At 41.8% G+C, this 492791-nt stretch overlaps 3 protein-coding genes across 13 annotated transcripts; 2 read left to right on the forward strand and 1 right to left on the reverse strand.

Moving 5' to 3' along the window:
* The first annotated feature begins 235735 nt into the window (after positions 1–235735).
* On the forward strand, positions 235736–266651 carry macroh2a2 (macroH2A.2 histone). Of its 3 annotated transcripts, none has more exons than XM_078530929.1 (10): positions 235736–235835; positions 241797–242008; positions 242192–242298; positions 243532–243741; positions 248522–248629; positions 248877–248976; positions 250367–250456; positions 260116–260290; positions 263790–263831; positions 265956–266651. In XM_078530929.1, exons 2-10 carry the CDS (start codon positions 241837–241839, stop codon positions 266119–266121), a joined length of 1170 nt encoding a protein of 389 aa, XP_078387055.1. In that variant the 5' UTR covers positions 235736–235835; positions 241797–241836; the 3' UTR covers positions 266122–266651. The 3 variants fall into 3 exon arrangements, with proteins under 3 accessions (XP_078387055.1, XP_078387057.1, XP_078387056.1); XM_078530930.1 differs by lacking the exon at positions 235736–235835 and adding an exon at positions 237405–237485; XM_078530931.1 differs by lacking the exon at positions 263790–263831.
* Positions 266652–267672: 1021 nt separating this feature from the next.
* On the reverse strand, positions 267673–468063 carry gbf1 (golgi brefeldin A resistant guanine nucleotide exchange factor 1). 5 transcript variants are annotated; one of them, XM_078530924.1, is made up of 40 exons: positions 467933–468063; positions 462771–462876; positions 457023–457089; positions 381058–381189; positions 355126–355244; positions 351992–352100; positions 349736–349796; positions 342056–342110; positions 334550–334727; positions 332609–332868; positions 330906–331098; positions 327075–327286; positions 326882–326980; positions 325666–325860; positions 324937–325123; positions 320658–320795; positions 319472–319560; positions 318160–318362; positions 316275–316398; positions 311936–312061; positions 309131–309213; positions 305745–305981; positions 304994–305087; positions 302142–302318; positions 296675–296739; positions 295066–295189; positions 292625–292696; positions 292068–292162; positions 290437–290590; positions 288936–289161; positions 286425–286585; positions 282545–282791; positions 280550–280752; positions 278525–278675; positions 276934–277064; positions 276721–276822; positions 275624–275737; positions 272912–273089; positions 271220–271372; positions 267673–269285 (listed from the first exon to the last, which is right to left on the reverse strand). In XM_078530924.1, exons 2-40 carry the CDS (start codon positions 462864–462866, stop codon positions 269008–269010), a joined length of 5688 nt encoding a protein of 1895 aa, XP_078387050.1. In that variant the 5' UTR covers positions 462867–462876; positions 467933–468063; the 3' UTR covers positions 267673–269007. The 5 variants fall into 5 exon arrangements, with proteins under 5 accessions (XP_078387050.1, XP_078387053.1, XP_078387051.1 ...); XM_078530927.1 differs by having other exon boundaries at positions 286476–286585; positions 330906–331101; XM_078530925.1 differs by having other exon boundaries at positions 280562–280752; positions 330906–331101.
* A 1014-nt stretch (positions 468064–469077) lies between these two features.
* Positions 469078–485963, forward strand: pitx3 (paired-like homeodomain 3). Of its 5 annotated transcripts, none has more exons than XM_078530920.1 (4): positions 469078–469704; positions 475430–475570; positions 482698–482903; positions 484548–485963. In XM_078530920.1, exons 2-4 carry the CDS (start codon positions 475444–475446, stop codon positions 485109–485111), a joined length of 897 nt encoding a protein of 298 aa, XP_078387046.1. In that variant the 5' UTR covers positions 469078–469704; positions 475430–475443; the 3' UTR covers positions 485112–485963. The 5 variants fall into 5 exon arrangements, with proteins under 5 accessions (XP_078387046.1, XP_078387045.1, XP_078387047.1 ...); XM_078530919.1 differs by having other exon boundaries at positions 469081–469682; XM_078530921.1 differs by having other exon boundaries at positions 469695–469752.
* The last annotated feature ends 6828 nt before the right edge of the window (positions 485964–492791 follow it).

The raw sequence follows: 492791 nt of genomic DNA on the forward strand, positions 1-492791 counted from the left end.
TGAGGCGTTGAAGGTGGTGATATTATCTAAGGAATGTGATAATAGGTGACATTAAGGGTAGAAAGCAGGACGAGCAAGGTACAGATAGCCCTAGTGGGGGTGGGGTGGGGGGAAGGGATCGAAATAGGCTAAAAGGTAGAGATAAAACAATGGATGGAAATACATTTAAAAATAATGGAAATAGGTGGGAAAAGAAAAATCTATATAAATTATTGGAAAAAAGGGGGATCAGAAAGGGGGTGGGGATGGAGGAGAGTTCATGATCTAAAATTGTTGAATTCAATATTCAGTCCGGAAGGCTGTAAAGTGCCTAGTCGGAAGATGAGGTGCTGTTCCTCCAGTTTGCGTTGAACTTCACTGGAACAATGCAGCAGGCCAAGGACAGACATGTGGGCATGAGAACAGGGTGGAGTGTTGAAATGGCAAGTGACAGGGAGGTCTGGGTCATGCTTGCGGACAGACCGAAGGTGTTCGGCAAAGCAGTCACCCAGTCTGTGTTTGGTCTCTCCAATGTAGAGGAAACCGCATTGGGAGCAGTGAATGCAGTAGACTAAATTGAGGGAAGTGCAAGTGAAATGCTGCTTCACTTGAAAGGAGTGTTTGGGCCCTTGGACGGTAAGGAGGGGGGAAGTAAAGGGGCAGGTTCTGCGGTTGCATGGGAAGGTGCCGTAAGAGGGGGTTGAGGTGTAGGAGGTGATGGAGGAGTGGACCAGGGTGTCCCGGAGGGAATGATCCCTGCGGAATGCTGCCAGGGGGGTGAAGGGAAGATGTGTTTGGTGGTGGCATCATGCTGGAGTTGGCAGAAATGGCGGAGGATGATCCTTTGAATGCGGAGGCTGGTGGGGTGATAAGTGAGGACAAGGGGGACCCTATCATGGTTCTGGGAGGGAGAGGAAGGTGTGAGGGCGGATGCGCGGGAGATGGGCCGGACACGGTTGAGGGCCCTGTCAACCACCGTGGGCGGAAAACCTCGGTTAAGGAAGAAGGAAGACATGTCAGAGGAACTGTTTTTGAAAGTGGCATCATCAGAACAGATGCGACGGAGGCGAAGGAACTGAGAGAATGGGATGGAGTCCTTACAGGAAGCGAGGTGTGAGGAGCTGTAGTCGAGGTAGCTGTGGGAGTCAGTAGGTTTATAATGAATATTGGTGGACAGTCTATCACCAGAAATTGAGACAGAGAGGTCAAGAAGGGAAGGGAAGTGTCAGAGATGGACCATGTGAAAATGATGGAGGGGTGGAAATTGGAAGCAAAATTAATAAAGTTTTCCAGGTCCAGACGAGAGCGTGAAGCAGCACCGAAGCAATCATCGATGTACCGGAGAAAGAGTTGTGGGAGGGGGCCGGAGTAGGTCTGGAACACGAAATGTTCCACATACCCCATAAAGAGACAGGCATAACTGGGACCTGTGCAGGTACCCATAGCCACACCTTTTATTTGGAGGAAGTGAGAGGAGTTTAAGGAGAAATTGTTCAGTGAGAGAACAAGTTCAGCCAGACGGAGGAGAGTAGTGGTGGATGGGGATTGTTCGGGCCTCTGTTCGAAGAAGAAGCGGAGAGCCATCAGACCATCCTGGTGGAGGATGGAGGTGTAGAGGGATTAGACGTCCATGGTGAAGAGGAGGCGGTTGGGGCCAGGGAACTGGAAATTGTTGATATGATGTAGCGTGTCAGAGGAATCACGGATGTAGGTGGGAAGGGATTGGACAAGGGGAGAGAGAATGGAGTCAAGATAGCAAGAAATGAGTTCCGTGGGGCAGGAGCAGGCTGACACGATCAATCTGCTGGTACAGTCCTGTTTGTGGATTTTGGGTAGGAGGTAGAAGCGGGCCGTCCGAGGTTGGGAGACTATGAGGTTGGAAGCTGTGGAAGGAAGATCTCCAGAGGAGATGAGGTCAGTAACAGTCCTGGAAACAATGGCTTGATGTTCAGTGGTGGGGTCATGGTCCCGCTTCACCATGGACGTCCAATCCCTCTATACTTCCATCCCCCAACAGGATGGTCTGATGGCTCTCCGCTTCTTCCTCAAACAGAGGCCCGAACAATCCCCATCCACCACTACTCTCCTCCGTCTGGCTGAACTTGTTCTCTCACTGAACAATTTCTCCTTTAACTCCTCTCACTTCCTCCAAATAAAAGGTGTAGCTATGGGTACCCGCACAGGTCCCAGTTATGCCTGTCTCTTTATGGGGTATGTGGAACATTCCTTGTTCCAGTCCTACTCCGGCCCCCTCCCACAACTCTTTCTCCAGTACATCAATGATTGCTTTGGTGCTGCTTCATGCTCTCGTCTGGACTTGGAAAAATTTATTAATTTTGCTTCCAATTTCCACTCCTCCATCATTTTCACATGGTCCATCTCTGACACTTCCCTTCCCTTCCTTGACCTCTCTGTCTCAATTTCTGGTGATAGACTGTCCACCAATATTCATTACAAACCTACCGACTCCCACAGCTACCTCGACTACAGCTCCTCACACCCCGCTTCCTGTAAGGACTCCATCCCATTCTCTCAGTTCCTTCGCCTCCGTCGCATCTGTTCTGATGATGCCGCTTTCAAAAACAGTTCCTCTGACATGTCTTCCTTCTTCCTTAGCCGAGGTTTTCCACAGCCATGTTCGGCCCATCTCCCGCGCATCCGCCCTCACACCTTCCTCTCCCTCCCAGAACCATGATAGGGTCCTCCTTGTCCTCACTTATCACCCCACCAGCCTCCACATTCAAAGGATCATCCTCCGCCATTTCCGCCAACTCCAGCATGATGCCACCACCAAACACATCTTCCCTTCACCCCCCCCCGGCGGCATTCCGCAGGGATCGGTCCAGTCCTCCATCACCCACTACACCTCAACCCCCTCCCACGGCACCTTCCCATGCAACCGCAGAAGGTGCAACACCTGCCCCTTTACTTCCCCTCTCCTCACCGTCCAAGGGCCCAAACACTCCTTTCAAGTGAAGCAGCATTTCACTTGCACTTCCCTCAATTTAGTCTACTGCATTCACTGCTCCCAATGCGGTTTCCTCTACATTGGAGAGACCAAATGTAGACTGGATGACCGCTTTGCCGAACACCTTCGGTCTGTCCGCAAGCATGACCCAGACCTCCCTGTCACTTGCCATTTCAACACTCCAACCTGCTCTCACGCCCACATGTCCGTCCTTGGCCTGCTGCATTGTTCCAGTGAAGTTCAACGCAAACTGGAGGAACAGCACCTCATCTTCCGACTAGGCACGTTACAGCCTAGTGAATACTGAGTTCAACAATTTTAGATCATGAACTCTTTCCTCCATCCCCACCCTCTTTCTGATCCCCCTTTTTTCCAATAATTTATATAGATTTTTCTTTACCCACCTATTTCCATTATTTTTAAATGTATTTCCATCCATTGTTTTATCTCTACCTTTTAGCCTATTTCGATCCCTTCCCCCCCACCCCACCCCCACTAGGGCTATCTGTACCTTGCTCGTCCTGCTTTCTACCCTTAATGTCACCTATTATCACATTCCTTAGATAATATCACCACCTTCAATGCCTCATTGTCCTTTTGTCTATGACATCTTTTGGTTATCTCCACTTATCACTGGCCCTCTATCCAGCTCTACCTGTCCCACCCCCCTTAAACATCTTATATTTCACCTCTTTTCTATTTTTCCTTAGTTCTGTTGAAGAGTCATATGGACTCGAAACGTTAACTGTGTTCCTCTCCGCAGATGCTGTCAGACCTGCGGAGTTTTTCCAAGTATTTTTGTTTTTGTTTTGGATTTCAAGCATCTGCAGTTTTTTGCTTTTATACAGCAGAGATTCTTCAGTTCTCCCTAAATTTTATTTAAGGACAAGAAAGAGTAAAAGATTAGCAGCAATTATCAGTTTCCTGTTTATTTAGCCTAGTATTTATTATTCTCAGCAAAAAATAGGAAATGATATTCAAACAGTTTAGATGTTTAAAATTTACTCTTTCTCCCCTCATAAATACTCCCAACCTTTTGTACCTTCCAAAAACACTATTAGTACCCCAAAGGAAAGCAGTTCAAAAAATATTTTTTAACTAATACATGGTCGCAGAAATTATAAATTATTGAAACTGTACTCACTATGTGTAGTATGCTCAATAGAAATGCTATGATCTTCCAAATCCAGCAGTCCCTTCATAAGTCTCCTAATGTCATTGAGTCCCAGTTTGAATGCCTAGGACATAGAAGTGTGAACTTTAAGAATCATTCTCAATTTGTAGTGTTTGAATATCAAATTATGGAAGTTAGCAGGGTCAGGAGAGAGGTTCACAAGGGAAGCCTTAATTTCTACCTATTTTGAGATGCTAACAGCTTTTCCATAAAAAAGACCTGGTAGGGGAAGTGCTGTTAACCCAGATATTAATCTCATTTTCTATCTCCTTTCTTTCAATTTATTTGTTACTGTACAGTGCAAATATTCATTCCCCAGCATCTCTCTACAATAGGATTTAAGCTGCTTTAAAACAATTCCAACTCCATCTGTACAAACGTAAAAAGGATTAGACAAGCACAAGGCTGTCTAATAGAAGCAGGCAAAGGATGCGAACATTGTATGGAGTAGCATCAACTGGGCCAGCTCTGGCCATGCATTTGGGTCTTATTTTAAAGTCTGTGCTTTAATTAGTTATAAGCCTAAGCAGAGAAAGGAGGAAACTGCTTAAGTGATTTACTCCATGCCTTCAAACTGTTTTGTGTGTATATTCTGTACTAAGCCTGCAGAGAAGTTGAAGTAAAGTGAAAAATGTTTAAACTTGCAAATATCCATTAGGTTTAAAGTGACCCATATTAATTGTGCGTTCGAATTACAGCAGGTGGCAAGCTATTCTCTGTATTACTGTTAATGGCACCAGCAATACATTGTTCTCTTAAATCTTTACATTTTGAATGAAGACAATTGTAAAGCAATGGCAACATAATGTAATAAAAACAAAAAAATAGAAAGTGCTGCTCAGCAGTTTTGGCAGTGAAGAAAGGAACAGAGTTAACCTTTGGAGTCGAATATGACTCTTCAAAAAGATAATGCAAGATAATGTAAACAACTTACATAATGTAGGGAATATTTGCTTTGTCCACTCAACAACAACAACTTGCATTTATATAACACCTTTAATGTAGTAAAACAACTCAAGGCGCTTCACAGGAGCATTAACAATCAGAATTTCAGTGGGAATTAAGAGAGTAAGTAGTTAAAATAAAGTGGCTCCATTTCCAGCCAATCTCTAATTTAAACGCCATTGGTTTTGGCAGCAGATGAGATGCCGGCTGCCCTCAGGCAGGAGAAGAGCCTCATGAATTAACACTAATCAAAGTTCTATAACATCATTAGTCCCCCAATGGCATTTTAACAAGGGGCCTGAGCTGGGAATACAACTGAATGTTGTGAAAGATTATTGTAAAAATATTTCCGATTTGGGTCACTTAACAAGGCGCTCTTTGTGCCTGGGAAGATAGAATGAATAACCAGGTGCTATTTTGTGTAGCGCAGTTTGAGCTGAGCAATTGGGAAAATGTTGAGATTACTTAAAGATGCATGCATCTTTTTAAATCATAATTTTAATGTCATACATTTAGGTAAGAGCAGAGCTGAGATTCAGTAACAGCCAACTAGCATTGCTCAGTGGAGAGAGAAAAAAATATAAGTTCTACATTTCCATTATTTCACATTGGATCATTTTCCCCATGCTGTTGTACTAATTCTGTTTCCTAATGTTAAAACAATTTTAGTTGCTCATGACTCAGGAACTTGGGATAAAAAAGGAGTTTTGGTTGTGATAACAAACCTAAAAGCTATTCATAAATTGGAGGATCTCTTTAGTAGCACGACACAATAGGCACTATAAATTCTATACATCCTGTCAGTTTCATTTCCCAGTATCATTGCAGCAAAACATGCTACTGTTTCATTGGCCCTTCCTGTCACAGGACATAAGATACCAGAGGACTTTTAACGGTGTCTTCGTGATATCCTCTCATCTGTCCAAGTGGTATCTCCATCACTGTTTTCTGGAGATTGTCATGGCAGACATTTATGAACAATTTGGCAGATGGTGCAACAAAGACAACTTAAAGAACTACTTGCCTTTGGATAGCTCAAGCTATTTAATATTCAGTAAATTACTTTTTTGTACAATTATTGTTCTTATGTAATAATAAAATGCACAGCAAAATGCCATAAACAGTAGTAAAATGAATGACCAGTTAAGGTACTTCAGCTTTATGGATTGAAGGTGGAATACTGGTCAGAAGCACGAAGAACTCCCTGCTCCACAAAAATTCTCATAACCGCTTTAACAAATACCTGAACAGACAGCTGAGGCTTTGTTTAAATGTCACATTTGAAGAATGGCACTGTAACAAAAAAATGAAGTATTTTTGTCCAGTTTTGGGTTGGTGGTTGCCCTTTTAAATCCAGTTACAACGCCCAAGAAGGTAAAAAGCCAGAAGCAATTAAATTCCATCTCCTAGTTCATATCAATTTATAAGTTGAGGACAGTTTGGTCTAGTTTTGAACTGTCAATTTTAGTAAATGAACCAAACCAAAATTCAAACAAATAGATACCACAGCATTTACTTACAAATACGACTGCAGCTATTTTTGAAACTTGCTGTTCAAGTACACAACGTATGGGGAGAACATAAGTGTAGCTGAGTTGAGGTGAATGGGATTTAGTTGAGAAAATCTATTTGAAACTAACAAGAATTAAGTCAGAAAATGCTGGAAAAGCTCAGCAGGTCTGATAGTATCTGTGGAGAGAGAAACAGAGTTGACGTTTCGAGTCTGTATGACCCAAGAGTCACAAGAGACCCAAGAGTCATATGGACTCAAAACGTCAACTTGTTTCTCGCTCCACAGATGCTGTCAGGCCTGCTGAGTTTTTCCAGCATTTTCTGTTTTTGTTTCAGATTTCCAGCATCCACAGTATTTTGCTTTTATATAAGAATTAAGGCAGGTTAGTTCAGCTTCCAGGATGATGAAAATATAAGAAAAGAATCATCGTGCAGATAAAATATTTAATTTAAAAGAACAGTAATTTAGTTTTGGGATTGTGGCTTATTCTTGTTTTCCTTTAGGGGGGCTAGATAGGAGTAACTGGTACAATAAATACTTTTACATGATATTGCTGTTATTTCTTTGTTCACCTTTTTTTCATGAAATTTACTTGATACCCTAACTCTAAAAGGAGATCTAACATTATCGTGCTCTATTCTATTTATCAGAGGCAGAGGGCTGAATCATCCCAGATTTGCACTAAGTGCGGTAGCAGGCAGGGAAAGGACTTTTTACCTGCCGGCCACAATAGTAGCTTTTCGCGCCATTTCCTTCTCGGCATGTCCCACCTCATTAATAATGCATTACTGGGAAACATGCCAAGTTGCTGGAGGGGTGGCCTCTGATTTGTCTGCCCAGCTGACACCTCAGGCCTTCAGTAAACCCGGCACCATATTTAAAGGCCACCCCTGCACAGAGCTACTACTCTTCAACGGTTAGGAAGCTGCTGGAAACTGATGGCTGCCAAAGGGAGGAAATATGCTGCCCACAAATTTAGCGACGCCTCCCTCGTGCATTAGAAGCAGTGGGGGCCCGCCGTGAAGCCCTCCACCCCAGCTCTGGGCGAAGACCAGCAAGCAAGATCACCAATCCAGCATGGGAGGTGGTGGCAACAGTGGTTAGTGCCAATGCCCTGCAAAAGACGACAGCCAACCAGTGGTGAAAGAAGATGAATGATCTCTTCCGTTCCACCAGGGTAAGTCACTCTTCTCATCACTCTCAACTCACGCACTCACAAGCCCATCACACATCCACAGGCATCTCACTCACTGCCAGTTCAAGGGACATCACCATTCACTATCTCAAACACACACCTTCATCTGCCCTGAGGATCGTGTCCTCATCCCGTCCATGGCACCACTCACCACCTAAATATGCCAGGCATCCTTATTATCTGGCCTGGCAGGCATTCTGCTTACACTTTCTCCATCTGTATTCATGCAGGACAAACTGGCAACAACAACAGGGAGGGGTCACAGACTGCTGTAGGAATGCCTTACTTCAAGGTCCTAACAGACTTTGAAAATAGAGTCATCTAGCTGGCCGGCGATGATCTGGACTGTCCTGTGCTGACGGTGAGGTCGGCAGTGCTCAACCAAGTGAGGATCCAGCAGTATAACATCCATCAGGCAACTATTCTGTGAGTCAGTTCCCCTGTTCCGCAGTCCCCTGCCATGCATTAATTATCTCTCCTTGCTTTCGCAGGCACATCTGGGAAGCTGCCAAAGGGGTCCACGATGCAGGTCCTCAACTCAAGCCCCGAGGACACCTTGGAAGTACAATCTGATGACAACCTCATTGAAGAACGGCCACAGTGCGCAATCCTCGGTGGAACTTTGCTCTAGAGTAACCTCGGGGTCATAATTTGATGAGCACATTGCACTGTCTGATCCACAGCAGGCGGCGGATGGGACTTCCCAGGTTTCTGGCACTCAGAGGACTGCTAGAGGGCAGAAATCTGCTGAGTCCGAGTCAGATGAGGAGCCTCTGGACTCGGTCATACCTCAGTTGCTGGAGCTGCAAAGTCAAGCTCGGGAACATCAGGAAGGGATGTCCGCTGCACTCTTCAGATTGCAAGGCACAATAGAGGAATCTGTCCACCTTCAGTCTGAGGTGATAGCGCCAGCATGCCAACACACAAAGGTTAACATTGGTAGGATGCAGCCACCATGGAGACCTTGGTCCAGGACATCAGTCCTGCACTGATGTGCAGGCTGAACTCCATTGCTGACGTCATAGTTGGCCTCCAACAGTGTCAACATGAGAGGGGTGCAGAGCAGCTCAATCTCACTCCAGCTTCCCCTTCTCCTCAAGGAGTCAGCCAGGGGCTCTTGGGCACCCATAGGGTGGAGGGTCAGCAGGTGCAAATCCTGGGGCCATCCACCCAGGTGACTCTGGGAGTGTCCAGCCCTTCTGAATCCCCTTTTCCTGTGACCAAGTAGCTCCAGCTCCACAGGCCAAGGAGGGTGCCACTTCCACAGAGCAGGGTCCCAAAAGCAGGCCGGGGTCCTCCAGGTCTTGGTCCTACAGAGGACGCCCGTCAAGGTCATCACAAATAGGGTGTAGCAGTCAGCAGGCTACATTCTCTGCTGTGGATGTTGGGGGAGCACCAAGGTGCAGCGGCATGGTTAGAAAGTTAATGTAGTTTCACTGTGTGGGCACAGGCATTAATCACTTGTACATAATGTTGACTATTGTAAACAAACTCTCAACAATGTCACCATGTCTATGGCTCCTTGTGTAGTGTTCGTGTCAGTCTGAAGTGAAAGCTTGGGTCCTGCACAAGGTTAAGACAGGTGTCTCAGTCCAGGGCCTCACTCCTGTGCTTTGTGCAACCTTCCCAGCACACTGATAGTGCACCATCACAGTCACTTGACACATCAGCCATGCCTGCACATTGATGGGGTTTATTATCGCTGCCAGAATGTCCTGGGTCATGGCACAGAGTTCCATCATTCTCTCTGTGTACTCTCAGCACTTTTGTGGTGCGGCTGGCCTCCCCACTTCATCAGCATTTGTGTCCTGTGACAGTGTGGTCATGAAGGGTTGAGCTCACAAAGGATGCTATAGGATCAGGAGAAATTAAAGTTTCCACAATGCATCTCCATGACATGCCCCTGTTCACAGAGCACAAGCGAGCTGCCATCAATCAGACAGGAGTCAGACATTCACATAAGCCATGTGAGGATCTATGGAGAGTCCCCACTGCATGTTGTCATCATCCTCCATGAAGCTAGCAGCTATGTGGGCCTCCTGAGTGCACCTACCTCATCTAGACAATGCAATGGCCTCGTCGCCATCATCTCACTTTCGAGGACCTTATCACCCTCATCCCCATCAAAGTCCTCCTCATTGGTGGAGACATGCAGCTCCTCCATCTCTGGCTCAGGCAGCTCCTTTCCCCGTTGTAGCGCCAAGTTGTGAAGGGCGCAGCAGGCGACGACGATGCATGACACCCTCTGTAGACTGTATTGCAGGGCTCCACCAGACCAGTCCAGGCACCAGTCCGGTCCAGAACTTCATGTTCAACGTACCAATGGTTTACTCCATCAAAATGCGAGTTGCAGCAAGGGCCTCATTGTACCTTCTCTCTGCTGTACTCTGATGCCGCCGCACAGACATTATCAGCCATCTCTTCTGCGGGTAGCCCTTGCACCCGAGGAGCCAACCCTCCAGCCACTGTGGACCATGGAAGACATCGGTAATCTGAGACCTACTGAGAATGCAGGAGCCATGGACACTTCCAGGGAATTGTGTGCAGATCTGCAGGATGTGTTGCTGTGGTCGCAGGCCAGCTGCACATTCAGCGAATGGAAGCCCTTGCGGTTGATGTAGCTGACTGCTTGCTGCCATGGAGATCTAAGCGCCACGTGAGTGCACCCTGCACCTGTGGAAAACCTGAGATCTGCACAAATCCTGGTGCTTTTGCTTCCTAGCTTGCCTGATCCTGGGCGAAATGCAAAAAGTTGTGTGCCTTCGTGAATATGGCGTTTGTGCCCACCTGGATGCATTTGTCTGTGGAGGCTTACAAGATCCCACAGAGGTCACCTGTGGAGACCTCGAAGGAGCTACTGGCGTAAAAATTGAGCACTGGGGTCATTCCCCACGGCCACTGGCAGTGGATGACCTCCAGGTCACTGTGGCACCAAATCCTGCAGCGCGTGGCATATGTGACTGACCAGTTCCCTAGGCATGCGCAGTCTTCAGTGACACTATTTCTCGGTCATCTGCAGGAGTGACCAGCACCATCTGTAGAGCTTGGGTCTAGCTAGGCACCAACCCGTGATGACCCGCTGTGGCTCTTCAGTAGTTTGCGCAGCAGCCCCACCTGCTCCTTCATCATGAGGGTACTGCTCCCACCTCTGCACAGCCAGGTTCCTCTGTCATTCTCTTCTCCCTCACCTCCGCTCCCTGTAAGCCATGAAGCATACAGCAAAATCACCAAGATCCATGCTCCTGATGTACTCCTCCTGCAGGATGAAAGAGAGAGAGACTCATGGGTTAGCATGGGTGCACTAAGAACCTCTCTTGGTTAAGTCTGAAGGCCCCTTAACATGTGCTGCAGAGTGCTGGTCAGCACTTGGGTGGCCAGAGATTAATGCGCTGCATGGCTGCCTGAAACCCCACCCACCTCCGCCCCACTCCACCTGACCGATTGGCGGCAGCTTTGCCCACTAGACTGCATGCTGTGCTCTCAGCTCAGGTGCAGGCATTCTCCTAACCCACACTGCAAGGCTGCACTGTTAGCTTGAACCATGAGGGAGGCTGGTCCAAACTGGGTTGAAGACATTGCAAGGGGCTGTGAGCATCCCCACCAGTGACTGCTCCATGGCCAGCTTTAGCAAGGAAATCGTACAACTTACCCAGTCATCCAATTATTCTGCAGCCCCCTAAAATGCTCATTAGTTTGCAGCCTGTGCCCAAGGGGTGAAATGTTCAGAAATATTTTGTGGCACTTTCATGCCTCTGCTTTGCTTGAGTGGGCACACAAGCTAGAGGCCTGACTCCAAGTATGTCAATGTAGCAGCAGCTGAACGGTCTCAGCTGCGAAGAATGCTCATTCAATACAAGGTTTCCCTAATGCATGGCTGCTGGTGAAGCACCTTGAAGCCACAGAGAATTGGAACTCACCCATGAGAAGCTGTAAAATCTAAAGCCAGAAGGATAGAAAAGACCTAAAAATGTAATTTGTGTTTCTGATTGTCCAACACTCCCACAACACAACATTAGAATATTAGCCATGAATTTAGATCTTGAGCTCACTTTCTTGGAGGTAAATGTGCCAAGAACAAAGCCAAACTGATGCTACTGTTAAAATAGAACAACATATGTAGAAATAAGTCATTGGTATGACATTAATAAGCCAATTGAGTTTTGTTGGTAATGTATGAATCCTCTGAATCCTTTTTGTCCAACACTCTGACATTTTGGGCTCATTCCATCAGTTAGATATGTTTAAAACTAGATTCCGAAAGAATATTTTACTTACAACATGCAAAAATGCCACTAACTCACTTAGTGTAACCCAACTCCCAGGTTAGCTAGTGTTTCATATATGGCCAGGCAATTACACAGCTCATGCTCTAGATAATTGTGAAATCAGTAATAATACCTAAACTACTTCAGCGTCTCATTTCATTTTGCTGCACCTTCTGCCCTCCAATTTCCTCCATTCCTCTCTCAAGGAGCTGGCTCCTGCTGCAGTATTGTTTCACTCCTCCCAGCTGGTTCCTAACCCTCATATCCAATCTTCAATGGTAAGTCTAATCAGCCAAGTGTCTTCCCATGGGAGACACTGACTGAAAATGGCCTGTCACTGGTTTCAGTAAGGAGCGGGAGCCAATTGTAGGACTCTAATTGGTCTCTTGGCTAAAATAATACAGCACAACATTCAGTGGAAGAGACCACTGACAAAATGTTTTTAAATGAACTAGAGTGGATAGAATGTGGAACCAGCTACCACAAAATACTTGAGATGGACAGCATTGATGCATTTAAGGCGATCCTAGATAAGTGAGAGAGAAAGAAATAGAAGAATCTGCTGGTAGGGTTAGATGAAGTAGGATGTGGAGTGGCTCATGTGGAGCGCAAACAAAATGGCCTTTTTCTGTCCTGTAAATCCAATGTAATTTAATCTAAATTTATATTTTTATTATGTTGTGAGTCACTACCAACAAGGTGCTGTAATTATGATAGATTCATAAGTAGTTACAGTTTGGTCAGTACTTTTAAATGTTATTACAATGCAGTAAATAATTATTTTAAAACTACTGCGGCTGAGAAATGTGACGGAATAGTGTAGACTCAGAGTTTGCTGAGGAACTGGAAGACTTATCCGAAGATTACTATTGATTGATAGATTTAGTGGAATTCCTTGTACATGACCACAGATGCAGCTCACAGTTTTGGCCATGAAGAGAAAGGTTACCACAGATTGCCAGTGAGATACGAAATTGATCAAAAAATTTTTAAAGCAAGAGTGATAGTTCTTGCTAATTCCCAACCACTTCTAAACATCACAAAAACTTGAAAATGTTTCACACAGTTCTAACCAATTACTGTTTATATCATCAGTGGCTCTTTAAATAAATTGTACATTTGTGATTTACCTATTCTATCTAAAATTAGTGTTCTTCAAATTATATTTGTTCCCTTGCAAACAACACTGTTTTCAAAATATTGAAGAAATCAACTGTATCGTGCAAATCAGTTCCATTTTTTTTTAAGTCTCTGCTTAGTATTACAAAATGAAAGAGATGTCATCTATACAATATTTACAGGCTGATACAGCTAATGGTTTTTAATTGATCACAGTTCACAGTTGAGACCTGGACCACAAAAAAACACTCAGGTGCCTTAAATTAAGCATTTCTTGTTTTTTACCAAATGCCCAGTTTGGACTATTTTGGAATAATGGTGCAGGAAGAAACAATTTAAAGTAATTTTTATGTAACATCCTATAATTGTACCCTATCATCGGGAGTATTTTCTTTTTAGAAGTTTTGGTGAAAGCCAACATTGAAAGGAAACACAACACAATAGAATTAAATACAGAATAATCAATTTGGCCTTTGAACCTCAAAGATCATAAGGTCATAAGAAATAGGAGCAGGAGTAGGCCATTTGGCCCATCAAGCCTGTTCTGCCATTCAATAACGTCATAGTTGATCTGATTGTGATTGAAACTCCACTTTCCTGTCAGCCCCTCTTAACCCATAACTCCCTTGTCAATCAAAAGTCTCTCGAACTCAGGATTGAATATATTCAATGACCCAACCTCCACTGCACTCTGGGGAAGGGAAAAGATATGGGCAGAATTTTGCCCTTGTCGGGCGGCTCGGCAGGGGCAGGCAGGGACAGTCGGGAAGCTGATCGCCACCCACAATTGGCACTGCACCACGATTTCACACAGGTGGGCCAATTAAGGCCCACCCATCATGAAACGCAAGCGGCAGCATTGAGCGATCTCTGTGCGGGCAGGGGGAGGAGGGCAAGTGGGCCGAGCATGAACGTTGCCCATGCGCATGAGTGTGCCTCTGTCACATGAGCAGGGACATGTTATTAATTCAATTGCAAAACTTTTATTTTATTTTTATTGCTTTTGAAAACCTCATCCCGCCCAAAAACGCAAAGGCCACTTGGCCTTTTCGCCTGCCCACCAACTGTTAGGTTGGACGTGCAGCGAAAAATTTACCTTAATTGATTATTCAATGACCTTAACAAGCCTTTTAATTGTCGGCGGGTGCACTGCCAACTCCGGCGTGCATCTGCCGACCGAACTATTGCGCAACTGTGCTTGACGTTGGCACACTCAGCCGACGTCAACACGCATCATTTCACGCTCAAGCGGGTCGGGTGTGCGCCCCCCCCCCCGAGCGAAAATGCCTACCCATGGTTAATGCAATAATCAAAATGATGGACCGGCTTCCTGATGCCCTGAATTTAAAAGGTCAGTGATCATTAAAGGGCAAAATTAACATTTTTGTACATTCATGTAAATATTAAGTATTTGTTGGCAATCAAGGAGACAGTGGAGTAGTGGTAACGTCACTAGACCAGTAATAGTGCTCTGGATATGGGCAGAATATTACGCTCGACATGCAGGCACGCACCCGACATGCCTGAGCATAAAATGATGCACGATGACGTCGGGCAAGCGTCCCGATGTCATCGTGCAGTCTCGCGATATTGCGTTTGGCGGACGCACGCTGGTGTTGGCTGCACACCTGCCGACAATTAAAAAGCCTATTAAGGCCATTAAGAAGTTAATTAAATTCAAATTTACACCGCTCGTTCAACCTAACAGTTGGCGGGCAGACAAAAAGGTCAAGCGGCCTTTACATTTTTTAGGAAACCTCATCCAAGGGCGGGATGAGGTTTCTTAAAGCAAATAAACATCAAATAAAAAATTTATTTTTGAATTAAAAACATGTCCCAGCTCATGTGACAGAGGGGACATTTTATTTCCTTTATTTCTTTTTAAACAGCACTTCATCTCCCTGAGGCAGCTCCGTGCCTCAGGGAGATTGAAGCGCTCTTTCTCGCACATGCACGAAGATCGCGCTTGACCTGATTGCCCTCTTCATCCCGCCCATACAGGCTGAGTGTTGCCGCTCGCATTCCACACTGGGCGGGCCATAATTGGCCTGCCAGCATGAAATCGCAGTGAGGAGCCGATCACGACTTCCCAATCGCCCCCTCCTGCCCTGCCAATCACCCCCACCAAGGGCAAAATTCTTCAAGTCCCACTATGGCAACTGGTGAAATATAAATTCAGTTAATTAAATCTGGAATTGAAAGTTAGTCTCAGTAATAGTTGAAATGAAACCAGTGTCGATTGTCTTAAAAACCCATCTGGTTCATGAATGTCCTTTAGGGATGGAAATTGGCCGTCCTTACCTAGTCTGGCCTACATGTGACTCCTGCCCCACATCAATGTGATTGACTCTTAACAGCCCTCTGAAACAGTGTGGCAAGCCACTCAGTTCAAGGGTAATTAGGGATGGGCAACAAATGCTGGCCTTGCCAGCAACACAACATCCATCAAAGAATTTTAAAAACTCACTTGAGCACATTAATAATGTCTTCCCAAGGTAAAGTGTAGCCTTTATTAGAAGCCATGGGTCAGGATTGTCCTGTGGGCTTCAGGACTCCACCAGGCAGGCTCAACTTGGGTTCAGAATCCCATGCTGTGTGGAAAACAGTCATTCACCTGTAAATTTTCCCCGAATTGGCTGGAAGTTGGGTTCACCATCCAGTTAAAAATAGTGGGTGGGTTCTTGAAGCTGAAGGACCAAGAAGACGCTTCTCCAGCTCTGAAGCTATTCCGGGTGAGGGAGAAGGCACCCAAAAATGGAGATGCCCTCCCTCCAACTTTTCAAAACTTAAAATAAAAAACAGCCTTTGCAGCCAGGTCACCATTGTTCAGGGTGGGGCAACAAGGCAACTCCTCCACAGGGCTGAAATCAGACAGGAAAATCCCAGTCAGCCTCCAGCAGCAGGCCTTAATTGGCCCTTAACGTGCTCAATTGGTTATCTGCCCCTTGTGGGTGGTTACCCCTGTCATGCCTCCATCCTGTCTCTAGGAAAATGGCAGGGGAGTGAGATGGAGCCGGGGAGCTGGCACACAGGTCGGCAGAGTGAGACTTCCCATGCCTACCTTACGCTGTTCCCTAGGATAGAAGCAAAATACTGCCGATGCTGGAAATCTGAAATAAAAACAGAGAATGTTGGAAAAACTCAGCAGGTCTAGCAGCATCTGCGGCGAGAGAAACAGAGTTAACATTTCGAGTCCGTTTGACTCTTCTTAAACTTTCTCTTCTTAAACATACTCTGTTTCCTTCCTTGACACGGGCTAAAAATCCAGCCCCTGATATGTCAAGATTGTCTTGATGAAGATTACTGATAAAACATGTGATTGGGTAATGGGTAGTAGGGGTTGAACATTCAGGCAGCAAATGGGTGGGGTGATAGTGTGGGCCTGTAGTCTGTCCGATTCCTTAGGCTAAAGGATCATTTTCAGGGCAGGGCCGCAGCTGAGCTGCATGCCATGAATGGGATGTTAATGTTCCTATCTTTTTCTACTGGAAAGTAAACCTATTATCTATAGTCTGATGGTATGGTTGTTCTGCCTTTCTCTATTAGCCAGTTTCACAATAAAGGGTTAAACAATTCTGGCCATGATACAGCAACCATGATTATAATTGCCCTCAGTTGGTGGGGTGGGGGTTGTAAGGTTATTGAATTACTTTAGCAGATCCAGCTTCCTTCCCACCATGTCCCCATAATAATCTGCTCTGTTGAACAGGCAAGTAGGACATATGCAAGATTCTGTTTTAAATGCATAGATCATGTTGAATTAGATCAACAGGATCCGCAATTTTGAACAGGAGGGGTTGGAAGTGAGGAGGGGAGGAGGAAAGCAAGTGGGGGATGGAAGGGTTCAGTGTTGGAAAATTCTGGAAGGTAGATGTTAGTTTTAAATTTATTTTGAAATTTATTTTATTTCATGTTTCCTTGTGATCTAGGAATGCTCCTTTGGGCCTCACAAGGAAGCTTTGGTCCTATGTTGCTCCCCAGCCCCCACCAATCCTCTGATTTGGATGGGTGTCAGGTGGTGTTTTCCTCATAGTGCCACGCTCCTGGTTAATATCAGGGCAGATGTCAATTATTGATTCTTGGAGAATTGACTTGCTTATGGAGACTTATTATTGTCATGGACACAAAACTAAAGCATCATGAGAAACCCCAAATTGTATCAATGAAATTAGGTACATAACTGGTCACATTTGTATGAAATAGCTTCTGTAGGGTAGTAATTCATAATTTTCAAATGTGATATACTGCACCACTGACACACAATGGCAGCAGTGTGTACTATCTACAAGATGCACTGCAGCAACTCACCAAGGATCCTTTGACAGCACCTTCCAAACCCGCAACTTCTGCCGCCTAAAAGGATGAGGGCAGCAGGGGCATGGGAACACCAACTGCAAATTCCCCTCCAGACCACACACCATCCAACAAGGAATGATATTACCGTTCTTTCACTGTCGCTGGGTCAAAATCCTGGAACTCCCTTCCTAACAGCACTATGGGCGTACCTGCACCACATGGACTGCAGCAGTTCAAGAAGGTGGCTCACCACCATCTTCTCAAGGGCAATTAGGGATAGGCAATAAATACTGGCCTAGCCATCGACAACCACATCACGTGAACAAATAAATTTTAAAAATCTGCATTTGCAAGCTTGAAATTTAAACCGAGTGTTGATGATTACTAAGTGTTAATTGTTAATTGCTCTTTTAATCAGGTCCATATCTTACCAATGCATAAGTGTACTGCATTTTCCACTTTCAGTTTATAATGTGATCTTAATGCTGCCATCCAATCGTGGTTACAACATCCTTTCTCAAAACAGTGCAAAATCAAACATCAGCAGTTCAGTTAAGGGGGCACAATCAGTGTGTTATTGTTGAGTTGGAGTGAATGTGAGCAAGGGGATAGAGAGAAAATGATACGCAGGGGCTATGCTTTTGTAAAGGCAGTCTGTTGTAACCTTTTCCTGAGTCAAGAGCATTTGTGAATACCACTTCTGATGGTTGACAGACGAGGCAGCCTGTTAGGAATATTGTGCCAAAGAATAATCAGAGGCGTTCCATATGTTGATGAATACATTGTTGAATCTGGTTAGGTATGTAAGACCCAACAGTGGGAAATGGTGAACTGATACGTGCTTAAACATAGAATTGGGCACATTTTATTTTGAAATATGTGTTTTCAGATTATTAAATTTGACAGAAAACATAAATGTAGAAAAGTCATGCCTAAAAGTAAATGGCAAAATGTAGCTTGCCTCATTTTTCAAATGATGGATAAATTAATACTTCACTTCATATCAGACAAAATCTGGAGTTGATTATTCTATATAACTGATGTTTTCCTTAACACTGCTATAAACAGATGTAACCTATTGCCTTGTTTTTCCCTCTAGCAATGACTATAACTTATAATTGTATTACAAGGTTAAAAATAGCATACATTGTTGTACCTACAAAGTCTCATCTATTGTTTTATGTAAAATTTTACTTTAACCCTAACTAACAACTTTTGTTAAACAAAGCATTTTCCAGCGCAATCCAGAGTATATTACAAATGTAACCTTAAAGAGAGATGCAGAGTCTAGAGGTGAGTAGGGACATAGGAACAAGAGTATGCTCTTGTTCAGTTAGCTGATCATCACCAATCTGTGTCTCAACTACATTTACCCATCTTTGCTATCCATTCATGGAATGTGGGCATTGATGGCTAGGCCAGCATTTATTGCCCATCCCTATTTGCCCTTGAGAAGATGGTGATGAGCCATCTTCTTGAAGCACTGCAGTCCATATGTAGGTACACTCACAGTGCTGTTAGGGAGGGAGTTCCAGATTTATTTAATTCATGGTGTGTGGGTGTCATTGGCTGGGCCAGCATTTATTGCCCACCCCTAATTCAGAGGGAATTTAAGGGTCAACCACATTGTTGTGGGTCTGGAGACACATGTAGACCAGGTAATAAGGATGGCAGGTTTCCTTCCCTAAAGGGCATTAGTAAACCAGATGGGTTTTTCCAACAATTGACAATTTTTCAATTCCAGATTTTTATTGGATTCAAATTCCACCATCTGCCATGGCAGGATTTGAACCAGATCACCAAAGGATTATCCTGGGCCTCTGGATTACCAGCCCAGTGACAATACCACTACACCACCACCTCCCTTTACTGTTCAGCAATAGTAAAGAAACAGTGGTATAATTCCAAATCAGGATTGTGTGTGGCTTGGAGGTGAACTTGCAGGTGGTGGTGTTCCCATATATCTGCTGCCCTAGTCCTTCTAGGTGGTAGAGGTCACGGGTTTGGAAGGTGCTGTTGAAGGAGCCTTGGGGAGTTGCTGCAGTGCATCTTGTAGATGGTGTACACTGCTGCCACTGTGCATTGGTGGTGGAAGGAGTGAATGTTTAAGGTGGTGGATGGGGTGTCAATCAAGTGGGCTACTTTGTCCTGGATGGTGTTGAGCTTCTTGGGTGTTGTTGGAGCTGTATTCATCCGGGCAAGTGGAGAATATTTCATCACACTCCTGACTTGTGCCTTGTAGATGGTGGACAGGCTTGAAGCTGCCTCAGGGAGATTGAAACGCTTTTGAAAAAAATAATTAAAGGCAATAAAAATGTAATGAAACATGTCCCCTCATGTGACTGTGTCACACGAGATGGGACAAGTTTTTATTGTTCAAAAAAAGTTTTTATTCCATTTTTAAGAGCTTTATGAAACCTCATCCCGCTTGTGGATGAGGTTTTCTAAAAAACGTAAAGGCCGCGTGACCTTTTCGCCTGCCCGCCAACCATTAAGTTGGATGGGCAGCATAAATTTGAAAGTAATTAGTTCCTTAATGGCCTTAATAGCCTTTTAATTATCGGCAGGCGCGCAGCCACCTCCGGCGTGCGCCTGCCGAAAGAAACATTGCGAGACAGCATGATGATGTCAGGACGCACGCCCAAAATCATCGTGCATCATTTTACGTGCTGGTATGTTGGGCCCGTCCCTGCATGCTGACTGAAGAATCCTGGCCATAAAGTCTCCAGGGCCATCAAATTCAATCAGGAGTAAGTCTAAAATGAATAGAGATGGAGTTGCCTGGACTTAGTAGACTTGATGGAAGTGGTTATGGGCTGTAGCAGCCAACAGGTTGTAGTTTTAACAGCTTTAAAAAAAACAACCCTTAAGATTTAGATAAGGATGTTGTCAAGAGAATCTCCTTGACTGATATCATCCCAAATGAGTCCACTCCAATTTTGCGCAATAAATTATGCAGGATTCCACAAAAAGTGACATTTCAAAGAGAAAACTAAAGACACTAAGGTGATCAATAAGTAATAACTCCCAAAATGTCGTATTTTTGGGCTAATCATATCCTTTATGGGATAGTAAGTCCATAATGCCAATTTCAACAAATCACAGAAGATCTATTTCAGAGCAGCACACTGGAGCAGAGGTATACTAAGGCAAAGAGTAGTGGGATGCAGGCTTACTTCCTCATACCACGGAGTGTCTTAGCTCAGCCAGGTTTTGACCTTCGCTCCTTCAAAGGTCAAAGGTGTGATGCTCGCTGATGATTGCACAGTGTTCAGTTTCATCAGTAAGTACGCAGATATTAAAGCAATCTATGCCTGCATCAAGATCTGGACAACATCCGGGCTTGTGCTGATAAGTGGCTGGTCACATTCAGACTACACAAGTGCCAGGCAATGATCATCTCTAGCAACAGAGAACCATGCTCTCTTGAAATTTAACAGTATTACCATCATCGAATCTTCCACTGTCAACAACCTAGGGGTCACAATTGAGCAGAAACTTAACTGGATCAGTCACATAAATACTGTGGCTACACGAGCAGGTCTGAGGCTGGATATTCAACAATAAATAACTCACCTCCTGATTCCCCAAAGCCTTCCCAACACCTACAAGACACAAGTCAGAAGTGTGATGGAATATTCTCCACTTACATGGATGAGTGTAGCTCCATGAACACTCAAGAAGCTTGACACCATCAAGGACAAAGCAACCCGCTCGTTAGCACACCATACACCACCTTAAATATTCACTTCCTTCACCACCAGTGCATTGTGGCTGCAATGTGTACCATCTACAAGATGCACCACAACAACTTGCCAAGTAGTCTTTGACACCACTTCTCAAAACAAATAGATTGACTGATCATTCGTCTCACTGCTTGTGACTGCTGCTGCTTTTTGGGTAACAGTCAATACATTTTAAATTCATTGTATATGATATGCTTTGGGGCATTTCTGTGATATGACAGATGCAATATAAATGCACATCTTTCTTTTATCTTCATAAATATGGCACACTTTTTTCTCCTTAATGAGCACTCTGCTAAGTATGAACTGATCAAAAAACATCAGCATGCATTTGTGAAGAATAGGCCACGTCTGACTGATCTATTGAATTTTTTGAGGAGGTAAATGGCTTGGCGTAAAGGGGAGTCTCCATGCAGTTGGCAATATGGACTTTCAGAGGCATTTGATAAGGTTTCACACTGGAGGTTGTCAAAAATGAAAGCACACAGAATTGGAGGTAACTTTGTGACATGCGTTAGTCGTTGATTGGAAGCTAGGAAACAGGGTAGGGATAAAGTGAACATTCTCTGACTGCCAGGATGTGATAAGTTGTGCTCACCTAGAATCTGTACTGATGTCTCCACTTTTCACTAAATATATTAATGATTTGGATAAAGGAACAGAGAGTTGTATGTGCAAGAGTGCAGGTATCACTAAATTAGGAGACAAAATAATTTGTATGAATGGGAACAGGAAATTACAAAGGGGCTTGCATTAAGTGAGTGGGAAAAGTATGTTATACAGTTTTAAACATGAGGTCATCCACATTGGATCTAAGAAAGCCAAATTGGAATATTTTCCTAATGGGGTGAGACTAAGAGCAGCGCAGGAGCAAAGGGATTTAGATGTTCGTGTACACAATTCACTAAAAGTTGGTGCACACAAAAAAAAACAAATGGAATATTGGCCTTTACTCAAGCACCTGAAATACAAAGGGTATGAAGTGATTGTACAGATCCTTGGTGGACTCCATTTGGAGTACTGTGTTAAGTTTTGGGCACCACACCCAGGAAAAATATATTAGCTTTGGAGACAGTGCAGTGTAGATTCACCAGAATGGTCAGGGCTAAAAGATTAAATTATGAAGACCGGATGCAGAAACTTGGGTTTTCATTCCCTTGAGTTTAGGGGCAGTTTAATCAAAGTGTTCAAAATGATGAAAGGATTTGATAGGGTAGATAAAGAAATTATTAATTAATCAATCCAGAACAAGGTGACATAATCCAAAAAATAGAGCTAGGCTAATAAGGAATGAAATCAGGAAGCATTTTTTTTCACACAGTAGCAGAAATCTAAAACTTTCTACTGCTAAAAGGCTGGTTGTTGGGAGGCAATTGAAATTTCCAAGACTGAGATCAATAGATTTTTTCTAGGTAAAGGAATGTGGAGAAAAGACAAGTAAATGAAGTTCGGGTACATATCAAACATTATCTAGAACAAGCATGAGGGGCTGAATGGCTTACTAACGTTCCTAACTTCTATACATAACTTACACTATTATCTGTATGGCATTGATACAATGACTCTTAACAAGAATCAAGTCATTACATGCATGTCCATAAACTAATAAGAAAAGATTCTTCACACTAAAAGCGATGTCCTTTTAAAAAAAAAGAACTGAAATTTCGATCTCACAAGCTTTTCCAAAGTTGACAATTTTATTTTTCCGTATATATGGACTAAACAAAGTCTAATATTTATTTTTTGGTGAAAAATACTTCTATGGAAGTGTAATGTTATTGTTATCATATTGGGTTGAGATCATTCCCTCCCAATCCTAAAAATAACATCTGTAAATCTTAAAAGGAAACAACTCAAATAAAAATAATTGTTCTCACCAAATCATAAAAGGAAACAACTCAAAAATGATTATTTTCACCATGTATGGCAAACTAGCCAGTCTTTAATTGGTCATTGGTAATGCTTTTGGCCAAGTTGATATTAGTGCCTTTTGAGCCAAAGATGCTGATCAATTTAAACAAATTTTGGACTTCATGTTCAAAAGTAGACAAGCAAAACATTACTTAAAACAATTAAACGTTTTGATTTATTAACAAAAGAAAATAACAGAGAGCGGAAAGCTACCCTAGCCAAACATAATGAATGAACAAAATAATTGAGTTTAACACAAATATTTTTAAAATCTTTTATAAAAAGCAGACTTGGTGGCAGTGAATTAGAACAATGGCCTTTCACCTTTTAGATTTGTCTGTCCTCAACGGCAGGTTTAGAATCTCCTCATTAAACAATTGCCAGGGTCTTCAAGTGAATTGAGACTGAGCACGCAATACAAGAATTGCCCATTTCTTGGATGGATAGCAGGAATGGAATGGTGACAGTAGAGGAACATTTGGGATGAGACAACATTGTTGGGGCAGTGTAGAGGAACATTTTATTTCTCAAATCTGTTTCACAGCTGGCCCAAGAGAGTTTGGTGTTGACGGTATGAAGGGAATGCCACAAGGATGTGACATCAGTACCAAAAGTACCTGCCTTATGGGACAATTGGGAACTTTGAAACACCTAAGGATCTTTGACTATCAGTTAGACCTCTCATTACCCAGAGCATGCAATGCCTACTTCCCTTTGAAAGTTTCAATTGCAAGGGGGGTCCTACAACAAGCAATGGGACCCCAATATGCATAACTAAACAGATGCCTGCCTGTTTTGCCAGAAATGCTAAGCACCCCAATTTTCTGTCTTAATCAACTTTCAAACGGGCCTGTTATGCAATCAGGGTTCTATTGCTTACTATACAACTCCCATTACAACTTGGAGAAAAATAGGCAGAACATAATCGGATTTTCACCTCCAGTCACCTGTTTCTCAGGCAAGATATAAGTGGCTATCAATTCAAGGATGGGCCAAATAGCCTACTCCTGTTCCTATTTCTTATGATCTTATGATCAAGGTCTCCCGTGAGCATATAGTCTTTTGTTTTACACCACTGGACATTGTTATTTGAGAGAACATATAAATTTACCAAAAATATTCACATTATCCTTATCTTAAATTCAAAGAGAAAACTGAAGTTCATTCGACACAAAAAAGGGCTTGATTCACTTTTACCTGAAACAAACATCACAGTTATGCCCAATGACGCATTCTGATGGAATGAGAATCAAATTTTAATAACCCTTGAATTGCTGAGAGGCAAATCCTACTTTGGCAAAATATGTACTTGCCTACAGATCTAGCCTCTTATTGCTGTGCAATAATTGCTCCACAAATTTAATTTTTTGTCACCGCAAGTGCCTTATCTGGTAAAGGTGGTCATGTACTGGTAATGGTGGAGAATTGGACTAAGTAAGTTTGATGGGCCAAAACAGTCTCCCACAATGGGCTAGATTTTGCAGTTCTTGCCACAAACAGCTCTTATCACTGTCGTTATGCTTTTGAAATTGACTGCAACTTCAGGATATCTGGCACATGTAGATTAGAGCAGAAAACCTGAAGCTGCAGTCTGTCACTGGCTGTATCACTATCATTGAAATCAGCGAGAATTTCAACTTTCCGCCATTATATCTCTGTTTGAAACCCCATTAAAAGTTACACCTCGTTCAATCAGGTGGAATTAGGTTTTAAAATGACAATTTGATTAATAAAATTTATTATTTCTGAATGACAGAACTGACCCTGAAGAAATAATTTTACAATCTGAATGCTGTTGAATGATTATTTAGTAGATTTTTTAAGTGAAATGTTTTGAATAATAACTTTTTATAAGATGATGTTCTCTAGAATGCTTTAGCTTCTAACTTCACCCCATTACTATCTTCAATTTTCTGTTTGTAAAAGTTTTTAAAAGTGATTTTATTTTAGTGCTTTTAGCTTCCTTTTTGGGGAGGTCTGTCTTTAATGTGACTGGCTGCTTGGACAGACTGATGACATGACTGCTGCTCCATGCCGTGCGTATCCAGTAAAGAACGCTGTAATCAGTTGCAGTACTACGGCATAGCACTAGAGCTGAAATTCTTGCCAGGGATCATTAGATCTCACAGCAAGATTTATTTCATGGTCAGCAGCGAGCTCCCTTGATTCGCCATAAACCGTAGATTCTATTACAATAAACACTCAACAATAAGCATGTTTTAACTTGCATATTCCTAAAGTAGGTGCCTCTTTATTTAGGAAGAGAAGGATCCCTAGGTCAAAGTTTGCAGTCTGGCCAACCACGGACATGAGGAAGAGGGACGAAATTGGGATAATTTTTTGAGTGCTTGGACAGGATTTTTCCGTCGGCGTGCTGGGGCGGGCCCGACACACCAGCACATAAAATGACCTGCAATGACTTCGGGCATGCATCCCGATGTCATCGCGCGCCATCGTGATATTCCGTTCGGCAGGCATGCGCCAGAGTTGGCTGCTCGCCCGCCGAAATGTAAACGGCCTATTAAGGCTATTAAGAAATTAATTGAGGCACTTGCAAACGCTGCCCGTTCAACCTTAAGGTTGGCTGGCAGGCGAAAAGCCCAAGCGCCCTTAACTATAATTATGTTGACATAAAATTACTCTTAATAATTGAGTACATTGCAAAATATTGTGATTACTGTTTCTCCTAATCATATTACATAATTTGCTTCATAGATGAAAACTCAGTCTGGATAATAGCAATACACTGTGAGCAACTAGCTTCCATAATTTGATTAATGTATTTATTAACACAGCCACAAGAAAAGCAGAGTGAGAGTAGTCAAATGTTGCTGTATACCATTCAAAATCTAATGAGGGATTAAAGATCAAAAACTCAAGACTGTATTTTTGCTTCAAGGGTATAAGACAGGAATCAGGACTGTTTCCAGGTCTCAAACACACCCACAGGAAGGACCAGTTACTGATTGAGGATTTTGACCTGGGTGTGCTCTCAACTGGCACAGAGACAGGTCCCCTGTCCAATTAAGGGTGGCAGGCAGGGTCTTGAAGCTTGAGGGCCAATCAAAAGCCTTCCAGCTTGAGAGGAGCAGCAGGCTACAGTAAAGGATGAGTAACAGAGAGGGCCATTCAACATGAAGGTGCCTCCCAGCAACTTTTAAAAAAATTAAAATAAAAAATACAAAAAGGAGCTAGGCCACCACAGTGGGGAGGGAATTCCCCTATACGTTGGCTTTTGCTGCAACTATATCCAGGTAAGAAGGAAGGTCCTATAGGCCTCCCTTGTGCCCTGGCACCCTAGCCTGCCACTGGGTTCACACCTCTAAGCAGTTAAACTGCCCCTTTTGTGTCAGAGAACTGGAGACCAACTGGAAAATCCCAGCTTCATGGGGTTGGTCAACCTGTCGGGCCCCGAACCCACCCTCCCCTAAAATAGCCTGTGCCAGGAATGGGATTGGGAAACCGGCAAGCCAGCCAACATCAATATTTTTGGGCCCAATCGCCTCTGTTCCTGGCCTCAGCAGAGCCTGAAAATTCTGCCCCATCGTTCTTCTCTTGCTTGTGATCGAGAATGGTTCTATCTTGCTTCCAACTTTCCAATATCGATTTGCAGAACAGAATCCTACCCAAAGTAGTTCAACCTTTTTCAACTAAGCCCTTCAAAAAGTTCCCCTTATCTTTGGGTCAAAATCGTGGAACTCCTTCCCTAACACCCATGGGTGTACCTGCACCACATGGACTGCAGCAGTTCAAGAAGGCAGCTCACCACCACCTTCTTAAGGGCAATTAGGGATGGGCAATAATTGCTGGCCTAGCCAGCGGAGCCTACATCCCTTGAATGAATAAAAAAAAATTTTTGTTCACCAACACCACATTATCCTTCATCTCCCCCCTTTCACCTTGTACCTCCCCCCTTTAACCTTGACCCTATAATACTTTATGTCTTTATTTCCGTTCTCCCCCCTGAACTTCTAACCATCCAAGTGAAGATGCCCATTCTGACCATGAACCCTTCCGTCCTTGATGCCACCACTAACCTGAGTTTATACAACTGCCCCCATGAAACCCTACAGTACCCGACCATGACCCTGCCAATCCCATCCTACCAATCCAACTACCCCCGTCACCGTGACTGTACTCTCTGCCTTGCAGTACCCTAATCTTAATCCTCAGGACCCAAACCTCAACATTCATGGCCCCACACTTTAGACACTTCCATCTACTAACATCACCACCCAGACAGACCCTCCCTCAACCAAAAGCCTGAGCAACATCCACTTGAGCATATCAGCCTGCCTCTGTTGGCCAGGGAGAGCCTGCACTATTCCTCTCCGGAGATCCTGCGCTAACCCTCCCTGCACTATCCCATCTTTGCCCAGTCACTGCTCCACCTTTCCCCGCTAACCCTTCCACCTTTGCCCAGCCACTGTTCCACCCTTCCCCAATAAGTCTGCCTCCCTTCCTTCCTCCCTCCGCTCATCCTCCATGTAACTTGCACTGCCACCATCTGATCTCAAGCATAGTCTTGCATTTACAGATTTTTTTAAAAAATTTATGCGCTTGCAGGATGAGGGTGTTGCTAGGCTAGCATTTATTGTCCATCCTTGTTCAGAGGGCATTGAAAAGTCAACCATATTGCTGTGGGTCTGGAGTCACATGTAGGCCAGACCAGGTAAGGGCAGCAGATTTCCTAAAGGACATTAGTGATCCAGATGGGTTTTTGCAACTATCGGCAATGGTTTCATGGTCATCATCAGACTTTTAATTCCAGATTTTTATAGAATTTAAATTTCACCATCTGCTGTGGTGGGATTCAAACACAGGTCTGCAGAGCATTACCCTGGGTCTCTGGAATACCAATCAGTGACAATACTTCTATGCCACTGCCTCCCCCAAGATGTTCCCCAAAGAGGTCAATACAGTGGCAAATCACTGTTAATTATGGAAGAATTTTACCTTGCCGGTGCACGCCTCTTATATGCAGTCGTAAATGGGAACGTTCTAATTTCTCACTGGCAGGGAACTTAATTTAGAGGGGGAAATTAATTCTGATGAGCTAGCCTTTTAATGAGCATACATGATATGCAAATACAGTCAGGAAGCTCAAACCTCCTCTAAGGTCGGGATACTGATTTTTGGCCTCCCACCAAATTAAGTTCCCCCCTTGCCATATCTGCTACAGGCGGGGCCGAAGATTCCGGCCACTGTCTTTATCTTAAATCATTATAACTGCAGTAGTTGTGTGCACCATCCCCCAAGGCAGTGGTTTTCAAATTCTTCTTGGAAACCCCTCTCAGCATACAATCAACAAATTACCTAGAACTGTCTCTTCCTAATATCTGAAAGACAATGTTTTCACAGAATCACAGAATCACGGTGCAGAAGAGGCCCTTCGGCCCATTGAGTCTGCACCAACACGTGAGAAACACCTGACCTACCTACCTAATCCTATTTACCAGCACTTGGCTCATAGCCTTGAATGTTATGACGTGCCAAGTGCTCATCCAGGTACTTTTTAAAGGATGTGAGGCAACCCGCCTCCACCACCCTCCCAGGCAGTGCATTCCAGACCATCACCACCCTCTGGATTAAAAAGGTTTTCCTCACATCCCCCCTAAACCTCCTGCCCCTCACCTTGAACTTATGCCCCCTCGTGACTGAGCCTTCAACTAAGAAGAACATTTGCTCCCTATCCACCCTGTCCATGCCCCTCATAATCTTGTACACCTCAATCAGGTCACCCCTCAGTCTTCTCTGCTCTAACGAAAATAACCCAGTCTATCCAACCTCTCTTCATAACTTAAATGTTTCATCCCAGGCAACATCCCGGTGAATCTCCTCTGCACCCTCTCCAGTGCAATCACATCCTTCCTATAATGTGGCGACCAGAACTGCACACAGTTCCAGCTGTGGCCTCACCAAGGTTCTATACAACTCCAACATGACCTCCCTACTTTTGTAATCTATGCCTCGATTGATAATGCCTTTTTCACCACTCCACTAACATGCCCCTCTGCCTTCAGAGATCTCTGGACACACACGCCAAGGTCCCTTTGTTCCTCAGAACTTCCTAGTGTCATGCCGTTCGTTGAATACTTCCTTGTCAAATTACTCTTTCCAAAGTGTATCACCTCGCACTTTTCAGGGTTAAATTCCATCTGCCACTTATCTGCCCATTTGGCCATCCCATCTATATCTTCCTGTAGCCCAAGACACTCAACCTCACTGCTAACCACCCGGCCAATCTTTGTGTCATCCGCAAACTTACTAATCCTACCCCCCACATAGTTATCTATGTCGTTTATATAAATGACAAATAATAAGGGACCCAGCACAGATCCCTGTGGTATGCCACTGGACAATGGCTTCCAGTCACTAAAGCATCCTTCTGTCATCACTCTCTGTCTCCTACAACTAAGCCAATTTTGAATCCACCTTATCAAACTACCCTGTATCCCATGTGCATTTGTCTTCTTTAGAAGTCTCCCATGTGGGACCTTGTCAAAGGTTTTGCTGAAATCCATATAAACTACATCAACTGCACTACCCTCATCTATACACCTGGTCACCTCCTCAAAAAATTCAATCAAATTTGTTAGGCATGACCTCCCTCTGACAAAGCCATGCTGATTGTCCCTGATCAAACCTTGCCTCTCCAAGTGGAGATAGATTCTCTCCTTCAGAATTTTCTCCAATAGTTTCCCTACCACTGACGTGAGACTCACTGGCCTGTAGTTCCCTGGCTTATCTCTACAACCCTTCTTAAATAGCGGAACCACATTAGCTGTCCTCCAATCCTCTGGCACCTCCCCCGTGGCCAGAGATAAATTAAAAATTTGGGTCAGAGCCCCTGCGATCTCCCCCCTTGCCTCCCTCAGCAGTCTGGGATGCAAATCATCTGGACCTGGAGATTTGTCCACTTTTAAGCCTGCCAACACCTCCAATACCTTGTCACTCCCTATATCAATTTGCTTAAGAACCTCGCAGTCTCTCTCCCCGAGTTTGATACCTTCATCCTCATTCTCTTGGGTGAAGACGGATGTGAAGTATTCATTCAACACTCTAGTGATGTCATCTGGCTCCATCCATAAATTGCCCCCTTGGTCCCTTATGGGCCCTACTCTTTCCCTGGTTATCCACTTCCCATTGATATACTTATAGAATATCTTGGGATTTTCCCTACTTTTACCAGCCAGAGCTTTGCTCTCCTAATTGCTTTCTTAAGCTCCACCCTGCACTTTCTGTACTCCACTAATGCCTCCTCTGATTTGCTTCCCTTGTACCATTTAAAAGCCTCTCTTTTCCTTCTGAATATCTCTGGTCATCCATGGTTCTCTGGGCTTGTTACTCCTTCCTATCACCCTAGAGGGAACATGTTGAGTCTGTCCCCTCCCCATTTCCTTTTTGAATGCCCCCCACTGCTCCTCTGTAGATTTCCCCACAAATAGCTGTTCCCAGTCTACCTTGGCCAGATCCTGTTTTATTTTACTAAAATCCACTCTCCCCCAATCCAAAATATTTTTTTGGCAACTTGTCTATTTCTTCATCCATAACAAACTTAAACTGTACCATGTTGTGGTCACTATCACTAAAATGCTCCCCCACCACCACTTCAGCCACCTGTCCGGCTTCATTCCCCAGAGTTAGGTCCAGCACTGCGCCGTCCCTTGTTGGACCCTCTACATATTGACCTAAAAAGTTCTCCTGTATACATTTCAAGAAATCCACACCATCCAAGCCCTTAACACTATGTCTATCACAATTAATGTTGGGAAAGTTGAAATCACCTAATATAATTTCCCTATCGTTATTGTTTCTACACACCTCCGCAAATTGTGCACATATTTGCTCCTCAATTTCCCACTGACTACCTGGGGGTCTATAATAAACACCTAACAATGTGGCTGCCCCTTTTTTATTCCTAAGCCCTACCCACAAAGCTTCATTCGATGCCCCCTCCAAGATATCATCTCTCCTTCCTGCAGTAACTGTCTCCTTAACTAATAATGCAATGCCTCCTCCTCTTTTACCCCCTCCCCTGTCTCGCCTGAAGATTCTATATCCCGGAATGTTGAGCTGCCAATCCTGCCCCTCCCTCAACCATGTTTCAGTGAGAGCTACTATATCACAATTCCACTTGTCAATCCTCACTCTTAACTCATCCGTTTTACCTGTCATACTCCTGGCATTAAAGTAGAGGCCATCCAGCCTTGCCTTACTCCCTTGAAACTTAATGCAGCTGTCCTCCCTCTGACATGATTGTTTTACTGTATTATGATGTGTCCCTATTCTGCTAACATTCTGTGTCCCCTCCCCCTGCCGAATTAGTTTAAACTCCTCCCAACAGCAATAGCAAACCCGCCCGCAAGGATGTTAGTCCCGCTCTGGTTCAGATGTAGACCATCCCGCTTTTACAGGTCCCACCTTCCCCAGAAATGGTCCCAGTGATCCAGGAATCTAAAACCCTCCCTCCTGCACCAACTCTTAAGCCACATATTCATCTGTGATATTCTCCTATTTCTGAGCTCGCTAGCACGTGGCACTGGGAGTAATCCAGAGATTACAACCCGAGAGGTATTGCTTTTTTAGTCTACTGCCTAACTCCCTGAATTCTTGATACAAGACCTCATCCCTCTTTCTACTTATGTCATTGGTCCCAACATGTACCATGACCTCTGCCTTATCACCCTCCCCCTTCAGGCTGCCCTGCAGCCGTTCAGTGACATCCCAGACCCTGACACCAGGGAGGCAACATACCATCCTGGAGTCACGTTGATGGCCACAGTAGCACCTATCTGTTCCCCTGACAATAGAATCCCCTATTACTATTGCTCTCCCTCTCTTCCTCCCCTCCTGCTTATGGTGCCAGAAGCTTGGCTCTGTCTGCACTCCCTGGAGGAACTAGCGCCCTCATCAGCCTCCAAAATGGACTACTGATTTGCGAGCGGGACCCCAGGGGACTCCTGAACTACCTGCCTGTTTCTCATGGACTGCCTGGTGGTCACCCATTCTCTTCCTTCCTCAAGTCCCTTCAGCTGTGGTGTGACCACCTCTCTAAACGTGCTATGCACGATGCTGTCAGACTCGCAGATGCTCCACAGTGTCCCCAGCCGACGTTCCAGCTCTGAAACCCGAGCTTCCAGGAGCTGCAGCTGGACACACTTCCTGCACACATGCTGGTCCCGGGCACTGGAAATGTCCCTGGCTTCCCACATGGAGCACGAGGAGCACACCATGGCTTTGAGCTCTCCTGTCATGACTTATCCCTTTAAATTAAACCTTTTAAATCAATTGCTCTCGGGCCCTTCTTTCCTGATCTTCGTTACTATAGAATATATAAACTATAAACCACAAAAAGACCTTAAACTATAAGTGATTAAAGTAGTAAATACTTACCCGACCTTACCCACTACTTACCAGTCACTCCTTTCCCTTGTAGCCTCTGCTGCTGCAGCAGGGCAAGACCACTCTCTGAAGATTTAAGAAGTTGCATAGCAAGGAAAAAATGCAAAGAGCACCTCTTCCCCTATGCACCGAATTCCCAGTGTGCACCAAATTGCCAATACCCACATTCACTCTGGCTGTACCTCACTCAGGATGAGCTCTCTCCCTTGTTCGTGTGCAAGCATTCATTGCAGAAAATGTTTCTTCATTCGTAGCCAGCACAGAAACAATGCGGTAATGTATTAAGAAATACAAAAAAAGATATAGGGTACAGAATTCTCAAGACACTTAGGTTGAAATTAGGTTTAACTACCGTTGGGTTTCCTGACCTACTGCAGCACAAAGACACAACAATTCTAACCCCTGGGTCTCATGGCCATGGTGCCTGTGCATAGACCTGAAGTGGGCAAGAAGGAGCTATGATCCTCAAGGAAATCTGATACTCACGTGGCTGAGAGGAAGGGGCTTCCAGGAGTGTCTCAAGAAAGGAAAGGGGGAGGAATCTGGGTTGGAGCAGGAATCTAGGGAAGGGGAAGCTGCACATTCCCTGTGGGGCCTGCAGAAGCACTCCTGCTCCTTCTGCCCCCAAGCAAGCCTCTTCGCACCCTGATCTTGTTCTGACTTACTTCAGTAGGTGGGAATGCTGCAGCAACTTTCCTGTTCAGGCTGGAGTTAAAATGCCATAGGGGAGTCTGATTGACATTATTGGGCCCCAAGTAGCATATCTAAGGAAGGACCTTGCTTGCTTCAGGTAGGTGCCTTTTCCACCTGTTCAAAAGAAGCTAAAATCAGGCATGGCTGATTCCAGATGGCTTTCTGACAGATTAGTAACCTGAGGAATTTTAAGCACTTACCCATCCAGTTTTGCCAGGCGTGTGGGATGAAAGTCTGACAGCATTAAGGACTGCAGATCTCAGCTTGAAAACATATCCCAAAGAAGGTTAATATTTCAGTCCCTCAAATAACTCATTTTTATACTTACTTTTGCTATTTAATTCTGTTATGTTAATCTGCTTCTGTTACTCCTCATTACATTAGGTCATCATTACTGCTACCCACCAAACTTCCTCCTTCAGTCCAGGGAAATGTTCAAAGTAAGAACAAAAATAATAATTACATTTGTATGCATTCGTTTGTGAGGATTATACCTGCACAAATGTTTTTATCTTCTATGTTAACTAACTGCAGAGAATATAGGATAGCAAAGCATAATATTTTTCCATTGGAAAAAGCGCAAAGTAGTTTCTTAAATTAATGAACTCTTATTTAAAGCATTCCTAAAAAGCAGCCTGTAAATTGACAGTTTGAGTACATAAAATAGTAGCAGAGAGATGTATCATTGAATGGTGAAAAGCAGAAGAGGAATGAAGAGTGCTGAGAACATTTTGGCCAAACACTTTGGGCAGAAATTTCCCCCCGTCGGGGGCAAGTTGATGGACAGGCGCATGCCGATCAGAGGCATGGCACCATTTTACGTGGGCAGGCCAATTAAGGCTATGCGCTCACTGTGCGGGCAGGAGGGAATGCCTAAAATCAAGAGTGCGATCTTTCGCGCATGCGCATGAAAGAGCGCACTCATTTCCCTGAGGCTAAGTGCAGCGTCAGGGAGATCGGCTCTACATGTAAGAAAGATAAAAGTAGAAAAATAAAATTTCCCTTATATGTCCCCTCAGGTGACAATGTCACATGAGTTGGGACATGTCCATAATTTTTACACAATCTTTATTAAAATTTTTTAAAGCCTACATGAAACCTCATCCCGCCGGTGGATGAGGTTTCATGTTTTTTCTAGTTGCCGCCGGGGCTCCTGGCTGACCTGCCAACCTTAAGGTTGGACGGGCAGGTCCTTTAATTGCTTAATTGATCCTGTCAATGGCCTCAATTGGCCATTGACGGGTCGGCGGGCGCGCAGCTATTTTGCTGCGCTCCCGCCTTCCTGAAAATTTAAATCAGGCGCGGTGATGTCTGGAGTTCCCTCCGATGTCACCGCGCGTTATTTTACGCGTCGGCGAGCTGGCCCCGCCCTGCCCCCGCTCACTGACGGTAAAATCCTGCCCTTTGTCATACTCCAGTGCAAACAACAATAATTTCACTTAAATTGCTCCATTTAATATGGAAATTGCTTCAGTTGAAGGTATTGGGCATTAAGCAGAAAATGGAAGAAGAGTTAGGGGAGTGAAGAGTTTAGTGTTGAAGTGGGCTTTTTGAAGATGTGGAGAATGTAGGAAAGCAAAAAGATTTGGAACAGATTTGCAGTGTGTGACTGATGTTACAACTGGTCCCTGGGTGAGATCCCCCAATTTGTTAACTTCCCAAACAGGGCCCCAGTTTTGTTATGCTCCCGGGTGAGAGGGAATGAGCTGGCTCCCCTTCATTATTTAACCTCCTTGGTTGGCCGCAACAAGGTTAATTTAAAAGGGATCCTATGGATACCTTTTCCCAGTCCAAATTGATTTATTTTTAGAAGGATCCAATTTATTGAGGCTTTCTTAAGTCAAAGAAAGAGTAAGTTTATTAGTACTAAAACCTGAGAAAAAAAAGTTTTAAAAATATACAAGTCAGTCTTTGGCTTGTCCCTGGGATGTAGATGCCTCCAGCAGCAGAGCGAGAGAGAGGGAACTTTCACCTGCAAGCTGCAGGGAGTGATTAGCTTGTTCTTCTGCTTGCTGTCACACACAGTCACACACCAGCATACTAGCTTTTTAACTGATTTTTCCCTGCGTATTCTGGAAGGGAAAAAACTATGACTCACATCCAGAGTCCAGGAATTTTCCAGAAAGTGGTCACTTTACATTATCAGCCATCTTTTGCTCAGTGTCTTTGCTTGTATTTCTTTTTTAAAAAAAGGTCTTCCTTAAAAAGTTCAAATTGCCCGTAGGTAATTGGTACCGTTAGTCGTAACTCTGATAGTTCATTACACCATTCCATCGGCCCCCCAAAATGACAGAGAGTGCTACAAAGAAACACACAGGAAGACAAAAGAGATAAGAATGCAGCAAACCAGGGGTACCTTACAGTATGAGCCCAGCATCATCTTGTGAATTGTGGTAGCATTTGTGTGTTTCTCAACTTTGCCATCAGGAAAGGACTGTTGATCGAGATCCCAGAGGATACTACAGAGCCTGCTGCTGACATTGCTGATACTGAAGACCCAGCTCATCAAGCACCAGAAAGGTGCAATGGCATCTGCGCTCAAACAGCTGAGAGATCTTTGCTCTTCACAACTAGACATTGCATCTTAACCTTGAGCTTCAACATTCTCCATTATTATTAGAGAACCAAACACCAAGCAACCATCACATCACATATTCCACTGATTTATTACAGCTATTTAAGTAAAAACAACATTGCAGGCGAATTTTCATAGGGATTTTGTCAATTGTCCTCTATAACATACAAACATATGAATTAGGAGCAGGAGTAGGCCACTTATCCCCTCAAACCTGCTCCGCCACTCAATAAGATCATGGCTGCTCTGGTTGTAAATTCCCACCTACCTCTGATCATTTTTCACCCCTTGTTTATCAAGAATCTGTCTAGTTCTGCCTTAAAGATATTCAAAGGCTCTGCTTCCACTGCCTTTTGAGGAAGGGAGTTCCAAAGACTACCCTCTGAGAGAAAAAAATTCTCCTAATCTCTGTCTTAAATGGGCAACACTTTATTTTTAAACAATGACCCCTAGTTCTGGATTCCCCCACAAGAAGAAACACCGTCCCCACATCTACCCTGTCAATGCCCCTCAGGATCTTGTATGCTTCAATCAAGTCACCCCTTACTCTTCTAAACTCCAGTGGATACAAGCCTAACCTGTCCAACCTTTTCTCATAAGACAACCCACCTGTTTCTGGTATTAGTTTAGTAAAGCTTATCTGAACTGCGTCTAATATATTTACATCTTTCCTTAAATAAGGAGGTCAATACTGTACACAAAACTCACCAGTGTCCTGTACAACTGAAGCATAACCTCCCCACTTTTACATTCAATTCCTCTCGCAATAAACAATAACATTCTTTTCAAAAACAGAATTACCTGGAAAAACTCAGCAGGTCTGGCAGCATCGGTGGAGAAGAAAAGAGTTGACGTTTCGAGTCACCCCTCTCCTAACTTTACTCAGTTCTGCTGAAGGGTCATGAGGACTCGAAACGTCAACTCTTTTCTTCTCCGCCGATGCTGCCAGACCTGCTGAGTTTTTCCAGGTAATTCTGTTTTTGTTTTGGATTTCCAGCATCCGCAGTAGTTTTTTGTTTTTAATAACACTCTTTTAGCTTTCCTAATTACTTGCTGTACTTACATACTAGCCTTTTGTGATACACACACTAGGACATCCAGATCCCTCTGCATCTCAGAGATCTGCAATCTCTCACCATTTAGATAATATGCCAAAATGGACAATTTCACATTTGCCCACATTATACTCCATTTGCCAGAACTTTGCCCACTCACTTAACTTACCTATGTCCCTTTGTAGCCTCCTTATGTCCTCTTCACGACTTACTTTCCTACTTATCTTTGTGTCATCAGCAAATTTAGCAACTATACCTTCAGCCCCTTCATCCGAGTCATTTATATAAATTGTAAAAAGTTGAGGCCCCTGCACTGATCTCTGTGGCATACCATCCTTTACATCCTGCCAACCAGAAAAAGACCAATTTATGCCAACCCTCTGTTTCCTGTTAGCTAGCTAATCTTCTCTCCATGCCAATATGTCATCCCTTCCACCATGAGCTTTTATTTTCCACAATAACCTTTGATGTTGCACCTTATCAAATACCTTCTGGAAATCTAAGTTCCCCTTTATCGATAGCATATGTGACTCCTTCAAAGAACTCCAATAAATTGGTGAAACATGATTCCCCTTTCACAAAACCATGTTAACTCTACCTGATCACCTTGAATTTTTCTAAGTGCCCTGCAATAAAATCTTTAATAATAGGATCTAACATTTTCCTATTTTCTATTGCTATTTTCCAATCTAATGGAACCTTCCCTGAATTTAGGGAATTTTGGAAAATTAAAACCAATGCATCAACTATCTCACTCGCCACTCAATTTAAGACCCTAGGATGAAGTCCATCAGGACCCAAGGATTTGTCAGCCCGCAGCTCCAACAATTTGCTAAGTACCACTTCCCTGATGATTGTAATTTTCCTGAGTTCCTCGCTCCCTTCCAATTCCTAATTTACAGCTATTTATATCTTCAGTGGAAGAGCTGTGGAAGTGCCCGGAAAATGTTGTAAACTCCGTACTCAGCCCAACTGTGGGATTCCCACACTGGGATTTCTGATGGGTTCAATGAGCATAGTGAACTGCTACATCAGGCCCCAGGATTTTTCAGGTCTGTACCTATACATGCAATACCAAAGATCTCATTTGCCTTTTTTATGGCCTTATTTACTGCCACAGTCACTTAAGTGGTCTGGATGTCTCACCAGAGCTAACCCGCAATATTTAAAAAGGTAAATCTTTATGAAAAATAGCTTTTTTGGAAGGATAACTGTCAAATAAAAATGATGCATTTGTATAGGGAAACTTATAGGGAAGTGGGGACACATGTTAAATTAGATGCACTAATCCTTAATTTTCCCTCTGTGCCCTGCATAAGTTCAAAGCTGTGTGCACTTTTTATTTTGAAAACTGTTGGGTATATCAACCATTTCTTATTCTGCACATGGGATAAATCAATTGTCGGCTGTACACAAACAGTATACATCCATCCTTTCCTTGGTCTATTCATTGTAAGTTTTGTCTTAACAAAGTCATATTTCCCATTGTTATTTCACAGGGCAGCTTACTGCAAGAACAAGTTTCCTGATGGCACTATATAAAGTAAACATGAGCATAAACGGTATTGGTGGTGTGAACATTTACTCCTGTTCCTGTGCAAATAATACTTAAATACAAATGTTTAGGTTAAAATAGAGTTATATGACAGGATATTCTGGGCCTATTGGACTGCTAAGTATGTTATGATGTAAAATTCCTCTAAAAGAGGCCCTTTTGTTCTGTATTATGCACTTCATGCCTTTCACTGATTTTGGGGGCTGGATTTTCTGCACCCGCCCACCGCTGGGATCTTCTGGTCCCGCTGCAAGGCAATGGACTTCTGTCTGGGGCGCCACCTTGCCCGCAGCAGGTCCATCCCGTGATGGGGCCGGAAAATCCCGGCCTAGGTTTATTATACTCATCAATTTCAATTAATTCAACCACATATTCCATCTTGCCTTGGCAAATATGGAAATTAACCCACTTAATATTAATGGCTTCATATGTGCAGCCAAAACCTCACATTGCAAATAATGACCGATGCATTTGAGTAGTTCAGTGATTTCCTCCAGGATGTCAGTAAAACAACTTTCAGTGTAAATGTCGGTATGAATTATGTACTTTTTCACAACTTGTTCTGGGGATGCGTGCAACATTGCCAAATCTATTGCCCTACACCCTAAACTGAGTGCTTTGTGAGGCCACTTCAGAGAAGAGTCAAGAACATGTTGTGAGGCTGGAATTACATCAGCCGACCAAGTGGCAGGTTCTCTTCCCTGCAATGACCCTTTTCCCGGAAGCAAGATCAGAATCAGCACGGCTACTGCCAGCAAACAGCAGGTAGCCTGTTAATGGCAGTTAAAGACCTATTGTCAGAATTTTCCAGTCAGTCTCCAGGTCCCCAAAGGTGTCAGGAACTAGGATAGTTAATTGGAGGCAGCCACCTAGCAGCAGAGCAGGGGGTCAGCACTCCAAGCAGGCCTTGAGGCCCTCCCCGCCTGTATGGCCTCAGCTGTGGCCTCAGGCCACCCTGTGGAGGGGTCCCTCCGCAAAGGTGATCCAGCTGCTGAAGATGTTTTTAAATTTAAAGGCGTGAGAAGTGGGAAAGAGGACTTCTCAAAATTGAGGTGCTCCTTCTCTCTCTTACCTGAACTTCAAGCTGCTGCTCTTTTACATCCAGCTCAGAGGGGAAATGGGGCTTTGTCCCACCTTTACATTGACGAGTACTTGGATAGGCTTTGCTGTTCCTACTATGTATAAATATAATATAGGCAACTATATATATTTGACCATTGACATAATTTTGTCTCACAACTCATTTTTCTGTCAGACTCAAAAAAAAAGTTGGCGGAAGCAATTTAGGAACCATATGTTATCTGCAAAGCAGCAACTTTCAGTTTCCCATAAATCAATATATATTTCATGCAGTACTCAGTGATGCTGGGATCCTTTTTCTAAAGGACTGCTGATACTATCTCTGCTGCTGTCAGTTCTGATTGGGGCCATCCTAAAATATCTGCAATTTACGACATGGTCAAACATGAATTGGGGCCATTGTATTCAACATCTGAAAACTGTTTAATTTGTAGGTGGAATGAGGATAAAGATCCATAAAGGACTGAATATTAAACAAAAAAGTATTTCCTCCCTCTCTATTCCCATCCATTCTCTCAAAAAATAAAACACTATTTAATTCCAATGCAGCAGGCAAAGGGATCATAGCAGGAAACCACACTATGGGTGGAATTGTCCCAAAGTTGCACTAAGTGTGGTAATGGGCAGGAAAAAGGACATTTTACCCGCTGGCCGCAATGGTGGCTTTTCGTACCATAACGTCCCAACCCCACCTCATTAATCATGTATTCCCAGGAAACACAGAATTTCACTGGTGGGCGGCCTCCAATTCACATGCCATGCCATTGCCTCGCCCCTTCCTCACGCCGGGTGTCATATTTAAGGTGCAGCTGCATGCACACCTCTCAGTGCTTCCAGCCCAAGACCGCTATACAGAAGACATGGCCCGGAAAGGCAAGAAGATTGCAGCACCCCTCGCCACCACCCCTCAATTCAGCGACGCACCCCTGGACATCATCTGGACACTGTTGGAGCCCGCTGCAATGTCCTGTACACCGCTCTGGCTGCAGGGGACCCATCAGTGTCACCACCCCGGCTTGGGAGGCGGTGGCAGTGGTGGTCGGTGCCAATGCTGCACAGAAGAGGTTCACCATCCAGTGCAGAAAGAGGATGAACGATCTCATCCGTGCCACCAGGGTAAGGCAACTATCTCAGCACTCTAAACTCACAAGCCCAGCACACATCCACTGGCATCCCACTCACTGCTAGCTCAAGGGACATCACCACTCACTCTCTCATACGCATCCTCACATCTCCATATGGCCTCATCTCCTCTGGAGACTGTCTCCTCAGCCCTCACCATCCTGAGGCCACTTGCACAGATCAACATGTGCCCCCACACTTGTTCCCCAGTTCAGTCCTCATCCTGCAGCCTCTTCCCTTGCCTGAGGCCACTTCCCGCCCTTCGCCAACCAAGCCCTAGCCCTGCAGCCATTAAAAGCCACCCACATACGTCTGATCTGGTAGGTAGAGACCTGCCGTGAACCCCTCTAAAAGTGATGTGGTGCTGCCTGTGAAGCCTGGCACTGATGACTGTGAGTGCTGCCCGAAGCAAGGTAGGCAAAGAAACCTTGAAGTCCCAAGCGAATTGCAGCCCGTCAGGTGCACGTCGCTTATGTGCTGTTGTGAAACACGTCGGTGTGTTTTCCCGCTGACGTGGGCAGATGACCCAGTGGGGGCAGGGGGGGAGCGATTGCGGCGGGCAAGCCTAGTAGTGATATGCTGCTGTGTTACAATGAGGTTCCTGACAACTGATGGCGGAGAGCGCGGCCTGCCATCGGCGAAACCGGTCGCGCCATATTGTCTGCTCATGCCACCGAACACCCTTGATGCCGGTGGGCACGGGAAATCCCGGCCGAAGTATCAAATATATTTTTATGTATTTGTGTGATTTTGTATCATCCATACATTAGGGTAAGTTAAGGAAACTATACAGCAGGTGCAAGGACTACTGGATTCTACTGTAGAATCGGACAAGGATGTCAGTCAGCACAACTCTCCCTATTGGGAAAGGCTACATAGTAAAAGAATTGCTGAATTGGCCCTGTTATCTGCACTTAGTGGGTGGAATCTTCCAATCTGGAGTCTAGGATTTGTGGCGGGTGTGAGAGTGAGCGGGGGTAGCTGGCCACATATGATTCCCTGCTGTTTAGCTCATTACAGATGCATCTGCAATGAGCTCGGTGAATCTCACAGCGAGGTGCGCAGGAAGTCGCTGTCCCCACCGTTACCTCATAGTGTCAAAGGTCCTGGCGCCATATTTAACGGGCACCCAGTCAGCCATTCACTCACTGCAAACCAGCAGCTCTGGATTCTGCGGATCACAGTCATTATGTCGCAGGGAAGACGTGTGGCCCCACAGTTTAACAAAGCCTCCCAGCAAATTCCCCTCTAGGCAGTCCAGGAAAGGTGGGAGGTGCTGTTTCCCAGGGATGGCAGCAGGAGGCTCTCCCGGCTGACCATGGTGGCCTGGGCAGAGATTGCAGCTAAGGTTAGCGCCTGTGGACCCCACAAGAGAACAGCCCAACGGCACAGGGAAAGGATGAACGATCTGCTGCACTCTGCCAGGGTAATTGGCACAGTCTACTCATTGCAAACTGACACTCATAAGGACATCAGGCAGTGTAAGTGTGCGAGCGCACAGGGATGTCAGATAGGAGTTTGGGTTGCTCGACTCAGCAGCAAAAGAGACATGTGCACTGCATGTGTGCCAGCCACTTCATGCTCTCAATGTTTTATCAGTTGCAGGACATCTTGCTTGCTAATCACTTACCTGGGGAGGGCACAGGTGCTGGCAGGGGCATGCATGCTCCTAAACAGCTCATGCACCCATTGAGATGACAATAAATCCTTCTGTCTGTCTGTAGGACAATAACTCTCACAATAGAAGGGAGCAATCCAAGACCTGCGGCAGCATGCCCGATATTCAAATGCTCACTCCATTCAAGGAGGAGGCCATATATATAGCTGGGGAGGAGCATGACTGTGCCTGTGCTGAAGGCGAGATAAGACTCTCCCATGAAGCCAGTGAGGAAGCCTCCAGTCTGCAGTTGTCGGTGCACCCAAAAAGTGAAATGTTGCTTTAATAAGGGAGCCTGCTTAGGCATCCACTAAATCTTTCTTTTCTCCATCCCAGATACCAACCAGAAAAGAGGACGGCCAACAAGAAAACCAGCCACTGAACCAACCCCAACACCACCTCTGAGGATGATGTCTCAGAAGACTCAGAAGATGCACCGTCAAGGTGTTCACCTGCAACCTCTACCAGCACAGATATATTCACCTCAGCAGGTGCATATTCTAAGTTAGGGTCACAATCTGGTGAGCACATCACTAACATAGGTCCACAGCTGGTGGAAGAAGTGATGGACGAGAGGAACATCAGGCAGAGATGCCAGAGGCCATGGGTTGACTGGACCAAAGGCTGGACTAGTCCATCCACATTCTTTCTGACTGCATGGCTCCGACATGCGAGTGCTTGGCTGCATCCATGAAAAGGGTAGCGGCCGCCTTGGAGACCCAGGTGCAGCAGAATATGGTGACTGCCGGATATGCGCTCAGACCCTCACATTAATGTCTTGTCAAAATACATTTCTAACATTGTTAATTACATTGTTATGGTTAAGAAAAACAGGTGATGGATACTAATTGAGCACATATAAATTGGAGATAGCTGGGACACTGTGTGGAAGGAGAGCTGTGTGACTGAAAAAGTTAATAAACTATCTCAATAAAGAAAAGCTCTGTATCTTGTTTTCTGCCTCACCAACAAACTTGGATCCAATTAACCCTGCATGCTCTAGCCATGGGTGCACTGCAGCAGTAGCTAGGCACCCTAACCTCACTCCATGTTCCCCTTCTCCTCAAGGAGTCAGGGATGTGCCATCACATTCCCACAAGGAGAAGAAGCGCCAGCCAGGCATCCCAGGGGCTCTGTCCCAGTGCACTCCAAGGGTGCCCTCTGCCAGTGACCCCATCACTCCCAGCAGGTCAGGCTGAGGAGGGTGCACCTGCACCTGTGCAGGAGACCCTTAGCGGGCCAGGGCCCTCTAGGCCTTGGGCCACCAGAGGACACCCACCAAAGTCCTCACAGCCATCAGGGCATAGCAGTCAGCAGGCTGCCTCCAACTCAGCTGTGGATATCGGGGCTGCACCTAGGCCTAGCAATAGAAAAAGCAAGTGTTATGATATGGCAGGTGGTATTTGCCGGGTTGACCAAATCCACAAGGGAAACTTGGCCATACCATCACAATAATTTTGCAATTTGTATTTATTACAAGAAGGCATTGTGAACTGAAGTCAGAAGTAATGAGCCCACCACCACCTTTAGAGATTTTAAAGATTAAATTAAAACATTTATTAACAAAAGAAGAACAAACTTAAACACGCACAAGATTACAGTTACACCATTATAACAGTTCCCAAAATTTCTACTAAACCAGGCGACCAATTACATACCCTCTTTGAGGCAACAGTCCAAATAGATTCCAAAGTTATAACATCATCCAGCAATATTAGCGGATACCCACTGGACAATGGACTTCCTAAAGCTTTTAACCCAACTTTGGTTACTGGAACAGCAAACTTCTTCCGGGTGGCTAGAGGCTTTTCCCCAAGTCTGTTTCACACAGTCACCTTTCAAGATCTCACATGGCCACACCTCACACAGCCTTCCATCCTTCTTTTTATCCCTTTTGATTTGTAAATCCCATTGTTTCCTTTAGAAGTTACTTTTCCCAGAAAATAAAAACCATTCATGTTCTCATTGTGGCCAGCACGTTTGGGAAAAAAGCAATGTAATAACCTTGCCTTATTTATCTTGCCAGCTGTAAAAATTTTCCATGTCCTCTTGAAAATCAAACACTTCCCCACTAATCTAAAAATACAAATTTCATTCACACCGTATCTTATTCATCTCCATTTCAAATGCCCATTTTGCACCTGACTTTTTTCAGAATTTAAACCTTGCAGTCTAACTGTCTTTAGTTTGACTAAGTGAGCCACACACACGGAACCATACACACATACACACACACACACACACACACAAGCCTGCTTTAGAATATCCCACAATAATATTAGGAAAAATATGATAGTTCCTTAACTAAAAATGAAGAAATTTTGAAGGTACAGAGGTGGTATAGGTGTCCAGTCACAGTACATACAATTCGCCTTTCCAAATATATGTTTAATTGCATTGTATTTATGTTTGCTGTATACTCATTATGCTGTTAGGTGCTGCAATGGTCATGGGACTTTAAGGGGATGCACCTCGTTCCCGATCAGATTCTGATGATGTAGTTCTACCTATATGCCATTTATTGTATCACATCATCAGTAGTGTCATCACTGAGTTTCTCGACTTGAACATGTTTAAGCCTTTGCCCTCATTCCTGAATGTGTGGCCTAGGCACCCATCAGGCAACCCAGCAGGTATTTTCTCTTGGTTTTCAGCCTTCTGAGAATGTTGTCTGCAAAGCGTTTGCAGCCAAGTCATTGCATATCCTCTTGGTGTCCGACAGTGAGTTGTGAGGAGGATGCAAAGAGGCCTCAAGGGGAGTTAGACAGTCTCGGTGACTGGCCAGGAACATGGCAGATGGAGTATGAGGGTCAAAAGCATCAGGTTCTCCCCTGTGGTCTGTGGGATAGAATACCAGAGTCTTTCCTAGATGTTTAGATAATGAGAAGCGTGGAAGGCCAAATGGACCTGGACCTTGTTCAAAAATAAATATAAGCTAACATGGAGGTGCAGGCATCAAGTAAGGACGCAACTGGCAAGTTGCCCTTAATTGCAAGAAGAATTGAGTGTAGGATTAAAGAGGTCTGCCTGCAGTTGACTGCAGCCTTGGTGAGGCCTCACCTGGAGTATGGTCTGTCCTGTTCATCTCCTTACCTAGGAGGGATAGGATAGCCCACATCAAGGAATTACAACCAAGATTCACCAGACTATTACGGGGACTGTGAGTTTGGCCTATGAGGTGAAACTGAGCAGAATAGGCCTCTATTCTCAAGAGTGCAGAGGATTGAGAGGCTATCTATGTGAAGCATGAAGACCTTTTACATTGCTCTGCAGGGTAGATGCAGGAAGGATGTATCCCACAGTTGCGGTGTCCAGAACAAGAGAACACAGTTGCAAAGTAAGAGGTAGGCTATCTAGGATTGAGATATGTAGGAACTTCAACACTGAGAAGGTGGAGGTCTCCACCCCATAGGGCAGTGGAGGCTCTGTCATTGAGTATGCTTAATGAGTAGATCTGTAGCTGAAGACCCGGGACCCGGGACCCTCGGGAATATAAATCTGCACATTGTTGCATCCCTCACCTCCCTGGGCCCCATGGAGCTAACCCCTGACTCCTTCCCTCCATTCCAACCACCCCACCACACCCCCAAACCATCCCCCTGACCCGTCTTGGTCAACTGAGTTGCCTTTAGCACAGGCTTTACTACAGCTCCCGACCTTGCAAGGATTTTGATGTTATAAGACCCATGAGTTGGGGAGCAAACCTGCTACCATGTGGGCTTCACCATAGAAAGGAGAACAATATGAGTGTGGTTCTCATCCAATTGACTGATGATTATTAGGATGTGCCTTTAGTCGGCCAATTGTGCTCACCATTAACTCCACCAAACCAAAATAACCCTCCTCCCACGTCAAAGGATCACACTTTCAGGATGACTGTTTCAACGAACACATTTTAAAAATGGTGCACATCACATTTCAGACCCACTCCACCACCTTCCAACCTTCCTGACTCCCACCATCATCCCCCATCACCTTTGACCCACCCAATATAACAATTGTTCTCCCCTCTGTTACCCTTCAACCTCCCCCGTTACCCTTGAGCCTATAACCATCACCCTCCACATCTGAACCACACCCATTACCATCCACATGCCCACCCTGGCTTTAACACCTCCCGTTATCCATGCCACCTGTTTTGTCCAGTTCTGTGACCACCCCCTCATGAGATCATCTGCGGCCTGACCATGATCCTGGACCTGCCACCCTACTGCATCCCATTCTCCCTCTCACTGTGATTGTTCTGTCTGCTGCCCAGTACCCACAGTTCAACCACCAGGACCCCACCATAGACAATGCCAACCTTGCCCTTTAGGACCATCTCTTCCATCATCCCTGTCTGGAATTCCCCTTCCCCACCCAACCACAGGATCCCCATGTTTAACATGCAAGGCCCTTCCCTCCCCCCTACTTCCCTGCACCCTCACATTCCCTCCTTGCCTCCCTCTCTGCCTTGAACAGCCTGCCTCCCTCCCTGGCTCCCTCTCTGCCACATACAGTCTGGCTTCACTCCACGGACACCCTCCTAAACATATCCCAGACAGCCTGGCTTCCTTCCCAGGGTAGGAACATAGGAACATTGAACTTAGAAGCAGGAGTAGGCCATTCAGCCCTTCGAGCCTGCTCTGCCATTCAACAAGCTCATGGCTGATCTGGTTGTGGTCTCAACTCCATTTTCCCATCTGCCCCCCATAACTCTTATCTATCAAAAACCCTTGTCTATCAAAAATCTGTCTAACTCTGCCTTGAATAAATTCAATGACCCAGCCTCCACTGCTTTCTGGGGAAGAGAATTTCATATACTAACGACCTCCTGAGAGAACAAATTTCTCCTCATCTCCACCTTACACAGTAGACCTCTTATTCTTAAACAGGGTCCCATTGTTCCTAGTTCCTCCCACGAGGGGAAACATCCTCCCGATATCTACCCTATCAAGTCCCCTCAGAATCTTATATGTTTTAATAAAATCATCTCTTATTCTTATAAACTCCAATGGGTATAGGCCCAAACTAGAACCATAGAAAAGATACAGTGCAGAAAGAGGCCATTCAGCCCATCATGTCTGTATCGGCTTATTTTTGTGTTTTATATTTTTAAGAATCTTTTTGTGGCAAAATCATTTGAATGTTCAGAACCACAAAACAAGTTTCCTTTTTACTTCAACTAAACAGGCAAAACAAAATGTGCTTCTGTTAACAAAAATTGGTATGAAAACAAACAATATTTAAATGTCAAAAAAGTCAACATTCAGCATAAACATTCTTTTTCCAGATTTCCACACAACCTGTCAGTGTCAGCATTAACCCAACAGCAAAGTTTAGATACTCAAGGTACATCAGTGTGTTTACAGATATTCAGGCTCTACATGAGATACTGTCATATAACTCACTCAAGGGTCAGGATATTTCCTATGGTGGGTGGACTGGACAGGAGCAGGCGGGGGTGGGCGCAGAGCCGATCGCTGCCCGCAATCGGCTCTGCACTGCCATTTTACGCGGGCGGGCCAATTAAAGCCTACTCAGCGTAATACGTGGCCGGTAGCGCTCAGTACTACCTGTGCGGACAGGGGGAGGAGGGAGAGTCAGGGCCAGCATGTGCGCGAAAGAGCGCAGCAATCTCCCTGAGGCACGGAGCTGTGTCACATGAGTTGAGACATGTTTTTATATTCATGAAAATTTATTCATTTATTTAATAAAAGCTTCGTGGATGAAGTTCCCTGAAAAACGCGAAGGCCACTTGGGCTTTTCACCTGCCCAGGAACCTTAAGGTTAGCATAACTAATGACAATAATTGCTTTCTTAATGGCCTTAGTAGGCCCTTAATCTTTTGGCGGGTGTGCAGCCAACTCTGGCGCGCGCCCGCCAAATGAAACATCGCGATGACGTTGGGACGCACGCCCAACATCATCGCGTGTCATTTTATGCGTTGGCATTTCGGGCCCACCCCCACACGCTGACGGAAAAATCCTGCCCAAGGAAATTCTGTAAATTCTATATTACAAGTCACAGGGACTGTATAACCATTTAATTTAACACTTTGAGGACCACATTGAGCAAAGTGCAATATGAATGGAGAGGGTTTATGATGCATTTCCAGCACACCTCCGCATCCTTCCAACCTCCTGCAGTCAAATTAGGATGAACCCTAAGGACAAAACTTAAATGAGACACCAAAACCTGTTCGACCTTTCTTCATAAGATAAACCCCTCATCCCAGGAATGAGTCCAGTGAACCTTCTCTGAACTGCTTCTAACGCAATTGTATCATTTTTCAAATAAGGAGACCGAAGAGGCATTGGCATAGTGGTATTACCGCTGGACTAGTAACCCAGAGTAATGCTCTGGGGACCCAGGTTTTAATCCCATCATGGCAGATGGTGGATGGTGGAGTTTGAATTCAATAAAAATCTGGAATTGTGAAACCATTGTTGATTGTTGTAAAAACCCCTCTGGTTCACTAATGCCCTTTAGGGAAGGAAATCTGCCGTCCTTACCTGTCCCATTGGCAGGACAGACTCAGCAGAGGTACAGTGGTATACAGTCAGGAGGGAGTTGCCCTGGGAGTCCTCACATCAGCTCTGTACCCTATGAAGTCTCATGGCATCAGGCCAAACATAGGCAAGGAAGCCTCCTGCTGATTATCATGTATCACCCTCCCTCAGCTGGTGAATCAGTGCTCCTCCATGTTGAACACCACTTGGAAGAAGCACTGAGGGTGGCCAGGGTGGGGACTTTAAGGTCGATCACCAAGAGTGGCTCAGTAGCACCACTACTGACCGAGTTGGCTGAGTCCTAAAGGACATAGCTGCTAGACTGGGTCTGCAGCAGGTGGTGAGGGAACCAACAAGAGGGAAGAACATACCTTATGCATCTGTCCATGACAGTATTGGTAGGAGTGACCACCGCATAGTCATTGTGGAGATGAAATCCCGCCTTCACATTGAAGATACCCTCCATCATGTTGTGTGGCACGACCACCGTGCTAAATGGGATAAATTTTGAACAGATCTAGCAACTCAAGACTGGGCATCCATGAGCAGCAGAATTGTACTCGAACACAATCTGTAATCTCATGGCCTGGCATATCACCCACTCTACCATTACCATCGAGCCAGGGTATCAACCCTGGTTCAATGAAGAGCACAGGAGGGCATGCCAGGGATAGTACCAGGCATACTAAAAATGAGGTGTCAACCTGGTGAAGCTATAACTACTTGCGTGCCAAACAGCAGAAGCAGCAAGTAATAGACAGAGCTAAGCCATCCCACAACCAATGGATCAGGTCTAAGCTCTGCAGTCCTGCCACATCCAGTCGTGAATGGTGATCGACAATTAAACAACTCACTGGAGGAGGGGGCTACACAGATATCCCCATCCTCAATGATGGGGAAGATTTTCTACAATCATCAGCCAGAAGTGCTGATTGGATAATCCATCTCGGCATCCTCCAGAGGTCACCAGCATCACAGATGCCAGTCTTCAGCCAATTCAATTCACTCCACATGATATCAAGTAACCGGTGAAGGCACTGGATAATGCAAAAGCTATGGGCCCTGACAATATTCGACAATGGTACTGAAAATCTGTGCTCCAGAACTTGCCACTCCCCTAGCCAAGCTGTTCCAGTACATCTACAACACTGGCGTATGTGGAAAATTGCCCAGATATGTCCTGTACACAAAAAGCAGGGCAAATCCAACCCGGTCAATTACCGCCCCATCAGTCTACTCTTGATCATCAGTAAAGTGAAGGCGGAAGTCATCAACAGTGCTATCAAGCGGCACATTCCATGAATGAATTTTAAAAAAATTTGCTTAACAATAACCTGCTCACTGATGCCCAGTTTGGGTTCCGCCAGGGCCACTCAGCTCTTGACCTCATTACAGCCTTGGGTCAAATGTGCACAAAAGAGCTGAACTCCAGAGGTGTGGTGAGAGTGACTGCCCTTGACATCAAGGCTGTATTTGACTGAGTGTGGCATCAAGGAGCCCTAGAAAAACTGGGGCCAATGGGAAGCAGGGGGAAAACTCTCCACTGGTTGGAGTCATACCTAGCACAAAGGAAGATGGTTGTCACCTCAACTCCAGGACACCGCTGCAGGAGTTCCTCAGGGTAGTCCTCGGCCCAATAATCTTCAGCTGCTTCATCAATGACCTTCCTTCCATTATAAGGTCAGAAATGGGGATGTTCACTGATGACTGTACAATGTTCAGCACCATTCGTGACTCCTCAGATACTGAAGTAGTCCATTTCCAAATGCAGCAAGACCTGGACAATATCCAGGCTTGGGCTGACAAGTGGCAAGTAACATTTGCACCACACAAGTGTCAGGCAATGACTACCTTCAACAGGAGAGAATCTAACCATTGCCCCTTGACATTCAATTGCATTACCATCACTCAATCCCCTACTATCAACATCCTGGGAGTTACCATTGACCAGAAACTGAACTGACTGGCCATACAAATACTGTGGTTGCAAGAGCAGGTCAGAAGTTAGGAATCCTGCGGTGAGTAACTCACCTCCTAACTCCCCAAAGCCTGTCCACCATCTACAAGGCACAAGTCAGGATGGTGATGGAATACTCCCCACTTGCCTGGGTGTGTGCAGCTCCTACAACACTCAAGAAGCTTGACACTGTCCAGGACAAAGCAGCCCGCTTGATTGGCACCACATCCACAAATATTCACTCCCTCCACTACAGACGTACAGTAGCAGCAGTGTATACCATCTACAAGATGCACTGCAGGAATTCACCAAGGCTCCTTAGATAGCACATTCCAAACCCCTGATCACTGCCATCTAGAAGGAAAAGGGCAGTAGATAGATGGAAACACCACCACCTGGAAGTTCCCCTCTAAGTCACTCACCATCCTGACTTGGAAATATATCACCTTTCCTTCACTGTCACTGGGTCAAAATTCCTAACAGCACTGTGGGTGTACCTACACCATATGGACTGCAGCGGTTCAAGAAGGCAGCTCATCACCAACTTCTCAAGGGAAACTAAGGATGGGCAATAAAATTGTTGGCCCAGCCAGCAAAGCCCACATCCCATGAATGAATAAAAAATAAATGTACACAGTTGTCCAGGTGTGGTCTCGCCAAGGCCCTGTACTGGTGCATTAAAATTTCCCTACTTTTTATTCAATTACCCTTGTAATAAATGCCAACATGCCTTCCTAATCACTTGCTGTACCTGTATACTAACTTTTTGTGATTCATGTAACACATGAATGACAGTCTCCCATCCTTCCCTGCTGGTTCTCCCCCTCTCCCCCCTGCCCACCCTGCCCAGCCTCCACTCCATCCTTCCCTGCTGGTCCTCCCTCCCATGTTCAGCCTTGTGCAGCTTGGCCTACTGGCACCTGATCTCAATCAAGAGGCTGACATTTGTGTGCTGTCCCCAAAAAGACCAAAGCAGCGCTACTCATTTCAAAGTCATGGAAGAAGTCAACCTCACCAGGTGCACGCCACATATATGTGGTCATAAATATGAATGTTCTAATTTCGGACTGGCATGGGAATTGGTGAGCTGGCCTTTTAATGAGCATGCATGTTATGCTAATGCATGCAAAAGGACTTCCCGACATTGTTCATCAGGAAGCTCAACCCACCTTTAAGGTCCCGAGAACTTAATTGAAAAACCTCATCCCACTGTTGGGAAACTGATTTCTGGCCTTACGCCAAATTAACTTCCCCCACCCACCAAGTTTCCTGCTGCAGGCAGGACCGGAAGATTCTATTGCCTGTGCTGGTCATGCACAGTGTATACAGGCAGGAAGGCTGCTGAAGGATCCCCTCCCGGATCTCAAAGGAATCACTGACTGTTAAAGTTAAAATAATAATTTATTAAAACTGTCAATTAAACACATTCCTTCAAATGATCTTCGGGTCATTATATCCAGTTGGAAGATAATGCTGAGCTGACACTGAAATTCAAGATAACACTGCAGAATAGTTAGGTACTTGGTCTATTTATCCTTCATGTTTAAAATTTTATTTAGAGCTCAGCAGCTCATGCTTGGGAGGAAATATTACTCACTATTCTCCAGTTTGTAGCAATAACAATCTGTAGTTTATTGGTATACAAGGGCAAATTTTGAGAGAAGAGTCCTCTGGTACATTAATTTTGATTATGGGAAAATTGGGAACTCAATTGTGGCCTCTCTAATCTGCACACATCAGGCAACACTCCAGGGTGAGACCAGAGCCTCACAAAATTCACCCATGAAATAGTTTACCTCACCTCTGCATATTGGTCATCAGGGTGCATAATGAATGATCTGAGATGGGAAATTTTCCATATTGCACCAGACCCTCCACGTTTGCTGCTCTGTGGATTTAAACAAAAATGAGGGCCTCCATGCAGTGTTTTCGTAAAGTATCTCAATCTCAACCACTCTAATGCGCCAACTAGCATGACATTTTGATTTTCCACCCATTGTTCCTGTGACTTCTTAGTCTGAGGTTTTCAAATTGATGCTAACTAGGTGTTACATAAGACAATTATAACATCTGGATTTACATAATTTAAAGTTCTTACGAGCTAATAGACTAAAAACCTCAATTTCTGTGCTTTGCATTTCTGTTAACCCAATCCTTAGGAGAAAATTACACATTGAAACACTTCACCGCTGAATCAGATCCCCTTTCCTTATCTTTTTTTCCTAAAATGAATGATGCAAGTTGATAACTAAACTAGCAATGCAACCAACACACAAAATAGATTTAATGAGGAGTTACTACTAAAGGTGCACTGAAAGGCAGACTTTTATGTGGCTAAGCAGCTTATGTTTAAAAATAAAGTCTTGAGTATTTGTTTATATCCAACTGAGCACAGCTGATGATGCAGCTGGTAACGTAACCAAGGTGTTAATGACTTTGAGAGTTGTTCAGCTTCCTTTCTTTCATTTAATGACACTTAATTTAAAGGAATCTTATTGGCCAACAGGGGACAGATATTACTCTGAGCAAGTATTTTTTAAGTGACTTTGGGGTAAAAATTCTGCTGCTTTCTCTTTGGTGTCCATGTGGAGAGCATATAATAAAATGACTTACTCTCAGCCTACAGCTTTCTGTGTATTAAAACGAATGAGCAGACAATCACAGACTGCAATATGTTTTCCCGTAATGCCAAGAAGCAGGATTTAATCATTTTAATACCTTGGCTAACATGCTTGGGTACAATTCCTATATGCTCTCTTTTTGTTATTGACCCTTTAAAAAAAGGTTATTAATCTCATTAAAATAATACAAAAAGGAATTTTATCAATTCACATTAGCCAATTTGTTTAAAATATAAGGAAGGCTAGAAGACTCAAAGGCCATTTTGCCTTTCAAGCCTCCTTCTTTTCACAGTCCACACAGTCATGACTAGAAGGTGGATTGTGAAATGAATCTAAGATCATGAGGAAACTTGGGGGGTGGTGGAAGGCGGAAGGGAGGACCGTTTAATGCTTTCCTTTTGGAGCCTTTTCAATTCTGCTAGTTGCCACAAGTCTAATTTAGGAATGGCACAGTGACACTGAATTCAAGAAGTTTCCTGCAATTAGCCCAAGTTACTCTTGTTTCTATGTCTGAATGAAGGCCATGATGAGGTTTGGAGCCAAACGGAATCCAAACAGAGCATTGGTGTGAAGGTTATTGGCAAGTTGAGGCTGTTTGCTGCATTATTTTTGATGATTGGGAGGAGGCAGGAGCAGTGGTGGGGATGTGATTGACTGGACTATGCTTTTGATTTATGCGGATAGGATATAACTGGAAATCTTCCATATTATCAGATAGATTTCACAGGCATTCCAGAACAGCTTGGCTAGAGGTGTGGTGCACAGGTGCTATGTGTTCTTGTTGTCTTTTGGTTCCCAGGTGTTGCTAATAATCACACTTTAATCTTGGAAAGATCATAAACTCTTCATGCTTAATTTTGTCATGCTGTCTGGTACACAAAGAACTGGATTGAACTGGTCTCTAGTGCAGCTGTGAAATGCAGCCCCCTGGAACACTTACACATAACAATTAGTTCATAGCTAAGTAGCTCCTAGCTATTTAGAGATATTTACAGATCATACACCAATATGTAACAACAGATTTTCAGCATTACTAATGGAGCATATGTCTTTGTAGTGTTCAGTGCATGCCATCATTTCTTGACATGATGTAGAGTGAAGCAAATTGGCTAGTTGATGTTATCTATATTAGTGGGGGGCCTTGGGACTAAGCTAATCTTGGCTTTTTTTGCCAAATATGCTTGTAAATATGACAACTTTTCCTCTTGTGCACACAATGGTTGAAAATGTCTCCTGCTGGTTGCCTGGTTGTCCACCACCTTTCTCAGCTGGATGTGCTAGAGCTACAGAACTTTGTTTAGTGGGGCCTCTGGCAGCAGGGGAACTAGTCAGATCCTGTGGGTCCCTCCTTGTAGGGAGTAGGGTCTTTGACAAGCTGAGGGGCAGAGCCAGATGCCATGAGGCGAGAGAGACCGCAGCAAGGACTAACGCAGGGAGTGTAGCAGGAGCCTTGGGCATCTTGAAGCTTTTGAGGGTGGCTAATGAGCCAGGAAGGGAATTAGAAACCTAGTCAGATCTACTGGTAGCTTCCCTTAGCCTGAGAAGCCTCATGAGAGAGAGTGGAGAGAGATACGGAGCAGGACTGCAGCCAAGGGCTGGGGAGCAGAACAAGCCTGGTGTGTGGCTGGTTGAGGAGCCGAGACCCCAAATAGGACAGAGATCTGGAGCATCGGAAGTGAATATTCTCAATAAGTAGTTTGTTCCTTGGAGTTAAGTTTTCCCTTGAGGCTGATACTGCTTTGATGCCAGTGGAATAAACGAACGCCATTTTATAACCTTTGTGCAGTCCATGTGCCTAAATCCCACATTACATCTGCCTGCATCTATTGATTGCGGGGCCACTTAATTGGCCTATCGTCTGCTCGTTTTGGTGTATAGCATGCAGCTAGCCCTGTGTGCACCAAAGACCCCTCAATGTTCTGACTGGATTGCTGCCTTCCATTTCCTTTCCAGCTATTCATTACACAAAGTGCACCTTCTACTAACTGGAACTCAGATCTTTTGTGCATTTTGGGTGAATGATAAATCAATTAGTTGCTTCAGGCTTTATGACAATATAGCACATTGATTTAAAATCTTCAATGTTTAATGATTAAATAAAATGATTCAGAATCTTATCTATAGGGAATCCTATATAATTAATACATTTATTTAATAACATTTGAATGTGCCAAAAAGTGCAACATTTAAATTGAAAAGACACAAGTTAATGTCAAATTACTCTAATATAAAACAAAACATAGAAATTTCAAAAGTCACAGCCCCCTAATGGACAAGTTTAATTCAAGTTTGTTCAATAATACCAATATTTACTTCTGTATATTTAATCCTTCCTGTGGGAAATACGAAGAGGTTTTACTTTATAAAAGTGTTCTTTTACTTCCCTAGAATATTCATGTTAATTATCTCTGTTGACAGTGGGGGATTCAGTAATGGTAATGCCATTGAATGTCATTGGGAGAAGGTTGGATTTTCTCTTGGTGGAGATAGCCAGTGCCTGGCACTTGTGTGGCATGAATGTTACTTGCCACTTATCAGCCAAAGTCTGAATGTTGTCCAGGTCTTGCTGCATACGGGCACAGACTGCTTCAGTATCTGATGAGTCATGAATGGTGCTGCACATGGTGCAATCATCGGCGAAGATTCCCACTTCTGATCTTATGATGGAGGGAAGGTCATTGATGAAGCAGCTGAACGACACTACACTTAGGAACTCCTGCAGTGATGTCCTAGCACTGAGATGAGTGACCTCCAACTACCACAAACATTTTCCTTTGTGCTATGTATGACTCAAACCAGTGGAGAGTTTACCCCCTAATCCCATTGGCTTCAGTTTTGCTGGGGCTCCTTGTTGCCACACTCAGTCAAATGCTCTCTTGATCTCAAGGGCAGTCACTCTCACCTCACCTCTGTCATTCAGCTCTTTAGTCCATGTTTGGACCAAGGCTATAATGAGGTCAGGAGCTGAGTGCCCAGGAGGAATCCAAACTGAGCGTCAGTGAGCAGGTTATTGCTGAGTAAGTGCGGCTTGATAGCACTGTCAATGACACCTTCCATCACTTTGCTGATCAAGAGTAGAATGACAGTGGCAATTGGCCAGGTTGGATTTGACCTGTTTTTTGTGGACAGGACACACCTGGGCAATTTTCCACATTGCCAGGTAGATGCCAGTGTTGTAGCTGTACTGGAACAGCTTGGTTAGTGGCTAGTTCAGGAGCCTTCAGTACTATTGCTGGAATGTTGTCAGGGGCCATTGTTTTTGCATAATCAGGTGCCTTCTGCTGTTTCTTGATATTACGTGGAGTGAATAGAATTGGCTGAAGACTGGCAACAATGATGATGGGAACCTCAGGAGGAGGCTGAGATGGATCATCCATCTGGCACTTCTAATTAAAGATGGTTGCATATACTTCAGCCTTGTCTTTTGCACTGATGTGCTGGGCTCCCCCATCATTGAGGATGAGGATATTTGTGAGCCTCCTCCTCCAGTTAGTTGTTTAATTGTCCACCACCATAAATACTGCCATTTTAAGGACCAAAATTAAACAAATGCTTATTAATCCTAGCTCTGAAGAAGGGTCATACAGACTCAAAACGTCAACTCTGTTTCTCTCTCCACAGATGCTGTCCGACCTGCTGAGTTTTTCCAGCATTTTCTGTTTTTGTTATTTATTAATCCTAATTAGGTATGCATTCAACTTACTTAAATTCCTTACCTAACATAGAAATAGCATAATCATGAAAATATTGATTATTTGGTGATTGCATATTTGTCTCAGTTTGACATCATATAAATATGTTGCTGTCAATATACTGTCTTCAAAGTTGAGTTCTTTAAAAGGGTTTTGAACATTTTCCATCCTAAATGTTTGGTTGCTTTAATATTACTTGTTTTGGCTTTCATTAAACAAAATCTACTAGAAGAATACACTTTTTACATTTGATATAAGTATTCACTAGAATTCAACCACCATTTTGTGAAGTTACCATAAACAAAGTAATCCTGCTGATTTGTGCTTTTCCCAGAGGTCTTGCTTTCTGCCCCCAAATAAAATAGTCAAAAAAAAACTCAAATGGAAACATGTTTTTTTTCGTATGCAATAAATATTCAATTCAGTGCCAGAACATGATACACAAGGATTTCCAGATAAGTATAATAAAGCCGACAGGAGAAGAAACTGTAATGAATTTGCCGTTTCTATACTTTCCATGTACATACTGTATCACCTCATGCCATCAATAAGCCACTTCCTGTATGAACTGACTTTGATCAAAGCTTTATTTGGAGAAGAGACAGAGCAGAATATTGCACAGCTTCTGCAGATGTCAAATAGCATATTTCTATCTGAATAACAGAGGAGTTCATCTTTTTGAAGAATGAATCCTTCTGTCCCAATGTCAAGGTCTTGTACATGTTCTTTCTGTTGTGTACAGATGTAGAAAGGAGCAGCGTCTGACCACTACTCTGTAGTGGAACAGAGGTGATTAATAGGACTAAAACTTCTCCCATCTGTTTGCACTTTTCCCAGGTGAGCTGAGCTCCTGGAATTCCTTTCCTTTTCCTTTAATTCATTAATCATTGAAATTTTCAATACAACTACCCACTCCAATAAAACTCTGAGTACCATTTGTTTTGCATCAAACACTGTGGCATTGCTTCATATTACTTGCATAGCCTGTTGAAATCTTTTGTTCAGCCAGTCACGGTTCTTAGCTTATAACAATAAAGCTTGCCTGCAGTTTTTGGACAGGACTCAATTCGTCTCGTATTCCAGTTTCTGAATGTATCTGCATTACCATATAGCTCCTCTGCAGCTGTTTTATCTTGTTTTATGCACAGCGCATTCAAAATAATTTGCAGTGTGTGGTTTATCCTACTGTGTGTTTAGTAGCCTTTTTGCATTGGTTAAAACCTTTAAGGAATTTCACTTCAACTTTTAACTTAGACAGGGGTTGCTGCAAATAAACAAACATTTCGCTTTGTATCAGTTAAATAGTATTTATCATATGGTATGGTGCAAGTGAGCACCAAACATTACTTCCCTGTACCTCTCAGACGTTAAAGTCAAAACTGTTTACTAATCTAAGGCATTTTAACCCAGAAGCTGAGAACTACATGGGTTCATTATAAGAGTCAATTGCTAATTTTCTTCAGTTTAGATGTAAACAAGTTAAAGATTGGATAAGTTATATTGATGTTAAAAAAAAAGGGATGTTATATTGTATTGTTCCAGTATGATTTGGGAGCTGTACACGTACCTCTCCATCCAAACATGCTGAGAGGAATGCACCCTTATTAACAGGCCTGAATCTATCCACAGTTCTGGGTTCAGGTCATATGCTTGCTCATAACTTGCTGATAAGAATAACTCAGAATGGGGCTGTGCCCCAAGACAGGGTTGCAGCAGATCATTCTTGCACAATTGAGAGGACTGCAGCCTCAGTAATGGCCACTAACTTCGGAACCCTCTGGCTGCTGTCCAGAACAAGCAACTAGAAGGCCTCCAGTCCCAATGATACTACCTACTGGCCCAGACACTGGTGGGCCTGAAAGAGCAGTTCTGGTCCCACAGGAAAGTCAAAAAAATTGAAACATGCTTACCTTTTTAGGGTTCTCCTGGCCCGGACACTGGTAGACTAAACAGACTTGGCTCTAATCTCAACCTCCTTCATAATTTCCACTTCTCTTTCCTTTTTAAAACCTACTCAAAACTCATAAATTTGATTACCATCTCAATTACACTTCCCCACCCACCCTTCCACATTTCTCCCCAAGATCCAGGATCCAATGCGGTGTGTATTCCATTGGTGAAATGTCCTGGAACATATTTTGCATTTAAGGTGCTATATAAATGCAGGTTGTCGTAGAACTAGATGTCACAGCTCAATAAAAATTTTGAAATCTAAATTTCAGCACAAGAAGCTCCATTGAAAAGAACCAGTCAGCCAAATCAAGATCAGGCACTCTAATGTCTCCTTCAAAAATTTAATCTTAGAAAATCTACTGGCTCAGGCAGCAAATGAGTTCAAAGTGCTATGTGAAGAACAAAATGTCTCCTTTGCTTATCTATTTCATCTATCCTTATCAATAATTGTTATACCATCCAAATGGAAAGCAGCAAATGTTCACGCAGAAAACATCAAAGTAAGACCCTGGCAATTGTAGACCAGTATCCCTTCCTCTCAAATCACGTTAAAGGCCATCAAAATTATATTGCATAATATCTGAATAAAATTGACCCCTACAACCCAGAATGGTTCTATCATAAACAGTGGAAGGAGATGAATTTAAAAGGAGCTAAAGGGTTGCTCCAGAGTTTCCCCAACTCCAGTAAACCATGTTATTTACTGGGAGATTTCCATTACAAGCCTACAGAACATTTTGCTATTGTTGGCCAGCTCTATGTTTATCTATTCTCATGCTGCTTTATAGTACCATTCCCCATCCACACAGTTTGCAATGAAGCTGCTTTGGGATGCTTCCTGTAACTGATGGTATCAGACTGATAGTGCCTGCTCAATGTTAAGACTTGTGCTTTTAAAAAATGACAAAGAAATAAACTGATGAGTGTATTGTTATAGAAAAATGTGGAAAGTTTGAACAAAAACTACTCCAGCTGCATCTTTTTCCTCTTAAAATATTAAATATAGAAGCATCCTGCAAATGTTCAACACAAACTGAAATCACTTGTTCTCAAGAGTTTCGGAATCAGAGAATTTTATAGTGTAAAATATCCCATTATTCAGAAGCTGAATTCTTGTGATTTATTTGTTGTGCTAAATCATATAAATGACTCACTCAAAAGCTAGCCAGCTCATGATATAGATGCTCAACTTTTAAATGATAAGATCTGGGACAGCATTCATAACCTCATCTTAAAAAATGTATTTTTTTGAGTGGTAAGAGGAACAAGAGTATGTCATTCAACCTTTCAAGTCTGTTTTGCTGTTCAATTAAATCATGGCCTTTTCTCCGTTTACCTGGTTTTGCTCCATATTACTTACCTAACAAAAATCTAATGATGCGTTGCAGACTTGAATGTTTCAATTGATCCTGCATCCATGGCCTTTTGGGGAGGGAGTACCACATTTTCACTGCTCTGTGTGATGAAGTATTTTCTTATTTTAACGTCTAAATGGACTGGTTCTAATTTTAAAATGATGTCACCTTGCTTTAAATTACACCACCACAAAAAATCTCTTGGAAATATATTGCCGTTCCTTCACTGTGACTGGGTCAAAATCCTGGAACCCCCTTCCTAACAGCACTGCGGTTGTACCTACACCACATGGACTGCAGCGATTCAAGAAGGCAGCTCACCACCACCTTCTCAAGGGCAGTTAGGGATGGGCAATAAATGCTGGCATAGCCAGCGATGCCTCGATCCCATAAGTTAATAAAAAAAGGAAATCATTTAGCTGCATCTATCCTATCAAATTCACTCATCATTTTGAACATCTCAATTAGATCATCCTCCAAATCTCTATATCCAAAGGAATACAAACTGTCTATGCAACCTGTCTTCATAACTTAAACCTTTAAGCTCCATTATCATTCTGGTGAATGTACCTTCTCCAAGGTGATTGGCAAAAGAAGCAATGGAGACATGAGTTTTTTTTTAATGGAGCCGTAGTTAGGATCTGGAATGCCCTTCCTGAGAGTGTGGTGGAAGCAGATTCAATGGGGAAAAAGCAGGGGAGTGGGAGGAGGCGACATGAACATGATGTGCTGAATGGCCTCTTTCTGTGTTGTAACCATTCTATGATTCTATCTGAAAGAAGATACGGTGCCCAACACTGAACATATTACTCCAGATAGGGTATGATCAAGATACTGCAGAACTGAAGCATAACTTTCTCCTCCTAGTACGGCAGTCGCCTTTCAGCAGCCTTTTTAATTGCTTTTTTGCACCTGTCCACTTGGTGTTTTAGAGGTTTGTGTATATGGACACCTAAATCTCTTTGCTGTTTCACAGTTCTACTCTATATAATGGTTCTAAGCCATCCTCAGAAGAAAACAAACAATTCCAAACATATGGGCTTGTTTATCACATTCATGAACTAATTTATTAAAATGTAAAACATTGGTAGGTAAAGGAGAATACCCAAGTAAATGTAACCTTATTTGTCATAGTTGATAACTATAGTAGTTTGCAAGACTATTTGGTATCATAAAATGAACTTAACACACTTTAAAACACTGCAAAGAAAATTTTTTTCTTGCCCTTTGGCTTAGTACATATGAACATATGGATTAGGAGCAAGAGTAGGCCACTTAGCCCCTGAGTCTGCTCCGCTATTCAATAAGATCATCGTTGATCTGATTGTAACCTCAACTCCACATTCCCGCCTATCCCTGATAACCTTTCACCCCCTTGCTTATCAAGAATCTATCTACCTTTGCCTTAAAAATATTCCAAGACTCTGCTTCAATTACTTTTGAAGAAGAGAGTTCCAAAGTACAGTGCAAATCCAGCAGCAATACTGCACTGAGCATGAGCTACTGCCCTGCTCTATGCTATCCATTCTCTAGAAATAACGAAAATGCAAGTGGATTCTCACTACATGATTATGACCAGAACACAACCACAAAATTTGCTATTTGAACTAGGAAACAACAATTAATACAATAACTCAAAACCTGTATAGTGAATCTTTCAGGAACCAAGTAGCTATGTTTTACACATCACTTTTCTTACATGTGGAACTTTCCATAGAAATAGAATTCCAAAGTGCAAAGAAAGGATTAACTCAACATGTTGAACTATGGATGTTGAACCATATTTGGCAGTGCAAGACAGTTGGGCAAAGTCTTCAGGTTGTTCAGTGCTCCAGAGTCTTGGGAGCAGGAATAAACCATATGGCCTCTTGAGCCTCCTCTGTTGTTTTTTTAAGATGGAGATACAGGATCTGAGATAGAGGAACAGCCATGATCATACTGAATGGTGGAGCAGGCTCGAAGGGCCAAATGGCCTATTCCTGCTCCTAGTTTCTGGCCTGAATTTTTCCCACATCGGACCGGCTCGACGGGAGTGGGCGGGGGCGGTCACGCATCCAACCGCCGCCCGCGAACGGCTCCGCCCTGCCATTTTACGCGAGCGGTAGCGTTGAGCGCTATCTGTGAGGGCGGGGCAGGAGGGAGAGTTGGGTCCAGCACTCTTTTGCGCATGTGAGTGAAATAGCACTTCAATCTGCCCGAGGCACAGAGCTGCCTCAGGGAAATTGAAGCACTTTTGAAAAAAAAATGAAAACATTAAAAATTTAATGAAACATGTTCCCTCATGTGACTGTGTCACATGTGATAGGACATGTTTTTACTTTTCAAAAAAATGTTTTATTTAATTTGTAAAAGCTTTAGGAAACCTCATCCTGTTCGTGGATGAGGTTTCCTAAAAAAGGTAAAGGCTGCTTGGCCTTTTCGCCTGCCCGCCAACCGTTAGGTTGGACGGACAGCATAAATTTGAAATTAATTAGTCCCTTAATGGCCTTAATAGATCTTTTAATTATCGGCAGGCGCACAGCTGACTCCAGCGCGCGCCCACCGAACAAAACACCGCGATGACGTCGGGGCGCACGCCGACATCATTGTGCATCATTTTACATACCGGCGTGTTGGGCCCATCTCCACATGCCAACTGTAAAATCCTGGCCTCTATGTTTCTATCATAGCTGATCCTCAACTTCACGTCCACATTCTCACCTCATCCCCATACCCTGATTCCCTTAGAGTTCAAAAATCCATCAATCTCAGTCTTGAACATACAGGATATGCCGAATAACAATTAGCCTCCAAATGACCACAGGATGTGCCTGATCACAGCCATTAGACTTTATAGTTTTAAAAGGACAGGCCACATCGGATACAGCTCCATCTCAGTACCAGAATATGCATTGTGCACTACATGACACAACACTCTTGTCCTCCAACTTACCATGATCAATGCTATGGAACACAGGCTAATATGCATAGAAATGCAGACATCTATGAAAACTGTTCAAAATCAATTCACCATTAAAGCTATGATAATTCCAATGATTCATTAGTTATTCCTGCAAATTGACCTTGCAACATTCATGTTCTACAAGGAATATTTCCCTTTAAATTGCAAAATCTCTCTTAAGTTTATATATTTAACAAAACAGTGTAGTATAAAGGTGTTGGCATAGCAAGGGTTAATGTGGGACTGGAGAACAGTACCACCCACATTGTGATGTTGTGGTAATCTGAGGTGTAATACACCTTTAAGAGAATGTAAGCAGATTGACCATGTGACTGCATTACTTAATTGCTATATATAGCGCAGGCTACAATGTTAATGAGTAGTTTAGAGAGGGGTCTGTTTGGGGAAGCACACATCATGTTAGTGCTCTGTGTAAATAAACAGCATGTGCTTCATCTTATAATGGTATTTGCCTCTGCAGTATATTGTTGCCAATTCATCTGCCAGTAGGTAGGCCTGCAACCATGTTCGCGAGCAAAGTGACCCAACAGTAGAACATAACAACTGGCGACGAGTCAAAACGCGACCAGTCGATGACACCAAGGAAAGCCGCGAAAATTCCACTGAAGTGAATCAGCCGTGCCTTGCAGGCCAATTATAAGTACAGCCCTCACCATCGTCATTGAAGTTATTTCCCTCCAGTATGCCACAATTTGGCTGCATCGAGCTATTTAAGAAATAGGAACAGAAGTAGACCATTCGGCCGCTCAAGCCTGCTCTGCCATTCAATAAGATCATGGCTGATCTTATTGTGCTTCGATTTCCACATTCCCATCTAACCCCGATAACCTTTGATTCCCTTGCCTAACAAGAATCTATCTACCCTTGCCTTAAAAATATTCAATGACTCCGCCTCCACCACCTTCTGAGGCAGAGAATTCCAAAGCCGCACAACCCTCTGAGAGAAAAAAATTCTCCTTATCTCTGTCCTAAAAGGGCAACCCCTAATTTTAAAACAGTGCCCACTAGTTCTGGACTCACCCACAAGAGGAAACATCCTTTCCACGTCCACGTTGTCAAGGCTGTTCAGGGTCTTCTATACTTCAATCAAATCACCCCTCAGTCTTCTAAACTCCAGTGGAAACAAGCCCAGTCTGTCTAACCTTTCCTCATAAGACAACCCACTCATTCCAGGTATCAATCTAGTAAACCTCCTTTGAACCACCTCCAATGCATTTACGTCCTTCCTTAAATAAGGAGACCAAAACTGCATACAGTATTGGAGGTGCAGTCTCACCAATGACCTGTATAATTGAAGCATAACATCCTTACTTTTATGTTCAATCCCTCTCGTAATCAAGGATAGCATTCCATTAGCCTTCTTAATTACTTGCTGTACCTGCACACTAACTTTTTGTGACTCATTGTTATGACCAATGCAGTTGTTTTTAAAAAATTTGTTCATGGGATGTGGACGTCACTGGCTAGGCCAGCATTTATTGCCCATCACGAATTGCCCTTGTTCAGGGGGCATTTAAGAGTCAAATTGCCGTGGGGCTGTGGGTCTGGAGTCACATGTAGGCCAGGTCAGGTAAGGACTGCAGATTTCCTTCCCTAAAGGACATTAGTGAACTGATTTCCTTCCTTAAAGGACATTAGTGAACCAGATGGGTTTTTACAACAATTGACAATGGTTTCATGGTCATCATCATTAGACTTTTAATTCCAGATTTTTATTGAACTTTGGATTACTAGTCCAGTGACAATACCACTATGCCATTGCCTCCCCCATAAAGCTGAGTTATTTAAAAATCCCAGATACCACCCACACCAGAGCTGTACGGAACAGGTGACATTATGCACCCAGTTAAAGGTACATTGCAAGCCACACTCCAATACAAAAACAAATGAATACAGATTACGCTATTTGTACTACACAATTAAGAATTTTCCCTCTTGAGCAGGAAAACCTGTGTCAACATCAACCTCCTTCAGCAAATTGATGCAGTTACCCATCAAGGATCTGATGCCAATTTTAAGAAACAGTTTCCAAAACTTTTCACTAGATTGGGGTGACTGAAGACTGCATCCAGTATTACATTGAAAGTGGATGCCAAGCCAATGTGCCTGTATACACCACAGAAAATATCGCATCTGCTTACGAAGCAAGTGCAGTAACAACTGGATGAATGACCAAAATGACCAAAATGGGGGTCATGTCTTGCAACTCCAACACTCAAGAAGCTCAACACCATCCAGGACAAACATTTACTCCTCCACCACTGACGCACAATGTCAGCAGTGTGTACTATCTACAAGATGCACTGCAGCAACTCACCAAGGCTCCTTTGACAGCACCTTCCAAACCTGCTTAAAAGGACAAGGGCAGCAGATGCATGGAAACACCACCACCTGCAACTTCCCCTCCAAGCCACACACCATCCTGACTTGGAAATATATCGCTGTTCCTTCACTGTCACTGGGTCAAAATCCTGGAACTCCCTTCCTAACAGCACTGTGGGTGTATCTACATCACAGGGACTGCAGCAGTTCAAGAAAATGGCTCACCACCACCTTCTCAAGGGTAATTAGAGACGGGCAATAAAATTGCTGGCCTAGCCAGCAACACCTACGTCCTGTGAAAGAATTTTTTAAAAACTTCTCCATCACTCAACCGAAGGAATGACGTTCCGAGATGGTCCCAGTTCCAAAGGCAAATGGATCAATTTGCATCTGTGTTGATCTGTTACAACTTAACAAGGCAGAGGAGAGAGACATCCACCTGATATCCTCGGTGAATGACAGCCAAACCAACCTCTCCAAAAGTACGGTGTTTTTGAAGCTTGATTCTTACAGCGGCTTCTGGCAATTTTCACTAGACAAGAGGTCCAGATTGCTGACCATGTTTATCACCCCATTTGGCAGATTCTGTTTCAACTTCTTGCCCTTCGGCATTACCTCGGCACCCGAGATTTTTCAACACACAATGTTGGCCATCTTACAAGGCCTAGAGGGTGTCATCTGCCATATGGATGATGTTTTGGTCCATGGTATGACCACGGTATGAGGAACACGACAGGGAGCTCATGGCTGTCTTAGACGCTTGCAGGAAGCAGAGCTGACAATGAATGAGAAATGCGAGTTCTCTAAGAACTCTATGGCTTCTTTGGACATATTGTGAGCAGCAAAGGCATCATGTCAGACCCACACAAAATGAAGGCAACCAGCGAGTTTCCAAATCTGTCATCTATTCCAGACCTCCAAAGATTCCTGGGCATGGTGGACCATTTGATGAAATTTCTGCCTAACCTGGCGCAGGTCACAGAACCCTTGCAGCACCTTCTCAAAAAGGGCCAGACATGGTGCCAGGATGCGCACCAAGAGCAAACATTCGGTCACATTAAAGACATGATGCTCTCACTCAATATCCTAGCTCCCAAGACCCATTTCTGTCCACTACATTAGCATCAGACACCTCCTTCACAGGTCTGGGGCAGTTTTATTCCAGGAGTAACTGGATGGATATCACTAACCAGTGTATTATGCATCTAGAGGACTGTCAAATGCAGAGGTAAGGTATGCTGTTATTGAAAAGGAAGCTCTCACAGTCACTTGGGTTGCAAGAAGTTCTCTGACTACATTATTGGCCCACCGTTGAAACAGGTCATAAACCACTGGTCTCACTGTTAGACGAAAAGGAACTTGCAAAGATGCCCCCAGAATTCAGAGATTCCACTTGCGTCGCATGTGCTTCTCATACGATGTTTTTTCAAGGAAAACATTAAACAACTGCAGACACACTATCCAAGGCCATTGTCAACCTTCCTACGACACATAGGGCAACATTTTCTCCCCGTCGGTGGGGGGTTGTGCGGGAGCAGGCAAGAGCAGGTGGGTTCCCAATCGGCACCTCCAGTTGGGGGCGCACCGCCATTTTAATTGGGTGGGCCAATTAAGGCCCGCCCAGCCTGATGTCCACCAGGAAGTGCTATGCGCTCCCTGTGTGGGCAAGGGGGATTCCCTCAGCCGGGAGTGGGCTCTTTCGCGCATGCGTGGGAAATAGCGCACAGTTCTCCCTGAGGCAAAGTGCTGCCTCAGGCAGATCGGCTCAGGTTTGAAAATTTCAATAAAGAAGGGGAAAAAAATTACTGACATGTCCACTCGTGCCACTGTCACATCAGCTGGGACATGTCAATTTCTTTTATTTAAACATTTAATGAAAATTTTAATACCCTCATGATGCCTCATCCCGCTCGTGGATGAGGTTTCATGTTTTTTCAGTAGCCCGCCTGGGGTTGGACGGGCAGGTCCATTAATCATGTTAATTACTTTTTTAATGGCCTTAATAGTCCTTTGACAGTTCGGTGAACGCGCAGCCAATTTGGCTGCGCGCCCGCCGAACTGAAAATCTAAATGAGGCAGGGTGACATCAGGACACACGCCTGAAGTCACCCCGTGTCATTTTACGTGTCAGCAAACGGGCCCCACCCCCCCGCTCGCTGAACAGAAGATTCTGCCCCTGATGTCAACCGGGTCAATGAGCTTGAGTCATATTCCCAAATGGTGGGAAAAAAACTGCTGGCTCCTTCAAGAAAGCTTCAGCAAATAAACCAGGAGGAGTTGCAAGATGAGGAGTATGTCTGCATCTGTCGTTATTGTCAACAAGGGTGGTCACTGCAGAGGCCAGCTGGCAACATCATGAGAATTTATTTTGAACAGCAGAAACACTTCACCGTGATAGATGGTCTTCTAGTATTTAATGAGTGGTTGGTCATCACAGTCTCCCTTTGGCCAGAAAATCTCTAATAAATCCACCAAGGCCGCCTGGGCATTACAAAGTGCAGAGCACAGGCCCAGTCTGCAGTGTGGTGGCTGGGAATATCAAGGGCAATTGAAGAAATGATCTCAAACTGCCAGGTCTATGTGCTGCACAAACCTATCCAGGCGTGGCTCCTTATCCCCACACAGTTCCCTATCAGGCAATGGGAAAGGTCAAGAATGAATATATTCGTGTTTAATAGCAGGTCCTTCCTCATTGTGGTTGATGATTTCTCCTAATGGATCAAGGTGAAGCAGTTACTTACAATGACCACAGAGGCTGACGTTATGTCCTTAAAGGAAGTGTTTGTGAGCCATGGCACCCAAGAACCAGGTGGTGTCTGATAACAGCTTGCAATTCGCAGATGAAAGCTTCACTCAATTTGCCATCAATAACAGCTTTCAACACCTTACTAGTTCCCCAAGGTAATCACAATCTAATGGTGTGACAGAAAGAGTCATCCGCATCATTAAAACCCTTTTAAGCAAAAACGAAAACTTCCCAGCGGCACTATTAACATATAGATCCAACCCATTGCAGTGTGGATTGGCCACATCAGAGCTCCTGATGGGCAGAAGACTTCACACTCAACTCCCAATGCTGCCAAAGAAATTAATCCCAGGATTGGCAGTCAAGGACTACTGAAAGGTTCAGGACCAAGAACAGTCCTACAGACAGAGACAGGCTTCCGCCTACAATAGGAGGTACTGCACTAGAAACCTTCCCCAGTTACACAGAGGTGGTGAGGTTTGGATCAGGGACCTGGAAAGAGGGGTGTCATTGTCTGGAGAGACGATGATCAACCAAGGTCATACCTAATACATACCCTGGAAGACATGATCAGGTGGAATATGGGGAGTTTCCTCCTCACCCCTTGAAGCGACCTCCTACTATATATTTACACAAATCAGATGGAGGCAACCAAGTGCGAGAAATACAGAATACTACGATTTCAACTCCGAACCAACAAGGTGTGCCCAAAACAACTGAGCCCATCACTTCTCCAAATGTGACAGCGAGATCCGGAAGAATGGCCAAGCCTCCAGATAGTCTGAATTTATAAAGTCAGAGATTTGGGGGCATGGATACTGGGCAGGGGCGGGGGGGTGTGCGCGAAGGAAGGGTGTCATGTAATGAAAGATTGTACTGTAAGTATGTTGGGTAAAGACTTTGGGGGGGCGGTATAGACTAAGGGTGTTCAGCATAGCAATGGTTAATGTGGGACTGGAGCATAGTGCTGCCCACATTGTGATATAGAAAGTCACATGACGGTAGACTGTGTGTAGAGAGAGACTGAGAGAATTAGGCAGGAAGATAGTATCTAGATAGGGCTATACCTTGGAGATATGTATATAGTTGTGTGTTAACAATAAACATTTATGTTCAACCAGACAAGCCTCCAGACCTCTTAGTGAGACACCAAACAACCTTACAACAAACAGAGGAGCTCCTTTTAAAGATTTAATTAAATTACTGACTATTTTAGGTTGCTCCATCAAAGTTAGGTCGTTAAAATGTTAATTGGAAGGAAAAACATGCTAGCAAGTAAGGTGAATTGAAAAGCAGAATACTGCAGATGCTGGAAATCTGAAACAAAAGCAGAAAATGCTGGAAACACTCAGCGGTTCATGGCAGCATTTGTGGTAAGAAACGGAGTCACCTAATAGGGAGACCAAATGCAGATAGGGTGACCCCTTAGTGGAGCACCTCTATTCAGTCCACAAACATGATGCTAAGCTTCCAGTGGCCTTCCATTTTAATTCTCCACCTTGCTCTCATGGTGATATTTCTGTCCTCAGCCTAATGCACTGTTCCCGTGAAGCTCAACGTAAGCTTGAGGAACATCACCTCATCTTTCAATTAGGCACTTTACAGCCTTCAGGACTCTTAAGACCATAATCTCTGTACCCATTTTGTTTCCTTTTCTTTGCATGTTTCGGTTTTTCACTTATTTTTTCCTTGCAGTCAGCAGCACACCTGCTCTAGACACATCTTTCATTTCTTTCTTACCCCATCACAGTTCTCTTTGGCCCTGGAAGGCTAACTCTTCTGTCATTCAATCTCTCCTGTCTTTTATCCCATCACAGACCTTCCTTTTGTCCTTGGCCCACCCACCCCTTGTTCAGAAACTATTACATTTCTAACTTTTCCCAGTTCTGATGAAAGGTCACACACCTGGGCCAGGATCTTCGGGTTGGCGAGCGGGGGTGGGCCCCGTGCGCCGATGTGTAAAATGGTGCGCGGTGACGTCGGACATGCATCCCGATGTCACCGCACGTCATTCAGGTCTTCAGTTTGGCGGGCACACAGTGGAGTCGGCTTTGAGCCCTCCAAACTGTCAAAGGCCTACTAAGGTCATTTAAAAACTAATTAAAGTTATTAACTGATCTGCCCGTCCAAGATTGGTGGGCAGGCGAAGAGCCCAGGCGGCCTTCGCATTTATCATAAAACCTCATCCACAGGTGGGATGAGGTTTCATGAAGGGTTTATAAATTAAATAAATTTCTTTATTAAAGTTCATTGACATGTCCCAGCTCATGTGACATAGTCGCATGAGGGCACGTGTCTTTAAAAAATTTTTTCTTTATTAAAAATTTTAAAAATCACACTAATCTCCCTGAGGCAGCTCTGTGCCTCAGGGAGATTTTTGTGCTCAGGCCCCAAACCAGCCTACTCCCCCCGCCCGCACAGGGAGTGCTGAGTACTTCTGGGTGCGCGTCACGCTGGGCGGGCCTTAATTGGCCCGCCCACGCGAAATAGCAACACGCAGCCGATCACGGGCAGTGATCGGCTGCATGCCCTCTCCTGCCCAACCCCCCTGATGAGGAGAAAATTCTCCCCCTGAAGCATTAACCCTGTTTATCTCCCGAGGCGCTACCATGACCTAGAAAGTAAAGTAATGCCCTAGAGTGGTGTAAATGTATGCAAAAGGGAAGGGATACAGAAAGCAGGAAACTACAGGCCAGTTAACTTCACATCTGTCATCGGGAAAATGTTAGAAGCTATTATTAAAGACATTATAGCAGGGCACTGAGATAAATTCAAGACAATCAGGTGCAGTCAACAGGGTTTTGTGAGAGGGAAATCATGTTTAGCCAATTTATTGGAGTTCTTTGAAGTTATAACATGTGCTGTGGATACAGTACATTCGGTTAGACCCCCTAAAAGTGATGTGGTGCTGCCTGCGAAGCCTGGCGCTGATGATCACGAGTGCTGCCGGAAGCAAGGTAGGCAAACAAACCTCAAAGTCCCAAGTGAAGTGCAGCTCACCAGATGCATGTTGCTTATGTTCAGTTACGAAACAAGTCGCCGTGCAGTCACACCGACATGCCCGGACGATCCAGCATGGGGGAATGATTCCAGCGGGCAGGCAAGATGATGAGTTGCAAATGCATTAAAATTATGTTCCCAACGTTGGATGGCGGGAAAGGCCACCGACTGGCAGAGCGGATGATCGCAAACTGGTTTCATGATGGCGTAAAATCGATTTTTGGCCTTCTCGCCATGACACCCGACGCCAACAGGGACGGAAAATTCCAGCCAGAGTCTTTGAATATCTTTAAGGCAGAGGTAGATAGATCCCTGATAAGCAAGGGGTGAAAGGTCATTGGGGGTGGCACGAATGTGGAGTTAAGGTTAAAATCAGATCAGCCATGATCTTATTGAATGGCAGAGCGGGCTCAAGGGGCCAAGTGGCCTACTCCTGCTCCTAATTCATATGTTCATATGTATGTATGCCTAAATTCTTTGCCTGAAAACAATGAATTTGGAAAGTCTATGTCATCTTCATAAATGGAATGACAATTTACAAGAACAACATGTAATTTAATCGCCAAAATGGTTTTTTAAAATCCAGTGATGCAAAAAGTGAAAAATAATGGTCTATTACTCATCATGTACAATTTGCAGAGAGTGCTTCCCATACCAGTAGTTTAACTACTGATTTATTTTTCTCATTTAACGATAGCAAATAGGATAACAATACTGCAGTGAGTGGAAAGCTCATTACCTCACTCTTGGATAATGTAGGTTTTGATTAAGTAACATACTAATCTCAGGGGAGTCTAGGCTAAAGGGTTAGGACAACAGCTAACTTTTTTACTGTAGATACAGTGCCACATTTCAAACACTGTCAGTTTCTAACACTGAGTGGCACATTCTTCCTCAAGCAGTTTTTTTCCCCGACATCAACATACAACACAGCAAATTTTACACTTGAATAACTTTGCACTAATCCTACCAACAAAAGGGGAGATTTCTCTATGTTTTCTATAAATTGCAATGTTATTATGCACAACATGTTTGTGAAGACTTTCTCTTCATTAGCTGCTGTGAAATCATAAAGAGGATATGTTTATGCTTTCACTGGAAGCATTGAAGAGAAAATCTTCAAAATGCTTTTACAATGTTGCTACTATGCACAGTGAACCAGAGGAATTCTCATCCCATGCTTGCTTTGCAGTTCATGCCAATGTTTTAAGCCTCAACCATCCTTGGTTGATAAAGGACTGTACTTGGGCAGTATCCTTTTAACTCCGAGACAGGGATTTGAATTCAGCCAAGAATGATTGGGTATAAGTTTTACTTTTCTGTTGGCTGTCCTCCAACACGTTGCTAGAATTACTGAGACATCGGCCTTAGGGGTGGCAGTGGCATCATGGAGCTTAAACCTACTGTTTTGCCTCAGGATGATAGCACTTATCCTCCCATAACTGCCATTCCACCAGTGCTCTTGCTGCTTGCATTTCATGTGGCAGCATGGCTTTTGTTATATGCAGCACACCGAAATCATGAGCCATGTGATCAGTGGATAGCAGATGGCACACCTGACTCCTACAGAAAGTAGGCATCATGACTGCTGACAGGATGCTAGGCATTGAACTGCATGATATGCTGCATATAATTACACACTAGCTGGATGTTCAGGGAGTGAAATCCCATCCTGTTGTAGTACATTTCAGAGCTGACATGTGGCACATGCAAAGTTGACAAGGGGTTGCCTGTAATCCTCAGAAGTGGCATGCCTGCTCCTCTAGCTTCTCTCTGGCAGAACAGAATGAAACGTATTCAGCTGTTTTGAAATATAGAGCCTTAGTGACCTTTCTTATGCAATAGTAGATGGCAAGCTCTGAGATGTTGCTAACATTGCCTGCTCTAGCCTTTTCAAAGCTGGAATGCATTGAAGTTTATGGTCATGGTTACCTTCAGAGGTACTGGCAATGCTAACCTTGCCCTACCCTAAGGCTGCATGTGGCTTCAACAGTTGGCAAATTTCAATTCCTTAATGAAGTGGAGCTATCTGACACACTGTCCCTTGCACAGGTTCAGGTAAAAGAATTGTTCCCTGAACACCGAGTGGATATGGCTTCCTGCTGAGAGTCCTTCTCTTCCTCCTCCTCCCTCTTCCAGCAACTCAATCTGCTCTATGTTGCCTCTACTCATTCTCTCTGTCACGCTGTATTTCAAGTGGGGTGCGAACTACTGCACTCACAGATGGAGCAACAAGCTTGTGCAGAATGAAAGCAAATTCCTTCATCACATGCCACACCACTCCCAACAGACTTTAACAACTTTAAACAACCCTGGAAAGCACCAAACACTTCTACAATCACAAAAATACAGTATAAATCAATTAGTGACTAGCCTGAAAGTAGTTGATGATCCCTTTAAATAGCATTGATGTGTGGATCCTGCTTGCTGCTGAGTTCAGTTGTGCAAGATTAATAGAGGCCATTAGCTGAAGATCTGAGCTACAAAATGGCAGTGCTGCTGTCAAGTCAGCATTATATGCTGACAGGCGTCATGATCCCCCAGCTCTGCATACTTCCAGTGAACGCTAATACCCTCATCAAAATGGAGACGGCGCGGCTGGCAGTACAAGGATGCATGCATGTCTTGGGTGCTATTTTGGAGGTAAAATGGCACTCTTAGTGGGTTCTACTGAGCTGAATTTCATGACCTCTGAGAATTTAGTCTCTAGACAGTGGAAAATTAAATACGTAAACGAGAATAAAAGCTGTAAGCTACAAATAAACAAATAAATGTAAGTATCAACAATACTGCTTCAAGACATCCAAACCTAAAAGGAATGACTAAACCAGTATTCTTTCTTCCCCACACCTTGCCCACCACCCACTGTCAATTGTACCAGCTCCCCTGCTCTGATCCTATCCTCGCCCACACTACTCTCCCCCACAAATCCCCTACTCTGCATCCATGTCCTGCACACCTCAACTCAGAATAAGACCACACTAAACTTCTAAAGGGCATGAGTGAGCCAGACAGATTTTTATATCAATCCAGTAGTTTCATGGTCATCGTTACTGATTTTTATTCTAGGTTTTATTTAATTTATTCAACTTAAATTCCTAGTTGTTACGGTGTGATTAGAACTCAGGGCTGGGATTTTCAATTGTCCCTGGGGGCGAGAACAAGACTAGGCATGCTTTGAAAATAGCAATCCTGGATGGCTCATCAGTACCCTGATGGCTCCAGGACATACTGGGGCTGCTAGTCCAATTTGGGAATCTATATTTGAAGGTTTTGATGTGGCACAGGATCAGGGCTTGGAAATTATCCAGGCATTAGGTTTGATTGAAAATCAAGCCCTAAGATAAAAACAAAATACTGCGGGCGCTGGATATCTGAAACAAAAACAAAAATTGTTGGAAAAACTCAGCAGGTCTGACAGCATCTGTGGAGAGAAAGACAGAGTTAACATCTCGAGTCCGTGTGACTCTTCTTCAGAACTAAAGAGATGTAAAAATGTGGTGAAATATATACTGTTTAAGGTGGGCGGGACAGGTGGAGCTAGATAGAAGGCCAGTTATAGGTGGAGGCAAAGGAGAGATTTTAAAAGATGTCATAAAGAAAAGGTCGAAGGGGTGTTGATGGTGGTGATACTGGCTAAAGGAGGTGTTAATGGTGACATTAAAAGTAGAAAGCAGAATGAGCAAGCGACAGATGGCCCTAGTGGGGGTGGGGTGGGGGGAGGGGATGGTTTGGAAGAAAAGATCGAAATAGGCAAAAAAGTGGGGATAAAACAATGAATGGAAATAAATTTTTAAAATAATAATAATAGAAACAGGTGGGAAAACAATATATATATAAAGAATTAAAAATGAATATTTGAAAAAAGGGGATCAAAAAGGGATGAGGATGGAGGAGAGAGTTCATGATCTGAAATTGTTGAACTCAATATTCAGTCCGGAAGGCTGTAAAGTGCCTGATCGGATGATGAGGTGCTGTTCCTCCAGTTTGTGTTGAGCTTCACTGGAACAATGCAGCAGGCCAAGGACGGACATGTGGGCATGAGAGCTGGGTGGTGTGTTGAAATGGCAAGTGACAGGAAGGTCTGGGTCATGCTTGCGGACAGACCTAAGGTGTTCCTTAGCGATCACTCAGTCTACTTTTGGTCTCTCCAATGTAGAGGAGACTGCATTGGGAGCAGCGAATGCAGTAGACCAAATTGAGAGAAGTGCTTCACTTGAAAGGAGTGTTTGGGTCCTTGGGCGGTGAGGAGGGGGGAAGTAAAGGGGCAGGGGTTACACCTTCTGCGATTGCATGGGAAGGTGCTGTAGGAGGGGGTTGAGCTGTTGGAGGTGATGGAGGAGTGGACCAGGGTGTGCTGGAGGGAACGTTCCCTACAGAATGCCGACGGGGGCGGTGAAGGGAAGATGTGTTTGGTGGTGGCATCATGCTGGAGTTGGCAGAAATGGCGGAGGATGATCCTTTGACTGCGGAGGCTGGTGGGGTGAAAAGTAAGGACAAGGGGGACCCTATCATGGTTCTGGGAGGAAGAGGAAGGCGTGAGGGCAGAGGTGCAGGAGATGGGTCAGACACGATTAAGGGCCCTGTCAGCCACTGTGGGTGGGAAACCTTGGTTAAGGAAGAAGGAAGACATGTCAGAAGCTCTGTTTTGGAAAGTGATATCAAAGGAACAGATGTGACGGAGGCGAAGGAACTGAGAGAATGGGATGGTGTCCTTACAGAAAGCAGGGTGTGAGGAGTTGTAGTCGAGGTAGCTGTGGGAGTCGGTGGGCTTGTAATGAATATTGGTGGAAAGTCTATCACCAGAAATTGAGGCAGAGAGGTCAAGGAAGGGAAGGGAAGTGTCAGTGATGGAGGGGTGGAAATTGGAAGCAAAATTAATACATTTTTCCAGGTCCAGACGAGAGCATGAAGCGGCCCCGAAACAATCATCGATGTACCGGAGAAAGAGTTGTGGGAGGGGGCCTGAGTAGGACTGGAACAAGGAATGTTCCACATACCCCATAAAGAGACAGGCATAACTGGGGCCCATGTAGGTACCCATAGCCACACCTTTTATTTGGAGGAAGTGAGACGAGTTTAAGGAGGAATTGTTCAGTGAGAGAGCACGTTCAGCCAGACGGAGAGTGGTGATGGATGGGGATTGTTCGGGCCTCTGTTCAAGGAAGAAGCGGAGGGCCCTCAGGCCATCTTGGTGGGGGATGGAGGTGTAGAGGGATTGGACGTCCATGGTGAAGAGGAGGCAGTTGGGGCCAAGGAACTGGAAATTGTTGATATGATGTAGGGTATTAGGGGAATCATGGATGTAGGTGGGAAGAGACTGGACAAAGGGGGGAGAGAGAGAGAAAGGAGTCAAGATAGGAACAAGTGAGTTCCGTGGGGCAGAAACAGGCTGACATGATCGGTCTACCGGGACAGTCCTGTTTGTGGATTTTGGGTAGGAGGTAGAAGCGGGCTGTCCGAGGTTGGGAGACAATGAGGTTGGAAGCTGTGGAGGGATCTCCAGAGGAGATGAGGTCAGTGACAATCCTGGAAACAATGGCTTGATATTCGGTGGTGGGGTCATGGTCCAGGGGGAGGTAGGAGGAAGTGTCTGCGAGTTGGCACGCAGCCTCTGTGAGGCAGAGGTCAGTATGCCAGACAACAACAGCACCACCCTTGTCGACAGGTTTGATAACAAAGTCAGGATTGGACCTGAAAGAATGGAGTGCGGCAAGTTCAGAAGGAGACAGGTTAGAGTGGGTGAGAGGAGCAGAGAAATTGAGATGGCATATGTCACACCGACAGTTCTCAATGAAAAGATCAAAAGCAGGTAAGAGGCCAGAGGGAGGGGTCCAGGTGGAGGGAGAATATTGGAGGGGGGTGAAAGGATCCATTGAACGGGGTAGGACTCCAGCCCAAAGAAGTGAACACAGAGACGAAGGCGACGGAAGAAAAGTTCAGCATCGTGCCGAGCCCGGAATTCATTGAGGTGAGGGCTTAAGGGTATGAAACTGAGTCCTTTGCTGAGTACTGAACATTCAGCATCAGAGAGGGGAAGGTCGGGGCTATGGTGAATACACGGCCAGGGCTGGGATTGGAAGATGGAATGGGATCAGAGGGTTGGGAAGGGGTGGAGGGTCCTGGACGGGCGTTGGTATCAATGAGTTGTTGAAAATCAAGCCCATGTCTCTGGATCATTAGCCCAGGCCTCTGGATTACCAGTCCAGTAATATAATAACTATGCTACCATACCCCTAATAGACTTTGTTGTCTTAAAAAGACACAGCTCCATTTCAGAAGAACAATGGCTGGAATTTCCACCAGGGCCTGTGAGCCATTGAAATCTCCATTCACATCAATGGGACCGGAAGATCCCACTGGCGTGAGGGGCTGGAAAATTCCGGGCAATGTATTGTGCATTACATGGTACTGTATAATATTCTGTTCTTTATAAAATACGTTATCTGAGCTAATGTGAACAATTCTGCAGCAACTGGTATTTTTAAAAATATAATTTAGTTCAGGTTCTTAATTTCTTAAATCACTTTCTTTCTCTTGGTTTTCTGTTTCAATTGTTTTCATTTTCTTTAGCTTTATTTTTTTTCTCTGTATAAATGTTCTCTCCATTTATCTTCATTTTATCATTTTCCTTTTTCTGTAACTTATGCTGACCCTTTAGATTATTTCTAATTTCTATTTTATTGTTTTTTACATCTTTTCTTTTCTCTTTTTATTTGCTGTTCCTTTCTCTCCTTTTCTTTTATACTTTACTGTCACCATTACATCCTGGATCTCTGCTTCCTCATATGCTGATCTGCCCCTTCTCTGAGCATTTTATTTCACATTTCCTAGGATTTTGTGCCTTCTGAAGTCCAGCCTCCCATTGCTTATCCCTAATAAATATGGACCTAAAGGAATAGCAAATTAGAGTTCAGATATATTGTAAAATAGCACTTTACTGCAATTATAACAGGAGAATAATCATATATGTATTCATCTTTCTGATTTTTATATCTTAAAAACTATTTAGAACTGCAACTAAAATGGTTAATTTTCTAGACACCAAGAGAGTCATGGAGTGAATTATGTTTTAACAGTACAACCAAGACTCAGCAGTGGGGCTATTTGTAAAAACCCAAAGTATTGACAAATATTTATTTTTTGAGACCTTCTGCAAAATTAACCTTTTGGAAATTGTAATAAAATGTTATCTCTAGAATTAAAAAATGCAACAAGATTACACAATTTCAACTTAATCCAATGTAATGCCACATCATAATTTTCAGTGTTAGTGACCTACCATCTCACAGAAGGCATACAATTGAGATGTCTACTTTGGCAACTGAAAAAGTCTTTGAGTTACATACACGACATAAATTGTTTCAACCATCCTCATGGTGTGATAGCAACGCCGGACTGAATTCTGTTCCTATTTGCAGACTGACATAAAGTGCTTCCAGTTTAAGCAAGTGCAGTGGGGAACTGCCATTCAAAATGTTTTCTGAGGCTTTCTTGTGATCAAGCTGTTGCTTGTCAAGTCAGCATCAAATTTTATGTTAAATATGTGCTTTTTGATTGTTCAGGAGGATAGAGTGAGTTTCATTAAAATCCACTTCCATTTACATTTGGGATTCAAAACTTGAAACTAAAACAAAAATTATTTCTGAAAGAGGCTGGAATTTAAGGTTTTGCTCATGCAGAGAACCAGAAAATAATTGTTATATAAATATTATTTATAAATCAGAACATATACGCTTCTGGGGAAAAACACCTATTGTATTATTTTCATAAATCAAATTATCTAATATACCAAAAATTACTTTCATGTATTGAAACTATCTTTGAGAAATTTCGCCAATTGTATTACCTGTACTATCTTCTGACAGGATTTTACCTAAAGCTCATTTTCTATTGTATAAGAGACATTTCAGTCTTTTCAAAATGCCATTGTGCTTCTGCATTTTTACTTTGCCTGTATAACAGGACTAAGATGAAGAAAGTGGTGGCAACACGGGTGACATAAAACTTTCCATCAGCTCAAAAATGTGCTTGTAACTTACAACAAAAAATTGTAATAATATTGCATTGTGTTAGCTGGACCTAATTTACATGAGCTCCAGTTTTATTAAATCTATTCAGCACAGTTGTTATATTAAAAGTGAAACTATAGAAACGATGATCAACAAAGTTCCCAAATTAATGCTCAAGTATCTTGTACCAAGTTCTTATCTTTGCTGTTTAAATACATTAACCCGATTTGATGTGGATGCTAAGCGCAGCACCAAATGCAATCTCTATCCTTATACTGATGAAGTAATAGAGCCATCCAGATGAGCTGTTCAGGTTCTGTACATTCCTCTGTTCCTAAGTATGCTATTTAGCTTTGGTCTACATATGTTGCTTTATTATAGCTTTCACTTTCCTCTATAATTGAAATGCCTGTTAGATAGGCAGAATGCCATGTCTTTCTTCTATTGCAAAGTAACTTGCAGAGGAATTGTCATCCCAATAAATTATGAGTTTGTGTAAGCTCAGGGAGCCGTTTTGAAACCAGGCTGATTGTTCAACCAGGCAGATGTAAATAAATTTTGCAATTGGTAAATTTACAATCTTTGTGCATTGTGCATTTTAATACATCTGTTTTATCCTTTCTTTCTGGCAATAATGAAATGTTGTTTTTCCTGCATAGCTCCTTTTGCTCTTCTCAGTATTTATTTTCATATTTCAGTAATGTCTTATTTACATTAAGGCTGAACACATGAAGGATTAGCAGTGGATATACTTTCTCTGACATAAGCTGATTGTACTAAAGCATATGAAAATTTTTTCATACAATTTTATTGTTGAACTCATCCTTCAACATAATTGAACTTAGATATTTATTTTTCATTTTGAATTTATTTTTGTTCCCACCTCCCATCTTATTTATGTTCTCCAATATTAATTTCTTCCCCTAGGTGAGAAGGCAGGCACAAATCTTGCTCTTAGGATCTGACCAAAGTTGCTCTGTCACAAGACTCTTAGGGCAGAATTTTGTAGAACCTGCTGGAACTGACAAGATGACAAGTTTGCACAGAGAATTGCGTGCAAGGCCCCATGTCGACCCCCTGGTGGTGGGAAAACTGTAAGCAATTAAGTCAGGGGTGACAAGGTAACAAAACTGGAAACTCGCCTGTGAGCAGCGCAAAGTTCATTGATATGCTTAATTGTCCACTTGCATATATTTTAATTGCATTTTGACATGATTTAATCCTGCCTCCCAATTTACTGAAACTCACACGTGTCTCTTGTGCCTTCAGTAACCCACCCAATGAAAGCTGGCAATTGTGGCTTCCTTGACTCACTGTGAGAGTCCTTAGGAGACTGAGTCACAAGGCACTGGGGTGATTTTGGAGATGTTTTCTCTGTGTAAAAACTTGCTGAGCTTACATTATAGGGGGTGAAATATCAGGCAGGAGGTTCAGAACCCAGAAATAGTGGAGCCAAAATTTAAAGGAGTAGCACACAGCTGAGGTGCAGAGGGGCCATCCCTTAAAGTTGCATCAAAGATCTGAGTCTCTAAGGGAAGGACACTTAGGAGGCTGCCTGCAAGAAAGGAGAGAGGTAGTGACAACATGGGAATCATCTACCCTGTCCTTCTACATCCTTGAGGGCTGCAGGGATGCGCCAGGTGGACTGTGACATCTCAAACCTCAGTTGAACATATTTATGTCACCGAATGATCTTGTGTGACGATGGAGGTATTTCCTTCATGGACTTTGGAATATATTTTTGTGCTGGAGCAACAGAAGTTCAGATGCTGGCGATTTAAACTGCAGAGCTTTCTCAAAAAGCCTGCAAGATGATTTCCAACATTAACACAGGGTTGGGTGTCCTTTAAATATGGCGCCAGCTTCTGTATGGCCATTAGGTGATTATGGGCTTCCCAATGTCAGAACCACCCCCGTCATATAATCCAGCGACAAGCCCCCATAACCTGCATTCATGAGCATGCTGTCACATGATCAGGTTCCATGGACACATGCCAGATCCAAAACGACCTCTGGGCCCACTGATGAGTGCCGCGATGGTAGGACTAAATCCGGCCCTTAGTATAATTCCTGCCTGAGAACACCTTAATGAAGTAGCTAATCCCAGTATCACCAAGCGTATCTTGAAAGGCAGTACTAGATATGTGTACTTTCAATGAGAAATGTTTTTTGAGACACCCAAATAAAAACAGCTCTTTGGAACTTCTGCTGAATTATATTGAACATCCTGTTTATAGTTTTAGCCTCATAAAGGTTGCATTTGCTTTACATCAGACCATCCAATTCAAATGCCACCCTTTAGCATTACAGAAAGCAGCTCTTGATCAGTTCATGCACCAGGAGGCAGTCAATTTACTGCCTGGCTTTTATGAGAGTTATTCAAGGACAAGTAGCACAGAAGTATTGAGGAGGGTTTGGCTTCCAAGCTCAGCCAAGAGCTTGTATGCAAGGCCATATCCAGGCATTTACTCTCCAGAGTGGAGCTTCCAAGTAATGTTGTCAAAAATATTGGGAGCCAAATTGCTCCCCATCTTTGAGAAGCTGAAGATGTTCAAATTATTAGAGAAAGCTTATGAGAGTTGCGTAAAAGGTACAAAAAAGATTCAATAAAATGATACTGGGAAGTTATAAGGAAAGGCTCAAAAAACTGAGGGTTCTCTCATTTGATCAGAGAAGGCAAGGGAAACATAAGGGGATAGAAATTAATCACAGGAAATAATGCAAAATGGGTGGTTACATAAGAACATAAGAAATAGGAGCAGCAGTAGACCATCCGGTCATCGATCCTGCTCCGCCATTCAGTACGATCAGGCTAATCTTCTGCCTCAACTCTGCTTTCCCAGCTACTCCCCATATCCCTTAATTCCCTGAGAGATTAGATGCTTACCTATCCCAGCTTTGAACTTATTTAATGATGGAACATCCACAACTTTCTGGGTGAAACGCTGCAGTCCAACGACTGTGTGGCAGCGGCACCCTCCTCGGCCTTTGGAGCTGGTGCTTCTGAGGTCACAGGAAGAGGAGATTCGGATGGACCTGACACTCCTTGAGTCACCTGGATGGATGGCCCCAGGGGCACACCTGCTGATCCTCCTCTTACGGGTGCCCAAGGGCCCCAGGCTGACTCCTTGAGGATAAGGGGTATCTGGAGTGAGATTGAGCTTCCCACATTCCTCTTGCGCACACACTGTTGGAGGCCAACGGTGGCATCAGGGATGAAGTTGAGGCCATTCAGCAGTGCAGGAGCAATGTCCTAGACCAAGGTCTCCAAGGCAGCCACCATCCTACCAACGTTGACCGCAGTGAGTTGCATGCCGGCGCTATCACCTCAACCTGAAGGCAGACAGACTCCTCCATTGTGTCTTGGAATCTGAGGAGTGCAGCTGACATCCCTTCCTTGTGTTCCCGAGCTTGTCTTTGCAGCTCCAGCAACTGAGACATGCCCAAGTCCAGAGGCTCATGATCTGACTTGGGCTCAGCAAATTTCTGACCTCTGGCAGTCCTCTGAGTGCTGGACACCACGGAAGTCCCTGCCGCCGCCTGCTGTGGATCAAACAGTATGATGCGCTCACCAGATTGTGATCACAAGGCTATTCTGAAGCTAAGTCCCACTGAGGTGTATGTCCCTGTGCTGGTGGAGGATGTGGGCGAGTGCTGTGACAGGATTTCAAAGAGGGTGCCTTCAGATTCCTCTTCAGCGGTTTCTTTGGAGCTTGTTTGGAGGCCCTGGGTCATGGACTCTGTTGGCTGTTTCCCAGATGTGCCTGTGGAAGCCAGGGGAGATAATTAGTGCATGGCAGTGGCCTTTGAAACACAACACATCACTTACACAGGTTGCACTGCTGGATCCTCATTGTCTTGTTAGAGCACTGCCGACCTCACTGTCAGCACAGGAATGGTCCAGATTGTCACCAGCAAGCTGGATGGCTGTTTTCAAAGTCCGTGAGGATCTTGATTTCAGGAATTCCTCCACCAGAGTGCGACCTCTCCCTCTTGTTGTGTGCCAGCTTGAATAGAGGTGGAGAGAGTGTAAGCAGGATGCCTGCCAGGCCAGATGATAAGTATGTCTGGCATGTGGGGGTGGTGAGTGGTCCCATGGGTAGGATGAGGACAATGAAGGTGTGTATGAGAGAGTGAATGGTGATGTCCCTTGAACTGGCAGTGAGTGAGATCCCTGTGAATGTGTGATGGGTTTGTGAGTGTGTAAGTTGAGAGTATGAGAAGAGTAACTTACCTTGGTGGAACGGAGGAGATCATTCATCCTCTTGAGGCTGTCCTCTTTTGAAGGGCATTGGCGCTGACCACAGCTGCCATTGCCTCCCAAGCCTGGTTGGTCATGCCACTGCCCATCCTGCAGCCAGAGCAGGGATAGAGGTCATCGCGGTGGGCCTCCATGGCATCCAAAAGCCATTTCAGTGACGCATCGCTAAAACCTGGGGGCTGCAGTCTTTTTGTCTGTCATGGTCATCTTCCCTGCAGCAGTCGTGGGCTGGAAGAATTGAGATGTATGCACATGGCTGGACTTTAAATATGGCGCCCAGCGTGATGAAGCAGCTAGGTGATGGCATGGTGGGCGAATGACAGTCCGCCCACCATGGAAAAGACGTGCTTCCTGGGAATGCATAAGTAATGCAGGGGGTTTGGGATGATACAGCATGAAAATCCGCCATCGCGGTTGGTGGGTAAAACGTCATTTTACCCACCCACTACTGCACTTAATGTAAATCTCTGATGATTCCGCCCTCTGTCATAGGGATGAACATCCAGACAATAAGTCTAGGAATAAATTGTCATTCAGACAAACCTAAATCTGACCTTTTCACACCACAATAAAGAACATAGGCCTGGATTTTCATCCTCGAAGCAAGTCGTGGGAGTTGGGAAAATTCCCAGCTTTTTGTGCCCACCTCGGGAAAAACTGGCTCCAGAGGTGCAACCTTTAATGCCAGAGTCTGGGTGTTGGCAGCAGTCGACCCCAGAAACACTTCTTAGCCAGGTGCAGTACGTGGATTAGGAGACAGGCTTTCCGTGACTCAGGCCCTATATAAATGGCCTTCCTGAAAATCAGACACTTCAAGAGGAAGGAAGTTGTCAAAGATTCACAAGGCTGTATGGGAGGACACTTCCGAAGCTGTTAGGTGAGTGAAAGTTGAAACTGTTGGCCAATAGGTTTTTAATACTGTAAGAGATGGCCCAACATGAGCCTTCCATAGGAAACTTCAGATTGCGAAGACTGGCCATTGGAAATGTGTAAAGACTGTTTACACAGCAGTCATTCACTGTTGCCAAAGATCCACCACACTCAGCCATGTAGATATCTGCATCTTTGCAGCTGCAGCAGGTCATGACACTATGCAGTAAGTGAAATGAGCATTGTAACTCAGGGGCTGGTCTCAGCACCCCACATGCAGATCCTTCACGTTTTGCCGCATGCCCTTTTATAAATCACAATTTCAAATGCGGTCACCCAAAAATGCCTCGTCCATAACCATGACATCATCACACTCTTTGCTGGCATTTGTGACTCCAAGGGAGTATTCCAGCAGGGTCCTATAAGCTTCAGAACACACCGTGCCATTTTGTGATGCACACACACAAGCACAATACAGGCAAAGAGGATTGCCCTGGATTCTCCAGCAATGGACAGAAAGGCTGTTTGGACACAGGAGTTCATACAATGGAACCTTCTAGAATATGTCCTACTGCAGTTGGCAACTTTACATCCAACTTACAAACAGAACCCTCCCACAACCCCAACAACATCAGTCTGTTCACAACTCAGGATTAAGGTTGCAGCAGAAGATTGCACACTTGTATTGAGTTGTGCCGCACATACCAAGAATCCTTATTCATCCATATGCTTTATTCACTCTGATGGCAGAATGTTCCAGAGGAGCATCATGAGTGCATGTCATGCATTAAGTGCACCCAGCTTCCACAACCAGGATCTGGAGATCCTGGTGCAGGACGTTGAAAGCCAGAGAGAAAAACTTTTGTCCAGCTGGTAAAAGGAACCCTCCTGCCATTACCAAGAGAGCCTGGTAGGCAATAGCAACTTTGGTGAGTGCATCAGGCGAGCAGCAAAGATCCTGGCTACAGTGCCACAAGCAGTTCCACAGCCTGCTGCACTTAGGCAAGGTGAGTTGTTGACTAAAGCATGCATTTCCATCCAGTTTGGGTGCCACCTGAATGAGCCTTCAGATGAGACACAATTGGTGCCTATTTCCCCATCGTCAAGGATGACTGAAGGGACATGACACTCTTGTATGTCCAAGCGTTCACCGGGTGGCAATGGAATGCCCATTTTGACATATTCCCAAATAGAAGAAAACAAAATGCAAAGGGGATGGCCCAAACAGGGAGTGGGAGTGTGAAGCTGGGAGTGATTCATGCAGTGGAGGAAAGGGCAATACAATTTGCATATCCCAAGCCAGTGTTGGTGATGGTGAATCAACCATTGCAGATGGCAAAGGCAGTGTCATAGGCACCTTAGAGCATAGCTTCATTGGTCGGGGTAATAGTTATTTAGCACAGAGTATGTGGACTTAGCATAATAGGCAGCTGCCGCATAGTGGAGCACAAGAAAGGTATTGGGCCAATAGTTCAGCTCATATAGTTTCTAATATCGTTTGTAACTGCATGGTGCTCACACTGACCAAAGGTTACACTAATTATATCCTGTTGTGTCTCACACATCCCATTATTGCACACCCACCCCCACCAGAGCCAGAACACCCCTCAGGCATCAGGAGAAGGAAGTGGAAGAGATGTCCAGGGAAGCACTATCCCATCTTACCAGCTCACATTCCATCAGCACAGATACTAGCACTGCAGAGGGAAGTAATGCACGTTTAGAGTTGGTTGCATGTGGGGAAGGACACCACACCAGAATGTCAGAGTCAGAAGCATCTCCGCACAGCCCTTCTCAGAAGGGGGAGTTCAGTGACAACAATGCACGAGTTGGCATTGAGGTTGTGTCTCAGGAATCACCTTATGGGGCACAGTACTTGGATCAGCAACAGCAGATGTGGCAGAGTTCCCCAAGACAATGCATCTGGCAGAGTTCCCTGAGGCAATGCATGCTTATGCACCTCGAGTGGAGGGATCCATCATGGTGATGAGCTCGGCCTTATCTCGAGGACTCGGGCACACAACCATGATAGACTGGCCAATCTCATGGAGAGTCACAAGCAGCATCACTCTGAGTGGATGCAAGAGCAGCATGAAATCCTGCAGAGGGAACAATATTCACTCAGTAGGATGGAGCAGTTGGCTCAGAGTTTGAGCGCTGCATTCCATGGAATACATGAGGAGCTGCGTACCCATAACAGGACATTCTTGCTAGTGGCACAACAGATGATGGAATGGATGGCTGCTGTGCTACAGCAGGCCACCCCATCCAACACCCCCAGAAAGCCAACCCAGGACTGAAGAGATTGCAGAGGAAGATGAGGGTGCATACAGCACCCTCATCTTCCATGGCTTCCCCGGCCCCTCTGCCAGAGCCCTCATCTGTGCTCCAATGACCATGACTGCCTCTGCAGAAGTGCAGGTTTTGCAGTCTCAGGTAGGTCCCCAATGGGTGCCTGCACAAAGAGGCCGGCCACAATGCTCCTCAGGGCCTTATAGACAGAGAGGTGAGCAACCTGCCTCCACCTCCACCAAGGCAACACAGTGAGGGGGAGGGGAGCACCATGTAAGAGTGTCCACCAAGTGGAGGCCACTGTGACAACTCGATCATTAATGGGTTCACATGTGGTTTCATATCCAAAACTGTTAAGCCTGCCTTTTCCAATGTTTATAAGTATACCATAGAAATCAAAGAGTCAATGTATTGGTCTATACTTGTTGAGTGTGCATACTATAACAGGATAAACATAAAACTACATGTTCTTACCAGTGTCACAGAAGATTGCAGCCAGAAGTACATCCCTCAGTACCTGATAGATATGAAGGGTGTGGCCATGCAAATCTACCATCACTAAGTCAGGGGTTCACTAATACTTTCACTGCTGATAGTAGTTAACCATGTGATGTGCACGTTGTGGGCCACTGGAACATCTTGCATCCATCCTTTGGGGACTTTCTGGGGTCTGTGCTAAGTACACCAAAGGGGAATTGGCAAGCCGTCTGGTGTAGGCCCACCCATGGTCTTGAGGAGAGGGCAGGAATGTTTCTGCAAATTCTCCCTCAATGCACAGTGGTGGCCTCATAGGTCTCAACTAGATGAGTCTTTCAGGTAACATTGCATTTGTGGGAGATGACCATACTTGTCCTTTTATGTGTTGCATGACGCAGACTGACAAAGATCCTTGCTGAGTTGCCACACTGATCATTGCGGATGTCATGTGCCGCTGTGGTGCCACATTAAAGTAGATGAATGGTCTGGCCATTGTATGGATGCTTTTATTTTTCGGTTGTCTATTCATTCATGAGATGTGCACATCGCTACCTAGGTTAGCATCTGATGCCCATCCCTAATTGGCCTTGAGAAGGTGGTGGTGGTGAGACACTTTCATGAGCTGCTGCTGTTCATGTGGTGCCCATCTGGGGAGATGGTGGTGTAGTGGTAATGTCACTGGACTAGTAATCCAGAGGCCCATGGCAGCTGGTGGAATTTAAATAAAATAAATAAAATCTGGAATTAATCATTAATCTCTGTGATGGTAACCACAAAACTATCATCGATTGTCGTTAAAAACACATCTGGTTCACTAATGTCCTTTAGGGAAAGAAATCTGCCATCCTTACCTCATCTGGCCTACATGTGACTCCAAACTAAAAGCAATGTGGTTGAATCGTAACTGCCCTCTGAAACGGCAGAGCCACTCAGTTCAAGGGCAATTTAGGTGGGCAACAAATGCCTACATCCCATTAAAGAATGAAGAAAAAAAAAGTGTAGGTACACCCACAGTGCATTTAGGAAGGTAGCTCCAGAAGTTTGACACAACAACAGCGTTTTCGCTCAAAATCTCAATGGTGTGTGGCTTAGAGGGGAACCTTTAGGTGGTGGTGTCCCCATGCATCAGCTGCCCTTGCCCTTCCAGTCGGTTGAGGTCAAGGATTTGGAAGGTGCTGTCGAAGGAGGTTTGGTGAGTTGCAGCAGAGCATCTTGCAGATGGTACACACTGTTATCACTGTGCGTTGGTGGTGCAGGGAGTGAATGTTGAACATGGTGAATGGGATGCTGAACAAGTGGCTGCTTTGTCCTGCATGGTGTCGCGGTCCTTGAGTGCAGATGGAGTATTCTATCACACTCCTGACTTGCGCCATGTACATGGTGGACAAGTTTTGGGGAGTATGGACGTGAGAAACTTGCCACAAAATTCCCAGCCTCTGCCCTCTGTTGTAGCCACAGTGTTTATTGTTGCTAGGATCTGCTCAACGGTCAATGGTTTTGTGTACTGCGACGTGTTGTAAATCTCTGTTGGCACGTTTAGGGTAACCAGTCCAAGCTTTAGGTTTACTCCAGCTGAGAGGAGTTCTTTTGCGTATCGACTATGATCTGGAACTCCAGATCTTCATTCTTGCCATTGCATTGAGATTTCAGATTTATTTGTCTTCCTGGTATGAGTATTGTGCTATCATATAGCCACAACCTTACTTTTGAGGGCTGCATTTTTGGATCACTATGTTGAGCCACTTCACACAGGTCTGTGAAGGTCATGATGTTGCATGACCCTCCAGTGTCCATCTGACATTTTATGTTCACTTGATGCTCTCCTTCTGCGGTCATCATTCTAACAGTCACAAACCATTTATTACCTATAGACCTGACGGAACCAACCTGTTGTAAGGTGTATAGTGATCCATCAGACTCTTCGGCTGATGTCTCTCCAGTGTGTCTTTTTCTTGTACAGATGCTGACTGACCTGCTATGTATTTCTAAAAATTTCTTGTTTCTATTTCAGATTCATAGCATTTGTAGTTTTTCATTTTTATTTTACTACACAATTATATGAGTTTGTAAAGTGTGGGAAAGATCTCAGATCAAGAGAGAGAAAGGAGACCAAATTTAGAAATTACTGATGGTAACAAGGCTAGACAAATACTTTATGCATCATGCAACATTCTTTGGTCATTATTTTACTGCCTAAAAATAGTAGATAGAAAGTATGTCAAGTAAAGATGCTTCTATCCACTAATATTTTTGTAATTTTTGAGTTCATTCAGTTTTACAGAAGCCTGTACTAATATAATAAAATATCATCTGCATATCCCTGTGTGGAATTTACTGAGCTACTCCCTATTCCTTATTTGCACCTTATTGTGTCTGTCGTCGAGATCAATAACAGCTGCTACATCTTATCCACAATAATGAAATTTGGTTAAGTTTTATAGTACTGAATTAGAATGAAAAGTGAATGTCAAATGTCATATATTTTTAGTTCTAGTAATACCAAGCTAAAACATGGGTTTAGTGCATTAGCTTGGTATACTATTAATAATAAAAACTGATTTTGTATTAGGGCAACTGTAAAAATAGATTTTTTATTTAATCAGGACATTGTATATTTACTTTTTTTATTACAAACAGAAGCATTAACTCCAAAACAAATGTTTTATACAAGTTGAAAAACATCTGTTTTACATTATCTTAGTCAGACCACAGGAGCAATAATCCACTAGGATGTGCATTGCTAAATGGAGAACTCTCAATCTGAATTCGATTGCACCTCCATTTGACCAAAGAGTGGTATTGCACTTGTGAACAGCTGATTTTTTGATATAACTGGATGTGTAAATGGCAGTCCATACATACTTGCAGAAAAGAAAACTCATTTATAAGCCAACACTACATTGCAGCACAAAGAAAACACCGAAAAACCTTTGATCCACATAAAAATAGGGCCAATATTCTGTTAGTGCCATTGAAGGCAAGCTTTGACAGGTAGCCAAACAGCAGCAGATAACAGATTTTCAAATAATCAATCAACTTTATAATGAGTTCCTGAGGAGACACAGAAACACTGCTTTTTGAGGGGATAAGTAATGTTTTCTTAATCCTAGCTTTCTTCTTTTCTTCACCCCAGGCTGACATTTTCTTGAACAAAAAGTGCTGGAAAAACTCAGCAGGTCTGACACCATCTGTGGAGAAAAAGACAGAGGCCAGAATCTTCGGCTTGGTGAGCGGGGCCGGGGCCCGCTCGCCAACGCGTAAAATGACGCGCGGTGACGTCGAGCGTGTGTTCCGAAGTCACCACCCGTCATTCTGATTTTCAGTTCGGCAGGCATACACCGGGGTCGGCTGCATGTCCATTGAACTGTCAAAGGCCTAGTAAGGCCATTTAAAAACTAATTAAACCGCTTAACATAGCTGCCCGTCCAACCTTAAGCCCAGGCGGCCTTTGCATTTTTCATGAAACCTCATTCACAGGCGGGATGAGGTTTCATGAATGATTTATAAGTGGAATAAAGATTTTCATTAAAATTCGTAGACATGTCTCAGCTCATGTGACACTTTCACATGAAGGGGCATGTCCTTAATTTTTTTTTTCTTTATTAAAATTTTTGAAACTCAAACTGATCTCCCTGAGGCAGCTCTGTGCCTCAAGGAGATTTCTGCGCTCTTTCGCGGAGAGCAAAAGAGCACAGGCCCTGACTCAGCCTACTCCCCCCACCCGCATAGGGAGCACTCAGTGCTTTGCGCGTCATGCCGGGCGGGCCAATTAAGGCCCACCCACATAAAAAGCCAGTGTGCAGCCGATCGCGGGTGGCAATCGGCTGCATGCCAGCCCGCACCCGCTCCCGCCCAACCCCACCCCGACGGGGAGAAAATTCTCCCCAGAGTTAATGTTTCAAGTCCATATGACTTTTCTTCAGAGTTCTGAAGAAGTCATATGGACTCGAAAAGTTAACTCTGTCTTTCTCTCCACAGATGCTGTCAGGCCTGCTGAGTTTTTCCAGCATTTTTTGTTTTTGTTTCAGATTTCCAGCATCCGCAGTATTTTGCCTTTATCTGACTTTTTCTTAGTTTGCCAATCCTCTCTCTAACATAGTTATATATTTAAAATGCTAAATAAGTTGCATCATTATCTTTACCTAAAAGTTGCTGTCTGATCTCCATTCCAAAGATTAATCAAAATTATTTGATTGCCAGTATCTCTTGCCCTAACTGTGTCTGTGCACAGTGGGGACAACATGTGGATCTGTCAGAATACATTAAAATCAAATTTCCGACCTACTGAGAAGCTGTTATGCAACAAGAAACTGGAGTCAGGCTAAGAGTAGATAAGTGAGTTCCCCAGAGTGATCTACAGATGACTATCCTTCCTTTTATCTTGTCATAAATTTCTAATCTTATATGTGAGTATATATAGTAACTCGGTTGACATGAAATGAAATGACAGCTACAAATTATTATTTTGTGTTAGAATTTTTAGAGTAGATTTATACATTCAAATTTTCATACAAATTTTGGTTTAATTTTGAAGGGATATATAGAATTACCACCAAGAAACAAAAGGATATGGACAGTTATTTGCAAAGTGCAGATTGGAAGATGTAACAAGAGTCCAGAAGAAAATTGGACCATGTGCTTCGTAACAATGGAAGAACAATAATGTGAGAATAATTATTAGTTAGCATTTTACCTCTTCCAAGCAGTACCATTTACATTATGCTGGTGAGACACAATAAATATTTAATTTTACTATTAACTATACTGGGACAGGCACAATCTCATAACCCAAACTCGTGACATGGACAACAATACAAGATTGCTTAATATCCAACCAAAAGTGGCTAATTACAAGTTAGGCTCCAATGTGCTGCACATATTAACAGATGTAATCAAACCAAAGGGAAAGCTCAACAGGATCACAAGATTACATTTCCTATCTTGAGATATCTCCAGAGCATTTTAAATATGATGAAATTTTGCTCAGTTTTGGATAGCTTTTGGGTACATGATATACTTTGTTACCGTCAGCACACTCCCCATCATTAAAGTATTTTAATGCTCAGACTGAAGAACTAATGACTATGGCAGATTATTACAATGAATTTCCATCATATATTATGTTGTGCAGAACTTAACATGAGTTAACTCTTGGCTTAAAATAGCAGAAAAAGGAGCATGTTAAGAGTTTGCATTGAACAGTTGAACACTAATATTCATAGAACACCTTTTCAAGGATAATAACCTCAACAAGGATGACAAGCATGAGAATAAATCTCAAACTCTTACAACTTGTTATTTAGTTCCGGTGAAGGGGTTATTTCATTTCAAGTATTATAATTACCAGGTACAGGTGTCATGAGATCCATCTATGGCCATTGCATTCCCTCATGTTGATGACATCCACATTAAAGGATTAAAGATTGTGACTTAACAACTACAGTTCACAGTTATCAACAGATGATTATCAGGAAACACCACAGTATGTATTACAAATTTATGATTCACAATTAATCAGTTATACAACTAAAAATGCCTTTAAGTTATCTTAAATTTGATATCAGTTATCATAAATGATCAGTGACATTGTGTTGAATTGCTTTACTGGGCATCAATTGTTTGGAGAACATTTGCACTCTTCACTTTGAGCACGGGCTATTTAAAAAAAAGTTTTTCAAAGGCCGCAGCCTAGCAATTACTGTATAAAATTCTTGTATAAAGATTTAACATTAATATAAAATTTAAAATAAATCTTTTAATATAATATTGGATAGGGGATATTATATTCATATATTGAGCATTTAGATGCTAAAATTGTACAGCTGCTTCTGGGTTTATGCAACATTGAAAAAATTCTTTGCTCTGCAATTAATTTTATTTCAATAATTTGTTAATTACTTCATTCGCTAAAGCATAACAATTACATTTTTAGTAGGATCACTTAAAGAGAAATGGCATCACATGAAGAGACAGTTAAAGGATATTTTTGTAAACCTCAGGTCAAGTCACTTTTGTCATCTTGTTTTAAACAGGAAACTTTCAAGCAAGCATGAAAATTGAGGTTGCACAGAACTTGCAAAACTGAATAAGACAAGAGCTGGTGCCAAGTGCTCTGGCACCTGTAACTGTAAATAATATTGAGAGTTTGTTCAGTATTGTAGTGCCAGAAAAGTCCTGGGAGTATTATTCCACACTTGGCAGCTTCTATAAGGTGACCTCTACATTTTATACATGATCTGCATTAAATGGATTCCCCTAATGTATAATGACAGATCGAAAGAAGGTTTTACAGACAGTGCAGAGAGCGACTTAAACAATTCACTTGTATTCACATCAGCCTAAGTCTTAGTATTTCAGAACAATTAAGCATACAATAGATCAGAAATTAAATGGAAATATAATATTAAAGAGCTAATCTTTCACAAAAATCTGTTCAATGGGGCTTGATATTGCAGCACACTATCCTCAATGAGTTGTGACAACAGCAACACATGACTGGAGTCCAGGAGGGAAGGGGTGGATAGAGACACATGACTGGAGGGGGGGCAGCTGTGGGTGGAGTGGTGTGAGGGCGTTGAAAAGAAAGAGTGGAGATAAGTGTAATGCAGTTTTGGGGGCAGTGCGCACCAGGTAATCAGGGCCAGAAATTAAAGGCAGTCCTGAGACAGTGTGCACCATGTAATCGGGACCAGAAAGTAAAGATATTTCTGAGGCAGTGCGCACCATGCTACAGGTTATGCCTGGCACACATGTCTTGTTCACAGGGAGGGGGAGGGCCTCCCTGTGCTGTGTCAGTTGTGCACAACGTGATGTACAAGGCATAGTCAGTTGCTCAATCATTTGGGTCCTGGGGGTTCGTGGCTTAGTACTGGGTGGCAGATGGCACAGTGACAGTCAGGGGAGGCATCTGCAGCTTGTAAATGGGTAACTGGTAAGTAAGAGGGGGGCATTCAATGGTCTCATGGTGCAGTGGGGGGTGGGGTGGGGGGGTGCATCCCGATAGGTGATTGTGCATAGGGCCTCAAGATGGGGAGGGGTGAAGTCAACATGGGGAATGCGGACATCAACAAAAAATGGTTCGGGTGAGGACAGAGATATCAACTAGAATAATGATGGGCTCCAGGGTTAAAGAGTGATCTGAGGAAGGGAAATGTGCACATGATGTTCATCCAGGATGATAGGAAGAACTTGGACAGTGACGGTGGGGTTGTTGGAAGCTGATCTCATAATAGAATCGAAGCAGCACCATTTCGACATCCGATGGAATGACGCAGTTGAAATGTAAGCTTGGAAAAAAATTGCCAGGGAGAACTTTGAGGGCTTGTAGGAGGAGTCAAATACTGCACTTTAGGGCCAATTGAAGGGGAACCCTAATAATTACCACTTCAGGACATGGAGAGCAAGGCTCACTTGAGACGTGTTAGGAAGGCTCAAATGCCAATTGAAGGATTTGGGCACCTTAACTCATGATGCACATTCTTGTCAGAATCCATTACAGCTTGAGGCCAAATGTAGATTTGGTCTGATTGACCATTTGTCCCTCACAAAGAAATGTGGAAAGGGCAGACGATTCAATGGGGCGGTGAGGGGGATGGGGTTGAGTCCGGTGGGCTGGCCTTATAATAATATGCTGAAGTATTACAATGAGGTTCCTGACATCCGATAGCAGGGAACGTGGCCCGCCATCGACAGGCTGAGTGGACTTTTGCAAACTGGTTTCATGATGTCGGGAAACCGATTTCTGGCCTTCTCACCATATTGCCCATTCGTGCCAATGAACACGCCCGATGCAAGGGGGCACGGAAAGCCCTGGCCAAGGAAGAATGCAGAATGCAGGCAGCTGGCAATGCTGCCTCCTTCATGGCTTTCATGCAATTGAGGGGGAGAGGAAGAGCCCATTGCTGTCAGGCAAAGGGAAGAAACACACCCTAAGGAACATGGGCCAGCAGGGCTGCATCAAGACCCAGAAGCTGAGGAAGAGAGACCAATACCATGGAGACATTTAGTGTGACCCAGGGTGCACTGAAGTTGCCTCTCATACTTGCAGATGAGCAAGAGATTGTGTTGCAGACGCCTTCGCTTGTCAAGGGGGTATGGTGGCTTACATCTGCCACATTCTTAGGGAGGATCTGATGCCACAGGAGCTGGGAAGCCATCCACTGCCAGTGGCTCTAAAGGTGACTGCCACACTCAACCTTTTTGCAAGTGGCTTGTTCCAGGCTCCACTAGGCAACTCTGTGGATTATCACAGTCCTCCACTCATAAATGCATACTAGAGGTCATTAAAGCTCTTTTCAGTAAGGCACTCAATTATGTCCAGTTCTCCCCTGGTTGAAGCCTGCCAGAGCAGTGGGATTTGCAAAGATCTCTGGCTTCTCACAGGTGCAGGGTGCCATCAATTGCACACTTGTGGTCTTAAGAGCTCTCTGGCAGCAGATACTAAGGTTTATCAGTAGAAAAAGCTTCTACTCTCTCAATGTGCGTTTTATCCGTGATCACCGAAAGCAGATTATGTAGGTTTGCGTGAGGAACCCTGGGAGCTCACACAACTCCTACATCATGAGTCAGTCGCAGGTGCCACAGATCTTTGAGGGCGCTCAGCGAATTTAGGGTTGGCTCCTCAGTGATAAAGGCTACCCACAAAAGACGTGGCTAATGACACCTGTTTGGCAACCACAGTGTGCTTCAGAGGAGACATTCAATGCGGTTCATTCTGCAACACATTCCTTGATTGAGCAGACTATTGGCATGTTGAAGGTGCATTTCAGATGTCTGGACTGGTCAGGCAGCACTCTCCAGTACTCTTCCCAGAGGGTGACCCGTATCATCATGGTTTGCTGTGCTCCACACAACATGGCACTCCTAAGGTGGGCCATGACCCCACCACGGAACATCAAGCCATTGTTTCCAGGACTATCACTGACCTCATCTCCTCTGGAGATCTTCCTCCCACAGCTTCCAACCTGATAGTCGCCCAACCTCGGACGGCCCGCTTCTACCTCCTACCCAAAATCCACAAACAGAACTGTCCTGGCAGACCGATCGTGTCAGCCTGTTCCTGCCCCACGGAACTCAGTTCTCGTTATCTTGACTCCATTCTCTCTCCCCTTGTCCAGTCCCTTCCCAACTACATCCGTGATTCCTCTGACACCTTACGTCACATCAACAATTTCCAGTTCCCTGGCCCCAACCGCTTCCTCTTCACCATGGATGTCCAATCCCTCTACACCTCCATCCCCCACCAGGATGGTCTGAGGGCCCTTAGCTTCTTCCTTGAACAGAGGCCCGAACAATTCCCATCCACCACTACTCTCCTCCGTCTGGCTGAACTTGTTCTCACACTGAACAATTTCTCCTTTAACTCCTCTCACTTCCTCCAAATAAAAGGTGTGGCTATGGGTACCCGCATGGGCCCCAGCTATGCCTGTCTCTTTATGGGGTATGTGGAACATTCCTTGTTCCAGTCCTACTCCGGCCCCCTCCCACAACTCTTTCTCCAGTACATCGATGATTACTTCGGTGCTGCTTCATGCTCTGGAAAAATTTACTAATTTTGCTTCCAATCTCCACCCCTCCATCATTTTCACATGGTCCATCTCTGACACTTCTCTTCCCTTCCTTGACCTCTCTGTCTCAATTTCTGATGATAGACTGTCCATCAATATCCATTACAAGCCTACCGACTCCCACAGCTACCTCGACTACAGCTCCTCACACCCTGCTTCCTGTAAGGACTCCATCCCATTCTCTCAGTTCCTTCGCCTCCGTCGCATCTGTTCTGATGACGCTACCTTCAAAAACAGCTCCTCTGACATGTCCTCCTTCTTCTTTAACCGAGGTTTTCCACCCACGGTCGTTGACAGGGCTCTCAACCGTGTCCAGCCCATCTCCCGCGCATCCGCCCTCACGCCTTCTCCTCCCTCCCAGAAACATGATAGGGTCCCCCTTGTCCTCACTTATCACCCCACCAGCCTCCGCATTCAAAGGATCATCCTCCGCCAACTCCAGCGTGATGCCACCACCAAACACATCTTCCCTTCACCCCCCCTGACGGCATTCCGTAGGGATCGTTCCCTCCGGGACACCCTGGTCCACTCCTCCATCACCCCCTACTCCTCAACCCCCACCTATGGCACCTCCCCATGCCCACGCAGAAGATGCAACACCTGCCCCTTCACTTCCTCTCTCCTCACCGTCCAAGGGCCCAAACACTCCTTTCAAGTGAAGCAGCATTTCACTTGCATTTCCCCTAACTTAGTCTACTGCATTCGTTGCTCCCAATGCGGTCTCCTCTACATTGGAGAGACCAAACGCAAACTGGGCGACTGCTTTGCAGAACACCTGCGGTCTGTCCGCAAGAAAGACCCAAACCTCCCTGTCGCTTGCCATTTTAACACTCCAGCCTGCTTTCTTGCCCACATGTCTGTCCTTGGCTTGCTGCATTGTTCCAGTGAAGCCCAATGCAAACTGGAGGAACAGCACCTCATCTTCCGACTAGGCACTTTACAGCCTTCCGGGCTGAATATTGAATTCAACAACTTTAGACCTTAAACTGCCTTCCCCCATCCCCACCCCGTTTCTTCCCCCCCCTTTTGTTTTTTTCAATAATTTATATAGATTTTTCTTTTCCCACCTATTTCCATTATTTTTAAATCTACAACTAATACCTTGTCAGTCTTTCCACCCCACCCCCACTAGAGCTGTACCTTGAGTATCCTGCCATCCATTCTTAATTAGCACTTTTCTTAGATAATATCACCACCTTCAACACCTCTTTGATCCTTTTGTCTGTGACATCTTTTGATTATCTGCTCCAATCACTGCTTGCTTGTCCCTACAACCACCCCACCCTGAACTTCTCTCCCCCCGCCCCCCACCTTAAACCAGCTTATATTTCACCCCTCTCAGTTCTGTTGAAGGGTCATTGGACTCGAAACGTCAACTCTTTTCTTCTCCACCGATGCTGCCAGACCTGCTGAGTTTTTCCAGGTAATTCTGTTTTTGTTTTGGATTTCCAGCATCCGCAGTAGTTTTTTGTTTTTAACTCCTAAGGTGGGTTGAGTTGCCACATGGAGAGACGGAGAAACTGCACGACTCCTCCGATGAAGGATGACATTGAAGAGGGTGAGAATGTTGATGCCCCACTGGAAGAGGCCATTGCACAGGCCAGACATACCAGTGAGACCCTTATGGCGACAAGGTTCCAGGGCATTTCATCTGTCCCTTCGATGAAGGGAAGACACTAAAACATTCTTTGTTATTCTCAACATCTCAATGAAGGACATCAATCTCAGGAAGAGTAGTCATAATCTTGCTTGGTGATGGCCTCATCCTTGAAAGGCTAGGCAGCCAATGGAGTAAATGGCTGTTCTGTAGTGGGATAAGAACTTCACCAGCGCTCACTGTGAAGCAAGTACACATGGTGCAGTCCTTTAAATCTCATGCCAACATTTCACTGCCCATGGCAGCCTTCAAGAGTCAGGAACAGCACTGCAAACATCAGCATACTCAAAGCAGTATGCCTGGAACATTGCAAGGCACCTCAAGGAGGAGAATCATCAATCACTAGTTATCACTTGACCATCTGAGGTCTGATCTAAATCCGGACTGTGGTATTTCTCCAAAGGCCATCTCTCATTCATGAATAATGTTCTGACTTCATCCTGATACTGAGCCCCCAGGATGAGATTGCTCTTCAGGATGCTACGATCTGTTACTCTCAACCATGGACGCAAGCCTCCAAGTCAGGTTACCTTTGTGTGCACAGAGAGAGCTTCACTAGCACTATCATCTGATCATTAACAAGCACTCATGACCCTGTCTTTGTCAGGAGCTTCCTATGTTCAGGTCCAGCATTGCCAAGGCGCCTGGTAGTGACGTGGGCCAGTCGGTCTCAACACCGCATTTAAGCATAACTTCACTGATACACAGCAGATGTACTGCAGCCTTGCTCTCATCCCATTGGAGGCTTCCACACTTTCATTCTAGCAGATTGTGATATGTATGAGAAAGCCTAGGACACTGATGGCACTGTCATGATCAGATGACCATGTCAATTGCCCTTATGAGAGCTAGCACAGGGATTATGTCAAGCCATGCTAGTCAGACCATGAGGTGCAAACCAGCAACCTCACATGTAATAGGTTGGCATCAGGAGGCTAGGCACAAACCTATGACGTAGCATTGTCATTGCCATCTAGCAGACATTTCAAGAGTCACCAAGTGCTAACTAGGTCCATTGCTCTGTATTATGCAGGCGGGGAGTGGGAATTATTATAGGGGTAATGTTTAGCCATAAACACGATCATGACTTAACGCTGCAGACCACCATGAAAGGCTAAGGTCCCTGATGATTACTTAGACTATAACTCACACCCAAACTTGACAGTCATTACATGGAGGCCATTGAAAAGGACACTTGATTAGGATGACTCCAAGACAGATTGCCTTTAAAACTTATGACATCCAGAGAGAACAGACTTCAGTTCAGCAGCATCAGGACAATAAGGAACTTTCCAAAATCTATACTCATGAGGCAACATTGTATGATCCTCTGACACAAGTTACATATGAATTGTCCAAACACCTTGCACCAGAGGTGGAGGCAGCCTGCTGACTGTTATGCCCTGTTGTCTGAGATGACTTTGGCAGGCATCCTCTGGAGTCCCGAGGACTGGGGATCTCCGGCCTGCTAAGGGTCACCTGCTGTGGGGCAGGTCCACCCTCCTTGGCCTGAGCAATGGGAGATGCTGGGGTCACAGGCAGAGGGGGTTTGGAAAGGCTGGACACCCTTGGAGAGTCCTGGGTTGATTTCCCCAGGGATGTGCGGCTGATGCTTCTCACTGTGGGTGCCCGAGGGCCCCTCCCTGACTCTTTGAGGAGAAGGGGCATCTGGAAGGATGTTGAGGTGCCCTGTCCCCCTCTCACCTAGCTATTGCTGGATCCCACTCACGTCTACAGCCTTAATGTGCAGGTCCAAGCACATATCCAAATATATTACATCTACTGGTTCCCCTTTATCTATCCTGCTTGTTATCTCCTCAAAGAATTCTAATAAATTTGTCAGGCATCATTTCCCCTTCATGAAGCTATGCTGACTCTGCTTGATTATATTATGCATTTCTAAATGCTCTGCTATTACAGGCTCTAACGTTTTCCCAGTGGCGGATGTTAAGCTAACTGGCCTGTTTTTTGTCTCCCTCCCTTTTCGAATAATGCTTTTACATTGGCAGTTTTCCTCTGGGACTTTTCCAGAATCCAAGAGTTCTTGAAAGATTACTACCAGTGCATCCACTATCTCTGCAGCTATTTCTTTTAATATCCTAGGATGCAACCCATCAGGTCCAGGTGACTTATCGGCCTTTAGCCCCATTAGTTTCCCTAATACTTTTTCTCTAGTGATAGTTATTGTATTTATTTCTTCCCCCGCTTTTGCCCCATGATTATTTAGCATTTTTGTATGCTATTAGTGTCTTCCACCGTGAAGACTGATGCAAAGTATTTATTCAACATGAATATAAAGACCATATTTATGATTTAGGTATAAATAAGGAACTTAGGGAACCTTACCTCAAGCTCTCCAGGAGTTTTTTCCAAAACAAAACACTGTACACCAGTCTGTCTATCTTATGTCCTACTCTGCACTGACCCGTGATTAACTATCCATTTTTGTGTTCTACGCTAAATATTGATTTTCCATGGAACATATCTAGCCAGTCACATGTTTTACTAATGTGTGCTTTCATAAAACATACAAATTTTTGCAAAGAATTCACTGCCATTTAACAGCATAATCTTTCCTTCCTGTACACACAATAATCTCAAAACAATTTCAAAAAGAAATATAAGAAAAAGTTGTGTAAAGATTTGGAAGAACTTCATGGTGTATAACCAACACATATTTCAATAGCATATTGCATCAATACAATATCCAATGTTATGGAAATAAGTTTATTTCACTGAATTACCACATATTTTAAAGATTATTCACACTCATTAATTTTTCGCAGTCCTCTCTCATCCATTGTTTCATACTTTCAATGTGTGGATCATGTTTATCCTAGAAGTAGTGGCTGTGCATTAAATTCCCTTTTCAGTGACATTATCATTGAAAGGTCTATACCGGGACTTACAGTTTATGATGAGAAAAGGATCAAAAGGACATTGAGTAATATTTACATCTGAGTCTCCTCAGCTCAGCATCATTTTCCCTAGGCCAATATGTAAAACGTCTTGGGATATTCTTTATGTTATCTTTTTGTTGTTATTCATTCAAAGAGAATCACTTATTAAATTAAACTAGAGGATCAAGGCAGGACAATTTGCTTTCTCAAAATAATTTGAATTCATGGTATTTGATTCAAGTATTCAAAGTATTTTTAGTTCTTTCAAAGTTGACTGTTTCAGTATTTAGATCTTCAAAAGCATTTTCAATTGTTGGAGAAAGACAGTGCATTGTATCTGTTGTTACCACTTCATTTTAACTCCAATTTACATTAGAAATTTTCACAATTGCCTCTCACATTGTTGAAACTGTCCGTGCTTAATAAAACAAGGTGATTTTATAGCACTTTAGTTCAAGGTTAGAAGACTCAGCCATATATTTCAGTAACACATTCTGTACATGGGCAATGCAATTGAATTTGCTCAATGTTGTGCCTGGGAAAGGACAGTTCCAAGTTCCAAGCAGGGCAAAAAGGAAATGGGGAAGAGATCTGTTGCATAAGGTCTCCGTCATACAATACTGCCCCAGGATTTCTGGGGTTCTCAAACAAATTATAACTGGGCCTGTGTCAATACAGAAAACACAAACTCAGCCCAGTGATATTAATGTGGTTGGAGTAAGCATTCTCAGCCTTCCATCTCACTTTCCTTTGTGTCTGTAGAGCAACCAATAAAGAGGTGCACCCCCCCAAAAAAATGGCAGTGGGTCTTGTGCCCTGACCCATCAGAGACTTAACGTTATGGGGGTCCTAGAAGAAGTCCAAAGATCAAAACAAGAAGAAGATAGGGTGTTTTAATTTTCAGGATGAGCTGGAAACTATGCTCCTGTTTTTCCTGCACGAACTTTGGTAAAGAACACATCATAACTGGCTGTTTTAGCTGCTGCAGGCGTTTAAATACTGTAGCGAAACCACATCCAACGGATCAGATCTATGCTCTGTAGTCATGCCACATCCAGTCGTGAATGATGGTGGACAATTAAATAACTCACTGGAGGAGGAGGCTCCAAAAATATCCCCCTCCTCGATGATGGCAGCACATCAGTGCAAAAGATAAGTGTGAAGCACCGTTCAGCCAGAAGTGCCAAATGGATGATCCATCTCAGCCTCCTCCAGAGGTTCCCAGCATCACAGATGGCAGACATCAGTCAATTCCATTCACTCTACATGATATCAAGAAAGGATTGAAGGCACTGGATTATGCAAAGGCTATGGGCCCTGACAATATTCCAGCAATCCTCCTGTATACTTGTGTTTCAGAACTTACCGCACCCCTAGTCAGTACACCTACAGCACTGGCATCTAGCCAGTAATGTAGAAGATTGCCCAGGTATGACCTGTACACAAAAAGGTCAAATCCAACCCGGCCAATTACCTCCCCATCAGTCTACTCTCAATCATCAGTAAAGTGATGGAAGGGGTCATCAACAGTGCTATCAAGCAGCAATTGCTTAGCAATAACCTGCTCACTAATGTTCAGTTTGGATTCTACCAGAGTCACTCAGCTCCTGACCTCATTACAGCCTTGGTTAAAACTTGGACAAAAGAGCTAAACTCCAGAGGTTAGGTGAGAGTGACTAACTTTGACATCAAGGCAGCATTTGACCGAATGTGGCATCAAGGAGCCCTAGGAACCAGAGTCAGTGGAAATCAGGGGAAAACTCTGTTGGTTGGAGTCATACCTAGCACAAGGGAAGATGGTTGTGGATGTTGGAGGTCAATCATCTCAGTCCCAGAACATCACTGCAGGAGTTCCTCAGGGTAGTGTCCTCGGTCCAATCATTTTCAGTTGCTTCATCAATGATCTTCCTTCCATCATAAGGTCAGAAGTGGGAATGTTCGTTGATGATTGCACAATGTTACACACCGTTCGTGACTCCTCAGATACTGGAACAGTCCATGTTCAAAGACATGGACAATATCCAGGCTTGGGCTGACAAGTGGAAAGTAGCATTCATGCCACACAAGTGCTAGGCAATGATCATCTCCTATAAGACAGAATTGAACCATTGCCCTTGACATTCAGTGGCATTACCAACGCTGAATCCCCACTATCAACATCCTGGTTGTTCCCATTGATGAGAAACTGAGCCATATAAGTACTATGGCTACAAAAGCAGGTCAAGGGCTAGGAATCCTGCGGCAAGTGACTCACCTCCTGACTCCCCAAAGCCAATCTAATATCTACAAGGCACAAGTCAGGAGTGTGATGGAATACTCTCCACTTGGGTGGATGAGTGCAGCTCCAACAACACTCAAGAATCTTGACACCATCCAGGACAAAGCATTCCACTTGATTGGCACCCCAGCCACAAACATTCACTCCTTCCACCACCGACGAACAGTGGCAACAGCGTGTACAATCTACAAGATGCACTGCTGGAACTCACTAAGCCTCCTTGGACAGCACCTTCCAAACCCACAACCGCTACATTATAAAAGGGCAAGGGCAGCAGCAGACACATGGCAACACCACTGCCTGGAAGTTCCCCTCTAAGCCACACACCATCTTGACTTCACTGTCACCGGGTCAAAATCCTGGAACTCCCCCCACCGCCTAACAGCACTGTGGGTGTACCTACACCACATGGACGGCAGCAGTTCAAAAAGGCAGCTCACCACAACCTTCTCAAGGGCAATTAGCGATGGGCAATAAATGCGGCCTAGCCAGCGATGCCCACATCCCATGAGTAAATAGATAAAAGTACACCATTTATGGCGCTAAATGGGCAAGCTCCCAATCAGCGGCATTCACAATAGCAGAAGCTCACTCTAAATACTCTACCAAGACTGACTGACAAAAATTAGATGTCTTAGTGCTTGGGAAGTCAGTTTATTAGCACCATTAAGAGATAGGACTATTAAGATGGCTGGGAAGAAAGTCATTGCAGTTCATGATTAATTTTTTAAAAAACTGTTTAGGTGAAGTACAGCAAGGAAGAAACTTATATGGGGACGGGGTGATCTAACATAATTCTTCCCTTGCTGGGAAGAGTGTCCTGCAGTCAGCATCGCGGTGAAGCAATCTGGGAAGAGTGTCCTGCAGTCAGCATCGTGGTGCAGCAGTCTGGGAAGGGTGTCCTGCAGTCAGCATCGCGGTGAAGCAGTCTGGGAAGGGTGTCCTGCAGTCAGCATTACAGTGAAGCAGTCTGGGAAGAGTGTCCTGCAGTCAGCATCGTGGTGAAAAAGGCTTGGAAGAGTGTCCTGCAGTCAGTTCTTGTTGAAATTAGCAAGAGTGACATCACAAGACAGCGCAAGAGAGTAGCGGAGAGATCAGAACCAGCACAAATACAGAGAAGCTTCAAAAAGTGATGTCAGCACAAAGGTGAAAGCTGGGTGTTTTTCTGCAGTTTTTTTCTCCAGTTTTTCTCCAGTTTAAAATAGATTAAGCTAAGGAAAGGTAAGAGTTCTAGTTTTTATTTAATGTACATAAATAATTTAACGTTTTTTTACTGTATTTAACCTAAAGTAAGGGTTTCTTTTTCAACTAGAGGTATGGCAGGGCAGCTCAGTCCAGTGTTATGTACCGCCTGCAACATGTGGGAAGTCCTGGACACTCCTTGCGCTCTGACTGACCATGTGTGCAGGAAGTGCCACCAGCTGCAGCTATTTGAGCTCTGAGATTTGGAGCTTGAGCGGCAGCTGGAGGCACTGAGGTACATCCGTGAGGCTGAGATTTTCATGGAAAGCACGTTTTTAGACATGGTCACCCCACAACTTACGGAAGTGCAGACAGAGAGGAAATGGGTGACTATCAGTCAGAAGAAAGGTGTCAGGCAGGTAGTCAGGAAATCCCCAGGGTGCATCTCGCTCGACAACCGTTTTTCTGTGTTGGAAAATGGTGAGAGTGATGGTTCCTCTGGGGAGTGCAGCCACACTCATGGCACTGTGAGTGGCCCAGCTGCACAGGGGGGAGGAAAAAGAGGGGAAGAGCAATAGTGGTAGGAGACTCGATAGCAAGGGGAACAGACAGACGTTTCTGCGGCTGTAGACGTGACTCCAGGATGGTATGTTGCCTCCCTGGTGCCAGGGTCAAGTATGTCACTGAATGGCTGCAGGGCATTCTAATGGGGGAGGGTAAACAGACAAAGATCGTGGTACATATTGGGACTGGTACCAACGACATATGTAGAAAGAGGGATGAATTCCTACAAGCAGAATTTAGGGAGCTAGGAAGCTGATTAAAAAACATGACCTCAAAGGTAGTAATCTCTGGATTACTTCCAGTGCCACGCGCTAGTGAGGGTCTTCAGGCAAGACAGAGAAGGAGGTAAAAGAGGAGGAGGTATTGCAATATTGGTCAAGGAATCAATTATAGTAGTAAGGAGGGATGACATCTTTGAAGGCTCCTCAAATGAAGCCATATGGGTGGAACTTAAAAACAAAAAAGATGCAATCACATTGCTGCGAGTGTACTAAAGGCCCCCAAACAGTCAGAGAGAAATAGAAGAGCGGATATGTAGGCAAATTTCAGAGAAGTGTAAAAATAATAGGGTAGTAATAGTGGGGGATTTCAACTTCCCCAACATTAACTGGGTTAGTCATAGTGTGATAGGTTTAGAGGGAGCTGAATTCTTATAATGCACCCAGGCGAGCTTTTTAAGCCAGTATGTAGAAGGTCCTACAAGAGACGGGGCGGTCCTGGACTTAATTTTAGGAAATGAAGCCGGACAAGTGATAGAGGTATAAGTGGGGGAGCATTTTGCAGATAGTGATCATAACTCCATTAGATTCAAGGTTGTTATGGAAAAGGACAAGGTTGGGTCAGAAATCAGAGTTCTAAATTGGGGAAGGCCAATTTTAATAAGATCAGATATGATTTGGCCAGAGTGGACTGGGAGCTGCTACTTTTAGGTAAATCTGCGTCAGAGCAGTTGGACTCATTCAAGAAGGAAATAGGGAGAGTACAAGGCCAACATATTCCAGTAAGGATAAAGGACGGGACAAACAAATCCAGGGAACTCTGGATGTCGAGGGGTATACAGGATTGGATAAAGAGAAAAAGGGAGGCTTATGGCAGACACCAAGGGCTCAAAACAGCAGAAGCCCTAGAGGAGTATACAATGTGTAGGGGGGAACTTAAAAAGGAAATTAGGAGAGCAAAAAGGGGGCATGAAAAAATATTGGCAGCTAAAATAAAGGAAAATCCAAAGTTATCTTACAAGTACATTAAGGGTAAGAGGATAACTAGGGAAAGAGTAGGGCCCATTTTGGACCATAGTGGTAATTTGTGTGTGGAGCCGGAAGACGTAGGTAGGGTTCTAAATGAATACTTTGTGTCAGTGTTCACAAGTGAGAAGGACAACGTGGGTATGGAAATCAGGCAGAAGGACTGTGATATAATTAAAGAAATTAGCATAGAAAGGGAGGAGGTTCTAAGTGGTCTGGCAGGCTTAAAAGTAGGTAAATCTTTAGGCCCGGATGACATGTATCCCAGGCTGTTGAGCGAGGCAAAGGAGGAGATAGCAGGGGCGCTGGCAATAATTTTCAATACCTCTCTGGCCACAGGAGAGATGCCAGAGGACTGGAGGACAGCCAATGTGGTACCGTTTTTCAAAAAGGGAGCAAGGGATAAACCAGGGAACTACAGGCCAGTCAGTCTAACCTCAGTGGTGGGGAAACTATTCGAAGCAATTCTGAGGGACAGAATTAATCTACACTTGGAGAGGCAGGGATTAATCAAGAACAGTCAGCATGGTTTTGTTAAGGGGAGGTCATGTCTGACCAATTTGATTGAATTTTTCGAAGAGGTGATCAGGTGTGTTGATGAGGGCAATGCATTTGATATAGTTTACTTGGACTTCAGCAAGGCTTTTGGTAAGGTCCCGCATGGGAGACTGATTATGAAGGTAAGAACCCATGGGATCCAAGGCAATTTGGCAAATTGGGTCCAGGATTGGCTGAGTGGCAGGAAGCAGATGGTTGAGGGGTGATTTGTGACTGGATGCCTGTGTCCAGTGGGGTTCCAAAGGGATCGGTGTTGGGTCCCTTGCTGTTTGTGGTGTATATAAACAATTTAGACTTGAATGTAGGAGGGTTGATCAGTAAGTTCGCGGATGACACGAAAATTGGTGGGGTGATAAATAGTGAGGAGGATAGCCTTAGATTATGGGAGGATATAGACGGGCTGATCAGATGGGCTGATCAGTGGCAAATGAAATTTAATCCGGATAAGTGTGAGGTGATGCACTGGGGCAGGACAAACAAGGCACGGAAATACACAATGAATGGTAGGACTCTGGTAGGATCAGAGGGACCTTGGTCTGCATGTCCACCGGTCCCTTAAGATAGCGGGACAGGTAGATAAGGTAGTTAAGAAGGCATATGGGATACTTGCCTTTATTAGCCAAGGCATAGGATATAAGAGCAGGGAGGTAATGCTGTAACTGTATAAAATGCTGGTCAGGCTACAGCAAGAGTATTGCGTGCAGTTCTGGAATCCCAATTATAGGAAGGATGTGATTGCACTAGAGAGGGTGCAGAGGAGATTTACCAGGATGTTGCCTGGGCTGGAGAGTTTTAGTTATGAGGAGAGATTGGATAAACTAGAGTTATTTTCCCTGGAGCAGAGGAGATTGAAGCGGGACATGATTGAGGTGTATAAAATTATGACGGGCATAGATAGGGTAGACAGGAAGGAACTTTTCCCCTTGGTGGAGGGATCAATAACCAGGGGGCATAGATTTAAGGTAAGGGGCAGAAGGTTTAGAGGGGATTGAGGAAGAATTTTTTCACCCAGAGGGTGGTGAGAATGTGGAACTCACTGCCTGAAATGGTGGTAGAGGCAAAAACCCTCATTATATTTAAGAAGTATTTGGATGTGCACTTGCAATGCCATGGCATACAAGGCTATGGGCCTCGTGCTGGAAAATGGGGTTAGAATAGTTAGGTACTTGTTTGACTGGTGCAGACTCAATGGGCCGAAGGGCCTTTTTCTGTCCTGTAGACCTCTATGACTCTATGACTATAATTGAACTGGAGGGAAACACAATGGATCATATTGACCAACGGTTTTATACTCAATGTAGAGTAGAGCGGTTGACTCCAAACCGCCAGTTGCTGCTGATATTAATGAATGGCAGTCTGTCTGTCTGTTGAGAGGGGGTGGGAGCAGTAGACCCTGTGGCACAAGGCCACACCCAAGTTCTAGAGAACAGGTAGAGTGAGAGAAATCATGGTGAGGGTTGTGGGGGAGCCTTGTTGTGTGTTGGTGGCAGTGGGGTGGGGGATGAGATCACGGTCAGATAAGAATTGGTCAGAGGGGGAACTGGAAGAGTCAATGGTCATGGACCTGGAAGCATGTAGGCTTATTCGTCCTGGAAGAAATACTCCTGTACCTCTTAGCCTACAAGCAGTGTGGTAAATGCACTTCCTTTGTGGATCTGACCATTTTTGCCTGCTAAGTTTCCTGAGGTTGGAAGAACACAGCCAAAATGAAAAGCATGTTAATAATTGAAGCACACGGTCTCTTTAAAGATCTTTCCACCTCCTGAAGAAAGTGCATTGTTTGCCTGCCCCTCATCCTACTTTCATTAAAACGAGAAGTGGGTGAGTTGGGATCATGACTGAAATGTTTCAAATAACTTCTCATCCAATTCAAATCCACAATTCTTTGGGGTAAAATTACATGTCAAGAGGGTGCAGTGAAGTACTGGTAACAGTGAGGTACTGAGATAACAACACTTTTAAGGTTGAACTGCATAGTTGGGAAAGTGAAGATATATTTTGCAGTGCAAATGATAGTATACTATTGGTTTATATAATTTCTGAACCTTTGGTTATGACTTTTTAAGCACTGATTTCTACTGGCAGTTTTCATGCTCTTCTTTGCAATTACATTTCCATTGGTAAAAATTGCAATGCAGAAATAAACAAAATTTAGGAACTGCAAAAATTATGTTAAAAGGGGATATTTTTGTTTTCCATGAGTAAAAAACTCAGAAGCTTACCACATCTCTGCAAATGATGCAAAACTTCTGTATGAGCATTAAAGGATTAGCTATCAATAAATTATTGAATAAATACACATGTGCTGTATCCAAAAGGCTTTCTAAAGTTGATCAGTCCCAGCTGTGTATCTTACTTACAATTTGTGATAAGCAGACACTGATCCTAACCAGTGCAGCACTTAAAGTTGGTGATTCGTTATCACACATGACATGTAGAACTGGCAGGCATTGACTAATTTAAACAAGTTTACAGTTCACAAGTGAAGACTTCTCTTTATTTCTTCTTCTTCCCTATTCTTGTGTGTTGTTTACTCCAGCACTTGATTAAGGGACCAGACTGACAACTTGCTTCAGTGTGTCTTTCTACGCTGCTTTTATAAGGGTGCTTCCTTACAGCAATGTAGCAGGGATGAGCAACACAGTGGAGCACACTGAAGCCAATGGAAAAGAAAATCTGGCAGATAATGCAATGGGCAGCTGATCTGCAGCAGCCAGTTTAGTGTTCAGGAGTGAAAGTTAAAATCTAGCGCATTTTGCTCATGTGTGATAGGGATATTGGAGTCTGTGATTGACTTAGTCATACATTTACTGTGAAAGGATTCGACCTGATGGTTTTCTCGCCTTCTAAGTTTTCTCATTAACCTCTAATATTTCTCACTGGTGCTACATGTTGGAGATAATAGAAATTAAAAAGATGCAATGTCTTACTGTCGATAGAAGAAAGAAAGCTCTATAAAATTCCTAGCTGAAAATTAATTGGTCAAAACTCCAGAATATGTATTTGTGGTAATTTGAGGTGAAATACAACTTTTAGAGAATGTGAGCAGATTGACCACGTGAATGTTTTACCCAACTGCTGTGTAGCGTGGGATACATTGTTAATCAGTAGTTTTAGAGTAGGGTTTTGTTCGAGAAGACGTTAGTGCTCCATTACTTATGTTAATAAACACCATGTGCTTCATCTTACAATGGTATCTTCATCTGCATTATCTTGATTACCATTTCATTCATCAGTAGATAGGTGTGCAATCATGTTCGATGGGCAAAGCGACCTGATAGAAGGAACATAACAACTGGCGATGAGGCAAAACACGACCAGTCGATGACACCAAAGAAAGCCGCAGAAATGAAACAGAAGTAAATCAGTCGTATCTTGTAGGTGATTGTGAGTGCGGCCTTCATCATAGTTGTCAAAGTTATCTCCATCCAATATTCCAGACTTTGGCCGTATCGAATCATTTGATCAGACCACTATTGAACGCCTTGCATTCTTCTTTTTGGTCAGCAACATATGGGGGGAAGAGAAGAGGCGAGTGATCCTCTTACTGATGTGTGGCAGCAAAACATACAGCTTAATTCGTAGTCTAACGGCACCCAATGCTCCAAATTCCAAGAGCTTTGATGAGTTGGTAAATCTTGTGAAAAGCCACTTTCAGCCGAAATCCTCGGTAACAATGCAGCATTTTAAATTTAATTCGAGATGTCGCACTCCTGGAGAGACAGTCACTTGCTATGTAGTAGCCTTTAAACAACTGACAGAGCATTGTGAGGTTGGGACATCGATTAGCGACATGTTAAGAGATCGATTAGTATGTGGGATTAATGAAGACGCCATTCAAAAAAGGTTGCTGTCAGAAATGAATTTAGACTTCAGCAAGGCATTGGAGTTGGTGCTTGCAATGGAAAGCGCATTCAGGGATTCAGAAGCAATCAAGGGAGCACAAAATGGCGCCGTCCTTCACGTCAGGAGGGAAGCACCAGTTAGTAAGGGCGTGAAAGCACAGGGATCCGTGGAAAGGCTCGAAACAGCCACCATTAACAGACCAGCAAAAAGCAATGGTTTAACAGAGGAAACCTACAACAATAACGACAGAAATGTAAATAGACAGCCTACAAACGAAAAACAATTTAAAAGAATTGAATGTTTCTTCTGCCGTCATCATGGACACATTATGCAACATTGTAAAGACAGATTAAGACAAAACTTTATGCAAAAACGTAGAAATCGTGAAATCCACATAATGGAGGAACCAGAAGAAACAGAGTCAGATATTTGCTCACTATACAACTTAAAAATGGGTAAAACAGAGCCAATCTACGGGATAGTGAAAATCAACAAGAAACCCATCTGAATGAAGGTGGATACAGGGGCATCCGCTACAGTTATAGGGGAATATACGTTCAAATATCTCAATGGAGGAGGCCACTCATTAAATCTAGAAAATTCAAATGCTAAGTTAAAGAAGTGTACTGGTGAAGACATACGAGTAAGGGATATATGCAAGTGTCCAGTACACTATGGAGATCAGTCCATTAATCCACGCCTGATAGTGGTAGCAGGGGAGGGTCCAAGTCTACTTGGTTGGAACTGGCTTAAGAAAATAAAATTGAAGTGGACCAAGAGATTTTAACTCAGTATGAAAGATCTGCAAGAATTATTCCCTCTGTTTTCAGGGAGGAGCTTGGAAAGATTCAGGGGCTGCAAGCTAAAACCCATGTGGATCCTGAGGCAACCCCCCAGATTCATGAAAGCGAGGCAAGTACCCTATGCACTGTGAGAAAAAGTTGATGTCGAATTAGGCAGGCTGGAAAGGCTGGGAGTCTTACATCCTGTACAATTTTCCGAATGGGCAGCACCCATAATTCCAGCACTGAAGCCTGACCAGAGTGTGCGAATATGCGGGGACTACAAGTTGACCATTAACAAAGTGGCCAGACTAGACAGGCATCCTATACCGAAAATTGATGAATTGTACTCCAAGCTGGCAGGAGGAACCGCATATATGAAGCTCAACATGAGCCATGCTTATCAGCAAGTCAAACTAGAAAAGGCCTCTCGGGACTTTGTGACTATCAACACACATAGGAGGTTATATCAATATACCCAGTTACCCTTTGGAGTCTCATCGACTTGTGCCATTTCCAATGGATCATGGAAAATTTACTTCAAGGGCTGCCCCATGTTGTGGTTTATCTCAATGATGTCCTAGTAACAGGACTGACTGATGAGGAACACCTGGCTAACTTGGAAGAGATGTTGAAGAGTTTCTCACAAGCTGGAGTATGTTTGAAAAGAGAAAAATGTATCTTCCAAGCAAAAGAAGTGGTTTGCCTGGATCATAGGGTTGACTTGCAGGGCCTTCACCCAGTAGCAGAAAAGATGAGAGCTATTCGTGAGGCGCCAGCACTGAAAAATGCCACAGAGCTCAGGTCTTCCTTGGGAATGATTAACTATTATGGCTGTTTTCTCCCAAATTTGTCAACAGTACAGGCTCTATTATGCGTTTTGCTCAAGAAAAAACACAGGTGGTCTTGGCAAGCTCCACAACAAGAGGCCTTTATGACGGTAAAGCAGTTGCTACATTCACCGGCCCTGTTGGTACATTTCGACCCAAAGAAAGAATTAATTTCGGCCTGCGATGCTTCCCCTTACAGAATAAGGACAGTACTCTGCAACCGGATGGCAGATGGCTCCAAACGGCCCATTGGTTACGTCTCAAGAACACTCAGTGTTGCGGAACGAAGATACTCACAAATAGGGAAAGAAGGCTTATCCATAATATTTGGCGTTAAGAAGTTCCACCAATACATTCATGGTCCCCACTTTACCATTGTATCTAACCACAAGCCACTGCTAGGCTTGTTCGACGAAGACAAGGCAATACCCCCAGCTGCCTCTGCACGCATCCAAAGGTGGGCACTGATTCTAGCTGTTTACGAATATACTTTTATCCACTGGCTGGAAAGCCAGACAGCAAATGCCAACGCACTGAGCCAATTACCTTTAAAAGACAGCAATGTGAACGTCCCAATTCGCCAAGAATTTGTCTTGTTATTAAACTCTCTGGATTCGTCACCAATATATACCAATTAAATAAGAGAGTGGACAAACCGCTATCCAGTTTTGTCTCACATAAGGGAACAAGTCTTACAGGGATGGTTTAATGAGCCAAAGTCTGACAAAATGAAACCCTATTTTAATAGGTGATATGAGCTCACCTGCCAGGATGGCATCTTGCTTTGGGGAGCGAGAGTCATTGTGCCTCCGAGAGGAAGAAAGCCATTATTGACCGAATTGCATAGTACTCACCCTGGCATCTCTAGAATGAAAATGTTGGCGCGAAGCAACTTATGGTGGTCAGGGATAGATACAGAAATCGAAAACTTAGTCAAGAGCTGCATACAGTGCCAACAGGTACAGACATTGCCCCCTTCGGCTCCATTGCATCCCTGGGAATGGTCAGGAAGGCCATGGGTCCACCTCCACGTTGACTACATGGGGTCCTTTTTGGGCACAATGTTCCTCTTGATCATAGACACTCACTCGAAATGGATGGATGTATATGAAGTAAGATCACCCACATCTGCCGCCACCATAGACAGATTGTGACAGAGTTTTGCGATGCATGGGTTACCGGATATAATAGTGTTTGATAATGGACCAGATTTCACCAGCGGGGAATTCCAAAGATTTGCAAGTCTCAATGGCATAACCCATGTTAAGACCTCACCATACCACCCTGCATCCAATGGGTTGGCTGAGAGGGCAGTCCAGACCTTCAAGTCTGGAATGAAAAAACTGGATGGAGACTCTATTGCAACTAGATTATCATGTTTCCTATTCAACTATAGGACTACACCACACATGACCACTGGTATTGCCCCGTAGTGTTATTGATGAAGAGATGTCTCAGGACACATTTGAGTCTCATGAGGCCGAATTTAGGGGGGGAGGGTAGAGAGAAGTCAGGAGGCCCAGAAAAATGGGCACGATTACCACAGATGTGAAAGAAACTTCACTGTTGGAAACACAGTTTTCGCAAAGAACTTTGGAGATTGGCCCAAATGGCTATTAGATGAAGTTAGTGCAGTGACAGGACTCCTTTCTTATCACATATTGGTCGAAGGTTGGATAATTAGAAGACACGTAGATCATCTCAGGAAAAGGGAAACAGATCTACAAGAAAGGATGCACCAAGCATTCCCTTTTGAGTCTACACCACACATAGAAGGAACTCCCCTTGGTTTGGAAGTACCTGTAGAATCCATTGAGCCTGAGAGAGTCAAAGAAACAAACTTACAGGTTCCTACTGGACAGCCTAGTGAACAGATTACTCCTGCATGTGCTTCATCTTACAATGGTCTCTTCATTTGCATTATCTTGATTATCAACTCACTCATCAGCAGACAGGCATGCAACCATGTTCACTGAGCAAAGCAACCCAATAGAAGGAACTTAACAGTATCTAGCAAATTTACAAGACTGAAACAGATCATCTGAAACAGCATTAAGTATTTTTATTGGCAGTCTACTTACCCAATAGTTTTCACAAAATTTATACATTGTTAGAAAATAGTAAGTTATATTGATATTTGTAGATGCTAGGAATAAGTTTTAGCTTTAAAGTTTAAAGCGCAGAAGGTCATTGAACCTCTCCCTGCATTGGATCCATGTCCGATGAACAACATCATGTCAGTTCATCTGGCTGTCACCTCCATTCAGGCCTTCTTGGTTAGGTGAGGTGGCCTCCTCTGACCGTCTCGTGGCAGCAAAATCTCACGGCAGGAACTCACTGTCTCCAGAAAAACACACAGGCAATCATCTGGAAACTGGAGGGCACGCTGGCTATGGGCATTTCCGTTCCACCTGGCATGGGCTACAGGTCCAGAGGCTATAATGCAGACAGTAACACCAGAATGCCCTCCTGCTGCAGTGAAGCCCAAAGAATGTTAATGCAGCTCCCCGAGGCTCCTGAATTCCTATTGCCAGCCTTCAGAGAGCTCCTTAGCAATTTTTAAAGCTCCTGCCTGAACCTTCATTGGTCCAAGGCCCGCCCTCTTCCTGCGCCCGCCAGCAACGCTGAGTGTATCTCCGCGTGCAATTCACGCTGGTTGGCAGTTAATTGGCCAGCCAGCATGAAATCAAGGTCAGAAGCCGATCGCAGGCAGAAACGGATTTCATATCCGCTTCCAGGCCTGCTGATTGCATTCCCGCGCCATGACCTTTAAACTTAGCAGAATACAGCAGCCGGTGGCATAAAAAGGGGGCGTGTCCTCTCTTTCCCCCAACACTACTCCGCTCCGCCAGAGTTTCCAGGGAGATGCTGCTCATTTCTTTCACAGCCGCAATGTGAAGATCCAAGAAGAAATGCACAGCACCTTTGGGGTCAGGAGGATCTTCATGTGCAGTGGCAATGTGCTTCATTTTAGGTTTAACCCTGCGTGACTGGGTTTCCTGGGCCACAGGAAACCCAGGAGCTTAAGGAAATTGAGGACTGCTGAATCCAAAAGCAACTAAGTGCTTTTCCAGCACTGTTTGTGAGCCAGGAAGAGTAGGAGTGTTTCCTGCTGGTATTCCTAGCTCATCTGTAAGCCACTTCAGTGACCATCCAACTCAGCCCTCATCCTGACCTTTCCCCCCACAGGAGCCATGATCTCCCACTAATCAGACTTAACAAATTTCCCGTCTGAAACCTTAACTAACCCACGTTAGGTCATTTCATTCCCTCCCTCCCATCTCTTTGCTTCCCAAACATGGGCAAGGAAACCTCCTTCTGATTATCATGTACTGTCCCGCTCAGCTGATGAAGCAGTATTCCTCCATGTTGAATACCACTTGGAGGAAGCACTGAGGGTAGCAAGGTCACAGAGCGCATTCTGGGCGGGGGACTTCAATGTCCATCACCAAGAGTGGCTCGGTGGCACCACCACTGGTCAAGTCCTAAAGAACATTGCTGCTAGACTGTGTCTGTGGCAGGTGGTGACAGAACCAACATGAGGGAAAAACATACTTGACCTCATCCTTACCAATCTACCTGCCACAGTTTATCTGTCCGTGACAGCACTGGTAGGAGTGACCACCACACAGTCCTTGTAGAGACCAGTTTTCACACTGAAGATACCCTCCATCGTGTTGTGTGGCACTACCACTGTGCAAAGTGGGATAGATTTTGAACAGATATAGCAACTCAAGACTGGGCAACCATGAGAAGCTGTGGGCCATCAGCAGCAGAATTGTACTCGAACACAATCTGTAACCTCATGGCCCTGCATTTCCCCACTGTACCATTATCACCAAGCCAGTGGATCAACCCTGGTTCAATGAAGAGTGCAGGAAGACATGCCAGGAACAGCACCGGGGATGCGGAAAAATGAGGTGTCAACCTGGTGAAGCTACAACTCAGGTCTACTTGCGCACAAAACAGCGTAAGCAGCATGCAATAGACAGAACTAAGTGATTCCACAACAAACAGATCAGATCTAAACTCTGCAATCCTGCCACATCCAGTCTTAAATGGTGGTGGACAATTAAACAACTCACTGGAGGAGGAGGCTCCACAAATATCCCCATCCTCAATGATGGGGGGAGCCTAGCATATCAGTGCAAAAGATAGGGCTGAAACATTTGCAACAATCTTCAGCTAGAGGTGCCAAGTGGATGATCCATCTCAGCCTCCTCTGGAGGTCCCCAGTGTCACAGATGCCAGTCTTCAGCCAATTCGATTCACTCTACACGATATCAAGAAGCGTCAGAAGGCACTGTATATCCCTAAGGCATAAGGCTATGCCAATATTCCAGCAATAGCACTGGGGAGGTGGTGGCATAGCAGTATTGTCACTGGACCAGCATTCCAGGCTACTGCTCTGGGGACCCGGGTTCCCACCTTGAATTTGAATTGACAGAATAACAGAATCTCATAGTGCAGAAGAGGCCCTTCGGCCCATCAAGCCTGCACCGACACTTGAGAAACACCTGACTTGGCCCATAGCCTTGAATGTTATGACATGCCAAGTGGTCATCCAGGTACTTTTTAAATGATGTAAGGCAACCCGCCTCCACCACCCTCCCAGGATTCGCACTCCAGACCGTCATCACCCTCTGGGTAAAAAAGCTTTTCCTCACATCCCCCCTAAGCCTCCTGCCCCTCACCTTAAACTTATGTCCCCTCGTGGCTGACCCTTCAACTAAGGGGAACAGCTGCTCCCTACCCACCCTGTCTATGCCCCTCATAAGCTTGTATACCTTAATCAAGTCGTCCCTCAGTCTTCTCTGCTCCAACGAAAACAACCCAAGTCTATCCAACTTCTCTTCATAACTTAAATGTTTCATCCCAGGCAACATCCTGGTGAATCTCCTCTGCACCCCCTCCGTGCAATCGCATCCTTCCTATAATGTGGCGACTAAAACTGCACACAGTACTCCAGCTGTGACCTCACCAAGGTTCAATACAACTCCAACATGACCTCCCTACTTTTGTAATCTATGCCTCGATTGATACAGGCAAGTGTCCCATATAAGAATCTGGAATTAAAAGTCTGATGATGGCCATGAAATTGCCAATTGTAAAAACCCTTCTGGTTCACTAATGCCCTTTCGGGAAGGAAATCTGCTGTCCTTACCTGGTCTGGCCTACATGTGACTCAAGACCCACATCAGTGTGGTTGACTCTTAAAATGCCCTCTAAACGAGGACAATTAGGGATGGGCATGCCCACATCCCACGAACAAATGAAAAGAAAAGATTTGTGCTCTAGGACTTGCCATGCCCCTCCTTTTCCTTGCTTCAAACTTCCTAGCTTTGTCACTTTCTCAGCCATCTCAGCAGCAGAAATAGTTCTTTTGATTGATAATACTTTTTTTTACCAAAAGGAGCTATTATGCAACTCCTGTGACATAATTGTTGCAGAGCTTGCAAGAGCTTGAAGGTGGACAGAGGTAAAATTTTCACCCCTGTTTGATAGTCTGTAAACAATATATCTCAAAAACTAATGGACAAATTTCAACAAAACTTGATATACAGATAGGATATGGCCCAAGGAAGAACTGATTAGTTTTTGCTGAAGATTAGGATCCAGATCCAGATCTAGATCTTAGAATTTTTTAATCCATTAACATAAGGTGAATTGACTATTTTTCAGAATGTTGTGAGTAATTTTATTTAGAATGCTGTTGATTGTTGTAGTGTTGTGGATTGCCTCAGCTGCTGTAGTGTAATTTGTCACAGCTGTCAAAATATGAGCAGAGTTTTCAGAGCAGGTTGTTGGACGTAGATTGGTCTGAAGCCTCCTCAGTGAGATGGAAACTAATATAAATATTTCTTTTTTCAACTTTGTAATTACACAGCATCAACCAGGCAGAGAAGAGCCCCAAGGAAAAGCTGAGTAATTGAAATAACATTGAGTTAACAGAGCATGACGGAGAAATGCACACTACTGAGCGCCCTCTTTACTTGTTTTTGCTGGGTTTGCCTATTTTTGCTGAAGTGACTGGCCATTTGATAAATGGCAGGATAATTTAAAAACTAATTCCCTATCAACTGCCATCAGTCACTATAATACAACAGTATAATAGGGTCTTAAGTCTAAATACCAATATCCTAATTTCTAAACAATTCTTATTTAAAATACACACGTGAATCCAGACTCCTCCCAACTTCACACAGGTTCCTGGATATAGTTCCACCATTGTCTTGATTCTTCTGAGTATTCTTTTCATTTCCTGGAAACATTGGGCTGGATTTTGTCGGCAGCGAGCAGGGGGTGGGGCCCGCTCGCCGACGGCAAAATGACATGGGATGACGTCGGGGGATTCCCCCGACGTTATTCCGCCCCATTTAAATTTTCAGGAAGGCGGGGACACAGCGAGATCAGCTGCGCGCCCGCCGACCTGTCAATGGCCAGGTCAATTGGGGCCACTGACAGGATAATTAAAACAATTAAAAGCCCTGCCCATTCAACCTTAAGGTTGGATGGCAGGCCAGGAGCCCCGGCGGGCTTCTGAAAAAACATGAAACCTCATCCACCGGCGGGATGATGTTTCATGTAGGGTTTAAAAAAGTTTATTAAAGTTTCAGTGAAATTTATTAACATGTCCCATCTTGTGTGCCACTGTCACATGAGGGGGACATGTTAAGGATTTTATTATTTTTCTATTTTTAAAGCTTAGACAGCTGTCAGCGCTCTCCCTGAGGCAGCACTTAGCCTCAGGGAGAATTGCGCTCTTTCGTGCGCATGTGTGAAAGAGCGCACTCTCGCATTTGGGGAATCCCCCCCGCCCGCACAGGAAGCGCATGTCGCTTCCCAGTGGACGTCACACAGGCCGGGCCTTAATTGGCCCACCCACTTAAAATGGTGACGGGTCCCGCTTCTCTGGCGGGGATCGGCTCCCCACCCGCTGGAGATTGGGTCGGGCCCGCCCGCCCAACAGGCAGAAAATTCTGCCCATTATCTTTTTGGAGGCTAATGGTGTAGAAACCTAGCTAATAAGTAAAATCTGCTTCTGACATAGGAATATAAGTAGGCCATTCAACCCTTCAATTCTGCTCTGCCATTCAACTAGATCATGGATGATTTGCATCTCAACTCCATTCCTTCACCCACCCTATCCTCTGCCATTGCACCATATCCCTTGACATCCTTACCTAATAAAAGATAATTCTTGGAAGCTTCAGTTGACCCTTAGATTCCACAGCTTTTTTTGGGAGAAAAAGGGCAACTTTTCTACTGCCCTTTGTGTGAAGAAGTACTTCCTGATTTCACTCCTGGCTCTAATTTCAAGATTACATTCCCTCGTTCTGTATTCTCCCACCAGATGAATTAGTTTACCTGTATCTACTCTATCAAATCCTTTTATCATATTAATACTTGCCTATGTAATGTCCCTTTGCAACTTATTGATTCTATCTTCTTTGGAGGAAAAAAGATAAATCTGCAGTCATCTGATGAGGCCTGTCGTAGCTAATAAAACCACTAACATGAATCAATTTTACCAAGTTTTGTCAGTTGGTACATTAATGCCATCAACTCACATGAAATAATTATATAACCAACCTTGACAAACTTCATGCAAGATAATACCCATTTAAATCTTGTTATTATGTCACGGTAATTTTATGTCCCATATTTTACATGTTTATTGTTATCATCTCCATAAACATGTCCAGCTGTCTCAAACTTTTATTTAATACCCCTTTGCTGCAGTCTCAACGCTGTTTCATCTCTTGGAGATTGACATGGTCAGTTCTTCAGCAAACTTCTAATAGTGCAACTCCATGGCGAGATTGGCAATATAAGTTTTTCCCAGTAGTTTACTTCTACACAACAGGTAGAATTTAATGCTCTCCCTGGGAGGAGGGATAGGAGGCTTTATAATGGAGTGGGAAGGTTCAAGGTGGAGAGCCCATCACATTCCCAACTCCCCCCAATTAAGTAAAGGGTGGGAAGGGTTGACAAAGGCATTCCTACCCAGAGGCCAGATGAGGCCCTTAACTGGCCACTCCTTCTTGAACATCCTATGCACAATACAAGGACTCACCAGCAGCAAGCACTGCCCCCATGGACTGACACCCCCTGCCCCATCCTTTACACTAACATCCCTCCCCCCACTCACCTGAGCCTCCCCGACTGGTTTGAACTTGGCAATTCTATCCCACTTACCTTTATTCCCAGGCTCCAGTGATGATCCTTCTCATGGGGCCACCTACAGTACTAGCAGTGGCCACTGCTCCCGGTGGCACTATTGGTACTGCTGAGCTGCAAGTTTCTGATTAGCCAACAGCTCTTGGAGGGGGGAAAATGCCCTATGCAGGAGCCTAGAACCCCAAGAGCAGCCAGCAGACTGCCTGACTGGGGCTACCAGAAATGGCTGCAGCAGGGTTGCCACAAGTTCTTCAGCCAGTGGACGGGCCCACCGTTGGGACCATTAAATTCTACCAAATGTTTCATCTGGTATGTTGCACAAAAAAAGGTGGAAGTCATCCAAGTGAGAAAGGCAGATTTGAGTGGCAGCAGCACTGGTACTCAAAATCTAAACCAACTGCTGAAGTGTTTGGATGATCCACCCATAGCTATTTTGATTTGTGACAAACACATTCATCATTGTTTCATTATACTATGTTCCCCTAACTATACTCAATGGTTTTATTCTCTGCCAGTTTAGAAAGAGCATTCAACATCTACTTGCACAATGCCTGCTCATGTGACATACATTGCTTCTGAATGTTTCTGGACTAAAAGTGAAAATTAGAATAATGTAGTACATAGCCTTCTCAACATGAATAGCTTATTCTCAGTAATGTACACTGCCTCAGATTTTTGTTTGGAGCTTCAAATGTCAGCTTACTTTTCGCACTACGTATAAAGTTTGTAATTTTGCAAAATTAATAGAAATGTTAAAATTATAGACTAGCCACCACAAGAATGCCAATAGAAAATGTTATGCCATGATTTAACCGATCAAACATAGGCTGAAATTTGAGCAATTGTGACTAAATCTTTGTTCTTATTATCAACAGAAAAATAACATTGATGTTAATGGCCTTTTGGAGAAAATATAATGGGAATTATTTTCATGTCCTTACCACCCTATTTGCACTTAAAGATGGGATGGTACTGGAACCAATATAGTGAATGGAATGGAAAAACGACTGCACCATTGAGTTTCAATCTATTCTCATTTTCAGGCAGACCTCAATTCACGTGGACAGACATCCCAACAGTTTCAGGCAGGAACCTCATACATAAATGCCCATTTGATCTGTTAGCACTATAGGAACACTTTGTGCACACTAGGATCTCAAAAACCAATAACTAATGGGCTTACAAAAAAGTCTCTAGTACCTGAGATGATTTCTAATTTACCTAGTGTTTCTATGAGGTTTTCCCACCAATGGCTGCAGCATTGGAGGTGGGAGATTGTTGCGTTCCAGTCAATGACTCAAAAGATGCTCATGGTCAATGACCTGTAGGAGTTTGGTCTGAGAGGGCTGCAGATTGCAACTCAACATCTGCCAGGGCATCTGACACAGTTGTCTTTCTGGCATCAGGCTAGACAATCGTTGAATATTGAAACCACCAACCATTTAGGCTCCCAACTTCTCCAAGGTGCAACAGAAGCTTGAGTCTGGAGTCTTTTCATGTATAAGCATCAATGACAAATGTTAATATTCAAGACAGGCTCCAACATCATTGAGGGAACCATTTAACCATGGAGAGACAAAACCATATACCAGAATCCCACATAATGCTCCTCCACAGAAACTCCCTGGAAGGTACACCAATGCCTTAGCAATTGTTGGTACACAGAAATTTTATGACTCCAAAGATCTGCATCTTTATCCTTTGTAGGGCTCCAACATAGCTGGCATTTGGTGTGCTGGTTCCAGAAATAAACTTGCCATCTGTGGACACATTGTCAGAAGTCAATGACTGATTTCCTGGGGAAGAGATTGGTCCTAGTTATGCAAAAATAGAAAATGCTGGAAAAGCTCAGCAGGTCTGACAGCATCTGTGGAGAGAGAAACAGAGTTGACGTTTCGAGTCACTGTTACTGCTCACTTATGTTACTGTTCACTTATATTCGAAGAAGCACCAGTCTGATTTCTTGAATGAGTACCTGATCTGCAACTCCAGTTTTACACGTGGGCAGCAAGCTGAAAAATCTACTCCACTATCTATGCCAGGTGAGGTGCCAATGTCTGTGCTTGAAAGTGTAAAAACAAGTCACAGTGCATCTTCTGGTGAATCCTCCTCCTTTGCCTGTGTATTGGAACACCCAAGTTGTCTGATGGATCTAGAAATTTTAATCTAATCCAAATTAGCCTTTTAAGGACCACTGGTTAAACTGCTGTAGACTCAAAATATTGCAAAGCACATGTTCCATTCAGTTTATACCAAATTTGTGAGTGGGGCCATAAAACAGGCATTGAGCCCTGATTAGCACATTAAAATGGCCTAATGATTATTTCAAGCGGATGCCCTGGGCACTTGGAAGTCTCGGTCTACCAAATTCACAGCTGGCACATCTCTTTGGCCAGGGGGGAGGGGGCAGGTGGAGATTGGACATGTAAGATCAAGCCTGGAAATCAGTCCTATCTAATGCTAATCTTTCACCCAAAAAAGGGTATAACTAGGGCCTCTGAAGAAGGGTCATACGGACTCGAAACATCAACTCTGTTTCTCTCTCCACAGGTGCTGTCAGACCTGCTGAGTTTTTCCAGCATTTTCTGTTTTTGTATAACTAGGACCAATCTCTCCCCCAGGAAATCAATCATTGACTTTTGGTGATGTGTCCACAGAAGATCAACATTTTGAAAGTATACTAAAATATTTACAACACTAAACAAAACTTTGAAAGTATGCAGCATTACTCCCAGGTGTAAGTTAATTACAGCACCATTCAAATTAGAATTTTACATTAATTAGCTCTAATTTGACAATGTAAAATAGAGGTACGTTAAGAAAATATTGCGGGAATTAATTCAAGTAATTTCAAATAAGCCATTATTAATCAACCAGTTCATAATCACACAATTTGTCAGATTGTTTACCTTAGATGTTGCATATTTACTGATTTTAAGGAGACACTGGCACAATCTGGTTTATCAGTAAACGGTGCAAAGCTGCTAATATTTCAGAGAATAGCTTTTTTATGAGCTGGAATTTTATGTGGTCAAAGGGAGTACAACGGAAGACCATAACCAGCCATCCTGCGCTTGCAAAATTCAAAGCAGAGTGTCCAACATTAGGTGTGATTCCGTGATTGGACAACATTTGTTAAATTATCCTCAGCGTGCTCAGAATTATGCTAACATTCAATTTAAGATTGTCAGTCAGGCTCGCAGTTTAGTGTATTTGCATGTAGTGAAAGCTAGATATATTAATACACAGGGCCCTGTTCTTTCAGACAGAAAGAACATGTACACACATTGCACCTGTTTCAGCTAAACAAAATAAGTGACAGCCATTCACTGATTCATTCCTCAGAGCAATGCCTTGACCAATCAGGGTCAAGCTACCTGGTTTAAATTTCAAACAATGCTTGGCAATTAACTGTCAGTCGCAATCACTAGTGCATTCTCCATGGCAAAGCCTCTACAAATCAGATTCCACTTGCCAACCAATCAGCACTCCTTTGCATACAGTATAAATTGTTGCTTTCCCCTTATAGTGGTATTCTTGTGAAGTGTTCTGATGAGTGCAAGACAAAAAGCGTTGACATCTCTTTTTTCATCGGTTTTCTAATAGTTCATTGATGATACTTTCTTTGTAAATTATTTGCATTAAGTTATATTGTTAAGCTAAGCTATTGTTAAGTAACAAGAATTTAGCATTGCAAACAAGCCATATTTAACTTGATAGTAGTCAGCAACAGGATTAGGCACTAAAGTAAATTTTCATATCAATAAGCATGCAGACAACAAAATGTAATAGACTGCTTTGGCATTATTCTCAGAAATATTCTGTTACACAAAGAGTTAATGATATATTTTTAATAGTTGGTCAAACCAAAGTAAAATACTGATGCTGTATCATTTGATAGGAAGAGGAAATGCTACAAATTTCCTGGGGTGAATATCTGAGCCAAGTTTAAATGCCAACACTATAAATAACATCTGGAACTAATGTGATAGCAGCTCTAGTTTATTTTTACCAAGGAAACTGCGTGAATGAAACCCGATAGGCTTCAGGAAACTTCGCTTCTCTTTAATGCCTTATTTTGTTCAGGATCGCATGAATTTAGTTGGATTATCATATGCACCACATGGAAGTATTGATTCACTGTCACATCTATTTTAGCTCAGTAGTAATGCTGAAATATTGAGACTCCTGATGATAATCCTGTTTAGTCCATTTCAGAACCAGAAGTTGTCATTGAATATTGGCAACCTGTGTCAGGTTTTTTTAAATTCATTCGCACAATTGGGGTGTCACTGGCAAGACCAGCATCGCCCTGAGAAGGTAAGAGAAAGCAGTGGTGGTCCTTCTTGAACCTTTGAGGGGAAGGTGCTCCCACAAGGATGTTAGGTAGGGGGTGCCTTGATTTTGGCCAAGTGGCAAGTCGGAATGGAGTGTTACTTTGGTCTGATGCTGTTCCTATGCACCTGTTGCTCTTTTCCTTCTAAGTGGTGGAGGTCATAGGTTTGAGAGGTGTTCCTGATGAAGCTGTGATGAGTTACTGCAATGCATCCTGTACATAGTATACACTGGAGGCCTCAGTATGTCAGTGGTGCAAGGAGTGGATGTTAAGGCTAGAAGAAGAGATTCTGACCAAGCAGATTGCTTTGTCTTGGATGGCAACAAGCTTCATGAGTGTTGTTGCATCTGGACCCACCCAAGCAAGTGGAGAGCATTCTTCACATTCCTGACATTTGCATTGAGAGACTTGGGGAGTCAAGAGGTGAGCTGCTTGCCACAGAAAACCCAGCCTCTGAGTCGCTCTCATAGCAACAGCATTTAGGTGGCTCATTTAGTTGAGCTTCTGGTGAATGGTGATCCCACGAATGTTGAGGGTGGGGAGTTTGGCACTTGTAATGTCAATGGGAGGTGGTTAGTTGCCATCTTGTTGAAGATGGTCATTGCCTGGCACTTATGCAACACCCATGTTACTTGCCAATTATCAGCTCATGACTGGACCTTGCCCTGGTCTTGCTTAATGTGGGAAAGGATTATTTTATTTTACGAGTCATGCAGTATCAGATACTTCAACTCGATATAAAAAAGCTATAAATGTAAAATAATAGGCATGGCATATAATGCAGGCAGTAATATAAACCTAGATTTTCTGATTGGGTGTAAGCCTAACCAGAAGTAGGGTGGACCAAGGAAACTACTTACCTGACCTATAATACAGTGACTCCCATTTGCCTTTCCAAAATCAGTGCATTTAGCATAATCATCTTGAGCTCATGGCATTGAAACAATGCCTGTTGCTGTGTGGCAAATTGTATACTATTGAAAGATTGAAAATATCTGCCACAGTTTAAAGGGGCAGGTGCCAATGTCTGTAAGACAGTGCCATTGTATTTGGAAATATATCTGTAAACAGCTCTGCAGGACCCATAGCAATTCATAGAACATAGAAACATAGAAGCAGGAGTAGATCATTCAGCCCTTCGAGCCTGTTACGCCATTCAATATGATCATGGCTGATCCTCAATCTCAACATCATACGCCCCATATCCCTTGACATCGTTAGAGTCTAGAAATCTAGCTATTTCCTTCTTAAATATATTCCTTGACTTGGCCTCCACAGCCCTCAATGGTAGAGAATTCCACAGGTTCACCACTCTCTGAGTGAAGAATTTTCTCCTCATCTCAGTCCTCAATGGCCTACCCCGTATCCTGAGATTGTGACCCCTTATTCTAGATCACCCCCCCCCCCCCCCACCCAACAGCCAGAGGAAACATCATCCCTGCATCCAGTCTGTCCAGCCCTGTCAAAATGTTATATGTTTCAATGAGTTCCCCTCTCATTCTTCTAAACACCAGTAAATACAGGCCTAGTCAGCCCAGTCTCTCCTCATATGACAATCCTGCCATCCCAGGACTCAGTCTGGTGAATCTTCGCTGCACTCCCTCTATGGCAAGTATATCCTTTCTTAGGTTAAGAGACCAAAACTGCACACAATACTCTCACCAAGGCCCTGTACAGCTGGAGTAAGGCATCCTTGCTCCTGTACTCAAGTCCGCTTACAATGAATTCTGATGGAGGAAGTGAAGCACAGCATGGTGGATCTCTTTGGAACAGAGCATGCTCAGCAGCTCAGGCAAGCTGCCCAACAAGAATGCCAGAGGATGGCAGGAAGTATAAATGGCATGAGCAATATACCACAAATGTGGTAGCAATATGACCAAGATAAAGATGCACAGGTTTGCCAGGGAGAAAATAAATTCAATGGTGACAGCAAAGGTACTGACAGAACTCTAATAATTCAGATTTCCAGCATTTTCAGTTTATTATCTGTGTACTTTGCTGGAAGATGTAACTTACATTCCTGAAGTAGCATTTCAGATGCTGAATAAAATAACATCTGCCATTATGGCAGTTAGAGAAGATGGCACTGAGCTGCGACGACACTGGATTTTACATCGCTCATCGCTTCAGTTTACTTTCTTCAAGTTTTTCATCAGTTTTTAACATTTATGATGTAATTTTCCTTTTTCATTGTTTATTATTGTTTAATGAACAAGCAATATATCTGCAATAAATTTCCGAATGGACAATAAATTTGAATTGTATTGAAGAAATTTAATGACCCTACTAAGTCAAACAAGATATCAAAGCGCACTGTTCTACTAGTTCAGTGTACTAACAACATGTGGCACTGACAATTACCTGTCCCGAATACCATCTTAAATTAATTGCCATGAATGCCCATTAAATACAAAGTGCGTTTAGCACCAACAGATTTCTGCAGGAAACATATCTTCTCTTAAACTGTTGCATGCACTCCAGCCAGTTATCGGGCGGACTTTTCCGAGCCTGCTGGCGACGGGCGTGATAGGTGGTGTGCACAGAAAATATGGCGTGACCTGCTTCATGATGGTGTGAAGGCAGATCGCAATCGTCTGCTCAGCTCGCCAATGGCAGGCTGCATTTCCCACCATCGGTCGGCAGGGAGCTAATTGTAATACATCAGCTTATAATAAAAAGGCCATCCCGCAAGGCTATTGGAACCCTGCCATATTGTCTGACCACATTGGCGGGAAAGCACGCTGACGTGTTTCACAATAGCACACAGACAACGTGCACCTGGCGGCCTTCACTTGGGGAACTGAGGTGAGTGAGCAGCAGCATTCTCCACAGCTTGCCTGTTGTTTACAGGCCTCAGGGGTGCCGGGGGGCAGTGGCAACTGATGCCTGGCCCCAGAGGTGACTGCTGAGGTTGGGGGGGGGAATGTGTCTGGGGACAAATGCTGGCCAGCCTTGGAGGTGACTGCTGAGAGGGGGTGGGGGGGTTCAAGTGCTGCCCTGGCGCTGCATCCTGCGCGCAGGCAATTGAGGTGGGGGGCAGGGTAAGCAACAGAAGTAGCAACGCATTAGGGACACCTGTATAAACTGAGCATGCCTCTGCAACTGAGACAGATCAGGCGCAGCCACAGTGATATGATTGGGGTCGGGCTCCTAGCCTGCCCGCCCATGCGGAGGCACCAAAGGGCCACCAAGCACTCAATACCTTACCAGCCCCTCACCCCGGCCACCCACTGCCCCCCACTCCGGCCGCCCACTGCCCCCCACCCCACCCCAGCACTGACTTCGAGTCCTCCACCACTTTATTGGACCGTGGAACAGTTAGGCTTCACACATTGTACAATCTCCTCACCAACACAGGCCATGTAGCAGTTACTGCTGGAGGTGCTCACAGCCCCTTGCAATCTCAGCATCCCAGCTTGGACCAGTGTCTCCCATGTCACAGGTTGACAGGGCAGCCATGCAGTGCACTCACCTCTGGCCATCTGAGGGGTAACCAGCACTCTCTGGGAAGCATTAAATGGCCGTCACACAGGGCCAGGAAAGTGCTAAGTACAGCCATGATAACCACGTCTCTCTCTCTTTCATGCTGCAGGAGGACCACTTCAGGATCATGGATCCTAGTGAACTAGCTGTATACCTGATGCCTGATGGTCTACAGAGACCGTAAAAGACGGAGGAGAGAGTGACTGAGGCTCCTGGCTACGCAAAGGCAGGAGTAGCAACTTCACGAAGAAGGGACAGTAGGGGTTCCCGCGTACACTGCCCAGGAGTGACAGCGAGCCGAGGCTGGTCGGCGCCTAGTGACACCCAGGGTCTATAGACGCTGCCTGCCATTCCTGCAGATGACTGAGAACCAGTCGCCGACGACTGCGCATGTCTAGGGACCTGGTGGCTCACATCTGCCACTTAATGCAGGACTTGGCACCAAGGGGATATGGAGGGCATGGTGAAAGTGACCGCGGTGCTCAATTTCTATACCAGTGGCTCCTTTCAGGGCTCCACAGGTGACTTCTGTGGGATTTCACAATCCGCCACCTACAAGCACATCCATGACGTCACGGATGCCATCTTCTCCATGGCACACAACTTTGTGCATTTCGCCCAGGACCAGGACAGCCAGGATGCAAAGGCCATTGCATTCGCCTTGATCTCGGGAATCCCACAGGTGTAGGGTGCGATTGGCTGCACTCATGTGGCACTCAGGTCTCCGTCGCTACATTCGGTGGACTTCATCAACTGCAAGGGCTTCCACTCACTGAATGTGCTGCTGGTTTGTGACCACCAGAAACGCATCCTGCAGGTGTGCGCACGATTTCCAGGGATTGTGCACAATGCCTACGTCCTGAGTCACTCACAGATCTCTGCAGTCTTTCAGGGTCAACAGAGGCTGCAGTGTTGGCTCCTTGGGGACAAGGGCCACCCGCAGAGGCTGTGGCTGATGACACCCATGCAGTGGCATCAGACTGCAGCAGAGCGATGCTATAATGAGGCCCATGCTGCAGCTCGCAACGTGATGGAGCAGACCATCAGGATGCAGAAGATGCAGTTCTGGTGCCTGGACCGGTCTGGTGGAGCCTGCAATACAGTCCACAGAGAGTGTCACGTATTGCTGTCATCTGCTGCGCCCTTTACAGCCTGGCGCTGTAACAGGGAGAGGAGCTGGCTGAGGAGGAGTTGGAGGAGCTGCATGTCTCCTCCGATGAGGAGGACACCAACAGGGACGAGGGTGAGGGGGTCCTCGGTGGTGACAATGACGGGGATGAGGCTCTCGCACTGGCTAGATGAGGAGGTGCACTGGGGTGGCCCTCATCATTGCCAGATTTGTGGAGGATGATGACAACATGCAGTGAGGTATACCCATAGATCCTCACATCACAGTTGTGAACGTTTGACTCCAGTCTGGCTTGTGGCAGCGCCAATAACCTCTGTGAGAATGCTCCTGTCATGGAGATGCAGCGGAGGCCCTAATAATTGCTCGATCGCAGGAGGACGATGGCAACATGCAGTGAGGACACTCGATTGATCTTCACATAGCCTCTGAGAATGTTTGACTCCTGTCTGGCCGAGGGCAGCTCACTTGCACTCCATGATCAGGGCCATCTCAGAGATGCAGACATGAAACCTTAGAAGCATCTGATGCTGTGTCCGCCTTCAGCATCTCAGCCCTTCAGGAGCTGGTGCACAGCATCACTAGTCACAGATGCTGGTGTGATGGGGGCCAGCCCCACCTTAAAGGTGGTGAGAGCACACAGAGAGAATGAGAGAACTCCATGGTGCCTGCCCACTACATTCTGGCAGCAATGACCAGCACCACCAAGGTGCAGGCATCAGTAATGTTTCCAGGGTGTGTGAGGTGGGACCATCACTGTGGTCTGAAGGCTGCACAGAGCACAGGGAAGAGGACCTGGACTGAGACACCTGCCTTTTATCTTGTGCAGAAACGTTTCACATCTGAATGACAAGAACAGTGCTCATCAGAACTAGGAGCCACAGGCAGGGTTAAAGTCTTAGAAGTTTATTGATAATAGTGAACAATATGCACAAATGATCAACACCCGTGCCCAGGCTGTGCAACTACTTTTATCTAACTTTCCTAACCCTGCCGCTACATCTTGGTGCTCCCCAGACATTCACAGTGGAGGTGGAGGCAGCCTGCTGACTGTGACACCCTGTCTGTGATGACTTTGGCGGGCGTCCTCTGAAGGGCCGAGACTTGGAGGGCGCTGGCCTGCTTTCAGGATCCTGCTGTGTGGCAGTGGCACCCTCCTCAGCCTGTGAAGCTGGAGCTGCAGAGGTCTCAGGAAGGTGGGATTTGGATGGGCCGGTCACTCTCAGAGTCACCTGGGTGGATAGCCCCGGAGATTGCACCTGCTGATCCTCTTCCTATGGGTGCCCAAGGGCCCCTGGCTGACTCCGTGGGCGGAAGGGGTAGCTGGAGTGAGATCAAGCTGCCCAGCACCCCTCTCACGTACACACTGTTGGGGGCCAACTATGTCATCAACAATGGAGTTAAGCCTGCGCAGCAATGTAGGAGTGATGTCCTGGACCAAGGTCGCCATGCCGGTCGCCATCCTGCCAATGTTGGCCTCGGTGCATTGTAATGACGGTGCTATGGCCTCAGCCTGAAGATGGATGGACTCCTCCATCGTGCCTTGCAATCTGAAGAGTGCCGCGGACATCTCTTCCTGATGTTCCCTAGGTTTCCTTTGCAGCTCCATCAACTGTGACATGACAGAGTCTATTGGCTCGTCATCTTACTTGGACTCAGCAACGTTCTGACCTCCAGCAGTCCTCCGAGTGCCAGGGACCTGGAAGGTCCCTGCCTCTGCCCACTGTAGATCAGAAAGTGCAATGTGCTCACCAGATTGTGATCCTGAGGCTGCTCTAAAGATAAGTCCCACGGGAATTTGTGTCTCTGCGCTGGTGGGATGCTGCGCTAACACCTGCTGGGCCAGATGATAAGTATACCTGGCCTGTGTGAGTGGTGAGTGGTCCTATGGATGGGATGAGGACAATGACAGTGTGTGTTCAAGAGTGAATGGTGATGTCCCTTGCACTGGCAGTGAATGAGGACCCTGCGGATGTGTGATGGGGTTGTGAGTATGTGAGTTGGGAGTGATGAAAAGAGTGACTTACCTTGGCGGAACAGAGGAGATCATTCATCCTTTTGCAGCACTGGGTGGCTGTCCTCCTCTGCAGAGCATTTGTGCTGACCATCACTGCCACCGCCTCCCTAGCTGGTTTGGTGACTTTGCTGCCCATCCTGCGGCCAGGGCAGGGGTAGAGCGCATCCTGGCGGGCCTCCACAGCATCCTGCAGACGCTTGAGGGACCCGTCATTGAAGTGGGGGGCTGCAGTCTTTTTTCCTTTGCTGGCCTTGTCTCCCAGGCAGCGGTGGTGAGCTGATGGCGATGAGCGCTTTGCTGGCGTCTGCCTTTTAAAGATGGCGGCCAGTGTGATGCAACAGTGGGGCGATGGTGGGCAGGCAAATGAGAGCCCACTCGCCATGGAAATGGCATGTTTTGTGGGAGTGAATAAATAATGAGGTGGGCTCGAGACAATACGGAGTGAAAACCTGCCATTTTCGTCAGTGGATAGGACTCCATTTTACTTGCCCGCTACCACATTTAGTGCAATTCTGGGAAAATTCCGCCCATTGTTCCATCTAACGCAGCTGAAGAATGCAACTACATCATATCACACTAACGACAGACTACATACTGATTTTGCATCTGTGTATAATCATGACCAACAACAAAATAGAAAGAACCTTTGTGGGAGAAGTACAGCTGGTATTCACACACTAACACTGTATGAGGAGATGTGCCAACCTCTTCTCCTGCTGTTTTTTTCCTCATTATATTCTCTCATTTACTCACTGAGGACAAATAATTTACTATGACACTCATCCTATTGGCAGCAATATGTGAAAGTATCTTATAAGGATAATAAAATAAAATCTCTCCCCTTTCTTTTTCCCTAGGTGTGCCAGAGAAAGTCAAGATAGTAATCCCAGAACCGCTCCAAACCACTCATTGTCACTCATTCTATCTAACACAAGAACCAATTCAGGTAACTCTACTAGCAGCAACTCATACAGTGTTTTGGGGAATGCAGTGTTAAAACCATGGAACAGGAATGCTAGGTATGACAGAGGGGAAACATGGACATGACATCGGAAATTGTCAGCTTGTGCTACTCCTTGGCTAATGAAGACAGGAACCTGGAGCTCATGGGATGTGATTTGAAAAGAAGAATGTTGTTCTTTTAGTGCAATTATTTGTTTTAGGGATGTGACAGTTACTAATAAGGTCAGCATTCATTCCCCATTCTTAATTGCCTTTGAGAAGGTGGCAGTGAGCTGCCTCTTGGATCACTGCAGTCCATGTGGTGTATGTATACCCACAGTGCTTTTATCTGCAGCAATTTGATATAAATGAGTAGCTTGCTAGGCCATTTCAAAAGACAGTTAAGAATCAACCACATTGTCATAGGTTTGGAGTCACTTGTAGGCAGATTTCCTTCTCTAAAGGACATTAGTGGACCAGATGAGTTTTCACAACAATCACTGGTATTGTGATCATTATTACTGAGACTAGCCTTTTATTCCAGACTTAATAATTAATTGAATTTAAATCCCCCCAAAGCGCCATGGTGGCATTTGAACTCATGTCTCCATGTCTCCAGGCCTCTGCATTAATTGTCCAGTAACATTACCACTACACTACCATCCCCCTGGGGACTGTGTCAAGCTGCATGCTTTTATTGTTATTTGCTCTTGGGATGTAGCCTCGCTAACAAAGTTGGTATTTATTACCCATCCCTACATGTCCTTGAGCAGGTGGTGGTTACCCACCTTCTTGAACCGCTGCAGTCCATGTGGTGCAGGTGCACCCACATCTAGGATTTTGACCCAGCAACAGTGAAGGAACGGCTATATATTTCCAAGTCAGGATGATGTAGGGCTTGTGGCAATTTGTATGTGGTTGTGGTCTCATGCATCTCTTGCCCTTGATCTATGGTTTTGGAAGGTCCTTTTGAAGGATCTTGGGAGAGTTGTTGCAGTGTGTCTTGTAGATGGCATATACACTGCTAACCCTGTGTGCTGGTGGTGGAGAGAGTGAATATTTAAGCTGGTGGATGAGGTGACGATCAAGTGGGCTACTTAGTCCTGGATGGTGTCGGGTTTCTTGAGTATTGTTGGAGCTGCATTCATCCAGGTAAGTGGAGAGTATTCCATGCACTCCTTGTAGGTGGTGGACAGGCTTTGGGGAGTGCAGAATTCCAAGCCTTTGACCTGCTCTTGGAGCCACAGTATTTATTTGGCTGGTTAGTTAGGTTTCTGACCAATGGTAATTCCCAGGATGCTGATGGTGGAGGGTTCAGCAAAGGTAATGCTGTTGTATGTCAAGTGGAGGTGGTTAGATTCTTTTTTCCTAGAGATGGTCATTGCCTGGCACTTATTTGGTGTGAATATTACTTGCCACTTATCAGCCCAAGCCTGAATGTCATCCAGGACTTCCTTCATAAAGACGCAGACTGCGTCAATATCTCAGGAATTACAAATGGTACTCAACACTGTGCAATCATCAGCGAACATTCTCACTACTGACTTTATGTTGGAAGGAGGATGATGAAGAAGCTGAAGATGATTGGGCCTAGGACACTACCCTGATGAACTTCTGTAGAAATGTCCTGGGACTGAGATGAATGGCCACCAACAATCACACCCATCTTCCTTTGTGTTAGGTATGATTCCATCCAGTGGAGAGGTTTGCCCCGATTCCCATTGACTTCAATTTTGCCAGGGCTCCTTGATGCCACATTCAGTCAAATGTTGCCTTGATGTTAAAGGTAGCCATTCTTACCTTGCCTCTGGAATTCAGCTCTCTTGTCCTTATTTAGGATCTGGAGCTGGGGGTGACGGGGAGGGGGGTTGTGGGGACCTAAACAGGGCATTGGTGAATGAATGCCACTTGATAGCACTGTCAAGGACATCTTCCATCACATTCCCGATGATTGAGAGTCGACCGATGGGGTGGTAATTAGCTTGATTGGATTTGTCCTGTTTTTTATGGATAGGTCATACCTGGGTAATTTTTTTACCTTTTGAGTTGATGCCAATGTTGTAGTTGTACTGGAACAGCTTGCAGATGGACATGGTTAGTTCTGGAGCATATGTCTTCGGTACTACAGCTAAAATATTGTCAAGGCCCATAGCCTTTGCTGTATTGAGCGCTTTCAGCAGGAGGTGGCTCAAAAAAGTGTAAAGTTTGGCAACTCTAAAAAACCACCCCCCCCAACCCAGGCCAAAGACTCTGTCATTTGGATACACCCATATGGTGCAAACTGGTAACATGGATGCCTGAAACTCTAGATTCTAATAGATTTTGCAGCCAAAAGGTGTGGCTATGGGTACCCGTATGTGTCCTAGCTATGCCTGTCTTTTTGTGGGGTATGTGGAGCATTCCTTTTTCCAGTCCTACTCAGGTCCCCTCCCACAACTCTTTTTCTGATATATTGATAATTGAATCAGTGCCACTTCCTGCTTTCATCCACAACTGGAAAAGTTCATCAATTTTGCTTCCTATTTCCACCCTTCTCTCACCTTCACATGGTCCATCTCTGACACTTCCCTTCCTTGACTTCTCAGTCTCCATTTCTGGGGATAGACTGTCTACTAAAATTCATTACAAGCCTCTCAGAGGGTTGTGAGACTTTGGAATTCTATTCCTCAAAAGGTGGTTAAGGCAGTCTTTGAAAATTTTTAAGGCAGAAGAAGATAGATTATTGATTAGCAAGGAGGTAGAAGGTTATTGGGAGTAGACAGGAATGTGAAATTGAGGTTAAAATTAGATCAGCCATGATCTTATTGAATGGCAGAGCAGGCTTGAGGGGCAGACTCCTGTTTCTAATTCGTATGTTTGTATGTCATATCTGTTCTGCTGATGCTACCTTCCACCACGGTGTTTCTGACATGCCTTCCTTTTTCCTAAACTGAGGATTCCTCCGCACTGTGGTTGGCAGGGCCTTCAAGCACATCCAACTCACTTCCCGCACTTCTGCCCTCACCCCTGTCCCTTCCTCTCAGAACCACAATAGGGTTCCCCTTGTCCTCACTTTCCTCCCCACCAGCCTCTGTATTCAAAGGATTATCCTCTGCCAATTCCACCATCTCCAGCATGATGCCACCACCAAAACAATCCTCCTCTCCTGTCCCCTGTCAGCATCCCAAAGAGAGCTTTCCTTCCATGACATGCTGGTCCGCTCCTCTATCACCCCCAAAACCTCATCCCCTTCCCATGGCACCTTCCCATGCAATCGTAGGAGGTATAACACCAGTCTCTTTACCTCCTCTCTCTTCACTGTCCAAGGCCCCAAACACTCCTTCCAGGTGAAGCAGTGAGTTGCTTGTACTTCTTTCACTTTAGTCTAATGTATTCGCTGCTCAAAATGTGGTCTCTTCTACACTAGGGAGACAAAACACAGTTTGGATGACCACTTTGCTGAACACCTCCGCTCAGTCTGCAAGCATGACCCGGCCTTCCAGTCACTTGCCATTTCAATCACCATCTTGATCTCATAATCACATTTCTGTCCTCGGCCTGCTGCAATGCTCCAGTGAAGCCCAACGCAGCTGGAGGAGTAGCACCTCATCTTCCAATTAGGCAACTTACAGCCTTCTGGACTTAACATTGAGTTCAACAATTTCAGACCATGAACTCTGTCCTCCATTTTTTTTATTTCTTTTCCCCAAGTGCCAATTTGTATCTTGTTTTCATGTTTATGCTTTCAGAACTGACCTTTATTCTGCTATTAACACCTATTCTGGACCAATGCTTTGTTTCTTTATTACTACCATTACTACTCCCTTTGCCTGGTATTTAATCTCCCTCAGCCTCTAACCTATCCTTGACCTTCCCTTTTGTTCCACCTGACCCCCTTCCCCTGCTTTTTTAACAGCATAAAACCCATCACATTTCTACCTCTTTTCAGTTCCAAAGAAGGGTCATTTTTGGACTCGAAATGTTAACTCTGTTTCTCTCTCCGCAGATGCTGCCAGACCTGCTGAGTTTTTCCAGTGCTTTGTTTTATTTCAGATCTCTAGCATCCACAGTATTTTGCTTTATTGTATTATATAGGAACAACCATTAAGTAGGGCACCATTGATCCGATTGGTCCAAAAGCAAAATACTGCGAATGCTGGAAATCTGAAATAAAAACAGAAAATACTGAAAATACACAGCAAGAATACTGTAGTAGAAAATCAAGGGGCAAAAGGGAGAGAGGAACTTAAAACAATCATGATCTCAAGAGAAAAACACTAAGTAAGCAAATGGGACTAAAGACTAAAAAGTCTCCTGGACCTAATGTCCTGTATCCTAGCATCTTAAAAGAAATGGCTGCAGAGATAGTTAATGTATTGGTTGTAATCTTCCAAAATTCCCTAGATTCTGGAAAGGTCCCAGTGGATTGGAAAACTGCAAATGTAACACCTCTATTCAAGAAAGGAAGGAGACAGAAAGCAGGAAACTATAGGCCAGTTAGCCTAACACCTGTCATTGGGAAAATGTTAGAATCCAAAGGAAGTAGCAGCAGGACACATAGAAAATCATAATAAAACTATGTTCACTCTACATAATTGTATGAAATCATGTTTGACAAAGCTATTAGAGTTTTTTGAGGATGGAACAAGCAAGGTAGATAAAGGGGAACCAATAGATGTAGTGTATATGAATCTCCAAAAGGCATTCAATAAGGTGCCACATAAAAGATTAATACACAAGATAAGAGTTCATGGTGTTAGGGGGTGATATATTAGTATGGATACAGGATTGGCTAATTAACAAGAAACAGAGGTTCAGAATAAATGGGTCAGTTTCAGGTTAGCAAATGGTAATTAGTGGAGTGCCACAGGGATTAGTGTTGGGGCATCAACTATTTGTGATCTATATTAGCTACTAGGATGAAAGGAGCAAGTTTATTGTAGCCAAATTCGCTGACAATACAAAGATAGGAGGAAAGCAAGTTGTGAGGAGGACACAGAATCTGCAATTGGATACAGATAAGTTAAGTGAGTAGGCAAAAAATTGGCAGATGGAGTATGGAAAATGTGAGGCTGTCCACTTTGGTGGGAAGTATAGAATGAGGAATATTATTTAAATGGAGAGAAACTACAGAATGCTATAGTACAGAGGGATCTGGATGTCCTTGTATATGAAATGCAAAAAGCGCTCATGCAGATGCAGCAAGTGATTAGGGAGGCAAATGCAATGTTGGCCTTTATTGCAACAGGGACGCAGTATAAAAGTAGGGAAGTCTTGTTACAATTGTACAGGACATTAATTTACCCCTGGGACACTGCATACAGTTTTGGTCTCATTATTTAAGGAGGGATATACTTGCATTAGAGGAAGTTCAGAGAAGGTTCACTAGGTTGGTTTCTGGGCTAAATTGGTTTTCTTATGAGGAAAGATTGAGCAGTTTGGACCTATACTCATTGCAGTTTAGGAGAATACGAGGTGATCTTATTGGCACATATAAGATTCTGAGGGAGCTTGACAGATAGACCCTGAGAGGATGTTTTCCCTCGTTGATGAATCTAAAACTAGAGAACTCAGATTCATAGTAATGGGTATCACATTTAAAATGCAGGTAAGGAGAAATTTCTTCTCTCGGGGGTTAATCTTTGGAATTTACTACCAGAGAGCAGTGAAAGCTAGGTCATAAATATCTTTGAGGCTGATTTTTGATCTACAGGGGTGTCTAAGGTTATGCTGGTAGGCAGGAAAGTGAAGTTGAAGCCAGAATCATATCAGTCATGATCTTATTGAATGATGGGGCAGGCTTGAGGGCCAATTGACCTACTCCTACTCCTATTTCTTTTGTTCTTATTTTCAGGTCTAGCAGCCTCTGTGGAGAGAGTAACAGAGTTAACGTTCATATCATCGACCTGAAACGTCAACTTGTTTCTCTCTCCATTGATCTAATTGTGTAATTTTCCTGCCTATCAGAGACCATGGTGTGGCAGCGCCCAGCAGCAAGAGCAGCATGACCAATTATGTGACTTACAAGAGGTTGCACAGACAGCCATCTCATGTACTTTCACTAGTGAGATAGCATCTAGACAGACATAATAAGGTGCGCATTGTATACTTACACCAAGTGAAGTACCATGGAAGCAAATATCATACACACACACATGGCATGGTTTGAGACTAAAGATGTAATTTCACTTAGGTTGTACGGGCAAAGAGTTTTCTCACAAGGGTATTCAAACAGGGTTATTAAATCTGCAGAAATAGGATATTTGTGAGCCACCTGGGAGATTGGAGCCATGATAAGTGAAGATCTGTTGACACCTATACGACATATAACATATATTTGATATATTACAGCATACAAAAATGTAAGCAGGAAAGTTAATGAAGTGGGAACATTGCAGTAGTAGAAGGTCTTCTATATATGACTGCTTGTCAAATGGTTCTTATAGCCAACATCAGATTTTGATATTTAATCAGCATATTAAAATTTATAACAAAAAGAAAAATTGCTGGAAAAACTCAGCAGGTCTGACAGCATCTGCGGAGAGGAACACAGTTAACGTTTTGAGTCCGTATGACTCTTCATCAGAACTAAGGAAAAATAGAAATGAGATGAAATATAAGCTGGTTGAGGGGGGTGGGACAGGTGGAGCTGGATAGAGGGCCAGTGATAGGTGGAGGCAAAGACGAGATTGCCAAAGATGTCATAGACAAAAGGACAAAGGGGTGTTGATGGTGGTGATATTAGCTAAGGAATGTGCTAATGGTGACATTAAGGGTAGAAAGCAGGACAAGCAAGTGACCCATAGCCCTAGTGGAGGTGGGTGGGGGGGAAGTGATCGAAATAGGCTAAAAGGTGGAGATAAAACAATGAATGGAAATACATTTAAAAATAATAAAAATAGGTGGGAAAAGAAAAATATATTAAAAAATATATATTAAAAAAATATAAATTATTGAAAAAAGGGGGATCGGAAAGGGGATGGGGATGGAGGAGAGAGTTCACGATCTAAAGTTTTGGAACTCAATATTAAGTCTGGAAGGCTGTAAAGTGCCTAGTCGGAAGATGAGGTGCTGTTCCTCCAGTTTGCGTTGAGCTTCACTGGAACATTGTAGCAGGCCAAGGACGGACATGTGGGCATGAGAGCAGGGTGGTGTGTTGAAATGGCAAGCGACAGGGAGATCTGGGTCATGCTTGCGGGTGTTAAAATTTATACCAGCTTTTTTAGGGCTGGAGTTTCCTGTCTTTCTCAAAACTACAAACAACAATGACTGAATGGAAAACCTAGGCTACAGCTGCTCAGCAGTCCAACATATTTGGTTTGCTGTTGTTGGGCTTGAAATGTTCAAGGACTGGAAACAAACAAAGCAAGGTGGGAAAGAATAAACATGTCCTATTCAGGGTGAATGAGTGATGGTAAAAGGGGTGGAAGGTTGAGTGTGTGTGGTAATGCCAAGGCAAGATTGTGGGTGTTGAGGTGCTCACTTGACACAGGCAAGTTTCCCTCGCCTTCAGTGAGGGATGCACACAAGCCCAGAGTGTCTACGGCTCTCTGCTCATGGCATGGTGTGGGGGGTGGCTGTGAAAATCAGGAGCCCCCTCCTTTTGGGGTTCCCCTGATGACCTTGAGCCTCTTCTGAGTGTTATATGCCAAATTAACCTACATGTTAAGTAAATGAGGGTTAGGCTTGCACTTGAGGGGTGTGGCAAAAGTAATGGAAGAGGTGAGGTAAGGGATGAGGTTGTTTGCAAGTATGCCTTAGTGGCGGCATTTGTTTTGGGGTGCTGCAAGTTAGGGGAGGTGTATAACCATAGTGCAGGGGTTGTGGTGTCCTTAAGTAGTGGAGTATGAAGCATTAATGGTGTGCATGTTTCTTTAAGAGGGTCAAGAGTATGATGATGTCCAGATGAGAAAGGAAGAAAGGAACAGAGCACTATGGGCCTTTCCTTGCCTGCCCTGGTCAAGCCTTTGACTTCTTCTGGTATTGCTGTGTGAGGGATTTGGCATTAAGTGTTCTCTCCAGAAAGCGAGGCTGATACGATGGGTTTCTTGCTGTGTGATACACCAGATTTGACACAACTGTCCCTCCTGCCTTCCACTTCTTCCAGTCTTCTTGTGAAAATTCTCAGCAATTTTGAGGGCACTGGCTTGTTATAACGCTTCTTGGGCAGAGTTAGCCTGCAACTGATCATAGTTCCGGCAAGGGCACTTCAGGTAAAGGTAGGAGACAGCCTGAGTGGATCAAATGGAAAGGGAATAAGGTAAAAATCTCTGCAGCTTCCCCTTGCTGTCCCAAATCCTCCTGTGCTAAAAGCACCTGAGGTCTATGCTGCTCACAGTACTTTTACAATGCAATTACACTACACCTACTGCCACTATATATACAATTTAACTAACCAGGAAAATTCTGTGCTACTTCCCCTGCTGGTGTTATTTTCAGGCACTGTAACAGCATTTTGGACATAGAGAAAATTCATAGCCCAATGTTGACCAATAGTTGGCAGGTGTGGCAGTGCACCCAGTTTGCAGTAAATTAAGGTGGATAAAAGATGAAGGTTGTTAAATATTCTTATCAATTTCATATGTGAAATTTGCAACAAACCTTTGTTGTAAATCAGGATTTGTGCTCATTAAAAAGGATAAATAGTTCAGCTGATTATTAAGGTGAATTGGTCCTAAAGTGTGTTGGTGATCAAGGGTTTTTTTAAGGGGAACAAGATGCTGTAAGCATTTTCATTGTATTTACACTTAGAGGAACTCTACGTGGTGATTTTTTTTCCACATTTTAAATGCATTTTATTTTCTTTGCAAACTTTTAGGGTAGAATCGTCCCAGATTTGCACAAAGTATGGCAGCAGGCAGGAAAAAGGGCGATCTGGACCATTCCTGTGCTGACGATGAGGTCGGCTTTGAGGATCCAGCAGTGCAACATCCATCAGACAACCATGCAGTTACCCCGTTCCGCAGTCCCCTGCCATGCATTAATTATCTTTCTTTGCTTTCGCGGGCACATCTGGGAAACAGCCGAGGGGGTGCAATACCCAGGTCCTCGACTCAAGCCCCAGAGGCACCTTGGAAGAACAATCTGATGACACCCTCATTGAAGACCTGTACAGCGCTCACCCACACCAGCACAAAGACACACATCTCAGTGGGACCTAGTTCTAGAGTAGCCTCGGGGTCACAATCTGGTGAGCATATCATACTGTCTGATCGACAGCAGGTAGCGACAGAAACTTCCCAGGTCTCTGGCATTCAGAGGACTGCTGGAAGCCAGAAATCTGCTGAGTCCGAGTCAGATGAGGAGCCTCTGGACTTGGTCATATCTCAGTTTCTGGAGCTGCAAAGGCAAACTCGGGAACATCAGGAAGGGATGTCCCCAGCACTCCTCAGATTGCAAGGCACAATGCAGGAGTCCATCTGCCTTCAGTCTGAAGTGAAAGCACCAGCATGCCAATGCATTGGGATAGGATGGCAACCGCCATGGAGACCTTGGTCCAGGACATCAGTCCTGCCCTGCTGCGCAGGCTGAACTCCATTGCTGACATATGAACATACGAAATAGGAGCAGAAGTAGGCCATTCGGCTCCTTGAGCCTGCTCCACTATCCAATAAAATCTTGGCTGATCTGTATGTGTTTCAAATTCCACTTTCCCATCTACCACCAATAACCTTTGATTCCCTTGCCTAACAAGAATCTATCTACCTCCGCCTTAAAAATATTCAATGACCCCCACCTCCACCGTCTTCAGAGGCAGAGAGTTCCAAAGTTGCATAACCCTCTGAGAGAAAAGGTTTCTCCCCATCTCAGTCCTAAAAGGGTGACCCTTAATTTTAAAACAGTGTTCCCTAGTTCTAGACTCACCCGCAAGAGGAAACATCCTTTCCACATTCACCTTGTCAAGACTGTTCAGGACCTTATATACTTCAATCAAGTCACCCCTCACTCTTCTAAACTCCAGTGGAAATAAGCCCAGTCTGTCCAACCTATCCTCATAAGACAATCCGGTCCTTCCAGGTATCAACCTGGTAAACCTCCTCTGAACCGCCTCCAATGCATTTACATCCTTTCTTAAATAAAGAGACCAAAACTGCACACAGTATACAAGACGTGGTCTCACCAATGCCCTGTATAACTGAAGCATAACATCGTTACATTTATGTTTATTTCCTCTCGCATTCCATTAGACTTCTTAACTACTTGTTGTACCTGTATACTAACTTTTTGTGACTCATGCACTAGAACACCTAGATCCCTCGGCAACTCGGAATTTTGCAGGCGCTCTCCATTTAAGTAATACTCTGCCTTTTCATTCTTCCTGCCAAAGTGAACAACTTCACATTTTCCCACATTATATTCCATCTGCCAGATTTTTGCATACTCACTCAATCTATCTATATCCATCTGAAACCTCCTTATGTCCTCTTCACAACAAACTTTCCTACCTATCTTTGTGTCATCCACAAATTATATACTTCAATCAAGTCACCATCAAGTCTCTTCTAAATTCCACCATTGTTGACCTTCAACTTGAAAGGGGTGCGGAGCAGCTTGTTCTCTCCAGCTACCCCTTCTTCTCAAGGAGTCAGCCAGGGGCCCTCAGGCACCCATAAGGAGGAAGATCAGTGGGTTAATCCCAGGGCCATCCACCCAGGTGACTCTGGGAGTGTCTGGCTCACCTGAATCCCCTCTTCCTGTGACCCCAGCATCTCCAGCCTCCACAGGCTGAGAAGGATGCCACAGCCACACAGCAGGACCCCAAAAGCTGGCCGGGGCCCTCCAGGTCTCAGCCCTCCAGAGGATGCCCTTCAAGATCATCACAGACAGGGCATGGCAGTCAGCAGCCTGCCTCCACCTCTGCTGTGGATGCTCCAAGGCATAGCAGCAGGGTAGGAAGGTTAAGGAGATGCAGTTGCACAGCCTGGGCACGGTGTTAATCACTTGTACTTAATGTTCATTATTGTAAATAAACTCCCAAGAGTGTCTCCTTCACATGGCTCCTTGTTATGATGAACAGTGTTCGTGTCACCTTGGTTCCTGCACAAGATAAAGGCAGGTCTCAGGCCAGGGCCTCTTCCCCGTGTAGTGTGTAACCTTCAGACCAAAGTGATGGTTCGACTTAACACTCACTGGACACATTAGTGATGCCTGCAGCTCAATAGTGCTTGTCATTGCTGCCACAATGTTGTAGGCAGGTGGCACAGAGTTCTGTCATTCTCTATTTGTGCACTCAGCACCTCTAAGGTGGGGCTGGTCCCCCATCTCTTCAACATCTGTGACTGGTGATGCTGTGCTCCTGATAAGGTCAGGTGCTGAAGGCTGACAAAGGATCAGGTACATTTAAAGTTTCATAGTTGCATCTCCATGAAATTATCCTGATCACAGAGTCCAAGTGGGCTGCCCTCAGCTAGACAAGAGTCAGACATTCACAGAGGCAATCTGAAGATCTATGGAGTGCCCTTACTGCACATCATCATCATCCTCCTGGAATCTAGTAACAATTATGGTCTCCGCTGTGTCTCCATGGCATGAGCCTGAGCACGGAGGGTATATGCGCTGCCATCAGCCACACAGGAGACAAACATTCACAAATGCAAGGTAAGGATGTCAGGACTGTTCTCACTGCCTCTCGTCATCATCCTCCATGAATCTTGCAGCTACGGGGGCCTCCAAGGTGCACCTGTCTCACCTGGCCATTGCACTTCGCCTCATCACTAGCATCCTCACCTTCGAGGACCTCATCACCGTCATCCCCTTTGACATCCTCCTCATCAGATGATACATGCAGCTCCTCCTCAGCCAGTTCCTCCCTGCTTTGCAGTGCCAGGCTGTGAAGCACGCAGCAAGCAATGATGATGCGCGACACCTTCTGGGGATTGTATTGCAGTGCTCCACAGAACCGGTCAAGGCACTGGAACCTCATTTTCAAAATGCCTAGAGCTTGCTCCACCAAAGTCTTGATCGTGGCATGAGCCTCATTGTACCATCGCTCTGCTGCAGTCTGAGGACGCCATACAGACATCATCAGCCACGTCCTCTGGGGGTAGCCCTTGTCCCTGAGGAACCAACCCTGCAGCTTCTGTGGACCCTGGAAGATGTCAGGGATCTGAGGCCTGCTAAGGATGTAGGAGTCATAGATGCTCCCTGGGAATCCTGTGCAGAACTGCAGGATGTGTTTGTGGTGGTATATTAAGTGTGTGGAAGCCTTTGCAGCTGACATAGCTGACTGCTCATTGCCACAGAGATCTGAGCGCCATGTGAGTCCAGTTGATGCCACACCGCACCTGTGGAAAACCTGAGATCTGTGCAAATCCCAGCATCCTTGCTTCTTGGGTTTCCTAATCCAAGGCGGAATGCACAAAGCTCTTTGCCTTGGCGAAGATGGTGTCTATGACCTCCTGGATACACTTGTGCGTGGAGGTTTACGAAATCTGTGAAGCCCTGGAAGGAGCCACTGGCATAAAAATTGAGCACCGCGGTCATTTTCATGGCCATGGGCAGTGGATGCCCTCCATGTCCCTGTGAAGTCAAATCCTGCAGCAGGTAGCACATGTGGCCAACCAGTTCCCGACACACTGGTTTTTCAGTCATCTGCAGGAATGAGAGGCACCATCTTTCGACCCTGGGTCTAGCAAAGAGCCTACAAGTGGCAGCTTGCTGTGGATCTTCAGCTACGTGCGCAGTAGCCCCTGCCGCCCCTTCATCTTGAGGAAGGTGCTCCTCTCTTTGCCAAGCCAGGTGCCTCCACTGCTCACTTCTTCTACTTATCTGGTCTCTGTAAGCCATGAAGCCTACTGCTAAATCACCAGGCTCCATGATCCTGATGTTGTCCTCCTGCAGGATCAAACAGAGAGATGCATGGGTTAGTATATATGCCTAAGAACCTCTCTTGGTAAAGCCTGAAGGCCCCTTCATGCATGCAGTAAAGTGCTGGTCACCACTTGGATGGCTAGTGTGTAGTGTGCTCATTGGCCATCTGAAACCCCACCCACCTCTGCCCAACTCCACTTGACTGATTGGCAGCAGCTTCGGCCATTGCACTGCATGCTGCGTTCTCAACTCAGGTGTAGACATTCTCCTAACCCGCACTGCAAGTCTGCACTGTTCATTTGAACCATAATGGATACTGCTCCACACTTTAATAAAGACATTGTAAGAGGCTGTGAGCATCTCCACCAGGGGCTGTGCCTTGGCCAATTTTCACAAGGGGATTGTACTACTTGCCCAGTTGGCTAATTGCTTTGCTGCCTCTTAAAACGCATATTAATTTGCAGCCTGCACCTGAGGAGTGAAATGTTCTGGAGCATTAGGTGGCAATTTCATTTTTTATGTTGCTTGAGTGGGCAGTAAAGCTTCAGAGGCCCAACTCCAAGCATGTCAATGGAGCTGCAGCTGAATGGTCTCAGCATCAGCAATCAACATTTCCATTTCAAGCACAGAGTAGATTAGATACAGGGTAAAATATCGTACCCTGTTCCAGTTATGTACCTTAAACATAACTGATTTCACACAAGATCCTTATAATTGTGCCAGACAAGACATTTTCAATCTCTGGTCCAGCAGTAACTAGGTATTGTGCAAGTTCATCTTACCTGCCTGTGCTCAAATGGAAGAATTCAGTACCCACATCCCTCATTTAAGCATCAAATTCATAGTAAACAAATTAAACACTACGGGTGTAATTTTCCATGCCCACTGGCATCAGGCATCATGGCGGCATGAGTGGACAAAATGGCAGGAAGGCCAAAAATCAATTTCACGACCTCGGGAAACCAGTTTGCAATTGTCCGCTCTGCCCGTCAGTGGTGGGCCTCCTTTCCCGTTGCCGCACATCAGGAACTTCATTTTAATACATCTGCATATCATTATAAGCCCTGCTCGCTGGAGTCACTCTCCCACGCTGGATCATCTGAGCACAGTGACGTGTTTCACAACTGTACATAAGCAACGTGCACTTGGCAAGCTGCACTTCACTCAGGACTTCGAGGCTCATTGGCCTACCTTGGTTCGTGCCGCACTTGCGGTAATCAGCACCAGGCTTTGCAGGCAGCACCACATCACTTTTAAGGGGGCTCACAGGGAGGTCTCTACTTAGGAGACCAGCCATAATGCGGAGTGGCTTTTCATCGGCTGCGGGGCTATGGCTTGCTTGGGGAAGGGGGAGCAAGGGCATCAGGCAAGGGAAGAGGCTGCAGAGCTAAGGCATTACTGGGAAACGGGGGTATCCCAGGGTGTGTGTGGAGACACATATTGATCTGTGAAAGTGGCTTCAAGAGGGTAAAAACTGAGGAGGCATTCTCCAAAGGAGATGAGGCCAGATGGAGATGTGAGGGTGTGTGTGAAAGAGTGAGTGGTGATGTCCCTTGAGCTGGCAGTGAGTGAGATGAATATGTGATGACGTTGTGAGTGTGTGAGTTTGGAGAGATGAGATGGTTGCCTTCCACTGGCGGCACAGATGAGATCATTCATCCTCTTTCTCCACTGGATAACAAACCTCTTCGGTGCAGCTTTGGCATTGACCACCTCTGCCACGGCCTCCCAAGCCAGAGTAGTGACACTGATGGGCTTCCTGTGGCCAGATCATGGGTAGAGGACATCACGGTGGGCTCCAACGGTGTCCAGAAGTTGTCCCAGGGATGCGTCATTGATTCAGGGGCTGCAGTCTTCTTGCCTTTCAGGGCCATGCCCTCTGTTCAGCAGTCCTGGGCTGGAAACACTGAGCGATGTGTGAGTGACTACACTTTACATATGGTGCCTGGCGTGAGGAAGCAGTGAGGTGACGGTGTGGTGGGCGAATCAGAGGACCCCTGCCATCGAAACAGTCTCTTTCCTGGGAATGCATGATTAAAGAAGCTGGATTGGGACAATACTGCGTGAAAAGATGTCATTGCGGCCAGCAGGTAAAATGTTTTTTTTCCCGCCTGCCACTGCACTTAGTGCAATTCTGTGACGATTCTGCCCAACATCAACAAATCCATAGCTGCACTAGTACAAAAATGCCTATAATTATATGTAAAAGATTGCTTCCATTGCAAGAAAAAGGCTATGCCTGGATACTTGTTACTAATATACACCAAAGGGCTAGCAAAGCTAATGGCAGTACCAGTCAGTTGCAGTCTCTAGCCTGTCTCCATCTTCTTCCAGGATGTTGCAATGCTAATATATGAGGATAGTGCCCATGACACAGTGACAAAAGGTGAAGACTATTTTAAGCTTTATTTCTGGGTAATTAAACTTGAGTGAAAACGAACATTTCTGGAGAATAAATCACAATATAGAAGCAACTAACACATCAATATTTTCAGAGCATATTGGATCATAACAGATTTTATTAATGGCTGCAGGATCTTGATTCTCTGCTGCAATGCTTTCATAATTAAAACAAAATACCTATTTTTCTGACAGAACTTCACACTCTTATACACATTAAAACAGAAGTTCCTTGTGGGAAAACCAATAGTGCAATGTGGATTACCAGTACCATAAACCAGTGGTAGAACTCACTTGCAGGCTAAGATAAATAGTACTGTTGTTCCCAAGCAAATTCTCGAATCCACTGATCCTGCCCCGAACCTACCTGTCTGGCGGCAAAGATTCTCCCCTTCAATCTTGTGTTATTTCTGGGTCTGTTGTAGATCACATTGATAGCAAATTATTGCGATGACAGTCAACAACTCCATTATCATTATGTCATGCGACTGCCTTGGACACTACAAGGTAAAGTATATGGACTTGGTCTTTTCTCATCTGGCAAATCCTATAATCTCATACTGAAAGAATAAGAAAAATTCTGTTTACATATGGTCTTGCCTACCTAACAACAGCTATTCCAGGCAAGAAAGTAATTAATTGTGTGAGGCTGCTTGAGATATTTCAACAATATGAAAAGGCACAATATGAAAGCAAGTATTTCTTTTTGTTCAAATAAACTCACAGCTTATCTTCCCAATGGCTAGTTGATTTTGAACTGTAAAACAAAAGCCTGAATCTGACTTTGGAAATTAATCAAATTCCATTTTAATTTTTATGTAAGTCTTGTGTGAATTTTTCATGGACTATGTTAATAAAAAAAGTGGAAAGAAAGGAAGCAAATATCAATGGAATATTTCAAAAGGAAGTCAACTTTAGTTTTAAAAAATGTCAATAAGCACAGCTTAAATCATGGTGAGTATTTTTGTGAAATAGGAAATTTGATCAAAAAAGGATAGGACTGCTATCTATACCAATCCACAAGCTCAACAATTGAAAAGATAATTCTTCAGCTGCATGAACTATGTTGCTATGATCATCTGCCACTTGCCAATGATAATGCATTTTTTCTGTACAAACTACTTGGCTCATCTATTTGAAATAACTAAACACTGGTAGAACTACTTGAAAGAGATAAATTAGCAATATTACAAGAAAAAATACTTCATCTGGGTTTTCTTTATGAAGAGAATTTGATTATAATTGTTTGATACACTTTTCTCTGAGAGGATGTAAGTGAATGCCCTTTTCATATGGTCCTTATGGTCCATGCAGTACTGATTCTTCTAATTGCACTTCCTTATAAAAGGAATTTTTATTTCATGTCAAAGAGAAATTTAGATTTACTAAACTGCATTCCTCATCATCTGTACACCTGCTGGAATGGAGTGCCTATAACATGCCAAGAATCAGGATTGATTCCCTGTGCTGGTCAAAATGGCAAAATACTAATGTTTACAATGTTAAAGTAGAAGAAACAATTGAAGTCTCTACTCTCAAAGTCCAAGGCATCATTGCACTGTTATACATTAGCCAATATTCTTTGGGGCTGAGCTTGAAAAAAGAACAGATATGTTGGCACATTTTTAAGCCACAGACCAATGCCAATCATAGAGAGGATCAAATCCTAGAAATTTAGTCAATAACAAAGCATAAAAAGTTGAATATAATGGGAACATCTGAATTCCCTTTTAAAAAGTAATTTATGGAGTCTACTTCAACAATGTTTTGCTGCAGACAATTCTACATTCTAATTGCCCTCTGTGTAAAAATATTGACCTGAAAATTTGTGGGTCACAATCCTAGTCTAACAGTAGGGGATTGCAACCACTGCTGCCCTCTAGCCATACCCTGCTGAAGGTTGTGGAACTAGTAGAAGGGCAGTTAATTTTCATGGAGTCAATGGGTGGATGCCTGCGGCTGGAAAATCTGGAGCTTGGCCACCATTGGGAATTTATTCACACACCACCTCATGACGTCACATTGTTTCCCTCCCTTGAACATCTGTGCAAAGGATTGACCCAGTTTTCTTTTTCCAAAGAACATGCAGGGGTATTAATTGTATATTAATTTTGTGTTTAATTGTATGCAGGTAGTGGGCATGAACTGGAAATTGACTTATACTCCTATAAAGAGAAAAAAACTGAAACTGCAGTGCGGGGTTAGGAGGTGCATACTTGTAATGTGTAACTCTGTAAATAAGTGCTTATAAAAGTGTAAAAATTGGTTCTAATTCTATTCTTCACCAACTGCTTTTCTGGAGTATAATAAGGAATTCCAGGTCTTAGAAAGCAAACTGAAATTGGCAGGAACACAGTGCAACTGGTTGTTTGCCATTTTCTGGTCTGCTCTACCAGACTCCTGCTGGAGTTATAACAGGGCCCCAGTGTCGAGAGTAAATTTAGGGCCATTTTTCTAGCCTCCCCTTTACTTCTTTTTAAGATGATTTTAACATGCCATTATTCATGGCAAAAAAGATACATATTTCCTCTGCTTGAGCAAACAAAATAGTTTTATTTATCATATTATTAATGACATTGTCCTTTAACAAAGAATACATTACTGATACACAGTGGACAGTGGTGAAGCCTCAAGAAGGCTAAAGACCATAAGATAGTAAGCTCTGCAACACTTTTTTTCTGTAGTGGCTTGGTACAACTGAGGGGCTTGCTAGGCCATTGCAGAGCACAATTAAGAGTCAACCACATTGTGTGGGTCTGGAGTCGCATGTAGGCCAGACCAGATAAGGACAGCAGATTGCCTTCCCTAAAGATATTAGTGAATCAGGTAGGTTTTTATGACAATCGGATAGTCTCAGTGATGGTGACAATGAAACTATCTTTTAATTCCAGATTTATTAATATATTGAATTTAAATTCCAGCAATTACCATGGTAGTATTTGAATTTGTTCTGTTCCAAGAGCATTAACCTTGGTCGCTGGATTACTAGTTTAGTAACATTACCACTACACCACCATCCATTATGATGCATCAGGACAGCATTAGGTGCCAAAGAGCCGTAGCAAAACTGAAGTCAATGGGAAACTCTCCACTGGTTGGAGTCATACCCAGCCCAAAGGAAGATGGTTGTAGTTGTTGGAGGTCATCCATCTTAGTTCCAGGACATCACTGCAGGAGTTGCTCAGGGTAATGCCCTATGCCCAACCATCTTCAGCTGCTTCATCAATAACCTTTCCTACACTATAAGGTCAGAAGTGGGGATGTTCGCTGATGATTGCACAGTGTTCAGTACCACTTACAACTCCTTAGATACTGAAGCAGTCCGCGTACATATGAACGAAGTCCTGGACACCACTCAGGCTTGGAATGATAATTGGCAAGTAACATTTGCTCCACACAAGTGCAAGGCAATAGCCATCTCCAACAAGAGAGAATCTAACCATCTCCACTTTACATTCAATGGTATTACCATTGCTGAAACCCCCACCATTAACATTCTGGGGGATTACCAATGATCAGAAATCTAACTGGAACAGCCATACTATGGCTAGAAGAGCAGTTCAGAGGCTGAGAATACTGTGGTGAGTAACTCACCTCCAGATTCCCCAAAGGCTGTCCATCAACCACAAGGTACAATTCAGAAGTGTGATGGAATACTTTCCACTTGCTTGGGTGAGTGTAGCTCCAACAATACTCAAGAAACTCAACACAACCCAGGTCAAAGCAGCGACTTGATCGGCACCCTCTCCACCACCTTAAACTTCATTTCCTCCAGCACTAACACACAAGTAGCAGCAGTGTGTATCATACACGAGACGCACTGCAACAACTCACTAAGGCTTTAACAGCACATTCCAAACCCGTGACCTCCACCACTTAGAAGGATAAGGGCAACAGACACATGGTAACGGTACCACATTTAAGTTCTCCTCCAAGTCATTCACCATCCTGACTTGGAACTACATCACTGTTCCTTCACTGCCACTGGGTCAAAATCCTGGAACTCTCTTCCTAATGGCCTGAATTTTTCAGGTGGCGGGCGGGTTCGGCGGGAGCAGGTGGGAGCGGTCGCTAAGTGCTACCTATGTGGGCGGGGGGAAGAGAGAGAGTCGGGGCCAGCGCTCTTTCGCACATGTGCGCGAAAGAGCCCTTCAATCTTCCTGAGGCACAGAGCTGCCTCAGGGAGATTGAATGGCTAATGAAATTATTAAATACATGGATTACGAATTTATTTAAACATGTCCTCTCATGTGACTGTGTCACATGAGATGGTACATGTTTTTATATGTAGGAAAACATTTTATTTAATTAATAAAAGCTTTAGGAAACCTCATCCCACTTGTGGATGAGGTTTCCTAAAAAACTTGAAGGCTGCTTGGCCTTTTCGCCTACCCACTAACCTTAAGGTTGGATGGGCAGCATTAACAATTACTTCCTTAATGGCCTTAATAGGCAGTTTAAATATCAGCAGGTGCGCAACCGAATCCAGCGTGCGCCCACTGAATGAAACATCATGAGGCAGCGCGATGAAATCGGGATGCATGCCCAACATCATCGTGTGTCATTTTACGTGTCGGCGTGTCATGCCCACCCCCACATGCCAACTGAAAAATCCTGCCCAATGGCACTGTAGGTGTGCCTACACCAGATGGTCTGCAGTGGTTCAAGAAGGCAGCTCACCACCACCTTCTCAAAGGCAATTAGGGGTCAGCAACAATGCTGACCTTTTCAGCAATGCTCACATCCCACGAAAGAATAAATAAAGACACATTCTTGAACAGGAATGACATATTTGCTTTGAACATGTGAAAATTCAGTAGCACGTATTGTATTAAGAAGATACAGGATTTGTGTTTCATTTTGTGATCATTTTAAACAATAGTTCCAGAAGTGCCATTGTAGGATTCATAAATCACTGCAAGAATTTTCATACACCTGGGACCAGATTTTCATATTGGAGGTGGGAGTTGGGAGTCGGGAGAATTCCTGGTGTCACAGTCCCACCCCCTACCCACAGTGCCCATAGACTCTATTTTCATGGAGGGGTGTTGGGGACAGGGTGGAGTTGAGTGTGTCCCCTCCCGCAGCAGGCCCAAAGCAGAGGTGGAGGTGGGCTGATGCTAAGGTGGCCAGGTTAAAAGGCCCACTTCTGTTCACTGAGGCACCGGCCCAGTTCTGGAGATGACTGTGAGGCCCCCTAACCCTTACCCTCCTACCACCGTCACTTCCCCCTTATCCTTCTCACCACCTCCTCCCCAACACCCCACCAATCCACTCACCCTGTATCCACCATAAACAGAGCCAACAAGCCCTAAACTAACATCAGAAAGCTTTTGAGAATCTCAAATCTGTCAAGATAAACAGGCAAGTACTTGGTATCCACTTAAAAAGCATAATCCTCTTAATACTCATATATCTGTCAAAATAAATAAATTCACGCTCCCCATGACAGCCGTGTCAATAAACCCTGCTGAGTAGAATCCATTAGTAGGTTTGAAAGTCAACCAAGCATTCATAATGAGATTCCACTGAATGACTGTAAACAACCTCTGCTGCATTGAATCTATTAGTGGATATGGAACTCAGCCAGGCATTCACAATGGGATCCCGTTGAACAACTGTGTCAACAAGACCTCCTGAGCTGAATGCATTGAAGCATTTGTAGACAGTCAGGAGCTCAGCAAACTGTAAAAGCTTTGAAACAGACAAACAGATGGCTGAGCTGAACTTCAAAGGTAGTGAAATCTCAGCTATCTGTCAAAGCTTTGCAACAGCCAAACGGATGGCTGAGCTGAACTTAAAGAAAAACATGAAAACAAAGGGGGCATTTCACACCATCAAATCTGGATGTCACTATTGTGCAATGCAGAAATAATACTTTATCCAGTGGATAATGAACTTTGATGCATCTGAAGACTTGTCCACCTTCACAATGCTGTTTATTGTCTTGACAACTTGCCAGATGTCAGAAGTGACAACCAACAAACACTTTATTTAATAGTCACTTACCTTTTCAAAACAAAGCCCTGTTATCACTCACCATCTTAAAAACTTATATATAAAACTTATGATACAACACTTCATTATGACGTATGAAATTGGCAACACCTTTTGAACTTACCTGTCATATGGTTCCCAACTCCAAACCACGGTTCTCCCATGATTCACGACACCGCTATGCTGGTGTGAAACATGTCGTCTTCAAAGCTGTCCTGACTCCTTCAAAATTGCAGATGGTCTGAAATTTCCACTTCTGCACAGGAGCTGGCAACATCAGGACACCAATGTGTGGGCTTGCAACCTGCGCCTCGCACCATTGAAAATTGCCAGCAATAGGGATGGTGACGGGAAACCCAGAATCAGGTCTCATCAACTATTTTTAAGTCCTGCACATGGACTTCAGCCCCATGTCTGGTCATGAAGATCCAGCCCGTGCCATTATATATTGCCATGTGCAAATTACCAGAGAATGTTGACACTTCTATTCTTATTTAAATGGTGTTGATTTCAGTGCTTGACTTTCATTCAAATGGGAACAAGTTAAAGTTGACAAGTGAAGTATTTCTACTAAATGTCTAGAATGAGAGCTAGTACAGTATCATTAGCCTGGAATAGTTTAACACTTCAGCCTCTATGGCAGTGAAGACAGAATTACTGTCTTATTTAGGAAAATAGGCTCTTCTGGCACAAATATTGTTGAGAAGAATTGATGTTAATGTGAAAAAACAGCAATTCTGCGGAAAAGCTGTCTGAAAATTATTAACCAAAGTAAGAATTCAGGTTAACAATAGCTTGTATTATTTGTATCTGGTATATTTAGTTCTGATACTTAATGGATACTTCTGGCTGAAATTGGTTAGCAGGAAGAGGACGTCAGTGTTAGTTATGTGAAAAGCATCTGCTCCAGGATGCAAAGACATATTCAAATTGGTCTTAAAGTCCATAATGAGTCAACAGTGTTGAATACTACTAAGTAATGCTCTGATGTTTCAAGTCAAGCACTTCTCTTTGGCATTCTTCCATTTTCAACCTAGCACACCAAAATTATTCTACATCCGAAACCAGTAGGAGATTAAAAACACCTCTCTAATCTAAAGGAAGTTTTGGCAATTGAACTGTTCTTATGCTTATCTCAAAGTCAGAGAACTGGCAAGTCACCTGTTGCTGACTGTCTTAGGACCCTGCTAAAACAATGAAAATAAGGAAACATTTTGAAAAAATACTCCCAACATTGTGTCAAGTCAAATTGAGGGTTGATGACCAGTTATAGATACTAGATATCAAGTTGGACTTAACACATCAGTATCATCCTTTGATGTCGTGAACCAGATATTTGTGGTCATTAATACAGGAGAACACAATAAATCTCTACATGACATAATTTCCTGATCCTGGCAATATGAGGTATTAATGTGGCATCTGATAAAAATATAAAAATATCTGTATAACTTAGAACATAACATCAAAGAGAACATAGCATCAAAATAGGTCAACAGAAATCTGCTTAAATGGCAATGGCAGATAAAGAGGCATTGGTTTATTTTTCATTGGGGCTTTTAACGTAACCTAGCACAACAGGGCAGCCAGAGGTACAAATGCCTCCTATAATTAATTTTGGGGATTATTTGGAACAGAAGAGTATTTATGTTAGCTTTTTGTTTGCTTATTGGTACCCTTCCTATGGCCTAATCCACACTTGAACAGCTGTGCCCAAGTACACGATACTAACACTATGGCCCGAATTTTTCAAATGGCAGGGGTTTGCCTCCCACCATCTGAAGAGTGGGCTGGGAACACATCCCCGCCGACTCCAACTGCCCCGCAGCCAATTTATGCTCCAATGAGTGTTGACTGGCTGCAGGCAGGACTTCCGCCATTCACTTGGCCGGCTGTTCTTCAGTCCCTGCAGAGACAGCGCTGCGGTGGACAGAAGCCTGTACACCAGCCTGCCTGAGGCTAAGTGCCAGAGCCAGAGGACAAAGTAAGTATAAGGGGTACCAGGCAGGCAGGGTAAGGAAGGCCTGGGGGTCACAAAGGGGCAATTAGGATCCAATCGGTGGAGAGGCCAGAGGCGGGGGAGGGAGGTCACCAGGCCTTAAGGGTAGGGCGCCTCCAGTCAGAAGGAAGCTTCAGATGGAGGCACCACTACCCCCCTCCCCCGGCCCCCCCACCCACCCCCGCTGCCTTCCTGACCAAGATCTAACTTTGACTCTTTCTGGCCTTCACGCCAGCCTAAAAATTGAGGCTGGGCAGGAAACAGCCTTTAAGTGGCCATAATTGGCCACTTAAGGGCCTCAGTTGGGGCAAGGGCAGGCTTCCTAGCCGAGGCCTTGCCCACCCCAGCGTAAAATCGCTGTGTGATTGGGGCAGGCGGGAACCCAGAGGGAATCCCATCCCAGCAATTTCATGCCCCCTCCCACCCCGCCTAAAAACCCACAGGTGGGGGAGCATAAAGTTCAGGCCTATGTTTAAATTGCTACATTCAAGGCACAGAGTTCCAGGTTGTGACGTTGGAGGGAGAGTTTTCCAAGTGGATGAAACGAGCTGTGATTTTGTTGGGCTGCCGGGGATCTCACCCACTAGTCGGACAACTTGCAGAGAACCCCAATCAGTCCCATGGGGGAGGCCCGACAGAATCAATTGCCCTTCAGGCACTTAACTGGCCACCTCGGGCCTTCCTTATGATTGAGGTCCTAGCGGTGGAAGTCCTGCCCACTGAGACCTACCAGCCAATCAGAGGCTGGTTGCTAATCATTGCTGCCAGTGCCATCAAGAGCGGTGGCTGCTGGCAAAACTGCACTCCCCCAAGGCCCAGGGTCATAGAGGGACCCCAGGCCACAGGTGAGTAAAGGCAGAATAAGGGTCACGAGGTGGGAGTCACCGGGGCAGAGTTGGGGGAGAGTTGAAGACAAGGGCAGGGGTTGACTTCCAGTGGCCACCTCCCTGCCCGATGCCAGGTCCATCGAGTGCCTGATAGAGAGGGACCCCCACAGGAGGTAGATGACATAAAATCCAACCCATAGCGTGTGAAGCCTCATGTCTTAGATTTCCAATGGACATTTTGAATTGAAATCCTCTTAAAAGATCAGATTACAAGTAGCCATGTTATAATATTCTTCTCACTTCCAATCTGTACTTGAACAGATCACTTTATTTAATCTTACATTTTGCAAATAATTTTTATTCTTACATTCTAGCTCCTGATGTTAAAACACCAAATTTGGAAACGTGTGACACATGACTCCATCCTACTCACAAGGAGGTACAGTCGAACGATGCCCAATTTCTTATTAAGAGCAAAACCTATCCTAACTGGGTAAATAGACAAACCCACGGATCACCAGTTTCCAAATTCTTTAATTTCAACCATTGGTAGAATTATTGCTACCAAGGATTTGGCAAATAAAAAGGCCAATGGCTCACTATACTTTCCTTTTACCCCTGGGAGATAAGTTGACAGATTTTCTAGCTAATAAAGAAATGTTAACATTGGCTCCAGTTTCACTATTCCAACCTGTGAAAAAGGGTGTCATGTGTCACACCTCAGTAGATTAGGCAGAATTGTTGACTATCATATTTATTCAAAAGTCATTGAATTACTGAAGTCAACTATTAAAAGTGCAGCAGCCCAATCAAAAAAGACTTGCATTTATATCATGCTTTTCACAACTACTGGCTGTCTCAAAGCTCTTTAACAGCCAATGAAATACCTTCTGAAGTGTAGTTACAGTTGTAATGTAGAAAATGTGCCAGCCAAATTGGGCACAGCAAACTTCCAGAAACAGCAATGTGATCATGACCAGATAATCTGTTTTTTTTTGTGATGTTGATTGAGGAATAAACATTATCCAATTCAATGGCGATAACTCGCCTCTTCTTCTTCGAAATGGTATCATGAGATCTTTTACAATCCGCCAAAGCAGGCAGATAGGGCCTCAGTTTAGCGCCTCAATGAAAAGATAGCAGTTCTGACAGTGCAGAACCTCCTCAGTATTTCACTAGAGTGTCAGCCTAGATTTTCATGCTCAAGCCCTGGAGTAGGACTTTCACCCAGAACCTTGTGACTCAGAAAAATCTGATGAATCATGATCAGGCACAAGAATTAAAACAGCTTCTTCAAAAATCTAACTGCAGAGTTACAGGTATTGATGGCATAGGTGCCCTGGCTACATTTTACTGCTTCCTAATGGTTGAAAAACAAGTAGAAAACAGTCAATCATACTTCACAAAGACTTCTTCAAAATTTCAATTTTCTTTTTAACCACACTCCATCAAGTGTACCCAATCACATTCCTGCAAAAATTCTCCTATGTACAGCAGCCATAACAGTTTATCATCCATCATATGATGTACTGCAAGATAAAATTTATCACATAATAAATGTGTTAAAAATTCACCAAAAATAAAGACTTACTGTTACGGACAGGAGAGAAAGAAATTGAACTTCTTTATCCTCACCCCATTTGTCTGTAAGCAGAGGTGCTTTTGAATTCTTTTTAAAAGTGGGCTGTGGCGTGTTTTCCCAAACCCGCAATTTGTGTTGACCAATTTAATTATAACTCGTGTTATGATTAACTCAGGTTAGTTTATTCACATTTAAACCTGGGGGTTATGGGGGGAGTGTTAGCAACCTCACACACATAAAACCAATATAAGGGGGTATAGAAAAGAGGAAGATTTACAACTATGGGCAACAACATTAAAAGAACCACAGGAATGAATATTAGTTCCCATGATTTCCAGAGTCCGAGATGTCAAAATCCAAACAGTGTTTCCTTCATGGCAGAGTTCAGTCCAGATGAGTTTCTGGTTGGAGATAGCAACATGGAAATTCTTGAAACAAATGATACTACAGCACAATAGGGTTTCTGTGCTTAGAGTGCTTGTCAGGCAATGATCAGAGACTTTTAAAATCAAACAGGCTTTGAGGAGTTGAGAGTTGATGGCTGACTGCTTGGTCAGCCAGGAGCTGCTGGAGTTCTTCACGGTTGGTGTCAAAGCACCATACTGAGCTGTGAGGCTCGAAAAGTAATATTAAAATGATCCAAAAGGCTAGAAGCATGGGGTCATGTGATGTTGCCCATTAATAAGTTAACTGCAGCTTCGCAAGCAGTTTCTGTGTTCCTGGCCAAAATCCATTATTTCCCTTAGGAGCAAAATGGGGGCTGTTAACACTTCTGCAGGTGTTACGAGTTTGATGTCATTGTCTTTGTTATCGTCCTGGCTGGGGGAGTCAGTTTGTCTGTTAGTCATCTTCATAACTTCAATTCCGCAATGAAAGGGCAAATACAACTTTGGAGTGGGGAAGAAGATTTGTGAACTAAAATCATATATATTGTCAGAAGGGCAGGCAATGAATTTGCAGAATGAGAAAAAAGGTTTTGAGAAATAACTTAGAAATGAGTAACACTCGATTTTGCATCATGACAAGTTGAGAATCTCCCACCATTGACAGACATAGTGGCTATCTACCACTTTTTAGAAGCCTTTTTTATTGCTGTACAACTCTACTAATTCTACCAAGGCTTTCTCTTTAGCATTACTGAATTAGAAAAAGTAGGTGAAACCAAAGAAAGTACCAGATAAGCTGGAATAAAGGAGAAAAGAATGCATTTAAAAGCCTAAAAGGAACAAATGCAGTAAAGCATATTTCTGGATGGATTTTGGATTCTACGTGCATTTGCAATTTTGATTAAATTATCTTCTATCCTTCGCTGAAAAAAAATCTACTTCCCGAAACTCTTATGGCTTTTTCCCCTTCGTGGTGCTTTTTCTTCATAGAACCAAGGTCAGAGGTTTAGGGTTGGCTGCCTGCAGCAGCTTTCTCTCTGGTGTTATAAATTCTCATTTTTGAATAAGAATACAAATAGTCAAAAGTTACCTTCTCTTGCTATGACATTCAGTGAAACCCAATTGTCATTGTGAAGCCCATAATCGACATGATGCCAGATGCATGGAACAGGTAATTGTGGAAAATATGTTCCACTTCAATGATCTGTCACATTAGGAATTTGTGTACCCAGAGCCCCTGATTTTCAGTCTATGTAATAGCGCAAAAGGCAAAGACTGGGGAAGTATAATTTTCTGATATGCACTCCTCATGTGTTTTGAGAGCATCAAGGTAGGAGGCTTTCTTTACATTTCATTGGTTGAGTTGGTACATGTAAGGGTGTGAGTGAAGGTACATTTCTAGTCATTAGGGTGTAAATGGAAAAGTACTTCCCTGTAAGTGTTCATGGTAATCAATTAAATTACTTTAACATAGTTTGAAAAGCAGGTAATTGTAAGTGGTACACTTAGGATACAGAATTCATGGAAGCGGCGGCTAGCCTTTCTTGCCTAATTTGCTAAGGTAGTTTAATGTCTTCCTGCATTGCATGACCATGTTTGCAGTGGTGGAGTTAGCGTTCATACTCCTGAGCATCTCTTTCCATTGCCATGTGGACCTCTCTTTGGAACTCCATGGAACTGCATACTCAAGTTGATCTACATTCTCTGCCTCCAAAAGCATGTCTACTGCTCCATTTAAGTGCTAAGGAGCTCACTTCCCTGCTGAAGACATTCCTTAATCTCTCAACTTTCTTTTCTGCACCACAAATGATGCTGAAGATGCCTTCCCCTTTACACTGCTACAGGCCTTTAAATCCTGGAGTAAAACATTATTTTCTCCCTGCCTCATCCACCTCATCCTGATGGCTGTGCTTCAAATTAGAGACAATTCCAATGCTTAGAAGTCCCCTAAAAATTATAATGACGCTGATCACAGAAATTACTGAAATCAGCATCTTTTCTGCCATACTTGCAAGAAATGTGTTTCAGCATATTTGCATCATGCTCAAAATTGAAGTTAGGAAATTTGGTTGATTCACCAGAGGACAGCTGACTTCAACAAGAACCAGTAGGATAAATTTCCATTCTCATTGTGGAATCTCTGAGTATATGAGCACAGAGTGGTGGTTTGGGCTACCGATTCACAGGGCATCAATTTTCCAGTATTGCCAACAGTTTGATCAGACAAGGATAGCTAAGGACATTGCAAGAAAATTGGTATTTCCTCTGGTTGTCACAATAGTCCTCATGTGTTCTTCGGTTTCATTATCATGTCCCTAAATTATAACATTTGGGACATGCATTACAGCCACGACAGTTTATGACATTATTTAGGAGGACAGTTAGAACATGCCTGTGTCAGATCACTATATCTACAGGTGGAGTTTCCGCATCAAGTGAGGCATAAGAGGCATTACCTCACCTAGAATTTTGAGTGTGTGCATGAATGGGCAGTCTATTGGCTGCAGCTCGAGCTGTGGATGAGCAGAATGGAGCCAAGCAAAAGGACTGTGTTCTCCAACATGGTGGACTGGCTTGGTGATAGGAGAGGTGGAAGAGAGAGTTAGGCTGTGAGATTAGAGGGAGGGATGGAGGCTCATAATGTGCATAGTATTAAGGACAAGTTCAAAAAAAAGGGGCTGGCTTTGCCAAAGTGTTTATTGGTTTTCTTTCCTCTCATCTGTTTTACTAGTTCCCCTTTTACTCTGTACTTTGACCTTGCCTTTTCCTTATAATGAAAAATGGCTTTGAAAATAAAATGCATTGCACATATAACTCTGAATACACATTGGGTTGGTTGGCATGTATATCTATGCCTCACCTGTCAAAAGGCTCACCAGCTGCCTCAGGTTGCAGGCACTTCATTGTAGTGTTCATAATGCATCAGTAAGTAATGCATGCATTAGTAAACAGTATAGCCTATTACTAATAAACTCCAAAGTTGCCAAGTTAAATTATATTGGTGCACATATCAATTCCTGCAGCTTTTGCAATTGGTACCACTGATATATTGGTTAGAGTAATGCAAGGAACTTTAAAAGTACATCACTCGGTTTGTGTTTATTTTCAGTTATTTCATTTATCAGAAAACACATAGAATATGGATATTCCAGTAGGAAAAGATCAAACTCCAAATCAAGTGTGTGTCAATGTCTGTTGTTACTGAACTGGTGAGAGCCAATTGTACCACATAATTCTATAATTTTTACATTTGTTATTATTTAGCATGTGAAGTATTCTCTGCTCACTGCTATTCATTCCCCATTTTAGAAAAGACTAATTGTGGATATTTTGGTGATAATTAAGTGTTAGCTACTGAGGTAGTTTGATCTACCACATTCTCATATTTTAATTCATCATCAATTGTAAGTCATTATATTAGAATGTATTTTCAATGGTCCAATTAGCTCAATTAGCTGGAAATTAGATCATTCAATAACATACCAGACAATTATGCCAGTGATTTATAATGAATTATAATAATAATTGAAAATGGCACCTTTACTGCAAAAAATCAGGAAATCCAAATTTATAGTGCAGGAAGTTGAACTGATCATAGAGAAGCGCTGAGGAAATCTTCGTGACCACTATCTACCAACCCCAGAGCTTGTTTCTGTATCTTGGAAAAAGGTTGAACATAATCTTTCACAATTAAAGTGATCAGCTCAGAGACACCAAGAAGAAAGAAAGGAAAAGAAAGAAACTTGCATTTATATAGTGCCTTTCACAATCTCAGGATGTGCCAAAACATTTTTTATAATCATTCCTGGGATGTGGGTGTCGCTAGCTGGCCAGAATTTATTGCCCATCCCTAATTGCCATTGTTCAGACAGCATTTAAGAGTCAACCACAGTGCTGTGGGTCTGGAGTCAGATGTAGGCCAGACCAGGTAAGAAAGGTAGGTTTCCTGCTTTAAAGGGCATTAGTGAACCAGATGAGTTTTTACAACAATTGGCAATCAATTTTGCAGTCATCATCAGACTTTTAATTCCAGATTTTTATTGAATTCAATTTCACCATTTGCCATGGTGGGATTCAAACTCAGATCCCCAGAATATTACCCTGGGTCTCTGGAATGCCATCCCAGTGACAATACCACTATGGTATGGTCGAAATACTTGTGAAGTACAGTGACTGTTGAAATGTAGGAAATATGGCAGCCAATTGCCAAGGTCTGACAAATAGAAATGAAATGATGACTAGATAATCTGTTTTAGTGATGTTGGTTGAGAGATAAATATTGGCTAGGTCACTGGGGAGAAAATACCTGCTTTTCTTCAGTGCCATAGGATCTTTTACATCCATCTGAGACAGCAGTCATGGCCTTGATTTAACTCCATATGCCAAAGATGGTATACCTCTAGTAGTGCAGCATTCTCTCAGTACTGCACTCAAGTACCAGCCCAGTCTTCATGTGTCTGGAGCAGAACTTGAACCCACCACATGCTGAGAGTGCTATTCACTGAGCTAAAGATCAGGTTTATGGAATTGCTGCATGAGAATAGCTCATTCAGCAAAATTCTGATACCTGCAGAGAGAATTTTATATGTTTTTCATATTAAACAATCAACCCATCCACCACTTGTGCACGTTGGCAGCAGTGTATGCCACCTGCAAGATGCACTGCAGCAACTCTCCAAGGCTCCTTCGACAGCACCTTCCATCAGCGATCTCTATCACCTAGAAGAACAAACAAGGACAGCTGACACACGGGAACACCACCACCTGCAAGTTCCCGACAAGTCACATACCATCCTGAGTTGGAAATATATTGCTGTTCCTTCACTGTAATTGAGTCAAAATCCTGGAATTCCCTCCCTAATAGCAACATGGGTGTACCAACAGCTCATATACTGTAGTGGTTGAAAAAGGCTGCTCACCACCATCTCCTCTTGGGCAATTAGAGATAGGAAATAAATGCTAGCCTTGCCAGCGACACTCACATCCCACGAATGAAAAAAAGTTACAGTTGTTAATTTTCTTTGCTATTGCTACCTGTACCTGAAGGATATTGGAACTCTGTTTTTTGCAAAGCTAGGACACATGTGTTTTATAGAAACATCAGGCTGATATTTAACTTGATTGCTGAATTTGAGGCAGCATACAAGAGATATCTTGTCCATTTTTAGAATTGCAGTGAAGTACATCTCATGAGTCGTCCAAAAGACAGACAGAATTTAAACATGGGGGTTTCTATTATCTTTTCATTTATTAGATGATACCTCAGTATTTTGTATAACTTAACAAATGATCAAATTAGAGGTAAATCACAATAGTAGAATACTATGAGCTGAGGAAGATAATCTGTCAACAGGTCCCAGCTGGTCCTTGAAGACCGGTCATTGAACTCCACTAAAGAACATTCCAATGTTACTGTCCCTAAGGGGTAGATTTTAACCCTACCTACCAGGCCCAAACCTGGCAGCTTAAAACTGAGTGGGCCACTTACCCAGTTCCTGCCAAGTGTGATCTTAACCTGCAGAGTTCTGCAGGTTATATCAACAATTAAACTTGGATCTGCATGGGTAAGCTGTTATGGCTTTATTGCCAGGTTAAACCAGGTCAGAAGCTATCGGGAGAAAAAGGATGAATCCCATAAGGCAAGAGGAAAACTTCCCTGATGTGGTGATTGTTGCTTGAAGGCCAGCCTTACTGAGTAAGGATCAATGGTCAGAACAGCCAATCAGCACTGAGCACAGGGAAGCTTATAAGAGGTGGAGTTTTCCTAGTCTAGAGTGTGTATTGTAGCCTTGACTGCAGCTAATCCAAAACTCTGTAAATAAAGTTCGTTTTTCAACTAAAGAAGCCTCTCGATAGTGCGTCTCTGCATCTGGCGACAGGGATGGGATTTGAACCCACACGTGCAAAGCACAATGGATTACATGGAACAACAGGTTAAGGTGATAAAGGAGGTGCCTTCTCCTGTAAATATCACCGAACTCAAATCATTTTTAGGGATGGTAAACTACTACGGGCAAGTTTTACCCAACTTATCGGCTGTACTGCCCCCCTTGCTGAAAAAACACCATTGTTGGTCCTGGAACGCTCCACAGTAGACAGCCTTCAACAGAATAAAACAACTCCTGCATGCCTCAACCTTGTTAATGCACTTCAACCCATCTAAAGAATTGATATTGACCTGCAATGCCTCTCCATATGGCATTGGTGCAGTATTGTCCCATGAAATAGATGACGAGTCTGATAGGCCAATAGGTTACGTATCAAGAACCCTCTCAGTGGCCGAGAAAGGTTATTCGTAGATTGAGAAGGAAGGACTGTCAATAGTCTTCGGAGTTAAAAAATTCTACCAGTACTTACATGGCAGGCACTTTACTATCGTCTCCGATCATAAACTACTTTTGGGCCTTTTCAAAGGAGACAAGGCTATCCTGCCAATAGCCTCGGCAAGAAGTCAGCGATGGGCATTAATTCTATCCGCCTATGAATACACTTTCAATCACCAACCTGGGATACACATAGCAAACGCGGATGCCCTTAGCCACTTACCCTTGCAAGAAAGTACCTCGTGTACTCCTGTAACCCAAGAAATCATCCTTGCAGTTAATTTTTTTAGACAAATCACTCATCTGCGCAAAGCAGATCAGGCACTGGACCAATCAAGATCCGCTTCTGTCCAAAGTTAGAGACCAGATACCTACAGGATGGTTAAATAAGCCAGTCTCTGAGGAAATGAAGCCATTTTTTACCCACAAATACGAATTGAGTTGTCAGGATGGCATCATACTCTGGGGAGCAGGAGTAGTCATTCCTGTACCAGGCAGGGAACTGCTCCTAACTGAATTACACAGCACTCACCCTGGCATTTCTAAAATGAAAATACATGCCAGGTGTTACGTATGGTGGCCTGGTATAGATGCAGATATCAAGAAGTTAGTCAAGCACTGTCAACAGTGCCAACTGCAACAAAAGTTAACAGCCACAGCCCCACTACACCCTTGGCCTGGCTGACCATGGGTGCAAATCTATATAGACTATGTGGGTCCATTCCGAGGCACAATGTTTTCGCTCATAAACGCACACTCAAAATGGATGGAGATTTTTGAGGTGAAATCACCTACGTCGCATACTACCATCAATAGGTTACGCCAATGCTTTTTGACTCATGGATTTCCCAAAGTCATTGTATCAGACAATGGAGCTGTATTTACAAGTGCTGAATTTCAGAACTTCACCAATCTAAACGGCATTAAACATCGAACTACGCCTTACCATCCAGCATCAAATGGACTAGCCGAGAGAGCCTTCCAAATTTTCAAGTCAGGACTAAAACAATTGTCAGAAGGAAGCTTGGAAACCAAAGTCTCACACTTCCTTCTTAGCTGCAGCACAACTCCACATGCAACAACGGGAGCTCCACCAGCAGAACTGCTTATGAAGCATCGTCTCAGAACAAGGCTGAGCCTCATATTTCCAAATTTGCCAGGGAGGGTAGAGATGAACCAAAGTAATCAGAAAACAAGCCACGATTTGCATAGTAGAGCCCGGAAATTTATAGTAGATGAAGCCGTATATGTAAGAAATCTTGGTAGCGGTCCAAGTTGGCTCCCAGGAATTATTGTCTGTGAGACCGGACCCTTTCATACCAAGTAGATGTGGAAGGCCGGATCATTCGTAAACACATGGATTGCCTGTGGAGCATGGTGATGCTTCCACAGTCAATGTTGCCACCAAGGAAAGTTATCAAACCCATAAACACCGAAGTACCTGATCAACCTGTTATAGACATAACTGATGTCTCCATTAAATCAAATAGTAATGAGCTGCCTGTGCCAAAAAAGGTACCCTTTATCACAGTTCCTGTTAGCGTCGATCCTGTAGGAGAGCCTCAGGCTATAGAATTACGCTGCTCTACTCAGAACAGAAAGGCCCTCAACAACTTTAATTTGTAATTACTGGACCTATGTATATAAGTGAAAAATCTGAATTCATGACAAAGTGACAATGTGATTATTTCTGAGGTTTTTGATATTGTTTTCTATTCACCTGTATAAAGTAATTTGTGTAAATAAGGAATGTAAAACAAGGAATTAAAGGGGTAGGAATGTGGTGATTGTTGCTCTAAGGTTAGCCTTACTGAGTAAGGGTCACGTGGTCAGAACAGCCAATCAGCACTGAGCATGGGGAAGCTTATAAGTGGTGGAGTTTTTTTAGTCTAGTATGTATTGTCGCCTTGCTAGAGGCCTACAGCTAATCCAGCAGCTCTGTAAATAAAGTTCTTTGTTCAACTAAAGAAATCTCTCGGTAGTACATCTCTACACCTTTAAGGGATCAGCCTCTTAGTCTAATAAGATGCGTCATGGGCCGAGATTTTCTGTGCCCGCCGGCATAGGATGTGTTCAGTGGCGTGAGAGGACAACATGGCGTGATCAGTTTCACAATGGTATGAAACCAGTTCGCAATCGTCCGCTAAACCCGCCGATGGCAGGCCATGTTCTCCTCCATCAGACATCAGGAACCTCATTGAAATACATCAGCATATCATTATTAGGCCAGCCCACCGAAATCATCCACCCCCACTGGATTGTTCGTCCACATTGGCGGGAAAACACGCCGACATGTTTCATAACAGCACATAAGCGACATGCACCTGGCAGGCTGCACTTCACTCAGGACTTCAAGGTTTGTAGGCCTACCTTGTTTTGATCAGCACTTGCAGACATCAGCGCCAGGCTTCACAGACAGCAACCACATCACTTTTAGAAGGGCTAACGGCAGGCTTCTACCTACCAGATCAGCCATGTGTGGGCAGCCTTTTCAATGGCTGCAGGGCTAGGGCTTGCTTGGTGAAGGAGGAGAAGTGGCCTCAGGCAACAGAAGAGGCTGCAGGACAAGGGCTGTACTGGGAAGGAGGGTAACCCAGGGTGTGTGTGAGGGGTACATTTTGATCTGTGCAAATGACCTCAAGATGGTGACAGCTCAGGAGGCAGTCTCCAGAGGAGGTGAGGCCAGACGGACATGTGAGGGTATGTGTGTGAGAATGTGTGGTGATGTCCCTTGAGCTGGCAGTGAGTGAGATGCCAGTGAATGTGTGATGGGCTTGAGTGTGTGAGTTTAGAGTGCTGAGATCATTGCCATACCCTGGCTGCACAGATGAGATCATTTATCCTCTATCTGCATTGGATGGCCAACCTCTTCTGTGCAGCATTGCCACTGATCACCACTGCCATTGTCTACCAAGCTGGAGCAGTAATGTTGCTGCCCCTCCAGCGGCTAGAGCAGGGGTAGAAGACATCACTGCGGGCCTTCATGGTGTCCACAGGGCACTCAAGGGCTGCAGTTTTCTTGCCTTTCGGGGCCATGTCTTTTTTGCTGCAGTCCTGGGCTGGAAACACTGAGCACGGCTGTACTTTAAATGTGGTGCTTGATGTGATGAAGTGGCAAGGTGACAGTATGGCAGACAAATTAAAGCCCGCCTGCCATGGAAATGGTATATTTCCTGGGAATGCATAAATAATGTGGCGGGTTTGGGACGATACAGCGTGAAAACCTGCCACCACAGCCAGCGGGTAAAAAGTAATTTTGCATGCCCATTACCACACTTAGTGCAAATCTGGGGTGATTCTGCCCATGGTTTCCCCTGCAAAGTAATCCCTTCTGTCCCAAAACCCCCTTTCTGTAACTTAATGGAAGCCAACTGTTCAGTCTTCAGCAGCAGACAGTTACAGTGACCTCTTCCTGCAAGTGGGAACTTAACTTGGTTGAGTAGTTTCCCATCAGAAACCTACTCCAAATTAAATTCCAGCCCTAAAACACACATTGCTTCATTACCACAACTACATTATGACCGTTTTGCTTCCATGGGCTTGATTTCTGATCCAGCCAGGACCTAGATTGGAGGCAGGTGGGCACTAAAAATAGCACAGCCAGTCTATGAGTCTATGAACATGCATGCCAGTTCTTGGCTTCATTTGCTGATGGGCCTTTTTTGTGGAGGCAGTTTGAGGTGTTGGGGGGGAGGTCCAGCATGCACTGGGTAGCAAATCCAACTTGTTAACAGCCACTTAAGGTCAATTAAAAGTTTGCTGCACAGCGGGGACTAGTTCAACTGCTTAGAGATAGCCTCCCAATGGTAGGCTTGGGGGCCAGTGCGTGTTGTAATATGACGACATGCACCAACCTCTTCACATCCAGAAGAAAAGAACTGGTGTGGAAATGAAATAACTTGAAATAACTATCAAAGTTCACCATGTGTAAGTGATTCTTCAGCTCTATAGGAATTCTACGCACACCATCCCTTCACATTGAGATCACACCTTGCTTCAGGTAGCAGGCACCGGATCCCATTAGATTGTTCAAATCTGGGAGAGCTTAAATAGTAAAAGTTTATCTGCTGTGAAGTTTGTACAGGAACAGAAACTAAACAGGTGGCTTTAGCTTTAAGCTAAATGCCGCAGGCAGGACTGCTTACTGTCCCTACAGGAGGTCTGGGGAGGCTAAATACAGCAGACTGGGCTGGGAAGAAGAATCTATCCAGTAACAGTTTCCAAAAGCTAAAAGAAGCCTGCAAAAAAAGCTTTGTTCACTATTTGCTTTCATCTTTGAAGCCCTCCAGCCATTTTCCCACCGAAATCATTGCTTTGTGGGTGGCGCTTACAGTTAACCCAGGAAAAATTGAATGAGTTCAACACTGCTACCATTGCAGTCAAGCAGTAACCTATGACCAGCTAAGGCAGTGGCCACTCAAGGTACTGCAGCTCAGAGCTAACTTAACTCTGAAAGAGCTGGAGAAAACCTGAACTGCTGTCAAAAGCTCCAGATCGCATTAAAATCCTGAAGGTAGCTAAAAGATAACCACAAAATTTCCAACACTCAATTGGAAGGCAATGAATCTCCTATCTGATTTACTTTATTCCAACAACGTGTGAAGCTGTGTTTTCCGGACCTTAATATTTCTGATCTAGATAAACAAGCTGTTAAAAATAAAATTGCTATAGGCAATGAAGGCTCCACAGCCTGAACATGTCAGGTCTGTCCAATGACCATCTTAAGAATTCAGGTAAAATATGGTGGGTATAGTGCCAACAGAAGCCTTTGCCTCTAGATTATATGCCCACAGATGCAGACTCAGCATAATCTATATGCCAAACTGGATACCAGTGCAGGCACAAACATCCTTTCACTGCATACACTGAAATGTATGTACCCACAGAAGTGGCAAATGATGACTCAACCAACCACTGCCAAACTCACCGCATACAATGGCTCAGAGATTCCATCCCTTGGATCCATTAAACTCAAGTGGCACTACAAAATCTCATCATGGTCACCCCAGAAATTTTATTTGTAATTGCAGGCCAATTGATCTATGGCAACGCAGAGACCATGACGAGGACAGGAGACCACAAGGAGCACCATCAGAAATACTGTGTTTACACTGTGTGAAATTTACCTAACTCTGCAACGTAGATCATCAGTCAACAGGCGACACAACACTGTTTGAACAGAATACATACACCCATTCTGAACTTGCAAACTTCATACTGCAGAACCAATGCAGAATTGCTATTGGGCAGACAAGTGCAGATAAACCTCCCCAGCCATCACTCGTCGATACGCCCAGGGATACACGGGGCAGAATTTTGCCCTCGGATGGTGGGCGGGCCCCACCGGCTCAGCAGCGGGCGGACAGCCAACCCCCGCCACCGAAACGGGGCCGCCGCCATTTTGAGTGGGTGGGCCAATTAAGGCCTGCCCAGCAGCCTGCCAGACAGGAAGCGCTATGCGCTTCCTGTGTGGGGTGGGGGGGAGGGGAGGGATTCCCCATCTGTCAAAGTGCGCTCTTTCGCGCATGCGCACGAGAGAGTGCACGGCTCCCTGAGGCAAAGTCCTGTCTCAGGGAGATTAGTGACAGGTAAGAAAAGTCAAAAAATAAAATTTTTTTAAAATTATTAACATGTCCCCCTCATTTGACAATGTCACATGACATGGGACATGTTAATAAAAATGACATAAACTTTATTAGACTTTTTAAAACGGACATGAAACCTCATCCCGCCAGTGGATGAGATTTCATGCTTTATCAGAAGCCCGCTGGGGCTCCTGGCCTGCCCGCCAGCCTTAAGGTTGGACGGACAGGTCTTTAATTATCTTAATGAGCCTGTCAATGGCCTTAATTGGCCATTGACAGGTCGGCGGGTGGACAGCTGATTTCGCTGTCCGCCCGCCTTCCTAAAAATTTAAAGGGGCCGGGATGACGTCATCCCGTGTCATTTTCCCATCGGTGAGCAGGCCCCACCCCCAAATCGCCGATGGGAAAATTCAGGCCATGATGCATTGCTTGTCAAATGGAGGAAGATGAAAGATATTCGCGACCAGCATGCGGGTAACGAATTACCGACCTGAACATCGGACAATAAGTTCAAGTACGAACACCAAATGGTATGACAGTGCGATGAAACAGATGCCAAATCAGAACAACACCACAACAAGAAACACTGAGTAATCCTATTGTGACTAAAACACCATCTGAGAAGCAACAAACAAACCCTAACCAGCATTCTGAAAATGTACAGCAGCTTCCAGCAAAGATCACCATAACTAATCTGGATGGATAAGGAAACCGCCGATACATTTCAGAGACTTGTAAATTTATTGCTCTGTGTTAAAGTACAGGCAAAATATTATTTTCTTTTGCTTTCATGTAAATAGTTTGGTTCTTTAAAGGTAGACCTTTACTTTAGAAGGGGGATGCTGTGATATGATGACATGTACCGTTGAGGGCACATATCTTAAACTAATATCAATCATTACACACCTCAACACAAAGTGAATCATTAGTCCCATGACTTGTAGTTATGACTTGTAGAGATCAGATATACCATGCTTCATCTCAGTTAACTCTATCTGTATATAGTCTTATCTTAAAATAAAGGACCCACTTTATTGTTTCACCAATCCTTGTGTATGATTGGTATGTTCACACTGAAGAGAAGAAGAATGTAACAAAGTGCAAGACAGGCCTAGAGGCCTCATTGGGTGCAGCAATAGCCAGTGGCTGCGCTGTACAGTGGTGGCCTGGCTGCAAAAACCCATTTTTTAATTTAAATTTTAAGAAAGATGGAAAGAGGATGCCTCCATTTTGAAGCACCCTCTCCCATATTTACCTTTCATTACAGCCTGCTGCTTCTTTCAAGCTGGAAGGCCTCTGATTGATCTCCAGCTTCAAAAGCCCGCCTGCTGCCCTTAATTGGGCAACAAGCCTGCCTTCCGGCTATTAATTGGCTGCCCAGCGAAAATCACAATAAGTGACTGCTTCCTGCACAATGTTGGCTTCTGACCCACATTTTAGTTTGGCAGCAGGGTTCAGATGCCCTCAGGGAAAATTCTGCCCCCTGTTTTATGTAGATTTTCTCAAAGTATGGAGTAATGATTTGAGCCTGTCAGTTTTGTGTTTAAAATGTTATTTTCATTCTCTTTTATGCTAAAAGCATTGAAATTTCTGCTTCAACGATTACCTATATAATTTCAAACATTTGTGTGGCACTGCTTTAAAATAAATAGATTATCTGTTAAGGAATACTGAACAATACTTTTTAAGTATCATCTGTAATATTGCAAATTGTTACTTGTCCATAATTTAAAAATGTAAAAATATGGCTTATAATAAAATTAGTAGGAATTTTTTCCCCTTCCTTTTGTTCACAATTCTCCCTGTGTGATGTGACTTCAACTAAATCATCGCTATGCGCAGAATACAAACTGCCAGATTTTACAAAGTTTGTTGTAACTTAGTTTAAGAATTTACATTGAACAATAAATCATCTATGCAGTGGAGCAATGGATTTTCTTCAGACAGTATGATTTTGAATTCCAGCCTTGAGGCTATCATTTAAACACAGCTGCCTTCCATTACCAACTTCCACTGTTTCTAATTTCAGGTGTAATAAAGTAGTACTAAAACCAAAGTAACTCTCAGGATACTGCTGCATCAGATCTCAAATAAATTTGCAGAGTCAAGAGTAGCAGCATTAAAACAGTTCATAAAATGACTCAGAATTACCCCCACTTAACTATGATAATTCATCCAACAATTATATCTAATCCTGTAATCAACACAAAGTTCACCTATTGCAAATTAATTCTATATGGCAGGCTAGAAAAAGAAATATTACTTTTGTAAGATCAGACAGACCTTAATGGTGTTCTCATTATTCTGTAATATGGTATAACAGATTGGCTGTGAAGTAATGATCAATATTTAGCCAAGAGTAGACTAACTTCCACATTTCCGACATTATGTTGCTGGCTGAGATGAGGTGTTGGTTGCTGTCAAGAGTTCAGCTACAGTGGTCTATGTTTTTAAAGCATCACCAGCAGCCTGATATGTTCTAGCAACACTTCTTGGGCAATAGGGAGGGAAATGTTCACATGATGCCTTTGTGACTTTAATTTTGGACTATGGAGGTTCCCCGATTATAAACTCTGCCTGAGATTCTCTTGGGCTGCATATAATATTTTATATTTATTCTTATATATAGCACATCTTCTAATTAAAAAGCATGCTCTGCATAGTCCTAACATATGCATTCCTCCATCCAACATACTTAAGACTCAGGTTGTAATTTTCAAACCTTTTTAAATTCACAAGCAGATAAGATACACTTTGTGACCTAGAAAATCCCACAGATGCCGTATTCCAGTGAAGAAGGTTGTGTTTTAAATGTGATTTTAATCAATTTTGATCAATATATATACAACATACAAGCAAGCTTTTTCCAGATCTTTTTGCCAAATATAATTGAGCCAGTCACTGGTGGATATGCAAAAAGTGATTTACATACTGAGGTTGCAATTCCATCCATATAGGATAGTGTCCCTACTATGATTAGGGCATAATGAATATCTTGCCTGATGAGGAAACCCAACATGTGAAGGCAGGGACACATTTCCTTACCATCGTGTAGCATTCTGAAAGGTCAAAGTACCATGCTGAGTCTATTATTTTTAATTGGGTTTTCACTGTATTGCTTTATATTGAAGTTGTACAAAATTTCAAGATAAGGAAATGCGAATAGCTAGATAAATTGAAAATAGTCTTCAATGTTAGATTCAAAGTTAAGTCACCTTCATTTTGACATATTAGCCTTTATACATGCTTTTCAAATCTCCCACAAAAAGTGACAAGAGACTATTTTTAGTGATTGTATCAGAGATCCTTTCCTTGCTGCAGTCACTGTGGCTCAGAATTTGATAGCTTCACTTAATCATCAGAGATGTTTGTGTGAGCTTTACTGTTTCCTATGAATAAGCTGTGCATCACTGTCTTATTTTAATGCAACATTCTAAACTGAGGGCACATTAAGGACAGAGTGCAGCTCATATCCGGGCACTGTTTTTGCCAGCAAAGGATGGTATGTTGCGATATATATTAATATTGAATTTAAAAGCCCATTCTGTGGACTGCATGAGAATTACAAACCTTCTAACCTGCACAACCCACTAGAGATTTTGTATTTTATATACTACAAATTCAATTAAAATCAACATGACTCTATCCAATTAAGGATCAACTCGCCATCATAGCAAAATGCAAAAATATTCTTAGGGATAAGTAACTGAATATATATGTATATCATTTAAATTTTTAATCACAATAAAAAGTAACCCATAGATTATTTACCATTGACACTTTATAGTTTTTACCATGTCATATCTATTTAAGGATCTTTCAGAACACTTAACTCTAAAACTACCTGTTTATATTAATTTGACTGTTCTATAATAAAATGTGCTTTCTTTCATGCTCGTTACGTTCCAGCATTTTCAATTTGCAATAATTGTGCAAAGCTTTTGTGGCCAAAAATCTTAATCATTTTTTTTCCCTTCTTAAATCCCTTAGTGCCACATTCCAAATCTCAGTGAAGCAGGTGGCAAGGCATCCTCCTGTGTTTGTGCCAATGTCACTTCGAGTCTTCTGCTAGGAAGTTTGTTAGAATGGTTCAAATTGATTCCCCCTCTGATTTTCATTCCCTTCCAGTGGGAAAACATCCAGTCTCCATTCAGCGTTCATTCCAGTTCAGGTGTTTACTCTATGGAGAACTGTAACTCAACCCATGTACAGTCACACTGGAACTTGAACATGCTGTGCCTCCTCACCACCCTGATGAAATTCTTACAGTTTATTTAAACTAAGATTATTTCTGAACCCAGTAAATAGATAACTATAACACAAAATAGATCGGGACAGTCAGAAGAAAGGAAAGACCAAATAATTTAAAAGATGTGCAACTACTTTTCCTGTGGGACTAATGTAACTATATCTCAGCAGCTAAAATTTCTCTCAATTATTCCTTGAAAGTGGTACCTAAAGCCATTCATCTCAACATTATGTTAGTGATTCATTTCCACCATTGTTGTCTTTTATAATAAGTAATAACACAAACATTTTTTGAAAGATGCATTGAACACCACCCAAGATAAGGTTTACATTTTATGGACTATACTTTCTGTTAGATACATAATTACATCTGCAACTGACCTCTGGTACAGCTAGCTGAACTTGTGTAGTCCGGTGGGTGATGATCCTCGTTAGGATCACATTTCAGCTAAGATCAAGTTTCTGTTAGTGCTTTGAACTTGATCTTGGAAAGGTTTTGCTGTATCAAAATACAGTAACACAGGCTTTGCATGACACAGATGTATACATACCTGACACTAACACATATCCCATCCTCTAACTGGATGGGGGTGGTTATTCATATGGCAGTAATATGGTTCACAATTACATCAATCAGTATAAACAAGGGGCAGGGTTCTCTGAAGAATTAATGATGAGATTTTACATTCATGGTCTTCTGATAGTGTCATAAAGTACGTAAGCAAAATTGAAATGATTTAGCTGTGTAGACCCCAAGAGTATATTAAGGATGTGAAAACATTTCCAGACCCAATTTAACTTTTCAAAATGTAGACCTCCCAATTGGAGTTTTAGAGATGGATTTATGGAGGTGAAATTGGACCTCATTGCACCAGTTTGTTGGTAGAAATATTTTCAAAATTTAAAAAACTTTCATGAGAGACAATGCTGGTTTAGCAATTTCCCAAACATCTAGCCAAATCCTGCAGTCAGAATCGCAGTGAAGCAGTCTGGGAAGAGTGTCCTGCAGTCAGCATCGCAGTGAAGCAGTCTGGGAAGAGTGTCTTGTGGTCAGCATCGCAGTGAAGTGGTCTGGGAAGAGTGTCCTGCAGTCAGCATCGTTGTGAAGCAGTCTGGGAAGAGTGTCTTGAAATTATCTCTTCTTGAAAATAACAAGAGTGACATCACAAAACAGTGTGACAGAGCAGAGGAGAGATCAGAACCAGTGGGAGTGCAGGGAAGCTTCAAAAAGTGACGTCAACACAAAGATGAAAGCTGGTAAGTGTTTTTCTCCAGTTTAAAAAAGATTAAGCTAAGAAAAGGTAGCTTTTATTTAAAGTACATAAGTAATTTAAGATTTTCTTACTGTAGTTAACTTAAAGTAAGGGGTTTTTTCAACTAGAGGCATGGCAGGGCAGCTCAGTCCCATGTTACCTACCGCCTGCAACATGTGGGAAGTCCTAGACGCTCCTTGCGCTCTGACCAACCATGTGTGCAGGAAGTGCCACCAGCTGTAGCTATTTAAACTCCGAGGTTCGGAACTTGAGCGGCAGCTGGAGGTACTGAGGTGCATCTGCGAGGTTGAGAGTTTCGTGGATAGCACGTTTTTAGACATGGTCACCCCACGGCTTAAGTAAGTGCAGACAGAGAGGGAATGGCTGACCATCAGTCAGAAGAAAGGTGTCAGGCAGGTAGTCAGGAAATCCCCAGGGTGCATCTCGCTCGACAACCATTTTTCTGTGTTGGAAAATGGTGAGAGTGACCGTTCCTTTGGGGAGTGTAGCCACGCTCATGGCACTGTGAGTGGCTCAGCTGCACAGGGTGGGGGTGGGGGGTGGGGGGAGGGGGAGGAAGAAGAGGGGAAGAGCAATAGTGGTAGGAGACTCGATAGCAAGGGGAACAGACAGGTGTTTCTGCGGCCGAAGCCATGACTCCAGAATGTTATGTCGCTTCCCTGGCGCCAGGGTCAAGGATGTCACTGAACGGCTGCAGTGCATTCTAAAGGGGAAGAGCAAGCAGACAGAGATCGTAGTACATATTGGTACCAACGACATAGGTAGGAAGAGGGACAAGGTCCTGCAAGCAGAATTCAGGGAACTAGGAAGCAGATTAAAAAACAGGACCTCAAAGGTAGTAATCTCTGGACTGCTTCCGGTACCACGTACTAGTGAGTATAGAAATAGGAGGTTAGTCCAGATGAATGCGTGGCTGGAGAGATGGTGCAGGAGGGAGGGCTTTAGATTTCTGGGACATTGGGACCATTTCTGGGGTGGTAGGACCTGTACAAGGCGGATGGGTTGCTCCTGAACCGGAATGGGACCAACATCCTTGCAGGGAGGTTTTGCAAGTGCTTTTGGGAAGGGTTTAAACTAGCTTGGCATGGTGGTGGGATCCTGAGAGGAGGTTCAGCAGGGGGAGATGCACAGCCAGAATTAGAAGAGAGAGCAAGTGAGTCTGAAAGGCATAGAAATTATAGGCCAATTAAGGCACAAGGGAGTTTGGCAAGGTTCGATGGTATTTATTTTAATGCAAGGAGTCTGACAAATAAGGCAGATGAGTTGAGGACACAAATTAACACATGGAAGTATGGTGTCATTGCTGTCACAGAGACATGGTTGATAGAGGGGCAGTATTGGCAGCTCAACATATCCAGGATATAGGGTCTTCAGGCGAGACAGGGAAGGAGGTAAATGAGGAGGGGGTATTGCAATATTTATCAAGGAATCAATTACAGTAGTAAGAAGGGATGACATCTTAGAAGGGTCCTCAAATGAAGCCATATGGGTAGTACTTAAAACAAAAAAGGAGCAATCACATTGCTGGGAGTGTACTATAAGCCCCCAAACAGTCAGAGAGAAATAGAAGAGCAGATCTGTAGGCAAATTTCAGAGAAGTGTAAAAATAATAGGGTAGTAATAGTGGGGGATTTCAACTTCCCCAACATTAACTGGGTTAGTCATGGCGTGATAGGTTTAGAGGGGGCTGAATTCTTATAATGCATCCAGGAGAGCTTTTTAAGCCAGTACGTAGAAGGTCCTGGACTTAATTTTAGGGGATGAAGCTGGGCAAGCGGTAGAGGTATCAGTGGGGGAGCGTTTTGCAGATAGTGATCATAACTCCGTTAAATTCAAGGTTGTTATGGAAAAGGACAAGGATGGGCCATAAATCAGAGTTCTAAATTGGGGGAAGGCCAATTTTAATAAGATCAGATATAATTTGGCCAGAGTGGACTGGGAGCAGCTACTTTTAGGTAAATCTGCGTCAGAGCAGTTGGACTCATTCAAGAAGGAAATAGGAAGAGTACAGAGCCAACATATTCCAGTAAAGTCAAAGGGTGGGACCAACAAATCCAGGGAACTCTGGACGTCGAGGGATATACAGGATTGGATAAAGAGAAAAAGGGTGGCTTATGGCAGATACAGAGGGCTCAAAACAGAAGTGGAAGCCCCAGAGGAGTATAGAATGTGTAAGGGGGGAAATTAAAAAGGAAATTAAAAGAGCAAAAAGGGGGCATGAAAAAACATTGGCAGGTAAAATAAAGGAAAATCCAAAACTATTTTACAAGTACATTAAGAGTAAGAGGATAACTAGGGAAAGAGTAGGGCCCATTAAGGGCCATAGTGGTAATTTGTGTGTGGAGCCGTAAGACGTAGGTAGGGTTCTAAATGAATGCTTTGTGTCAGTGTGCACAAGTGAGAGGGACAATGTGGGTGTGGAAGTCAGGCAGAAGGACTATGATATAATTAAAGAAATTAGCATAGAAAGGGAAGAGGTTCTAAGTGGCTTGGCAGGTTTAAAAGTAGATAAACCTCCAGGCCCGGATGAAATGTGTACCAGGCTGTTGTTGAGCGAGGCAAGAGAGGAGATAGCAGAGGCGCTGGCAATAATTTTCAATACCTCTCTGGCCACAAGAGAGGTGCCAGAGGACCGGAGGACAGCCAATGTGGTACCGTTATTCGAGAAGGGAGGAAAGGATAAACTAGGGAACTACAGGCCAGTCAGTCTAATCTCAGTGGTGGGGAAACTATTGGAAGCAATTCTGAGGGACAGAATTAATCTACACTTGGAGAGGCAGGGATTAATCAAGGACAGTCAGCATGGTTTCGTTAAGGGGAGGCCATGTCTGACCAATTTGACTGAATTTTTCGAAGAGGTGACCAGGTATGTAGATGAGGGCAATGCATTTGACGTAGTCTACTTGGACTTCAGCAAGGCTTTTGATATGGTCCCGCATGGGAGACTGATAACTAAGGTAAGAGCCCATGGGATCCAAGGCAATTTGGCAAATTGGATCCAGAATTGGCTGAGTGGCAGGAAGCAGAGGGTGATGGTCGAGGGGTGTTTTTGTGACTGGGTGCCTGTGTCCAGTGGGGTTCCACAAGGATCGGTGTTAGGTCCCTTGCTGTTTGTAGTATATATAAACAATTTAGACTTGAACGTAGGAAGGTTAATCAGTAAGTTTGCAGATGACACGAAAATAGGTGGGTTGATAAATAGTGAAGAGGATAGCCTTAGATTACAGGAGGATATAGATGGGCTGATCAGTGGCAAATGGAATTTAATATGGATAAGTGTGAGGTGATGCACTGGGGCAGGACAAACAAGGCACAGGAATACACGATGAATGGTAGGACCCTGGGAAGTACCGAGAATCAGAGGGACCTTGGTGTGCATGTCCACCGGTCCCTTAAGGTAGCGGGACAGGTAGGTAAGGTGGTTAAGAAGGCATATGGGATACTTACCTTTATTAGCCGAGGCATAGAATATGAGAGAAGGGAGGTTATGCTGGAACTGTATAAAAAGCTGGTTAGGCCACAGCTAGAGTGTTGCATGCCGTTCTGGAATCCACAATATAGGAAGGATGTGATTGCACTAGAGAAAGTGCACAGGAGATTTACCAGGATGTTGCCTGGGCTGGAGAGTTTTAGTTATGAGGAGACATTAGATAAACTGGAGTTATTTTCCCTGGAGCAGAGGAGATTGAGGGGGGACATGACTGAGGTGTATAAAATTATGAGGGGCATAGATAGGGTAGACAGGAAGGAACTTTTCCTCTTGCTGGAGGGATCAATAACCAGGGGGCATAGATTTAACGTAAGGGGCAGGAGGTTTAGAGGGGATGTGAGGAAGAATATTTTCACCCAGAGGGCGGTGGGAATCTGGAACTCACTGCCTGAAAGGGTGGTAGAGGCAGAAACCCTCATAACATTTAAGAAGTATTTGGATGTGCACTTGCGATGCCATGGCATACAAGGCTATGGGCTGGAAAATGGGATTAGAATAGTTAGGTACTGTTTGACCGGTGCAGATTCGTTGGGCCGAAGGGCCTTTTTCTGTGCTGTAGACCTCTATGACTCTATGACTCTATAACTTTTACAACCCAACGTTATCCAGTAGTTCATGTCAAAGTAAACCACAGGGTCCTGTTTAACTTGTCTTGTGTGTGTTAAACTTCACTTTGAAAACACTGAAAATATTTTGCTAGCTCGGGTGCTTTACTTGTGGCCAATGCCAACTAGCTACATTATAACACTGTGTGCTGGTCCTGCAACAATCAAGTTGCATAGAACTATGACGTCTCAATGAAGAAACAGTAAGAATTGTTGGAGAAGATTGATACAATGATGGCTGGTAGGACAGCTAGAAGTCGAAATGTTAAACTAAATCAATAGAGTTTAAAAGAAAACCAGCACAGCATAACAGCACGAGTTTCAGACTTAAAAATCTTCAACTAGTGGCAATAAGTTTGTTTAGATTCTAGTCAAATTATGTCTTTGGAGCTCACATTCCTTCATTATTACTTTTATTTGCCAGCTTCCACTGTACTAGTTTGATTTTAATTACTACTTTTCCATTCTCAAATTCTATAGATGCTATTTCTCTGATTGTAGGTTCTTACATGTATATAATGTTCCATTCCCTAGCGAAGGTGACAGGAAAATTAAATACTCTGTATTAATTCAACAAAGCTGCTGAACTATACAGGTTGACTTGGCCTTTGGAATCCAGGTTGACTTGGCCTTTGATTTTTCTATCTTTGTACAGTACTTTTTTGCCTCCATTACTGACGCATTCTAAATTAAAAACTCACCACTAAGAAAGAATACCTCTGTCAAAATGTATTACCAATACTGTAAAATTTGTAGGAGAAGTTTGTTATTTTTAGAAACATCCTAAAAGTATTCTAAAAGAACTGATTTACAGTGTCATGGGGTCAGGCACTTTATGACTCTGGAGGTGGGTCTGCCACTCAATTAGTGGCCAGTGAGTGGAGGGGGTTAAGGGGGGAAAGGGGAGAGGGAGGGGGTGAAGAAAGGGAAAAGGGGAGGGGAGTGGAGAAAGGGGAGAGGGAGGGGAGGGGGAAAGGGGAGAAGGAGGGGAGGGGGGAAAGGGGAGAGGGAGGGGGGAAAGGGAGGGGAGGGGGAAAGGGGAGGGGGAGGGGGAATGGAAAGGGGGAGAAATGGAGGGGGACTGGGGAGAGGGGGTGGGAAGAGGAGGGGAAGAGGAAGGAAGGGAGGGGAGGAGGAGGAAGGGGAGAAGGAAGTAGGGGAAAGAGAGGGAGTAGGGTGAGGGGAATGGGAGGAGCAGGGGAATGGGGGAGGGGGCAGGAGGGAGGGGAAAGGAGGAGGAGAAGGAGGAGGAGAAGGAGGAGGAGAGGGAGGGGAGGAGGAGGAGGAGGGAGGGGGAAGGGGACGGGGAGGAGGGGAGGAGGAAGGGGACGGGAAGGATGGGGAGGGCAAGAAGTCAGAGAGGAGGAATGGGGAGAGGGAGACTGGGGGGAGAGTGGAGTCGGAGGAGATGGGGAGTGGGGGAGAGGGGGAGCAGGGGGGAAGTGGTGGGATGGGGGAGAGGGGAGGGAAAGGGGAGAAGGGGGAGAGAAGATGAGGGGAGAGAGGGGGGAAGAGAGGGAGGAGAGGAGGGGGTTGGAGAGAGGAGAGGGGAAAGGTGGAAGGGAGGGGGGAAAGGGTGGAGAGGAGAGGGGAAAGGGTGGAGAGGAGAGGGGGACATGGGGATGGGGAGAGGGGGAGGGGGAGAGAGGAGAGGGGGAGAGAGGACTGGAAGAAAGAGGAGGGGAGAGGGGATAAGGGAGAGGAGTAGGCCCTATTCGGGCCCGAATCGAACAGCCAATGGTGTGGTCTTAAAGAACTGAAAGGATCTTCAATTTCAAAGCGGCCATGGCAAATGGAGACCTGAGAATCAGATTGATTAGGGAAAGGTTGGCTAATAAAATTTTATTACTTCTCAGTAATTTTTCGTTCAAACTTTCACTTTTTTGTATTAAATAAAATTGTTTCAGCACTGCTGCTCCTGTTCTTGCCAGGTTGTGGCTGGTCAGCTTCAGAGAGCTGCTAATGGCCTCCCGCCCCCATGGAAATCTCAGGAGGCTAGAAGGTTTGACCTTGATCATCTCAATTAACGAGGTTTCACTTTCCCACCCACCCCCCACTCTCTCCCTGTCCTTGGGAAAATCAGAGCTGGGAACAGAGGGATGGCAGACCGGCACATGGGCTGCCAGTGTTATTTTTTTGCCATTCCACCTCTGTTCCATCCCAATTTGGGACGGGAAATTCTGGCCCCAGTTGTCACCAATTCTGTGCAATAATCACATACCTGTAGTTTCAGATACAGGTGGTAGAATAGACAAAACCTGACTGACCATTTGTATTACATGTTGTATTATACACATATGCATATATATCTGTGTATATAATGGATATGGAGATCGAGTTAAAGATCAGCTATGATCTTATTGAACGGCAGAGCAGATTGGTGGGGCTAAAAGCCATACCCGTGCTCTTATTTCTTAGGTTCTTATTTGTATTTTCCGGTTTTTAATGTAGAATCCTTGTACTGTACTGAAAATCCAGGCTTCTGAAAATTAACTGCAGGCAGGAGTTGTACAGTTGGGGGTTGAGGCAGGTGGCAAACCATCAGGCCGCCTCAACATCAGGCCAGGGAAATTTTAAATCCTAGGCCTCATTTCCATAATGGGCATCAGCCTCTCACCCTCGAGTGAAATGGGATTTTGTAAAATGGGAAGCCACTGTTGCCTGTCACTAAGGTAAGTGGATTAGGGCGGAGCTTGTTGGGGCAGAGGGGTTGGAATGTCCAGTGAGCATTGCAGTTGGGGGAGGGAAGCCCACGGCAGAAGAAGCCCAAATTTTCTTTGTGGGTCTTGGAAGATTCCCTTCAGAGTCTTTTGAGAGCTTTTCTTGCATATGATATCCTGAACCATTAAATTAGTCATCCAACAAAAAGAGGTTATTTTTTAAAAGATTCACTGAAGGATTTGTATTCAACTATATTATAAAGATATGAGATATAGGAGAAGTATTTCTAATGTACATTGTTTTTAAAAAGAGGCTTGTCAACATCAGTCTGTACCTTATTTATATCTATATTTCTCAGTGAATAAATTTAAAAACAATACTGACTTAGTGCATCAGTGTAAGTGGTCTGTTTTGCCATGAAACAGTACAATACATGCTGCCATTTGTAGTTCCCAACTTCAGTTAGACTGTCAGAGTTCCAAAGCTTCAAATGCTTTACTAGAGGGATAGGAAAATAAAGATTTAGGATATATTACTCAGGGATGCTTTCATACATTGAATGACACACTATAGAGTGTTATGTGAGAAGCCTATCTGTTCACACTTTTGGATAAGGAACAGCGCATAATGCTAGAAAACAAAAAAGACAGTATAAAGTAGGGGTAGAAATCTACCCAATAAGTAACATGTATAATAGAAACAGCTGTGAAAAAGTGGACCATATACAGAAAATATATTGAAGTGCACTGTCAATTTCATGCCTTTTAATTATCCCTTGAAGTACTGGATACATTTTAACGAACAGGAGTCATATATTACTGAAAAGAGACATGTGCCGAAGCTTTTCATCTTGCACTCATCAGGATAAAGGCGAGAATGCCAAAATTTCAAACGATCAGAACAATTTACACAACAGGAGAAAAGATTTGCAACTCTGATTGCTGAGCTGTCACCATGGAGAAAGTAACGGGAACCATAGGCTCCCCAAGCTTCATGTAAGAGCCGTATGAAAGAAGATAAAAGTGAATGAAAAGCAGTGCAATTGTATTAAAGGTATTACAGCTGCTGTGTTATCTACTTTACAGATGTAATGATGGAATATCCAATAAACGCCTTATTAGGACATCAGATATTCCTTGAACACCAATGTTAAAGTTATGTGGTGGTGCTTTTATATTTCGCTTTATTGAAAACATCTATACATGGTCCCCAGCAAGGAAATTAAAAGATTATTCTTTTACTAAACAAGGTCCACCTTTCATTTGCCTTTGTGTAGTTCATGGAAGCAAATAAGTGTGTTAACATTTACAATATAGGGATATTCATTTATGGGATGTGGGCATCACTGGCTAGGCCAGCATTGATTGCCCATCCCTAATTTGAGACGGTGGTGGTGAGCTACCTTCTTGAACTGCTGCAGTCCATGTGATGTAGGTACAGTGCTGTAAGGGAGGATTTTGACCCAACAACAGTGAAGGAACAGCAATATATTTCCAAGTCACAATATAAGGGGCCATTGTCATTTCCAGTGCCTAGGTCGATGCCGGGTGGTCCGTCCGGTTCCATTCTTTTTAGACACAACTTGCTTGGCAGTTAAGAATCACATGTAGGCCAGACCAGATAAGGATAGGTGGGTTTTTACAATGGTCATCATTAGACATTTTAAATTCCAGATTAACAATTAATTTATTGAATTCAAATTACACCATCTGCCGAGGTGGGATTTGAACCCCAGCTGGGTCTCTGGATTACTAGTCCAGTGACAATACAACTCCACCACCAACTCCCAGTTGCTTAATATGTTTGTTCTATGATTTAGAACTCCTAGCGGTGAATTTTCATGTGCGATTATGCCATTTTTCTGGGGTTTCCGTTGCTCTTCTACGAAGTTACAGTGGACAAGTGAGAGAACCCTTGGAGATCTTTCATTGTAGGTTTCTCCACATTTCTGTGTAGTTTTAAACATCTGTCTGCATTTTTCTTGAGTTTCTTCTAAAACTAAAGCCCAGGGCTGCAGTTACAATACAAGTTTAGCATTAATGTGAAACAATTTTGCTAGTAGTTTCACAGTTTTGGTTTGATGCAGCATAGTGCTAAAATTTTGTACAGTATCAAATCTGGTTAACCAAATCAACATAAAAGCAAAATAGTGCAGATGCTGGAAATCTGAAATAAAAACAGAAAATGCTGAAAATACTTAGCAGGCCAAATAGCATCTGTGGAGAAATAAGAGTTAATGGGCGGAATTTTCTGTGCCCGCTGGCGGTGGGTGTGATAGGTGGTGTGCACGGATAATATGTCGTCATCTGTTTCACAACGGTGGGAAGGCAGGTTGCAATCATCCGCTCAGCCCGCCAATGGCGGGCCGCATTTCCCGGCAATAGTCGTCGCGGAGATCATTGTAATATATCAGCATTTTATTAAAAGGCCATCCCCCCAGCCTCTTGGACCCCCTACCGGATCATCCACCCATGTTGGCTGGAAAGCATGTCGACATGTTTCACAACAGCACACAAGCGACATGCACTTGGCAGCCTTCACGTTGGGGGAACTGGAGGTGAGTTAACAGCTTCGTTCTGCAGAGCTCGACAGGGGCATCTGTTGCTTTGCAGGCTTCAGGGGTGCCGGGTGCTGGGGCCTGGGGTGAAGTGCCACCCTGCCATGGAGGTGACTGTTGTCGGGGGGTGTCTGGACACAACTGCTGCCCAGCCTCAGAGGCAACTGTTGTCAGGAGCGATGCAACTGCTGCCCTGGTGTTGGATCTCACGCACAAGAAATTGAGGTGGGGGGGCAGGGTAGGTGAGGGAAGTGGCCACGCAGCAGGGACACCTGTATAAACTGACCATTCATCTGCAACTGAGACAATTCAGGCTCAGCCACATTGGTATGATTGGGATCGGGCCCCTAGACGGTCCGCCCATGCAAGCAATGCAGGAGCACCAAAGTGCCACCAAGTGCTCCAGACTTTACCTCCCCACCCTGGCACAGACTGCGAGTCCGCAACCACTTTACTGGACGGCGGAGCAGTTGGGCTGCACACATTGTACAATCTCCTTGCCAATGCTGGCAATGTAGCAGTCACTGCTGAGGGCTCTCACAGCCCCTTGCAATCTCAGCATCCCAGTTAGGAGCAGTCTCCCCCATATCACAGGCTGACAGGGCAGCCATGCAGCGCATTCATCTGTGGCCATCCAAGGGATGGCCAGCACTCCCCGGGAAGCATTAAGGGGCTGTCACATAGGGCCAAGAAAGTTGCTAAGTATACCAATGCTAACCACGTCTCTCTCTCTTTCAAGCCGCAGGAGGACCACATCAAGGGCATGGAGCCTGGTGACCTAACTGTATGCCTGATGGCCTACAGAGAGCGGAGAAGACGGAGGAGAGTGCGGCTGAGGTTCCTGGCCATGAAAAGGCAGGAGCAGCAACCTCAGGATGAAGGGACCGCTGGGGCTCCCACAAATGCTGCCCAGGAGTGACAGCGAGCTGTGGCTGGTCGGTGCTATTGCGACACACCCGATTGGTAAAGGCTGAGTTGTTCAAATCCTAGAGGGAAACTTGAAACAACTGTCATTATCCATTTTTGCAATTTGTAATTTTGAGATGCAGGTTTTGAATTCAATAGGAATAAGACCACCGAGTCTCGTGGTTTTTATATAAAACTAAATTAAACATTTATTAATTTAACAACAAATTAAACACATACACATGGCTACAAATTACTACTATAATAACTTTTTAACAAATGCCCAAATTAATCACCCCCAGGTAAATCTCCACTAAGGTAACAGTAGCCATAGGCTTTAAATAGACACCAGGCAAAGCACATTTGACTCTACAAATTCCAAATGAGGTTCCTTTGCAAGTTGGTTGAAGGTGTACAGACTGTTTAGGTTTTAAATGCCACGACCTCGCACACACAAACTCCTTTCTTTATATATCTAGCTTTCCCTTTGAATATAAATTTTTCATTGTATCACTAGGTCTTTTGAACTTCAGTTCTTCTAACAATAAAACCCCTTTCATAGTACCAATTTTATTAGTAAGATGAAAAAATAAACACATTGTTGGGCTTCTATCTAAGTGCAAGATTTTACCCGCAGTCTTGAATGGTTTATTCAACAAATGCAAAAGAACACTTTACCTTGCTGTTCTCCTTACTGTTCACCCAATTAACATCTCAAAACTACCAGACATCAAAGCACCCAGACTAGCTGGCTTTAATCTAATTAAGACACACTCAGACACAAACCTAGACACAGACCCCCACTAGAATTCTATTTTTAAAAATAATTTTCAATAACATTATACACATTAATATCTCTTCATGACATCCCCCTCCTTATCGAAAAATAAACCGTCATAATTTTAAAAGACGGCTTCATTTTTAATAAGCCATTTTACACTATCACCTGCACTTATTACACTATTACTTTACCAGATGCACGCATTAACATAACAATATATATATACACGCAAGTCCTTGGTATCAGCAGAAATCATTCCAGTTCAGTGTCCAGGTTTTAAAAGCCCAATTTTCCCTTTAAGCTTCAAACTCTTGCTAATGCATCTGCAATCAGATTCTCTCATCCAGCGACATGTATTATCTGTAGATTAAATGGTTGCAGTAATAAACTCCATTTCAATAGCCATGCACCTTTGTCTCAAAATTTGTCCAGAAACTTTAAAGGATTGTGGTCTGTATAAACAATTGTTTCTGATGAATTGTTTGCCACATAGATGTCAAAATGCTGCAATCCTAACACCAAACCCAATGTCTCCTTTTCAATCATTGAGTATCTTCTCTGTTGTGCATTCAACTTCCGGGAAAAATACCCTATCGATTTTTCAATTCCAGTGTCATCTTCTTATAACAGTACGGCCCCAATTACTATATTGCTTGCATCAACTGCCAACTTAAATTGCTTGGCGTAATCGAGTACTGCCAAAACTGGTGTCATAGTTAATAAAGTTTTCAAACTATCAAATGCCTTCTGATACTCGAGTGTCCATTGAAACTTCTTGTTCTTTTTTAATGGTTCAATCAGTGGAGCAACCACACTGCTAAAATTTGGTATAAATTTCCAGTGAAACCCACTCATGCCCAGAAATCTCAAAACTTCTCATTTTGTTGTAGGCACTGGGAAATCCATGATAGCTTTGACTTTCACATCTCTTAGGGCCACCTTACCATGTCCAATGGTATGGCCGAGATACATAACTTGTGCTTTTCCAAATTCACTTTTAGCCAAGTTCATCACCAAATTAGCTTCTTGTAATCAAGAAAATAATTCTTCCAGATGCTGTAAATGCTCATCTCACACCTGACTGAAAACTATTAAGTCATCAATATAAACAGCACAATTGCTTAGACCTGCAATTACTTTGTTTGTCAGTCTTTGAAATGTCGCAGGTGCATTCTTCATACCAAATGGCATGACTTTAAACTATTATAGTCCATTTGGCATCACAAAAGCCAATATCTCCTTTGCTTTCTTGGATAACGGTACCTGCCAATATCCTTTTAGCAAGTCAATCTTTGTGATAAATTTTGATTGTCCCACTTTCTCAATGCAATCTTCCAACCATGGTATAGGATAGGAATCTGCTTTTGTCACTGCATTCACCTTTCAATAGTCCACATATGGTCTTTGTGTTCCATCTGGTTTCGGTACCAGTACAATAGGCAAACTCCAGTTACTGCAACTAGACTCAATGATATCCTTTTGAAACATGAAATCAATTTTTTTCTATACTAGTGATAACTTTGCCAGATTTAATCTATAAGGATTCTGCCTTATTGAAGATGAAACTTGTACAGACACATCATGTACAGTTAAATCCATCCTCCCCAACTTATTCCCACAAATAGGTTTGTGTGACTGCAATAGCTTTTCCAAATCACTTTGACACTTGTCTGGAAGGTAACTCAATATCACATTTAAATTTTCAAGTACCCTCTCATTATCCAATTTAATTAGAGGAAAATTAATTTCAGAATCCTGCACTTCTACCTCTTTCTCATCATCCACCATCACTAATACCTCTTTTTGTTCCTCTTCCCTGTAAAAGTATTTCTAAGCATATTTAAATGACACCCTCTGCTTCTTTCATTTATCTGGAGTATTTATTAAATAATTTACTTCACTCAATTTTTTTTCAATCCTGTAAGGTCCACTAAACCTTGCATTTATTGAATCACCTAGGACTGGTAACAGAACTAGCACTTTCTCTCCAGCAACTAAACTGTGAATTTTAGCTTTCTTATCTGCCTTCCCTTTCATCACTTGCTGTGATATCTTTAAATGTTCCCTAGCCAACTAACATGCTCTGTCCAATCTCTCTCTGAAGTTTGATACATAATCCAGGAGAGTAGTTTCTGGATTTTGACCACCAACTTCTCATAAATCAATTTCAGTGGTCCCCCTAACTTCATGACCATAAAATAGTTCAAAAGGGCTAAAACCAGGATTAGGAGCGTCTCTAATAGCAAATAACAAGAATGGAATTCCTTTATCCCAATCCTGTGGCTAAACTTGACAGGTACGCTCTCATCATAGTTTTTAATGTTTGATGCCATCATTCCAAAGGTCCTTGTGACTCCGTATGATAAGCTGTTGACTTAATCTGTTTTATCCCCAAACTGTTTATACTTCCTTAAACAGTTGTGACATGAAATTTGACCCCTGATCTGATTGTATTTCTTTAGCTAAACCATATCTTGTAAAAAAATTATTTAACTCTTCCGCAACCTTCTTAGTTGTAATATTTCTTAAAGGTATTGCTTCAGGAAGCCTGGTAGACACATCCATTATTGTCAGAAAGTACTGATTTCCACTTTTAGACTTAGGAAGGGGTCCTACACAATCAGTCATGACCCTAGTAAAAGATTCTTCAAATGCAAGTATTGGGCTTAATCAGTGCTTGTGGTTTCCCTGTAACCTGACATCACAAGCCGCCACCCACAGATGCATCCATGAGGTCATGGATGCTATCTTCTCATGGCACACAACTTGTGCATTTCGCCCGGGACCGGACAGCCAGGATGCAAGGGCCATTGGATTCTCCCGGATCTCGGGATTCCCACAGTTGCAGGGTGCATGTGGTGCTCAGGTCTCGGTCGCTACATACGGTGGACTACATCAACCGCAGGGGATCCCATTCACTGAACGTGCAGTTGATGTGTGACCACCAGAAACGCATCCTGCAGTGTGCGCGAAGCCTACATCCAGTTGGTCACAGATTCCTAAAGTCTTCCAGGGTCCACAGAAGCTGCAGGGATGGCTCCTCGGGGACAATGACTACTTGCAGAGGCCATGGCTGATGGCACCCGTGCAGCAGCCTCAGAGTGCAGCAGAGAGATGCTATAATGAGGCTCATGCAGCAGCTCGCAACTTGGTGGAGCAAACCATCAGGGTGCTTAAGATGAGGTTCCAGTGCTTGGACTGGTTTGGTGAAGCCCTGCAGTACAGGCCGCAGAGGGTGTCGCGCATCGTTGTCATCTGCTGCGTCCTTTACAACCTGGTGCTCCAACGGGGAGACGAGTTGGCTGAGGAGGAGATAGAGGAGCTGCACATCTCCTCCAATGAGGAGGACGCTGACGGCGATGAGGGTGAGGAAGTCCTCGGAGGTGACAATGACGGGGGTGTGGCCCTCGCATTGCCAAGACGAGGCAGGCGCACTCAGGAAACCTTCGTAGCTGCTAGATTTGTGCAGGATGATGACGACATGCAGTGAGGTGACCCCCATAGATCCTAATATCTATGTTAACGTGTGACTCCAGTCTGTCTTACGGCAGCGCCAATACCCTCTGTGAGAATGCTCCTGTCATGGAGATGCAGTGGAGGCCCTAATAGTCGCTTGATTGTAGGAGGATGATGATGACATGCAGTGAGGACACTCCATAAATCTTCACATAACCTCTGAGAATGTCTGACTCCTGTCTGGCCAAGGGCAGTTTGCTTGCGCTCCATGATCATGGTCATATCATAGAGACGCAGCCATGAAAGTTCATGCAGCCATGATGCTTTGTCTGCCTTCAGCACCTGAGCCTTTCAGGAGCTGGAGCAGAGCATCAGTGGTCACAGGTGCTGAAGATATGGGGGCCAGCCCCTCCTTAAAGGCACTGAGAGCGCCACTAGAGAACTTGGTGCCTAACTACTACATTCTGGCAGCAATGACAAGCACCGCTGAGGTGCAGGCATCTGTAATGTTTCCAGGGATTGTGAGGCCGGACCATCACTTTGGTCTGAAGGCTGCACAGAGCACAGGGAAGAGGCTCCGGACTGAGACAGCTGCCTTTATCTTGTGCAGAAAGGTTTCACATTTGAGTGACAAGAACACTGTGCATCAGAACAAGGGGTCATAGGCAGGAAGGCATTCTTGGGAGTTTATTGACAATATTGAACAGTATGTACAAGTGATTAACACCCCTGCCCAGGCTGTGCAACTAATTCTCCTTAACTTTCCTAACCCTGCCGCTACATCTTGTTGCTCCCCAGACATCCACAGCGGAGGTGGAGGCAGCCTGCTGTCTGCGACGTCCTGTCTGTGATGACTTTGACAGGCGTTCTCTGGAGGGCCAAGACTTGGATGGCCTGGGCCTGCTTTTGAGGTCATGCTGTGTGACAGTGGCACCCTCCTCGGCCTGTGCAGCTGCAACTGCTGAGGTCACAGGAAGAGGGGAGTCGGATAGGCTGGACACTCTCAGAGCCACCTGGGTGGATAGCCCTGGAGTATGCACCTGCTGATCCTCCTCCCTATGGGTGCCAGAGGGCCCCTGGCTGGCTCCATGAGCGGAAGGGGTAGCTGGAGTATCGAGCTTCCCAGCACCCCTCTCACGTACACACTGTTGGAGGCCAACTATGGCATCAGCAATGGAGTTAAGCCCGCACAACAGTACAGGAGTGACGTCCTGGGCCAAGGTCTCCATGGCAGCTGCCATCCTGCCAGTTGACCTTGGTGCGCTGGCATGCCAGTGCTATCACCTCAGCCTGAAGGTGGACAGACTCCTCCATCATGCCTTGCAATCTGAGAAGTGCAGCGGACATCCCTTCCTGATGTTCCCTAGCTTACCTTTGCAGCTCCAGCAACTGTGGCCTGGCCGAGTCCAGAGGCTCATCATCTGACTTGGACTCAGCAACATTCTGGCCTCCAGCAGTTCTCCAAGTGCCAGGGACCTGGAAGGTCCCTGCCTCTGCCTGCTGTGGATCAGAAAGTGCGATGTGCTAACCAGATTGTGATCCTGAGATTACTCTAAAGCTAGGTCCCACCAAAGTGTTTGTCTCGGTGCTGGTGGAGGATGTGGGTGAGCACTGTGACAGGTCTTGAGGGAGAGTGCTTTCAGATTCCTCTTCAGAGGTTTCTTTGGGGCTTGATTGGAGGCCCTGGGTCATGGACTCTGTTGGCTGTTTCGAGATGTGCCTGCAAAAGCAAGGGGAGATAATTAGTGCATGTGAAAGAGGACACATCACTCGTGGCATGGTTGTCTGATGGATGTTGCACTGCTGGATCCTCACTTGGTAGAGAAGCACCGACCTCACCGTCAGCACAGGACGGGTCCTGGTCATCGCTGGCCAGCTAGATGGCTCTGTTTTCGAATTTTGTCAGAACTTTGATCCCCAGCATCCCTCCACCTGTCTGCTCACCTTCCAGTTGTGTGCCAGTTGTCCTGCATTGGTAGAGATGGGGAGAGTGTATCAGGATGCCTGCCGGGCCAGATGATAAGCATGCCTGGCCTGTGTGGGTGTTGAGTGGTCCCATGGATGGGATGAGGACAATGACAGTGTGTGTTCAAGAGTGAATGGTGATGTCCCTTGCACTGGCAGTGAGAGAGGGTCCTGTGGATGTGTGATGGGTTTGTGAGTATGTGAGCTGGGAGTGACTTACCCTGGCAGAATAGAGGAGATCATTCATCCTTTTGCGGCACTGGGTGACTGTCCTCCTCTGCAGGGCATTTGTGCTGGCCACTCCTGCCACCGCTCCCAAGCCGGGTTGGTGACTTTGCTGCCCATCCTGCGGCCAGAGAGAGGGTAGAGCACATCCCGGCAGGCCTCCACGGCATCCAGCAGTCGTTCGAGGGACCCGTCGTTGAAGCGGGAGGGCTGCAGTCTTTTTTCCTTTGCTGGCCATGTCTCCCGGGCTGCGGTGGTGAGCTGGTGGCAATGAGCGCTTTGCTGGTGGCTGCCTTTTAAAGATGGCGGCCGGCGTGATGCAACAGTGGGGTGATGGCAGGCGGGCGAAAGAGAGCCCACTCACCATGGAAATGGCATGTTTTGTGGGAGTGAATAAATAATGAGGCAGGTTCGGGACGATATGGCGTGAAAACCCGCCATTTTCGTCAGCAGGTAGGACTCCATTTTACCCACCCACAACCGCATTCAGCGCAATTCTCGGAAAATTCCGCCCAATGACTAAATTCTGCCACACCAATACCTGATGCACATCAATATTAAAATTCTCTCCTCCCCCACTCATATTCCGAACAATTTTCTTTGAACTCCCTCACTTCATCAGGTTAAGTTAATTCCTCTGAACCAACTTCTCAGTGGTATCATCTGCTAGCACAATCCAATAGAATAAGCAAGTGTTTGAATAGCATAACTAATCATAAAGAGAAAGTCAAAATGAATTTCTTTATAGTGACACCACGTGTGTTTCATCAACAACATAGAAGACGTTTTGAATTTCTGCATGAATTTGGATATTTTTAAAATGGTTTAAAACAATGATGAAACATACCTAAAGATAAATATTTATTAGTTACAACTTTTAGCTTGCAAATCACTTTTAAGGGATGTGTTCAAAAGGTCAACAGAGATAGAAAACATATACCAAAAGTTGTTAAAATAGAGTAATAACTTTTTGCAGATGTCCAATGTTTAATAAGGTGCACTTATAGCCAAGATTCTTCCTATAAGATATTTACTTACAATAAAAAGGATGTTTATAATGAAACCCTGGCTGCAGCACCAGACACGTTTAATGCACAAACTATAATGACAAATATTTCCCAGAGGAGCTAGGTACCATCCATGGCAGATATTTGTAGGGTAAAGCAACAAGAATATCTTGGACCAGTGAAAGACAACCATTTCAGCAAGTGATGCCTGGTTTAGCTGTTTTATTCATATAAATGTTGGCGGAATATAGATATTAGTCTGTGATGCCGACACAACTAAAGCAGAAGCAGAAACCATGTTGCAAAATAGGAGTTTAGAAAATCTGCTTGTTACATGTTGTACCATTGCCCTCTTCTGATGACTAATAGTTTCACTCCTGGTTTATTTCCTATCTTATAAGTAGAAAACACTTGCTGTATTTCATACTAATGAAGTTCTGAGGATACATCTTGTTTGATGTAGTTTTGCAGTTTTTGGTCTACACCTTCACTGCAATAATATTTACATTTCTCCTGCATACACTTACACATACAAGCTTCCCACAGTAGCTCAGATAGGAGGGGGACCAACCAATTAAAAAATCTATAGATAGCATACATCTATGTCAATAATGGATTACTTTCTCTTAAAAGTGAACTTGAATAGTGTCAGAATACCACTCCACAATTAAGTTGTTTTTCCTCAGCCCTCCAGATTGCCCCACCAAAACTGAAGAAACAACCCACTGAGGAAGTAAACCATTAATTATCTGTAACGTTCTGCAGGATAATATTTTATAATGGCTGTTCAATAGGATGTGTCTGTTGTAATCCAAGAATGTGTGATCACAGATTCTGCCACAGCTTGGAGGCCTCTTAGAAGAAGGTCCCTTCTCTGCTTTTACTTCACAAAAGGAGCCTTCCATGGTTGAGGGTTCAACCCTTGATTGAAGATGATAATCTTGCTGTACAAATACAGAAGTAGTCTCAAGTTGCTGGAATTTGAAGGAGGACATGCAGAGCACCATTCTGTTGTGTAACCTACATTACAACAGTGACTAGACTTTACAAATACTTAATTATCTGTAAAGCAGTAAAGCACTTTGGGACTACAAAGGATATAGGATATATGGCATAGAAACACACCATTCAGTCCAACCACTTCTTGCTTGTGTTTCTGCTTGTCCTGAGCCTTGAAGTTGTGAATGGCGCTCTACAAATGCAAGTCTTCCTTTTTTTTACTTTAACCACACCAATTTCCTTAAAGTGTGCTACATGTCATGCATCTGTTCCAAAATTCTGCAAGTATTGAGCCTGGTCAACACCTGCTGTCAGGAATGGGTTATTGCTGTCCTCAAGGAAGGTTGTCATAAGGTGCCAAACTGGGCAACCTTTCTGTACCAATTCGACACTTTTATTTGGTCTGAAAGGGATTTTGATTTAACTTGTTATGACATTCGTTTGTTATTTCTCTTTACCCCAAATCCTACTTGGCAAAGGCTGTTAAATAGCTCTAATTCATCTATCTGTAGCTTACAAAGACTGAAACACAGAAGATTCTCAACAAAAGCAAAATACTGCAAATTCCAGAAATCCAAAATAATAACAGAAAATGCTGGAAATATTCAGCAGGTCTGGCAGCATCTGTGGAGAAATAAATAGAGTTAACTTTTAGCTCGATGACCTTTCATCAGAACTGGGAGATTCTAGAAATATATTGGTTTCATGATGCAAGGTCAACAACAGCCAACCTCGCAGGGTTTCATTCTCGTCTCCCAAGATTCTGTTCCCTAGATTCCCAAGTATACACTCAAGCACCAACTCACAAGCACAATTTCAGATCTTCAGCTGCACCAAGCAGAACACTACTACTCCAAAGTGTACCTTTGCCCGCATCGGCACGCAGCACAAAGTCACCAACCTTTGGCTGCCTTCTTGAATCTTTAGGGCTTCTGCTGAGCTCCCTTTGATTACCAAGACTTCCCTTGAGCCCTCTTCACTTAAAGTCTGCTACCCACAGCCCTTTTCCTATCTGAAGCCTTTTTCTCTGCTCCTCTCTTTTTAACTGAACTGGGACCTCTTCCTGTCCCTGTCCCCTCTCTAGGACTCTTCTTTTGGGAGCTTTCCCTGTCCCCTCTTCCTTTGAGACAAGTAAAGAAGCAAAGGATGTGTGAGAGGAAGTGCGAATAGCAGGATGTTAAATAGTTGCTGCCTGAAAGCAATGGAAATAAGAGACAAGCAAGAGAAAAAAAGAACAACCAGCAAAGAAAAAATAGGAAAGATGATCGACTTTGGTGCACTTGGCACATGCCTTCAATGGATGGAAGATAAGCAGGGCACAAATGCATAAATTTCTCCTTTATTCCATATGCAACTATATACTTTTAAGCATGTATATCAGTTCAATTTGAACAAAGGCTGGCCAAATTTTCAGTATCCCTCATTGGGCTTGGCTGCCTACACAAGGCCTATGCTGCACTGCCATCGGTGAATAACTATTCAAATAATCTGACAACATAAAATTGTTGGTCCCCTGACCCTGTCCCCTGCCTGCGACTCTTCTTCTCAATGCATTCCGCTCCCGGTCACCTGACCCGGGTTTTCGCGTCGTTTTTCTTCTTGCGTTCTGGGTTCAATGAACGTAAAAATGCCAATTTGTGCATGTGCAGCCTGCTCTCAGTCTACACATGTGCAAAAGCTCCAAGATCTGTTGGGAGTTGAAGTTCTCGACATCCACTCTCAACGTTAAGGTAAGTTTGACTTTCATAGCACTGTTCTTAACTATATACGTGCTGATTGCAAAGAAACCAGTCTGACAGGCTTTCTTGAATTTAAAACACAAAGGGGTTAGTTGTTATTGAGCTAAAACCCACCCAGGTAAAGATATAATGATATTTATAAAGGTTAACACACGCACACATGCTCACACACACGCATGCACTACAAGTTATCTTTTGGCCAAATTAAAATTCAATGATAAAAGGCAAAAAATAAAGAGTTCACTGTTTATGAGTCCTTTGCTGGTATCCATTGCTGAGGCTGATTTTTTCCATGTCAGTTTTGAAATTCCAATGAACTTGAAGCCAATGTAAACTGCAATTACTGGAGATGGTCTCTTTTTTAAATGTAATCCAAATTTTTCAAAAGTCATTGATTTACGCACCCGATGTTCCTTTCATCTGAGAATTCTCTATCTCTGTGATAGACTTTAAACTTTAACAGAGATAGGGTCTTGAACTTGAGAGAGAGAGAGAGAGAGAGAAGAGAGAGCTTATAGGGCTTGTTACTGCTCCCTTGGCAGATTTCTTCTAGGCTCTTTTTAGCAGCTTGGGTGTTGTACTAATAAACACTTAAAAATGGTTATTCTGGTCACATGACCTCTCCCCTTGTAATTTCAGCAGGTAATTGATTAGTTCATGTCTGGACAGATCGTGATTATTTTTATGGCCTAGATAATTTGTTTCTTTAATGTTCCAGCTATTAACTCCTGAATAATCAATCCTCCACCTTGATGAAATAGGAAGGACACTTTCTACATAGCCATGATCCTGGTAGACTTTCTTTCTCCACTTGAAAGGTAGCCTTATAGAAATGCAAATGGTGAGGGCCAGTACAGTTTCAGTAAATCTTTGAAGTAATTCTTGACACCAGCAGGTGTGAAATTCCATAGGAGGTGGCCTTGGCATGTCTTAATTGTAATACACATTGGAACCTTCCAGAAACTGGCCAACTTGTAATACCAGACATCAGGTGGCCTGTGGCAGCCATCTTAAGCCAGTGTCTTAGCTTGTGTGCTACAAGTTCTTTTAAAGCAGTTCATTTTTGATCATATAGTTCATATATATTTGATCAGCTGAAAAAACTAAAGATTCATATCACAGATGTGCATGTCACATCATTGTGACATCATCAAACCATCACTTTTCATTAAATTATATTCAATATTGCATACAAGGCAAATCAACCACAAAACAGATTTAAAGCAGCAGAATAAGTGAAGAAGGCACCAAGGAGAACACATACCTCTGCCATGCTCTGTTAACTCAACATTATTACAATTACGCAGCTCTTCCTTGGGGTTTTTTCCTGCTTGGTTGATGATCTGTAACTACAAAGCTGACAAAAGAAATATTTATATTAAGAGCTTCCATTTCACTGAGGAGACTAAGACAGCAGCTGAGACAATCCACAACATTCTGAAACAAACAACCCACAACATTCTAAAAAAAAAAGTCAATTCGCTCTATTTCCCAATGATAATGGATCCTTTAAAAAATTCCAGGATCTGAATCCAGATCTACATTTTCGCCAAAAACTAATCAGTTATTCCTTGGGCCATAACCTATCTGTGTACCAAGTTTCGTTGAAATCCATCCATTAGTTTTTGAGATATATTGTTTTCAGACAAACAGACTGTCAAACGGGCAAAAATATTACTTCGGCTGACCTTCAGTGGCGGAGGTAATGCAAATGAACTCTACAATGTTAATAATGAATGTATTTACTTTTGTTTGAAATTTCTTGTCTACTGTTAGAACAATGATATTAATGCTTTCATTTTAGCTTCAGAATTGTAATTACTTAGAATTTTATTCCTGATAGACTGTCAAAAAGTTTGATAAACACTGAATCTGAGTTTTGTTCCAATTTATCATGAAAAATGATAATGAATTTGAAGTAAAAAACATATTAATGCAATTTTTCACCTATTAAGTCATGCCTTTTCTTCTATCTCATCCCCTTTTCTAATAAAAGATACTGGCCGGGATTTTCCAGCCATGCCACGGTGGGGTCGCTGTGGGGGTGCAGCAGGCCAGCCAAAAGTCTATTGACTTTCGGTGGGACTGGACAATCCTGGCGGCAGCCAAGGCTGGAAAATCCTACCTACTCACTTATACTGGTATAGATCCTCAAGACCCAGAAGGTCCACTGAACATTCAGCAAAATGTCCACTCTTTACTTGCAGGTTCAAGGTTGGTAGGTTGTTTAGCCACAGAGAGCAAGCCAACCCATTCCTGTTCTTACCCAAAGATCATAAATACGCAATTTCCAGCAAGGGTCACCAGATGGTAAACAAGTGCAAGAACCTAAGCTGATTTTCTCTCCCTAGACCAAAGGCATTATCAAATTGTTATGCCCCATCTGCTTCCCTGATGAAAACCAAATAGTTAAGCACAGGATAGTAATCAAACTAGGCTCCTTTGGTCTGCATCAATTGGGTGTCTGCAATTTCAGCAACAAAATCCATTTTCACTAACCTTTTCTCATATAATTTTAAGATTATAATCGGAAGGATTGCTTCCATAAGAAAGTTCCTTCCATGTCCTTAGGACAACCAAGTAATTACACTTAAAGGGTACCTCTTGCTGTTTTGTTGGCAACACAGCAACTGATTTACACGTAGCAAGGTCCCACAAACAACAGTAAGACAAACAGCCAATTAAACTACTTTGTTGGTGTTGGTTATGGGATGATTGGTGACCGGGACAACTCACCTCACTTCTTTGAAAAGCATTATGGTGATGTTTTCATCCACTAGTTTTTTTTTAAAATATGTCCTCAGATCCTAGAGTGTGGCATGAAAGTATAACCAGCTGACATAGAGTGCTCTGGAGTTCTATTCCCTCTTCACAATAATAAATTGTGAACACCAATCAAAGAAAAGCCATACATGTAAAAATAATGGAAAATAAAACTTAGAATGACCTTATGAAAAAGATAGAATTTTAAAAAATAATTGCTTCTTCTTGAATTCTGTAGCAAGATGCCACCAACATGTTACAAAGTAACCGACCTTGGATCTTCTTGCTAACTTGAAGTGCTACACATATGTTCTACGCAACTACCCCTCAGGGACAGAACTATGAATTAGGAACAAAGTTTTTGTTCTTTCTGAATCTCATGAGGGATAATGGCCAAAGGAGCCCAAACTTTTTGTTTGGGCTTAATTTTCACAGATGATATGTGGAGATCGGGGGAGTTACTGTTATACGAACATACAAATTAGGAGCAAGAGTAGGCCATTTGGCCCCTCAAGCTTGCTCTGCCATTCAATAAGATCATGACTGATCTGATTGTGGCCGCATCTCTACATTCACACCTACCCCTGATAATCTTTGTTAATCAAGAATCTATCTACCTCTGCCTTAAAAATATTCAATGACCCTACCTCCACTGGTCTTTGGAGAAGAGAGTTTGAAAGATTCGCGACCCTCTGAGAGAAAACATTTCTTCTACTCTCCATCTTAAATGGGAGACCCCTTATTTTTAAACTGTGTCCCCTAGTTCTAGTCTGTCCCACAAGGGGAAACATCCTTTCAACATCCATCCTGTCAAGTCCTTCAGGATCTTATATATTTCAATAAGATCACCTTTCATTCTTCTAAACTCCAATGGATACAGACTCAGCCTGTCCAACCTTTCTTCATAAGATGGGGAGGGGAGTGGTTATCAGTCGAGTGAACCTTCTTTGAACTACTTCTAACACATTTATATCCTTTCTTAAATAAGGAGACCAAAACTGTACATAGTACTCCAGATTTGGTATCACAGCTGCAGCAAAACATCCCTAGTTTATATTCCATTCCCCTCGCAATAAATGACAACATTCCATTTTCCTTCCTAATCACTTGCTGTACCTGCTTAATGACTTCTTGTGATTCCATGTACCAGGACATACCTCAGAGTCCTGCAATTTCTCTCCATTTAAATAATATACGGCTTTTCTCTTGCCAAAATGGACAAGTTCACATTTTCCCACAGAAAACTCGATCTGCCACATTTTTGCCCACTCACTTAACCGATCTGTCCCTTTGCAGACTTCTTATGTCCATTGCACAACTTACTTTCTTACCTATCTTTGTGTCATTAGTAAATTTAGCAACCATACTTCATCCAAGTAAATGGTTGAGGCCCCAGCACTGATCCCTGTGGCACTCCATTCATCACATCCTGCCAACTTTAAAATTATCCATTTATGCCTATTCTCTGTTTACTGTTAGCTAACCAATCCTCTATCTATGCTAATGTGTTACCCCCTACACCATGGCAGGAATTTTCCCGTCGGCGAGCAGGGGTGGGGCCCGCTCGCCGACGTGTAAAATGACACGGAATGATGTCAGGCGGAACTCCCGATGTCATCCCGCGTCATTTGCATTTTCAGGTTGGCGGGGGTGCAGCCAAGTCAGCTGTGCGCCTGCCGACCTGTCAACAGCCTATTGAGGCCATTCAAAAATCAATTAAAGCAATTAGCGGACCTGCCCGGTCCACCTGAAAAAGCATGAAACCTCATCCACGGGCGGGATGAGGTTTCATGACTGAATTAAAAAATTAACATTCACTTTTACTTGAAGTTATGTCCATGTCCCAACTCAAGTGACATTGTCACATGAGGGGACATGCATGACCAAATGAAATTTTCGAAACATAAACTTTTTCCCTTTGGGAACCGATCTCCCTGAGGCAACACTTAGTCTCAGGCAGATTGGAGTGCTCCTTCGCGCGCATGCGCGCGAAGGAGCACACTTCCACGTTTGCCATTCCCCCCTGCCCGCACAGGGAGCACACAGCGCTTCCGTGAGGATGTCACACTGGGTGGGCCTTAATTGGCCTGCCCACAAAAAATGGCGGCGCACCCCAATCAGGGGCATCAATCGGAGGGGCACCCGCCCATGCCTGCTCCTGCACTTCCCTCCCCAACGGGGTGAAATTTTTACCCCTTATTTTGCATAGTAACCTTTGATGTGGCACCTTGTCAACAAATGCCTTCTGGAAATCTAAATATAGCACATGCACAGGTTTTCCTTTATCCACTTTGTTTGTTACTTCCTCTAAAAACCGCAATAAATTAATCAAACATGATTTCCCTTTCACAAAACCAGGATGACTCTACTTGATTGCATTGAGATTTTCTAAGTGCCCCACTATAACCTCCTTAATAATAGATTCCAACAATTTTCTTATAACAGATGTTAAGCTAACTGGTCTCTAGTTTCCTGCTTTTCATCTCCATCCTTTCTGGAATAGAGTTATAATTGCTATTTTCCAATCTGATGGTACCTTACCAGAATCTAGGGAATTTTGGAAAATTAAAGCCAATGCATCTATTATCTCAGCAGACACTTCTTCTAAAACTGTAGGATGAGAAAGGAAATGTGGTGAAGTGAGTGATAGAGTTGGGACTGCCAGGAAGAAGGAGAAAAGGAAGGCCTAAGACCAGATATAAAGATGCGGTGGTGAGAGGCTTAAACACAATGGGATTGGAAGAAGAATAAGTGACTGACAGGAGGGGATGGAGAAGGGTGATCAACCAGTGTTGTGGCAACACCAAGTAAAATGGGGGAAGGGGGTTGGAGGTGGAGGTGGGAGAGGGGGACAATGAGGGGGAAGAGGAAGAAGAAGAAGGAGAAAGAGGAGAAGAGTTCTTAAAGGGCTATCTCCTGTTATTATTCAAAGACACGGGGTCAGCATTCATCTTCTTCACCTGTAGTTGAAATTTGGCAAAAATAATGGAATGAAAATTGGGTGGGTTCTATAAAAGGTAGGTGATATGTTTTGAAAGATTATTTCTCAGGTGGTGAAGTTGAAAATCTACTATGTATATATATATATATATGCTGGCCACACAAGTTTTCCTTACTGTCTAGTTGTCCTGCAGCAACATTCTAACTCTCAGTTTCCAGCTCTGTGATGGCTTCTGGATCCCTCTTTTATTCCTCAACGTATTGGTCAAATCAACTAAACTACATTCTTAAAGATGATAGTTAAAAGAGATCATTTCAGAATAAGCCAGGATTATTCAAAAGTTTTGTAGGCCAGAAGAGTCCAAACCGTTGTCCATGTCCACATGTGGCTCTGAATCCTGGCAATTGGACCCGCGAAGCACAAACAACTCTATAAAAATATCCTATTTGTACTTCTATTTTGAACTCCATGGTGTTCCTATTTGAATTTTGGTTGCCTCATGAGTTGAGAAATCTTAAATCAGAACATCAAAAGGTCTGTTAGTAATTGCAACTTAAGATATAACTAAATTTGTCAGAACACTTAAAGGTTAAAAACAGCCATATAATGTTCTCTGTGAAGAATCATGTTCAAAGGGCATATAATTCAGATCTTTGGTCCAACAGTGTTTTAGCTCTATCCTGATATATTCTTTTACCACATCACTGAGGCTTCATGCTAAGCATCTATGCAGTGACACAAAGACAAAAGCTTTGTTATCCTCAAGGACAAAAAAAATCATAGTTCAGCATTTGTGTCCAAATTCAGGACCCACAGTAGCTTCTTCAGTTTTAACTTTTGGACTAGACTGCCCCCTAGTGCAATGCATAATGTTTTGTTTGAAGCATTCAAACCCAAACAGGCATATTCCCAGTTCAGCAGAATGCAAGAACATGAAGTTGGTGCTTAACTGAAAGATGACGTTTATTGAAGGGGTTGCTGGATTTAAATATTGGTAATTGAATGGGTTCATAGACCTTTTCTCATTTATGGAGATTCTAATGTTCCATTCATCCATCTTGAGGAAGCATTTTAAAAGAAAAAGACTAACTTGCATTTATATAGCACTTTTCACAACAACAGGGTGTCTCAAAGCGCTTTACAGCTAATGAAGTACCTTTTGAAGCGTAATCGCTGCTGTAATGTAGGAAATGTGGCAGCCAATATGCTCTCAGGAAACTCCCAAGCACAGCAATGTGACAATGACCTGATAATCTGCTTTTATTGTGCTGTTGCTTGAGGGATAAATATTGGCCAAGACATAAAGGATAACTCCCCTGACATCTTCAAAATAGTGGCATGGGACCTTCTATACCCACTCCAAGCAGGCAGATGGGGTCTCAGTTTAATGCCTCATCCAAAAGACAGCATTTCTGGCAGCTCAGTGCTCCCTCAGTACTGCACTGGGACCCATCAACCTTGATTTTCATGCTCAAGCCCTGGAATGGGACTTGAACCCAGAACCTTGTGATTCAGAAGTACTAGGGCTAGCAACTGAGCCACTGCTGATACAACCATATGGCTAGCTGTACTTGGATTTAGCTAAATGCATTATCAGTACAGTACATTATCAATTACTGAAATTTGTAATTTTTAGATCCAATATGAAGGCACCAATTCAAGTTGTAAAATTGTGTTACATGCTTGAGTAAAAGGCGTCATTTAATTTTGAATCTCTAGCAGCAAAAATTTAATTAGGGCAAGGGGTTAATTTTTTCATGTTCATTGCTGACATAGGTGTGATTTTCAGAATTATTTGTATCCCTGTAGTAGATCTAAAATATTAAATTGTTGCCTCAAGTGACTATATTAAATACAATAAGACATATTACAGGTGTGCAACTTGGAAATCTATCACCAAGGTATGCAAGGACTGTATCATAAATGAGAGGTATTAATTTAACAGGAGTATATCTGTTATATTTCAGAAAATGAATTTGCTTTTTTGCACCAGAAGCCCAAAATTGTAAGACCAATATATTCATTCCTGTTAAATGGGCATTCAGTTTTGGGAAGCCATATACCATAAAATCACAGTGCAGAAGGAGATAATTCATCCAACGTGTTTATGGTAATTCTTTGAAAGAGCACTTCAATTAGTTTCACTCTCTTGCTCTTTCCCTAAAGCCCTGCAAATTTTTCCTTTCCAAGTATACATCCAATTCCCTTTTTAAACTTATTATTGATCTCCTCCAACCACAGTTTCAGGCAACGTATTCCAGATCATGGAGCCATAAAAAGCAGTGAGACTTTGGGAACAGAGAAGACAGCCTCTTCAGTCTGTGCATTTAGAACCAGAGTTTGGAAACAATAATCAAAGTGTAACCTCACAGGGAAGCTGGTAGGTGATTGGCTGGTGAATATTTCCTATTTATCCTAACCAAACTAGGGAATTACCTGAGAGTGGAGGCAGCGGACCTGCAAGGGAACACACCAGAGAGGGAGAGGATAACTGTGGCAGCTCCTGGAGAACACAGAGTTTGAAAAAAAAAATCGAATCGTGACATCACAGGAAAGTTGTAAGTTGATTGGCTGGTGAGTATTGCTGCTTTGGGACTGATTCTAAACAACTGGAAGTTTGAAAAAAAGTTGAAAAAAATTCTGTTAATAACAGGTAACACGTTAGCAGTTGCTGAGTCTTATGTATATTTTTACATAAGGCTTATTATCACCAGTAAGGCGTATTAAGTGTTAGTAGAGTTTATCAGTAATAGTAGAGTTTTTTGGTAGTGGTAAGGTTTATTAGTATTGGTAACCTTTATTGGTAACATTTATTAGGAGTGAGTTTTATTAGCAGTAACAAGGTTATTAATTAATAAAAAGCAGAATGGCAGGACAGCTCCAACCTCGAGAGTGCACATTCTGTGCAATGTGGGAACTCCAGGACATTCTCATGTCCTGGATAACCATATGTGCAGGAAATGTCATCAGTTACAGTAGCTTGAAGTCCAGGTTTCAGAACTTGAGCAGCAGCTGGCATCACTTCAGCACATCCATGAGGCTGAGAGTTCCATGGCTAGCACGTTTATAGATGTAGTCACCCCGCAGCTTAAGATCAGACAGGAAGAGAGGGAATGAGTGACCACCAGACAATCGAAAAGAAACAGGTGAGCAATGCAGGAGTCCCCTGAGTGCATTTGCTCTCCAACCAGCATTCAGCTCTGAATACCGATGAGAGTGATGGTTCATCTGGGGATGGGTGGCTCAGCTGTATGGGGGATACAAAGAAGACTGGAAGACCCTTAGTGACAGTAGATTCAATAGTTTGGGGAATAGATAGGCAGTTCTGTGGTCACAGACGTGAGTGTGTTGCCTCCCTGGTACCAGGGTCAAGGATGTCACTGAGCGGCTGCAGAGCACCCTGAGGCAGGAGGGTGAACAGCCAGCAGTCATGGTCCACAGTGGTACAAATGTACCAATAGAAAGAGGGATGTGGTCCTGCAGTCAGGTTTAGGGAGCTGGGTAGGGAATTTGCAAGCAGGACCTCAAAAGCAGTAATCTCCGATTATAAGAACATAAATAGGAGCAGGAGTAGGCCATTTGGTCCCTCAAGCCTGCCCCGCCATTCAATAAGATCATGACCAGGCCTCAGCTCCTTTTTCGTGCCAGATCCTCATAGCCCTCAACTCCCCGATATTTCAAAAATCTATCTACCTCCTCTTTAAATACTTTCAATGATCTAACCTCCACAACTTTCCGAGGTAGACATTCACTACCCTCATGGAGAAGAAATTCCTTCACATCTCAGTTTCAAATGAGTGGCCCCTTGTTCTGTAACTATGTCCCCTAGTTTGAGATTCCCCCACTAGTGGAAACATCTTCTCAACCTCTATCCTGTCAAGCCCCCACAGAATCTTGTACGTTTCAATAAGATCACCCCTCATTCTTCTAAACTCTAATAAATAAAGGCCTAACCTGTTTAGCCGTTCTTGATAAGTCAACCTCTTCATCCCAGGAATAAGCCTAGTGAATCTCTTTTGAACTGCCTCCAATGCCAGTATATCCTTTCTTTAATACAGGGAACAAAACTGTACAGAGTGCCTCAGGTGCCGCCACACCAACACCCTGTACAGTTGTAACAAGACTTCCCTGTTTTTAAACTCCAACCCCCTAGCAATACAGGCCAAAATTCTATTCACCTTCTTAATTACTTGCTGCAACTGTATGCTAACTTTTTGTGTTTCATGCACAGGAACACCCAGATCCCTCTGTGATGCACTTTTTTGGAGTCTTTCTCCATTTAAATAATAGTCAACCTTATGATTTTTCCTACCAAAGTGCATGACCTCACAGTTTCCAACATTAAACTCCGTCTGCCAAGTTTTTGTCCACTTACTTAACCTGTCTCTATCCCCTTGCAGATTCCTTATGTCCTCATCACAACATGCCTTCCCGCCTATTTTTGTTTTGTCAACAAATTTAAATACATTACACTCTGCCCCCTCCTCCAAGTCATTAATATAGATAGTAACTAATTGAGGCCCTAGAACTGATCCTTGTGGCACTCCACTAGTTATGTCTTTCCAACCTGAAAAAGACCCATTAATCCCGACTCTCTGTCTTCTGTGTGTTAAGCAATCCTCAATCCATGCTATTACATTAATCCCAATGAGCTCTTATCTTGTGCAATAACCTTTTATGTGGTACCTTATCGAATGCCTTCTGGAAATCCAAATACACTACATTTACCAGTTCCCTTTTATCAACTCTGCTTGTTATATTCTCAAAGAACTCTAGCAAATTTGTCAAACATGATTTCCCTTTCACAAAACCATGTTTACTCTGTTTGATTGCGTTAAGCAATCCTGCTATTTCTTCCATAATAATGGTCTCTAGCATTTTCCTAACAACAAGCTGACTGGCCTATAGTTTCCTGCTTTTTGTCTCCCTCCCTTCTTGAACTGGGGCGTCACATTAGCGGTTTCAAATTCTCTGGGATCTTCCCGGAATCCAGTGAGTTCTGGAATATTTCCACCAACGCCTCCACTATCTTTGCAGCCACCTCCTTTAAAACCCTTGGATGCAGGCCATCAGGTCCTGGCGACTTGTCTGCCTTTAGTCCCATTAGCTTCTCAATTACTTTGTCCCTCATGATAAAGACTGTTAGCTCCTCTCCCATTAGCTCCTTGCTTATTTGATATCTTTGGAATGTTTATAGTGTCCTCCATGGTGAAAACCGATGCAAAATATTGATTTAAATTATCTGCCATTTTTCTATTCCCCGTTATCAATTCTCCAGATGCATCCTCCAAGGGTCCCATGCTCACTTTAGTTACTCTCTTTCTTTTTAAATACCCATAGAAGCTCTTGCTGTTTGTTTTTATATTTCTTGCCAATTTACTTTCATAATCAATTTTCTCCCATTAGCTTTTTCGTCATCTGCTGCTGGTTCCTAAAAAATTCCCAATCCTCTGGCCTACCAGTAGTTTTCGCCACTTAGTTCTGCCTTAGTTTTTGATTGGATACTCTCCTTGGCTGCCTTTGTTAACCACGGGTGGTTCATCCTTCCCATCAAGTCCTTTTTTTTGGCCGGGATAAATTTTTGCTGAGCGTTGTGAAATATCTGCTTAAATGTCTGCCGCTGTTCATCCACTGACCTTCCCCTTAGTCTATTTTCCCAGCCTACTTTAGACAACTCTTTCTTCACACCTCATACCTGGGATTACTCCCAGTGCCACATGCTAGTAAGCATAGAAATAGGAGGTTAGAGTAGATGAATGCAGGGCTGGAGAGATGGTGCTTCTAGATGGTAGTTGTCATGGGTTTGGAAGGTGCTCTCTAAGGAGGCTTGGTGAGTTCCTGCAGTACATTTTGTAGATGGTACACATTGCTGCCACTGTGCATCGATGTTGGAGGGAGTGAATGTTTGTGATGTTTGTGGATGCGGTGCCAATCGAGAGTGCTGCTTTTTCCTGGATCACTTATTGTTTTTGCGCAGATTTTAACTACCCCAATATTAACTGGGATAGTTTTAGTGTGAAAGGAATCTAAGGAACAGAATTCCTGAGGTGCATTCAGGAAAACATTTTTGGCCAGTATGTAGCAAATCTAACAAGAGAGGACGTGATTCTGGACTTGGTTTTGGGAAGTGAAGCTGGGCAGGTGGAAAGAGTGGTAGTGATCACAATTCGGTTAGTTTTAATTAATTATTGAAAAGGGCAAAGACAGATCAGGAGCTTTAAAGTTCTAAATGGGGGTAAGACCAATTTTACTAGCTGAGGAGTGATTTAGCAATAGTGGACTGGAAACAGTTACTTAAAAGAGCAGTGGGAGACATGCAATTGTAAAATTCAAGGCGTTCAGAGTAAACATGATCCCACAAAGAAAAAGGGTGGGATGGCCAAATCTAGAGCATCCTGAATGTCAAGGAGCATACAGGGTAAGATAAGGCAGAAAAGGAAAGCTTATGTCGGACATCGAGAACTCAATACGACAGAAAGCCAGAAGGAGTATAGAAAATGCAGGGGTGAAATCAAAAAGGAAATTAAGAAAGCAAAGAGAGGGCATGAAAGAATAATGGCAAGTAAAACCAAGGAGAATCCAAAGATCTTTTATCAATAGATTTAGAGTAAGAGGATAATTAAGGAAAAAGTAGGGCCCATAAAAGACTAAAAAGGTAACCTATGTGTAGAGGTAGAAGATGTGGGTATGGTTCTTAATTAATACTTTGCATCTGTCTTCACAAAAGAGGGGGACGATGCAGACACTGTAGTTAAGGAGAAGGAAGGTGAAATATTGAATGTGATAAACATAGGGAGAGAGGAAGTATTAAGAGACTTAGCATCCTTGAAACTGGATAAATCACCATGGCCAGATGAAATGTAGCCAAGCTGTTAAAAGAAGCCAGAGAGGAAATAGTGGATGCTCTGACCATCAATTTTCCAGCATCACACCTGCATCCAGTGAGGATTGGAAAATGGAGGACTGCTAACGTTGTTCCTTTGCTTAAAAATAAAGCGAGGGATAGAATAAATAATTACAGGCAAGTTAGTCTAACCTCGGTAATGGCCAAATTATTGGAATCAATTCTGAGAGACAGGGTAAATTGTCACTTAGAAAGGCAGGGGGTAATCAAGGACATTCAGCATGGATTTGTTAAGGGAAGATCGTGTCTGACTCATTTGATAGAATTTTTTGAGGAAGTAACAAGGAGGATTGATGAGGACAGTGCAGTTGATGTGGTCTACATAGATTTTAGCAAGGCTTTTGACAAGATCCCACATGGCAGACTGGTTAAAAAAATAAAAGCCCATAGGATCCAGGGGAATGTAGCAAGATGGATAGATAATTGGCTCAGTGGCAGGGGAGGCAAAGGGCAATATTTGACGGGTGTTTTGCAACTGGAAGGCTATTTCCAGTGGGGATCCACTGGTACTAGGTCCCCTGATTTTTGTGGTATATATTAATGATTTGGACATAAATGTAGGGGGTATGATCAAGAAATTTTCAGACAACACAAAAATTGGCCGAAATTTTTATGACATGTCCCTTCATGTGAAACTGTCACATGAGCTGGGACAGGTGCATTAATTTTAATAAAAATGTTTCTGAAAATTTTAAATCATTCATGACAGAGAGTCGGGATTAATGGGTCTTTTTCAGGTTGGAAAGACATAACTAGTGGAGTGCCACAAGAATCAGTTCTAGGGCCTAATTATTTACTATCTATATTAATGACTTGGTGGAGGGGGCAGAGTGTAATGTATCCAAATTTGCTGACGATACAAAAATAGGCGGGAAGGCATGTTGTGATGAGAACATAAGGAATCTGCAAGGGGATTTAGACAGGTTGAGTGAGTGGGCAAAAAACTTGGCAGATGAAGTTTAATGTAGGAAACTGTGAGGTCATGCACTTTGGCAGGAATCAAAAGGCAGATTATTGTTTAAATAGAGAAAGACTCCAAAAAAGTGCAGCACAGGGGGATCTGGTGTTCTGGTGCATGAAGTACAAAAGGTTAGCATGCAGTTGCAGCAAGTAATTAAGAAGGCAAATGGAATTTTGGCCTGCATTGCTAGGGGGCTGGAGTTTAAAAATAGGGAAGTCTTGTTACAACTGTACAGGGTGTTGGTGATGCTGCACCTGGAGTACTATGTACACTTTTGGTCCCCATACTTAAGAAAGGCTATACTGGCATTGGAGGCAGTTCAAAAAAGGTTCACTAGGCTTATCCTGGGATGAAGGGGTTGACTTATCAAGAAGGGCTTAACAGGTTAGGCCTTTATTCATTAGGGTTTAAAAGAATGAGGGGTGATCTTACTGAAATGTACAAGATTCTGAGGGGGCTTGACAGGATAGTGGTTGAGAAGATGTTTCCACTAGTGGGGGAAATCTCGAACTAGGGGACATCGGGGAGAATTTTCTATCCGTCGGGGGGGTTGTGCGGGGGCGGGCATGGGGGGTTGCGGAGCCGATCGGCACCCCCGATTGGCTGGGCACCACCATTTTAAGTGGGCGGGCCAATTAAGGCCCGTCCAATGTGACGCACACCTGGAAGTGCTGAGCAGTCCCTGTGCAGATTGGGGGGGAAGGGGTTGCCTGAGTTGGGAGTGCGCTCTTTTGTGCAAAAGAGCGCAGAAATCTCCCTGAGGCACCATTAGTTTTAAGTTTAAACAGTCTAATGAAGTGTTGTAAAAATTTTTATGACATGTCCCTTCATGTGAAACTGTCACATGAGCTGGGACAGGTGCATTAATTTTAATAAAAATGTTTCTGAAAATTTTAATTCATTCATGAAACCTCATCCCGCCTGTGGATGAGGTTCCATGGAAAATGTGATGGCCGCCTGGGTTTGTTTAAAAGTTATTATAGTAGTAATTTGTAGACATGTGTATGTGTTTAATTTGTTATTAAATTAACAAATGTTTAATTTAGTTTTATATTAAAAAAATACCTTTCTAGGCTTGGTGGTCTTATTCCTGAATTCAGTGCTGCATCTCAAACATACCAATTGAAAATATAAGCTATTACAGTTGTTCAAGTTTCCTTCTGGGATTTAAACAGCTCAGCCTTTACCAACTGCTGTGTCATAACAGGATGGGCAAAAAATGCTGGCCTAGTCAGGGACACATTCCATGAATGAAGAAAAAAATACTGCAAAGTGATAGAGAGTGTCATTGATAATGCTATCAAGTGATGCTTACTCAGAAACAACCTGCTCACCAATGCTGTTTGGATTCCGCCAGAACCATTTGGCTCCAGGCCGCAGTACAGCCTTAGTCCAAACATGAATGAAGGAGCTGAATTCCAGGCGTGAGGTGAGAGTGACACCCCTTGATATCAAAGCAGAATTTGACCAAATGTGGCACCCGGGAGTCTTAGCAAAATTTAAGTCAATAGGAATCAGGGGAAAACTCACCATTAGTTGGAGTCATACCTGGCAGAAATGAAGATGGTCTTGGTTGTTGGAGGCCAATCATCTCAGCTTCAGGACATCACTGTAGGAGTGCCTCAGGGTAGTGTCCTAGCCCCAGTATTCTTCCCTCCAATACAAGGTTAGAAGTGGGGATGTTTGCTGATGATTGCACAGTGTTAAGTACTATTTGAGATTCCTCAGATACTGAAGAAAGCCCATTCTTGCATGCAGCAAGACCTGGTCAACATTCAGTCTTCGGCTGATAAGTGGCAAAGTAACATTTGTGACATTACCAGGCAATGACCATATCCAACAATAGTGAATCTAACCATCTCCCCTTGATGTTCAATGGCATTACCATCACTGAGCCCCGCACCATTAACATCCTAGGGGACTACCATTGATCAGAAACTTAACTGGATCACCAGCCACATAAATACTGTGGCTACGAGCAGATCAGGAGCTATGAATTCTGCAGTGAGTAACACATCTCCTGACTCCACTAAGCTAGTCCACCTTCTAGAAGGCACAATTCAAGGATGTGATGAAATAATCTCTACTTGCCTGGATAAGGGCAGCTCCAACAACACTTTTTTTTTCTTTGATTTATTCTATGAGATGTGGGCGTCACTGGCAAGGCCAACATTTGTTGCCCATCCCTAATTGCCCTTGCTACATTCCTGGGATTAGCTTTAAATTCCAGATTCATTAATTGAATTCAAATTCTACCAGCTGCCATGGTGGGATTTGAACCCATATCCCCAGGACATTAGCCTGGGTCACTGGATACTAGTCCAACGACATTACCACTACGCCACTGTCCCCCCAAGAAGCTCAACAACACCCAGGAAAAAACAGCCTGCTTGATCAGCAACCCATCCACCACCTCAAATATTCACTCCTTCCACCACCGATGCACAGTGGTAGCAGTGTGTACCATCTACAGGATGCATTGCAGCAACTCACCAAGGCTCCTTTGACAACACCTTCCAAACCTGCAGCCTCTACCACCTAGGATGGCAAGGGCAGCAGATGCATGGGAACAATGACATCTGCAAGCACCCTCCAAGCCACACACCATCCTGACTTAAAAATATTACACCCTGTTCCTTCACTGTTGCTGGGTCAAAAATCTGGAACTCCCTCCTTAACAGCATTGTGGCTGTACCTACACCACACAGACTACAGTGGTTCAAGATGAGCACTCACCACCTTCTTCTCAAGGGCAATTAGGGATGACCGTCAAATGCTGGCCTTGCCAGTGATGCTTGCATCCCATGAAAGAATAAAAAAAATGTGATGGCTATGGAAACACTAGTTCAATTGTTTCAGCTGGTAGCATCCTGCAAGTTGCCTCAACCCTGTTGTGGTATTCCAAATAGCTGACTTGGTAAATCCAGTTTACAGAAACATTCTAGAATGAAAGAAAGTTGTGCATTTATATTGCGCCTTCAAGACTACCGGATCTCCCAGGGCACTTTACTGCCTATGACATATTTTTGACATATAGTCACTACTGTAATGTAGAAAACGATTCAATGACACTCAAGGGCTGGATTTTCTCTCCTGGAAAGGGAAACAAAGTTCAGGACTGTTTCCTGATCTCAAACCCCTTATTTTTCCAGGCGGACAATTAATGGCCAGAGGACATGTGCACCATCCAATTAAGGACTGCAGGAGGGCTCTCGAAGCTGGAGGGCCAATCTTAGGCCTTCCAGCTTGAAAGGAGCAGCAGGTTGTAACGGAAGGTAGGTAAGAGAGAGGATGCTTCAAATGGAGGCACTCTCTCCAACTTTTTAAAATCTTTAACTAAAAGCTAAATTCAGCAGCCAAGCAGAGTCAACATGGTTTTGTACAAATGAAATAATGTTGCACAAATATATTAGAGTTCTTTGAGGATGTAACAAGCGGGGTGGATAAAGGGGAGATGGGGGTGGGGAACCCCTCTACAGGATTGCCTGTGGCTGCTCCTGCACCAAGGTAGGGCTGGAGGCCCTCCAGGTGCCAGAAAATTCCAGTCAGCCTTCTTTAATTGGCCTCAATTAGGCTTTTAATGAGCCTGATCGGCTACCCACCAGATGCAGGTGGATAGCCCCGCAGGCCCTCGATCATTCATCTGCAAATATGGCCCAAAGGCAGGATGGAGGCAAGGAACTGGAACACCAATAGGCAGGCCATTTTTAGCTCCTGCAAGCCTTCAATCCTGGCCCCAGCAGGGGCTGAAAATCCAGCCTTCAGTGTCACATGCTCTGAGTTATGTTCCATAGGTCTGATGTGCTATATGCAAAGCAGTCGTTGTCATCAGCTCTCCTCTATTTGAGGATGACACCTACTCAGGGTTGTGAGTTTCTGCCAAGGGTCATGTGACTGAGAAGGCAGATTCTTGGCCCACAGCTCTTTCAGCACATGGGGCAGGATTTCCTACAAAGTAATGGGATCCAGAGTGCAGGATTTACTTCCTTTCCTTTCCTCTTCTGCCACCAGTCTGCCTCTTCATTAAGACGTTGTAACGCAAAGTTTAATGCAACTTGATGGACAAATTGTCATCATCCCGAATGACTGGTAGCAAGCATCGTCCAGTCATTAATATCAAGGCCGCCGCGCTTCAAGGAGAGCTTCAGAATATCTTAAAAACATTTTCTTTGTCCTCCCCTGGGACGTTGACCATTTGAAAATTCAGAGAAGAGAACCTGGTGAGGGAGATGGTTTTTAGCCATCCGGACACAGTGACCAGTCCATCAAATTAAATTTTGCAGGAGTTTTGCCTGAATGCTTATGGACCTGACTTCAAGGACACTAGTATTTGTTGGATGGTCCTCCCAATGAATCGGGAGGGTGCAGCATAGGCCTTGCTGATGGAATTTCTCTAGTGCTCTTCTTATGTGTTGCTGATAACAGCCCAGATCTCTGCAGTACAGGAGCATGATGATGACAAATGCTCGGTACAAAGCACTCCATGTGTGCATTCTCTCAATATTTCTGCATCAACAGTTGTGGTTGCTGAAGGTCAATCATTGAATCCTCAGGACATCACTATAGGAGTTCCTTATGGAAATGTATTCAGCGCAAACATGTTCAGCTGTTTCAATGACCTTCCTTCCATTATAAAGTAAGAAATGGAGCCATTCATTAGTGATTCCGTAACATTCAGATCCATTCACAACCCATCCTATTCCATTCCAGGACCTAGATGACATTCAGGTTTAGGATGACAAATGACAGATAACATTCATGTCATTTAATGCTGGATAATGTTCATCTTGAATAAGAGAAATCCAGGGCACCTCCACCGACCACCATGACACAAGAATTACTGCATCATCCAACATCAACATCCAGCAAATCACCAGTGACCAAAGGTTTAACAGGACCAACAATATCAACACCACGGTCAGATTATGACATGCTGAGGCCCCAAGCTATGTCAAGCTTAAGCAACCCCATACAATAAAAATAATACTTTATTACTCTCACAGAAAGGACACTGAAAATATAAATATGAAAGCTTTATATTTACATATAAACAATGGCGAAGGCACATAGAAAAAATTATAAACTAACTAAAACACCCGTTACAAAATACCTGTTTGCATTAAATAATACTTTCAAATTAAAATAAGTCCATGATTTCTTGATTATTATATATGAAAGCTTTACATCAACACCAATAGAAAAGCTGGTACATAAATCAGCAGCTTACTAAATGGAAGCAGTCAACCTGCAGTGTGTCCATCTGCACATCACAAAGTTAAAAACTTTAAACATTTCCTTTTATGATTTTTGGAGAGCAAAGTCATCGATGATGTCTTCAAAAGATAAGCTACGAAGTTTATCACTTTCGATGCACATAATGCTTAGGGCAGATAGCTTTCCTTGCAGTATTGTTGACCGCAGTTCATTCTTGATATTTTTCGGTTGCGAAAATGACCTTTCTCCTGAGCAGTTTGTTACCATAAGACTCAAAAAGAACCACAATATTGCTTCCATATTAGGGAAAGCCAATGGAATTTTAACTTGGATGATGACTTGATACAGGCATGAAGTTCCTTTATCTGAATAATTTTCAGTATTGCTGAAAAAAAAAGAGACTTTTTTGTCTAAGCTTTATGTCTTGCACTCATCAGGACAATTCGCAAGAAAATACCAGTCGGGAGAAACAGCACATTTATGCTGTATGAGAAGAGAGTGCTGATTGGTTGGCAAGTGGACTCTGATTGGTAGAGGTGTAGCCATGGGGAATGCATCAGTTGATGGTGACTGACAGTTAACTGCCAAGCATTGTTTGAAATTTAAACCAGGCAGTTTGTCTTTGATTCATCAAGACATTGCCCTGGGGAATGAACCAGTGAATGGGTGTCTCTTATTTTCTTTATCTGAAACAGGCACAATGTATGCACATGTTCTTTCTGTCTACAAAGAACAGGGCCTTGTGTATTAATATATGTATCTTCCAGGACACACAAATGCGCCACACTGCGAGCCCAACTGACAATATTAAATTGGTTGCCAGCGTAATTCTTAGCACACTGGGGATTATTTCACAAATGTTGTCCAGTCGCAGAATCACATCTAATGTTGGACACTGTATTTTGAGTTTTGCAAGCATGGGCTGATTGGGTACAGTCTACCTTTCCCGCTGTGAACAGCGGAATGGACATGCTATTTGGTACAATCCACCAGTCTTTGGGATGTATGGCCTACATGCATAGCATCACACTGGCACTGAAATTCATACACCACATTACTCATTTACGTGATAGGCAGAATGTCTTTTTGGTTTGACGGCAGCATCCTGTTAGTGGCGAATACCACTTGCGTTTCTACTGCACAGTGAAACAGCGAACTTCACCTGTTGCTCAAACTTTTGAGATACCTTGCCAAAATTTGAGCAACAACTGTATCACAGATTGCGACTGCATCGCATGTGTTTTTCACACTTTAAAAAAATTCTCAAAATTAAAAAAGGAAGACATTTTAAAATAAAAACACTTCTATATTTATTATTGTCTTGAAAAATCCATATAAGGCACATTTACTTAGTGATCGAAGCGTCCAATAGGATGTCAGGGGAAAGGACTAAATTATAATACAATAAATATAAATTATAGTTATTTCTGCACAGATTTATAAACTCAATATGACAAATAATTGTGTAGCCATATAAGTGTATTTTTGCCATATCAGAACCAAAGTGTACATTTTCGAGAGTCCTTCTTTCCCTGTCTCTTATTTTTCAACCGATTATGTAAAACTTGAAATTTAGTCGATATATTCATATTTAGAGGCCCCTCATAATGTGAGGCCCTAAACTGTAACTTACTTAGCTTATGTGTAAATCCAGCACTGATCAACACCATGACCACAAGAACAAGGCAGAGGTGGTTCTGTGATTAATGGCTTGCCTCCTGACTCCTCAAAGCCACTCCACCATCTGCCATGATTCCAATCAGGAATGTGATGGAACACTCATGACTTGCTTGGATGGATGGAGCCACAACAACACTCAAGAAGCTTGATACTATTCAGGACAAAGCAGTTCAATTAATCTGCATTCCTGCCACTGTCTCCATATCCAACCTGTCCATTACCAGTGCAGCAGTATGTATAATTTCCTGATTCCCCTCCAAATCACATTCCATCATGACTTGAACATATTGTTACAAGGATGTGATTTTTTTTAAAGAAAATATACAATTTCTAATGCCTCTTTTTCTGATTGGATTTTAATAATCTGCAATCCCATGAAGACTATGGAGGGACTGCCAGCCAGCTACAATATACAATCTTGCATTCCACCCAAGTGGGATGAAAAGGAACAACTCTCAAAATCCTTGGGGAGCAGGAAAGACCATCTCCTTTTGGCTTTTACACTATTTGGAAACTCCTCAAAATTTTCTGAGATGAGACATCAAAATGCAATTACCTGTTCTACAAAACAATGACTACAGCAGACATGGTAATGGAATTCAAAACAAAAAACTACTGCGGATGCTGGAAATCCAAAACAAAAACAGAATTACCTGGAAAAACTCAGCAGGTCTGGCAGCAACCGCCCCTCACCCCCCAACTTCTCTCCCCCCACCCCACCCCCCACCTTAAACCAGCTTATATTTCACCCGTCTCCTAACTTTACTCCGTTCTGCTGAAGGGTCATGAGGACTCAAAACGTCAACTCTTTTCTTCTGCGCTGATGCTGCCAGACCTGCTGAGTTTTTCCAGGTAATTCTGTTTTTGTTATGGTAATGGAATTCCTTTGGAATATACAGCCAGTAGGACTTTTAAGAACTGCTTATCGCACCAGGGGAAAAAGATCTGAAGCCTATAACGAAAGGCTGCAAAGAGCTGTTTCTCTCTCTTGAAGTATTGTGCGGATTTGCAAAGTAACCATCCTGAGAAGAGAAATCTACTGCAAACCGAAATCTTCTGCGGATAAAATGTGGAAATTTGCTCCATACAACTACACTCAGGAAAACAACTGAACAAAATGGCCACAACATGGAATCACCAAATTGAGACCAGCCAAAGGAGAGTTAACCATGTATTTCTTTGATTGTTTATTTTCTTCACAAACTATAAAAGGTCTATCCTCGTATTCTACTATCTGTACTAGTGTGTGTGGTTGCGATTTACCTAGTTTTTTTTAACTCAGCAAGTAGGGTCAATAAACTTATCTTGTTCTTTGTTTTAAACTCAGAAAACCTGTCTAATTAATTCTTCGTAATCTGAAAGCATACAGAGTGGGACTCCTGCAGTATTGGCAAAGCATATCCTCGCTAAATTCACAACAAAGCCCTGTTATGGTCAGAACCGGAGTGGTAAACTAGGGGAGTAATTTTTTTACCCCTCCTCACGTGGTTGAAACAATATATCACCATTTCATTATCATCAGTGGTTCCATAGACAGGGAATTCTCTGTCTACCACCTTTGTGGGAGCATTAGCACCATGAGGATTGCAGTGGTTCAAGGAGGAGGCCAAGGCCTAAATGGTATATTCACATTGCTTTAATTTTATGTCTGATTACCTTTGACCATTTCTAATGTAAAACACTCTAGTGGTTTAATTTGGTGACAAAGGACAAATACAAATAAAGAAAAATAATGCCCATATGAAAATGATGCTCAATTTAAAATATTTCAATAGTTCAATGTTTCAAATTATGTTAATCTTACTTCAATTTTTAATTTTTTGGAAGTTCCCAGACTTTGTTGTCTTCTCCATCCCAAGACTATCAGCTTTGACAGTTATTAAAACTGAGTTGTGCTTTACCTACTGAGATCAGGTGGCTCAGAACCATTGAATAGGAAAATTTAACCTTCCTGGTCTACATAACTGTTACTTGATAAACTCACTAAATCCTTAAGGGGTCCCAGACTCTTCCTTTGAACAGACGCTGAGTTTGGACAACTTCTGTTGGAGCCAACTAGTATCTTGTACTGATATTTTGTGAAAATCTCTCCTTTTGTGAAGAGCAGAGTACCCAGATCCATATATTTCTGGAACTCCATGAAGAGAAATTTTACAAATCTAAACAGACTACAAATCTCCAAATACTTCAACTAAATTTTGAGGTATTTTGAGACCCCAAACTACTCTATAGACATTTATGCAGCTACTTGCTAGTGAGCATTGGTCAGATTAATAAAATGTTTTTAATATTTGAACAGTTCAAATTTGTATTTCACCAGCTCAGAAGAAACTCCTCAGGGTCAGCTGATGAACTTTTTAACATGTGAAGCACAGCTACACATGCCTACCCAAGCCAGTATTTTACGATGGTCCTTTGTTCATTGCAATGTTTCATTATGAAAAGCAATCAAGGTCAAAAATATGCAAAAGCAGAACCAGGAAAGAAGTTGGAGGAGAGGAAGCCAATAATCACTTTGGCAAAGCCAGCTCCTTCTTTTACTTGTTCTTCATGCAGTGCACATTGTAAATCTCCATCTAACTCTCTAATTTCACAGCACAGACCCATCTCTCTCTGAGTCAACCCACCATTCTTTTGGCAGTCCTTCTTGTGGAAACCCATCACGATGGGCAACAAAGCCCAAACTACTCAGCTCCATCTTGCTTATCTGGGACTCTAAGCTTCTGCTGACAGTGATACTAAATCGCCACTTGTGCATACACATAAAATTCAATTGTGTGCCTTACCTCAATATATGTCTACAATTCCACTTTTTTGAGAGGAAGGAGAAATACCATGGATTAGTTTTTAATACTTCCATATTTCTTTGAATCCTGGCTCAAATTATATCTGGCCAGTTCATACATATGTAAAAGGCTTTTGCACAGGTTCAGTTGGTAAATGCTTTGTGGTATGGCAATGAATTACAGAGAACAGGAAGGTATGATATGTAATCGATGAATGGGCAATCCTTGATTTGGCAGTCAGTGTCGGATTGCCATTCTGTGCCCAATTACTTACGTGATTTTTCTTCTGATCCTTTCTTGCCTGACCTTCCAACTCAGGCCGGCGAGATCCAGGCAGTGCAGTACATCTCTGGAGCACAGCACCAAAGTCCAGTTCCGTCGAAATGAAGGAGGACATGCCCCTTTTTTTATGGCCTGCAGGGGTGTTTAGGGTTGGGGCCTTGGGCATATGTGGGGTTGAGAGTCGGGCCACAGTGGTGGGGGTAGGGGAGGGATGATGGACAGGAGTCACATGGCAGGAATCCCATGGGGGTGTCAGGGGGAATGGGTAATACCAAGTGGGGGATGGTTAGTCAGGGGTGGGAGGAGACCCCTGGGGGGTCTGCAGTGTTGGGGAGTCCTGTGGAGGTGTTGATCTGGGTCTGTGCAATAATTACCCAGAAGTTAGAAGAGGCTTTAATTCTTCTAACTTTTTCTGGGCAACTATTGGGGTAACACAGTCAGAACCATTTGAAGTTTACGATTTAAATCATATTTTTGGATGGTTTCCAATGCAAGCAATTGTCCAGGGGAAATTTGCGCTTCTGGGCAATTGCCGTGCAAACCCTTATCTGGGAACTTCCGAAGAGGAATCCCCAGCACATCTTTGTGGTACCCTCAGATACAACACTGGGGAGTTTGGAAGCTATGGCCCAATTTTTTAAGTAAGGCAATCACGTTCAGCATGACAGTCCTCGAATTGTTCTCAAGATGCCCAGGAAGAAACACTGATGAGGAAGAGTATCAGAATTAGGAATCTAAGCTAACAGTTTTTCTTTCTGTCAGTGTATACCAGGCAATTTTCATTAACCGCTGCATCAATACCTTCAACCACCTCCATTATCTTAATTAATTATGGCAAACAATCAGGGATAAATAATGTAAGATGCATGAATAGATATTTATTCTGGAGTTTTGTTTGATTTGCCTTTGGGAATATACCTTGTAGAACCTTTTGTCAGAGATGAAATGGGTTGGTAGATGAATAAAAAAGTAGATTATGCTTTGTCTTTCTGGAGGAAAGATGGGTCAGATGGGTTTTTCTAATTTTAATGTGCTCTTCAATTGGCCAATGAATACAATTTTCAATCAAGGCAAGGCTACTTAGTGCATAGAAGGAAATAAAAGGATGTTCTTCACCTGAAATACATGAAGAAGCAAATTATAGAATCATAGAATGGTTACAGCACAGAGACCATTCAGCCTGTCATGTCTGTGCTGGCTCTCTGCAAGCGCAATTATTTCTCACTTGAGGACAATATGTGTTATGTCGAGATGCCACTGGGTTTTTGTTTGAACTCCATTGCCTCTTCTACTGAAGCCTTTTAATTTGCTTTGCTTTCTTTTCCTCATGGCAGTGACACACATTGAAGTATAGTTCCACAGGCAACAATAAAATCATAGGATCAAGATTGTAAGCACTTGTCAATTTTTCTGTCTTCCAGCCCAATATCATTGAGCCTACATTGTGTAAACCAACTGCCCAACCATCTTCAGCTGCTTCATCAATGACCTTCCTTCCATCATAAGGTCAGAAGTGGGGACATTCGCTGATGATTGTACCACATTCAGCACCACTCGTGACTCCTCAGATACTGAAGCAGTCCATGTTCAAATGCAGCAAGACCTGAACAATATCCAGGCTTGGGCTGACAAGTGGGAATTCGCGCCACACAAGTGTCAGGCAATGACCATCTTCAACAAGAGAGAATCTAACCATCATCCCTTGATGTTCAATGGCATTACCATCATTGAATCCCCCACTATCAACATTCTGGGGGTTACCATTGACCAGAAACTGAACTGGACTAGTCATATAAATACTGTAGCTGCAAGAGCAAGTCAGAGGCTAGGAATCCTGCGAGGGGTAACTCAACTCCTGACTCCCCAAAGCCTGTCCACCATCTGCAAGGCACAAGCCAGGAGTGTGATGGAATACTCCCCACTTGCCTGTATGAGTGCAGCTCCCACAACACTCAAGAAGCTTGATACTGTCCAGGACAAAGCAGCCCACTTGATTGGCACTGTATCCACAAACATTCACTCCCTCCACCACCAATGCACAGTAGCAGCAGAGTGTACCATCTACAAGATGCACTGCAGGAATTCACCAAGGCTCCCTAGACAGCACCTTCCAAACCCACAACCACTACCATCTAGAAGGACAAGGGCAGCAGACAGATGGGAACACCACCACCTGATAGTTGCCCTTCAAGTCACACATCATCCTGATTTAGAAATAGATTGCCATTCCTTCACTGTCATTGGGTCAAAATCCTGGAACTTTGTACAGGCATACTGTGGGTGTACCTCCACCACAGGGACTGCAGCGGTTCAAGAAGGTAGCTCACCACCACCTTCTCAAGGGCAACTAGGGATGGGCAATAAATGCTAGCCCAGCCAGTGAAACCCACATCCCGTGAATGAATTAAAAAAAACTCTACTGAGTTCACTCTTAGCTCCTGCTATGTGTGGCTTAATATCACATCACTTATTGCATTTATGCACTACGCCCCAAGAATGTTACAATAAAAATAAAAATAATTATTTTAGCTCTAAAACCACTTCAAAAATGATGCTGAAGGAGGCATAGATTTTTCCACATACAATTGTTCCGCTGCTTTCACACACTGAACATGGTGGTTTCATATGCAAACCAAGCTGGCAGCCGAGGACCAGCTTCTCCCTCAAACTCCTGGTGTTGTATTTGTGTTTCAGTAACTAACTCCCAAATAATGATATTTTTGCCACATATGAGATCTATTGCTCTTACCATTAACAATTGAAAGAAGCAGAAACAGTATTTTATTTTGCAAATGAAACTTTACTTTGCTATTTTGGCATATTATTTTTTAATTGTCCACCAATCAGAGGAGCTCATGAATACAAATCATATTTTTTATGACTTGTTACACTGAATCCCTGGTGCCCAGATATCATTTTCGTGAGTCCAACTTTAATGAAGCTGGCCTCATTTAAGCATCTACAGTTGGTCTCCATGCTGCTTTCACTAATATATGCAGGCCAGAAAGTAAGATCATGCATGGAGCAGACTTCCACTTCAAATCAGCAACAATTTACACGAGCATTGCAGATCTATTTCAGCTTCTTACAAAGGAGTTTCTTACATGTCTACAACCATTTCACAATATATTATGATAATCATCATTAAAAAGTTCTTTAAATACAATTCATTGTTTAATTCTGAAATAAAAATATACCCCAATTTGGAGAGATCTATAGAGAACCTATACTACAAATGCTATTTTAATTACAGTGTCAGCTGACATTGTAATCAGGATGTTAGGAGTTTTCCCTGGCCTAAATCAGGACATCAAAGTCATTAGTTTCTTGCTCTGTCCTTTCAAATCTCTGAAATCACTTTCAGATTAGGTCATGATAACTCAAGCTGAATGCAGTCTCTTAGACTGAAAATCATGCGAGCGCTGCTTCTAGCCAGTTTATGCATCAAGTCTAAAATTACATTACATTATAGTACCTACATATAGAATGTACAAATCTTTAATTTACAGCTTAAAATCAATTAAGATTTACAGCTGCAGTTCGCACTGACGAGAACTTCCTACCTCACTGCACCAGACAACACAGGCTCACTGGAGTAACTCCTCAGCAATATGAGCTGTATTGCAATTCTCAAGAATATCAATTTGCAGCACCAATGTGACTCAGGGCTAAGTTTTCTCTACTTTTTATCTGAAATTTGTACCAAAAATCAAACGATGCTCTGTCAGAGAGATTTGGAATAGTTGGGATATAACATGTGGACCTTACAGTATTAGTTTAATCTATGATGTTCTTCCCAGCAGCTTTGTATCAGGTGTGCTATCAGAAGACCCCCATATAGAAGACACTTCCCCATAAAAGAAGAGGAAAACTAGGGAACATGTTACTGCAGGCACTTTCACACAATTTGTAGCAGTTAGCACAATAGTAATGTTGACAGAGCATAGGTTCCCACCCTTTCATTAAAAGAATGGTATGTGACGAAGAGAGAAAACACTTGAAAATCATGGCAAAACACAACAACCTACTTCTTTGACCAAGCTTTTGGTCACCTGTCCAAATATCTCCTTACTCAGTTTGAAAAACAGGTGATGGCAACATTTGGAATAGACATTTGATATTAACCCTCAGCATTCAACCTTCCTAGGTCCAACAAATCTCTGCGCTTATGGAGCAGCCTGCTATATGTAAGCACATTAGAAAATGGAAAAAGTTCATAAATTTTAATAACCAGCCCTTCAGGATAAGGCAATTTAGGAGGCTTATTATGGGATATTCCTTTGAAGCCAGCTGATCACTGTTTTCAGAAACACATTACTCAAGTCTCAGTTATTTTGTTCAAATGTACAACTTGTTATTAAACTTGTTATTTTTCAGTTAGTTACATTCCCCCTCCCTAAATTGGATGATTTGGATATAAGCTAAATGCCAAGTGCTATCATACTGGGAAGCATTAAGAACTGGTCAGATCTTCTGTTGGATGGAGACCAGGAGGAGTGTTTGGTTGCTGTGGAAGGGCAACCTTTGCAATGGTTTGGTTTGAGGCCCCTACATTTAACGGGACAATTATATTAAATACTACCTACTTAATCTAGTATCAAATCCACACAATTACGATTGTGAAAAGGCATGTTTGCAATAGGTAACAAAAATAGTTAACAAAATGATCAGGGATCAGTTATTAATTGTGTAGGTATCCTTTCATCAGATCTGTTCAGGGCCCATGCAATTGCCCAAATTGCACAGTTCTCAGACCGGCCCTGGGTGCTGCAAGAACTGCTATGCTTTCTTGGGCAAAATGCTAATTTGTTGAGAAGTGCAAGAGAAACCGCTCAAATGCATTACTCTCTTGCCATGCCAAATTGGGATGGAGAGGAGAGAAGAAAGGAAAATGCTGAAAATTTTTTATTAACGCAATATTTTAAAAGACAAGGAGGCAACTACCTGGATCAATTGCCAACTATTTGCCAGAATCAGTGAAAATGTGCAGCACACCACATAGCCATTTCTATTCTGAGACTGGTGGACACTGCAAGGACTGGAGGATATAGCAGATAAGGGGACAATATTGGGTACAATTTGCAATGAACAATGAACCTAACCCTGTCTGCTGTTAGTTAGATTTGCCCTTGCCCATTTAATCTCAATGATATTTTATGGCCCAAGTTGCTGGAATTGCAAACTAAAAAACTCGTAGTGATGAAAACTAGGACCGGAATGGATAGGGCAAGCAACTGTGTATCTCCTTAGTCAATTGAAAGATTGTGAAATTAATAATGCAAGACAAGGGCTGACAAGAAAGTGTATAAATTCAATGTCAAGGCAGGTACAGAAAGGGAAAACTGGCTTAAGAGAAAAAAAGAGACAGGTAGAGAAAGTTTAAAAATAATTAAATTTCACATTTTTAAAATACCCAACCATCACAGCCTGAAGGCACAAGCATTTGTTAATGTTCGATGTTACAATTAGCACATTGTTAAAAGAATCTCTTTGACTGCTAATCCAGGCTAACTAAATATCCGGAGACCTTAAATGGTTCCAAATTATGCTCCTTGCACCACTTCAGACCAGCACCAACTTCCTGCGATGTGTTTATCCGTTGTGTAAGTACAATAACAACTTCATACTGCTCAATGTGTCACAATTGTGAGACCAATACTGTTTTTGCAAAATGAAGTGGTGCTACTTGGACAGCCACTCTGGATTTCCAAGTTCAATTGCACACATCTGCCTTCGCCTGAAGTTACTGTAGCTTTCGCCCATTGTTATGAAGAGATTAATGTCTATAATGTTATTGGAAATTATTTTTTAAAATAGACTTTAGTGGTGTCCTGTGTCTATGAGAAGAATTTTCCCCCCGTAGTGGGGGAAGTGCAGGAGCGGGTGCGGGTGGGCACTCCACCGACCAGGGGCATGCCGTCATTTTACGTGGGCAGGCCAATTAAGGCCCGTCCAGCGTGACATCCTCCAGAAAGTGCTATACGCTCCCTGTGCGGGCGGGGGGGCGGGGAATCCCTCAGCCGAGAGTGCGTTCTTCCATGCATGTGCACGAAAGAGCATTCATCTCCCTGAGGCTAAGCGCTGTCTCAGGGAGATCGGCGCTAAATTTAAAAATGGTGAAGTGGCAAAAATAGAATTTCCCTGACATGTCCCCTCATGTGACACTGTCACATGAGTTGGGACATGTCCATCACTCTAAAGCATACATTTATTAAAATTTTAAAAACCCTCATGAAACCTCATCCCACCCGTGGATGAGGTTTCATGCTTTTTCTGAAGCCCACCAGGGCTCCTGGCCTGCCTGCCAACCTTAAGGTTGGACGGGAAGGTCCATTAATTATCTCAATTACTTTTTAAATGGCCTCAATAGACTGTTGACAGGTTGGCGGGCACACAGCTGATTCGGTGGCGCCCCCGCCGACCTGAAAATTGAAATGATGCGGGAGTTCCGCCCGACATCATCCAGCGTCATTTTACACGTCGGAGAGTGGGCCTCACCCCACCCCCGCTTGCCGACCTAAAGATCCTGGCCTATATGTGTGTATGTGTATGTGTCTTAATTGGATTAAAGTCGGCTAATCTGGGAGCTTTGATGTATTGAAAGAAGTAGGTTTGAAATGGTAATTAGATAAACATGGGGAAGTTTAAAACATGGGTGTCAAGGGGGAAATTTGCATTTTTAAATAAAGCAGTCAAAAGAATGGGTGAAATCTTGCACTTAGCTAGAAGTCACCAAGCAATGTGTTATTTTTTTCAGTTTACTAATAACATTGGTGAAATCAAAGGATGTTGTTGTTAGAAGAGGTAAAATTAAAAACCTAATAATACAATGAAAAATTTACATTCCAAGAGAAAGATATGTATGAAAGAGAAAAGAGATTGTGTGTAAGACAGAGGCATTGTAAGATCCATCAAGTATGAGAAGCCTCTAGCCTATAATCCTAAAGTCCGTCTGCAAGGACCCAGGTTTGAAATAAACTCATTTTGAATGCGACTGTCCAAGGTTTGCTCTGCCAGATGTCTCTTTAAATCTATGGGCAGAATTTTGCCCTTGATGGGCGGGCGGGCCCGACCGAGTCGGGGGCAGGCGGGCAGCCAATCACCGCCGCCGAAACGGGCCCCGCTGCCATTTTAAGTGGGCTGGCTAATTAAGGCCCGTCCAGCGTGTCGCCTGACGGGAAGTGCTATGTGCTTCCTTTGCGGGCGGGGGGGATTCCCCAACTGCCAGAGTGCGCTCTTTCGCGCATGCGCGCGGAAGAGCACACATCTCCCTGAGGCAAAGTGCTGCCTCAGGGAGATCACTGAAACTCTGTGAAAGTCTAAAAATAGAAAATTTAAAAATCATTAACATGTCCCCTTCATGTGAAAATGTCACACGAGATGAGACATGTTAGTGAAGAACACAAACACTTCATGAAAAGTTTTTAAACCCAATATCAAACCTCATCCTGCCACTGGATGAGGTTTGTAAAAAAATTACTTACCCGCCTGCCCGTTAGGCCGTGCGCCGACCTGAAGTTCGCGCGGGCCCCTCAAAATCCTATTCGTTTGGAGAGCTAATGGCCTTAATCAAACGGAAAGATATGTATAAAGGAGAAGGGAGATTATGTGTAAGGCAGAGGCGTTATAAGATCCATCAGATGTGAGAAGCCTCCAGCCTGTAAACTTCAAGTCTGTCTTCAAGCACCCAGGGCTGAATTAAACACATTTTGTGTATGACTGTCCAGGATGTGCTCTGCCAGGTGTCTCTTTAAATCTATGAGTTTTACTGTTGTCTTAATGGGGGTGTAACTGAGAGTCAGATTAATTAGGGAATTTTTATAGTTATTATAGTAGTAATTTTGTAGACATATTTATGTGCTTACAATTTTTCTTGTATTAATAAATGTTTAATTTAGTTTTATAAAAAAAACTCTTGAGACTCGGTGGTTTTATTAGTACTGAATTCAAAGCCTGCTTCTCGAAACATACAAATTGCAAAAATGGGTTATGACAGTTGTTTCAAGTTTCCGTCTGGGATTTGAGCAACTCAACCTTTACCATCAGCTATGTCATAATACCCATAAATAATGACGAATGCCATTATTTTAACAACCAGTTATCACAGAATCACAGAATTTGTAGAGAACAGAAGGAGGCTATTCAGCCTGGAGTGTCTGCGCCGGGTCTTTGTAGGAGCAATTTACCTAGTGCCACTCCCCTGGCTTCTTCCCATAGCTCCGCACATTCTTCCTTTTCAGATAACAATGGAGTCATTTATGGCACAGAAGGAAGCCAGTCAGTCGTTAGTTAATTTTTTAAGTCTCCTTTTGTTTCCACATATAGTTTTTGATTAGTTGTGGCCCTCTTTGTTTAAAAAAAGAGACAATTTTTGTCAGTGGTGTATTGTTGCTGGAGGGCACGAGATTGCTGCTCTGGCCCCTTCTATTTAAAGCAGACTTGTCCGATTCAATGTGGCCCACCAAACCTGTTGGACATTCAAGTGACTTATATTTGAAAAATGCTGTAAAGCTGCTCATCCAGTAACAAACTGGTTCCTCCCTGCATTTGCTGTTGATAAGCTCACTAGTGAGGATGGGGGAAGAGAAAGTGTGAGGAGGTGGGGCAAGTAGTGATTCACATTAATTCCTTGGATGTGACGGCCCAAGAATGTGAAACTTGGTATAGTGTTTGTATTCCTTGCTGGCTGCATTACATGTAATTTACAGCATAGAAACAGGCCATATGGCCCACCCCATCTATGTTGGTTCCCATTTATGTTCCCACCCTTCTTAATCACACTGTCAGGGTAATCTTCAGCTTCTTTCTTCCTCCTGTGTTTATCAACTTCCTTGAATGTACCTATACTAGAATCATAGAATGGTTACAGCACAGAAGGAGGCCATTCAGTACATTGTCTTTGTCTCAGTTCTCTGCAACAGCAACTCAGCTAGTCCCACTCCTCCATCTTTTCCATGTAGCCCTGTAAAATCTTTTCTCTTCCGATAATTATCCAGTTCCTTTTGAAAACACAGTTGAATCTGTCTCCACCACATGCTCAGGCAGTGCATTCCAGTTTCAAATCACTTGTTACATAAGAAAGCTTTTCCTCATGTCATCTTTGGTTCTTTTGTTAATCACCTTAGGGTTTCGACCTTCTGCCGATGGGAACACTTCCTCCCTATTTACACTATCCAAACCCTTCATAATTTAACATCTAACAAATATCCTCTCAACCTTCTCTTCTCCAAGGAGAAGAGCCCCAGCTTCGCCAATCTGTCCACATAACTGAAGTCTCCCGTCCTCCGAACCATTCTTGTAAATCTTTTCTGCACCCTTTCAAAAGCCTTCACATCTTCCCTTTGAGGATGGACCAGTGATTTATGAAGGTTAATAACTTGCTTTCTGACTCTGTGCCCCTATTTATAAAACTCAGGATTCAGTATAATTTATTAACTTCTTTCTCAACCTGTCCTGACACCTTCAATGATTTATGCACATGTACACCCAGGTCCCTCTGCTCCTGCATTTCCTTTATTTTGTACCCTTTATTTTATGTCACCTCTCCTCATTTTTCTGACCAAAATGTATCACTTCACACTTCTCTACATTATCATCTACCATGAGTCTGCCCATTCCACCAGCCTGTCCATAGTCTCCGTTACGACCAGGTGAGGGGAACTTAGGAAACAGTGCAATTAGTGTACATGTTCTTTCTGTGTGCAGAACAAAATATATGTAGCTCCAAATACATGCAAATGCACCACACTGCGAGCCCAACTAAGAATCTTAAATTGGTTGTCAGCATAATTCTCAGGATTATTTAGCAAACGTTGTCCAATCGCGGAATCACATCTAATGCTGGACACTGTGTTTTGAGTTTTGTAAGCAAGCAAGTTGAGTACAGACCGCACCCAACCAGCCCGTGCTTGCAAAACTCAAAACACAGTGTCCAACAGTAGATGTAATTCCCAAAAACCCATCTCCTGTTGATTCATATCTCAGAATGTGTGTAAAGAAAAGTTCTGAGATGAAAGCAAAACGGACTGTGAATGCAAGACATGCCTATTCCGCCCCCCCTCCCCTCCACCCCTTCTGGGAATACACAGAGAAAATGAGTTAAAAATTGGCTTAAGACCAGTGAGAGCAGAAGAACAAAGAAGCAAGAAGGACCCCTCTCCTTCTCTCTCTTGCTCAAGGAAAGTGTGTTTTAACAGAGTAAGGCAGCAAACAGGAAGAAAAAGGACAGACTCTTCAGTTAACCCTGCAGACAACCAGGTCATATTTTCTTCTGGGGACAATCCAAAAAGTGTCTCTAACAGGCTGCAAAACCAGCAAGGACAGATCCAAAGTTCTACCAGAATCGTCAACTTATTGGCTGCAACGTACCACCAACTACACCTCACTGACAAGCCAAGGCCTGATTTGAATATTCTTTTTAATTTTCTTTCTTTGACTCAAGAAAGCCAGATTAAATTGTCTCCTTATAAAAAGTAAATACATTTGGATTGGGAAAAGGTATCCATGGGGAAAGAATTTTAAATAAGCCTTTGTTGCAACCAAACAAGGGGGTTGAAAAGAAGACAGTCAGCTCATTCTTCTCACCCGGTCGTAACAGAGGCTATAGACAGGCTGGTGGAATGGGCAGACACATGGCAGATGAAATTTAATGTATAGAAACAACAAAGTTAAGGGCACTCTACCTGAATGTGCACAGCATTCACAATAAGGTAGGTAGTCCAAAGCCACAAATAGAGGTAAATGGATATGATATAATTGCCATTAAAGAAACATGACTGTATGGTGACCAAGACTGGGAATTGAATATTCAAGGATTTTCGAAGTTTAGGAGTGACAGACAAGAAGGGAAAGGAGGTGGAGTTGCACTGATAATATGTGCATTCGTAAGGGAGGATCTCAGATTGGAAGGACAATGTGTGGCATCTGATTGGGTGGAGCTAAGAAACAGCAAAGGGCAGCAGACATTGCTTGGAGTTGTTTATAAGCCACCAAATAGTAGAGATAATGTGGGGCATGGTATTAATCAGGAGATGAGAGAGGCATGTAGCATGGGCAATACAGTAATCATGGGTGACTTCAACCTGCATATAGACTGGATAAACCTATTGAGCACTAATGCTGTGGAAGATGAGTTTCTGGAGTGGGTTAGGTATGGTTTTCTACAGCAGTATGTTGAGGAGCCAAATAGAGGACAGGCTATTTTAGATCTAGTATTATGTAATGAAAAAAGGGCTAATTAGTAATCTTGTTGTAAAAGAACCTTTAGGAATGAATGGCCACAATATTACAGAATTTTACTTTGGGCAGGATTTTTCAGTTGGCGTGCGGGGACTGGCCAGACATGGTGATGCATAAAATGACGCGCAATGACGTCGGGCATGCGTCCTGACGTCATCGCATAGTCCCGTGATATTTCATTCGGCAGGCATGCGTTGGAGTCGGGTGTGCGCCCGCCGATATGTAAATGGCCTATTAAGGCCATTAAGAAAGTAATTGATGTAATTGGTAACATTGCCTGTCCAACCTTAAGCTTGGCGGGCAGGCAAAAAGGCCAAGCGGCCTTCACATTTTTTAGGAAACCTCATCCTCAAGCATCACCAGAACTACAGGCGGGATTTTCCATCACGGCTTGCCGCCGGGATCATCCGTTCCCGCTGAAAGTCAGTGAACTTTTGGCTGGGCTGCTGAATCTCTCACATGAGGGGACATGTTTAAATAAATTTTTAAACCATTTATTTAATTATTTCAACATTGATTCAATTTCCTTGAGGCAGCTCCGTGCTCAGGGAGATTGAAGCACTCTTTCGCACTCATGCATGAAAGAGCACTGGCCCCGACTCTCCCTCCTCTCCCAGCCCGCACAGGGAGCATTGAGCACTACAGCTTGCGTATTACGCTGGGCGAGCCGATTAAGGCCCGCTCGCATAACATGGCGGCGCAGAGCCAATTGCAGGCGGCGATCGGCTCCGTGACCACTCCCGCCACCTGAGAAGTTCAGGCTTTATGTTTGAAAGTGAGGTAGTTCAGTCTGAAGCAAGGGTGTTAAAGTGGAATAAAGAAAATTATGAAGGCATGAGGGACAAATTGGCTGAGGTGGACTGGGAAAATACATTAAAAGGTATGACTGTACATAGGCAATGGATAGTCTTCAAAGAACTATTACATAACTTAAAGCATCCATACATTCCTTCAAGGTGCGAAAACCCCCAAAAGAGTCAGTCAACCCTGGGTGACAAAGGGAGTTAAGCATTGTATAAGATTAAAAGAAATGACTTATAAAGTTGCCAGAAGTAGTAGTACACCTGAGGATTGGGAGGCTTTTAGAATACAGCAAAGGAAGACCAAGAAACTGGTTTTAAAAAAAAAGAACAAAATATGAATGCAATCTAGCAAAAAACATAAAAACATATGTAAAATTTTCTATATGTATGTAAAAAGGAAGCGTTTGGCTCAGACAAATGTAGGTCCATTACAGGCAGAGTCAGGAGAATTCATAATGGAGTATAGAGAAATGGCAGAGAAGCTAAAAGATTACTTTGTGTCTGTTTTCACAGGGAAACTCCCAGATTTAGAGATCCAAGGGACTAGGGAGAATGGGGAATTGAAGGAAGTTAGTATAAGTAAGAAGGTTGTATTGGAGAAATTAATGGGGGTGAAAGTTGATAAGTCTCTGGGACCTAATATTTTGCATCCCAGAGTGTTGAAAGAGGTTACTATGGAGATAGTGGATGTATTGGTGATCATTTTCCAAAATTCTATAGATTCTGGAACGGTTCCTGAAGATTGGAAGGTAGAAAATGTCACCCTACTTTTTAAGAAGGGAGAGAGAGAGGAAACAGGGAACTACAGGCCTGTTAGCCTTACATAAGTAGTAGGGAAAATGTTAGAATCTATTATAAAGGATGTGATAAATGGATACTTGGATAATCATGATCTGATTAGGCATAGTCAGCATGGACAGATAGCGAAAGGGAAATCATGTTTGACGAACTTGTTGGAGTTTTTTGAGGAGTTACTAACAAAATTGATAAAAGAGAGTTGATGGACATAGTATACTTGGATTTTCAGAAGGCTTTTGATAAAGTCCCCCACAGGAGGTTTATTAGCAAAATAAAAGCACATGGGATAGGAGGCAATATACTGGCATGGATTAAGGATTGGCTAACAGGCAGAAAATAGAGAGTAGGAATAAACAGATCATTCTCACGTTGGCAGGCTATGACTAGTGGGGTACCGCAAGGATCAGTACTTGGGCCCCAGCTGTTCACAATATATTAATAATTTGGATGCGGGGACCAAATGTAATATTTCCAAGTTCGCAGATGATGCAAAGCTAGGCAGGAATGTGTGTTGTGAGGAAGATGAAAAGCAGCTACAGAAGGATTTGGACAGGCTTAGTGAGTGGGCAAGAACATGGCAGATGGAATATAATGTGGAAAAATGTGAGGTTATCCACTTTGGTAGAAGGAACAGATGTGCAGAGTATTTCCTAAATCGTAAGAGATTAGAAGGTGTAGATGTACAAAGGGACCTGGGTGTCCTTGTCCATAAGTCACTGAAAGCTAACATGCAGGTGCGGCCGGCAATTAGGAAGGCTAATGGTATGTTAGCCTTGACCGCAAGAGGATTTGAGTACAGGAGTAGTGAAGTCTTGCTTCAATTGTATAGAAGCTTGGTTAGACCACACCTGGAGTACTGTGTGCAGTTTTGGTCCCCTTACCTCAGAAAGGATCTCATTGCCATAGAGGGAGTGCAACGAAGGTTCACCAGACTTATTCCGGGGATGGTGAGACTGTTTTATGAAGAGAAATTGGGCCTCTATTCTCTAAAGTTTTGAAGCATGAGAGGTGATCTTATTGAAATCTACAAAATACTTAAAGGATAGATGCAAGTAAGATGCTTCCCCTGGTTGGAGAGTCTAGAACGAGGGGACATAATTTCAAAATAAGTGGGAAGCTACTTAGGACCCAGGTGAAGAGAAATTTCTTTACTCAGAGAGTTGTGAATCTTTGGAATTCTCTACCCCAGAGGGCCATGGAAGATCAGTCATTGTGTATGTTTCAGGTAGAGATTGGCAGATTTCTGATTAACAATAGTGTAAAGGGTTATGGGGATACTGTGGGTAAAGGGCATTGAAATGTTCGATCAGCCATGATCATTTTGAATGGCGGAGCAGGCTCGATGGGCTGAACATGTTCCCATGTTCCTATATTTCAGCTAAACAAAGTAAATGACATCCATTGGGTTAATTCCCCAGGGCACAATGCTTGGCAGTTAACATGTCAGTCACCATCAACTGGTGCATTCTCCATGGCAATGCCTCTACCAATCAGCACTCTCTTCTCATACAATATGAATACAATATAACTGTTTCCCCTGACATTGGTATTTCTTGCAAATTGTCCTGATGAGTGCAAGATGGAAAGCTTTGACAAAAAATCTCTTTTTTTCAACAATACTCAAGATCTGTACCTTTCTTTCAAGTGTCTCTATTTGAAGTGGGTCATGATACCTGTTCAAGTGCGAAATTCCATGTTCTCAGGACAGGTCTGTCAGTATAATCCACATAGGAATCTTCCAGAAAGCTGTCACTTTACAGTATCAGCTATCTTTTGATCAGTGCCTTTACTTGTATTTCTTTAAAAAACACAGGTCATCCTTAAAAAGTTTAATATACCTGTAGGTAGTTGGGGAAGTATTAGCCCACTTTTGTAACACCTCTTGAAGTCTATCACTATCCTCCTCACAGTCCACAATACTTGTAAGTCTGCATCATCTTCAAATGTTGAACTTGTGCCGCCCCTCTATATACCATCCCCCAGTCAGAAACAAGTAAAGTTTTCTGTAATTCATGTTTTTAATAGATTTGAATTAAATAATTAAACTTTTGCATAATGAAATTCTAGCTATGTTAAAGTCTGATTCACAGTACCACATGGTTTGAAATAAAATGCCCACCAGCACTAATATTTTTCACTTAAAAGGCATGGGCTGCAATTTTCTAACCCCGTCATGGCGGGACCCACCATGAGAGATTCGGCAGCCCAACCAAAAATCCGCTGACTTTTAGAGCGGGGCCGGACGGTCCCCGGCGGCAGGCCGGGATGTGAAAATCCCGCCTATCGTTTTGGGGGGGGAGGGGAGGGGGGGGGGGGGGGCTCAAACGCGGACATAATAGTAGATTTAGAAATGATACGGCCGACACGCTCTCTTCGAGCTCCGGCGGCTCAAAACCCGGCACTGCGCCCCTGCTTTTTTTTTGTTAAGATTCGTTTTCGTTCGAGGGCAACTGGGTCCACTGAAGGAATGCAGCAAACCATTGGCACACGGGCGGGGGGGTACAAGATGGGGGGGTTGGTGGTGGGGGGCAGATACCGTCTTCCTCTCCGCAGATGCTGTCAGACCTGTTGAGTTTTTCCAGTTATTTTTGGTTTTTGTGTACAACATGGTATGTGGTAAGTGGTGAGGACTTGTCCAGCTTTTGGGGGGGTGGGGGGGTAAGGAAGCTTATGCCAACGGTTAGCTTCAATTATTTTTATGTTGGGAGATTTTGCGTTTTTCCTCTTTACCCGGCGCTAACCTATCCTGCCCTCGTCTGGTGATTTCCTCTTGCTGATAGGCTGAGTTTGTATTTTCAAATGGGTTACCACAGAGAGAGAGAGAGAACTTCCCCTTCCTGCTCCATCCACAGGATTAATACAGGAGGGAACAAGAGCTGCAACCACCAACTGCCGCCCAGAGCAGGAGGTAAGTGCCAAATAAATGTTTATTTATATCATTTAAAAAATATATATATATATATCTATAACGACACAGCGGGTTCAGTTGGAAATAAGGATAAAGGATCTCTGCCTGAACACCAGAAAGTTTATCTATATGTACACGTTTGTAATAAATATATAACTGGAGTGGGGGGGAGACACGGCCGCCGAGACTTGTCTCGGGCACCTGGTGGTGGGAGTCGGATTTTTTTTTAAATCCTAAATATTATAAATGTGAAGAAATACCTGAGAGGAGAAAATTTTTTTTAAAACAATCCGTATCGTCTGCAGGCAGTGGGCGTCTTATTTATTTTTTGTTTGTTGCGGCGGGAAGCGCTTGACCTCGGGGTTTTTTTTTGTGTATCCTGCTCTAGGCCCAGAGGTTTAAAAATTGTTATAAACTGATGTAAATAGATTATTTTTTTGAGGGGAGGGGGGTGGGGGATTTTTGTTATTTTTCTGTGTCGGGCTGCGGATATTTATTTATTCTTTTCCCGCCCTCGGCGGGTGATGGCTGGATGGAAGCGGCCTTCCGCGCTCCAGAAAAAATAATAAATCTCCCAGTCCTGCATTCACCTCAACAACAACACCCGTAAATAAAATTTTCCAAACGTGTGTGGGGTTTGTTATGAGAGTTCTTACCGGCCTGTAATGCCGAGGTGTGTGGGAGAAGTTCCACTTTTTTTTGTGTGTGTGTGTGTGAGGGGACCTTGAGCAGGCCTGCGAAGCCGAAGCGCGGCGTCCTCTCCTCTCCAGCGATGGCTGTTGAACGGCCGGCGCTCGCGGTGACGGTTTGAATTCGGGCGGGAGGCCGTCGCCACGTTCCATTCGGTTGGAAGTTCAAAATTTAAACCAAGCGCTCGCGCTCATCTCCCTTTGTCTCGCTCGGGCTCCTCAAGATGGGATGTTTGGGGTTGTGGGGGGTGGTGCGCGAGGGATGGGGGAGGGGGTGGAGGGGAGGGGAGGGGGCGTGGGTGTTAGGGGAGGGGGCGAGGGTGGTGGAGGAAGGGGGGGGCGAGGGTGGTGGAGGAAGGGGGGGGGCGAGGGTGGTGGAGGAAGGGGGGGGGCGAGGGTGGTGGAGGAAGGGGGGGGGCGAGGGTGGTGGAGGAAGGGGGGGCGAGGGTGGTGGAGGAAGGGGGGGGCGAGGGTGGTGGAGGAAGGGGGGGGCGAGGGTGGTGGAGGAAGGGGGGGGCGAGGGTGGTGGAGGAAGGGGGGGGGCGAGGGTGGTGGAGGAAGGGGGAGGGGGGCAAAGGTGGTGGGGGAAGCGGGAGGGGGCGAGGGTGGTAGGGGGAGGGATGGTGTGAAGGGGGGTGACCTGATAGAGGTGTGTAAGATCATCATGACAGGTTTACCTGTGGTAAACAAAGAAAACCTGTCCACGTACCTGTTGGTATGGAGGAGGGAAGGGTCGAGATGTGCAAGATTACGATAGGTTTAGGTTTGAAGGAGACAAAGAAAAGCTCTTCCACTTTTGGCTGTGGTACAGGGATGAGAGGATGCAGGTTTTAGGGGAGAAGGAGAGACTGAGGGAGAATTTTTTTTTACACAGCAATTGGGATGGATCTGAAACCCACACCTTCATAAGGGTGGCGGTGGAAGCTGAGACGATCAACAATGACCAAAGGAAATTGGATGGGTACTTGAGCAAAATAAACTTGCAGGACTGACTGGGTTGCTCTCCAGAGAGCCAACATGGACTGAATTGCCTCCTGCTATGCCATTTTGGCCCTTTGACTGTATACGTGCTTTTTAAAATATGAACTCCAACTTTTTTATGCTTTCGGTTTGTTTCTTTGAGTTGACAACTCCCACTGACCGCCACCGCAATTGGTTGGGCTGGATGAAAAAGAATTGTCTGCTTCTGCAGTCCTTCTAAAAAATACTAGCTTTTAAAAAAACAAGTCATTCTAATTGTGCCAATGAATGCATCTGGTTTAAAAGCTCTCCTTAACATGCTGGTGAGTGAGATTAGCCAAATTGTACTTGCAGAGAGCCGGCCTGAACTCGAAGGGCCGAAAGGTCTCCTCTGCTGTAACCATTCTATGATTTGTGCAGAATTGTGAGAATTCCATAAATACTTGCAGGACAAAGTTTTGCAGGGGCCATGGAGAAAAGCAAAGCAAGGAGTGGGACTAATTGTTTAAGTCTACCATAAGACTTTGCTGTATCAGTCTGTGATCACGAATTTCTTTTACTACCTTTGAGTTCTTCCCACTTGAAGTTGTTTTCTTTGAGTCTGTTTCACTTAATCTAAAAAGTTCTGCAGGGGTGCATTGAAAAGGAAGGACCAGAAGCTGTGATTCCTGTCAGCTAACGACACAGGAAGGAAGAGGTTTGAGGTCCTGCAGTCAGAGTTGAACAAGTTGGGGAGGAAATTTAAAAAGTGCCTCAAAGGGTCTCCCATTGCCATGCATTAGTGAGAGCGAGAATAGGAGGATGTGGTATTTGAATGTGTGGTTAGAGACCTGCTGCAGGAGGCAAGGCTTCAGATTCCTGGGGAATTGAGCTCAGTCCTGGGGCAGAAGGGAGTTTATTTAAGGAGGAGAGGTAGCATCTGAACAGAGCTAGGACCCTTGATGTGCAATGGCATTACCATCGCTGAATCCTCCACTATCAATGTCCGGGTGAGGGGGGGGGGCAGTTACTGTTGACCAGAAACTTAACTGGACCAGCCATATAAATACTGTGGCCAGAAGAGCAGGTCAGAGGCTGGGAATTCTGTAGCGAGTAACTCTCCTCCCGACTCCCCAAGTCCTATCCATCAGCTATAAGGCACAAGTCAGGAGTGTAATGGAATACCCTCTACTTGTCTGCATGAGTGCAGCTCCAACAACACTCAAGCTCAACCCAGCCTGCTTGATTGGCACCACCTTCAACATTCACTGACTCCACCACTGGCGCACAATGGCAGTAGTGTGTACCGTCCACAAGATGCACTGCAACAACTTGCCAAGGTTTGTTTTTGGCACCTTCCACACCCGCAACCTCTACCACTTTGGAGGACAGTAGATGCATGGGAACACCACCACCTCTTTCATAGTTGCTGAGTCAAACATCTCAAGCTCCCTCCTAATAGCACTGTGATGTATCTACATTAGATGGACTGCGGCAGTTCAAGAAGGGTGCTCACCATCATCTTTTTGGGGTGATTAGTGGCGAGCAACAATTGCTTTCCAGCATCGCTCACATCCCATGAACGATTAAAAAAAATTTGTGGTAAGGTTGGTGCTGTGAGGAAGGGTTTAAATTAATTTGGCAGAGGGTTGAACACCAAAATGTAATAAAAAGTTGAAACAAGCTGCAGAGGGCTGAGAGAGACTTGTGGAAATGATATAAAATTAGGTGGGATCATAGAACTCTTTGTATTTTCTAAGTTAGGTTTGAAGTGCATGTATGTGGTGAACTGCAGATACAAATACCACGTTGGAGTACTATGTAGTGGTGATAACTGAGACCTTGCTCAAAAAAATGAAATGATTGACTTCTTTATATTCATAGGTGCAGGGTGTTTAGGAAGGATAGGCTACTAACTCATTTCCCTAACTATTGACCCATTCCTCTCCCTGGCAACCTCTTGAGGTTGAACCACAATGTTTGGTGTCATTTGACCCTGAGCTGAGCTTCTGACCACATGTTTGCACTATCATTAAGACTGCCTATTTGAATCTCTGCAAATTGTCCATCTCGATCCCTGCCTCAGCTCACCTGCTGCAGTGAAACCCTCATCCATGCATTTGTTACTTCTGGACTTGACTATTCCAACATACTGCTGGCTGATCTCCTATATTCTACGCTGCCGTAAACTTGAGATCATCCAAAACTTTGCTGGTGTCCTTTTTGCACCAAGTCCTGTTCACCCAATTACCCCGTGCTCACTGACCTACGTGGGTTCCTGGTGATGCAACACCTCAACTTTATCATCTTTATCTTTGTTTTCAAATCTCTCCATGGCCTCGTCCCCATCTTACCTCTGTAATCTCTTCCAACCCTCTGAGATAACTGCTTTCGTCTAATTCTGGCCTCCTCAGTGGCCCTGATTTTTATTGCTGCACCGTTGGTGGCCATGCCTTCAGCTGCCTAGGCCCTAAGCTCTGGAACTCCCTCCCACAACCCTTCCACCCCTCTACTTCCCTTCTAAGACATTTCTTAAAATTTACCTGTTTGACAAAGATTTTGGCCATCTGCACTAATATTTCCTGATGTAGCTCAGTGTCAGGTTTTGCATTATACTGCCACTCTGAAACACATTGGGATGTTTTGTGTTAACAGTGCTATATGAATACAAGTTGCTGAATAAAGGAGGGATTGCAGTTCTGACTCGGGGAAAATATTACACTGCTAGAAGGAGAGATTGTCCTTCCAGGACTCAAAGACAGAATCTATTTGCTTGGAGTTAAGAAACAATAAAGGAGCTATTACACTACTTGGTGTATTCTCTAGGTCACCAAATAGTGGGAAGGAGATAATGGAACAGGTTTGCAAAGAACTTACTAAGAGGTGCAAGAATTATTGATTAATGAAAAATGTAAGCGTTTAACTACTCCAATATTGAATGGGTGGCGAAGGGGAGGAATTTCTGAAGTCTGTTCAGGAGAATTTTTCTTGTTCAGTATGTTTCTAGCCCAAATAGGGAAGAGGCATTGCTGAATCTAGTTCTGCGGACAAAATGGGACAATGTACGTCAGGGAGCATCTAGAATAAACTTACTCAACTAGAGGAGGGTTACTCAACTAGAGGAGGGTTAATTTCGGTGAATTGAAGCAGCATCTGTCCTGGGTAATTTGGAGTCAAAGACTGGCAGGCAATTTTGGTCTCCTTCCCTGAGGCAGGATATACATAACTTGGAGGTGGAACATTGGAGGTTCAGTAGATTGATTCCTGTGATGAGAAGGTTGTTGTATAAGGAGTAATTGAGTAGAATGGGTTTATATTCTTTAGCATCTAAAAGAATGGAAGGCATTCTTTGAAGCGCATAAAATTCTGAGGGGTCTTGACAGGGCAGGTGTCTAAAAGCTGTTTTCCCCTAGCTAAATGATCTCGAACAAAGGATTGTAGTATCAGAAAAATGTATTAACCATTTAGGATTGAAATGAGAAATAGTTTCTTTCTGGTACTTTGAAGCTTTAGAAATCTCTATCCCTCAGAGCTGTGGATGCTCAGTTGTTCTGAAAAATTCAAGACTAAAATTTATGTGTCTTTGGACATTAAGGGAATCAAGGGATCAGATAGAAAAGTGGAGTTGAGGTAGGATATTCACCATCATTTTATGGCTGCATGTGTTTGCAGCACAAGTGGGCTGGACCAGATTTCTGATTGGTTCCCTTGGACAAGACACAACTAACAGTTTGTCTGGAAGGTGTAATTTGATGTGCTCTGCTTTGGAGTAATTAAATGTTCTTTGCAATATGTAATTTGATCCATTAGTTGTCAAGCATCCTGTCAAGTTCAGATAAGGCACATAGCTGCCACTGCTGCTTTCAGAGAACATGCAGTACCTGTGCTACTGAGTTTGGATAGGAAGGGATTTCAACATTAGGGTAGGAGTTTTAAAATCTAGGTGTTTTTAGTGGACCATGAGTCAATGTAAGGCAACTAACAAGTACAGAGGTGATGAGTGAATGGGACTTTCTGCGATTTAGGATACAGTGCAGCAGTTTTGGATGAGCTCAAGTTTATTGAGGGTGGAAATTGCGGGGCTGGCTGGGAGAACATGGGAATATGTGAGCCTGGCAATGTAACATCATGCATGTTGGTAGGTCCAACACAGAATTTTGTGAAAAATGAGAATTATATTTTTAAAAATGTATTAATCCTCAGGAAACAGGCAAGGCCGACATTCACTGCCCATCCTTAGTTGCAAGAAGCAGCACATCCATGATGGACCAAGTGGCTGCCTTCTGTGCTGCATGTATCTATGTCAAAATAACTAATTATTGTGTTTGTTTAGATTCACAGTTGGTTTAATATTTTGCCCCACAACATACAAGATGTCAGCCCGAAGTGGAAAAAAGAAGATGACCAAGTTGTCACGCTCAGCCAGAGCAGGGGTAATTTTTCCTGTTGGTAGGATGATGCGATATTTGCGGAAAGCAACATTCAAATATCGTATTGGAATGGGAGCACCTGTTTACTTGGCAGCAGTCATAGAGTACCTAGCAGGTAAAAAAAAAATGTTAAGAACAATGTATTAAAGTTTAGTTTAAAAAGAAAATCTCTTTGGATGGAAAGAAGGTTATAGAAATGGGTCTCTTAATCTTGTTGAGCATATTGTTTTGAATCTTTACATAAAAAGAAGTTCTGGTATTACTTTCTCTAACCCTTTCAACTGTAACTTTGTTGCAGCTGAGATCCTGGAACTGGCTGGAAATGCAGCAAGAGATAACAAGAAGAGTAGAATAACTCCAAGACACATTCTGCTGGCAGTGGCAAATGATGAAGAACTAAATCAAGTAAGACTTGTAATGATAAAATCAAAATACTCCAGGTGCTGGCAATTTGAAGTGAAAACAGAAAATATGGGACGTACTTGAGTCAGGCAGCATCTATGGAGGGAGAAACAGAATTAAGACAGAGATGAAGAGTTATTTCTTCTCTGATGGTAGTGAATCTGTGGAATTCTTTACTGTAGAGGGCTATAGAAGCGTTAAGTATATTCAAGGCTGAAATAGACTGATGAAAAATCTGTCTAAGGGAATCAAGGGTTATGGGGCAAGGGCAGCAAAGTGGAGTTGAGGATTATCAAATCAGCCATGATCTCATTGAATGGCGGAGTGGACTCGATGGGCTGAATGGCCTACTTCAGCTCCTACATCTTATAGTCTTAAAATTTCAGATTGATACATTTCTAACATTTTCCAGTTCTGATGAAAGGTTAACACATTTTAAGCAAATACAGAGGGAGGGGAAGGGGGAAAATGAGAGGAAAAGCCTGTGATAGGTTGGAAGGCAGGAGTGGTTAAATGACAAAAGAGGGGTGATGGTGCAAGAGGGTAGTAGTGGGACAAATGAAGAAAGCAAAAGATTAATATGAAGAGGGTATAAATGGGAATAGCAAAATCATTACCAACAGCTGCTGTCTGCCGGGGGTGGGGTGGGAAATGATCTGAAATTGTTGAACTCGATGTTGAGTGCGGAAGCCTAAGTGATGTTACTGTTTTTGTGCTATGAGAGATTCAGAACCCATTGTCATTCTAATTTTTTTTAAAGTTAATTGCGTAAGCTTAGCTTTTCAAATTAATATATTACAGGAACTGCAATATGCTAGTTTCTCCTCCCGTATTTACAACAGGTTTACAAGTTAATTTTTCAATTTGCAGAAATAGATTGGCTATGATTAGAGCAACTATTTAAAATGTGAATCTAACTGCTAACTGCAGAGGTTACATTGCCTGATACTTATAAAGCATATCAGAGTGTCCATTTCATTCTATATATAAATTAAATTTGCATCCAGATTTGTGCATTGCAATCACCTGATTTCAATGGTGCTGCTCCCCACAAACTATGTTGTGAGGTGTGGACCTAAAAACAACTTCAACCCATATGTTGTTATTTACTGGTTTGAAATGTATTTTGCTCTAATAATGATGCCACACTGTACTAACATTCTTAATGAAGACATATAAATGCACACCCATAATTAATCTCCATATTCGAAACTGCTACTACTTTTGTGCCTGTAGCTACTAAGGGGAGTAACAATTGCTAGTGGTGGCGTGCTGCCTAGAATTCATCCTGAACTTCTGGCGAAGAAACGTGGTTCCCGAAGTAAAGCAGAAACCATTCTTTCTACACCATCAGAAAAGAAAGCAAAAAAAGCAAAGGCTTCTCCTGTCAAGAAATCGGTCAAGAAATCTGTCAAAAAAGCAGCAAAATCCAAATCAGTCAGAAAGGTAAGTGCGCATCATGAGAAGTTTCAGGCATGTTGTTTTGGACATTGTGTCACTCTGATAGTAAGGAGGTACAATGGTGCACAACTGTACAGGACTAGTAATTAGTAACCAATTATTAGCTATTATAATTTTAACCTTGCTGAAAAGAGACATGTTGCTGAAGTTTTTAGTCAGGACAAATGCAAGAATGCCAAATTTCAAATAATCACAACAATTTAGACCACAGGAGAAAAGGGGTGCTGATTGGTTGGCAAGGCGACCCTGACTGAGGGAACAATAGACTCCTCATACTTCCGGGTAATTCAAAAAAAGGCTGAAGACTTGAACATATTCTCTTTGTTTGCAGAGAATGGGTCCCTGCGTATGAACATATGTCGCTACAAGCTTGGTTGTTAGTTATTAGTGCACTCGGGATTATTCAGTAAGTGCTGCGAATGGCAGAATCACAGTAGTATTGTTTTGGGTTTTGCAAGCATGGGCTGGTTGAGTACAGTCTATACTCAGCCTATTCCAAACAGCCAGATGAACATGTTGTTTGATTTGATTAGCTGATCATTGGAAGGGCAAAAGGCCTAGGTACCTCGCATTGCTAACATGGCGTTGCTAAGTTGCTTGGTAGGCAGAATGTCTTTTTGGCATTTTTGCATTTTTCCTGATGAGTGCAAGATGAAAAGCTTTTGCAACATGTCTCGTCAGCAATATTCAAGTTTCAAAACTTTAATCCTGTTTTTTGCAAAGTGCCATTTAATGTATGTAATCTTTAAAGCTCGAATTCATCTCAGCCTAAGACTTGCGATTTAATAGAAAATAGGAGTAGGTCATTCGGCCAGTATGATCATGGGTGACCCTCTATCTCAACGCCATACTCCTGCGCTCTGCCCATACCCCTTGACGTCTTTAGAGTCCCGCAATCTATTTATTTCCTTCTTAAATATATTCAGCGAGTTGGCCTCCACAACCTTCTATGGTGGAGAATTCCATAGGTTCACCACCCTCCTTCCTTTTTTAAATAGTGGGCTTACATTTGCCACCCTCCAATCTGCTGACCCTGTTCCAGAATCTGCAGAATTTTAGATGACAATCAACACATCCACTATTTCCATGGCCACCTCCCTTAGTACCCTGGGATGTAAATTATCAGGCCCTGGGGATTTATCGGCTTTCCGTCCCATTAATTTCTCTAGCACCATTGTTTTAGTAATACTAATTTCCTTCAATTTCTCCTTGTCGCTAGACCCTTGGTTTCCTAGTATTTCTGGGAAGTTATTTGTTTCTCCCTCCGTGAAGACAGAACTAAAGTAGCTTAATTGCTCTGCCGATTCCTTGTTCTCTATTATAAATTCTCCCATTGCAGACTGTTAGGGACCTACATTTGTCTTCACTAATTTTTTTTTACATACTTACAGAAGCTTTTACAGTCCGCTTTTATGTTCCTTGCAAGTTTACTCTCATACTCTATTTTTCCCTCTGAATCAATCTTTGTCCCTCCTTTGCTGAATTCTAAACTGCTCCCAATCCTCAGGCTTGCTACTTTTTCTAGCAACTTTATATGACTCCTCTTTGGATCTAATACTAACTTTAATTTCTTTTATTAGCCATGGTTGGGCCACTTTTCCTGTTGTGTTTTTGCGCCAGAAAGGAATGTATAACTGTTGCAATGCATACATTCATTCCTTAAAATATTAGCCATTGGCTATCCATCGTCATGCCTTTTAATGAAGTTCCTCAATCTATCTTAGCCAACTTTCGCCTCATACCTTTTGTCGATTCCTTTTTAAGATTTTGGGCCCTAGTTTCAAATCCAACTACTTCACTTTCTATCCTAGTGAAAAATTCTATCATGTTATGGTCACTGTTCACTGAAGGACCCCACACAACAAGATTATTAATTAACCCTTTCTCTTTGCACAATACCAAATCTAGGATAGCTTGTTGCCTAGTCGGTCCCTCGACATATTGGTCTAAAAACCCATCTCGTACACACTCCAGGAATTCATCCGCTACAGTATTATTGTTAATTTGGTTTGCCCAGTCTATGTGTAGATTAAAGTCACCCATGACTATGTTTCACCCTTGTTACATGCATCTCTAATTTTCAGTCTCCTACCTTATCACTACTGTTTGTAGGCCAATAGACAACTCCCACTAATGTTTTCTGCCTCTTGTTGCTTCTTAGCTCCACCCTGTTGCTTCTTAGCTCCACCCAGACTGATTCTACATCTAGATTTTCTGACCCAATATCCCCCCTCACTATCGCACTGATTTCATCTTTGACTAACCATCCATGCCGCCACCGTTTCCTTTTTGCCTGTCCGTCCTAAATATCGAATACCCTTGAACGTTCAGTACCCAGCCTTGGTCACCCTGCAGCCATGTCTCCATAATCACAATCATATCGTACCCGTTTACATCCGTTTGTGATGTTAATTTGCCTACCTTATTGTGAATGCTCCATGCATTCAAATACAGTACCTTTAGACTTGTCTTTTTAACATTTTTACATTTATTTTTGTACTATGGCCCTATTTGCTGCTAGCCCTTGTTTCCTCTGCCTTCCACTTTTGCTTCCTACTTTTCTGTCTTTCATTCCTATCTTTGTTTCCCGCTCAGGTTCTCATCCCCCTGCCAATCTAGTTTAAACCCTCCCCCATAATACTAGCAAATACCCCTGCAAGGATATTGGTTCTGGCCCTGCTGGGGTGCAACCCGTCCAGCTTGTATAGGTCCCATCTTCCCCAGAATAGGTCCCAATGCCTCCGGAATCTAAATCACTCTCTTACACCACCTCTCCAGCCATGCATTCATCTGGTCTATTCTCCTATTCCTGATCTCACTAGCATGTGGCACTGGGAGTAACCCTGAGATTACTACCGTTGAGGTCTTGCTTTTTATTTTTAATTTATTTCCTAGCTCCCTTTGTTCTGCTTTCAGGACCTCATCCTTTTTATCTATGTCGTTGGTACCAATATGGACCATGACCTCTGACTGTTCACGCTCCCCCTTCAGAATGTCCTGCAGCCTCTCAGTGACACCCTTGACCCTGGCACCAGGGAGGCAACATGCCATCCTGGTGTCATGTCTGTGGTCTCTCTTCCCCTTACGATAGAACCCCCGATCATTATTGCTCTCCCACTCTTTCTTACCCCGCTCTGTGCAGCTGAGCCACTCATGGTGCCATGGTCTTGGCTCTTGCTGCATTCCCTGAGAAACCATCTCCCCCACCAGTATCCAAAATGGAAAATCTGTTGGAGAGGGAGATGGACACAGGGGACTCCTACACTAGCTGCCTAGCGCTTCTACTCTGTCTGGTGGTCACCATTCCCTTTCTGTCTGTTAATTCGTTACCTGCCGTGTGACCGCCTCACTAGACATGCTATCCACGAAGATCTCATCCTTGTGGATGCCCCACAGTGACTCCGGTCACAGCTCCAGCTCCGAAACACGGATTTTGAGTAGCTGCAGCTGGAGACACTTCTGCACACATGGTCGTCCTGGACACTGGAAGTGACCTTGACTTCCCACATTGCACAGGAGGAGCATTCCACTTGGCTGAGCTGCCCTGTCATGATTTACCCTTAAATTACTCCCTTACTTTTACTTCCCCTAGTTTAGAGAATATTAAGGACAGAAGAAATATTTACCAGGTCCTACTTACCAAGGCCACCACTCTTCTTACTAAGGAAAGGTAGAAACTTCATTCGCTCTTCACCAATCTCCTGCTGAGGCACTCTAATGCACCCAAAGCAGCACTCCCCTCATCAACTTGGGAAAAGTTGTGTGGAGGGCCTGGTGTTTTGTTGCAGAAAATGATATTCCTTTAACTTTCAGGATAAGTCAAATTCCAATCCCACTAGACCGATGGTGAACATTCTTTACTGTTGTTGGGCCACCTATCGTTAACATGACCCAAGTAACTCAGTTATATTTATTTACAATTTTTGAGTTAATTGGAATGGGGAATATCAGTGTAGGGAAATTTAGCATTGTTCCCTTCACACCTGCTGCAAAGCAGGCCATGGTCAGTTACAGCATGGATTATATTAAGGGTAATATTCCTACTTTGTCTAACTGACAATTTAACTAGTGACATTTCCATTTCATACATTACTGTTAAAGCCTTTGAGTGATATTGCTAATGTTAAGGTAGCTTTGTGCCAAAACTGTGATTGTGTTGACCAGGCATTCACGAGTATCCTTTAGTCTGGTTTTGATTTAAACAGATTTTTAGATCAAAAGTGGTAATGCTGTAACCCACCACTGATGCTTTCTTATCTGAACATATAGAAAAACTTAGGAAATATTGAATATATAAATACAGGTGTATTGTTTAATTATTGAGATTTGGGAAGATGGGAATCTACAACTTTGAGCATCAGAAGAAATCATTTAATATTGCATATAATTATTGATCATCAGATTGCATAGTTTTATCAAAAGCAACAGATTCACAAAATGGCCAAGCAGTGTTGCGATATTTAATGCCATACGCTTTAAAACATGAAGGCCAAGTGGGGTTTGCTTTTTAAATAAAGGTTAGTTTTGTCATTAACACTTACATGTAAGGGAAACAGAATGTGTCAACATGTTAATACTGGAGTCATCTTTGAAATTATAAATGCCTGTTGCTTTGCTACAGTAGAGAACAAACAAAATACCTTTAATTGTTCTAGGGTAAGCCACATGTTGGTTCTGTGAAAAATATTCATCAGAATAGCAGAGCAGTTTTGTATTATTTCAACAACAAAGAAATTAAGTTTTCCAAGACGTTTTTTTAAATTAGGGTAAACGAACAGAAAATAAGGAAGGGGCATCTAGTTCCACATCAGATGATGTACCTGGTGAAGGATTCACAATTCTTTCGACAAAGAGCCTTTTCCTGGGGCAAAAGGTAAGAGTTGAGACATTGTTTGATTCAGATTTAAATTAATCCAAAAGTCCTGACATACCTCAGTTGTGTACAGTTTGCAGTTTTGTTTTTTACTCCTTTGCATGAGGATTGATGCCTATTAAAACTATGTACTGATTTAACATGCTATATATTAACCTTTGTTTTCAGGTTAAATCATTTTGACAGTTTTTGATTATTTTCAAACTGTTACTATTAATGTGCTTCACTAGATCTCTTTATTTTTCAGCTGTCCTTGACTCAGAGTGAAATCAGTAACATTGGTTCAGTTAAAGTTGAGTGCATCATTAACCCAACAAATGCTGAAATAGATCTGAAAGAGGATGTAGGTATGTTTTTGTGTGTTATTCCCACTAGGCCTTGCAGTGATAACTTCATTAATTATGGGGAGTTTTATGAAATGGTTGTAAGTCTGTTGGATATACATTAGCATACCTAAATTTGTTTTAAAGTATTGAAATATGAAAGTTGCATTAGGAACAGGAGAAGGCCATTCAGTCTGTCGAGCCTGCTCCACCATTCAATATGATCATGTCTGATCGAACACTTGATTGCCTTAAGCAGTAAGATTTGCTGTCCCAAGCCATTTAAAAAAAAATTGTTTTCTTTAGCTTAGGTGTATTTTCTAATCTATTGATAATCTTAATGGAAACTGTCTTTTTAAAAGAAGAGTGCATAGAAAAGTAATTAAAAAGTAAATTTCATGACTAGTCCTGAACTTTGGTTCTGCTGACTTTTGAAGTACAGGTTTTTCCCTAATATATTTTGATCCATTAATAGACCACCAAATTAACAACAATGTAAAGATCAACTTAAGTTGGTTATTTGCCAGTGCTGACCCAGACACAAGCCTTATAACCTGGTGAGTGAGTGACCTTGAGTCCTGTCTTCTGCCTGCCACCTGCTTTCCTGTTGTTGGTCTGATTACACCACCTGCATTTTAGTGCCACTGATGACAGAGTACAGTGTGCCCTCCCCACAACCCCCAATAACTTAATCTCCAAGCAGACCACCAGTCTGAATATTCAGAACCAACTGATTTCCTGACATATCTTTATGACCTGGAATTACTCCACACCAGGATATTTTTCAGTTTTACCAGGATGATATTTCACATCTGCAAAGTGAAGCACCTGTTCTCACAGAGGTATAGGACATTGTTGCTGTACAAGCTTCAATAATTTTAAGATTCATATTACAAGGGTGCAATGAACAGATGTATTTCTGGAAATGTATGAGTGACCATTTTAGCCCCACATGGACTGAGCCTATGTGTAAAAGAACTGAAAAGTATGTACATATTTATGGAGATGTTTTCTATGTATTTCATTCCAATGTATTTTTGTATCAGAAATATATTAAGCTTTAAAGCGCTAATGCATTCATTGTTAGAGGGACATAGAGAGAGATTTTCTCTCATGCATGTAACAAAATTACAAAACTTTCCTGTGTAACATTATTGCACAAAAAATTCTTGCACCATTATGAACAATGTATCAAGACCTCTGTTGAGACTTCTAACAGTGGTAATCCTGGGAGTTCAGCTTGCAATTTGGCTTTTAAGACTACCATTGCTGTTAAGATGGTGCTGTTTTATGATATGATGGAGTGGGAGTGGAACTTGTGTTAGTTTGACCCTTTTGATGAGTTTCAGTTCACTTCACCAAGAGACCCATCAACTAACCTACAATACATTCTAAAGAGTAATTGTAATTTCAGGTAACGCTTTGGAAAAAGCAGGTGGAAAGGAGTTTTTGGATGCTGTGAAAGAGCTGCGGAAATCTAATGGACCGTTGGAAGTAACTGGGGGCAAGTTTTTTAAATTCACTATCTTTCTATGCTGTTAACTATATTAAAATCAATTAAACAATTCATATTTAAACATCTGCATTTATTTTATCTGTAATCTCTGCATGAACAATGCATTGAAGAATCACTTTCATATATTTTAAATTGAAATTTTAACAATTATGAATATCAAAGTATAATGGTGTTTTTGAATGCCATAATTTAACAAGTATATCTTAATTTTACAGCCAAGGGTAAAATACTTTAGAGTATTTTACACCTGTGTGTTATTGGGAACCACACAATGATTAATATGTTTAAATATCAAAATATTTCCATTCCAAACTCCTATTTGATTGTGGTTTAGTAGTGGGGACTCGTGGGTCACAGCTTATTTGACCAACTACCTGTTGTGATATGCACCACAGTAGTGTTCATTAGCATTAACTCATGTAGCTGAAATAGATCTGGTTGGAGTTCAGTGGAGCATTTGGTGGGGTCTGACTTTTGAGCCAATATTCTCCTGATCATACAAGTGAGAGCTGATAGTGTCACCTGAGGTTTGAGGCTCATAAATGCCCCAAAGTTCCATTTATCCATGACATGAAGTGGCTCAGACTACTGTTTCCAATCTGAAAGCGTGTAGATGTTTGCAATAATTCTTTGCAAGGAATTGTACCTCAAGAAATTTTGCACCTCAGAATATCCTGATCACAGTTTTGAGGTTTTGCTTTAAGCTCTGCAGTCTTCCATTTGGCTCATTGGGTACTTGCTTTTATACACACTTGAGCAAAAGAAACTTCATATTCTGGTTTAAAAGAGCAAACCTAATGTGTTTCAACACACTCAAAGTAATACATCACTATAATTATCTCGTACGACAGCCAATCTGCTTGCAAAACATGTTTTTGGTCATGTGTAAGTGAGCAAATCACAAAAAGCATTGAGGTTTGTCTAAATTTAGTAAATGATCTGTACAAATTTCGACATAGAGGTTGATAATGGCAGTGACCATTTTGGACTGCAGCACCTTCTGGATGTTTAGATTAGGTCATTTGAGCTTTGAGGTATTGGGCTGGATTTGATTCAGGACCGCATGGGGTCAGGCAAGATAAAAATTGGCAGCCAGGTCATGAATCCAGAATTCTCACCTCAATTTCCAGCACTAGCTATTTTCAGGAGAAAGTGGGTGAAAGTCAGGAAGCCTGCTTGTTGTAACAATGGCGCCATTGTGTTAAATGTTGAAACAAAAGCTCTGGGATTTCAAGAGGCTGGGCTTTCAGAAGACCTAAACCCTGGCAGAACAGTCAAGTTATGCATAGCATGGGATGCCATTCAGAAGTGTGGAAAAGTCTTGGAAATTTTGCTAATAAGCATAGTTTTCCAGTAAAATGAATAAAAAAGCTCCAAGCAAGGTGCTGCAGTTGCACAAGGGGAGGTAGAAGAGGGAGAGGTGACCTCCTGAGAAATTCAGGAGCTGGGTAAAAATCTGCAAGCAACAAGGCATCTCAACCATTCAACTAAGCTTGCAGAAATCCTATCCCAAAGAAGGAAGACTGCCACTGAAAATTGGGTCCAGCTCCCTTACACTTGCAGGCCATCGAGGCAATGCAGCAGCATGAGGAAGAGTCCCCAGGCAGGAAGAGGGTGAACTTCAGGCCAAGACCTAGGCTGTGGATTCGAGAAGACCTAGAGCACAGGGTCTAGTGCAACAGCCTTAACTACCTGGGAATGTACAAGTGGCAGTGCAGGAGGCGACTGCAACTGTCTGGTATCCTCATTAATGACCATCTCTTACTTTGAAACACTCAGCAGCAGGTCCTGCCAGGAGCACTGAACGTCATGGGACCATTTCTGGACTCGGCTGCTCACCATTCCACCCTCACCGTGACTTCAAGTACGGCTGACTTCATCAGCTTCCCCATGAATGTGGCCTAATGAGCACAGAGGCCAATGGGTTTCACCACAATAGCCAGCTTACCCCTGGTGCAGGGTGCAATTTTATTCATTTATGGGGTGTAGGCATTGCTCGCTAGACCAACTTTTATTGCCCAAGTTCCTGCAGTGCATCTTGTAGATGATACATACTGCTGCCACTGTGTCAGTGGTGGAGGAAGTTAATGTTTGTTTGTGGGTGGGATGCCAATCAAGTGGGTTGCTTTGTCCAGGATGGTGTTGAGCTTCTTGAGTGTTGTTGGAGCTGCACTCGTCCAGGCAAGTGGAGAATATTCCATCACAGCCCTGACTTGTGGACAGGCTTTCGGAAGTCAGGAGGTGAGTTACTCACTGCAGGATTCCTAGCCTCTGACCTGCTCTTGTAGCCACAGTATTTATATGGCTAGTCCAGTTCAGTTTCTGGTCAATGGTAATCCGAGGATGTTGATAGTGGGGGATTCAATGATGCTAATGCAATTGAATGTCAAGGGGCAATGGTTAGATTCTGTCTTGTTGGAGATGGTTATTGCTTGCCACTTGTCAGGCCAAAACTGGATATTGTCCAGGTCTTGCTGCATTTGGACATGGACTGTTTCAGCATCTGATAAGTCACGAATGGTGCCTAACATTGTACAATCATCAGCGACATCCCCACTTCTGACCTTATGAAAGGAAGGATTGAAGACACCCTTGCTGCCATTAAGCCACATATTGACGGACCTTACCAGTTTATAAACAGGGAGACACATAACTTTTTGCATGTCTGTGCATGCTTTCCAGGCAGCTGCCACAGCACCTTCTAGAATAAGAGAGTGACGCCTGCCTCGGCTCTTTCACCCCACCCCAGTACATGGTTGAAATCTGGAAGACGAGGGCTACTATCCTCTAAGGAGGTGGCTCTTAACACCTCTGAGATCCCCAAACTGAACCCCAGTTACAACTAGAGCCACTTGCACACCAAGACCCTCGTGCAGGATAAAGGCCTGTTCAAGATGAGATTTCACTGCCTTGACCACTCTGGTAGAGCTTTACAGTACACACATGCTGGGGTCTCCTGCATTGTTGTAGTATGCTGCAACATGGCACAGCAAATGGAAGTGAGGCTTGAAGAGGCAGAGCACAAGGAAGGCCCCATGTTGGAGGAGTAGCAGGCTGAGGGACAAGAAGGGCCAGAGGACTCTGATGTGTAAGTGGACACAGACAATGGTGGGGGCCGTGCCAGATAGTCAGAGAGGGATCCATGCAGGACACCATTGTTTGTGAGGGATCTACTGATCCAGCAACATGAAGACATGCTTGGCAATGCAACAAGCGTGAACCTTCACAAGGCGGTCAACCATGCAGACATCCTTCAAAATTCTACCATAACGTGGAGATGGACTACAGGCTGCAGTCTCCATTGACACTAGTGAAAACCTGCTGATATGCGTACATTGTAAATATTGCTTGACATTGATTTGTAAATAGCATGCAAAACATTGAAACAAACAGCTACTGTAATTACATTGTGAGTAAGATATGTAGCATGGTGCCTTGCAAACGTGGACACTCCAGTGATGCACTCACCTTGTTGACTTGGAGGTGAAGACAGCTGCTCACGTCCTCTTCAGTGGCTGTGAGGACCATGGCAGTTGGCCTCATGATGCAGGGAATTGTTGGGGCCCTTCCTGCAAACGTGCTGCCTGCATCTCTGCAAGGGCAGCAGTCATCAGTAACACTTGCAACATAGATGCTCTCTTTGTCAGAGGTGAAAGAGAACTCAAGGATGAAGAGGAAACCCTCATTGTCTTGAGCATCCTTAGCCCTTGGTAAAGTTTCCTGCTGGCTTGAAGAATGCTGCTGGGATGCAGTTGACCTCCCCTCTCCCATCGTTGGGCCACCTGTGCAAGTGTCCTGTTGAGGTTCTGCAAGTTCCTTTCTTGAGGTTGGTTGGCAGCTCTCATGGGAGGAGTTTGTGCTCGAAGCCCTAAGACACTATCAAGCTCATATGCACTGTGAATGGAGTCATCCATTGGGCAGGAGATTACAGTCTCAGGGAATTCCCAACAGATGGAGGAGCAGCAGCAGCAGGTGTGGCCCAGTACCAAGCCCAAAACGGTGACTCCTGAGGCCCCTGCTCACTCCCCAGCGGAACATCACTGTGAAAGTCTCCCTGAGAAGAGAGAGGACAGTCCACAGATGCCTCTGCCTCACATGCATCCTCTTGCACATGATGTGCTTCTTACCCAGTGCCACCGACTCTACTACCACACATGAACTTGGTGAAGCACAAGTATCAGCGCTGGTGCGCTCGTCAGATGTCATGCTGCATCCTAAGACATCTCCTGCTCCTGCTGTCCAAGGGATTCCTCTGCTCGTAGGGTTGGGCGTAAACTGCTAAGATCTGTGAGATCTTGTGTGTACCATCTTCAAGAATGCAGAAACTCACCAAGGCTCCTTAGGCAGTACCTTCCAAACTCACTACTACTATTATCTAGAAGGACAGGGGCAGCAGATACATGGGAACACCACCACCTGGACATTCCCCTTCAAGTCACTTATGCTGATTTGGAAATGTATCGCTGTTTCTTCACTGTCGCTGGATCAAAATCCTGGAACTTCTTCCCTAACAGCACTGTGGGTGTACCTACACCACATGGACTGCAGCGGTTCAAGAAGGCAACTCACCACCACCACCACCTCGAGGGCAATTACGGATGAGCAATAAATGCTGACCTAGCCAATGACACCCACATCCTGTTAATGAATTTTTAAAAAGATATAAAAGCTCATGAGAAGCAGGCATAGAGAAGCTGTTGAGTTCCACAATGATAACGAATACCACACCATTGAGAGCTCGGCTTGCTGGCAGATTAGAATTTCGCCAGACCTAGTGGGACACGCTTGACCTCCCTGCCCCCTGCAAAGACCATTCCTCCAAATGCTGCCATCAAAAGCTCTCGGCACCACACCATACTCGCATGAACATCTTCCACAGTCATGTCCACCTGGAATGGGGTACTTGCCATCACTGACATGCTCTTGCGAGGGGTCCATGACTCTGCCCATAGCTGTCTCCTCTGAACCCAAACAGCGCTCAACAGTGGCACCCCACCCCTCAGTCTGTGCCATCTTGCACATGTGTGCCTGTTTCTCCTGCAAGGATAAGAGGGAGGTAAGGTGGTGGAGGTAGCTCCTCGTGTGTAATGAGACAACATTTATTTATCAGTGGTCGAACCCCTATGCATTGGGTGCTGTGTCAGTGACCTTGGTACACATTCTGCCCTGTGTCCTCCACCTGCTGTACGTGTTGCAATCTGGGAGCCATGGGGAAACAATAGCTGGATGCCTCACTCACCTTTCCAGAATTCAGGTAGTCATTTGATACTGCACGCATATTTGGCGCTGCTCCCTCGAAGCATTCACCACCTCAGCTAACTTGACCCATGCTGTTTTGGTGAGGGTCAGAGGCAGCTAGCAGCCTACCAGGTAAGGCATGTCCCTCCTGTCATTAACTACCTGCATCAATAGCTCAAAGCCCTGGTCTGAGAATTGTGGAACTGAGGAACAGAACTGAATTGGTAGCAAAGGCAGACATTTTTATTAGGCCCATCTCCACTCCGATCCCACCTTCCTGAATGAAAATCCTGTCAGCCAGCATTGATGTGATGGAGGCAGGTTCCTAATTCCCGCCTCCATGATGAAAATCCAGCCTACTGAGTTCAATGCGAGACTTGAATTTTGTTGCAACTTGACGGTGTTCAACAGGAGTGAGATAGAATTTTTCCTTTCTGAAGTGGTTGATTTTGTAGTGGCACTGGGCAATCTCTTTTTCATAAAAAAAAATTGCTTCAGGCCACGTATACTACTTTGAAAGCATCCCAAATCCATGCCCTCTAATGCCTAGAAGGAGAAATGCAGGAAACACCACCACCAAAGTTTCACAACATTCCTACTTGGACGGGTATCCTTCATCGTCATTGGGTCAAATTCTTGGAACTCCTTGGAACTCATATTTCACCCCTCTCCTAACTACACAGTTCTGTTGAAGGGTCATGTGGACTCGAAATGTCGACTCTTTTCTTCTCCACTGATGCTGCCAGACCTGCTGAGTTTTTCCAGGTAATTCTGTTTTTGTCTTGGAACTCTACCTGGGATGTTTCAAGAAGACGACTCCACCACTTTCTCTGGGGTTGGGCTATAAATGATGGCTTTGCTAAATCTGCCCCAAGTTTGAGTTTCTTTCATAAAAAAACCTCAGACCTTCAGTTTGCAAGATTTTGGTTCAGATGAAGAGATCCACAGTGGGGTCAAATGGTGTTGAATTCTGGTGCTGACACTTTTTTGCATATTCTGCTCTTTGCTGTCATGTTTCCAGTTCGTCTACAGAGGATGTCGACTTGCATATCAGAACCAATGGAAAGCTATTCAGCCTTTTTCACCTGAAATACAAGACAAAAGTGCACTAGGTCTTCATCGGAGTTCTGCTCTGTGATGATGCCACACTAGCATACCACCAAGGGACGCCTTCAGTAGCAAATGGACAGACTCACTCATGCCTGTAAAAAGTTTGTTTAGACCACCAGTATCAGGAAGACTATTGTAAAAGCAAAAAACTGCGGATGCTGGAAATCCAAAATAAAAATACCTGGAAAAACTCAGCAGGTCTGGCAGCATTTGCGGAGAGGAACACAGTTAACATTTCGAGTCCATGTGACTCTTCAATAGAACTAAGTAAAAATAGAAGAGAGGTGAAATATAAGCTGGTTTAAGGGTGGGTGGGACAAGTAGAGCTGGATAGAGGGCCAGTGATAGGTGGAGATAGCCAAAAGATGTATAAACAAAAGGACAAAGAGGTGTTGAAGGTGGTGATATTATCTAAAGGAATGTGCTAATTAAGGGTAGAAAGCAGGACAAGCAAGGTACAGATAGCCCTAGTGGGGGTGGGATGAAGGAATCAAAATAGGCTAAAAGGTAGAGATAAAACAATGGATGGAAATACATTTAAAAATAATGGAAGTAGTTGGGAAAAGAAAAATCTATGTAAATTATTGGGAAAAAAGGGGGGGTCGGAAAGGGGGTGGGGATAGAGGAGAGTGTTCATGATCTAAAATTGTTGAACTCAATATTCAGTCCGGAAGGCTGTAAAGTGCCTAGTCGGAAGATGAGGTGCTGTTACTCCAATTTGCGTTGAGCTTCACTGGAGCAATGCAGCAGGCCAAGGACAGACATGTGGGCACGAGAGTAGGGTGGAGTGTTGAAATGGCAAGTGACAGGGAGGTCTGGGTCATGCTTGCGGACAGACCGAAGGTGTTCTGCAAAGCGGTCACCCAGTTTGCGTTTGGTCTCTCCAATGTAGAGGAAACCGCATTGGGAGCAACGAGTGCAGTAGACTAAATTGAGGGAAGTGCAAGTGAAATGCTGCTTCACTTGAAAGGAGTGTTTGGACCCTTGGACAGTGAGAAGAGTGGAAGTAAAGGGGCAGGTGTTGCACCTTCTGTGGTTGCATGGGAAGGTGCCGTGAGAGGGGGTTGAGGTATAAGGGGTGATGGAGGAGTGGAACAGGGTGTCCCGGAGGGAACGATCCCTGTGGAATGCCGCTTGGGGGGGGGGGGGGGGGGAGGAAGATGTGTTTGGTGGTGGCATCATGCTGGAGTTGGCGGAAATGGCGGAGGATGATCCTTTGAATGCGGAGGCTGGTGGGGTGATAAGTGAGAACAAGGGGGACCCTATCATGTTTCTGGGAGGGAGAGGAAGGTGTGAGGGCGGAAGCGTGGGAGATGGGCCGGACACGGTTGAGGGCCCTGTCAACCACCGTGGGTGGAAAACCTCTGTTAAGGAAGAAGGAAGACATGTCAGAGGAACTGTTTTTGAAAGTGGCATCATTAGAACAGATGCGACGGAGGCGAAGGAACTGAGAGAATGAGATGGAGTCCTTACAGGAAGCGGGGTGTGAGGAGCTGTAGTCGAGGTAGCTGTGGGAGTCGGTAGGCTTGTAATGGATATTGGTGGACAGTCTATCACCAGAAATTGAGACAGACAGGGAGGGAAGGGAAGAGATACCTGTAATCCTGGGTGGGTTCGAAACATGAGGGATGGAACTTCAGTTGAAATCCACGTGGGGTAAGTCGGGTCCATCTCTGACACTTCCCTTCCCTTCCTTGACCTCTCTGTCTCAATTTCTGGTGATAGACTGTCCACCAATATCCATTATCCGCAAATTTTTCTTTTCCCACCTACTTCCATTATTTTTAAATGTATTTCCATCCATTGTTTTATCTCTACCTTTTAGCCTATTTTGATTCCTTCATCCCACCCCCACCAGGGCTATCTGTATCTTGCTTGTCCTGCTTTCTACCCTTAATTAGCACATTCCTTAGATAATATCACTACCTTCAACACTTCTTTGTCCTTTTGTCTATGACATCTTTTGGCTATCTCCACCTATCACTGGCCCTCTATCCAGTCCCACCCACCCTTAAACCAGCTTATATTTCACCTCTCTTCTATTTTTACTTAGTTCTGTTGAAGAGTCATACGGACTCGAAGCGTTAACTGTGTTCCTCTCCGCAGGTGCTGCCAGACCTGCTGAGTTTTTCCAGGTATTTTTAATTTTTATTTTTGTTCAGGAAGACTATCGTCATGGTCCAGGACATTACCATAACCACTATCAATAAGCATTTTTATAATGCGGCTGGAGCTGGTTGATAGCTTCACATATCTAGGCTCCGCAATCATCAGCAATCTTGTCACTTGTTGATGCTGAAATCAACACGCGCATTGCAGAAGTTATAGCTGTTAGGGTCCAAACTGAGCAAAAGAATGTGGAACAACAGTAACCTGACGGAGAACCCCAAACTACGGGTCTACCAAGCCAGTTTTCTCAGTGTACCCCTTGACGGTGTTAAGATTTGGACAACTTATGCTTGGCTAGAAAAAAGGCTGAACAGCTTTCACCTTTGCTGTCTCAGACATATCCTCACCATTTCCTGGTGGGACAAGGTCACTTACTTGAAGGTCCCAGAGTGTGCTGATTGTCAGCATACACTCATTACTAAGCCAACAGTGTCTGCTTTGGCTCGGCCACTTTTTTGGATAAATGATGGCCGTACACCCAACACCTTCTGTACCATGAACTGGCCACTGGGTCATGACATTCTGGGCATCCATACTTCCATTACAAGGACACCTACAAGCAAGATATGAAGATGGTAGACAACTGCAATGGCCAGGACCTCCTGAAGGCTGACCTGCTCAGAGGGGTATTGGAAGAGACGAGGAGAATCAATGGTTAGCTGGCTGAGAAAACAGAGGCCTGTGATTCCAGCACCTTCACAGCCTATTGTCTTCAACTGCAGCAAGTGGGCACAGGCTGCCATGCCAAAGTGGGGATCCTGAGTGGATTCCATATTAATAGCAAGTCTTAATCATCGTACCAAATAGAATTTTTAAAGAGTCTTGCAGCTCCATAGGTCACTTATCTACTTTTGAAAAACTTCCTGAAATTTTGAAGCGGTTAAGTAGAATTGAGTATAAAGCAACTGATCTGCAGAAATATAGCACATTGTTAACTACCTTAATTACAGTGGCCTTCCTTGAAATGTATGTAGCTATAACTGAAAGCTGTATGAACTTAACTGGCCTTCCATTTGCATACTTACAAACACTGTTGATGTGCTATTTAAAATAAGTTTGTTTCATTGAGGTACAATGAATACCATCTTTTGAGGGGTTAGTTGTCATTTAATTCTCTTGGTCTATTGTAGCTGTTTTGGGTCTGGCCCCTGGACTGCCAGCAAAGTTCGTCATTCACTGCAACGTCCCACAGTGGGGAGTAGATAAATGTGAAGAGCAACTGGAAAAAACTGTGAAGAATTGCCTGACTTTGGCAGATGAGAAGAAGCTTAAATCAATTGCTTTCCCATCCATCGCCAGTAGCAGGTAAAATTTATTACTTGTTAGAACTTGAAGGTTTTTTAAATACTGGTTAGAGAATGTGATTCTGCTTTAATTTAAAAATAAAAAGCACAGATGTGTTGCATTTGAGTTAGCTTATCATTGTTTACAATGACTCAGCAGCATTTATTAGTATGTCAATGTTCCATTTTATTTTGGTCAGGTTGCTGTTTACAAACTATATTTCTTTCTGCTAGAACTTGACCCCTAATAAAAGAGGAAAAATGTATTCTGACCTCAAATTTTAAAACTAATCCCCCACCTTTTTAAAAAAAAATAGGATGTCAGGCCATTTGAAGATATGTTGCCTCCCCTCTCTCCTGGGGACCCATATTTGTGGTCTGAGAACTAGAGGAAGAAAATGGGTAACTGCCACTTATAGCAGCATCCGTGGGTTCACTAGAAACCCGGCAATGTACAAGACTACAAGATTCAGTGCTGGTTAGAGCAGGGAATGGCCAACTGGAGAAAAGAAAGTGACTTGAAGCAGTGTTTCTTCCACTGGAAGCAAAAACAAAGCTGAAACTACATCTACATCCTGCAATTTCATTTAATGTGGGGAAGGTATCTTGGATCATGGTTCCTGTAAAGGGCGTGATGTCTCAATGAGGTTGTAATTGAATGTACTTCAATTAAAGTTGCCATATAGGGTGGTCAACCACGGTGGTGAAAAGTTCTATGAATGTAAACATTCTTTCCCAATGACAAGATGCTCAACACTGAAGTAACTTGAGATGACTGCCAATGAATGTACTGCTCTGCAGTGTATAATAATTCTTACATGTTGGGATTCTTTGCAAGGGCAGGTCCTGCTGTACCAAATTGCGTGTTTTTATCTTTTCTATACACTTGCTGCGTGAAAAAAGGTGGAGGATTTATATGGTGGCTAAAACATACTTAGAATTGCTAGAGCTAGCCCCCTTTTTGAAAAAGCTTTCTACACCCAGGAGAAGTCTACCTTGGTTATTAGGGCATGAAGAAGATTGACCAAAAAGGATTCGATCTTGAAGCCATGGATTTTGTGACCAATACAGTGTGATATTACTTTGATCCCATTGCTTCTGATTTTTGATCGGCTGAAAATGAATGGGGCGTTGGAGGGGAAGAAGAGATCAACACTTTCAGCTTTGCTGTCTTGAAGCAAATAAATCTACATGTGACCAAGCTAATTAATACAAGATTATGGTGTCTACCATTCTATACAGGGTTTATTTATTCATGGGATAGGATCATAATCCCATTGAGGAGATCCACTAGTTCTCTACGTATGACAAGTGTTGGGCTCTTGGAGTGAGAATGAATCTTGCAATGAGGCTCGAAGGACAACACCACAAACTAGACTAGCAATAAATCCAACTTGTTTAAGTGCTTTTGGACTGCAATATTATCCACAGTCTAAGGCATTGGTGGTTGAGGTTGGAGGGTAGCAAAGGCTACAACTGCAGGCCTGCCAAAACATCGTCAGTTAAGTTAGTAGAGTGGATTCCTTCTTATGGTTTGGAAAATTTACCTTTGCTCAAAGATTGAGCTGCAGAGTTAACAATGCTGAGGAATTCTGTCTGAAAACTATTAACTGGCCATAGGTATCTTGGATCTTGGTTCCTGTAAAGGCTGTGATATCTCAATGAGATTGTAATTAGACTTTCCTTCATTTTAAATTGCCAAGGAAAGCTGGAGTTGGTTTGTCAGGTATTAGAAATGCTCTTTGGGTTGTCTGAATGTACTTCAGCTCATATGCATTTAACAAACCAGTTGTTGAGATTGCTTAGATGTGAACTTTGCAAACCTAAGTGAATACTTGAGGGATGTCTGAAATCAGTGGGTGTCATAGGTGCAATGAAAGAGAAACTATATTTTCTCCTGGTAACTCTAGAAGATTCTGACAATTGGATGAAAGCAGACATATTCTTCACATTGATCCCTGTAGGCCTAGCGGTACTTCCTGGATTGTCAGAAGAGTGATGGCCATATATTTAATTCTCAGAATTTTAGGGTGAGATTTACTACAACTAGATAAAACCTCCTGCATCTCCCTGAGACTCCCATGGATAACATGTGAGCATAATGCATCTTCTTTACCTAATGTTATTTTGTCCCAAGTGTTGGCTAAGAGTATATCAACTCATCCTCCAGCCTATGGGAAGTTTTTTGATTTGCAGGACAAACATAAAATGGCCCTGATGGCTTTCTTTCAAATTTATCCCATTCAGATGAGCCTTGGTTTGTTCTCTGAAAGAGTAACAAAGGCAGGTCTGCAGCTAGGTCTAGTTGTTGCCTAGAGTCATACATGTCAGTACATAGTGTCTGCCAAAACAACAACGTACATTTTATATAGTGCCTTTAAAGCAAAGTTACTGCTTCATGGGAGAATAATTGAAAAGCTGGCATAGAACCAAAGAAAGAGACATTGGGACAAGTGGCCAAACACTAGATCTAAGAGAGGTTTTAACAGTCTTGAAGGCAGAGGAAGAGAAATTTGAGAAGGGAATTGTAGAGCTTGGAGTTTAGATGGCTGAAGACACAGTAGTCAGTGGTAGGTTGAAGGAAGTGGAGGTTGCACCAGAGTCCCTATTTTCGATGAGCTGTGGACTGAAAGAAGTTAGGGAGATGTGAGGCCATGGAGGGATTTGAATAAAGTCTCTATGCCAACATAGTTTAATTCCTGAAACTACTGAATGTTTTTAAGCTCTTTGAGCATTGAAGCGTTGTAAAATTAAACTATATTGATTGATTTGTTAAGGCAATTATTAATACCATACCAAAGCCCAGTGATCAGTGTTGGCAAAACATTGGGAAATATTACCTACCGCCATAATAACTATTATTTTAAAATTGTAATGGTAATGCAGTTGTTGTGGACAATAATTTCAAAGAATTTATAAGAATTCTTAAGGAGCAGCCTCCATTAAAGTGAAGGGTATTTCATTCTTTCTTACTTGAAATCCTAATGCTAAATATGTCGCTGCTTCTCGAATGTAAACTAGTGAAGATTGCAAAGGGCCTATAGTTGCAACAAACTTTCTGCACTTTACTAGTGGCCATTGACAGACCCCAGTCTTGCTAAGTATTTTGCAATATAACTACCTAAAAATGTTGCACTAATTTAATTTTGGCATGAAGCTGAACCAAAAACTTGGTATGTCACACCTGAGTAGCATGTCCCATTGCCCCCTCTAATTGCTGATCTAAGATACATTGCAGGTATGCCTTTGGAAGACCACCACTTGACTGTCAGGTAAAGGCAGCCATTTGTTTTGTACATAGGGTTAATCTGATCTTCACAATTTAAATCCTCATTATTCCCTGAAATGGGGTGGAAGGAGGCTCGTGTGGAGCATGGATCCATTGGGCTGAAAGGCCCCTTTCTGTTCTGTAATTTTATGCAGATTTCACGGTGGGAGCTCTCGTAATGCAAATCACCCCCTCCTAAAATTAATAATAAACTCTTTTGTCTTTTGGGGTTGATTTCCATGTCATTGGACAGGACCAGCTCTCGAGCTTCAGGTCGGTCTGCAAACCAATCAAGGTAGGACGTTCAAATGCTTCTACTATGGTGGTCATCCACATATTTAACATTGTCCTTGAACCTGAAGATTGTTCATTATTATTAGAAAGGGTAGGTTGCCAAGTTTGGTGCCTTGAGAGACACCACCATTGGTACCCAACAATTCCTTTTATCTTATTTATATACACTCAATTTTACTGGTTAGTTAGAAACTCCCCTGATCTACCAAAATGACTGCTTGATGTATCATCAAAACCTTCATTTTACCAAATGGTTTATCAGGATGAATACTTCCCATTGTTACAGTAAGTATTAATCTGATTGCCTGATCAGGAATTGTGCAAGCATGCTTTCAGCAGTTCAAATGCCTCTAGTCAGCTATGGATTGGAATTAGTCAGATACACAGCTGGAGGTGAACCATTCCATCATGGAAATAGAGCAGGTGGTAGCTTTTCAAATAATAGTTGTAGTACAACAAAGATACAGATCCATATTTCAATGGCAGGGGTAAAACTAGATCTAAATAAGGGGCAAGGATAGTGACCCCTCTATCATACCAGTTGCTTTGGTGTCATGATCTGCATGTTTCTGGAGCTGAACGTGGATGTTCTGGACAGAGCACAAAGCAACAAACTGAGATCCGAGTCACTGAAATGGCATCAAACTTTGATTCTGACAGTCCTGGATGCGTTACATAGTGGCCTTGAGTCTGCTAAACACGGAATGGTAATACTGCAAGTTTAGTCACTGTACTGGTCAGAAGTTGTCATAGGTATTGGACCCATTGGGATTCGGGTGGAATCTAGGACGGAATATATGACCAGGATTTTCCACCTGGTCTCGTGCTTCTTTCTGAAGATATTTTGAGACTACCATGCTAGCAAATGTGGTAGAAAACTTCCACTTCCAACATTCTCCATTGGATTTGGGCACTGATGCAGCAGTAGTGGAAATGATTTAAATCATGTACTGGTCCTGACTGAAGACTAATTATAAAGGCTTCGTTCTAAAGAAGTGAACCTCATAGCCAAACAGAACTCTTGTCAGCAATTGTGGATGAAAGATGAAGACCAGCAGTCAGACTGTGCTGATTTGGCATGAAATATTTTGCTGAATTATTAGTGCTTATTTCTCCTATGGTTGATCTGAAGTTACAGGTGAAGGGAATGCACTGAAGAAATCTGCTTTTCTCACTCAGTACAAAAATTTTAACATGGATCAGACACTCAGGAGGCCTGTGTGGAAAATAGGAGGGATAAAATAGACCCTGTGAGTAGCCACTAAGACACAACAAAAAGAAATATTTTTTCTCTGAACTCTTAACTTTGTATTTGAGCTTCTGTACACAGATGTCTCAATTGTGGACATTTTGTATGGCAGAAAAGGTTTTTCATGCAGCTGAGCATCTGTGGGGTAACCAATTTAAACCTTTAATAGAGCTAGCCACTTATTACTTCCCACCTCCCCCAGTAAATATTTTTGTTCACAGAAGCTATGTGGGATATTCATTTTACAGTCACTTAAGAGCAAAATGTTCTTGTCTTTGCATTTAGTTTACTGTAGAGGAGAACCTTGACACATCGTGTCCTTCTGATAACAATCCAAAACTAATCCCACTTCCTTACTCTCTCCACCTTTTGTATCTTCAGAGATGCAGTGGTTTTACATACTACCTGCATGTGTGAAAGAAATTTCTAACCTTGCTGCACTTACCCTTACTGACCATTTAAAATTCTCATCAATCTTGGCCCAATCACCCCAGCAAAAGTCTTAATTTTAAAAGCTCCATAAATTTTTATACTTAATGAAAATACTCCCACTATTATTAGTCTTGCCTTATACCTGTGTAGTTCCCTATCCCTGACTTCCTTGTGGCAAATCCATGATGGTATGCACGCTATAGTTTTAATTGCCCTTTCTAAAATGGGATATCTCAAACGACACACTATTGTAATTGGCCTAAGCATTGAACAGTCTGTCAATGCACATGCTGATTGGCAACTGCAGCATTGTACATATTTGCAAAGCATTAAAAGATGGTCTTTTATTGGTCTTGGGTACACTTTTAGCGGGTGTACTGCCATAGTAATTGGAAATGAAGCTTGATAAATGAAGTAATAGTTAATTTGTTTTCTTACCTTCAGAAATTGTTTCCCAAAGCACATTGCAGCACAGCTCATCCTCAAGGCCACCTCCAATTATTTTGTTAACACAACGTCGTCATCGCTGAAGAACATATTTTTTGTCTTATTCGACAGTGAAAGCATCGGTATCTATGTGCAGGAAATGGCAAAACTTGACACAAAGTAACCTGTTTTTATCTTTTTTTTTAAATGGAAAGCTGGGGATTTTAACAGCTTTTTGTCTGACAATACAGATAAGTGTGCGTATGTGTGTGTTTAAAAAGTAAATGAGAAGGTGCAAAGTATGAGTTCTGTGATCATGAACATGTTCTGAAGTGTAAACTTTAAATACGTTTTTGATAGTACTTCTCCCAAGCAGGGAAAAAGTTTTGAAATTTACTTTACAGGAAAGAAATCAAAAAACAACCTTGATACTGTGCATCTTTAAATTTCTTTTGGTGATTTTACTGATACTTAAAAGTTTAGTTTTTTTTTTAAAAAAATTGTGGAAGACATTGTTTTATGACTCCATGTACATGTGGTTTTAAGTATCCCTTTTGTTAAGCTAGTGCATTGGTTTCACATTCCAGTGTGTAACGGAACAATTGGAAAATGAAGCAGCAGTTTGGCTGCATTATGTCTCTCCCTGTACCATTTGCAGTAGTTTGATAGTGTGACAGCTTTTTAAAAAAAAAAATAAAATGAAACAAAAAAGTATTGTATCAAGGTTCTGCTATTGGAAAGGAAGGTGGTCCATCATAAGGAAATATGTAGCAACTGTGACTTGCGAAATTGCCAATGAAGTACTTTTTTTAAAGTGAAAAATGGTAATCATTTTGTGTATAACAAGTTCCAGATTTTTTTTTGTGACGGATAAATTTTGGGCATCTTTAACATCTTTGTGTAAGTTGAAATTACGTTAAAAGGTCCACACCTGGAGCACATCATTCCCTCACTCGGTGAGTGCGACCATGGTGACTGTTGGCTTTTCTCAAAAATGTATGAACTAAGCACTCATGGTTTGTTCTTAGACCATTCCATAAAAGAAAGAATAATCCACCCTTTCAGCTGTGAAACTCTTCTCTACCATTGTAGGCAACAAAATCAACCCTAAATCTGTTCATATTTGAAAAGTAAATTATATTGAAGTAACTTTCACCCACCTCTCTAATGTGCATATTTTATAAATTCTCAGCTATAATTTCTTAAATTTTTGGGGACCAGTTTCACTCCTGGGTTTCATACATCTTGGATCTCTAACCATGTGATATTTTTAACTAAAGTTTTCAGCATTCTATTGAGTTAATTCAGCAACAAACAAGAATTGAAATTGTGACCACCTTAACTGGATCATGCTAAATTTGGTTTCACCACTGGGGCAGATTACCTGTCCCAAGTATAAGAGTGGGTTTGGTGTTAGACCACGCTAAAAGAATGATCAAATATTCAGTGTTTTCAGTTTAGATATCACCAGATGACAAATGCATTAAACGCAGGCTACATTGACAGTATTATCTGAATGGACCAGAGCAGCTTAACAGCACATCCAACCTCAAAATCATTTAATTCTTGTTAAGTAGTTTGGAATATTATATCTGCAAGTTAATTTCGTTATTTATCTAAAGGTCTGACAAGAACTGTATTGAAACTTACAATCTTTCTTGAATTGGTCAATTTTCTTTCACTTGGAACATTGAGCTGAGCATCTACTTGCTAAATCAACAAACCACCAATTAAATTCCTTTACATTTGATATTTATTACTCTGTAAAAAGTACATTTAAATTGTTTTTACTTTTCTTCATTTATATACATTGTTTATTATGTGTTTACTGTTCTTAACCATCCTTACAGTACAGTGGAACAGATAATGAAAGTTTGCAGATACAGAAGATCCTGCTGACATTTCCCACACATTACCATTAAATTAAAATCAGACAAATGTACAAAATCTGGAACAAAGTAACGTAAGGACTTTTAAATATAGATTCTGTTGGTCTCAAATTACACAAGCTTTGGCCTTTCATGCCTATAGTAATCAATGTTAGGTCATTTATGGCTAATCTTGGATACCAGCATGGCAAGGGAACTGAGGGCAGGCATGTAAAGCAAGGCTTAACATATCCACTAGCACTTTATGATATTTAAAAATTTATGGAACTAATAAGGATAGAAGTGAATCTTTACTGCAATTCGGAACCCAGACACATTTGTTGACAGTGTGCAGTGTAGAGATTGTAGATAACAAGGCTGGGAAAAAGGCTAAAATAATCAAGTGTTGCTAATTGAAAGGAAGTAAATTAGCATTTGAAATGGAGAGGGGTGGGGAATGTGGGTCATGCCTTGAAAAAGGAAGTAAACTACACTAAATGGTGCTATTATGAGTGTAGGCTTCACAATTAGAAATAGTTTAATTCAATCATTGTCACAAATTTCCTCAAAAACCATCTTGAATTTTATTACAGCAAAACTCTCTGATTAACCATCCAAAAGAATGGTAATGCAGAGAGTCCTGTTGTACCATTAAATTAGTTATAACAGGTCAGCCACTATGGCATAAGGAGCTACAACACAAAGGTAGGATTCAAAAGATATTTTAAAACAATGTGCATCTTCTGGTTTGTAAGGAAAGTCAATCCAGTGATTAGTTGTGGGGGCAGAACATTACAGCCGAGATGAATAATTCACTTGCAAATTATAACATGGCTCATACAGTATTTTAGAAACGGATAACTGGAACAGACATCTGTGGTACACTGCAGTTCTTTTACATCTTCAACATTCCACCTCTAGGATGTTTGAAAATTATATGGTTCTTACAGTAGTAATAGTAGGTAAGAACAGCTGCAATGCTATTTGTGGAGCAGTACACTATGTTGGTGGATGCATCTTGTTTAATACAAATCGCACACCCAGCTAGTGTTTGATGATTGGTTTGAAATAGGTGAACTAATACAAATGTGGACAAAACGAAGTGACTCATAATAGTGTGCCTACAAAACAATAGCTGGGTGTGCGAAAAGCACAGACAATTCACAGAAATATGTATTAAAAGAATTGGTTCTTGAGACCTATTAGTTCACCTCTGATGCAGTGGAGGTGGTAGCAGGCCTGGGCGTGGACAACAGTGGAACAGGAGATGTAGCTTCGATTAGAGCTGGATTAAGTATGATAGGCAAAGGCATGGATGGAACACCAACTTGCAGTGATGAAGTAAGAGGTTGCAGAATTAATGGAGACTGAGCAAGTGACTGATTACTTTCTGGCCCAACACTCATCTTCACTGGTGTAGAGATCGGAGTTGTTACTGGAGTAAGGCTGGGAGTTCCTCCAAGTCGTACGTTTTCAGTTTCTGGGAAAATCCATTAAACCAATATATTTCAAATTTTACAGCTTTTGGACAGTGACAAAATCTTCAGCTAGAAGTGATGCTGAGCAAGTTAAAAATAGACTCAAAGTTAGTAAACTCCCCATCCCACTAACTTTACCTGGCGAGTAGTTCCCCAGGTAATGCAAGTATGTGCAAGCTTGGATATGGAGATAAAATTTTCACTTTTTGGACAATCTGAGCAAAATTACACAAAGTGAGGCCATGGATCAAGTCTCTTTTCAAACATAAAATCCATTAACCAGCACAATCAAGCAGTGTAATAGAAAATAATCATTTTTCCCCTGTTGCATTAAAACATATACTTTGACATATTTAAGAGTAGTAACCTATTGCAATTCTATTAATACAGCTGAAAAAAAGGTTTATCACAAAAAAAACTTGTCCATGAAAAACTATAGAGCCACAGCGGGTTTGGTACCTTTTCAAAAATTAAGTTTCAGTTCACTAAACACATGTTGATTTTAAGGCCTCTAAACAACCACCCTTTGGTGTCTGACTGGATTCAAGCTTGATGTTTTGTAAAATTATGCAAAGGGCTGGGCATTACTTATGTTTGAAATTACTCTATTAACTTAACTATTTAATTAATTCATGGTAAACAATTATTTGATGGTACAGAACTTGCTGGGAAAAAGAGACACATCTAAGCTTTTTGTCTTGCACTCATCAGGGCTCTCGCAAGCTAGATGCAGAAATAGGGCGCATTAAAGGCATCCTGAGCATAACGGCTACCCAACGGGCCTAAGGCCGTCACTTTCAGCCCTAAAAAGTGTCCAGTTTACCTCATTACCCTGGCAGGGCAAGGTATCTTAAAAATTTGAGCGCCTGTTTCACGCTGCTAGGATTCAGTAGCAACATGAGTTGTATTCACCACTAACAGGATGCTACCACCAAGCCAAAGACATTTTCTGCCTATCCCACAAATGAGTAATGTGGTATAAATTCCAGAATGATGCTAGGTATGTAGACCATACGTCCCAAAGACAGGTGGATCATATCAGACAGCATGTCCCAGTCGCTGTTTGCAATGGGCAGGGTACAGACTGTATCCAACCAGTCCATGCTTGCAAAACTCAAAACACAGTGTCCAACATTAGATGTGAATTTGAGATTGGACAACATTTGCTAAATAATCCTCAATGTGCTAAGAATTACGCTGACTACCAATTTAAGATCGTCAGGCTCGCAATGTGGCACATTTGTGCATACTGGAAGCTACATATATTAATATACAGGGTCCTGTTCTTTGCAGACAGAAATAACATGTACATGCACTTCACCTGTTTCAGCTAAGCAAATAAGTGACAGCCATTTGCTGGCTCATTTCTCAGGACAGACCACTCAGGGTCAAGCTGCCTGGTTTAGATTTCAACCAATGCTTGAGTTAATTGACAGTCACCATCAGTGGTGCATTCTCCATGGGATCGCCATTTGCCAACCAATCAGCACTCTCCATATACAGTATAAATTTTTTTCTCCTCCCCCCACCCCACTCTCAATATTGATATCCTTGCAAGTGTCCTGATGAGTGCAAGATAAAATGCTTAGACATGTCTCTTTTTGTCAACAATACTTAAATTTTATATATTAAAAATGGACGCAATGGGCCAAATGGCCTCCTTCGGTGCCCTAACAATTACGTTAGTTAATTCTGGTGAACTATGCCCAAGCGGAAACTCTGTCCTAGGCTGCCTGACTACAGAAAACCATCACAATCCCCACATGCTATTTCCTACAGGAATAGAAATGCTGGAAAGTTTGACAGCTTCTGGATACATATTGTACTGAATCCAAACTCCAATTCAAGATCATAATATAGAAAGGTGGAATGGGACTTTAGGCCTGCAAAACTTTAAGACCCAATGAAGTTACTGAACTGAATGGCATGTACTCACCTTTGGCACTAGCCTCGGCAAGGTTTTCTGATGCAGTTACTTGACTGGTGGATGGGTTTGCTTCTGAACCTGGGACTATAGATGTTTGTGCACTGCTAACCTGCTGCATTAAATTTGGAGAAGATGGCTCAACTGCTGGACCAAGGACAGGATCTACAAAATAAATCAGTAATTTTCTTACAAAGATTTGCATTTATTTTTGGGTCAAATTCTTTTTAAGAAGAATTTTAGGTTTCTTTTACACTGTAGCTGTGAATGTAAGAACTGAAATTAGATTTTGGAGCCCAGCAGTAGAAATCATTTCTGCCACCAAGGAATCAAAGATTATGTTTCATTTACTCGTGTACAAAGTCTATTACCTATTTGAGACTGTAGAAAGTAAAGAACAAACTTGCATTTATATATCATTTACAACCTCAGGACATACTGAAGCACTTCACAGCCAAAAAAAAAGTACAGTTGAAATGTAGTAATCATGACAGCAGATTTGTGCAAAAGGTCTTTGAAGCTTTAAGAGATCTTTCAAATTCACCTATGGCCTTGGTTTAACAGAACATCTGAGAGACAGCACACAGACTGTAGCGCTCCCTCAGTAACTACTCTGGAGTGCCAGCCTAGTTTGTGTCCAAGTTTCTGGAGTAGAGCTTGTCAACTTCGAACTTAGGAGTTGAGAATGCTATGGAACTTCAGTAAACTCAGTTTGAAGCTCTACTGAAGTTAATTTCCATACCATAACCCTAGCAGTGAGATGATGCCTGGTACTATCCTGCTATTATTCACCAGAGTTATATGATCACTTTTTTGCATTGCCTTAATACTATTGTTGCAAAAATCTATTATGTGAATGAACAAGATGCTCGTTTCATTTAATCAACAAATGTTACAGGAGCTCTGCATTCAATCTAAATAAATACTGAAGCAGTGTCACAAGTGAGACTGCAAGAATTCTAATGAAAATTTAAACATTAAGACATCCAACAGGTGGCTCAAGAGAGACACCAGCAAAAGCTTGGATCAGTTTGAATATCTGTTTCAACAATTAGGAAAGAGTGTATATGCCAAATTTGTCTTTCAAAAGACTACCACTCAAAGATATTAATAGTCTGTAGCACCAAAACTGATTCATAATTTTTTATTAAAAATGGTAAAATCCACTGATTGCACCAGTTCTGAATGGACTGCAAATTTGTGCCCAAAATTTTAGGTGCCACTTTTGTTTTATGGCAATAACTTCATTGTATTTTCAGTCCCTTGCAATGCACCTTCATTAAAAATTGAAAAATTTAAATTATTGCATTTTCTTCAACAGGTTATGCATAATGTGCATAAATGGTTTGATGGCTTTAAATTTTTATACATAAAAAGGCACTTAAAAAATGGTGCAAAGTACCACTTTCTCAGGATTTAATTGTTTGCACTGATTTTTAACTGGGCTGTGCCAGTTTCTGCATTGACATATGCTCAAGATCCTCAGGAAACTTGCTAAGGTCGACATAAATTTTGAGAACTTGGTCATGCCATTTCAGCCAATATATTTTCAGCACTAGCACTGGAGAGAATGTAGAATGACACTTTAATTACTACCTGCATTCAGGAGTTTTTTTGTGCTAAGTTGTGAGCAAGTGGGTCACAACAACTTAGAATACCGAAATATCAAATCTATGGGGTAAGAGTGCAATAGAAGCTTTTTACCTTGAATAACAGTTTGTTTGAAGAGTTCATCCTTCAGCTGAGGCAAGAAACAATCTATTCTTTCCCACGTAATCTCCCAAAGCTGGGAATAACCACTCCTTGACTCAGCACAATGGAAAATACCAGCTGTATCCATAACCAGAAGCATGTTCTTCAACGATTCTGGAATTGCTTCCAACTGAGCAAGAAAGAAATCAGCATAGCACAGCAGGATGAAAAAAACGGCAAGTGTTAAGAATTTTTCATGGCAAATTCTACAATAACAACTGGAATTCACTACTCGCTTAACAGGCATCTCCAGCACACTTTGTACCGGGGATGTATAAACTATGGCTTATAAGCCAATTCCATTCTGTAAATCTAAAGCAATTCAGCTGTTTGTACTTATATTTCTTTCTCTTGGTTAGAATTATGGAAGTTTACATTACAGAAGGAGATGCATCTGTGCTGGCTCTAAAGCAATGCAAACCTCTTCCCACTGCTAATTTCTTATGTTTCGATTTCTGTGGTCAATGGGTTTGAAAAACAAAATGTTCTCAGTAGTTGCCTCAAATGCTAAATCAGAACACCAAGGTCTGTTAACATCAACACTGGCCATTAAGGCCAGCTGGTATGCAAACAAGAGACTCTCAAAGTCAAACTGATAAACTCATGTTGTACATAAAATGCCTTGGAGACATTTACTCACTGAATATACATTTAATGATATATGAATAATTTGTTTCAAGATAGCCAGCTTTCAAAGAGCATCGGTAATTTATCCTGCTTCTGAAAGAAAATTCTTTGCAGCGTCATTCAATGACTAGCTACTGCTTGAAGCTACAAGGGTTATATAATAAAATATATGCTTGTGCGATCCCAAATGACTACGTTTTAAATGTGAGATTAGATGTGCACATTCATCAGTTTCTCTAATGCTTTTCAAGAGGATCTCTGACACATCTCCCATTCAGTAAATTGCTTTTGGCAGCCAACGGGTTACTAACGCTTACAACTATGTGAAGCAAACAATTAACTCAGAAGTTGAGACTGGAGAGTCGATGCAATCAATCCTTTTAATCTGTCCAATGCCAAGTTACTGAACTGTAATCTATTAACTTGGGAATTAATTCAATAACATTTCCAATTATTTCAACAAAGTCCTTTTAAAAATTAAACCTACTTAGTCCTAATTATGAAGCTTCAATTAAGGCATCCAAATCACAGTTGAATGATGCGTCATTCACAAGTCTATGTCCAAATGCAGCAAGACTTGAGCAATATCCAGGGTTGGGCTGACAGGTGGCAACATTTGCGTCACACAAGGGCCAGGTAATGACCATCTCCAACAAGAGAGAATCTAACCATTGCCCCTTAACAATCAATGGCATTAGCATTGCTGAATACCCCACTATCAACATCCTGGGGGTTACCATTGACCAGAAACTGAACTGGACTAGCCATAAAAATACTGTGGCTACAAGAGCAGGTCAGAGGCTAAGAGTCCTGTGAGTAACTCGCTTCCTGACTCCCCAAAACCTGCCCACCATCTACAAGGCACAAATGAGTGTGATGGAACACTCCACTTGCATGGATGAGTGCAGCTCCAACAACAGTCAAGAAGCTTGGCACCATCCGACTTGATTGATACCCCTTCCACAAACATTCATTCCCTCCACCACCGACGAACAGTGGCAGTAGTGTGTACCATCTACAAGATGCACTGCAGAAACTCACCAAGGCCCCTCAGGCAGCACCTTCCAAACCCACAACCACTACCATCTAGAAGGACAGGAGCAGCAGATAGATGGGAACACCACCATCTGGAAGTTCCCCTCCAAGCCACTCACCATCCTAACTTGAAAATATATCACCGTTCCTTCACTGTCACTGGATCAAAATCCTGGAACACCCTAACAGCACTGTAGTGTACCTACACCACATGGATTGCAGTGATTCAAGAAGGCAGCTCACCATCGCCTTGTCAAGGGCAATTAGGGATGTGCAATAAACGTTGGCTTAGCCAGCGACCCCCACATCCTGTAAATGAATAAAACTAGTTTGCAGCACAATAAATGCAGAAGAATTAACAGGAACATTAATTTATTGTTATGTTGTAATCATAAATGGATTTCACAGAGACATCGGATAAAGATGGACCTTAATACCCACCAAAGGGAGATAATTCAACGTATAAAAATTGTAGCCAAAATTAACAAATACAACTTGCATTTATATAGCACCATTTAAGGTAGTAAAAAGTCCCAAACCGCTTCATAGGAGCTTTATCAGACATAATTTGACACTGAACCACATTAAGTAGATACTAGAAAAGATGACCAAAAGCTTGGTTAAAGAGGAAGACTTGAAGAAGTGTCTGAAAGGAGGAGAATGGCACAGAGAGATTTAGAGAACAGATCCTAGAGCTCGGCAGCTGAAGGCATGGCCACCAATGGTGGATCAATTAAAATCGATAATATTCAAGAGGCCAGAATTGGAGGAGCACAGAGATCTGAGAGAGTTGTTGGACTGGAGGATAATACAGAGATAAGAAGGGATGAGGCCATTTGAAAACCATTGAGATAAACTACTGTGTAATTAATTTTTTTTTAAATTGTCTTAAGATTATGGAAAGAATTAAACCAACTTTTTATGAGAAATATCCTCATTTTAGAATACAGCAAGCATTTTGCAAATGGGTTTCATGCAAATTTTGATAAAAGTTTTTCCTACCAGTAAGTCACTGGATCCTGCATGCATGTATTTATCCATGAAGTCCAGGATCGTTAACCAAAGGGCAGCAAATGTTGGCAGAGATAACAGTGGAGACAAGTGTTGGAGGAAAACCTTCAGGTGAGCAGAAAGGGTAAACCTTTACTACAGAAAGTCAGTTGTTCTCAAAAAATAGAGACAAGAGAAATGTGCTGGCCACTTCTGCAAACAGATCAAAATAACTGCTAGGCTCAAGTAGTACAATCTTATATTTGAACCTTATGAGAATAACAGTAATGAACAACAACTGACAAAAGATCTTCCAGTGATATGTTAGGGCAATTATCTTTTGGCCACTGTTGGACCTGCACAATTGAAGTATTTTTGGCAGAAAATGCACAAAACAGTTCTTATTGGGATTTTCTTGTAATGGGAAAGCACCCCCTTCAATAGCAGAACATGCAACTATATCTCACACAATTTCTAATACATCGCATTTAATATTGCCATTAATTAATGCAAAATTATACTATTATGATCTGATGGAAGATGCGGAGCCAGGTTTATCAACATTCCACTAAATTAGCTCAGCTTTGGAGGAAAATAAAATCACTGTATGACTGTAGTTTAAAAAAGAACCTTTGTTTATTTGATTTCCAAACACTTTATATTGGCTGATTGGAAATTAAAATTGGCAGAAAGTAGAGGTTGAAACTGAGCTGGAAATAACAGGGTAGACTTTTCCAGCCCAATTATACCCCATCCACCATTTATCTCATTCATTATAAAGTGCAAACAGAAACAAAACCACTGAGGCACCAGTTCATGAACATTATCCTGCAGTGTAGAGTGTTGCGTGTACTATGTAAATGTAAAAATGCATCACTAAGAGCCACATTATGGAGTTAACATAGATGTCAAAGAGTTCATCAATGCAAGTGTTGAATAGTCTGCACGCTGTTTAAAACATCCACTCATTTCCTATAAACATAATAAAACACACTAACAAACACACAAACCACTGCACAGTATCTGATCAATCACTGGCAGTCAAGTTCTGCACTGTTTGATTGAAAGCCCCCTCTCAAAACGAGGTAGCTTCTGGCTGACAAACTCACTTTGCAAAGCAGAGTTGAAGCTCTCATTCTGGTCTCTTCCATTCCTCCAACATCAGCTGGGCTGATGTTCTCCAACAGCTTGGTCAATAGTGGGAACAACACCTAAGCAAACAAGCCATAGAACATTATAAAGCAGATTTGTATAAACTGTGTTTCAATCAATCATCTTCAAAAGTTAACATTTTCAACTTGGAGGTAGGGCTCGGTAAGTACCTTGTTAAAGCAGGATTCCCATTCTAAAGCATCCAGTGTTTGCAGATCATGCACTAATAATGCCCTCTGTAGGTAAGTGAGTGCTTGCATTCTGACTTGACGCCTGGCATCACAACAAAGCCAAGCAATGCCTGAAGAGACAGGTACAGAGAAGAATAAGAGGTATGCTTTAAATAACTCCACAGGTTTTCATCAAGGACTCTTCAGCTACTTGCTGTTGTTCAATGTACTAGTTCATCTCAATTCTGATTTTCCTGTCTGACTAAACTATACAGGGAAATTGCAGGCTCACCATCCATCATGATCTCATGTCAAGTACTTCAAGGCCAACCCACATTACTCCTATTGACCTAAATTTGGAAATTCAATGGTTCCCTGCAATTGTAAACTGTATTTGGATCAAAAAGTGCACAGACAAAGGGTTAATTCTACAACTCCTCGCAAATCAAGCTCGCAAAAGGGCAAAACTTTTTTTCATCATGGTCAAAGATTATTCAAGAAAATGATGTGCAGCCAAGAACAGCCCAAGCCCCAAAAAAGGAGGCTCTGTTTCTTGAGATTTCCCCCATACTCAAATCATTGTGCAGGAACATGATTCTGGCATGACTCAGCTCATTCTTCCAATCATGAGAATTGTACTGATCGCAGATACCGCCATTCTGATAGGAAATACAAGAGCCATCCCTGCCATGTCAGCCCAACACCTTCTCAAGAGCAATTAGAGATGGGCAATAGAAGCTACATTCCATGAATGTAAATAAAAATCTCAATTAATTTTAGAGTAACTTGGAATTTACCACTGCAGTTCCACCTTACGGTTTGGGTCAGCATAGGGTCATTTTGGCTTTACAGTAACATGACTAGTATAATTCAGTGTCAAGTAGCCTAAATCCAACTAACTTAAAGCTGGGAGACCAGCAGCAGCAAGCAGACGCACACCATTTTAGCCTTGCAGTGTAATTGATATACAATCAGAAGCAAGAAAATTTTATGTGTCTAATGAAACTTACACACATTCTTAAAAGTTTACTGAATATGCTTGGAAACAAGATGGGTAATTTAGTTCTGTCAGTTCTAAGTACATGTGAGGAACCTTCCCCGCAAAGCTAGGATGGCCAATTAATATAGTCCACATCCCTAAAACAAAGTATAGGAGTGATGACTGCTCTTGGTCTGCTCCCACAGTCCTTGTCTATTGTGAACACTGTAGCCCCCCACTTGCTCAGGAGCCTAATTTCTCACAACATGTCTGCGCACAGCAGTGACAAAAATGAACTAGTCAGCAAGCACAAGATCAAATTTCTTTATCCCAGGAGAGCTGTGGTGGCCAGTGAAACATCCTGTGCACATGGGTCATCAACTGTTTGCAGGTTCCTCTTGGTTGGAAAATTGGGCAATCGTTTTTACACATCTTACACACAGTTTAGCTGGCAGTTTAGGAGAAGTCAATTTTTGAATGCCCTGACTCAATAAAAGTGAAAAAGGAATACAAAATAATGGTCAGTTTCTTCTCAATTCTTGGAAAGCAAAAGTTTCTCTCGTTAACAAAACATGTGAACAATCTCTGTATGCTCCTGCAGCTCTAACTTACCTTGCAATAGTGGACACCAGCAGTTAGCCCACAAGGTTCTGGCATCAGCTTCAATTTTCCTTCCTGCTGACTCTAGGTGGCGTTGTTCCTCAGCCCACGAGCTATAAATACTGGCAGCTCTAGTGTGGAGTGTGTGCATCAAATCGAGAAGCTGAAAAAAGAGACACAAGTAAATCAATATGATCAACAGAATTACCTGCAAGCAAACCCTACTCAACAGAAATGCAATGGGTTTTCTTTTAAACCTATAGGAACAGGAGGAGGCCATTCAGCCCTTTGAGTCTGCCACCATTTAATTGAATCATAGCTGATTTGTATCGGAAGTTCATTTATTGACCTTGTTCCTGTAACTCTTAATACCCCTGTCTAACAAAAATCTTGAAACCTTCAACTGATCCCTGGCCACAATGGCTTTTTAGGGCGCACAGTTTGTGTGAAGAAGTGATTCCTGGCATCACCGCTGAATGACCTAGCTCTAATTTTAAGGTAATGCCCTCCTGTTCTGGACTCCACCACCAGGAGAAATAATATCTATCTGCCCTAACTAATCCTTTAATTACCTTAAAAACCTCAGATCGCCCCTTAATTTTTTATGCACAAGGGAATACACGTCTGGTCCATGCCATCTGTCCTCATAATTTAACCCTTTTATCTCATTCTGGTAACTCTGCATTGCACCCCCTGCAAGGTCAATATATCTTCCCTCAGCTGCAATGCCTTTAACTGAACACAACATCAGCATATTTACATATGGAGCACATTGCATTCAATAGAACCTCAGCACCTCTATAAATAATTATACCGTACAATCTAAAAGCACGCTAAAAATTTACCAGTGCAGATGTTAAAGGCACAGATGTCACTTAGTGAACCATCCTGCATGTTACAGTTTTAAGCACAGGAGGATGCACTACCAGAATCGTATTACAAACTACATACAACAATGTGGATCTTGAAGATTTAAGGAAAGGCACAGTATAAAAAATTAGAAAGCCGTGCTGCGACAGTTTGGCCTAAGTCATAAAGTTTGGCGTTAAAAACCATGCATGCTGGGATTGACAGGAGTTTTCAGAAGACTGTTCCAGAAACCCCAAAACATGTCAATGCCCATTAACCCTTTGCAGCCATTAATTAGACAAAGCGCAATTACTAAAAGACTGACTGGATGTGAAAATGTAGATTCAGTGATAACATTAATTCTCATCATTCACCAAACAAACTTCTTCAGTGAGTAATAATTGCCAAAGAATTAATTAGTACAACTAACACAAAACGTTATCAAAATCATCCAAACTGCATGCTTCAGGCAAGAACATTATTGTTCAGTTTAGAACAGGCACAATATCTTCAAAATGAAATGCAAACCCACTATAGTTTCACAATAACTTTATTAAGGTGATTTATCTGTGAGGAGAAATCTGGATTGATACTTACGTGGAGAAAAAGATTTCCTCATGTGTAGGAGAATTTAGGTATACAGTTTTCCACAAAGGGAAGCTCTTTTACAGTGAAGGTAATCAAACAAAATCAAAAGCTTCTATATTTCTTGACTTAAATAAAATCTGAAATTATTTATCCAGCCACCTGAAACAGATGCAGTTTTTAAATCTGAAATCCCAGCCAACAGGAAAGGGATCAATTAAGTCTACAGTAATAAGGTGTCCAAAACAGTCAAAGGATTGGGTGTACCATTAAATTGTAGCATGAATATTATGTGGGCCATTATCCACATGGTAAGTTCTGAATCTAAGTCAGACAACTAGGAGACATAACCTGCATAATCTGATCCAGGATGGGAAGGGAATCGAGGGAAATGGAAGGAACAGGAAAGGCAGTTTCACTGGGTCGCACTTGTACAACTTAACAATGGGTAAAATGGCAGAGGTTTCAGAACAAGAGATGAAGCAAAGCTTAGGGAGAGACGATGGAATAGAAATCAGATGATAAACTAAGTGACAGGACAGCTTTACTGAGAACAGGTACCATGAACCAAGTACAGGAATGGGAAAGACCTGCTATACTTACATCCTGACTAACCTGTAATGATACAGTGTGGTAACTTGCTGGTACACTGTCATCCTCATCATCATCACTATGTGATCTTGACGGACGATGGTTAAAAGTCTTTGAGCGCTTAATGGAACTTTCCTTCTCCTTTTGCTTCTTTTTCAGTCGGTTGGATTTGTCGAACTTATATGTTTTAGATTTTCTTTCGTGTGTTTTGTAACCTGCAATGAGAAGCCACAACTTTTAGAAACAATGTTATCTAGAAATAAAAAATGAATAAAAAACTCATTGTTATTGAGCAGATAGCCTTTAGATAGAAAAGCAATTGGAGAATGATCACGTGAGGTTTTACAGACTGTTTATTCTGTTGTTACAACTGTGAGACTGTCTTAATATGTTTAAGTAAGCTCACGGTAGGTTTAAAGATACAAAGGACCTCTGAGTATTACACTTTTAGTTACATTCCACACAGTGTTAAATCCAAGCCATGTAATGTTGCCCTCCAGAATCATTCAGGACCCCTTGGCTCTAAAATATACCATCACTTATTCATCATTACATAGCTTCACAGGCAAGGCTAAAGTATCTACAGGAATTAACTTTTAAAAACATGTATTTTTACCAAATAAGCTCAAGCAAAAGTTGTTTACTGCAAACATCTAAAAGATATATGTAAACCAATGATGACAGAGTGCGCTAAAAACAAAGTCTGATAAATATTCACCAGCTTAAGAACTGGGCAGCCATTTTCACACCAAACAATACAACAGCATGCCTCTCTGTAAACTAGCTTTATAGGTTATATGGTTATATTGCACAAGCAGGAAATACTTTGAAATCAATGGACACCAATGAAATTTCAATAAACAAAATGGTCACATGGCAATTTGTTTCTTGAAATTTACTTTCCTTAGCCAAGCACTGTCCAACAGAAATCATTAACAAACCATATGGTTACAGTGACATTGTTTTAGCCACATGCACTCACTTTAGTAGAAAATACTGTCGACCTGGCAAAGTCCTCCTTCCTACTATCTTGGAGCTTGTGACAAAATTGGGAGAGCTGTCTCAAAGGCTAGTCAAGCAACAGCCAGGCATAGTAATACTCATGGGAATCATACCCTATAGATTATGTCCCAGACAATATCTTCACCATTCCTGGGTATATCCTATCCCACCTGCAAGACAGACCCAGGAGAGGTGGCAGCACAGTCATATACAGTCAGGAGGGAGTTGCCCTGGAAGTCCTCGACATCGACTCTGTAATAAAGACTCCCATAAAGTCTCATGGCATCAAGTCAAACAAGAGCAAGGTGGTGGCAACATCACCACCTGAAGTTCCCCTGCAAGCCATTTGCCATTCCTTCACTATCGCTGGATCAAAATCCAGGAACTGCCTCCCTAACAGCACTGTGGGTGTATCTACACCACAGGGACTGCAACGGTTCAAGAAGGCAGCTCACCACCACCTTCTCAAGGGCAATTAGGGATGGGCAATAAATGCTGACCAGCCAGCGACACCCACATACCATAAATAAATAAAAAACACAAACAATACAGGTATATGCACTTCCAAGCATGCATATTTAGTACACAATCATTTACCACCAATCTCCAAAAAAGTAACACACTCAGTGATCAACACTTGCACTTTATGCTTTTGGTTTGATGATATCACCAAAAAATGCACAAAAAGGTTAAATTTCACATACGTACACCATGCAAATATGAGCAATGAGATCATAGGCTCAACAGCCATCGATTACTGAGTTTCTATTTAAATAATTAAAAAATGCAATTAGCTACACCCCGGTTCCCAAATAACTGTGTCTAATGCACCAGCGAACACTGCCTGAGGCTGAATTGTGAGACAAAGGAGATGCAAACTATCACTTGTACGATTGCAATATATGGTAATTGATACTTTCAAAACTTTAAGCTGGTGTTAGCTACGATTTGTTGAATGATAAGAAACATTCTTTCATTAAACAGGAAAAACTTCTACAAACTTACCACCATTCAGATTTGCTTCGACAAAGATACGAATCGTTTTTACACAGAGTTCAAAGTTTTCTGGTGTCACATGGGCAGCATCCCTCACAATAAATGACAACGACTCCACACACTTGATGAGCGACTTGGTATCATGCGAGCCCATATCCTGCCCGAGGGTTAGGCTGTACTGATTGACCAGAGGAGAAGGACCCTGCTTTGTGCCTTGACCAGAAGGTTTGCTGGCATCTAAATCATCTTTCCCCACCTGCAAACAACATCACCATCCTGAGTAATATGATTTTTTTTTAAAAAGTCAAACATTGGGCTAAATAAATGCACAATTCTTGCTTCATCGTCACATACAGGGAACAATGCAAAACACTGTCTGATTGTCATATGGCTATTGACCATTGTAGACCACGGCTTATATCTTATATAGCTCTTTTAATAAAGTAAAAAGTCTCGGGGTGCTTCATAAGAGCATTATCCGAGAAATTTGACACCAAGTTACATAAGGTGATATTAGGTCAGGTGACCAAAAGCTTGCTCAAGGAGGTAGGTTCCAAGTTGCAGAAGCAGTGGGGATTAGGGAGGGAATTCCAGAGTTTAGGGCCTAGGCAGCAGAAAGCACACTCACCAATGGGGAAGCTGCTAATAAGGGATGTGCAGGGGGCCGGAATTGGTGGAGTGCAGCATTCTCAGAGAGTTGCAGGGCCTTTGGGGTGGGGTCATGGAGGGATTTGAAAACAGCATAAGAATTTTAAATTTTGGGCGTTGCTAGACAGGAAGCCAACATAGATCAGCGAGCAGATGGATGAGCAGGATTTGGCCCAAGTCAGGATACGGACAAATAGTAGGAAATCTGCTTTAATTTAAAATCTTTTCAGAAGTGCTACAACAGATCCTATTATTTACTTCATAAGAATTGAGTTTTACACCAGCCTTTAAGGCAAAGTTACTAAAGGTGATGTTACATTTTATCTGCTCAGAATGAAAATAAAATAAATTATGAATTAGCACATTACTAAATATAAAGAATAGATAACCAAATGCAGCATTCACTATTCTCTGTAACAAGGTGACTGAAGAAAGGGTTATTCCAGTCAGAATATGTGAAAAAATATCTCAGAATACATTTATGTCACTAAAACAAAGGGAAGATGATCTCCTCCTCGTCAGGTGAAGTGTATAGGGAGTCATAAAAGCAGAAACACAAATTTTGAAGATGAAAATACAACTAAATCTGACATTTTGTTAAATTAAGTATTTTTGCATTGTAATTCTACTGAAAGGTCAGGAATGATATGTTGTGCAGGTTGCATTATCACACCAAGTTAGGATCTATAATTTGACCTGGGTTAAATTTCAGACAAATAGCTTGAAGTGCCACAGGGATCAGTGCTGGGGCCACAATTATTTACAATACATATTAATGACTTGGATGAGGGAAATGAATGTACTATTGCCAAGGATGACACAAAAATAGGTGGGAAGGCAAGTGGTGAGGATGACACAAGCAGTCTACAGAGAGATATAGACAAGTTAAATGAGGGGCAAAAACTTGTCAAATGGAATATAATGTGGGAAAATATGAGGTTATGCATTTTGGCAGGATGAATAGAGGAGCTAAATACTATTTAAATGGAGAAAGACTGAAGAAAGCTGCAGCATGAATCATAAAAAGCTAGCATACAAGTTCAGCAACTAATAGGGAAGGCAAATGGAATGTTGGCCTTTATTTTAAACGAAATAAGAGTACAAAAATAGGGAAGACTTTCTAAAACTACACAAGGCACTAGTTAGACCACACCTAGAATACTGTGAACAGTTTTCATCCCCTTATCTAAGGAAAGATATACTGGCATTGGAGGCAGCCCGAAGAAGGTTCACTAGGTTGATCCCGGGTATGGAGGGATTTTCTTATGAGGAGAGGTTGAGTAAGTTGGGCCTGTACTAACTGGAGTTTAGAAGAATGAGAGGCGACCTTATTGAAACATATAAAATTCTTAGGGGGCTTGACAGGGTAGACGCTGAGAGGTTGTTTCTCCTTGTGGAAGAATCTAGGACCAGAGGGCACAGTCTCAGAGTAAGGGGTCGCCCATTTAAGACAGAGATGAGGAGGAATTTCTTCTCTCGGAGGGCAGTGAATCTGTGGAATTCTTTACCGCAGAGGGCTGTAGAGGCTGGGTCATTAAGTATATCCAAGGCTGAGATAGGTGGATTTTTAATCAGTAAGGGAATCAAGGATTATGGGGAAAAGGCAGGAAAGTGGAGTTGAGAATTATCAGATCAGCCATGACCTAATTGAATGGCAGAGCAGACTAGATGGGTCGACTGGCCTACTTCTGCTCCTACATGTTATGGTCTTACTTCACAGGCAATTAATTTATACAGAAGTAGGCAAATCTAGAATACCTACCTGTAATGTGTTCTGACAATCACTCAAGTAACTAGTCTTTCAGTGTTACTGTGAATTAAAAATTACTTAGTTCTGTATAAACAAGGTAGCAATACTCATTTAAGCACAATGTTTCATTATTCAGTAACTAGCAGACTTAATCTGAAGTTTGCTGTTATCGCCAAGTGGAAGAAAAAACAATTGCAGTCCAGTTCAGGGTATCTTATGAACACCAAATGACTTGTGTCACACTGTCAAAGAGATCAGTGTCTGGCAGTGTCCCAGATTCCCATGCTGTGTGGGAAAGAATATTGTGGACAGCAGTGGAAATTAAGACAAAGGCAGCATAAAACATATCCCATTGATTATTTGGCTCTAAATATGCCATAAAAGAGACTTCAAATTGTTAAATGTAGCAAATCATTATTGTGGTTGGAAGCCAGCACAAAGAGAATTGTCTCTCTGTTGGGTTTGTGGGTGTGACAGACAACAGGGAAAAGCATGCTGTGACCAGGGTCTTCCCTGACCATCAGCTCAAGAAGGCTCACCTTCACAGGTCATGGGCATCAACCTGGAGCCTTCTATTAACTGATGATATAAATCAACAGGTCCTACTGGAACTTCGCAAATTTTAGTGGCAGAAAGGCAGAATGCTCTTAAACAAAAAATAAAAAAACCTCAAAAAGAGAATCTCAAGGATGCTCACACAGAATATGAGGACTCTGTTGCGCAATGGTTTGGATGCCCCTGGAATCTGGCTTCAAATGCAGCACAGACTGATGAAATGAAAGCCCTCACTGCCTTGACACTTAGGGCTCCAAGTGTAAAACCATTGAAAAGTCCCAAAAAGATCCTTGCGGCATGGACTCTGGAAAATTGGCACCTAAATCTCATTCAAATTATGTGTGTGGAAGAAGAAAAATGCCCCAATGTTGTAGATGTACAAATCAAATGCATTTCCTATAGAAGTGTTGCAACTGTTTTAGTTGAAACCATTTCCATGGTAACCAGAAAACACTGATCTCGGTAACTGGCAAAAGATTCAGAGGAGAGATAAAGTGACTTCTTTCAAAACCGCAGTGAGTTATCTGTAATGAACTGCCTAAAAGGGTGGTGGAAGCAGATTCAATAGTAGCTTTCAAAAGGAAATAGCTTAAAAAAGTGTAATTTACAGGGCTATGGAGACAGAGCAGGGAGTGAGACTAATTAGATAGTTCTTTCAAAAACCTGATACAAGCATGTCCTTCTGTGTTATATGATTCAATGGAAGTTAGTTTCATGGACAAATGCATTTAATATCCACATGTGACAAGATGTACAAGGCACTCAGTATTATCTTAGCATGTCTGTTATCACGATATGCAATTCATTACACCAATGAACAACAGTGGAGTAATTGGCTTTTCAGACTTTTTACAATAAGTCATTTTAATAATTTATTTCAGAACATGGAAACATACAAAAGTCAAAATGTGTATGGTTCACTAGTGTGCGACTCACCACCAGCCAGCCACTACTGGCAATGTCAACATCAGTGATGGAACGGTGTACCTTAGTCTGCTTGCCATGCTCAGTGTACACTTCAGAGTCCGAGGTGTAGCCGCGATCTAAACTAACTTCACTGGGATGGTAAGACGCAATTTCACTATCAGACTGTGCACCTTTAAAGAAATACAACAGCATCAATCAGCAGAAGTCACGTGAGTCTTGGAATTTTACAAAAGTATTGATTTATTTCCTTTTTGATGGGAGGGGAAAGTGTGTCAAAAAAAAACTTCTTTACAGCTGTCGATAACTGAACCTTACTGCACTTCACTAATATGAAGAACATCCCAGCCACTGATTTTTGGGATCTTTCTGTTCAGATAGTTTGAATTTAAAGGTATAGTACTATACGAAGGCCTTGAAAAGTCTGCACCTTTCACCAGTTTCAGTTTAGGGCTCACAAAAGCAGGATTCTGTCGTTGTTAACGATATTCTATCCTCCTCGCCCAACAATCAACACCATGCTTGTTCAAGAATTCTGTTCCTAAACTTCTCCACATCTCACTCCTTCTTCAAGACCCTCTTTAAAACCGAACCTTTGTCCAAGTTTCGTCACTTGTCCTCACGTCTCCTTCTTTGGCTCAGTTAATTTTTGTCTGATAGCACTGATGGTGTTTTTTTTTTACTTTAAAGGTGCTATATAAATGCAAGTTGTTGTTGACGCTGTCGACTTCAGTAAATTGAGGAAGAGGAGAAGCGGTATACATAGAACTCATGACATGGAATTCAGTTCAGCTCAGCTCAGTCTGAGAAAAAACAGAAAACAATGGAAATCTTCCCCACTTCTCCAGAACAGCAGTGGGGAATTGAGTTTTAAAAATCTTAATGTAATGCTATTAGCGCAAGGACAAGTTACAGTGAATCCATTTTCAGGATTAACTTTAACCCAAGGCTCCAGGTACACAGGCTGCAGAAACTAAAGACAATACAGACCGGTTTTCTGTCATTTACTCTTTGCAATTTGGAATAAGAGCTCCTGAATCTGAAATCACCTCCAATGTACAAATCTACAGATCAGGCAGTTTCGCAGCACTTTTCCATTACTGATTTTCCACTATGCCTAAACTAGAAGGGAACCTTGGTGCATCACTCCCGATTCTGGATACCAGCCTTGTTGGCTGTGTGGGCCATATTATTAGAGGGTAAACACTGGGGCTAGGTTCACACATGTCCTTTACAAAATCTAGCTACTTTCAGCCAAAGGAACATTTGTAAACCCACATTTTCAATGTTGTTGATTCCCCAAATCTGGAAGTGACACCAATGGAGGAAGAATCATTCATCTTCAGCCAGCTGCAATCTCATACAAGTCCAGTTTAGTATGAATCGTTTTACTATTGCTTATAGCATAGATATATTTGAAAACCATGCCTCCTAATATGGATTTTACACTGAATCAGTTCAGCCTAACTTGGATGCCCTACATCCAAAGATTTTGAAAACTGTTCTCCAACTAGCCACTTCTTGCAGCTATTTGCTCATTGATTGAGTGCCAGATCTTGACCAGGCCAATGGGAGAACTGCAGTCTAGGAGTTAGTTGCTGTCCAAAGATTCAGAAAGATTGAATATACTCAGTCATGCTGGGCCACTTGTGAAATTCCTTTTGACTCTAGCAGAGACTCAAAAGCAGATCAGCTGATCTGTCCACCCTGTGCAGTAACATGGAGACTGAGGACACGAGAGAAGCACAGGCAAAACTGGAGTCAGACTTGAGCAAATCTACTGGAAGATTTCTCATAAAATAATCAAAACCTGTGCCTCTGATAGGGAAAATATCCTTCCAAAGTGACCTAAACTGCAAACATTTAACAAATATTTTTCATTAACTTAAAAAATGCCAGAAATTCTCCCTTATGGTAGAACACTAATTTACAATATTGAAAAGTATATTTTGCATTACCAATAATATTTAATCGCAATGTAATTACTGTGATAAAATTAAGATAATGTAAGGGACATTAATAAATGTTTATCTACCACAAAACACTGCTTCAGTTTCCTTCTCCATATCACTCAAATGGAAACATCATTTACCTTTTTGATGTGGTTAATTATCTTTCTTGGTTTTACTAATATAACCTACTTACCGATGCATTAGATCTGCCACTGTTGGTGCTTAAAAGCTCAGGTCAAATTCAGCATTTGGAACAATTAGTGAGATTCACTTTCGCTTGCATTAATGGAGTCCTTCCTAGATCAAAGAGGTCTTATAAAATATATTAAGCTAAATGATTCTTAAGCCTCTATTTACAGTTAAAAGTAGTTGAAGCACCAGGTGTTCAACATTCTCCTTATGTCCTTGTTTTCAGTTTGTTGTCTTCCCCCCACCTTTACCAGTGTCCATGTTGTTTTTGAACAACTAACTGAAATAGAGAAAAACACCAGCTGCTCAACAACAGTAGAAGCTTTGCTTTTCATTACAGGCGTGGGATTACTTAGTAACGGAGTTATTCTGGAAATCTAACCTGCATCATGGCTATCGACTCCAGATGTTATCTGCAGAGCAGGTGGAGGCTTGACTCCTGCACCAATACATTCTAAGAGAGTAAACAAGGTACACCAGTCATCGCTGGAGTGAATATTGGCAGCATTGGTCTTCAACAGCTCATGTAGGCCATATGCAATTTGTCGGCTCACTCTTGACAAGACAACTGGTTTCATCATGAGGAGAACTCTCAGGGAGAGAAGCACCTGAAAAATAAATGAGGAAGAGTTGATGTCACAGTCATCACTGGATTTTGTTGGGCAGTGAAGACACAAAGGTTTTTTTTTGGAAGAAAGTAATGTATTTACCAAAACAATTTACATAATCTCTACCTCACAGAGAGGTCAATAAAATCAAAATGGGCACTAACTTGCTGTTTGGATGAGAACACTGACAAAATGCTTGCAAGCTTGGGACTGAGAGATTGTCTTAGGGTAGAGTAAAATGTGCTTTATTCCACATCTGATTTTTATACCTGGTGCTCAAAATGTACAGTACCAGTCTGCAGCACAAACACCTCAATAAGCACAAAATTCTCCACAAAAATGCATGCTTCACAGTCAGTAAAAAAAATTCTCTCATTGACTCCCTCGAATTTTCCTAAATATCTGTCAGGTTGTCCCTTGGTATTTTTTTTTAAAATAGATTACTCTTAAGCAGCTGCACAACATATTTTAATGTCGGTCAGAAAACAATCCTTCTGCATAAAATTAAAGACGTGTCAAGTTGGAGAGATCTAAGATAATTGAAAAGCTTGGTTCTACATTAATGCTCACTGTATTGGTGCTGTTCCAATAATGTAATTCCCATTTGGAAGAATCAAATTGAGTTAACAAAGAGATAACGCAAAAACTATTCAACTTATTGGCTAGGCTGCCATTTGGATACCTTACTTTAGGAAGGATGTCAAGATCACGGGAAGAGCGTGTAAGAGATTAAGATCATAAGTAAAACCTCTCATGTCTGGTAAGAGAAGGCGAGATAAACTGGGCTCTCTTCAGTAGAATAAAGAAAGTTAAGAGGAGATATGATAGAGTACTCAAAATTATTATAGGTTTAGAGAAAGTAATCCAGGAAAAACTATTTCCAGCATCAACGGGTTAGTCTGAAGGGCAGAAATTCAAGATCTTTACAATGACAAAAGAAGGGGTTAGAAGAATAGGAAAATTGGTTGTATGAAGAAGGTTACAATGTCTCAACAAAAATAGCAGCAGAAGCAGCATCCATAATAGGTTTAAAAGAGAATGAGAGACAGTAGAAGTCCAATGGGCCAAATGGCCTCCTTCAGTGATTTAAAACTCTCTGACTCTACTGACCCAATTTTAACTCGGTAAGTGAATGGGGGTTGAGTGAGTTAAAATGTCACCATGTGTTGCAAGGTTAATTAATGCGAAAGAATACAAAGCTGCGTTTATTGGCTGAAGTTAAAAAATAAAACTTAAAGCCTTTTTTTAAAAAAAAGTTGTGCTTTTGCTGTGTACCTGTGGACTGATCTCCTCTCTGCGTAGTAACCGTATCGCCAGGCGAAGCAGACCAACAACCGCTCTTTCAACAAGGAAACACTGTTCTGTGGCATGAACAGTCAAATGATAGAGGTGGTCTCGTACAGTCTGCCAGACACAGGAAACACGATCTCTTTAGAAAGGTAAGAGAAAAGAAAATTGGTTAAAAGAGAAACACAGAACCCCTTCATTGTTAAGGTTTCTGAAGTAATCAATGAAAGTGGAAGAATAGTGAATTTCTCCCGTTTTGAAATAAACTGCATCCCTCCACACAAGTTCTCACTTGATTGGTGCAAATTCTTTCTAAGGCCCAGATGTTTGCTGCTTGTCAACATTGGATGGTAACTTAGACTCATAAGTGTAAGGCATTTGAGATTCCCCAAATCCAGGGGACGATTCCGAGCATCTACCTACATGCTTGGATATTCCTCAAAAGCAAGGAAAAAGAAATAAACTATGGCACGACAACCAGAAACTACATGTGGTTCCAAAAAATGGAAGCTGCTGAACCTAGCTATTGTGTAACCTACCAGTTAGGAAAAAGGATTTGAAAGTAATCTTATTTTTCAGAGGCATCCCTTTATCATTCAGTCTCCTGAGAAGCTGGAACAGTTAATGTAAAAATTCATGCAGGTTAGATATAATGTTATACTACTGTAACGATGAGCCTAATGCTCCTGCACAGAAGCTGGAGACTTTGCTTCAAACTTGGGGTTCCAAGAGATCCAATTCAAAGGGTAAAGAACCTTTATCTGAAGAATAGAAAAGCAGCAGAATGGTGTTATAGGAAGCCATGTGCAAAGAGGAAATCCACTGCACCACCAGCTATTTGCAAAGTCATGATCCCATTTTCAATCAGGTACTCAACAGGGGAAAGCCCATAAAATGTCAGGCCAGATTACACCCCTGCAGTGCAAAACAAGGAGTTACAAAGGACAAAATAAATTGAGGATTGCTCATCGCCTTCTCAAAATTCAAATATGTTTTTAAGAATTGGACCAGGAATATTTGGTAAACAACTTATTTAAACAACAACATTCTCCTGATAAAAGAAACCACCTTATTAGCTTAATAAAGATTCTGATGATATGTTTTGTCACCTCTCAATGAAATACTTACCCAAAATAAATTACAAAATTCAATTTTCAGAATTGCAAATATCTTTCGTGTATCTGGAAATCTGAATTTTCTACACTTCAGTTTGAGGTGAATATTAAGTTAGGAGAACTTGCAAAGATCAATTCAGCTTGAGGGATGGCTCTCAAGTAGGAAGCTACATGCTGGTTGATCTTCATGCTCAAGAGTCTTCAAGGAGGCCAATTCAGCCATGAAATCTATGTGATAATGGTGAACTTGTTTGGAAGGGTTGGTGGGATTATGTCACGTTATTTCAAGTATGCTTTCTGTCATATCAGTCCCTTGAATCATTTGACACCTTTTAAAAGCTTCCCATTTGCAAATAAAATTCAGGCCAAACATCAACAGCCCAAAGGAGGGACTGACCTTTTCTGCCTATGTGCTACAATTGACAATAAATCTGATGTGCGTTCAGCTTCTGAGATTAACCACAGCTCTTCAAACCTGAAGTAACCCAGCAACCTCCCACGTACCTGTTTTCCAGCACTATCCGCAGCAGCATTTCTAAGCAAAACGCCGCATCTTCTTCATCATAGGTCTCCTCGTCCGGTGTCACGGAAATGAGCGCCTGATGAAATTCCAGGTTAGAAAACCAAGTTTTAATATGGGCTAGGGGTACGAGAAAACTCTCTGAATCTAAACAAGCTAGACATTTCCAAACAAGTATCAATGTTAGATTAATTTTGCATTATGAATGCAACATGACCAATTCTGTAGCTTTATACAAAGAAAGAAATTAATGTTCAATTTGATAGATTAGTGTGCCCTTGTATTATGAGACAGTTATACTATACATCCTAAACTGGCGGAACAATGAAGTATAAATCTTTCCTTAATTTAGCAAATTCTTGTAACTCCAACAAAAACTTAGCAATCTATAAGTAACTACAATTCCCTGAACTTGCATCATTCGAGCAACCCCTTTAACAGGCCAGGACACATTAGCAGCTAAACAAAACCACCATGTTCAAGACCCAAGAAGCAATGATACTGGTGATTCCAGTTTGTATAATGTTTACTTCATAAATACCTTCATCAGTTCCTGAAGAGACTCAAGCTGAAGGAATTTACTCTCAGTAATCAGCTTCTCAGGGTCACATTGCTGAAACAAAAAAGTCAAAGAAAGATGAGCCAAATACAAGCAGGACAAGCAATAATGTTGTTACTCACCTGAGTAGTATACCAGGTGCCACTAAACATGAATTCAGCTAATAAATATTCTTTGCTCATACTCACGGAATCAATGTACCAAACACCGGCATCACCACACCTGGGAAGGTCCTGTCTCACCGACAGAGCAGGCCCACATGAGGTGGCGGCACAGTGGTATACAGTCGGGAGGGAGTTGCCCTGAGAGTTCTCAACATCGACTCTGGACCCCATGAAATCTCATGGCACCAGGTCAAACCTGGGCAAGGAAACCTCCTGCTGATTACCACCTGGTGTTGAACACCATTTTGAAGAAGCACTGAGGATGACATGGACACAGAATGTACTCTGGGTGGGGGACTTCAATGTCCATCACCAAGGGCAGATATTTTTCGCTTGGTGGGCGGGCGCGCACCTGGCCCATTCGAGTGTGAAATGAGGCACGATAGTTCAGTGGGCAGGGCACATACTGGAGCTGGCAGTGTGCCCGCCGACAATTAAAAGGCCTGTTAAAGCCATTAAGTAATCAATTAACGTAAAGTTTTCACTGCTCGTCCAGCCTATCGGTTGATGGGCAGGCGAAAAGGCTAAGCCGCCTTTGCATTTTTTTGTAAACCTCATCCACGGGCGGGATGAGATTTCCAAAAGCAAATAAAATAAAAACTTTAATTTTTCATTAATAACATGTCCCTACATGATAACATCCCAGCAAGACTTGTGCTCCAGAACTAGCTGCACACTTAGCCAAGCTGTTCCAGTATAGCTACAACACTGGTACAACACCAACAATGCGGAAAATTGCCCAGGTATGTCCTGTCCACAAAAAAACAGGACAAATCCAACCCAGCCAATTACCGCCCCATCGGTCTACTCTTGATCAACAGTAAAGTGATGGAAGGGGTCGCCGACAGTGCAACAAAGTAGCATTTACTCAGCAATAACCTGCTCACTGACGCTCAGTTTGGGCTCCACCAGGATCATTCAGCTCCTGACCTCTTAACAGCGTTAGGCCAAACTTAGGACAAAACAGCTGAACTCCAGAGGTGAGGTGAGAGTGACTGCCCTTGATATCAAGGAGCCCTAGCAAAACTGGAGTCAATAGGAATCAGGGGAAAGCTCTCCACTGGTTGGAGACAAACATAGCACAAAGGAAGATGGTTGTGGTTGTTGGAGGTCAATCATCTCAGGACATCACTGTACGAGTTCCTCAGGGTAGTGTCCTAGGCCCAACCATGTTCAGCCGCTTTATCATGATCTTCCCTCCATCATAAGGTCAGGTGGGGATGTTTGCACAATGTTCAGCACAAATCACGACTCCTCAGATACTGAAGCAGTCCGTGCCCATTTGCAGCAAGACCTGGACAATATCCAGGTTTGGGCTGATCAGTGACAAGTAGCATTTGTGCCACACAAGTGCCAGGCAATGACCATCTCCAACAAGAGAGAATCTAACCATCTTGCCTTGACATTCAATGGCACTATCATTGCTGAATTCCCCTAGCCAGCAAGTCCTACATCCCGTGAAAAGAATAATAATAGAAAAGAATATAACAACGCTAAAGGATTGGTTGTGAGATGATGATGTTGTGGCTCCTCTAAATCCTATGGTTTTGGGGGGCACGGGGAAAGTTGGGTCTGTCGATTCTGTGGAGGAATAGAATGAGATGGATAATTGGAAGATGAAGAACTGCTGCAGTTGCTGATTTGCAGCATTGTTAACCTGTTATTATTAAAGACCACACATTGCTGCATTTAAATAATGACGTTTGGGAGCTATGCCTCATAGAATTTGAAGATACCATTACCCAGAGTGCATGTGGATCTTCCCAAGATGGACATGTTAAGAATTCACATGCTGATATTTACACAGCTTAATTTCAAGGTCCATCATTAATGTGTGTCCACCTTTTCCCTTCAGCAAGCACAGACACACGCTGGGAAGAAATGAGAGCCATTTCAATTCTTCTTGATCTCTACTAGTGCTAAGTGGTATTTAACTAATAAGAGTATATTTTAGAATAAAGGCATGCTTTTACTCCCAGGCTATTAAAACCTATTAAAAATCATTGAGAAATCATAAAAACACATTTATGCAAACAAAATTAATGGGATAAAGAGAAGAAATGGCAAGGGGCAAAAGTCTGAAATAATGCAATGCAATAATTCTGAGCAGATGCACTGATTATATGAAAGCACCATTATCATATTCCCCTACCACAGTTTTCATTCATGGTTAAGTTGCATTAATTTCATTAGAAACTACAGAAGTCGACCAAATGTTAACCACCTTCCAGGCAGTGAAGTAGCATCAAGCTAATTTACCTTAATGCATTCCAGAGCTGCTTGTTTGGCCTCTTCATTCTCTACAGAGGGTCCCCTCAGGCTGGATTGCTCATTACCGCTTAATGTGAGCCAACTAACAAAGCTCAAGACTGTGGACTCACCACTGCATTTCAAAAGAAAACATATTAGCTGCTGAGAATTCTGAAAAACACATTTGTTGTACAGAAAATGGACAAAAATTACAGCAGAAATGTTGACATCCTTTAAGCTATTAATGGTTTTGTCCAGCTTTTTGTTGAAACTGCAGTCAGCATTTGTATATAATAGTTCAAATCACACTCAAAATCACTCCAAACTTCTATGTAATAATGATGAATTTTTGAACCACACTGCACAAGACCAAAAGACGGTAGCACAAAGCATTTTGATATCAGTTCTATAAAATTTACAGCACTTATTTTACGGTGGTGGTTTTACACAACGAGAATGGAGCATAATTAATACTTCAAGAGCTAATTCTTTTAATACCAATTACTACATATGCTTGTTATTCATCAGCCAAGAGGTGAAAATGGAGCAGGACATGGTAGCAATGAGAAAGGAAATCATCCTTGGGCCCATTCCACCAAACAACATTGAAATAGACTCTGGGAAACTACTGAGCTCTCCCATTTCCATCCCTCCCCAACCCCCTCTTTACCAATAGTGTTAACAACCCTCAAGGATTGTCCTGCAGTGACCAGGAATACAAGATTAATCCCCTGGACACTGCTGTGAGCAACGCAAGAGAAAATTCACAGGGGAATTAAAAAGATTGTGTTTTTTATTTTAAATTGGAACATTTTGGTTCATTGGTTGGAAAAATAGTGGTGATAAGAAAAAAGCTGTTTGACGGGGGGTTGGGGGTTGCAGATGAAACTGCAAGGAATATGTCCCGACTTGGTAACACTCCCTCCACTCATCACCCAAACATCCTCCACTTCCCTGTCCGCCTCCTATTATTCCACCTTCCCCCCCTCTCCCTGCGCCCCCCCCGCCATTGCCCTAATCTCATTCTTCCCATTTACTATTCACTTCCCTTTCCCCATCATCCATCAATATCCTTCAACCTTTTCTCCTCCCCACTATCACCTCAACCCCCCTCTCTCCCACTGCAGCTGTCTCCTCCCTTTGTTGGGTCTAGTTACCCTCTGCCTGTTGTTGGGTCTAGTTACCCTCTGCCTGACCTGAATACTTCATTTGGTTTCAATTCTCCAAGAGCACTGCCATGTAATATTAACTGGTATGTATTCTCTAAATCAAACTGAAATGGACAGGACAGGTGGAGGTTTTAAATGATTATAATGTGATAACACTGGGGCCGGATTGCTCAGTTGGCTAGATAGCTAGAGCGTGATGCAGAATGACACCAACAGCATGACTTCAATCCCGGTTCTGGCTGTGGTAGTTCAGGCAGGCCTTCCTCCTCACCTAGCCCCACACTTGCAGGATGATGCCCTTCAAGGTATATATAACTATTTGTCTCTCTCTAATGGAAAAACATAGCTATGGTCCTTTGTGGACTATGGCTAATTTCCAAGTAACACTCAAAATCTAACATCAGTCAAGCACAATTTGAATCATTCAATGATACAAATGCAGTTCCTACCGATTTGAGGGGGTTTCTTCACGCTGGAGAGAGATTTTCCCATTGGGTTCAACAAAGTCTTCGACCTTCATGAACAAAATAACTTTGAGAATCATAATTGGTCAGTTCTATTTTATCTAAATGCTTTAAAAACAAGGTTCAGAAACAGGTTTAAACTAAAACTGTCAGCATAATTAGGTAATTATGTAATATAAAACAGGCAATAGCTAATAAGAACAATTTTTTTTATCCTTTCATGGGATGTGGGCATCGCTGGCAAGTCCATCCCTAATTGCCTATGAACTGGGTGGTTTGCTAGGCCATGTCAGAGGCCAGTTAAGAATCAACCACATTGCTGTGGGTCTGGAAATCGCACGTAGTCCAGACCAGGTAAGGATAGCAGGTTTCCTTCCCTAAAGGACATTAATGGACCAGATGGGTTTTTACAATAATCATGGTCACCATGAGACTGGCTTTCAATTCCAGATTTTATTAATTGAATTTAAATTCCACCAGCCACTGTGGTGGGATTTGAACTAGTGTCCCCAGAGCATTAGCCTGGGCCTCGGGATTACTAGTCCACTAACTTTATCACTACACTACCATCTCCCCCATTTTATGGAGTTCCTCTGATCTTGCACCTAAGTAGGAGATCGAGAGACACCAGTCAGAAGTATACCTTACATTAAGAGATTAAACATCGCTTCATACCAAAATGGTCAGGTTTTCAAAAAAATTAAGGTTTAGAAACAGGAAAAAATACTTGGTATACTATACCAATGTTGCAATGGAATTTCAAATCTTGTCATGAGATTGCCATACTTAGTATTGCTGTCTCTAGTTACAGTACATTTGCAAAGAACTGTCCATAAGCTTTCAACAGAGCAACAATGAACTAACTAAATAAGACTGACAATTGAGAAGTGGATCAAACTTCTGTCAAAAATATAACTTCTTAGCATTTTCAACCGTACAATAGTTTTTCACTCAGTCTCTTCCAAACACATCAGTGAAACAGGTTGAGCAGTAGATCACTGCTGATTCAGTTTCTGCTCATCTCTACATCACCAGCTGTATAGTCACTCTCAGGATTAAGATCAAGCACTTCATCTGCTTTCATCTAATTGGTTTAGATGAAAATACATGCAACATTTTTACTCGGAAGCTTGAAAGGTCAGGGCACAACCTATTATTTCATCCGACGATTTTCTTTTACCAAAGCACAACTGGCTTTACAGGGTAATACTAATACCTATGCCTACATGTAAAATAAAGCCTTCCTACGTTAACCATTACAAGCAGAAGTAATGGGGTAGAATTTCTGCCCAGGTTCCCCCAATGCCCCATCAGCAGAATTATCAGCAGAAACCCTAAAGAAAAGGTGTGAACAGCTATTTGCACAGTTCACCTGATCCTGCACTAAAGTGTCAGGAGCCCAAGAGACATCAGTCAGAAACATACCTCGCTGATTAGAAGTAACAGCCCTTCAGTGTGTGTGGAAAAAAAATTTAAACTATTTAAAATCAAGAAACTGAACAGCAGGTGGCATCATCACCTTGCTATAAGCAAAGTTAGATCATAACAAGTGGCCATCCTTTACTCAGGTCCTTTCATTGCCTTCTTTCAGCTGTGTACTTAGAGAATATTAATACATTTTAAATGTAAACACTCAGCAGGTAAGGATACCAAACTGAAGTCTGCAAACCACATGCAATGTAGGTTCAGAACTTCAGACCAGCCTGAGAAATCATGCCTTTACAGATTTCCTAGCTTTGCTTCCCAGGGACCCACTGTTCTCCAGCTCATTGCTCAATATGAGTGCAATGGGGTGTTCCCAATTGAAGTTTGGAAGCCGTCAAATTTAATGCCATCAGAATTGAACAGAACATGACAGTCAGCATCAACTAAATCATGTGCATGATCCAGCAATGTCATCCTGGGTGCTTTTTTGATGCAGCTGAAGTTAATCTCTCTTCAACTTCATTGACATTTATGCAGCAATTCTCTTTACAGACATAAGGCTCATTGGCTGCACTCAAATATTTTTATTATGCAAAATGATCTCTAATCAATTTTTTTCTTCAAGAACTTGATTGTCCCTAGTGCTTACAACCTACTGCACTCAACCATCTTAAGTTTCTCTGCCACACTAAGTTTAGTTTGGGCATGTGGTCAAGCACTTCAGTTTGGGGTGGATGAGGCAAGTATAATGCACAATACTAAATTTTCCTCAGAACGCATAAGTCAAAGCACATCATAATCCAAGATTTACAGTATGCACAGTGAATTTCAGCTACATTACAAAAATGAAAGACACATGAACATACCAAATAGGAGCATAAGTAGGCCATTCGGATCCTTGAGCCTACTCTGCCATTCAATAAGATCATATCTGATCCGTTTGTGTTTTGGTTTCCACATTCCCACCAACCCCCGATAACTTTGAATACCTTACCTAACAAGAATCCAACCACCTCTGCCTTAAAAATATTCAGTGACATCCTCCCCCACCGCCCCCCACTTCCACCGCCTTCTGAGGCAGAGAGTTCCAAAGTCGTACAACCCTCAAAAATGTTTTCCTCATCTCAGTCCTAAAAGGGCGACCCCTAATTTTCAAACAGTGCCCCCTAGTTCTGGATTCGTCCATCAGAGGAAACATCCTTCCCACATCCACCTTGTCAGGACCATTCGGGATCTTATATACTTCAATCAAGTCACCCCTCATTCTTCTAAACTCTAGTGGAACAAGCCCAGTCTGTCCAACCTATCCTTACAAGACAATCCACTCATTCCAGGTATCAATCTAGTAAACCTCCTCTGAACCACCTCCAATGCATTTACATCCTTCCTTAAATGGGGAGATCAAAACTGCACACAGTATTCGAGAGGCGGCTTGGCTTGTACTCAAGCTATTCATGCTTCTAACCATCCTGACTGAATAGAAAGTGCTGTCCCAGCACTTTCAACAGGATAAATTTACAATATCATCACCAGCCCATCACAGTGGAATTTCGCTGAAGAAAACATGTGAGCTTTCCCTCAAAGGCGTGATTATTACAACAATGCATAATGTTAGATCAAAATCAAAGGAAATACAGCAATTTAGAGATTGTAACACTTTTCACTGAAATCTGTTTCTCAAATTATGGTGTGGTTTTTGACAAACGAATTAGCTGGGATTTTTGACTTGTCAGGCTAGAATAAACAAAAGTCAATTCAAACCTTTTAAAGCTAATTTAGCACTCAGTAAATTTTAAATCATGACAGTCTGTTAATGTATCTGATATTAACAACCAGCTCATATTTCAGCAGATTAATATAACCAGCATCTTGTAGCAGTGAGGAGCTGAACTTTCAATGTTTAACCTTTTGAGAGGTCAGGCGACGAACCTGCTGATAATCACAGAATGATGAACGGATACTGATATAGCTACAATTTCAGCAATAACGGCCCTTTTAACACACAGTTATAATTTTTCTCGTTCGATGTTGAGTGCCTACATTCCACAAATAACAACTTCTACACTTCCCACCCCAATTTCACAAGGCCAGTATGTTACAGCGATTTAAGGGAGAAGTAAGGGTGTAAAGCAGATAAGGGAAGCTAAAATGAAAATAGTTAAATTAAAATTGTGTCCTCAAGGCATTTCTGCATAAAGTTTCTTTGTGCTGGTACCAATATTATAATCTGATAGAGTGTATTTTGTTTCATCAAAATAAGACATTGAACAATATCAATTGCTATTAAAAATCTTGAATAATCTTACTTCCTGTTGACCAAAAGCAGACTAGATCACCATTTTTTAAACATTGCCATTCAGTGAGTCCACCTCACACTGGCTAATAATTCAACTGCCCCACCTCGTTCCAATCCAACTTTCCATCCCTGGTCATCTGTGGTGAGCTCAACTCACACTTCAGCACAGCATTTCATCTCCCGATCCCTTGCACCCTCCCCAGCCCTCCAGTCTGAACACCAATTTTATCAATTTTTGATCGGAGCTGTTGCTCCCACTCACATTCCAGTGTTCTCTTCTATCATGGAACTACTTTACTCACCTCAGGTATTTGTCATACTTTTTCAAAGCCTGAATGAGGTAACCTTTGTGTGTACGCGTCAATTCTTCCAGATCTTTAACACTGCCATTAAATCAATCAGCTGTCTCTTAATGACAAACTTAGTAGAGCTAACTTCCCACTAGTAGAGCTCCCTCCCACATTACGCTGGTCTCACATGTCTTCCTTGAGTTAAAAACTAAGGAAGAGGAGGGGTATACCATATCCTGGCGAACCTGCCCCTCCATTCAATACAATCATGGCTGATTTTCTACCTCAACTCCACTTTCACACATGGGCCCCAGATCCCTTGATTCACTGAGAGACCAATAATCTATCTATCTCAGCCTTAAATCAGTTCGACATTGGAACATCCACAACCCTCTGTCATATAGAATTCCAAAGATTCATAACCCTTGAGTGAAGAAATTCCTCTTCAATATCAGTCCTAAATGATCAAGTCCTTATCCTGAGACTGTGCCCCAGATTAAATTCCCCAGCCAAGGACAGAACCTCAGTGTCTACTCTGTCAAACCCCTCCAGAATCTTGTATGTTTCAATGAGATTCCTGAATAATGGTTTCCATACACATATTAACCAACATTGGCTCTTTTCAGATGTTGGTGGGCATTGCTGCATAGCTCCAGCCTTTCCTGCCTTAGCTTTTATTCGACTTCTGTTGAACATATCTTATTGGCTTTGAGAGATGGTCCAATGCCACAAATCTTCACTTCAACATTTCATGCACAATGTTCCCAGATACTATAGGCATCGCTAATTTAATCGGAAGGGAGAAACATTCTTGTACAGGGATTTTGAAATGACATCAAACCATGTTTTCAACAGTTTGGATGTTCCTGCATGTTATTGAAATAATTCTTGGAACTCACCAATCTTATTCAGTTGTCATAAGTGAATGCACCTTTCTAATTCTGATTTTTAATTTTATTTTATTCATTCTTACAATATGGGCATCACTGGCAAGGCTGGCATTTCTGTCCATCTCGAGTTGTCCTCAAGAAGGTGGCAGTCAGCTGCTTTATTAAACCACTGCAGCCTCTGCATTGAAGAATATGTTGGGTTGGGGGTGGGGAAAGAGTGCTGCCAATTACTGCGTGTATTTATTCTTTACTTAAGCCAATCATTTTCCAACTGAGCAGTGAAAATATCCTTCACTCCCGAAGTGTTTTACAGCAACATTTTCCGCAAAATTTATGGTCATATTTTAAACATGCTCTTGTTGCCATCTCAACAGCTATCTTGATTTTGTTATGTTTGCCAGAGACTAAATGTCATTGATCTCAGAAAACAAACATCACAACGGCCATATATTTTATTATAAACTCATCATTTTTCTTCTTTGTGCACAGGTTATCACAATTATTGATCAGAATTTAATTTAACAACAAGAAGTACTTCAAGAAATGCTTACCTCCACCATGGCTTTGGGCAAAAGCTCAGCACGGAAAAGCTGCAGCATTGCATCCATAATGTTCTTCCACCCCTCTCTAAGAATGTCACCATGACGATGCGACAAATTAAACACCGTCTTGGCTGCAAGTTGAGCCTTTGCATTGCTACCAAAAACATTTGGAAGATTCTCTACAGTCTGCAGGAAGAGAACACAATACAGTGGATTAACAGCAAAAAAAAAAGCATGGCGAATGTAGCTGATTTAATCAAAAGTTGTTGAGCCTAGGTTGGCATGGTTGTCAACTCACGAAAGGAAGAAGAGAAATTCAGCCAAAAGAGCATAAGTCTCAATTAGATTTTGAGTGACGTAGGCAAGAGAGTAACATGAACAATGTGGATTATAGTGAGAAGGACAGAAACTTGAGGCAAAAGGGAAGGAAAAACTGCTGGCATGAAGCCAATGAGGAGGAGCAAATACTGTCACCATGTTCTCAAACTGACGAACACTGTTCAGCAGCAGGTCCATTAAGTGAGGTAGCAGAAATCAATGTCCATTGTTTTATCAAAACAGATATTAATCCAAATTTAAGAATGGGGACGATATCGATAGCATGAGCTAAACTCAAGTCTCATGTGTTCACTCCAGTATTAAGATCTGGTGAAATGACCCACTGGCAGGTAATTATATTTGGCAGATCTGAATCTTGAAAGGTGCTGTAGGTTAGTGGTAAAATTCAACCTGAATTAAGAGGAGAGAGATATCTCTAGATCATCGCACTATCAAATGTCTAATTTTTTTTGAAGTCTATGGTATAGGTTTACTGCAGTCTACTCCTCAATTCCACAACTCAAAAGTTTAATTTTCTTATTTACGTACTAATTCCCCTCAGTGCCGGCTATTTTATGGTGTTTGATTTCAATAGATTATTTTTTTTAAATGCAAAAAGTTTATTATCAGTACATTTATGTAGTGTAAAGAAAAATTATTTTTAACTGCGCATTTTAACTTTCACATCATATTTGTAGATGCTGTCAATGTCCACAACCTAAGTGCCCAATGCTCACAGGACTAAGTCTACTAAATTCTCAAATTATATCTGTAGCATATTAAAACCCCATTACATATAAAACGCAGTCATTTATTTTTGTGTTCAAAACATCCTCACCTTAAAATAGTCCAGTGGTGTTTTGCATAAAGTTTTAATTAATTCCGGACTTTCCTGAAGATTTCGCTCCGATATAAACTTATTTGCTTACTTTTGACAATTCTCAAAAACAATTTCAATTAAAGTTTTAGCAGAGAAATCATTAAATCTTTGAACACCTGGTACTGCAAATACATTTTTCTAGGCAATCTTAATAATCCAATTCAAGTTGTAATGCCCACATTTAAATATGGAAGATTTAAATTGAAACAGAAAATGTATTTAAATGAATTTAAATCCAAGGTTTGATTTTGGATCAAGAATTTCAACTCATTTGAATCCTTTGCTTCCTGTTATAGGAGTTTACTATAAATGGCAGTTGATTTTATTATATGGTACAATATTCATGATGAGATGATTTACAGTCTGCAGTTTCCCACTCCTCTCTGGGTGATGAATAATGCAGTATAATTGCCAGGCATATGTTGGACACAATGCCTAACCAATGATGCATATTTTAAAATGTGATGTGAGCTCTATATTGATATCCTAGCTGGATTTCTTCTTCATTTAAACGTGGGCATTACAACTTTGAATTGGATTATCACGATTGACTAGAAAAATGTATTTGCAGTACCAAGAGTTCAAAAATTTAACAATTTCTCTAAAACTTTAATTGAAATTGTTTTCAAGAATTGCCAAATAAAAGTAAGCAAATAAGTTTAACATACTTCCAACAACACTGTACCTAAATGCATCTGATGTTGAAAGTTCCGAATATATTTCATGAATTAAGTTATTTACATACTTCCCTGCCTCCATCAGACAATGGAGTTTGTTGAATGGATCATGTGACAGTGAAGGACTGTGACAAAAATTATAAGGTTGAAGTTGTTTCTATATTCTTCATGTTTCAAACAGTGCACCATCTACTGTTAACCCACTTGTTAAAGATGCACTAAAAGGGGAGAGCTAAAGATTATTTAAGGATGAACAATGTGGCTAATGATGTAATAAATGTGCTGGTGTTATTTAACAAGAAAATTATGCTTCCTGGTGTCAGTTATGTTTAAGCAGAAGAGCCAAAGCTAAAATATGGGCTGTTACGCTTCACCCAATGTTTCTCTTAGACTGCTTTTATATTGTTATCTAGATTCTGGGAGCCTGGTATCCATAAACTAGGTCCCAAAGTTGTAGAAACTGTTTTTCATAGCCTGGCACCCACACATATAGATATCTTGAAGCAATTTTGTCACCATTTCTACCACATCATTTATAGTTGAATCAAATGAATTTTGGATAGTTTCAAAAATCAAATGATTTTTTAGTTTTAGTTTTGTTTCTTGTTCATTAACTAGGTCCAGCTAGTTTAGTTTACCAACATATCAAAATAGAACACATATCACATTTTGTCTACATGTGCCTAGGAATTATGCTACATTATTCCTCATCAAGAGGGGAGTGGAAGACTCCAGACTGTAAATTATCCCATCATGAATACTGCACCATATAATAAAACCAACTGCCATTTAAACCAAACTCCTATAACAGGGAGCAAAAGATTCAAATGAGGTGAAACTCTTGATCCGAAAACAAATCTTGAATTTAAATAAATTTCTTCATTACTATTGTTAACAAATTCAAAGCACATGTGTTACAGTGTATAAATTACCTCAGTAACTTTCAAAAGGAATACTAGTTAGGTGAAACAATGAAGACTACCAACCTCACTGCTAAGAGCCGTAAATTTGCACAGGGAAATGATAAGGTTGTCAAACACATCACTTAGTCCATAATGAGCCGAGATCATTGCACATTTTCTGAACATGGGAGAAAGAAAAATGATCACTGCACAGAAAGATTAATCAGGTCTTTATGTTTAACCTTCTTCAGGGTTAAAACAAAGCAGAGTATGATTTGATCGTACATTTAACTAAATGATCAAATTTAGTTTGTAATGGAACATAAGAGTTATTCATAATTTCAGTGAACACTGTAGAAATACACAAAAAATAAGATACCTAAATAAATAAGTTCAAGTTAAATGATATATGTCTGATCAATAAGAGCTACTGATGATACCAATCCTTCTAAAGCATAATTAGACTACACAAAGATTCAATAAAAGGTTTGGCTTACAGATGAATTATTTAATTGCAGAACATTACAAATCAAAACTGCAAATGCAATCAGTGCTGGAAACTCTTTTGTGTTGGAATAAGGAACAAATTTGATTAAAGCAAGAGGTGAAGCAGAGTGTTTCATCTTCCAGAAGTTCCCATTTTCAGCATCATACACACATCAGTTATCACTGTTCCACAGATTTCAGCTATAGCATGACTGAGCTCTTGTAGCATTTGTTCTATTTACACACTTTGGACAAACATGAATTCCTGCTTTCTACTACGGAGATCCCTCGTGTATAATAATGTATTATTAAGGCACAAGTGTTTAGATTAATGTTCCAAAATTTTTACCTGAAACCGGATATTGCCTTCTGTATTATAGTTTCATCTAAGCTCTTGTCGAAAACATAAGAAAGTGCAGCTATGGTGGGACCCCAAGTCATGGTGAATAAGTCATGATCGTAGCTTCCAGGAGGTACGTGGAGGAAAATGCCTTCTGATGAGCTCCCACGATTCAAAAGTACATTCCATACATAGTTCTCTTTCACAAAACCAGTTTGTTCCTCTGGCATCACAATCTCATCATTCCTGTAATAAAAAGGATGAAAATTATTTTACATATTGTACTAATATAGCACCCCAAGGAGGTTAGGACACACCTGACTCTGTAAATAATAAGTAAATTTTATTTCAGCCTATTTCCCAACCATCACTTTATCCTGAATGCTGAAATAATTATTTCCTCCAAATTTTGCGAAGGTTTCATTTGGGGGTGGTGGAGATTGCAGAGAGAAGTTTATTTTCCAATTTGTATACCGTATATCAAGGTTGTACAGGTTAATTAGGTACAATTAACACTCATCTGAACCAAAAAGGACCCACAAAACAGAAGGACCAACATCAAACATGGCTATAAAAATGAAGTCACTGCAAACAATTAAAACAAACTTTAGTTATTATTGTGAATATCGTTCTGTAGCCTTCAAAACCTTTTACAACTACTCTTGTCTTTTAGTTAGGTGTTTTAATCAACATTAATCAGCATTTGTTCTATAGTAGGGATCTATAGGGACCTCTATAGTAGAAAGCATCAGTGAATCTATTAAGATAAGACTTTAAGAAATGTTGGCATTTCATTGGGCAAATGCTTCACCTGCTATAATACTGAGCCATACAGGCCAAGAATTTTCTAGTTCCAATCCACGGAGTGCATTCACATCAGGCATCAGCATTTCTGATAAAAAAATCAGTCGGGCAAGCCTATTAGGTTTCAGTTTTCGTAAATAAATGAACCAAAAGTGATTCTGAAAACACTGGTAAAAATCCTAGAACCCACAAAATAACAAGAATTTAACATATTCAGTAACTATAAACTGATGACCCTGGTCGCCAGCCGATATTCAAGAGCTGTTTCTGATGGGGTGTTTTGAGCTTTTAGTGGCTTTTTCAACCTGTTCAGTAGCTATGTGCAGTTTTTCAAGTTGGCATATACAGTACAAGTATCCTCATTAACAACTTTCAATCTTCAGTTACAGCACTAGATTGTGCAAAAAAAATCCAGCCCGTGTCCCTACATAACAAGAGCAGCTAAAGTTAGAAATTAATTCATTGGACACAAAATGCATTGGATGCTCCGAGGATTTGCTAAGTTGCTATATAAATACTTTGCTCTTCCTTCCGAGTTAATTTTAGAAATATAAAATGTTCCCATGAGTCAACAACTCTCACTAATCTCTGTAGGTGGCATAGATAAAAAGTTTTTAATACTAAATGAGAAAGTAAAATAGCTTTCAATAATTATGAATTGCATGTGTTCCCAGATTAAAACCACCTGAGACTAAAGTAAGAACATCCTGCATCTCAGGCACTTTGAGCTCTTAATCTTTAAAGTAACCAATACCTGGCATTATGCTAAATTAAATCAAGAATATTTTCTTTACCATTTTTCTAGAATCTTTGGCAAGTTCTTCCTTTTCTAAAACATTATATAAATTTACCAATATTAAAGTATCTAAATGTACAAACTTGTGTGAACCATTTTGTATACATGACCAAGGTGAAATAACTCCCATGATAGGAAGGTAACATATAAATAGCTTGCAAACATATGACAGCTTTAATACTACCCAGTTCTATTTTTAAAACCACATCACAGCTACCCAGGTTTATGAGGAACATATGAACTAAAGCAAATGCCAGCAGGCAAATATTGCTTTAGCTTGTTACATGGTTACTCATACTCGCGCGGTGGTCTTTCAATTATTGACCAAAGTGATTTGCCCTTGAAGTGAATTAGATAAATTTTTTACATTTCTGAAACAGGTCACCAACAGGTTCACTCTCTCTAACTGCAACTGAACTCTCTCTAAAGGCAACACTTCATCCTTCTAGCCAATTGAAAACTGCTATTAGCTCTGGAATGCTTTTTCTTTAAAAAGGGAGCTACTTTATAAAATTACACCAACAGTTCACAGTGGGTAAATACAGCGAACAGTACAGCATTGAGGTCAATAAATAAGGAAATTTGAAGTTTGATCCCTAGTTCTTTGCCTAGTTCTTCCTGAAGACATGATAGGTTGCTAAATGAATACATATCTTTTCAGCTGCTTATTTCAGCCAAGGAGCTGAGCAGGGTATAATTGGCCATAATCTCCTCAGACTTGTGGAAAATCAGGCAGGGGTCAATAAGGAGTAGTACTGCGCATCCCTCAGGAAGGTCCTGACCAAAGGAAAGTGTAACAGGAACTGCAGCTGAATCTGGTGCACATTTGCTGACAAAGCACTGAACACTACCAAGGAATTTTCTTAAATTTTAAATCTGCATTAGGTGTAGGAGGAAAGAAACAGTCTAACTTGGAGCAACTGACTGATACATACTCAGTGACAGAACCTGAAGCTGCCAATGCCTCTGGTCTCTACATCCAAGTATCAGACTGCAGACACCCTACCTCCAACATACAGCAATTGAAATGACACCCACTCCAAACATGCCTCAACGGCCAAAACTATTCTGCCTCTAGTATAACAAAAACAGAAAATGTTGCAAAGACTCAGCAGGTCTGGCAGCAACTGCAGAGAGAGAAACAGCGTTAACGTTTCAAGCTCGTATGACTTCTTCAGAGCAACTGACTGATACAGATTCAGACCGACAGATACAGACAACTGACATATACATACTATTCTGTCTCTACCTGGACTGCAGGGCTGTTGCCCTCTAAGGAAAAGGATGAGAGAGGAGGGGACAGATGGTGAGAGAGAGAGAACCGAGGAAGAGAGAGAGAGAGGGGGATAAAAGGAAGCAAAAAGAGTGAGAGCAATTGAGGATGCATTCACAGGAAACTTCAGTTCAGGATGAAATAATTTTTCATTGACTTTTACAGCCAAGTTTGATGAGGAAATTTTGCATCTTATAGTTTTCAAATATGCACCAGCTATCAATGCAGGGCTTCACCAGCACTGTAAATACACCCACAATTCCTGTGACAAGTGATACTCCTGTGTAATTCTCTCGGGAATATTAATATAAATCAGTCTGTTTAAACATAATGGTTAGTAAGGAATCCCTATTAACTACCCTCCATCCTATAAATTTCAGCTCTAAAACATGATTTAAAAACTGCTGAGAAGAATATTCCCATTGGCTGCAGCTCATTCTGTAGATTGCTGTTAAAACTATGAAGGTAGTAAGATAATTAGAACCCGACTAGAAGTAGAAGCTTTTAGTGAAGCAAACTTACTTGATTGCATTATAGATGTCCTCTAACATATCTTGGTCAAAATCTTTAGAGCCATTGACTCCTTTCAAATTCTTTTTGAATTGCTGCAGCAGGAAAAAAGGTACCAAAAATAAGACCAAAAATTCTTGATATAAATTGCAAAGTAGTTGATAATGCCACCACCTACCCAAAACAATATTTTAAAAATCGGTGGATAAGACGCATAGTAAAATTCTTGTAAAGTCACCTTAATGTAGTAACATTGAAAATATATCTCTCAATTTCCTTAACTATAAACAACATGAAGGACAGGTGCAGTCCTTGTACGCATTTGAGCTTTCAGTTAATTAAAATGATTTCATGGAACAGGTCAAGCAGGCGATCTGATGAAACATGGCACCATTTTAGGTATGTAAAGGGGTTTAAAAGCTTATGTTATAGTGAACAACTGTAATTACTTTAGACCTTCAAAGATATCTTTCACTTGGAATTTTAGTAGGTAGACTTCAGTGTAGATCATTGCAACGTTGGTAAAATTGAAACCCACAACATGAATTATTTAATAAAGTTAATGATCTTAGAATTCTCAGCAATAATTTCAGTCTGTACAGAGCTCGGAATGGGCATCAAAAGGCATATTTCTTCAAAAGCTCACTCTGTTATTTTTAAATGGCTGCACTTTACTTGGGAGGAGATTGTTAACTAATTACACCATAAACATAATGATGAGGGAAATCCTTGAAAAAGGATAAGCCTCTCAGGTATTACAGAACAAAAAATTCAATTGACTTTGTGTTTTATGTGTATGACCCACCAAGATGTGACAGTAAATGGCTACCTGAATTTATTCTGGGTTGTACTATGTGACAACCAATTTCAACGGTGCAAATGATGTTGCCACCGTGGCACCTGACAGGACCCCAACTTGCACTCTGCACGATTGTAGTAGTGCTGCCTCCAAATCAGAAGGCAGAGAGATCAAGCCCCACAAGGGTTCTAACAATAGCTCTAGGCCGACAATTCCACACAGTACTGTGCTGTTGATCAATGATCACCTTTCAGATGAGATGTTAAGCCAAAGCCCCAGCTGTGAGATCAGATCCCACGACACTATTCAAAGAACAAGAAAGGTTTGGCCCAGAATCCTCGCCAACATTGCTCCCTTAGCCAACGCCAGGTTACCCGATTATCATTTGCTATTTGTGGGATCTTGATCCATGAAAATTGGCTGCCATACATGCCTACAAAACAATGGCTACGAAAGTAATTCATTGGCTGCAAAGACAATGCCACATCCTTGAGCATATGAGAGGCATTATATTCTTATTCTTCTCAAAGCACCCAACATCCAAATTCTGTTGAGACAATGTATCAAACTGATACGTAAGAAATGCAAGTATCTCTGTTTCTAACTTATAGCAATTCAACCAGAAACCAAAATATACAAGAAACACATTGCAAAATGTGGTCCCCTTTAAACTAAAACAAATTTTTCTTGGCAGCCACATGATGGCGTTATGGGTTAAACTTTCCCAAAGAGATGGCAATGCTCCTTGCAAATTACACTGCCATGAATAGTGCTTAACTGATCATGAATGTTAAGAGAAGCATTGGAACCCTAACTGCTCTACAATGTGTGAGCAAATTACAATCAAGTTAACTGACGTGCAAAAGATAGGTGGCAAGAGGTCTTTAAAACTTTAGTTAAGCATCAGGCTGATGGGGATATTTAAAGTTCCCCTCTTTTCAACTGACAGTAGCAATTTAAAATTGACAAAATCAGGTAGATTGATTGCCTATTTTAAAGCAATTGGCTCAGATATTAAAAATACAAAATAAATTAGGTCAGGACACAATGCTTAAAAATTACAAACAACATATCTTGGTATGGCGGTGAAATTCTGTTTTCAGTCATCATTCAAGTACAAATGGAATATTTTGTTAACATCTACTGGCCACCATTCGCCTTCTTTACAAAAGAGTAATACGATGCTGATAGCTTGCTTTAAGTTCCTATTACCAATTAATCTGTGGATAGGGCAGCAATTCCCACCCTCTGCTTTCAGCCGACGGTCTTACTCAGGACACCCGGGAAACAAATTACACCTGGACTAAAAGCCCGCTTTCTTGTGACCAAACAGCAAGTACTAGAATTGTGGAGTTTGCACATTCACTACCATCTGTGAAGAAGAGCCAGGCAGTGGATATAATTATCCCTTCTCCAGAAGGGATGAGCTGTCTTGATAATGCAATTTTGCTTCCGAAGTTCAACTCATTCAGCTTACCATAACAACCAGTTTAACTCAGAATAACAGACTGCAATGTAACAGCAAATATCCCAAACAAAAATGCTCTCTAATTCTAACTTGCAATGAAGACAATCCTGTGCTATTATTAATTCTTATGTCAAAAGTATCAACAAAACATTAAGAATTAACCTTCTTACAGAATATAAACTGCTACGAATAATGGGTGGGTCGACAGAATGAAGCACAACAGGGCATGTATTTGATGGGCAGAATTGCTCCTTCTGTGACATTATGACTCTATGACTCTTTGTAGCAGGGCTGGAGGAAGACAACATAACTAATTTGGCTCCTGTATCATAAATGCTTACAAGGACAGTATCCAGTAGTTTTTGCACTCGTCAAGTCCACAGGTCACACATTTATTTGCAGAGGTTGAGCTGGAAAGCCTTTCCTAGTTTCCATATTTCTCATGTTCTATTATCTTACCAACAACAAAACATGACTGTTGTATCTATTTCAGGGGAAGTAAATTAGTATTTGCAAGATTAATTTACTAATAAAGCCTCTGACCACTCACCTCTGATGTCATTGGCACATTTTGCTTACGAACATTGTGATTGTGCTGGTCTGTATTGAGCATTATTACAGCGTAGGCAAGTGCAAAACAGGCATCATTGTTGGAAAATGGTGTGCCATTAATTTTCTGAAAAGAGGAAGAAGCAAATGCAGAAATTTCCCACAAAAAAAATTAGACAATTGGTTCAAAAGGATGTTTTTCAGCTAAATTCAACACACAGGTAACTATTTTCATACACAAAGTCATGCTTTGCTTTCAGTTACACAAGATCCTCGTTTTCCTCCAACACCAGCCATTATTGAAAACTTGAAGCCAATGACTGTGAAGATATTTACTTGATAGCAAAGACAAAAATACCTGGAAAAACTCAGCAGGTCTGACAGCATCTGCAGAGAGGGATACAGTTGATGTTTCGAAAATTTCTGATGAAGGGTCATACGGACTCGAAACGTCAACTGTATCCCTCTCCGCAGATGCTGTCAGACTTGTTGAGTTTTTCCAGGTATTTTTGTTTTTGTTCTAGATTTCCAGCATCCGCAGTATTTTACTTTTTTCTTTTTACTAGATAGCATTTTCATCGCAATCAAATGCAGCAATGGATAAAAACATCAAACTAAACAAACTTGCTGTTCAACTTATAGTGAGAAAACAATACAGTGAGCAATTAGTTAAGTTAATTTTATCCAAATAAAGAATTAGCCAGCAGATCAAATTGAATACATTTTCCAAACAGTGCAGGAACTTGTTATTTTTTTAGTACGATTTCAACTAAAATTAAATTGAATTTAGAAACATTAAATTAAGTTGTCAAAAATTCTCTCTCCCTTGCTCTTAAGCCTTTTCATCATGAATTACAGTAATCCCAATCAAGAAATAAATATAATATGCACCCGCTCTCCATGAAAGCTGCTATTAAGTTAACATCAGACGGTCAACGAGGGCACTCAGGTTTTTACCAACCACTCTTCCTCTTGTTTTAAAGCAATATATCTCCCCCCTCGCGTCTCCTTTCTTGATAAGCAAGGGGGTGAAAGGTTACCAGGGGCAGGTGGGAACGTGGAGTTGAAGTTAAAATCAGATCAGTCGTGATCTTATTGAATGGCGGAGCAGGCTCAAGGGGCCAAGTGACCTCCTCCTGCTCCTAATTCATATGTTCGCATGCCCTTTGATAGCACAGAGGCTGGGACATGCCACACTGGGAAATGTTGCCACTCTGTTATATACTTTTTTTAATTCTTTCGCAGGATGTGGGCTAGGCCAGCATTTATTTCCCATCCCTAACTGCCCTTGAGAAGGTGGTGTATTGAGCCACCTTCTTGAACTGCTGCAGTCCATGTGGTGTAGGTACACCCAAAGTGCTATTAGGGAGTTCTAGGATTTTGACCCAGCGATATTGAAGGAACGGCAATATAGTTCCAAGTCAGGATGGTGAGTGACTTGGAGGGGAACTTGCAGGCGGTGGTGCTCCCATGCATCTGCTGCCCTTGTCCTTTTAGGGTGTAGAGGTCATGGATGGTACACACTGCTGCCACCGTGTGTCGGTAGCGGAGAGTGTGAATGTTGAAGGTGCTGGATGGGGTGCCAATCAAGCGGGCTGCATTGCCATGGATGGTGTCAAGCTACTTGAGTGTTGATGGAGTTGCACTCATCCAGGCAAGTGGAAGGTATTCTATCAGAGTCCTGACTCATGCCTTGTAGATGGTGGATAGACTTTGGGGAGTCAGGAGGTGAGTTACTCACCACAGAATTCCCAGCCTCTGACTTGCTCTTGTAGCCACATTGGTTATATGGCTGGTCCAGTTACGTTTCTGATCAATGGTAACCCCCAGGGTGTTGATTGTGGGGGATTCAACGATGGTACTACCATTGAAGGTTAAAGGGAAAGGGTTAGATTCTCTATTGTTGGACATGGTCATTGCCTGGCAGTTGTGTGGCACAAATGTTACTTGCCACATATCAGCCCAAGCCTGAATGTTGTCCAGGTCTTGCTGCATATGGGCCTAGACTGCTTCAGTATCTGAGGAGTCGCAAAGAGTGTTGAACATTGTGCAATCATCAGCGAACATCCCCACTTCTGACCTTATGATGGAGGGAAGGTCATTGATGAAGCAGCTGAAGATGGTTGGGCATAGGACACTCCCCTGAGGAACTCCTGCCATGATATTCTGGGATTGAGATTATTGACCTCCAACAACCACAACCATCTTTTCTTTATGATAGGTATGATTTTAATCAGTGGAGAATTTTCCCCTGATTCCCATGGACTTCAGTTTTGCTAGGGCTCCTTGATGCCACACATGTCAGTTGCTGCCTTGATGTCAATGGCAGTCACTCTCACCTCACCTCTGGCATTTTGCTCTTTTGTCCATGCTTGAACCAAGGCTCTAATGAGGTTAGGAGCTGACTGGTCCTGGCCAAACCCAAACTGAGCACCAGTGAGCACGTTACTGCTCAGTAATTGCCACTTGATAGCACTGTCGATGACAACTTCCATCACTTTGTTGATGATTGAGAGTATGCTAATTGGGTATTAATTGGCCGGGTTGGATTTGTCCTTTTTTTTGTGGGCAGGACATACCTGGGCAATTTTCCACCTTGCCGGGTAGATGCCAGTGTTGTAGCTGTATCAGAACAGCTTGGCTAGGGGCACGGATAATTCTGGAGCATAAGTCTTCTGTACCATTGCTGGAATGTTGTCAGGGCCCATTGTCTTTGCAGTATCCAGTGCCTTCAGCTTGATATCACATGGAGTCAATTGAATCGGTTGAAAATTGGTATCAGTGATGCTGGGGACCTCGGGAGGAGACCAAGATGGATCATTCACTCAGGTTGATGCAAATACTTCAGCCTTGTCTTTTGCCCTAATGTGCTGGGCTCCCCAGTTATTGAGGGCGGAGGAGTCTCCTCCCCCGGTTAGTTGTTTAATTGCCCACCACCATTCACAACTGGGTGTGGCTGAAATAAAAACAGGAAGTGCTGGAAAAACTCAGCAGGTCTAGCAGCATCTGTGGAGAGAGAAATAGAGTTAATGTTTCGAGTCCAATATGACTCTTCTTTGGAAATGAAGAGAGGCAGGAAGGTGATTTATGTTGTTGGAAAAAGGGAGAGGGTCAGTTGGGCAAAAAGGGGTAGGTCAGTGATAGATTAAAGGGTGAGGGAGAAGAGATAGGAATGCTATTAAAGGAACAAAACATTGGTCTAGGGTACGTTTTAGTAGCTGAATAAAGGTCAGCGCTGTCTGAAAGCAAAATTGGAGAGTGTGTTCATCCCAGAATAAAGGTCAATGTTGCCTGAATGCAAAACATGAGAACAAGACACAAACTGGCACTAGGGGAAAAATATATAAAATGGAGGACAGAACTCATGGTCTGAAGTTGCTGAACTCAATGTTGAGACCAGAAGGCTGTAAAGTGCCTAATTGGAAGATGAAGTGTTGTTCCTCAAGCTTGCATTGGGTTTCACTGGTACATTGCAGCAGGTCAAGAACCGAAATGTGAGCATGCGAGCAAGTTGGTGAGTTGAAATGAGAAGCGGCTGGGAGGTCAGGTTTATGCTTGCAGACTGAACGGAGGGGTTCTGCAAAGCGGTCACCCAGTCTGCGTTTGGTCTCCCCAATGTATAGGAGGCCGCATTGTGAGCAGCGAATACAATAGACTAAGTTGAAAAAAGTACAAGTAAATTGCTGCTTCACCTGTAAGGAGTTGTACTGATGTTAACATTTGCAGCTATTTTGTTTTCAGACAGTGCTGACCTTTACTCTGCTATTAACGCTTAATCTGGACCAATGTTCTGTTTCTTTCCTACTACCATTCCCACTCTCTTTGCTTTTTGTTCAATGACATTTTTGTAATTTAATCCCCTCACCCTCTAAACTATCCCTGACCTTCCCCCTTTATACTCCACCCAACCTTTCCCACTTTTTCAACAGAACCCATCACATTTCTACCTCTCTTCAGCTGAAGAGTCATATTAGACTCAAAACATTAACTCTGCTTTTCTCTCTACAGATGCTGCCAGGCTTGCTGAGCTTTTTCATCACTTTCTGGTTTTTATTTCAGATCTCCAGCATCTGCAGCATTTTGCTTTTATTGTATGGATGTGGCTGATACTATTAAAGATCAAACATACATCCCTAAAGACCGAGTAGTTTATCTGTCAGCTGTCATTCCCGATGGTACACCAACAGCAGAAATATAGGGGCACACAAAGAGCCTCTGAAGGGCTGGTTATAGCTAGCAGCAAGAACCTGCCCAATTTTACTATTCTTTAGCACAATCTTCATCATACAAGCTTCAAAATGCTCACAACCTGTTTTTCTTTCAGTTTGCAAAGTACATACATGCCAGTGATCTGTGAAGACTTCTAATAATCTGTGAATGACAGGAGCTTCACCAGGGAGTCTGAAGGCTTCTAGGTACGAACGCAATGCTTCATCAACTCTCAATCCTTGGAAAGTAAACGTCCTAGTGTTTAAACAACACCACTAGTCAGTGACTGTAGCTTATTTATAATTAACATTCAATTTTTTTTAGTTTGTTAGTCTTTACAGTAGAACACAATATCATCGAAACATTCTTTTATACGAAAAAGATACGGAAATCTTAAATCCTTGCAAACAAGTCACAATTCTATGAGATTGTAAAAAAATATCTTTTTAACTGCAGCTATTTGGTAAGGATAATGCAATTAATGCACGATCAGCACAGGTGGCTATGTGGTGGAATTACTTCATATGGTAGAAATAGCAAAAGGAACAGCTGTATTATTTTCACCATTTCAAAATTAAAATTGGAGAGAATTAATAAGATAAAATGTAATAGAACTTTCAATATAGAGAACTTCTCCATAAAGTTAACTCCTCAAAGTCAAATTTTCGGAAATTAAATTTTGAGGCACTAAATTCTTATTTTACTGTTATTCTGTTGTTTAGTTCAAAGTATTAGACAATTCAAAACAAAAAATAAAAAATACCTGGAAAAACTCAGCAGGTCTGGCAGCATCGGCGGAGAAGAGTACAGTTGAGGTTTCGAGTCCTCATGACCCTTCAACAGAACCGTTCTGTTGAAGGGTCACGAGGACTCGAAACATCAACTGTACTCTTCTCCGCCGATGCTGCCAGACCTGCTGAGTTTTTCCAGGTATTTTTTATTTTTTGTTTTGGATTTCCAGCATCCGCAGTTTTTTGTTTTTATCTCTGTATATTATTAGACAATTCAATTCTGTCAACACAAAACTGAGTCAACTGCATATGCAATGCAAAATGAGTCAAAACTTCCTCACAGGAGGTATCCTTTATTTCACTCCTGTATTTTAATCTCAGAGACCCACTATTTAAAGTTACCTCTTATATCAGCTTGATATTTCCTTGCTGAGAGCATGTCAAAAAGCAACATTAAGTGAAACTGGCAATTGCTGATCAGAGGTAATCAAGTTAATGTCATATGGGAACCACTAGTTGCAGAGTGAAATCTTTTACTACTTTGTACAAAACAATGAAATGCTGTTTGTGAAAGCAGGCAGCCTTGGGAAAGAAATTCTCAGTATTTAGCAAATATTTCAACATTAATATATTATTATATATATATAATATATAGTTAATGTTTGCTTTCCTCGTAATGCATAGGGCCAATAAACAGTGGTCATAATTTGAGACAAGTTCCTCTCAAAAAGTTAATGCCTCAAAACACCTTTACCACGTAACTCTTGGATTAAACCCAGTTCTTTGGTACATGTTGGCCAAAAGAAAAGTGTGCATCTATACCACAGTAGGAACAGAAAAAGATCAACAGAACTGTTGGCTGGGCAACCAGGGCTTGAAATGCATGACGCATTCAAATTGATCAGCAGAGTTAGTGAAACATGGTTCTTTCCAATGGATGATATATTAACAATTGTTATCTATACACCTCAAAAATAAGTAGAAGACAATTAACAGTATTAACAGCAATAAATTACATATGTAGAGAAACAGGTGGCAGGTGGAATCAATGATGTCTGTCCACCACTGTAAACTTAGCTTTTGGTCTCTCAAAGTGAGAGGGCAGGTCGCCATACCCATGTGTGCACTCATTACAATAGGTAGCAAAGATTGTTTTTGCTTTTCCTTTGTCACCAAAGATTTCCTCGTGGACCTAACTCCTAGCTAGCATTTGCATATTCTACAGGATACTCATTATACAAGAAAATACATAAATTAATACATTTTTCAAAAGAAGTTTCAATACCCAACAAAACTGTCCAGGAGTTCCATACTTTTCCGATCACTGATAAACTCGCCAATCATTTTTTTGTCCAATCGTGGATTTTCCCTGAGCCACTGAGCTACTTCGCTGTTGTCCATGGGGGATGCGAGCAGGCCCTTCTCCTGAAGGAACTGAATGCCTTTTTTTGGTTTCTGGTTGAACTGCTCTGTTCCAGTAATAAGCAACTTAAAAGAAAGAAAACAAAAAAAAAACTCATTTCTGAAATAAATAAATGTTTTTTTTTTCAAAACGCACTTTTTTACTGGTATAGTTCTGAGAGTTTGACACAAGCTGCCTCACTAGTGCTGCTCTCCATTCAGGGGAGAATCTGCCTGTGCATTTTGATGAATCTGAATGCTACTGAAATGTTATTGCTAGCAATAGGTCCACACTTCATTTATATTAAAAGTTTAAAAGCAATCCACAGGGGACTCATTAAACATTTTGTTTTGTAATATAGCTGGCAAAAAAACAGAACTTGGCATGTGATCACCTCCTCAAGCTGGTCTCACAAATCCTTTTTTTGAATTAACTTGTGTTCAGAAGAGTTGCATTCAGCTATTTAAATGACAGATTGCACAACAACGCAACTTGAAAACATTGTCAAATTGCAACAGAACCTACAGTTGGACAAGATAGGAAGAAGATATTAGATTGGGTGACCAAAAGCTTGGTCAAAGGGTAAGAGGTGACATTAAAAAATGAGGAGTGAGGGCTGGAGAGTGGAGGAGAAAGGCAGAGCGATTTAGAGAGACACTTAGCTGCCTTAACACAGGACTGCCAATAGTGGGCGAATGGAGGGGTTTTGTACAAGAAGCCAGAGTCAGAGGTATGGAGAGCTTGTGGGAGTATAAATGTATGGCTGGAGCTGAATACTGTGATGAGGAGGAACAAGGTGATAAAGGGATTTAATCACATTGTGCCTATTCATTCAAAGCTCAATTTTCTGAATGGATTGTTGGGGAAGAAATTTCTCCAAATAACAGAATCTTTGGAGGAGGGTTTTATGCAGAAAGCATCAGGATGTAGAAAAACAGAAGCCACTCCACGCCTCAATGATATGCTTATTCAAGCAACAATTTGTTCTGCAGCTGTACGGATGTAACAAGGTTAGTATACTACATCTCATGGTCAAATCAGTAGCAAGTTGGGAGGGAAGAATAAGAAGAAATTGTTAAATATGAAGTATAAATTTGACATGTGCCAATTATTCCTACAAAATGAATGTTTCACTCTTGCTTCAATTGCATAACTAAATTTCTAATGAATGCTCATAATTCTATAAATCCCTTACCTTCTTCTTACTTTTAATCTCCGATAGTTCTTGAGCACTTGGTAGGAAAGAAGAAAATCGAGTTGGTTTCTTGGGAACCCTCTTCTCTACTGTAAACGAACATATCAGAGCTTACGTTAATATTGAAAACATGTCTGCATGTAGAACGAACACACTCCATATGGAATGCATTTTAATTCCTAATTTCTGACCAGAAATATATTCAATACACGACAGAAAAAAAGTTGATAACTGACAAGCCAAAAAATGCAAAAAAACAAACTTTCATCTGCAGCAGAATAAATTTCACTGGTGAGTGAATTCTGATTCTAAAAAGGATTTTTACAAAGGATAGAATATTCAAAAATAAAACCTTAAAAATAAAACACTTAGTAATATAAGGGTGAACTTATTCTTTTCAACCATCTCATTCCCAAAAGATATCAAGCATTTTCAAGGTACCTAGATGACATAGTATGGTTTCCAAAAATACAATCTCTTTGGCCATGTGAGGAGCACACTAGCCATTCCTAATCTGGTCACTAATACTTCAACACAGAGTCTGCTGGATAACTATCAGGAGTGGTAACTATAGGCTTTTATTTGTCCCCAGTCTTGGACAGTGCAAACAAATGTAGCATCCTCATTACACCTTGATAGAGATATTGGCTAGCTCAAAGACCACAAATTAACCCTGGGATCTTCCCTGGCCTCAGACATTAAGTGCAACATGCTGTTTTCCAGGAAGGGCCATCCCTTACTTTTTAATCCAAGTCTAAACCACAGAAAAGAAACTTGCATCCTACACACAACTCACCCAACTGGTCTGTAGTAAAGTTAAGTGAAGCTTTATCCCATCGCTTCATTTAAAATTATTGCATTTTTATCACAGACATTTTACCTTGTGCACATCACGTGACAAAGGGAACCACTGTCAGAAGGGAAATTTCCAAGAAAAGTGACCAATAAGATGTTGCAAGAACTTTGACACTTGTATTTTGTTAGGGGCCTTGATCAATGGTTGAATTTTGCCTAAAGACAAGTTCTTCACAAAAGGAGCCAAACAGACCAAAAAGGGGGCAAAAGTTCAGGTACCCAAAACTTTTGGTTAATTGTCTCAGTGCTGTTCTCAGTGTCTAAGCTCTCATCATATGACTCAATGATTTCTGAACAATCTGGGTGCTCTCTACTTAGCTTGAAGCTTTACCTGTTCCACCTTCCTCTGCAACCTGCCGTCCCAGTTTCATTTTCTGAGCCATAAGGTGGCCACTGGTCGGGGGGTGAGGTAGCGATGTTTCCACATCCAAAGAAGGTGAGCTGCCACTAGTCCCAATCTTTTCAATACCTGCCAATGAAGTAAAGAGATTTATATAATGCCTTTTGCAACCTCAGGACGCTCCAAAGCACTTTACAGCCAATGAGGTACTTTTAAATGTAGTCACTGTCATAATGTTGGAAACGTGGCAACCAATTTATGCACAGCAAGCTCCCACAAACAGCAACATGATAATGACCAGATAATCTGTTTTACTGATAGTGGTTGAGAGATTATTGGTCTGGTCACTGGACGGGACCTCCCTGCTCTTCTTCAAAGTAATGCCATGCGACTTTTTACATTCAACCGAGATGGCAACAGGACCTCGCTTTACCCTTTCACCTTCAATAGTACCGCATTGGAGCATCAGCCTAGATTATGTGCTCAAGTCCCAGGAGTGCAAATGGAACCAAAAACCTTCCGACTCTAGGGGTGAGAGTGATATCCGTTGTACCATGGCTAGAGATGTATAACAGAATGCACATGGTACAAAACCAATTATTTTATTTCAATATTCAAAAAGCAAAAAGGAAGTATTCAATGCAATACAATTTCCTTGAAAAAGCCACAGATATCTCCATGACCTGATTCTGACAGGCTCTGCTGTAAATTCCAGAATGTAGATTCAGTCTCAAATCACTCACTGTTACGAGCTCAATGAGTACAGTGTGCAAGCCAGGTAGGACCTTGAGTACATGATTGCACTTCAATTCAAACACACACATTCCAGATAATTTGGAGTTCGATTATAAAGGCTTGATAATCTGCCAAAAACAATAACGACCATGTAGATATTCTCCCACCAACAAAATTCTTATTTCCAAAGTTGTTTTTTGCATCAAACATTGCAATATATGGTTACAAAATTATAAAATATTACCAACTAAGGGAATGAGCCTTTCTCTGTAGCTCAAAATCATTCCAAAATGTTTTGTAAGTGCTGCAGAAGTCTGACTTTGAGAACACCTAAGCAAGAGGTGGAACAAAGATGATTATCTTTTGTTTTTGCTGGATACACTAGAAATGCTGCAATTTATTAGGAACATGAGGTAATCCAGCGTCACAACAATGATGACAAGTAGCACAACACAAACTCAGCACTCCTACAGAAGCAGTGAATCTTCATTTAGCAACAGATCTCCAGCAGATCAGTGGCAACAACAAAAAGCATGTCGAGTTAAAACTTTAAAACTTCCATCGTCATAGAAACTGCTTTTTAGGTTATAAAAACTTCCAAAAATAATAAACATTTGACAGACATCCTCACTGACCCTCAAAAAAATTAGTTGATGCGAACAGGAGTAGTTCATTTCTGCAGCAAGTAAGCTGGTTTCCCTTATGCCGTGTTCTATGGGAGAGTAGAGATGCATTCCACAATCTTGCTTATGTTTACAGCCAATTTCGCTCAACCTTTGCATTAATATTTATCTAAGGCTTATCCTCCAATCCTTAAACACATGACTTGATGACATACAGGTGTCACTATCACATTGACATTAACCAGTAATAAAAATTCCAAACTCTAACTTATTAAGAACCCTACTAAACCTGTCCAAGGTACAACATAATGGATATCTGCTGAAACCCAATAAAAATACACCTATAAATTAACTATATGTTGCATGCAGGCCTAATTGAGTTTATAAAATACAGAGTAATGCTGTCTCTTCTCAACTAGTGTACGCAAGGACAATGGACGTCTTTCAGCAAGCTTAAAGACATCAACTTAGACTTCGAGAAAGGGTCGGCAACCTTAATAACAAGAGCAAATTTTTAAAAATTTAGTCAAAAACACAATATCTTAAAAGCTGCAATGCTGTTACTCAAATGCCAATAATCATGAAAAACAAGCCAGAGACACATTTTCAGCAATATTTTAAAGGTTTTTACAAAAAATGTTAATTGAATACTTTCTTCCAAGTACAAGGTTAATTAAAGGCTCAGGTTGCAGACCCCTTATCCAGACTGTTCAAATAATTGAATTATGTCCGAATTCAGTGAAATGTCCATTTAATGTTACTTTCGAGCAATTCATATGAGAATCATGATTGCACTTCCTGCTCACATCATGATGCAATGCTGCATTCATGGCACTATCATTCGTGCAGTATTGCCCACTGTTTCACATCCCAAGTGCGATTTTTACTGATTGAAATTGTCAAACAATATAGTCAGTTTCCTTCCATCATTGACGTTGAGAACAGCGGTATAGGAAGCATCCTGAGCTTTCTTTAAACTTTCTAACTGCACCTTATTGGCAGAATACACCAACTCCTTCCAGATTGCAGCCAATGTCCATCCTGGACAAGCTTCAATTGGTGGTAGAGCTGGTGATGCAACTCGGTCACTCTAACAACAACTGAGAAAATTCACTAGCTCAAAGCAGCTGTATCTGGACTAATACTACAGAAACTCACACTTGCCCTGAGACAGGTACATCCTGCCAGTATTAGCTATTTGAATTTTTGTGTTATAAAGCAAAGTCTTAGCATGCAGCTAGTAGATGAAAGTGGCACACCTGCGATTATTGCTCATAAAATCTTACAGCATATGAGGTGTCAATTCATGTTTAGGCCTGTTCTTTGAAATAGCCAATCAACCATTCCCTGTCTCCTGCTCCATTCCCACCACCCACCAATTTTTTCCTCTTCAAGTATATTCCTAATTCCCTTTTAAAATTATTACTGAATCTGATTTCACTATCCTTTCAGACAGTGTTCCAGATTATAAGAACTAACATGCTAACAGCTCTGGCTTGTGCTTGGCTTCTGGAAGTAAATTATAGGAAAATACATTGCCTTAAAGTATTGAAACTATATCATCAATAATTACCAGCATGCAGAAAACAAAGAGTATGCATAAATGGGTCTTTTTCAGGTTGGCAGGATGTGACGAGTGGAGTCCTGGAGGGGTCTGTGCTGGGGCCTCAGCTTTTTACAATTTATATCAAATGACTTAGACAAGGGGAGTGATGGCATGGTAGCTAAATTTGCAGACGACACAAAGATATGTAGGAAAGTATGTTGTGAAGAGGACATGAGGAAGTTGCAGATGGATATAGATAGTTTGAGCGAGTGGGCAAAGATCTGACAAATGAAGTTTATAGTGTGGGAAAATGTGAAGTTGTTCACTTTGGCAGGAAGAATAAAAAAGCAGAGTATTACTTAAATGGAGAACGGCTGCATAATTCTAAGGTGCAGAGCGATCTCGGTATTCTCATACATGAGTCACAAAAAGTTAGTATGCAGATACAGCAAGTAATTAAGGCAAATGGAACGCTATCCTTTATTACGAGAGGAACTGGACATAAAAGTCAGTTACACAGGGCATTGGTGAGACCGTATCTTGAATACGGTGTGCAGTTTTGGTTTCCTTATTTAAGGAAAAATGTAAATGCGTTGGAGGCGGTTCAGAGGAGGTTTACTAGATTGATACTTGGAATGAGTGGGTTGTCTTATGAGAAAAGGTTGGACAGACTGGACTTGTTTCCAGTGGAGTTTAGAAGAGTGAGGGGTGACTTGATTGAAGTATACAAGATCCTGAACGGCCTTGACAAGGTGGACATGGAAAGGATGTTTCCTCTCGTGGGTGAGTCCAGAGCGAGGGGGCACTGTTTTAATATTAGGGTTGCCCTTCTAGGACAGAGATAAGGAAAATTTTTTTCTCTGAGGGTTGTCCGACTTTGGAACTCTCTCCGTCAGAAGGTGGTGCAGGCAGAGTCATTGAATATTTTTAAGGCAGAGGTAGATTGATTCCCTTGCCTAACAAGAATCTAAGGTTATCGGGGGTAGATGGGAATGCAGAATTCGAAACACAAGCAAAGTAGCCAAGGTCTTGTTGAATGATGGAGCAGGTTCGAGGGGCCAAATGGTATACTCCTCTTCCTATTTCTTATGTTTCTTATATTACGTAGCATAAGCTTCAGCTGAAAAGTAAACAGCAAGCCTCACTCTACACATTTCAAATGATACTATGATAGAAACTTGGAACAAAAATTTGTCTTCAATTGGTTTCTTATGTTGCCATTACCTTTGACTAACACAGATGAGTATTTGTGCATTATTGCTATTTGGCAGTGGAGCCATCATTAAGCCCATCAAAAACATGACAACCATTCTGGTGAGAGTCGTCTATCTGAGAATAGACAGCCTCTACTGGAACTACTCCTTACCATTTGTGATGCCTTTGCCGTCATTCATTTCTAGTACCGGAGTGCTTCCATCTCTTTTGTCCTGTTGCAAAGTATTATTGAGAACCTGGGCTTGACAGTGAGCCTCAGTGCTGTCAATAACTGTTAATAAAGCCTCAAGTGATAACAAGTGAGTGGTGTACAGTTGTCCAGAGACCGGAAAAGCATTCTACAAAAAGAATCAAAGGAGAAGTTCAGTAAAACTTGCAGAGTGGATGCAAAAATTCTAACGGAAACAAATTTTCATCACTAATTCAATGAGGTTGGCTTATATTTTTCTACACTTTTTTTCAATAATCAAAAAAGACAGCAAATTTAGAGAACAAGCTTGCATCTTGACAGAAGGCAGGATGGAAACAGGCTTGCATATAAAGTATATATTTAATGTAGTAAAGTACTGAACAGTAGGAACAATTACACTCATTCTCATAGATGACTTTGTATCGAAACACAGTAATTCCAGAACAATTTCAGATTGAATTGTGCGCTTCCCGTGAAGGAACACGCCAGAGTTGCTCGATAACAGACTTTCCAAAGCCCACTTTACATTTCCTCAATTTTAGAATCACTCCAGTATTAATATGTTAAAGTATTACAGATACTGAATTTCTTAATAAAGCTCTTTACTTGATAAAACCAAGAAATACTACTTTAAAGTTGAAAAGAGACCTGACATTTGAAAGAATCAAAAATTCCCTAGAGTCTGTTTACCTTGGAAAGGAGTTTGGTAAGATCTTCAAAGAGATTACAACAGTAGAAATCACAATCAAAGTTGATGTACAGTTCTGTGGCAAAGCTTGGGATTCGCCATAGTTGAACTAGTGCCTCCAAAGCCACCTCTTTCATTTCATATGGCATTTTCGGATTTTCCGAGGTGACCAATTCCATTAGCTTTTTCAAATACATCTGGAGAAGAGAAAACACAAATTTTCCACATATAATGCCAGTTACAATTTCCTAAACCACACTGAACTCCTAACAGAACTATAGATAACTTCAATCAGCAAGCCACGGTTCCAACTACAGTTCCAAAACATATTCTTGCAACAGCGCAAGTGCAGCAGGACATCAGAAAGTTTGACCTACTGAAAAATGCCAATTTCTTAATTTACTTTGGAATAGCTTCCCCACCATGATTGTTATAATTTTTGAATCAAACACAACAAAGCAACAAAAGTCAAGCATTTTCATGGAAGGCAAAACCTTTTAAACAAATCTGTATTTGTGACATCACTTACAAACTGCAAGATAAATTATTTCATGCAAAATACTGGATAAATGTAACCCAAGCTCTTTGCTGTTCACAGATATACAAAATGGTTAATTGTAAATAGTTAGGGAGTTTAAACTCTTTCTCGAAACAAAACGTATCTGGAGATCATGAAATAAAGTTGCCTTCTATAGGCAGTAAGTAAAGAAGTAGCTCGAGTGATGGAAACATTAAAAATATTTTTGCAACTCGTTTACCAATTAAAGCCATCATCTCCACCACTGCAAAAGAACAAGAAAGTTACTGGATGGGGTATATAATAGATGGCTAATCTGCAAGGCCTGTTTTAGAACCTGGCTATAGTTGAAAATTATGCCCATTATTGTAGAGATCCATTTCATACCCCAATTATTCTGAATTCATATCTTTTCATATCCAGTACATGTACAATCACCCCTTACTGCAAGTCTCATTATTTTCTGCTAGTCATTATTTAATCCTATGAAAATGAAGATTATGCAATTTTGTCACTTGGTTTAAACTAAATAACAAAAAGAAATGAGAGAGAATTCCTGAACTCAACAACAGCATTTTGGATCTCAATACTAAGATTGAACTAGGATTAGAATGATCACCATGGTCATTTGCCATGAAAGCTGATTAATGTGAAGCAGGTTCTACCTACTGAGGTCTCTGTTTAAATTCAATTCCACCCACCTCAAGTTGAAACTTAAGATGCTCCCTCATACTTTCAAATAAAAGGAAGCATAGCCGGAGAGAAGTGGCATACAAATTAAGACGCTCCACAATTAATAGCTGAAAAATAAATAATACAAAAACACAGTTTGTGAATATCCTCAGATACAAAGTCACCAGTCCAAAAAAATCAGATAAAACACCAAATTCCGACCTGAAACAGGTGCCGACAGAGTTCATCTTTAACAAGACCAAGCAAAGATGTATAGTTGGCAATGTGCGCCGATTCCAGTGCTATAGTTAGCAACTGCAAACCCATATGAATCATCACATCAGAGTTGTGGCGGTCATGTGGATTGGTGAGGGATATAAGGAACCGGAATAGCTCCCGTATACAAGGCAAGCCATATGGAACCAGAGCTGCACCTGAAAGAGATACATTCATATGTTAGTATAAATTACAGAGAATTACATAGAACATAGAGCACAGAAACAGCTATATGGCCAACCTGGTCTGTGCTGATGTTTATATTTCACGAGTCTCCTTCTAGTCTATCTACTGTATATACTCAAGTAATAGTCGATCTCGTGTAAAAGGCGACCCCTGACGTTTGGACAAAAAATCCTTAACTTTCATTGACCTCAATTCATTATTCATTAAAACAGTACTTGTGAATACCTACTGAATGCAAACCCCTACACCAAGGCTTAGGTCAAGGGCTGGGAGCAGTCAGCACGACATTTTCTTTTGAGAGCCATGTTAGGATGATTATTTACAAAGGACAACAAAAAAAAATGAAGAGATTTTGCAGTCATGAGAAAGGGAGATGACTGCTAAGGTGACAAAGGTACAGATGCAACTAAAGGAGTTACAAGCCAAACATCAGCTCTGAATCCATGATGAGCAAAGTTAGAATATGGAACAAGGATGTCTGTTAACAGCAACTGAACTCCTTAATAATAACAGAGAGAGAGAGAGAGAGAGAGAGAGAGGGAGAGACAACAAACAGCTGGTGTGGGTACTGCTTCCCCCATTTTGGATTCTTTTGAGAGCCATGTTAGGGGTGTCAAGTGGATGTGTTTTAATTGAAAGTAAGCCCCTCGAAACATCACCCATGTAAAAGTCGACCCCTTAAACTTTTCACCTAAAGAATGGGTTTCAAATATTCGACTTTTACAAGAATATATCCAGTACTTCATTTAAGTCTATCAGCAAGTCTTTTTATTCCCTTTTTTCTCATGCACTCATTTAGTTCATTTCTGAAAGCAAAGTCAATTGTCATGTCCACTTCCTGCGATTTTACATTCTAACCACTCTGGATAAAAGAATTTCTTCTTGTTTACATATTTAATGTATTCATAACTATCTTGAATTTATGGCCTCTAGTTTTATATTCGCCCACAAATAGAAACATCCATATCTAGCCTGTCAGACCCTTTCATAATTCATAAAGTCCTCCAGTTGCGTCTAAGTCTTCTCTTCGGGAAAAAGGCCCCAACATGCTCAATCTTTCCCAATAGCTACAATTGCTCAGTTCTTGGGCTATCCTTGTAAGCCTTTTTTGCACTTTCTCCAGTGCTTCAATGTCCTTTTTATAGTATGGAGACCAGAAATGTGCACATTAGTACTGAGTGTAGCCTGACCAGAGTCCTTTATAAGTTCCATATAACTACACTGCTTTTGAATTCTATAACATTAGGAAAAAAATCTTGGAGCTGTATTAGTATACCTTGCTCGTCCTGCTTTCTACCCTTAATGTCACATATTAGCACATTTCTTAGTTAATATCACCACCGTCAACACCTCTTTGTCCTTTTGTTTATGACATCTTTTGGCAATCTCCACCTATCACTGGCCTTCTATCCAGCTCTACCTGTCCCCCCCACCCCCCTTAAACCAGCTTATATTTCACCTCTCTTCTATTTTTCCTTAGTTCTGTTGAAGAGTCATACGGACTCGAAACGTTAAATGTGTTCCTCTCCGCAGATGCTGTCAGACCTGTTGAGTTTTTCCGGGTATTTTTATTTTTGTTTAGTATTTTTAATTGCTTTGCTGACTTGTGATGCTGCTTTTAATGACTTGTTCACCTGAATCCCTAGATTCTTTTGTTTTTATTCCGATTTTTATTTCCTACTTTCTAAGGTGTAAGTGATGGTTCTGATTTTCCTACTAAAATGCATCTCTCTCTCTCTCTTCAAGCAGCGTCCTCACTGTCCAAGGTTGCTAATCATGGCTTTCCACACATCTCTACGTCATGGTATTACAATGGAGCAAACAGAAGAGGATGGCCCTCAGAACGACCTCAGCTGGGACTGAACCCGCACCATTGGTGTTATTAGTACCACGCTCTACCCAACCAGCCCCTTCCTAAATGCATCACCTCACATTTATCAACGTTAAAGATAATTTGCACTTAACTGTGCCTGTCTCCAAGTTTTCCAATGTTCTTTTATGTCATTCTTCCTCAGTGTTAGCTATATCCCCTAGTTTGGTACCATCTGAGAATTTTAATATTGAGTAACTCTATTCCTGATCACGAATGTAAATTATGAATAAGTGGTCCTAGCACCAATCCTTGTGGCCCAATGCCTTCCCTCCCATCTGAATAACTACCCTTTATCCTTATTCTCTGCTTTTTATTTTTTAGCCAATTTACTTTCCATTCAGCTTTGTCCCAACTGCACATACCCTAACCTTTGTCATGTTATATCTTATCAAATATTTGACATCTACTACATCATTCTTGTCTACTTTCTTTGTTACCTCTTCAAAGAAATCGAAGTTAATCAAGTGTGACTTGGGTCTTTCAGAATCCAGGCTGACCTTTTTTTTAAGTTATATTTTCTATCTCCAGATGCTTTTCTATCACTTCTTTCAGTATAGTTGTCAGTACATTGATAGGAAAGTGGAGTTGAGGCTACAATTACATCAGCCATGATCTTATCGAATGGCAGAGAAGGCTCAAGGGGCCGAATGGCCTACTCCTGGTCCTAACTGTTATGTTCTTACACATTTCCTATCACAGGCATTAAGCTGCCTGGTCTATAGTTCCCAGTTTTTGTTCTGTCCCTGTATTGTATATAAGAACATTAGCAATCTGTTATTCCACTGGTACTATCCCGTCATCTACAGAACTTCTATAAATAAATTAGTGCCTCTTCTATGTCATGCATAGCTTTTTTGAAAATGCAAGGGTGCATACCATTTAGACCTGGGATTTTAACCTCTTAATTTTACTAGTTTGTCAATTATTTTCTCTCTTTCTCTCCTGACTACATCAATGTTCTTTTTAGGCTCCTCCTCTGAATGGCCCAAGTTGCTCGGCAACCGGAGTTTAACTGAGGCATAGTGGCTCAATGTGACAGAAAACAGTTTAATTCAAGTTCTTAATCTTAATCATACTGTTGAGAGGGATGAAAAAGAAAAAGAAACTTGGAAGGAGAATCTCTACTGGGCTGTTTAGGAAGGAGGCTGTTAGAGGGAGGAGCAAAGAGAATAAAGCCACAACAAAAAAAACATCAGGTGGAAAAGAGTGTGCCCTTCCTTCTCAAAAATGAAGAAAATAGCTTTCTCAGAAAAACAATATTTAAGTCATAGTGAATGCAATGTTAAATAAAGCATTACAAATTAGCAAAGTGCAGAGCCTATTCTCATTTCAGCTTTAAGTTCCAGCATTAAATTTCCTAAAGGTAGGCTAAATCCTTTCACACAACAATACTTTCAGTTCTCAATGTACTGCTTACAACTTTTAAGTTAAACATCAAGGATCTGGGTATTAGCTGTAACAGTTGCGTCAGAGACAATGGTTTAGTTTCTCTTGTTCAATTTGGTTGAACAGAAATAGGCTGTGTGTGTCTAAGTTATGAAAAATATTAAAAAGAAACTGAATCTGAATGTAAATCAACCAGGCTAATTAGCATTTATGACATACCAGTGCACTGCAAAAAGTTATAAGATGCAAATTTGATTTAGGATTAAAATTAATAGCAAGCATTCTATCACCATTTTGCTCATTGTACAGGATATATGAATATTCATACAAACCTTCCTTCTGTGTTGACTGTGTAAACCTAACCCCACGAGGGTTAACATAGTCCATATCATGTACTTCATGGATTGAAGCAGTATCAGACGTTTCTGTAAGGGAGTCCCGGTCTTCTAATACTTCTGGAATAGATTCCACTGATGTTGATTGAGCCTTCTCTTCCTTAGGTAAAAAGCCTTCCACTCTTCCACCCTTCTAGGAAAATAGTAAGCTTCAGGTTAACTCATCTGTAGGGTATAATTATCTTTTAAATCCTTTCTTATGATAGGTCTGTGAACAAGGCTCAAACTACCGATGTGGTCAAGGGCTAACTCTATTTGAGGTAGAGGAAGTTCACCACACATGTACAGTGTACTTTATCAATCATAAATAACAATTAGATTTAAAAATTATTTAGCCACTACTGATATTCAAGATCTTTGCTGGGAAGTACTCAAATTGGTTAAGGGTTAGAGATAAATTGAAAAAAATTGTTGGATATGACCATAAGCTCTACAACCATAAGACACAGGCTTGTCCTCAGAAGAGGAGTAAAGAGGTGGTTCAGATTTAACTACCTCAGAGTGGTAACTGTACAGAACAGGCTACTCAAAGAGACAGTCAAAGAGAATCGGATTGGTAAATTGCAAAGGCAAGTGCATAGATTTTTGTTCAAAGAAACCAATCAAGTTAACAAAAGAAACTAACCATGGTATGGCATTTTTTTGGAAGATTAGTACCAGTCATATGAACTGTTTCTGGTATTTCTTACAACAGATCAATAATATAATATAGTATCCTGGGTATGCAACCATCTCATTGGGGGAACAGAGAGAGTACACGGCAATTTCAAAATGTTAATCAATTCGGGACAATTTACTGTAATGGTGTCCTGGTCATAATGTATCAAACTTTTGTCTTCTGTTAGCCTTGGCTGGTAACATTCTAATCCTAGAGAGAAGGTTTCAATTTCAAGCCCCATTCCAGAGACTAATCTCGGCTGGCACTCCAATTCAGTTTTCAGGAACTGTTGCACTATTGGAGATGCCATCTTCAGGATGAAGTATTAAACAAAACCCATTTAGCTCATTTCGGAAGACGTACAAGGTCCCATTGCATTATTCTAGAGAGCAGGGACATTCTCCCATGTCCTGGCCATCACTTATCTGTCAACCAATACCACCCAGAACGTATCATCTGGTCACTTCTCTCATTGCTGTTCAGGGACCATGCTGCAGGGACATTAGCTGGCATGTTTGCCAACATTTCAAAAGCAATTTATTGGCTACGATATAAAAGCAAGCTCTTTCTTTCACATTGTTACATCAATATATTTATGTGGAACATCAAATTGAAAATGGTTAAAATGTTATGAATTGTTTTTCTTTGAGTATAAAATAGATTTTGCTCTTGCCAGTGTTTGTAGCACACTAAACTGCTAAAAAGAAATGAACAAAATAAACACCAGGGGTTTAAAGATAGCAAATTAAAATGGTGGGAAATAAATAATGGAGGCAACCCCTTTAACAATCAGAGTCCGCTTGCCAACCAAAATCAGCACACTCTTCTCATGCAGTATAAATTGCTGCTCCCTTTACAATTGGTATTCCTGTCAATTCTGTCCTGATGAGTGCAAGACAAAAAGCTTCAACAGCATGTTTCTTTTTTCAACAATGCTCAAATAACTAATTGCTTTAAAACCTCCAACAATGGTAGCATTTACCTGAGACTCTTGCTGGGCTTGCGATTCTAAGACTTTCTCTTCGCCAGGCTCACTGGAAGGGGTGTTTGCTGGAGTGATGCCTGTAGAATTGACCTGGTCAAGGTCAGTAAGGTCTTCTTTTGATGTTGTCTTTGAAGAAAGTTCCATACCACTGTCCGTGGTAGGGCTCGAGACAGTGGACGCATTTTCAGAAATAGTGGTTGAAGTGGAAGCTGCACTGCTTGCAGATACAACTGAATGTTCCAGGAAGGGTGCTTCACCTTTAAGAGCAACCAGAATATCTTACATATAGATCTATAAGTCATAAGTTTAAAATTCTTAATTATCCATTCATTTCTTCAACTCATGATACTTGATATCATGGCAATAGTGACCAAATTATGAGCAATGGATCATTTCCAGTTCATATATTCCAAGACAACACATAGGACCAGGAGAAGGCCATTCGGCCCATTGTGTCTGCGCTGCCATTCAATTAGATCGCAGTTAATCATTAGATCTATTTGTTCTATTGATCATCAGTTTGATGCATTTTGGAAGGTCTAATACAGGCAGGAATTATACAGTAAATGGCAGAACCCTTAAGTGCATCGACGGGCAGAGGGATCTGGGTGTACAGGTCCACAGGTCACTGAAAGTGGCAACGCAGGTGGATAAGGTAGTCAGGAAGGCATATGGCATGCTTGCCTTCATTGACAGAGGTATTGAGTATAAAAGCTGGGAAGTCATGCTGCAGCTGTATAGGACCTTGGTTAGGCCACACTTGGAATATTGCGTGCAATTCTAGTCACCACATTACCAGAAGGATATGGAGGCGTTGGAGAGAGTGCAGAGGAGGTTTACCAGGATGCTGCCTGGTCTGGAGGTTATTAACTATGAGGAGAGGTTGGAGAAACTCGGATTGTTCTCACTAGAGCGACGGAGATTGAGGGGCGACTTGATAGAAGTTAACAAAATTATGAGTGGCATGGACAGAGTAGATAGTCAGAAGCTTTTTCCCAGGGTGGAAGAGTCAATTACTAGGGGACATAGATTTAAGGTGAGAGGAGAAAACTTTAGAGGAGATATGCGGGGCAAGTTTTTTTACGCAGAGGGTAGTGAGTGTCTGGAATTCGCTGCCAGAGGAGGTGGTGGAAGCAGATACGATAGTGATGTTTAAGAGGCAGCTTGACAAATACATGAATAGGATGGGAATAGAGGGATACGGACCCTGGAAGTGCTTAGTTTGACAGGGAATATGATGGGTGCAGACTTGGCGGGCCGAAGGGCCTGTTCCTGTGCTGTACTTTTCTTTGTTCTTTGATTTGTGTTTTTAATTTCTTACTCGCTGTTTCTGTGGTGTATTTGGAACAATGCTGTTCTCAGTGCTACTGCTCTATTGCTGGGTAAATCCAAAGCCAGAAAATTTAGATCCACAGCTTAAGTTACATGCAAAGTAACATAATCACTGATAAAAAATTTACAAGTACTCTCCCACCCCCTCGTTTCCAAGGCACCCAAGAAAGACAACAAAAAACTTGGGCACTCCTTGTTCAATGAATCCCAGGTGTCATTATCCATCAACCAGGAGATTTCATCTTTTCTCAGCTTTTTTTTCCATTAACTTTTGTTTAATTAGGAGTCACTAATTATATCGAGAGCTCTAGCTAGAAACTATTACAGATTCAAATTGTACATGATATAACTCAATCATCAATCACCCATTAACCCAGTGATCGTATAATTTCACCTCTACATAGATTTATTTAAGGTTCTTCCAAATTCATTTGCAGTAATATCTTTAAATTAATTGTATGGATAGCAGCCATGGTCTTCAAGAGAAACAAGCGATTTTCAAAAAGCAAAATTTTAAACCAACTCAAATTCTTTATCACTTTTTCAAAAAAGGCTGATTGCAAAATTTTCTTCTCAGAAACAAAGTTTAAAAATGCTAAACTATACCTGGTTGATTGTTTAAGAGCTGAGGTACAGAACCTATTGAACTGTGCAAAACCTGGCCCGGCACTGACGGTTGCTCTGACGCAAGGGGAGGCTTGTTTGCGTGACGAGATGGTCGTGGAGATTTCTTCTGCTTTTTCCACTTTGACGATTCACTCATTCCTCCTGCTCTCATTTTGAGCTGCAAGTTGAATTATAACACATTGTGATATGAGTACATTTTAAAACACTTAAGATGCAGGTACCGACAAAGATTTTCCTCTCCTTGCATATTTCTTCCTTCAGTTTTTCAATTGCAATGGGTGATGCTCAATGCACGAAACTCAAAATCAAATTGATGACAGAATGTTTTCTTTTGCATTCATTTTAGAAACACCAAAAACAATTCTGTGGGCTGAAATTCTCCTTTTAAAACTGTGTTACCATTAAAAACAAAAATTTAAGAAGTGCATAGGGTTTATCTGAGAGTGACCAGAAGGTTATAATCAGACAAAGGTACTCAGACATGACTGTCATGTAGTGTCATTCTCAGTTGGCTTGCAATTATGAACTGTACTTAAGCATCAGATTATAGCCTTCCAATAATATTTCTTTAAAATATATAATTCATTTTTTTTTCAAATTGAGGAAAGACATTACTTACCTAGTAGGGTCTTATTTATTTTGTGAATTACGAGCATTCCAGCCACAAAGGAGTCTAAGCCTAGGTTGAATGGTTCTGGATATGCTGAACTCAGATTGGGAAAAAAAGTGCTGCTGACCGCAACCAAAATCATTCAATGGGAGCCCTTCTACAAATTATATGTTGAAAGAAATTTGAGGCTGAGGAGTAACTTTCCTTCTTAATTGTTTCTAAAGTAAGCTCAGCTTGTTCCATTGGGCAAAAATACAGATTTTAGGAAATGCAGCTTTAAAAATAAATGTCAATTGGGCCATAGTGAGTGAACTACAACAGCCATTTGAAACCATTAAAATAAAAACAAAAAACTACTGCGGATGCTGGAAATCCAAAACAAAAACAGAATTACCTGGAAAAACTCAGCAGATCTGGCAGCATCGGCGGAGAAGAAAAGAGTTGATGTTTCGAGTCCTCATGACTCTTCAACAGAACTGAGTAAAAATAGGAGAGGGGTGAAATATAAGCTGGTTTAAGGTGGGGGGGGATGAAGAGTAGTTGGAGGGGGGGTGGGGGGGTTGGGTTGTAGGGACAAGCAAGCAGTGATAGGAGTCACAGATAAAGGAACAAAGAGGTGCTGAAGGTGGTGATATTATCTAAGAGAATGTGCTAATTAAGAATGGATGACAGGACACTCAAGGTACAGCTCTAGTGGGGGTGGGGTGGAAAGACTGACAGGGCATTACAGGTATAGATTTAAAAATAATGGTAAATCTATACCTGTAATGCCCTGTCAGTCTTTCCACCCCACCCCCACTAGAGCTGTACCTTGAGTGTCCTGCCATCCATTCTTAATTAGCACATTCTCTTAGATAATATCACCACCTTCAACACCTCTTTGTTCCTTTACCTGTGACATCTTTTGATTATCTGCTCCTATCACTGCTTGCTTGTCCCTACAACCACCCCCCCGCCCAACTTCTCTCCCCCCACCCCCCCACCTTAAACCAGCTTATATTTCACCCCTCTCCTATTTTTACTCAGTTCTGTTGAAGGGTCATGAGGACTCGAAACGTCAACTCATTTGAAACCATTAATTTGATATACAGAGCAGTTTGTAGTAATAACTTTAATACTCAAATAAATGTATGTAAAAATTGCAGAAGCTGGAAAACTGAAACAAATGTTCGAAATTGCTGGTTTATCAACATCTGAAAAGAGACAAGCAATATCTAAAGTTCAGATACTTTAGCTTTGATGAAGCATTTATACCTGAAACATTAAAGCAACTTTCCTCTATTCAGGTACTGATGGAGCTTGTGTACATGTGGTATTTTTATTTTGATTTGATTGTATTAACGTTAATTTTTATTTGCATTCCAATAAGTTGACCAAAACTGCATACAGTCAATAACTGCTCTGCAGTTTAAATGGCTTGAAACAGGTTAAGAAATTAAAACAGTAAATGCGCCAGTAATCTGAAGGATATAATCAGTTCACTTTTTGTTTTTAGACTGCTGTACCAGCGCAATTTCCAAAAGCGCATTTGCTAAGAGAACACATTCAAAAAGTCATTTGGCAATACAAAACTTGAGCATGGCTGGAAAAAAAGGCATGTCAAAGCTTTTTGTCTTGCACTCATCAGGACACTTCGCAAGAATACTAACATAAGGGGAAAACAACAATTATACTGTATGTGAAGAGAGTGCAGATCGGTTGGCAAGTGGCATTGCCATGGAGAATACACCAGCGATGGTGATTGACAATTAACTGCCAAGCATTGTCTGAAATTTAAACCAGGCAGCTTGACCCTGATATTCCTTGGGGCAATACCTTGACCAATCAATCAGAGTGTAAATTGTTGTTTGCCTCATTTTTTGGTATCTTGCGAAGTGTCCTGATGAGTGCAAGGTGAAAAGCTTTGACAAGTCTCTTTTTCCAGCAATACTCAAGAAGATATTCAGTTTCAGTATATGTTTGTCTCTGTATATGCTGCTTGTAGTGAATTTTAATCTCTGTCTTGCTTTAAGCATTCCTATCAGGGTACAGCAATTACATTGACCTTGCATTAGTTTCAACTTTAGCTGCCTCCTTACTAAACAGTAGACTAATTGTAAATTGCTTTATTTTTAAATTGGCTCATGGTATTTGGGCATCACTGCAATTTCATCCTTTATTACCCATCCTTCACTACACTTCCCTCATTGCACTCGATAGAGCTCAGTCCATGTGGTGTAGTAACACCCACAATACTGTACAATTTTGACACCATGCTTACATCATAATTAAAAATAAAACAAGTATATAGGATTTATCTGAGAATGACAAAACAACACTTTAGTTCGGAGACATGATGGTGTATGACTTAGAAGTGATGGTAGTCCCATATGCCTATTACCCTTGTTCTTCTAGGTGGTAACAGTTGCAGGTTTTGAAGATGCTGCTGAAGGAGCCATGGCAAGATACTGAAGTGTATTTTGTAGATGGTACACACTGCTGCCACAATGTACAGGTAGTGGAGGGAATGAAAGTTTAAGGATGGGGGTCAAGCAGACTGCTTTATCCTGCATGGTATTGAGCTTCCTGAGTGCTGTTGGAGTTTGCACTCCTCCATGCAAATGGAGAGTATTCCATCACACTCCTGACTTGTGCCTTGTGATGATGGAAAGGCTTTGGGAAGTCAGAAGATGAGTAACACGCCACAGAATACCCAACCTCTCACCTGGTTAAATACAGCTATTCTGCATAAAAACTCTAAACCAAGTCAATATTCTTGTGCAGTGAATTAATGCAGCATCATTAAACCCTTCACCATCTTTGAAGAAAATTACAGGAGTTTTCATAGGATAAGTATAAATATGATGAAATATTGTCATAAAATTTTAGTGTTTGCAATAATGGTAATTATATTTGCTTGTACCTTCTCCGTGTAATTGCAATCCTGGTATGAACTAAAATATTTTTCTCCCGAAAAAAAAAAAAAAATTTCTCAAGTCAAATTCACAAGACATCTCTCAGAGCAGTTATCTGAATGTATAGTGAAGATTGACCTTCCACTATCAAGTTGAGGGCCTGAGCAGCAGCATATCTCACAAATCTGCAAACAAATCTTTACAATTTAGTATGCAGTTATGCATGGAGATTGCCACTTATTCTGTCAACACATTGAGAAATATGATAATGGAGAAAATTACTACCAACTAATCAACTCTGCCTCTCCAAAGAACCCCTCTGCCTGTCAATGAGCTCCCCGACAGATTTTAGATCAGGTTCGCACTTTCCAGAAATTATTTCTTGCTCATATTTATACCTATATCATCAGCATACAGCTATAAATTTATACTTTTGGAATGTGAGCATAGTTGATAAAAATACAACCCTTCATTATCTCTCTACCCAGCAGCGCAAATGCTTTCAAAGCCTTGAACCATCTCAAAAGTTCTGGTGATCTTCCATGGACTGACACATTTTGCATCAGTATAACATCCTTACCTGCACTCGTTTGTTTTTCCACAAGATAGTGTAAGCCTCGGAGGAAAAAATTGCAGTTGCCAGTAAATAGTAAATAAAAGTAAACAGGTTGCAAAATGACTTGTGATAAAGGGGTAAAAAAATAACATTCCTCATTTAAACTCTGCACTAAATAGTTGTTGTTATTTAATTAAGTAAAATTTGAAAGTTGTGGAAATGTTCATTATACTGCACGCTTGTATGAATTTAAACAGATATTCATGCCTTAGGCTATCCATTTTAGCCAAACTCCAATTGAAAGAGAAGCTTCCAAAGCACAAGCACCACATCATGCAATACTTGACACAAACCATGCACCATACTTAAAGGTTTTAATAAGAGGACACAATAGACCATGTTAAAGTGCTATCTTTTTGCATTTCTTGGAATTACCATTTACCTGCACTTCAACAAAACAAGCCAATTACCTGGAAGCTCAACTGCTGTTTATACATATTACGATAGTGCTTGTTTGCAAATACCAGCAGTGCATTTCTTATTCAACTAAAGGCCAATTTGGGTACAAGAGCTACGTAGTCTGACCTTCATAGAGAGAAGCTAGAATATTACTTCAGCTTACATGCTATCTTACACATGCTCCAAAATGATTTAACTGTTTTCAGCATGCTCACCCATCCATTTAAAAAGTGTCTGTTTTATTTACATACAGCAGGAAGGTGTTATAATGATCTCTGGGCAAAATATTTTGTGTCACAATTTTATAATAAATATGGGAATTTATTATACAAATTCTGTACCAGTACTGGTGGAAGTACAATTTATATTTCTATGGTGGTCTTCAAATTTTAAAAAAATCTTAGCGCCTTATAGGGATGAAAAAAGATGGACACCATGTAGGGAGATAGAACCAAGAAAAAAAAATTGGGACTGGCCGAAGGAACAGGATTTTAGGAGGTTTGTGGTAAAATAGAGGGCACAGGCAAAGCAGCTAAAACAATAGTCATTAATGATGGAGCTGGGGACAAGGAATGGCAGAGGAATGATGATACACTCAAGGAAGTGCAAGTGCAGGAGAACATGCAGGCGTGATGATATGAAGCTATGGACGAAAATTGAAAGCAAAAGCAAGATTCTGAAAATCAATTTGATGGCGGAAAGGAAGCAAGTGAAACTTGGTATGGGTGAGAGCAATGACAGTGCAGACTATGAAGCTCGACACCATCCAGAACAAAGCAGCTGACCTTCACTGGCACCCTATTCACCACCTTAAACATTCACTTCCTCCACCACCTATGCACAATGGCTGCAGTGTGTACCGTCTACAAAATGCACTGCAGCAATTTACCGAAGCTTCTTCAGCAGCACAACCCAAACCCAAGTGACCTCTCTTACCTCAAGGAACAATAGCAGCAGGCACATAGGAACACCACCGCTTACAAGCTCCTCTTCAAGTCACATACCGTCCTGAAATCGCCATTCCTTCACTGTCACTGGGTCAAAATCCTGGAACTCCCTATCCACCAGCACCATGGGCGTGCCGACACCACACGGACTACAGCAGGTCTAGATGGAGGCTCACCACCACATTCTCAAGGACACTTAGGCATGGGCGATAAGTACTGGACTTACAGAGCACCCATATCCCATAAATAAATTAAAAATAGTGATGTTCAAAGTTAAATTTAGAGGAGATCTTGAGGTTAACAAGGCAAACACCAGCTTTGAGTGTCAAGGTGATGATGGCCTGGATTAGGGCTTCAGCAGCGGTGACGGAGAGGAGTTAAGAACGGAGAGATTTGGAACACAAGTTCTGTTCAGGATTGAACAGAATGTCACTCCAGGGTTTATCTTGATGTGACAACCAGGGAGCTTGATTGCAATTTCAACTTGTCCAACTGCTGATTAGTTAGCCAGCTCTCGACAGTTGCGTGTATAGTTCTTGATTCAGATTTTGGTAAGACACCAGTGCTCCAAGTGGAAATGTAAAATTGAGCTCCTAATCATAGATCTCCCAGACAAACTACAGAAGGCACATGTGTACACTCGAGAGGTTGAAGAAAGGGGTGGTAGTGGTGGTGGTGGTGGTTGGGGGGGATGAGGGTTTTCTTGTTCTGTACCATTCTACTCTTTCCTAGTAGTTGATCTCTTTGGAATGGTGAACTCTGGAAATAATTCCCAGAGTTTTCCCAATTTCCAAGATGCTTGCACCACAGTGAAAATGCTGTATAACTTAACTGGAAATGCTAGATCTTATAGTTCAGCTCCAGGGTAGACAGTGTAATTCCAAACGTAAAGGTTGACTTTACTTCAGACCATGCTTCATCACAACTACTGATCTGCACTAGCAATCAGTCAGAAATTACAGAAACATGCTTGGCGAGAGGTAGAGCAATTTTGTTTCTCTGTTACATTTTTCACACTTGGTTCACAATCACTTGCTATTTCTCTGATTTCAAAACAACACAAATTTTATATTACCAGAGCAATGGCATGAGGTTTTTTTTTAAATATTCGTTCATAGGATGTGGGCATTGCTGGCTAGGCCAGCATTAATTACCCATCCCTAATCGCCCTTGAGAAGGTGCTGGTGAGCTGCTTTCTCAAACCACTGCAGTCCATATTCCTTATATACTTTCTAGCGATTGTGATACAACTGAGTGGCTTGCTAGGCCATTTCAGAGGGTATTTAAGAGACAACCATATTGCCATGGTCTGGGGTCACATGTAGGCCAAACCAGGTGAGGACATTACTGAACCGGAGAGATTTTTTGCAACAATCAACAATGGTTTCGTTAGACATTGAATTCCAGATTTTTTTTTCTAAATTCAAATTCTACCATCTGCCATGGTGAGATTCAAACCCAGGTCCCCAGAGCATTAGCCTGGGTCTCTGGATTACTAGTCCAGTGACAATATCACTACACCACCACCTGATAGGCACCATTCGTTCTTGCTATATTAAAAAAAACTGCCTATTTCTGAACCTAGGAGAAAATTATGCAGATTGGTCGTCTGTATAGCACTTGCACCAGTACTTTGAATGACATTTTCAAAAGCAGGGAGAGCAGGTGAGATCACTGGATGCCCAAGATAATTGTTAAGGCTGCGATGCTTGCCCTTTACCAACTAAAAGAGGGCACGGCAGATTTTGCACTGGGAAAATTCCAAAGAACACTCAATCCTTAATTTCCTGTCAAATAGTGATTTGCCGTCATTGCACCCTTCCAAATGTTTTTATTCAAAATTCTGGACTCTGAGATACAGTGAAGAATCAATGTGAAGCACAACCCAGTCAAAATAAGGACTTAATGCATACAAGCAAAGAAAACACAAATACAGGATGGAATAACTTAAACACACTGCTGCATTTAAGCAAAAAGTCACTATGGACTTAGTCAAATAAAAAGTTGGTATCATACTACCTTCTTCATGCTGGCTCCCACAAAACTCTTGGCTTCTTCTTTAAATTGAGGTAACCTATAAAAAATGTATCAACTGTGAGAAAATAGCAAAAAAAAAAGAACAGTTTCTGAAACAATTCTCCTTTTTTGTCCTACATATATATATATACTATCACCATGTCATGTATAGAAACTCAGAATAGTGCAGCATAGACCCGAGTTTGCAATACTCTTTTGAAGAGCAAGCCAGTTAATCCCTCACCCTCTCTTTCATCATTCATATTCCTGCAATATTTTCCCAGTTTCAATATTTGCCCAATTCCCTTTGGAAGGCTACCATGAATCAGCATCTACCATCCTATCAGTCAGTACATTCCAAATCCTAACCACTCAAAGTGTGCAAAGTTTTTTCCTCGTGTTGCCTCTGATTCTTTCGCAAATCAGCTTAAATCTGTACCCTCTGGTCATTGATCCTTCAGCCATTGCGAAACAGTTTCTCCATTTACTCTATCTTAACCCTTAAAGATTTTAAACACTTCTATCAAATCTTCTCTTCACTTTCTTTGCTCAAAGGAGAACAAGATGCTTCTCCAGTCTATCCACATAATTGTTTTCCCTCAATAAAACCATTCCAGTAAATCCCTTCTCTGCCCTCTCAAGTCTTCACACTGTCCTAAAGAGTTGAGCCCAGAATTGGACACAATACTCCAACAGAAGTTGGACCAGTGTTTTATACAGGTTTGGCACAACTTCCTGACTTGTGTACTCTACACCTCTATTTACAAAGCTCTGGTTCCCTATGGTTTTATTAACTGCTTTGTTAACACTGGCCACCTTCTAAGATTTGTACACAAACACTCCCAGGGCTCTCTCTTCTCCCATCTTCTTTAAAATGATACCATTTAACCTGTATTATCTCTCCTCATTCATCCTATCAAAATGTATGAACTCACATTTTGTTGCTTTGAATTTCATCTGCCATGTGTTCACCCATTCCAACAGCCCGTATATGTCCATTAAAGTCTATTAAAACCTTCCTCACTGTTTAATACACTTACAAGTTTCTTGTCATCTGCAAATTTTGAAATTCTGCCCTGTACTCCCAAGTCCAAGTTACTAATGTATATCAAAAAACAGCAGTGGGTCCTCACACTGAACCCTGGGGAACATCATTGTATACCTCCCTCCAGTCCGATAAGCAAACATTCATTAACACTATTTTCTTTAGGCAATTTTGTATCCATTCTGCAAATGCTTCTATTACCCTGTGGGCTTCAATTTTGCTTCCAAGTCTATGTGGCACTGTGTCAGCAGCACTTTTGAAAGCTAGGATATTGCAGTCTGTCTGTGTGTGCGCGCCTGTCTCCGTTTGCGGGCTCTTGTGTGTGTGTGTGTGTGTGTGTGTGGGTGTGTGTGTGTGTGTGTGTAAGTGTGTGCTTGGAACCAAAAATATACTACATCCTAGTAATCTGCTATGAAACATATCTAATCAACACTATCAATATCATCTGTCAAGTACATGAAGAACACAGACCGACTCAACAGAAAGACAGTCAGATGGAAGTTTCCGAACTGTATGTATCAGAAAAAAAAACAACCATTCTCAAGATTCTGAATAACTTGACAAACCATTTCTCAAATTTAGGACATCTAACAGGTCAAAGAGAAGAGGCTAGTTTTACTGATAACTTTTTAGGTTGGAACGTGTCACACAAAAAACACCAGAGCTACTTTGGGACAGATTTGTCAGCTACCAGGTGAAGCCTTTCAATTCAAATACAAAGTACCCGTTGACGTTTTTATAGCACATGCGCCATAAGCAACATGGTGTTAAACATACCTGTCCCTAAATCCCTTTGTTCTGTTCAATCTTTAAACAATTTGGTACAGTCCCCAAGCTCACTACCATTACCACAATATTCAATAAAAGCACACTAACTGTGGAGACAGCTTCAACTTGATAACAGAATGTGAAGTTAATCTGCGGAAAATATCCACAATAAAAACTCAACACTGCAACATTTTGCACTTGTCTGAATGTTTTTCCTTATTTTCTTCATTTCCATTCTTTTCTAAACAGTTTCTCGTACAAGCTTGGATTCCTGTGCCATTTAATTTAAATTTAAAGTCTTTCAATCTGGACCTTTGACAATAAAATTAAGAATCTTACAATGTACGGCATGGGGTGTTTACATATACTCTATCTACAACATCCTCAAAATAATTCAAGATGATCCGTCAAGCAGGATGTTCGCTCTTTAAGTGGCTGCTTAGTTCACTATGCCCCTCTAACCATGTTCCTAATAAACCTGCAATTTTCCCGGTCAATTTTGATGCTCTTTTTAAATAGAGCCACAATGGTTCTAATTTTGCAGAACCTTGCCGAGAACAAGCAGTGAAATAGCCTACTCCTATTCCTGTAATCCTTACCAGTTCTTGCATTGCTAAAAACCACTACTTCAGCTTACACTTCACACATACAAGTCAATAGGTAGCTCAGTGAGACCAAAGAAAGTAATTCATATAGTTATTCACTGGCACAATCAGTAACTTTGTTATGATTGTTATAAGCCTAAGAAAACCTAACAGCAAAGTTATGAATACTGTTTTAAAAAAATCTAATTTCACACTCGTCCCTCCAGGGTTTCCAGATACTAAGAAATACAAAAACATGGAGATAACATTTTCGAATATCTAATTGTATCTTACCATCAATGGAGGGCTTCCGCTTGAAGGAAAGACTCACTGATCGCAAATTACCATACACTATACGCCCAAATCTCCATTATTGTTGAACCAATATATACATGTCTCTGTTTGCTGGGTGTTGTTACAAAATTGATAACAGGTTTAAATTTAAAAAGGGAGAATTTGCTCCTTCAAAGTTTAAGCAACTACTCACATCACATTCAGAAACGGCTAATAGGTTAGCAATCATTAGCTGTAATTTAATCTACTGTGGCAGCACCACAAAGTCACAGGGCAAGGGGTCTCTTATCCGTTCTGCATAAAACATGTTTACATCTGAGAGAGGGATCATTAAGCAAAGCCTCGGCACTTCCTCAGTGATGGAAAGCTAGGCAATGCATTTACTTGAACAACCATCATCCATTTCTGACTCGAGGGGCATCAGAAGGAATTGAGGGGAAATCACCTGCTGCCTTCCAAGCTAATTGGCTGATAAAGGGTTCACAGCGCAGCAGAAAATGTGGTCACTTCAATATAGTCGAGTAGAAAACAAGTAAAAAAAAGTTAAAATAATTCTTTGTAAACTACTTGAAACTCATTCATATTTATTAAAGGATACTTGTTTAAATCTTGAACTACCAGGGGTTTTTTTTAATTATGCCCTCGGTACAGTCTTAACACACACACGGGTTAATACAGTCAACTCAAAGTACTCAGTATGAACTGCTATAAAAAGTCAATCCATGACTGACATATAAACAACAACTAGTGAACCTGTTAAGGCACTATAGGACTCGAATTTTATTCTGGTGGCAGTGCCTACATACTTCTTTAAGTGTACTTAACCTCTACAGCCATTAAGTGACAGCAATTTGTGTTAATTGTACTGCTTCATTAAAGCAGAACTCAATACCTAACAGATCAGGCATCAGGTGGGTGGTCAAAAACAAAAGGCTTTCAGTGTAGTGTCTAACATGCTGCTTCACAAACTGAGCTTTAGAATAAATAGATCTGATGTTCTAAATCCCACCATACAATTTAATCTTATATTTTACCACTTGTACTGTGATTGTCCTAATTCCACAACATCTGTTCCTCCCATAAGCTCTCTTCATCAGCAATGTGCATGGAATAGTAACAACGAAAGCAATCATGTGATTACAAAATTAACACATTTTTCAGGTCCCCAACATCTTACAGAACAAAATTCATTAGAGAAAAGCTATCAAGTATTCAGCAAGAGTTACTAATATTAAAAACTAAATCCGCATCATTGAGTGGCACCTTTGCTTTTATCAACCCAAATTGTTCTGGTCTCATGAACATGTTGTGAAAGGTTGAGCAATGATTCTAACCTCTTGCACATGTTACACATTAACGAAAACATCATACTTAATAATTACAGCACTTCTCATATACAGAGTAGCTGAGTAAATCCCAATATTTTATAGGAGAAATGTAGATCTGACTGGATCATAGAATGAAGAGATGATATATGTACACATCAGTATGAAAATCTCTAATACTTGACAAAATAAATACCAAATTTTAACAGATGGCAAAATTGCTTTTGAAATTGAAGATGATTTTCATTCAAATTGCATTCCTGTAAAACTCAGTGGTGACATCTGGAAAGTTGCAGTGAAGTTAAAACTGTGGGCAGTACACATTAAATAGGTTGATAGAAATTAGATCACAAATGTGGACTGGAGAAGTAATGAAAACCAGATTCAGAACTTGCAGTGACAGCAGAGAAAAGACAAAGGAAATAAAACTTGTATAGTGAAAGAAAGAGTCCATCAATAAACACAAACATGGTGACAATTGTTCTACAAGATGGACTTGAAGGAACTTGTTGAGATGTCATGTTTCCAGTAACTAGAATAGAACTCTGAAGCTCTTGACAATTACCAAAGATCAAGATAACTAACATTCCAGAAACACAGAATTTTCACAGAATCTACAAGACAGAAACTCAGCAGGTCTGGCAGCATCGGTGGAGAAGAAAAGAGTCGACGTTTCGAGTCCACATGACCCTTCAACAGAACTGAGTGTAGTTAGGAGAGGGGTGAAATATAAGCTGGATTAAGGTGGGGGGCGGGGGGAGAAAAGTTGAGGGTGGGGTGGGGTGGTTCTTCTCCACCGATACTGCCAGACCTGCTGAGTTTTTCCAGGTAATTCTGTTTTTGTTTTGGATTTCCAGCATCCACAGTAGTTTTTTGTTTTTAAGACAGAAACTCATCTGGACCAGCATTTAAACTCAACAGAGGGCTCCTCTCACTCTATACATATCCCTCCCAACATATTTCCATATCCTGGCTAAGTACCAGCTCTTTGGATATGCCCTTTAAAGTAATCTAAAACTAGGCAAGTGAAAACTGGCGGACCTTTTTGGACATATTTTGCATCCCTCAAACTGTGAAGGGGTTGCTGGCAATTAGGGTAGGCCTGTAGGGATTGATATGGATGATAAGCAAACTCATCTGCAGCACACACCGTTATAAATAGGGTGAATGTAGAGAAACTGTATCTACCTGTGGGTGAGTGCAGAGCGAGGGGGTGCAAATAGAAAATAGCCACTGACAGATCAAATTAAGAATCTGGGAGAAATTTCTTCACACAGCGAGTGGTGAGAACTTGGAATTTGCTGTCACATGGAGTGATTGAAGTAGATAGCATTGATGCATCTAAGGAGCTCCTTAACTGTAACCGCGAGGGTGAAGGCGAAGGAGCTCCTTAGATGCATCAATGCTATCTACTTCAATCACTCCATGTAACAGCAAATTCTAAGTTCTCACCACTCGCTGTGTGAAGAAATTTCTCCCAGATTCTTAATTTGATCTGTCAGTGGCTATTTTCTATTTGCACCCCCTCGCTCTGCACTCACCCACAGGTAGATACGGTTTCTCTACATTCACTCTATTTATAACTGTGTGCTGCAGATGAATTTGCTTATCATCCATATCAATCCCTACAGGCCTACCCTAATTGCCAGCAACCCCTTCACAGTTTGAGGGACGCAAAACATGTCCAAAAAGGTCCGCCAGTTTTCACTTGCCTAGTTTTAGATTACTTTAAAGGGCAAATCCAAAGAGCTGGTACTTAGCCAAGCCAAAAAAAACTCTGCCATCTTTCAATTAATCTTAAATTTGAGTGGCGGAATGCGCTGCCGCATTATCTGCAAATAACTGCCTTGCCACAGCTGATCCTGAAAATGAAGGTTATGTTGTGAGATTTACTGTGCTTTGAAGAATAAATTGGGCAGCTACTTTGAAAAGACAGAACACCCATGTACAACAAGTCTATTACAGTCAGTTTACGCTGCACATACATAAACAAGCCAGAGGACAAATTGTCCCTACACCATCATACATGCCCTAATAGCTGGCTCAAGAATCACATAGGCAGAAGGCCTAGAAGTACTCAGCTTATGAAATGGTACTGAAAACATTGAGAAAGTAGATTTGAAGGTGGTGAAAAATTATGAAGGGGGCATGAGAAGGAAGAGTTTAAAAAAGAGAAGATTCAAAGTTAGCTTTTAGCAAAGAAAGAGGATATGGAAAATATATTAGGTTAAATTATACATTAGAAACAAATGAAAGTTTCACAAAGAATGGACATGAGCTGAAAACTCTCATCATCAGTGGTCCAGACACTGTTGTTACCTTCGGCCTGCCAAAAGTCTGAGTTAACTTTTCCATAATATTGGCCTGTTAATATTCTATGAAGATCATAGAGGACTTATTCTAGAAATTCAATTTTTATGTGTAAATATATAACTAAATGTTAGAAAGAACATTATAAACCAATATTACAGTTAATGTCACACATGCGCCATTGGAAGAAAATTTGGTTCAACTTTTTAATACATATGAGGAGGCCAGATGCACAAGTATTTTACTGGATTATTGCTGTATGCCAAAAGTTGCAGAACACAGACTAATTTCTATGACAGCTTGCATGTCAAATTAATGATTTCAGACAGGAATAAGTTACTTCCCCACAGTGACAGAGATAAGATGGGGAGGGAGAAAAAGTATAGCAGATACATCATTTACAAAAGGAAAAATCCTAACACAAATAAAATTCACAACTTCACAAGTAAATATATTACTGCGGTGAAACCAAATGACACCTCCTTTGAAACAACTGATTTCTTTGGGATTCAACACCAGGAGGATCAGCCAAGCAGGAGCTACATCATATGGCCCTGCTAGTGCAGTATGGGCGATCCCAAATCCACTTGATCACGTAACCTCTCAGCACTCTCCAGCTGGTCACTCTGGTGTCCAAGGGGGACATAATCACATTCTATCAGAATTAACATAGAAACTTAAATTTGAGTGGCAGAATGAGTTGCCGCATTAGCTGATCCTGAAAATGAAGGTTAAGTTGAGAGATTTACTGTGCTTTGAAAAATAAATTGGGCAGCTACTTTGAAAAGACAGAACATCCATGTACAACAAGTCTATTACAGTCAGTTTACGCTGCACATACATAAACAAGCCAGAGGACAAATTGTCCCTACACCATCATACATGCCCTAATAGCTGGCTCAAGAATCATATAGGCAGAAGACCTGGAAGTACTCAGCTTATGAAATGGTACTGAAAAAATGGAGAGTAGATTTGAAGGTGGTGAAAAATTATGAGGCAGCAGAACACAAATGATTAAACTTATTTTCTTTTAAATAGAAGAATAATTCTGAATCAGAGTAAAAAGATTTTAAAAACTTAAAGCCTATAGATCTCACAGCAGGGAATAAGCTGCAAGCAAACTCAATATCAAATGACATACCTGCTTAACAATATTGCTGGTTCAAAGGATAATTTAAAAAGCCTCTTTAGGTCCAGAAAAAACTCTTACATTTGCACTGCTCAAAAACAAAACTGCAGTGCCAGGGCTAAATGAGACAAGTCGACTTTTTTTTATTAAGGTATCAAAGCACAAGAAGTTAGCTGCCCTTGGTTAGCCCCAAGGGAGAACTGTGACAGGTTAATCTCTACAGTCTACCTTGAGAACAGCAGCTGCACCATGTCTACCAGTGTGTGCTCAGCAGATTTCCTCAATAACTCTGCAGAGAGAAAAAACAAATAACACAGGTGTCATTATGCATTGCGATATTATCAAGAGGCTCCAACAAGTAGACCTCCCTCCTAGTTTTGTTTACCAAGGATTAAGCAGAGCTTATTAAACCATTTTAAATTAAACTCGATGCATTTGTCTGACACAAACAGAAGGAAGATGGCACTAGAGCACTGTCAGCCATTGTGTGAGCAGCTGTCTGTTTATCCCTTCGGAGCACTAAATGCCCTTTCACTGTTTTTAAAATAAAATTCACATTTCTGATCACATATCTGCAAACAATACCCATATATCTCCAACAGTATGACATTTATAAAATAGAATCTGGGGGAAATACAGAGCCATTTAACACTTAATGCATACCTTACTCAAAAGGATTTTTCTAAGTGATGAATTGCTTTGTCAGTACCTGAAGGGTTAAATCATAAAGGCATCCTTCACCCTGAATGGAAAACTTAGCTCAATGCAATTCTGCAAAGGTCCTTTGATTACTTGCATGGAAATGCAACCAGACTTTTCACACTACACAACTAGCAATGCACCTTCTGTGCAAAATAGTTCCTATGATAAATACATCATAGGTTAACTAAATATCATGAAATAAATATTCCTAACAGGATACAACATAAATTTGTTCCACTAAGGCATAATAATTGACCAATGTCCTCAACGTGTTCGACTATAGGCTGCTTATAGTCACTTTCACTGTGCCCATTATGGACCTACGGTGGAATCAGACTGTGCTGATATACTAAAACCACCTGAAAAGAAATATTTTTCACTAAGTGCCACTGATTACACTGTACGTCTCAGGGCTTAACATTCTAGGACCGAGATGAGAAATTTCTCCATCCAGAGGGTTGTAAATCTTTGGAATTTTCCATCACAGAAAGCTGTTGTTGGGAATATTCAAAACCGAGATCAATAGACTTTGGGGCACTAAGGGAATCAAGAGATATAGGGATATGGCGAGGAGGTAGAGTTGAGGCAGAAGATCAGCCATGATCTTCTTGAGAGCAGACTTGTGGGTTATATAACCTTCTTCTGCTCCTATTCCATATGTTCCTATTACTTCCCCATTGCCTTCTGCAGCTGAACTCCTGAGCCCAGTTGCTGTGCTGTGTAAAGTGATTATGAAAGGCTATGCATTTCCACACAGCGAGGAATGGGATGGGTGGGAGGCTTGGGGGTGGGTGGGAGGCTTGGGGGTAACAAACATGAAAATAAAAGAGCAAGAATCATGCCCAGGCAGACCTCACACAGATATGTGAGCTCAGTCAGAAAAGCATTGGCAGAGGTGCAGAAACATGCGGCATACCCTGGAGCCACAGTTAGGGAAAAGATATAAAAATAATTATTATTTGCTAGTCTGTTGTAGAATCAGTATGTTTTCCAGTCAAGGAAAAAGAACTACTTCGTTGTGAGTACAAAGTGATTCGCTAATTAAATATCTGACGAAAACATTGCAACAGTGATCTGAACCCACAGTTGTGGCCTTGAAACACTGACTATTTAAAATTCTCATTTAATTTTAGATAACAGTCTGTTTTATTCAATAAATGCAGAAATGCACTGCAATTTTTACAAAACATGTTGAAAGTACTCAATTAGATCTAGAATAAATATAGCCAATTTTAGCAGTTCGTACAACTGAAAATGAAAGTATTTTTAAAGGCCTCAGTATATTTTCTAACCCCTTTAGTGACTTACTTTAAGAAAATAGGTGATGCTTTTAATCATGTTTCCTGTTTAGAGTTGCCCTCCTTTGTAAGGGGATTCAAACCAATTACAAGTAACACAATAGATAATGACATACAAAATTAATCTAAACTGCACGGCCAGAGTAAAAAGAATGTTACCACCAGCAGTGAATTTTATTCATGTAAAGATCATCATGATTTCTTTGTGCTGTGATACTCCCAAGTCATCAGTGTTTCACACTCAACAACTACTGAAGAACACCATCAGCAGTTGAACACCTTGCACATTTGCTAAACTAATCTGAAGAGCATAACTGACATAGACCTCCACTACATGCTATCATTTTTAATGATCAGCTTGTGTGGGACATGAGGCTACATGTGGATCCTGTGGAGTTGACACTTAATTAGCTCCCTCATCCAGCAGGAGCATGGAATGTCAACAATCGAGCAGATTGTGGTAGAATAGCCAAGAGAAACTTACCACTAAGCCTCATTTCAAAGCATATTCGAAAGCATGATTGCATTATTTCACAGACTGACTCATTTGTTAAGTGAGCACCAACAGGAGTAAGTAGTAACGTTCTTAAGACCTAAAAGACATAATCAAACATTACACAAAACCTTCATGTTTTTGACTACACATTAACATAAATCCATCATCAGGAACAAACCAAAATTAAGTTTAACTTATGAAGTATATTTTACTGCTTATCATGCAAATAGCATTTCAAAATCTTCTTTCATCAGTATGAATTAATAACTTTGCAGAGCTAATACTCTTCAAAAACTCACCACCAAAACTGCATGGTCACTTAAAAAACTTAAGTGCAATATATGCAATGTGATATTATGTATTTTCAGTTCAAGGGCAACCTGTGTGGTTCCTGCCCGTATACAATTTGAACAATGATTTCCTAGATTGTAGCTGGTCTGATGGGCCAATTACAGGAAAGTTCCAAGACATCTGAGAGTGAATGCCAGAAGGTATGTCAATAGATCCATTCTTCACAAACATGCAAAGACAAAGCACATGTACAAACATGTTCCAAAATGCAAGTGAACTCGATGACTTATATTGTGGTTTGCTTACATGGGCACACTCAAGACCTTTTTGGGTAATACAAATACTATCTTGTCCTTAACTATAAACTGAAATGCATTCCTATTACAGGTTTTGAATTTTAGTAACATATGCACTGTTAACCAGAAAAAGTATGCAATGTGTAAAAAAACTCTTTTCTGAATGAGAGAAAATTCAATTGGGAAATTAGTTTTTGTTGCCTCTTCAGATTGCCACATATTAACCTCTAGCTAGAAGAATGCACTGACAACTGTTCCCAATCTCAGCTAGCCTTCAACAGCACACAAGAATAATTAAAATTTATCATTTTTGCAATTCAGATTATAAGGGGCTACAACATTTGAATTCAGCACAAACCAATAAGGATCGAAGTTCTCTATCTCTCTGCTGGCTAAGGGCCTTAAGTTAAATAATGTGTTTGGACAGTGTAACCCTAATTCCCAGTAGACACAAGGCTATAACACAAAACATCCTTTAGTTCAGCGCTCATTGGAACTAAAATGTAGCCTGCTGATACACCAAAGACAGCTTTTTTCAGGTTAGGTAAAGGTATATTGTTGATGGCAACTGGTATGTAGAAAATCATGTGTTTCCTACACTATGTCCTCAACTCAAAGAGCTCGAAATTCAACAAAATGATAAATGATGCCCTCTTTGATAATTTGATGGATAAGACAACATGCAACTCATTCCCAGTTTTATCTGTTTTCAAATGGAGTCAAAGTCTTGATTGGATGAAGGCATTTAAATTGGATTAAATTTGAACATCTTTTGGTGCAGGGTGATCCATTGCTCATTATGAGCTGAGATACAGTTAAATTTCATGATAAAAAAATTCCTTCCCCATTCTCCATTTTGAACACAATAAGGAAGAGTTGAGAAACTGAAAGCGCGCTCAAGTATTAGAATATACGTTCAAAATTCCACCAAAAGTGGCAAAAAATAATTTGTCCTACATAAATAAAAGTTCTTGTTAACTTATCCTGCAAGATACAAACTTAATTACGCCGTTATTCTATCGCAGCAAACATTCATAGTCCAGGCATTCTGAAGTTAGTGCTGACAAGTAGGTGATCTAGTTGCAGAATCATCAAATCAAACTCCCAAATGGAAAAAACACAAGTTTCTAATGTGGCTGGAGGAGAACAATTACTTGAACATGTGACTTCAATAGGTTTTCTAAATAAAAGAACATTCTGTAAAATCCTAAGTGACCTGAATGGAAAAATTCTAAACACACACTGTGTCTTCATACTGAAGGCAATTTGGATTGTTAGAATGGAAGGGATCAGTGCTATTGATCTGTAAAAGTGAAGCCAATTTGAAATAGAAGCTTTATTATTAATGGAATCTAGAATTTCAATAAGCAGTCTTTAAGTGTTGCAGACTCTTTTGTATTAAGATTTTCCCTTTGTTAGTAAATTCAGAGGCGATTTTAAAGCTTTGCACCTTGTACAAAGTATTCAATCTTTAAGGTAATTTCTGCTACTTCAGGAATTCTTGTTTTTGGCTTTCAAACACCAGTCAAAATACATCAGCCAACAGCTTTACAGGGTACAAAATAATTCAGCAACCTTTCAATCCTGGACGTTATTCAGGGGGAATCCAAGCCAGTATTGCTTACTGTCAGAACCTGAAGCTGAGTAGCTCCATGCTTCCATGCAGAAGTGATTTTAAATTTCAAATACTTCAAGAAAGTTTAACCATATTTCAGGTGGGGGCACAAGGTAGATAAGTACTGCATTTCGAAAGTATTCGTTCCCCACACACAATGTATTATATTTCATCTCACTTAACAGTAAAGGTTTTGTTTGTTATTGACTTTTTGTAAAAGTACTCACTTTTGTCCTTCAATAAATTTATACTCTAGTTTTAAAGGACTCCCCATGAAGATGCTCAATGGGTAGCTTCACTATTGCAATGGCGTGCAAAACCATATTCTAGATCAAAAAGAACTTAATGCTGAATTTGCTAACTTCAACTAAGCCATTTGCCAGGGCACTAGAAATAACCTCAACGTTCCTCAGCTGGGAGCAAAGGGAGATAACAAAACCTAGTTTCAGCTGGTCTAGAGCGACCCCTGCAGGAAAGTACATGTGGACATCAACTGAGGACATGCTGAACTTTGTTGTGACATCCCTACGGTTAAACAGTTTGCCAGTGTTCACTCTCGAGGACGGCAAACAAACGTCTATTGAGGCTTGGTCTTGAGTGTGCCCATATAAGCAAACCACAGTATAAGTCATCATCTTTAGGAGGGCAGGAAAAATAAATGCCCAAAAAAAGCTTAGAGAATCAACTAAGGACAAGAGAAGCAATTAACCAGAACAATGTAGAGTGCTATCAAATCCCCTTGTTCACAACAGATACAAAGGAGAAATCCTGAAGCCAAAACATGGTATTCCCACATGGATTTGAATGAAACTGAATACATCATTACTCTAATTACTAGCCAAGTAACCAGATTTCATTTTAATACCAGTGACTAATTGGTTCAGCTGTTTTCCTTAGTATTAACCAACAGACTGCAGTACCTGCAAAATTTTCATTAGAACAACTTCGTCACTGGCTGGGTCAGTGCCAACAAAGCGTGCATGTGTGACAGCATCAGCCATGTTTTCAATTCCCTCTGCCGCACCTTCATGACTAGGATCTGCAGAAAATTATGAATATAAAAATGTTTTAACTTTTCATCAACATACTTTGTAGTGATAAATGAATGCCATGTCTGATTAATGGCTTAAAACGTGCAACACAAATGAGCTGTTTCACAGACTTAATCTATTAATAGAACACTCAACAGACTTGGCTGTGATTGAGCCAGAGACTTTATCTAATGATCAGTAAAGTGCCAGTTTATTAATTACATATTGGGTTAGCTAAAACAACCAACCTAAAATTGAACCGAGTGAGGGTCGGGTCATCCAGGTGTACATGGGCTGGAAACTTTGTCTTGGACTTTTAGCAACTAGAAGGCCTTGGTAAGAAGTAAAAACCTTCAGCTGAGGCAAAACAAACTGGTAGTGCTATTATGCAGGTCCTTGAGTTTGGTATAAGCAGGATAGCATTGTATCATAAAAACAAAAAACTACTGCGGAAGCTTTTTGGTGGAGAAAAGAGTTGACGTTGACGTTGATGAGGACTCGAAACGTCAACTCTTTTCTTCTCCGCCGATGCTGCCAGACCTGCTGAGTTTTTCCAGGTAATTCTGTTTTTGTTTAGCATTGTATCATACTGCCTTTCTGCAACAAAATTACATGTTCACATGTCCACTAGGTACATGGGTTCACCAAGAACTTTAAAGCAATCCTCCCTTGGTGTCTGGAGGAAGGAGAATGAGGTCAACTCGAGCAGCTACCCTACATCTTAAGCAATATTAGCAGTGGCAGTAAGTCAGTAACTGGCTGCGGGTTCTTTGGATATGGATGAGGAGAAACACAGCAGGCAATTTTGAGGGTTGAGGGGCAGGGAGGCTTGAGAGGCAGGGAGGCTTGGGTGAAATGATAATGCTTTTGGATTATGTAAGAATAGAAAGCCACATAATAAATCATTGCTATTTCTAAAGCACATGTATTAGCATGCTAAAGTCAAGAGCCATTGACAGAAAAACGCAGTTACATTACAGTAAAAGGCTGCAACATCAAAATTCACAACATCAGATTTACAAGAACCTGGAAATCAATAATGTTCTCACTACATCACAGTCACATAAGGTCTTATTGATTATAAATAATGTTACTGCCATCAATGAGGAAGGAGTTCCCAAATCAGGAGGGGGGAACGATGGAGTTAACTATCAGCTACTTTCAAGTTGAATGGAAGATATTTTTGTGAGCATCCTTAGTTGACATGGCTAGAAAGAATTGCAGTATTGCTTGTCCACGCAGAAAGGTAATGTACAGCTCAGTTATGTGGAAAGAATTTTTGTGCTGTGAGCAAATTGGATTGCATAGAACAGCACTATAATGCTAAGTGTAATAGTCTTCAAGCTGCTTTAGTTGCATTTATCCCATTTTCTACAGTTAAACTTTAATCTTCCCAGGACTAAAAATTACCTCTAAAATATTACTGCAAATTATGAACTAGGTATTTATAACACATTCTATGTTTAGATAGCTATTACAAAGATTTCCAACTGCAAGGAAAAGTATCAATCTTTTGGTCGTGTGATGTTTTCCCATTACTAAGAAAAATTAAAACAGGCACCAACAGAAAAAAATGAATCAAGATACCAAAAGAAAGTTGTTTATAAATTGGAAACTTCCACGTTACAGCTAGTTGGGGGTAATGTGGTCCGAATCAGTACCAATCTCCAAACCAGCTAATATTGGCCTGCTTTTTGTAACATGCTATAAATGTAGTCCAGCAGTTTAAAACTAAAATGTCCTTAAGGGCCACTGATTGTATTTTTCAATAAAAAGTATCATAACTGAAACAATTTAAGGTCCTACATACAAACGTACGAATTAAGAGCAAGATTAGGCCACTCAGCCCTACAAGTCTGCTCCACCATTCAATATAATAGCTTATCCAATTACAACCTCAACTCCGCATTCCCGGCTACACCCGATAACCTTTCACCCACTTCCTTATCAAGAATCTCTCTCTGCCTTAAAAATATTCAAAGACTCTGCTTCCACCAGCTTTTGATGAACAGGGTTCCAAAGATTCTCAACCCTCAGAAAAAATTTCTCCTCATCTCTGTCCCAAATGGCGACCCCTTATTTTTAAACAGCGGGCCCAAGGACTAGATTCTCCCACAAGAGGAAACGTCCTCTCCACATCAAGACCCCACAGGATCTTATATGTTTCAATCAAGTCACCTCTTACTCTTCTAAACTCCAGCAGATACAAGCCTAGCCTGTCCAACCTTTCCTCATAAGGCAACCCATCTAATCCAAGTATTAATTTAGTAAACCTTCCCTGAACTGCTTCCAATGCCTTTACATCCTTCCCTAAATAAAGCGACCAATACTGTGGACAGAGTGCTCCAGGTGTGCTCTCACCAATACCCTACATAACTGAAGCATAACCTCCCTACTTGTGTATTCAATTCTCCTCGCAATGAACAATAACATTCTATTAGCTTAGCCTTTTGTGATTCATACACTAGGACACCTAGATCACTCTGCATTTCAGAGCTCTGTAATCTCTTGCCGTTTAGATAATATGTTTCTTGTTTATTCTTCCTGCCGAAATGGACAATTTCCCACTTTCCCACATTATACTCCATTTGCCAGGTCTTTACCCACTCACTTAACCTATCTATATCCCTTTGTAGCCTCCTTGTGTCCTCTTCACACTTTACTATCTTGCATATCTTTGTGTCATCAGCAAATTTAGTAACCAGACCTCGAATTCCTTCATCTAAGTCATTTATATAAATTGTAAAAAGTTGAGGCCCCAGCACTGATCCCTGTGGCATACCGCTCATTACATCTTGCCAACCAGAAAAAGACCCATTTATGTTTACTCTCTTTCCTGTTAGTTAGCCAATCTTCTATCCATGCCAATATGTTACCCCTTACGCCATGAGCTTCTATTTTTCACAATAACCTTTGATGTGGCACCTTATCATATTCTTTCTGGAAATCTAAATACAGTACATCCACTGGTTCCCCTTTATCCACAGCATATGTTACTTCCTCAAAGAGCTCTAATAAATTGGTTAAACATGATTTTCCTCTCCCAAAACCCTGCTGACTCTCCCTGATTACCCTGAATTTTTCCAAGTGCTCTGCTATAACGTCTTTAATAGTACCTTCCAACATTTTCCCTATGACAGATGTTAAGCTCACTGGCCTGTAGCTTCTGCTTTCAGTCTCCTTGCCTTTTTGAATAAAGGAGTTATATTTGCTATTTTCCAATCTAATGGAACCTTCTCCAAATCTAGGGAATTTTGGAAAAATGAAACCAGTGCTGGTGTATTCTCATTGAAACAAAATATGCCATCCCTGACCCGAATGTTGGAGATTGCGAGGCAAGCCAGTTGGCCTTGTAAGGCTTCACATGAGTAGTCTCCCGAAGGACGCCCCGATGGGTAGTGCAGCAGAGTCTCTCGCTGCAGAAACTTACCCATTGGAGATCATGCACTATGCATGTCCCCCTACCCAGCCCAAAATGTGAGCAAATCCGTGGTACTGCTCCAGGGCACAGCAGCCACCCAGTTCTTAATGTTAGAGGGAAACTTAAACCCCTCCTCACAGCCCCCAAGTTCTCCCTAAAGGCCCAAGCCCTGATCAGTGGAGTGGGAGGAGGCCCCGTGTTTGCAATCCTCCATATAGGTACATCTAGAGTGTGACCTTGTTTCAGGCCCTGTTACAGTAGGAATTATCCCTAAGCTACTAGTGGCAGGAATCGATTTCCTCGTTGGAAATGATTTGGCTGACAGCCAGGTGCTAGCCAGCAAAAGAAGAGACAAGACCAAGCAGCAGAAATCTGCAGAAGAGCAGAAAGCTGGAGAAGGTCTAAAGGCCCAAAAGGGTGGGATAGCACCCACAAACCTCGAGCAAGAGCTGCTTGAAGGTAGCAAGGCCAAAGCCAGCCCAGTAGAATTAAACAGGGTCCAGAGAAGCCCCCTAGAATCGAAAATAGATTCCCCAAATTCAATAGGGACCAGAGAAGTCCTAAAGCAGGGCAAGAAAGAGTGAAGAATATGCCTCATGTGGCCGAAGAGCCTGAAAGAAGACAGGTTATTAAGCCCAAAAAGAAAAAGGTTAAGCACTTGCCTGAAGTATAGTTGGCAAAAATATTCTCTCCAGCATTATATAGGAACAAAGGGAGTTTCCAACCCAATAAGCAGATAGGGAGGGAGATGTCTCCCTGAGTCAAAAAGCCACCAGGGAGGGTGGCTGGAGCTTCACCCCCACTTGAGGGCTGTGGTGTTCCAGAGGACATGGAACATGTCAGGACAGCGCCCGAGCCAGGAAGCCCGTGATCGATTTTGCTGACCACTTTATAGTGAATTTAAATGTGGAGCAGAAAGGTTTCCAAATTGGCCCAGAAACAGGTGATGCCTCACATAGTTGATAAGCCACCTGGAGGTAAGCAAGACCTGACTATTCCCCAGAGGGCAGTAGTGCCCCAAAAGACTGAACCCATCATGCAAATGACTAGCAGAGGGACCCCAACTAGATTGGACACCATGCTCACCCACCATCATGCAGAATTGCAAAAGGGCAGGACAGAGTTAACCACCCCTTTTAAAATATTCATACACACACATCCCCCCCCACCCCCCCACCCCCCAGAAAAAAGGCTACAGCCCTGTAGCCACATCTGATATGGATGCGGGAGAGGCCCCTGCCAGAAGGCCATCTTCCTGTCAACCAAGACTCCAGGCCTCGGAAAATACATCCTTTGTCCAACACCGAGGAGAAGAGTGTCAGGTATGTCACATGACCTCCCCCAAGGTGCTAGAACCTGTAATATTGCCATTTGGAACTGAACCCAGGTAGTCCACCATGTTTACCAGTTAACAGGTAGCAGGAGAAAGAGCTCTGTCCAGGTAAACTGCCTCACCCTCATCTTCACTGTACTACTGGAATACTGGAACTCCTGTATCAGTGCCTATAAAACTCATTCATCTCTACATGCCTTCTTCTATCGTGGAAGCCCTCTCTTCTGGAAAGTTGAATCACACTGCAACAGCTTCAGCCTGCTAACCTCTGAAGGAATACGCCACTTGACTTTTGCTTCTAGACTCCGGACTCACATGAAACCATAACTCTTATTTTTATTGTGGTCTTGCCCTGTACCCCTTTTTTACCCTTATCCCCCTTTTATTGTATGATTGCAACAGGGCGGGCGCCGCAAAACCACGTGTTTTGTGTGAGAGAGAAAATAAACCAACTCTCTTATTTTACCTTATCTCGGGTTTGCTGTGGGGTTATTAATAGAGGATTGGATCACCCCAAACTGAAGGGTTGGGGAAAGCACGTCACCACTTATATCGGAGGAAATGAGAAATCAAAAATACCCATCTGTAAACAGAAAGTTGGTGAAAGGAGAAATTAGGACTGTTTAAATTAGACTCTCCTGTCTGTAACACTACCTTTGCCCACTGGATTTTCCCAGTCTTTATGCAAGTTAAAACCCACCATGATTATTGCCGTACCTTTCTGACAAGCTCCCGTTATTTGTTCCTTTATACCCTGTCCTGCTGTATGTTTACTGTTCCCTAAAGGACCCCACACAACAAGATGATTAATTAACCCCTTCTCATTGCACAATACCAAGTCTAGGATAGTCTTTTCCCTAGTTGGTTCCTCAACTTACTGGTCTAAAAAAAAATCTCATACTGACACCAGGAATTCATCTGCTACAGTATTATTGCTAATTTGGTTTGCCCAATCTATATGTAAATTAAAGTCACCCATGATTACAGTAGCACCCTTGTTACATCCATCTTTAACCTGTACACTGCTCCCACAAGTGACTTCTTGTTTTTATTATTTCTCATTTCTATCAAAACCATTTCTATATCCTGGCTTCCTGAACTTCGGTCATCCCTCTCTATTGTGCTAATACCATAATGAATTAGCAGAGCCACCCCTCCGCCTTTTTGTAGCTTCCTGGCCTTCCTAGGGCTAGCAACAAATATTGCCACAGTACAAAAAAAAGTGTAAAATGTTAAAAAGACAAGTCTAAAGGCACTGTGTCTGAATGCATGGAGCATTCACAATGAAGTAGATGAATTAAAAGAGAAAAAGATGTAAACGGATATGCTATGATTGTGATTACAGAGACATGGCTGCAGGGTGACCAAGATTGGGAACTGAATATCCAACGGTATTCGATATTTAGGAAGGGTAGGCAAAAAGGGAAAACAGGTGGAGTAGTGTTGTTAGTTAAGGATGAAATCTGTGCAATAGTGAGAAAGGATATTGGCTCAGAAATTATGGATGTGGAATCAGCCTTGGAGGAGCTAAGAAGCAATAAGGGATGGAAAACATTGCTGGGAGTTGTCTATAGGCCTCCAAAGAGTACTGGTATGGTAGGGGATGGTATGAAAGAGGAAATTAAAGATGGATGTAACAAGGGTGCTACTGTAATCATGGGTGACTTTAATCTACATATAGATTGGGCAAACCAAATTAGCAATAATACTGTAGCAGCTGAATTCCTGGTGTCAGTATGAGATTGTTTTTTAGACCAGTAAGTTGAGGAACCAACTAGGGAAAAGACTATCCTAGATTTGGTATTGTGCAATGAGAAGGGGTTAATTAATCATCTTGTTGTGTGGGGTCCTTTAGGGAACAGTGACCATAATATGATAGAATTCTTCATTGGGATGGAAAGTGAAGTAGTCACTAAATCTAAACAAAGGAAACTACGAAAATATGAGGCATGATTTGGCTACGATAGATTGGGGAACTTCATTAACAGGCAATGGTGGACAGGCAATGGCTAATATTTAAGGAACAAATGTATGCATTGCAACAGTTATACATTTCCTTCTGGAGCAAAAACACAACAGGAAAAGCGGCTCAACCATGGCTAAAAAAAGAAATTAAGGATAGTATTAGATCCAAAGAGGAGTCATATAAGGTTGCTAGATAAAGCAGCAAGCCTGAAGACTGGGTGCAGTATAGAATTCAGCAAAGGAAGACCAAGAGATTGATTAAGAGGGGCAAAATAGATCGAGAGTAAATGTGCAAGGAACATAAAAACTGACTGTAATAGCTTCTATTAAGTATGTAAAAAAAAAAAGGATTAGTGAAGACAAATGTAGGTTCCTTACAGTCTACTTTAGTTCCATCTTCACGGAAGACGACACAAATCACTTCCCAGAAATGCTAAGGAACCAAGGAGAAATTGAAGGAAATTAGTATTTGTAAAATATAGTGCTGGAGAAATTAATGGGACTGGAAGCCAATAAGTCCCCAGGGCCGAATAATCTACATCCCAGGGCACTAAAGGCAGTGGCCATGGAAATAGTGGGTGCGTTGATTGTCATCTTCCAAAATTCTGTAGATTCTGGAACAGGGTCAGCAGATAGGAGGGTAGCAAATGTAACCCCACTATTTAAAAAAGGAGGGAGGGAGAAAACAGCAAATTACAGACTGGTTAGCCTAACATCTGTAGAGGGAAAATGCTAGAGTCTATTATGAAGAATGTGATAACAGGACACTTATAAAATATCAACAAAGTCAACATGGATTTATGAAAGGGAAATCATGTTTGACAAAGATACTGGAGGTTTTTAAGGACATAACTAGTAGAATAAACATGGGAGAACCAGTAGATGTGGTGTATTTGGATTTTCAGAAAGCTTTTGGTAAAGTCCCACATAAGAGGTTGATGTGCAAAATTAAAACACATGGGATTGGGGGTAATATATTGGCATGGATTGAGAATTGGTTCACAGACAGGAAACAGAGTAGGAATAAATGGGTCTTTATTGGAGTGGCAGGCAGTGACTAGTGGGGCTTGGTCCCCAGCTATTCACAATATACATCCATGATTTAGATGAGGGAACCAAATGTAATATTTCCAAGTTTGCTCACGACACAAAACTAGGTGGGAATGTGAGTGGTGAGGAGGATGTAAAGGGGCTTCAAGGCAATTTAGACAAGTTGAGTGAATGGGCAAATATATGGCAGATGCAATATAACGTCATTAAGTGTGAAGTTATCCACTTTGGTAGGAAAAACAGAATGGCAGAGTATTATTTAAATAGTGACAGATTGGGAAATGCTGATGTACAAAGGGGCCTGGGTGTCCTTGTACATCAATCACTGAAAGCAAGCGTGCAAGTGCAGCAAACAGTTAAGGCGGCAAATGGTATGTTGGCCTTCATTGTAAGAGGAATTTGAGTACAGGAGCAAGGATGTCTTACTGCAGCTGAACAGGGCCTTGGTGAGACCACACCTGGAGTATTGTGTGCAGTTTTGGTCTCCTTACCCAAGAAAGGGTACATTTGCCATAAAAGAAGTGCAGCCAATCTTCTCCAGACTGGTTCCTGGGATGGCAGGATTGTCATATGAGAAGAGATTGGGTTGACTAGGCTTATATTCACTGGAGTTTAGAAGAATGAGAGGGGATCTCATTGAAACATATAAAATTCTGACAGAGCTGGGCAGACTGGACGCAGGGACGATATTTCCCCTGGCTGGGGGTCTAGGACAAGGGGTCACAATCTCAGGATACAGGGTAGGCCATTTAGGACTGAGATGAGAAGAAACTTCTTCACTCAGAGGGTGGTGAACCTGTGGAATTCTCTTCCACAAAGGGCTGTGGAGGCCAAGTCACTGAATATATTTAAGAAAGAAATAAGTAGATTTTTCTACGGTGGGGGGGCAAGAGTATGGCATTGAGATAAGATGATCAGCCATGATCATACTAAACAGCAAAGTAGGCTCAAAGGGCCAAATGACCCACTCCTGCTCCTATTTTCTATGTTTCTATGCATTCATCTCTAATTTTATGCACCCTATGCCGATTTGCACGTGACTCAGATAATAATCCAGAGATTATTACCTTTGACATTATGCTTTTTAATATAGTGCCTAGCTCCTCATACTCTATGCAGAACCTCTTTCCTTGTTCTACCTATGTCAATGATACCTACATAGACAACAACAACTGGATCCTTCCTCCTCCCACATGCTGCAGCCTTGACACATCACCTGTCCTGTCATCCTTAAAATGTTTTAATTAATTTTATTATACACTTATTTTCCTTTTTTAATATATCTTATTAACTATACCATAAGTTCATATCCTATTTGAAACCTCAGGACTGGAATCTTAACCCACTTACCAATACTCACCAAACAACTAGCTCCTTTCCCTGCAGTAGAGTAAGAATCAATTCCTACTGGGTGAAATAGGTAAAAAAAATAGTAAAAGGAAAGGAACACTTCCTTCCCTGACTCACCAAACTCCCACGCATGTACTCAGTTCCAAAACTGCATTTGTTTGCTTTAGCTACACTAAAGAACCCTAAATTTATAGTAAACTCAACTGCAGCTAGAGAAACCAGATTCAACCGGTTAGCTAATTAACTACCCAGCTCTCTCAGCAGTGTGTGTTTACCCTGCCTAAATCCTATAACCTGATTCATCACTTAACCAAACTACTTTGATTACATATTTTACAACACAAAAATCGATTCCACTACTGATTCTAAACCTTTACAAACCAAATGGCCAAAAGCATACTGCAGCTTTCTGCTCAGCAAATATCACTTCTATAAGTGCACACTGGTATTTACTTGGGTCTGACTAATATACTGACAAGTTCATCAACATTTATAAAGTTCTCTGTCTAATATTACCAAACTTCTACATTAACTAGGCCATCTTTCAATGCAACAGATTTGTGTGGTCACTTTCTTTGTATCATGTACCCAAAGAGTGTACAGACAGAAATTATTTGTGCAATGTAAATAAATTTGCAAAAACTTTGGGGATATATCAGTAAATTCCAAGACTGCTTGGTAGAGTTTTTTGAAAGTGTGTGGCTATCAGATTGTAGGATGTAAGGTACACTTAAAGGAATTGCTGTTAAATCATTGAAAGAAAATGGAAATTCTACAAATGTATTAAAAACGAACTTCAAGTCACAAATAAAACCCAACTAGACTACATGATGGGGCACCAACTCCCCACTCCAATACCACAAAGTGTATTCTGCCTTTGGGTGGAAGATTAAACCAAGGCCCAGTCATCTGTCTAGTGGTTCTGATTAATGTTAAAGATCCCATGGCACTATTTGAAAAGCATATAGCACTTCTGGCATCCTGCTTCAACCAAAAACAAAGGAGTAGGTTACTCATCACACTACAGACTGTTTGATGCTGGTGCAGCATGGCCATCTTGGATTACAATATTGTCAATACACTCCAAGAAAAAAAATATTCACAGTCCAGAGCACTTATATATTTGCCTAACGAGACATGGTGCTTTATAAATGCATCATAATTTTTCAACTGTGCTCCTGAGCTGCTAATCTCAGTGCTGTTGATGGAGGGAGGCACGAAGCAGATGCAGCAGAGAGAAAAAAAGAACAGAGCCAGTGTTGTCACCAAGCTTTAATTAAGTGCTTCCCTACAACAGCAGCAACTTGCACGTTTCACAGTAAAACATCCAAGGTGCTTCACAAGAGTGTTAACAAACAAAATTTTACTTTGAGCCACATAGGAGATATCAGCTTAGTCACAAAGGTAGGTTTTGAGAAGCGTCTTAAAAGAAAAAGTGGGGGAAGGTACAGAAATGGAGGGGTTTAGGGCAGGAATTCCAGGATTTCGGACCTACACGGCTGAAGTATGGCCATCAATAGTGGAGCAATGAAAATCAGGGTTGTGCAAGAGACCTGGTATAAGGGGACAGAGGTCCCAGAGGGTTGTGGGAGGTTACAGAAATAGGGTGGGCTGAGGCCATGGAAGGATTTGAAAACTAGAACGGGCATGCCAGACAGGAAGCCAAAGAGCATAGGGGTTGATGGGTGAACGAGACTTGGTGGGAGTTTGGGTGTATGGGCAGAGTTCTGGATGAACTTTACAGGGGGTGCAAGATCCCTAGGAGTTCACTCAAAATGAACATTGGCAAATGTCTACTATAAGATTAGCTGACAGCTGTATGTGAAAGACAGCAAACAGAATCAGAATCATACAATATCACAAAAAAAGCTCTGTTACAATATCATTTTGTGTTACTGTTGATATCTAACACTAAAAAAAAGCTACAGTAATCTTTTGCCTGTGTTGTGTTTGAATCCCTGTCACATTTAACCAAATTGAACAAAGACAATATCAAAAGTTAATTTTACAAAAAGCACTAAAGAATTTAAAGGTTTTACAACATAGGCATGTAGAGACACTTGATCTCTGGAAGTAATTCCTTTTTTATTTGTGTCTGGAACTACACAAAAGCCATTGCTGAATGAAGTGAAAGAAAGCTAATCAGTAAAACTTGACATTACAGGTGCTGTTTCAGAAACAAACTAGTCCCACTTGCTCCAAAGTGTCTGTTTTCACCATGCTGATCATAAACTATAATTAACTGCTGTCATGCCATCACTCATGAAAAGCAAAATCTGTGAGGTCCAGCAGTTCATTCATTCACTATTTTGTTGTCCACAAATGCAGTTTCTGGTTCATTTCCAAGTAGGGGGTGAATGAAATACATCAATCCAACTTAGAGCTACCTCACTTCCTCTAAATTCAAAAAGGATACACTGAGGTGACCAATTGAGGCAGAGAAGGATGAGAAAGGGAGGGGAATGAGGGAAAAAGAAACAGTCAAAGCAAGTCATGGGGGTAAGGGGAGGTTGCTGTGGAGGCGAGGGGGAATACAAGAGGGAGACTGGGTTGCAGAGGAAGAGTTCAGTACAAAGGGCTATATGGCTGCATCAACAAATTAGTTTCTGCCAATTTTTTTTTTAAACTCAAATCATCAGGTTTATTGTTGAACAAATAATGTCAGCATATTAAAGGATTCTCATATTCCACAGCAAGGAACAAACATAGCAAAATGCCAATAATAAGCATAAAAACTGGAGATGCTGGAAATCTGAAACAAACCCAGAAACATCAATTCCTCTGTTCTCTCCACAGATGCTGCAGGACTTGCTTGGTGTTACCACTGTTCCGGTTTTGTAACAGTAAAATGCAAGTTCATTTAATCTTTTAGTAAGCAATCAAACCAGTATTGCTTGTAAAGTGACAGATTTTAACGATAAAGTCCATCAGTTCTTTAAGATGGAAGAGAAACCTATTTAATGGAATGCTAATTGAATCCAAGCATAAATGTAGTGACTAAAGTTAAACATTGGTTTACAATTTCAAAATTTTGATTATACTGTTGCTAAAACACTTTTTTATTTCATAAAAATATAGACAAGAGGAAAAGGGATTGAGAAAAGATCAAGAAGGTGTATATTTATACAGCATCTTACCACATGCGTCAATATTTTCCAAAAATGCTCCATATACAATCAAATACACTTGAAGGAAAGTCACTGTTGCTGTGTAAGTGAGTATAGAAGCCATTGCACAATAGTCCACAGAACTTTAGAGAACAATTTTTAGTCAAATATCTTACTTTTTATTCCTCAATTTTTATATTTCAGATCATTTCATTCTTTTTCAAATACAAACTTCTCAGGCAAAACACGTTAGAAAAAAATTAAAAAGGCTTGGGTCGGGACAATGAAAATTTCTCTTTATAATGTTACTTCAGTCCAAGTACACACTGCTTCATTTTAACACACTGTTGAAGTGCTCACCTTTTAAGTCCCATTCAAGGGCTACACTGTAAATGCCTCACATTTCAAAATCTTATATCTCTATTGTTTCATATCTTCAGTTGTATAATAACATCGTGTACTTGTAGAGGCACTTCTAACATAATTCAACACCCCAGGGCACTTAATGCAATAGAAAACAAGACTGAGCTACAGGAGAGAAATTGGGGAAATATTTAAGGTGGATAGAGGAATCGCGACAAAAACAGGATTACTGAGTTTGCACAGGGTGCACAATCAACATATCTTAAAGTGCATGTTCAACAAAGTGCTGCAGGGGGGTGCAGATGAAGGCAAGCCAGGGAGAAATTTATAAAGGAGGTCAAGGATTTGAACAGAGTATGTTGGGACATGGGGCCAACAAGGATGGAGTGGTGTTGAACAATATATCTGGTTAAGATCTCCTCACTGCAGGCTTGCGAGACAGAGAAGTTTTTGTTGTTTTATATGGTACCAGATGGTAATTCAGCCAGATGAACTTTATGGGAAAGATATAATTGTTTACACTTTTCATAATAGCAGATCTTGGTAATTTAAAAAGATTTAGGAAAATGGGCTTGGGCTTGATCTTAGGTATCAAGGTGGGTGAATAAAATTCCAAAGTCATAGGACATGAATAAAGTTGACTGATCATTTCTTTTTTTTATAATTGTACAATGAATAATAGGGCTGAATTTTCCCCCATTGTGGGGGGTTGTGCGGGGGCGGGTGGGAGGGAGCACGATCCCGACCGGCGCCCCCAATCAGGTGCACACCACCATTTTATGTGAGCAGGCCAATTAAGGCCCACATAGCGTGATGCACACCCAGAGGCATTGTGCACTCCCTGTGCAGGCAGAGGGCATTCCCCAAGTTGGGGGTCTGCACTCTTTCGCACATGCACGCAATAGAGCGCAGAAATCTCCTTGAGGCATGGAGGTGCCTCAGGGAGATCAGTTTAAGTTCTGGAATATTTAATAAAGGTGAAAAAAGATTTTAAGGACATGTCCCCGCATGTGAAACTGTCACATGAGCTGGCTCAGGTCCATTAATTTTTATAAAAAATTTTATTTAAATAATAAATAAATAAGAATGCTGCCCGTCCAATCTTATGGTTGACAGGCAGGCAAAGAGCCCAGGTGGCCTTCGTGTTTTTCATGAAACCTCATCCCACCCGTGGATGAGGTTTCATGAAAAATGCGAAGGCCGCCTGGGCTCTTTGCCTGCCTGTCAACCATAAGATTGGACGGGCAGCATTCTTAACAACTTTAATTACTTTGTTAATGGCCTTAATAGGCCTTTGATAGTTCGGCGGGCACGCAACCGATGTGACTGTGCACCTGCCGAACTGACAATCTAAATGACGTGCAGTGAGGTTGGGACACCCGTCCAATGTCACCGCGTGTCATTTTACACATCGGCAAGCAGGCCCCGGCCCTGCTCGCCAACAGGAAAATTCTTCCCATAGAATCATAGAATGGTTACAGCACAGAAGGCAGTCATTCAACTCCACCATGTCTGTGCTGGCTCTTTGAAGGAGTGCTAGTGCCACTCCCCCTCCTTCTCCCTGTAGCTCTGCACATTCTTCCTTTTCAGAGAATAATTCAATTCCCTCTTGAATGCCTCAATTGAACCTATCTCCATCTCACTCCCAGGCAGTACATTGCAGATCCTAACCACTCACTGCATGACAAAGTTTTCCTCGTGCTGTCATTGCTTCTTTTGCCAATTACCTAAATACATACCTCTGGTTCTCGATCATTTCACCAATGGGAACAAGTTTCTCCCTATCTACTCCGTCCAGACCCCTCGTGATTTTGAATATCTCTGTCAAATCTCCCCATAATCTTCTCTTCTCTGAGAACAAATCCAACGCCTCCAAACTATGTAACTGAAGTCCTCCTCCTTGAAACCATTCTCGTGAATCTTTTCTGCACTCTCTCTAATGCCTTCACATCCTTCCTGAAGTGTGGCACCCAGAAATGAATGCAATACTCCAGCTGAGACCAAACAAGTATTTTACCCAGGTTTAACATAATTTCCTTGCTTTTGAGTACTATGCCCCTATCGATAAAGCCCAGGATGCCATATGCTTTATTAACCACACACGCAACCTGTGCATATATACCCAAGTCCCTCTTCTCCCACATCCCCTTTAGAATTGTAGCCTTCATTTTATATTATCTCTCCACCTTCTTCCTACTAAATGAATCGATTTACACTTTTCTACAGTATAATTTCATCTGCCCTTGTCCACCCATTCCGTCAACCTATCCTTTTGAAGTTCTACACTATCCTTCTCACAATTCACAACACTTTCAAGTCTTGTATCATCTGCTAATTTTGAAATCGTGTCCTGTACACCAAGGTCTAGGTCATTAATACATAACAGGAAGATCAGAGGTCCTAACACCAGCCCCTGGGGAACTGCACTATAAATCATCCTCCAATCTGAAAAACAACTGGGAACCGCTACTCTGTTTCCTGTCACTCAGCCAATTTTGTAATCATGTTGCTAATCCATGACAAAGGATTTCAAATATAGGAAACACATACTAACTACAGCCAAACAAGGAATCAAGGGAGAATTAATACATATAAGGGTTCGAATCATATAGGGAAAAGAAAATCACAAGAGAAAGCCATAGAAGTAAATGAAGTCAGGTGAACACTAAACATTTTTGCAGAAACAGGGGTTTGAAAGATTGACTGCACTTCAATCCTAACCTAAGAACAACTTGGCCCTATCATCTGATTTCCTTTGTTCCCTGTTGCTTTCAAACTTCATTTCAAACCCGTATTGAATTCCTACATTTTCTTTTTTGACAAGTATTTTAAAGGCACATTTGTATTTAACAAGAGGCACTTATATGTTAAATGAATTATATAAACCAATAGTATACTGACATTGTCTGTCCATATTAATCTTTCCATGTGCGTTTCTTGTTCTCTGTAAACCCAGATACTTAGAACTTGTTCAAAGCCAGTTACGGCAGCAAAATGTGGCTGGAAAACAACTTTGGTCTGCATTACTCTCTCTTAAGTGAGTCAGTACATTTTCAGCGAGAATTTTCATAGACAAAGTATCACAATCAATGAAAAGTTAACTAAAAGTATTTTAAATTTAACAAAAATCTCATGAAATATTGGTGGTAAAAAAAAAGACAATTTCAGCGACTGGGCAATGATTTTCCAAAATGTTATGAAGTGTCCAAAAAAAGTTAGTGAATATGTGAAAACTATTTATAGGGAAAACGTAATTGACCTTAAATTTTTCTCTAACTTCAGATAAGGTGCCAAAATACACTGTCAGAAATTATTTCAGTTAGCCTATAGGTGGCACTACATACAAGCAAGGGTAAAACATTAGGTTGCTGTTTGGATATTTTTTTCAACTACAAAATTAAAACTTATAATAAAATATGGCTTTAAAAATACAATACCTCAACTCTCTATCTCATCATTCCAACCAACAACAAAATCTGCCTATGTTGAGTATTTGGACTAAATTCTGACATTCAACATCCTGTTGGTATAAAGGCCTCTAGCTGTTTGGAGGGGCTTTGGAAAGGCAAGCAGAAACGGAAATTTCAGCTAGCCGAGAAAAGGGCACAGAGAAAACAGATGCCAGCAAATCCTGTAGCTTCTCAGCCCACTGTCTCCCTCTACAGCAGAGACTACCATGCCAGAGTGGAGCTCCTGAACACAGAATTGGCCACCACATGCAAACCATCATCTCACGAAACAGAAGGTTGCCAATTACAATTGATAAAAAGGACCTGTATGTTTGGATATGACAAAATTCCCTGACCATCAGAATGTTTTGTTTAATCTTTGGTCTTGGTTTTCCCTGGAGGAAAACTGATTTAAGACTGAGTTACTTTTATTATGTCTTCATCTGAAGGCAAGTTAGTTTTACATGAAGAAACGAGGGAAACCTTTTGAAATCTTTCATGTTAGATGAGAATATTCTTCAATTAAAAAATAAATATATCTGAAATGATAAACTGCTTTGTAAAGGCTTTGTCAAATTGCATTAAAGTTTATGCCAAGTATGTAATGTTGTAAAGAATATCAAACCTTATGCTAAGCATGTGCAGCTTCAAATACCGATGCCCTGCGGAATACACAAAAATACTGCCCCAAGTAAAATGATTGATGTGCTGAATAAATGTTAGGAAGCCAATGGTTTTAAGAAATGTGTCCACAGACACCTTTTTTCATATTTTCAGTCAAATCTGGTTGTTTAGCCACATATCCATCGAGACTTTAATTGAAATTTATGAGGTCAGACATTCTGGCTTGAAGCTATGCATGCCTGTGTGGAACCAAGAGGGGACAGACTTTAGGTTCATTGTGCAAGAAACAGTGCCTGCTTTATTCAACAAATGCTCAATTGTCAAAATTAAGCATTCATTTTGCAAAATGGTAAAAAAAAGTTAAGCTGCATTAATACAGTATTACAATGGCAAACATATGGGTTTACAGTTTGTATGTCTGAACAGTGATGTTACTGGGAAGTCAGAGTAGCAACAGCAATTGTTGTAGTTCTCAGACTAATCAAGGGTGTCGCACTAAGCACAAAAAGAGCAAGGAATGAAATTCAGAGAGGGAAAAAGCATAGAAGGGACAATTAAGGGAATGCGAAAAGAAATAAAAAGCTTAAAAATGGATGATATGTTTAAGAATAAAAAAACAATAAGAAATGTTAGGTGACTTACCTTTAATTATCATCTTTCTCATTCTCTGATTGAAGTGCTACTTCCATGTACAATTGGATGAATGTAAGCTATTCGTCAGGAGACAAATCATTTGGGAATACTTTTTTAAAATCTTCTACATTTGCGATCAACTTGCTTTCCCCTTCTACACTGCACAAAAATATTGTCTGCATATTCTCACCATCTCATACTGAACTTCACCCAAGAGGAGGCAGCAACAAAATTCAAAAAATACTAAACAACAAACATTTTCTTGAAACTCAAATCCATGAAAGGTTAAAAAAGTGAGGCAGGTAGGGAGATTTTTGTGTAGACAGAGAACTTCACTCGATTAATCATAATATGTAGAGATAATTTGTTGAACCTCTACATATACAGGAGTATAGCAAAATATTCCAGGTTTCCAAGGACCAATTTCTTGAGCTGCCAAGGTAAGACAGTAATGCTCAGTCAAAGCACGTGTCCTCTTCCATGTTACAGTGCAAATAAAGTTCAGCTGATGAATCTCTCATATTTGGGGATTCAATGGAATGACGCTCCAGCAACGCAACAGGCAAGTGACAGGATGAAACAAACCACCACTTATTTGTATTCTGAGCAAACTCAGGAAAAGTCCTCCAATAGCTACTGACAGTTAAATGTCAACAAGCACATCATATGAATCGAAGTCACATTCGTGACATCAATAGCAAGATGCTTCCATGTAGTTTGGCAAGTTTTCTGAGTAGAAACTTTCCTAGCTGCCAATAACACTTCTACCACTGGCTGCTAAAGAACTGGCTATTCTAGACTGATCCTTTCAAGAGAAATGTAATCAGTTTGAAGATCTGAGGGCCAGTGTGCAAGAACTGACTGTTCTTGGAACAGAAAGTCCAGAGCATCATCACAATTAGTATTTTCTTGACACATGTGAAGATGCTTTGGTATGAATGAAAAACACAGGGCCTGTAAACTGGAACATCCCCTTGCAAGAAAACAATCCACTTTGAGTATCTATTATGTCAGTCTTTTACCCTATATTATTCTCCAAAAAGCCACACTCTACGAATACCATGTAAATCTTCCTTGGAATCCAAAGAGAGTGAACTTCACCTCTGCTGGCTGGTCGACCTAGACTATTTAATCACTACCAAGGCCACTATCACATGACTACTAAAAGAGTGAACTTTTTAAAAAAGTGACCCCTTTGGGATTTCCCGCAGTGGATGACAAATAATATCCTGTTGCATGTTGAAGTTATGAAACTCGGAAGAACAGCAGATTACCTAAATCCAAAGACCAAATAGGAACAGCTGTCATCCCACAAGAATAATCATACTGAACAGCTTCTTTAAGACATTCGTGCCCTGGGCAGCCAGCTGATCTAACCTCACTCTGCTGCATAAAAGATCGTCTCCTTTCCCAGGGCAAGCACTATTCAAATTCCAAACAACAAAGGGGGTTGAACCCTCAACAGTAAATAAAAAACTTTTCTGACTCACATGAGATCAGAGAAATAGGTTGGGTTGTAAACTTTTAAAGCAACGGTTGAACATCTTTCAAAAACGGCATAAAAACATACCAACAGGTGATAGTTCAGTATTGTTCCTTATTCAGCTTTGAAATATAATGAGAATTACATCAGTGCAATACAAAAATGGCAGCGGGACTCCTAAGCTTAAAATGTTTTGGGCAACTGAGGTTGTTCTCCTTAGAACAGAAAAGGTTAAGAGAAAGTTTGGTAGAGAGGTTATTTTGAATTATTTTGATTAATAAGGAAAAATTGGTACCAATGGCAGGAGGGTCAATACCCAGAGGGCACAGATTTAAGGCGACTGGCAAAAGAACCAGAGGTGAGATGAGGAAAGAAAAAAATAAACAGTGAGTTGTTGCTATCTGGAATATAGGGCCTAAAAGGGTGGTAAAAATGGATTCAACAGTAACATTGAAAAGAGAATTGGATAAACACTCAAAAAGAAAAAATGCAGGACCATGGGAGAAAGAGCAGGGGAGTGGGACTAATTTGATAGCTCTATTATATAACTGACACAAGCACGATGAGTTGAATGGTCTCCTTCTGTGGTGCATCGTTCTACAATGCTAAGTTGTAAAAAAGAAATCAGTATTGTCTTCAGCTAAATAAAGCTATTGCAACAAAGCGGAGTAAAAGAATGCATACTGATGCAAAACGTGATGAACAGAACCAATCAAATGCTGAGCCAAGAAATGGACAACATATGAAAAGTGAGTTGAGCATTACTCTAAGCACTCTCACTTCACTGGAAACTTCAATGGCAATAGATTTATAGAAATCTTACTCTTGCCACTGAACAAGGGAGGAAATAATTTTACATTTTATAAAGCACCTTTCACACGTCAAGGCACCCCAGAGAACTTTACTGTCAATGAATACTTTTAAAATGTGGTCACTGTTGTAAATCAGGCAAACTAAGCAGCAAATTTGTGCACAAGGTCCACAGAGTCATGAAATAAATTACCAAGTGATTTTTTTTTTCCCAGTGATTTTGAATAAGGGATTTGGCCAGACATCAGAACTCTTCTTTGAAAAATGTAATTCAATCTTTTACATCCACATCAAACAGGAAACAGGGCTTTGATTTAAGATATCATCCAAAAGACAACAGCACCAACAATGGAGCACCACCTCAATGTTGCACTAAAGTGTGAGTCTAGATTATATGCTAAAGTTTCTGCAGTGAATCTAGAAACCACAACCTTCTGACAGGGTTACCCACTGAACCAAGGCACTGAACAAGGTCACAAGTTATTACAGTGCTAGGAACTGAGACACTTCCTTTGGTTCAATGACAGGGGCATTCGCTACACAAGTGATACAGGTTTCACAAACATAGGTTTCACAAGCTGCATATGCCTCTCATCCAATGGTTTAGTTTTGTGCTTCTCTAATCAGTATCATCGTACAATAGCTCCAACTAACTGTAGAAACCCGATTCCCAATTATCCAGTTTATATAATCTGCAAATGGACAACCATTCAGAATCCTGAGGCCCAGAAATAGCGTAAAAGCATCCTTAGTTTTCGAAACTATAAAGTAAACCTCAAGCTTTAAGTCTAAGAAAATTTTATTTGATTTCAGTGAACCATTTGTTCTTATCATTGGCGTGGACAAAAGCTACAACCACACACTGAGAAAATCGTATTCACACAATTTTAAAGCAATAGTTGAATAGGTAGAACCTTGAGATGGATTAGCTACATTTTTCTCAAGAATATATTTCCTTTCCATCATCTGAGAAAATGTTCAGTTTTTTCATTTTCTTACTAGAAAGATATTTTCTTATTCTACACTTTAGAGCCTTACCTCTTACCCATCATCTGCTCGGAGGAACATTTCTGCCAAAAGCATAGGTTTCACAAGTTGCACATGCCTCTCATCTAATAGTTTATTTTCAATACTCCTTGGTTTGGCATCAGAATGTTTCCACTTACTTTTCAACACCTTTTTATCTGAACCTTCTATATTCATATCCTTTTTTTATCCTGAACATTACTTCTTTTCCACTTCTTGGTTGCAATAATTATTTAATCAAGTTTGTTGACCAAAGCCTTAGCCCTCCCTCCAACAAATCTTTCAAATTATTCCAACATACTACTTTCATATTACCAGATGCACGAGGACCACCTCAGGAAGAAGGCCTCATTGAAACAAACATTTTATTTATGTTATTATGCCATTTTTGAATAGAAAATGGAGAAATTCAAGCAAAGTATTCCAATCTTTCAGTAACTATAGATTTTACCCTAGTGTGAATCCAAGATCTGTACCCAAGATTGAAATTATTACAAATAATGTAAATGAAGCCCATTTTTAGTTAATGTCCTTAATTTGAACTTCTAATTTTAAAAAAAATCTACACTGATTAAAAAGAGATAGATTAAAGACAAAACAAACTATTATACACACAAAAAATGATGGAATTGGGCTTCATAACTCAACATTCCTCAACGGGGATTAGTGATGGCTGGCAGCACTGTACAGTACATTATCCTTCAACAAACGAGTCCCCAGTGGCTCAATCTGAAGGAGATATTCAGAATCATATTATGCTGAAACAGTATCACTAAAGTAATATAGTAACCACTGCATGTAAAATTAAAATGAATGCTTTAGCTGAAGAAGAGACACTTCTCAGCAACATTTACAACACCAACATGGCCCTGAGAGATAACAGTGAATTTTGAGGAGCACACGCTTTGGGAGAGCATATTAATGAAGACACAATACAGTCAGTTTGTTGTGCTTGCTGCTTGGAAATTAATACACATCCCAATCTGAAAATTCAGTTCCTAAAAGACCATTAAACTTTGACTGATTCCAGGATTTCTTCATTTACAACAATTAGTCTTTAAAGGGAAAAGCCAGTTTAAACACAGCAAGGCAACAGAGTAACAAATTATGCTCCTTCCATTACAAAACAGCTTGCCATTCAGCTTTTAACTTAAGCAATGCCATGGGAGATGTGCAAATGCTGATTACACCCACACACGCAAAATGGTGCCCTGACATATTCTATGCCTTAACAGAACAAAAACATTTGACCAAGTCCTAGCCTCCTCCATAAAATATTGCTGATTTTTTTCTTTGAAACATCAAAATAATTTAATAGATCCACTTATTGGTTCTTCATGATTTAAAATTAGTCCAGCAAAAGAGTGAGCAGTACCAAGATCCCAATGCCACTGGGGCCCCACTAAATCCACACAAACAAATGCAGAAGGTACAGAGAGCAATTACTGTTCTGCATTTGCTTGTATGCTGATTAGGCGTTAAATACAGCAGCAGGTCAGAGCTGGACAGTAATGAGATCTATTGCCCCACTTATCGTGGGAGAGCTGGGCCATCACATCAGTCGAATATCAGTTGTGTCAGACAAGGAGGAACAGCAGCTAACTGGAGAAAAAGGGAAGGAAAAATTCCAAATAATTTTAAGTCTCCACATATTTTGTTTTTGGCCAGCCTCTTCACTCCACAGCATGGAGATTCCACTGTGTATTTAAAATTTAAACTGGAAGAGAGAGTTCAAACAAATGTAAAACCTTTTTGCCCTTGTGTACTTCTCCTGGTATTAAAGGAACATGCTGGAGTTTTCCATGGAAACTCAAAAAAAAAACATTTGATTTCAGAATGCCCCTTAAAATTTCCCAGATCTGTGTAAAAAGTAATATTTACAAAACACTGTAAACCATCGCCAAGCAAAAGTACAAAATAAAATGTGTCTAAAAGAGAATGCACTTTTCAACCAGTGATAATTCAGCTTTACAGGAAGATGAAAGTTTATGTTTGAAAACTTGCTGTTTGAAAACAACTTTGGCCTTTATATGATGGTAATTGATATTTGTTTTCTGCAAAAAGCAGGTCATTACAAGAAACAAGTACAGAAGGGAAGTTTTATAACTTCAAATTAGGCCAATTGAAATTAATTTTAAGAAAACCATACATTTGATCCAATTCAGATCACGGTTTTCATTTTGACCCATTCCAAAGACATCACAACATGTTTAACTTTTTTGTGAATTCTTTGTCTCTGTAAACTAATGAAAGGATTAGATTCAGTCCACGTGGCCAAGCTAATTATGTTACGTGGCTGAGGAAGGATCAGGGTTATGTAAGCACACAAGGTGGGATTTCTTTTCAGTCATCGATGGAATAAATTGATAGCTCGTGCAGCCCAAATCCACGGGAAACATTTAAAAGGCAACTAGGTGCACTTCTCTCAATTTTTTTCCTGCCTTAAAAATCATGTGGCTGGTTGTTTGGGAATTGGTGGGGTGGAGGGTCAAAGTATGCATTAGTTACACCAAAGTCTGGGACAGACTGGATGGGCCAGTTGGTCTTTTTCTGCTCTTCAATTTTTTTCATGTTCAAAAACAGTATTGTCCTGTCCTACCTCTCTACAGTTGCCACACACAGCAAGTCAAAACAGTAAATCAGAGTGTTGACTTCCAGAGCAGCAGTTCTTCAGGAAATTTTTAAATATTCAACTGCTCTGTACAATCACCTAAGCAGTCCAATCAAGTCTTTCTTCATCACTTAATTGGTTTCCTGAGTGAACAAATTAGGTTTTTCCTTCTCCCTCCAAAATTCGCTATCTGGATCCATGTATGGTGCTTTGATTCTATATGCAGCCTTATAATATCTGGTTTCTCACAACATGTCTTTTAGAAAAACACTTTTTATATTGCAGGTTCAAAAAAATCCAAACTTCTTCCACTGAAACCAAAGCAAATCAGCTGATCCCCATCTGGGGGTTGTGAGAGTGCTTCAAATGTGATGAGAAGAAAAACACACACAGACAAGTAAATGTCATTGTAAATTGAAATAGCCTTGTGCAAATTTACTGAAAATATTTTTTGACAATTAAAATCCACACTAAAACATTTAGTTTGAAGAAAAGTGCATCATTCAATGCCTTGAATGTGGAAGTTTCCTACTATCCTCCCCATCTTCTCCTCCAAAAAGTGGAAGGTACAAAAGTGAATATTTAATAGTAGTGTAAGTAGTTCATTTTCCATTTGACCCAGTGTCTAAGCTGCCAGCAATAACATCAAGCTACATAAAATGCTGAGGAAACCTCTGTGCCCTATGTCAAAGCACTAATGTCCTATTTCAGAACTGCATAACTATAAATCAGATAGTTGAAAAGCTACACACAGAACAAAAGCAAAACTTCTTTCCAAATAAAAACTGGGAAATTATCTCAAGTAATAGTAAGCATATCCAATGTATTTTTTCTGGCGATCATGTGCATTTTAAACAATCACCTAGTGAAACAATGTGGACCAGCAGTTATTGACTATGGAGAAGCATGAAGTTCAGGCCATTCAGCTGAAAGTGGGAGTAATTCGAACTAGGTCGAAATGAAATAAGGAAGTGCCATGGCTTTACACCTGCAACTTGCTCTCTTAGTTGTGCCATCAGCAAATTAGGAACAGGAGTAGAGAAATTTCTGCATAAGTGGGAAGGACAACAGAGACTGAGTCATATTCGGCTATTCTAATGTTCATCAACTGCATAGACCATTTTATCCAGAGATAAGTATACAGTTCTGAATTTAAAAAGGAAGTAAAGTCCTGCCGTTCGCAGGGGTTATGTTCCCACAAAACCTTGCAAATGGCGAAATCACGAAGGAGGAACATGCTTTTGAATGGTACTCAATTGAATAAGCTCCAGCAATGCGGGGGCAGCATTGTTATAGGCAGTTACAGTACTCTACAAAATGCTGTGTTTCTCTTCACTGGAACTGTTAGACCTGCTGGCATACAGGCATTCCACATTTTTGCTTTTTGTTTCTGATTTCCAGCATTGGCAGTTTTATTCACAACCCATTTAAAAATCATGGTCAATGAAAAAGAGAAATAGCAAGGGCCAACAAGGGGTAAAACATATCCTGGAAAATTCAACTCCGATCCCCCAACTCAGGTCATTGAAACCAGCCAAGGTGGTCACATGAACCAAGGATTACAAAGATTTATAAAGACACTTACTTCTGTTTTATGTGATTTCTGTCCTCGGCAGGAACTAATCCAATTCCCTCTGATAGTATTCAGTGGGTCAGCACCTACCTTACCAGCCTGTATTGTATTCCAGAGTCTCACTACTCTGAGAAAAGACAAATCACCTGATATCCAGTCTATTTCTACTCTCTCATAGTAAATTAACCGATCCTACACTCGAGCTATGCTCAAAGGGTGTGCCCGTCAAAAGAATCAGTGCAGAGATTCAGACATTTCAAATGCGGATAAGCAAACATTGCTCACGCGATGGGTGGTGCGGTGTACAAAGCGTGAGTAAGTGAAAGCGTAAACAAGGAAGTTGCAAAAGGTGGGACTTAACTGTACAGAATTATTGTTGAAAAGAAGGGCCCGCTTCCAAAGCTTTTCATCTTGCACTCATCAGGACAAAACGCAAGAATGCCAAATTTCAAATGATCTCAACAATTTATATGACAGGAGAAAAGGGGTGCTGATTGGTTGGCAAGTTGACTAATTGGCGAAGGCAATGCCATGGAGAATGCAACAGGGAACTACAGGCTCTCCATGTTTCTGGGTAAATCAAAAAAGTTGCAAGGCTTGAGCATATTTCTTTTGCTTGCAGTGAAAGGATCCCTGCATCTGAATTTATGTCGCTAGCAATGGGAGAATTATTCATTGCTATTAAAAGGAAAAAGCATCTGTGAAAATTTCCCAAACAATGATCTGGAAACTGATTAGCTTCACAATAGCAACATTCCATGAAGAATAAATAAAAATCCTGCAAACTCTCATCTTTAAATTTGGGAGGTGTTTTTCAAGAGGTGGCAAGAAATAAATGCTGCTTTGGCAGAAGGAATCCAACCAGGCCATGGAGCTTATCTTTAAAACACAAATTAAGAGATATTTTTGCTATTATCCTCAAAAGCCCAAGATGGGATGATTCGTTGAAGAACTGAAGGACCATCTTCTGCTCAAACCTTAATTCAGCAGCAGAGCATTCTATGATTAAGAAAACATACTTACCGATCAATCCATATGACAAAAACTTGTTAACGGATGTCAGTGCCAACCCTGTGATAGGTCCAGTTGTATCTTCTGATCTGATCACCTCCAGGAAAGGTCGAAGGAAAACATTTGGTTCTATTTCTGAGAGGTCTGCAAGAAAAAAGGAAATCAAGTTTAATATTAAACCATATATCATCAAATCGAAGACTGCACCTAATGGAAGTACCTATATACTAGAATGAAAATTTGCCTAAATGTACTGTTGGAAATGTACCTTACTCATTCAGTTGCTCTATAATTATACTTTAGGACTGAGTACTCAGTATCAGGCCTTATGTATGTATTCCATGACATTTACCTTATTCTTCCCTTCTGATGAAACTTCCTTTTTTCATAATGTGACATGCACAACACATATAATTTATTTATAGCACTTATCCCATCTTAGAAATATCTCAAAGGGATTCACAGGAAACCAGTGGTTATTATGTAGGCATATACAGCAATCACACTGCACCCAACAAGATGCCACAAACAGCAATGCAATGGACGACCATTTAAACTGTTTTCAATGTTGATCGAGAGTAAGTGCCAGCAGGGACACTGGAAATATGCCTTGTTCTTCAAATTGCATTATTGGATCTTTGATGTCAATCTGAACCACCAGAAGGGGCAGAAAGGGCCTTCATTTAGTGGTTTATTTGAAGGGCAGCACCTTCAGCACTCCCTCAGTACTGCAATTGAATGTGAATTGATTTATACATTCAGGTCAGCAACATCAACAAGTTGTATTCAGGCATCATAAAACAAAGGTCAGCACTGAGTCACATGACATATTAGGGCAGATAATGAAAATTTTGGTCAAAATAATAGGTTTCAAGGAGTGTTGTAAAGGAGAAAAAGAGGTAGAGAATCGCCAAAGTTTAGGGAGGGATTTGCAGAGCTGAGGCCCTCAGTAGCTGTAAGCATATTCTCCAGCGAAGTGATGAAAATCAGGGATGCTGAAGAGGCCATATTAGAGAAGCATAGATATCTCAAAGGTTTTTAGGGCTGGAGGAAGTTACAGATTATAGGTGAGAAAAGGCAATGGAGAGATTTGAAAACAAGGATGCAAATTTTAAAATTTAGGCCTTGCTTAACAACGTCCGGCAGCAAACAGCAGGGTAATTGGTGAACATGACTTGGTGAGAGTTAGGACATGGGTAGCAGTCTTTCAGATGAGTTTAAGTTTATGAAAAATGTAAGGGGCCAGTCAGGGTTACATTAGACGAGTCAAGTGTGGAAGCAGCAAAGCCACAGACAAGAGTTTCAGGAGATGACCTGAGGCAGTGGCCAAGTCTGGCAATGTTATGGAGGTGGAAATAAGAGGTTTAAGTGATAGCACAGATATGTGCTTATAAGCAGATGCAACATCAAGGTTGCAAATAGTCTGGAGAGGAATGGGGTCGATGGTTAGGGAACGGAGAATGTGGCAGGGACCAAAGACAATGACTTCAGTCTTCCCAATATTTAGTTGAAAGAAATTTCTATTCATCCAATTCTGAATGTCAGACAAGCAGTCTGATTATTTTGTAACAATGGAGGAATCGAGAGAGGTGGGGGTGAGGTAGAGCTGGGTGTCGTCAGTGTACTTGCGGAACCTGACGCGTTTTTGGATGATATTGCTGAGGTGCAGAATGTAGATGAACAAATAGGAGCGGTTAAGGATAAATCCTTGGGGAACACCAGAGGTCGTGGGGCAGAAGCAGGAAGAGAAGCCACTACAGGTGATTCTCTGGCTTTGACCGAAAAGATCGGAATGGAACCAGGTGAGTGCTGGAGTGGAGCTTGTAAAAACAACTTTCTGATAAGAATACCACAAGCCAGGAAAGATAGAATTTGATGAACTGTGGGATGTTATTTGTTTCTGACATTTACAATGAAATGCAATTTTTAAAATAAGTTCACTTTTTAACTAATTAAAAAATAGAACATGTAAAGAGAGGCTGATCAAAAAGAATGATTGTTACACAAACTAGAAAAAAAATGAGTATTTCAAGCGCAAGGTAAATAGAGCAATTATTGTGCACCTGTTCAGCAATGCAAGAGCTAACCTTTGCAAAAATAATGCAAAAATCCTTTCACAGCATAAACATGTAAATAGGCATATTTTTCCTGCAACTGTCTGTTTAATGCACAGTACATAAAAAGTTAGCTATAAAAAATCTTCAATTTCATTGAATTCTCGCAATCTTGCAGTGTAAACGAGCTTTATTTTCCCCAGAGGGGTTACTGGCATTTACATTTGGAGATGTCAGCCAGTCATGGGGTTTGAACTTCGCCGCAGTGAACGTCCCTGCCCCAGAAGAGTTTGAGTGAATAACAGATGTGTTCTGGTCCATTAATTTGTGTGGCATTTAAAGCAGTTACATACCATCATCGGTGATTTGCCGTCTAGACCGCACCTGAACAATCTGCCAGTAAACATTGTCACATTCAAACTTAACTCAAAATTAGATGCGATCTTGCTAACATTTTCAAGACCGCAATGCTGGTATCAGAGCTTAGTTAGACCATCTCTTCGTATCTTATTTATGCTACTACAGTATTTACATTATAGTGGGGGTGGTGGAGGGGATTCTAAATTAGCTGGCAAAGTGATGGCCACCAGCATAATGTAGTGAAGCTCGTGTGCTTTACAAAAGAATGATTAGATGCAGGTTCGTGTTCAGAACTTTTCAAATGCCAAGCTACTGAAATCAGCTGTACAACAGAGCAGCAGACAGTTACTTCAAATTGTAAACAAGTTGGAATAAAAGGTGCAGCCACTTTTCTTATTTTCAAATGTTGCAGTGAGACCCAAGCAATGAGAAGGGAAAGAAAACTTGCCCTCAAAAGAAAATGGGTACATCAGCATAATAATAAAATCACAATGAAAATAAAATCATTTTTAAAAATGCAAGAGAAGCGACAGATTAAGTAGCATTAAAAAATGAGAGAGAAAAGTAATGCAGTAGCTATCTAGCAATTCGGCATTGAGGCAAATAAATGCAAGGTTAGAGTAAAAAAAATCATCTCCTGATACATGAAAAAGCAGAGACCTGGTTGAAAAGTTACAGAAATTTCACACCAACACTGGTTGTTCCATTCACCTACTTAAAATGAAAGAGATATAATGTTGTGTTGTGTTACAAATAAATAACTTTCATCCAATAATGTTTTTTTTGATTCAGATGACTGGGGAGCAGTTATATTTCGATGCCAAGGTTAACCATCCAATAAATGCAACACATTTACAGTAAGCAAATGAGCTAGAATGCTTCTTTTCTCCACTATGATTCTCCGGATATGCTCATGAAGGTGTATGCTGTGAGCCATAGCCCTGTGAATGACCGAAAGCTATAAATTTCAACCAATGCAATTCCCTTAGGAATATAAAACATTACATTACAGTAAGACATTTTGACAAACAGAATTCAAGGCCCATTTTTCAGGTGATGGTTAACTATCAAGCTCTTATGAAAGTAATGTGCTGTATGGGAAAATATGGTGTCAAAGTACTAAAAAGACATTCTTACAGTAACCATTTTCCTGCATCAATTCTATTGATTAAGCCTTTCATCATAGGCTTGATTTTGTTACTAAGTACACCATTTTTAAGGTCAACCCATCAGTTTATTACAAACTAACACATGAAAAGCTGATGTGTAGTATCGGGAAGCAAACGTTGATGTATTTTTCAAACGATGCCTGTTGTCAAATTGTAAATTTTGCATTCTGCATACCATCATTGCTGTCGCTGAAGATCCTTTACACGTCCGAGTTATGTACTTCTTAGGTTACAGTAACAAATTCACAGTTATGTGGACAAGTTGGATTTGAACTCCATAAGCTCTTAGAAAAAGTCAGCTTCCCACCACAATAATGAATTCCTTCATTGGTGCAATGAGATATTTCCTACATTTGTAGGTTTGCAAATAATACCAAAGCACAATATTGTCTGATGATCCTATGGCTCAAGACAGTAAAAAAAAATTAGAAATACTCAGCAGGGCAGAGCTGCTGCCTGATCTGCTGAGTATTTCTAGCTTTTTCTGTTTGTGTTTTAGATTTCAATATCTGTAGTATTTTGTCTTTTGTAGTAAAAAAATTTGATTGAACTGGGAATTTTCCCTTTACAGAAGAGAAGCTGAAGGGGAGATTTAATAGAAGTGTTCAAAATGAGGGGTTACAATGGATTAGATTGGGAGAAACTATTTCCACTGCCAGGTGGATTGATAACTAGGAATTTAATAACTAATTAGGCATAGTCCACAAAGGACCATAGGATTGCACTGCATTTAAGAGAAGCAATTAGTTATGTATAGCTTGAGGGGCACCACTCTGCAAGCGTGGGACAAGGCAAAGAGGCAGGCCTCCATGAACTACCACAGCCAGTACAGAGATTGAACCCACTCTGTTGGTGTCATTCTGCATCACATTCTAGTCATCTAGCAAGAGCAGGAGAGCAGAACTAATTGGTTTGCTCTTTGAAAGAGCCATCACAGACATCATGGGCCAAATGACATTCTTACATGATTCTACTCAATGATACATCTCAGGGTGAATTTACATTACAGCACTAGTGTGAAGCAGATACAGCCCGAACCTGGTGTGAAGCAGAATCTCTCCTGAGAAGGACATCTCAATCTGGACTGCATCATAGTCAGTTTAGATCTTAATGTCAGACTTAAGACTACGCAAGTTTAACACTGATGCAAACAAAACTAAAACTGCTTCAAACTGTTAAACTTCCAGCATTAATCAGCCCTACAAGTCTTGCAGAAAAATCTCAGTGAGAACAGGAATCTAAGAGATCCAGCATGTCATTTTGAATAAATAGCATGAAAACACGTTTGCTCTTCTAATTGATAACATTTATTTCAGGCTTTCAACATCAATTTTTTTTTTTAAGGAGAGCAGGATGTTGTCCCAGTGCCCTGTCCAAAATTGGTCACTGGATCACACCACCAAAATTGATGAATTGATCACATTTAATCTCAAGGAATCTCATTGTGCATACTGACCATAATATTGACCAGAGGGCAGTGGATGTTTAGAATTCACGGCCTGGTCTGATGGTGGAGGCAGAAACCCTCAACTCACTTAAAAGGCATCTAAGGATCTACACCTAAAGTGCTGTAACCTGCAAGGCTATGGGCCAGGTGCTGGAAGGCGGCATTAAAATATGCAGCTAGTTTTTCTTTCTTATTTCTTTTACGGCCAGCCCAGGCACAATGGGCTGAATGGCCTCTTTCTGTGCTGAAGTTTTTCTATGGTTTTATGGTTCTATATATGCATATGTTACAATATGGAATACGCTTCAGAAGTAATTTATTGAGCACTTTGTGACAACTCAAAATTAGGAAATATTAGGAAGTATTACAAAGTACATACAGCAGGGAAACAGCCCAAACAGGCATACACTGATGATTATGCTCCACATGAGCCTCCTCCCACCTTACTTCATCTAACCTTAACAAAATATCCTGAAACTCCTTTCTCCATCATCTACTCATCTAGTTTTTCTCAACTACATCCTGTGATAGCGGCTTCTGCATTCTAATCACTCGATGGTAAAGATATTTTTCCTGAATTCCCTTTTGGATTTATTAGTGATTATCTTGTACTTATGACCCCTAGTCTAGTCTCACCTACAAATGGAAATATCTTCTCTAGGTCACCCTATCAAACTCTTTCACAAACTTGAAGATCTCTATCAGGCCACCCCTGAAGTTTTCTCTTTCCTAGAGAAAAAGCCAGAAGCCTGGTCAATCTTACCAGAAATTAATGCTTATATCTTTCAAGTATCATTCCTGTGCTTTTTTTTGCACAAACTCCTTTTCATTCTCCCTTCCTTTACCAGTTTCAAATCTCCTGTGGTGTTGCTCACAGACAGTCTGGTATTTGGAGCACAGTTGCGATGTTCAGCTGCTAAGATGAGCTACATTGAACCTGGTCTGTCCCTTCAGGGCCACTGCTCAAGTCTTCACTGTTTAAGTGGTCTAAATAGGCAATCCAGGTTATTGTAGCTACTTATAAACTCCTAAAGTCAATTGGAAAACAGTTGTAGTTGCTCATAAACTGGAACGAACAGAGGAGTGATAAGTATGCGAACCACAGACTTCACATTTAGGAATACTATTGCAAAAATATGCAAAACACATTCTTTTGTATGCCAAAAACAGATGATTTCTATTTTCATGGTTCTGACCTAGATGACTGTCTTTCAATGATCCTGTAATGTCCTTGTCTTCTTGGCCAGTCCCTCAGGATCGAGAATGACATGCTTCCACTCCGGTTTGATGGACTCTGAAATGGCTGATAAGTCCAAAGTGCAATCTGCACATTCTGCCATATGCGGGCAGATGGTGCTTGAAGGGTCAGGCAGATGAAGCATTTGGAGCTTTGTGTGCTCTCTCTGATGGCATGACTTTGTCTCTGCATGCTCCCAACAAAGTCTCTCAATGTCCTCGGTGCCTTTCCGAATAAACCTTCTCCATTTTGGTCAGGCATGGGCCCTGGACTCCCACCAATTGGTGGGGATGTTTGATCTCTTCAGGGGTGTTTTGAGGACATCCCAGAAGGCATTTTCTCTTTATGTCCTGCACTGAGGCTGAAGCAAGCTTCATCTGCTAAAAGATTGTACAAACATGTAGAATGTAATAAGTGTCGCTGTAGGTCAGTTGCTGCCAAGAATTCAAACTAAAAATTGGTGCAAAATTCCAAAATGAACTCTGACCTTGGTCAGTTCTCATGGGACAGGGTGTACTGGTTTGAAAGCAAATGCACCAAGAATTTAAAAACACAATGTGAATTCAAGCAACTCGAAGCCAAGCAGAATATACCCTCCTTTCGACAAAGTTAAGGAAAAGTTTCCTGCATCCAAACTGTACAAATGCAGGGGAAGATCTGAGATGCTTGTCAATTAACAGAATATAGACTTTTCTGGCTTGGGAAACAACAGGAATGTGCCACCAACAGACAGAGTGCTAGTGGGGAGAAAAGTGAAGGAAAACACTACTTAAGACAAATCTTCTTAAAGTGAAAACACTCATGATTTCCTTTCCTCCATTCCCTCCACCGCCACACCCCCCCACCCCACCAACACACCACCAACCCCGCCCCCCCCCCCCCCCCCCCCCCCCCCCACCATCCCCCACTCCTTCACCAAGTACTATGTCCACAATATTCAACACCCATATCAATATTACATTAGAAAAGAGATACATTTTACATTTCTCTTATCTCCTCACAAGTAAAAAGTAAAACACTATCTGAAGTCTGGTACATTTGCTTGTGTCCAGTGCTGGCATTTTGTTGCTCATTTTAAATCTATAGCAAAGATTTATGTTGGCATTAAATATCAATTAAAGTGGGATTTCTCATCACTTTATTATATGAATGAGTTGATAAATCCTTCATTTTACTTTCACCAAGCAACATAAAGCAGGCCCTATTTAATTTGGTGAAAAACATCTTGGGGCTATCAGCTGCTGTAACAACACCCATTTAATGAAAACAGAAAACCTGCACAGAAAATAGAAAACAGGTAAGAACAACATTCAAGAATTTTGAAAGTCACGAATCACCAAATGACCTGATCCTACTTCATTCAGATGGACCGCGACAGCAGTTTGTAAGAAACGAATCCATTAAAAGCCATACATAGCTTAATCATGTTGAGATGCAATAAAAGACTTCAAAGCCAAATCTGATCTCCTGTGCCAAACTAGTTAAAACCTGAACACATAACACATTTTCATCAACAGTATGGATACTCAATTTTTCTGCTGCAGATCTGTTGGCCTTTACCACCTTATTATGACACTATTATTTTGGCCTTTTTCAACAGATGTCAACATACATAGGGCCAACAGTAACCTGCAGTACAAGACACGCATGTACGCAAGACATTAAAAGGCCCTAAAGTTTGAACAAGAGAGCGGCATTTATTGGAAATTTGAAGTTAAAGTTTAAACGTAAGCACACACACTGAAAATCTTGTTCGAAATCCTCAGGGTAAATTATTTGGGATTTTTTTTTAAGATTACATCTGATTATTACTTGCACTACAAAAGGTGTCAGGAAGTACTGTAGCTGGTGTTCTCATCAGCCTTTTTCCATGAAGCTGTTAACCAGAGAGCTCAAATTCCCAGCACATTGCTGTCTGATTGTATATATTTCCAAGTGGCCAACACTTTAACAAATTGACGTTGGACAACATCCAAAGTATACTGCATTTTTTTTTAAAAAAGCAGAAACCAAGAGATTTTGGAGATAGGGCCTGCTGTTAAGGCAGCTGTGAAAAACTGTTGCGAAATATATAGTTTTAAAAATTCTGCTTTCTGCATGCAATTTTTTGATGGATTCATGAACTTTGAAGCGTAACATCATCAGTCAATTGGCAAAAATCTAACGGAATTATTAACAGAGGACACCAAAAATGCTAATTTACGTAAGGCAAATGAACTGCAAGTGCTTGAACTGAACAAGATCTTCATTTAAGACTAAAAATCACTTGGGGAAGAGAAATTTTGTTAAGAAGAGGCTTATATAATCAAGAATTTGTTATTAAGCAAGGATACCATAGTGACCAGCAATTCAAGGGATTAACAGGGCAGCATGTATCAGCATATTAAATAATTCATTCTCTTGTCAATATTCTCCCATCACCTCCTTGCTAGAGGGCAACTGTTGCTGGCCAAATTTTCCTTTACCTAATGCATGGTGCTGATGCCAACTGTCAAACTCTTACCGGGATAAGTGAACTCAGCCTAGACAAGGAATTAAACGCAAAACTTTCCTGGCCTAGCTGACTCAACCAACTTGCTGGATAAATGTTCTGCTCACTTCAACTTCAAAACCATTTTGGTTGTCTGGCCTGACAGAAAGCCACCCATTCCCATTCCAACATTTCACCTGCATCAATGGGCAAATTTCAACAGTTAAGGAGGATCTTGCAGGGAGGAACATGGAAAACAATGAGAAAATGCAATTAATCATTTATAACATTACAACAAAGACTACCTTGCTTAAAGTTCTTCATTGGCTGTAAATTGGATGTCCAGAGTTCATGGAAAGCATTATGTGAATGCAAGTATTTTTCTTAAATGGACTACATACAATTCATGCCATGAGGGGCTGCACCCAATTTAGTTTCTTAAGGGAAGACTGTTTATTGAAAACTTCTAACATTACATCCAAATTTACTGCAATGACAAAGCAAACAACTAATTTTTAGTTACATTGGAAGACAGCTTTGACATACTGAATAATTTGAAATTTGCAAAGAACAGCTCAAAGCACGATACGACATATACCTTATTTTTGTGTGGTTACTTGTTCAGAAGTGAGTGCCAACACAGTATTAATGGCAGCACATCAATATCCATCATTAAATAGACTAGGTTTGCAGGATTAAATTAGCAATATTTATCAGCCATCTACAAAACAGCTTTTAGATGTATTTAAATCAATTGCATTCATAAAGTTGACACCGATTATAGTTTTGCTGTATCATTGAAATTAAATATTTGCAATAGTTGAAGCCATGGTGAAAATGTCATCTATATAGTATCAATGAAAATTCTAACCACTGGCTGTTCAATTATACCTTGGCAAAACATTTCTAAATTCCAACTATCTCAACAAAATGCAGCAAAGGCCTTTTAAATACAATAATCAGATTTTGTGGTCAGCTATGAAGAAACAACATTGTTGTTCACCTCGCTGATAGCTGCCCGCAACGTTTTCTTGGGCTTTAGAGCATAGGCTTGCTCTAATTCAGTGTCTGATCCAGCATGGTGACCTCTGTTATGATCCTGAACCAGGCCCCCAAGTTTTTGATAAGATCAGGCTAGGGACCAATAACATTTTGCTTAAAGTAGACAAAGTTTGAGATTCAAGACACTTGCTAAGAGAACAAAGCCACAAGATTCCACAGGTTTCGAACAAAAATAAACTTAGTTACACAAGGTCAGAACGATCAAAAAATTTACAATATCTTATACTCCAACACCCAGGGTTAATGTGAGGTACATGTGAATTAACAGTGTCACAACTCACTGGGGATAGTGCACTGCAACATCAAGTCCACTGCACCCCGAGCCACGATAAGTGTGAAAAAGTTTGATCAACCCACCTAATTGTTTAATTTTTTTTATTCATTCACAGGATATGGGCTTCGCTGGCTAGGCCAGCATTTATTGCTCATCCCTTGCTGCCCTTGAGAAGATGGTGGTGAGCTGCCTTCTTGAACAGCTGCAGTCCATGTGGTGTCGGTACACCCACAGTGCTGGTAGGGAGGGAGTCCTAAGATTTTGACCCAGCGACAGCAAAGGAACAGCAACAGATTTCCAAGTCAGGATGGTGAGAGATTTGGAGGGGAACTTCCAGGTGGTGGTGTTCCCATCTATCTGCTGCCCTTGTCCTTCTAGATGGTAGTGGTCGTGGGTTCTGAAGGAGTTGTCGAAAGAGCCTTGGTAAATTCCTGCAGTGCATCTTGTAGATGGTACACACTGCTGCCACTGTGCGTCAGTGGTGGAGGGAGTGAACGTTTGTGGATGTGGTGCCAATCAAGTGGGCTGGTTTGTCCTGGACAGTGTCATGTTTCTTGAGTGGTGTGGGAGCTGCACTCATCCAGGCAAGTGGGGAGTATTAAATCACACTCCTGATTTGTGCCTTGTAGATAGTGGACAAGCTTTGGGGAATCAGGAGGCGAGTTGCTCGTCATAGGATTCCTAGCCTCTGACCTGCTCTTGTAGCTGAAGTATTTATATGGCTGGTCCAGTTCAGTTTCTGGTCAATGGTAACCCCAGGATGTTGATAGTGGGGGATTCAGTGATGGTAATGCCATTGAACCTCAAGGGGCGATGGCCAGATTCTCTCTTGTTGGAGATGGTCGTTGCCTGACACGTGTGTGATGTGAATGTTACTTGCCACTTGTCAGCCCAAGCCTGGATATTGTCCAGGCCTTGCTGCATTTGGACATGGACTGCTTCAGTATCTGAGAAGTCAGGAATGATGCTGAACATTGTGCAATCATCAGCGAACATCCCCACTTCTGACCTTATGATGGAAGGAAGGTCACTGATGAAGCAGCTGAAGATGGTTGGGCCGGGGACACTATCCTGGGGAACACCTACAGTGATGTCCTGGAACTGAGATGACAGACCTCCAACAACCACAAACATCTTCTTTTCTACTAGGTATGACTCCAACTAGCAGAGAATTTTCCCCGATTCCCATTGACTCCAGTTTTGCTAGAGCTCCTTGATGCCACACTGGGTCAAATGTAGCCTTGATGTCAAGGGCAGTCACTCACCTCACCTCAGGAGTTCAGCTCTTGTATCCATGTTTGAACCAAGGCTGTAATGAGGTCAGGAGCTGAGTGGCCCTGGCAGAACCTAAACTGGGCATCAGTGAGCAGATTAATGCTAAGCAAGTGCCACTTGATAGCACTGTTGATGACCCCTTCCATTACTTTACTGATAATCAAGAGTAAACTGATGGGACAGTAACTGGCTGGGTTGGATTTGTCCTGCTTTTTGTGTACAGAGCATACCTGGGCAATTTTCCACATAGCCGGGTTGATGCCAGTGTTGTAGCTGTATTGGGACAGCTTGGCTAGGGGCATGGCAAGCTCTGGAGCACAAGTCTTCAGTACTATTGCTGGAATATTGTCAAGGCCCATAGCCTTTGCAGTATCCAGTGCCTTCAGCTGTGTCGTGAATATCACATGGAGTGATTCGAATTGGCTGAAGACTGGCATCTGTGATGCTGGGGACCTCTGGAGGAGGCCGAGATGGGTCATCCACTCGGCACTTCTGGCTGAAGAAAGTAGCAAATACTTCAGCCTTACCTTGTGCACTGATGTGCTGGGCTCCTCCATCATTGAGGATAGGGATATTTGTGGAGCCTCCTCCTCCAGTGAGTTGTTTAATTGTCCACCACCATTCGTGCCTGGATGTGGCAGGGCTGTAGAGTTTGGATCTGATCCATTGGTTGTGGTATCGCTTAGCCCTGTCTATCACTTGCTGCTTATGCTGTCTGGCACGCAAGTAGTCCTGTGTTATAGCTTCACCAGATTGACACCTCATTTTTAGGTATGCCTGGTGCTGCTTCTGGCATGCTCTGCTGCACTCTTCATTGAACCAGGGTTGATCCCCTGGCTTGATGGTAATGGCAGAGTGGGGGATATGTCAGGCCATGAGGTTACAGATTATGTTCGAGTATAATTCTGCTGCTGCTGATGGCCCACAGCGCCTCATGTCTCAAGTTGTTAGGTCCGTTTGGAATCTATCCCATTTAACACGGTGGTAGTGCCACACAAGGCGATGGAGGGTATTCTCAATTTGAAGGCGGGACTTTGTCTCCACAACAACTGTGCGGTGATCACTCCTACTGATGCTGTCATGGACAGATGCATCTGCGGCAGGTAGGCTGGCGATGATGAGGTCAAGTACGTTTTTCCCTCTTGAAAAACATGGATTTTAAGGGTGGGTAAAACAGTTCACCACCTGCCGCAGCCCCAGTCTAGCAGCTATGTCATTTAGGGCTCAGCCAGCTCAGTCTGTAGTGGTGCTACCGAGGCACTGTGATGGAACTTGAAGACCCCCACCAGAGTACATTCTGCGCCCTTGCCAGCTTCAATACCTCAGTGCCTCCTCCAAGTGGTGTTCAACATGGAGGAGCACGGATTCATCAGCTGATAGGGGGCAGGACATGGTAATCAGCAGGAGGTTTCCTTGCCCATGTTTGACCTGATGCCATGAGACTTCATGGGGTCCGGAGTCGACGTTGAGGATTCCTAGGGCAATTCCCTCCCGACTGTATACCACCGTGCCGCCACCTCTGCTGGGTCTGTCCTGCCACTGAGACAGGACATACCCAGGGATGGTGAAGGTGGCATCTGGGACATTATCTGTAAGATATGATTCCATGAGGATGACTGTGTCAGGCTGTTGGTTGGTGAGTCTGTGAAGGAGCTCTCCAAATTTTGGCACTAGCCCCCAGATGTTAGTAACTGTCGTTTCCGGTGCCGGGTGCTCTGTCCAGTTTCATTCCTTTTTTTTGTGACTTTGTAGCATTTTGATACAACTGAGTGGCTTCCTAGGCCATTTCAGAGGGCATTTAAGAGTCAATCACTTTGCTGTTGGTCTGGAATCACATGTAGGCCAGACCAGGTGAGGAAGATAAATTTCCTTAAAGGACATTTGTGAACCAGATGGGTTTTTACAACAATTGACAATGGTTTTGTGATCATCATTAGACTTTTAATTCCAGATTTTTACTGAATTCAAATTCCAACATCTGCCGTGGCGGAATTGGAACCCGGGTCGCCAGAGCATTTACCGTGGGTCTCCGGATTACTGGTCCAGCGACAATACCACTAAGCTATCACCTCCCCCTGGGGAGAATAGCAGAATACAAGCACCAGGTTTGTAAACCTAAGTAAATAACTGTTTATTGAACAAATTGTCTTTAATCAGTGGCAAAAGAAAGAAATATAAACTGTTAATTTCTAACTCTATAACCTAAACTCTATCCCTTCTTAAATCCCTAGACTCACACTTACAAGACTCACAAGACACGCAAAAACATGGATTTCAAGGGTGGGATGAAACAGTTCAATGGCACCAATTCCGGAGTACAGGCTTCGATGGGTAGATTTTGATCGATGCCTTCCAAATTCCTTTCAGTTTTTATTAATGACAAGAGGCGGTCTTCCAGCACTGTCAGTCTTTAGTTCACTGGTTGAGCACTTGCCTTTCAATGTCTCTAACAATGATTTTCCCTTTTGCCGCTTGACGGGGGTTATCAGAGAGAGAGAGCAGGTGATAGAGATATGAGGAGAAAAAGCCAGCTAGTTATTATTGTAGAATTACTGGAATCTTACACACACAGGAGCCAGAGGTTTTAGGTCTTTTTCCTTTCAGGCTAGGAGCTATTCTGCTGGATTTCACCAAGTTCCATTCTCCCCTGCTACATCAAGCTATAAATGGCTCCCAGCTTAGGGTTCTGAGCCCTAATCCTTTGCAGCATTGAGCCAATGACCTTTCGCCACCTTCTCAGCCCGAACTGCACAGAGCTATCTAACGGTTCATGGGACTTCTCCTGAGCCCCAACTACACAAAGCCAACTAACAGCAACACTTTTGGTGCCTGGAGCCTGTTAGGTGCAGCACCTTTTCAGCATGGCCTTGTTCCCCTGCTGCAGAACACTCACTCCTCACCCCCAGCAAACATACAGATAAATTGAAACCAACCCAAGAACTTTCTTAAGCTCCACCCATCTCCATGACTACATAGCCTTCCAGGGCTCACTGAATACTTAGAAATGATTTGTAGCTCTAACTCCCAAAACAAAACAACACTCTGGCTGCATTTATTTGCAAGTAGTGTAGACACTGTGCCTCCAATTCTCCAGCTGAGTAAGCCCACCTGCTGTTTTATGATCTTACCTTTCTAGCTGTTAACCTCTTGTCAACATGGCCCCCAACCTTTTTTGTGTAATAGTCCTCAAGCTGCTTTAGTTGCATTTATCCCATTTTCGACAGTTAAACTTTAATCATCCCAGCACTAAAAATTACCTCTAAAATATTACTATGAACCATGAACTAGGTATTTATAACACCTGTACAGGGGATCTGTGGCATGTGACAGCAGGTCAAGGAACAGTGAGGCTCTCCAACCAATCAGATTGAAGAATCCTCACTGAGCCATGCAGAGTCTAAACAAGAAAGAATAAAGCAGGAGGTATAAATTAGATTTAAATCACATACACAAAGTGGAAATTGACTGGGAAAGATAGATGGGATTAGGACAGATAAAAGAAACAGAAATAGAAAAAATTGTTTTTAAAATATCCAATGTTAATTAACTTCTGAAGGTATAAGACTCCACACTTATAGAACTGCATTTTCAGGATCAGTGGGGTTTATTTTAAGCAGTTCTCGCTTATGCTGTTAAAATACTAGCTCCTGAATGCACCTGCCTTAACATTTTCTGGCATATACAGTGGGGATTTACTGGCAAGTACCCCAAAGTTCATGCCATGGCATTGATTTTAGTGTTGAGTCTATCGGCAGGACCTTGCAGCACACCCTGAGGAGGAGGGAGATATCTCTGGCCGCACTTTTGGATTTCCACATTGAACTGAGCACGTGCAGACTGCAGGGGCAGTCATGTTTTCTCCATTATAAAAGTAAGCACCAATAGCCTCATCACTGTTATCAGCACAAAATCTAGATCCAGATATCCACGTACAGTTCGGAGTACAAGTTTCAAAGATTCTATTGAGCTTATATATACGGGTGGAGGTAATGAATGGAGGAGAGCTGTCAATGATAGATAATTAAGAGCCCATGAAATATCATCACCTTTTAAATATGAAAACACAGAAAAAGAAACCCGTTACTCTATGTGTCTGTGAGATATGAAATGACTTCTGCTATATTGATCCACTGCCCAGGGGCACTTTCAGCAGGCTGCCTGTAACAACCTCCCAATCTTCTTCAATATTGGCAGAATAAGGCACTATGCTTAAAATCAATTTTCAATACCACAGCAAAAAAGAGGGATTCAGCAAGACAAAAGAAACTAACAATGAGAAACACCTTTCAAATTCTTAAGGTCAAGCAAACTGACCTGTGTACAACATTTCTAATGCTATAACGGTCTGCAATGAAGCAACTGCTTAAGTGCATTTCAAGAGTGGTATGGATTGCCCTCAAAACTTGCTACTGTCATTTTGGAGAATTTTATGTACTTCATTGAAGGAACCAGGCATATATAATACATCTGATCAAACTCAATTTAAACAAACCAAAGCCAAAACATTTTTCTACCGGTTTAACTCTGAATATCATCCAATATTTTGTATTCTTTTAAGCTGACAGAGGTGCTATTAAGTGTTTCCCTTGAATAAAAGGGAATCGAAAATTAACGCAATTCATCTTTCCCTTATATATTTTAATAGGGCAGATTATATAAAATACAATGACAATGGGTTCACTTACAACTATAGCATCAGTGTGAAGTAGTTCCACTTTATACCAAAGTATAAAAGTAGTATAAGTTTGGAATGAGAGATGCCATGCAACAAGAACAAGGTGACACTCTGTGGAGAAAGGGATCTTGCTCTTCCTTGCCTCATTTTTAGTTTGTGCCCTGGCTGTACTGGCACTCTAACTAGATCACCATCACTGTTTTGCACTGATGCTCCAATTATAGGGTAGATGCACCATTGGTCATATATTACACGTAATGTTGAAAACCTTATTTATCTTTTTTGACAAACATTTACCTTTTGGACTTGATGGAAATTGCTAAAGATACAAAAGGGAATGAATGTAAAACACAATTTACCAAGAAAATTAAAAATTCTGTAATTCAATAAATTCCTTCAAACAATAACATAACTTAATATAGCATCTTTAACATAATAAAACATCCTAAGGCACTTCATAGGAGCAATTAAAACAAAGCATGATACTGAGCCCCATCAGGAGATATTACGTCAGATGACCAAAAGCTTGGGCAAAGGGTTAGGTTATAAGGAATGTCTTAAAAGGAGGAAAGTGAGGTAGAGGGGTGGAAAGGTGTAGAGAGGATATTCGGGAGTTTGGGGCCCAGGCAACTGAAGACACAGTCGCAAATGGTGGAGCAATTATAATCAGGGAGGCCAGGGACGCTCAAGAGGCCAGGATTAGAAGAGTGCAGAAATCTTGGAGGGTTGAAGGAGATTACAGATAAAGGGAGGGTGAAGACCATAGAGGGATTTGAAAAAAAGGATAAGAATTTTAAAATCAAAACATTGCTTGACCGGGAGCCAATGTAGGTCAGCGAGCACAGGGGTGATAGGGAAGTGAGTTAAGACACACGCACAGAGTTTTTGATGACCTCAGTTTACACAGGGTAGAACAAGGGAGGCCAGGCAGGAGTGCATTGGAATAATTGAGTCTAGAGGTCACGAACGCATGAATGAGGGTTTCAGCAGCAGATAAACTGAGACGGGTCAAAATCATGGAGGTGAAAATAGACGTTCTTACTGAGGGCCCGAATTTGGGGTTGGAGGCTCATCCCAGGATCAAATGTGACACTAAAGTTGTGAACAGACTCAGAATTTCAGACTTCATCTCAGACTTTTGTCACAAAGAGGGATGTAGTTGATAGTTTGGAATGAAATTTGGAATGGGGACCAAAAAAACCAATGGCTTCAGTCTTCCCACTATTTAATTGGTGAAAATTTCTACTCATCCAGTACTGGATGTCAGCTAAGCAGTCTGATAATTTAGGAACAGTTGAAGAATTGAGAGGGGTGGTCATGGAGATAGAGCTGGGTGTTGTCAGCCTACATGTGAAAACTAACACTGTGCCTTCAGATGATGTCGTCACTGGGCAGCATGCAGATGAGAGATAGGATAGGGCCAAGGATAAATCCTTGGGAAATACCAGCAGTAATGGTGTGGGAGCTGGATAAGAAGCGCAAGTGATTCTCTGGCTGCAATTAGATAGATAAGACTACCAGGTGAGAGCAGTCCCACCCAACTGGATGGCATTGCGGAAGCACTGGAGAAGGAGAAGGAGGAGGATATGATCAGCCATGTCAAAGGCTGCTGACTGGTCAACAAGAACATGGAGAGAAAGTTTACCTTCATCACTGTTACATAGGATATCATCATGACTTTGATAAGAGCCATTGAGGTACTGTGGCCAGGGTGGAAAACTGATTGGAGGGATTCAAACATGGAGTTCCAGGTGCTCTGAAGAAGAATCATACAGACTCGAAATGTTAACTCTGTCTTTATCTCCACAGATGCTGTCAGGCCTGCTGAGTTTTTCCGGCATTTTTTGTTTTTGTTTCAGATTTCCAGCATCTGCAGTATTTTGCCGTTATATTGTGGAGTTCCAGGTGGTTACTTGGGAGGTGACAACATATTCAGGGGCTTTCAGGAGGAAAGGGAGGTTGGAGGTGGGACTGTAGTTCGTAAGGATGAAGGAGTTAAAGGTTTTTTTAAAAAGGAGAGAGGTAATGACAGCAAAATTCAAGGACAGGGGACTACATCTGAAGAGAGAACACCATTTACAACATCAACTGACATGGGAACAGCGGGGGAAGGGAAGTTGGGTGATCAGCAGCTTAAATATTCAGTGCAGTATAATTTTCTTCAGTACTGTTTAAAAAGTTCTAATCAAGTACTTCCAATAAGCACTTGTCTGTTGAATCGCCCTCCCCCTCCAATTTTGTAGGCGATGTAGTAAACCAGACAACAGGAATCATGTACAAATATAAACAATGTACTGGTATTTTGATAATTTATTTTTAAAAAATAATTTCACACATTCCAATGAACTAATGTGAAGCAACTGTACACATGCTAAGCCATACCTTACTATGTGAACCACGGAGTGCAAATTCAGAAAATTAAAACAACTTTACAGCCTGACCAATGAAATGGCCATAATAAAGATAGCTATTCAAAGCAGCACGATCGTGGCATTGGAAACGCAAATACAACTTGACAGATGGCACCAAACTCATCATGCTATTGTATTTGCCTAATCCTATCACAACGGAGTGAATGACTTCTTTTTGAAGAGTCTCCTAGATCACATCAGTTCATTTCCCACCACCAGATAACAAAGTCAACTTTTGCATAATGTGATTCTTTTAGAATGCTTTTTAACAATACATATAGATTTTTATCATGCCAAAACATCTCAAAATTGTCCTCTTCCTCGTCAGGAAACTGTTGTTACCTGGGCAACTATAATGTTGCTGCTCACATCTCAGTTTAACATCGCTAGAATAATACTTCCCCCCCCCCACCCCTCCACCATTTTCAGAAATGTACCCTGCCCCTGACTGGGCTTCCAAAGACCATAGTCTATTCGATGTATCTTAGTCAGATACAAAGTTCTGAAGCACAAGATGATCACTGCTACTGCATGAGAAAAAAAAATGTACTTTTGCTGTTATTTAATAGAGGGCATTATAAGAAACCAACCTATTCAAGGAAAATCATGGAAAGTAGTTCAGGATAAATTGATGAGCGTTCTGATGAATGATCATCAACTTAAAACATTAACCCTCTTTCTCTCTCCATAGATGCTGCCTGACCTGCTGAGTATTTCCTACATTTTGTTTTTACTCAAGATAAATTACAGTGCTTCTGAAGGTCAAGGGCCATTGTTTTACCATTGGTTTTGTTACAATTTGGTAGGAAGAAATTGGTCAGGGTGAATGGGAAAATAGATAAAAACATTGATTAATCTTCAATAACAATTAGAGATGGCCAATAAATGCTGGCCTTGACAGCAACACGCATCCCATGAACAAATAAAATGAAAGCCACGAGAATTGACCAACAACTCTGGACAATCCCATTACCCAGTGGTAGAAGGAGAGGGGAGGGGAAGTTGCATTTGCTACAGTGTCTTTCATGACCTCCAAGATGCCCCAAAGCCCTTTATAACCAATATTTTTGAAGTGAGGCCACTTTGTACCGAACAAATTGCAGCAGCCAATTAGCACATGGCAAGGTCCAGCAAACAAACAGTCATAAATCATATAATGTGCTTTTAATGATGTTGGTTGAGGAATAGATGTTGGCGAGGGCACCAGGAGAACTGCCCAGCTCTACGTCAAACAGTGGTCCAACATGTTTGAAACGTTTACATGCCTCATCTGAAAAACACAGCACTTCCAACAGTGCATCACTCCCTCAAAACTGCATTAAAAGTGCTAGCAAAAACAAAAATTGCTGGAAAAACTTGGCAGGTCTGACAGCATCTATGGAGAGAAAGACAGGGCTAACGTTTCGAGCCCGTATGACTCTTCTTCAGTTCTGAAGAAGAGCCATACGGACTCGAAACATTAACTCTGTCTTTCTCTCCACAGGTGCTGTCAGACCTGCTGAGTTTTTCCAGCAATTTTTGTTTTTGTTTCAGATTTCCAGCATCTACAGTATTTTGCTCTTATCTTAGAAGTGCTAGCCCTAGGTTAGGTGGCTCTAGTCTCTGGAGTGCAACTAAGGTACATGAGTGATAACCACAGAGAAGCTGGCATCTAAGGAAAGTATCAAGAAATTGTCATGGGCATAGAATAACCCATGGGAGGTGGTGTAAAAAGCTGTTGAAAAAACAAAAATTGTTGGAAACAACATCTCAAAATTTACTAATGAGCAGAAGAATATTTGGTAACTTAAGATTCTGACCACAACTTGGAAAACCATAACCTGGATTTTCCAATTTGTGTTATTTCAGGCGGTAAACCATTCAAAATTATTGGGCGACTTTTAGCATTAAATCTGAAAATCCTAGCTTACTTCAATTAACACGTGAAAGTTCCAGACAAGGGCATTTGGAAAAGGTTGAAAAGTTGAGGGTAAATGTTGTTATGTGAAGGGTAGTAATTTTCAGATGTGAAATATACTGGGCTATTATTATGCCAATGCGAATATGTCTTGAGAAAATTTTAAAATCGAAATAATAAAGGCAAATAAGCAGTTGACTAGCTCCAAACCATCACCATCATAATTGCAACATTTGTCTGATGAAGGCAAGGTTTCATTACAATACAAGAAAACCATGTTCTGTAAAATCATTTGCATTCACGCCAAATGATAAAATACCTACTACGTGGTGCACAGTATAATTTAGTGTCGTGGACAATCTCTTCACACAATGAAGAGGTGTTACATCATTGTAAACACATTACTGTTGACAAACTAAATTCTGCAAACTTGTTACACATACACTGCTGTTCAAAAATAATGAACAGCCACTAAAATTGACAGTACAGTTGAACTGTCAACATGCAGCATTTCTGAAGTGCAACCTTATCCAGAGCCGCAAGACTCCTTTGCCTTGATTAATGCCTTATTCTTAATATTTAACTACCTTGCCCCCCTCTTCCCATTCCACCAAACTGGGAAAGGGTGGTCATGGGAGTAAATAACACAAGAACAGCAGACTAATTATAGAGCAATTGGAATATATTTGAATCTTGGGTTAAATGGCAGATGTAGTTTGCAAAATGACAACATAAACAACAACTAAGAGGTACTTGAGGTAGACTGATGGATAGCACAATGCCCAGGAGTAAGCAAAGCAAACATTCTTGTGTTATTCCTCTGGCTATAAAACCTAAGTCCCAGGAAGTGATATTGTGGCCGTATGAAGTACTGGTCCAGCCCACCTAAAAATACCAATTTTTTAATATCATTTTACTCCAAGAGGATCATGTCATTTTTTGAATAGTACATTGGGTACAATCGCCTGTGGTTCATCAGAGGCCTGAGTCCAGATGTCGAGTCGTGAAACTGAATTCAGTAAATCTGGTAGTTTGTTGCTAACACCAGGTAATGACCATGAAAGTCATCAAATAATTCCCAAATCCCAACTGGTTCACTAATATCTTTCAGGGAGGAGAATTCTTCCTGTGACTCACCTGTAATTTCACTTCCACACTATTATATGTTACTCTTTGTACTGATGGGCAATAACACCGCCTTTTCCCACGTGTGAAGAAGGGCAATTAAGTGATACCTTCATAACACTTTCTTAAAGTAAGTTGTAAAAAATCAGAATGTTTATAATGCAGGAATAAAAGCTTGGGCAGGATCCTACTAAGAATGTTAAACTGAACCCCAACACTTTTGTGACATAACCACAAACTCCACAAGGGAGAACTTAAAGGTTGGGGGCAGGGTAAGATGTGAAACAATTTAAGTTTAACTAAATTATACACAGTACAATGAACATATGAACCAGACAATAGTTGCAGATAGTGTTAGTAAATGAGAAAAAAAAACATAAAAATTTAGGAAAGAATACAGCAGACGAGCTAGATAGACAGCAATTCCGTATTCACTTGTTATACAATACCTTCTTGAAATCTCTGCTGCAGTATGTTGTTAATACTTTTTGGATGCTCCAGCATAAATTAGTTCTCAACTTCACAGGGTGATAAGACGACAATACCATTTTTACAATAGTTCTAGAATGGAGGTTAATCTGATTTATAGGCCATGCAGCCTCAAGTTTAACACGAGCGATACTAAATTTAACTATACAAGTAATTTCAAAGTAAGAAGATAATTAAGCATGTAGCAATTTAATTGTTGGCTATGTCTCCTTCTGATGGAAAACTGAAGCTTTCAGGGCAAATGCCCAACTGCATGCATTTGGATGTAGTAAAATATATTTGGGGGAGAAAAGGCAAAAGTTTTTCGAATTGAAATGTGGAATGGTCATGTCCAAGCACAAGATAGAAATCTGAAACACTTGAAGGACAATATGTTCCTTCAAGCATTTTTCTCTTATGATGTTATGCGAGACGGTAAGATATATGGTAAAAACAGCACTACTGTGTGTGTGTGTGCGTGTGTGTGTGAGAGAGAGAGAGAGACAGAGAGAGAGAGAGACAGAGATAGAGAGAAGTGACAACTAGGCAACAGTTGTCAGAAGTTACACTAAGGAACTGCTGAAACCCAGGAGCTTAGGAATTAAATTTAAAATGCTTCTAAAGCTTTAACTGACATGTAATTAGCAGGGGGTCATGTTTTGAGGGCCCTGACTCAGAGAGGAGGCCACTAAAACTAAAGCGAGCTGTGATTTTGCATGAAATGGTCAAAGGTTGTCTGGGGAAGGATTAAAATAAATCTACAGCAGCTACAGCCAGTTCATGCCTCAGATACTTCCCAAGTGAACAAACTTGGGAAGTATCTAAGTGTAATATTAGGCATGTTGTACAATTCAAATATAGCATGGCAATTTCAAAACAGCACTTGATAAACTGATTATCGTACTACTGTTTCATAAACACAGCAGTACTACAATAACTTATGTAAATGGTACACAGTATCATGGTAGGTTTGGGAAAAAAATCTTCCACAGCACCAGACTGAACTATATTGACTCCAGGCTTCAGTGCCTTTGCCCTTCATGAGACCAATTGCTGGCACCCCAGTTACTTTTAACTCAAAATGAAATTACTAAATAAAACTAAATCAAAGTAAAGCAGTCACCCCATGACAAATTCATTGGTCCAAAACCAAACATTGATAGATATTGATCTGCAGGTCCTTTGTGAATTTAAGTCAGGTTCTGAAGTCCAGTTCTAATGCGCAAAAGGACTGGTTAACAAGGCTGGCTAGACTAAATAAAATCCAGAGAGAATTTCAATTCACCAGCAGAAGTCTGGAGGACATTCAGATCCATCTGTCTTATATCGGAGAACTTTGATGCATGTCAACTTTAAGTACTTTGTCTGAAGGAAATTGGCACTTGTCAAACAAAGCAATTAGATTGTCGGCTTGTTCTCATGTTATAGAGCTCTACAATATATGGTTATGCTGCACATCTTACTATGGTATTTTATATACACTTCCAAGAGTCCCCACCAGATTAAAAGCAGCAACATTGGACAAAACTAGCAATTTAAAAGCCCATGGGAAATTAAATCTTTTCCTAGTGCCTTTAAAGTTGCTTTCGGTAACCTTGTTACAGTAATTACCGTATTATACTAAAGTTTTGGCCAATGTAATTTAGAACAATTCACAATTGTGCACAGCTGAAGCAGCGAATGCAGCATTGACTAATATTCAGGAATGAGGTGAAGTCTTAACTGATTTTTAGGAAAGGGAAGTCAGTTTTTCTTCCACTATCCCAGGAAATAGAATGTTCACTGTAAAGCAGCCTTCTGATAATTTCTTGTGTGAAAGAACTGAACATTAGAGGTATAAAATACCGCACAGAAATTGATTTGTAAAATTTGCTGACAGGGAATAATTCTTTCGATACCATTTCCCAAACTCTCCAGGGCTCGGCAGACAAATACGCCACCCAATAAGGTAGCTGGCTCTACAAATCAGGAAGCTCCCAATTCCTACTTGGTGCTGAATTAGTTACTGAGCAAGGGCAGTGATGGATACATAATAATTAATCTCTGGGCTGAAGAAAATATGGGAGTAGGGTTGGCATATGTGATTAGGGCTATTACGTATGCAGAGGACAAATATCAACATGGACTGATTGGGCCATGTTTCCAGGTTGTGATTTCTACGTAGTTCCAATAATAATCTGGTGTCTCCTGCTGGGACCTGGGTATGAGGATAGGATTTATTTGGCTGTGATGCCTTCATGATCAAAAAGCTGAGCAACAGTCAACTGTTATAGTCTGTTATAGACTCAAAATGGCCACTTATTAGACACAGCTGCCTGTGGAACTATTAGTCAACACATCACTGCGTTTGACAGAAATGAGAGCAATACTGGCTGGGGTTGGATGGGGAATTGTTGGCTCCAATTTTTATTTAAGTGATCTTACATTTTTGTTTCTCACTTCGAAGGATTTAATGCTGTAAGTACACGTGGCTGATGTTGAATCATCTCTCAGACCAGTGGAACTAGATACAAAAGCAAAATATTGCAGATGCTAGAAATTTGCATCAAAAACAGACAATGCTGGAAACACTCAACATCTGCAGAGAGAAACAAAGTTAAACATTTCTGGTCGGTGATGACCCTTCATCAGAACAACACAAACTTTTAAATTCTTTGAACATTTTTGCAATATTTGTGTATTAGACACTTAATCTTGAATTGTGTATTTAAGTCATCAACAAACCACAACTCCTTCTCTTCCTCCTGTTGTACCCTGTTTATAACGTATGTTTCCCACAATCAAGAGAATAGGCTTGAGGATTGTTGCTAATACCCTTGTGGTTCTGCAGCTAGCCACTTGGAAATATATAATAGCATTATGAACTTATAAATCTAGTGCATTTTTCCTCATTCCTTTGGGAAGTATTCCATCACAACTGGTCCAACAATAATGAGGACAACTTGCATTTATATAGCACCTTTAAAATAGTAAAAACATCCCAAGATCCTCTGCAAGGCGTATTATCAAGCCAAATAAGCAGATATGAGGACAGATGACCAAAAGTTTGGAGAGAGATGTAGGTTTAAAGGAGCATTTTAAAAGGAGGAGAGGGCTTTAATTCCATTCCAAGTATTCCATTTCAAATTCCTACTCCAAATTTCATAGAATCATAGAATGGTTGGAGTACAGGAGGAGGCTATTTAGCTTGAGTCCATGTTAGAATACATTTCTATAGCTTCAAAGAATATATTGGTGTTTTGAAATAGATTTAGCAGAAAATTAGATTGCATCCTTTAATTTGGTACAGTACCACTCATTTGTCTTGGCACATGTACGCCAGTCACTTAACTCTGTACAACAAAACGCAAATTAACCTAAATTAGGGTGCGCGTGTTTCTGGAAGCAGTACAGGATTCTTTATAAGATTTTCTAGTGACAAGGTGACAAAGCATAATGATGCAAGTGTAAAATTTACATATTATATCTGCTTAAATAGTGAAAAACACCTAGCAGTTAAATTTTCACCTTTCCAAATTTGGACTGTCTCTGCAGAGAACATTTTGAGTTGTGCAGGAGAGGATTCGGTGGTTTCAGATGGTGCTGGCAAAATGGAGGCCATAAATTAAAACTAGTATACACTGAAGTGCAAATGTACCTAATGACAATTTTGCTTTACTGAAATCAGAGTGACAGCAGCAAATTAGATGCAGAAAACCATCCAGAAATAAGAGATCATAATATCATTACAATTGAGTCCACGGTTAAGAGGTTATGCAGAAACTACCAGGCTAGAGGAAGATTCAACCTCTGAAGAATGAACTCATGATGTAGAATGGTTAAGTGAAATAGAAATAACGGTTGCATAAACTACAGCAGAAAAGTTGGAAATACTGAACTCTTAGTGAAGCTTAGTTCTGAAAGTCAGAACTGATTGTAGGAACCAGCTTCTCCCAATGGTCTAATAGGTAAAACCACTGCCCTTTCTTGGAATACTGTAAAGATGGGAAAGAAAAAATATCAATGAACTGTTTTAAGTAGTTTTATTTGCACTAACACTGTATAGAATTAATAACTTAATTTTTGGCCATTAAATTACAGTTTATAACAGCATATTTAAGTATACCAAGTTGAAAAATGAATACAGTTCACCAATGGGAATAAAATACACCAAGCAATTCTCCATTTCCAAATAAAAACCCTGATGCATACATTATACATTTGATTTTAGTAAACTGCAGTTTCAGATAAAGCATTTGTTCCTTCACCTTGTACAATACAAATAGAAAGGAAGCGCAGAGAAGGCATGCAGACAGACAGCAGACCAAGATATTTCTGAACTTTAGTTGAAACCATCAGTGAAACAAGCATTAAAAAGCAAGATGCATGAATCATAAAGTGCAAGGTTACTTTTTAAAAGTATCCTTTACAAGCACAGACATTCAAATCCTGATGACAGTTTTAATGGTTCTACCCAAAAATAAATTCCAAGTGCTATTATACATGTAGACAAAGACATTGACACTCTGCTATTTAATGAACCACATATACCTTAATGAGAACTGGACCCTATTTCTCCCTCCACCCTATTCACCAGTTACTTGTAAACTTTGCTTTAAACAAATAAACACTTCTTGGATTCGTCACACCGTTAAATCCTAGTGAATATAGCCCAGTTACAAGTGTTCCAGTATTCAGCTAACTGCTTAAACGAACACCAGGCCTCTGAATGTATTCAAGTTTCAGAGGGTTTACACATTCTGAAAAATCAAACTAATTCATAAAAGCAAATACTGAACCAATGCGAAACCACTATTGCACCTGAGCAGTCAGATCTCATCACAATCTGGGACTGTTACATTCACTGGCAAATAAATTATTAAAATTATTTATGAATTTGTCTAAGAAAATCCAATGGAATTTAAAACCAGGTACAATCATCTCAAAGCAAAAGACATCCAGACGTCAAGGCTACCACATACTGTGATCAGGTAACCACAGGTTATTTATCAGCAACATGGGCTCGATTAGAAAATAATTAACCCTTGCATCAAGCCTTGATCAGCCATACCACGTTATTTTTAACTAATCAATCTTTCAGGAAATGGCAAGGTCACACATGAGAATCCGAACTTTACCAAGAAGCTTAAGTGGTTCTGTTGGTATGTGTGATCTGTTTGACATTTGGAGTGGTCATTAATGCTTAAAAGATGATATTCCTTTTCTTATTATCCTGACAGTCATTAAAGCAGCTGCTCAACACCCTGCGTGAGATTGCCTTGGTTACTCTTCTAGGTGACCTTGTTCTCTCTCAATAATGCTGTCATTTGTTGGATAAACCACAATCAAACCTGACCTAAAAGTGACAACACCGCACAAGCTCCAACTAGATAAACAGCAGCTGTTTAATCAGTCCTGTCGCTCTGCCTATACAATCTTTACGCACAGTACCTCAATCAGTTTTCTCAGGTCACTATATTATATAACCTATAATTGTGTGCAGTACCTCAACAATACAAAGTACATTCAAGTCACAAAGCACAGGTGTTAAGTGCACAATACTCAAACCTCACTGATTTGGGATTTCTGAATTTCAAATCCAATGCATCAAAAAAGATGTAAAGCTATGCCTTTCAGGTAATTCAGTGCCATTTGCTAGTCCTGCACTGCATTAGTGCTTAGGGGTTTGGATGGTGCAGAATTTGTAAGGTGCATCCAGGAGGGCTTCCTGAGACAATATCAACTAGGGAAGGGGCCATACTGGACTTGGTATTAGGGAATGAACCCGGCCAGGTGGTCGAAGTTTCAGTAGGAGAGCATTTCGGGAAAAGTGACCACAATTCAGTAAGTTTCAAGGTACTGGTGGATAAGGATAACAGGAGTCCTCGGGTTAAGGTGCTTAATTGGGGGAAGGCTAATTATAACAATATTAGGCAGGAACTGAGGAATCTAGACTGGAGGCGGATGTGTGAGAGCAAATCAACAACTGACATGTGGGGGGCTTTCAAACGTCAGTTGATAAGAATTCAGGACCGGCATGTTTCTGCTAGGATGAAAGATAAGCATGGCAAGTTTCAGGAGCCTTGGATAACGAAGGATATTGTGAGATTAGTCAAATAGAAAAGGGAAGCATTCATAAGGGCTAGAAGGCTGGGAACAGATGAAGCCCGTGGAGAATACAAAGAAAGTAGGAAGAAACTTAAGCAAGGAGTCAGGAGGGCTAAAAGGGGTCATGAAAAGTCACTGGCAACCAGGATTAAGGAAAAGTCCAAGGCCTTTTATACATATGTAAAAAGCAAGAGGTTAGCCAGGGAAGGGTAGGCCCATTCAGGGACAGAGGTGGGAATCTGTGTGTGGAGCCAGAAGAAATGGGAGAGATACTAAATGAATACTTCTCATCAGTATTCACCAAAGAGAAGGACTTAGCGGTCGATTAGTCTAGGGAAGAGTGTGTAGATAGCCTGGATCATGTTGAGATCAAAAAAGGTGTTAGGCGTCTTGAAGAATATTAAGGTGGATAAGTCCCCAGGGCCAGATGGGATCTACCCCAGAGTACTGAGGGAGACAAGGGAGGAGATTGCTGGGGCCTTGACAGAAATCTTTGTATCCTCACTGGCTACGGGTGAGGTCCCAGAGGACTGGAGAATGGCCAATGTTGTTCCATTGTTTAAGAAGGGTAGCAGGGATAATCCAGGAAATTACAGGCCGGTGAGCCTTACGTCAGTGGTAGGGAAATTATTGGAGAAGATTCTTCGCGACAGGATTTACTACCATTTGGAAGCAAATGGGCGTATTAATGAGAGGCAGCATGGTTTTGTGAAGGGGAGGTCGTGTCACACTAACTTGATCGAGTTTTTCGAGGAAGTGACAAAGATGATCGACGATGGAAGGGCAGTGGATGTTATATACATGAATTTCAGTAAGGCCTTTGACAAGGTCCCTCATGGCAGGTTGGTACAGAAGGTAAAGTTGCATGGGATCAGAGGTGAGCTGGCAGGATGGATACAGAATTGGCTTGGTCATAGAAGACAGACGGTAGCAGTGGAAGGGTGCTTTTCTGAATGGAGAGCTGTGACTAGTGGAGTTCCACAGGGATCAGTGCTGAGACCTTTGCTGTTTGTAGTATACATAAGTGATTTGGAGGAAAATGTAACTGGGCTAATTAGTAAGTTTGCAGACGACACTAAGGTTGGAGGAGTTGCAGATAGTGAAGAGGATTGTTAAAGGATACAACGGGATATAGATCGGTTGGAGACTTGGGCGGAGAAATGGCAGATGGAGTTTAATTCGGACAAATGCGAGGTAATGCATTTTGGAAGGTCTAATACAGGCAGGAATTATACAGTAAATGACAGAACCCTTAAATGCATAGACGGGCAGAGGAATCTGGGTGTACAGGTCCACAGGTCACTGAAAGTGGCAACGCAGATGGATAAGGTAGTCAGGAAGGCATATGGCATGCTTGCCTTCATTGACAGGGGTATTGAGTATAAAAGCTGGGAAGTCATGCTGCAGCTGTATAGGACCTTGGTTAGGCCACACTTGGAATATTGCGTGCAATTCTGGTCACCACATTACCAGAAGGATATGGTGGCGTTGGAGAGGGTGCAGAGGTGGTTTACCAGGATGCTGCCTGGTCTGGAGGTTATTAGCTGTGAGGAGAGGTTGGAGAAACTCGGATTGTTCTCACTAGAGCGACGGAGATTGAGGGGCGATGATAGAAGTTTACAAAATTATGAGTGGTATTGACAGAGTAGATAGTCAGAAGCTTTTTCCCAGGGTGGAAGAGTCAGTTACTAGGGGACATAGATTTAAGGTGAGAGGAGAAAACTATAAAGGAGATGTGCGGGGCAAGTCTTTTACGCAGAGGGTAGTGAGTGTCTGGAATTCGCTGCCAAAGGAGGTGGTGGAAGCAGGTACGATAGTGGTGTTTAAGAGGCAGCTTGACAAATACATGAATAGGATGGGAATAGAGGGATACGGACCCCGGAAGTGTAAAATGTTTTAGTTGACGGGCAATATGATCAGCGCAGGCTTGGAGGGCCGAAGGGCCTGTTCCTGTGCTGTACTTTTCTTTGTTCATTCAAATGGCTGTGACTGGAATACAGACCACCAGATGTTGAAGCTTCAGTACTTATGCATTTTTAGACAGGATGATCTGAAGGAACTCAATCACAGAGCCAAACACTTCAAAGCAAAACTACCTACTACAGATCACTTAAATTATTAGTTTTATGTTCAAGAGTGGTGGACTATTTTAGTGCCTGAAACCTTGTCAAACTCAACTGTTTCAATGTGATGCTCAATGACAAATATGCAAAATTTGTAGAATATTCTGAAGAATGTAGAAAAGTCAAAACTCCAAAATGAAAACAGTGTAGCCATTAGTACCAAAATTTAACTATATTTTCAACAAAACACAGAAATGAAAAAAAAAACCCAGTTTATTAACATCCAGTATTACACCACAGAAAATATATAATCTGATAATCTGTCAAAAGGTGATCCTTGCCTAATTACAGAAACTATTTCAAATTTTTACTTCTCCTAAATGTGGTGGCCACATTCACAACAAACAGCAGGACAGTGATAATGCAATTTCATTTTAAATTTATTAAATGAACATGGGAGGGGAGTGTGGGACATAAACACTACCGTGGGCCAAAACAGAATTTACAGCATAGAAGCTGGCTATGTAATTCACTGTCGGTTTGAAAACTCACCTTTCACCTCAAAGGCAATGACTGAACCCACAGAACTCCTCATTTACTGTTAGTCAAAAGATGGAAACAAACAGCTTGGAGTGACCAAAACCACAGGAGACACCTTTCATACACCTTCATGAATGATCTACGTATCACTTACAAATTATAACATGTTAAGGATACGTAGTAAAATGAAATAAATTGCTTGGATTCTCAACTGTGGAAAATCTTAGCTAAATATGCATTCAATATCTTCCATAAGAATATGACAATATTTGATTGAACTTGTTTATTTAGATTCCATTTTTCAGCCAGTCTCAACACTCAGAAAACAGGCATTTTGATTACCTGAATAGCTGCACATGTTGTCGTTCAGAGATAGGAGAAATCACTTATTACAAATTCTACCAAATTGATTGTCAAAAAAAATTAAGCTTATACCATTTAAGAATGCAGGTCTGTATTATACAATTAAATGGTTCTTTTGTACACTGTGGCCATAAAATAGTGAAAGTGCTGATTGGAATGCACTTGAGCAATGGATCCAAATGTTGAAGTAGTGACAAATAAGTATATTAACCACTCTGCATCAGGTCACTAACAGATGTACATCTGAGAAAAAAAAGAAGAGTTTTTAAAAACTGTTAGCAGTGAAAATGATTGTCACCACCAGCTGACAAAGCAGTCTGGCCAGAGATAAATATCTCCACTTCCCATTATTGTTATCAGAAAACAAAAACGGTTCTTGTTCAGCAGCACACCCACTGATACTCAGCTCCTCGAGCTCTTGGATTCACTCCCTCTCCACATCTGCCTCCAAACCAGATCTGTGGATGCTCCATGCTGTCTACTGGTGGACTTAAACTAACCACAGGACCTGAGGCTTCAACCTTGGGTCTTCAATTTAATTTCTTTCCTGTCCTCTATGACCAGAACATGTCTAGTCAAATCTCTGGTAAACCTATTGTAGCATGAAGCCCCTGTGCCCAATCGCACGAACATTTTGACTGCCACTCCAGAACCTAGCATATTATTTCTATCTCCCTTTATTTTCCCATCACGCTAGCCCTTTCCTGCAGCCCATGTATGCCACCTTCAAGCTCTAGCCTGTAGGGCACTTTACCTCTCCAATCCCTGCCATAACCCATCACAATTCCTGCCTTTCAACTCTCCTACCAACACGTTAGGCTTGAATTCCCCACGGTTAAGCCCACAGCTACCCTTGTGGCTCTCTTGGCATTCTCCAAAGACATCCATCGCTGTCTCCTCACAAGCAGTAACCCCGTTCTGCTCAGTCGTTAATCTCCCCATCCTGCACACCCCTGGGGAGGATAACCTTGCCAGTCTGCTTCTCATTCCGCTCACGCCAACCCTTTAGACTCTGCCAGATCAAGAATCACCATCTCCACCTGCGTTTCCTTTCAGAATGCCTGTTCGCTCACAAACAAGGTACTTATCATCCACAACCCTATTGTGGATAATAAGTAACAGTAAGGGGTGGGGACAGGAGAGAAACAGCAGAGAAAAAAACAGGTAGATGGAATCAATGGCCCAGAGCACATCACAATTATACAGCACCTTTAACATAAGAAAACGTTCCAAGGTATGGGTCATCGAGTCAAAGGAGGAGAAATTAGGATGAGTAACTCAAAACTTGGTGAAATAGTGATTTTAAGGAGCATCTTAAAGGAGGACAGAGGGGCAGGGAGATTTGTCCAGAACTTTGGACCTTTGGGACCGAAGGTATGGCTACCAGTGATAGAGTTTGGGGAATGGAGGTAGGGTTTGAGGACTGGAGAAATGCACAAGTGGTCAGAGTTACAGCAACACAGTTCTCAGAAGATTGTTCGACCGAAGAAGATATGGCATGAGATAGATAGGCATGAAGGAAGTCAAGCACAAGAATGAAAACTGAGGTGTTGGTGGACAACGCAGATTAGCAAGCACGGGTATAAGGGCTTGTTGGAGGTAAGCATACAACCTTTGGGTAAATTAAAGCCAATGGTGAGTTGAAGATGGGAGGCTGGTCTCTAGAGAACTAAAATAATAAAATCTCAATCTGACTAATCAAAAAGCATGGCTAAGGGAGAATAGCATCAAAAAGCTGAGGGTTCCAGCAGGAACATAACTTCAGGCAGGGGACAATGTTATGGAAGTGTAAGTTGGCGTTTTTTTTGATGGCGAGTATACAGGGTGGCAAGTTCGATTCAAAGTCAAACAGGATGCTGAGGTTGAGAAGAGTCTGGATCAGCTTGAAAGTGTGGCTAGGGAGGGGGATGGGATTGGCAATAAAACAGAGCTTGTGGTGAGGCCAATACAATGGCTGTGATATTTAATTGGAGGAAATTGCAGCTCACTCAGGACTGGGCTGGACAGGACAAACAGACTTGCATTGAGAGAGATGAGGATGTTGAGATAGAACTGGATATTGTGAGCGTACATGTAGAACTTGACACATCTTCGGATGATGTCGCTGACAGGCAAAATCTACATGAGAAACAGAAGAGGACCAAGCATTTATCCTTGGGAAGCTTTGGAGTAATGGATACAGATTGCGATCTGAAGAGACTTACAACAATAACAAAATTTAATTTTTATACCCCAGCATTTAAACATGATGGCACTGGAAAACTGACTATGGATTTGATGCAATAATGTGTTCAAGGACTTTGCAGACCAAGGTGATTACAGCTGGAGTGGTAGTTTACAAGATCAGAGAATTTGAAAGAGATGGTTTCTCAGGACAGAGGATTTGAGGAGTGGGTTTGAGGAAGGGAGCATAGTAGTTTTGAAAAGGAGGGGTGCAGAAACTATTTGAGGGAAATAACTACTTTCAATGCAAGTCAGTCTGTGTTCACCAGTTTAGTGGGACTGGAGTTTTCCCAACAAGTGATGGGTCTCATTAGCAAGATGAGATTACCAAGGGCATATTGTGAGGTAGGAGAAAATGTAGTAAAAGATGCAGCCAAATGCTCCAAAGTTTACTTGGAAATTTCTCACTCAGAAATGTATCAGTCAATTTCAAATTGAGCTGTGATCTCCTAGCAGCAGCTTAGTGTATAGGATGTTGACATCCAGATTCATCCAACCCAGGGAAGCAATATCAACCATGAGTCATACATGGTAATCAGTCAAAGGTAAATTTGGAATATTTATTTAAATTAAATTTCAAGAAAAGAACAAGCCCCAAATAATAAAAGATCAATTTAGGATTGACGTCAGAAACGCTACATCATATCAACAATTTCCAGTTCCCTGGCCCCAACCGCCTCCACTTCACCATGGACGTCCAATCCCTCTGCAACTCCATCCCCCACCGGGATGGTCTGATCGCTCCTCTGACACCCTACATCATATCAACAATTTCCAGTTCCCTGGCCCCAACCGCCTCCTCTTCACCATGGTCGTCCAATCCCTCTACATCTCCATCCCCCACCGGGATGGTCTGATCGCTCTCCGTTTCTTCCTCAAACAGAGGCCCGAACATTCCCCATTTACCACTACTCTCTTCGGTCTGGCTGAACTTGTTCTCACACTGAACAATTTCTCCTTTAACTCCTCTCACTTCCTCCAAATAAAAGGTGTGGCTATGGGTACCCGCATGGGCCCCAGTTATGCCTGTCTCTTTATGGGGTATGTGGAACATTCCTTGTTCCAGTCCTACTCCGGCCCCCTCCCACAACTCTTTCTCCGGTACATCGATGATTGCTTCGGTGCTGCTTCATGCTCTCATCTAGACCTGGAAAAATTTATTAATTTTGCTTCCAATTTCCACTCCTCCATCATTTTCACATGGTCCATCTCTGCACTTCCCTTCCCTTCCTTAACCTCTCTGTCTCAATTTCTGGTGATAGACTGTCCACCAATATTTATTACAAGCCTACCGACTCCCACAGCTACCTCGACTACAGCTCCCCACGCCCCGCTTCCTGTAAGGCCTCCATCCCAATCTCTCAGTTTCTTCGCCTCCGTCGCCTCTGTTCTGATGATGCCACTTTCAAAAACAGTTCCTCTGACATGTCTTCCTTCTTCCTTAACCGAGGTTTTCCACCCACGGTGGTTGACAGGGCCCTCAACCGTGTCCGGCCCATCTCTCGTGCATCCGCCCTCACGCCTTCTTCTCCCTCCCAGAACAATGATAGGGTCCCCCTTGTCCTCACGTATCACCCCACCAGCCTCCACATTCAAAGGATCATCCTCCGCCATTTCCGCCAACTCCAGCATGATGCCACCACCAAACACATCTTCCCTTCACCCCCCATGGCAGCATTCCGCTGGGATCGTTCCCTGCGGGTCACCCTGGTCCATTCCTCCATCACCCCCTACACCTCAACCCCCCACGAGGCACCTTCCCATGCAACCGCGGAAAGTGCAACACCTGCCCCTTTACTTCCCCTCTCCTCACCGTCCAAGGGCCCAAACACTCCTTTCAAGCAAAGCAGCATTTCACTTGCACTTCCCTCAATTTAGTCTACTGCATTCGCTGCTCCCAATGCGGTTTCCTCTACATTGGAGAGACCAAACGCAGGCTGGGTGACCACTTTGCGGGACACCTTCGGTCTGTCCGTAAGCATGACCCAGACCTCCCTGTCGCTTGCCATTTCAACACTCCACCCTGCTCTCATGCCCACATGCCCGTCCTTGGCCTGCTGCATTGTTCCAGTGAAGTTCAGCGCAAACTGGAGGAACAGCACCTCATCTTCCGACTAGGCACTTTACAGCCTTCAGGACTGAATATTGAGTTCAACAATTTTAGATCATAACCTCTCTCCTCCATCCCCACCCCTTTCCGATCCCCCTTTTTTCCAATATTTTATATAGATTTTTCTTTTCCCACCTATATCCATTATTTTTAAATGTATTTCCATCTATTGTTTTATCTTTGCCTTTTAGCCTATTTCGATCCCTTCCCCCCACCCCACCCCCACTAGGGCTATCTGTACCTTTATTATCACATTGCTTAGATAATATCACCAGCTTCAACACCTCTTTGCCCTTTTGTCTATGACATCTTTTGGTTATTTCCACCTATCACTGGCCCTCTATCCAGCTCTACCTGTCCCACCCCCCCTTAAACCAGCTTATATTTCACCTCTTTTCTATTTTTACTTAGTTCTGTTGAAGAGTCATACGGACTCGAAACGTTAACTATATTCCTCTACGCAGATGCTGTCAGACCTGCTGAGTTTTTCCAGGTATTTTTGTTTTTGTTTCAAGAAAATTATTCTTCAGCTAGTGATCAACATATAAACTCCTGGAGCAGTGAAACTGAAACGCCTGTAATCACATATTGATCAGTGGGAGTCTGCAAGGAGTGGATGTTAGGGTTTCTCTGAATAGATTTATGAGCCAAATGGCCATAAATATTTTGTTATCTTTTAAAATGACATAGCATGTCCATCAGCAAATGAAAAAGACAAATGATGGTTTGACAGTTCAACTGCAGATCCTTCATTTGAAGTGACGGTTTTGGTAAAGGGTGCACACCAAACTATGAACTGGTCATTTGTATTTCAGCTGCTTTTATACACCTTGTCTTTATTTCACATTTCCAGCACTTGAAGCTTTCTCTTTTAATCATAATCATCATCTGGACCTTCTTGATACAAGAAATAAGGCATTGCAGTAAAGGCTTGAAAATGCCTGATTTTTTATTGAGGATTGTGGCAAACACACTAGGTGCAGTCAGATGGGGAAATAGGAGACACCAAATCACTGAGAAAACGCAAAGCTAATTTCCCAAATTTGTTTACCCATGTTGCTTCAAAATAAAGTCCCTTGCTATCAAAAAGATGTTGATAAACAGGCATTACAGCTAGCATTACTCAAAAGTAAATTTTACTCAAAATAAATTGATAGGCTGATTTTTCACAATCCTAAAAATACCTGTGGAGTAATGCAAGGACTGAACACAGGATTTGGAATTATACATATGTATTATGGAAGAAAGGGTTATCCATTGTGACATGAAGAAAGACTTTTAGTCAAGGTGTTAGTTTAATTCAATATTTTCAGGCAAGCAAAGTTGGGAAAAATAGCATGCTTGGACTTTTGAGCACAGAATGCATGAGGTGTACATTTCAGTGACATTTTCCAGAAAGAAAATGTGTCAATGTCTTCCTCCTGTTGATAATACCCCAAGCAGATCATTCAAATATTTTGAGGGATAAATACATGTCTTTACTATCTGTTTTACCAGATAGGCAGTTTAGCCAGAAATTTGAAGTAGGTTGCCATAATTCCATGTTGGCTTGCTTCCAGGGTTACGTCACTAGACGTTAATGGGAAGGGGAGTGGGGTGGGAGAGGGAAGGGAAAGAGAAGAAAAGATGGAATGAAAAATTAACGTTAACTGTTTCTGGAGGGAGTGGAAAAATCTTCATTTCCAGTTCATTCATTTTAACTTTAAGCCATACATTGCATTTGTTTTTCATTTCCAATGCATTCCTCTCGTTAATATCAAAGATGTTTTCAGACAAAGAAAAAAAAACAGAATTCTACGTGAATAAACAGCTGCAAACTCTACATTAACCTGTCCTGCCCTTTGACAGCCACAGCAGTAAAACCAAACTGTGTGGAGCTACTGCTGATCAGCTGTCTTTGACGGTGCATTAAAATCACCCAATTGTTTGCAAAAATACACCCACTAATCATTTTCAGAAACCTGGGCTCTTAACAAGTCTAGGGGAAACATGTTCATCCAAGTTAAAATTAAGCTAAATTGGAATTATTGTACAGCTATGCATGACATCAGCAGATTCAACAGCAATTTACATGTTGAAAATTAATGAAACCAACATGACAGCCTTGCCTTCAACCTCACACTCATGGCCAGGGAGCAAAGATGGACAAAGGTTTAAGGTAGCATTATGCTAAACTCCCAGCCTAAGCCAAGGCGTGGGAGGGAAAATATTCATCATACAAGAATCCTCTGGTGCCTGCCTCTATGTAGGAGCACAGGAACATGATAGGGTCAATCAGCCGCTCGAGCCAGTTCTGCCATTAAAATTAGATTGTGGTTGGTCAGTACCTTAACTCCATATCCCCTAAAACCCTTATCCAACAAAAATCTATCAAACTAAAATTTGAAATTTTCAGTTGGCCCCCAGTCTCTCAGCTTTTTGGGTGTGTGTGTGGGGGGTGGCGGGGGCGGAGGAGGAGAAGAATTCCAGATTTTCACTACCCTGCCTGTGAAGACATCTCTCCAGATAATCACCCACAAAAGGCATCAGGGATGTCAGTCCAAGTGGATGAAGGAATAAACTTACAGCAACAAAAAGGTAGAGAAACTCACTCCAAAGAAAAAGTGAAACTGGTTTCTCTGCCCAGATCTGCCACACTCTTATGTGGTATGCTGCACAATATATGTAATGTGCTGAATACACAGACCAGACACTCAATCTATAACCTCACAGTTTCATGTTTCTCGTCTGGAGTGTTGATAATTTATTTCCAAAGCATCTTCTGATACCAGAACCTTGTTTCTAGAAGAGTTTGTTCAATGTTGTAAAACTTTGCTATCTAAAATCTATTGTGTAAAAAGAAAATGAGCCACTTTGACAGCTGTCATTAGCAACTGTCCAACATGCTCCTGTTCACTTCATTAAAACCACATGCTCATGATCATTCTGCACAAAGCAAAACATTTAACATTTCACTGGCACAATTTGTAAAAGCTTTAAAGAACACATTTCAGCAGCTGGTTTTAATAGGTTTCCTTTTCAATTTAGTATGCTGCCTTTCAACAGGATAATATTGTATGCAAAGTATGTAGTAACATGGAAACATATTTAATGTTCTAAATATTTACTGTCAGGATATAAAGGTTTCCATATTGAAATTCATATAAAACACTGACAAGTGTGAAATGTTATGGGAACTAAAACTAATTGCAGTTTGCAGGCTTGAAGGAGTATGTGGCGGTTGTAATTCACACAAAAAACATTATTACATTTGAAAACTTTAAAGTCAGCCTACTTCATGATGACTTGAATTTATATAATGTCATAAACATCCCAAGATACTTTTTAGCAACTAAAAGTGATACAAGAAATGAGAGCTGGGGGGACTTGACAGGGTAGATGTTGAGAAAATGTTTCCACTAGTGGGGGAATCTCGAACTAGGGGGCATAGTTACATAATAATGGAACACTCGTTTAAAACTGAGATGCGAAGGAATTTCTTCTCTCAAAGGGTACTGAATAACTGGGATTCTCTACCCCAGAGACCTGTGGAGGCTAGATCACAAATCACAAAGTATTTAGAGGAGGTAGATAGATTTTTGAAATATCGGGGAGTTGAGGGATATGAGGAACTGGCACGTAAGAGGAGTTGAGGCCTAGGGCAGATTAGCCATGATCTTATTGGATGGCAGAGTAGGCTTGAGGGGCCGAATGGCCTACTCCTGCTCCTATTTCTTATGTTCTTATGTTTACAAAGGAAGTTTTGAGGCAATTTTTTAAAAGTGGAGAGAAAGACACAGCAAAGTACAAAGAATTATGGAAAGAATTCTAGAGTGAGGAACCAAGGAAATGAAGGGTCTCTTAATAATAGTCGAGAGGACGGACAAGAAGGTCAAAGTAAGAACTATCCATGTAAACCTGGGGAAAACTGGAGGGGTAAATTCCCCCATACCAAGTGGCCAGAGGGAGGCACAAAGTATGGAAGATACATTTCTACACTGGAAAAATAACATTTTAAACAAAAGCTGGGAATGAAATATCTTTGCACCTTTTTGTAAGTTGACTGAAAGTGGCAGCAATCGTGGAATGGATCACTCATTAGACCTCCTGACTTCCAGAGTCTCGAGTACATAATATGGGCTTACCCTTAAGTTCAGTATTAATGGAGTGTAACACAGTCAGAAGTGCCATCTTTTGGATAAAATGTTAAATCGAAGTCCTGTCTATCCTTTCAGGTGAATGTTAAAGATCCCAGGGCACTATTTTGAAGAGCAGAGGAGTTCCCCTCTACCCCTCCACCCCATGTCTTGATCAATATTTCTCAACCAACACCTAAAAACAGATTATCTAGCCATTTATCACATTGTCGTTTGTGGGGCCATGCTATGCACAAAATTGGCTGTCATATCTCTATCTTCACAGTGGAAGGCACAAGCCATACCAGAAACAAACAATAACCTACGGGCTAAAAAAGAGGTGCAATTAGGGAAATTAATATCAGCAGAGACATATTGGAGAAGCTTAGGGGGCTAATACCCAACAAATCCCCAGGGCCTGATGGCCTACACCCAAGGGTTTAAAAAGAGATAGTGGATGTGCTAAAACTATGATTTTCCAAAATTGCTTAGATTCGGTAATAGTTCCACTAGACTGGAAGTTGGCAAATATTACACCACTTTTCGAGAAAGGAGAGAGAGAGAGAAAATGGGCCAGTTAGTCTAACATCAGGTGTTTGGAAAATGCTGGAATCTATCATTAAGGAAGCCTTAACAATGCACTTAGAAAAGCATAGTTTGATTAAAACTAGTAAACGTGGTTTTACTAAAGGGAAATCCTGCTTGCAAATTTATTAGAGATTTTTTGAGGATGTAACTAGTCGGGTAGATAAAGGGGAACCAGTAGATATCGTATACCTGGATTTCCAAAAGGCATCCAACCAGGTGCAGCACAAAAGGTTAATAGGTAAGACAAGGGCTTATGGAGTTGGGGGTAATAAATTAACATGGATAGAGGATTGGTGAACAGATAGAAAACAGAAAGGCATAAACGGGGTTTTTTCAAATTGGCAGGTGAATAGTGGAGTGCCGCAAGGATCAGTGCTGAGGCCTCAGCTATTTACAATCTATATTAATGGCTTAGATGAAGAGACAGAGAAATATATCTAAGTTTGATGATGATACCAAGCTATGTGGAAAGGTAAGTTGCAGAGAGGACACAGAGTTTGCAAAGAGATATAGACAGGTTAGGTGAGTGGGCAACAAGATGGCAGGTGGAGTATAATTTCAGGAAGTATGAAGTTATTCACTTGGTCATAAGAATAAAAAAGTAGAATATTTTTTAAAAGGTGTGAAACTTATAAGTGTTGATGGTCAAAGAGACCAAAGATGGGTGTGCTGGTACGAGGAATGCAGAAAGTTTACATGCAGGTGCAGCAAGCAAGCAGAAGGAAAATGGCATGTTGGCCTTTATTGCAAGGGGATTGGAGCAAAGAATAAAGAAGTCTTGCTACAGTTGTTCAGGGTTTTAGCGAGACCACCTCTGGAGTGCTATGTGCAGTTTATAGAAAGGATATACTTGCACTGGAAGCGGTAGTGTGAAGATTCACTCAGCTGGTAACTGGGATGATGGGGTTGTCCTATGATAAGACGCTGAGTAAATTGGGCTGAGATTCTCTGGAGTTTAGAAGAATGAGAGGCAATCTCATTGAAACCTACAAAATTCTGAAGGGTGGATGCTGAGGGAGAGATTCCCCGAACAATGGAAACAAAAGCACGGGCATAGTCTCAGGATAAGGAGCTGATCATTTAGGACTGAGGTGAGGAGAAATTACAAGGGTTGTGAATCTTCGGAACTCTCTACCCAAGAGAGTTGTGGATGCTTCGTCGCCGATTACATTTAAGGCTGAGATAGATAGATTTTTGGTCTCTCACACAATTAAACAGTATGGGTAAAAGCAAAATACTGCGGATGCTGGAAATATGAAACAAAATCAGAAAATGCTGGAAAAATTCAGCAGGTCTAGCAGCATCTGTGGAGAGAGAATCTGAAGAAGGGTCATACGAACTTGAAATGTTAACTCTGATTCTCTCTCCATAGATGCTGCTAGGCCTGCTGAATTTTTCCAGCATTTTCTGTTTTTGTAAACAATACGGGAACCAGGCAGTAAAACTGAGCTGAAGCCCAAGGTCAGCCGTGATCATATTGAATGGCAGAGCATGCTCAATGGGCCGTGTGGCCGACTCCCGCTCCTACTTCTTATGTCCTTATATCTCCTCCGTTGCAACAATGGCTACATGTCAAAAGTATTTCATTGCTTTAAACCACTTTGGAATGTTGTGGGGTCATGAAAGGTGCTATATAAAATGCAAGTCTTTCTTTGCATGCCAAATGGCGTGGGAGGGGAAACAGTGGTTCAGAACATTTTACCAATGGATACCTGAGCTTTCCTCCCCCAACTTTCATGTTGCTTAATACTGTATATCCTCCTCCAGCTTGGAAGACAAAGCAGTTTAGGACTTCAACTGCCCAATGTTGACAGAATACTCCAGCTTTTGCTATCAGGATTAAAAGCATTTAATTGGCAGCTAAATGGACAATTAGGAAATTTCCCAAATTCAGTCTTTTCAAAAAAAAAGAGCAAACCCAATGATCCATCCTACATATTTTTTTTAAAGGGCATTTTGTAATGTTGTAACTTAATGTGCAACAACATTTATTTGGAAACAAATTTCACACAGGTCTACCAACCTCCAAAATGGCAGCACACCTGCAAAAACAAACTGATGATTCAATCTTCATGCTGGTGAGCATTAATACCTCAAAAGAGGGGAAACTGAAGTGGAAAAATTTCTCAATGTTTCACATGTATTGGTGGAATCAAACATTTATCGTTCATTTATAAAAAAGTGTGTGCTCAAAATATTATTAGAATATGGAAATCTTAAGAGATGCCATGTAATTGGAAATTGGCTACCTCCTCCACTAATACCAATCTACCTCACCCTTCACACACTTTGGTCTGGCTACATTTCAATCTCAGTGGATCATATCAAGATACTGTTGTGGGTTTTACTGATGCTAATCAACCACAAAGCATTTTAATTCCAAACGTGCAGACTGCTAAACCATTTGGCTACAAGAATTAAAAGCCAGCAAAAATGGGCCAAACATACTGGTCATTGCAAAAACAGCATAAAGGATGTGAAACAGAATGTTAAACTGGGGAGGAGGGAAAAAGAATATAGTCCTACGAGCTGCCACCTGTTTTCTTGCACAGTGGATTCATTTTTTATGCTGCATGCTTGAAACAGAAGCTGTATTATTCTAACGGATTAAAATGTCAGGCAAACCATACAGTTAATGTCTTTTACAGGCCCCCATTATATCACTATGTGATAGATGGTCATTTTTTATAATGAAATAGTTTATGCTTCATCAACTTACAAATAACGGATGTCTTATCACACGAAAAGGAGGAACAAGCAACAGCAAACAGAGCAATTCCCAGTGCTCCTCATGCTCTCACTTAACCACAGCTGGTGTGTAGTTTGCATAGAAAATCCCCACATGCTCCAGCTCTGACAACATTTCACACCAGTTCTGATAAGTTCCAGTATCCACAACTGTGCAATAACCTCCTCCTTATTTGTTTCACCTGCTCAGTCCCTTCAGGCCTACTAATGGCATGCCTGTGGGATTGTGAGAATCCTCAACCACGCTCAGCAGACTTACATGTAGACAGCATTTCTGCATTAGAAACGACCAGTAAAAGCAGTGTACAAATGAGCTGAACACGGTTAAGGCTGTACAGTAATCTTCATGGTAAGCTCATATGTATGCTTTCCCTCTCTAAATCTTGATGCCAGTGCCAGATAGTGCCTTTACAAATTGGCAAAGTGGCACAGCAGAAAATTTAGGGCCTCCTTCTCCTCTGTTTCCAGCAACAAACTCCAATTTGACAATTTTTTAAAAACAAACTAACCAATTACTTGAAATCTCAAATCATGTACACTGGTGAGTTCATTATTTTCCTTCTGTGGTCAGTACTATGCAGGATACTGACTAACTTAAACCAAATTATCTTTACAGAATTTATTTTGTGCAGTATAATACACTCGGGTTTCCAGATAAACCCACAAATGCAAAATGCACATTATTCAAGCCACCAGTAAAAACAGAGAGATGATGGGTGCATTTATTTGATGCCTGTTCATACAAAGCTGTATTATGGGTAATCTGCTATGTGTATTTAATAAATCATCCTGGTTAGGTGGGCAGGATTAGTTTCAAGTCACCTAATGACTATATTATGAGCAGCAGTATTAAAAGGATTAATATTAATCTGAGTTGTTTCAACTAACTGGCATAGATTGTCCACAGTGCTGACAGCAACAGCAGCACCACAAGTAATCCAAAACTGAAGCAAAAGATTAATGAGAGCTTTAGCATTCCACTTGCGAGTTTTAATTTACCAAATGAAACTGCAGTAAAGCCCAGTGTATATCGCAAGACAGTCCAGGAATAAACACATCTCAAATCTCAGATAGCTAATCCTTGTAAGCATTAGCCATTCATTCACAATACTCCTTCTAAAACTAATACCATTGAAGCAGCCATGGAAATTTAGCATCAAGCAAGTTCACGGTCTTATCTTCCTTACTTATTGCATATCAAATTAAGTCAGTTTTGTGTCAAATGTTCGTTTGGGTTGGGAAGGAGTGCTACTTTATGATTTGCCATATTTATTTTAGGGTTTAACCCAACTCCAATGCAATACAGTCAGAGATGCAACCTTTCAGAAGGCATCTAGAGCCAAGGATCCATCATAAAGTGCTTTAAGACTTCCTCAAGTCATGGAGGGTGCAATACAAATACACGTCCTTCGTTTTCCTTTATAATTATTCTTCAAAAAATAAATTTAAAAATTCAAGATAAACAGGATAATACCTTGAATGACAAGTTTCAACCTAGTTGAAGGAAATCACAAGACAAAATGACTCTCTCTGCTTCCTTGCTAGAAACAAGGAGCATCCCTCAGTGCTGAAAATTCACAGATTTTCACCATTGACCATCACCTGCCACTGGACTGATCACGCTTCTTCCCGTTACTTTCCTGACTGAACCCGAAGTTTTCTGACATGACATGCTGATTATTTTTGACCCAAAAGGGCATGAACTTACTTTTTTTCTTCCCAATATTTTTAGCCCAAGAATAAAACCTTAAAATTAGAGGGCCTATTTATGATTCACAGAAAATGAGTTGTGTGCTTATGTCTTTCATAGAACAATTCAAACTGTTCAAGGTAATAGAATAGCTCTATTTATAAATTTAACAAAAATACGTTTGGGAGCATGTCCATACTCCATCCTCAATTCACCACCCATATAATATCAGGGAATTAATAAGAAATGCATTGCCTAAAAAGCACCAAACGGAAATTGCTGATTCTCAATACTGAGCTACACTTTATATGGCTTACAATTCCAAATGTAAAGAAACCTTTGCTATCAGTAGATACAGTATGGCTCATTCTAGAACAAAGGGAATAGGGGAAATAGACAATCTGGCCCCTTGAGCCTGCTCCACCATTTTGTAATATATGGCTAATTTCCTACCTCAGCTAGATCTTATGGCACTATCCCCATATCCCTTGATTCCTTTAGTGTCCAAAAATCTGTCAATGTCTGACTTGAATATACATCAATGACCAAGCATTCACAACCATGTGCAACTGAGAATTCCAAAAGTTCACAGCCCCAAGTCAAGAAATTTCACATCTCAGGCCTAAATGACAATTCCTTATTCTAAGGCTGTAAGCCCTAGTTCTAGACTCCCTAAGTCAGGGGAAGCATCCACCCCTCATGTACCCTATCAAGCCCCTTAAGAATTTTATTTGTTTCAGTGAGATCAACTCTCATTCTTGTAAACTCTAAGGAATATCGGCCTAGTCTACTCAGGACAATCTCCTCATTCTAGGGTCAGTCTAGTGAACATCCGTTGCACTGCCTCTCAAGTAAGTATATTCTTCCTTAGTAAGGAGACTATAGATGGATTGACTTAAAGCAGAACTTAACTCTGATTGCACACTTTTGTCACACATTTTCTGCTTCCTTGTACCAAAGACTATGTGGATCATCTTCCCACTTATCACCACCTGAAAATGCTGACAAATGTCATTAACCATCAAAAATGAGAAAAAAACAAATTGGAAAGTACCACTGCAATTATTTTCTACTTGTGAGCAAGCATGCTGGAACAATAATATAATGATGATACCATAAGAGATGATCAGCTGAAGACTTCTTTCTGAATCTGTTCATAGTTATAATGTTTGCTTTTCCTAATTTAATTATACTAAACTAAAGATTTTAAAATGCAATTAAAACGACATCCTACATGGAATATATTTCACTTAAACAATTTGTTTTACTATGTGTATCACAGTTAACCTGATGTATCCAGAGCATTCAGTGACATGTTATCTAAATTTGAACACCCAATTTAACTTTGCTTATTTTCACTGCAGGAGTTATCCATGCTCTCAATCCAGTCGTTAGATGCTGCAGTATAAGGAAATAAAATGGTAAATTTCAAGAGAGAGATTGAAAGGGGTGTGGGAAAAGGCAATGACGTTCCAGCAGCATTCCCACCTCACCTCCCATCAGCCGATCACAGAGTGACACGACCGAGTGAATACTCTCTTTGGTCCAGGCCATCACACCCTTCGGGCTGAAATAAAGGTACTAATAATAGATAATAAACATTTTTTAAAGGATCAGGACAATGTTGTGAGAATATAAGATGGTCTTCATATCTCAGTGTCAAAATGGTTGCTTCTGTGGCTTCTCTAGTCACACACTTTAAATGATGCTTTGAAATTTCAAATTATTGCTCATAGTTATGGTTTTAATGCTCAATATCCAAATTCCTAAGTAACCATAATGGCTGCGAATATTGCATCAATGCCCGAGCTCCATGGAGTCTCTCGAGTTACCAGCAGCCAATAATTCTGTTAAAAATATCAATATATTGCACCTGACACTGCTGCCCTACAGTCAAGATATGTTAAAAGTGTGCAGCAGAAACACAGAATTCTTTTACATTAAATAATTTGCAACCAGCTTTCCACCTTACAGTTCTGGTGGTTCGGATGGATGATAGCAACTTATTCATTCCACTGTTTTGTTGCGAAAATTGCATTTGGCACAGAAAGACTGCTGCATTTCCAGCATAATAGTCATTGCACTTCAAAGTAATCCTTTGTACATGTTGTGCTTTCTGACATTTCTGAAAGACATTATAAGGCATTGTCTAAATACAGTCTGCTGCTGATAAGCCTATAAACACAGAAGGGCACCTCAGCATAAAATTATACAAGAGGATTTCAAATCATTCGAGCTTCACCTACAATTTTTCAAAATCTGAAGAGCAGTGCCAGTGACTTATTACAGTACGTTTAGCAGGGGATAAGTTATGTTTTGCGGCAGGACAACAGATGCGAAATTCTAACCCAAGACAGTGTCCCCAACTTTATTTTCATGAAACCCACTGAAGTGTGTCAGATTGCTGCCCCAGTGTGTCAACTGCAGCTTCATGATAAATGTGTTTTCCATCGACTCTGGATGACTCAAAAGCTCCTCCAAGGTAAACAGCAAATTCAAAAAAAGATATTATTTTGTGCATTTCTTTTATCTTTTGCTATCAAAAATCAAATCAGATTAAAAATATCAATGGAGCACCCAATACAATGTTTCTTCTCATTTTATAAAGCACAAAGATCCTGTTATAGAGGCTGGGATGAAAAATGCTGCACAGTCAGGAATGATACATGGTTATCTGTGCTACATACTGTAAGAAGCAAAATGAAGGTTCCACTGTCATTTTCACTGCCAGCGTGATCTACGTTGAGAATCAGGACAATCTTGTCCACATAGAAAATGTTTTCCAATCTCATAACTGAAATCTGTTCCTCCCCATCTGCCACTAGATTGAGATGAAAAATGTTTCCATTACTTTGTTCAGATCTGAACATTTATGATAGCACTAGTTTGTGTTCAAACACTCTGATCAGCATTATCATTTCAGACTGCTTCAAGATATTCAAAGCTGCTCAACAGCAAAATGTTCTATTGATATGGAATGGACGGGTTTCAGAGGTGTGAGCAATAACTAGTAAGATCTAAAACTAGTAAAGAGTTAAAACAAATTTCTTAAGATCAAAAGGAGACATGGTATTCCCACCCCAGAACTAAGAAGCAACAGTGATGATCTTAAAAAAAAAACTGATGCAGAAATTATTTGTAAGACTAGGAGCCAGAGCCAATGATGCTGGCATTTAATATGGAAAACTGTGATTTTACTAAGAGACCCTGAAAATGAATATAACTCAACTAATGGGAAGCAGTCCAATAGATGCATTACCCAAAAATTGTTATGGTATAATCAACCACAAATTTAATTTAAACTTTTGTGCTGTAAACAGTTTAGGTCACTTTCACATGAGAATGTGTGTTGCAAATACAGAATGCTTTTGAGACAGTTATTCTTCTTTTGCATTTTTTAACAGATCACATTAAACATTACATCTGCAGTGAAAAGTGAAGTGCTCTTTAAATACCATTGAAAGTTTTGCACTGACTTATATCTTACATGGTAAACTTCAAATTTGGCTATTGATTTTTAAATCGAATCCCAATTCCTTATTTGGGTTTTTTTTATTTTTTTTTAAAAAATCACAATTTACAAACTTGACAAGGGTCAACATGCTTGGCCTTGTTCATCTGTGAATGCTACAATGTTTATCACTTCATCACTGACTTATGTTGAATGCTTGCTTCTAATAGATTTCAAATAAATATTGTAGATTAAACTTCCTGTTTAAATCAAAAATATTTTCATCTTTTCATCTGTATTTTGCACGTTGATTAAAGCAAAAAAAAAACTCAATTTAAAAACCAAGTCCTGAACCTAAACACTAGTTAAGGCAAGTCACAGTAGAGTGCTTGAGTATCATCAACACAGTGACCAATATAAGATTCTGACTTGGCTTGAGCCGAATTTTCATTTTACCTCTACATTTTCTGACTTCAACAATGGAACTTACACAAATATCTTCTAAAGTCTTGCCAATGCAGATGCACAATCTCCAAGCTTTGATATGATGATAAAACAAGGTCCCATTTGTCAGTTTTAGGTAGGCAATGAAGGTCCAATTTGATAGTTAATAGTGATTTCACCCCATCTCCTGGACAACATTCCTCCTTCAATTTGGCCAAAAAACAAAACTGCCCATTCATTTCATGTGTGGTTGGGTGGCTTCTCTAATTGTCTACATAGAAGTCACTTGGCTTTAAAAATAATTTCTGGTGTCAAATACCATCAGATCCTTTTAACAACATGATTGAACATTATTCACAGATATTTTCTTTCTTGTTGTTTTGACATTTTTAAAAAGTACCAAAAAATACCCCGACAGCAATTTGGAAGGTACATACCAAAATAGAAACATTCTAAATGCAAGCAGTATTATATGTTGTGTAGGTACATTTCCCAACAAGGTACAGTTTACTAGTTCCACTGAGCCTACAATTAAGGCCTCATTAGATAAAAGCAAAAAACTGTGGATGCTGGAAATCCAAAACAAAAACAAAAATACCTGGAAAAACTCAGCAGGTCTGACAGCATCTGTGGAGAGGAGCACAGTTAACGTTTCGAGTCTGCATGACTTTTCAACAGAACTAAGGAAAAATAGAAAAGGGGTGAAATATAAGCTGGTTTAAGGGGGCGGGGGGCGTGGCGGGGGGGACAAGAAGAGCTGGATAGAGGGCCAGTGATAGGTGGAGATAACCAAAAGATGTCACAGACAAAAGGACAAAGAGGTATTGAAGGTGGTGATATTATCTAAAGGAATGTGCTAATTAAGGGTAGAAAGCAGGATGAGCAAGGTACAGATGGCCCTAGTGGGGGGTGGGATGGGGTGAAGGAATCGAAAAAGGCTAAAAGGTAGAGATAAAACAATGGACGGAAATACATTTAAAAATAATGGAAATAGGTGGGAAAAGAAAAATCTATATAAATTATTGGAAAAAACAAAAAGGAGGGGGAAAATACAAAGAGGATTTTCCCCCTCCTTTTTGTTTTTTCCAATAATTTACATAGATTTTTCTTTTCCCACCTATTTCCATTATTTTTAAATGTATTTCCATCCATTGTTTTATCTCTACCTTTTAGCCTTTTTCGATTCCTTCACCCCACCCCACCCCCACTAGGGCTATCTGTCCCTTGCTCGTCCTGCTTTCTACCCTTAATTAGCACATTCTTTTAGATAATATCACCACCTTCAACACCTCTTTGTCCTTTTGTCTGTGACATCTTTTGGTTATCTCCACCTATCACTGGCCCTCTACCCAGCTCTTCTTGTCCCACCCCCCTTAAACCAGCTTATATTTCACCCCTTTTCTATTTTTCCTTAGTTCTGTTGAAGAGTCATGCGGACTCGAAACGTTAACTGTGCTCCTCTCCACAGATGCTGTCAGACCCGCTGAGTTTTTCAAAGGCCTCGTTAGAGTTAAGAGAGCCAAGACTGCTTAACACAACATTGAGACTTAGGATTTACTAACTTCCTATACATGATTAAAATTGCAGACCATGTAGATGTAATAACAGAAAGGTGAAGTGTATGAATCTATACGCAAACTTGTTGCTGGCTGTTGCTGACATTTAAACCGCATCTGTATAAAGAGTTTGCCACCATAAAATTCTGAATGTTAATAAAGCAGCAGTACTGTCAGAAGTGATGCCCATCATTGAGTAGGCAGTGCCTCAACCTCCAAAGTAAATACCAGTGAAGCATTCTGAGATAAAGGCAGCCAAAAACCATCCACAGTGATAGGTTAACTGAGCAAAGCACTCCCAACTGAAAGAAATGATCAAAAACATGAACTTTAACGCACACATGTAGCTGTTTCAGTCAATCCAGATGCCATGAAACCTACACTGCAATGGAGCAAGGAACTGAAGTTAGACATTAAATTTAGGAAGTTTCCAATATAAAGGGTTTTAAGAATAATTCAGTAGATTGGCCGAAAGCTGCAATTTCACAACAGTGCCTTGCCACTACTTCAACACAAGTTATATGGGAACATTGTTACTATTTCTGTGAAACCACTTCAGGCTTCAGGATATAGCTGCTTTTGCTATGAGACAAACATGAATAAAAATTCCTCTAGTGATACAGCTCAGATGCACAGATATCTGATGTGCACTGCACCATGTAATGCTGAAGTGATAATTCAAGACTGCAATTTTCCACCCAGCAAGATCAGTTATTCAAGCGATGCTGTGTGGAGTGTGGCATTCCCCCATAGAAAATGATGACAGTGATTTAAAATTAAATCACTGATTCAGCTTTTTTGGCCCACTCGTATGCACATATTAGCTTGCTACAAAGTAGCATTGGTCTGATTGCCTTCTCAAAGAGGGAACGATGCATGAGGATATACTAATGATCCCATTATAGAAAAGTCAAGCATATCCAGTGTTTTATTTATACTCTTGGAAAGGAGTACGGAAAAAATAGCCGTTCACAAAGGTTAAATGGCAGAGGGGTGAGGTTTCAAAACAGTACCGAAGAGGCAAACCAAACACAAGAGATCTGGATAGGTTTGATAGATGAGCTTACTGCAGAAACTGGCAGTTAATGCAAAATAATGAAGGAAGGGAAATATAAGCACAAGATAAACTAAACACCTTTAGATAATAGTTAATAGCAAAGGTGAAGGATCAAGGGATACTGATGGATACTGAAACCAACCGCAGTATGAAAAGGATGTATGGTCCAAGGGATACAGCACAAATCCCAGGTGGTGATGAGTGTGCACAATACACTGATAGTCTCACACTTGGAGCAGCTAAAGGAATAGATACATTTGAGATTGTCACATACTGCAGAATCAAGGGACAGAGGTTCAATCACAGAAACAGAAAGTTCACACAGTTTAACTAATCAGAAGATGGTGAATGTGTCAGTCAGACTGTCAAGGGTTGCAGTGGAGAAAACAGGGGGAAAAAAGAAATATCATGCATTGATGTAATGGATGCAATGACCCCAGGATGCCCAACAGCACTTTACAGGCAAAGAGTACTTCTGAAGGGTTGTTACTGTTTTAATGTAGAAAAACTCAAAAGCCAATTTATGCCCAGCATGGCCCACCAACAGCAATGGGATAGTGGTGTGATAATCTTTTTGATAGTGGTCAAAGGATAAATATTGGCCAGCACTCCAGGAGAACTCCCTGAACTACTTCAAATCATGACATGGGATCTTTTGCATCCACCCAACAGGGCAGACAGGGCTTCAGTTTAACATCTCATCTGAAAGGCAGCGTCAGACAGTGAAGTACTTCTTCAGTACTGCACTGTGCCAGCCTGTGCGCTCAAATGGGCTTGAGCCACCACCTTCTAGCTCCGAGGTGAATACGTAAGCATTGAGCCCAAGGCGGGCACCTTGAAGAAATATTTACAGGAGAATCCAATAGAAATTTAAGACAATGAACTTCTGAAGATGTTTTTTAGGATCAGCCAGATGGATTAGAGAGTCTTTTGTATCCTGTTTTCCTATAACCCTGCGTTTGACATTTCTCAGGGTTTCCATTTTAGATACCGGGGGAGGCTGATTTCAAAATATCAACAATTTGAAGATGACTGCATTTAAAAATGACAGTAATTACAACTTGATCCCCATAGGACAGAGATCCTGGATAACCACAGCTCCAGTGTGGGAGAAATGAATAAATCAGTCTACAGTACTCAGGGAAAACTTGTACACATTATACCAGAGTGCTCGAGACCTTCCATCATGTGTCACAATGTCCTGTAACTGTGTAGTCACCTTCCCCCACCACCACCCCCCGCCCACACCTCACTACAAACAAAGAGAAAGGAAATGGTGGTGAGAATGGAGAAGTTGTTGCCTATCTCACAAATGACACGACCCAGTCCTCAGTTTTGCACAATCTGCTCCCTTCATCGTCTGCCACAAAACCAAACAACTCCATGCTGCACTTACTAAGTTAACACTTTGAACTGTATGTGTGGATAACTTAATGCTGGCCTCTGTTTATACATCCCAGATGTATCAATGAGGGTTACTCTTCGGTCAAGTAAAATTAAGGGCTTCATTGCAGGAGACGTACTTCCATATCAGAAAGCTCTCAGCTATGTTTATACAACTATGGCTGTATTATTCACATGATAGATCTATGCAACAGTGACTGAACTGTCCACAAGAACAGTTTTGATATTATAACTGTTTTATGCTTACTATATGTAATAATGCAAACACTAACCATACGCACTGATCACCAATCACTAATTAACTAACAGGAACAAATACAGCCACAATGTCATCTATCAACAGGCAACTAGATGGCACTTTCACAGAGCACATAGGAACAGACCCCACTTGGCTGAGATACAAGATGGCTGCAGGTGCATAAAGTGGAGTACAATAACCAGCTTGAGTGAGGAACCTTTGATGGAAGTATTTTTAAAAATGTTTAGTCAGTGCATAAAGAACTGCAACAGGCCTTAATGAATCAAATGCTACAAAACAGAGGGGAGGGGAAATAAAGGATACAAAAATTGAGTCATAAAAATACTTCAGAGTTACAAGTTGGCGAGCTGTGTAATTCACCAAAGCTGCCAAGTAACTCACCCCTGCCTAACTGGTGAGTAGAACTTTCCAGCACTTGTGTGTATGTTATATTATATACAAATCATATTAGTATATATCTTCTATGTTCAACAGACAAGCATTTACTTTAGAAAGTAAACCAAGTTAATTAAGTATAACATAAGCAAAAAACATTTCCACTGTGAATCATTACCATTCATTCATTGTGAGTGACAGAAACCATCTTTGAAATATAATTTTATTGAAGTAAATTCAACATTTGCCTTGAGTGTTTCTAGCAGAGCTGCTGACTTGCAAAAAAGCAAAAATTTATACAACTGAATGCTTTTCATACATTGTCATGTTTTCTATAAACGTTGCAATACGAGGAACAAACTACATGCAGCAGTGTCTACAGCTCAATCTGCATATACAAGGTCAACCCATCTAACCTGACTGCATCAGTGACATGGAATGCTGAAGTGCGCATATTTCCTATTCAACTAGAAAAAAAAGCTTTTCAAGTTCAATCAGCTATAAATGTTGCTTTGTTTTTATTTTCCAATGAACTTCCTGGAACCCATTATAAAGCTGTCAAGTATGTATATTTAGCAATGGTAACACAGCCCTGCCACTGCGCCAACAATCATGCCATCTACAACAAACAGAAAAACAATCCTGAAGCAGATCTCAAAAAACATTGTTTTCTTCTCACAGCCCAACCCCCAGCTGTCAGTATGCATAAGGCACAAGACTTCAGTGTCAACAATATTGTAATTTTAACACACCCAAGCACTCCAAGCATATCCATCCTCATTAGCTTCCTTCAAAATTGCATCTGTCAGTGCTTTTAGCTCTTTGTTGCAGTGATCAAGTTATTGTTGCACCACTTTGTGATACATCTTTAAAATTAGAATTTACAGTGAGAACTTCCATAATAAAGTCTGTGGAGGTATTGCTGAAAAATGTCCTAATGAGTGAAAGACGAAAAGCTTCAACAGCACGACTCTTTTTTCAGCAATGCTCAAGTTCTGTCCTATCACATCACAATCTGTGGGAGTCATGTAAAATGTGACAGAAAGGTCTATTACAAAGAGAGCATTTTGTATGCCTCCTATTTTAGGGAGACAGTACTAAGCATCAGCTATAATTTTGGGGAATGTACTCCTTTCTAAGTGTGCCAAACTAAGTGCTACTACATTCATAGATCCATCACAAGAAAACTGCTGGGCTTGTACCCTTTCTCTTCCAACTCTTCTCAGAAATGCATGAACCCATGCTGTGGTCAAGTTCCATGGGCACCTTCTGGCACCTGAACCAAAATGCCATTCTTCACAACTGAACCAGGAGAATGATTCTTGACAGAGCATCATTCTACCACAAGGGTTAGACAGCCAAGCTCAGTGATTGCCTTCATCTGATACACACAATGTACACTCTGCTGAAATCAACCACCTCAGCACAGGCCTTGGATCAAACCAAGGATCTTACTAAATTCTATGGTTCAGTACCACACTGCCAATTTATTTGGTGCTTGGATACTTGAATTACCATGCTTACGAAATGTTAGTTATCTTGAAGCTCAGAGAAAATCTGAGCATTTCTGAGCACATGATTTTTAAATAAATTCAAATGATTTATGAAATAAGATTTTTGTATTCTAAAAATATGTATTAAAAATATAGTATATGGTACATGTAGTTAAGTGTGCAGAAAATTGTCTCCTCTTCATCTCTAGACCAAAATCATAATGGAATTTCCTCCTCCACTGTAGAACTTCATGACTCAGGTCTCATTAAAGAATTATTTGGGTTGGGGGAGCAAACATGCTGACTATTACAGTGCTAATACTCAATATCACAGGGCAAGCACAGATGCAGCCTACTATGATTTTGATTCTGGCTATGTTCAACAGAGGTTGCAACATTTCCCAGCGGGTAGGCATTGAGGAAAGCTGAAAGAGAAGGCATACCTGGGCAGTACTAGAGCTTCCTGGTGAGGAGCTAAAGGGGGCAATGACAGTGACCGGGACAGAATACACATCTGTCCCCTTGGCTTCAGAAGCATCAGATAAATGAACATGGGAGATCAATTTCAAGGAAATTTCTACCCATCAATTTCTAATCTAGAATACATCTCACATGCCCTTCCTTAGAATGTGGCTAAACAACAAGTTCACATCTGACTAAATGAAAAATTAACTGGACCTGGATTGTCAAATCACTACTGCCTCATTCACAACAATTATCTTGTTCTGAATGTCACTGGCAATATTCCGAATAGCTGTGCAAATGTCCTGATGTCCGTGAAGGGTTTCATTTTTTTTAAGCACAATGATCAAAACACTTTCAAAGTGACATGGCATCAGACTGAAATTCTCCTTGTATGATGTAATCCTTTGCATATTTACACATGACCTGTACCCGAGTCATAGAGTACCAGGGCACTATGCCAATGTACACCATAAAGGTGTTGCAAACAAAGCAGCAGAAATTGAAATGAGAGTAGTTTTAGATGATGGGTCTTTGGGTATCACCACAAACCAATGGATCCAATCCATTCCTATTCACAAACAGAAACAGTAATCTCACAAGCGAGAGACTATATCTAATGAACTTCAGAGGAGATCTAATCAGCCTTAGCCTCCTGCAGGAGAGACAGAACTGTGATATCCAACACTTATCCCTACTGGATTATAACCAAAACCACCAGCAAGATTGTTTTCTGTATTGGAAATTTAAGGCCACTAAAATATAACAATGCTAAAATGGACTGCAAAATTAATTTTAAATCTCACCTAGGCTTCAAAGCCTTTAAGACTTAAGTCACAATCATAGACAGCATTGATGTTTCTGGAGATGTGGAGAATAATGTTCTAAAAGAACCTTTCATCAAGAACTGTAGAGAATTGTTTTGAGTTTGAAATGTACATGTACAAAGCTTGGCTTCAAAGTTAGGAGCTACAACGTTGTTCATAAGCAAGTACTCATACGTTGTAGGACTTGGCAGGCCGAATGTTTATTTGATTTTATATAACTCAGCATCTACTAAATGGTGCAAAGGCTAACTCTAGCAATATACGTATGGTCTACTTAACAATACAGTCTTCAAAAAAAGAGTCTGTTCAACAATGCAGTGGTCTTCTGAGTGTTTGAGATTGCAACAAGAAAAGGGAAGGATGCATAAATGCAGTCTGTCCCTTATAGATGATATTGGAAGGGAGGGTCCTCGGGATAACACCAATATGTTCAACACGATGCAACCCTCAGAATTCTTCCTGGTGATGAATTTTGCTTACTTCAAATGCTTTGTGCAAGGTGTGAGATGAAGAATACAAATAAAGTTGTGTTACAGTGAAATACTGAAGACAACTTTATCATGAACAGATTTAAATTTCAGAAATCTACCTAACAGAAGTTACTGATCACCTTTCCACAGTAGTCCATCTGTTCCTCTACTTAGTATTTGAAGAAAAAACAAAGCAAGTTGAAATCAAACACAACTTAACCTGTTGGTTGAGAATCTAAGGCTCAACTACTTAAATTATTAGGCCAGATCACATGCTCCTTTGAGGGGAACTTTCTTGACTTTGAACACATATTATCAAAGGGAAGTGTGCATTAGTCTCACCTGCATGGCTGAGTTCTCTATTATATGAATTTTTAAAAATGCTTTTGCAAGGGGGAAGGCAGAACGAGAAGAAATTGTACTGAAAAATTTAGATCCTTGAGGTGGTATTTTCTCAATTTCATGAGTACAGATCAGATTCATGATGCCAAGAAGCAAATTTGGTGCTATTTTGTTGGAATGCTTTTGCCTGTAAAATGTTGAAATCTGTAGCATGCATGTGACCCAGAAAATTTATTGTTTAATTCCTTCTACTCTTACCATATTCAGGGAGTAAGAATGCTGGGAAAAGATTGCCTAGCTAAGACTGCACTAACTCATCTATACAGCACATCCCAAAGCCAGATTTTCCCGTAGTTATAAATGTGTACAGTATAGAACAAATTGAATTATCGCTGCATGGAACAAATTGATTTGAATAACTATGATAATGGAATCTTTCGGATGAAAATTGCTTGCTGCATGATTTTGAGAAGCAAAAAGTGTGCACTCCAGAAACAACCAAAGACATCTGGTCCAGTCATTGGCAGCAGAGCTGTGGTTTCCACGGTCACTTTGCCAGTAAGCAAATGGATTTACACAGCATGACAAAGTCAAGATCCCCTATACTCTGACTGAACTAGGGGGCTGTACTTGAATGGACAACAGTTCGCACCAGTGGGCTGGGATGGGTAAATTTCTACCATTGAACAAAGGGCAGACATTTCAAATTGCTACAAATTAGCATTTAGCACAACTATGAAATGAATTTTTTAGAATGAAAACTGAATTTATAACTCATTTTGTCATTCATCGCAGTCAAGAATGATCCATTTGAAGTGAGACAAATTGTAAGTTTTTCTTGCGCATAAAGGAATAAAAGATTGGCTATGTGGAGCTCCTTAAAATACACTGCAATGTATATAGAGTTGCACATAAACAAGACATGTGTGGATTACAGTAGACTTTACAGGGCTCTAAAGTGTCTGTGTTAAATGCAACAATCTATAATCACCTGGTTTGTCAAGTAGTGCCCTGATTTGGTCAGAAGTCTCTAGGCAGAACCATTTGCTGTTTTGCACCTCCATTCATTTAATCATTCAATCTCCAGTATTTTAAATGAAAACAGAGTTTCTTCTTTCAATTCTATTTACAACCCTGACTGAAGACTAATAGTGAGAGCTCTCCTCTAACTTTGGGGGAGAAATTAAGGAAGACTGTTAAGGAAGAATTGCTGTACCACAATGGTTGTTATAATGATGAAAATGCATTTCAAACAGGCACTGGCAAAAAAAAAAACCCAAAACAAAGCATACTTCATGTAGATAATGTGACAAGTGCCCAGAATCAGACATCAGAAACTTCATGAGAGAAGACCAAGCAACATCTGTCAATTTGGTCTCAGAGCACTTGCTTCAACATTAATTTTTCTTCACTCTATCTATTTTCTCCCTTTAAGTTTCACTGATGATAGCATTCACAATTCTCTGCAATGAGAAATCTGTCTGAAAAAGAATGTCACCCAGTGATTTCCTCCTCCAGTGAGCAATCACGTATATCTTTGCCCTACAGCTCTGCCAAATGCTGCTTTGTGGAAAACATGTCAATGTTCCTGTGAATGCACAGTATAAATAAAGTCCATTTTGAGGCTTAACATAATCTAAAAAGACGACATGTTTGTGACAAAGCATTATGTTCGCCAGATGAGAGCCACACTTCCTACTACTAGACTCCGATCACTAAAAAGGCTCCGTTTGTTTATGGAGCTGAAGGTACCACATCAAAAGGGAAATTATAGAATAGGGAGTTGAACATATCCAAATAAAAATCAAAGAGAAATTGCACTCATTTTCACTTTTTAAAAAGTGTTTCAGTAAAGTCTATGCAGGAGAAAATCTTTGATGCAAAGTAGAATCGATATTGATGAAGAATCCTCAATGGATGACTCGTTACATTGCATGTGCACAACATATGGCACAGATACATGCTCTGCATAAACAGCATCTTTACAAATACTGCTCTAGCAAAATCACTCAACAGCAATAAAGCAGAACCACAAAACTAGACACCTTGGGACCAAAGGCATCTGTAATCCAAATGCACTATTCGTAGTCTGTTTCTTTTTGCCTGGCCTGCTGAGTATTTCCAGCATTTCCCATTTTTATTTCAGATTTCCAGCATCCGCAGTACTTTGCTTTGTTGTATCCATAATCTAAATGACAGTGTATATATGAAATAATGAAAATCAAAACGTCAACACACTCTAATTTATTTCGCATAATTTTCCACAGTTTCCCAATGAAAAAAAGCACTAAAACTGATGCATTAATATGACATTACCACAAAAGTTACCATGGAAAAACCAAGACAGAATCCAAACTGAGGTTGTACAATATTATCAAACAAATAGAAACTGGAGAAAAACCAATACAAGGGAGAAGCAAACGTCTGAATACAAAAGAAAAAAATAGTAACTACTAAAAGATGAAATCAAAGCATGTGTGAGAGTATGAGTGGACATGTGTGAATGTATGTACTGGCTTGAATTCATACAAATGGCAATATCTAAAAAGTAATCTGTTTTAATTATAAAAACATTCTTCAAAATGTTCTGCTTCTAAAATACATGTAGATGTTTGTATCACAGACATATTTAAAATTTGACTGATGAGCTGTGACCAAGTGTCAAATAAACTCAAACCTGTGGGATCAAACATTTCCCATAAACCAACATAGAACTGACAACTGTGAAACAAAATTGGCTGATGAAGTTAAACTATGATATAATACTAGCAAAATGGATGCAAATAGCTGAATAAAGACCAACATACCAAGGACCATGCTAAATTGTCTGCACAATGGCTCATGTGGCAGATCATTTCATTCCAAAAATGCAGATACAGGAAATTTGGCTTTAAATGTGAAGCTGTGACGGGATTTAATCACGAAAACTTGATTTTTCATATGCTATGGCAATTAGGAGAACAGATCAGAATCGCTGAACATAAATTTGAATGTTTCGAAACAACAAGATGACAATAAATCAGTATGTTTTAATGATCACTGGCAGGCTTGCTGTGGTTAGGTGGCTTTGTAAAAGCTGATTGAAACCAATCTTACATTGCCCTACCACTTTCAAGAAAGGTTTGCTCCAGCTTCCAGCTGCTTACCACTTGAATTCTCCCACCCACTTTGGCCTTGGCCTCCAGTGCTGTTCCAATGCAACTCAAGGAATAGCACCGCACAAGGCAAATTTTACATGCCTGCATCCAAAGCACAAAATGTGCCCACAGAATTGCACATTATTTGTTCACTTCAACTACTCCTTGTGGTAGCATTTTCCACATTCTCACAAATCTGAGTAAAGAAGTTCTTCCTGATGCATTAGTGACTACCTTATATTTATGCCCCCAAAATTTTGATCTCATGACAAGTGGAAACAACTTCTCTACATTAGCCTATCAAACCCTTTGATAATCTTAATGTAAGTCACCCCTCAGCCTTCTCTTTTCTAGAGTAAGAGACCAAATTTGTTCAATTTTTCCTCAGCAAAGCATTTGGAATTTGTGGCCTTTTAAACATTTCTGAAGCATGTTTGGCAGAAATGTCTACAAGCTGAAGAAAAAAATATCTCTCGGTATAACAAAATGAATGGCACTGATGCATCCTGGAAAACTGGGTGCATTGCACATGCACAGACTACACAATCCAAATTCAGCTCACAGTAGCACAGCTCAGAGTTAAAATATCAACTCCAAGCCCAGGCTTTTGGGATAGGCTAAGAACTTCAAGTGAAAACTTTAATGAAGGCATTCGGAGACACAAAAGACAATTCAAGGTGCAAGTTTAATCATATCCCATGGTGCAGATCTCTAAAGTGATTTGTTCAACACATCTGTTTTTTACTCAACTGAATTCTAACCTGTCTGAGCAGCAGATAAGATTGACAGCATACAAATAATGCAGTTGACAGGAGCAAATTATTGATCACAGAGTTACAGAAATTACTAAGAAAGCTTGTAATGACCAGACTGTGTGCATCTTGGCCAATTTTCTAACTTAACTGACAGTTTAACTCAGTCTGGAGCACTAGTTTACAGTGACAGAATAAGTCAAATGCTATTTTTAACATGAGTTCCCAGAATTTTAAAAACTGGTATTTTGGGGAGTACATCCTACAATTCCATCACGTTACTGTCAACCAGTGGTCCTAATTGTAACTAAGTAAATTCAGTTTTTATTACATGGAATTCCACAAATCCATCCAGCTTTCTGAGAAAATTGTGAATCACAGCCTTGCTTTTTTTTTTTAAAATACATTCAGCAATCTGTGATTTGGGATTTTGGCAAGCAATCGTCTACATTCTATTATTCTTTTAACTTCAGTCAGTTCTCACTTTTACCTTTTTCCCCCTCATATATAACATAAGCAACGCATATAGAGTTTTAATCAAAAGGTATTAAAAAAGGCTAACAGTATCGCAGATGCACTTACGCAGGTATAACGTGTGCTGTACAAAGCATTAAAATTATTGCACATCAAAAGAAACAATGGGGTTGAAAATATTGACATTGTACAGATGTTCAAGGCTAGCTTGGAATTTTTTTTAAAGCATTGTTGAGATGTTGAAATATTTCACTTTTTTCAAATGATCCAAACTGAATGCTATCTATCAATAGTGACAAACTGCACATTACTAATGAAAACCAAAAGGCTCTTCGTTTTTCAGAAAGTCTAGATTAAATTTTCTCTGAAGTCCATAAAAATGCATCTGGCCCAGAAAATGTCAGCATTTATATAGTCAAACAATCAGATCAGCCATGATCCCATTGAATGGCAGAGCAGGCTAGAAGGGCCAAATGGCCTACTCCTGCTCCTAATTCACATGCTCATATGTAACGCAGCCTGACTATCTGGTAATGGAATAATTATTCCAGTCGGTATCCAAAGGCACCATTCTGCTCCATGTAGTCAAATAATTACATGGTCATAGGAGGAATAAATAACACTTCAGTGCTTTCACATATTGCTCCATTTTGTTGCCTAGCCATAAACAAGGCAGTCAGCTGTTAGTCCCGGTAGTTGAACTTAGACTTCTGGTTCGGAATCACTTAAAGTTACGGACAGCTCATTGGTTTAAAAATAACTTCACAGCAAGAAGATTAATGGCACTAAATATTTACATGTACGGAAAGTCTGATACAAGATTCTTTTAAAAATTATGAATCTACTCAAATTCCTGTGGTCTCCTCGCTCTGGACCATAATTACATTCCTCAATCTCAACACCTTGATTTTAAAATTCTCATCCTTGTTTTTAAATCTGTTCATGGCTCCAGCCCATCCCATCTCTTTAGCTCCTCCAACCCGAGATCTCTGCATGTTCCCAATTTTCATTGCTCCACCATTGGTCCTTTCAACTGTCTAGGCCTGAGCTTTGGAATTTCCTTCCTAAAGCTCTCTGCATCTCCATCCTCCTTTAAGAAGCTCCTACCTACCTTTTTGACCAAGCTTTGGGACATCTGCCCTAGCAGGTCCTTATGTGCCTCAGTGACAAATTTTGCTCGATAATCGCCCCCAAGAAGTGCCTTACATTAAAGGCACTGTATAAATGCAAGTAATTGTCCCCTTTGAGAATTTTGTATTCTCACCCTGCTTTCAAACTCACCTGCCACTGCCCTAATGGTTGCCCACCACCACCTCCAGTTGACCATCAATTATAACAGAACCATCTTCATTTCTGTTCAACTGATTATGCCTAAATTGGGTATTATCTTTTGAAAGCTAGAAAAGAACTTCAAAAAATGTCAATAGTGCAACTGTGTCCGACAATGCCAAACAATAAACATTGGTGGCAAACTGTATCATACTATGGATTTCAAACTAATATGGAGATATGAGGATTCAAATTGCAGTATAAATAGTGCATCTGAAGGTCAAGTGCTTCAACCAACCTAACTATTCGTTACTCCCCGTTACAAGGCAGCCTCCCCAACATAATTAATTAAAAGCTCCAAGTTTAAATTAAAAGTAAATGGTTGGTAATTAAAGTCAGCAAACGACAGGCATACACCAAATATTACCCAATGGAATTCAATGGCCATCATAATGAGAACTGCCTCTGAAGTTCATGAGCTTTTTTGTAAATGTCTTACACAATGTTTCTGTCACCAAGTTACAGACCTAAGTGATTAATTACCTCCTGCTGGGACACTTAAATTATTCAACACATATAACTGAACCATGCTTTTAAAAAAACAACAGTTGCATCCTTCCTCACGCCATGCTAAGCCGAGCTGTCAGTTCTCATTTAAAACGCCGTTAACTGCTCAGATTTACAGCCTGAAGTACAATTTCTTGGCAGCAGGCTGTGAGAATCTAGTTATAGCTGGATTAATTATGCTAATTTTAAAGAGTTTTTATGTTCGTCATCACTATGAGGCGTGCACTGATTTTGAAAATAACTAGTTGTTGGAAAATAATCAAATTCTTCACTTTGCTTGTGCAGCAAATCTTAATCTAATGCATAACAACAGCTAGCATTTACATAACATCCTAAAATAATAAAACACCCAAGGAGCTTCACAAGTAATCAGACAAAAAAAAACAGCAAGCAAAGAAGATATTATGACAGACAACCAAAAGCTTTCCAAAGACATAGGTTTTAAGGAAGGTCTTAAACAAGCAGAGAAGTGGAGAGATTCAGGGAAGCCATTAAACTTAGCAATAAAATTATTCCACAATACTTTTAACTTCTAAAGTCAGAAATTTCTATTTGATTGACTTCTAGAATTTCCCAAAACTTCAGTACTGATTCCCTGTTTTTCAGTTTGAAGTCAAGCCAGGCAGAATTGCTGTTTATGCTCAACAAATATCAATCGTGAAAATTTTGTTAAATTTAAGAAATCAACAAAACCAATGATATGATCATTGCAAGTTATTGGAATCAGTTATATAAAACAAACTCCAGTGCATTTGAGAGCTGCATAGAATGAGTCTCTCGTCATTTCCATTCCCTGTGAGAAGTATCTGACCTAGGTTGGCGGCTCCCCTAACGACATATTGAAAATCAAAGAAATGATCAAAACCAACTTCATGATTCTGAATACCAAGTTGACTAAATCAGTAAGGAATATTTATTATTAAATAATATGTGCTATTGTTTACTTTAGAATAGCTTCTCGGTTAACTCACTTCATTCAGTGAATCAAAGTGACCACTGGTAGTAGCCAGAGTATTTACATTCAGGATGCAAACTGATGAGTTTTCTAAAGGTTCCATTACTGCTAATGGAAATGTATTTCCATTTTGACACTCGAAAAAAATGTACACAGTTCTACTTCCCAGGGAGGTAGTTCCTTCATAAGCTGGGTCATTATTTTAGGAAATAAAGCATCAGTCAATGCCCTGGAAAGCTCCACATGGTTTTAAATCTTATATGGCAATACTGAGAAAGAAAGCGTAAATATAGGCTCCTATCCAAAGCAAATAAAACAGCCTGTCATTGCTAACCTGGCTGCTGACTTCATTCCCGATAGTGTCACATTATGTATGCCCTTGAACATTCTTTTACAAATATGGAGTTTGGTTGTGCAGACATACTTAAAATGATGACAAGCAAGATTGTCACAATTATTGTGTTTAAAATTACTAACTAAAACCAGAAAAACTGACCGAGAGAACTATTAACTCCATTTTTCTTAACAGGGAAACGTGCCTATAAATTTAATTCAAACCAGTGGTGGAGGGAGAAAGGGGAGCCTGTTGCAGCTGTCACTCAAAATTCAACCTGCCACTGAGCCTTGTGGTTGTCTGGGATTCACTAAATGCTTGTATTTGTATGAATAAAAATGAGGGGATTTAGCAGCTCTGTTCTCCCACAAAGCTATCAAACACTGACCTTTACAGCAAGAAAATGATTTTTTTTAAAAAGCACATATCACAAGCTAAGGCAGTGTCTGCCTATTGTTCTAAAGTATCATTAAGAAAAAGAAACAGATTGAAATTACAGCAGAAGAATCTGCTCGATAACTGAAGAATACATTTCTGTAAGAAACAATTTTGGCAGCTACTCTGCAAATCTCTGGAAAAGCAAAACACACTAAAGAAACCTATGCCATTGGGGAATGAACCAGTTAGCTTCTATCTTCAGCGATTTCTAACCCCCCCTCCCCCAAACAAGACAATCACAAGTATTTCCTCAATTGCACACAGACTTGCCAATTCCCTCACTGCATTGTCTTTGTTAAAAAAAATATAGTCCCAGAAGTGCAGGAAATTATTTTCAGAATATAGACAGCACTTCCTTTCCCAGAACAATCCATCTCTCGACTCGACAGACTGTCTACTATATTTACCCAACCGAATTTGCAGATGATATACTTCCAGCTGTACAATACACACATGTTCCTGTCAATCACTTGTTAAAAAAGATATAGAGAACTGTGTACTAAGGAAATGAACTGGTGACTAAAATTCATCACAAGGCCATTTCTTCAAAATTATTTAACTGTAACAATCTGAATAGTACAAGTTAATACACTCAGTCTCTGCAGTAATTGCATTTTTAAACATTTATAAAAATGATAAACCCCAATCACTAAATAAAAAGTTTCAACCAACTGAAAAAAAATGACTGCTGATAAGGGTGGTACTCATTGTTCACATCGGCAGCAATTATGATGTCGAATGTGCCCGGTAAAGTGGCAAAGAGCTTTTATACTTAGCTGTTTGATATTTTAAAGTTCACAACCAAGGTTACCAAAAACTGCACCTCCAATTTGTAGTATTTTCCATATCTGATCATATTACTTTGCTGTGTAGTTAAGAATGGCTGATGGGTTCAATTCTCGAGTGACAGCCCTTGCCAACAGTGAAGCAGACAAAAATCACAGGGCCAGATGAAGAAGCCACCGCAGTGTTAACTCAAAGTCTGATGTACTTTCCTTTTTGCTTTCTTCTCTTTCCTCTCTTCAGATTCTTTTGCTGCCCAGTATTGCACAGCTCTCTCGTGTGTCCCATTTTTGGCATTATCTCACAGCTTGTGACATTTCATATAAAAGTTTTCAATTTCCTCTTGCAGACATCATTAAACCTGAGCCAAGATTAGCCAGTTGAATACATAGGCACAAATTCTATTTTTTACATTGGGCATTTAAGTCCAACTTTATTGTCTTGGGGTTAATTCAAATTTTAAAGCTTCAAATTTGATCCGAGGGCAACACAGCTTAAAAATTTACTGGGTCAAAAATGAAAAACAACGGTTTCCTTGCCTTCCCCAAATATACAGAAAACATAACTTAGCTTAACTTGTAGACAGTGGTAGTCATCAGAATCTTTATGTAAAAAAATGTCTGCTGCCAAAGTTTAATATGCTTGTGACTACAATGCAACTGGCATAAGTTAAAACCGACAGGCATTCAATGGTCTAATTAATTAGAACTCAGTGAATTCACAGTCACTGATCCTTGGGAGAATCTTCCGTTTACTAGTTTTGATTGAGCTGTTGAGAAATGCACTGGAACACAATTATAATCTAGTCTGACAGATTTTAGCATCAGTTGTCATTTTTTAACCGAAAATTTTAATCCAAGTCCTCAAAAATCTTATATGCAACATCTCAAACTCATTTTGGTGTCAGAATGCCTCATCATTCTAAGCAGCTATTTGCTGAAGCTGTTTTAATGAGTTAAATGAAGACATTATGGCCCTGAAAGTACACCACACGACAGTGGCATATCAACACATCAGATTTAGTGGTGTGCACACGGGCCCTCTGTGGAGACAAAGGCACGTGTGTGAGGGAAACTGCAGTTTAAAAAGTAGATAATGACTTGAACCAATTCAAGTCTGTCAAGCACTTGTGTTTTGTTTTCCATCAGCAACCGCATGGTCTGCTTTTAAGAGGGAATACTGATTGCAAAAATGTGCACACAAATTTTTATTGCTCCCTGTCTTTAACAGGGAAAACAAATTAAAAACAAAGCAGCACAGATATTCTGTTCACAGCAACAACTCTTCAGTGTCAGAAACAAACATTATGCCCAAGAAATGATGGGTGCCAAGCAAGGGATGGCAATCGTTTTAGGAACATAAGACAAAAGGGAATCAGTTTGGAGTTATGCACATGTGGCAATTCTTCAGAATAACCAAGCACTAACAGGAGTTTGGTGTTGAATAAAACTCCATTGTAGGATTCTTGCCATGCCGCAGCCACAAGTGCTTGTCCATCTAACGTTTTTCATGTGGAGCCAGCTGTGCTGTGTACAAAGCTATTGACAGAAGGCAGAAAGCAATCACTTGCATTCTACCACTGATCATACCGTTTTTATTAATTAGCAGCATAACAATCTGTACTCTGCACCAGCAAGAGGTGGAATTTTAATTCTGCAATTTGATACCATCATTAGCAAATGAAAACCCAAATTGCATCAAATTAAGTCACGTATGCTTCCAAATATGATTCTTTCAGTTGGTTTAAATAAACCTATAATCTTTTTTACCCCTCTACGTTCATTCACTGAGCCATGACTAAACTTTTATTTCTATTCATACAATCTTTTTCCTTTCATTGATGGGAACAGTTAAATTGGGGGCGGGGCGGGGGGGCAGAAGATAAAAAAGGGCTTCTAATAAAAAGTACTCCCGCATTTCATTGGATAGACTTATCAAAATTTTTTTTTTTTTTTTAAATATTCTGCCTGCTGGCGGGAACCTGAGGTTAGACTTCTTCACTCTGTCCTTACTAAGCAACTCCATATTATCATTAACTAGGAGTCTCCAAATGCCCTCAAGCGGCTCATTTGGAAGCAACCAGAACCATCATTTAGACTAGTGAAAAAGCTACTCAACCAGGGAACCTGTGAAATTGGCAGAAGCTGCAAAGGTCCCAGGCAACAGAACTTCCCTCTTACCACCCCCGCCACCCATGTCCCATGGCTCCAGATTAGTTCTCAGGCCAGTTTAGAGTCAGATTCCTAACAAGGATGGTAGAGCCCAGTCTCTCATGCATGTAGACTAGCAAGAAACATTAATCCTATTAAAAACTTCAAACCATGTTTCTCTAAGCCTACTTTTGTCATGTGAAAGCTGTCATAGAAAATACTATACCCTGAATAGGCTACAGTTGATGTAGATAGCCAGAATGCTGCAGCAGTGGATTAAGGAATGAAGATCAATGCGGATAGGGGCACAGTACGAAGGTTCTAGAAATCCAAGTGTAAGAGGGAGCATTTTAATGAACAGGAAATAGTTAGATTTGGGTAAATCTCTGGGCAGTATAATGAGTGAAGGTGGCAGATCTGCCAAGGGGATAAGAGTTAGAACTCAATGGCAAAAGTTGCATTCATTAGAAAGAAGAGGACACGGACTACACAATTGGAGAATTGAACAGAACAGAACTGAAGAAAAGACTAGTGAAGAGCTGATATGGGGTTTGGTTCTGTATAGTATTGAAATATTGATGAGATAAAAGAAGTCAGGCTTCTAAAGAATTTTGAGATGGAGGTTTTGAGATGCTTTGAGGAAACGGATAAGGAAACTACTGAGGCAGTGTTGGAGATTATACAAGAAAAACAGTTTAATTGTTGTGTTCAGAAAAAGGCAAATTAATTTGTTTAGGCATGTGTTTAGAAATGGGTTGCACGTGGAAGGCGATGTTATAAGGACAGATGGAAGGAAAAAGACCAAGAGGGAGAAAAATTAAGATATTTCCAGGCTACATGAAAAATGGGAGATCATAGGGAGAACTGAGCCACAACCTGCCTTTGGTCAATCACTTATGGTAGTCACTTTATCCACTATAACCTGAAGCAGTGTCATTAAAAAGTGTATGTACCTATGTCTACTAGTATCTGTTTCCTGATCCTCTTGAATGCAACATGTCGCATATCTAGACTTGTTCTGAAGCGCTCTTTTATCATAACACATGCCAGTCTACTGGCTCAATGGTACTACTCTCCCTGTTAATTGTATAATAATTGAGTATTTAATTATATTCAAGCAGTGGGAATTAATTGGGGATTCATTTGCGCTCCTATATATAGGGACAGTTACAAGAGGTACATATTGGAGCAGACTGAACTGTCGTGTCCTCGGGTTTAGGGGTGTTTGTTTATAGCATGTACCTCCGCAAATAAAAGCTCAGGAAGTCTGTAAAGATTTGGCTCCAGTTCTATACTTCATTGTCTGGCGATCTAGATCAGAACATTGCCTGAGTCAGAAGGTTGTCTGTTCAAGCCTCACTCCACAAACAAAACATAAATCCCAGGCTGACACTTCAGTGTGGTACTGGGGAGTGCTGCATTTTCTGAGGTGCCTTATTTCAAACAATATGTTAAACTGAGGCCCCATCTACCCTCTCAGGTGGACACAAAAGGTCCGATGTTAGCATTCAAAGAGGAGTTTTCCTCATGTCCTGGTCAGCTTATATCCATCAACCTATATCACTAAAAGAGATTGTCTAGTCATTATCTCATTTCTTTACATTTCAACACTTCAAAAATACTTCATTTGTTGTAAAATGCTTTGGAATTGCCCTGAGGTCACAAAAGGCACGATATGAATGTAGTTCTCCCTTTCTCTTGTAATCCAGTTGAAGATTTTCTAGTTGCTCACTATCAAGGGCCTTAACCATAAAAGACCATTCTGGCAAATCCACAAATCAGTTAGCAAAGGTGGAGAAAATCTTGAATGCAAAAAGAGTAAATATCATGGGCTGTAAAATAAGTTTGTGAATAAAGAGTATCCATTGCAATGTCCTGCTGCTACATAGTGGCCTGGGCAACTTCCTTGGTACAAAGAGAAGGCATGTCTTTGACAGCAGAATGCAGGAAAATGGACCGATGTTGCAAAAGTCCTATCCAATACAATCCTATCCATTTGGTTACAGCCATTCACATTTAGAGGAAGTCCCAACTGATGCATAGTTTGCCACTAAACATCAGCTATTAGAGCCAAGTAATCTCCTTCAGTAGGGTTTTTGAGGTTGCAGCTGAAGAACCCCATAGAACAATACTAGAATCCTCGTTATATGTTAGAGATTTGAATGAGAGTATCATAAATAAAACCACTAAGTTTGAAAATGATACTGAAATTACTGAGCAAGTAATGTGAACAATGCAACCAGATTCAAAATGATTAGTACAAGAAACCAAAAAAGGCAATATATGATGAATGATCAGGTGGTACAGTATATTAAACCAGGCTTTTGGATTCTAGTGCATAATTCAATGAAATCTGTGTATTGCTGAGCCATTCTGACCAGTACCAATTTGGCTAATCTCACCTCATGCAGCAGTTGGGAAGCCTCAATTCACCCCAGTATGATCTGGGAGGGGGTAATCAATTTGAATTCCAAATCCCAATCACTGGCCGAAGGCTCCGGGCAGAATCGTCCCAGATTTGCGCTGTGTGGTAGCGGGTAGGAAAAAGGGCATTTTACCCAGCAGCTACAATGGCGGCTTTTCGCGCCATATTGCCCCATTCCCGGCCTCATTAATAATGCATTCATGGAATACACGCCAACTCGTTGACAGGCAGGCTCAGATTTTCCTGCCACACATGACCTCAGCGCTTCTTCTCTCTGGGCACCATATTTAAAGTGCGCCAGAGCGCATGCCTACTTCACATCTTCAGCAGGACTGCTCCAGGCAATAGATGGCCCTGAAAGCACAGAAGACAGCAGCCCCCAGATTTAGTGATGCCTCTATTGGGCGCCTGCTGGATGCAGTGGAAGGCCACCGCAATGTCCCCTACCCTCATTCTGGCCACAGGATGTCCACCAGAGTCACCAATCCGACCTGGGAGGCGTGGCAGCGAAGGTCAGCACCACCGGAGCACAGGGGAGGTCAGCCATCCAGTGCAAGATGATGATGAATGCTCTCATCCGTTCCGCCAGGGTAAGTCAACCACCTTATCACTCAACTCACACTCATAAACCCATCTCATGTCCACAGAGATCTCACACCTCAAGGGACAACACCACTAACTCTCACACACACCCTCACATCTCCATCAGGCTCATATCCTCTCAAGCTCACGTCCTCATCCTGTCTATGGTTCCACTCGCCACACAAACATTCCACACAGTGCCATGTGTCCTACTCACACTCTCTCCATCTGATTTCATGCAGGAGAAGCTGGCTCACAACCGCAGCAAGAGTTCCAAGGCCAGGGGTGAAGCGGCCAACATTAGGCCCCTCATTCACTTTGAGGAACTTGCCATCGCACTGGCTGGTGAGGACATGGTCCGTGCCTACAACGACGGTGAAGTTGGAGGCAAACACCCAGTGAGGATCCTGCGCCATGTCATCCCTCTCTCAACACAACTGTGGGTGCTCTCTCTCCTGTTTTTGACTCTGCTGCCATGCACTAATCATCTCCATGTTGGCTCACAGGGAGCTCTGCCAAGCGACCAACATCCTCAGCCAGCCAGCCTCTCAACTCCATCCAGATCCTCACCTCCAGCCAAGAGTACACCTCCTCCATTGAAGTGCTGGAAATAAGCAGCCTGGAAGAGCCGTCGCAGCGCTTAGACACACCTTCCACCAGCACAGAGACACACACCTCGGTGGGACCTCGATCTAGAGCAGACATTGGGTTCACAATCCGGTGGTCACCGCACGGACACGTGTCTGCAGCAGGAAGACATTCAGCCGAGTTCCCCGGCACTTGGAGGACTGCTGGGGAAGGAGCATCTGTGAAGTCAGAGTCAGATGACGAGCCTCTGGATTCGGCCTTCCAACTTACCGTGGACAATCAGCAGAAGACGGGGAAAATCAAGCAGAGCTGTTGGAAGCCCTCAACCGAGTGGCACGCGTCCACCTGCTCTCTGATGAAGTGGTGCCTACATGTGCGCGCATGGAGGTCTCCATGGAAAGGATGGCAGGTGCCATGGAGACCATGGTCCAGCACAACACAGAGATGTGCACAAACTACGCTCTATCACGGTGGCCATGGGTGAGTTCCTGCAGAGGCAATATGAGAGGGGAATGGGGCACCTCAACGTCCCTCCAGGTGCTCCTTTCCCTCAAGGAGTCAGGCCCGGGCCCCAAGGCACGTCATAGGTGGTATTACAATAGGTGACCAACGGAAGGCGGTAAGGAATGTCTTAAGGAAGTAGAGACAGACAGTAAGACAGAGGTTTAGGGAGGAGAATTCCAAGGCTTAAGGCCCAGGCAATTGAACGCCCATTGCCAAATAATGAAATTAGGAAAATCATGAACATGTAACAGGCCAGAATTGAAGACTGGGTCTTCTTGGCCAACACTCAAGAAAGCAGTGAGTTTGCCTGCCACTTGGAGAGTGCGGTCTCTATTGCTATCATAGGGGTCAACCAAAGATCTATCTCATTCTGAAGGAGGAGCAGCGGCAGCTGGGCGCCCCGGGGTCATCTCTTAGGAATCCCAGAGGGTGTCCACTCCCTCAAACTCCCCTTTGCCTGTGACCCACTCAACCTCATCCTCTGTCACTGCAAAGGGAGCAGCTGGCCCACAGGAGGACAACCTGAGCCCTCAAGGCCTCGGCTGTCCAGAGCACCCACGCCGAAGTCATCAGAGGTAACAGGGCCAACCATTGCACAGACTGTCTCCATCCCTCCCGCGGATGTCAGGGCAATACCAAGAAAAAGTTGTAGGCCTCGAAAAGATAAGGATTTCTGATCACTTTATAATCTGAAAATATATTCACTTTCACTGAGTAACGAGCAATGGTGTCTTTCAGCTTCATTTTAAGGCTTCACAAGTCCTCCTTCTGCATCCCCAGCCACCAGATCAGCTGCACCAGCTGGGCCACGAGTGATTCTGGGGGGAGAAATGTATATGCGGCAGGGCCTTTCGGAGCCTTGTGCAAGCATTTTCCCACACACGCTGAGCCTTTCTTCATCACACTCAGTGTCAATGTCCCAAGCAACTTCAATGCTGCCTGCTGGGGTTCTCTTTCAGTTGTCCATCTGAGCTGACCTGCATCTCCGCCCACCCACTGATCACACTCTCATGAAGCACCTGCGCCCGGCCAACACGAGGCTCCTCTTACTTTCGGTTTGAAAAACATGCTCATAGTAAGGTTTCTTCTCCGCTCCCCCATCCTTTCCCCTCCCTCAGTCACCCATGTCCTTTCCCCCATCACTGTTGACCACCACCCCGGCATCACATTCCACCTCCCCACCATCACCTACCAACCAGAACCCTCTTCTTTCCAGGAATTTCAGGTGAACGTGCACGCTCCCTACCTTCCTGAGAATGCCACTCCATCCACATTGACCTCCCAACCTCCTCCTTCCCACCCTTAGGTTCCGTGTCTGCCTCCGAATCCTGAACAAACGCCCTCATCGCCCTTTCTACTGCTACCACTGCACCCTCACCCTCCCACCCTTCCAGTTCGCTCTGCCTGCTCTCATGCTCACCAGTCCCTGTACCACATCCACCTTCAGTTCGCTTTCCAGGAGGCAGTCATTGACTCCACAGAGCCCTCCCTTGCATGCTCACCTGGACATCACCCCCCCACCCTTACTCCCTCCTCCTCCCGAAGTCATTCACCCCCCTCCGAACTCCTTCCTCCCCACAATGTCTTACCCTTACACCTTCCTCCCCCCACCTTACACCTAACTCCCCAGTTGCCGCTTTCCCCCTCGGTCACACCCTCCTTCCCCCTTACTCCGTCCCCCCTCCCAACCTCATCCCCGTCACACTTTGTGACCCCCCCCCCCAACCTCAACCCCAGCACCTGCATTCCCCTCCTTCAAACCTCAACCACCCAAGACCTTAATTTCCCCCTCCAACCAACCTCACCCACCCCAACGCCTTTGTTCCCCCCAGCCCCCCAACCTCAGGCCTCCCCAGTACACCTTCCTCTCCCAGTCAAACTTACACCTTCCTCTCCCACTCACAACTGGATCTTCCTCTCTCCCACTGCCGCCCCGAATGATTATCTGTAGCAGGCCAAGGCCGTGATGTCCCGAAGCAGACCCCAGATATCAACGGAGACCACCTATCTTCCGTGAGCTACTTCGCAGTGGAGCCACGTCCATCAGGATCCACCCAGAATTCGATGCACGTGTCCCTCCAGGGTCCGCTAGCTGTAGCGCTCCAGCATCTTCTGCTAGTCGAATGTCCAATATGAGCAAGACCCTAACGGCAAGTCCTGAATTCGGTACATCACTCTTGTCAAGACATGTTCTGTGCCAGCGTCTTTTCCTGCCAACATTGGCAGTAAATTTGACATGGCGTGGGTTTGATTCCAGCAAGCAGGCAAGATGATGAGATGCAATTGCATCGAAATTAGGTTCCCGATGTTGGATGGCAGAAAAGGCAGTCCGCCATTGACGGGCAGAGCGGACGATTGCAAATTGGTGCGACTGCATAAAACCAATTTTTGGCCTTCTCACCATATTGTCCACTCACGCCTGCCATGAGGCCGGCGCCAATAGGGACAGAAAATTCCAGCATTATGCTAAGAAGTATGAATGAGAACAACCTTTAAGAAAGTAAAATGTCCCAAGGCACGTCATAGGTGGTATTACAATAGGTGACCAACGGAAGGCGGTAAGGAATGTCTTAAGGAAGTAGAGACAGACAGTAAGACAGAGGTTTAGGGAGGAGAATTCCAAGGCTTAAGGCCCAGGCAATTGAACGCCCATTGCCAAATAATGAAATTAGGAAAATCATGAACATGTAACAGGCCAGAATTGAAGACTGGGTCTTCTTGGCCAACACTCAAGAAAGCAGTGAGTTTGCCTGCCACTTGGAGAGTGCGGTCTCTATTGCTATCATAGGGGTCAACCAAAGATCTATCTCATTCTGAATGAACCTGATCTCTCAAGTGGGTTATCACCAACTTATCTAGTTCCAGGTTTATTCCAGAATCACTCGTCACCAGTGGAGATAAATTCAGTAAAAATGTGAATAACACAGGGAAAGGTTCACATAATACTTTGAAAAGGTAGAACAAAAATGGATGTTAATAGCAAAAAATACCCTTGTACCTGAACATCACCTGAAGCCATTACAGAAGGATGAAAATTGGAAAAATAAAACCAAGCCTTCGCCAACAGGAAGAAGACACAAACAATATCCTGTGACCAGCATGTTTGTCACACACACATTCCTCCCTGGTATTTGGTAGTTATGTAAATCGTGACATATAAGTCGACCCAGCATACAAGATGGTCCCATTTTTCCAGCCCCAAAAATCATATTTTTGCATATACTTGGCATTTAAGTCAAACCCTTTTTCAGTCACATCATGCTATACTCGCATTAGTAGTCAATATTTCTCCCACAAATGCATGTTTTACTTACCAGTACTTATAACTAGGTGTAAGGAATCAAGCAGGCAATACAGGCTGTGTTGCAAAGCTGCGTGAAAATTTAAGGCACACCAGAAGCAGATGCCATTTCAAAATGGTGGCCACCCAGACCCAAGCTGGCATATCACTTTTATACTTGGTATATAAGTTGACCCCCATTTTTGGAGGGATTTTGAGGTTTCAAAGATCAACTTATATGCCAACATCTACGGTGTTTTATATTGTGCTCAGCAGTAACACCATTCAAAGAACCAAACCTCCTGAACCATCATAATAATTTTAAAATCTTAAAATGAATCCAACAAGTATTGTCTAAGCAACATAGATCTATTTTTTAAACCTAGGTTTGTTTATCCAGCATAAACATTATAAAAGTCTATTTTTATATGTGTGCTATGCTACAGTAAGCATCTCCTCTGTGATTTGCAGCACTGAAGCACAGCACTGTGCAGGTGGGTTAGGGATTATAGGCAGCACTTTACACAGAGATACCAGCAGGCAACACACAGGAGCAAACTGTGCACCACTGGAACACTGCTTAACATTTACACTGCCTCGCTCACTTCATTACAATTTTTGGTTAAATAATGAACAGACCATGTTATCACTTCCTGAGGGAATCTGAAAATTATAAATAAACTCTGAAACCCATAAAATGGGAAACAGAGATAATATTGACAAACCTAAAGAACACCACTTCACAATGGTTATTTCCACCACACCTGATCAAATATTTCAGTTCTGAATATCAGCACGGAAAGGAAAAAAGGCAATCCGAACCAAGTTGAAATTTATTACAATGCAGCTCACAGGATTAGAAGAATTTACCAAATATATTCTACTAACCTTAAAAAAGACTAACCTTCAAGAGAATATTAACTTCACTAACTTGCTATTTGAAAGGCACATTACAAATCATGACATTTATTTCTTTCTTTAAAGAAAACTCTTTCGTAAATTTTAATTTCTGCAACCACATTGTGTACAGAATTTTTAAATCACAAAAGAATATGCGATAACTCAAAATGTAAAGTTTGATTAAGGCGACCTTTCAAATGTTTGATGCACAATTTGCTCAGTTTAATTATCTGTGAACTTGTAGGTACCTGATATGTTGTTCAACACTTCCTTAAGATGGTTGAAACTATTTAGAAGTAGATCTTGCTCTTCATCCTGAAATAAAAACATAAAGTATGAAAATATAGATTATAAGCAATTATGCTGATTTAAGCAATATTTGCTGCCCAGCAGACTCAAAGATCAAAGGAAGGAATGTGCATTTTATAACTTGAAGTGCTGTCCAGCAGATTGCTTCATACTCTTCCAAATTCCTTTGTGGGCAATGCACAGTTATAAGGGTGAGCTATAACAGATGTTTGATTGCTACCTAATCAACTAATGAGTTTTCAAACTGGGAAGACTGACTATGAACCAAACACAACATGTTGCGAGATTGAAAACCACACAAACTGCCCTGATACCAGCAGATTTTAAACCTGCTGCCACAAAGAAATTAAGTCTATAATCATGTTTAATTTAGAGCAAGACTTTCTGCCCCTATTGTCTGGCAATCAATACAAACACAGCCATTGATGCTTCATAATTAGACGCCTCTCTAAAAACATGCTACATTGAGAATTCGGAAAAACCAAGTAGCACTTCTGAATGATCTACCTTAGTCAGAATTGAACTTTCTCTGCAAGCTCACTCAAAATAACCATTTTAGAATTGGCCACATTCATTTTGTGGTATTCACTTCAGTTTTGGGGGCAGATCCATAGATTTATCTAACTACAAATGCAACCAAAGCATTCAACTATCGACATTCTGACACAATACCACTAACTGTACTGGTAGGAGCAATGCCTCAATTTTTTTAGCTCCATTCAAAGAGAAGCAGGAACAGGCCTCAGAATCCTGTTCACGGCTCAATGTCACTTTGTCAGGTTGTGACACAAGTTCAATCCTTGTACTCAGAAATCGCACACAAAAATTTACATATCATGAGCAGTGGTTATACACCCTGGACACTAGTTTTTAACATTATTACAACCATCAACACAAGTGCGTTGAAGGTTCCAGGCATATGCAAGAAGCTTCATACAAATCTAACTTGTGGCTTGTGTGTGAATGACAGTGGTGACAGTGCTCCAAGCTTCTGAAGAATTGACTGTGCGCACAATTTTAGTGCATCAAGCATAAGAACCTAAATCATCGTGGTCTGTACTGCAAGGTAATTGCAACCATTGTGCTCTAACTCTTACTATCTCAATTAATAATTGTTAATCTGAGATTGATCAATTTTTCTTAGCTAAGGGTATTAAGGGAAATGGTGCCAAGGCAGATGGATGGAGTTGGGAAACAGATCAGCCATAATCTCAATGAATGGTAAGAAGGGCACAAGAAGCTAAATGGCTGACTCCTGTTCCTATTTTCCAATGTATTCGACCCCTTTTATACACAGATGTAGGTTTACCTTTTAAATCGTCAAAACTGCTTTCAAACCAAGGTCCTAAATGTGAAAGGTGAGTGAGCTCCGAACCACATTAACAATCCCTCCAAAAAGCACTATTAATATTTTAACGACAGATTTTTCTCTGGGGTTAACACCCTGGCTTTTGAAGACTGATTTAACCTAATTGCACATTCACTAATAAAAAGGTTCACTTGTACATTTTTAAAGGTAGAAAATCTATATTGAACAGTAAATACTCTAAAAATGTAGAAACTGGCAGTTGGGACCAATATACTATTGGGCCAGAGAAAGAAAGGATCAGAGAGACATTCACAAAGACAGTGTTCTTTTTGAATTGGTTGAAACCACTCTCATTACCCAGTGACTACAACTTCCACATTACAATCATGTCATCAGGGAAGATATTCTATTTGAACAATAGCTAAATGTACCTCCCATAATAAACAATAGTAGATCCAACAATGCCAAATTGGTCTACAAATGTTAGACACTGCATGGGTGTTTGCGGCCACATGACATACAAGTGACTTGCCAAAAAAACATTCAGCACCCACCTGATGCTACAATTAAGTAACAGCACGCAGCAGATACATCACAGTAAAAACTATGACATACCTGATACGGCCGTGTTGTTTTGCTGTCCCCCAGTAACGCAGTCTGCAGCAACAAAGGAAATGGAAAACAAAGCAGTAAAAAACAGATTGAAGAAGCCAAGAGCTAGTAAGGTCGGCTGAGAAAAGGTAGCACCTCTGGCTCATTTCATAACGTGGCCACATCCAAAGAACTTGTGAGAGACTCACTCAGCTCATGCTCACCTTCAAATTGGAAAGCAAATCAGAATTCCAATTGTTAGAAACTACCACCAATAACTCTAAATTTCCAAATCATTCATGTAACCTAGCATTACGTGTTAGAAGTTCAAGTTTTTTTCAAAAACTGTCTAAAAAGTCCCATGTTCAATCCCCACTGTAGGTCAAGTTAGCTGATATCACCCAAAGCAGCAATCCAATTGGCCTCAATGCCTAGGCCAGGAAAGGGAGGAATGCAAAAATAAGATCTGCCAGGTTCCTGACTGGTATTTAATAGTCTTTGCTGGGAAGTATTCTTGTGCAGAAATCAGGCAAGAATTGGATTGGGATTCTCAGGATTGGAAATCATCTGATTGTAGAAGAAATGCTTTAAAAGGTATTTGAACAAGCAATTAAAAAGTTGTTACTATCAGTAAAACAACTAGAAAAGTGAGTTTCACATTGCAGTTACATCACTGTCTAGCAGCTATTTACTGTAAGATCCAACATCAAGCAAAAGAAATTCAAGAGGAAGTTATAATAATCCGAAGCAAAATAATCGAAATGCCACCAAATGCAAAATATAAAATTGGCAGCGTCTAGAAATATTTCAGTGTTAATTGTGCTGAAAGGATTTACTTTGGTGATTAAAAGGCGTGTTCAAGAAGAAACAACTTGCAAACCCCTTCATAAATAAAAGGTAAGTTCCTGTTTTCCCATTTATTGATTTTTTTTTTAACAATCTTAAAGGGCACTGCTGGATCACCTGACTTATCAGTAAATACTTCAGTTACATTTTTGCACTATTAAATTTCTGATGGCTCTTCAAATTAGTTCACAGCAGTTCCCTCAAGGGATTGTTGCCCCTTACTTGTTCTGTTATCTGCACCTGCAGTGTGGCAATGATTAAACAAGGGATTAGCAATTACCCTACTTGAAGTAATATGCACACTGCATTTAATCTAGTCTCGCACTATGCCACAACTCTCACTCTGGACTAATACAAAAGCAAACTACTCCTGATGTTGAAAATCTGAAATTAAAAACAGAAAATGCTGGAAATATTCAGCGTATCATCTGATGAAAGGTCAGCAACCTGAAACGTTAGCTTGGTTTCTCTCTCCACAGATGTTGTCTGGCCTGCTGAGTAATTCCAGCATTTTCTGTTTTTATCTCACTTTGGACTGTTGAATATTGAACAAAGGTCATATTTTACAGGTTAAAAGAACCAACAATAATTTAAAATTCCATTGAAACATTAAGTAACTGTGAAACTGTACTAAGAGAAAATTCCCAAGAAACTTTAATATATTAATTATACTTCGTAATAAACATCATGGGATGTAGCAGCAAGTTTCTAAACGGTCAGGTCTGACAGTTGCCTTTTCATTTCAGTTTCTGTAAGAGTGTATCTCAATGTAGCTTCACCCTTCAAGGAAGACAACGTGAGTTTGTATTTGAATCGGTTACCAAAATTTCTGGAAAAATTCTCAAACTTCTCCAAACATTATCTTTAATCCAACAGATGTAGGAACTCTCCAACATTCTTTGACTTAGCCTGGGACAGACAATGACACGTACTTCCTAGCAAGCATAAGGGATGGCTTGTGAATAAGTTCTCAAGGAAATGAACACAACTATAGTGAATGATTACTATTGTTATCAACAACGTAAAAATATGGAAAGGGGAAACTTAAGATATAAAGACATAATTCAATCAGGAACATTATTTTTAATCTCCAAAGGCTCACTCAGGTATATTTTCCAGACAAGGACCTTTAACAAGAAATTCACAGGACAAAACTGTAGCTGTACCACCAAACAAGACATTGATGTAGCCATTTACAGTTTAAATCTGTGCAGCAAAGTGATCCGCTTCTTTAATAATAAAAATTCCTAAATCATGACAGTCTCACAAGTTTGCATTTCTTTGCATTCACTTTTTTAATTAACAGTCCTGTGAAATGCATCATGACTTCTCCCTACACCCCTCTTTAGCCAGCCTCAAGGAAATCAGCATAATTCATCTGGTACAGTTAGCATCCTAATAATGCTGTCCCCTCAGTGTGAAAGCACCTGGCCTCCTCTTGGCACCTTCCAATGCCAGTATTGTCATTGTTAGTCCCCACATGATGAACTAGAAGTGAAAAGCCTCATCTCACCACTACACAGCAATCCAACATAGAAGTGAAGATATGTCAGTCAGAAAAGTAGATTTTTCCAAACATGCCCTGCGAAAGAGTTATTGCACAACCTGAAGGCATTTATGAAGTTTTATTAGAAAATGAGTGAAGCATTTTAGTTACTGAAATGGTAACTATATACACAAGTGTCTAACGACAATGATTTTCCGCACTCACCCCAGCAAACTGCCTGGCACAAAAATTACTCGGAACATCATTAACTGCACCATAATTGACCACAGTACCCTGGGCTAGAAACGACGAAAAGAACAATTCTTATTTAGCAGCTTTTGCTGAAACGTGCGACTATCAGATGAAGACAGCCTTAAATGCCGCAATGATGCCGCATATGATGTAATAGCTGCCAACACACAGGGCCTGGGCTCAAATATAACTTATGGTTTGTTCAGTGACATAGCCAAGGATGGCCAGAAACTGTTCAACTACCCAACAAAGGAGTCGGTATCTTCAAGAAAGAATGGAGGGCGGTGGGGTGTAAGAGAATGGATCACCCAAACAAAGTTTCTCTTTTTCAGGTGGTAAATAAACAAGTTGCTGCTCACCACTGGAAAAAATTCTCTAATTACTCTCTTCATTGCTCCCCAGCCCACATTCACAGCATAAGGTCAGTAAGGAAACTAACAAAAATAACTTAAATTGTCATGCTGATTTGAACTCTCGAACAGGACATGTGAATTTAAATGGATGGCTAGTTTTTGGTTCTAGCATAAAAACTTCTAGAAGGTTAGCAGAACACAGGCTCAACGGCCCATAAGGTCTTCAGCTGCTCCTGTTTCTTATATTGTTCCTAACACCGACCATAAGAGGTCACAATGCTAAACATTCCTTGGTCACAACTAGAGGTTCGCTATATGCCACTGAATAACAAAATAACTCACTGAACACGAGCGGTCAACCTGGGCCCAATATGGAGATTCCTGGGCCTGTCCACAGTGACCCTATGAGTTGAAGACACAAGAAGCCTCCTGGCCTTTTCTCTCATTCCACTCAGCCCACTGAAATGGCAGCAGCTGAACCTTTCAGTTCATTGCGACACTAAACAAAGTAGCACAGTCTGAAAAAATAGTATCCAGAAAGGCTAAATCATGAAGTGTCTACAATTTATTTTTCATTCTCCATCTATGGCCAGTGGCTAAGTAGCATATCAACAACATATCTGTAATACTCAATACATGGTTCAAGCACTGCACAAGCAAAGAGACACTGTATAAACGCACAACCAACACTAAGACACTAACTAGCAGACAAGTGCAGCCTTGCTACCACAATCATATTCAAGGATCATCCACAACAGATTTGGCAATCATACAGAATATATGATGTAGTGTACTACATTAATGTGAACTACAGGACAGCAGAAAGAAAATGTTCCTCAGAAAAACTTACCAATGGAGTATGAGTGGTCCATCTTGAATTTCGCTTTATAGCACCAACGACACTATTTATTTCACCTTGCACAATATAAATGCCTTTATCTACCATGGTGAAGGATCTGCAAAGGGGAAAGAAATGGTTATATAAAATTGGAAAGAATTGCCTAGTGAGGATTTCATTCTGTACAAATTCATATACAAATTATTTTAAATGTTGGAAACATAAGCTCACACTCAGTCACAGCCACATTATTGAAGGTGAATAAAACAAAGGATTTGCTTTCTCTGCCAGGTGTAAAATGGAATAATCTTTACATGGTGCTTCAAACTTGATCAACATCCTTACATTCAGTAATATAAATACAACGCGAGTTCCTTTGCAATCTTGCATTGGGAAGTGCTGGGTCTGGAAGTGAGCAGATTAGGAAGGTTTCAGATTAATCTCCATTTTCTGCTACGATAGCTGATCATGAACATGCTAGCAGTAATTTGTGTAGGCATTCCCCGGCTGATCACAGGAGCAAGAATTGCCAGTGTTAATAATTATCCAATGGCCCCAAAGGGAAAGGACGTATTTGGCATCACTGCAAAACAGTTTCACTCTCATAAAGCAACAATTGCAGCTAACTGCAGCAAAACTAACTCAAGGTCAAGATTTAGGGTCAGGCGGCACCACCTTAAAAAGAGTGCAACCATACCTGGGTAAAGCATTTAAAGTTAAAATATCAGGTCAGTGCAGTGTAGCTGGAGTATTATCCATTCTACAGAATTAGTTCCTTTGCTTTGTTGCTTTTGCATTTAATTATGCTTAAAAATGTATTTTAAAATATTCATGCCTCAAAGTTTCTCCAATTTTAAGTCAAACCAATAAATACCACACCAAATTTACTGAAAACTAAATACTTGAAAAGACATTTAAACCTCTGTGGAAAATTCAATAGGTTTCCAAAAGTGCTTGGCATACTAATACCATCTGTCTATAACAACAGATATTCTTGAAAGATTAATACATGGGGTTTTGTTTAACATAACAATAAATTCCAAGGCCTCAGGCCAGCTTAGTCTTCTTTAAATAATCAATGGAAATTGGTACACCTTGATTGCGTCAATTATGATTATTTATAGATGCCAAACTTGAACAAAGAGTACACAAAGTAAGGATTGCTGACTAACAAATCGCAAATGGCTCCAAAATTACTGAATTAACAGCTACATCTATCACCAACTCTACACAATTTCCCAAAACTGGAGTCAATTGTAATGTCACCAATTCAGGACAGCACAATTTGCAACGTTCCTAAGGTTTCAGCAATCCGACCTACCTTCAACACTGAAGGGATAATCGCTCCCACAAACTGACTATTACCTTTGACCTAATTATTACTTAACTATACTGATAGAAATTTAATAGAGGCCACTGTGGGTTCAAAGTTAGATAAACAAAAAATGCAAAACTCCACAAATCTTGTTTCTTCAGGTGAGATATCATTCATCAGAAGGGAGTTGACTTCAATTGTTAACATTCGCTTCCCGCCTAGCATTACTATTGCAGTAAAGTCAAGGTCCATGTATAAGTTTCCACCAACTTTATATTCATCACCAGCAACATATCACTTTACTCCAAGAATCAAATATAGACTTTGTGCCCATCAAATTATGGATTTACAATGTTCAGGCTCTTTGTAGGCCATATGAGAAATGAGAAGCCAATGGGCCAGCAATGTCCTTGCTGTGACAAATCTGATTCAGAACAGTACTGAACGAGTGCTGCATTTACAGAGGTGCCACCATTGAACAAAAGTATCACCTTACCTATTTAGTTGGACATAAAAGCCCAAATGGCACAATTGTGGCACTATCCAAAGAGCAGGTGTGATTTTGCAGTATCCTGCACAACAGCTTATCTCTTATACATCCCAAATGAATTAGCTGATCATATACATTTTTGCCATTTATGGAACCTTGCTATGGGAAAACCGGGTACAAAATCTGCTTAAATAACAACAGTGATGAAACATGAAATGTAATGAATTGACCATGAAGCACTTCCAAAATCTTGAGAACGAGACCGACATATATAAATGCAAGTTCCTTCTTCCAGAGATTTGATAGTTAACACATCAAGCTTAAGAGAAAAAAAAGATAGCTTCAATAATTGCATTTGAGTGGAGAGAATTTATGTTTCCTTGAAGAAATTACAACAGCAATGTTGAGATTTGTTTGATCTGCTAGTGGAGGAGCCTTGTTCATTTATAGATGACACACCTGAGGTGCTTTGGTGCATTTTTCTATGTCAAAGGCACTATGGAAATGAAAGCTGTTATCGCATGCTTTCCACAGGTTTTAAGAACCAAAGGAATAGGATCAGGGGTAGGCTGTTCAGTCCTTCAAACCTACTCCACCATTGAAATGATCACAGATGATCTTCTACCTCAATTCCACATTCCCACACTATCCCCATATCCCTTAATCCCAGAATTGCCCAAAACTCTGTCTCGAATATATTCAACTCAGCATTCACAGCCCTCTACTGTAGAGATTTCAAAAGATCCACAACCCTTTAAGAGAAGAAATTTCTCATGCGGTCTCACCATCGCCCTAGAAAATTGCAGTAATGCTACTTTATTATTAAACTTTAATCTGTTTGTAATAAAGGTTAACATACCATTTGTTTTCCTAATTTCTGCTGTACCTGCATATTTAATTTATTTGATTCATGTATAAGGGTACCCAGGTCCCTCTGAATACCAACAGTTGCATCCTCAAAAAACTAATGGATTTGTAAAACATTATTTCCATTTCATAAATCTGCATTGACTCTGCCTAATAATATCGTGATTCTCTAAGTGCTCTGTTGCAACATTGCTAATAGTAGATTCCAGTATTTTTCCACCTATTGTCAGGCTAACTGACTGATAGAGGAAACTACCTTCTTTCTTAAACGACAGTGTTATGTTTGCTACTTTCTTAACAATGGGCCTTGTTCTAGAATCTAGAGAATTCTGAAAACCAATGCACCCGCTAACTCTGTAGCTGCCTCCTTTAGAACCCTAGGATGCAGGCCATCAGGTCCAGGGGATTTGTCAATGATTAACATCGTTGATTTCTCCAGTACTATCTCCATAGTGATAATACCCCTCAGCTCCTCATTTCTACTGAAGCTTTGGTTCCCCACTATTTCTGGAATGTTTCATACATCTCCGACCATGATGACAGATACAAAGTATGTGTTTAACGCCTCTGCCATTTCTTTATTCTCCATTATAATTTCTCCAGTCTCTTCCACTAATGGACCCACATTTACTTTCATTAATCTCTTCCTTTTTACATACCAGCAGAAATTTAACTTTTAAAACCTGTTCTTACATCTCTTGCTGGTTTACTCTTCTTTTCTATTTGCTCTCTATCAATTTCTTAGTCAGCCTTTGTTGCATTCCAAAATCCTCCCAATTCTCAGGCTTAATACTCTTTTTGGCAACATTATACACTTCTTCCTCTAATCTTGCACTATTTTTAACTTCTCTTTTTAGCCACAGCTGGACCACTTTTCCCATGGAGTTTAAGTTTTTAGTTTACTAAACAATGTGATCGGTTTGTTGGAAATATGCTATTGAAACATGTAACAATATTAGTACAGTTAGCCACTGCACAATATCTATGCCTTGAACTCTCATGTCAATATCACCTTGATTACACTTTCACCTATATCACCCTTCTACTGGCATTTGGCTACCAAAGTAACAAACAAAAGAACATTTGTAAACAAATGACATATATGAACAATAAACATTTGGGTGTGTTTGAGCCAGTAAAACAACCTCAAGATTCTACTAACCTCAAGTCACTTCAGCTATTTTCTATTTTGATCCCATATGAATTATTAGGTTGAACTGCCTTAGCGTTAATTTCAAGACAATTAGAAAAATATGCAGATCCCTATTTTGCTTTGACTTTTTGTTTAGTACTTCTGAAAGCTGTTTAGAAATGTTCTGAGATGAAATCTTTGGTGTTAAACCTGGATATAGGAAACAAGGCATCCCATAATATACATTCTCTCAATATAAAAATACTCTGCTAACAGTTTACTTTGAGTAAACATCTTGACTGAGATTTCAAGTTTTTGGAGATCTGCTGTTTCAGACCTATTACCTCTCAGTCCTCCTTTAAGGCACTCGGTAAAATCTTCCTCAATAAACAAGCCTTTAGTCGTCTGCCCTAATATCTCATGTGGTTCAGTGTTAAGTTTTGGTTTGATAATGTTCCTGGGAAGCGTCTTGAGATGGTTCACTACTTTAAAGGCACTATATAAATACAGATAATTGTTTCCTCTGGCAGCACAGGTTATAGGTGCAGTCCAGTGTTCCTAATTAGCTCTCTTGAACTCACTTGGACCTGGTGGTTTGGTCAGCTGCCCACCTAGTGAGAAACCTCCTTTAGGTTTCAAGTGTGCACGGCCTTTCAGCAAAGGAATGGCAAGGGTCAAGGTAACCAACATAACAAATGAACTCTGCAGTAAGTAGACTTCTATCAGGTTAAAAAGTAATACTGTGAGTTGCAATAGGCCTGTTCTAATTTGATAAAGTGGTCCAAGTGGCTGAAAGCATGAATTCCAATGGAGGGGTGAAGCAAGCGAAAGATGGGGGGGGGGGGGGGGGTGGAAACAAGACGTAGGAATGGGCAGTTTAGGAGAGTTGTAACACTGATTACCAATCCTTTGGCCAGTGGAAACAGGACAACTCCATTAAAAATCTTTCTGATGTTGAACGCCTCTATTAAATCGCCCCTTAACCATTTCTACTCTAAGGAGAACCAGCCCAGCTTCTCCACATAACTGAAGTCCCTGGATACCATTCCAGCAAATGCCCTCTGCACCCTCGCCAATGCCCTGTCATCCTTCCTGAAGGGTCGAGCCCAGAAGTGGATACAATACTCCAACTGGGGGGGTGGCAACTCAGGAGTTTATAAAGGCCTTTGGTGGATGTCAGGCCTCCGCCAATAGGCAATCCCCACTTTAGGTGGGGGGGGGGGGGGGGTTGGTGATTAGCCGCAGAGTCAGAGCTCTCATTCCTTGCATTGTAAAGAGGAGAGGCTGAGGGAAGTTGTGGAGTGAGTGGGTGGGTGGGTGTGCAGGGGCCTTGGGAGTGAGGACACGGGGAGAGAGAGAGAGAAACTTACCCCCTGGGGGGAACTTCCAACACATCCAAGATGGCGGCCTGGTTACCGCAGCCTGTGGAGAGAGATGGGGAGACTGGATAAAAAACCCAGGCGATACCCTCGGCCGATCACCTTGGATCATTAACACCCCGAGCAACAGACAGCCCCGAGCTACATCACCGCCCCCAGACCCCGAGTGAGAAACGAAGCTTTTCCGCCTGCCGGAGACGCTGCAAAGCGGCGGCTCCCTGGGAACCGGCACGGCCTGAGTGACGTGGTGCGCAGGGGTCCAATCTAACCTGCTGCCGGCTCCTGGATGATGGACGGGAGAAAACAGCCAATCGAAAGCCGCGTAGTCGACGAGCGGCGAAGACGTTATCCAATAGACGCAGTCGGAGGGCGGGACTTCTATCTATCAAGTTCGATTGACCCAACAGAGCGTGTCTTCGCAAAGGCTGCTGGGTCAAGGTGCTTTGCTTCTATTTCCTCAAACATGCTCAGTGTTGGGAGCAAAAGTCTGCTCCTGGGCTATTGGCTGTTTGACAACTGATTGCAACCTGCCTGGCCTTTCGCAGCTCAGCTTATGCACCCTACAGCAGCAGACCTCTTTTTGCAATGGAATTTTTCAGCATGTGTGGTTTATTTTTGATCGTGTGCCCTGGCTGTGAACTCTTGAGCACAATCTACAGTGAACCCTGAACTCTGTGCAATATATGTTGGCACTCCACGAAATGACGTGGCACCAGCGCCGGAAAATGTTGTGCTCGTGTCATTGTTCTTATGCACTTGTAGATGTTTTAACTAATCACTGAAACAGTAGACGCAGGAACAATGGTGAAATAGAGCAAGCTGGAAGATCGAAGAGTTGCAAACACTGCTCACCTCGCTAACAAAATAAAACGAATCTGCCATGTGCAATAGGGTGTGACAGACATGATGACAGTCCTTTCTCACTAACCATAATTTCATTATGACAAGACCTTCTCCGGCGGCGCAATCCCTTCCTGGGACAGATTCGGACTTGCAAAGTTTGTGATAGGTATTTGAGGAAATCAGGTGTGAATAGGTGAGGCCAGTTTGGATGTTGTAATTTTACAGATTTTGATTCATAGTCTACATTGATTCCAATGAATTTAAACCCGGTAAGCCAAGAGCGCCTTATTAAACAATTTAAAACGTAGACTTTGCCCCAGTCCTTCGTACCTTTATTGTGAGTGTGCAGCAAACAATTTTAACGGACCTACCGGCTCTCCCAGAGAGATCTGTTTCAACTGAGGTGGAAACTTCATTCGACACCTGCGTCTGAATTTATGAAATTGACAAAGTCAAATTTATATCTTAAATAGGCAGCTTCCTAAAATCACTCCCTGTGTGCCTGAATTTCCGGCAGGTAAATAAACAGATGTTCGTCAAACGTTTCATAATCCGGCAAAAAGTAGATGCTACAGTCCAGAAAAATGGCCTTTTTTTCCCCTGATGTGAATTTGTTAATTGTCAGCCTTTAATGGATTGGTGTACATGCAGGGATCCAATCCAGTCTCCCCAAACCCTTCTGAATGAATCAGAGGGGTTGGGACTTATTGTGTACTCGAGTGGGCTGGACCTTTCAGCTCACACACAGTGGTCGCGTCGTTTCGTGGCTGCCGATGATATTGGCATAAAATCAATCCTTCCAGCAAATGGGATCGCATAGCTTGGGTTTCACCGAGGCTCTTCGTGCAACTGCAAGGACCTGGCCGCGTGTTTTCGAAGGAACTCTTAATCCTGACAGGTACAGGAACCACTAATCTTCGGTAAACTTACCCTATCCCCGGATTTATTCATTTAAAGAGGGATTTGTTGTAAGTGATTGCTGGTATCGACTTGTTCCCATTGATAAATGTTTGAGCGTCTGTGCTTTTTTTTTGAGTTGCCGCTTGCCTTTTGGCGTCCGAGATGTCATATTGTGTGTTGTATGTCCTCAATTGCTAATGTACGTGTTTGTATAGAATATGTATATAACTGAATGGGTTGTTACTAAAACTGAAAATCCCCCGAATTGAGTCTATACACAGAGTTCAGCTTTACTCCGCATTATATGTATTTTAGGCGGCGCTTTGAACCTGTGTGCACCGTAGAAGAATGCTTGAATTCGGTGTTTGTTGGGGTTGTATCCGAACTTTCCTGAAGTCTGAATCTGTTAACAGTGATCCAAGAGCGCGAGATTGCCTTCCTTTCAAGCCAGAATGACCTATTCCTTCATGTCCAGGGCTCGGTATCGAAGGCGTGTTAACAGCAGGATATTTTAGGAATGATTAATGAGCCACGGTTTCCAGCCGTTTCTCCATTTAGACTAAAAGCGAATGTTATTTCTCTTGGCTAATGTGTGTAAAAAATGAAAATATTTCGAAACGGATCGCTTTACTTTCGCTGAATGCAAAATTCTTGGTTTTTATTATTAAATACTGTCATCGATCAATTTCGCGTTTCAAGTCAATATCTTTTAGGGAAAAAAAATGCAGGAAGGAAACGATTTTACGAACTTCGTACAATTATTTGACCACATAAGCCTGTTTCAGGCTTGAAACGGAACTGTCACTTTGGACTATTACCTTCAGTGAAGGCAATGGGGAACTTGTGAGCCGTTTCCAGACACAGGATCTGAATGAAATATGAAATAAAACGTGTCAGGAAAGTTCCCAGCCTCAATAATATTTGTCTATAAATGTGAGGTGAGGCCAATGTATGAGAACACATCATAAATAGATGTCACAAAAGGTGTTACGAGTCCGATAAGATGGCCATATATTTGAGATGGTAATACCCAATGATTTATGTGAAGGCACAAGTAAGGTTTATTTCTCTCCCCACACCCACACCCCCACCCCCCCACTCTCCCTCCCCCCGCCACCATCCCCCGGGCAAGAATATAACAGAATTGTTTGCGCAGAAGTAACATTCGGAATTATGTCACCGTTTTGCTGAGCGGGCAGCGGTGAATCCAGCAACGTACATTCTTCCATTCAGCAACGCATCCGTCAGACCCACAATTTGACAAGGGTTTGAACGTTGTTCAGATTGTTGCTTTTCTGACATTAGCTGGGTGAAATGTTTTTCTTTTAACTCAGCTCTGAGATGAAGAGGAAACACATTGAAAAGACCCGCGCCTACTTTTTCAACCATTTTTTAAAATGTAAAGAGATTTAGAAATCAAATCGCGTTCAAATAGTTTTTTTTTAAATCTTATAGCTTTTTACAGAACTTTTTTTTTTGTGTTCTTTCTGGAAATGATTAATGGGTTTGCCTGTTACTACCGAGCGCTCGGTGCATAATTGAACACTCCAAGCGTTAGGGGCAGGTCATTTGAAATCGGTTTGGTTTCTGACGCTTATTTTCAGATCTAATCCAGGTAGAGGCCGAGAAAGAACATCCTCAGATAATGTATATGTGCACATTCTGCTGCCCGAGTATGGCTGGCCTGTGAACAAAAGGAATCTTTCACAATTGTGCCGAGTGGGTTCGGGTGGAAAATTGATGGCTAGCAGGTGCGCCCTAGCCACGGGAGACTCTGTATAAGACCCGCAAAGTTTCAGTACGTTCACTGGAAGAGACAAGGACCAAGTTGGAGAAAGTTACTGGAGACAAACCCGGGCATTTTGGAGTTCAATAAGACAGGGGCAAACACCTCTATCAATCCCAATTTTAAACCAACAGTGGAATGACCGTGCAGGCACGGTAACTGCGAGCCTTTCAAGAAAATATAACGAGTTTTTCAGTTAATAGTGAGACTCCTTTTACGGGAAATGACTGGTAAGTGTCACGGCATAGTCTGCATGCACCGCGTTATTAAATTCGAAACAGATTGAGGCGAGTTTAAGTAACAGCGAAATAACTGCAGAATTAATAGCTACAACTACGGCAAGTGTCACTTTATTTTCTCAGAGGGAGCTGTTAAGAATTGCATTTCGAAGTAAATAAATATCTGTAACAAACGAACCCGACTGAACAAGAAACCCAAAATAATAACAAATTCGCCACCGGGCATGTTTGGCCTGGTGAGAATATGCCGAGGGGGTCTAAACGAATTCCATCGTTCGTATTCATTAGCGAGATCATAAAAGTGTGATATAAAAACAGAAAGTGCTGGAAATGCTCAACAATTCGGAAGAAGTCTTGCTGGACTCGAAACGTTAACTCTGTCTCTCTCTCCACAGATGCTGCCAAACCTGCTGAATTTTTCCAGCACTTTCTGTTTTTTTTTGTTTCAGGTTTCCAGCAGTATTTTGCTTTTATTATAAAATTGTGAAATATTCCCGAAAGTATTTTCATACCATCCACCCCTTATTTTAAATATAAATAAATGCATGCCTCTGATTCAAAAATGTCCACCAAACAGCGGCGTGTCGCAAGAGTATGTAAGCGGGAGTTAGTCTTTTGAGTGAAATAAGCCAAACGATTGAAGTTGCCGAGGCATTTAACGGTTCTCCGTCAAACAAACGTTAGGAAATACACATATTTAAAAAGAGAACTGGCGCATGCAAATTGAGCCGAGTGACCGCTTATGTTATTCATTCTGCAAATCCCACGAAAATTACACTGAACACTGGAAGGGTTTAACAAGAGAAATAAGAGTGGGCTTCTGCGAATTTCTGATATTGATTTTAACTATGAAATACACTTGGGCCTACTTTCCTTTCCAAAGGTCTTATACTGGGATCATCGCAATAGGATCCGTCCTGAGGCTGGATAGCCGCATAGCCAGAGTGAGGATGATTAGATTTACATAACATTCCGAACACATCATCTGGTTTCGGAGTTTTCTTTAGTCGCAACTGCGCGCCTCGCAGATATTGTGTTCACTGGCAAGGCTTGTTGTTAGCTTTGGTGCTTGTGTACATTGTACATTGTGTGCAATGTGACCAGTCCCTGGTCAGTAAACCCTCTCTGGGCCGCTTTACTGGCAACAAAAAAAATGTAAATGCAAAATAGAAAATAAGGAGAGGGGCGAACGATAAACTGGGAAGGTCTCACATAATGTCCAGCGCACATCTTGCGTTACGACTAACCGATTAATCAGCTAAAGACTTTGACAATCGGCATTCTTCCAGTGACATGCAACGACACACAATCAAAAAAAAATCTGCTTGTTGCTGTTCCCGTTCGAACCCTGAAATGTCCCCAACTATTGTCTCACACACCGTGGAGTATCTGGCGCAAGGATTTGTCCTTTTTTCCGCAATGCATTGAATTAACTCCCGCAACGGCTAGGAACACGAATAAGCTCAGTCTCGGCTCAATATTGAATATTAATGCGTTCAAACAGATTGGATAATAAATGTGACTTGGAATTAAATGAAGTTGTTGCTGCTCTGCATGACCCCCACCCCCCCACACCCCCACCTCAACCTGAGGCAGGCAGCTCTGCAGAAAAGAAACGCGCCTGACAGACGCAATCAGATGCAAATGGGTGCAGAAGAGCTGAAATTATCATCTACAAACATTCCGTCAAAATTCCATCTGCTCCGTCTCCCTCTATATCTATATGTATATATAGGGACAGCCCGGGAGGCGCCGCATCTTAATAAGTTATGGGACGGCAAATTGACACACATCTTAATCAAATCTTAATCCAAGAAATTAATTCACGGCGCGTTTATGATTTTTTTTCCCCTCTCTCCTCCTCCGTGGAAGGTGTTGTCAGATTGTATAAAACCACAGCTATGTCTCTGGTCACAGATGGAAGCATCTGACTCCATGGATTGGCGGATAAGCTATTTGACTTTTTTTTAACAAGTGACATTTTAAACATATACTAAACCTAGGTTATGGGCAACAGACATGTTCAGTTATTGTTTTATCCGAAGCCAAGGCAGTCTGACCCTAACAAACATGGTGGCCTAGAATCTCAGTACAATGGCCTTTAGATTATATTTATTTAAAATGACATTAAAGTCTTGACACGAGGTTCAAAGATAGCATTGTATTGATTTTCAATTCGCAGAAAATCTCGTTTGAGACAGAGCAAACGCCTTAATAAGAGGGAAAGCTGAATAATTCTAACACTGGAAACGCCCTAGAAGAATATCCTCGTCACTAAAGATCGGTACAAGGCAGCAATCCCATGAAACATGTATATTTCCCTGGATTACAACAGTGACTATACTTCAAAAAGACTTAAATGGCAGTAAAGCGTTTTGGGATGTCCCAAGGATGTGACAGACGCTATATAAATGGATATATCTCTTTATTGTTCAATGGGTCAGATATTGCAACCGAGAGAAAGCAACATTTTGATCCTAAGTTAGGTCTAGTAATTAACGTAAAACACTTTTTTTGGGATACGTTTGCCTCGAAAGTAAATTGTCAGGGGTCGCATTGTCATACGCTTTCAACCAAGGGCGACGTACAAAACTAAACTAAACGTTCAATTAATAGAAATGTGAGTGACAAAAGCTGTCACTTATACGTCATTGCAAGGCTTGAGACAGCCTGGAGACTCTGATGGACGTTGCTGTCTGAATTTCTATCTTTAAAAATACAATATTTATATCGCATTTTATTACAAATCTTCGCAACATCATGCAACAAATTATTTTACGGAATACAGTGGCTATGATTTAAGCAAACTATGATTTAAGCAAACTATAGGCACGTGCCCTTGGAAACCAATCTCACCATGACAAAAGAAATAAGGTTTTGCATTTTTGGCGCTGGCCTAATAGTTATTCAGCTCCGATTTATCAGATTTAACTCAGCATTTAATTGTAAACTTAACACGTATACATCACTGTCCTTGAAATAGATGCCATTACAAATAAACAGAAGCTGGGAATTTGCTCAGACTTTAATTCAATCGTTGAATTGTCAAGAGTGCGGTGCAGCACGTAGCCCAGTGACACACACATCGTAACTAACCCCATTTTACAAAAACGTGTCCTGTCGCCTGATACTTGGGACCAAAAGATGGGTGATAATAATAACTTAATGGAACAAGGGATTCCAATAAAAACGCCGCAATGTGTATTTTACCGTGCTTGAAATTTTTAAAAGCATCAAAGCGGGTTAAAATTGACCAGGAGGAAAACTGAATTGATGGTCGCCTCCTTAATTAGCATCAGATGGAAGTTATCCAGCTGAAGTTGTCTTCTGTCTGTCAATTCACCGCTGAGAATTACCGCAAGTTTTTAACGAACAAGAAAAAAAAAATCAGTGAAAACTAAGAGGCATATGGTTAACTTTCAATCGAAATATCCTCACATATATTCTAACGGTCCCCTTTCTGAGTTTCAGATGTAAACTCCAACCAGATCTAGATCACAGGTTCATAACCAATGCTGGTAACTGGAACTGAATTACAGTTTCTGAAATGGATTGATTCACAGCATGGTGAAGATATTCACAGCGTAGTCAACCTGGGAAATCTAAACTGTGAACTGTCCATGCAAAAAACTCGGTGCCCGCGCATAAGCACATTGCTGAACAGGAGGAATCTCTGGCTAGTGCGGTTTTGCTGATGTGAATTGACCTCCTGTTTTGCAGGACAGGCTCATCGGATGGAATACAACCTGTCGGGCGGGGTTCTGACCGACTCGGACGCTCCTGATCACAGCCCTATGACTCTCTCAGACTCCGGGACCCCACAACGAGAAGCAATCTGTAAAACGCACCAGGAAAGCAGCGGTGAGTTGGTAACAGTTCTGACTGCAGCTGACTGCAGAGGCAGGGGCAGAACTGACAGAGGAATAAGGGGGGTAGGCTTATTAAAGAAGCTGGAACCTGAAAGCTGCCCCCTTCCCCCTAAAAGGGGGCAAATAACAAAAACCCGGAAGGATGACATTCAGTAGGAAAATAGGCCCAAGAATTCAGGCAGCTTGAGTGATTGAAAGTGTCCCCGTGTTAAACCGCGCGACCTCTAGTGGCTGCTGAGGTTAGTGAAGGGTCTCCAGGAAATAACAATCGGGGGAGTTCATTGTCTCCAACTAAACAATGTCAATTGTAAAGAGAGAAAGATTTGTATTTATATAGTGCTTTTCTCGACCGCTGGATGTCTCAAAACTCTTTACAGCCAATGGAGTACTTTGCAACGCAGGAAGCCCGCACTCAATTTGCGCACAGCCAACTCCCACAAACAGCAATGTGACGAAGACCATTGCATCTCCAACATTTTTCTCTCTGCCCCTGCTTATGCAAAGTTTAAAAAATAATCATAATAATAAGATAATCGATATATGTTGCAAGTGAGCATTCACTCCAGTGAAGGAGAGAACCAAAGCAAGCCGGCTTGAGCTGTGGCAAGGGGAGGAAGCTTGTTGGGTTAGATGGCGCAATGAGCGGGCGGGCGCATGTCACCATGTTAAAATGCAACACTGATGTGTCTGGGTTTTCACGGCACGTTGCACGTTGTCTGGGCGCGCCATTATTGTCTGGCTGGGCCCAACTTCAACCCGCAATCAGCTTTGGGACTCTAGACGAGGAATAGGGAACAGAACCTTGTGTATTTGTTTCCAGGCAGTTGCACAAGAGGATGAAAATTCCAGCAAAGTAGCGTCCAGTCACCTGCACTGAAACGGGCGTTAACCTGTTTTTTTTTTGTGTGAATCACATATTGCGAAATGTTGTGAATCCAATTATCCCTTGCCGCTCAATGACAGTGGTTCGATTTAAAGTGATGCCCACCAGTCCCGCCTGCTCTCCAGTCGTGTGGGTTTTGTTCTGTCGCAATGGGGGAGGGTGAGCCCTGCAAAGGGCTCGGCTTTTCTGTGGTGAGCGCGATTTGTTCGGGGGTGACTAAAGGTTCCAGAAAGTTAGAAAGTGTGTTTGTTGAAATGTTAAAGTCAGCCGATAAAAATGTTGGATATATTCTTGTTGTAATTACAGTACAGTCATATGGATGATAAACATCCCTTCTGTAAAAACGCGTATCATATGATATATCCTGGAATCCGACGTGGTTGTATTCAACCCGGCAAAGAAAATAAATATTGTCCACCAGGAATTGATTTGGAATCAAGACATTATATGTAAAGTGGAATAAATTTCGATGTAAATCAGAGGAATTTCCCTTAAGAATTCCCAGAACCACCAGATTAATTGCGGCTCAATAGTGTGCTACACATTGTTCTAAGTCTGTTTTACGGATCTCTCTGGGGTAATTCCAGTCCCACAAAGCCAACCTTATTCTGCTTCACATGCGGACAGTTCGGTTGAAATAATATTTTCGTTCTGGAGCGTGTTAACGCCGACAATTCACCAGATTTTGACCCCGATTAATGAATGTACCTGTGTGGTGGCGGTTTGGTTTGACTGTGTGACAAGACTCATTGAAACGGAAGGCAATGTCAAAGCGTAAGCATTTCCCGAAAAGCACGTTATACATCCGCCTTTGCATCGAAGCCTTAAAATATTTTGAAATAATTCACCCTCTGACAAACAGACATTCCTATTCAAGCCAGATGACGGCATCCAGCCATTAATCAGGACCCTGCTCCTCTCCTCCTGTTGGTAACCTCAGCACAAACTGCAATGGAAAATACATTCTTCCCTGTCCCGAAATAAGGATAAATGTTCCTTCTTGGGGAGTCATTGGCTAAGAGTTTGGGAGAGATGTGGATGTAAAATACACCACCATCCTTCAAACTTGCATCGCATTTCATACACTTACAGCTAGTGGCCACTCATTAAAGGTCAAATTCTGCAGTATTTTAAAAATAAAAACCCTCTTTTAAATTCTCAATATGTACTGTAGGCTGCCTGCAAGGTCAAAATAGGCTTCGTTTTGTGTGATATGGCCTCCCGAGTTTTAATAAGGATTAGTAGAATTCGCCGACACGGTGGAACACACATTTCTCGAAAGGTCTAACCAGAACGGGTCATTTCCGGATTACAAACACAGATAGCACCATATTTTCGACATCCTTTTTTTATTTTCCCAGCGCCGGGACGTGAGGTGAGGAGAAAGGGGCAGATCCTGTAGTTCCCGGCTTTAGAAGTGGGATTTTTAATTGAATTGAAACGAGTTGATTAAAAAGGGATTGACGGCGCCGCGATCTGGCACGCAATGAGCTCTCTGTTTAAAAACCATCAAAATATTTACTCTCCAAAAGCTAATCTTTCACTGACAGATCAGTCACATCTTTATTTGGTGGAAGTCTGGACACACAAAAAAAAAAGATCGACGGAAAGAAAGGGATAAAGGCTGGGAGGGTTAAAAAGAGAGCGAGATGCTCCGCAAGCAGAGAGGGTCTCTCACAACCTTCACTTGAAATCACATTTCCAGCGGCCTTTGTGACTTGTGTTGAAATCTGGCTCGCTTCAGGCTGATCGGTTTTACTCTTGGCAGGGATTTAAATATTGACCCAATTGCGATATTTGCAGATCAGTTTAGGCCCGATAGCAAAATGATACACGCATTGGACTGTTTGCGTGTTTTGGGGGAATTTGGCTAAGGATTTTTTTTCTATTTGTAAATCACTTGGGCATTGTTTGATGTTATGCTTCGGTACAGGAAAGATGGCGCGAAACCAGGGTGAATATGGATACGATAGCTTGATTATCATAGACTCATGTCCGAGTCGAGATGGGGGATTATATTTTGGATAGAATTATGTCAGTAAATACAGTTGTTTACAAGCTACCGGCACACCCGAAAAGTGAGGGTCGTTTTACAATTGAACTTTTAAGCTCCAGACAATATGATCCTAAATTTGGACTAAATGTAAACCTAATTTAATTGTGGATATAGACACACGTGTAATTCTAAAGCGAGTTGGATTCTTTGTTCAAAACGAGAGAACGAAGGCATTGCACAAATATATCTGAAAAAATCTGGAACAAATAAATAAAAAAAAACGAAACCACCTGACGGCTAGAAAATAAATACATGTTTACCTTAATTTGTTTTTAATGAACTGACACCAGGCAGGACTCCAGTAAGTGCAGTGGAACTCCAGTGGACTTTAATTAATAGGTTACATGCTCTCAATTTGAAACCCGAGTGAATGTGAACGAGCTCTCTTCCCACACTCATTCAGACAAACCTGCATCCAGCGAGGAATGGGAGGGAGAGTGAGTGGAGACTGGACTCAAATGTTGGGGCTCTCTTCTTCAAATATAATTCGGTTAGATGCTTTCAGGACACAATGAAAAAAATATTAATCCCCTCTCTCTTTTACCATGCGATTGGATTAAAGATATTAAAATGTATGCGCATACTGTGATTATGAAAATCCAACTCGAATAAAGCATTCTCTCTGCTGGGAGTTATTTCCAATAACGCCAGTTTTGCAATGGGCACCCCTGAGGCATTGAGACATTCCACTTTTTAAAAAATTCTATGCTTAAATTCGTAATTAAAAACTTATTAAATGCTGCTTAGTACCGTGACTCTGCCTCATTCTGAAATTAACAGATAGCACCAACAACACAGCCATTAGCTTTTAACAGGTCCGTCAATACTGCGGTTTCTCTGTAATAATGTCTATTATCTATAGATTAGAAATTCTATCCCGAACGGCCACGGGTTGTATTGATAATTTTACCTAACCATTCAATCACATTTTTATTTTAAGCACAAAATAAGGGGGCGATGTCGTCTCTCTGGTGCAAGATTAGAACGGGAGAGTGCTTTAGCAATAACACAGTGCCCAGATTGTAAATTCTACCAAACAATTTAAGGAGTCGATCATTTGTTTGATCAGTGCTGCGCACATTTGACCCTCCACGCCACGTTTTCCGCATGATTGAAAAAAAAAGCTTTTACGCGGGCACCTTTGGGAGATCGGTATGTGAATACTTTAAATCGAGTTAAAATAACCTTCAGTTTATGAACAAATGCCAGGAGCCCTCCCCAGAGTGAGTTTACAGTCGGAGAGACAGTAGCAAATATTGAACGAGAAGATATTGTGACTGCTTTTGTAAATAGTCGCTATCTGGGGAAACTGGCATTTAGGAATATTTCGCAAGCTTTCCCTCTAGCCGCACCAACATCAAATATTATGACCGTACACCATGAATATTAACTTGCCCACTGTTGAAAAAACTTCCACCAATTTCCGTTGAAGATACTCGGAGAATTCAACATGTGGGTCCAGTATTTTCACCCAAGGAGTAGCCCATTAATTTCAGAATAAAGACGATGCCATAATTGAAATGCTTGTATTTTAATAGCAGAGAGTGCAAAAAAAAATAGACACAGACAGATATCAACCCAGCATCTTGTTCAGAGATACTGAAATCTAGATGAAAAAGTTGACGTTCACACGTTTAAATGCAGGAATCGCTCTCGTTCTCACCTGGAAAATGTTTACGCGGCACCAGCAGGACTTTCACATCATAAATTATTGTTAAGCTAACATCCACTGGGAGATTTAGCACTTTTCTGCTGATACGGCGTGATCATAAAATCCACCTGCGTAATAAAGTTTAAACTTTAACTAAAGAAGAAAAAAAACTGCACAACTGGTCAGAGGCGAGAACCATCTCTGCCAAACGTGACCGGTTATCTGCGATTGTTGACATTCCTCACAAAAACTCCCTTTTCCCCTGCTCCATTTTCTCCATCTTTAAATGACCTTTAATCTCCGGACCCAAAGCGTCCGAAACTGCACATAATCCAATAGTGACCCCCCGGAGAAGCACAGCTGTTGGGCATTCTCAGGAAGGGCCTGTTTCCTTGGTGTTTTTCTTGATATATAATTGAACTTCTGCCTGCATTATTAGTTATCGATTTTAAATACGGGTGGGGCGATTTATAATAAGGTTCAGAGCTAAAAAGAAAACGACTTGGATTGCCTTAGTGTCTCGTGTCCCATGAATTACTTTGAACCACACGAATCAGTGGTGCAGAGAAAAGGACTAAATATGAGGGGAGGGGCGTAGGGGTGGGAGGGGGGGGGGAATATTTTCAACCTAAATTTCCGCAAGAAACCTCCCCAGGATTTTTGTTTGCTGGTTTTCATGTCAACATTTCACACGTTTGATCCTCGGCACATAAACCACAATGGCCCTGTCCCTTAGCTCTGGTAAAAAGAGATGTGAATTTAATCGGGTTTGATTATAAATGAATATCGTATCCGAACGTTCACTTAAAGCTACTGGTTCTAGTTGCCAGTTTCAGGCGGATTTCATGGATTAGTAGGAAGGAGTAAAAGAAATAGAATCAACCATTACAATTGTAAAAGTATCACATTCCATAATGCTGTATATTGTAATGAAGTGTATACAGTAAAGAGATACTTCAAATAAAAACGAAAGCCACCAGGTTTGGGTTGAACAGAAAGTCTAAAAGGTAAAGCCCACTGTTGTAAAACCCTATTTGTGCCTTTCAAACCTTAACTCACAAATACTTCTTGAAATCTAATACGGCTTGGCAATATTTGGTTTCGTCCCCTCTTTCTGCAGCTAATCCCTCCCAGTTTTAAAACAACCATCACTGGGTGCACTGCTTTATTCTAAGTTGTCTGCGCTATTGTCTGACGTGATGATTTTTTTCCCCCTCTCCCTCTGAGGATGCTCAGGGTTTCTGACAGCCACACTCTGCGTCAGTTTGCAGCCTGCATCACCGGCGGGTCCGCTTTGACGTTACTGGCCTCACAGCAAGGAGGGGTCCGAAGGTTCATCTATTGCTCATTTATAACTGCCCCAAAAGCTAAGCCTTTAACAAACAAGAGTCAAAGGAAAGGCGGCGACCAGGGGGTCCTCATACCTGGCCTTGTCAGCCTGTCTGAGCTAGGGATTTACTTGCAACTAAATTGATGCCCTCTGTGGGGTCCCGGGATTGGGAGAGGCTTACTGACTTGGAAAGCGATAGGGCACAAGGCGTGTTTTATAAGGCAAATTGAACGTCCGCCTGTTTTTGCTAAGAGATAAGGCTAGTTTGGAGATTTATTTGCCTGGTGTTTTGGTTTGCAATGTCATCCAATGTCCAAACATTCAGAGTCCCGAAAGGACAATACGCCGATCAACTGAGGAATCTGCTCGACACCCCGAACACCCAATGTACAGGTAGGAAAGAAACAAGGTTGCTGGGTAGAAAAACCAATTGTCCAATCCGTCCAGGAACGCTGGATTCAAGCAGATTGTTTATAAAGTCAGGTCGTATTTACCTCTCTCCATCTCTCAGTGATGAATTGTTGTGCGGGGTGATGGGGGAACTGAGGGGGACTAGAGGTTGAAAGGTAATTAGCATAGTTTGTCCTTCGTTAATCTCCTTTAATTCCGGCATTCCAAACTGGGTCACTGGGATGTAAAAACAACAATTACACAATATTCTTGATCTAGTTATGACGTGTCGAGGAAAAGGTTAATACAAAGATCAGATCTGTATCAACAGAAATTATTATTATTATTTTTTGCTTCTAAACTGCTTCTCTCGCTGGCGTCCTTTCGGCCCATCGATTGAAATTCCTTGTGAATAACCCGCATTTAGAATCCGCCCCAGTGGATCATGAATAATTTTCTGAATCATTTTTCGGTTCTTTCAAACCTCCAAGAAAAATAATGCCGCCAATAGCGATTTGTAACCCTCCTAAGCCCATCAAATGGGTAAAAATCACATGGGTAAAAATCTGCAAACACCCGTTTCTTTAGTAACCGGAGACGCTAAGTGGCGATAAAACTTTTCTGCTGTCAGTTAGGACGCGGATAACTCCGTTTATTGATCAAACATATGTTCCTTCTGATGACCGTTATCAACAACAACCAAATAAACACCAGGATTTGTGCAAGTGTTTGGAATCTGCCTGTTTGTAAGGGCCAGGGTTTAGGGGAAGGAACGCGATTAATTTCGAGAACCCTATTTACTTCCACAGATAATGAGAAATCCCAGCAGAATCAAACGGATGATTCGGATTCGAAGGACCCGACTATCAAGAAGAAGCAGAGACGCCAAAGGACACACTTTACAAGCCAACAACTACAGGAACTGGAGGCCACTTTTCAAAGAAACCGATATCCTGACATGTCAACCAGGGAGGAAATCGCAGTCTGGACAAATTTAACCGAGGCACGAGTCAGGGTAAGACTGTCTTGAGCTTTGGGCGCGGAATTAAAGTTGATAACAGGTCCTATGCGAAAGTCTGGCAACTGCCCAAAAGGTCAAGTTAGCCCCTTACATGGCTAGAAAAATGGATTCACGAATAATCCAGAGAAATTGTGAAAGGTGAAGGGTTCGCCAAGTCCTCAAGACAAACACAATCAGGCACACCTGATCTCGAATTGTCCAAAGAACCAAATCATTTCCCATTCATTTCCGATGCTGCGGATCAATGTGCGGATGCAGCTTGTTAACTGGATTTCAGCAGTTGGATCGAAGCACACTCTCTACATTGCTCTCCCAATCGTTCATTGTTTTATTACCCTGGACGCTGAATATAGTCACTTCAACACACTCAACCCCCCACTACATTCCATGTCATGCTTTTTTTTTTGATTTAGAGCCTGTTGGAGACTAAGTAATTAAAATCATTGACGGATAATATTACACGCCGGGCATTTGATATTTATGACCACTCTATAAATCTAGATCCAAGCATGACAGCCATTGGCCATGTAATTCAGAGGAGCCCAGAGTGCTAAAGTAATGTAGGAAATGCAGAGGAAGAGTAAACAGCGTGAGAATCGTGTAAGTTCTCAAGGAAATTCGGGTTTTTTTACATCATTTAGCAACCATTTCCAAAGCTGTCTGTTGTCGCAGTCATTTGGACATGCTGCAAGTGAATAACGGTGGACATCTGTTATTAACCCTGCATTATAAATGAGAACAGAATTAGTCTGAAGCTTCTAATATTTTGGTGTGTTCTCTAAAGTAATTACGGTCAATCTAGAAATTGGGCCCTTATGAATACCCAGCAACTATTCCGATTTGTTTTATCTCTTGGAGCAAGATGCATGTACACGTTTGTTGAAGTTACAGGGGTCAGAAATGAGTTGACATGAACCATTGTATCATCACAACAATCGAGTTTCAGGGAACAATGAACATTGGAACTTGAAGATAACTTTTTTTTGAACGCGGGGAGTTGTTATGATCTGGTATGGGTTGCCTGAAGGGCCGGTGGAAGCAGATTCAGTCATAACTTTCAAAGGGAATTGGATAAATATTTGAAAAGGTGGGTGGAGGGGGTGGGGTTGTTAGGGCTAGGGGGAAAGGGCAGGCGGGTGGAGACTCTGTCAAGGAGCAGACACAGGTGTGATGAGCTCCTTCTGTGACTTTATAATTTACACACTGTGATTTACATTTAGATTCAATTTTACTCCGAAACAGTCTCTTTTCCGTTCATTTGTAACAACATCACACGCAATTATTACCAAAGGATTCTCATTACGCGTACAGGTTAGACCACGTGAGCCTGAAGTAACTCTTTCGAGTACATTCACAGTTCTTGACTTTTTTTTTCAAAGTCCTGGAGTGGGACATGAACCCACAACCTTCTGACTCAAAGGTGAGGGTGCTATGAACTGAGCCACAGCTGACACCTCGTGAGCCTGAAGTAGTTGGACATGTCTCGGGTAAAATTTGATTGGGAACTTAACATTTGTATTTTGAGTGAAGTAACACCTGAATGTAAAGGAGTCTGTTTAACCGATCACTTGTTTCATAAACACACGTTAAACACAGGCGCGCCAGCCTACAAATAATAGTGTTTCCTTTCTGATCTAGGTATGGTTTAAAAATCGCAGAGCGAAATGGAGGAAAAGGGAGCGCAACCAACAGGCCGAACTGTGTAAAAATGGGTTTGGCGCACAGTTTAACGGACTCATGCAACCTTACGATGATATGTATTCTGGCTATTCCTACAACAACTGGGCCACCAAGAGCTTGACCAGCAGCCCTCTGTCAGCCAAGAGCTTTCAATTCTTCAACTCCATGAACGTCAGCCCCCTGTCCACGCAGCCCATGTTCTCTCCTCCCAGCTCCATCTCCTCTATGACCATGCCGGCCTCCATGGTGCCTTCGGCCGTGACCGGAGTGCCCGGGACCAGTCTGAATAATTTAAGCAATCTGAACAACCTCAACAGCCCCTCCCTCAACTCGGCCATGACTGCCGGCGCCTGTCCTTACGCATCGTCGGCCAGCCCTTACTCGTACCGGGACACATGCAACTCCAGCCTCGCCAGTCTCCGGCTCAAGGCCAAACAGCACACCAATTTCGGCTACCCGGGAGTTCAGAACCAAGTGTCCAACCTAAGTCCGTGTCAATATGCTGTGGACAGACCTGTATGAGCCTGATGGTCATTTTTAAAAGCAAAACCGGTTTAACCCTAAAGATATGACCTTTGACCCATCAATGTACACCACCGGCCCCCTTGACAGTGCTGGTTAAAATGATACCTGTTCAATTGAGAGGACACATTTCCATTTCACGTGGACGGGTTTTAGAAAGCTTTCATAAAAGAGTGTTATACTCGTAACTATTGCAGATAAATATTTGTTAATCAAGTTGACATACAATTCAAAATATGCATGACCGTTACAATCAGCCTCCTCGGTTGTAATGCGGAATCTGCTGTATATAATGAACTTTTTTTTTTGTTTTCCTTTTGTATGTGAAATAATTATCTATAAAGTAGTGTTTTTAAGAGTTAAAGAAAGCATGTCCTCTAACAGCATACCTATGATCACTTGACTTGCGCCTTGGTTAGTAGATTAGGAATGTAAAGACTGACCTGCTGTGAATTATTCACTGTTGTATACCCTTACACAGTGTCCCTCATTTATCCCTGTATGATCCATCAAAATGTCTCATTTTTTTCCCCTTTTAACAAGAGACCTTTTATGATATTTTTTTCTTTCAGCGCAACAGCAGGCGTTAACCAAAAGTCCACACCCCATCAATACATCCCCACTTGTGATCTTAGATTTGCTGCAGATTAATATACTCATTCTCTGTGGGGTCTTTCCTTAATTTGTCGAGTTCTTAGTATTTGTAACGGTTTGGCTCCTGGCTTGACGCTGACAGCTATGGCATTTCTCATTCTAATCTATTGTGCGCAACATTCTCCAAGAAGGCCAAAGTTTACAGACAAGACAGCTTGATTTGCACTCTGGCTAATGCTTAATAAACAGATTCTACAATGTCTGTGTACGCTATCTTATTCTCGAGAGCCCGTGCCACGCCGAGGGAGTGTAGATCTGGCTTCCTTTTTGTTTTCGAAATGTCCAAATGGGTATTTGGAAATTAATCCATTCACGCTTGAGTTAATAAACGATACGAATTTTCCCGGTCGCTGTGCGTAGCGACATCGTAAAGAAACTTAAAAAGATTGACGGCGCGCGAGGAGGCCTTTCGGCCCATCTTGCCCGTGTTAATGATACATTTTCCACCATGGAGGGATTATTAGTCCCAGAAGAAGAAAGTACGACCCTGACATAAAACCCTTGCATCTAAATTTCATTCCTGCGACAGTCCTTAGGATCATTTATAAAATGTTATCCAGATCCGTTCTGCTATCTTTAGGGGTTTTGCAAGGTATTGGGCAATATTAAGTGTTTAATTCTCTGAAAATCTCGCCCTGTTGTCTGCACTGAAGTAAGAGGACGCCGAATATTACTACATGTCTAAATATTTCCGACAAACCCACGCCAGTTTATGTCAATTGCAAACTGCAAATTCTATGCAAGGCAGTATCATTATGTGCTGCGCCGATTTCCGCCTGTCCGCAGCAAGTTAGATAGGTTCAGGGAGTTGTGTCGGGAATTACATTAAGGATCAGGTGTCTTGTTTTAAAGATTAGGTGTGAGCATAGTACATTACATAGGATTGCAAGGTGAACATTCCCAAGTATGAATAATGTGCCTATAACAAGTACCTTAGCATTTCGTCGTGTCGTTGAAATGGGCTCCGTTAAAACATTTATGTTCAGAAAAATAAAGATGAAAAAAAGACTAAAGGCTGAACCTGACTCTCTAAACATGGAAGTACATGTGTTGAATTTGACGGAAGCGTCATTTTCTAAACAGTAATTGCTACTAAAATAATTTATGTTAGTTTGGACATGTATCTAAAGTATGAATTTTCGATATTTGGCTGAATTCGTGCATGAAGTGGTATTCATTTTAGTTAATTTTATAATTCATAAACATTTCCTTTCATGATAGATCAAATATAAGCTTCCTCGGAAAGTCAACACTATTATTGTTGATGGCCGCACTGTAATTGGTCTGAATCCTGGGAACACGGTGCAAAATCAGTCCTGCTTCTTATTCACATCGAAACTAGGCCAAAATAGAACAACATCTCAAACATAAACTGAAAGAATCTAGAGATGAAGCAGTGCAGCCCCGAGTGATAAAGAAAGCTTGACCTCAAGCTGAAAAATTCCGATGTTGCGGAAAATAAACACTGGTATTTATATAGCGCCTTGTCCCATCCTCAAAAAAGACATTCCTAAATATGTCCCCTAACATTTCGACTGGAATGCATTGGGAGGAAGCCCCATTGGGCTTTCTGTGCATAACAGGATCCCACTGACAGCAATGAGATGAGTAATCGTTTGATCAGTTCCTGGTGCTGTGAATCAGGGACGCGAAGAAAACTCTCTCTGAATAGTGCCTCCAGATCATTAATATTCACCTGGTCCACTGAAAAACGGCACTTCCGACAATGCAGCACTTCGCCGGTGCTGCAGTGGAGCGTTAGCCTGGACTATACCTTTAGGCCTTGCTCTCTGACACACCTTCTGCCTTGAGACTTGTTTGCAAGTCACTGGAAATTTCGCCCCGCAGCTCATGACCCCATGGGAACCTTTCATTAAATTCCCGCCATATAATTACTGAGAAGCAGGGATTATCATTTATTCTCTCAGCTCCAAGGTATGCTTTTACCGCGTCATGTTATCTTCCTTTTCTCCCCATATCTATGACAATTCAGAACTCCTCGAATCATTTGGACCCGATAATAATCTGCGAAGTTGCCTGAGGTTTTGTTAGGTCTCTGCGTTTTGATGACTTGGTTAAAAATTACATTATTTTTTTTTCACAGTGAAGCCCTAATTGAACATGACACCCAAATCCTTATTTACTCAAAGCCTCCAGGCTTGATTGGGTGTTTAGTGTTGTACTGAAAGGTCACAATGCCCCAGTTGTACTGTCAGTACCAGTATACCAGCACCACCTATGAGAAGGTTGGCAGTTGTGTACTGTAGTAGCGCTTTAGCATCGTTCAGAATGGACATAAGCAGAGTGGATAAGTGCTCGGTTCACTGGCTCCGACTCCCGCTGACATTCGGATCATTGGAAATGTGAAACTGAAGCGCCGGAGTTCCTTTAAAACTTTAGTTTTTAACTATACATAATCGCCTTGAATTAGTTTAAACCCGGTTGCAGTTATTCTGTTGCTGAATCCGCAGCTTCGGCGGGTCGAAGCCTCTTATTTCAGGTGCTTATGTTTTTGCCCAGCGAGAAGCTGATGTTGCGGCGCAGTTCCATGGGATTGTCCTGCCCTTCTTGCGCCAATGAGATTATATAGTACAGATCCAGGGTGTGCAGCAAAGGGTAAGATGTGTGTGCAGCTGGTCAGCAATAAAAACAGATAATGTTGGAAATACTCAGCAGCATCTCTGGAGTGCGAAACTGAGTCAAACCTTTCAGGTCGTTTCGTCCGAAGCCGAATGTCTATTTCTCTCTCCGCAGATGCTGGCGGACCTGCTGAGTTTCCAGCATTTTCTGTTTTTATTTCAGAGTTCCAGCACCCGCAGGATTTTGCCTTGTGCATATCATTATTAAGGGTGTAGTTTAGCAGTTATAACTAGAACAGGATAACTGATGGTGATGGAGGTCGGAGCAAGGGAGAAACTCCAGCGCGGGCCCTTCCATTAGAAACTTGAAAGTGGTCCAACAGACTGCGGCAGGAGGTTCTGGCGAAGGCTACACATCCAGAAGATTAACTTGTCTTTTCCCTTTATTGAAAGCTGATGCAATTTGCAACATTTTTAGTTTCTGGTCCAGTCGACTTATTATTTTTAAAGGTTTTAGAAGTTACGCCTGTTAAAGATGGGCATTTACGCGGGTTGTAACAATTATTGTGAAGCTAAAGTAGCTGTGATTGCACTAGCGACGTAACATTTCCAACTGTTGTTGGACTATCGCCTTCAATCTCCTCTCAGCCGCTTCAGTCCCACCGCAGTCTGGCTGCGAATCCTGGTTAACAGAACGCCCGGGCAACATGTTCAATCATGGAATTATAAACGGCAGCATGAGGCTATTCGGCCCATCGTGCCTGTACCGGCTCTTTGAAAGAGCTATCCAATAAGTCTCAGTCTCCTGCTCTTTCCCCGTAGTCCTGCAACATCCCCCGTCAACCACCTCCCGCCCCCCACCCCTTAAGTATTTATCCAATTCCCTTCCGAAAGTTATTCTGGAATCTGCTGTCACCGCCCTTACAGGGAGTGCTTTCAAAATCACAACTCCCCGTGTAAAATAAGTTTCCTCATACCGGAATTGGGTCTTTTCCAATTCCTTAAATCTGTGTCCTCCGGTTATGGATCTTTCAGCCACTGGAAACAGTTTCTCCATATTTACCATATTAGAGCCCTTGATGATTTTGAGCCTTTTATATTAAACCTCCTCTTAACCTTCCCTGTTTCAAGTAGAACAACCCCAGTTCCTCAGTCGCTCCACATACGGAAGTCATCTCTGGTGCTATTCCAGTCAATCTCCTCTGTACCCTCCCCAAGACTCCTACATCCTTCCTAAATCGTGGTGATCAGGACTGGAGAGTTTTTTAAAAAATTCTTTCATGGGATAATGGGTGTCACTGGCAAGGCCAGCATTTATTGCCCATCCCTAATTGCCCTTGAGAAGATGGCGATGAATACTGTAGCTGAGGCCTAACCAGTCTTTTGCTTTTGTACCCCATGCCTCTGTATATCTGATTCGAGGTGGCTGTATTTAAAATTTCCCTGGATCAGTTGACAAAGAATGTAAATGGGAACCAGTAGGTTCCAGGTTCTATTCATCTCAGTCAGGCAGGCAGAAAGGATAATACAATTGTCCTCAGGACCCTTGGGGAAATGAAAACAGGGTTCTCCTCCTTACAGTTAATTAGAGCCTCTTGCTGGTAAGCGGACATGTGAGAGAGAAACAGGCGAGAGAGAGAGAGAAATAAGTCTTGCAAATAGCCTGGACATATCAAAACACTTAACAGCGAATCAAATAGCTTTTAAGTAAAGTCACTGTTGTAATGCAGGAAACGCAGTAGCCAATTAGTGCACAGCAAGCTCCCACAAACAGCAATGTGATAACGACCAAGTAATGTTTTAGTGATAAAAGCAAAAAAAAACTGCGGATGCTGGAAATCCAAAACAAAAACAAAAATACCTGGAAAAACTCAGCAGGTTTGGCAGCGGATATACGGACTCGAAACGTTAACTGTGCTCCTCTCCGCCGATGCTGCCAGACCTGCTGAGTTTTTCCAGGTAGTTTTGTTTTTGTAATGTTTTTAGTGATGTGGGTTGAGGGATGGATAATGGTCAGGACACCAGGGAGAACTCCCCCTCTCTTCTCCAAAATAGCGCCATGGGATTTTTTTTAACGTACACCCAACGAGGCTCCATCTCATTCAAAAGACAGCACCATCTCCACACTGCACTGTCAGCTTGGATTTTTACATTCAAGCCTTGGACTTGAGAGCCTAGAATCTTGTGACTCAGAGGCAAGAGTGTTACCTGTTGAGCTATAGGTGACAGAGAGCAGGAATGGGCTTGGTTATAATACCTCTGGAAGATGACGAATCTATCAATCACTCTCTAAACTCCTTTATGGAGAATGTCAATTCAGCGAGACATTGGTTGGAGTCCATCATGAGCCAACATCTTGAGGAGGGAGCGAAAATGGCCAAAAAAAAACAAGATGCCAACTCTCCTTGTCTACTTACATTTTGTGTCTGAACGTAACTCCAGAAATGGTCTAAATAAGCTGGTGCTGGTGCCAGTGGCACAGCGGAACACGGGCTGTAGGTTTTTTTTTAATGGTTACAAGTGGCCCAGGCTACTGTTAGCAGCACAGGACATGTTAGGGCTGGGTTCTTTCCACCATACTCCACCCCTACCCCTCTAAACTCGCTAAGTAATTTTGGACAGATCAAACTTTGTATAAACATGCCAAGTCCGCTAAATTTGATCAACTTTGAACGAAAATTCATACCTAAACGTAACCTAGGCAACATGTTTCGGGGCTCAACAAGACCCTAAGGTACTAAAACAGTGACAGCAACAGTACGTAACATCATGAACCTTCTGTATAATGCTATGCTGCCCACCAGGAAACATTAGGACCAGAGAGGCGATCCATCCCTTCCAGCCTGCGACCTAATTCCATACATTATTCCGCCTTTATTATCAGATGTAAAATTAACAATTGCTCTGGCATCAAATGCCATTTGTTGAAGTGAGTTTCAACCTCATTCACGCTTTGTGTATAGAAGTTTTTTTTTCTAATCTCACTCCTGAAAAGCCGAGCTCAATTTTTTAGACTAGGCGTCCTAGTTCTAGGCTTCACAGCCAGTAGAAATAGTTTCTCTCTATCTACCCGATCTACTCCCCTTAATATTTGGAAAACTTTGGTCAAATCACGCTTCAATATTCGGACATTCTATTGAATACAAACCTACTTTGTGTCATAGAAACATGTCTTGCTCTTCGAAAGCTTATGGCATTTATGTAAATACAGCAGGAAGTAGAGTTCTAAGGGAAGAATATATTGCAAACTATATAGTTGGCATGATTTCTACTGACTTTACTACCCGGTATTTCTTGGTAAACCGAAATAAACTCTGAAATTAATGATGGTGTAAATTAATCTCCAATTAATGTTATTTTGAAAACCCCCTCTCTCTCTCTGTAAATACTGATTTTAAATAAACTGATATGAATAATATGACTCGGATAAGAATGTGAGCTGAAATTACTTAAGAGTCCGATAGCATTGATTAAAATCAGCGATAGATATTGGGGAGATATTTCCTCTGTGCGTCGTGTACAACCGAGATTTTAATTCTAATTGTGAAGAATGAGTTTACTGCTCCGCAGAGAGGAAACCTGCCTCCATTATTGTTGAGCGATTGCAATGCATTAGGCGAAGAGGTTATTTCAGGTCCCAATGCATGCAGTGTTAAATAAGTGCGGGGCAAATAAAACATTAGGGACCCCACTTTTCCGATTAAGAAGTTTGGCAAAAAGGACCTGCCATAGGACAGAACACAATGCAACGAGCAAGCGGAATTCACTGAGGAAATTGGGGATTCGCACCACGCACTGTTTTAAACGGAATGCAATCATTTCGAAGGATTGTGATGAAGCTCAGACGAGGCGCAGCTAATGCGGAGATTTACCAGCCAGTGGAAATAGAGTTATTGGATTCGATTGTGCAATTGGGGAAAAAAAAAATTAAACCTGCACTGATGTGTGCGAAACATTTAAAACAATCCTGTTTGAGGGTGCACTGTTTGGGAGGGGTGACTACAGGGATTGAGATTCATTGCAAATCACAACAGAATCTAAGATTTAAATTGTAACAATGTCAGGCAGATTTGTAATGGGGAAAGTGTCGGTTTGCTTACAATATTTGGTTTGTGAGTTGAATACCTAAACCAAAAGGGAGACCGGTGTTTAGGAGAGTGGAGTGGTGAGTGAAATGGACTGTGGATCCCAATCTGTCCGACCTATCAATAAATTAATTTTCCATTAAAAAACATTCTTCTCATCTTATTTCCTTGTAAAGCTGGGGAGGGGGGGGTGGGGTTCTCGCAAGTCGCTAATTTTAACACCTCTTTAAGCCCCGCTGCTAGACAAATAAATTATTGCTCATTTCAACCGGTTTACAGTGTTTGACTAACTTGACTTTCCTCTCTAATCCCTCACTATCCAACCCAATTTGTTCCTCCTTGTCCTATATTCTGTGTGTGTG

The sequence above is a fragment of the Cetorhinus maximus genome, chromosome 27, assembly GCF_964194155.1.
Source record: "Cetorhinus maximus chromosome 27, sCetMax3.hap1.1, whole genome shotgun sequence".
Classification (NCBI taxonomy): domain Eukaryota; kingdom Metazoa; phylum Chordata; class Chondrichthyes; order Lamniformes; family Cetorhinidae; genus Cetorhinus; species Cetorhinus maximus.

Excerpts from the sequence above, each read along its gene's own strand:
- pitx3 (XM_078530918.1), top strand. Across the intron at positions 475,571-482,697 it reads AACGCACCAGGAAAGCAGCG|ATAATGAGAAATCCCAGCAG; the intron begins GTGAGTTGGTAA and ends TTACTTCCACAG. Across the intron at positions 482,904-484,547 it reads TAACCGAGGCACGAGTCAGG|GTATGGTTTAAAAATCGCAG; the intron begins GTAAGACTGTCT and ends TTTCTGATCTAG.
- macroh2a2 (XM_078530929.1), top strand. The coding sequence starts at position 241,837 with ATGTCAGCCCGAAGTGGAAAAAAGAAGATGACCAAGTTGTCACGCTCA. Across the intron at positions 243,742-248,521 it reads AATCCAAATCAGTCAGAAAG|GGTAAACGAACAGAAAATAA; the intron begins GTAAGTGCGCAT and ends TTTTTAAATTAG. Across the intron at positions 248,630-248,876 it reads GCCTTTTCCTGGGGCAAAAG|CTGTCCTTGACTCAGAGTGA; the intron begins GTAAGAGTTGAG and ends TTTATTTTTCAG.
- gbf1 (XM_078530923.1), bottom strand. The coding sequence starts at position 462,866 with ATGGTAGATAAAGGCATTTATATTGTGCAAGGTGAAATAAATAGTGTC. Across the intron at positions 352,101-355,125 it reads TTCTAATGAAAATTTTGCAG|GTCTTAAGAACGTTACTACT; the intron begins GTACTGCAGTCT and ends TATGTCTTTTAG. Across the intron at positions 334,728-342,055 it reads TGGGAGCCAGCATGAAGAAG|CTCAAAATGAGAGCAGGAGG; the intron begins GTAGTATGATAC and ends TTCAACTTGCAG.